The sequence below is a fragment of the Myodes glareolus genome, chromosome 16 (assembly GCF_982192425.1).
Source record: "Myodes glareolus chromosome 16, mMyoGla1.1, whole genome shotgun sequence".
Taxonomy (NCBI): Eukaryota; Metazoa; Chordata; class Mammalia; order Rodentia; family Cricetidae; genus Myodes; species Myodes glareolus.
Window position 1 is genome coordinate 38,478,374 of NC_142041.1, and position 561,498 is coordinate 39,039,871.

The 561,498-nt window shown below is 42.8% G+C and overlaps 8 protein-coding genes, 1 long non-coding RNA gene, 1 other non-coding gene and 2 pseudogenes across 24 annotated transcripts; 6 read left to right on the plus strand and 6 right to left on the minus strand.

Moving 5' to 3' along the window:
* The first annotated feature begins 32,274 nt into the window (after positions 1–32,274).
* C9orf72 (C9orf72-SMCR8 complex subunit) lies at positions 32,275–60,728 on the plus strand. Of its 9 annotated transcripts, none has more exons than XM_087897191.1 (12): positions 32,275–32,477; positions 36,687–36,785; positions 40,011–40,496; positions 41,670–41,729; positions 45,846–45,941; positions 46,963–47,027; positions 48,584–48,656; positions 50,656–50,772; positions 54,825–55,060; positions 57,788–57,845; positions 58,702–58,811; positions 58,936–60,728. In XM_087897191.1, exons 3-12 carry the CDS (start codon positions 40,053–40,055, stop codon positions 59,120–59,122), a joined length of 1,446 nt encoding a protein of 481 aa, XP_087753317.1. In that variant the 5' UTR covers positions 32,275–32,477; positions 36,687–36,785; positions 40,011–40,052; the 3' UTR covers positions 59,123–60,728. The 9 variants fall into 9 exon arrangements, with proteins under 9 accessions (XP_087753317.1, XP_087753316.1, XP_087753319.1 ...); XM_087897190.1 differs by having other exon boundaries at positions 36,687–36,778; XM_087897193.1 differs by having other exon boundaries at positions 36,687–36,741.
* Positions 60,729–87,389: 26,661 nt separating this feature from the next.
* Positions 87,390–285,211, plus strand: Mob3b (MOB kinase activator 3B). 3 transcript variants are annotated; one of them, XM_048419862.3, is made up of 4 exons: positions 87,390–87,904; positions 165,088–165,702; positions 246,958–247,160; positions 279,807–285,211. In XM_048419862.3, the coding sequence occupies exons 2-4, from the start codon at positions 165,285–165,287 to the stop codon at positions 279,834–279,836; spliced, it is 651 nt and encodes a 216-aa protein (XP_048275819.1). In that variant the 5' UTR covers positions 87,390–87,904; positions 165,088–165,284; the 3' UTR covers positions 279,837–285,211. The 3 variants fall into 3 exon arrangements, with proteins under 3 accessions (XP_048275819.1, XP_048275821.1, XP_048275820.1); XM_048419864.3 differs by lacking the exon at positions 87,390–87,904 and adding an exon at positions 133,217–133,323; XM_048419863.3 differs by lacking the exon at positions 87,390–87,904 and adding an exon at positions 142,668–142,823.
* Ifnk (interferon kappa) lies at positions 88,725–93,436 on the minus strand. Its single transcript, XM_087897278.1, has 4 exons — positions 92,828–93,436; positions 90,593–90,678; positions 90,210–90,287; positions 88,725–88,865 (listed from the first exon to the last, which is right to left on the minus strand). Exons 1-4 carry the CDS (start codon positions 93,396–93,398, stop codon positions 88,725–88,727), a joined length of 876 nt encoding a protein of 291 aa, XP_087753404.1. The 5' UTR covers positions 93,399–93,436.
* On the minus strand, positions 141,659–142,517 carry LOC125390770 (uncharacterized). Its single transcript, XR_007228867.3, has 2 exons — positions 142,335–142,517; positions 141,659–141,968 (listed from the first exon to the last, which is right to left on the minus strand). It is a non-coding gene; the product is annotated as an uncharacterized LOC125390770 (long non-coding RNA).
* On the minus strand, positions 217,767–217,870 carry LOC125391433 (U6 spliceosomal RNA). Its single transcript, XR_007229122.1, has one exon. It is a non-coding gene; the product is annotated as a U6 spliceosomal RNA (small nuclear RNA).
* A 24,742-nt stretch (positions 285,212–309,953) lies between the features above and the next one.
* Positions 309,954–314,368, minus strand: LOC125390855 (putative E3 ubiquitin-protein ligase UBR7 pseudogene; annotated as a pseudogene).
* A 5,112-nt stretch (positions 314,369–319,480) lies between these two features.
* Cga (glycoprotein hormones, alpha polypeptide) lies at positions 319,481–322,305 on the minus strand. The gene is made up of 3 exons (XM_048420636.3): positions 322,177–322,305; positions 320,983–321,167; positions 319,481–319,722 (listed from the first exon to the last, which is right to left on the minus strand). Exons 1-3 carry the CDS (start codon positions 322,274–322,276, stop codon positions 319,645–319,647), a joined length of 363 nt encoding a protein of 120 aa, XP_048276593.3. The 5' UTR covers positions 322,277–322,305; the 3' UTR covers positions 319,481–319,644.
* Positions 322,306–349,623: 27,318 nt separating this feature from the next.
* On the plus strand, positions 349,624–423,982 carry Znf292 (zinc finger protein 292). Of its 2 annotated transcripts, XM_085677254.2 has the most exons (8): positions 349,624–349,797; positions 386,617–386,771; positions 386,966–387,044; positions 387,147–387,282; positions 400,131–400,333; positions 407,369–407,505; positions 409,803–409,944; positions 415,063–423,982. In XM_085677254.2, the coding sequence occupies exons 1-8, from the start codon at positions 349,636–349,638 to the stop codon at positions 422,158–422,160; spliced, it is 8,112 nt and encodes a 2,703-aa protein (XP_085533380.2). In that variant the 5' UTR covers positions 349,624–349,635; the 3' UTR covers positions 422,161–423,982. The 2 variants fall into 2 exon arrangements, with proteins under 2 accessions (XP_085533380.2, XP_087753321.1); XM_087897195.1 differs by lacking the exons at positions 349,624–349,797; positions 386,617–386,771; positions 400,131–400,333.
* On the minus strand, positions 367,013–385,075 carry LOC146891458 (small ribosomal subunit protein eS7 pseudogene; annotated as a pseudogene).
* A 35,395-nt stretch (positions 423,983–459,377) lies between the features above and the next one.
* Smim8 (small integral membrane protein 8) lies at positions 459,378–467,335 on the plus strand. Of its 3 annotated transcripts, none has more exons than XM_087897197.1 (3): positions 459,378–459,430; positions 463,781–463,937; positions 466,892–467,335. In XM_087897197.1, exons 2-3 carry the CDS (start codon positions 463,803–463,805, stop codon positions 467,048–467,050), a joined length of 294 nt encoding a protein of 97 aa, XP_087753323.1. In that variant the 5' UTR covers positions 459,378–459,430; positions 463,781–463,802; the 3' UTR covers positions 467,051–467,335. The 3 variants fall into 3 exon arrangements, with proteins under 3 accessions (XP_087753323.1, XP_087753322.1, XP_087753324.1); XM_087897196.1 differs by having other exon boundaries at positions 459,394–459,525; XM_087897198.1 differs by lacking the exon at positions 459,378–459,430 and adding an exon at positions 459,565–459,709.
* Positions 467,336–471,673: 4,338 nt separating this feature from the next.
* Positions 471,674–496,694, plus strand: C16H6orf163 (chromosome 16 C6orf163 homolog). The gene is made up of 5 exons (XM_048420655.3): positions 471,674–476,919; positions 480,982–481,076; positions 482,500–482,607; positions 484,525–484,727; positions 495,411–496,694. The coding sequence occupies exons 1-5, from the start codon at positions 476,772–476,774 to the stop codon at positions 495,841–495,843; spliced, it is 987 nt and encodes a 328-aa protein (XP_048276612.2). The 5' UTR covers positions 471,674–476,771; the 3' UTR covers positions 495,844–496,694.
* A 5,006-nt stretch (positions 496,695–501,700) lies between these two features.
* On the plus strand, positions 501,701–555,319 carry Cfap206 (cilia and flagella associated protein 206). 2 transcript variants are annotated; one of them, XM_048420563.3, is made up of 13 exons: positions 501,701–501,847; positions 502,946–503,058; positions 503,810–503,893; positions 506,177–506,267; positions 507,820–508,008; positions 509,455–509,613; positions 511,236–511,444; positions 511,849–511,968; positions 513,890–514,085; positions 524,551–524,691; positions 525,997–526,190; positions 551,139–551,282; positions 554,884–555,319. In XM_048420563.3, exons 2-13 carry the CDS (start codon positions 502,951–502,953, stop codon positions 555,112–555,114), a joined length of 1,866 nt encoding a protein of 621 aa, XP_048276520.3. In that variant the 5' UTR covers positions 501,701–501,847; positions 502,946–502,950; the 3' UTR covers positions 555,115–555,319. The 2 variants fall into 2 exon arrangements, with proteins under 2 accessions (XP_048276520.3, XP_048276521.3); XM_048420564.3 differs by lacking the exon at positions 501,701–501,847 and adding an exon at positions 501,883–501,980.
* The last annotated feature ends 6,179 nt before the right edge of the window (positions 555,320–561,498 follow it).

A 561,498-nucleotide genomic window follows, 5' to 3' on the forward strand; every position in this document is an offset into this window, starting at 1 on the left:
TTGTGGGGGGGGGGGAGATGAATTCAAGTTCAAATCCTGGCTCTTGTGGATATGACAGTATTTGAAACTCAAAAATCAAATTTTAGTGAGTTTATGCTAAGTTAGCCCTAAAATCCAATATAGCTGGTACCCTTATAAAAAGAGGGAAATTGAGACACAGAGACAGACTCAAAATGAGAGTATCATATCACATGACAAAGGAGGCAGAATGTGTATCTGTGTTGCCACAGCAAAGGAATGTTGCAGATTGTCAGTAACCACAAGGAGCTAACAGGATGGCCAGGCCTCGGCCCCTAACCTGCCAGTGCCTTAATCTCTGGATTCTGGCATTTTGAACCATAAGTAGATGAATCTCTGTTGTTTTAAGTTGCTCAGTTTGTAAAGTTTTTTTTTTTTGTTTGTTTGTTTTTTGTTTTTCGAGACAGGGTTTCTCTGTAGTCCTGGCTGTCTTAGAACTCGCTCAATAGACCAGGCTGACCTTGAACTCATAGAGGTCCACTTGGCCTCTACCTCCTGAGTACTGGGATTAAAGGCATGCACTACCACTGTCCAGCTGTAACATTTTCTGACGACATCTTTAAGAAACAAATGCATTTTTACCCCCTGCACTCATGATAATTTTATTTTGGCTTTACTTGGTGATTTCATACTTATTTCTTCATCATACTATAAACTCAAAAACACTTAGATCTAGTCTGTTTTCACCATTGTTTACTCTTTACTGGCACAGTGCATGGCCCATGGTCACTCAGGACATATTTGCTGACAGAATGAATGTGTTTATCCAAAGAACATTTAATCTATAGAGTAAGCCCAAGGTCCCTAATAGCTTCAGCTCTTTCAGGCTCTTATTACACATGCTCTAGGTATATGCTGTTTATATCTCTTTCCTACTACTCATCTATTTTTAGGCATGATCATCTTTGTGTACCTGTACAGGCTTCATGGTCCCTAAGATGGTACTTCTTGCAAAGAAAGAGGCTCCACATCCAGGCGCCGGAACTCTCGCTTATAAGTTCAGCAATCACATGAGTCTGAACCAGGAGGAGTTCCACAAGTTCCCTGGCAGCCTGGCTGTATAATGAGCTTCAGGCTAGCATGGGCTGCAGAGAAAAACCCTGTCTAAGTGGAAATAAATATCCCACATTCTAAGAAACACATCATTAGGAGACTTCCTCATTGTTTATGTCACGGAGCATATTTGCACAAAGATCAATGGATTTATCTGATGGAACACTGGTCTCTATGCCATGCATATGTAGTACTTTCTGTTTCTCCCAGGGTCATGATGAACAGAACAACATAAGATCCACTCAACCCCCAAATAAATAGGAGATTCAATAAATGTTTTTTGATGAGCAGTGAATGAAATTACTACATATCCTAAGTGGTTTCAGCTGTGTTAAAGCTAGTTAATACGTCATCTGATAAAACTATAGACAATTTTGAAGTCCTCTGTAGAAATGTGCGCAGCTGGGTTCCCTTTTAAATATGATCATGTGTGTGCGCACAATTTATTGTGTGTATCTGCTTTGCTCCCCTGCACACAGACCGCGGAAATTCAGAGAAACAAATCGCCACCTCAGAGCTAGAGCCTCACACAGGCATCTTTAATCCTTGAAGTTTTTCTGTGGCTGAGCAATGCTTTCTTCAAGTGCAATAACACTGATATTTGGAAGTTCTGCATGAGAGCGAGTGATGGGAAATATGATTTCTCAAGTCCCCTTTGGCCTTTTCAGTCTGTGCGCCAACCTTGCCAGGCTGCTTTCAAAGTCAAGGCGAGCCTCTTGCAAACTCTGACATCTTCTGAGCAACTCATTTGGTTCTTAACATATTCCCAAGAGCTTAATAAATACGATTTTTGTAGCTTTCTTGTTGGCAAAATAATGAGTCCTTGGTGTCAACTCAGGCTCTGCTTGCTTTGCAACTTGAGAAGATATATTCAAATCATTTTCAACCAAATTCAAGGACAGGGAGCAGTCTTTAAAACTGTAAAAATTTAAATGTTCAGTAACTACATTGCCATACTGTGTGTTCTGGAAAGAGCTATTATTTTAAATCATACCTTGTTGAAGAATTTAAATATAATCTGAATATATTAACAACTGAAATGCTCCAAAGTTTAAAAACTCTCAGTGAAATTGCAACCGTGTCTAGACAAGAGCCTGTGGAAGCAGTTTTTAGACCATCGCTTCATTTCCTTGTGGAATCAGCAGCAATGCCAGTGTGTTCTCACTAGCGAATGAAAAGCACCACCTCTCTTGCCTTTCATCAGCTCCTAGGACCAGCTTCACTGAGATGCCAGCATACGCTTTATCTCATACCCTCTGCTTGCTTTCTCATTTCCTCCTTTGCCCAGTGAATCTTTGTTTTGGTAGCAGGAAAAACCATATGTCTGCATCCTGGTGTTTTAATTGCACATTATGTAATGGGCTGACAGTTCCTATAGTCAGCAGTTGTCATTTTCAAACAATAGGGTAATTGTCTATCATTTGGAGACATCATCAATATTCAACCATGCCTCTCTAGTGGACAATGGGTTGTTTTAAAGTGTTGCTATTTTGAATGATGGTTCAATGAAGAATTTTATACATCTAACTTTTCTCATTTCCTGGGGATGCATCGCAGGGCTATCATTACTCACTATTTACTCAGCACACAATCCTGATAAGAGAAAGCAGTTTGAAGTGGCTACTCTCTTCTCCTAATTAACTATCTATCCTCATGTATTGCTTAACAACAAGGACACTTTCTGAGAAATGCATCACTAGATTTCCTCATTGTGTGATGTCAAAGGGAACACATACATAAGGCTCAAACATAAATCCTCTGGTACGCTGGCCTCTGTGCCACATATATGTGACACAGCCTGCTTCTCCTAGGGTCATGACGAACAGAAAGAGTAACGGCAGATTAACTCAGTTCCCCCAAACAAGTGGCACAATGAAGATATGCAATAAACAAACATGCATGACGTTGCTGCCATCGTAAAATGATACCTGCTTTACAATACATGGTTTTGGTTTTGGCTTTGTAGTTTTTTGTTTGTTTGTTTGTTTGCTCGTTTTTTGTTTTCTTTTGTTTTGCTTTGGTTTTGTAATTAGTGGATCTACTCAGGAGTGAAAGCAGTATGATGTAGTAAGCATGTAATTCAGACCACAGCCATCAGTTGTCATTACCAAATCATGCGCACTATGAAAAATTAGTCATTGTTAGGATGTGCCCATAAGAGAAGATACTGAGAACCAAGTCCCTTCCTGTCTGTCTTTCTTTCCTTTTGCTTTCCAGCTGTCATGAGGCAGACAGGCTTCCTCCCGATATGCTCCTGCACCACCACAGGCCCAAAGCAAGAGGGCCAAGTAACCATGAACAGAAACCTCAGAAACTGTAACTGAAATAAGCCTTTCCACATTTTACATTGTTTAGCTTCAAGGTTTGGGGCAGTGGTGGAGACCTGACTAATAGAGATCCTTTCTTACCTGAGTGACTGCTTGTTTATGCCACCTCAATTCACCAAACTGAGTTCCTTTTCACTGGATAAGATGCTGTGTTCTGCCTCCTCAGACTTAGACACCAAAACCCACATTAGAAAGCGAATTCATATAAAGTCTTATTAGGAGTAGTGGGTACAGACTGTCAATCTCCTTCCGATGGTCCCTGTATATGCAGTGATGGAGGGCCATGCTTGTTAGTAGATTGAACAAGAACAGCACATGCTAGAAGTGCCCAAGATCAGGATCATAGGATGCTGGGAAGAATATTAATGCTGAAAAGGTTTAGCAAAAGAGCACATTGAAAGACCCAATTGTATGGAGTTTGCCCAAACAAGGAATCAGCAAGAGTCAGTGAGTAGTTGTGATTTGTAAAAAAGATAAAGATTTTAGGTAAATATACTCTATGGAACTTAGTGGCTGTAACCAATTGGATGGAAGGCAGAACCCTGTTGCAGAATACAGTTAAGCTTTAGATTTGGAATCTGTGATAGTTTGAATGTAATTGGTCCTCATAATCTCATAGGGAGTGGCACTATTAGGACATGTGGCTTTGTTGGAGTGGGTATGGCCTTGTTGGAGGAAGTGTATTGTAGGTACACAGGTCTTTCCCCTTTTGTTCATGGCGATTTGCAGGGCCGTTTGACCTCTGGCTCCCTGGCTTTTCTGCACTTGCATCAGCCTGAGGGTTTAGCTTAGAAAGAACTTGGCCCTCTTTTGTTATGGTAATTCCGCCTGTAAACAAGGTTCCAGTCGAGGGCCCTATACCTGCCACACCTGCCACACCTGCCTCCCGCAGCTGTTTCTGGCCTTGGGCGCGGGGCACCTGTTATCCTCTTCCACTGCTCCTGATTGGAGGGGGCTTTGCCCTTTTGCCCCCTTGCCCCCTAATATATATACCCGACTTGAGTTTAATAAAGTGGCCATTTACTCTTTGGTGAATGAGCAGGTCTCTTGCTGTCTGTGTGCTTCAACCCTTAGGATATTCATCCATTCTCATGGGCTTGGTTCGAGAAAGCGCGCGCCTCTTCCGAGGTCTGGGTATTCACAGAAAAGTGCGGGCAACAGTGTATCACTATGGGGGTGGGCTTTGAGTTTCCTATGCTCAGGATATTCCCAGTGTCTCAGTTGTCTTCCTGTTGCCTACAAGATGTAGGAGTCTCAGCTACTTCTCCAGCACCATGTCTACCTGCGTAACTTCATGTTCCCTGCCATGATAATGGACTGAACCTCTGAAACTGTAAATGAATCATCCAAATTAAATGTTTATAAATGTTCCTTTATAACAGTTGCCGTGATCATGGTGTCTCTTCAGAGTCACAGAAATCCTAACTAAGGCAAGGTCCAAAACTAAATAACAACTCACAATAATAATTAAGAATAAAATTGGAAAGATGGAGAGAAGGTATAGTGATATTTCATTTGTATTTAATAAATAAAGCTTACCTGAAGACCAGAGAATAAAACAGCCACACTGTTCAGCCTTACAGACTAAGCAGTGCTGGCATACACCTTTAATCCCAATAGCCACACTGGTTTGCCAGTCTCATTCTAAGGATTCCTGGAGGCAGAATCACCATTTCGGACTGAGGCAGACATAAGAGTCAGTGTCTGGTTGTTTTGCTTTTCTGACTTTCAGGTTGAACCCCAATATCTATCTCTAGGTTTTTATTAATTGCGCTACACTTGTGGCTACAAGAAGGCTCAACAGATAAATTTACTTTGGACCCTAGATAGTAGAAAAGAGAAGCAACTCCCAAAAGTTAGCCTTTTACCTTGGCACTTGTATACACAGTCATACAAATTAATTATTTAATTGTTGTTTTTACTTTTAAAAATGTAAAAATGAAAGATTGTTGTAAGAATTTATTATATAAATTTGAAATTTTTAATATTGAAGAAATTTTATAGGAGATTAATATATTATATTAAATTCAAGGGCACTGTGTTATTTTAAAAAAATACTGCAGTTCTGTTCTTTGTGGTTTTGGGTTTATTTGGTGATTTTGTGAGTTTGAAAGCTTTTGAAGTTCTTGGGATCTAAAAGGCAGAAACCTGGTCTTAAAATATAACATGTAAACCACAAAATTAAAACATCTGAAGGTTGTAGGTAGAAGTTTCTGTCCTGCCTGGTCCCACGGCCATTCAGTGTCAAAGAAACACAAAGAGCCTTACATTAATTATAAACTGTTCGACCTATTAGCTTAGGTTTATTATTAACTAGCTCTTCCATCTTAATCTAACCCATAATTCTTTTTATTTATTTGTTTGTTTGTTTATTTATTTATTTATTATGTATACAATATTCTGTCTGCATGTATGCCTGCAGGCCAGAAGAGGGCACCAGACCTCATTACAGATGGTTGTGCACCACCATGTTGTTGCTGGGAATTGAACTCAGGACCTTTGGAAGAGCAGGCAATGCTCTTAACCTCTGAGCCATCCCCCCAGTCCTTTAACCCATAATCCTTATCTATGTTTAGCCACATGGCTTGGTACCTTTTCTCAGTGCAGCATTCTCATCTTGCTTCTGTATCTGGTTTGCAACTGCAGACTGAGCCTTTCTTCTTCCCAGAATTCTCCTAGTCTGCTCCCTCGGCCTATACTTCCTGCCTGACTACTGAGAAATCAGCATTTTATTAAACCAATACGAATGACAAATCTTTACAGGTACAAGACCATTATCTCACAGCACTTCCCTTTATAAAAAAAAACAAAAACAAGAACAACTCTGAAGGTATACTAGGCCTATAGGCTGAGATGAATGCCCCAATGCTGCAGAGGAACTTTGGGTGACTATCCCGGCAGTCAGTCATTACATACATATTTTTGGAAGTCACTTGCTTGCACTTCCTACTTACTCAGTTATTATTTCCTTCTTGGGTCTCTGAGGGATCCAAAGACTAGATAACTCTATAGTTTTCCTTGTTTACCTGATACAGAAAGTTATGATAGAAAGTAAATTAGGTATAAGACTTTGAACTCACCAAAATAGGAAAAATATGGAGTATTTTCTCTGAATTTATCAAATGCAAATAAACTAGACATTGTTGATGTATTTATTGCCTATGTATATTATATATAGTAATTGTACTTGTATATAGTTTTCTTAGATTAGTTATAGCCTTCTTTTTATTTTAGACAAAAGGGGGGACATAGTGGTATTTCAATTGTATTTTAATAAATAAGGCTTGCAAAAATAAATAAATAAATAAATAAATAAGGCTTGCGTGGGAATCAGGAGAGTAAAACACTCACACTGGTAAGCCTTACAGCCAGACAATGGTAACACACACCTTTAATCCCAGTAGCTACATTAGTTGCCATGGAAACCAGTTTGTGTATGCCTTTAATTCCAGAAATAGAGAGGATTATAAAATAGGAGGAAACAGCTCTCAGATACAGTCTCATTTTGAGATTCCTGGAGGCAGGATCACCATCTTGGGCTGAGGGCGAGGTAAAAGCCAGTGGCTGGTTGATTTTGCTTTTCAAATATTCAGGTGGAACCCCAGTTTCTGTCTCTGAGCTATTATTAATTGTGCTTCAGAAGGTATTGAATTCTGACAAATATGATGACGATACCAAATTTTATGAAATAGAATATAAGGACAAGAGCATTATTTATCTCCAGCCACACTGGTGAAGAGCTTGTTACATGAGAAGAAGTGTACCTGCAATGGTTAAGACTGGGTAAAAGAGTGTGCTGTTAATGCACCAGTTCTGAAAGCTATGCATGTGTTCATTTTGTTCACCCTTAAGATTAGCATCCAGCTTGCTCCAACACTCTTATCAGAGAAAGTCAGCAAAACCGTCAGAGTTTCTATAAGCCGGCATATCTCTGTCTTCTCTATGCTGGCCCATGATCCTAAACACTTGACATTCCTTATGCATAATATCTGTGCGTGCCATAGTATTAATTCATTATATTCAATGCCACAATTAGTGTTTCAACATAGACGAGTAATCTCCTGAAAATACTGCACAATTTGTGTGTGCCGATTTGAGTATTTTACCTATAAGATAAAATCGCATTGCCTTCATTCCCATCAGTTCTTTGGAAGGGAACATTAGGAGCAGAGCATCCTCTGCAGAAGCAGGCACTTGCTGACCTCCTCTCTTCAGTGGTGTGATTTCCTGTTAGCTTTGCGAAAGATGGGACTGCTTAATTAACAGACTTCACTAGATACTACGTGTTTTCCAAGCTGTTTTCTCTCCTTCATAAATACCCAAGGTCTCATTTCCTTGCCTTCCTTCATCTCACAGAGGTGCTGTGGATACATCTAGACAGCAGTATGAACATAGAGGATGTATACCACCTATTGTTTACAAATCCTTTAGGCTTGACCCTTTCTCTCTTTACCTATTTAGCCAACCTGGAGGTCACATAGTGTGGAGCACTAACTTAGAAGCTTAGTCTTGATTTCTGGTTCAGCTTTGAGGAGACCTCTTCCTGAGAACAGTCGGACCAGAATATCTTCCCTGGACCCATATGAGCCCCACTGTGTTCAGTGTCCCGGACATGAATGTTATGATTATAGTAACTGACATGAATTATCTTGACTAGTACAAATTCTTTGTACCTGACATCTGGAAAAGTGGAGTGCTTCCTATATGTTTATTGAGTCGATTACATTTTTTTTAATATCCCAGTAGTTATTGATTTCCCTTTACCTCATTTTGAAGGTTGATCAAGAGCTCAAATAATGCTACCCAAGCCAAGTAGTTTACCAATTGGCTCAAAACCTTTTGAGAATACAGATTCAGTTCCCTACAGCAAAAATTCGTTGTTAAAAAATGAAAATCCAAACCCCTCAAAAATGAAGTTTCAATTCCCTTATTATTGGCTTTAAAATGCTCAAAGTTTTATTCATAACAGAACCAAAGCAATGATGGTATCAGAAAAATAAGCATCCTAGACTGACCCATTCTGAAAAGTATACTCCCTTGGCCAAATACTAGAAAAAGTTACTAAAAAGCAAAGCCTTCCATTTCCTCTCCCAGTGGCGAACTGTGGAAGTAAAAGGAGAGATTTCTTTGTTTCAGAATGCCAGCTGTCACCCTCAGTGTGAGCCGCTTTGAGGGAGAGTTCTCCAGGCCTTTCAGAAATCAGCGTGCACATGTTCAAGCCTGTGTTCAAGACGAGAACGGGGCAGAGTGTGGGCAACAGGCATAGGCAGCCTGGGAGAAGAAAGCAGTGGCAACAGAGCCTGCTAGGGTTTTCACCCTAGCACACCGTAGTTCCCTAACCTCCTCATCGGAAGGATACATGCCGACTTGTGCCTTTGCTGTCAGAATCCCGCTAGCTCATAAAACAACCGAGGTTTAAAATGGACATTTTAAAAAAGATAATATTAAACCAGATAAGGAGTTCTGTTCGGGAACAGATATATTAACTACACAAAGAGAAAAATAATAGGGAGCTAAGATTGATACTATCAATTGAAAACAGAAATAAGACTTTTAAAATTAAAGTTAAAAACATTGCATTCGGGGCTGGAGAGATGGCTCAGAGGTTAAGAGCACTGACTGCTCTTCCAGAGGACCCGGGTTCAATTCCCAGCACCCACATGGCAGCTCACAGCCGTCTGAAGATCCAGTTGCAGGGGATCTGACACCTTCACACTATTGCACATAAAATAAAGTTAAATAAACCATAAAAATATTTAAAAAAAAACAAAACATTGCATTCTTAATAAGAACTGTTTGGTAGATTCTAGGTTCCTTGAACACTAGACTGTATGAAGACAGCATTTGTAGCTTACGATGACAATGTACGTAATAAGAAAAACAACATGGACTTTGACTTAGTGTTCATCAATGGAGGTCTAGAATTGTAATCCTAGAATTCTGTGCAGGGGACTTTGGCCTTGAAACAAGTTGACGAGAGGGCTGGAAACAGAACACGCATCAGCAATTTGTTCATGAAATTGTGAAATGAGTAAGATTTATGTGTTCTCCCTGTTCTTCCAATTTCAGCAAGCCTGACAGGGGTTAGCAGTTGCCTCGTCTTTTCCTGTTTCGGGTTCCTCTCTGTGTCCTGCTCGCCCTGGGATTCCCCCCTGCCTGCTGGTTTATAAACCAGTCTTACGCAATGATGTGACATCAGCTTATAAACTCTCTCCCTGTACTGTGATCAAACTGGAAAAGCCCTGCTTCTTATTTCCATCCTACAAGCAGGACATTTTAGCTTGTCGTCGATCACATCTCCTTTAGGAAGTAAAAACACAACGACGGGTGCAATTATCCCATTGATTGAGGCTGCAGATCCGGTGTGTCCGACTTGTCTGTGAAGGTGCTGCTCTCTAGCGCAGCAGATCTGCAAACAATGCGCATCCATCTCTCACAGCCTCCTCCAGCAACACAAGGGTTCCAGCTTCAGCCGGGACAGGGACAGCACAGCTGTTGAATCATATCACGAGCGCAGAAAGAGAAGGGAAATTTCAAGCATGAAGACATTATGGTGGGAGTATGCTCCGTGACAGAAGTGACAGACAGGTTAATACGTCCAACACTTCAACAGAAAATTGTAACTGTAAGACGTGAGGTATGGCTTAGTGGTTAAGCTGGCTGCTCTTTCAGGGGACCCAGGTTTGATTTCCAGGACCCACATGATGGCTCACAGCTATCTGTAACTCTAGTTGTAAGGGATCCTATGCCCTCTTCCAGCCTCCGCGGGCACCAAATATACCTGTGATGTACAGACATATGTACAGGAAAAACAGTAATGCAATAATAATAATAATGAAAAATGCAAACTGTTTACTACACACTCAAGAATGAAATATGAAACCAGAAGTGGAAAAGGCCTAGCCTCCCAGTTTTATATATTTTAATCCAAGTAACATTTTTAAAATTAAAATACATGTTTAATAGCCAGAGGATATGATACAGTCTTGAAACTTATTAACTAGCCCTACACTGTAGCCCATCCAAATGGGAAATGTGCCATGAATTCATTATAAACTGAACTTCCAAGACTTTGAAAAAATGGAGACATCTTATTAATGACTTTCAATTGATTACATATAGAATTATGATAACTTAGACATATTAGATTGAAGACACTACATACCAAACGATTTTCCTTGTTTCAGGAAAACATAAAACTCTGTATGGAGTTGTCATTTATTTCCAGGGGACAGCACTGGGGCTTAGCAGTGAACAGTCTGAGTTGAGTTCCCATGAAGAAATGAGGCTGGATCTTTCTGATTTGGAGACACATAGAGGGAAAAGTGGAGGGTGAAGGGAGGGTGATAAATGAAGGTCAGTAGATAACATGAAATGGACAGAGAGGAAAAGATGGGGTGTGAGGAAGACTACAGAGCCTGGGGCAGAAGAAAGACAGGAAGAAAAAGGCAGAAGTTCCTGTTTCTGCAACAGCCAGAAAGGCAGTACTGGAAAGGGGACAAGCAAGAGAGTTTTTAATTTCTTTTTTCCTCTTATTGAAAATATATTTTTCACACAATATATTCTGACCATAGTTTCCCCTCCCCAACTCCCTTCATATCCTCCCCACCTCTCCTTCCATCCAAATCCACACCCTTTTCTTCTCTCTTTCTTCTAAGGAAACAAGTAGGCATCTAAAAAATAATAATATAAGATAAGATTAAAAAAAAACAAGCCAGGATAGGCGAAAACAAACAGATAAAAGAACAAAAGCCAAAGGAAAAACATAAGAAATACATAGAAACGCAGAGACACACAGAGTCCAATAAGAACAGAAAACTAGAAACCATAATACGTGAAAAAAGACCTGTAAGGTTAAAAAAAAAAAAAACTGCCATGGCAAAGCATTGAGACAAAGAACCTCAAAACGGCCACTGGCATTGACCATAAAAAGTGGTTTATGTACTCAGTGAGAATTCACTGGACAAGAGAAATTTTTCATTTGTAAGCAGGTACCAAGGGTAGATACAGTTTCTGAGTTAAGGAGGGTAACTTTGGTCCACTTAGCCCTCTCTGTGCTGGGACCCCCGTTTGACTGTGAGAGCTCATTTGTACATCAATCCTGCTGTGTTTAGAAAGCCTTGTTTCCTTGGTGCCCTCCATGCCCACTGGCTCTTACAATCTCTCTGCTCCCTCTTCTGCAGAGTTCCCTGATCCCTGAAGGGAAGAATTTGATGGAGACATCCCATTTAGGATTGAGTGTTTCAAGGTCTCTTGCTATCTGCACACTGTCCAGCTGTGGGTCGCTGTATTTGTTCCCATCTGCTGGAGTAGGAAGTTTCTTTGATGATGGCTGAGCAAGGCACTAATCTACAAGTGTAGCAAAATGTCACTAGGAGTTATTTCACTGTTATATTTCTTTAGGAGACAGTAATATTTGGTTTTTGCTTAGGTCCCTGGCCTATCTAGCTTCAGGCTCTTGACTGCCTGAGCAATGTTGGGGATGGGTTCTATCCCATGGAATAGGTAGGCCTTAAATCTAATGAGATACTGGTTTGTTACTCCCATAGCATTTTGCCACTATTATACCAGTGTATCTTGCAGACAGGTTATCATTGTATATCAAAGGGTTTCTCCTCTAGTAGGATGCAGAGCACCTTCCACGGCCGTGAGCACTAGTCAATATAGGTGAAGTCTCTAGGTAGATACCAGCTCGACTTTCTCCATGATAATTGAGTTGTATGGGTGTTGCCTTCAGCAATGGGGCTTTACCATCAATTTATGAAGAGCAACCAATAGCTCTAGCAAAAGCCTGGGTTGTTTGGGTTTCCCATGGGATCCCTTTAGCCAACAACTCAATTAGATGTAACCCATTTCGAAAACAGGAAGCCTCATTTGGTGACAAGAAAGGCTAGTTAGGTTTCTGTCTTCCCTGTTCTTTGCAATTTCTTTTAGATCTTCTTTGTATGTGTTTATGTTTTTGAAAAGTTCTACTGTGTCCGCTTCTCATACGATCCCTCAAAAGGCCCTCAGTTTTAGTTGTCCTTCCCAATATTTCCTCTCTTACCCACTCCTTCCTTTCACTTCCCATTTGATCCTCCCATTCCAGTCATCTCCTTCCTCCACCCATAACAATCTCTTCTATTTTCCATTCCAAAGGAGATCCATCCCCCACCTACACTATCCCTTACTCTATACTTAACCTCTGTGGTTATATGGATCTTAGTCTGCTTATTAAATATTTAACAGCTGACATACACATGTAAGAGAATATACACCACACTTGCATTTTGGGGTCTAGGTTACCTCACTCAAGATTATTTTCTTCTAATTCCATCCAATTACCTGTAAATTTTTTAATTCCATTTTTAACAGCCAAGAAATATTCTTTAATGTGAATATATCACATATTCTTTATTCATTTGTCTATTGATGGACATGTAGTCTGCTTCTAATTTTGGACTATTATGAAGAGAGCACCAACGAACATGGTTGAGTAAGTGTCTCTGTAGTATGATGAAGAGTACTCTGGGTATATGCTATGCCCGAGAGTGACATGGTGGTTTGGATAGATATGGCCCCCATGGTCTCATGTGCTTGAATACCTGACCTATAGAGGGTGGCACTATTATGAGGTGTGGCCTTGTTGGAGAAACTATGTCACTATGTGTCACTATGGGGGCAGGCTTTGAGGTCTCATATGCTAAAGCTATGTCCCAGTGTAGGACGTTCTTCACTTCCTGTTGCCTGTGAATCAAGATGTAGAGCTCCCAGCTCCTTCTCCACCATAATGTCTGCCTGTGTGCTGCCATGCTTCTCACCATGACAATAATAGACTAAACCTCCAAAACTGTAAGCCAGCCTGAATTAAATGTTTTATTTTGTAAGAGGTGATTGCCTTGGTCATGGTATCTTTTCACAGTAATAGAAATCTTAACTAATAAAAGTGATATAATTGAATCTTGAGGTAAATCTACTCCCAGCTTCCTGAAGAAGTTCCACACTGATTTCCATAGTGTCTGTGCAAGTTTGCACTCCCACCAACAATGGAGGAGTGTTCCCCTTACTCCACATCCTTGCCAGCATGAGCTGCCACTTGTTTTTATTGATCTTTGCTAATCTGACTGGTGTAAAATGAAATATGAAAGTAGTTTTGATTTGCATTTCCCTGCTGACCTAGGGAGCTTTTCAATAAAAGCTGGCATTAAGGAAAATGTGCTCTGTGATGGTACACACCTTTAATCCCAAAACTTGAGGGCAGAAGCAGGTGGACCTCTCTGAGTTCCTGATATAGAAAGGGAGTTCCAGGACAGCCATTGTTATACAATGAAACTTTAGAAAAAAGACGAAAAGAAAAGAAAAAAAAGTTGAAACTAAGAACTTCTCTTTCTAGTTCAGAAAGTCTAGTGACAAGTTGTTTAAACTCCTCATCATTTTGGAATGTTCTTGTATACTACTAAATTCAGATTCCCAGATAATCGCACAAGAATTACACAGCTTAGACACTCAGTTCAATAAGAAGTTAACAGCACAGTTTCACACCCATCTTGATGTAGGCCTACAGGAAAGACTTAGGGGAGAGGAGGTTTCTGGTCATTTCCCGATATACTGTCCAGAGGATCTGTGACATCTAATGAGCAGGGGAGTAAGGACGGGCATGAAGTAAGAAGACAGTGGGAAGTTTCATAGACACCATCTAAATCTCACCCCCTTCCTTTAGCTGTTCACAAAAGAAGACACTTTCTGTTGAGAACCCTTTGAGATGCTTAAGTGCCCCTCAATAAACACTAACTCCTCTTAAGTCATGTTGCCAGCTTGTTTTCCTTTATCATTCTTTCTGTGGGTCCAGGATGTGTTTGTCATAAATACCTGGGTGCGTAAGACTGAAATGTAGTCAGAAGAGCCAGTGATTATTTCTAAACTCGTCTTTGTCACATTGAAATGCTTCACAAAGCACCTATAATTCATTTCAATTGCTGCCATCAGTACAGTATCTATTTCCTCCATGACTCCGCCATACCCTCTATTTCAAGAGAAGTCAGTCAGGTTATGGATTTTTTAGTAATAAGAATTGCCGAGGAGCAGTTTGTGGATGAGAGGAGCGATGCAAATTCTCATGAAAAGTAATAGGAAGATAATGAGCATCCTTTTCGCCTCTGAGAAGTGAATGACTCTAAACCCCCCTAGGCAGCACTTAACCTATTGTATTAAACAGTAATGCACAGATAATAGAAGTGTCGATGTCAGCTTTTAGAATCTGGTGGCATCAAAATGTCATTTCAAAGTTAAGTTCCTCGAAGTGTTCTTTGACAAGTTTCCTTCCACAATATTCTTTTTCTACGAGGACAGAGCTGTAAGCCTCAGAAGAAGAATTTTTCTGTGTGTTAACGGTTTGCTCATTGGTTCATTCTGGAGTGTGAGCTAGAGAAAAGGAAAGTGTCATAAATGGATTTTTAGGTCCCATGGGTTTTCCACTGCTGCGGCTCTTGCAGCTCCTAGGAAATTGGCATTCAGCTAGCTGCTGAGGAAAGTTCATCAGTAAGTGGATCCCAGGCTTCACACAGAGTTCCTTCAGCACTGGCTCCCTGGGAAGGGAACTGTTTGTTTTCTGAGGAAGCCTTGGCACAATAGCCCCAATCTCACAAGCACCATCTTCCCAGCCTCTTGCTCCACAGAAGGAACCCTTGGGCAGCATGGTGCTTTCTCCCCCCAGCCTCTCTCTACAGAAGGAGCCCTTGGGCAGCATGGTGCATTCTCCCCCCCAGCCTCTCTCTCTCTATAGAAGGAGTTCCTGAGCAGCATGGTGCATTCTTTCAGGAGAGTGAGAAGGTGGAGACTTGATGGGAACCTTCCTGACAAGCTTTCATTCCAGGAGACTCTTCCAGGATGAGAAGATGCTTAATAAGTATGGTTTACTTGAGTTGACTTCGGGTCACTTTCTGAGAAGCACCCACTAACTGAAAGGTGATTTTTGCTGTGTGCTCTGGAGAACCATGGATCCTGGTGAAGAGAAGACCAGAGGAAGTGACGTCAGAGATCCTATGCCAGGAGCTTCCCCTCCTTCTTGGAGAAAACATCACTAATCAGTCACAGCACTGAAGCCCGCCCTTCTCAAGGAAGCAGTCCACAAATCACAACCACCTAAGGGGCCTGCACACTCAAGAGGAGCTCCATTCACCAGGCCAGCCTTGGCTTTGGGTGTAAGATGAAAGGAAACACTCACTTTCCTTTGTAAGCTGGTTGGTCTAATACCCTAGAAGGAAGGAAGGGAGAATGCCAAGATAAGGGTCAGTTGTAACTCCCCTTTGCAGTGGGCTTTGCCACTTTTCTCTTACATATTTCCTTCATTGCCATGGTTACCCATGGCAGTGGGCATTGTCATCACGCCTTTTCCCTTCAGATGAAGATACTGGGACTCAGAGAAGTGATTTTTTTTTTTAAGCAGAGAACTTGGAAGGAGCAGACCTGACGACAAGTCTAGTCTTCTGGTTCCAAATCCCAGATCCATTTTTCTAAGCCATTTCCAAAAGTGGGAGATGGCTTTAAAGACTTCCTTATTTCACATTTATCTTTTATTTATGGGGAGCAATAATAGTTTTGTACTGTGGACATGGTCTAAAAAATCTTCCTCTAAGATAAATAATGTATAGAAACTGAGACTAAATTAAAGAAAGTAATAGTTTAAATATGTACAAACTAAGGCAAATGACCTTGCATTGAGTACATCTTCTTATTGGTGATTCAAAGAAAAACAATTTCAAATAAGCGGTGTTTACTGCACTCCTTAAAGCACATGCTAAAGAGGTAGTAGCCAAACGTAGTCACACTGGTAGAGAAAAAGCTCTGTTGGCCTGTGGGCTTCTGCTGCTACAGTACTGGGAAACCCTCTCTGTGTTAATCAGTACTCTCAGGCTTCAAAGTGAGTTTTCTGTTCTCTGTAAACTTGAGATCACAGTTGGTAATTAACAAGTATCTGCCCTACACTTCATTCCCTCCAGGTTAGGGTCTGTGCTTTTAATAGTGACAATTAACTAACATACACAATTAAGTTGTGCAAAATAAACTGAGAAAAACCTGAGGAGAAACCAAGGATCCAGCTTCCTTTCCCAAACATCCTAAGATGCTAAAAAGAAAGGGTGTGGGGGCCAGGGAACAAACACTGAACAGCGCGCAGTTTTCCCACTCTTGTAAATAACTTGATCTGTAGATGTCCTCATTACCTGGAAAGGTAACTTATTCTTACACCCAGTGGCATTTGGGCATCACACAACTTTGCAAAATGAGTTTGTTGAAATATCAATATCAGAGTACCCTTCTAAAGATTTTTGTCATTTTGGGTCAGGGTTTTGTGTGTTTGTTTGTTTGTTTGTTTGTTTGTTTGTGGGTTTTAGAGGAATTCTACCAACTTCAAGCCATATTTGGTCATTATCATCAAATATATCAGCAAATGGCACCACTGTGCCTCCTAAGTCCTAAGACATAGTTCCCCAATAAGCACACGCGCGCACGCACACACATACACACACCAGCATCTCTGAAAATAGATTACTCCTTACACCGCCATTCAATGTGCTCTTTCATTTTCTTTCCTCATTGCATCTCATTCCTGATTTCCTCTTTGAAATGGAGTAAAAACAATATTGACAAGTGTTTACAGGAATTGGGGTTCTAGTATAAATTTAGGAAAACATAATCAGTCAGGGGTGGTGTTGCACACATTTAATCTCAGCACTGGCAAGGCAGAGGCAGACATACCTCTGAGCGAGAGGTCAGTCTGATCTACCAAAACTAGCCAGGATTACATGGTGAGACCGTGTCTTGGAAGAAAAAGAGAAAGGAGGGGTAGAGAAGAAGGAAGGAAACCATAATCAAAGATGAGCCTTTCTACATATTATGATCTTTCTTTCAAGTCCTTCTCCCACACACCCACACATTCCGTCTGGGCTGGATTGTTTTATGTCAGCTTGACAAAAGCTAGAGTTATCCGAAAGGAGGGAACTTCAACTAAGAAAATGCCTCCTTAAGATCCGGCTGGAGGGAATTTTTTGTCAAAAGCCACCTTTTCAGGGGTGACTTCTGACACAATCCACCCACAGCAGGTTTATACATTCCAGGGTAGGGGCATGAGGGTTAGAAATGTTAGGTAGGAGGAACAGAGATATGAAAAAAAAAAAACAGAGACATAGGATTGTACTGAGGGAGGCAACTCAGTAAATATTGAATTCTGAGTTCATCCATGTTTATTTTTTCATATACTTTGATACCTCAATACAACAGGGAGGAAGCAGACAAAAGACTGCTTTAACATGACACAAAGGAGAAACAGAACAATCACGTTTCAATACTTGAGACGGCAAACCATTATTTATTTCCTGAGTATCTGGTGTTTGGGGCAGTGAACACACCCTAGACCAAGTATCCTGTAGGCAGCCACTCCCTATGTCAAACCTCTTATTTTAAAAGAAGGAGCACAGTTCAAATATGCTTGAACTCTCTAACCTTTGGCCAGGGTGGAGCAGATCTTAATGCCCAAAACACCAAGTAACCGCACCCTAACTCAGGATATTTTGTTTTGTAGCCACACCTGCTGTCAACAACTTTGAAAGAACAAAAGTAAGCTCAAACTCTTTGACCTTCAGACAAGGTAGAACAAGCTCACGACTGTGTGTGTCCTGACACATTTTCTAGACAGTTAGTGATTAATGTTAAAGGGCCCAGTTCACTGTGGGTGATACCATTCCTGAACTAGAGACCCTGGGTTCTATAAGAAAGCAGGCTGAGCAAACCATGTGGGGCAAGGCAGTAAGCAGCAGCCTCCACTGCCTCTGTATCAGATTCCGGCCCTGTTTGAGTTTCTGTTCTGGCATCCTTCAATAAGGAACACAAAGCAGAAGCGCCAAACGAAACCCTTCCTCACCAAGTTGTACTTGGTCATAGTCTTTCATTGCAGCAATGCTAACTAAACAATACATAACTAAGGCACTACCTTATGCCTAGAGCCCAGAGATCCATGGATGTGTGGCAATCACTCAACCACTGAGCTATAGCTCAAGAACTAAGAAACTTTTGGTTTTAAAACTATTAAATATTCATGTTAAGTCAAGAAAAAACACATTCCAATAAGAAATCGAGCAAGTGGAAAGAAAAGTATTTCAATAATCAAACAACAGCTACTCTGATCCAAAGGTTAGAGCAGAGCACAGAGAGCCAGAGGCTCACAGGTTGATTGACAGTCAAGGTTCATCTGTCTTTAATCTGAATAATTCCATTTTTTTAAGTGTGTTAGGCCACAAGGTCATAATGTTCCTCTTGATGCTGACTTCTCATGCAAATTATGAATAAGCTCTCATGGTAGTGATTTATAGGATAAGCCATTCAGCTACGTGACAGAGTTACCTACAAAGAAACAATTACTCTACCTCTGGAATTCGATGTCACAGAAGGAATGGTTTCTGGGAGCTCTGATTACGGCAGCTTAAATCTTACGCAGTATAAAATTCCTAAGCGGACAAAGCTAATCTTGTTAGTTTGTCGAGACAGTGACTGTTTAATGAGAAGGGTCAGGACGGTGATGGAGAAAAGAGATTGCATGTCTTCCTGAAGCAAATAAGGTTTTAATTTCTTTTTTTTTTTTTACCTTTATTTGTTTGGGGTAGGTGAGAAGTGGCTGAATGCACACACCACTGTGCACAAGTCAAGGTCAGAGGACCAGCTGCAGGAATAAATTCTCTCTTTTTACCACGTGGGCCCTGAGAACTGCACTCAGGCTGGGCAGCAAGAACCTTTACCCACTGAGCCATCTCAGCAATGGTATTTTTCCTGACTTGGCGGTGACTGCCCATGTGAGCTGACATTGTGGCACCCACAAACTGTGCACCTACAAATTGTGCACTTTCTTTTAGGTATCCTCTGACTGAAAAAGATGTTTAGGTGTTGGGGAGATAGCTTAGAAGCTAAGAGGGGGTGCTGCTCTTTCAGAAGACATTAAGTTCAGTTCCCGGAATCCACCCTGGGCAGCTCCCAACCATCTGCAACTGCAGTGTCAGGGAAGGCTGCTTCCTCTTCCGGCCTCTGTGATCATCTGTACTCAGGTGCATATTCTTGTATGCAGACACAATACACACACATAATGAAAAGTAAAGTGAACCCTAGAAACAGATTTAAGAAATAAAGACAACAGTCAATGACTTCCTATGATAGTATTTGTTGGCCAGATTTGTTGAGCTTCACAAAAACTATACTAGTGACTTTGATACTACATTGACTAGGAGTAAATGTGGATCTGAGAAGCATTAATCTTGATAGTCTCCAAAGTCATTATCTGTTCTCTAGCATTATCAGAATAGAATACATCTCCATATAAATGACAATTTTGGTCATTATCAAAGAATAGCCGTAAGCACGAACATGAGGAATATTGATTTTGTGTTGTAATGATGTTTCTATTGATATGAGATGGTTTTTGAAAGATTAGCTGCTCCCTGGCATGCATAATTGGCCCTAGAACTGAGCTATTTGGAAAATGTGTTAGCTTTCCCTTACCATAACAAAATACCTGATATGATTAGTTTATCAAGAGAAGAGATCTATTTGGGCTCAGTTTTTTTGAAGTTCTGGTCCATGGTCAACTGCCTGATGGCTTTGGGCATCTAGGAAGGCAGCATATCTAGAAATACATTGCAAGGAAAACCAGTCATGACCTGAAATCCTTTCCTCTCAAAAGTTAGACCCATATTCCAATAGTGGTTCAACTTGTTTCTAAAGTTTGAAAGGAGCCTAATGGTGGGTAAATCAAATAACCATGCTCTCGTGCTGAAGCAGAAGAGGCCTGTGCTTGAACTAGTTCAGAAATGGTTCAGATGAAGGTAACGAAAACCCATCCTGGATGTTGTATAAATGAAACCTTTTCCTTGAAAGCTTTGTTGCAAAGAGCATTTTCCGATTGTCCTGATTTCTCCAGCAGCATTCAGTACTGAGAGTGGTCTGCAGGCCATGTGCTAAGGCTGCCACTCAATTACCAAAGAGTGAATAACTGCAACCTTAGGCTCCCCAATAGGCTTCGTTCTTTCCTGAAAGCAGTCCTACCAAAGTAAGAGTCAGATTAAAGTCTATATTTTATGAAAAATCTTGATTTATTCCATTCCTTTCCAGTTTCAGATCTATCATTTTCAAAGTTTCTCCTTTTGGCAGCTGTCAGGACATGTTCTCAGCATGGGATGGGGGCGTCAGAAGGGAAGCCGCCCGTTTCTGTTCCTGTCTTAGATTTAACAAAGAGTTGTTTGTGAATGCTCTTTGAAACACAGGAACCAAGAAGTGAGGAAAAGAGGAAATACAACACTTAAAGAAGCCATTGCATGTCCACTCTTGGCACAGGAACATGAAATACCTGAGTGGCCTCTTCGGCACAGCTAGCCCATCCTTGAACAACCCATGACAGAATTTATCGCCACAGCTGCCTTGATACAGTTCTGACTGCCAGAAGTCCTCATGTTGAAATGGGAAATCTCTTACCACTAATACACTGTATGGTAACCTCAGAGACATACAGACAAACACTGTACCACAAAGTCAAACCTGTCACTCAGAAAAATGGCCCTGAAGTACAGTCCTTATGTCAGGATGGGGAAGTGAGTACAGGGGAGGGGACCATCATTGTTTGGTTTTGAACTTGTATCAATTTTGTATTTAGAATTATTAACTATGTAACAATGTTTGGTTAGTCAAAACTAAGTATGGCAGTGTTTTAAATTAAATATACTAGTTAAAACTGGAGCAGAGTTAATAAAGTACCTTAGTTTGATTACCCCAAACTCATGTTAAAGAAAATCTAGGCTTAAAATCCCAGTGCTATGGATGAGAGAAAAGTGTATCTTGGGGGCTCACTGATCACTCAGACTGTGTGATCCATATAGTGGTATATTATTTGTGTTTTAATAAATAAAACTTGCTTGAAGACCACAGGGCAAAGCAGCCAATAGTCAGTCATACAGGCCAGAGAGCGGTGGCACACACCTTTAATCCCAGACAGAGGCAGATGGATCTCTATTAGTTCAAGGCCACCTGGGCTACACAAGATTGAACCTGTCTAAAAGAGAAACAAGAGATCACACACCTTTAACCCCAGCACTAGGGAGGGGGAGACAGGAGCGATATGGCTGGGAGGAGAGAGGAATATAAAGGGAAGAGACAGAAAGGGTGTGGAGTGAGGGGTGTGGAGTCTTCAGGATTCGTGGAAACAGGATCTCGTCCATTTTCAGACAGAGGTAGAGATGAGAGCTATTGACCGACTGCTTGGCTTTTCTTATCTTCAGGTTGAACCCTAATTTCTGTCTCTGGGCTTTTGTTATCCGTGCTACAGTTCCAGACCAGTTCTAGAACCAGTGTCTCAGAAGAAAACTGGTTCTACCACCTACAGAACAGAAGTTATCCTCTGATATCCGTCTACTCATGTATATACATGTACCCACACTCACACACACACACATGCAAACACATGCACATACATAAAAAAATAACCATCTCACCGACCAAATACACTAAGAAAATGAATACTTTCAGAGGCACAGCCAGACACACAGAATGGTTGACAGGATAATGATGGCCTTCGAAGTCCACACTTCCCAGTGTTTTGGCAGTATAGGACAACATTACTCAAAGAGACAAAATTGAATGGTGATAAATATTTTAAAATATTAAACAAGGTGGTAGAGAAAAAGAGTTATTCTGGATAAAGTGCTGTCGCTTATGTGGGTAACACCCTGAGCACGTTGTGTGGCTCTGGAAGGAAAGAATTAGCCTCCTCAATTGGGAATTTAGTGGTGTTTGGAATGCAGCAAGTGACAATGTAGCTGAAAATGGATTGGCTTTGGGGCTTGTTCTGCTTTATAAATAATAATGAACCTTTTCCAACATGAAGTAATGTGACTTGAAAAAAAAATCTGTCCCTCGAGTACAAAATTACCTCAGAACCCAATTTGCATTTTTCCACACCAAGCACATTTTCTGGGAGTTGGACACAGGGAGGGAGGCTGCTGTATGATAATTAATTTTAACAAGCACTCAGAACACTGAGCTGGACGGCGCTCAAACAGCCTGCTCCTGAGTCTGAATTCCAGCCACACATTTTGTGGGTTTGCTGCTGCTGCTGTTGTTGAAAAATAATGACTATTTAGTTGTTTGAAATTATCTGTTCCACAACTTGACAAGCTTTTCTTTTGTTTTTGTCTTCACTTGGGTCCTTCACGCACAGAAAAGGCGTGTGTGGTGTGCAGGCCAACGGAAAAGGACTCGGGGCCCTGCTCTATCTCTCTCTATCCTGCTCCCGTGAAACAGAACCTGTCCCTGCGCAGCCAGCAAGACCCAGTGATGCCCCTGTTTCCTACCAACGGTGACAGTGTCACAGGCACTCACACGGCTATGCAGGCCTTCTGTGTATGCCTGGATCTGAACTCGGGTCCTCATGTTTGCACAGGTGCCCTTACCTCCCTAGCCAAGATTCTTTTTTTCTTTTTAGTTATATGAGAGTTCAAGAACAGACCATAAAAACTGAAGATGTGGAAGAGCCATGTGTGGTGGCACAAACCTGTAATTCCAACATGGTAGGCCCACCTGTGCTACATAGTAGAAGATCTTCTCTCAACGAAGGGGAACAGGGATGGAAGGATGCTGCAAATGTATTTCATTTGTATCTTAATAAATAAAGCTTGCCTGATAACCAGAAAAGTAAAACAGTCACACTGGCCAGCCTTACAGACCAGGCAGCAATGGCACACACCTGTAATCCCAGCAGCCAACTAGTTTGCCATAGAAACTTGATGGTAGTGGTGTGTAGGAGGAGGCCGCTTGTTCGTTCCAGCCACCCAGAAGCAAAATAACCACACAGAAACTGTATTATTTAAATCACTGCTTGGCCCATTAGCTCTAGCTTCTTATTGGCTAACTCTTACATCATAATTCAACCCATCTCCATTAATTTGTGCATCACCATGAAGTTGTGGACTACCAGGAAAGTTTCAGCATGTCTGTCTCCAGCAGCAGCTTCATGGCTTCTCTCTGACTCTGTCTTCTCTCTCCCAGCATTCAGCTTAGTTTTCCCAACCTAGCGCTATTCCCCTACAGCTCTGCTATAGGCCCAAAGTAGTTCCTTTATTTATCAATGGTAATCAGAGCATACAGAGAGAAATCCCACATCATCTCTCCTTTTCTGTTTAAATAAAAAGGAAAGTTTTAATTTTAACATAGTAAAAAATTACATATAACAAAAGTTATACTTTATCTTTTATCATAACTAAGGAAAACTATAACTATCTATTCTTCAACTCCATCAAAGACTCCAGAAGGATATAATATTACCTAAATAAACAGGAGGTGCATTGTAAGCAACTTCCAAAACTCTAGAATTGACAGAGACATCTTACCGTCTGGACAGTCACCCAAGTTCTTCTGTATCATTGGAGCATCCACTCTTCAGCCCACAGGCCCATAATACCAGCAGACTTTTCCATGAAGCAGGGAATTTCAAAGACAGTTCTGCCTATATTGGCAGTTTGTCAGACACTTTCTTCTGTGTCCTGCAGAATGTCTGGCAGACTCTCTCATGAAGCAGGAACCCCAAAGGTCCATCTCACCTTGAGGCAGGTTTAGTAGTCATTTTTCTGTGGGTCCTGCTTGTCCAGTTTATCAAGAAGTCCAAGAAATGGCTAAACAAGCTCCATAAGAAGCACCTTCGATGCCCATCTTCCTCTTGAAGTAGATTGGTGCTACCAGGAGCAGATGTGTGGTGCACACCCTTAATTCCAGAACTAAAGAGGAATACAAGACAGGAGGAGATAGCTCTCAGGCTCAGTCTCATTCTGAGGATTCCTTGAGGCAGGAATGCCATTTTGGACTGAGGTAGAGGAAGAGCCAGTGGCTCACTGTTTTAGTTTTCTGACCTTCAGGCTGAACCCCAATTTCTGTCTCTGAGTTTTTAATGAATCATGCTTCACATATTATTTCCATCTGGAATTTAGATGGGTGGTAAAGTGCTTTGCCTAGTTAAGCACAAGCCCTGGATTCAAGGTGGGGTGGGAGGATGCCAAAGTACATAAAGGATCAAATGGATCCTTTAGGTTTTTTTTTCTTTTTTTCCTTCTAGGTTCATAAAACAAGTAAACATCTATTGACTCATAATGTACAATTAATTATCAGGAAACATGTCTTCCAATCAGATTCTTAAGGCACTTTCTATGCAGTGCCTTCTTTTCTTAAAGATCTATGCAGTAAAGGCACCTGAGAGTCCTGAGGCATGACCGGCAGTGTGCAAACACTGACTCTCTTCATATTCCAGAGCATGAGATACAAGTGTGCAGACAACGGATCAATTATGAGTGAGAAGATAAATGCTGATAAAATACTATGATTTGAAGTAATGAAAGGTCTTCCAGCTACTCCCCTAGTATGAAGTTCTAGTCTTGAGCATGATGTCCCTATATCTAAAATTCATGTGCGGTTTCAGTCTTAGATTTGCCCAAATAGATATTCTATAATTTTCTAAATAAGCTATTTATTATGGCTACCTCTCCACATATGTTGAGATGAAAGACGACAACACTACAACCCGTCCCTTATGTTATTGAAATAGACTTTCCTGCCTGCAGCTTAGCCCTTTACTCTTACAGAGAGAACTACCCTTGTGTGGATAATAACTTGTCAAATTTCCTCACATCTATAAAAACAACTCTTAATTACATCTTATATGCAAATCTCAAACGGATGACAAATACTTTGGCCCTAAGTACAGGCCAAACCTATGTGCCGGGGTCTTCAGTGAGGTTTCTATTGCTGTGAAGAAATGCATGACCATGGCAACTCTTATAAGGAAAACATTTAGTTGGGGGTGGCTTATTGTGCAGAGGTTTAGTCCATTATCGTCATGGCAGAGTGGCATGCAGGTAGATGTGATGCTGGAGAGACAGACAGCTGAGCGTACTACACCCAAATCAGCGGGCAGCAGGAAGTGACTGAAGCACACTGCCTCCAACAAGGCCACAACTCCCTATGGACCTATAGGGGCCCCTTTTATTCAGATCACCACATGGTTTCTCATTCGTGTTGCTTGGCATGTGTGACCTGTCTATCTAGAAACCTTGAGTATGGAGTGGACTGCTGTTTTGTCACCTACAAATGTAATTGCGTTCAAACTAAGCTTTCCTGTATTGTCATGTGAGTATGTGTCATTTTGGGAGCTTAGTGATGTTTTGCAGAATGAGGCAGGCCTATACAGTAATTAATATATTTTTATTAATTTCTTGTTTCTAATGGAAATTTACTGAATTTGAATTGTATTTCGCATTGGGAACCTAGCGTAGATGATCACTATGCCAAGATGCAGAGAGAGGTGAAAGTGACTCAGACAAGACCCTGCTTTCTAGGAAGCTTTTTGCTCCAATGAGGGAGAGATGTGCATGTGTCTTTGCTGATAATGGACACTGATTTGGTTGCTGGAATGCATAAATATTACAGATCTGACAAACTTCAGGTGTGAAGTTAAGCAAGAACACCATCCCCTCCTTATTTCGGCTTTCTCTCCTCCTTCCTTTTCTTCTGGCTCTGCCCCTTCCTCCTCTCTCTGTCTCTCTCCTGTCTCTACCTCTCTCTCTCTCTCTCTCTCTCTCCCTTATCTCTCCTTCCCTCTCAGTGTCTTCAGGATAGATTTGCTCACCAGTCACCAACTGAGTATCTAGCATGTGGCATGTGTTGATAGTGGCTCACTTACCAAAGGGAAGACATCAGGCTAAACACTTTACATGGATTATCTCACTTAGTCTTCAAAAAGATCATCTTCTATAGGAAGAATTTGAGGCTCAAAGATAATTCGTGACTCAATGTATAAAATGTTTGACTCAAATTTGTCTCAGTTGGCATGACTGAAAAGTTCACGACTTTACACTCTATATCAGTCCCAGCATTTTCCAGTAGCTTCTACTATACCTGTCAATATTAGATAACCATATTACCCTAGAAATGTCAAGTGTAAAGACAAAGTTTGATTTATGTATTACTAGTGAACGTTAAGTGTACACAATAGAATTAGTCATTCATTACAACTGGAAAAATACAGGAAGATTTCGTGGAAGAGATAGCTTTTGACAAGAGCTTACCTACACAAGCAAGGCCTGGTGGTATATGCCTTTAATCCCAATACTCAGGAGGAAGAGGCAGGTGACGTTCCATGTGTTCGAGAACATCCTGGTCTACAATACAAGTTTCAGGACAGCCAGGGCTGTTACACAGGGGAGAAAAAAAAAACCATAAACCTGTCTTGAAAAACCAAAATAAGTGAAAAACCAAAATAAATAAATGAACAAACAAACAAACAAATATTTTATCTTCACAAAACTGAGAGGTAAGGATATTTCAAGCTGGGTATGTGACCCACAGAGCAGTCAGCACGTGAATCAGCAAGAGCAAGAGAAAGGTGGTTAGAGTGAACCCTTGAAAGCTCACTAGAAATAAGAGATGCTGAGGCTCTGAAGTCATCACAAGGAACCCAGACTCAAGAAAACTGGACACTACTGAAGTGTGGAGGACACAAAAGGGAATGATTATTAGCTTTGGTTTGAGGCAAATTTAATCTGTTTGATTTTTGTGTTTTTTAAAATCATATAACCGGAAAGGATATTCAGCTAGATTGACAATTGTAAGATGAACATATGAAATTAGTATTGCTAGATGTCAGAAAAAAATAGAAAATGACATTTTTAGAAAAATGATTTTTCATAACATTAAAATATAATGGGAAAAAATCTCACAAAACGTGTGAAATAATTTCTCAAATAAAATGCTGCTAGAGGTGGTACAGATTGCTCAACCATGATCCTACACAAGTGATCTGCAAAATCAGTTCAGGTCCAGTAAGAAATTCATACAGGTATTCTACAGGTATCTCTGGAGAGTTAAAGTTGGATCAGGCCCTGTATCTGTATAGACCAGAAACGAACAGATTTGTGAAAACAACATTTACAAAGAAAAAAACCAAAAGTAAGAACCCACTATATTTTTTAACTAAATGATTTAAACTAGCCCTGAGATATTGGTTGTGTTTTCCTGTTTCTCACCTGAGTCAAATAACTACCGAGAAGGGAAGGGCGCTAAGAAAGAAGCTAAACTGGTGGCAAGAAAGACATCAGCATCCCCAAAGCTTCTTGTTTGGTTTAAACCAAGTGAGTCTGACTCTCAAATGAAGCTCTTTACAAAAACAAATAAGCAAGTTTGGGGCAAGAGGATTGCCACATGTTCCAGACCAACGCGGGCTACAGAGTGATCTCATTTTGGGTATAGGGGGAGAAGGAAGAAGAGGAGAAAATTGTCTTAAGTATAACACTTTTCAGGAGTTGAAATGGTTTCAATTAGACACTTGACATTTTCTAATACGATTTGCTAAAAAAGCAAATGAATCCACAGGTACAACTATAGGCATACGGTCTTGGGTTTCAAATAACATGTGGCAACTACTCCTAAATACTGAAAATCCTGCTTACCAAGCCCCATTAGATGTAATAAAATATAAATATAACTGCAAAGTTGCTAATGGTTCCAAGTCGGTGGAAACACTTGACAGAGGTGCTCAGGCATTCTGAGGTAGGCCAGGAAGTGTGTTGGAGGAAAGGGTGCATTATCACTGTAACTTGTCTGCATGGGTACCAACACCATCAACACGCACTGTTGGCTGCCTCTGTGATCTATCAAATTGTTAGACATGTACAACCACAAATCCTCTCTTCCTCTAAAGAAGCATAACGTCATATTCTCTTTGTGGTTGTACATTAACATCTAAGATTTAAGATGATGTTTTGCTTTCCTATGTTTTATGGGTGCAATGAGCTAGGAAACCTACCTCCTGGGACTATTTTGGGGCTTCCATCCTTAGGTGCACGGCACCGATGTGAAGGGAAAAGAGCTAATATCTGGTTAAGGATGGCATTCTCTCACTGAGGATATTGTTGATAAAATCACGAGTCCTGGGAGGGGCTGAAAAGAAATGTTTATTGTGTCCTAATGATATTTCCTGCCAGCGCAGCAGTTACCCCGTGTGTTGTTAGGACTATAAAAGTGTTGGCTCCAGACAGAAACTCCCTGGGCTTTTCTAAATCCTTCCATCATACTGGCTCAACAAACTAAGGTTCCACCCGGAGGTATCTTATTTGGATGTTGTCCCATTCATATTTCAACAAACGGCAACATATCGTCAAGTGCCTATTTATTAAGTCGTCAATGATTAAGGAAGGCAGCCACATACAATTACATTACCTAAGAGAAATTAAATGAACAGTGTGGTTTATATAGCAATATTCTTCATCCGTATCTGCCGTGAAATTGTTCACCTGCCAGTCTCAGTCACATCTAATTTTCTGTAATCTCGGTAAGTAGGAGCTAATCAGCAAGCCCTCGGTTCGGCTCCGAAGCAATACATATCACACTTCTGAAACACATTAGCCGAGAAGATGGAGAGAAGCCTCCCTGACAACTGACATTCGCGATGCAGCCAGAAGGTTCTCTGCGTTGTGACATATTTATTAGAACTGTAAGTATGTGCACAGCATAGGAGAGTTGCAAATCATTTATTATTACATCTATTATCTCTGAGTAGCAGTTATCAAAATGAAAGAAGAGCCATCACTTCAAGAATGTACTGGGCTAAATTCATAGCTTGCTTGATTGCACACAGCCCTAACAACAACCAGGCAAGAGAATACTGGGCATTCTATTTTTGAGTGGCCGTTTCCTGCTAAAAGATTACACTTACAAGTTCCCTTTGTAGCTAAGCAAGAGACAACTCCAGAACGAAGAGACGATGGAAAGAATGTAATGTACCTGTGGTAGTCATTTCCTTCCCTATTAAAAGGACCACAGTCATTCTTTTTCTGTAGGCATTTTGCATTCCACGCACATGGGTAACAAAATGCGCCCTTGCCATGAATAAACAGTCCTGCCAAAAGGTCAGACTGACCTCTCTCTCATTCTGTTTTTCATTCCTCCCTTTAAGCCACCTGAAGTAATCTAACACTGAAGAAACTGTGGCACCAAGAAGTAAAGGACTGTCCAAATGTTAATGGTTGATGACCTTACTTATGTTTGCTGTGATTGCGGAGCCTAAACTCTTATTCTGCTTTAACGCTCCCTTTGTTGGAGAGCTTTTGCTGAGTGTTAATTAAACATGAATAGTTCAGCATTTTTCTACATAGAATCTCTAAGGGTATTATTCTGGTTGGAAATGGGGGATACAGCTCTTGGTCTTGGTTGAAGAGATAACTCCTTTCTTTTTCTTTTATTAGATAGAGTATCAGATAAAGACTCCATACCCATCAACCTGGTGTATGGCCTAGGTTGACCTTGAACTTCTAATCCTCCTGCCTCAGATTATAGTTGTTTGCTGTCTTGCCAGGGCTGGTGTAGGCAAGCCCTCTACCAAATGCACTACACTTTCAGCCCTGGAGATACAATTCTATAGCATGACTTACAGCCTAGAGCTAATTGAGGTGGCTTATTTGGGAAGTTTGAGAGAATAAGGGTTAAAAATCTCCCACCCCAATAACAAGGCTCACAACCCTGCACATTTAGCATCATCTTCTCTGTGTTTCCCTGGAGAAAAAATGTGGAGATGTGTGCTAGACTACGCTAACTCTTCAGGCAACAAAAGAATTATGGGCCAGCATACACACTTTTTAATTTCTTCCTGATTATGAAAGTTTTACTCCAATTAAAGATATATAAGCTACTATGCTACTGCACCAATGACTAAGTAATTGTTCCATCAGACATAGGTAAAAGTTTCCATTCATTGGTCAGAAAATACAGTGAAAAAAATGTAAGTTTTATCATTGTAGGTGGATTTTTCTCCGGTACCATCAGTTTCCAAATAATAACATGTAGACTTATTCTTAATTATAAAAGCTTGGCCTATGGTTTAGGCTTGTCCCATTAGCTCTTATAACTTAAACTGACCAATTTATCTTCATCTATGTGTTGCCACATGACTTGTGGCTTTTACCTCTCCTCCTGCATGTCTGTTCCCTCTGTGTCTGCTGGTGATCCTGCCTTTCTTCTTTTCAGAGCTCTCTCTGTGCAGAAGTCCTGCCTATACCTCCTGCCTAGCTATTGGCTGTTTAGCTTTGTATTAAACCAATTACAATGACACATTTTCACACAGTGTAAAGGACCTCTACAACATATCAGGATTCATTTCATTTCTTGTGGTCATACAGAATTTTTTTCTTTTTTCTTTTTCTTTTTTCTTTTTCTTTTCTTTTCTTTTTTTCTTCTTGTTTTTTTTTTCTTTTCTGATTTTTCAAAACAGAGTTTCTCTATGTAGCCCTGGCTGACCTGAAACTCATTCTGCAGATTAGGCTGACTTTGAACTCACACAGATCCACCTGTCTCTGCCTCCGGAGTGCTGGGATTAAAATCATGTGCCATCATCACCCTGCTGGTCGTATAGAATTTTATGTCTCAACATTTCATTATTTCTCTCTAGAGAGAGAGAGGCAGAGAGAGAGAAAGAGGACTATGCTAGGTACCAACCCAGGGAGTCACACATGCTAGGCAAGCCCTCTACCCACTGAGTTTCATCCCTAATCCTTTCTTGGTTTGTTTTTGTGTGTTTGTTTGTCTGTTATAAAAACATACTTGTTCTATGGCTGATACACACAAAATCAAATATCTGATAGATACGGTTTATTTTTGTCTCTAGGCAAAATTTTGAAGTAGGAAAAATTGGGACGGTGTATTCTTTCCCCAGGCACTTAATCCAAGTTCTAGTCTTACTCTGAAGGGCAGTGTTAGTTTTAATCACCACAGACAAGTTTAAAAGAGAAGGGCTTAGTTCTACAGACACCAAACAAATGTCCTCTGCATCGAGTGTGAATCACAAAAACTGATCAAATGAATTACTTTGACAGCTTTGGGTTACTACAGACAAATGAACACCGTGTGTATGGGGGGAGGGGGGAGATTCCCTAAAACCTACGTAGTAACTTTTCAGTATGGGATATAGTATATAAACATATTCCTCATCTTATTCATTAGGTGGTTAGTCTTACTTGTCTGTCTTAACTGCAAGTTCACTTACTTTGACCTATAGCATCTCACTCTTAACCCCAGCCTTCCAAAAATGGTTCTATGTATTCGGATGTATTTTTAACTCCACACATAAATGAAGTATAATTCTTTACGTAGACTGAAGAGCATAATACAAAACAGTGTAAGAACTTGATAAGACGGCTGTTGCTGGGTTTAAAAAGGCATGCAATACCCAGCGGGGGGGGGGGTGTCTGTTTTTACTGAAGGTGTAGACTTCAGGGGTATTTTGTTCTGTAAATGACAACCTGCTGAAAAAAATGTTAAACGCTACTCATCTGTAGTGAAAATCCAAAAAACCAAAAAGATGAAACACATCAAAAATAGTAGTGCGGTTTCCCAAGTTAAAAAAAAAAAGGCATTGTGTAGTTTAGCAAAAATGACGTTTAGACGGGCGGTGACTACGCACAGTGGAGGAGGAATTACAAATTGTGCTTGTTGTGGCATGAGTGTTTGGCAGTAACTGTGTCATATGGCCGAAAAGAAATACATTCATTCAGCAAATATTTGTTGAGCAACCACTACCTTCTGACCAAAACCAAAACTACTTAAACCACTAAGTCTGCTTTCTGGGGCCCAGCAGGTTTCCCTAACGCAGGTGGCACTATCTGTCCTGAGCACCGTTTGGAAGAAAAGATATAAAGCGCAAATCAGCCTCCGCCCGCGCAGGCTGTCACTGGCGTCGCAAGGCACTGGCAGAACAAATGCAAAGCGCGAAGCCGGAACTTACGGTGTCCCGCTAGGAAGCAGAGGCGCGTCAAGCAGAGACAAGTTCCGCCCACGTGAAAGATGGCGTCTGTAGTGTCAGCCATCCCAGTTGCCCTTTCCTGCTCTGTGGGAGTGGTGTCTAGACAGCCCGAGGAGGGTGTGCGAGGGAGGTGCGTGTCGGTTGCCTCAGCTCAGAGCTTGACTCCACAAGCGTGACCGAAGACAAACGGGAAGAAGAGCGCGAAGACCCGCAGAGACCCCGGCGGAATCACGGAGGTCGGTGGGCTGGGGGGCGGGGCCGCAAAGGGGCGTGTCCGGGGCGTGGTCGGGGCGGGCCCGGAGCGGGCTGCGGTTGTGGTCCCTGCGCCGGCGGTGGAGGCGCAGCAGCGGCGAGTGGGTGAGTGCGACGCGCGGGCGGAGCGGGGCTGCTGCTTCGGTCGGCTTGCTGGCCGGCGCTGGCTGGCTGGATTTTTTTTTTTCTTTTTCCTTTTTCGAGCTGAATTCCTTCCTGTCCCCTGAGCGAAAGCTCCCTTGGCTTTGCAGCGGAGCGATCCCTGGAGTTGCGGGGGCCGCAGCGGCGCGGAGGGGATGGGGATGGGCCTCGTCTCCACTGTCCGCCCGCGTTCCCTAACCCCGAGCTTCTCCCGGGCCCTTGCGGTAACCCGCTGGGAATATCGCGGGCACGGCCCTAACCGCCAGATGCCTGGGCCCGAGGGGTCTGGCCCTGCGTCAGCCACAACGCTGATCCTGAGACCCATTGGGATCTACCGAGGGAGGAGAAAGCGCGGGTGGGATAGAGTAGGGATCGGCAGCACGCTGGCAAAATTTCACAGAAGTTTGCTTGGAGTGCCGATGCTCAGTAACGTAGGCTGCAGCTCTAGAGAGGGTGTTCCCCTTTTCTGTGGGACATGACCTGGTTGCTTCACTGTTCCGCGGTTGCACAGACTTATTAAAGGAAGTGACCATTGTGACTTGGGCATCACTTGACTGATAGTAATCAGTTGCAGAGAGAAGCGCACTGATTATAAGTCTGTCCACGCAGGATCTGTCTGGCCAGGAGAGGAAAAAGGGAAGAGGAGGGAAATCGTACGTTTGCCCGGGAGACATTGCTCTTTCTGATGTAGGGATTATTAGGCTCCGGGAGAATTTTGTCCCAGCAGGTGGATAAATCCCTACCCATACTGTTTCTGTCCATCACCAATACTAATGCACAGTCTGTCTCAATAGTACTTTTACTTTGTGCAAAGGACCCCAGAAGAGACTGGAAAATACTTTGTGATAGGATCATTAGTCAACTTGGGAAACTTATAGAAACAGCACAGAAAACAAAAGACCGTAATAAATGGTTGTTAATAATAATGTAGAATCAGAATGTTTGAAATATTGTAATCATCCCCTATGTTTAAGAAGACATGCCAGAAGGCCCCCAGTGTATAGCAGCACCTATATATACTATCGTGTGAGTGTAGGTGTTTTCCCCTCTTTACATATCATACACCTACCTGGTAAAGCTTAGAAGACTAGGCCCGGTAAGAGATGAAAATAACTAATAACAAAGTAATTATTGCAGAAGTGAGGTAATAAAAGTTCTGTGAATGTAATCTCTGTTTCAAAGTACCTTACTGTACTTTTACCCCTGTTGAGTAAGACAAGCCTCACCTGGATGCAGGCACCTGGGTCCTTGGGACCTGATCTGATAACCAAGAGGGCAGAGAAGTAACGAGTGGGGTATGCTGTATGGGTAGTGTGACTATGCTGGACGAAACGGGGACTCTCAGCCTTAGAGCAGCCAGCACGCGATCTCCTCCCACTGCATGGCACGATGTGTCGTTTGAAACCTACAAGCTACATTCTTCCGGAAATTTGCATTACTATTTCTGGATTAAAGTTTACTACAGGTACTGAAACTTCAGAAAATCACCTGTAGGTCAGGAGGAACTAGTGTTGTCTGTTAACTAGCTGACTAGACACTGCTCACTAGCGCTTCGCGGAACATTGGCACTGCAGGAGAACTCTGAATTAGTTGGGAACTGCCTCAAGGTGACCATGCTCTTACTTCATCCCACACAAAATGAAGAGAACAAAGACCGCACTACAGGTTGTACTGATCAGCAAGGATTTAATGTTCCGGGAGAGCAATGTCAATATAACTTAAGAAGTTGGTAACATAGTCTACGTGGCTATGTTGACCATCCAATATTTGTCTTTAGAGAACGAGTGAATAAGATTTTATCTTTTGAGCCTTCCCTAGAGCCCCATGTTAACTGAATAGTTCCACAGTGTTAGGTTAGTCTGCCTGAGCAGCTCGGAGGGGTGGCGCAGTCGTGTCGTGAACGTGTGAGTCTGAACTGAAATTGAAAATTAACGTGTAAAGAATGACAAAGGCTGGTCTTCCAAGTAGTCCACTGCCTTTACAGAGGCCTTGGGTAGTTCCTCTTTGGCTAAGGAGGCTGGTTGATGGTCCCGCTTCTCTTTCCTGGGAGAAGTAAAGCACTGTTAGCAGAAGTGAGAGCCTTGTGGTGGGATAATTCCCTTCACGGTAGCAGTAAGCAAAGAACTTCCTAAACGCAGCCTACAAAAAGGTAGCTGTTTGAAGAAGGAAAAAGCTCAAATGTGCCTGTCTGCTAACAGTGTTAACGTGCTTATTACCATAAATACGCTGGTATTACTTTTGGATGTATTGGTTAAGCCCTAGTAAACCCTGCCTTCTGTTTATAAAGTGGCAAGCCACCATCTCACTCAGTTTGAATCCTAGCTTCCCTCAAAAGACCCTGTGGTCTTTTAAAAAAATTTTAAATTTAAACTGAATTTTTTTGCACAGTTGTATATGGATTTTTGCCAAAGCTAACTTCAAGTGTTAGTAAAATCATACTTACAGCTTCCCCTAGTTTTACTTCTCCGTAATACTTCATTTTTTAGGTTATAGTAATTTCTCCTTTTTTTATGATTTCATTTACAATCAACTACAGTCCAAAAATACTACATTCTTGAAATAAAGAATTTCTAAGTTCTAAGCAGCATGCTGTTTTGAACAGCCTGATGGTATCTTGCACCTCCTGCTCTGTCCTGCCCAGGACATGGTTGATCCCTTTGTCCTGTATATCTGTGTTCACTGTATCAACACTGGATACACCACCTGCTTCCTAGTCGCTCAGTAGACATGTTAGTTCCCAGGTCACTTGTATGTAACCCTTATTTTACTTAATAATAGCTTCATGGCATAGGAGATAATGATACTGGTAATTTGGATTTGCCTAAGAGAAGCCACGAAGTGCCTCTCTTAAGGCGAAAGTGCTCCCCACAAATGGGGGGAGGAGGCTATGAAATCCATGGTGAGATTGAAGCTTCTGGGAAATTGTGGAGAAGGGATACACTGGTCTTGCTGTTGAACTCATTTTACGACGTGATAACCACAGTGCACGATAAATATTTAATATCTTTTAAAGAGTTGAGTGTGTGGGTGGGAGACATACTAGGGAAGCCATGTTCTGATTAGCTGTTGACAGCACGCTGTGTTGAAGCAGTAGGCTTGTTCAAAAAGTTCAGCCACAGTTCTGAAGGGGCTGAAGAGATGGCTCAGTGGTTAGGAGCCCCTGCTCTTGCAGAGAACCCAGATACCTCCACAGGCCCCAGGCAAGCACATGCAGGCAAAACATACAATTAAATAAGTATACATAATAATAATAGTAACAATAATGATAACAATAAATATACGAATAAGAATAAATGTGCATCATTAGTAAATAAACACAATTAAAATGAATCAATCATAAAGTTCTCTGGAAGTCAGTGGCACTAAGCCATTCACAGGGTGCCTGCACTGATGCAAGGATGGATGTAAACTAGAGAAACAGAATGTAACAGAGAAGTTGCAAGTCAAGTTGCTGACGGCTTTGCTAGTCTGCTTGATGTCTGGAAATGCTGAAGGCTACTGGGAAGTTTTCACAAATGAGGAATTAGAAGAACGTATTTACTAATCAGCAGAAGGGGAAGAAGAAGCTGAAACAGCCTGTGTGAAGAAAACGGCGTGTATAAGATCGCGAAGGCATTAAAGGACAAAGCTACAGAACACAGAGCTCGGCTGGAGGTCAGCATACAGTCATCCGAAGGACTGTAACGGCTGCAGCAGCAAACGGGCGAGTTTAAAAGAGACACCAGCTTCCGAATACAGTGTTTTTCCCAAAGAGGTGGACAGAAGACCTTTCAGCTGTGGAAACTTCTGAACCATTTCCTCCTCTTGACATCCAGCCACCAGGGTTGTCACAGCCCAGTGATCCAAGATCATATCCTGACACATCAGAAGGTCAGCGGTACCGAAAGGCCTGTGCCATCCCCCTCACATCATGTACTGTGTGTCACCACGGGAAGGCGAGCGAATCTAATGAGGCATTTCAGAAGAGACCACATTCGTATAGTTCGTTAGTATTCTGCTGCATTGTTAAGTTATATTTTGTTGTTAATAATATTTTTGTGTCTAATTTGTAGGTTACATCTTATAGCAAATAAAATGTAAAGAAGAAGACAGCGTGTGTACACACATGTATGTACTCTGCAATTTAGATGCTCATCCCCTGGGGGTAAGAGGCAAGTACTGTTTTGGGGCAGGCTGCATTTGAAGCTAAACAATCCAACTTGATCCTTGATCCTTAATCCTTTCTGTATAATTAGACTAGGAATAAGGCTAAATAAAATTGATGGCTGATAATAGTTTAATTTACAATCAAGTTAAAAGTTTTTCCGTAATTCTTTAAGATCATGCTCTGGGGCTCAACACTGCTTTAAAAAGTGCTTATCTTTTCGGTATAGTGGTGAAATATTTGAATTGTACTGTTGTATTTAGAATTAGTCACCTTTTTAAAAAGAAGGTAGATTTAATTAGCATATTAATATGGGGAGAAGATGGAGACACTTTTCAAGGCAAAGGTTTAGACCAAGTATCAGATAGTGCTTGGTTCAAAAGAGGTTCCTTTAGAGCGGTGGCTCCCAACCTTCCTAACACCATGACTCTTAAATACAGTTCCTTGTGTTGTGCCTACCCCAACCATAAAATTATTTTCATTGCTGCTTCATAACTGTAATTTTGATGCTGTTATGAATCATAATGTAAATATCTGATATGTAGGGTCTGCGACCCCCAAAGGGGTTGAAGCCCACAGGTTGAAAAACTGCTGCTTTAGACAGATAAAAATACTTCTGAACTAATGAAAAAGTATAATGATAGGACTTTAACATTTCTTAAGGCCTTATCTCTGAAAACGTCATTGCGAGTAATGCTGCAGAAGTTCTGCCTGAATTCTGCTACAGTATACATTCTGTGGGACATGTTTAAACATGAAGTGTTTTCTTTCTTTGGTGCTGGGGATGGGACCCAGGGCCTTGCATGTGCTAAGCAAGGGCTCTACCACTGAGATGTGTGTCCAATTCCAAAACATTCTTTTACAAGAGGAATTGCCTTTGGGCAGAGGCTATGCACCGTGGAAGGTCCTCTTCTGAGTATGTTACACTGAGGTCCTCATTTTTCAAGGAAATTTTTTCTATGCACATTATTCTCATTTGGGCCTGCCCTAGAATTATTCACCTTTTTAAACAAACAAAAAGAAAGCATGGAAAGGAAGTGTATTTGCAATATCATCTTATGGTTGTGTGTTCAGTTACTTTGTCAGTTTGCTGCTGTTAATGAGGACAAGGGCACCATTACAGCTTCTACTCAAATTACATTTCTCTATTCCCTCATTGAAACTAACTTCTCCAATTGTAGCCAAAATAGCCAATATTTTAAACAAGCTTAAATCTTATGTAGCATGTAGTCTCTTCAGTCTGTCAAACTGACATATATTAAAAAGTAAGTAGTACCTCTGCAAATTTCTGAAATTAAAAGTGCACATGTAAAACTTCTGAGTAAACGACTCCTTAACTGGTCTTCCAAGTTCTGTATGCCTCATCGTAATATGATAAAAAACACTCCCTCAGCATTCTAAATATAGACGTTTCTTCTTTGCATGAGACTCTCAACTCTCTTGACAAAATGTAGATAAGAAAGAGAGAGAAAGAAACAGAGAATGGGGATTAGTTGTGCCCGTCTGCCATATGGATTTTAGGGACTGAATACAGGCGCCGTTACTGTTGAACGATCTTCCCAGCCCAGTAGGTAAACATTCAAGTAAACGTACTTACATGAACATCAGTTTTTTACAGATCAAATGTTCACTCCCAGAGTAATCATACAAGCAAAGAGATAGGCTTATCGCAGTTCACCCAATAGATTTTCCTGTACTGCTACCAAATATAGAGCCGACCATTTTGTTATAAGTGTTTTCTCCATTTTAAATCTTTGATGACATGTCTTTCTTTAATTAGAGTACTTGTAAGAATGGATTGATTTTGTACAGATAGTGTAGCATGAGGGCCAGCTTGTTGGGGTTTCTGTCCCACCCAGTACCCCAACAAGCCAGCAAGTCCCAAGGAAAATCACATGGAGATCTCTATAAGTTATAAAGCTGATTGGCCCATTAGGTCAGGCTTCTTATTAGTTCTTGTAACTTATATTAATCCATTATCATTATCTATGTTAGCCATAATGGCTCAGTACCTTTCTCAGTGTGACAGCTTACATGTTGCCTCTTCAGTGGTCTGCACAGGAGTGACAGAGGAACCTCCCTGCTTCCCAGAATTCTCCTGTTCTCATTGCATCACCTCTACTTCCTGTCTGGTTTTCCCGCCTATACTTCCTGCCTGGCCAATCAGCGTTTTATTAAAATATGATTGACAGAATACAGACAATTCTCCCACACCACAGATAGTATATAGTTTCTTCTTCCAGAGCAATGTGTTTGAAAGACGATCCATATGTGGCACCCTGGCTCCTGCTTACCTGTGAGCTGGTTTGCGCTTCTGTCTGTCTGCTCTCTGTGTTCTGAATAACTGAAACTCCTCTACTTTCACGACTTAGTTTAACCGCCTAGAAGCCCTTCACATTGCTCTCCTGCCTCCTGAATTAACGTCTTTGTGTGTGCTCGTCTGCCTGTGTCGGTGTCATTGTCAGTGCAGTACTGGGCTTCCGTCCCTTCGTAGCCAGAGCTCATCGGCAGTGACAGAGCCGTTTGCTCTGCTGCTGCTGTTCTGATCTTCCGTCTTTTTAGCTGTTTTATGGTATTTCTACAGTCATGGTTTATAATTACTTTTCTAAGAACACTATAGCAAAAATACAAACTAGGGGACTCAAAAGAGCCGGGGTTTGTTGTCTCATAGTTCCATAAACTCTAAGCTTAATGCCAGTGTTAAATGATTGTCAGCAACATGATCCTCTGAAGGCTTCAGGGAGACCCCTTGTTTCTTCCACATCTAGTGGTGACCGGTAATCCACAGTACTCTTGCCTTCCAGACTCAACATTCCAGTTCCTGCCCTTTGCCTTCATGCAGCTGGCCTGCTTTGCTTTGGCTGGTCCCTCTCCCTCTCCCTCTGCCGCTCTCAGCTCTCGCTCTCCTTCCCGCTCTCTCTTCTTAAGCCCAGCAGCCATGGAGTAGAACCCATTCTGCTCCAGTGTGGACCATCTTGATCTAACTGGACCTGTTTGCAAGTAAGGTTCCATTTCACTTATGCAGGGTCCTCCTCTTCCTCTTTGGTTCTTTAGTTGAAATGGTTTAGGGACTAAATATCCAGTCATTCGAATTGTATGTAGGCTGTGTGTTTGGAGATAATAAAGAATTGTTCTTTATTTTAGTTATAACATTTTTCTAAGTCAGCTGGGGTTTCAATGGATATCGTTAAATGGCTGAACCTAATCACTGTTTTTGTGTGTTCCTGTTTAGCTTTTGTGAGCATTTGGAGAATGTGAGAGCTGGGATGCAGGGATGTCGACTATCTGCCCACCACCATCTCCCGCTGTTGCCAAGACAGAGATTGCTTTGCGTGGTGAATCCCCATTGCTGGCAGCTACCTTTGCTTACTGGGATAACATTCTTGGTCCTAGAGTAAGACACATTTGGGCTCCAAAGACAGAACAGGTACTTCTCAGTGATGGAGAAATAACTTTTCTCGCCAACCACACTCTAAATGGAGAAATTCTTCGAAATGCAGAGAGCGGGGCTATCGACGTAAAGTTTTTTGTCTTATCTGAGAAAGGAGTGATTATTGTTTCATTAATCTTTGACGGCAACTGGAACGGAGACCGGAGCACTTACGGACTGTCGATTATCCTTCCGCAGACAGAGCTTAGTTTCTACCTCCCACTCCACAGAGTGTGTGTTGACAGGTTAACACACATCATTCGGAAAGGAAGGATATGGATGCACAAGGTAAGGGTTTGTTACGTGTTCATGGTAACCTGGGCATTGAAAGTGCTTTTCTAGTCTGTTTACATTTACGTTTTGAAAAATATATGCAGCTAAAACCAGACGGTAGCGGTTGTTTTGTGTCTCCTGAATACAGAGAGATCTGGTCTCGTGACTAAGGTCTTCACGTTAGTAATAGGAGATGTGATAGTGGCTCTCCATCGCAAATAAAAAGCTAAGGCTCAGAGGGATTAACATTTAGTCCGAATTTGTTTTGGAAACTTTTACTCTAAATCCTGTTTGTTTCCCTTTTCTTGTGTGACTGTCTTTTCCCTACAACTGTGTGAAAGCATCAACGTTCAAAGGTGTTTCTAGGCTGTCAGCTGCACAGCCTTTTGTAGCAAAGCTGCTTTCCCAAGTTCCCAGTTTTGTTAAACTGAGCATAGACCAAATGGACTCTAGGGAATTATTTCTTTCAATTTGCAATTTTAGCTAAAGGAAATCTTATTTTTTCTCGATATTTGCATTGCTGTGTATTTCTGGCATGTCTGAAGAAAAAGCTTAATTCTCCTTCCTATTTTCCGGTTTAATACCATCCTGAACGTCCATGAAAGCGTGACTAATTTTATAAGAGCACTAACCTATTAGAAGGGGAAATAGCATTTTTTAAGACTGGTTTTCTCTACCCCTGCTATAGACCCACTTCCTTGTTTCTGACATACTTAATGAAAGTCATTCAGATTGAAGCTTAGCTGCAGGTAGTAACACAGGTAAGTAACCGCAGGGCTCAAGACTCAGGCAAGAGGTCTGGAGTCCATTGCCAGCCTGGTCTACCTCGTGAGATTCAGTCCCAGAAACACACAAAACTGAAACAGCCATTCCTCTGTTCCTCAGATGCAAGTCGATCTCGTTCGATTTGAATCGTGTGTAATTGTTTTCTTTTGAAGCTGCAGGTGTTATGTGGACTCTTCTCTGCCAGATTATCTGATCTCTTTACTGTAGGATAAAAGATGCTTTGGTTATATTTTATGTTGTGTATGAGAGCGTGAACTCATTGGGATAGTTTCTCATTGCCATCTTTTCCCCCCACCTGCAGTAGAAAGGATTTCCCTGTGAAATACACATGACAGCATATCTACATTGAGAAATAAACAAGCATCAAAATGGATTTGTTAAAGTAGATTTTCTTTTTCTTAGGAAAGACAAGAAAATGTCCAGAAAATTGTGTTGGAAGGCACAGAAAGAATGGAAGACCAGGTAGAGTGCACTGTACATGCTGCCATGGCATCTCCACTCTGCGCACATCTGTAGGAAGCGGGTGGGTCCTCCATCAAGGAGCTGAAGATGTGTTCCCTTGACAGAGGGAGGCTGGAAGTGAATAAGTCTTGTGAAGCTGTATAGGATGAACTGGATAAAATTTCTGCAGCCTAAATCTAAATACTTGAATTTAAAAAAAAAGATAATTATTTCTATAAATAAGTATTTGACTACTCTTTTTCAATCTGCCAGAATAAGTTTGGGATCATTTACTCATAGTAAAAGTAAGAAAATACATGAGATTTATTTAGTTAGTTAGTTATTGAAAATAGATTTTTAAAAATATAATCTATTCTGCTTATTGTTTCCCCTCCATCAACTCCTCCCAGAACCTTCCCCACTTGTCAGCCCACCCAGATCCATACCCATTCCTTCTCTCTCTCATTCAGATATAAATAGGTCTCTAAAATAATAATAATAAAGTAAATTAGGTAAAATGAAAACTAACCAGAATAGGATAAGACAAATAAATAGAAGAAAAAAAGAACAAAAGGAAAAGCTCAAGAATCACATATAGACACAAACACACAGAAATCCCACTAAAAACACAAAACTGGAAACCATAATATGTAATAAAGGGGGGGAAAGCCCTGATATGGCATTGCGAGTAGAGAACTTCCAAAAATGCCACTGACTTTGTTTTGTGCTGGCCATCTGCTGCTGGGCATGGGGCCTGGCTTTAGACTGATTTGTATGCCCAGTGAAACTTTGGAGAAAGTGAATTTTCGTTCCTGAGCAGTTATCAATTGGAGATAGTCTCTGGGTTAGAGGTGTGGCCTTACATCCACTTCCCCTCACACTGGGACCCCATCAGGTCCAGATCTGTGCAAGCCCTGTGCACATTCAAGTTTGAAAAGGTGTCTGCAGCTGTGTTCACAGAAGAAGCTATGTGAAGGGAGTGAGCATACGTCTGAGGTGTCTGTCTAGGGGTGCAGACCCAGCTGCGGGCAGTTTTCTTTAAAGGCTTATTTCTCCGTTTTAAAACTCAGACTATTTGTATGTATTCCCTAGTAGCGTTGTTTGTTTTATTGTTGTAACTTGCTGGTAATATCCTCTATCCTCCTACCATGCAGGCTTCCAGTAACCCTGACTCTGGGGAATGCTATGTTTATTCTGTGACTCTGAATGACCGTAGGGAACCGACAGTGGAGTTTTAAAAACATGATTGTGATGAAATGCCTTTCCGGGTAGAAGTTCACTGCAGACCTTATCCATGTGGGGCAGACAAGTTCCTCTGAAGGGGTGTCGGGAGGGGAATCCCCAGCGGGAAAGGGCTACTTCTTCCCATCACCCTGGCAGGCCACCCACTGTCATTATTTCTCCTTCTAGAACTCCAGTCTTTAAACATGGCTCGTGGCCTTTTGTCTCATTTTCCTTAGCTTAACTAAAACAGAATGGCACTTGAAGAAAGTAATTGTTTCACAGTTTTTCTGAGGGTTTGAGAATATGGTAGTAGAATATTTACCTGTCCTCTATGGCATGTCAGTTGGATCCCTTGTGTCTCAGTTAGGGTTTCTGTTGCTGTGAAGAGACACCGTGACCTCAGCAGTTCTTATAAAGGAAAACATTTAATTGGGACTGGCTTACATAGTCCATTATGACAGTGGCATGCAGGCAAAGAGTTGTACATATTTTTTGTTGTTGTTGTTTTTTCCAGACAGGGTTTCTCTGCCTATCACTGGATATTCTGGACCTCACTCTGTAGATCAAGCTGGCCTCGAACTCAGAGACCCGCCTGCCTCCCCCTCCTGAATGCTGGGATTAAAGGTGTGTGCCACTACCATGCTCTTTGATCAGCAGGTATCAGGAGACTGTGCCACACTGGGCGTGGCTTGAGCATATATGAGACCTCAAAGCCCACCTCCACAGTGACACACTTCCTCCACCAAGACTACACTTACTCCAGAAGGCCACACCTCCTAAGAGTGCCACTCCCTATGGAGCAAGCATTCCAATATGACTCTACTATGGAGGCCATTCCTGTTCAAACCACCACACCTAGCAACACACAGAGATACATATACACATGACCTTTACAAAATTATGTGTTATACTATTGTGAATGGTAAATAATAACTTTTCAGGGGCCAGACAGTAGTGTCCCAGCACTTGAGAGGCAGAGGCAAGTGAATCTCTGAGGTCAAAGCCAACTTTCCACAAAGCAAATTCCAGGGCAGCCAGGGCTACAAGAGAAACCCTTTCTCAAAAACAAAAAAAAAAAAAAAAAAGAAAAGAAAAAGAAAAAAAGAAAGAAATATTCTGGGACAAGACATGACACTAAAGGATTAAAAGTCTAATCTTTACTTGCTTACTGATCAGTTAGCAGGGTCTTCAAGAATAAAGTTACTTTCACCAACCTCTGACTGTATTTCTGAACTAATTAGGGAGAGTCATTTCAACATAGGAAATTTAGAACCAAATAAAATTTTGCATTTTTATGGGATTCTGTTTTTGAAAGCCAGAGTTCTGTACTTACTAGGTTGAGTTTCTGCTCCTAGGGTTCTACTTAAAAAATATGCTCACCTTCCATGGGAGGAAAGTACACAGAGAGTAAACTAAAGAGATTTTTAAATGGAAACATTGTCCTGCAGAAGTTCAAGTTAGAGAAGCACAGGGAGCTGGTTTCTTCCGCATTTGTCCTGTAAGGGTTTTTTTTCTTGCAGTCCAGTGAGACTGTTCATTCACTCACGGTGACAGTGAATGTCCGACAGGCCACATCTGAAGTGCTGTGTATGCCTGAGCCCAAGGGGAGATAAAACTTCCCCTTTCTGCTTTCTGTTTGAGCAGCTGACGTAATGTGCTCGCAGCAGCTCTGTTAGGAGTTGTGCTGCAGCTTCCGGTGGCTCAGAAACAACTTCAGCCCTCGTCGGCTCAGGGTCCTTCTACCCGTCCCCTGACAAAGTCACTGGACAGGGAAGGAAGTTTAGCATACAGTGTTGAGTACCTTGTCTTAATTGTGTTTGTAAGCAGACGTTTCAGCAATTACTCTAAAAAACAGAAACCATGAGTAGTTTATTCTGGGGGTTACTATAAGATAAATTTTTTTGAAATAATAAAACTGTCTATATCTACATAGACATTTATAGATTAGGATAATTTTCCAAAGGAATTAAGTGCCTTCCTTGATAAGGGAATTTGAAAGTGCATTTTTGTTTGTGTGTTGAGGGTTAAACCTAGCGCCTCATCCATGCCAGGCAGCTGTTCTGCCTTAACTAAGTGGTTTACCAACCTCAGCCCTCAGTTTGAGGTTCTATCTTTAAAATATATGTGAGGGGTTTAAATAATCATTTCATGAAACCTGAGTAATGCAGAAAACTTACTGAAGTAAATATAAGTGGTTAATAATTTTAAAATATGTTTAGCTGAGACGGACAGACACTTGACAAACGGTTTCAGCATCTCATTTAGGTGATCATAGGCTGATGGAGAGATGGTGACAACTAAGTGGTGTCATTCCTGTTTCACACGCGACAGTTATGCCGCAAACTGGTTGCCAGAAAATATAAATTTTAAAGTGGTGTTTCAGAGACGCAGCGAATGGCAACACTCTCTGCCAGCTCTCCACGGAGATCTCTGTCTTACTGAGTCTTGCTCTACATGGTAACTTCGTATGCATTTGAGTGGATCATGTCATTGAATGTGAAGGTTGGATATTGAGAGGCGCCTTCCTGGTTCCTTTCTAATGATTCAACATCTTTTCATGCCTGAGTTTTCTCACTTTTTAAAAGGGAAATGTAATGATGGCGTTCCCCAAGAGCTTTTATGTCTTAGTTAAATTCCAAAGGAGGCCATTTCTAATTGTGGCACTGTCGTTTAACCGTTGCCTACGATAGTAAATAATAGCTCACACTCACCAAAGGAAATTAGTCCTGAAAAAAGGAAAATAAGTTTAAAGAGCCTGAAAATACCTGACAGTTGTTTCTGGGGTGGTAGCCTGTCTGGGGCTGTGCTGAGCACTTCCCTCGGAGGGTATTTTACTCTCTGCATCCCTTTGAAACAGTTTCACTGCCTGGCTCACCCACACTGTGATTTCTTTCACTTTGTTGTCTGATGCAGGGTCAGAGTGTCATTCCCATGCTCACTGGGGAGGTCGTCCCTGTGATGGAGCTGCTCGCGTCTATGAAGTCACACAGTGTTCCCGAGGAAATAGATGTAACCGCCGTTGGCGTCTATCTGTGCCCTTTATGGATTGAGTGGTGTATGTGCGCGTGCGCGCACAAGCGCGTGTGTGTTTGTGTGTGTGTGCACGCGTGTGTGTGTGCGCATGTGTGTGTCTCTGTGTGCGTGTGTTTGTGTGTGTTCGCGTGTGTGTGTCTGTGTGTGCATGTGTCTGTGTGTGTATGTGCTGTTTCTTGTTTTAATAATGTAACTTTTGTTGTACTACTGTTCACATGATGTATCACCTTCAGTCTAGTAAGCGTACATAAAATGCTGGATTTTCTGACCAAACAGGCTTTTTTACTCAATCAAGTTCTGATAAATTAAACTTAGTTTGTTTTACTTCTTCTCCACTTTTGTATTTCCTAGAAGAGGGGGAAATTCCAGGCTTTTCTAGAAGGAACTGGTATTAAATACAGTGCTTTTGGACAGAGAAGTGAACCTATTAAGCTGTGAGGGGGTCCCTCATTCTCTAATTTCTTTTTTTATTTTTTATGTGCTTGGGTGTTTTCCCTACATGTGTGCCTGTGTGCTATTTGCATACAGTGCCCCGGAGGCCAGAAGAGGCGTCAGATCCCCAAGACACGAGTTACAGACAGTTGTGAGCTCCCACGTGTGTGCTGGGAATTGAACTCAGGTCCTCTGGAAGAACAGCCTGTGCTCTTAAGCACTTGAGCCATCTCCCCAGCTCCTCACTCACCAGTTTCTTTAATCGCGTGTTGGGGATATCTCATGTGCAGCTGTCTTCCGACACCCTTCGTAATGCTGACTTGTCCTTGAGCTTGGCCTCCTGATTCTGATAGAGGGGCACGTTGTAAAAATTGTTGTTTAACCTGCCTGGCCAACTTTCCCCTTTGTTCTTCTGAAAAGTACGTGCACAGCACCGTTTTATAGGTGTTCTTGATGCTCATAATGAGAGTGCTGTGTTGTGTCAACGCTAGACGTCAGCACACTTACTCCCACGAGTTCCCTCACCCTGCTGTGATCAGACTGATTGTGCGTATGTGCCTTTTAGATAGCCGATACAGTGCTCAATGACGACGACATTGGTGACAGCTGTCATGAAGGCTTTCTGCTCAAGTAAGAACTTTACTTCTTTTTCTGAATGCTTAGTAAAGGAGATAAAAATCTCGCCCATGGTGAGATTTAATGGAAAAAATGAATAGAATCCCTATTACTCCGATTATTTAGAGAAAGCAGTGCACATTTGAACTGTTGCTCACGTGTGTACTGTGTTCACTCATGCAGTAGTGACGTCTCTGATGTGACCGTTTCCGCAGTCCAACAAGGCTGAGTTCCCATAGTACCCGGAGAAGCGCTGACCCGTTGTTTGGGTCTGGTTTCTTCTTGTAATTCTCATTAAAATAATAATAATAAGCCATAGGAAGCTATCAAATTGAGTTGCATCATAAGTTTTTGTGAATTTTCTAGATCTAGAAATAGAAATTATTCATATTTTGGACTGGTATTTTTTATCTAACTGTGGAATTTAGTACTTAAAGTGCATGAACTCTCAAACCAGACTAGTTACAACTGTGGGGCTTACAACTGGGTCAGCTTGGTGAAGCTACCCAAAGCTGTACCTCAGTGATACAGTGATAGCAGCTATTTTTTTTTGTCTAGTTTTTTGTTTTGTTTGTTTTCCTGGATAAGTTTTCTCTATATCTTGCTCTGTAGACCAGGCTGACCTCAAACTCACAGAGATCCGCCTGCCTCTGCCTCCTGAGTGCTGGGACCAAAGGTGTGCACCACCACCGCCTGCCAATAACAGATGTTATATAGGTTCCTTGTGAGCACTGAATGAGGCAAATCACAGAAAGTGCTTAGGACAGTGCCAGGCACATCAGCCCCTCCGTAACCATAGCTACTGCTTTCTGTTTGTATTTGCTCTGCAATGGGTGGAAGGCGGAACAGCCCATACTTACTGAGCACCTGTGTGTTCATCTGCAGTAGTGAGTGTTCGGCACGTGTGCCCCATCGCCTGTTGTGATCTCCTTGCTGCACAAGTTGCAGATTGTCACCAGCTTTGTTTGTAAAAATGAGAAGTGATTAAGTATTTTTTGAAATAAGTATTTACCTCTAGATCTACATTCTCTTTCTTTAAGCTCACAATGAAATGCTTGGTGTGAGCATCTTTAGTAGAAAAGGTCTTAACGGCTTGAACTGGAAGCACTACAGAGTTTGCTGGTGTGGGCCATTCATATATTGTTTTCAAATATGTCTTTAAAGAAATTGCTATAAAATGATGGCTTTACCAACAGGGGTATCTTTTTCTTTAAAATTTATTTAATTTTATGTGCATGAGTACCTGCATATATGTATGAACACATGTGTGCCTGTGCCTGGTACTATGAAGGCGTTGGGTTTCTTGGAAATAGATAGTTGTGAGTCACCATTTGGTGCTGGATCTTCTCTGCAAGAGCAGCAAGTGCTCTCCAGCCCTGGGTTGTCTTAAGATTCAGGTAATACAATGTCTGTGAAAGGCCCCTAGAAAATGCAGTTTTGCACAAATAAAAGATAACATCATGCTAATAGCTTTGGTGTTTGTCAGGTAAAGCTATTCTGTGCTATTGGAAGCTCACTGATTTTTCTCCTTGTGAAGTTGTAATCCTGCCAATGTTTTCATTAACCTGCAGTGCCATCAGCTCCCATCTGCAGACCTGTGGCTGCTCTGTCGTCGTAGGCAGCAGTGCAGAGAAAGTAAATAAGGTAACTCCTTTTGTAGTTCTAATGAGATCAGACTTAATACTACCAGCATGTCATGAATTATCATTTAAGAATTAGGTTGCAATTGAAATAGTCTCATAGTATAAGGAGGCAATATAATTTTACCAAATTACTCTGATACTTCCAGCAAAAATGACTATGGTAAAATATGTAAGAATTCAGTTACCACTTTAATTTTGATGATTCATCACTCTCAGTTGCACCATAAATTGTTTTGAGAAAAAAAAACCTTTAAATGAGTTTTTTGTTTATTTTTGTTTATGTTTTGTTGCTTTTTGCGATAGGGTCTCACTGTATAGTCTGGGCTGTAGGCCAGGCTAGTCTCAAACTCCCCACAATCCACTTGCCTCTTCTTCCCACAAACTGAGATTAGAGTCTGCACTACCTTGCCTGGCCTTTAAATGAGATAGTTTTCAATATCTAGTTTTGTATTCCTATATGACTTTACCTACTAAACCATGTGGTACAGGGTATGTGAGCAACTAGGAAACTGTATTGGTAAATAGAACCAGGAAGTAGAGAGTGAGTACATAAACTTTAGAACAAATATTTGAGAGTAACTAAAGGCAGATAATATAAAAGAGCAAGTTAAATAATTCATTCAGCTTCTGGAGGTGATGTGCAAAATACATGAGTTTATTACTGTGGGCATAATGGGGAACACAGAGACAATTTTCTTGTTGACAGGGAAGTTATAGGAAGAGCAGCATTGAACTGAGAGATGTGAGCTTGGATGTAGGCGTGTCTACCTTTTTAGGGTATCTTTCAGGGTAGCTCCCTAAAAGAGACACACATATGAGGAGAACTAATAAGTGATCAGATATTTCCTCAAGGATAGTGCTAAAAGTGTGCAACTATCTTTATAGTCACTAAAGATGCATAAATGTATATTCATATCAATTGTAATGAACATTTTTTTTCAAAAAATTTCACATGGAAATATGTTAGAGATGGCATTTGCTTTACAGAGTTACCTTTTTTTTGTGAACCACCCTGTATACTTATATGAAGTTTAATTTGCCACATTTATGTTTCTCATTCAACCATTTATGAGAGAATAATAAACCTCTCATTATATTTTAGCGAGGCATTTGGGGCTGTTACATGTGACCCCAAAAGTAGCTTTCCACTTGAGATGCTGGAAGCCTTAAGTTCCATGGGGCAGGCATCTTGGTTGGCTTTATGAAGGGAGAAAGGCTTGTTTGGGCTTCATTTATTAAATGATTTTTTTCATCTTTTATCTTCTTTTAGGTTGAATAGCTTGTGTTCCATCTTTTCGTTTTGAGAGACAAGTTGCACTATTCTGGTTGAAAACCCCTGCCAACTGTCTCTGGATTTGATCCGAGTCCCACATAGTCACATTTACGTGGCTTTCTCTGTCCCCTAATACAACTCTACGCCAGCTCTTCTTCCTGTCCCCGACTTCTGAACCCCCACCACGTGTACTTGTTTCAAGTGAAATTTAGTAGCTCTTTCTGTGGAAGGCTTGGACAGTCCCTCTTGTTCATTGTAACCGAGTTTGTCTGCTTGCCTCACAGGCTTCTGCCCTCATTTAAACACACGGAATGATTTTCCCAGAGCTCTTTGCTCACTTGAAAAGCGGTTGTTGATGGGTAGAGATGAAGTCAATTAATGTATTAAGTTGTTATTTCTCACTGAGATAAAGGTTCCATGGTCAAATCAATTTGATATAAATAAATTTATAAATGGATATTGCTCACTTAGAGAACAACCATATTTATTCAAATGTAGCAAGTTCTGAGATGCAGTTGGTTTACCAACTACTTCCTAAACTTAACTGGCCACAGAATCCCTCTGTAAGCAGTATGTGTTCTGACCATGCCGTTCAAGTAACCAAGGGATGCTCCTTACTTGGGAACTGTTTTAGTGCCAGCAACAAAAATTTCTATTAAGGTTTCTTCCATAAACAAACAGTGGTCTTTTAACTTCACATTGCAACGCCAAATGTTTTCTTCTCTAGATAGTGAGAACGTTGTGCCTTTTTCTGACTCCAGCGGAGAGAAAATGTTCCAGACTATGTGAAGCAGACTCTTCCTTTAAGTACGAATCGGGACTCTTTGTCCAAGGCCTGCTAAAGGTACGCTTGCCGTTCCTTATCACATGCGAAGCCCCAAGTAAAAGTGAATGTTAAGAATAATTACTGAGAATCTTTGTAAGGCATGTTGTTAGCATTTAATGTACCATAGTTTTTGCTGTCTGGGGACGGGTTTCTTTGGATAGTTCTGAGCATGGAGTGTACGTCCTTGGTTCTGTAGTTAGTGTCATCCGTGAAGCCCCAGGGATAGTATTTCCATTTCACTTGGTTCCCTCTAGCTATTTGTCTGGCCTCAGTATTTTCTTTTTTAGTACATGCTTGGATCAGACTGAACCTCTGAAATGGTAATGTTTCTTTTGCTTACTGAGGAGATTTGGGTATGTACCATACTTACTCATTTTTAAAAATTAAAATGTCTTTTAAAACTTATACAAAATGTCTGTTTCTAGTACTTACAGTTTTAATTTTTGTGTTAAATTTGGTTCATTTTCAAGAAGGAAAACAGATAAATATAAATTAGTATTTTTTTCAGTAATTAAGTAGAAATAATTGTTTTTCCAGCAAGCTCTGGATTTGATTGAAAGACCCTACCTCAAGAAAGAATAAGGTGTAAGAGCAATCAAAGAAAATTCCAGACATCCACCTCAATTTTCCACATGCAGTCATACAAGCATACGTGTGTATGTGCATTCACATGTATACTCAACACCCGTAAACATTCATATACACATGAATGTGTACCATGCTTCTATCCATAGATATATGTGTATACAAACACACACACACACACACACACACACACATACACACAAAGCCAGAAAGAAATAGCTTTCCATGATCACTGCATGGTTCTTTTATACTTGTTCTTGAGGATGTAAGCATAGCAAAATGGAAAAAAAAATCAGTATTGTTGCAGGTACCCTAAATAAACTGACATTTTCAAGGAACATTAATTAAATGGTATTAATTTGGGGGAGGAATTAAATTTTTAAATGGTTTTAAATGGCATGTGTTTTCGTAGCTCAAATGATCTGAATTAAAGGCATATCCTCCTACTTCAAAGATTCGGATTAGAAGTTACTTCAAGTTAAGCAAAAATACCCCACAGGTATGCCTCCATTTTTGGATTTTAGTTCCAGATGTAATCAAATTAACAACCAGAAGTAGCCATCACAAGTTCACCCTTTGTCAACTTGACACACAGTCATATCTAAGGAGGTCATATGTCATGATTAATTTCCATATTAAAACAATAACCAGGTCATAGCAACCTAAACATGATATATCCATCCCACATACAATCAGATAGTGTCTCAAACTTAAATATGAAAACCATTGATATTCTCTGCATTGGTGTTATATGACATTATAAAGACGTGGAGGAAGGAAAGCATCCTGCCTGGATTAGCTTCAATCACAGGACGCGGTAGCACCAAGAGCCACGCTGGAAGACCTGCTGCACCCCAGACATAACCCTTCTTACCACTGTTGTGGAGAAGCAATCCAATTTCTCTGCTAATCTGGATCAATCACCCTCCTAGCACTGTTATTTCTTCCTCAGCCTGATGACTTAACGGCATTAGAAGCCCAAAGTGGTCCTGAAAAATCTGGCTTCCAGCTCCGTGGAGTGTTCTTTGTGTCTCCTGGCAGGAGCACTCCCTCAGTAACCAAAACTTCTAGGCCAACAGAACTCCAGGTCACAGAAATAGGAAGCAAAAAATTTCCTAGTGGGTCACTGGGGGTGATAGTGGATGGAAATACTCTCTTTTCTATCCCTTGTTTCCTGGACCCATGGATCCTCACTAATGGGAGAAACTGTACCATATATCGGACACTAATTCAAAGCATCTCCCACCTTATAGGGAACCCTGCCCCAGCCCTTCAGGCTGGTGCCACTTAATTGGCCCTGTAATTGTGACTTCCTGGTACCAATTTCTGCCCTAGGTAGGGTTGCTACTGCTGTGAGGAAACACCATGACCAAAGCCACTTGGAGGAATGAACTTACTTAGCTTATGTAACATGGGCGGGGGCCTGCTTGTTTGTTGGGGTTTTCTGTCCTGCCCGGCCCCCCAGCTGTTTAGTACTAGAGAAAATCACACACAGCGTAAGTTATAAAGCTGATTGGCCCATTAGGTCAGGCTTCTTACTGGCTAACTCTCACATCTTGATTAACCCATTTTTCTGATCTATGTTAGCCATGTGGCTCAGTACCTTTTTCAGTGGGGCAGCTCACATCCTGCTGCTTCAGTGATCTGGGCAGGAGTGGGAGGAATCAACTTCCTCCTCCCCAGAATTCTCCTGCTCTCCTTGTATCATTTCCACTTCCTGTCTGTTTTTCCCGCCTACAGCTCCTGCCTGACCAATCAGCGTTTATTTAAAACATGAGTGACAGAATACAGACAATTCTCCTGCACCAAGCTTATACTTCCGTGTTCATCACCAAAGGAAGTCAGGATAGGAGCTCTGGCAGGGCAGGGACCCTGGGCCCTACCTCAGGATCTCTTTTTAAAAAAAAAAAAAAACCCTACAGGCTTGCCTATAGCCCAGTATTACGGAGGCATTTTCTCTGTTGACTCAACCCCTCAATAACTCTAGCTTATGTCAAGTTGGTGTAAAATTAGACTAACCTTAAACTCACAGTAATCCACCTGCTTCAACTTCCTGAGTGTTAGGATTATATTTATTTAAAAATTAAATATAACATATAAAGAGGATGAGAAAGGACTGGGTGCATGTAATAAACACAAGTTATGAAAGATACTATAAAGCTAATTTTTCTAGTTTTAATTCTGTCATGGATTTTTTTAATACATTTGATCCTAAAAGGGTGGAGTTTAACAAGAGGCTTCACAGCTGTTCCAAATGCCTATTCTTACTGTGTCATGATTTATATAGACTTTGGGTCTGGTTAATTTTGGTATCATATTACTGTATGCCTGCAGAATTAAAAAATATTTTAAAGGACTGAATTCTTACAAGTAAAAATTTAGCTTTTGGGGATTGAAGATACAGTTCACTGATGTGGTGGAGTTTACTTAGACTAGTGAGTAGTTCTCAGCCTTCCTAATGCTGAAACTTTAACACAGTTTCTCATGTTGTGGTGACCCCCCCATCATAAAATTATTTTCATTGCTACTTTGTAACTATATTTTGCTACTGTTATGAATCATAATGTAAATATCTGATATGCAAGATATCTGATACGTGACCCCTGTGAAAGGATCCCAACCCCCAAAGGTTGAGAACTCCTGATTTAGAAAGTTGAAGGTCCTGACTTCAATCTCCAGTTTCACCCCCAAAATGAAAATCAGCTTTGGGGTTTCAAACCATGCACCTGCCTGAGCTCAGAACTGAAGAAAACTTTACAAATCCCAGTTTTACTAATTCTCTATAAAGGCACAACGAGGTACCCCTGTTCAGTTAAATACTGTAACCTCTGACAGAGCCCTGCACCGGATGCCCAGAATGCAGGGCTGTGACTGAGTGACACACTGAGCGCTCGCCAAGCAAAGCTGAGCTGTAGAGCTTTCCAGAGACACCGTGATAGACAGTCACTATTCTAGCCCTTTCAGAGTGAGAGGCGTAGGCGGTCTCTGTCTTCTGTTCTGTTCACACCACTTAGCACGATACCACATACGTAGCGGTTATGTTACATGGTAACTGGCTGCCCGGCCAGCTAGAAAGGGGCAAGTATTTTACCCATTTATATACATATTCATTTAGATACAGAAAGGATAAAACAATTGAGAAAGAAAGACAGTCCTAATTTTGCAGACCAGCAAGTAATCACCGTTCATGACTGGCACTGGTCTTTGGAGCCGTTTTCTTCTGTGTGTATTCTGTGCCATGCTCTGCTGTTGGGTTAAACTTGGCATGTTCTGACCCACTTTTTAAATGGTGCACTGTATACTTCTTTCACTGTAAGCACAAACTGTAGTGACTGGAGTTTTTATATAGTAACCTCTTGAAGGTTATTTCTGAGAGGGCTTTATACCAGATATGCAGGGGTATGCATCTCCATTATCATTACCTTATTTTTAAAATGGCTTCTCATTTGGCATGCGGCCAGTAAGCTTTATCTTCCTTTCGACAGGATGCAACGGGAAGCTTTGTACTACCCTTCCGGCAAGTTATGTATGCCCCGTATCCAACCACACATATTGATGTGGATGTCAATACTGTCAAGCAGATGCCACCGTGTCACGAACATATTTATAATCAGCGCAGATACATGAGATCAGAGCTGACAGCCTTCTGGAGGGCAACTTCAGAAGAGGACATGGCTCAGGACACCATCATCTACACGGATGAGAGCTTCACCCCGGATTTGTAAGTGACACTTGGCCTTGGATGTCATTGTCAAACAACATAAACTTTTTGTCATTTATGGCTAAAAACAATGCAAGTTGTATTTAAAAGGAAAGACATGTGACAAGCATAATGAAACCTGAAGAAAGCATTTAATCAGCCACCTTTGCTTTATTTTTAAATTTTTATTATTATTTTAGACAGTCTCACTGCGGAGTCCTGTATGGCCCACTGAGAACTCACAGGAACTGGCCTGGAACTCACTATATAGACCAGGCTAGCCCCAATCTCACAGATATTCATCTGCCTCTGCCTCCCCAGTGCTAGGATTAAAGGTGTGTACCACCATACCTGGCTTAAATCTTTATTTCTCAAATATTATTTCCTGTAATATAGTTAAGATTTCCTCAAAAAATAAATACTTGGTAAATATATACTGAGCTCCTACTTAGTGAAGTCCTGGGGTAAGAATTATCAGTCAGAAAATGGCAGCCCCTGCTGCTGGTAATTTAGTGTATAATGATCATTGAACATTCTTGTATGCTAAGCTGCAGTAATTCTAAGCCTTTTTTCTTAGATATGAATATAAAACCTAGAAAAAACAGCTGATATATTAAAAAAAAACCACTTATTTCCTTTGCTTTGTACATTTTGCTATTTACTTCTTACCAGAAAATGTGGTCAGCAAAGTAAAGGAAATAATTATTGATTATGAGAAAAATTATGATCTTGAATTTCAAAACTTCAAGAAAGCATTTAAATGATGTTCTAAAGCCTGAAAAAGAATTGCAATATGATATTTCTGTTCTCTTGAATCAGTGAAGTGCTTAAAATCAGGATAGTCCTTAGAATATACTCAAAATATGTTAACTGTGATTATGTAGGTTGAAGGGTTTTAGGCAACAGTAAATTTGGAGCAAATGGGTGTATCTTGTGAAGAAGAAAACAGAGCCAAAAGAAGAAACATGGGACACACCAGTAGTCAAGTAAACTGCATAGAAGAGAGTATGATGCTCAGAGGTCCTAGCATGTAGAAGAGAGTGTGATGCCCAGAGGTCCTAGCATGTAGAAGAGAGCATGATACCCAGAGGTCCTAGCATGTAGAAGAGAGTGTGATACCCAGAGGTCCTAGCATGTAGAAGAGAGCACGATGCCCAGAGGTCCTAGCATGTAGAAGAGAGTGTGATGCCCAGAGGTCCTAGCATGTAGAAGAGCCCTTTTTGCACAGCTCTCCTGTGCTCTTTGAAGTTGCTTAGAAATGTTGAGAGGAATTGCTTCAGAAAAGGACCTGGTCAGATTGAAATTCCCTTTCACTATTTCATATACTGGCAGTCTTGGAAAACGTGCAATTCTTCTCACTGAGTCTACATGCCAGCGTCTTCCTCATAACTAATGGGCCTGAGGTCCTGGGGTTTCTTTTTGTTTTGTTTTGGTTTTGTTTTTGTTATTTTAGTTGATTGCTTAGAATCTTTTCTCAGAAAAAATGTGGACGTAAATAGATCTGCGCCCTGTTCGTGTTTTTGTTTTTGAATGTTTGGCAGATATGACAAAAGCAGTTGGTCAGCTATTCTAGCATCACAAAACAGTGTCAAGAATTTTAGAATTTTATTTCCAGTTCCAAGTAAATGTTTTGAATATAAAATTGTCAAAAATATTTCCAACCAAGTAATTATATTTTAATTTCTATTAATATGGACTCATGTTAGTATTAGCATGCTTTAAATAATATTCACTTTTAAGTCTGGAAGGTTTGGTTCAAATTCAGGGATTCAGACATGCTGCACAGTTAATTGCTGTACCCCTGAGCTACCTCCCTAATTGATTAATTTTTAGTTTTAACCTTTTTAAGATAAAAGCATTCACTAAAGATAAATTAAAATATGTGTTTGCCCTGGAGATAGCTTTTGCTTTTCCAGCTCTTTTGTGATCCCAGATTTTTATTCAGTAAAACAGAAATTGGAAAATGGGGACCAGAGCCCTAACCTGTCCATGAAGCCCAGTGATGGTGCTGTTGGTGCCCAGTGCTGCCGTGAAATGCTGGTTCCCCCTTTTTGGTTTCTCTCTCTAGCTTGGTTCACTTGTAAGACTAAGAAACCTGCGTTACTTTCCATGTACTTCTGCGTCTTCCCCTCCTCCTCTCTCTTCCTATCTAGACGTATTATGATCTCTACTGTCTCAGTCTTGCTTTTCATCCATCCTGCCATAATGAACGCTATACTTTCACTCTGACATGAACACAGTGGCCTAGGGAAAATGGAAGAGAAACAATGAGAGGAAATGGGGGTCTGAGAAAAAACTACCGTCTCTGTTGGCGTCTGCTCTGATTGTGGTGACACAGCTCACTTCAACTGGCCATTTTGTCTGGACTTTACACACCAGCCATTGCTGCAGTAGTAACTTACTGGGTTGCTGGTTCATATTTACCAGTATCAAGTCTCTTGACATAAGCCCAGTTTGTAAGGTATGGGTTCTAAAACTCATTGACAGATAGGCATGTGCACTTCCTGGGGTATACTCAGCTTATGCTGGCTAGAAAAAACCACCAGTAATATACAGATGTTCCCTTGAGTTAAAATGGATCAGTGTGTATGTGTTCATTTTGTGTGCACTGAATATTAAGCCCAGGGCCTCATGCAAGCTAAGTATACATTCCAAATATTCACATTTGTATTCTTACATATCTGTTTATGAAACGTTAATTTTTTGACTCTGTGTAACCATTTAATGTTTGGACTGTTTTCTTCTTAGGAATATTTTCCAAGATGTCTTACACAGAGATACTCTAGTGAAAGCCTTCCTGGATCAGGTAAACATGACACCAGCCATGGCCAGAGAAAGTGACATTGCATGTTTTCTTTATGTTTAAATTAAGTCCCACCTTGCCTAAAAAATACATACAAAGATCCAAAGAATTAAAGTGTTTATAGCCCTTTCTGAAGTCTGTAGATCAAGTTCTCTTTGAATTATTAATGGGAAATAGCCTATATATTAACATTCCCCATCCCAGTAATTGTTTTAAGTACTGTCCCATCAATACCTTCCAGGAGTTTTTCATTGAAGAGGGGTGTGCTTTTATTTGCCTTAATTAAATTGAAAATGTTATCAAAGCTTAGTATACTTGTGTTTAAATCGTAGCATCTCTGTTGTCTCAGTTCTAAAATGTTCTGCTGAGTTACACATTTGGAAAGGGGGATGACTGTATGGGACTTGTTTCTAACTGTAACTAGAGCTTTGTCATAATACCATTCTGGGAGCCAGGCCAAGGCCCTGTATCCCAGACCTGGCTTTAGATAATGAGATCCTCATGTTAACTAGGGCTAGGTCTCCTTCCGGGTCTGTGTGACGTGGGTCAGTGCAGAGTTAGAGGATAATCCTTAGTCGAGCAATTTCACGTTCCTGAAGCGGAAATGAAATTCCCCTCATCCTCACTTCACACAACCCAAAACAATTCACATAAGGATTTCTCATAATAAAATAAGGATATATTTTGGTGTAGAATGCAAAATCTCAGTGCGTTGTGAGCAGTGAAATTGGAAATCTTGACAACTGTCAGTGTTTCCAGACCATTGCCACTGCCACAGTCCTGCCCTTTGGGAATCGGAAGAAGTGGTTGTCCTGGGTGATGGGTGTCAGATCCTGTCAGCGTCGTCGTGTCCCTGCAGGTCTTCCACCTGAAGCCTGGCCTGTCTCTCAGGAGCACCTTCCTTGCGCAGTTCCTGCTTGTTCTCCACAGGAAAGCCTTGACCCTAATCAAGTACATCGAGGACGACACGTGAGTCGGCTCCTCTGGAGAAAACCTTTATGCGCTGTGGGTTTCTGTCTCATTCCCTTTGAGCAATGTCTGTATTATAATGTATGGTTTCTTTCTTTGTTTGTTTGTTTTGTTTTATTTATAGGCAGAAGGGGAAAAAGCCCTTTAAGTCTCTTCGGAATCTGAAGATCGATCTTGATTTAACAGCAGAGGGCGATCTTAACATAATAATGGCTCTAGCAGAGAAAATGAAGCCAGGCCTGCACTCGTTCATCTTTGGGAGACCTTTCTACACTAGTGTACAAGAACGTGATGTTCTAATGACTTTTTAAGCTTGTGGTTTGCCGTGTCTGTCTCATCACAGCCAGGCTTGCCATTGCGGTAGCTCAGATGTGTGAACACCCCTTCCTCCAGGGTCCCGCTCTGGGGATGGTTACACTACACTTGTCACCAGAGGTCTGCACAGGGGCGTTAGGTGCAGCGTTACAGTGAATGTCTCTTTTCCTAGAATAGATGTACTCTCTTAGGGACTTATGTTTACGGTTATCCTAAATACTATTGCTGTCTGTTAAAGATATGAATGATAGGGTATAAACTTGATATAACTGCTGTTGTTTTTGAAACTTGTGACTCGTGGTTTACGTGTATCACAGTGAAACCCTCGTTAACTTTTACAGACACAGTGCAAGTTGACTTTCTGTCCCTCAGTGTCCCCTCATGTGTAGGATTACATGCTTCTGCAACAACTGAAAATTAGAGCCTTGGAAGTTTTCAGTTCCACAGAGAGGAGCTTAGCTTGACTACAGGTTAGTTTTGGAAGAAGGCGTTGATAAAGCAGAGCTTTGAGTGAAATCCAGTATTAGACCTTCTTTCATAGACTTAGTCCTTCAGATGTAGTCTGTAGAGAAATGTCACACAGTCATGTGTGCTCACCGACTATCGTGAACCGTGGTGTGCTTTTTGTTGGTTTATTGTTGTAATTCTGTCAAAGGAAGTGACATTTTGGTTTTGTAACTGTTGCCAACAGTTTAAAGTTAATTTTCATTATTTTTGAGCCAAATTAAAATGTGCACCTCCTGTGCCTTTCCCAGTCTTAGAAATATAATTTCTTGGCAGAGGGTCAGATTTCACTGCTCAGTTGTCTCCATCTGACCACCCTGTGCACAGTCTACCATGTGCCTGGCTTAGGAGTCCCTGTAAAATCCGTCAGAGAATGCGTTTGCTGTAAGATCTTCCCTCGAGATCAGGAAAGCTTCTCTCCTTGTTCCTTCCGTTTTCCGTCTGTATTCTGTGGGTTTTGCCATGTTGCCTGCACCACAAGAGCAGAGGAGAAATTTGACCCCAGTGCTATTTTTCTAGGTGCTATTATGGCAAACTCAGTGGTCTCTTTTTGTTCCTGTAATGTTTGACCATCTTGCTGGCTGTGAAATGCTGATTAGCAGAGCACTGTGCTCAAGCAGTGTTAGCATAGACGTTAGAATAAACACAAATACATATCTTATTGAAAACTGTGGACTTAACGTAAAAGGGAGAATATATTTATTTTTTACAAAAGGGATGGCAATAGAGTCCTTTCCCCACCCACCAAATTCATCAAGAAAAAAAAAGTTCTACTCTGAAAGGTCAGAGTGGTTTTGACATTACAAGTCAGAAAAGTGTAGACATCTCAATTTTTAAACGCACACTGACCAGGCTGGCTTATGAACTCCAAGCCACTCAGTTGTGGTGAAGTGTATAGATCCCACCGTTTAGTGTCCCGCACTCACTGCTGCACACAGGAGTCTTATTTAAGTGCTCATGGTTTTCTTTCACGGGTTTACTGTGTTGTTACAGAGAATGTAAGTTGTACAGTGAAATAAGTTATTGAAGCATGTGTAAACACTGTTATATATCCTCTCTCCTAGATGGGGAATTTTGAATAAAATACTTTGGAAATTCTGTCTGTGTTAGTTCTTCATTCAGGTGAAATACTGCTGTGAGAGGGGGTGGGATTAGCTTCCTAGTCTGCTGCCAATCATGTTGAATCTAGACCTTAGTTTTTAATCTTTTCTTTTCAAAGAAGATATTCAAAGTTTATGAATGATGCTAGACTCTCACATTTAAAAAATAATAATAAAGCTGCCAAGTATGATAGTTCATGCTTGTAATTCCAGTACTTTGGAGGTAGGGGCGGGAACATCGGAATTTCAAGGCCAGCTTCAAATACCTGGTGAATTCAAGACCAGCCTGTGTTGCATGAGGCTACAGGACCCCGTCTAAAAAGCAAGCTTTCCTCTTAACTTCCAGTATTGAACCTTGATTTTTTTTTCTATCATACATTAAATGTTTCACATACAAATTAATTCTTAAATTCTCCTTTGAAAAATTCCCTACTGAGGAGGTCAGGGAGATAATTCAGTTGGTAAAGGTACCTGTTGCCAAATGTGACAACCTGAATTGAGTCACAGACCCACGTGGTAGAAGGAAGAAACTCCTGTAGCTTGTCCCTGACATGTACATGTGGACCACACACACGTGTGCACACACATTTGTAAAATTTCTATTGCAGTGATATTAATAGAATCTAAACTAATTTGTTCTTTCTAAGTGATTGGTACAGGTGTCCAACTTACAATACAAAGGCTGAACAAAGCACTTTCAGGCGCTTTTATTTGAAAAGCAAGAAAGGAGATTGACATTTTCACTCAAGAGAAAACGTCTATTCCGAAGTAGAGCGGTGGAGCCGAGAGATTCGCCGCAGCATTAAGAGTCTCAAAGAAGAAGGCTAGACATGCAGCCCAGCGCTGAAGTGCTCACAGCACGCCCTGGCCTCAACTCCTAGCACTGTGGAAGAGTATGGGATTCTCAAGTTAAGAAGCAAAATCCTATGAAAATCCTGCAAGCTAAACAGAAAAATCGTGGCTCTTACCCTTACGTTACCCTAACTGTTGTGGAATTGCACAAATCGATCTTTCTCTCAGTCTGCTGGTGTGGCTTGAAGTAATGAAGAGTGTTACTGGCCTCAATTAACACTTCCCACAGGACTGGCTCAGTCTGCCACCGTCGTAACTGTCATTTTAGATGTGAGAAAGCCAAAGCTCGACTCCCAGCCAATAATTGCTCACATTCGATTTTGTCCCCAGCTGTTAAAGTCGTTTCTGAGCACGCAGCATCTAGCAGAGTTCCTCCCTGTCGTGAGTACTCCGCATTGTTAAACTGAAGGGCATTGAAGAAAAATCAAGTCTGTGTTCTCGAGCTCTACCGAGGCTCATTTTAAAACCACTTTTTATTATAATGTAAGCTTTAAATTGTCATTAGCACGCAGTAATTTTGTGTACGAACTCACTACTGTTTCTCTACATGCACAGTGCATGCTGTGATCAAAACCAACCTTTTGTCCTTGCTCCCCACTCTTTCCAGCTCTTTTAAATCTACCTTCAGTAAGTCTCTAGGTCTGCATGTGAGAAGAAACACTCAGTCCTTGTCTTTCTGTGTTTTTTCTCTTAGCATGATATTTTCCAGTTCCATTTCCATACATTTCACTGCAAATAGCAGAATTTAATTCTGCTTAATGACCTTATAACACCTTTGTCTGTATGTATCGTATTTTTCTGTATTTGTCTGTTGAAGGGTGTGGTGATTTAAAAGCAAATGGCCCCCAAAGGGATTGGCACTATTGGGAGGTGTGGCCTTGTTGGAAGAAGTGTGTCGCTGTGGAGGTGTTGTCACGGTGTGTCGCTGTGGAGGTGTTGTCACGGTGTGTCGCTGTGGAGGTGTTGTCGCTGTGGAGGTGTTGTCGCTGTGGGGGTGTTGTCGCTGTGTGTCACTGTGGAGGTGTTGTCGCTGTGGGGGTGTTGTCGCTGTGTGTCGCTGTGGAGGTGTTGTCGCTGTGTGTCGCTGTGGAGGTGTTGTCGCTGTGTGTCGCTGTGGAGGTGTTGTCGCTGTGTGTCGCTGTGTGTCGCTGTGGAGGTGTTGTCGCTGTGTGTCGCTGTGGAGGTGTTGTCATTGTGTGTCGCTGTGTGTCACTGTGGAGGTGTTGTTGCTGTGTGTCACTGTGGAGGTGTTGTCGCCTTGTGTCGCTGTGTGTCGCTGTGGAGGTGTTGTCGCTGTGTGTCACTGTGTGTCACTGTGGAGGTGTTGTCACTGTGTGTCGCTGTGTGTCACTGTGGAGGTGTTGTCATGGTGTGTCACTGTGGAGGTGTTGTTGCTGTGTGTCGCTGTGGAGGTGGGCTTTGAGGTCTTCTGTTTAAACTTCACTCAGTGTCTCAGTCCACTTTCTGTCTCTTGAGAGATGAAGGACTCTCAGCTACTTCTTTAGAATCATGTCTGTCTGCAAGCCACCATGCTTCCTGCCATGATAATGATGGACTGAACCTCTGAAACTGTAAGCGAGCCACCCCAATTCAATGTTTTCCCTTATAAGAGTTGCCATGGGGGTGGAGAGATGGCTCAGCGGTTAAGAGCACTGACTGCTCTTCCAGAGGTCCTGAGTTCAATTCCCAGCAACCACATGGTGGCTAACAACCATCTGCAATGAGATCTGGCGCCCTCTTCTGGTGTACAGGCATACATGGAGGCAGAACGTTGGATACATAATAAATAAAATCTTTAAAAAAAGAAAAAAGTTGCCATGGTCATGGTGTCTCTTCACGGCAATAGACAGCCTTAGACAAATGGCATCAAGACTGATATCCAGGGTAACATCTTTCTGGATTTCTTAGCCTCTGCGTATTGTGTCACAATAAATACGGCAGGCAGTTATCTCTGCTACTATTTCCCTTCCTTTGGTTATATCTCCAGAAATGGGATTGATGGATCATTTGGAAGATCCATTTTTAGGGGTGTGTATGTGTGTGTTCACATGTGTAGGTATAAATGTGTGAGTATGTGCACACACAAAGGGCACATTCATGCGGAGGACAAGTTGACATTGGAGTTCTTCCTCAGTGACTGTCCACTTGATTTACCGACACTGGGTCTTTTGCTAAACCTGCAGCTTTCAGACTGTTAGTCTAGATAACTTATTCCAAGGGTCTTGTGTCTGCAGCTTCTAAGCACTGGGATTATGGGGTGCCTACCCAGTTTTTTTAATGTGGGTGCTAAGGATCTGAACTGTAGTCCTTGTGTACCAGATCCATCTCCCAACCCTCATGTTTAGCGTCTTAAGGAGCCTCTACATACTGTTCTCCATAGTGGCCATACTCATTTACATCCTGTTAGTCAACACCCCAGCACTAGGACAGAACCCCTGAGAAAAGTCAACTCACAGAAGGAAATACAAGCCTGGGTCCATAGTCACTTGGTGTGTTGTTTCCACATCAAGCCTGGGAGTGCACAGAGGAACAATCCCTTTATTGTGAGGATCTCCGCAAGCTCTACTCCTGGGAGAGAAACAAGCCACTGAGGCGAGAAGGAAACTCAGTTCAGCATAAGTCTGACACCAGGCCAGATTGGTTTAGACATATTTAAGTACAGTACAATTTTGGAAAAATGTTTCCTGGTAGCTATTACTCCAATCCCATGTGCACAATAAACCTTAAGCCATGACTGCATCAAAACTCTTTAGCAACATACATGTGTCCTCGACCATGGAGATGGTGTCTGTATCTTAATGCTTAGAATCTGCCATGGTCTCTGATGGAGATAGTGTAGAAGTCAGCGGGCTATGACTTACATGTGATGTCTCCCCTAAGCACGGGTTCTGTTGACTGAAGCAAAGATGATGTAGGGAAGAAGGGTCTGGGGAAAAATAAACATTCTGGGGGATCTGGATGAGGCCTGGCCCTACAGATAGCAAAAGTCACCAGGAGATTAACAACATCCACCCCCAGCACTCTGGGTGGGAAACAGGTATACATGTCCTCCATTGAGGAGACAGCCCTGAGAGATTAACGTGCCTGGTTTCTCCAGTCCTTATCTGTGAGTACCTGTGCCCTCTATAGTGTAGCTCCTGGCAGACAGGAGGGGCCAAGGACAAAATATACCTTCAACAACATGCTCTCCAGTGGCCTGCTTCCTCCAGCTAGGTCCCTTTTCCTAAAACTTAAACACCTATCTTGGTCGGAATTTTGTCAACTTCGTACGAGCTAGGCTTACCTAGGGAAAGGGACCTCAACTGAGACAATCCCTCCATCAGTTGGCCTGTGGGCAAAGTTTGGGTCATTTTCTTGGTTAATGATTGATGTGTGAGGGTCCATATGGGTTGTGCCACCCCTGGGCAGATGAGAAAGAGAGCAGGCTGAGAGAGCCGTGGGGATCGAGCCAGTAAGCAGTGAGCTTTGGTGGCTTCTGCTTCAGTTCCTGCCTTAAGTCCCTGCATTGACTTCCTTTAAGGGAGAGTGACCCAGGATATGTAAAGCAAATAAGCCCTTTCCTTCCCCAAATTGCTTTTAGTTATAGTGTTCTATCATAGCAATAGAAACCAAAGAAAAAAAACTGGTACCAGGTTCATGGGATGTTACCGTAACAAACCTGACCATGGTGCTTGGGGGATGGTTGTGGAGCTTTGGGCTGGAAAAGCCGTTCCTCGAGTGCTGAACTTAATGGGCTATTGTAGGAATTTAGGAGATAATGCTGAGAGCAATGCAGATGATGGAGGCCTGGCTGGTGAAGTTTCAAAGGGAAGCACAGCACAAACTCAACAAGGGCCAATCAAGTGATCTCTTGAATTTAAAAAATCTGTGGTTCCGGTCAGCTGTGGTTGAAGAATCAGCCTTGGTCATAGTGTTTTATCATAGCAATAGAAACGTAACTAATACATATACCTAAATACATACACGTACATCTGACTACAGAGAAATTCAATTTTAGACCAATGATAGATATTGGGGTGCAGTGATATTTCATTTGTATTTTAATAAATAAAGCTTGCCTGAAGATCAGAGAATAAAACAGCCCTACTGGTCAGCCTTACAGACCAGGCAGTGGGGACCCACACCTTTAATCCCAGAAGTCACACTAGTTTGCCACAGAAACCAGGAGGTAGTGGTGCACGCCTTTAATCCAAGCACTGGAGAGGAATATAGGATGGGAGGAGGCAGCTCTCAGGCAATCTCATTCTGAGATTCCTGGAGGCAGGATCACCATTTCGAACTGAGGTCGAGGTAAGAAACAGTGACTGTTTTGCTTTTCTGACCTTCAAGCTGAACCCCAATATCTGTCTCTTGGTTTTTATTGATCATGCTACACTGGAGAAACCTCAAATGCCTAAAAATGAGACAGCACTTATAGAAAGGAAGACATGGGCCTACATATAGTCTCAGGGCTGACTTAATAACTCTTGCTGATTTTGCAAAAGACTGGAATCTGGCTCTCTTGCCCATATAGAACAGTCACAGCAGCCAGTGCCAGGTGATCTGGTGCCCTCTTCTGATTTTTGTGAGCACCCATGTGCATGTACATACACACACACAGGCACACACACACAATCTTTAAAAACAAGAATTTCTGGGGGCTGGAGAGATGGCTCAGAGGTTAAGAGCTTTCCCTGCTCTTCCAAAGGTCCTGAGTTCATTTCTCAGCAACCACATAGTGGCTCACAACCATCTGTAATGGGGTCTGGTGCCCTCTTCTGGCCTGCAGGGATACACACAGACAGAATATTGTATACATAATAAATAAATAAATATTTTTAAAAAATAATTTCTTAGTTGCTTATTGTAATTATTCAGCCACAAATATGGCTGATACATCCAGGTTCTGAAGCCGTGCATGTGCAGATGGGCCCTCAGGCGCAGAAATGCCTGAATATTAAAGGCCCCCGCCCCCCGTGACCCACGTGTCATACATGGTTCCACCCACATATGACTCAGCTAAACCCTTGCACGAATCTGCGTATGATGTATTCACACCAACCCCCTGTGCACATGCACTCGGCAACTTTTAAAAAGCTGGACACGCCATCTTTCTCCCTCTCTGCACACCTAATCCCCAGGCCTGTACGCACCCCCTCTAATAAACTCCTAAGCGGGTTTGTTGCATGTTCCATGTTTCCTTCTCGCTCACTCCAGATAATCTCACTTATGCCTTAGGGCAAGGGAAAATGGATTGGAGAACAGAAAAGGGAGACGTTAGAACATTCTGGAATGATTTTTATGAAGCGTGGAACTCAGTCTGCCTTTGATGCCTCCCTATCCTCTAGCCCATTCTCACTGATAATAACCCAATCCTGCTAATATCATCTGATTACCTGTTCTTGTTACCAGCTCTCCGTCTCTTCCAGACTAAGTCTGGAAATCTCAGGAACACTGTAGGTTCAGCCCTCCAGCCTCCTTCCCCAGGTTCCCAGTGCATACTCTTTTGCCACTTCATCACACAGTTCCTTTGCTTGTCCTTCTCCCCAGATGTGCTAGACAACAAGACCTGTCCTTTGCACGTTTTGTGTTTTAGTGCCTTGCCTCGGTCTGGGCACAGGGTGCACTTCCAGTGAGCGGGAGTTCAGTGAATACAGTAACTGTGATCAGCATTTCCTTTTTCATCTCCAAAGAGAAAACTCCCCTTCAGATTGAGGAAATTGCTTTCTTTATGTAACCAGAGGCTTTCCCCTCCCCCAGAAAATCCTTCATTGAATTTGAGACGGTACAAAACCTAACTCTAAAATTTCAAAGGTCCTGGGCAATGATTATAATCTTCTTGAAGTAGCAATGCCCTATCATTTTCTGATTTGCATTTTGTACCTGTCTCACCTCTTGTTGAAGTGTTCTTTTAAAATTAATTAATTAGTTGATAAGTTGCTAAGCACATTTCATCAGGCCGGTTAGAGACAATGGGAGTATTCATCTGTGCTGCGGGGACTTGGGAGAAATCTGATCCAGGATTTAGAAAATTGTTCCTGAACCCAGAATTGGCTCATACTGGCACCTTTTGGCATTTGCTTGTGGGTGGGGAATGTGGAATGCTTTGAAACTGAATGGGTTTGTCAAGTTTTAAAATTCCCTCGTGGCTAAAAGAAAACAACATTCATTGTTTAAAGATACCATTATTTGCTTTTTCTCCTTTTCCTATTCTTCGGAGCCGGAATCTGCAAAAGCACAGCGTTTTTGCTTCTTGTTCCCCTCCTAAGACTTTTCTAGAGGCCAAGTGGAGTAGAAACCTTTGGGTTGTGCTTCTTCAGAATGCCAGAACAAATCGGGGAACGTCATTATTGATGCTCAGACTGAGTTATTTGAGGGGGGATGTTTCTGTTTGTCATCACAGACAAACAGAATTGTTGAATGTAGGGGCCCTTGAAATGAGACTTTCAAGTTGCTCTCCTTCCTCGGAGATTTAAGCGGGTGTTTAAACAATCTGTGCTGTATCCTTTCTCTCCTGTACCAATAAGACTAGAGCCTACATCATAGGGTGGCTTGAAGATCAAGTGGTCTAATGCATGCAGAATGCCTGGAAGGCAAGTGCTACAGAGTAAGTATGCTCTAAACTTGTTTAGCAAGCGACTGTCACTGGCATCATTATCGGCATCAAGCAATCTAATGGACAGTTCCTCTGTCTGATAGTTAATTCACAGCAATTCTTTCCCCTTGGCTCCAGGCGATACACATATCTCAGTATCAAGATTATTTTGCTAGCCTGATCCGATTGCTGCCAATTGCACAGCGTGGAGCATTTCCTCAGGGGAATAAAAAAAAAGATCACTGGAAAAGTGAATGACCGTGTGCCAGGTAGTATCCAGAGACCTCCAATTTCTCAGCTATGTCTACTGTACTCCATGTGGGGCTCTCTGCGAACACTAGGCCAGCAGAGTAAGGATCCACAGCAGGTAAGGAGGAAGTCCAGTTCAGCACAACTCAGTTGCTAGAGTCGGACACCGGGCGGTTTATTTTAGGCATATTGAAGTACAGTACAGTTTGGAAAAAGGTTTCCTGGTGACAAGTTGATCCCAGGTACACAATAAAGCTTAAGGCACGACTACATCTATACTCTTTTCAAAGTACATGTGACCTCTCCCATGTAGATGGGTGCTATAGATTAACTCCATGTGTTATTTCATGGGAAGGATCCGGTGTGATCTCGGTCATACAGACAGCACAGAGGTCATCCGGGCTATCGGTTATCTATGGTCCTGGTTGTCGGTTGCCATACAGACAACACAGAGGTGACCTGGATTAGTATCTCTTCTCCCGCTTGACAGAGCATGGGAGCCCGGAGACCACCTAGGTGATTCACCATCTCCAGTCCAAGCTTCTGAGTGGAAAACAGGGTGCACGTCTCTCCTGCTGAAGAGACAGTCTGCATGTTTAACATTGCTGGTTTTCCAAGTGCTCGCTGTGAGGGCGGAAGTTCTGTGCTCCCAACTCTCCATCTCTCCTGCCAGTGCTGGGATGCCTGGCCTTTGTCATTCCGAGAAATTTGGCAGTTTCTTTCCTGCTGCTCACCCTTAATTTCACCTACTAACCTCCCTGTCTGCCTTGTCCAATCCGTAACCCATTTATTTTTCCGCAGAAGGCTGGGTGACTGTTGTAACGATCCCTACCACTACTGCTGCTGTTTGTGTATGTGTGTGAGAGACAAACATAGATGCGCATGTGCCGCTGTGCGCATGTGGTGATCAGAGGGTTACTTCTAGGGGTTCGTTCTTTCCACCTTGGTGAAACAGGTTTCTTGTTTTCCAAGTTAATAAGCACATCTCTGCCGCTTGTGTTATGGTGGAAACACAAGATTACAGATGCAAACAATTGCATCTAGCTTTTTTCCCCCCAGTATAGGTTCTGGGGCTCAAACTCGGGCCATCAGTCTTGCAACGCAAGCACTGTACCCACTGGGCCATCGCTCCAGTCTTAGGATACTCTTTCTAATAGAAAACACTCATCTCGTCACTCAGTTGTGTGTGTTTGTTTTGAAGGTTTTTTTTTTTTTTTGTCTTCATTTGTCTTGGTTTTTGTGTTGGTTTTCTTGTTTTGTTTCTGCTTTGTTGTTGTTGTTTGCCTTTGACCCAGATAAAGCCCATAATCCCTGAAGCCTGTGTCTTTAGGATCTGAGCCAGCACTCCCTCACTGTTCCTCTTCCACTGATTCACATGGAACCCAGGAACTTGTAGTTTTTCTCCCCACGCAGCCTGAAGGGGACTTCCGCACATCCGGACAGCGGGAGGCAGTGGGGGGGGGGAGGTCCCTCCTGAGCCCGGATTAGACACAAACCACACCCAAACACCTGTTTTCACAGAGAGATCCTTTATTAAGCAAGAAAGAAAATTTAAAGCGACTGTTTTCCCATCTCCGGCGGAAAACAGCTGCAAATGACCTTGCAGGTGTGATTCTGAAGAAGAGAAGAGGGGAGGTCTATGCTAGAATGGAGTAGGGTGCAGTGGTCAAGGGGATTAGGAATGAGGGAGAAGGGGAAAGGGACAAAGGAAAAGGAGCGGGGGGGGGGGGGGGATATCCTCCCCATCCCCCCTCCTACCCCCTTACCCCCCAACCTCCCCACCACCCAGACAAAGGACTGCCCCTGGGTAGAAGGGAGATAGCCCTACCACAGGCAAATGGCTTTTTATAAAGGTAAAAGGGAAAATTCCGTGTTGGGGCGAGGTGTTTAATTTTAATTGGGCTTGTTAATTAGGTGAACCAAAGAGGGCTTTTGATTGCTAGACTTTGGTAGTCAGTCTCAGGAGAAGGAAGAGGCCAAATAAGAGGGTAGACCTTGGCCAGCTTTAGGAATGTACTCTAATGGTCCATAGCTAGGCTCAGGGGATGGGAGAACAGCGCACCTGCCAGAGCCATGCTACCCGTGCTTCCGCTGGCCAGAGTCTCCCACACCCGCTCTGTCACAAACATGTTCACGTGTTGGTGTCACTACCTAGACTATCACCCTCTTCACGAACTATATGCGTTTCTTCTGTCCATCAGCACTGACCTTAGGTGAATCTTCCAGAGCCTCCCCAACAGTGGATGCAGAACATTCTAGACTTTAAACTTCATGTCCTCTAATACCTAATTGCCTGCTGTGTAATAATAACCTGATTAAATACTTAATAAACTGATGGTCCTGTACGCAGGGCTCTTTTTCCATTCTTTGCTTGCGGCTTAGCACTTGACTCATTGCGGTGCACTGTCGGCTTGTGTTTGTCCCCCTCCAGACGGTGAGCTGTACATGACTGAGCCCTTGTCGTGTATGTCCCTGAATCCCCAGGAAGTTCTGAACAAGGGAATGAGTACAGTGTATGTACCATTTATTCATCTCAATCAAAATCTTCCTAACCTCTCAAGTGAAGGGATTTATGGATCTCCCCAGCAGTTCTTATAAGTCATTGTGGTGATTTGAATAGCAATGGCTCCCACAGACTCATGTTTGGATGCTTGGATGCCATAGGGAGTGGCACTATTAGGAGGTGTGGTCTTCTTGGAGAAAGTGTGTCACTGTGGGGGTGCGCTTTGTGGTCTCATATACCCAAGCTATGCCCAGTGGCACACAGTTTCCTTTCACTGCCTGGGATCAAGATGTAGAACTCTCAGCTCCTTCTCCAGCACCATGTCTGCCTGCATGCGGCCATGCTTCCCGCCATGATGATAATGGACCAAACCTCTGAAACTGCAAGCCAATCCTAATTAAATGTTTCCCTTTAAATAAGAGTTGCCATGGTCATGGTGTTGCTTCACAGCAATAGAAACCCAAACAAAGAAAACCATTATAATGATGTCACTAAATTTGTTAACAAAATCTTACATTTATGTGTACGTTTCCAGGTAGTGGATTTTTTTTTCCATAACCATCAATTTTTATTTAATTTTGCAAGACAGGGTCTCATTATGTAGTTCTGTCTGTAATGCAATCTACTATGCAGTCCAGGCTGGCCTGGAACTCACAGAGATCTCTCTGCTTCTGCCTCTGCCTTTGCTGAGAGTTAGGAATAAATGCATGGAGCGCCATTCCTGAGTACCATCAAGTTTTTAAAGGCGTCTCTGACCACACAAAAGACACAACCCTATGCTCTAATGTTATTATCTGTGCAGGGTGTGTCACGTGGTCGAGTGTTTGCCTAGCATTGAAATGCCCTAATTAGATCCCCAACAGCATAAACCAGACATAGTGACACACACCTGTATGATAGAACTGGGAAGGTGGAGGCACAAGAACCAGGAGTTCTAGGCCATCCTCTTCTACTTCATGAGTTCAAGGCCGACTTGGAATACCTGAGATTCTATTTCATAAAAACAAATTAAAACGGAGAAGACACAAAGGTGGGAATAAAATGTATTGAGGGGTATAGGAAGGTAGGGTTGGGAGTGCATCAGTGTATATGATTGAAGCTGTCAAAGAGGTGGAGAGGTTATTTTTCCCTGGTATAGAGCAAGCCACGGATCTTCAGGTTATCCTTGTGCAAGGGCCTTGCTAATGCAAAAGTGATATTTGTGGGGCCAGCAAGATGACCTAGTGAAAAAAGATGCTTGCTGCTAAGCCCAGTAGCCTGAGTTATATCCCCAACTCACAAGGTGGAAGGAGAGAACTGACATGGGCAAGTTGTGCTGTGTACCCCACCCCCATCCCTAGACACAAACATATATAAAGATTCTTAAGTCATAAGAGCTCAATTAAGAATGTGTGCTGCTCTTACAGAGATCTGAGGTTCAGTTGTAGCCCCCACATCTGGAGCTCACAACTGCCTGTACGGTCAGTTCAAGGTGGGTCTGACCCTTCTGCTTCCTCAGGCAGGCACTTGTGTGCAAATACACACACACACACACACACACACCACTTTTTAAAAAAATAATAAAAATAAATTGTTGAAGTTTCTATGTGAAAATTAGTTGTTAAAGGTGTTTACACCTTAGTTTGATGAGTCATTTCTGGTCTTTTGACCCCAGGCGAATTTTGTGCCTTGCTTTCCTGTTGGCTCTTAGTGGTCTCCCTGCTGCTGACTGTGGCCATGCAAGTTGGTTGTCCTAGGTGTTCCTTCTGGATGAATATCCAATCGACCTTCCTCCCATGCACATCTGTTGGAGCAGCTTGAGATGCGTTTGCACACCCCTGGAAGCATCAGGATCAAACCACTGTAACCGGTACCAGTGTTTTCCCCCAGCACTCTGCACAGAAGAGGTTTTGCTCAATGCTAAGAACCTTTGATCCACTTCAGCAAGACTTTGTCTCTGACGTCCATCAAATAGGCACTGCTTTCTTTCTTTTTTTCCCCCCTAGACTCTAGCCCTTCTCTAGGGAACTAAGAAAAAAAAAATCTTAAAAATAACTTGACCGAATGAATTCATCTGGCAAAAATAACCTCACTACATAAAATAAACTTTGGGGTTTTGCAATAGCAGCTTCTGCGAATGTCAACAACCCCAGGGCCTACATGAGCTGAATCACTGGCTGAACACTAAAAGAGTCCCTGGCCCGATTCTGCAAAAATAATGAACACCTTCTAAAACTACGGGTCAGTGGGAACAAGGGTAATGGGGGAGGGGGGAGAACAGAGACATCAACAGCAGGACAGAAAAGCTCGTGGCTAGACACTGAAAATGCCGACTTTGCCAAGCTAGTGCAAGGGTGGAGAGGGCTGGGAGTGGGCATGACAACCTGTGCATTCCCTGGGGAAAGCCAGAGAGCGAGCACGCTCATGAAGTCACAGGAAGCCCCTGCAGGTTTCACCATGTGGTCTGTTAACAAGATAATAGTTCCATTGAAACTGTAATAACACACTTGGCCAACAGAGCCCACACGATTATAATAGCCGCATACCCCATCCTACTTCTTCAAGCATTATGACATTGTGTTCTTTCTAATGAAGCCCATACTGTTCTGCTGCACTTACACTGAGTTTAGGTACTAGAATAATACTTGCTATATTTAAGAAGTACAATCACAATTTTTATTTGTAAAGCTCTCCTTCAAAGTATTTTCTCACTTTTCAGGGTCATTCAGTTCCCTTTTAAGTGGGAAGCACTTTGCCAATTCCATGTCTTAGGATGTCCAAAACTTGGGAGAGATTTGGAGAAAAGAGACAGTTGTTTTTCATAAAGGCTAGGACCCTCTGAAGCATTTGCAATATTCCATAAATGTTGGAAAGATTGGGGTAAATCTTGGCAGTGTATTTCAGGCATGAAGAAAAATCATAGTCAAGTTAACAACATATACATTATTTGGGTACTGAATAATGGCCAGGTCCTAGGTCCTTACAGATAATTTTACATTTAACTTTCATAACAGCCTTTTTAAGTGTATATACCCTTATATACACAGAACAGCGGAGCATAGGTTAAATGCTGCGCAGACATGCTAGACATGTTCCACAGTCAGTCAATTTGGTAGTTTGAATAAGAACGACCCCCCACCCCCCAGCAGACTCACGTAAATGAATGGTTAGTCATTAGGGGGTGGCACTACTTGAGAACGTGTGGACTTATTAGAGGAAGTGCATCACTAGAGGGTGGGCTTTGAGGTTTCAGAAGCCCAAGCCAGGCCAGTGGCTCTCTCTTCCTGCTGCCTGTGAATCAGGATGTAGAACTCTCAACTGCCTTTCCAGCGCCATGTCTGCCCGCTGGGCCTCGGGATAATGAAGTAAACCCCTGAAACTGTAAGTAAGCACCAATTAAACACTTTCTTCCTTAAGAGTTACTGTGGCCATGGTGCCTCTTCAGAGCAATAGGATATTGACTAAGACAGCTTTTTTCCCTTTCTCAACTTGGAAGTTGGATTGCACATCCCCTTACAGTAGAACTCATCATGACATGACTCTTTCTGGCCAAAATAACGTGAACAACGAATGTCAGGTTTAGATGGGAGAGGGACAGTGAGGAGCCAGTTGGCAAGTATGAGCACTGCCTCATTCTTCCATGGTGAGCACGGCATAGGAGCTGCTGGAGCAGAGCCCTGTTCCCATTCCCATCGAGATATTAAGATGTGCGCGTCACATGGTTTGCACTTTTAAGCCACTGAGTTGGGGAGTTGGGAGAGCTGTAGCCATGGCTCAGCACAGAAGCAAAGCCAATGAGAGATAATATTTAGAAACCTTTAAAGACAGGCATACTGTGGAAATCGCAAGCACTGAGACTCATGTTTCCTGGGGCTCAGTAATTCAGCCTGCCATTTTCAAGCTAGAGATGCAGGAAAGACCATATTATTTCAGCCTAATGGCCGCTGATAGATATTTGTTTGGAAGGGATGGAGATGCAGTCAGCATAAATTCATGTGCCTAAGAACCCGGCGCTTTCCTGTACAAGGACAGGAAAGGTTTTCTCTGCACCAGAAGAGACAGCAAATTTCTCTGTGGCCTCTCTTTATCTCTCCACTATGATGCCCTCCTCATGCACTCATGAGGGGGAACTTGGATCGGAGACCGGACTGATACCTGTGCTCACCTCTTCCTGAAGGCACCTCACCAACACCCAGAGTTGATGTTTAAACAGCGATGTGAGCAGCCCTAAGCTCAGTCAAGCCGATGCATAAAATCAACCATCATAAGGGGTTGTTTGTTTGTATTACAAAAGTTGATTAGCAAACAAAGTCACCCAGCTGATTAGAAAACATTCCTCCACTGCATTAGCCTGGGTTCTCCAGAGGAACAGAACTGATAGGCTATAGATTGTAAAAGGGGAGTTATTGAACTGGCTTACCTAATAAGGGCTGGGTAGTCCAGTAATTCGAAACAGCGTGCTGGAGAACCAGAGAATGCTGGACCCTTCAGCCATACATGGCCAGTGCCGACAGCATGGAAGAATTTGCAGGTATTGGCCCATGACATGTCAAAGCAGCTGGAATGTGATGGCAGCAGATGGTACAGCAAGCGTGCACCTTCCTCCAACTTCTGTCCAGCCCCTTGGAAGGTGCCATCCACACGTACAGCAGGTCTGCTCTCTCTTCCCCCCAATTACTTTCCTAAATATCAACTCCAGAGTCACACAGTTCTATCGGGGGACCTTGAGTACCAGCCTCAGTACCCCTCAGGGCTCAGAATTGGATGTCTATGGCAGGCAAGGATCTGAGGGTAAAAAAATTAACTCAAATATGTTACCGCTGCATCTTCTTTACTTTTCATGTGATGGGGGGGGGACGTGAAATGAAGGGGTGTGGAGAAGCAAAAATAAGGGGAAGAATAAGGAGAGGGGTGAAGGAGAGTAAGGGGAAGAAGTAGAAGTAGCAAGGAGAAGAAGAATAGGGAGAAGAAGAGTACCGGGTGATCTCCACAAGGTTTCTAGTTTTTACAGACATAGTTGGAAAATTCCATAGGCAAGGACGATGATAATATGTATATCAAAATCATAACATAGGACAGGTAGAACCTGACAAAGCAGTACTCTAGAGCAGGGGGCCTGACCCAGGAAAGAGCCAGCATTCAAGGGGAAGTACCTGACATTCCAAACCATTAGACAAAGTTACTAAACATCCCTGAATCCTGGATCCACCGTTGTCCTCTTCTAACCTCATCGGTGGTAACTAACTTTGGGGACGCCCAGATTTGTTAGCAAAGGTGGGGCATGCTGCCTTCCTGCTCAGTGCCTGTCGTCTATAGAAATTTCTATGTGGTCAGTTAGCAGGTAGTTTTGTGGGACTGACTCTATGTAAATTTCACTGCTAGAATAAAGAGTGAGTGCCAGCACTCCGAGGCCTCCTGGTGTAGGGGAATGGAGCAAGGTCACTCCGTTGCCCACAGCAGAAGTCACACTGCTGAGATGTTTTGGGACTGAGTCCCATTTCAAAGGGAAGAATCATGACTTCACAAGGTTCCCACAGATATGATAGCAGCTTTTCCAAAAGACAAATATTCCCGCTGCTCTGTAAAATGGTTGTCCCATAAGTTGTACACTCGTGGGTCTGCCTTTATGATTCTGCCAGCTGTACATTTACTGTCTAGTCTTGTGGGTTCCGATACAGTTCACTGGTACCACTCTCTTAATACAATCAAGTTGACATTCAAGACCAAACGTCACGATTGCACTGGCCACACCATAACCTAATATGCTATGCTTCCTTCCAGGTGGAGAACAATAGCTAATCCTCTTCTAGCTAACTTCAAGAGGAGCACAGTCCTTATTTCTAGTGACAGGAACTGAGATTCCTCGAGGGGCTGGCCAAGACTGTTGGGAAGCATAAAACCAGCAGGATCTGGGGAGCTTCCACTGAAGATTCCCTTGAAGAAAAAAATAGTCATCACTGTTCTGTTTCTTTCCAGGCATGTTGAATCCACACAGCGTGTTTTCTCAAAGAAGTTCTGTGCAGGGAGTATTTCTTAGAAGAGTCCCCTGTTAGCAGCTGGTGCCTGTTCCAGGGCCTGCCTTCTCCGGAGCCTGGGCTTGTTTCCCAAAGGGCCCCACAGCAGCAAACTCTTCCTTTTCGAGTCAGAGCACAGGATGCTGTTTATTTCCAAGAGTCTGTTGATTTGGATTCCCCATCAAAGCAACCAGGACAGGTTGTTTATCTGGGAACCGATTCTAGGAACTGGGAGAGAGAGAGAGATCAGGCCGACTGGAAGACAGAGGAAGAACTGAGGCTTTCGGCTGAATACATTTGTCTCGAAGGAGTTTGGCAAGCGGCCATTTCATGCGAGTGGCGCTAATTTTGCTTTGGTCTTTAAGAAATGCAAAGATGCTTTGTCCGCTTCCTGACTTTGATTCCCCCTTGATTGTCCCTGGGGGCGTTAGTCTACCTCACCACGGCAGCCACTCTGCTTGCTCCTGGGTTGAACCAGCTCCTGCAGCTGTGGAAACAGTCTTGTAACAGACAGTAAATGATACCCGATGTGCACTTGAGATCCTGGAGGCCAGCCATTTCACAAATGCCCTGGAATCAGAAATGCGCTGAAAGCTGTGTACAAAGCCCCAAAGATGTTTACTCCACCAAGCCCTACGTCTGGAACACTCCTAACGGTCTTACAGGGTTGGTGGATGAGAGAAGACAAAGTCGTGAACCTCAGCACCAACAACCTGCAGGGTAAACCTTGAGCAAGTCCCCTGAAATCCTACCATCCAAAGTCTTTGGGAAGATTAAATTGTAGGTCACAAAGCCCAGCACAGGTGCTGACTCATCGTAGATGCTCAGTAAGCATTAGCTCTCTACCTCCATCAAAAAAGCCTTTAGAACTACAATAGATGTGGATGATCTTGAAGTTGGTGGGTGGGGTCTTTCCAACTCTCAATGGCTGTAAGATTTCTCCTATAGGCTATTGTATTAGAACTTTTTCCATAGCAAGTCATCGGCGTCCTACTCAGAGTAACCAAACAACAGGATAGTTGACTTTTCAGTTGTTTACAGGCACTACTGGCTATAGAAGTTCCAACAGTGTCTTAGCTATGTTTTTATTGCTGAGAAGAGACACCATGACCACGGCAATTCATATAAAGAAAACATTTATTTGGGATGTCTCGCTTACAGTTTCAGAGATTCAGTCCATTATCAACCTAACAGGGAGCACGGCAGCATGCAGGCAGATGTGGTTCTGGAGCTGAGAGTGCTACATCATGCAGACAACAGGAATTTGACTGAAAGCCACACTGAGGGAAATTTGAGAAAAAGAGCCCTCAAAGCCCACCTGAAAAGTGACACGCTTCCTCTAGCAAGGCCGCACCTCCTAATATCCTAATAGTGCCACTTCCTTTGGGGATTATTGTCTTTCAAACCACCAGTCATTAACACTCTGCTTGTGTCCCTTTGGTGGCTTCTCTTGGTCTCTTCTTTTCCCAGATTAGCAGTAGATTTCCTATATGTGGGAGTGATGAGAGAATTCCAGTGTGCACCACTCTTGGTTGGTGAACTCGATGGGTGAGAGATAAATACCCAGAAAGGAGGGCTCTTTCAGTTGGTCCCACCTGGATTGTGACAGACAGTGAGGAAGGCCTGTAGTCGCTGCAGCTTGCCACACTGCACAGTCTGGGGCAGCATGTTCCTGCCAGGAGAGGGTCTACGGAAGGGTTACAGTGAACATCAGCTATTAACACAAAGTAAGAGGCAGGGCTTGACAGACCTCTGTCTGATTAAGAATGTCACCTGAATAGGCCCCTGTGCTGGCCAGTTTTAAATCAGCTTGATACAAGCCACATTGGAAAAAAGAACTTCAGTTGATACAATGCACCCATTGGATTGGCTTGTGGCCAAGCATACTGTGGTACATTTTCTTGGTTGATAATGTGGGAGGGCCCAGCTCACTACTGGCAGTTCTGCTTCTGGGCTGGTGGCTCTGGGTGCTATGAGAAAGCAGACTGAGCAAGTCATGAGGAGCAAAGCCTGTAAGTTCCGTTCCTCCACGGTTTCTGCATCTGGGTTCCTACCCTGCCTGCGTGTTTGCCCTGACTCCCTTCGGTGCTAGAATGGTTACCTGGAAGTGTAATCAAACTCTCCCCTTCCAAGTCGCTTTTGGTCATGGTGTTATATTAGAGCAACAGAAATCCTCACCAAAGCAGCCAGCCCCTAAGGTCACGCCAATCTGGGGAGGCGGGATTCATGTACAGCTTCTGCAGGGCCAGCAGAATCGCAGATTTCCACCCAGGCACTGAGTGTAGCCTGCCCTGCGCTTCTGAACAGAACTGTTCTGGAACAATGGGAGCAGTCAGCACATTCATCTGGTGTCAAACAAAGCCCGGCTATGTGCCCTCTTCCCCTGTGCCCTCCTCCGAGAAACAACCAGCGCTTTAGGAAGAGAAACAGGAAATGTCACATCAGGATAGTTCATACTAGATGTCTTGGACCAAATGATCTCATAGAGACTTTTTAAACTAATTACTGTAAAAGTATACTTGAAAGCTTTCAAGAGTTTTAATTGCACTTTTATTTCCTGTGTGTGTGTGTACTCACGGGCACGCAAGCGTGCATGCACATGTTCAATGCTGTAGCACACATGTGGAGGTCAAAGGACAAGCTGCAGGAGTTGGTTCTCTCTTTACCATGTGGGGTCCAGGTCATTGGGCCATCAGACTTGGTGGCAAATGCTATTACTCTACTGAACCTTCTCACTAACCCTAATTGAATGTTTTTTTTTTTCGGTAAAGAAGCAGAAGAAAAAATAAAATTACCTATTCCTATCACCTAGAAAACCCTTTTTATCAATATTATGTATGTACTTGTCCTTTTCTATGTGGTAACAATGTAGCATTTTTAAATAGCAAAAGTAGGATCCTACAATACTCACTGCTTAATAGCATACTTCCCTGATGTAGGATGTGGATCCAGAAAAATACCCAGAGCCTCAACCATCAGCTCACTAGATTTTTATTCATTGATTTTTTTTCCACCGTGGAGGTGGGGGGGGGGACTTGAGTATTTTGTAGTTTAATTTTAGGATTGTGTGTGTGTGTGTGTGTGTGTGTGTGTGTGAGTGATATGTGTTGGTGCCCACAAAAGCCAGCTTCCCCCTAGGGTTACAGCCACAGGCAGTTGTGAGCTGAGCAACACGTGGTGCTGTGAGCTGAACCTGGGCCCTCTGGAAGAACAGCAAGGGCGGTCTCTCCAGCCCGCTGTGCTTTTGTTTGTTGGTTTTATAATTATTAGTTTCATCCAGGGTCTTTCTCGGTTACTTTTAGTCACTGTGGACAAAACACTTGAACCAGACAGTCTAAGTGAGGAGCAGCTTCTCGGGGCTGAGAAGGCAAAGATCGCACAGTGACTTTGTAGGGAGAAGAGTGTACTGTGAAAGTTCCCAGAACTCATGAACCAGAAACAGAGGAAGGAGCCCAGAACCCAAAACAAGTGTAACCTAGCCATAAGAACCTATTTCTGCAATGAGGGCTTCCCAAACAGCACCACCATTGGGGGACTATGTGTTCAAACTTGGGGAGCCCAAGAGGGACACTGTAGATTCAAAACCTACCAAAGTCTCACTGTGTCGCCCGGGTTGGTCTCAAATTCCTGTGTTCAAGGAATTCTTCTATCACAGATACGCCCCACACATGGCTGTTCATACTTTTTAATGGCTGCTTAGTGTTCCATTGTCAAACTATACTAAATATATTTCATCCAGCCTCTGGTGGTAGATATTAACTTATCTGCCAGTTAAGTCTAGTTAGGAAAATATTTATTAGGTATTCCTTATGAGCCGGGCAGCAAACAAACAACAACAAAATTTAGTAACTAAAACCAGAACCATAATTTTACAAATAAATAAATAAACTGATAAAAACCACTTAGGTTTTCTTGCTCAAGAGTCCTTGGGTCAACTGAATAATGCTGCTGATAGGCCTGAACACAATTCAGCTAAACTCCCTGTGATGTAGGAGAGGGGGAAAGGGAAGGAAGTGAGTATCAGTATCTGCTAAGGAATGGGGAAATTGAAGGTAGCATGAAAGAGGGGTGGCTGGCAAACACACCCCTCAAAGGGAGGAATTTTTAAAGGAAAATTACACCATACTCCCATGGCATAACTAAGAATCCTAGACAGATGAGAGCCTTGGGTGGGGGAGGCGATGGAGGAGGAGTCGGGATAGTGTGGGATACGCAGGATACTTCTGTGATTACTGGCTCCCAGTGATGCAGAAAACTCACTCACAGACCATGGGCATCTGGTGTCGTTGGTAAATGTTCACAGTTGTGCTGGCAGCAAATAGGCATTAGGTAATATAAATCACTCGTTTAAGCCATTTCAAATCATGACAATAGGTATACGTTACCTGGCGCTTGCACTGCCGTTCCTTCAGGGCTTAGGAGGAGCCGTGCACACTTATTTCTGTAACCCAGAGTTCATTACCATAAATTCTGCCCTCACAGATGCTCCTGTGGAACAGGGAGATTAATCTCTTGAGCCTCGTGATTAGTCAAGGGTCTTGAAAACAGAGCGAAAGAAGAGAAGGAATAAATGTGGCCTTGCTGCTGAATACTCACTAGGTAATCACCTAGATTTGTGAGCTCTCTTTGCTTGAACTAAACCTTCTTGAGAAGGCTTGCTGTTTGTTCTTAATTACCCAGGACAATTACAATTAGTATGCTCTCAACACTGGGTAATCAAATTCTAAGCAAACACATATATGATAAAAACTGCTGTTCAAGCAGTTTGACTGCAGGTTCACGCCAGTCAGTGATGAAGCAAGCATGTTCTTTACGTTTGCTCTGCTGTCATCTGACTGTTAGGAGGTTGCCATGGTGATTCTTTCCCAATTCTTTCTTTGTGGGGGGAAGCTGCAAGGCAGTGGTTTGGTAGCAATCTTTCTCAGATTTTCCTCACACACCACTGAGCAAAGGCCAGTGTGTCATTCCTCTCATTAAAAATGTACAAGTTGGGAAGGTTAGAGATTACCTGGGCTGAGGCAATGGAAATTTGTTTAACTTGCACCAAACGACTTGAAGGTGCTCTCTTTTTGTTGTCAAGGGTTGAAGATTGCCATCCCAGGGGACAGCGAAACATCTGGATTCCGTGTGCCTGGAACGTGGGTTGTAAGATGCGAAAGTGCGAGACCTGTGCTGAGAAGAGCTGGTGGCGTTTCTTGAGCACCTATCAGGTGACAGGCAAGGGCTGCGCATGTTCTGTGCATCTCCACTAAATCCACACAACCACCTAGAATATTATCACAGTTTGTGGTTTCAGTTCGTTGAGATGCAGCCAGATCCAGCTCACAACTCAGGTCTCTGCCCCTTGAAGGTGACCCTTAGTTGCCGCACCACCTCATGGCTCTGGAATCTTTCAGGTGAGGTGAGCATGTTCCTTCTCCTTTTCCTGTAAGAGCTTGCAGTTAAGATTCCTGGGTCCTCTCTGTTAGTCTTCTGCTGCCACTTTAAGAACTAACCACGCCCCCCCAGCCACTTCTGACCTCCCCCTTTGCTCCCCCTTCGCCATCTTTCTCTCCCTCTTGTGTGGTTGTCTCCTGTCGTGTGCACACGTTTCTCTCTGTCTCTGTGTCTTTATGTCTTTATATTTGTCTATCTCTATCTCTCTGGTTTTTTTTATTTTTTTTAAGTAATAAATGTTTATCCTTATGTTTATTTACTATGTCTTGTGAGCCTTTTATCCGCCGTAACCGCCCACCTGACTCCCCCGGCCGCATGGCGTTGCAGGGACTCATGGCCATCCTTGCCGGACTCCGCAAGCCGCCCGGGACATCCCATCATCATATTCTTTTTAAAAGAACAAAACTCTCCCTGTATCAAATTCCTTAGTTATATTCTGTGCAAACCTAGAGAGGACTCTGAAGCTGAGGACAGCCAAAGGCTGGCCATGTTGCAAATTCAGACAAATATGCATCTGTGTCCTCTTCACATGAAGAATCATGGGAGTAAGAGCTGGATGCAGTGTTCCAGTCTTTCTCGCTGTATAGCGTTGGGCAAGTCACTTACCATCACAGCTGCTTTCTTTCTCCGTGAAAAGGAAACACTAGAACTCACGCTTGCTATTCTAACTTGTCTTCTGTGACTGTGATAAATACCATGACCAAAATCAACTTGGAGAAGAAAGGGTTTAATTTCAGCTTGAACTTCCTGAGCGCAGTCCATCACGGAAGGACGTTAAGGCAGGAATTCAAGCAGGAACTAAAGGAGACGCCGTGGAAGAACAATGTTTACTGTCTCATTTATTGGATCCGTGCTCGGCTAGCTTTCTTATACAGCTCAGACCCCCTGCTTAGGAATGGTGCCGCCCACAGAGGAGAGTGTCCCCCCACGTCAATCATCAGTCAAGACAGTTTCTTATAGACGCGGTCACAGGTCAATCTGATCAAGATAATATTGAGATTTCTTTGCAGGTGACTGTTGGCTGTGTTAAGTTTACAATATAAACTAACCAACACTTGTCTGTTGTAAAAGAAGCGGTGGGCCGCTTTCCGCAGCCTGGCTCCCGGCTAGCTTTACCCAAAATAATGACACGGAAACTGGATTCATTTAAACACTGCCTGGCCCATTAGTTCTAGCCTCTTCTTGGCTAACTCTCACATCTTAATTAACCCATTTCTAATAATCTGTGTATCACCATGTGACTGTGGCTTACCGGGATGAGTCTAACCTATGTCCGTCTCAGAGAGGAGAGCCATGGTGTCTGCCTGACTCTGCTTTCTTTCTCCCAGCATTCTGTTTGGTCTACTCTGCCTATCTAAGCTGCTGCCCTATCAAAAGGCCTAGGCAATTTCTTTATTTAACCAATGAAAGCAACACATAGAAAGATGACCCTCCTACACTACTTGTCCAAAGGTCAGAAATAGGTCAGTTACTGTCACTGCCAACTGTTGCTCTTTTTAGACCTTATATATATATCTAAGGCAGTGGTTCTCAACATATGGGTCAAGATCCCTTTGGGGGGTTGAATGACCCTTTCACAGGGGTAACATGTCAAATATCCTACATATCAGATATTTACAATATAATTCAAACAGTAGCAAAATTACAGTTATGAAGTAGCATGAAAATAATTTTATGGTTGGGGATCACCACAACATGAGGAGATGTATTAAAGGATCGCAATATTAGGAAAGTTGAGAGGCACTGATCCATGGTATATCAAATTGTGCTCTAAACCCCGAATTATGGGCCCAAAACTACCCTTTCAGAATGACTGAAATAGAGGCTGGAGTAATGACTCAATGGTAAAGTATATTGTCTGCTGTTTCAGGGGACTCAGGCTCAATCTTCAGCACCCACATGGCAGATCCCAACTGTCCCAGGAGTGCTACACATACACACATGTACCCATACATGTAAAATTTAAAAAAAAAACTGAAAATGATAGTTACGTCTTTTGACAATATTTACCCAGCAACAAGTTGATTTTGCTCTTGTACTTCTCATCTTTTGAATTACCACCTCAGATCACATTTTAACAGTTACTCCAGGTGACTCTTCCCCACTAACCAATCCCAAATCTCATGACTGCTCCTCTGGTCTTCAGTCACTTGGGATCCCAATCCTTTTTACTTAGCTACATGACCAGTTCTCCAAACAACTGGGCTCAGAGCATCGTTCAATTTCTTTTCTGCCTTTCTCCATCTCTGTTTAACTCCAACCAATGGCTACCATTTCCAAGCTCAGCTCAACTGCCCCACCGCTAAGATCTGCACAATCCTTTCTATGCCATTCCACTCCCTTTCTCCAAGCTCTGTAGACAGTTCTGGTCATTTCTTGGCTAGCCTAACCCTCTCATAGTCTTCTTTGCTCTGCTGCTTTTGTGTTCCCTTGTCATTCTTACTAGATTATAAGCACCTTTAGAACAAGATCCAGGGCTGCCCCTTGCCCCATGAGAGTAGCAGGGAGCTGTGAGGGTTCCAGCCATTGCTTCAGGCACACAATCAAGACTGTCTATGCTGCCTTCTAAATCTTGACCTCAGGCAACTTACCTCCATTTTTAAATCTATGCTCACTCACCTGTACCTAGTATATAGATAGCTTGTGAAAATTAAAGGAGGCATTCCATGTAAAGTGCTTAGCAAATACTTGCCACACTTGGGGTATGTGGTAGAGATTATATATTGCGATGCTTACAGTCAAGTGTTTTCACTGGCTGACTTAACAAGTTTTTATTGGGTGTTATGTTGGTCTGCTTGGACTGCCATATCAAAACACCATAGACTAGGTGGTGGAAGACAACATCCTGAGATAGGAGATAGCCATTCTGGAGGCTGGGGTCTGGAAGGCAGCACGCTGCTGCCTAGTGAGGGGCCTCCTCATGGCTTGCAGATGGCTACCTTCCTGCTGTGTCCTTGCTTGGTGGAGAAAACACTCTCTTACTCTGTCTCCTTTGCTCATCCACCACTTTCTGTTCATCATAGTCTTCCTCTTAGTCTTCCTTCCTCTGTCACTAATCCAGTGTTAGAGCCTTGCCCATCCTCGTGACCCATTCAGTCCTCAAAGCCTTATCTCTAAACCCTTTCACTTGAGGGCTGAGCCTTCAATGCATCAGCATTGCATTTCGAGGAGACAGATGCATTTCGAGGAGACAGAGTTCATTCCATTGAAGGGACCTGCACGTTAAATAAAACAGTCTAGGCACATAGCAATGAACAAGACAGACAAAAGTCCCTGTTTACACCCCTTCTCCTGAAAAAAAGTAAGTTGGTATTTATAGACACAATTTGTGCCCCCCAGTTGCATAGTGTATGTTTTTTTCGTTTGTGTTGTTGTTGTTGTTTTGTTTTGTCTTGTTTTTTTGTTTTGTTTTGTTTTTCGAGACAGGGTTTCTCTGTAGCTTTTGGAGCCTGTCCTGGGACTAGCTCTTGTAGACCAGGCTGGCCTTGAACTCACAGAGATCTGCCTGCCTCTGCCTCCCGAGTGCTGGGGTTAATGGCGTGTGCCACCACCGCCCAGCCATAGTGTATGTTTATAACCTATGACAATATCACATTACAGTGGTAAAGGGGAATTCAGTTGCAGATGGGACTGAGTTTGCTAAACAGCAACCTTCCCATGGAGAGAGAAACCTGGCTGGACTATGTTTCATCACACAAGATTATATTGTTTTTTAACAAGGTTCATTATGAATGTTCATGTATGTGTGCCTGCATAAGTTTATGTGCACTGTGCTCATACAGGGGCCTGTGGGGTCAGAAGGGGGCGGGTCTGATCTGCTGAAACTGGAGTTATGGGCGATTGTGAGTTTCTGGCAGTGGGTGCTGGGAATCAAATTCCCGCCCTCTAGAAGAGTAACAAGTACTCTTAACTACTGAGCCACCTCTTCAGCCCTGCTCATATTGTTTTTAGTCTTTAAGTTTCTGGCTTATTTTCCCCCATAGAAAACTAACATGAGGGGTGAACAAAGTGTGTCCAATGGCAACTCATTATGCGGAGAAAACTAGGGCAGGGCATGTGGGTAGGGAATGGAAGGCCTCTGAGTAGAGTGCCGCAGGGGAATGGATAAGACCATTCCAGGCAGAGGGTTTAGCAAGTACTAAGGCCCCATGGCAGGAGCTTCCCAAACATTTGTGTGAGCCTAGAAAGACATCACACATAGAGAGGCGTTTGTGATGAAAAGGCTAGTCGGAGTGAGAAGAGGAACTATTCTGTGTATATAATAAATGTGTGTATATATGATATATATAGTATATACACATATTTCCACATTTACATGTATATATGTGTGTCTGTATGATATGTGTGTGTGTGTGTGTGTGTGTGTGTGTGTAGGAGGAATTATGGAACACAATACCTAGTCAAGTCATTCGATGCTACCCAATCAGTATGCATTAAGATGTTTTGTAAGAGAATAAAGGCATATAAACAAATTCACTTTATTTTTTTCTCAGAAAGTCAGCTCGTGTTTGAAGACATCTATCCTGAACTAAGAATACTTTTTAATAGCTGGTTTGCTCCTAACGACCACCTTGCGAGGTAGGCATGCCTTCCAAGCATTTCTTTTTCAGCGATTTAAAGCAGTTTCTAAGGCGAGTCAGGCAGTATAAGGCATTTTATAACAGTCAAAACATTTTTGGAGAATAGTAATTCCTTTGGCCCTTTCTGGGCGCCTTCAAAAAACGTTTTTGTGGACTCTACGTAGGGTTTCTGTTGATGTAATAAAACAGCAGGACCAAGAGCAGCTTAGAGCGGAGAGAGTGTATGCGGCTTATGCGTTCTGACCATAGTCCGTCACAAAGGGAAGTCAGAACAGGAACTCAAGGCAGTTACCTGGAAACAGGAACTGAAACAGAAGCCATGGAGGAACGCGGCTCTGGCTCGCCTCTCACGGCTTGTTCTACCTTCTTTGTTAGCCACCCCAGGACTACCTGCCTCAAATTGACACCACCCACAGTGGGCTGGGCCCTTCCACGTCAATCGTCAATCATTAATCAAGAAAATGCTGGATGGGCTTACCAATAGGCTATCTTATGGAGGTTTTCTCTCTATTAAGATTCCCTCTTCCTAGGTTCGTGTCAAGTTAACAAAACCCAACCAGGATAACATCATTTCTAGTCTGGCATCTTTCTAGCTACGCTGGCCAGCGGATCAAAGCAGAGAGACTTCTTAGACTGCACATTGTCTCAGGCCCTTGTGGAGATAAAGGATCCTAAAGTCAGCAAGACTCCTCTTTCTCCCACGAAGCTGCCTTTCCAGAGGAGGCCGCCAGGGGACTCTGCTCTGCGCCGATGAACTGCAGTGGCGCCCTGGCGGGCTGCGCGGCGCGCTTGGTTCATGTGGGGGCCGCAGCAGAGCGGCGGCGGCTGCGTCTGGAGTCGCTCGTGCTGGCCAGAAAACCCCTCGCGTGGATCTGCCAAGTGTCGCTCCTCAGGACGGAGGAGCTCACTCTTTTTCTCCTGCTCCAGCTGCAGCTACCCGCGCGAAGGAAGACCGTAGGGCCCTAGGCTGAAGGTTAAAACCCCACGGTAAGTAACTCTTCCAAGAGAGGGCAGGCGGGCTCAGTTCCACAGCTTCCCGCTCCGGATTGTGCCCAGGAGGACCGAGGTGCGGGGCACACCTGGGGGCGGATCGACCGCGCGGACGCCGGTCCTCGTCCCCAGTCCGCAAGCTTCCGGAGTTGGAGTCTGGTTTAGACCGGTGCGGGCTCCTTGGCTTCTCTATGCCTCCGGGTATGCACTTCCCGGACTGGAACATGAGTCCAATTCCTAGCCAGGGATCCTTGGCTTTGATTTAAAACACCCACTCCAACCCCTTTCCGGGTGCAGATCTCACCCCGAACCCTTTCTGAATCCCAGATGCGGGTAGGGTGCGCGTTGGCCTGCGGCGGTGGGAAGAGAAACTTTTTACAAAAGTGCATCTGTGCAGGGGGGACGCGCTTGAACCCAGCGTGGGACTGCGTGGGTCTACAGTTCATCGTCTGGGGTTGCCCCCAGGCTACTGATGCCTCGTGAAGGGAGGGTATTTAAGAACAAATAAATCTTGCTCTACTTTTGGGCCAACAACTGTCAAACATCTGGAGTCGCAGCCCCTACCTTTCCTGCACCAGAGAAGGTGAAAACTAAAACTTTGCTTTGATTTCTCCTCCCCAGCATGGACCCCCAGAGTTGAGTGGTTAGTGGTAAAGAGCGGCTCTCGCCTCCTGTGGCGTGGCAGAGACGCGCTAGACCACTCAGGGTCCTTCCCAACCCCCTTTGAGACCCCTATGTAAGTCTTCCCCGTCGAGACGCGGCGACAGAGCCATTCTCATCTTTCCGGTGAATGGCCTTTTGTTTCTCCGCGGTTCCACTATTGTTGCGCCTCTAACATCTGGTGGGGCTGCAGCGGGAAGGAAAGCCCCTTTGACCGCTCGCGGGCCTTCGTCACCGGCCTTTGCTCGGACTCGGGGTTAGGGATCCCAGCCGCGGAAGGAGGGGGACCGGGACCGGGCTAGACCGCCCCACCCGGGTTTTGCGGTTAGAGGGCGGAGGGAAAGTTGTTCCTAACTCCGCCTCCTAGGCTGCTTGTGGCCCAGGGCGCATTTCTTAGATCTTATCCCCAACGAATCCCAGACGGGTGCCGGTCGAGAGAGTGGAAGCAGAGTTCTCGAAAGCCAGGAGATGTGCGAGAGGGTCCAAGGGATTTCCAGTGGCTAGCTAAGCGCGTGTGGATTGCCCTTAACAGGGCGATGGGTGCGGGCAGGGCACCTCATCTGGACGGAAAGTTCGGGGGTGGCCGCTTCTCAAGGGGCAGGTTGAGTGGAAACTGAGATAAACTGGGAAGGCTAAAGACGGCCTGGAAATAGTGGTGACCCCACTAGCTGTGAAATGTTCGTGGACTCCTGACTATCCACGGCTCCAAGTTTAAGTCTCAGATTTCTCTCAGCGATGTAGAGAAAGCAAGCCAGATTACTCAGTACTGACCGCAAATGCCCTGTTCTGGCCTGAGAGCAGGTGACTTGGTGTAGGCCCTGGTTCTCCAGGGGGGCGCCTGTTAGACTAATTGGGCGTTTACACATAGAGTTGTTAGCGACTGTGGATTATTTGTTAAGAAATCTTAATGGGGCGAGGAGATGAATGGGGTCGAGATGCATGATGTGAAAGACACAGAGAATAAATATAAAGAAATTTTTTAAAAAGGGAAGGAAGGATGGAAGGAAGGAAGGAAGGAAGGAAGGAAATAAATCTTGGCAAGAGCAAAGTTGCCTTCCAAAACCGGTAGGAACCAGAACGGTTTTTCGAGGGTCAGCGAGAGCGGATCTGTTTGTACACACCTGTAGGAACCACGCTTATTGCCAGTCTTGTAGTTTTCCCGTTGCCCGCTTTTCCTGTGGGGTTCTCAACCTTAGTCCTTCTTCTAGGAGATGCGATTTTCCGGCTTCTAAGTTTTGACTTCTCTCCCCTCCAACTCAGAGGAGGAAGAAGGCTTAAATGGGGCCACCTGTGACCTATGTACCTGTCCGACGCCCTTGCTCAGAATGGGGCCTCAGCGTGTTCAACAAGCGCTCTGTCCGGAGCCGCATACACACAGCTCTGGTTCAGACGTTAAGTTCTCAGCCCTGCACAAGTCTAGTTTGCCCTTTACTAGCTTTCTTTGAGAGATTGTTAACTCAAGAAGAGACTGTGGGGAGAAACTTTCCCCGCGATTTCTAGATCTTGCCAGTCCCTGAAAAGAAAACCAGCAAATTTTCTGAAATGCTCAAAACACTCTCTAAACATTTTATAAAGGTAGGAACCCACAAGGTGAATTTCTCTGAAATTTAACAGGAGCAGCAGAGTACGAAACAGGACCTGCCGAAGACCTGCGTGGGTTCTGTTTGCTCCGGGAGTACCAGAAGGCATGATTAAAGTTAAAGGCAGGACTTGGCCCACTCTGCCAAGAAGCAAAACACAATCATTATACAGGAAAATAAGTGTACTCAGTCTCTTTAATTTTAGAACCAAAAGACTTCTCCAAAAACTTACTGGAGGAAAAACAGAAAATTCACAGGTGAAAAGTTAAAAACTATGTATGCCAAGCTCCAGTGAATAGCAGTGTTATCTAACTATCCTGCTGGAATACGTTTCTGAAGACCTAGCAGGGCTGGTACACTGCTTGGTCTGTTGAGGACTGCAATATTGCCCATAGTAAGCATGTGCCAGTTTGTCCCCTCCCCAGCAATGTATAAGAGAATCTACACTCTTCTTACCCTCAGGGTTGTCATTGTCTTCCATTTCTGACCTGTTGATGGGGAGAAATATTTTATTGCTGCCTTCTTGAGCACCTTTTAAATCAAAAGTGAGAAAAAAAAACCTTTTTAGATTGTCCGCTAACATTTCTTTATGTTTGTTTGTGCCCTTATACTTTTTGGGCGGGGTTGGTCTCCTTTGATAGCATGTACTCCGTGAAAAGAGTGTGGCTCTAACTTCTGTCTGTCCCTCTCTGTCAAACAATCTGTCCTTACTCTTCTTTTCTTGAAGGGTTGCGCCTCCCACAGCTGTGCCTGGTCTCTGCCAATAAACTGCATTCCCACCCCACTGCGCCAGCTCTCTTCCCTGGCATAGAGCAAACGCAGGGCCAGGGCAGGGCAGCAGCTATATTTTACTTCAGTAGCTTCTGTCATCTCGGTAGAGCCGTCATAGAGGTCAGACGAAGGCATCAGAGAAATGAATGGAAAATACTGTGTCTGTGTGTTGCTTTGCAGGTGCAAGCCCTGCCTCCTTCCCCACTGCCACGATCCCAGTCTAAAATAGCATAATTGATGAGCTGTTACACCAAATAGATTGCATTACTCTTTTTATTGTCTAATTCTTTTGCTGGTAACCTAAATGCCATAATCCACAACTTGTTTTGTGGGTTTTTTTTTTTTTTTTTTTTTGAGATGAGTTTTTCTGTAGCTTTGGAGCCTGTCCTGGAACTAGCTCTTGTAGACCAGGCTGACCTCGAACTCACAGAGATCCACCTGCCTCTGCCTCCCGAGTGCTGGGATTAAAAGCGTGCACCACCACCACCGCCCGGCACTTGTTTTGTGTTTTTAATTTTACATTTCTTCTCACATTTTCCATTGAAATTTGTCTTTTGTTTTACCGAAGGACTTTCCTTGAGTATACTATCTTGAACTTTGCGCTTGGAAGGTCTTGAGTGTGAAGAGTTCAGCAGCATGCTGGTAATAGCCTTAACATAGAGCGTTTCTGAGCACATCTGAGCCGTCAGTTTCTATTTATTCCTCGCCTGAAGATGAATGATCTGAAATATGATAGAGGGAGGAAAAGGAGGAGAAAATTAGTTAGATGGTGAGTAAAAGCAGAAGAGTAATTAGTCTAGGCAATCTGGATACAAAGTAACTTTAAAAAGGTAAAAGTGGTCAAAGTACCAAGTGTTATTGAAATGGCTAATTTACTTAACTGACAGCAAGTAACTTTATAACTAGGAAAATCGAACATGAACGCAACATTCTCCTATAATGTGACTCTAGATAGTCACTTTAGGTGCACATGTGAAGGAAACCACCCTGTATGAGAGGCTGTCACTAATTTCTCCAGCATTTTCTAGGCCTTCCTCTGACACCTGCTGCAGTTCTGATGATTTGATCAAAGTGTCTTCTGCGTGCTGAACAAGTACAGCTTGTTCAACCTACTACTACTACAGTAGTAGTACAACCTACTACTACTACAGTAGTAGTACAACCTACTACTGAACTACATCCGCCTTTCCTATACCTTTAAATATAGAAACCAAACAATATATTCCAGAAATGCTGCACGCGCTGTGTTGGAATCACAGGCTCTCAAACATTAAGGAGGAGCTTAATGATCAACTGATTCAACCTTCCAAATTTCACTATGGACCTTCCATACTTTTAGAACAACAACTTACCATTCTTTAAACTGGATCATTTCAAAGAAACCAATCTGATAAACGATTTCAACATTTTTTTTTTCCCTCTAGAAAGTAGGTGATATAAGAAAGGGAAGGTTTGAGTCTATAGTTCAGGGTATAGGCTGTTAATGTGGTGAACTTTCATAGAATAAACAGCCTTGGTAGCCCGAGAGATGGTTTGTTGAAAGGTCACCTTTTCAAATCTCCTCTGCTCCATATCTGCTAACTGCTGTCTTGGTAACTTTCTGAGATGGTACTTAGAGGAAAGCCAATAGAAAATGGCCAAAGGACAGTGGAAGAGATGGAAAGGAAACCCTGCTGCTTTCAACCTGGCTTCAGGACTTTCTAAGAAAATTCCTGGTGTCATTCAGGCCCTAGCGTTGCCTCTTCTTAAAGAGGTGAATGTGGCTGATGTGCCAAGGTCAAGCCTCAGAGACAGCAAGCGTTCCATGGAGGGCCAGTCTGACTGAGGACACAGCCACGTCACACACAGCACAGGCGTGCTTAAGATCAAGCAGGAAACTATAAAGGGAATTACAATTCTCAAAACATACCTGATTGTATTTTGAGTAGTTTTTTGAAATTGTAAAATATCATGAAACATCTTCTCATTTCTGCTCCGACGATCTTCCAGGCACACAAACTGTATTTCTTAATCCACAGGAACCTCTTGATTTTGATGAAATACTTGCTCAGTTCCAGGTATACCCTCTGGAGGTCCTTCGGTAGGGGGCGATCTATCTTACTGAACTCCTTGTTCTCGTCCATGAAGCATTCTTGCGCTTGCCCCATTTGCTCAAAAAGTGCCATCCCGATGTGTTCTAGGCGCTCCCTTAAAACAGGGGAGAAGTACCTATTCTGACTGAAAATATTTAATGCCTGAATAGATGCAAGATAGAAGGCCTCCTTCAGGTCCCTTTCCACATGCTGGATGTGCTCAAGAATTTCTTTAGGAAACGCAAAATCCTGGAAATCTTTTAGACATTTTAGGGGAGATTGGGTGATACTTCCCAGAAGTCTCATACTTTTCAAGGTTGCACTATCCAGGTAAACACAGCGCAGAGACTGGATGGGCATAATGAAGAGAGCCACAAGGACCACTGGCCATAGATGCTGTGGGGCCATCTCGGCCTTGGTGCCTCAGTATTTTTTTCCAAAGTAAAAAAATCTGTAACACCCAGGATTGATCGTGATGTTTTGCCTACTCTTTCAAGGGCTTTTATACCTGTTTATCTTCAGTGGGAGGAGATTTCTCTCTTAGATTTCCCCAGTCTTTTGCCTCCAGGCATTTTTTTTTTTTTAAAGTGAGCAAAGCATTACTATAGGTTCCCAGATGACCCATCCCAGCTCTGAAGAAGGGTGGAGCTCAGTTGTAGGACGTTTGCTAAACATGTGTAAGACCCCCAAGTCCAGTTCCCAATACTGGGGGAAAAAATCACTCAGCTCATATCAAAGGCAAATTAAGTTTTTGTATTTCGATTGGGAAAAGCTAAATTATATTCTTGCTAGTGAACTAGTCATCGGAAATCACAGTCATTTGGTTAATGACTAATTCAACAAAGATAGAAATTTGTCTATAGGGTCAGGTACAAAAATATATTTTTCAGAAGGATCATTATGCCTTTTTTCTTTCTTTTTTCTTAATTGTTCTGAATCTCAAAAAGGATGATGAACTGAGTTTGTCAGCTTAGCATAGCTTTAGAAAATACAGGATGAGGTTGGCTCAGTTTTCTGTTGACGTTAGAAATTAATATTTTACAACTATCCTTTCCTTTTTTTAATATTCATCTCTGGATTGCCTTTCATATACCTGTATCTTAGCAGTCTCACGATGGGGTATGTATTTGGGAATATTTTTTCTGCTTCATTAGTTTCTCTGTTGTCATGCAATTTCTTTTTTATACAGTTTAGATACAGATTTAGATTAGATTAGATATAGTATTTTAAAACTTTCTTCATTCTCTTCCCTTCTTACTTAGTGGTTCTGGAATCTGTAAAGTATTTTGTTTGTTCTGCTTGCTTTTCACCCATAAGGCATTTGGGTAGGAGGTCACCCATTTCAGCCAGCTAGCTTATACCTAGGTTGCTATGACCATGCTCTGATGGTAGTCTGTCATCAATGGTGCTTACTTTGTTTGACCAAATAATCTTTGGATTATGGTTGAGCAAATGGATTCTTTTTTTTAGAAAAGTAAAATAGTATGACTTTAAAACACCCTAGCTTATTTTCTTATTAAAAAAAAAAGAAAGGAAATTGATGAGTTTTCTATTGAAATGGAAAGGATCTAGAGTTTCATAGCAATAGCAGATTGTGATTTAAATTCTGGTTTAAGATTTCTTCTTAATCATTTGGTTGCATCAAAACCTAATTGTGTGTGACTTCTTTAAACTGTTGGTTTTTATGGACTGGCTTTTTGAAAGCAGGAAATATTGCAGATGTTCCTCTCTGTATTCTCTATATAGAAATTCTAATTTCACAGTCTCTCTGCATTACTGATTGTCAAAAACAAAATTAGGAAAGGGGACTCTTTTATATAAGATTATACATTGATTTTAATCATTTGATTGTCATAGAGGACAAAATGGTGACACTGACCAAAACCTGCACTGTCTTTGATTCAGTAATCCTTTTCTCTTAATTTCTCCGTCCTCTTGCCTGATCTTGTAGCTTTTTACACAGAAACACATTTGTGCATATCTACAAACATCTGGGATCACACGTGCACATAGTGTCAGTAAAGTGCCAAACACCTCTGAGGGACCCTGCTTTCTTACGTAGCTCGTCTAATTTCCACCTACAACATCTGGTTTAAGCAGTCCCAAGTAGGGCTGCCTATCATTTGGGGTTTTTGCAAGGCTTTGCCTTCCTTAATTATCACTTTTTGAAGTAAATGGTTGTATAAGTGTTGGTCTCTAATTTAAAATCTTCCTCTCCAAGCACTCCAGTTCTATGGACTATGGTGCTCACATACTTCATGATATATATATATATATATATATATATATATATATATATATATATCGCTCATCTACTTCATGTTATGTGTATATGGTGCTCATCTAAACACTATGGTGCTCTGTGTACTTTGCACTTGTTCAGCTTGCTCGTGACACTTCAGCTGTCCTGCAGCTGCCTTGCTGCGGTAAGACATTTCTTCCCATAGGTGAAGAAGATTGTAACAGATGAGGAAGTTCTTTGTGGGTTTTTTTTTCCCTACTATGAGTGGCTTTGTTATTTTTCAGCTCTCTCTCCCCAAGTCCTCTCCCTGTTCTGTCATTCATCTTGTATCCTTATTTATCCAGAACTTCATTAGAAGGGTTTGGCTCATGTGACTTATGACCCAGGTCCTGCAGAAGGAGGAATACAGTGTACTTACTACCTGATGTCAAAGAACTTACAATTACAGGCATGTACTTGTGGGTGGACCTCATTCTCTGGGTGCTTTTAAATGTCAATCTGTGCTAATATTGATAGTGCTCATGACAAAGAGGAGAGGTGGTTGGCATGCCTCATGCCCTCCTTTCTCTGGCCATTGGGATTGCCTGATTCAGGAAATAAACCTGCTATATTTATATAGCAATATAAAAATATATTTTAGAAATATTTCAGACATGCCGGCACTAAGAAAAAACCCTTTCTTCCATTGACCTAAGATCCAAATTTAGTTTGTTCTCTCTCTTTTTTCTGGCGACCTTATAGACCAGAAGAACTTCCATTGACCTCTGAGGGAGCTCAAGGAGGCCGCTCCTTCTTCAAGAAACCTCTTCTCTGCCTTCTCTCAATCTCCTGAGAGCTGCATTTAGCTTCCTTTCTCAGTGCTGGCATCACGTATGCACAGATGCAAACAACAGTGCATGCTCCAAAGGGGACACACGTGAACACACTCACATGTAGTTGCTAATTACCCTAACAGGAAACATTATTGGGTCATCAGTCACTCGTCGCGGCCATCTGACTACACCTCAGAGTCTGAACATGGAAAAGACTATTGAGGAAACCTTGGTTTCCTATCTCTGTCCCCTCTGCCATCAACAGGATGTGCATTGTCTTGCCAACTCTGTGCCCACGATGCCTGTCTTTATTTCCTAGCATGCCCTGAAGTAGTTTTTGTATGGAGTGTTGTTTTCACCCAAGGGAACACAATTAACAGGTGGTTATCTTGTTATCAGCTCAACTGCGTGAAGTCCCTTCGGATTATAATAAGGCTAACACTGATGAGCAAGATGTGTTTGACAAAATGGAGAAATAAGGCATTTCAGGGGAGGCAAGCTAGTTTGGGTTTACCGTAGGCCGCATGGACTGTGAAAACTTATTGCTTCCTATGAAAGGACAAGTTTCCAGTCTGGGTAACTTATTGATCATCCTTGTTACTCGGGGGCTGAGCATGAGTGTATTCCAGTTGTTTTGGAGGTAATTAAGCCTTAAGGCAGTATGCTTCCTTACACCGGGGCCTGACTGTGTACGGCGTTTATTCCAGAGCGACTCTGTGAGCTCTGCTGGATCATTCCCACTGCCTACCTTCCTCATCAGCCCCTCGCAGGAGCCTCTTGGCCCTTCCTTGATTGTGCTACTTGTCACTTGGGCCCTATGAAAGGGGTCAATGACCACTACACCAGTCACGATATTGGCACATTATAAGATTCAATCCCTTTGGAAAAAGTGAGGCCAGGAAGCACCTCTCAGCTTGGCTTCTCATCATGCTCCCCCATCCCCGGGACTTGGTAGTTATCAGTCTGCTCCATGGCCTTGGCTGTCTTTCCCCGTCTGAACACAGGTCCATAATGGCAGGTGCAGCAGCTGTTGCTTGGTTGCTGCCTTTTGAATGGCCTGCAGGAACCCCAGAAATCGAGAAATCTGGAACACCTCTGCAGGTGGGGATAGCAGACCCTCTTCTTCTTAAATCACTGAAACAGGCTTATCAAAATTGTGAGAGCATTACCACCTCATCTCTAGAACGACCTAGTGTCATCTGAAGGTAATGGTTTTAAAAGAGAGATTGAAATTTCTTCTTGAAGATGAAGCCCAGAGCAAATAGTTCAATGATGGGACATTAGGCATTGATTTTCTTTCTGTTTAGGGATAAGGAGGACGAGTCGGGTTCTCTGGGTGATTGAGGAATGAGAGATGGCACCCGAAGTGTCTGTCATTTCTATTTTTGGTGCTCTTTCTTTGAATTGCCCAAGGCGAGTTAAGTCATAGACACTGTGGTAACTCCAGCGATATCTTGGGTTCATAGTTTTTGGTTGATTCATGTCATCCTCTCCAGACTAGAAATGTGACTTGCGCAGTTTTGTAATCATGATGCCAACTGTTTGTTGACTAAGAAGGACCAATGGGTTTTCCTGTGTTGCCCAAGTCTGGTTAGACACTCACTTGTATGGGCAAAAGAAAGACCTTTCCTCCACTCCACCGAGCCTTTGTATCAGCGTTCTCGGGAGCTATTGTTGGTCACAGCATTGCTTGGAAGGCTCTTTAGACTTGTCAACACCAGTTCTCTTTTGCACCCCTGATGAAGACAATGCACCATTATAACTTCCTGCACAAGAGTGATGTTGCCAGTGACCCTTGGCAAAAAGAAATTTACAGTGGTTGAGTAAGTGTCTAAGTGAATAAATAGGCACCATTAATAAAGTTGATGTTGATTTGGGGATTGTCAGAATAGCTTCCCTCTACTTCCTCCTTGCCCTGTTGTCTTCTCTGGGGGTTCCCTGGGTGGCACCTACCAGGACAATCTTTCCCTTCCCACAATGGATCCCAGAGAAGGAGGGTTTACATCTGAGTGTGCCGGGAGTTGAGGAGAAATGCCACGGGTGAGCTGAGGAATGGGCAGGAAGATGCTTGGTCCACAGTTGAGGCACCATCGTCTCTTAATTACTATTGGCTTGCTTTTGGTCCTGCTTCTTGTCATGAATGAAGAGCAAAGAGGCTTTGTAGAAAAAGTCAAGGGCGCTTTCTGTAGCCCAGCATCATCTGATGCAAATCACAGAGCTTCTTATTCTAGTAGCAACGGTGGCACTGGGAGTAGTGTCTGGGGATAATTCGGTTCCAGCAGGAGTGGAGAAAGGGCCCTTTTCTTCCTGGCAACACTCCTGACCCGAGGTAACATGGAAGCAGACTCGTTTTTGCCGGAGAGGGTTTCCAGACAAGGTTTCTCTGTGTAACCCTAGCCATCCTGGAACTCACTCTGTAGACCAGGCTGGTCTCGAACTCACAACTTCCTCCACCTCCTGAGTGCTAAGATAAAAGACGTGCACCACCACTACCTAGTGAAGCACTGATTTTTAATCATGGAGTATATCAATGGAGGGCATTCAGACATAAACCCTTGAGGTGAGAAGGGGTGAAATGACTTGCTTAAGGTCACAGTACTATTTAGACATCAAGTTTTCCACTATAGTATAAGGACCTCCTTTTCTTCTGCCTCTGCATATGGTAGGATCCCTCCCATTCATAAAAGAATAGGTATTCTAGAGACTACAGGTTGTTCTTGTTCTTACCCAAGCTCTTTCGACTGTCCCAAGGGCTTCTCAGTTCTTATTTCTATAAACGTATTTTGAATTGTATAAATTAAGACTCGTTTTCCCAGACTCCTAGACCTCATGATATCAGATTTATGAGATATGACAGAAATATCAGTTTAGACTCAAAGTCATTTACTGAAACAGCCTGAGTGTTGCCAGACTTTCTTCGATACATGAAGTCCATTTATTTGGTTGTTTTCTTTTTTCTTTATTGTATCACATTATATCATCAGATACAGCAAATTATACATACAGTGTTTCCATTATGCATTGGGTATATAGTGTGCATAAATGTAAAATGAATATGAATTAAGTATATTGTAGTATTTTAGCTCAAGTGAACTTTAAATTTCAGGTCAGTTTAATAACAACATTTTTTATGTCCACAAGCTTTTTTTTTATTGTTTTTATTGAGCCATATATTTTCTCCACTCCCTTCGCTTCCTCCTTGGCTCTCCCATGATCCCCACACTCCCAATTTACTCAGGAGATTTTGTCTTTTTTTACTTCCCATGTAGATTAGATCCATGTATGTCTCTCTTAGGGTCCTCTTTGTTGTCTAGGTTCTCTGGGATTGTGAATTGTAGGCTAGTTTTTCTTTGCTTTATGTCGAAAAGCCACTTATGAGTGAGTACATATGATATTTGTCTTTCTGAGTCTGGGTTACTTCACTCAATATGTTTTCTAGATCTATCCATTTGCCTGCAAATTCCAAGAAGTCATTTTTGTTTCATCTGTGTAATACTCCGTTGTGTAAATGTACCATATCTTCTTTATCCATTCTTCGGTCAAGGGGCATTTAGATTGTTTCCAGGTTCTGGCTATGACAAATAATGCTTCTATAAACACATGTCCTTGTGGCACGATTGAGCATCTTTTGGATATATACCCAAAAGTGGTATTGCTGGGTCTTGAGGTAGGTTGTTTCCTAATTTTCTGAGAAATCACCTCACTGACATTTAAAGTGACTGTACCAGTTTTCATTCCCACCAGCAAGGCAGGAGTGTTCCCTTTACCTCACATCCTCTCCAGCATAAGCTGTCATCAGTGTTTTTGATCTTGGCCATTCTTACAGGTGTAAGGTGGAATTTCAGATTTTGATTTGCATTTCTCTGATGACTAAGGATGTTGAACATTTCCTTAAGTGACATTCAACCATTTTAGATTCATCTGTTGAGAGTTCTTTGTTTAGGTCTGTACCTCATTTTTTATTGGATTATTTATTCTTTTGATGACCAATTTCTTGAATTCTTTGTATATTTTAGAGATCAGTTCTGTCTGATGTGAGGTTGGTAAAGATCTTTTCCCATTCTGTAGGCTGCTATTTTGTCTTGTTGACCATGTCCTTTGCTTTACAGAAGCTTCTCAGATTCAGGAGGACCCATTTATTAATTGTTGCTCTCAGTGTCTGTGCTGCTGGGGTTATATTTAGGAAGTGGTCTCTTGTTCCAATGCATTCAAGTGTACTTCCCACTTTTTCTTCTACGAGGTTCAGTGTTGTTGGTTTTATGTTGAGGTCTTTGATTCATTTGGACTTGAGTTTTGTGCATGGTGATAGATATGGATCTATTTTCACTCTTCTACATGTTGATATACAGTTATGACAGCACCATTTGTTAAATATGCTTTCTTTTTTCCATCATATCTTTGCTTGTTTGTCAAAAATTAGGTGTTTGAAGGTGTATGGATTAATATCCGGGACTTCTATTCGGTTCCATTGGTCCTCCTGTCTGTTCTTATGCTAATACCAGGCTGTTTTCAGTACTGTAGCTCTGTAGTGGAGCTTGAAGTCAGGGATTGTGATGTCTCTAAAAGTTCCTTTATTGTACAGGGTTGTTTGGGTTATCCTGGGATGAAAAGATAGCTCAGCCGTTAAAGGCTAGGCTCACAACCAAAAGTATAATAACAACACTTTTAATATAACTGTTTATGCTTCAAAACTGGGGAGTGATGAGTGTTTGTTGGAGGAAATGATGCTAAAGGAACAGTTCACACGAGTGCTCAGTCTGAGAACATGGCGGGCGCCTTTAGCCCCAGCACTGGGAAGGCAGAGACAGGTGGATCTCTGTGCGTGGTGGGAGCCTTTAGCCCCGGCACTCGGGAGGCAGAGACAGGCAGATCTCTGTGTTCGAGGCCCGCCAGCCTACAGAACGAGTTCCAGGACAGCCAGTGCTATGCAGAGAAACCTGTCTAGAAAAACCAAAAATAAACAACAACAAAAAATACAAAAAACAAATCAACAAAAACCTTGGGCACATGAGCAGATTACTGTATAATCTGTACAAGTGTTCATAGTAATAACGGATTCTTAACATTTTCCTGTTTTTTTGGTTTTTTTTTTTTTGTTTTTTGTTTTTGTCTCTTTGTTCTATGTTTTAGTCAGTCGTAGTAACGGTAATCATACCTGGGGTCTCCTGCATACTGTTCGGTGAGCACTCAACCACTGAGCTATATTTCCAGCTTTTTACCTACATTTAAAAAAATTCTCATAGCCATTGAACAGCTTCGGTATTATTGGTATCCATTTAGAAGGGAGGAAATGGGGGCTTTGAATTACCAAGCAACTTGCCCAAGGTAACTGGAGTGGTAAGCCACCAAAGGAGTCTTCAGAACTGAGTCTGAGAGACCGCATTGTCTTCTGAGAGACTGGGGTGGCCATGAATTTTCTCTAACGTCCACTGTATCTCTGCCTTAGCAGACTCATTCCTAAAAGGATTTGAAGCTGCTTGATGTGATATAGAAAGCAAGGGAATGAAAAGTAATTAAAGCAATACGATTTGAGGGAAAATAAGAGGGAGTCGGGGATATAACCAGAACGAATGAGTGCATGCCATAAAGTCCAATGCTGTTATTGTAGAGTTTGAAATTTGTCCCTGGGCTTCCCACAAACAAAGAGAAAATATAATAATCTGTTAAAATGGCCGCAGTATCTCAAATCAGAAGAGGCAGCCAGGCTGAGTACTCAATAGAAGCCAAAGCTTTCGCTGGTGCCGCTTTCTTGCAGGAATGTTCTCTAGAGGCCTTCCAGAGAGCCTTGGGGGACGGGTAGGCGAAGATCCCTCCCTTGACTTCCTCATGGGAGGGTCCACCACCCCCAGGGGCTTTGCTGAGGTGATTCTTGAAACTTTGCTCTGTGCAGGCTGATGTCTCTGCCCAGGGGCTCAGTGGTTTCTCTCACGTTGAGCTGTGGAAGAGAGCAGGTCGCTGGGCTGGGGTAGCATTTCTTCATTGTCTGAAGAAAGGAAAACTGTACTCACACGTTGGCATTCTCAGGGGCTCTTAGTGTGGAGAGGCCGCCCTTCCAATTCCAGAGTCTGAGCCAAGCCTGCGTTTCCCATTAGAGGCACTGGGGACTGTGGAGGAAATAATTTGCAGGCACCAGTCTCTACCATTTAGTCAGACCTGGAAAACACAGCCCTGTCAGAGAGAGTCGGGGCCGTAAATAAAGCTGAAATGCATGCTGGACTTTCATGGTATCCTGGGTTTGATGTGAATAGAGCCTTCCAAGGAATAGTCCTGGGTGCAACAGTAACCTCCCCCGCCATCTCTCTCTCTCTCTCTCTCTCTCTCTCTCTCTCTCTCTCTCTCTGTGTGTGTGTGTGTGTGTGTTTTATGTGTGGGTGTTTGTTGTCTATCTCTCTCTCTTTCTTGTTTTCTTACAAGTTGCATGAATTGAAGTTCAAAGCCAGGATAGCTTCATGTCTCCAAATACTATAACTACTGAAATTTTGACATACATCTTGGGATTGCCAATTCTGTATTTTTGTTGTTTTTAAGAGTCAAGCTTAGTGTGGAAAGGGCCATGTGAATGGGCCCAGACAGTTTTATATTGCCAGGAGACATGCAGTTAAGAGTGTACATTTTGGTTCTCCTTGTACAGCAGGACAGCGCAGTGACAAGCATTGCTAAGTGTGGTAATATAGTTTTTCATGGATGGTCCCCATTGCTAAGTCATCGAAGTTGAAAACATGTAATGCTGACACAGTTCATCCATGCATCTGTTTTTTGAGGGTATGGTGTCTGATCAAGGTGTTCAAGAGGGAGGTGCTGTCTGAAGGTTCATGTCATAAATACCCAGGACTTCAGACTGTAAAAATAAAGTTATAGGGTCTTATAAATTTTATGAAGGAAATAAGCAGAACAAGAGGATAATTGGGTGAAGGGATCCATAATCCAAGACCCAAAGAGTCTTATCATCAGACAGCCGACAGCCATGTAAAGAGCTGAAAGGAAGTATTGGGGGCAAAGAGGAGAGGAAGTTAAGGCGTTGGGACAAAGAAGTTGGGGTATTCAAGCAAAGGAGGGTAGATGGTGGGAAGGAAGAAAATGGGGCAGGGACCAGGAGAGCTGGAATTGGGTGGGGCATGGCAGGACAAATACAGTCCAGTGTAGATAGATGAGAGGAGTTTGAACAAGAGAGCCACTGGTACAGTGTGGCGTGTATTGTAGGGAGATAATGTGTTGAGGAGCTATGTGTTAGGATATTTGGAGCACGCGTGGAAGCGAACTGGTCAAACTGGACAGATGTTTCAGTCGACGAAGTGAGCTCTGAGGGGTTCAGTAAAGATGGGAGCAGAGGTACAAAGTGTAGTTTGAGGGGTTTGCCTGTGATGTATTTGGTTCAAGTAAACGTCTGTGGTCACCATAGATGATTTCTAGAAGGGTCATTGATTGTTATTATTCCTTTGATAATTCTTAACCAAATTAGCATGATTATTTTTTAATAGTCAGAAGTATTCTCATGTATCCTTAGATCTTTAGCTGGAATGACCTCAAGTTAGATTTGGTATCTTATACTTTAGGCATTATCATAAATAATTTACTTAATTGATTTTAGGTTGGGGTTGGAACTTGAATTTCTTCCTGTATGACTTCAAGTTTAAATTCCTGTGAATATTCTTTTGGTGTAGTTTTTAGATAAAGACAAAATAAATGCATAGGTTGTATATTTTAACATTTAAATAATATGTTTGAGATGTGCTTAAGCCCTGGATGACATTCTACCATCAAATCATAATGGAATATAATCACACAATTAAGAAATCATATAATTGCTTAAGTTAAGAACATGCTCAATCATAGGCTAGAGAGATGGCTCAGCCATCCAGAGGACCCGGGTTCAATTCCCAGCACCCATATGGAGGCTCACAACTGTCTGTAACTCTAATCCAGGATATCCATTGCCCTGTTCTGACCTCCTCAGACACCAGGCATACATGTGATACACAGGCATACATGCAGGCAAAGCCTCCATCTAGATTAACTCAATAAAAACAATGTCTTAAAAGAGCATGATCCTTACTTGTTACTGAGTATAAATGCGCATATCTAACAACGCAGTTTTCTTAAAATTGATTTTAAAAGAAAGCCTCAAAGCCATCTCTGCGCTCGTTTCTAATTCACGCTCCCTCTCATGAAACCCGGCTGCTCAGCTGTAGGGGGCAGGACCTCCGTTTACCTGAAGCTAAGCTGTATCAGCTTTTCGTGTGTCATAGAGACATCCACTGAAATGGAGTTTCCATATTTCTAAGCAAACTTTCATTGCTTTCTTAAACTTTTGGCGTGTCGTAATGGCTAACTGAAGTAACACCTCGTCTCCAGGGGTAAAGAGGTGGCTCAGTGGGAGAAGCACTTGCTCTTGCTGAGGACCGCTAGTTCAGTTCCCAGGACCCATGTGGTGGCTCACAGCCGTCTGTAACTGCACTTCCAGGAGACCTAACACCCTCTTCTGATGCTCAAGGGCACCAGGTGTGTGCCCAGCGCACATCCCAATGTGCAAGCAAAACCCTCATACACATAAGATGAAAACAAGCAAATCTATAAATAAATCAATAAAACCTACTTTACAACGAAATCTTAGTCTTAGAGCACATTTTATGAGCAGGGATCTGACTCGGCATACTGACAAATTATTTTTCTATATAATTTTAGGACATACTGTGAGAATCCCAGGATTTCATTACTAGCTACTGTAAAACAAAACAAACAAACACACACCACTCTGAAACGGAGAACACGTCAAACATCGCAGCAGCGGTTCTGGCTCATCTGAGTTCTGAGCAGGGAACTGAGCTGCAGCTGGCTTTCCTCCAAGCAGTGATCAGACATAGAGCCGCTCTGTCTTGTGGCTCCATCACTTTCCCAATAGCCCGGGTTTTTGCTTGTCAAACCGAGGGAAAAGGCAGCGTGGGTGAGTGCGCGTGGCCGAGCTACATGAGGTTGTACCTCAGAAAGTGATGTCACGGGTAGCAACCTCTCCTTGGCTAGAACGTACAGCAGCTAAGTGCAAGGAGTTCCAGGACAGTTAGTCACTTGGATGGGTAAGGGAGACAGTAGCTTGGCGAACTGTTAGCCCATCTCTACCAAGGCTTGGCAGGCAGAATATGTGGACAGGCAAAATACGCTGGTTCAGATCTGGGGTGGCATGAGACATAAATGATAAAAAAACTTACAGCTTCATTTTGTCAATGTAAAAATAATTATAAGAAGAAAGGAATGAAAGAATGAATGGGGGAAAAGTGCTAGAGCCCATGGCATATAGCTCATGCACAAGACCTTGGGTGTGATGCCGAGCCCCAGTCAGAAAGAGAGGTGGGGGTGGTGTACTGGCTGGCTTTAGTCACCTTCACAGAAGCTAGAGTCAATGAGAGGAGCGAACCTCAGCTGGGAAAATGCCTCCATAAGATCAGGCTGTACAAAAGCATAGAGAGCGTTTTCTCAATTAGTGACAAATGTGGAGGGCCCAGGCCTTTGTGGCTGGGGTTATTCCCTGGCTTTTGGTCCGGGGTTCTGTAAGAAACCAAGCTGGTAAGGCATAGGGAGCAACAGTCAGCAGCTCCCCTCCACGGCCTGTGCATCAGCTCCTGCCTCCAGGTTCCTCCCTGTGTGAGTTCCTGCCCGGACTTCTTCAATGATGAACAGTGATGTGGAAGTGTAAGCAGAATAAAGCGTTTCCTCTCCAAGTTGCGTTGGGTCCTGGTGTTTTGTCACAATGGTCACCGTGACTGAGACAGGTGGGCAGGGACCGAGAGGCCCCTTCAGTAACCCTCACCCTGCTAGTGTGTTTGCATTATTAGAACAAAACAATTCTGCAAGATGGCTATTTGAATAGTTGAAAAACCACAGCTGTAAAAGCTTGCATAACTTGGCAGAAGTCACACAAAACTAGTCTGTGTGGTTCTCCGTCAAACTGTTATTATTTAAGGAAAAATGTCTTAAATATGTCATGCTCTGTTTTTCTTAATAAGAAAAAATTGTCACCTAATAGCATGACAGCCCCCCCCCCCCCCGTCAAAAATAACATTTGTGTAAGAAAGAATTTTACAGTCTTCCTGGCTTAGACGAAATGATTTAAACACAATGGGCCCCTTCTCTCTGTGTGCAGGGCAGGGCCTTTCTTCATGAGCTCAGTAGGATGCTGGAACCCGTGGGTGGGACCCAACCTCATGCCTGTGAGGCCTCTCATGCATGGTTCCAGGGAGTAGCTGGGATTCACTTCTGCCTTCTGTGGCTGGTGGAGTAGGAACTGGCAACCCGTGAGAAGAGCAAAGACGCTGAGTCGGTCAAGGTCTCTGCATGGCAGACCTTGAGTAGCAAGGACGTTGGGTGTCCTACTGCAGAGGTAAGTTGTAGGCAGGCCCAGAAGCAGTGTGTAGTTAAAATAGAGAAGGGTGTGTCACACGTGTTCTCTTACCCTCTCTGCTCTCCTCCCTTCCTTTAAGATCCCTTTTCCCCCTTCATGGACGTTTTGTAGCTTCATAACCCATACCCACACATACATGCCCCTATGAAAATTAATGTCTAGAATTTACACATGATGGGGAAAATGTGGTCCTTGACTTTCTGAGTCTGGAATACTTTGATTAATAAGATAATTTCTAGTTCCACTCGTTTTCCAGTAAATGTCATAGTTTCATTGTGTGTATTTTCATTATCAGTCAGCTGTTGATGGACAGTAGGCTGCTTCCGTTTCCTACATACTGTGAGCAGTACAGCCGCAAACAGCTGTGAGAGCATTGTCTGCGGTAGAACTGTGGGTATACGCCATAGGCTAAGCAGTAGAACTGTGGGTATACGCCATAGGCTAAGCGGTAGAACTGTGGGTATACGCCATAGGCTAAGCGGTAGAACTGTGGGTATACGCCATAGGCTAAGCGGTAGAACTGTGGGTATACGCCCCAGGGTAAGCGGTAGAACTGTGGGTATACGCCCCAGGGTAAGCGGTAGAACTGTGGGTATACGCCCCAGGGTAAGCGGTAGAACTGTAGGTATATGCCATTGGCTAAGCGGTAGAACTGTGGGTATACGCCATTGGCTAAGCGGTAGAACTGTGGGTATATGCCATTGGCTAAGCGGTAGAACTGTGGATGTATGCCATAGGCTAAGTCATAGGGTAGCTAGCTGTACTTCTTTGAGGCACCTCGACACTGATTTGCATCGTGGCTCCTTCAGTTTGCATCCCCACCCATTGTCCTTTCCTCTCATTTCCCAACATTGCTGTCATTTGTTTTCTTTTTCAAGTTGTCATTTTTTTTTTTTTAAATTGTGTGACTTGTGGAGGGGGCTGCTGTTTGGAGTCCAAACACACCAGAATCACGGGCAGTTGTGACACACCCATATTAGTGCAGAGAAGCGAACTGACCTGATGTCTTTGGAAGAGCCGTGCACACTCTAACCGCTGAGCCGTCTTTCCGGTCTCCATTGTCTTCTTGATGACGCCCACTCTGCCTCAGGGTTGGTGGAATGACGAGAGTTTTCACCTGCATTTCCCCGTTAGCTAAGGATTTTAGAAAGCACTCCGTGGCTATTTGTGTTTCTTATGAGAACTGTGTGCTTGTTTCACAAACCGGCTGACCGATCTGAAGATCCGGGTGCTTGGTTATGCTAACCTTTGGCAGTTTTCCAGATACTGGTACTCCATATGGAATACAATAGGTTGTAACATGAGGGGGCCGGCTTGTTGGGGTTTCCATCCCTCCAAGTACCCCAACAGCCGGCAAATCCCAAAGAGAAATTACACACAGGACTCCATAAGGTTATAAACTGATTGGCTCATTAGGTCAGGCTTCTTGTTAACTCTTATAACTTATATTAACCCATTATTCTCATCTATGTTAGCCATAATGGCTCAGTACCTTTTCCAGCAGGGGCAGCTTACATGTTGCTTCTTCAGTGATCTGCGCAGGAGTGGCAGAGGAACTTCCCTGCTTCCCAGAATTCTCCTGTTCTCATTGCTCCACCCCTACTTCCTGTCTGGCTTTCCCGCCTATACTGCCTGCCTGGCCAATCAGCATTTTATTAAAATATGATTGACAGAATACAGACAATTCTCCCGCACCATTTCCCTCTTTTTTTTTTTTAAACAAAGGAAAATACCCATAATCCATTTGTTGGGAATGTGGGCGTAGTATTTCAGGCTACTTCCTGCTGGTTGGGGGCGCTGATAGTCTTAAGGGGACCTAAAGAAAATTTAGAGTTATAATCAAGTCATGACTGGAGTATCCTGTGAGTCTCGATCATCTCAGGCAGCAGTCTTGGATCAGTTCTGGATGTAGACCTCTGTCATCTGGGCCATCTGTTCCTATCGGAGATTTTTCAGGTGGCCTCCCTTGGTCAAAGGTGATTATTCTTAACTCTGAATAAATCCAGAGTCTCTCGTTTTCTGTGGAAACAAAAGCAAAATCTCTTCTCCAAAGTAACATACCTTTTGACTTCAGTTTTGAAGCCAAGGTATTTTCAAAATTCCTATCTTGGGTTAGTTCAGCAGCATTTATAAACAAAAGTCTTCTAGCAGTTGTTGCTCCTTCCTCAGCAATCAAACAATTCATAAAGAGCATAATAACATACAGTATCAAGATTCTCTTTGTATTTTCCATCTTTGTGTGGTTTTACTTTAACCTCTATTTCTTTTATTTTTACTTTTACTTTTTGAGACAGGTTCTCTGTATATCTTTGTCCTGGAATAACACTGTAGACCAGGCTGTCCTTGAACTCATAGAGATCCTTCTGTCTCTACCTCCCCAGTACTGGGCTCAAAGGTGTTTGCTACCACACCTTGAACTCACAGAGATCCACATGTCTCTGCTTCCCCAGTGCTAGGATTAAAGGCGTGTGCTACCACACCTTGAAGTCACAGAGGTCAATCTCTACCTCTGTCTCTTGAAGTCACAGAGGTCAATATGCCTCTGCCTCCCAGGCATTGGGATTAAAGGTGTGTACCACCACACCCTATATCTCCCTACCTACTACCTAACTACTTCCGTTTTTTGTTTTTTATTTTTAATGACTTTAATCTTTAGCCTGTATATATTTTTAACAAAATGTAAACCATGTAGAGGTTTTGTTCCTCTTTGAATCTCTCTTTACTGTATTATCTCTCTTTTTTGACTACATGAGTCTTTAATTTACTAAGCAATATGGAGAGCCATGGCTTTGACGGCTAGATCCAGCTCATTTTTTAACTTTTCAGCCTCGTGGCTGAGATACCAGCCAGAGCTGTGTTCACTGTCACAACTCTATGGCGTTTCAAGGTCCTTGCTAGCAAGCAAGCAACAGCATTCTGCTCACAGACCACACTCAGTCGAACTGCCTGCCTGAAAGAGTCAGAGATTGCCCTGGCAGGACAGCCCAGAAAGCTGGCATTTTAAAACAGCACAGTTTTTTTCCTGCTATAGCTGAACACTGAAAAGCATGCATTTAGCTTTTCATCAACACCGTTTAAGTGTTTTGTGGCAGGACCTCTTAATGAGCTGCAGGGTTTTGCAGCTAAAGCGGAGTCAGGAAGCCTCTCTTAGATGAGAGCCTTGCTTGCCTCTAGCAAGCAAAGTAGACCCGAGAAATTGCTGCTACCAACAAAACATGCTTTACTCTATTCTTTCCCAAGCTTTCTCAAGCTTTCTGTGGATTCAGTTATCCACGTCTGGGCGCCATATGTAACATGAGGGGGCCGGCTTGTTGGGGTTTCCATCCCTCCAAGTACCCCAACAGCCGGCAAATCCCAAAGAGAAATTACACACAGGACTCCATAAGGTTATAAACTGATTGGCTCATTAGGTCAGGCTTCTTGTTAACTCTTATAACTTATATTAACCCATTATTCTCATCTATGTTAGCCATAATGGCTCAGTACCTTTTCCAGCAGGGGCAGCTTACATGTTGCTTCTTCAGTGATCTGCGCAGGAGTGGCAGAGGAACTTCCCTGCTTCCCAGAATTCTCCTGTTCTCATTGCTCCACCCCTACTTCCTGTCTGGCTTTCCCGCCTATACTGCCTGCCTGGCCAATCAGCATTTTATTAAAATATGATTGACAGAATACAGACAATTCTCCCGCACCAATAGGTAAGGTGTTTTTCTGTTCTGCAGGCCAGCTTCTCACCATGCCAATCGCTTACTTTGCTATGAAGAAGTTTTTAATGTCATAAGCTTCTCATCTGTTGATCCTTGGGTTTGTTTGCTGGTGCTACTGAAGTTGTGTTTAGAAGGTTCATGCCGATGCCTGTATCTAAGGCTTTTCCCCTAGGTTTAGTAGTTGGGGTTTTATATTAAGGTCTTTGATCCATTTCCAATTGTTTTTTGTTTGCTCGTTTTGCTTTGTTTTTGTTTGTTGGTTGCTTGGTTTTTGGTAAGGAGAGATACTGATCTAACTATATACTTCTGCATATGGATACCTAGTTTCCCTAGGACCATTTGTTGACGAGGCTGCCATCTTTCCAGTGCATGCATTTGCTGTGTGTCTCAGAAATGGCTCTGTAGGTTGTCACTATAGTGCTTTCGTATAATTTGAGGTCAGATAGTGTACTGCCTGAAGCAGCGCTGTTTCTGCTTTGGGTTGCCTTGGCCGTTTGGGGTCCTTTGTGCTTTCGTGTTGATTGGTTTTTATTAGTTTTGTCCTTGCAGTTTTGTGAAGAGCATCAGTGGAATTTTGATGGGGGTTGCTTAGAATTTATATACTGTTGGTAATATAGCCATTTTCGCGATATTAATTCTACCAGTCTAGTAACATAGGAAGTCTTTGCGGTTTCCGATGCCTCTTTAGTTTCTTTTTCCAATATCTTAACGTTTTCCCTGCTGACCCTCTAATCTTTGCTTAGGTTTATTCCTATGATTTTTGTTGTTGATTATGCTGTTTCGTTTTGAATTTCTGAAGCTTTTGCAAATAGGATCTTTTTTCTTAGATTTCTTCCTCAGCAAGTTTATATTTGGTATACAGAAAAGTCACTGATTCTTTTTTTAATGTATTGATACATCTTTTATTTATTTTTTATTCATTTTAGATACCAACCACAATTCCTCCTCTCTCCCCTCCTTCTACCCCCCACCCACCCATTCCTCAGGAAGAATAAGGCCTCCTGCGGGGAGTCAACAAAGCCTAAGCCCCGATTCATGTATGTTGATTTCACATCCTGCATCTTTGCTGAAGGTCTTTATCAGATCTTAAATAGAAGCTGTAACCAGGGAGTAAACTGCTGCTCTGACAGGCCTGAGCCTGCTGGTTTTGGAGGAATGTAAAAGACTTTGGGATTCTGGACTAGATAAATGGTTGGCCGCTGTAAGTGGCATTTGGTTGACTATCCTAGCAGGAGCCTGGAGCGAGGAGGGTTGCAGAGGACTGGATCAGAAGGTTTCAAAAGAAAACAGTATTAGCAACTGGACTGGAGACTATTCTAGTGATATTTGGGCAAAGAATGAGGTTACCTTTTGCTTCTGTCCTAAGAATCTGTCTGAGGCTAAATTGAAAGGTAGTGAACTGATTTTATTTGGTGAAGTAGATTTCCAGACAGCCTCGCATTGTCTCTGCCTTGTGGTCATCAGCAATCATTCTTATGCAGCCCTACAATGAAAGCAGTGCACGGGGTGCAAAGAGAAATCCAAAATGTATGGTTTAAGGAGAAAAGTAGCACCAGGAACCTTGATGCTAGAGACAAGGCTCGTGCTGACAGAGATGAGAAGTTTTAAAAAGTCAGATGCAAAATGGAATCAAGGGCGTGGTGCCCTCAGGGCAAGACCTGTCCAGCTACACTTCCAACTGGTAAAAATGAAAGGCCTGAGGTATTTTCTGCTCCCCCAAAGCATGCAAGGGAAAAGGATTGGTAGAATCTTCTTCCTCCAAGGATTAAGGAGCGCTGTCAGGGTCTGGCTAATGGCTGGGGGTCCCTGCGTGGAGTCCCAGGGAGGTCATTGCATGAAGATATGAAAATGAAGCCAGGAATACATTAGAGACCCCAAGATGTTACAGGTGCCAGAGTCATGAGATATCTGCCGAGGAGAGCTGCATTTGGGGCCTAGAACCCCCCCTAAGAGAAACAAGTGTGTTTCAGAAGCAAAGCTGTAAGGCAGAGCCATCTAAGCCCTCTAACATCAAACACGGAGCTACAGAATTGGGAGTTTGTCCCACTGGGTTTCCATCCTAGGAAATTCTGTGTGTGTGTGCATGTGTGTGTGTGTGTGTGTGTGTGTGTGTGTGTGTGTGTGTGTGTGTGTAGACAGGGTCCCATTATGTAGCTCTGGCTATCCATGTGCTTCTTTTCCCCCACTGAGTCCACTTATTGCCACCTGCGTGTACGCTGGAGTGGGACTATCCACTGAAGCATGGGCAACTTCTCAGAGGCCGGACCCCTGTGTTACTTTTCTATTGCTGTGATAAAACGCTATGGCTAGGGTAACTTATAAAAGCAAACTTTTCATTTGGGGCTCACAGTTCAGAAGGGTTAGAGTCCATGGCCGTCATGGCGGGGAACGCAGCATCAGGAAAGGTAGGCACGGAGCCGGAACTGAAGCTGAGAGCTCACATCTTGATTGTCAAGCAGGAGGCAGAGAGAATGAGCGGTGCTGGGAATGGTAAGGTCCTTTAAAACCTCAGACCTGGCCGGCTGCTAGTGACACACCTCCTCCCACAAGGCCACACCACCTAGTGATCTCCAACCACTTCTACCAACTGGAGACCAACTATTCAAGTGTATGAGCCTGGAGGACCTTTTTCATTCAAACCGCCACAGTCCCTTCAGAAAACTGACTCTCCACTCTCCCTCCCCTGCAGCCATAATTGTCACTAGCTCCTTAACTCAGAATGGGCCTGAATTTTTAATCATCATTCAAAAGATAATTTTTTAGCATCTGCTGTGTTCCGGAAACTTTGCCAGTTTCTGGAACTATAACTGACTGACAGATGTTCTTTCAGCCTTGGCCTCAACCTGGATCTGAGAGGACTGTGTGACAGTGGCTGTCTCGTATGGTAGCTGGTAGGCAAAGGTTTGAGAAACAAACTATCAGTTTGACACCTTGTATTGAAAAGCACTGAATAATTGCTTCTAGAAATAAACCACCAAGACTTGAGAACCTTTATCAAAAACAATTTTTTTAAGCTGAGCTGGGTAGCACACATGTTTAATCCCAGTGTTGGAGAGACAGAAGCAGACGGGTCTCACTGAGTTTGAGGCCTGTCTGATCTTCATAGGGAGTTCTGGCATGCCATGGCTACACAGAGAGACCCTGCCTCAAAACAATGTAGATTCTCATTCAAGTTCCAGTCAAAAGAAGATTTGTTTTAGATGTATTTGCATTTACAGAGCAAATGCTGCAGGTAACATCCTTAAGGGATGCATAGTACAAGAGACAGCGAAGAGAAGGTAGCTTTTATTTAGAATGTCACAAATGCTGTGTGAATTCAGAGATGCCCAGAGCCACTGAGAGGCAGTGGGAGTCACTGGCTGGAAAGAAAGCAAAGAAGAAGATGTTCAGATGAGCAGAAGATTCCTCAGTCTTTGGGGTCCAGCCCTGTCACCTACTAGCTACGACCATGGCAATGTCTTACTACATGGTAACAAAGAGGGGTAACAGCATTTAGTTGGAGGTGTGAGGGTAAAAGTGGAAGACTCGGAGTACATTGTCAATGGGTGGCACATGCTCAGTGCCAGTAAATACAGTAAAATTGAGGAAATGGCAGTGTGCCTATAAAGTAGCAATATTGCAGGACCGTAGGCAAACACAAATAAGGTGACATAATTACGGGGTTCGGCATAGTGCTTGCCACGGGGAATATCAATGCAGGCAATAAGTGTGGACTATTACTGTGATGAAACATCTGGATGGAGGAGAGAAGGGAATCAGACACAGGGTCGAGGCACACCATCTGCATGAGGCCTGCGAGTCACCTGATACTTAAGGACAGACAGATGATGATTATAAAATATGCAAAACCTGAATTAAGAGCACTTAAATTAGGTGTAGTGAATGAAGACTCCAGGCTTATAAAAGAAAATTAAGCGAATGATTTCTGGGTTTCTTTTTGACTCAGGTTCTGCTATTCCAATGCTTCTAATGGTGCCTAAGAAAGACCAGATGAACCCGGCATCCCACAGCAGTAAAAGCCCCAGCTGCAGTCTGGGTTGCACCAACACAAGGCAATGCCTTTTTATCTATCTTGACAATAGCAATCCATTTTCTGAAAGAAGAAATATTTTTTGGGGGGTGGGGGACTCAGTTTCACTTGGCAATCTGCCCAAGTATTTGGTTTGATGGGGAAGTGGTGGTGAAAGCTTCTGGGTCTTTCTGAGGACGCATCATTTCCTGTCTGACATTTTAAATTAGCTTTGAGAGAAACTTCAAGGAGAAGGCGGCTGAGTGGGGGTAGGAGGCACAGTTTTTTCCCAGAAATGAATCTCTAGGCAGTGCGGAGGTACCTGAAGAGTGTGACTTCACACACTTGGCTCAGGTGAGTCACCATGCAGCAGCTGAGGGCTGGTGAGAGAAGAAACCGGTCTCACAGGGCGGTATGGACTGGCAGGAAACTGACTTTTCAGGGGACTGAGAGGCCTGCAGGTGTCTCACAGAGCTGTTTTCATGACACTGTCCGGCGCTGGAGTGTAACCTAGTGCAGCATTTCCATAGCATCCAGGAATTTAAGAAAGCACATTTGGAGAACTCGGGGTTCGGCAAACCAGAAAGGGTTCCTTTATAGCACAGCATCGCCAATCCTTGGTATGTTCATAGGAACTGTGAGTATCCAAGAGAAAGACAATGGGTTCAGTATCCCCGGTACTCCGGCACCGGGGCATTTTCCAGTGCAGAGTGAAACCAGGGTTGAGTGTGTTGAGATGCCCTCCCTGGAAAAGCTGACCGCTAAGTCATTCTTTTGCTCCCATCCGTTTCCAGAGGGTTCAGAGGCAGACAGGTACTGGCAAGCAGTCTGTCTTTCCTGCAGTTAAATCCAGAACATTGTCCAAAGGGCATCAGCCATTTGGGAAAAACTGATAGGGTGTTGAAGGCAGAGCGGTGTTCCACCAAAGCTGTCCACTCTCATCCATCAAGCCTGAGTGTATGCCCCGTGCATGGCCAGAAGGATTTTGCATATGTGATCATGTAAAGATACCAATGTAGATGGTTGTCTGGGGTTATTAAGGTGGGCCCGCTGTAATTACTGGGTTTTTATAAATAGGAGGTCATCAGAGTCAGAATAGTGACAGAATCAGAGGTTAATGTGATGCTAGGCCACAAGTCAAGAAAGCCCATAACCTTCGGCAGCAAGAAAAGGAGAGCAAATGGATCCTCTTCTCAGACCCTAAGAGGAGTACAGCCCTACTTTAAGGTTCTGAACTCTGATGTATAAAGCTTAAAAAACATATTGCCTATGTTTATGGAAGTTTGTTACAGAATCAATAAAAAACAAGCATCCTTAGGTCCTGTTATTCCTTTGGCGGATGAAAGAACTCACTTGACCGTTCTCAGACCCTTCTCCTGTTCAGGCTCCTAACACTCATGAAGGCCTATGGGAACACTAATGGAGGAATCTTTTCCTTTCTCTAACTCCCCAGACAGGTCAGAACTAATGCCAGTCCCATAACTAGCATGCTCTGAAAGCAGTGACAAGATTGATCTCTGGCCATGGTGTCATCTGTTGTTCGTATCAGTGAGTGATTTGTAGACTGGGGAGTTAGCTGCTGAGTTTGTACTTCATTCAGTTCCTAGCATAATAAATACCCTGTGGTCACTGTGCACATGCACCTCAGAACCAGGGACAACGAGAACAGCAGAGACAAAGACCCAGCAGAACCTCTGGTACAATGGGGCTGAGACACAACCTGCCAGTGCGGTCACGTATCGCCTGAATGCCCGAGGATGGAAGATTCAAGTGATGGAGGTCTCAGTAAACGACGCACGGTTGTACCTAGTTGTACCTCGTTTCTGATGGTCACACTTCAGTTCTCCAAGAACCCCGAGACCCTGAGATTTGTGTGTCGGTTTACTAGGGAGGGACAGCACGCAGCAGCAACCCCCAGCAGGTAAATGAGAGCAGCAGAGTTAGGCAAGGGAGAAACTGAATGAAGCACAGGACGCTCTGAAGCTCACACAGCCTAGAAAAGTTGTCCCATATTAAGGCAAGAGGGCTTAGTCTTTATGTCCCTCTGTCAGCTAGTCCCTGTGTGGAGGTTACCCATCTCTCCCATGGACCCGCCAGCTCTCTTTAACCGATTGTGATTCCCAGCTGAGAGCTTTCAACTTCCAGCTCTTCTGAGAGTAAAGTCACTAGTCCCTAAGGGGTGGCAGGTTATGGGGTCCTCTTCTCTGAAAGGTCCTGACTGGTGCCATGGCTTTACAGAGAACTAGTCAGTGTTTCTCACAAGTCTCAAGGCGAGATCTGGAATAAGCAGAAGTAAGAGACAGGCAGGAACAGGAGCCGGGGAGGTTGCTTAGCAGACAAGAGCACATGCTGTTCTTGCAGAGGACCCGGGTTCAGTTCCCAGCTCCCATATCCAGTTGCTCATGTGCTGCATGCACATGGTCCATATACATATACTCAGGAGCACACGCACATTTAAATAAACAAATCAAATGGGGGTGGGGAGCTGCTAGGCCACAGAGCCAAGGTTCGGAAGAGAGAAGGCAGGGAAAGCCAAGTGACAGCCACCCCTCAGACCCAAGAACAGCCGCTGCCTGTGGGACTGGATCAGCCTCCCCTTGATTTCCGTTCATCGTAATTTGTTACATTAGCTACTTCCCAGCTGCACCACAAGCAAGGCAACTTCAGGAAGGACACGGTTGTTTGCCCTCACAGCTCCAAAGGGATCTACCGCAGCAGGGAGGCACGGCAGCAAGGACAAAACCCTAAAGCAGAGAGCCCATGTCTCCCACCTCCAGTGACATACTTCCTTCAGTGAGGCCAAACCTCCTCCAGCTCTCCAGACAGGGTCACCAGTGGGAACCGAGCGTTCAAATGTCTGAGCCTGTGGGAGACAATTGCATCCAAGCCACAGTTCAGGAGAAACTGGAGGTCATACATGTTACCCGACTTGGCCACTTAGGCTCCAGGTTAGAGTAGAGGAGATGACAAGAACCTGAAGTAAAGGCTGCTGCCAGCTGGGGCGTTTATGGCCTCCCTCCTGTCTTTTAAGGTGATGAGATTTTTTTTTTCTTCTCTCTATCCCTCCCCTGCCCTCCTTTCCGCTTTTGGTTCTTAGATCCCTATATACATCTCGTTCCGTACATCTTGTTCTCTCAGCTCTTTATTCATGGTCTGTGCCTGGCTGCTGCTTCGCTGCCCTGGGGGGTCAGCCCTTCTGGTCTCTGGTGGGACTGATCAAGTCCCATGCAGGGCTTTACGGCATGCTCCCATTCACAGAGCGTCAAGGCGTCTCTGAGGGTGGCAGTGACTGAAGGTGCGGCAGGGAGACAGCGGTGATGATAGAAGAATTGGTCACAGACTTCTGCCAGATTGTTCTGAGTCGCCCATCTTAACACTTTGTCTAAACAGCAGAGAAAAAGAGATGTGCCGACGGAGGTTCTTGTGATGCTGTTTTTACAGGACTGTAGATGCTCCTGGCTGTGCTTTTATTTAGTTTGAGCATACTGGGAGTTGGAGAGTTTGGAGGTCTTGTGACAAGCTATGTCTGACCCATCAGTAATGGCTGCCGGGAGAGGGTGTATTAAGAAGGATTCTGAAGCCCAAAATGCTACTGTCAGACTGGGAGTTGGGAGACTGCCCTGGGTGTATATCTGGGGAGGAATGGGTCACCTGATCCGATTTACCATGTTCCTGGCACTGGACTAGAATCTACACAATGATCCACAATTGACTGAAGAGTCCTTTATTTTTTTTTTTAAAACTACACCCAAATGTGTACTTTTAATCCAGTGTGGGAAATGCTTTAATTTTTTAATTATTCAGGGGTAAAATGCTTCCTGGAGGGTGAGTTTGTTGTCTAATTCCTGGAGAGAGATGGGGAATGAATTAAATCTGAAAATAAGTATTTGAATAGGAAAGAGACGACCGAGAGTCACCGGTGGCCGGGTTTTGACAGTGTTTGCTTTGACAGATCTGTGGCTTCAGTAAGATCATCCTAGGTCACGGGGGACTGAACCTGCGGCTACAGAGGTTGCCATAGGTAACGAAAGGCCATATTCTCCCGGTCTCACTGATCTGGTCGCATTGATGCAACATCAAAGTCCAGCTGACTGGCGCTACTATGAAAGCAACGGCTCCGCAATGCTGCTTCATGGGCCTGCGGGCTTTTACTAGGCTTGCTTTCTAGTTGAATCACAAGGAGGCTGGACTTGGAGCTCTAACCTCTTCCTCTGGTTTAATCGTGGTGTCTCCTAGTTTCTCAGTCTCTTCACACATGAAAGGTAAGGCTGTCACAGCTGAGGCGTGGAAGTAAATGCCTTTGCCTTTTAAGTCCTTGGATAAAATATTTAAAATGTAAACCCTCATGCATTATTATTGCTATTTCAGTAAAATGAGGAAAACATCTAAAACAAATTTAGGGAGTTGATTAAGGTAAATTGATCAAGCAGTTTTGAAGTCAAATTCACTAACCATTTCTAGTTTCCAGTCTACATACTGAATGGTGGTAATTAGTGCTTTTTAAAAAAATAAAGAAAAAAAACCGTTTTAAGGGGCTAGAGTGAGTAAGAGTGCTTGCCTTTTTTTGTGTGTATTTTTTTTGTGTGTGTGTGTGTGTGTGTGTGTGTGTGTGTGTGTGTATTTTTTTGTTTTTCGAGACAGGGTTTCTCTGTGTTGCTTTGGAGCCTGTCCTGGAACTAGCTCTTGTAGAACAGGCTGGCCTTGAACTCACAGAGATCTGTTTCCCGAGTGCTGGGATTTAAGGTGTGAGCCACCACTGCCTGGCAAGTGCTTGCCTCTTACACTTTGGAACTTGCACTCAAATCCGCAGCCCCCACAGAAGCCAGCCGTGGGTAGCCACTAGGACCCTGCTCCCATGTATGTTGGGGACAGAAACAGGAAGATCACTTGGACTTCCTGGCCAGGAACCCAGCTAGCTTCAGATATCAAAAGAGACCCTGGATAGAGTAGGCCAGCTGACATCTCCTGGGGCCTCTGCACATGTGCTCACATGCATATGCGCACAGTCACACATACATATGTGCACAGTCATGCACAAAGTAAGTCCTGTGTTAAGGCCTGGCTCCTTTTGAATGAAAGCTTGTCAACCTTGTATCCATAGGGCCAGTCTGACCCTATGAGATTTCTGTTTTCTTATGATTTATTTATCTTTATTTTATGTGCATTGGTGTGAAGGTGTCAGATCCCCTGGAACTGGATTTTCAGACAGTTGTGAGCTGCCATGTGGGTGCTGGGAATTGAACCCTGGTCCTCTGGAAGAGCTCTTAACCGCCTCTCTTTGTCATTCTGTAAGTCACACCAAAATATGGAGTTGCTCTTGAAAAGCTAGGAGATCCAGCCACTTTGGAACTCTCTCCCCACACAGACCCCATTTTAGCAGTGCCCACACCAAATGCCTCTTTACCCACCTGACAGCTAAATGCTTGATTTTCCTCCTTAGCTCAGAGTTTCTCCTCTTGGTTTAGATAAGGAATTCTGAATTGGAAATGAACTGCTATCAAATCTAATTCATATGCAAAGAGACGAGGATTGTGAGCAAATGCCTGCGGTACTGTTACCTTGAATTTTTCATTTAGTACAGTGAATCAATCCTTTTAAGTTTGTTCAAAGGTGAATCGCAAACAACTAGTATCAGGGCAGAACCGGTCTGCCCCTCCCTAACACAAGCATCCTGCAATCCAGCGACTCCTCTAATTAAAGGTCTAGCAGGCTCACCAGATTCCCAGAGCCAATTAAACAATGCTCACCCTTGTACCTCCCAGTAGATCGGGGAGCGCTTGGCATTTGCTGTGATTGATATGAAAAGTAGCAACGTATTTTTAAGCACATTTAGCCCGGTTGTTACTCCGTGGAGCACAGGCTTTCAACACAGCAGCCTTTTATCCTCTGTGCTTTTGGAGTGTGAGAACGCCGTGAAAGCCGCTTGCACTGCGTCCTTACTCCGGGCTGGGAATCAAGGCACCGCGGAGGGGGCGGTGCGGTGCGGGGAGAGCCAGCCGGCAGCTGTCCTCTGAATAGCATTTCTTCCTTCCACCATCCTTCTGCCTAAGGCTCCCTCCATTCGTATTCCTGGCCTCCGTGTTGCAGAGCATCAAGGCCAGCTCCCTTTGCGTCTTTCATTCCTGGTCCCTCTTGCCATTTCGTTGACTTACAGGGATTTATTGGATCAATTCAGAAAAGAACAAGCTGGTAAAAATTGGAGCTAGTTAGGAGACACTCTATTGGGAAGAATTTATTTAAATGCAAGAAGTTAAAGCCAAATCTGTAAGTTAACTTCATATTTACCACTGTTCTTTAATTCCATTCATTTCCTACTAATTAGTGATTAATTTGTTTTACCTGTATGGAAACTCTTTCCTGCTGATGAGAGAACTCCTTCCCCAGGGAAATATTTATATTCTAATTAGGAAGCTGTACATATTTAGTGCAGAAAATGTAAAACTACTACATTTGAATAACGTACAAAGAAGAAATTTAAAAACCACCCTCATTAGCAGTAAGTAGTAATTGCTACTGAGTTCCCAGGGAAATGTCTAAGTCTATTTTTTAGGGAGCCAGGAAATTTTTAGGCATGCTTTCCTGACCGTGCTCTGCCAGAAACACAAGCATGCGATGGCAAACACGCTTGTGGTTTTGTTCAATGTCAGACTGAAACAGAGTAACTCAGAGTAGGGAAGAGCCTGCTTTGCATCACCGTGTGCTTGTTTGTGTGTGATACTAAATCATAAATACTTTCCTATCAAGACATTTCATTGAAGTTTTTATATGTCTATATAGAAATTTATTATTATTTGGGTAGTCCATGATTTTTGGAAAACTTGTGTTTTCCAAATTTGTCCAACAAATTTGTGCATAAAGTTCTGCCGAAAGTTTTGTGGAAATCCGTGGCTTTTCCTTAGAAAAGATTCTTAGAATAATTTGTGGCTCAAGGGGGTATTTGAACTTCAAAGTGTCCTGCACAGAGGCTGTTAGGGACTGAGCCTCCTATGACACTGTGTGAGGTCACACACAGGGAGCTTGGATAGCCTTTCCTGAGCCCGCTATTTTCACTACAACAAGAAAACCAACCACTTGCTAGAGCTTCTTGGACAACAGGGAAAAGAAAATAGAGTATGGCCAGCTATGGCAATGTTTGCAAGGTTGGAAACAGTGGGGGCCATCCCAACCATCGCTTGAATGAGCATTTGTTTTCTGTCATGTATGGATAAACAGAAATAACTGCTGGGGAACATCTATTTGCTACGAGAACCCTTGGGATCAAGAAAATAAGGACTTCATAACAACAGCTTAATGAGGCCACCGGGGTGCTGAAAGCCTTCATTAATGGACGATTTTAAAGTCCTTCAGGAGCTTTAGGGAGCGTTCAGAGTAAATAAATTCCTTTACTCATAACGACTAATGTCTGCCTGTGTGGTGTGGCTTGTTTCAAACAGAACTGAAGTTTTAAAAACACTCACAGTTCCTGGTCTCCTGCTGCAGATGAGATGGATGTGTCATGTTTACTGAAGTCGTCATAGTCTGTTGAGAGATGAGTCAGTTCATTTTCGGCGTTTATCTTGTAAATCTAAGCTTTTGAGTCTATCTGGAGAGGCTGAGAGATCAGTACCATACTCTCCGGATGTCCCAGTCTGCAAGAGCGGAGCCATGGGAGGAGAGACTCTGGACTTGGCCAGGAGTTAAGCCTTAAAGCTCTCGTCATCAGACGTCACCATACGATAAGGGTTTTCTAGTGTTCGTCTAATAAAACTTGGATGTTTCATGGATGATGCTTCTAAGATTTTGGGGTGGGGTCTGGGGGTTGTTGAGATGGAGTGGAGCTCACTATGCAGATCAGGCTGGCCTTGAATTCATGGAAACCCACTTGGCCCTACCTCCTGAGTGTGGGGTCATAGTTAAGTACCACCATGCCTGGCCCTTGCTCATTGACTCTGGCGGTCGTCAGTTTGCTGGAGGTGCTTTCAGTGTTGTCCACAGGTCAGCAGGCATTCCTGGTGCCTATAAATCTTCAGGAAGATTACTGACTAGGAGGTCGTATAATTCCGACTGAGGTTTCCCCTGTTTCATTTCAGGTGGGGCTGATTTTATGGGTTTATTATTTAGGGAGTGAGTCGAAACAGATTGGTTCATGTGAGAAGGCAATTAACCTGCCCATCTGCCACAGTAGTGCACAGAGCTAGTTCGGTAATTGAAAAATATGAAGTTGGAACTCATATTTTTATGCAAAAGCCAATAGCTGTTTTCTGGGACTTCATGCCTCACATCCGTGGACACTTTCCTTCATTCATTTCTTGACTTGTAGCCTAAATGAAATATCTGACCTCAGGGTAGCAGCCCCTTGGGGGAGGTAAGAAGGGTCTCCCAACTGTAGTACTATTAATAAAAACCAGAAACAGAAATTGGGGTTCAACCCTAAGGTCAAAGAAGCAAAACAGCCAGCCACTGGCTCTTACCTCTGCCTTAATCTGAAATGGTGATCCTGCCTCCAGGAATCTCAGAATGAGACTGAGTCTGAAAGATGTCTTCCCCATTTTATATTCCTCTCTAGTGCTGGGTTTAAAGATGTGTTTCACCACTGCCTGGTCTGTAAGACTGATCATGCGGCTGTTTTACTCTCTGAACTTCAGGCAAGCTTTATTTATTAAAATACAAATGAAATATCACTACACTTCCCCTCTTTGTCTAATATAAAAGAAGGAAAGCTATAACTAATATAAGAAAAACTATATACAAGAAGTATAACAACTATATACAATATATACAGGCAATAAGTACATCTTGGTGAGTCCAAAGTCTTATACCTAATTTACATTTCATCATAACTTGCTTTCTGCATCTGGTAAACTATAGCTATCTAATCTTCAACTCCCTCAGAGACCCAAGAAGGAAATAATATTAACTGAGTAAGTAGAAAGTATGAATAAGCGACTTTCAAAAAAATATGAGAAATGACAGAAACAACTGGCTGCCTGGACAGTGACCCATAGTTCCTATGCAATGTTGGGGCATCAATCTTCAGCCTGCAGGCCTAGCATATCCAGGAACTTTTCTGTGAAGCAGGATATTCTGAAGGGCTGTCCCTCCTTGTCTTGACAGTGTTTGGCAGTCACTTTTGTGTCCTGCTTGTCCAATAGGACAGTTTAAGTGTCTCAGATTGGAATTTAAGATGCACACTACAGGTATCATATAAAAGGCACTCCTGACATAGAAAATGTCCATGTCACCTGGCAGTGGGGGTGCACGTCTTTAATTCCAGCACTCTAGAGGCAGAGGCAGGTGGATCTCTGTGAGTTCGAGGCCAGCCTGGTCTACAAAGCAGGACAGCAAGAACTGTTACACAGAGAAATCCTGTCTCAAAAAAAAAAGAAAAGAAAAGAAAAGAAAAGAAAAGAAAAAGAAATAAGGAAGGAAGGAAGGAAGGAGAGTCCATGTTGAGTTTTGAGGAGTTATCTTTCTAATCTAGAATGTGGAAAAAAGAATAATGGGTGCAGGTATATGTCCTTTCTCTCACTCTCCACAATGAAACAGTTTGAGCAACTGGAGAGAGAATACCATTTATTCAGGCACAGTGATTGTTAGCTCAAGTCCTACACACTCCTGAGCTGTGCTTGCACATTTTCAAAGTTTCCTATGATTTCTGGGGAGGACATTTTTTCCCTTTAATAAGCAGCACAGTTTACCTAAATCTCAGGTTCTCTAATCTCTGGAGCTGGTGCCATCCCCGCATCATGAAGGTGTTTAATTTGTATTTTGACAACTGTGATAGTCTCAAATGAAGTTATGGTATATCTTGTTCGCTGTAGTTATAGATTGCATATTAAGTTTATCTGCACTGTAGAATTATCTTATTCTCATGAAGAAATACTGTATTTTATAAACAAGGATCTGAAAAGTGAGTCCTGTACTGGAGGCATATGCAGAATTATTATTATTATTTCTGTTATCATCTTCCTTTCCCGGGCATGTGTCAGCTTCCAAATTTAAGAAAATGATCATATGCGTGCTGTTTGGGACTTTGATAACAAATTTTTGTTCTGGTTGTCTATTTTAAATCTTCCTTTAGAAAGATTTATGTATTTTTATTTTATAGTGTGAGTGGTTTGTCTGCACACACACACACACACACACACACACAAATTTGTGCGCACGCGCACACACACAGAGTATACAGTGCCCAAGGAGACTGGAGGAGGGTGTCAAATTCCCTGGAACTGAAGTAACAGTTGGTTGTGAGCCACTGCGTGGGTGCTGGGAACCAAACCTAGGTCCTCTGCAGAAGCGGCCAGTGTTCTTACCACCAAGTCATCTCTTTAGCCCTGAACCCTTCCTTCTAGTTTGCATTTGGGGGCACACTTCTGGCCTCCCTTTGACCTTTCATTCACTGCCCCCACAACATTTGATGGCATTTATTAGAAATGATTCGTATTTCACATGTCTTCATGCTACAGGTGATAAAGGCACGAGAATCCATCCCGGCCTGGAAGAAACCTGCTTGGAGATGTTATCTGTAGAATCCTAGGGCGACCGTGGAACTGCCTAAACCTCCTCTACCTCTTCTTCCTCCCGGCTCCTGACACACTGCAGCCTCTGCAGGCGCTGGTTCTTCTGACTCTCAGTTCTCCCTTGTCCCTGCCAAAATCCCGCCTACCTCTAATGACCAGTTCCAAATCTCATCTCCCATTGAAAGGTGAAGTCCCCCTCTTCCAACCTGTTATTCGTTACCTCCTCTTTGAGCGGTCTCGTAACTCTGCAAGCAGGAATGACGCTTTCAGTATTACCTTGTGAGTTTGTGAGGGGAGGGTGGGGCCCGGGAGGGTGGGGCCCCATAAACATGGTCCCCTGTGTCCGTGTCACACATATCAGTACCTCGCTCTTCTTTGTTTTTCCATAGCCCCAGTACATTGTAAACGTTCGGTGTTTGCTCACTAAAGGAGCTGACCTCAGTCAGTTCTCTCACAGGTGGTAATCTGATTAATGAACAACAAAGGGATTGAGCCAGATGTTGTTAAAAACACTGTGTGAAACTCTCTTTGCACTGAGACCTTGCAGAAGAGGACTTGAGGATGTGGTGTGCCACGTTTGTCTGGGACGCACGGAGGGAAAGTGTGTAGTGAAATCAGAAGCTTGTGCGCCGTGCCATTTTACCCTGGCAGGCGGAAGCAGCATGCTAGTGTGTTCTAATGTGTTTACAAAATGTTAGATTGCTCTTTCGCCTAGTGCGCTGGCTGGTTGTGATGTCAGCTTGACACGGGCTAGAGTCAAGAGAACCTCGGTTTAGAAAACAGCCCCCAACGGACCGGCCTGTAAGGGAGTCTGCAGGACACATCGATGTGGGTGATGTCCATTGTGGGTGGTGCCACCTCCCAATCCCTTGTCCTCTAGGTCCTGGGATGGATGAGAAAGTAGGCTAATGCCCTGGGGAGCAAGCCAGCCAGCGGCATTCTTCCACAGGCTGTGCTTCACGCAGCTCCTGCCTCCAGGTTCCGGCCTTGAGTTCTTGCTCCACTTCCCTGGAGGATGGACTGCAGACTCTAAGATGAAATGAACCCTTTCCTTCCTACACTGCTTTTTCATCACAGTGTTTTTATCACAGCAATAGAAACCCTATCAAAGACACCTGGTCCTGCATTTTCTTTCCTCCTCTGTGGCTATGTTAAGTTGACCGGCTGAGGTTGATTAATTAAATGGAAGTAACCATGTTAAGGGTTCATAGACTTGTGGAAAGGCTTTCAGTAGAGCTTTTGTATTCAACAGAAGATAGTAGACTACCGGGCCTCTTGACACTGCCCTAGAAGTGACTAGGAAAGCTGGCTCGCTCCATGTCTGGATCCACTCATCTATTCACAGGCTTTCCCTACTCATGAATAGATGTTTCACCAGAGGTCTCTGGGTACCAGGCTTATGCTATGTCCTAGGCAAGCAGCAGACAATAAAATAAGTCTCTCTAACATCGATCTCGCTTTCTTTTAGGGAAAGAGAAGAGCTATCAGAAAGCAGGCCTTCATCTTGAGAAAAGTTATGAAAGAGGAAGGTCCAGAGGTAGAATGCCTCAACTGTATGCAGGGAAGCAATGAGAGTTTTCCCCAGAATTTGTCTAATCTCAGATCTGAAGAATGAGCAATAGAGAGCCAGAGGCAGGGTCAGGAGGAACCAGAGGAGGAAGTACACAGGCCAGAAATAGTATGCCCGAGGACCTGGAGTCAGAGAATATGGCCCTAGGGGGACCCAGGAAGTATATATGACTGAAGAGCTGAATTCAAAGAGAAATAAATGGATCAAGATCAAGAAAGGCCCCAAAGCCTATGGCCAGGTGCTTTAACTGTGTGGTGAGGGTTGTGGAGCATATGCTGAACCTTTGCTTGTGTTTGTGATTTAGAGAGACCACTCTGGCTGCTCAGTGTAGAAAATGGACGGCATCATTTGCAAGTAATTTTTGAAGCAGACGTGTGCTTGTCTCCCTGCCCCCCCGATAAATTTCAGTGAATGTACAAAAATTACATAAAAATGATGTTCTCTGTCAGTCTCATCTGCCAGAGCTTAAAGGAAGGGGTGTGAACTAGAGAATCCCATCCACTCTCCCAGTCTCAGAGCCTGACCGTTTGCAACATGAAATGTTTCCTACACACAGAATTAGAAAATGGTATGGGGATGAAGAGGAATGCTCACCACTCAGATCTGGCGGGGGTAAACAGTGTGCCATATACGCTTAGGATTCTCTCTCCCTCTCTCTCTCCCAGGTAACCCCATTCTTTTCCACTGTTTCCTTCTCCAACATTAATATCTACCTTATAGTTAGGAAGCATTGATCTGTTAGACAGATGATAGACAGACAGATAGATGGTAGATGTAGATAGACAGAATGACAGATAGACAGATGGCAGATAGATACATACATACATAGATACTTAGATGATAGAATTTAAGTAGCCCAGGCTAACCTGACTCAGCCTTTCAAATAGTTGGAATTATGGGTATGAGCTGTTGTTCTTGGTTTTCATATACATATATTTTTTAGATTTTTAAAAATTTTTATGAGTGTTTTGCCGTAACATAACGTGTGTGTGTGCCACGTGTGTGCCTGGTGATAGCAGAGGTGAGAAGGAGATGTCAGATCCTCTGAAACTGGAGACACAGATGGTTGTGAACCAACATACGGATGCTGGGAACCAAGCCTGGGTCCTCTGGAAGAGCGACAAGTACTTTTAACAGCTGAGCAATCTTTCCAGCCCTTCCTATATATTTACTACTCTTTTAATATTTGAGTGAAACCATAAGCCATAAAGAATATGATAACAAGTTTTATAATTATTCTTCTTTAGCTTACCTGAGTTCAGAGATTCATCTCTACTGATGGTGGCGAGAACATAGTTTGTTCTCTGAAAACTTTCTGCATCCCAATAAGCCTCTCCACCAACACAATAATCCAAATCAGACCAAATCAATCTGAATTAGAAAAGGCCCAGGTTTAATAGATACAAGTGCTCCTGGATGGTTTTCCAGCTGTCCAGAGAGAAGATGGGAGGGAAAGAAAGACCAGAAAACCACATATTTGTTCTCTGGGGGGGGGCAGTTTTAATGCCCTGTGGAAGTGGTCTTGAGTATCTCTGTGGAGGGGTCGTCATCCAGCGGACTTTCTCAGGCATAGGGTCTGTACTGAGGCAGTCCCAGGGCAGGGGGCTTAAGGTGGAACTTCCACTGAAACATTCCAGACTCTTTGGATATATGAATGCTAGGGGCTGGGGTGAAGCCTTCACCCAAACATTCTTATATAGGTGGAATTACTCACATAAAGATATTGAACCTTAGTGCCTTGCTGAGCAAAAGGATGTAATGTCTTTCCATTTGTGGTGTTCCCTTTCCACGGTCCTACCTCCAGCGAGGGTGTGAACTTCAACTTGCCAGTAGTTCCAGCGCTCTGCAAACCACCCCCAAGGCCACCCCACCCGCGTACACACAGTTTACCTTTTATCTCCTAATTAGGAAGTCCGTGCTTTCTCATCTCCAGTTTGCCCTGCCTTCTATATGAGTAATATAGTCTCTCTTCCCATAGTGTGAAGGGGGCAAAACAATCCAGGCAAGTTCAAGAGGAAGAGGTTAACTCCCACCCATGTATTGCTTTTGACAGTGAGAGCCCAGGATCAGCTACTGCTGGGTATGGTACAGTAGTCTTTGCTCAGGGCCCCAGCTGCCTCCAGAACTGCTCGAGAGTGAGGGAGTGCCACACAAAAGGCTTCCCCTGGATCTCTGTGCGTGTCTGAGAAAAGCTTAAATGACAGGGGAAGAAAACCACACGAAAAAGAGGAGGATGGACTAGGAGAAGCAAAAAGAAAGACAGTCAGCACACCCACTTTTACCTCCCAGGGATGCCACGTAATAGGAAGCCATTGGTATGGCGGCCTGGCAGGAAAGCCGTTTACAGACTTTGTAACCTCAGAGCATCATAGAGCAGAAGATAGCAGGCCAAGCATGGGGTGGAGACAGAAGGCGAATGATCCTCAGAGCCAGTCTCCGTGTTGATAGGGATGGGGACTGCTCTGGTTTGCAAATCTCTGACCACTCAGACGAGTTGGTACAACTGACCGTCTCCCTTGAACTCTAGATATAAAAGTGATCAGCCGTGGAACAGGTGCACCTGAGAAGTCATGACAAACCCAAAAGGTGGGAAGGCAGGAGCCCTGACGATTTAGAAGACTCCACGGGCAGAGTAAAGCAAGATAGCCTCGAGGTGAGAACGTATACAGAGTGTTTATCACCGCGTGGGGCCCTTCAAAGGCAGACACAAAAGACAAGTTGCACACACTTTGATGTCTGGGGGTCAGCTGTCGGACAACTCTGACAAGGCAGCTTTCAGTGGGAAGCCACCGGAATGCAGGTCACACGTATTGAGGTTGTGACTCAAGTCCAGCAGAAAGCATGCCACCACACTTGCATGGGACCGCCCGCACCCCGCACATACTTCATGGGGCAGATGCGGGCCGAGTGAGTTCTGTGCACACAGGGCTCTGATTCACAGCTGCCCACCGCAAGACAGGAAAACCCCTGTCTTCTAAGGGCTCCTACACAGCCTCGCTTCCATTAGCTTTATGGCCCTGGAATGTAAAAACATCCCTGGGTAGATGAGACCTCTGTCTTTACTGTGCTGATTGGGAAATCTGCACACTCCCTGATCCTCAGACCAGCTAGAGACCTCTAGCTCTCCAGGCTGTTTGCTGGGCTGGAATCCAGTAAAAGATACCCTGGGACACAGAACATTGTGTCCCAGCACAAAGAACTCTTTAGCTGCCCTGTGCTTCTTTAGACTTTACATGCAGTCAAGCATGCTGTGTTTTTTTTTAAAAAAATCTTTTGTACTAATGAGAAATCCATATGCTCTTTCTTGCATTACACTATTAAGGTACCCATTAGTCACACTGTCCTGAGTGTGTTTCTTCTCCCCACTTCTGTAAGACCAGACCTAATGTGGAACAAGAGATTAGGTAGCACTCAGAGTGCTGAATGTTAAGTAAAAATTTTAACCAAATATCAAACTCCGAAGTTTGGATGTCTCAGGACCAGCTTCAGTGATGCCTGACATCCCGTGTGTTCACTAAAAACGAGACGGACCCCCTGATAGCATCCTTTGTGCAGGCTGTAGAGAGCTGCGTGATGCCACACCTTAAAGGTGGCGCTGGTTTCCACCTTCCACCTTCCCATGGTGAGTGCTCTCAGCTGTGAACAACTCCATATATGGCTAACTTCCATGTTTTTGAACCTATCTGCGTTTCCCAGGTGGCTTGCTGGGGTTGACTACCCAGAGGTTATTTAAGCAGTAGGCTGGCTTTGCCCCGGGGCGAGAGGTCGAGAGGGCGAGAGGTTGAGAAGGTGCGAGAGGGTGAGAAGATTGTTCAAAGGTCCTGAATAAACTGCAGTTAGAAGAGTCCGGTGTTGTGTCTTCCTTGCTGGCGAGTTGGGCGCAACAGTAGGCTGCCTCCATGTGCTGTCAGTGGGCATCGGGTTTGGATTAGTCAGCGGTCATCCATTTTATTTCCTACTGCTAGTACCGCCAGACTTGCTTGTTCCAGATCTCTTTTGAAAAGTCTTTATCCATTTAATTAAGTAAAACGCTGATGTGTATAAAAGCGTTGGACTCCCTTTTTTATACAAAGCGGTTAATGTAAACATAGTCGGAAACTCCTGGCACTTGTGCTCACGGAGCTTCTGCAGGATTGCCGCGCATAGCGGAGAAAGCGTAAATGACAGGGGAAGAAAACCACAGGTAAAAGTTTTGGATTAGGAAAAGCAAAAAGAAATACAGTCAACACATCCATTTTTACCTCACATGAATGCCACATAACAGGAAGTAACCTAGTATATATAAATATACATATTATATATGCATCTACATATATACGTGGATATTTAATGTGTGTATTATATGTAAATATAATACGTATATGTAGATAAATAATTTGTATACACACACACACACACACACACACACACATATATATATATATATATATATATATATGAAATTAGGGGACGTAGCTCTGAGAATATAGTTCAGTGATACAGTCTTTGCCAAACATGTACAATCCCTGGGTTCTATATATCCCCAGAACTGAAAAGAAAGTAGAGGATAGATAGATAGATAGATAGATAGATAGATAGATAGATAGATAGATAGATAGATAGATAGATAGAACATAAGTTGATTGTCACTTTTTAAAGTACTACCAAATTAAAATATTGGCCATAGTAATTTGTCACAATGTCTTTAAACTGCTTGAGTCATCTTTAATAGTGGCAAGTAGGTGTTTTGACGGATAAGTAAGTATGCCATGCTGGATAGTTCTCCCTGACAAAGTACTTGGGAGAAGCAACTATAAGGAGGAAAGCTTTCTCTGGCTTACGACTTCAAGGCTTCAGTTCAAGGTCACTGTCTCCTTTGTTTCTGAACTGTGGTGGAAAGGGTGGATAGGATTGCCTGCCCTACACCAGTCTGGAAGCAAAGTGAGCAGACAAGGTCAGACACAGGTACTTCCTCAAAGACGTACCCCTAGGAACCCATCTCTTCCCGTAAGGCTCCATCTTCTGCAGTTTCTACCGCCTCCCTCTAGTTTAAGCCATGATTCCACCGGAACTCTCACAATCCAGTCTTGTCTCACTAAATCATTCCACCACGTGGTGGCTGACCCTTCATTTTAGGAGCCCTTTCAGAGGGTGCTTCGCTGTACTGTGGCATAGGGCATGCGTTTAGGATGCCACGTGTCGGACAGGAACAGGAGATGCTGAAGGCGCCTGAGCGGTGGTGGAGGAATGGTGCTGAGGTCGCAGGCTTTTGGGAGAGTTCGGGGTCCCTGTCTCAGACGTTCTGCTTGTCAGGGGTTCACAGGAAAGCACTTCCACTCTTTGCCTCACTCGTGATAGTGTTTTCCTGAAACCTTTAGTCCTGATGGAAAGTTCTCCTCTCAAAGACACCTTTCTAGGGGCCCAACAGCATGCGCTACTCTTGCAGAGGACTCAAGTTCAGTTTCCAGCTCTTCCATGGGTGCCTCACAACTGTCTGAGCTCCAGTTCTCAGGGATCTGACACATCTGGTCTCCATGGACATCCATCCATACATGTACAAACTCACAGACAGACAGAGAAGCACATAACTAAAACTAATTTTTAAAAATTTAAAGACACATTTCCAAGACCACCATCAAAACCAGTTTCTGCCTCCTTGTCTGCTGCCGTAGCACTTCCTCTTGTCATTTTTAGCATATGGCCTAATTTGAAGCTGTAAATCATGTGCAAACGTATATGTTCAAGCATGTATATGTTTAACTTTTTTCCCAGCTTGACTATAAACTCCATTAAGAAAAGAGTTCTGCCTGTTTTGCTCATCTCAACAAACCTATCCTGATCTAACAAGCCACAAGTATTGACTGGACAAATTCAGTGGACATTTTTGACTCTTCTTGTAAAAAAGCCTTATCTATGAACTCAGTGAGTTCGCATTTAAACGCTCTGCAAGCATCCCCGCATTTTTATACATAGAGTAATTATATTATTGGATACTGTCTTAATACTTTTGCCATCACAAAATCAATATATTCTCAATGCCTCCTATTCTCAATGCCTCCAACTCAATAAACACCTAAAGAGAACACAGAGAAAAAAATTGGTATCACAGCAATTCTACTGTTTGCACTGGAGAGAGTTGAACTGAGGCAGGAGTTGTGGGGTATAGAGAAGGGAGTCTACACTGGACAGATCCAGAGGCTCAGTCCCTGAAGCATGGCCTCCCAGGAGCATGGAATTGCTGGAGGCAATGCTGAGGTTTAGGGGTGTGTGCTGGGCACACATCTAGCTCTTAGCTGGGAGAGTGACACAGAGGGTGCCTTGCCGCCTGGGGAGAAAGTAGGTAATGAAAGCTGTAGGGAGAGCTCAGATCTTCAAGGGGACCGTCCAACCTCAGCAAGCCCCTTTCCTGCTTCTGTAAGATCAGCTTCCTAATCTCTCCCCTACCAGGCTGTTGGGAGGCGCAGGGAGGGTAAATATCTAGCAGTGTAAGCCAGGGCAGATGTTCAAAACCAGAAACTCTTGCTATTAGGGGAGGAGAGAGTCGCTGGCTTTGTTAGAGGTGCACCTTGGTGTTGGTGAGCAGGAACTGTAGCCTGGAACCTGACTGGCTATGTTCGAATCCCATCTCTCCTCCTTTCTGTTTAAGCAACCTTGGCTAAGCTAGGTAACCTTTCTCAGTTTTCTTATCTATAACCTGGGAGTAATAGTAATACCACATAGGTATTCTGAAGACTAAGTAAGTTACTACCATGCAGTAAGAGATGTGCAAGTGATTTGCTCTGTTCCTTATTGTTACTGATACTTTATCTCTCTGTGGGACTGAACACCTGAGTCATCCAGCTGGAACTGCCCGTCTGGCAATAGAAACCAGGACTTAGCTGAGTGGTCTGTTTAAAAAACTACGGCAAGTTGTCCCGGATGGCTGGCTTGTTTTGGCAAGGTTAAAGGTTAACAGCCACATTCCGTTCGTTAGGGTTTAAAGGTCACTGTTACTGTATATCCCAGAGCCTACTTCCAAGTCAGTTACCTCAACCTGACTGTGTGCATAGAGTTCATTTGATGGCACCCTGGGGAAGCCCTGCCTGATGCCTACAGAAAGAGTCTGAGGAAGCCTAGGATTCTGAGGTGAGAGTGGAGGCTGGGAGAGAGGGAGGAAAAGGAGGAAGAGGGTGAGATTGCAGGCTCACACTAACTAGCAGGCAAGCCAGGCAGAGGTGTTGATTTGCCCCAGGTATAGGGCCCTGGGGCAAGCGCAGAGCTGGGAGTTGTGCCTAGGCCTGAAAAGCAGCAGGAACGCCTGGAGCAACCTCGAGGGAAAGTTCCTGGGATGGCTGCCCAGGGAGGCTTCTCCATGACCCTCTGATGTGGAAAGGTGAGGGAGAGTTCACGCTTGGATGACAGTACACTCTCTCTGGCTTCTTCAGGGTTGTGTGAGTGTGTGTGTCACAGGTCAAGGAAGATTGAGGCGCTTGGCCTGCACTTTCCACTGGCTCCATCTCACTATTCAGTTGGGCAAAGAGAGAAAAGTTCACTTCCTTTGTCTTTTTGCTCCTACAAATTTGTTTCGATTTCAGAGTAAGGCTTAAGGAACCTAAATGGAAGGACCTGGCTAGGAGGCTTCCACTGAAACTTTAGAAGGAACCTGGCTAGGAAGCATCCACGGAAGCTGTAGAAGGACCTGACTAGGTGGCTTCCATAGGAACTCTTAAAGTAGGCTCTGTCAGATCAGGGTTTGCCATGACTGAACTTTCCTAGCCTTAATCCTCCTTTCTCCACATCATATACAAGCATGAATGAAGGACTGACTTCTCATCTGTAATTTCAGCCCACTCCCGAGACAATCCCCACGGCGCGCAGGCTAACACACTTGTCTTGTGGGGCATTTTTGCTTCCCACTAGGTAAGGTAGAACTTGGCTTGAGCCTTGCCCGCTCAGCATGCCTACCCTGATCTCCTTTGTTCTCTGTCCTTGCTCTTAAATCAAGCAGGCCCCTCCTTCCACTAGAACTTGGACTGGGTTGAAAGTCAGCTCCTTTTCCAGCGGCATAGCATTTCCTTGGCTTTGTAACTTTATTAAAGATTTTGCGTAGGTTAAACAGCTGAGCATGGACCCCCCTCCACCATGATCCCGTGATGATCCCATGATCCCACTTTGCCTGGCATTGCTCTACTTTCTCCAGCACCTCTGCACCTTCAAACCACAAAGGGGACCGGATCTTTGAGACTTCCCAAGGCTCTAGGTTCACTTCTACCCACACACATTCCAAACATACCAGCATCTACCCACACCCCACATTAAATGTGATTTTTGCTTCAGGCAAAGAAAAGCATGTTTATAATTTGCTTTTTGAAATCATTGGACTGTAAGTATCTCATTCAACTTGTGATTGGCTCAAATTTCTCAGGAGTTATACAATCGAGAGTTCTTAGAAATAAGAAAATTGTCCTGTGAATTATTTTCATGTAAAATAAAATATTTTTGAATAATAGAGTTAGCAAAGAAGTAATTATCATATACTTGTAGACATTTACTTTAATCTTGGGACATTTCCTGGTATTTTTCTTGTGCTGTGGAGACAGTAGTCTCTTCTAAACCCATCGAATCTTTATGTGTGCACCGAGAAAAGAGGTGCCATCAAGTCTAATGACCTGAGTTCAATGCCTCAGACCCACATGGTGGAAGGAAAGAAATGACTCCTGCAAGTTGTATTCTGACCTTCACACAAGTGTCCTAGGGTGCACACCAGCCTGCATGTGCACACGCATATACACAAAATCAAGTTTTTAATGTAGTAGAAATACATTACACGCAAATAAAAGGACTTGTAAAAAGTTGCTGCCAGCATGTAGAAAGATCAAAAAGGGGTTGGTTACTCCCGTGACGTTTGTTATTGTGCCTGTATGCCCTGCACGCAGGAAGTTTCAGAGCTGGTAACTGGGTGATGTTGATGGCCACTCTTCTCCTCTGGTAGCATGCAAAGTACCTTCTAGCATCACAGACATTGGTCAGTAGGGGTGACGCTTCTAGTTGGGCACCAACTCTTTCTTTGTGTTTAATGACTTAAGTAAGTTGTGTCTTCAGGAGTCTGGCCGTACCATAAGGTTATGGTTGGTTTAAGGCCCATGAGATGGAACCCATATTTGAGACTAATAAAGTGGCCAAGAACCTGAGACTAGATAGATCATGGACCCTAGGGGAAAACCAAATACTATTATTGTGCTAAAGGAAGATAGCAATAAAATGATTCCTAATAACATGTTGCTATACACAGAGGTTAGTGCTTTACTCAGCCCTCATCAGAGAAGCCGCTTGCAGCAGATGGTAATTAACACAGAGACCCACAACTAGACAATGTGCAGAGAGGGAGACTTTGGAGCACTCAGGTCTTAATGGGGTGTCTCCATCACACCCCTCCCCTCAAGGCTCAGGGGTCTATGTGAAAGAGGAAAAGGAAAGATAATAAGAGCTGGAGGGAGTGAGGTGGTGGCGCACGCCTTTAATCCCAGCACTTGGTAAGCAGAGGCAGGCGGAGCTCTGTGAGTTTGAAGTCAGCCCTGTCTGTAGAATGAGCTCCAAGCAGCCAAGGCTACACAACGCAAAGGAACCCTGTCTTCAAGAACAAAACAAAAAGAGCTAGAGGTGATAGATAACTCCAAGGAAAAATTTCATCCAGTACAACAGGACTGTTACACATATGGATTCACAGAGATAAGTGACACTTGGCCTAAGACCTGAACAGGTTGAAATCAGACAAAGTCCCATCCCTGAGAAGGGAAGTGGAAAAAATTCCACCCTCAACTAAGAAGGTGTTTGAAATTGGTACCTGCTGGAAAAGGAAAATCCGTTTTCTCCAATGGAGTGACAGTGGGGATATCACTCACACTCCGGGGCAAGCCCCATGCTAAGGAGTGGTTGACCAACATAAAACAGATGCCATGGTTATTTGTTTTTTTTTTATGCGTGTGAGTGTGTGTGCATGCACACGTGCACTTTTGTTTTATTGTGCATGTGCTTGTGTGTGCAGTTTTGTTTTGCTTTTGTTTTTATTTTTTATTTTTTGTTTGTGTTTAGTTTTTTGAAAGAGAGATGGAGAGTCAGAGAACATGAAGTAGGGTAGTTGGTTGGGTAAGGTGTTTGGGGAGGGGAAAGAATATGATCAATATATATTGATTGAAAAAATGTTATACAATTTTAAAGAAAAAATACAGAAACTATGGTACTGAAATAAAAATAATTAAGACAGAAGGACGTAAAAGATAGTTAAATAAACTTGTGCATTAACTTTATAAAGAAGATATAAAAACATCTAGGGTTCTAAAGACTCATAGACTGAAAATTCATGAGAAGTTGGGGTTAGGATTGGAGTCACACATGGAAAGGGTGTGGTTCCGAGGATGTAAAGGTATATAGGTCACTTTAGGATTTAGTTAGTGAAAAATGCAGGCTGTGCCTACTAAAAGAGGGAAGAGGTGACAACTTCCAGAGTGGTTCTGGACCCGCGTAGTTAGAAGGAGCCTGAGGAGTTGTAGCGCAGATGTGAGGCCCCGGAAGTGAGCCGAGAGACATCAGCGGTGAGAACAAATGTAGAGCAGCTAGCTCAGTGCTCCGCCGAAAGACGGCCCGAACTGAAATGCCTGCTTGGGCAGAGGGCACTATGAGCCAGTGTTTAAGGCAGGCCCACTGGCAAGGCAGCTCCTAGCACCTGAAAGGGTCCAGTCCCACCCCGACTGCTCTAATTGCCAGCAGCAGCCCCATCAACGCAGAAGAAAGTAACTATCGTCTTGGTTGTCGCGTCTGATGCCTGAGCCAGCTCCCGCAACATTGGTTCCTCCCCAGGGCTGTGAAGTAAGAAGCAGAAGTGTTCCTCGTGCTGCCTCCTCCTCATTTCTCTTCTTTGTCTTCCTTCTCTTTCCCATGCTTCCCAGCTTGTGGGGTGCCTTTAACATCACGAGTTTTCCCCGAACAGCTTGGGAAGTCCGGGTATCCAGGAAGGCGCAGAGAAACCTCGGCGTATGCGGAACTCCAGACCTTATTTTAGGTTTGGAGTGACCACTCGGGGCTGCATGTGTTTTACGTTTGAATTATCCAGCATTTTTCCTATCTGGTAATGTTAGGTCTCTCAGCCAAATGATAAGGTTGAGCAGGGTGGAAATTACAGGCTGAGGCTGCCAGTGGCTCTTGAGCATAAGACGTCGCTTCCATTCATGTAGCGAAGGTTCGCCAGGGCTGTTCTTTTGATTTGACTCTTTGTTTTCATCTTGATGTTTTACTTACTTTGCATTTTCCCATGTGTGTCTGTTCTGCTTTGTCTTCTTGTGTCTGTGGACTGAATTATTAACATTTCTCTCTCTCTCTCTTACTTCTGCCGTGTGTGTGTGTGTGTGTGTGTGTGTGTGTGTGTGTGTTAAACGAAAATATAGTTTAAAAATCAGATTTCCTGATTGTGAGTTTCCGATTTTTTGGCTGACACGACACTGCCTTGCTGTCTAGTGGCTCCAGAAGGTGAGAAGTGTCCATGCTGCTGTCCTGGACCCTCCGTGGCCCCTGCTGCCCTGGATCCTGAAGACAAGCGCACTTTTTCCTAGCTGTTGACTCACCGCCACGGTCCCCTCTACCCAAGCAGACATTTCCATTCTGGGCATCTTTCTGCTGAGCACCGAGTTCGTCTACGTTTGTTCTCATTGCTGTTGTCTCTCAGTTCACTTCTGCGGGATCTTTTATGCCTCACATTTGCGCCACAATTCCTGACGTTTTTCTCCTCTCCTGTTTTCTTATCGTCACTCGGGTTTGCCGTTTTTCCCTTAGAGCCACTCAGAAGGTTGTCAGCTGTTAGACTCTTTTAGTGGGTACAGCATGTGTTTCCCAGACTCTAAATCCCAAAGTGATCTATACCTTCACATCCTGGGAATCACACCCTTCCCATGTGTGCTTCCAATCCTAATCCTAACTTCTGTGTTTTCGGTCTCCGTGTCTTTAGAATCCTACAATAGCTTCTTTTATAAAACCAATGCATATGTCAGGTGGTGGTAGCCCCCGCGCCTTTAATTCCAGCACTTGGGAGGCAGAGGTAGGCGAATCTCTGTGAGTTCAAGACCAGCCTGGCCTACAGAGTGAGTTCCAGGACAGGCTCCAAAGCTACACAGAGAAACCCTGTCTCAACTGCCCTCAAAACAGCAATAATAATGTGCATGTTCATTTAACTGTCTTTTTGCTTCATTCTGTCCTAGTCTTTTCATTATACCTGACTATTATAACTTTCCACATTCCTACAGCTCTCCTTTACAAAGTCCTTTTATTTATTTCTATTATAAAAACTTTGTCTTGTGTGCATATATGTGTACCCACGGGCTGCTGTGCACAGTAGGACACTGGTGTGGAGGTCAGAGGACTCCTAGGAGTTGGTCCTCTCCTTCTACCGTGTAGATCCAAAGGATTGAACTCCAATTGTCATACGTGGTGGCGGGTGCTCCGTCTGTGGAGCCATCTCCCTGGCCCCTAAGGCAGGATTTCAGTTTCCTTTAGCGAGGCTCTACCGACAGTGTGTTCACCATGCTTTTAATGGTGTGGACCTGTGTGGTTTGAGTGCTCTCCTCTCCTCCATGGTTTTGGGAGTTAGACATTCTATTTTTTTCTTTCATCTCCTCTTTCATTTCCCATAAAATGGTAATGCCTGTGTTTTATAAAACTATTCAGACTTGTTCCTCCTCCATCTAGCAGTGTAAGGACCTTAGACTGTTTTAACCTAATGGTCCATTCATATTGCTGCTCCCTGTATTTTTAACTATAACTTGTTTATAACTCCCTGATAATCTGGAAAGGGGGTATTTTTTAATCTGTTTTGCTCATCATTATTTATTTCACTTTTTCTCTGTCTACTTTATCATAAAATAGATGGTTATGGTCTCACAGAGGTCTTGATTTTTTTGGTATGGATATAAACATATAATATATATGTATATATATATGCATATATATATACATATATATGTGTAATTTTTTTTTAAAACAGAGTCCCTCTGTGTAGCCTTGGCTGTCCTGGAACTCGCTGTATAGCCCAGGGTGGCCTTGAACTCCCAGAGATTGGCCTGCCTCTGTCTCCCAAGTGTTGGGATTAAAGACATGAACCACCATGCCTGGCTTATATGGGTATATTATATTTCTTCTCACTTTGAAGCAGTAATTTAGTTGGGTATGAAGAATGATTTGGTCATAACATTCCTTTGAAAAAGGTTTTTAAATAAAAAATTTTCATGATGCTTATTAATTTTGTGTATATGTGTGTGTGCTTGTGGACATGAGAAGTCACCAGGTTTTTTCTCCCATCTGTGGGCCGAAGATTTAACACATATTCTTAGACTTGGCAATAGGTGCTTTTACCCACTCACTAAGCTAGTTTGTTGGCCTGGAAGTGGTGTCCTTACGCCATTCTGAATGGCATTCTGTTGTATTCTGTCATCTTCTGTGTCGTTGATATAAAATCAGCTGACAGTCTGATTGCCTTTATTAACTTAACAATTTATCTTCCTCTTACTGTTTCTGTGATTTCCTTTTTATTTTGACTTTCTGAAGTTTTTTAAAACAGTACATGGTGTGTGTGTGTGTGTGTGTGTGTGTGTGTGTGCGTGTGTGTGTGTGTAAACTGTGCTTTTTATTTGTAACTTTTTCACTCAGCACACATTGAGGGGGTGGAGTGATTCAGAGTATTTGCTCTCTTGCTTTGGACCAAAGTTTGTTTTCCGGCATTCATGAATGGTGGTTCATGACAGCTTATAACTCTAGCTCCAGGAAATCTGATGCCCTCTTCTAGACACACACGCACACACACACACACACACACACACACACACACACGTGTACACACACACACCTTAAAAGAACACATATTAAGAGAGAGTAGTAAGGAGTGCGTACAATCAGATTGTGAAATCACTGTTTTATACAATTAAATATATTACTAAAATAAAAAGACAGCAAGGACTAATTTTTTTAAATAGAACACTATATATTGCTTAAATTCTGTAAAATTCTCAGTCTTTACCATGTCAACTTTAATATTGCCTCTATTACTTCCTAGAATTCAGTTTAAATTTATGCTTTAATTTTTCTTGAACTTAGTTTTCATATTCTATAATTGCTCTTTCCCATGTTTTCCCTTCTCATTCCCTAAGTAGCTCAGGCTAGCCTCAAACTCAAAGCAACACTCCTATCTCAGTGACTAGAGCTCTAGGGGTACAGCTATGATTACAATACCTGGCTCGTGTTGTATCTTTTCAACTCTGTTTACAAGCTTTTGAGATGACTCAGCTGCTAAAGTTGCTTAGAACCTAAGATCAATCCTTGGAACCGAGTGTCGAAGGAGAGAAATAGCTCTTTCATGTTGTCCTCCCCACACATGGCCACGCCCTAACTCACTGACATCGTCCCCAGTTCAGCCACCCCGCCCACAAATAAGTAAGATGTAATCAAATCAAATAAAGATGGAAACATGAAAGATTTCTATTTACTTCTTTTTCCCTTTCTCAGAGAGGATAGTGCTTCTTAGGTTTTCTCTTTTTTGGTTAGAGACTTGTTGTAAGCATTATTAGTGTGCAGATCTCACAGATGATGGCTTTTCTCCTCCTCTCAGTTCGTGGGGTGCTATCTGTTTGGCTTGCTGTGGACGTGATTTCTCATCTGGCTTTTTCAGATCTTCATCTGACTTGTTCAGCAGAGATGGTTTGTCCTGAGGGAGCCTTGTGAACCTTGAGCTATGAAGGAAGTATTCCTGCGAAGCAATGTGAGTTTGCTTCTGCGAAGGGTTCACTGGTCCAGGGAACATTTTTGTGGTGATGTATTGGCTCAGGACTCTTGTGCAATCTAAACAGTGTAAATCTTAGTGACATGCTTATGCATGGCATAGGCTTGGTGCTTGGTAGACGACCTCCTCATCTTTGGATGTGTTTTTTATTTAAATATGAGACTGTGACAAAGCACAATACAGACTTAGCCTGCTTCCTGGGGGACAGTGGTGGTTTGTCTAACTCTATTTCCATGTAGATGGATTTCCGGAATTCTGATGGTGTAGTTCTGTCAGTCAGGCCTGCTTTCCTTGCATGGCTAAGGAAATTACCTGGCCTCCCTTGGGAATTTCAGTCTCAGCACAGGGCTGAAAGTAGTTGGGCCTATTGCTTTGACTTCCCAAGTTTATGAGGTACATTCTTGTGATGGCCACCTGTGTTCTATTTTACATGACTGGAGTTGAAGTGGGATGCTGATAAATTGAGTGTGACATTTATTTATTTATAAAGTAAACATATTCACAAACTATTAATTGCCTATAGTGTTCCTGGCTTTCTTATAGTTGTTAGGGTGCAGCCATGAACAACTCAAAATTTTTGATCCCCTCGAAAGAAAGGCATAAGGGTCAGTAAGTAAAAATGTAATAAAATCAGATAAAGTCATGGAAATGAAGCAAGAAGAACCAGGTTGGATGACTGTATTTTTTTTTTTTTTTTTGGATGGCAAAGGACCCTTAGTCAAAGGCTTGCATAAGGAAATGAGGCATCATGCAGATACTGGAGAGATTAGCTCAGGTTCTCCAAGAAGGAGGCACCAAGATGGGATTAACAACACAAGGGAGTTTTTCTTCTCTTGTACTTTCTTCAGTGCTGTGACACCAGAAGCAATAAGAGCAGGAGCATTCATTTTGGCTCATGGTTCAAGGGGATACAGTCCATCGTGGTGAGGAAAGCATGCTCGCAGGAGGGGGAGACCGGTCATGCTTCCTACATCTGCAATCATTAAACACAGAGTGAACAGAAAGTGGGGTGGGCCTGGGCCATCAACCTTCACCTCCTAAAGGATCCACAACCTTCCCAAACAGAGCCACTAGCTCAGGACCCCAACTATTAAAACAGTTGAGCCTCTGGGGAAATTATTATGTTCCAACTATGTAGTGAGGAGCTGCGGGCAGGCCTGCTTTTCGCCTCACCCGGCTCCCGCACGGCTAGCTTAGCCCCGAAAATAACAACACACAAATTGTATTCTTTTAAACACTGCCTGGCCCATTACCTCTAGAGAGTTAGTTACTGGCTAACTCTCACATCTTGATATTAACCCATTTCTAATAATCTGTAGCACCACGAGGTGTGGCTTACCGGGAAAGATTCAGCATGTCTGACCTGGTGGCTGGCTCCATGGCGTCTGGCTCATAGCCCTCTTCCCAGCATTCTGTTCTGTTTACTCCGCCTACCTAATTTTCTGTCCTATCAAGGGGCCAAGGCAGTCTCTTTATTGACCAATGAAAATAACACAATAGACAGATAACCCTCCTCCATCACAACTACAACAGCAAACTCTTAGTTAAGATCCGAGGCCAGTGCAAAAGGAAACTGTTAAACCCCTTTTTAAATATTAACCAAGACTTTCAAAATGACTCTTAAAGAGCATGCAATGAAGTGCAAAGTCCTCCTGAATGTGCTGTCTGAACGTGGGAGGAAAGGAGGAACTAGCTATTGGGACACTGGGGAATCCATCAGACTGTCGTAAGGGAAAGGGAAAACGGAGGGAAAGCATCCTCACGTTGTAGTGCCCTGAGATTTTTGTCAAGGCTTTTGGAGTGTCTTGGAGTTGAAGCCACCTGTTGCGTGAGTTTTCATCTCCCTGAGGCAGCTTTGCTTTGGTGTCCTTGCCTTGCCAAGCCTTGCACTAGGAATGGCCTCTGGGAAGCACAGCAGCTGTTCCTGGCCCCTGAGGCTCCCTGTCAGTTAGAAGACTCTAAGGCACATCCCTGTGGCAGCCACACTGTGGTTTCCTTTCAGGGAGAGGGAGCAGAGATTGCAAAGGCTCTTGTGGGTCGGATTATGCTCCCCACCTGCAACTCACGTTGAAAAACTAACCTGTAGGACCTCTGAACGTGACTTTATTCAGAAATAGAAGTGAGGTCCACTGGAGTAGAAAGAGCCTCTAATCTCAAACGACAGCTGTCTCCATAAGAAGTGAGATGATTGCAGATATATATGCTCACAAGAACACCAGGTGAAGATGAGAATAGAGATTGGAGCAACAAGCCTACAAGCCACGGGACACTGGGGATTGCCAGCCAACTGCATAAGCAAAGAGAGAGGCACAGGGCAGATGTTCCCTGGCACCGTCAGAGAGAGCACGGTCCTGCCAACACACAGATTTCAAATTTCCATAAATGAGACAGTGCCTTTCCATTTTAGAAGCCAAGTACTTTTCGATGCTGTGTTACAGGAGCCCTAGCAAGCTAACAGAGCCCTGGAGTGATAGCAGATTTTATGTGCTGTGGAAACATCAAAGAGGGCGGTGAAGATGAAGCAAGTAAATAATGGGAGAGCCGGAGAAGCAGGAACAGGGTCAGGGATAGGATTGGTAGACCAGACTTCGTGAATTAACAGGATGGCTCTGACTTTTATTCTGTATGGTGGGAAGCCTTTCAGGGTTCAGAGAGGGCAGTGGCCTGATTTCACTTGTATTTCTAAAGTTCCCTGATGTGGAAATAAATTGTAGAGGAAAGGCAGATACAGGGAAGGCAGAGAGCGGTGATTCACGTGGGAGCATTTCCCGTTAGGTGGTATGGGAGCGTGAGAGGTGATGTCAGCTAAAAGGTAGACTATATAATTTATGGAAGGACCGGATAAGCAGTGTGAAGGAGGAGAATCAGGAATGAGCATATGTGTGTGTGTGTTTATATACACACATATATAAATCTATCCTAGTATAGAATTCTTTCTGAGACTGGAACTGGGTGAGGAGCTTGTCTGGCATGCACAGGATGTTTTAGAACATGTTTTAGTATGTTGTTTTGTACTACCCTCTCCCCGCCCCAGTGTTCATGGACTTCTTTCAGTATCGCTGCAGATATGTTAACCGTATTGTATTCGGAGGGCTAGCCAGTATTTCTTGAGTGTTTACACCACTCTGGAGTTAGCTCCCTCTAGGTGGACTTTTTTGTCGTCTCCATCTTCGTGAGTGGCTGTCATCAGTGAGGCTTAAATAGGTATGTGTATCTATTGCCTGAGGAAAACAGTGCTCCTTCAACTTCGTGGCTTAACAGCGACACTTGGTTATTTCACAATTTCTGCAGGCCAAGAGTAACGGCACAGCTTCGCTGACTCTTGGGTATAGGATCACTTGAGAGAAAGTCTCAAGCTGCGTCTCGCTTTCTCAATGGTCACCAGCAGGACACAGATCCTAGTCGGCCTTCTGTTCCTCACTGCCTGCCTGGTAACTGGTCGGTCCTTTGCCGTGTGAGTTTCTTGGTAGAACCACAACATGACAGCTATTTTTTTTTTTTCAAAGTAAGCAAGAAAGAGTGGAAGAGTATGAAACAAACAGAAGCCACAGTTCTTACAGCCCAATCATTGAATTGTTTCATCTTGCTGGTATTCCAGTCACTAGAAGGAAGCCACCGGTCCACACCCACTAAACAGAGGATTACACTAGGTTGTAGATACTGGAGACCCAGATCACTGAGTTCTATCTTAACAACCTGCTCGCAACAATAACCCTCTACACTCGTCTTCAATAGGTAGGTTTGCCAAGGAAACGAGAAGCATTTTAAGGGGTAAGGAACATGGCTTTGAGGATAAAGTGCCTGCTGCATAGTCATAAATACATACCTGAGTTTGGATCTCTAGCCCCCGGTTAAAAGCGGGACCTGGCAGTACACACCTCTAATAACAGTGCTGGAGAGCATAGGAAAGCAGGCCTCAGAGGCTCCTAGGCAGCTGACCTAACAGAAATGGTGAGTTCCGGGTTTGGTGAGAGACCTTGTCTCAAAAAAATACGGTGGAGAAATAATTGAGGAACACATCCCATTGTTCTCTGACTGCCACACACACACAGATGTGTGAGTGCACCATCATGCACACATTCACGTTTTAAGATTTCATCTGGATGGCACGGTAGCCCACATTTGTAATATAAACACTTGGGAAGTGGAGGCAGGAGGATCAGAAGCTCAAGGTCATCCCCAGCTGCGTTACAAAGCAAGTCTGAGGTGACCCTAAGATCTATAAAACCCTAAGTCTTAAGTGAAAGACCTCGTGTATATCACCTTTCTTTCCAAAAACTTCATTCCAGACTTCAAAAAAAATTTTTTTGTTTGAATTTTTTGCTTGTTATTTCCTCCTCTGAGAGGGAGATATCTGCAAACAGCTTTTTACAGACTTTACCACAATTATCTCGACTTTCTTCTTCCCACCCTTCCAAAATGTTCTAGAACGGGAAAGAGTGACATGTCGTTTGATATGGAAGTTTCAACCAATACATGCCATCCCTGTCATCCTGGTAGTTAGTCTGGGTTTTGATGACCTGGATTGGGCCATGAAAAAAAATCCCTGTCTTGACTTGTTTACCGGCTTTGGGTTAGGTTTATTTGGTCAGCCCGGCCAGGATCAGGTGGGCCTGTGTTGTCAATGGAAAAACCACTTGAGTCATGTCTTCTAAATCCTCAGGACTCATGGGCTTCCTGGAGCGTGTTTCCTCCTAAGTCACAAAACTAAGTTTTACTAAGTTTTTCTGTTTACTCCAAGATTGTTGGGAGAAATGCAGATTAATGTAAGAATTCCTCTATCTTCTTTCCATGCAATTTGAGGTAGCTTTTGAAAGTTAAACACATCCCAGCCCTATACTTAAAAATGGGAATTGTCATTCCAAATGTCTATGGGGCTGTAGTTCAGTCTGCTGTAGCTAAGTGCCATAAACCCGATGACCTATGGACAACAGAAATTTAATTCTATATTTCCAAGATTAGGGTGATAACATGGCTTCATTCTTATGTGAGTCTTCTTGGCGGCAACAGAGCTCTCTGGCATCCCTTTTATAAGACAGCCAGTCCCACTTATGAAGGGGAGCCCTTGTGACGTGATTACTTCCCAAAGACCTCATCTCCAAACACTGACATATCCAGGGTTAAGACTTTTAGTAGGTAATTACCAATGGATATTATTTACTGTGGCTATTAGGTTATGCACCCCACCTTTGCGCTTAGTCTACCTTAGAAGCTTCTCAAATGAACTGCAAGCGGCCTTTTTCCCCCCCTTCCTATTGTCTGCAAGTTATGGAGCTGGGAGGGATTGAACAGCTTCTGATCAAGGTGGGGGAACCATCTTGATAGGGACTTTCATCAACAGTCCCTGTGTAAGGATTGACATAGGCAGAGGAGTTACAATTTACCACACATTCTGCCTTTGCGGTCCACTTCACTGTTCAGGCATTGCAAGCCTAAAGGTCATGTGGCTCCTTTTGATAAGGCTGAGTTTAAGAACCTAGGTCTCAGGGTGTCCATTTCATCTCTCCTGTGATTGCTTAGAGAGCCACTCCAGCTGACTGTGGCAGCTCACACTGTTGATCCCAGTCCTTAGGCAAAGGCAGGTGAATCTCCGTGTTTACAGCTAGCGTGGTCTACATAGTGCCAGCCCCGTTGACACAACAAGTTCCAGACCAGCCTGTGCTACCCAATGAGACCTCATTAACAAAAGAAAGTCACTCCTTTCTAGGTGCCCTACAAACTAGAACCTTGTCCCTTCCATGTCTGTGTCCTGTAAGCTGTGTCCAGAGAGCAAGGCTTCCTAAACCCTTCGTGTCCCGGCATGACCTGACTCTCCCCGGTTTGCCTCTGTCGGAGTCCAGGATAGGTTGTCCTCAGCATTTCCCAAGATTACTCTGCCAGATGAGAAAAGCATGCACTTTATTCAGACAGCAAGCTGAGTCGTGTGGATTGCATTCCCTGAAGAAACTAGAAGCCAAGTGTAGGAACCTTTCAAAGCTGAAATAAATCAGGGCTCCTTGGCCACGCTGCCCTGGTCTGTCAGTGTTTGTCATTTTCTAGAAGCTGCTCTGGAATAGGGTATATCAGAAGGGATCAGCTAGAGACCAGCTCATGGTATAGTCACGTAGAATCTGAGAAATCTGTAGCATCTGGCACTAGCTGTCTGATTTAAAATGCAATGTTTGCAAACGCTTGCATCTTGCTCAGTTCTGGAAAAAGCTGCGTTTGAGATGTGCTTAAGTGACTTTCAGACACTTTGGTTTTTCTAATGCAAGTCTGACAGTCTTGTTTGTCTTTCTGGCACTCTGAAGTCTTCACTTTTGCTTATATTGGGTCTTTGAGGTTTTTATTGACTAAAATTGGAACAAAAATGGCTTGAGTCATCCTAATTTTTGTGGAAACCTATGACATCTTTCCAGAGACTTTTTTTCTTAAAGAATGAAGTGCCATTTAAAGAGATGAGGAGGCCAGGTATAGGGGCACCTACCTTTAATCCCAGCACATGGAAAGCAGAGGTAGGCAGGTAGATCACTGGTGAGTTCTAGGCCAGCCTGGGCTATGTTTTGAGACTCTGGAGAGAGAAAGAGCAGTGGTTAGGGAAGGAGAGGAGAGGAGCCGGAAAAGGATGGACCGGTACCTAGCACTTGCCTGCATCTCCTTGCTAGGCACTGGATGCTCTCTAGGGCAGCTTCTCACCTCCTTCAGAACAAACAATGGGTACCCTAATGCAGGCGCCCTTATCACCTCCTATTGGTGGATGTAGACTTTTAACTTTTACATGGAAAAGAAACCAATGCATGTGGTTTCCTGGACTCCTGCTTGAACCCAAAACAAAGCAAGTCCTCGCTGCAGGGTTTGGCTGAGTCTGGTTTCTGCGGGCGGCTGTTTTTTGTGGCTCGCTCGAAGTAGACACTTCCCTTGGCAAAGTTCCTGTGGCCTCTGGAGACTTTTGAGGACGTTTCTCTTCTCCTGCAGCCTTTATTGTTTTTCAGAAGAGCAGTGGCACCCTGACTTGTAACTAACAAGTAGTGTGGGAAAAACAAACAAAACTGCCCAAGGAATAGAAGAGAAAAACTCCAAACAGCTCCCCTAGACAATGAAAAACCTCGTACCCACCTCGGTTTTGTGAGGCAACAGTTTCCATGCCAGTGTTAGTGTAGAAACTGTGAGGCACTTTTTTTCTTTGATTTTTTTTTTTTTTGGTCCTATTTTTAACATTCTTTGGCAAAGTCTACCCATCGTGGTTACATAAGAAAATCAAAACGAAGATGGTTCACATTTTAAAAGCATGCCGGGACTCAGGAGGAGCTTTGCTGGTGCAGTCATAGGAGTGTGAATTCCTGGTCTTCAATAATAAACACAAGTGTTCAGTAAACACAAACTCTCCTGGCAGCTTCCCCCGGGTTGCCCAGGCAGCCTCCTAGCCTGTGCTCCTGCCCCGGGGTACCACTGGTTGGCTCCTTGGCTGTGGTTGACTGAAGGGAGGTGTCAGCCAGCGTGGAAGAGGAAAAGAGATGTTCCTCTTCCCAGTTGGGGAACAAGGTGGCTCGCCCTGTTCTAAGTTACTGAGGGCGCTGCTTGCCTGCAATGCTTCAGACCAGCTGCTGGCCTTCACTTACCATCTTGGCTGAGCAACACTGACATCCAAGAGGTACTCTCGCCCCAGAGTCTTATCTGAAGAAGGGGAAAGGGAAACCTATACTGCCTGCCTTTGAGGAACCCTCTATCTAGAAAGTCGCTTATCTTTTAGGAAGTTAACTTTTACATCAACGACAGGGTTTAAACCTGTTACGTTCTGACAGTGTGCCGGGTGGGTGCAAATGCTTTGTTGGGATGATGTTAACCCTCAGAACACACCAAGACAGGTCACTTCATTAGCTTGTTTTGAAGAGGAGCAAGGCGAAGACTAATGATGCAATGTAATAAGCTTGGGCCAGCAGCTGTGGGAACCAAATTCCAGCATGCTACTGTCAGGAGTACAATACATCATCCAGTCTGTAGGAAATCACAGCAGATGCAGGGGACAAGAAAGGTCCCCGCCATGGGTGATGTAGCTGAGGTACCAGCAGTAGGGAGACCAAACTTAGTTCTCAGTGTGGTTCAGGTTAGCCTTCCCACACACCATGACCTTTGGCTGTCATTCTTTCTCTTGGAACTTCCGATCCTACTATGACGCTTCCATCCTGCCCGTTCTCCTGGATGTCTGAGTGTTGGGCCAGGCCTGCTGTATCAGCCCCCTGACGTGCGAAAAACGGTCCAGTCTGTACATTCGGAGAGGAGAGGGGAGGACCTAAGACGGCTGCATTTTAAACACGCACCTCAGGGGATCTCCGCATTTCTGAGGCTGTAGAGATAGAGACAGAGACCCAAGGAAATGTACTTGATTGTTAGTAGGAAATTGCCCCAGGGTGAACAAGGATTAAGGACTTTCAATTCTCAGCTCCCACTTTGTATCAGAGTCCTCAGAGGTCGAGAAGAGAAAAGCGAAAGAGGAAAAAGCAAAGTGGAATCAGGGCTTGGGGAAAAGTACAGTTCAAGAACAGAGTCAAAACACAAATATTTACAGAGGAGCAAGGGTTACAAATTAGCAATAAAAGGGGGACCAGGAACAAAGTCAGCTCATGGAAGGGTCCAGAGAGAATTGCTATGGGCTCAAGAGGCAGGGCGTGGCTGAAAGGGCTTTGATGGGCAGGGATTGGTGGACGGCAGGTGCGCTCTGATTAGATGTGGACCACACTTTGAGGAGCTGGGAGTGGGAGAAGAGAATGGTTTCAACTGTTTGGTGGAGAGGAAAGGCACCCAGGCCGTGCTCAGGGCCGAGCGGCCAGGAACCCCTTCCTCACGGTGAGGTGAAGACAGGTCGTTCATAGGAGGCAGAAACTCCACAGGCCTTGGAGACTGGGCAAGGGCAGAGGAAAACTGTGGACTTTGTGGGCCTCACGAGTTATCTGAATGACAGAGGCAAACTTTCAGGTTCTTGGAGGTGTGGAGGTGTGCGAATGAGAGCAGGGAGAGGCTGGACTCTCTGCCGTGGCTGAGAGGAGAATTTCGATACTTTTTTTATAGCCCAGATGTCCTCTGTAATGACTTCATTTTAGTTGGGGGGGGGGAGCTATGTTGCTTTAAATGACTTAAAAAACATCAGAGTGGTTTTTGTTTGTTTGTTTGTTTTGTTTTGTTTTTTTAATCTCCAAGTCAATCAATCAGCCAGCCAATTGGTGTTTACCTTGTTACCTAAGGAGAAGCCACTCTGGGCAGTCTGAGGGGTATTATTTCTCACCCTTTTCCCTTAAATGTTGAAGAAACAAAACGAGAATACTGAATCTAACCTCTAGTTTAAAGTCTCCACCCCAGGTCTGTCATAACTGCTGACATGTAAAAATTCACTTTTCTGGTTATTAAGTATGTTTGGTTAATAGCGCTTGGGAAGCAGGCGTCTCTCAGTGAGTTCAAGGCCAGCCTGGTCTACAGTGAGTTCCTGGACAGTGAGGACTGTTACACAGAGAAACCCTGTCTCAAAAAACAAAAAACAAACAAACAAAAAGAAGTTGGATTGGATTAAACAAGTTTTCAAGAGACCTTCCTGTTGTGAAATCTTATCACTAACAATTCCCTGTCATGCTTGTGGGAGTGGGCAGGAGGATCAGAGCTCCAGAGGGATCGTATCTATCAGGATGCTGTTTAGAGGCACAGGGGAGGGATGGGAGGAAAGGCAGATGCAGCGGTAAGAACCAGTGAGAGAGCAACCAATCATCAGTGGGCTTTGCAGTAACTGAAGTAGCAGGAGGCAAGGGGGCAGGCTCCCTGTAGAAATCACCACAACACCACAGAAAGTCTATACAAAGATCTTCCCTAAGGGTTTGCTGGTAGTGGTGTTTTCGGGGTGTGCGTGTGTGATGCATGGGGTTGGGGTACACATGGGCAGAAAGGCCCGAGGAGAGCTATCTCTCTGTCGGGCTTTATCGCTCTTGCCGTGTTTCCTCGAGACAGGGTCTTTTTCTGAACCTGGAGGAGCTAGCTCCCTGTTGCTTGGTGTTTTCTTTTCTTTTCGCTAGGCTAGTTGGCCACTGACCCCGAGTGATGAACTCTCTTGGTTCTACTCCCCAGAGATGAGGTTGCCGGTGTATGTGGCCATATCTGGCTTTTCCATCGGTTTGGGAGATTCAAACTAAGGTCCTGGTGCTTGTACGTGTTCTTACCCACGGAGCCATTTCTCAGCTCTTGCCTGTATTATTCAAGTCTTGAGCCGTGCGTGCATTTGCCCGGAGGGGTTGACTTCTTACCCAATGTTGCAACGTGAAAATATGCAGCTGTTTACACTGACCTGAAAAACAGCGTGGCTTTGCGAGAGGCGTCTGTTTTCTGAAAGAGTTTCTTTTGTAGGTTGTGAATCAGGAGTATGAGAGCGTGCGTGGTTCTGTTGACAGGAGAAAGAACTGTTTATCTGCCTGGTATTTGAGCAGCAATTATCTAGATAAATAGCTGAACCGCAAAAGGCTCCCGAGTTCTGTTTGTGCTGTCCCGTGTGAGGTACTTGTGGCGGAGTTATCTAAGGAGTGACTGGCCACAGGAAGTGGAGCGCACAGTGGTGTTTGAAGTCATGAGTGCGTGGACCAGATGCTGCGGCGTGATACGTGCCGTGGACCAGACGATGCTGCCGGCCAGATACGTGCAGCACGCACCAGCCATCTCTTTTTCTTTTTCTGCCTCCTCCCTCCTACTTCACCACTGACTGGAACTGAGAGAGTTTGGAGAAAACTGAGGCAGAGCAGAGGAGTGGCCTTACCTGGACGGCTGGAAGGTTTCCCCAGTCCCTTCCAGTACCAGGTTGTTGAGTGGAGGTCCTGGACTAGATGGGGCTGTGGGACCTGGAGTTGACTCACAGATACAAGGTCCGCTGGGTGTTCCCACCCAGTGAGCTGGCAGCTGTGACCAGAAAACTGACGGGAAAACTGTGCTTCCTATTGGGTGGCGAACGAGCTTCCACTGGCGAGAAAGTTACAATGTCAAGTCCTCCCTGAGTTTTGTCCCAGGTCTCTGCCGAGAAACAGGTAAGTTTGTGTGGCCAAGTCAGTCTGTTCAGGTTCACACGGAGTCTCCGGGCTCCCCAATAGACAAGGAATACCATTTCTCTCCACCTGACTTTGAGGACGTTGGTAAGAAAAGCAGATGGAAAACTAATTTAAACTACAGAATAGCAAAAATAGACCTTTGCAGTCTTGCAAAAACTAATCACCACCACCAACAACAATTTAAAAAAAAAACCAAAATATCCATTTTTATTTTTGTATTTTTTATTTATTCCTTATTTTATTTCTGGGCTATCTGTGTAGACCAGGTTGCCGCTGAACTCTCAATTATCCTGGCTCAGCAACTGCAGCCTGTGGATTGCAGGTGTGCACCAACACACTTGACCTCAACTTTATGTCTTCCGGAAGTGCCACAGTTAGTATCAGTTTCCAACTTGACACACCTATGAAGGAGCCTCCCCTGAAGAATTGCCTCTATCAGATGGGTCTCTGGGGTATTTCCTTAACTGCTAATTACTCTAGGTGGGGCCATCCCTGCGACTGTGGTCCTGGGTTGGACAAGGAAGGTAGCTGTGTAAGCCAGAAGAAGCAGACCACTGAACAACGTTCCTCAGCTGTCTGCTTCAGCTCCTGCCACAAAGTTCCTCCCTTGGCTTCCTCCAATGATAACTCACTGTAACCCAGTGAAGCTAATGAACTGTTCCGTGGTCCTGCTGGCCCTGCTTATCACAGCAACAGAAACTGAAGCTTGACCAAATCAAGCGGAAAATACAGCCCTAGGTCTGTAGCCTGGGAACCTAAATCCCAAATGCACCTATATTTCTCCTTGCAGTGGCAGATAGAGCGGCTCTTTGACGCAAGCATCGGGGAACTGGGTAGCAGGAAATAGCATTCTTCCTGAAGGTAGACTTTTCCTGAGGGGAAGAAAAGTAAGGCTGAGTCACTGAGCATGCCCAGTTTGTTTTGTTGTTCTCATAGTTAGCAACAACCCTCCCCCCCCCCCCCCAGGTAACGTTAGGGCAGAGGTGGTCTGGCAGCGGACTTTGGGGGAAAGTTCATCTTCATAAACACCTCAGGTGAGCAAAGGATGCTGCCCCCCAGCTCTATCTGAGACTTTGCGCATTGGAGACTGAGATTCTGAAGTCCTACAGGGTATGAGTCAGAGACTAGACGATGGCGCTTCCGCGCGTCAGGAAGCCTGAGACCCGGTAACGTGAGAAATCTGGGTCAATGCATTTCTACCTGGTGCTTGTCTGTCTTTACTAACCTTACCTCCTTTGTCCCCCCAAAACACTGTGATACCTCTAGTGGTACCTCAGGTAACCGCTTCACCTCGGAAGAGTAACTAAGCATGGACGCATCTTTGCGTGACTCTGAAATTAGGATGGTGACCCCACCCCCAGCCTTTTGTGGTTGTCACGGGGTTGCCAGTTACTGCTGGGCTCAGTTTTCTCCCTAGTTTTACTTGTTATGGTCATGTTCAGGAGGCTAGAGTGGATGGCCCATGAATTATCTGTCTCCCTTTTCGCTCAGGCTTCTCTGCTTCCTGCTAGTTTGCATCCGAGAGCGCAGTGCCGGCCGCTGTCTGTTCGCTCCTGTTTCTAAGGCTGTGTGGCCCTCTTCCTCCAGCACGGCCTCTCTCTTCTGCTAACAGAGAAACTTTGTATACAGTGCTGGGAGTTGTTCCTGCTAGAACAGGAGGTTGCAGCTGGGTTGTGCTTAATGGCTATGTGCAACCGTTAAGGTTAAGATCTCAGAAGTGTGCAAAAAGGTTAAGATCTCAGAAGTGTGTGTGAAGGATTAGTGGAAGGGCAGGCGAAATATAATTTGCCCTGCTATACCCAAATCCATGACATAAACCATGCACACTAGATTTTCTTACAGGCAAAACATACCGAAAAGCCCTCATAATGAGGGCTTTTTAAATATATATATATATATATATTTATATTATATATTTAATGTATGTGCATATCTGTATGCTTGTGTGAATTTATGTGCAGGTATCTGAGCAGGCCAGAAGGTGTTACATTCCCCTGAAGCTGGAGATACAGGTAGTCGTGAACCACCTGCTGCTTTGAGTGTTAGGTACTGAACCTATTCCCTCTGCAAGAGTAGTATATGCTCTTAACTAAGCCACATTTCCAGTCCCATAAATGTATTTTAAATGTAGGAGAATATTGAGGTTATCTTGCTCAGATTAATATTCTTTCCCTTGGCCTGATAATTAAAAGCCCACCCAAATCACACAAGAAGGAGGCATTTGATTTCTCCTTTCAAGCCTTTCCAGGTCCCCCTTGCCTTTCTGCCTTTCCCAGAGTGCACCTGCATTGCCCCGAAGCACCTTCTGTGCCTTGTGTCCCTCCCAGGTGCTGGATCTGAAGGTGTAGCTCCCTCAGCGCCAGTCACTGTGCCTGCCATAGCTGTTTCCGCGTGTTTGAGCTTCCGCAGACGTGAGCTCTTAATTCCCACAATACCTTGAATGATATCACCATTATCTTTAACAAAGGCAGAGCGGAAGCTGGTAAAAGTCGCCTTGTTCTAAGCCGTAGTCAGCTGACTCAGGATCAGCTGACTCAGGACTACAGTTCTTTTTCTTTCTTTTCTTTTCTTCCTTCCTTCCTTCCTTTCTTTCTTTCTTTCCTTTCTTTCTTTCTTTTTATTTATTTATTTTTCCATTAAGAAATTTAGACTTCCTCCCCTCCTCCCATTCCCCTCCCGCTCACCCACTCACCCTCCTCCCTCCCCCTTCTGTGCATCTCAGGACAGCATGCAGGGCTCACCTGCTTCTCCCCTCTCCTTCCCTGACACCAGCAAACAGGAGTTAGCTTCCTCTGCTCTCTTTGTTTTTGAACCATCCAGCTGGCTTGTGGGTCAAAGACCAGTGGTTTCTTGTTGTTGTTGATTGTCATTTAAGGCAGTGCCTCAGTAGGCAGCCCTGGCTATCCTGGGGCTCTCTATATAGAACAGAGGGTGAACTCACCAAGATCAGTTTGTCTCTGCCTCCCAAGGGCTGGAATTAAAAGTGTGTCACTGCACCCAGCTTGTGCAATAAAATTTGCATATTATGTCTTCCCATTATTTTTTAATAGTGTAAAATAGAACTAATAATAAGACCTGGGCATTGGATTGTGATAGTTAAAATAACCAGTAAGTTGTCAATCAATGCTGGCTGAGCCTGCTGCTCACTGTGATGTGATTCAGTAGAATCAAATTTTCAGTATCCTAAGATAGACCCCTGGGTCTGTTTGATTCCCTAGGAACCGACCTTTGCATGAAAATACGCATCATGATGTGAATCAGATGATAACACTTTTTTAAAGTACCTGCTATGTGCAGAATCCACTACTGGGACTGTCTCACCTTTGATCCAGTGAGACATCCTTGCCCTCAACAATGTGCCAGGCTGTGACTCCTAACTGTGCTGGAGTGGTGTCAGGTGGACCGCAGGTTGGACACACCTGAACACACCTCCGCCTGCTAGTCTCCCACCAACCTGCAATGGCCCTGACTGCCTTGAAACATTGCCTGCGAATGCAAAGTTGAACTGTCAAAGTTTTAGCTGAGAGTTGAACTCAGCTTTAACTCTCCCCGCCACCCCCCCCAAGCTGAGCGCTGTGCTCTTTGGAAAATGAGAGCTGCATTTTCCAATTTCCAGTCTTTCCGCCTGTGTTGACTTCCCTGCCCCCTTCAGAAATCGCTTGCAGTGGTTCCAGATGTCACACATCAGCTCCCCTCAAACCAGAAATAAAACTTTTCCAGCCCCTGAGACTCAAATTCACTTAGAATGGCTGAGGGTAAATATGCCTGTTGACAGCCACAGGAACTGAGTTTCTTAAGTCTGAACGTTTTTGCTCTGAAGCCATACTTCTCCAAGAAACAGCTGTCATTCCTTGTTTCAAAAACAGAGTGGGAAATGATAGTTGACAACAAGCTTCGTCTCATCTGTTGAGGTTCTGAGCTGTCACACTACCAGCTAAATACCTGTAATTCAAAATGTAAAAATGCTTACATATTTTTGCCTACATTAATTTTTTTATTTCAGCCATTATATTACCTTTATCTTCCACACAACACTCGCTGATCTTCCTCCTACCTTTCTCAACATAGATAACTGTGTTTCAAAATCACGTGTTTTTTAAGGTCACAGAATGAGTATTTTCCTGAGAACCAAAAGGTGTGGAAATAATATAACAGGTTTTACCAACTTGGAACTTTTGTCTTTCTCAATTTCTTTAAAGTGATAATAAAATCATCAGGGCTAAGAGAGGTGGTTCCGCAGTTAAGAGTTAAGGGTTGCTCTTCCAGAGGTCCTGAGTTCAACTCCCAGCACCCACAGGTCAGCTCACAGTTGTCTATAACCAAAGTCCCATGGGATCCGATGCCCTCTTGCGGTGTGCAGACATGTTTACAGACAAAACAACAACAACAACAAACCACCAGCAGACATTAAATAAATAAATAATCTGTGCTGGGCATACTGGTACACTACTTAGCACTTGGGAGGTAGAGGCAGGTGGAGCTCTGAGTTTGAGGCCAGTCAGAGCTACATAGTGAGACCCTGTCTCAAAATCTCTCTCTCTCTCTCTCTCTCTCTCTCCATCCCTCTCTCTCCATCCCTCTCTCTCCCTCCCTCTCTGTCTTTCTCTCCCTCCCTCCCTCTCTCTGTGTGTGTAATAAAATTATCAGAATATCTTTTATAAAATCCAAATGGCCAACTGAGCTTTCTCAGTACTCAGGCTTATTTAAGGTTAGACCAAAGAGCCCCATCATCCTCATGTCTGGTAATCCCAGCTACCCCATCCTGGCATCCACAAGGCCTTTATTTAAGAACACACATAGATGAAATTCTGTCTTCTGTCTTCTGTCTTCTGTCTTCTGTCTTCTGTGGAGTGTGTTGAACCTCATCTCATTGTATCTCATTCCTTCTCTTTCCAGCACTGGGTCCCCTTTTGAACAGTGCTGTTTCTGAGTCTGGGGAATGGTGAATCATTTGCACCACTGTGGGTTGTTTCTAAGCCACCTGCCCTGCACTGACCCACGACTGTGGTTGTTGTTGCTGCTACAGCGTTGATGCTTTGACATTGGTGGCATGTGATGCATTCGTTTTTGAGATAATCAAATTTTTAGAATATCTGTACTGTTGGCCAAGTAAATAAACAGAGAAAATGTCAAGGAGTATGAATGGCCATTGAAGAGCCAAGGATGATGGGCAATGCGAGTCATGGTACAGGTTTATACAGGGCTGCACCCGCTCTTACTGATTTCATCTGTGTTTAGAAACACTGGTTTCTGAAGCCATGCACGTCTTTGAAAATTATAGAGCGGCAACAGTGTTTCTCTCACCTAATCAAAAACAAACAAACAAAACGCATGGATGAAGCAGCTCTGAGTTCGGAAGGTGTGCTGGGGATGGGATGGGGGTAACAAAACTACTTCTCAGGCAAGGATACCTAAAAGTTGGTAGAAAGAAATCAGCCAACACATCCTTTAGAGACCATCAGGCGACGTCCATTTTACTTATAAACACACAGGGCTGTGTGTGGCTGAGGAAACAAGAATTTTTGCTGTGCAGGTGTAAGGACTTGAGTTCAAACCCCCAGAACTCATTGTAGCAAATGAGAATGGCCTCCATAGGCTCATCTATTTCAATACTTGGTCCCCATTTGGTAGAATTGTTTGGGAGGGGTGAGAAAGTGCAGTCTTGTTGGAACAAGTGTATCACTAAGGGCAGACTTAAAAGTTTCAAAAGATTTCTGCGTCCCGTCCCATCCCCATCCCCCCCCCTTTTAGGGATGTGTCTCAAGATGTGAGCTCTGAGCTACTACTCCAGCGTTGTACCTTCCTGCCTGCTGTCTCTGAAACTGTAAGCCCCAATAGCCACTTTCCTTGGCAAGTTGCCTTGGTCATGGTATCTTATCACAGGAATAGTAAAACAGCTAAGACACCCGACTGAAAAACGGTTTGATTGTCTGGGATCCTAGAGCCCCGGTGCTGTGAGGAGATGGAAACAGGACAAGCTCTGAGGTTGCTGGGTGACAGCTTCATTCCAGGTTCCATGAAAACTCTCTCAAATAAGATGGAGCATGATAAAGCAGGACACTTGACATCCTTCTCGAACCTCCAAGCACACGGGCACACAGGTGTACTTGTGCGCACACACACACACACACACATACACACACACACACACCACCACTACCACCACCACTTACAACCTAATTTATTCAGTATTGACAGAGGAAGAGGAAAGTTCTGTAGACTGGTCCAGCCACAGAGAGGAAAATATATTGGTAAAGCGATGCCAGACTTGGTCTTTAACTCTGAGACTAGAATTTCGAATAGCCGTGTGGACAGGAGGAGCCACGGAAAGGTAAGTGGACAGGTGTCCTGTTCTGGGGGAGACTGGCATGTCACGACAGAGCCTCCCTGGTACATTCAGATCCAGCCACTGACTGTGAGCTTACCCAGGCTGAGGTCGAATCCCCAAATGACTCCAATCAGGAGCTGCAATTTGGTTTAACTTCTGTGGTTCTGGTTTAGTGAAATTTTTTTTTTTCTCGCTGTTGTTTATCCCTGTTCTCAACAAATCTGTGAAGTCTGTGCCCAATGCCGTCCCAGCTTCTTAGAATCCAATAAGGCAAGAGTCAGATTGTACCTCCTCTGTGTGGGGTGTTTGGGGCATTTTTCTTGTGGCTTGTCTGTAGTCAGTTGTCATGCCCAGAGGCACCCTCCAGCTCAGGGATGACATGGTGGACTTCTCCCCCACCATCTACTTCTGACTGCTAGCATCGGTCAGCTTTGTTCCTTTCGGTCACTCTCACCCTTCTGCTTCACCGGGATGGCCCGTTAGAGGAGGTCGCTGCCAGAGAAGGTGCATTTCCCAGGGGTCAGTGGGAGAGTTGTTCTATTTCTTCCTTGATCCCTGGCAAGGACTCTGATTTTTCAACTAATGTGGCAGAAGACATCAATAGGAAAAGAAAAATAAGAACTTCCTTCCCATTTCCCTGCCAGCGTTGCTTAGCAACCTTGTCAACATCCCCCCCCCCAGTTCAGCAGAGTTCTCACTGCATATTTTTATTGGGCATGTGTTTTATTGCTAAAGTTGATCTATTAAGCAGAAAATATGGAGAACACATGGAGTGACTGCCAGTTTTACGCTTTTTGTTTGGATTTCTGCTTTTCTATTTCCAGAGACCTTGTGCCCTCTTCATTCCTAAGTCAAGTGACACACTGAAGGGACGGCATCCACGTCCACATTTGTGTGTTAGACTTTGGTATGAAAAGCAAAAGTTTAGACTGACCCCAAATTGAACACTGAATTGTGAGGTCTTCATAGTTGGAGGCCAAATTTTAATTAATTCTGCATCCTTGCTCCCTAGTCCTGTGTCTTCTGAATAAATGGGCCTTAGTAACTGTTTTTCAATTAATGAGCAATTGGTTTCAAATATTTATTGAAAACTTGCATTACGATGGATGCTATTCATAACTAAATTTTCTTAGTGTTACTTTCCAGGGCTCAAAACTTATTACTTGTTCCTTTTTTTTTTTTCCTTTTTCTGGACATTGGACAAAGACAGTGAATAACCACTATGTCATTATTAGCCTAAGAAACTTCTGGCATACGGCTGCAGTGGCAGTAGCCACTCTCTGTGTGATATCACACAACAGTTTTCCCAGAGGCCTGAAGGTGCTTGGTGGTCTACTATCCAGACCCACCTAGATCAGAATGCTCCTACCACCCCCTGCACCCCCATCCCCCACAGGCAAAGCCACCGAGTTGAAAACATTCAGGTCTTCTCACTCTTTCTCAACACATGCACACTCAAGTGCAGACTCTGTGTATGAACAAACTGTTGGCAAAATCACAAGACCAAGCATATGTCTTTATCCCTTTAGTGGTCCAGCCCGCCATGTCCTACCTAGGGCTTCACGTTTGTTTCTGAGATGTTGTTAATGTGCAGGTTTAGAGCTGCTGGTCGGGGGGAAGCCAGAGAGCCTCCTTTTTTTAACATACCCCCTTCTGTGATAGTCAGTGTCACCTCTGTGTATAGCTCTGATGTTATTTGGGGCTTGTCTGAAGTACAAACCTTGAAGCATCTATCCGTATTTAAACATAACCTCAGGTCACCATGTTAGTGTGTAATAAGCACTATGTCTGGTTTTTATAAGAGTGCTGGGGCTTGAACCCAGGACTTTGTACTTGTTGGGAAAGTACCTTGGCACTGAGTTACGTCTCTAACCTTTCATTTGTTTTATAAAAACTTTCGAGACAGGCACTTGCTAAGTTACTCAGGCTAGCCTTGAACTTTTGATCCTCAAGACAGTTTCACAAATATCTGAGATCAGAAGCTTGGCTAGCTGCAACCATTGAATGGGGTGGAAGAATACACTATGGGCAGGGTCTCCACGTGGACAGGGGTTGGAAAGGAAGGCTGGGTACATCCATCCTTTGGGTCTGTACACCAACAAAGCTCTGGGACCTTGAAAAGTATGTTGATGGACGCGCTCGTTTAGCGGTCAGAGGTGTAATGGATCTTTTCTCATCCGTCCCGATGGGCCGGCCTTGTCTTTACATGTGGGAAACTCATCTGGCCAACTCCTCAGAACAACTCCATTGTAAATGAAAAATCAAACCAGCAGAGGCATTCCCACGTCTTGCCCACATCAGCATGTGTGATGGTGTGGCCTCGGTGCCAGGAGACCAGCTCTCCACATGCTCTGCACTTCCTCTGATCCTGGATGTGAGGTGCTCCATGTGCACCTGAAGATGTCCGTGGGATCTTTAAAGAGCTGCAGTGAGAACAGCTTCGTGTGCATTCAGGGGCAAAGTGCTGGAGGAGGGCCCGCTTGTTCATCCCACGCGCCCAGGTAGCTTAGCTCCAAAATAACCATACAGAAACTGTATGCATTAAACCGCTGCTTGACCCATTAGTTCCAACTTCTTATTGGCTAACTCTTACATTAATTTAACCCATTTCTAGTAATCTGTGTATCGCCACATGGCAGTGGCTTACCAGCTAAGTTGTGGCTGCATGTTTTACTCAGGCGGCGGATCCATGGCGTCTCCCTGCCTCTGCTTTCTTCCTCCCAGAATTCAGTTCCATCTTCCCCGCCTACCTAAGTTCTTCCCCATCAGGCCAAGGCAGTTTCTTTTTTCATTAACCAATGAAAGCAACACATTGACAGAAGGACCTCCCACACCAGCAAAGAAATGAGTCAAGAGCTAGAAATGTTAGTGAAGGATCCAGAGCAGAGTGGAGTTTAATTGCAAGCGTCCAGTTCAGGAATTTACTTTAGAAATAAACATCCGAAGATGCTTCTCTTCAGCTGGGCGGTGATTTGATCCTAGTACACAGGAGGCAGAAGCAGGCGGATATCTGTGAGTTCTAGGCCAGCCCAGGTCTACAGAGTGAGTTCCAGGACAGCCAGAGCTACATAAAGGAACCCTGTCTCGAAAAACAATAATAATAACAAATATAGGTGCTTTTCTTTCATCAAAGGTGCCAAGAGGGCAAAAAAGACCATAGAGAGAGAGAGAGAATTTATACACCCATGGATGCCTTTGCACAGGCCACAGGAGAAAGTCGGTGCTTGCTTTCCATCAGTGGCTCACAGAACCTGGCAATCCTCCTGTTGCTACCCTACTCCTCTACCTCCTGACCCAGGAAGCACTAGGTGGGGTTGCTCATGCACTTGGCCACACCCTTACTTGTAAGTGGATGTTTGGGGTCTAAGCTAAAGACTTCATACTTGCTTAGAAAGCACTCTTACCCAATGATCCATCTCCCTAGCCTCAAGACAGTGATTTTAAACCTGATTAAAGTTTGGGATAAATGTCCCTCCAATTAAAGAGACTGGGATCTTGAAATCGATTGCTTAAATATAACTGGAATAAAGAAAACATACCCAAAATTTTAGCAAGGTTTGGCTCTTTTTTGACATGTTTGTGGCAATCACTTGAAACTAATGCGTAAGTTCTTTTGGGGTGGGGGTTGGAGACAGGCTTGTCTCTATGTAACCTTGGCTTTGCTGGAACTCATTCTGTAGACCTTAGACTCATAGAGATCTGCCTGCTTCTGGTGGGATTAGAGGGGTGTGCCACCACCGCCTGGCTGAGAAAGTTCTTATTCATGTGTTTCCCTCTGGGATGTCAGACAGCTCTGTTGATGGTTTCCATGAAAGTAGACACTACAGACTACACAAGCAGCGTGCAGGGGTACTAAGGGTCATGGAGTCGGGGGAAGAGGATGGCCCTAAGGACCATGGGATTTGTTGGGCCCCTTGTTACCAGTGGTTGGCCCTAAGGACCATGGGATTCGATGGGCCCCTTGTTACCAGTGGATGGTTCTAAGGACCATGGGAGTTGACAGGCCCCTAGTTACCAGCCAGTCTTCTTTGCTAAAGGGAGGGTGCCACCTGTCACTGATGTGCTGTATAGAGGGACAGGTGTTGATTTAGTGAGGAAAAAGAAGGAAAAAGTCTCTCCATTGCTCCTCTAACTCCCAACTCCTCTCTTCTGCATTTATCTTGGTAATGACCTTTTTAGGGGTTCAGGTTTCTTCAGACTCTTTTCAGGCAAACTAAATCTTCAAGGAGCCCACCTTCCATTCTTCCTCCCTCACTTCCTTCTCCCCCCCCCCCTCCTTCCCACTCTCCCTCGCTTCTCTCTCTCATCCCCTCCCTTCATTTTTCTGTGGCCCTGGACTTCAATCTACTGCCTTATGCATTCTGGGCACATGCTCTGCTACCGAGCTTATAACTCCCCTGACCCCCCCCCCCACGCAAGAAGGTTGCCATTTAAAGAGAGATTGCACCTGTCCACACCCTAGAGTTTGAAGACTTTTGTATTGATAGCCATGTAGTTGATAGATCAGAGTATCCTGGAGTATGACTTCATAGAAGATCTCAGGCTGGGTGTCACGTGATATTTTCCATATGAATTTTTGTTTGTTTGTTTGTTTTTGTGTGGGAGCAGGGAGCCTATGCTTCCTGCCCAGATGTGGCATTCCGGGGAAAAGCTATTAGGAGAAGGGTGGAGAGGACAGGGGATTGAGTACTGGGCTGTGGCGGGCACAGGAAGAGGCACCTGGTAGCAGGACCATGACCGCACTGAGCAAAGAGCCTTGTCGGAGGGGATCCGAGCTCTCAGGGGGAAATATCAGAAACTGATTTTGTTGGGAAATGCCATGATAGGACCTAATACTGTGCGTGCTAATTTAAAATTTTGAAAGATATCTCAGGAGCTCCTTCCTGTATTGATGGCTTAACAGGTCATGTTCAGACGTGGGAAGTGGCAGAACCCCTTCTGTGTGTGAAGAAGCAGCTCAGAGAGCTTGTGCTCTGTGACGGATTCTGTGCCGGCTCTTCTGATGCTGGCCTCAGCTCTGGGGTCACTTTACTGTGGTTCAAGTGGACCTATTGTAATCTTTTGTGTCAAAGCCCCACACAGCCTTCACCTCAACCCACCCTTTATTGGCAGTTTCTGGGGAATGTGTGTATAAAATGGAACGGGAACTGAGCTCTGGGTAGGGAGCTTCATAAGCCAGTAGGAAAGGCAGGATAAAATCCATCACAGCCCAGGGTGTGGGGCCATGTGGAAAGTATCTTTACAAGGGGCCAACAAACCAAACTTGGTGCCGGCTGTGCCTCCTGCTAGCCACGGATATTGTCAAGCTGGTAATTCTGTCACCTAGGGATCCATGAAGAATACTTGCTGTGAGTCTGCACATCTTCCATTGACTCTGCAGATCTTGCTAGGGTTTTGAGAGTCAACTGAAATAATGGACAACATTAGGCTTTCAAGTTTTCCCTGTCCTTGTGGCACCCACGAGACATGCATGGTCAAATAAATTTAAGTTAATTAAAGTAGGGTAGATTATAAAATTCCGCTCCCGAGTCACACTGTCTACGTACAAGACTGCGTGTGTGGATGGTGGGGGACCACATTGTATCACAAGTGCATCTAACATGTTCCTCGCCATGAGCGAGTTCTGCTGAACAGCTCCGTTCCAAAGGGCTCCTGGGAGTGGCATTAGGCACATAAAGGATGGCGTTGTGTAGAGGTGACAACTGCTGTCGTAGTCAGGGCTCCTGGCAAAGAAACCGCTAACTTAAAGTCAGCAGAATTTAAAATCGATTTGTTCGACCAATCCTGGGAGAACAAATGCATTTCAAAGGTAAGAAATGGGATGGTTTTCTAGATTGCCTGGAGCTAAAGGAGCCTCTTCTTCCTGTGTTCTTCTCCCCATGGCAACTTGGGCGTGTGTTCTGTTTGTTTCTCTGTTGCAATAGCCACTGTTGCAGTACCTCCTTCCCTCCTCCTCTTCCTCCTCCTCTCCCTTCTTCCTCCTTCTCTCCTCTTCCTCCTCCTCTCCTCTTTCTCCTCCTCTCCTTTTTCCTCATTCTCTCCTCTTCCTCCTCTCCCTCCTTCCCTCCTCTTCCTCCTCTTCTCCCTTCTCCCCCATCCTATTCTTTCTCTTTCTCCCCCTCTTTGTTCTCCCTTCGTGTTTCTTTCATATTTCTCTCTGTCTCTGTCTCTGTCTCTTTCTCAGTTTTTCTCTTCAGCTTTCTTAACTGCATTATATATGACCCCCAAGGGCTTAAGTTGACCACTTTCACCACTTCTTGCATATCTAGCAGACCCCTGGTTCCTTTTAGGCTCCTGGTATGATAGTCACCTGGTCCCACCGTCTCTCTTTGTGAAGTCAGAGACAATCTATGCTGACTCATTAGTCTCCAAAAAGGAATAGACATGCAATAGGACTGAATCATTGCCCAATACACTCTTTTTTTGGCACCTTGGAAAAGCCCTTAGCTTTGGATCAAACAGAGAAGAGCCAGCAAAGATTTGACAGGGACCACACAGAACAAAAGGGTAGCACCCTTTCTTCTTTTGTTGTTTACGTAGCTCGCAGTACCAGTGCAGCCTGCAGGGGCAATAGTTTAACCTCTGCATTCATATACTAGACCCATAGGAACTAAGCACAGCCAGGAATGTAAGGTGGAAATTTTCCTACGCCTTTGTTCGTTCTTACACGCAAACTGAGCACTCATAAGTTCCCTTTTCTTTTCCGCCTTTAGAAAGGAACATGAGGTTCCCTTGGAGATCATTTAAGAGGAAGATGGAAGGAGCCATTTAAAATCGAGTTAAACTGCAGGCTGCAAGACTGGGGCCTGAGGGCTGGCAGTGGAAAACTCTGTTGGGCTGTGATCTCTCACTGAAAAGTCCCACGTGCCTTTTTGCTTCCTGCAAAAGGAAGGAAGACAAGGAGGAGACCATGTCTATTGCCTTGAAGCAAGTGTTCAACAAGGACAAGACCTTCCGGCCCAAGAGGAAGTTTGAACCTGGCACACAGAGGTTTGAGCTGCATAAACGAGCTCAGGCATCCCTCAACTCGGGCGTGGACCTGCGAGCAGCTGTGCAGTTACCCAGCGGGGAGGATCAGAATGACTGGGTGGCTGTGCATGTGGTGGACTTCTTCAATCGCATCAACCTCATCTACGGCACCATCTGTGAGTTCTGCACTGAGCGGACCTGCCCCGTGATGTCAGGGGGTCCCAAATACGAGTACCGGTGGCAGGATGACCTCAAGTATAAGAAGCCAACTGCACTACCAGCTCCCCAGTACATGAACCTGCTTATGGATTGGATTGAAGTCCAGATCAACAATGAGGACATATTTCCGACATGTGTTGGTGAGTGCCTCGAAATTTTAACGTTTGTTTTTATTGATATTTTTGTCCCATTTCGTCCAGGGGTGATAAAATTTTCACAGTATGAGTCTTACACTGTCTTTGAATACTAACTAGATCGCACCCACGTCAATATATAGCTAAATTCCATCAGCTATATATCTAATACATATGAATCTGATTAAAATGGGAGGAGGTCATTCATGGTCTGTCTATTTGTGATTTTGTGGAGTCCAGTGGTATACATTCTACATGCTTGGGAGTGTTAGGAAAATGTTAGATAGGATCTTCTTGGCTTTCTTAGGGCTAGACTCCAATTCTACTCAGCCTGGTAAGATTTTTGGGTTTTGGCTAATTGATATGCAAGGTTGCATTGATTGGGATGTGACTACTGTTGGTATTAACTTTTTAAGACTAAAAATCACATTATGGGAATCTACAAATTAGTTGGGCAACAAGCCCACAGGGGTTCATATCCTGGGGAAATAAAGATCCTGGCATTTGCCTCTCTTCTAATCACGGTTACTGCATTTTCAGGCTATACTGGTAACTCTCTTAACTGTCAGACAGACTGGAACATTTGAAATGCAGATATTTTGGCTTGTGTTGTGCTATCAGCCACACAACATAAGGGTTTGGACTCAGTCCTTCCTTCCTCTTTGCATGGCTAGCTATTGGATTTCTATGTATGGATAAGCTGGGTATGGAATCCATTGCTTCACATCCAAGGCTCAGCAGGAATGAGAACTCTTGTTTCTTTGGCCGTGTTTCCAGTTCTTAGCACAGAGCCTGCATGGGCACTCACGAACATTTCCAAGATGAACGACTCTTGTCCTATCGGGAGAGGACAAGAAAAAGATGTGTGTAGTACGTGATGTATGCACATGAGAACACATGATGAAGTCTGTTGAAATCTTTGCAGATGGAGAGGTGTCCTCAAGATGAGAAGGGATGTATGGAAATAATTAGGTTTATATTGGGAAAAAAGGACTTAAATTGATTGGTGCGGTGTGGTGTATCTCGAAGTATTCAGCACTTAAACCCGTTTTTCAGAGTCCTGGCTTTGCCTTAACTTGTCTAGTCCCTTCATGCTTTCCTCTCCTATCTCTTGTTGCCAGAAAGGAGGTGAGGTGTTCAGTATTGCCTAGGAGTTTCCCAGGAACCTCCCCTCCCCCCCCCGTAGATATTCCACATCTCTGAAGAGTGGGAAATCCTTCATTCTTGTCTTCATGCACTTTCATTTTACTATTAGAGGCTGCTTCTGCTGGGAGAACTGTTAATGTCATGTACAGAGTGCTCAATAGCAAGAATGATACGGTATCATCCTTCTGGTGTTGGCTTCAGGGTCCTCAGAACTCTGGGCACTGCCGCCATGGCCTCTTTGAGCTGCAGAGCGAATTTCTCAGTACAGCACCCCTGGGTTGCTTGAGAGGGAGGCAGCTTATGGATATCTGTTTGGGGAACAGAGAGCATCACAGGTGACTTTAGACTGTGTTCTCCGTAGAAAATAATAGTGCTTTCTTTTCTAAGTGTTTCCTTCATCATTTTGCATACAGACTGCATTCTCTGTCTCTTTGCTCCACAGCATCGATGTTCTGAGGAGTCTTAGCAAGATTCCTTCTGAGAAAAAAAAACAAGTTCAGGAAATTCGGAGGAAGCTGAGGATTTGTCTTTCAGCACAGGGTTCTTAGTATGTTGATGTGCATTTTAGGGATTTCCAAGAAGAAGACTTTAAAGTGTGTTATTTTAAATACTTTGTCTGTCTGCATGTGTGTGAAGGCAAATGCCAGGTGTGTGTGTGGAGGTCAGAGTACAGCTTGCAAGAACTGGTTCTCTCCTTCAACCTAGTGCATCCCAGGAGAGAACCAGGTGACCAGGCTTGTGGGAAAGCACCTTACCTGCTGGCCCCAATAAAAGACTTTTTCAGTATGTGTGCTTCCATGCTTGATGTGGCGCTTTATTCTTTCTTTTAAAATGGAATTCATTCGCAGTTGTCATTGGTTTATTTGTTTAGACTCTCTCTATGTGGCTCTGGCTGTTTGTTGTAGGGAAGGCTGGTCTCCAACTCACAGGGGTCTACCTGCTCCCCTCATGAGTGCTGGGATTAGATGCTTGTTCCACTACTTACAGGAAGCATTTTTAATTTTAAGGAAATATTAACTTAAGTAGATTAGAGTTGTCAGCATTATCTGGACCTTCTATTCAAAACACAGATTCCCTGACCTTGGGGAATACTTGCCCAGCATGGGTTTAAACCTTTAGCCCTGTCAATAATAATAATAATAATAATAATAATGATGATGATGATGATGATGATGATGATGAATTTCTTAAATGAGACTTAAAAAACTGTAACTTAACATCAGACAACAAAAAGTATAGTTACTATACTGTACAATTGTTCTTTTTCCTTTTTTGGCTGAAATTTTGTATCCTTTGAAGAAAATCTCTTGCTAGGCCCTGGTAACTTCCTTTCTACTCTATTCTTACGAACTAGGCATTTTTAGATTCTACATGTAAGATAGTGATGTAGGAGGTTCTTCTGTCTATGTGTTGCTTTCATTGGTTGAATAAAGAAACTGCCTTGGTCTTTTGATAGTGCAGCAAGATAGTATATTTGCCTTTGTGTACCGCACTCAGTTTAATCCATGATTCATAAATTTCATATGTATTATTGTAGATGATGAAAGAGAGAGACAGAGAGAGAGTTGGCACAAGTTCCCATGTGTAGGCCTGTTGGCCTGGAGCTCACTGTATAGCCTTAGTTGGCCTGGACTGTTTCAGCCTTCCAAGTGGCAGGATCATAAATGTGTGTCACCACACCTGGCTAAGGTTGCCTTTTAAGACTAACTTTTTTTTATTTATGTGTATGTGTAAGAGGATGCCAAACTCCCAGGAGCTGGAGTTATGGGCAGTTGTGAGCTGCCATGTGGGTTCTGGGTAACAGAACCCAAGTCCTCTGCCAAAGCAGTAAGTGCTCTTTACCACTGGGCTATCTCTCCAGACCTGATTTCCTTCCTTTGAAAGACTGAAAAATATTTCATTATGTATACATGCCACATTTTCTTTATTCAGGCATCCATTTGTATATTTGATGATTGAATACATGAATAACATATGCCTTACTTTTTCATATGCCTATTGGTTACTTACATGTCTTCTGTTTAGAAAGGTCCACTCCACTGGGTAGTTTTATGTCAACTTGACACAAACTAGAGTCATCTGAGAGGAGGATATTTCAATGAAGAAACTTCCTCAGGGGAGGGAGAGTGGGGGGAGTTGGAGGGAAATGGGAGAAGGAGAGGAAGTGGAAATTTTTAATAAGTGAAAGAAAGAAAGAAAGAAAGAAAGAAAGAAAGAAAGAAAGAAAGAGAAAGAAACTACCTCCATGAGATCAGCTGTAGACAAATCTTTAGGGCATTTTCTTAATTAGTTATTGATGTGGGCAGGCCCAGCTCATGTAGGTGGGGCCACCCCTTCGCTGGTGCTCCTGGGTTCTATAAGAAAGCAGCTGAGGTACTGGAGAGATGACTCAGGAGTTAAGAGCACTGGCTAATCCTCCAGAGGACCTGGGTTCAATTCCCAGTACCCACAAGGCAGTTCAAACTGTCTGTAATTCCAGTTCCAGGGGATTCGTGGCACTAGGCATTGCATGTGACCCATAAATTATGTAATCTGCAGATGCATCCAGGCAAAATACCCATACACAAAAATTAAGTAAATAAATCTTTAAAGAAGAAAAAAAAAACAGCTGAGCAAACCAGCCATACCTATTCAAACCACCATACCACCCCTCTGGTTTACCTAGTGCTTATTTCCATGAGGTTTTCTGTGGTAGTTTGAATGTAATTGGTCCCATAAGTTCATGACACGATGATGAGATGTAGCTTTGTTGAAGGAAACATGTCACTGTGGGGGTGGGCTTTGAGGTTTCTTATGCTCAAGATACCCCCCAGTGTCACAGTCTACTTCCTGTTGCCTTCCTGATCAAGTTGTAGCCAGTATCATGTCTACCTGCATGCCACCTTGCTCCCTGCCGTGATGATAAGGGACTGAACCTCTGAAACTGTAAGCCAACCCCAGTTAAATGTTTTCCTTTGTAAGAGCTGCTGCGGTCATGGTGTCTCTTCACAGCAAGAAAACTCTAAGATATTTCCTTTCTTTTGTGTGATTCTATGTGAGTGTGCGTACACACGTGTTGTAAAACAACCTGAGACATGCCTCCTCAGGCCCTAGTTACCTTTGTTTAATACATGATCTCTCTTGGCCTGGAATTCACCAGTTAGACCAGGCTGGCTGGGCCAATGAGCTTCAAGTATTCACCCATCTGTGTTTCTCCAGCACTGGGATTATAAGCATGTGCCGTCACTCTGGGTTGTTTTGTTTTGTCTTGACATATAGATCAAAACCAGTTCTCATGGTGCAAGCAAACTCTTTCCTGCCTGGCTTCATTCTCTAACATTTCTAACATGGCAAGCTAGGCGTCAGTGAAAAGCTCCAGCATCCACCATCATCACGAGTGTTCGTCGGTGTCCGACTTAGCTGAGGTTTGTTCTCAGGTGCTATTGGGGCATTGGTGCTGTGTTTCAGAAGATGCACTTCCTCCAGTGCACTCCACTGTGTCCCCTTCAGCCTCCCTCTACGTCCATCCTACTGTCTCGCTTTTGATCTTTGTGCTGTTATGAGTCTTTCTCAGAAACGATCAAGATGTGTGTCAGGATAAAATAATAATAATAATAATAACAATAATAATAATTAATAATAATAATAAAAACTTTAGGCAAAAAGTAGATCCTGGGAGGATGAGAAACGGAGAGATCTGCTGAGAATTAGAATCCTGGGCACTGGTCAGTCAGTGTTCCTGCCCGGGAACCAAGCAGGGTTCAAACTTAACCTCCCCACTGTGATCCAAGGAAGTAGATCCGGAAAGTGGTGACAGATGTGGCTGCTTCACCCTTAGTTAGGTATTGAAGGATATAAACAGCTGCTGATCTCTACCACTGAAACCCTGAAGACAGCAAGCCTTTCATCTGCTTCATCTGCTGCTAGATTCCAGTTTAACTAGGAGCGCGTGCTGCCAGAAGTCATACTTTTTCAGATGGGGGAACACAAGCACAGGCAGCCCCTCGTCAGCCACAGGCCCCTCCACTCTCCCTTGAACTCTCCTCGAGCCTCCTTTGGTGGGAACCCAGCAGATGTCTCTGGTGAAGCCTTATAAGAGCAGTAACCGCAGAAGCAAGGACCACCTCCCTTTGATTCTCCTTCTTAAAGATACAACCCAAACAGAAAACAGAAAGCCACAGACTTAAAAGAAATACGGTTGCCTAATTACAAAAGTGTCTCTCTGTTCTAGTTCCAGCTTCCCTGCTCCACTGTTATATAACAGGATTGAACATTGTTGAGCTGATGCTCAGACAAAAGGAGACAACAGAACCCTCTGACTCATGGAGTTTGAAAAAGTCTCTGTAAAGGCGGAATAAGAGTTCGTAAGACACAATTGCATGATCTCACCTACACCTACAGTTTTAGAATAAATGGAGTCAGCGGGGAAGATTAGTGAAAGTTAGGGGGAAAGCAAATTCATGTCTGCAGAGCCTGCGCCATAGCTGCCACTGCTAATCTCACTTAGTCCTTGTGACAGATCAATGGAGTTACTATTGCATCTTAGTTGCCAGGCGTCTAAGGGGCTTTCTTTGAACTGTACAGTTGATACCTAACTTAGGAGTCAGTGTGAGCAAGGGTGGCTAAAAGTCTATATGCTTACCATACTGTACCATTCAGAGAATATATCATTAGTTCCCATGCTGGATGATTCTCAACCAATAGTTTTAGGAGGATGATTAGTATAGAGAAAATTTCATTAATTTTTTTAAATTTAAAAATGATTGACTTTGATATTGCTCTTCTAGAAAAACAAACAAAAGTCAGCCCTGAGATGTCTAGAAAATACAATTCAGGTTCTGCAAATGTCCTGTGCTCCATTCTGAGACTGGCCACAGGCCAACGCATCTTTTGGTCCACAATGACCCGTGACTGCCAACTGGCTGTTACTCACTCGCTCGTTCGTTTCGTGAGTGCTTAGTGTGTGTATGCCTGGGATCAGGTCTTGTTTCAGTTACCCTGAGAGCAAGGCAGACAGAGTCCACATCCTTGAGCCATTTATGTAATGCCCAGATGTCTAGTTATTCTAAATCACTCTGTATATTTTTCTAAGTGCGCTGGGGAAATAGTTGTATCCCCTTGACCGCCCATTTCATGAGACTACATTTATTATGCAGCCCAGGCTGACCTGGTTTTCCTGCCTTCTCTGAGTGCTGGGATCAAAGGCATGCGCCACCATGGTCACATTCAGTTCCTACCTATGATTTCATCATCTTTCAACATACCATGGCAAGAATAAATAAATAAAAACATACGCAGCGATGAACATCTCAGACTTGGGATTTGAGAAGTCGGAGTTCTGTTTAACATTTACATTTTACCTTCCATTTCTTATTGGATGTCTCGCTTGCATTTTCAGATTTTGAAGTAGTTCTGTATGACACAGACAAGACAGGACGTGTGGCGGGAGATGTATTTGCAGCCTGCTGAAAGCACTGCTTGGCTTTAATCAGCTCGTTCTGCTGCTTACACGCTGCTGGGTCGTGCTAGCTCCAAATTTCCATTTCTCTGTTTGGGAACCAAGGGTATAATTCTGACCTCGTGAGGCAGCTTTAAGGATCAACGGAGGCAACATGGCGGGTGGGGTGGGGGTAGGGTCACATTAGAACCTGGGGCATAAAAGACACTGAAGATATTCCTGTGCTAACTGACCCTCCTTTCCTCTTCTCCGCTCTCCTTTTCCTTCCCTCCCACCTCCCCAGCTATCATCCATACGCCTAGAAATTGCTAAACAGTTTATGAACAATATCTGCAGAATCATAATACAGACTTGTAGACTCAGCACGATTTACAGACATTGTCAGTCTTTGTTGATGTCATGAGGATCTCAGACCCTTAAGGGCGTCTCTCCAACCTTTGGAAAACTCCAGGAGTCAGGAGCGACTCCTGGCTTCAGGGAAGAACACCTAAATCTCTGGAGAAATTGCCGCCAGTCAGGGTCTCCACTCGATTTCCAGAAAACTGAACACTAAATCTGCCCGTATTCCGTGTCAAATAAGTTAGCCTTAGCAGAAGGTGAGCGCTGGTTCGCTAGACAGGCAGGGGCGGAGCCCACTCCTTACACCCAGGAAGATCTATTCATTAAAGCCAGCGCTCAGCACTGAGGCTTGGGTTGCATCTCTGAAGGAGGGGCTAAGCGCTGTCAAAGCATGTTTGTGGCCGCTGGCTTTGTTTCTGCTTTACAGGCGAATCACTGCCAACGGTGGAATCCCATTTCCCCCCAAATGGCCTTGTGAATGGTCAAGACTTCCAGAGCTTTGGCTACGGGATGGATTGACAAACTGTTTGGCTCTAAGAACTTGCTAGTTGGGAGGGCATGGCAGTAAAGCTGCCATTTTCTGAACGCATATTGCTTCTGTCGTCCACTGTCATTAACCTGGAAACTAAGTAAGGATTACACTATAATTGCCATTTCTCATAGGAGAAAACTAAGACTCAAAACCATTAGTAACTTGCACAGCATTTCATAAAAAACAATACATAACACATTTGGAACACCTTTGTTCTCAACTCTTCCAGCATTTCACATCTGTAGTGTTCTTTGCCGAGAATCAGCAACATCCCTGGCTTACTGACTGTAGTGCGTTCTTCTAGGGGGTGCCCAGAGGCTGATTCACCACTCACAGGGAGAAACTTGAAGACACCCAGGGCTCTGTGTCTGATGTAGATTATACTGAGTACTTTAATATAGACATTCATAGGTCCTGTTCCTTTAAAAAACTTGCCCTCCCCCCCCCCCCATTGATTCTGTTGCCACCCAAGTTTATTCAGTTGTTTGTTGGTGGACAACATGCAGAGACAGCTAAATCCACTCTGCTGCAAACTGGCCAGCAGCCATTGGAGAACTGATAGTCTGTTGTGGAGTTACAAATCCCTTCCCCCACACAGTGAACCCAATACTGTGGCTGACTTGGTGGCTGAGCTAATGAGGACAGTGTTAAATAACCATCCCCACTCAACAAATCCCAAGAGATACCCTCCAAGCCCCCCACCCCCACCCCCGGATATGCTAGGAGACCCAGAGAGGGAGCCCAGAGGGCCTGGAAACTGCCCTGGAAACCAGGGCTAATTACCTGAACCGCACAGAGTTCTTTATTGCCTGTGCTATGTAATTTTAATGGCCGTGTCTCGGGTGACACACGGTTACATCTTGGCACCAGCAGGGAAGGGAGATGAGATGGATAGCTGATACCCAAGAGGAGGCCAGTGACTTAAAACTCAGGCCATACCTGAATGGGGATCTGTGCATCTGCTGCCTTCGCCCCGTTGTACACTGGCTGGATGGAGCCATGGCGTAATCGAGACTGATTGTGGAGAGCAGTGGGCTATGGAGAGTCAGCCTGAGGTTGGAAGGCATCTCAGAGGGGCCCTGACTCTGGAGGGCTCCCCCTGCTCATCGCCAGCATCCCACCTGTCCTCCAGGTAGTGGATAGCAGCTCAAATGATGCTGCCATTCTGAAAGAAGTCAAATAGTAAACCTGCCTCAGGCTCCCTTCTGTGGCAAGTGGCTGACAGACTTTGTGTTCAAAATACCTGTGTGTGTGCTCTGGAATATGTTGTCTTTGAGGGCCTCTGCAGGTAGGGCTTGGATTGCGCGCATTTCAAACTCTAATTGAGAATTCTATCCGTGTTCTCATTTACATGACCAAGTTTTCCTTACAGTTTCTAGTAAAATGATGCACAGAAAGATGAACCAGTTTGAGAATGGAGCTGCCCGAACTGTTAGTAACTTACACTAACCAGTGGTAAGTCCCCCGAAGGCTGCTTTCTCGTCGATAGACTACACAGAAAAGTACCCAGGTCACAGTCTCCTTGGTGGTATTCAGTCGCACGCTGCCTGCTACGGCTGGCGCGCTGTTGGGAGTGGAGAAGAGAATGCTGGGAAGTCGGCTTCCTCGATCCCACACAGTCTCAGTGATCAAACAGACTCATGGGGGAGACGGAGGGGAGAGAACACGTGGTACACACACCTCGGAGCCCGCAAGCGTTTGGCCACGGGGTTGATCATCCGTCTTTTGCTTTGTTCTACGGAAACAGTAGAAGCGAAGGCAAACATTTGCGAGACTGGATGGCTCTACTTGGTTTGCATAGCGTGAGGCAGGAACGTCCACAACCAGACGGCACAGGCGTGATTCACAGGGGGCAGCAGTCAGCATAACATACTGCATGAGGTAGCCCGTTAGTCAAAAAATTATTCTCATGGAAATGGAAACTGATTGTCAGAAGATGTTAAAGGAAAGAAGCATCCTGAAAATTGTGAGGAAGTGGCATTTATTTTGTGACTGGGTTAATATTTCATTTTTTTTACATTTATTTATTTGTGAGTATATGGGTAGCTGACGGTGTGTGTGTGTGTGTGTGTGTGTGTGTGTGTGTGTGTGTGTGTGTGTGATACAATACGTCTGTGGCAGTCAGCGGTCAGCTGGTTCTCCTCCTCCCACCATGTGGGTTTCTGGGACCAAACACAGGTGTACAGGCTTGGCAGCAAGACCTTTACCAGCTGAGTCATTTTCATTTCTAATTCATTAATACTGGAAAAAAAAGTTGATCAAGAATCCTTTTAGCACATGAATTCCTTTGAGTTTTTTTGTCTAATTGATTCTTACTTCATGCCTTTAGAAATCAGAATGTGTATTATTAAGGAAAGAGAAACTGGAGTTGTTCACTCTGAAGAAACAGGGGCTGTTGGCATTCCTCAGCACCCAGCCCAGGTGACCAGCAGGACAGTGAGGAATTCTGGGAGCAATGCCTGCCCACAGTCAGCAATTCCTTTTGTCCTCCATTTCCTGTGTCCTGTAGATTTGCTGGCAGCGGCAGGTTCTCCCTGGCTTCTGATGCCTCTGACCTGACGAGGTAACCTTAATGCAAATGATAGCAGCCTGTGTCAGGCAACACGAAGGGACCCAGGCACCATGACACCTGAGGATGACTTCCACTGTCATCTCAACAGCCCCGCCTGCTGCAGCTGCCAGGAGCCGAGGGAGGAGCTGGGAACTGTTGTTAATTACCCAGCATTCACCTGTGATGGCCTTCAGAGACACCATTCATTATTGGCTTTCTCAGTGGAAACAAAAAGGTCTACCCGGGGGCCAACTGCCTTTGCATGTCTCTGGAGAGAAATGCGAGAGAATATTTCAACAACAGACACCAGCTCCCTAGGAAACCATCTGCGGGCAGTCGCTGTCGGAGCACAGGGTGTGTTCGCTTTGCTTGTCTTCCAGAAGTAGCGTGCTGGTTCAGGGCTCGCCTTTTGTCCTAGCATCCCCTGAGCCTTCCTCTTCACCTGGCAAGGAGCAGTAAGAGCCGTACGCTCTTTGTGTTAAGAATGTGGGACGTGGTGCGTATTCAGCACTTAGTGTGAGAGGTCACTGTCGACTGAACTTGGCCTTCATTTCCCTCTCAGAGTGACGAAAAGAGACGACTCCCAAGTTACTGTAGTTTATACTGCTTAGTTGTAAAGGAAAATTCTACCCAAACTTGTCCCTATGCTTCTTTTCCAACTTAAGGAAATAGTAAGGATTGTGTCATAGTTAGAATAATCTGAGAAAATATAACCACGTCCATTAGGATGTCACTTCATCGAAACTTCAATATCAGCTGAGTGTAGTAGAATCCATTTTTTATGTAAGGCAGGAATTGCAAAATTTGAGTAATAATTACATTAAATTGAAGTTATTCCTAATCTGGGTCCACTGGTGTGCTAAGTCTTTCATTATATGTTTTCTAATCTTCCTAGCAGCCTTGGTTAATTATTATTCTTGTCCCCATTTCAAATGAAGAAACAGAGATAAGTGTCCAAAGTTACCTTTGTAGTAAATGGTTGACCCAGGCTGAAAAGCCAGACTTGCCCAACGACAAAGCCGCTGGTTAGACTGCTTCCAGTGACGTTACAGCGCTCCCTGTGGCTTAAAAACAAAGGGGGTCAAAGGAATGTCGCTCTCCTGTCTTCTGAAAATGGGGAGGACTAAATAAGGGAAAACATTTCCTTCCTAGCTGGGGTTTTATACGCACCATCCCATGCCTGCCTCTACTGTCCAAATGCACCTGGAAGAACCTTCATGATTATGTTGAAGGAATTCACCTTCTTCCCTCCAAGCACTCAAAGGAAAGAAGCAGAGGTTGATGAAACCACATGGTTATCAGGTAGTTAAATGCTTGCTTTCTTCTGTCTTCTCACCAGCCACAAAGACGAGAACAGTGGGAAGTGGACGTTTTCACTTACTGAAAGAGAGAGCCAGTGGTACGAGGGGGGTGTGTGTCTCTGGGGGCTTTGTTCTCCTGGTTTTAAAGGATGGCCATTTAACAACTCAGGAAAAAGACCATGCATCCATACATTGGTATCCCTGAAGTCCAGCTTACTGCTAGGGCTAAGGAAGTGAAGATCACTCTGGGCAGGATCAGGCATGATCTACTAAAGCCAAACTGAACTGTCATTTTCTTATCGAAGACCCAGGGGTTGAGTCTTGAAACCTTAGTGCCTGGTCCTTGAGGCAACTGAGGAGGTATGTATTAGAATAAGTGTATAACAGAATATATCAAAAGAATGATGGACATTCAGGACTCATGGTGCCTGTCTGGATGAACTTTAACTACTTAGTAAGAAGGACCAGGGTTGAAAATCCGTAAACTAATACAAGACAAATACAGTTGGATCTGTCTGTCGCCCTTTCACCTTGATAAATTCAGTACCACATCAAGGTGCACCTTTAAAGCTTGAGAAGGCATTAGACTAGCAAAAGAAGTGAGCATTTGGAATTAAAAACTTAGAAACCATAAGAGCTAACTGGAGGAATGATGGGGTACACGTCAGGGCTCTGATCTCAGAGTGAGTTATGTGTGGCCGTTTTAGGCTCCCCTTCCCACTGTTGAGCTAGTCGAACACTCTGTTGTAAAGTGCAGGGGAAAGATCTGGCATACAGTGGATCACTGCCCACCATTGTGTGCCATCTAGGGCAGGGATCCCCAACAGGCTCCCCAGAGCAGCAACATCAGCTCTGCCTGTAAACTTTGAAGAAAAGTAAGTTATGCCCCAGCCTAGATTTCTTAAATCAGAAATTTCTGGAGGTAGTGTGTCTGTGTCTTGAAGTTTTCCAGGTAATTCTGACTCGGGGTAGAGTCTGAGACCCACCTCTGTGCGACAAGTTCATTCTCCCCGGGCCTCAATTTTGACACATGTATAGTAATGACACTAACATCTTTTCCATCACAGTTTTAAGTTTAGAATTAATTACAGACCAGGAAATCCCCTGTATTAGTCAGGGTTCTCCAGAGAAACAGAACTTGTAGAATGAGTGTGTGTGTGTGTGTGTGTGTGTGTGTGTGTGTACATACAGGTATATATATTTATATTTATTTGTATAAATAAATATGTAAATATACATAATATATAAGGGGGTTTATTAAAATGTTTACAGGCTGTGGTCCAGCTAGTCCAGCAGTCACTGGCTATGTACAGAAAGTCTAAGAATCCAGAAGTTGCTCAGGCTACTGGCTGGATGTTTCGGTTGGTCTTCAGTCTAAGCTAGAATCCTAAAGAAGCTGACTCTAAGGCCAGTGAAGTGATGGACTTGCTATCAAGGCGAGGGCAAGCAGGCAAAGATCAAAATCTTCCTTCTTCCATCTCCTTATATAGACTTCCAGCAGAAGGCAGGGCCCAGATTAAAGGCATGTGTCTTTAGTCCAGCTTAGAAGTAGATCTTCCTACTTCAAATTAAGCAGAAATCCCTTACAGGTGTACCCTATTTTTTGTTGTTGTTGTTTTAGTTAATTGTAGATGTAGTCAAGTTGACCACCAAGAATAGCCATTATATCATAACTTTATAACTTTTTTCCCCCCAAGACAGGGTTTCTCTTTGTAATAGTCCTAGTTGTCCTGAACTCACTCTGTAGACCAGGCTGGCCTAGAACTCATGGAGATCGTCCTGCCTCTGCCTCCCAAGTGCTGGGATAAAAACCGTGCACCACCACCATCCGGCATGTCACAACTTCTTAAAGCTTACATTTAAGCCAGGAGAATGGACCCCTCACCAGATAGTATAGTAAAAAGAATTCACCTGGAGAATGTGCACAAATTTGTTCAAAGAGACAAAACAGTTACACTATGTTAAAACTGCTGGACAAAAGGAACAGGAAGCCACCACTTAGAGTAGATGGACAGAGGGAGAGAGATTATTACTATAGCCAGGAGTGTAAACAGCCCGGCAGATGCCAGGAGCACACTGCAAGTCCATTCACCAGGATGCGGAACCAAGGAGAAACTGCTGTATTTCTTGAGCCCAGAGTGGGAGCGGGTGGGAGTATTGGATGTCCTTCTCAAGTGTCCGGTCTACGGCTCCCGTTGTCCTTGGCAAAGAGTCTTGAGATTTGGGGCAGATAGGCACATGCCTGGCATATAGGGAAGACATGATACATGGTATCATTTTAGGTGGCAGTAAAGTCTGAAGACGGAAGGAGGAAAGGGAATCGGAATTTTTATACATTTAAATGAAGTTCGTGGTATGGTGGTGACACCAGTATTCTCAGCATTCTAGAGGCTGAGGAAGATGCCCATGTGTTTGAGGCCAGCCTAAGCAGGAGAGCAATGTTTCAGAAGGAAGTGAGGGATGGGAAGGATGGAGGGAGAAAGGGAGGGAGGCAGGCAGGCAGGCAGATGGGGCAGGCAGGTGGGGCAGGCAGGTGGGGCAGGCAGGTGGGGCAGGCAGGCAGATGGGGCAGGCAGGTGGGGCAGGTGAGCAGCCCAGGTGGCTTAGCAGATAAAAACATTGCTGTCCAAGCCTGGCAGCTGAGTTCAGCCCCCAGAAACTACGGTGGAAGGAGAGAAATGACTATTGAAAGTTGATCTCTGACATCTGTATGTATGCCAGCGGCACACACATATCTTAACGCTCACACACACTTAAAATTAAATAAGACAGATTCAGAACATTCCTTCTCAATTTTTGTCTCAAGATGTCTTCACACACTCAAAACCAACTGGAAATCCTTAAATTATTTCGTGGGTTTTATGTTGTCCTGGCTTGCTTCCTATTGCTGGGATGAACGCGATGACCAGAAGTAACCTGGTCAGAAAGAGTTTATCTGGTTTACAGGCTACCCAGTGCGTCATCAAGGGAGACCAAAGTGGTCAAGAGGCAGCGACCACAGGGGAGCACTGGTTGGTGGCGTGTTCTGCTTGTTTTCTCCCACTGTCCTGGACCACCTGCCCAGGGGAGGCACCACCCACCGTGGGGAGGGCGCTCCCACATCAGTCATTAAGAAAATGCTCCACAGACATGCCCACACTCAGTCTGATGGAGACAATTCTCAGTGAGATTCACTCTTCCAAGATATGTCTAGATTTGGGTCCGGTTGAGAAATATTAACTAACATATATATTTATTAATTGTCATATTAGAAATTAAAATTTAAAAGTTTAGAAATAAAACATTAATTCATTACAAATAGTAAGCCCATTATATGCATGGTAATACAATATAATAATTTTTTAATGAAAAAAAAAAGTTCACTTCCCCCCCAAAATCTTTTTTATTTTTTTAAAATCGGGAAGAGTTGCAGTATTTGACTTACCGAAAGTCTTTCATGTCTGGTCTTCCTGTCTGCTTCTGTGGTCCTGTCTATTGTGATATACTGTTTTTCTCCGAGGCAGGGCTACCCCAAATATGTAGTAGGAAAGGGGGGATTGGGCTTTGGAAGGACCCTCAGGGACCCACATAAGAAGCAGCAGGACCTCGTCAACCCAGATAGAAAGCCGTCCTGAACTAAGCCTATGGTGGCCCAGCTGTCATCCTAGCTCTTAGGAGGTAGAGGCAGGAGACTCAAGAGCACGAGGTCTCCTTCCCAGGCTGCATAGCGGGCCTGAGGCCAGCGGTGGCCTCAGGAGACCCTCTTTCAGGAATACAAAAACAATGAGAGGAAGGGAGAAGGGAAGCAATCCTGAACTGAAACCTTCCTGCACAAGACTCACAAAGGCTCTCCCAGGATCAGTGCTTTGAGAGCAACAGCTGTATATAAAGCAAGCAAGGTCGTCCCTCGCCTGGTATACGCTTGGCAATGCCGACTGAATGAGTACGTATTAAGATTACATGGAGGATCTCACCCTGAGTCCTAGGCTAAACAGTGATGTTAGCGTTTCATGCTAATAATCTAAACCAACTCAAGAGCACTTTTCTTGGACATAACATTGTGTGGTACTCACTCAGCCATGTTGAGATCCTTTCACCTTTGCAATCATGGTGTCTCCCACAGACATGTTTTTTTGGACCACCAAAAGAAAGATGCTAATTAACCTCTGAAAAAAATACGAGTTCTGTGATTTCCTTTATGCCACGTCCATACTCACCTAATGAGCCAGGAAATCCTGACTAGACACTAATCGCTGGTACTTGATGTCCATGTTGGAAGCATATTAAAATTTAAATGGCATTACTGTGATGTAATTACTGTATTATACAGTAGAGAGTACATTAGAGACCACCGCTGTTAGCCATCTTGCAAATTTTATGCGGTAAGTATTTCCATTCATGCTAGCTTTCTGAGTCAGCGAGGTCATGAGTCTCTCATTGTAAAACAGCTCATCCTTTTGTAGAATGTCAAGCATCAGCCAAGATCAGGGTAGTCCTGTAAGGTAGCCATTATGGGGAAGAAAATAAAGAAACACTTTGAAAGTACAGCATTTGCCTTATGGGATTAACTGTGACCTTGCTCTCTCCAAGGGCACAGATCATTGAATTCAGCGTTAAGCAGGCCTTATGAACAGGAGACACTGTCAGCGTTAGACGGACATAGCTGCCTTGCTTACCATTGCAGGCTGGTGAATAGGCGTTTCCCTCCAAACAGACCTTTCTTAATGGGGTTTACGTATGCCGTCTGATGATTAGAGGTGTTTGGATTGTTAGTGTCAGGGGCCTATCTTACATTTGTCTTGCTAAGACAATTGTGTTAACTTTCATTTTATCCAATTGCCATAGTAATGATGTTTACCATCCCTTGAGTGTGTGTTATGGATTAGATGTTGTTCAGTGCTCAGTGATTTTCCCCCAATATTTTAAGAAAAATAGATTTTGCCTCTTTTCCAAATGAGAGCCCCAAGTGAGGCTCTGGGAGGTTTTAAAGGTCTGGCGTAGGTTTTTCAGACTCCGCTGGGGAGATATTGTTTAGCTGGCTGGATTTTGTTTTTTGTCACTTCTGTTTTGAGACAGAGTCTCACCGAGTACCCCAGGCTGGACTTGAACTTGTGATACAGTCCAGGCTGGCCTTGAACTCATCATCTTCCGGTCATCCTCGTGAATGCTGGAATTCCGAATATGGGTCACAACGCCCAACACTCTCATGGGTTTTTGCTCTCCCAGGAACATCTGGCACATGAGTATTCTTGGCATGTACTAGAATGCCTTTGTGTACTCAAACAAATAAATACAGAGAGTACCTGAAGATGACTGCAACATGAAGCGTATAAGAAAAAAGGGTAGTAGCCTGAGGGTTCGTGTCTCACACTGAGCTTAGGGCCCTTGAACAAGAAACTCTGCATGGGTAAGATCAAGGATTCCTTGTCATGTCTTGGCGTTTTTGCTCTTCTTGAATACATGGGCTTTTACTCAGGCTCCGATGAACCTAGGAGGCCTCTGTCAGGGATGTAGCCTCCCACTCATAAGGAGAAGCACACGATTCAATAGCTGTATGTGTGCTGAAGTTGATTGCATGGGGAAGGGGGCTAGGAAGAAAGTGAGGACAGTAGCTTTTCAAACAGTGAGGACGTGCCCACTAGCTACACGCAGTGCCGGTGGCCTCCTAGTCGAGAGAACTGATAAAATTCAGTGCCTCTGACTTTTAGCCCTCAGCCACATGTCCCCTCCCAGTCTGCCTTTTTTTTTTTTTTGACTGCTCAACCGGTCAACTGTTTCCTTAGGCAGCTCCAAACTCTAATGCATCTTAGGTTTTGCACGTATAAAATGCATGATACTTACCAGCTCGTACCAGCAATGAGATCTACAGCATTGTAGTTCTCCAGAGAAGCTGTTGTGGGTGTCTCCCATCAGAAGCTGTTGTGGGTGTCTCCTATCAGAAGCTGTATATATCGACAACTCAATGAGGCCTCCAGAAACAGACCCCGGAAGCACAAAGCCCCTGCAGACAGGCAGGGTCCGTCACCTGCTTTCAAGCTAAGGTGACTTCTCAGTCCCCTCTTACTTTGGGGAAGTATTTTTTTTTTTGGGGGGGGAAGTATTTTTAGGTTCATGCCATGTTGACTTTTGGGATAGTCTGGGGTAGGACTGTGCGGTCGGCAGCCAGTCCTGGGACTGGTGGAGCTCGGTGTTGTAGCTGGTGTTGTCCAGTGACTAGGTGGTGACAGGTGGCTCTGGCACTCTGCTGGCTCGTAAGACATGGGAACTAAATAGGAGCTACTCTAGCCCTTTCCTGGTAAGATGACAAGGAGACATTCTCAAAGCGAGCTGTGCAAATTATCCAGTAAGCAGGGACATTTGGTTTATCAAAGAGTTGCCTAGTTTGGGAAGCCTACTTTCGTTGCCTAGACGCGTGACCCAGCCCCGCCCCTTACTGCCAGTCTCTCCTTGCTGACTCTCAGCCAAACTCTGTCCCCCTGCCTCAGCACTCTGCCCATGGACTCTGGCTCCCTCATTCACTTCCCATCAAGACGGCCCCTAGCCCCGACCTCATCCACTTGGATCTGTCAGGGCTCCTTATTGGCTCCCACGGAAACTTCTCTCCTATGCAGCAGCAGCTGCTGCTGTTTACCTGAAGAAGGTTCTAGACTAAGGACACGACAGTAGATTTATAATGGCATTAGTGAAACAGGTACACCAACAACAAGCCCAAGAGCCCTCTTCTTGGAGATAAGCTGAGTGAAATGTAAAACAAGAAGATGTGACCCCCGAGGATGACGCTACCTTCCTTGAATAGCTCCCTGCTCGTGAATAATGAGTGTGACCGACGTAAGGCGCCCCAGTGACCTTCAGATTGCTGAGCTCTGCTGACAGCGTTCTGCATTTTTAGCAAGGGTGGGGGGTTTCGGAAACACCCTGTCTCGTGTCTTTTTTTTTAACCTATCAAGTGGATTGCATCTGATATCTGTTGAACATCAATGAATAGACTACATATAAAGAAATAAAGTGGAAACTATTCGTGGCTTTTTACTGTCTGGGAAAGATGGGAAATGAGACTTGTTGTTATCAGTGGCTTGAAATACCACGAGGAACTAAAGCGAGGCAATGCCTTAATAAAGGCCACGTTTTCAATGTCAGATCCATTTCACTCTCTTATTAAATATCTTTGAGATTCTAAGAGGTCTTAGTGCCAACAGGGGCACAACTCATTAGCTAATTTTCCACACAGCCAATAACTATTTTAGGTGCATGATCAGATCAAATTAATTCTCTGCTTAAAAACAAAGAACGAAAAACCTTGAGTGTCTTCCCAGTGCAGCTAATAAAACCCTAAACCCTTATCTTGGCCTATTGACCCCCTTCCTGAGCAGGCTCCCTGGTGGTCCTCTGCAACATCTTGCCTGCTTCCCAGATTCCAGCCACCCTAGCCTTCTTCCTGCTCCTTCCCCACCGCATGGCCTTCCTGCCACTCCGACCTTCACACTTTTGCACGTCCCATGTCTTATGTCTGGTTTGCTTGGGCCTGTGTCTTTTCATAGGCAGCTGTTTCCTCTTCCTCCTTCCCTCTTCCCCCTTTCTTCTTCCTCTTCTTCCTCTCTTCCTTCTTCTGACAGTGTCTTAAAGAACTCAAGCTGGCCCAAACCTGCTATATAATGAATGTGGTGGTTTGGATGAGCCTGGCCCCAGAGAGTTGTATGTTTGAATACTTAGTCCCCAGCTGGGGAAGGATTATGAGGCCTGGCCTTGTCACTAAGGGGCAATTTTGAGGTTTCAAAGCCAACACCACCCCCAGTTAGCTCTCTCTACCTTGAGCTTGTGGTTGATTGCTATATGAGCTCTCAGTTACTGCGCCAGTGACATACCTGCCTGCCTTGCCATGCTCCCCGCCATAATGCTCAAAGACTAGCCCGCTGGAACCATAAGCCCCAAATTAAATGCTTTCTTTTTTAAATTGCCTTGGTCCGTGATGTTTTAGCATAGCAACAGAAAGTAACTAAGGCACTGAGAGGGTGACCTGGAACTTCTGATTCTCCCACGTTCACTTTCTGAGTGCTAGGAATCCAGACACACACCACCATACCCAGTTATGTGGTACTAGGATTCAACCCCAAGTTTCCTACATGTTAGACAAGCACTCTGCCCACTCAGCCACATCCCTAGCCCTGGCAGCTGCTTCTTAATTCCGGTCCCAGTCAAACTTGTTCTTCCTTGGAGAGCATATCTTTAACTGTCTGGAATAATGGGACACAGTTCCAACATATTTCTCTGTTTCTCCTATTTCTTTTGTTTGGTTTGGGAGGAAAAAATTTGAGACTCTGTAGCCCAAGTTTAGCTAACCTGAAATTTACTACATAGCTCAGGCTGACGTCCCTTGTGGCTATCCTCCTGTTTCAGCCACCTGAGTACTGGAATTACAGTCATGAGCCACTACATTTAGCTCCTTCTTCTCCTGTTCTGAATCTGGAGAATGAACTCAGGGTCTTGCACCTGGAGGCAATCATTCTCCTGCTAAGCTATGCCTCTAGCTCCTAACCCTTCTTAATATTATTTTTCACAATAGGATTATTTGTCTTGTACCATTATTCCAATTTAAGGATAACCAATAATTCCTTAATAAAAGTCAAATGATAAAATTAAATTTATCGGGGGCTAGGAAGAGGGCTCAGTTGGTAAAGTGTCTGTCAGACAATCATGAGAACCTAAGACCCCACCATTCACATACAAAAATCCTGGTGTGGTTGTATGTGCCTATAGTCTAGTACTCAGAGGTAAAGACAGGGGGACCTCTGGGTTTGCTGTCCAGCTAATCTAACTGAATCGGTGGGTTCTAGGTTCAGTGAGAGAACTCGTCTCAAAAATGTATGGTAGGGCTAGAAAGTTGCTCAGTGCTTAAGAGCACTGGCTGCTCTTCCAAGAGGACTCAGGTTCGATTTCCATAACCTACGTGACTGTTCACAACAGTAACAGACACCCTCTTCTGGCTTCTAGGGATGGTGCACACACATGGTGCACACACATGGTGCACACACATGGTGCACAGACATGGTGCACACACATGCATAGAGGCAAAACACCTATGCATGCAAAGTAATAAAATAAAATTTAAAAGATTTAGTTAAAAAACCAAAGTGGTTAGTGATTGAAGAAAACAATTGACAATAACCTCTAGGCTCTGTATGCATGGGCACACATATGCCTGACATAACCTCTAGTATCTGCATACATGTGCACACATATACCTGACATCAACCTCTAGGCTCTGCATGCATGGGCACACATATACCTGACATCAACCTCTAGGCTCTGCATGCATGGGCACACATATACCTGACATCAACCTCTAGGCTCTGCATGCATGGGCACACATATACCTGAAATCATCCTCTAGGCTCTGCGTGCATGGGCACATATGTACCTGACATCAACCTCTGGGCTCCATATGCATGGACACTGATATGCCTGACATCAACCTCTTGGCTCTGCATACATGTGCACACATATACCTGACATCAACCTCTAGGATCTGCATACATGTGCACACATATACCTGACATCAGCCTCTAGGCTCTGCATGCATGGGCACACATATGCCTGATATCAACCTCTATGCTATGCATGCATGGACACTCATATGCATGTGAACCCTCACACAAACTTGTACGTGCATGTACACCAGATATGCGCTGGAACAGAAACCTGAGCGGTTACCTTTCCCTAGGAACACAGCTGTGTGGCAGGAGTTGCCTGACTGAGAAGCTGTACCCGTTGCACAAGAGTAACCTCAGAAGGCTAGTTACACATCAGCAGAGTTACTGTTTCACCTGTGGCAGCCACCCAGCTAGGGTGCTAAACGCAGGGGGATGGGGCAAACAAAGCAAACGTGCCGCCTCATGGAACCGGCAGTCCTGTTGTGGAGTGAGATACCCCAAGAGAAAGCTCCTGAGTAAAAGAATGCCTTCTTTTCAGTGCCGAGAGCCAGCGCCTTGCGCGCTGCCTGTTACGTGATCCATGTACCTTGCACAAGGTGGCAAGTGAACATAGATAAATAGAAGTAGAGAAGTTTGCAAGGGGAAGATGCATATTTCAGTCACAAAAGGCACAGATGTACCCACACATACACACACGCACACACACGCGCACACACACACACACACACACACACACACAGTAATGGAGAGGGACACCCGAGAAGTGATGTTTAAGGTAAAATCAGAGGGATAGGGAGTGGGATTTGGGGCAAATCAAGAGGCACAATTTGCAAAGGCCCTGAAGTGGGAAGAACATAGATAGCATCTTTGGAAAACTAACAGACACCTGTGAGAACCACACGAGAGGCAGAAGTGATGGAAAGAGTCCAGAGAGACAGCAGGGCCTTAGAGTCCACGCAAGATGGTTGCATAGAGGGAGTGCCTAGGAAGAAGCCTGAGTCACAGTCTGCTCTAGCAGGAGCAGGGTATGGCAAGAGAAGACTTGACTTTGAATGGATCGATTTTTCTAGAGACCGGGAAGAGGAGTGCTGTAGAGACCAGGGCAGGGGAGATAAAAGCAAACCTAGTATAGTTCTTAATCGGAACTCCCTAGAAGAAAAGTGCAAAACAAACTCGGTTTATTATCAAGTGTACCTCATACTGCACAAGGGAGAAACAGAGAAATCCCCGAGAAAAAGAATTTATCCTTTAAGCACTGTTATCTGCTAAAATAAAGATCAAAACTGTGGAGGAGCCATGAGAAGCAATGCAAGTGGGGTGAAGTTCTTCCCCCAATCTTAGTCTTCCTGGTGTAGAGAGAAACTCCCTCACAAACGGGGTTATCAGTACAGATGCCAATTTCTCTTACAGAGAGTAACTTTGGAGGGCTGCTCCAGTATCTGCAGTTTCTCCAGACAGCCATCCCCAAATAATTACTACTCCAAACAGTATATATGGAGTAGGCATCTTCCACAGCCACGTTTTGGAATGCTGTCCTAACGCTAGTCCAGATAAGATGGAGAAAGTCTGATCTCCAGTGTGGAGAGAATCACGTGAAGAAGGCAAGATGAGGAGGAATGAAGGCAGGATGAGGAGGAATGAAGGCAGGATGAGGAGGAATGAAGGCAGGATGAGGAGGAATGAAGGCAGGATGAGGAGGAATGAAGAATTCTCAGGTCAAAGAAGGAGCAGTCTCTCCTTAAAAGTGACTGCAAAGACAAAACGAGAACCATAGCAGTATTAATGGACACGCTAGCATGGAGAAAGGAAGATCTTAGGGGTTACACACCTAGACAGAGAACTACAGGCAACTCTTGACTGCTGGGAGGAGAATTAGCCTCCCTTGGGGATGAGGCCCCTTATTGGTGGTCCAGCGCCCAGAGGCTAGCCCTGATGCCATATATACACAAAAACAGGCTCAGCAGGCTGTGTTTATATATATTGCTTACACACGCATACCTTATTATTGTATGTAACAATACTAACTAAAGAAAAATAGACTAACAACTTGGTGAGGCAGGAGGTGTGTTGGAGGAAGGGTAGCTGGGAAGGGCTAAGGAGAGGAAATGAGGGAAGGGATGTAATTCTATTCCAATTAAAATAGGTTTTAAAAAAAAGAGGGTCTGTAACAGAAGTCTTAGGGACTGTACATTTAATAGTGGAGTAGAGAAGGGAGGTCATTGGTAAGGGGATTTGGATGGAGTCAAAGACCTGCCAAGAAACCAATAAAGTGTGGTGTCATACAAGGCAAAGGAAGAGTGTGCTGTAGAGAGTAAGGTATTGCTAGAGCAAGTCAGACAACAGGATGGAACACTGAGAAGGGCACTGAATTGTCTGGGGAGATGGGAGCATTTTCCCTCTCAAGATAATCTGGTCCACTTAATAGTCCAACAGCTCTGGATAGAATTTCTCTCTCCAGTTCCAGAACAGGGAAGTCCGTCTGCAGATGACATGGGTATAGGAAAGTCCGTCTGCAGATGACATGGGTACAGGGAAGTCCGTCTGCAGATGACATGGGTACAGGGAAGTCCGTCTGCAGATGACATGGGTACAGGAAAGTCCGTCTGCAGATGACATGGAGCTGCCAGTCATTTGCAAAAACAGCAAACTTTGACCTAGTTTTTTGTCAAAAAAACTTTGTCTTTGTGTTTCCAGAAAACCCCCTCTTCCCCCCACGACCAGATCTGGGACTTTAGTTCTGCCTCTTGTGTATTTCTAACCATCCACGTTAGCACCTGTTGGTTCACGTGGCTTCCTCTGTCCTTCAACCAGAAGAACCTAGGGTTAGTGGAGAACTCTGATTTGCAGAGAGAAGTCTGCTTGACTTCCTCAGACCGTGCAGAGGTCAGCTTGACAGCGATTCGGTGGTCGAGCAGGTTTACTGCTGTAGCTTACAGCCCCGAAACTGTAAATGACAGCTCCTGTGTCCTTCCATGTGCACAGAAAGAATGACAGCTCCCGTGTCCTTCAGCGTGCACAGAAAGGTTTGTCCCCATCTGTAAGTCACAGTACTTCTAAGGGGCTGACAGTTCACCATGTTACCTCTCTTAGCTGTTGGCTTCTGGGAAGTTTTTATGACTTGATTAGCTTATAGGGTAGGAGTGGTGTTCTGTAGGCTCACTTAGTATCCAAGGTTCTGCAATAGATGGGGAAATAATTCTCATTTAATTATTCTTCACTTTTGTGAAGACTCAAAAGGATACCGGATGATGCAGAGCTGTGACTTGAACCTCATGCAAATCTTCTTTTCCCGAACTGTTTTAGAGGAAAGGGGATGAGACTAGAACCGCAGAGTTCACACAGTTCCGGCTTTCTACTACCTGGAAAGATTGCTAGTGACGGCACCGTTCTGAGCAGGAGACATGGGTTAGGGGGCTCAACCCCGGCTGAAGAGACACACTGATGGTTACCCTGTGAGTGTAATATGAGGGCCAGCTTGTTGGGATTTCAGTCCCACCCGGTACCCCACAGCCGGCATACCCCAAGGAAAAATCACACACAGGACTCCATAAGATTATAAACTGATTGGCCCATTAGGTCAGGCTTCTTATTAGTCCTTGTAACTTATATTAACCCATTATCATTATCTATGTTAGCCATATGGCTTGGTACCTTTTTCAGCTGTCAGCTTACATGTTGCTGCTTCGGTGGTGTGGGCAGGAATAGCAGAGGGAGCTTCCTGCTTCCCAGAATATTCCTGTTCTCATCGCCCCACCTCTACTTCCTGTCTGGTTGACCCACCTATACTTCCTGCCTGGCCAAACAGCGTTTTATTAAAATACATGATTGACAGAATACAGATAATTCTCCCGCATGTGAGGAACACTGGGTGAGGCCTTGCTAAAGTGCTCCTCATGGACATTGCTCTTTCAAAATGGGGGCAGGAGTGGATACAAATAAAAGCTTGGGCGAGCAGGACAGTTTGTCCTGTAAAGGCACTTACTGCCTGACCGGCTGAGTTCAGTCCCCAGGCTCCACACAATGGAAGGAGAGAAGCAACTCTTGAAAGTTGTCTTCTGACCTCTACATGCATGTTGTGGAGCACATGTTTGTGAGCGACACACACAGCAAATAAATAATTAGAAAAGAAAAGCTTTGCCAATATGACAATGCTAGTTGGACTTTTAATTTTGCAGATTATTCTAACATGCCATATGACAATGATCCCGCCATGGAGTTATTACCATCTCTGCCACATGGGAAAAAACTCAGTGAGAGAGGGGATTAGAAGGAGAAGAGGAGGGAAGGAGAGGGAAGGGGGAGGAAGCGAAGGGAGGAAGGCAGACAGGTGTTGGAATTGTGAGAGTGCCTCTCTGGCTGGTTGGTCATAATCGGTCACATTAATGACTGTTAGAGCGAAACCTGGCCTTGCCCACGCTCTCTTTGACCCCGCTAATGACAGGTTGCCTGCTTCTCTTTAATTAATTTCTCTCTTCTCTGCTCCACTCCTGCTTATTTTCCGGAAAGTCGTGGCTGGTTGTCTGATGTTGCTTGCTTTTCTGAAGCCCATTCCTAGTGGCTATTAAGCTATTGCCTTTGTTTCCAAGCCACGTTTCATTTTCCCCAGTCCTCAGAAGTGCATTTGCCTGGCCTCTAACCCACGCCGCCCAGTGATGCCCACCCGCTGGGAGTGTGCGGCAACAGCCTGATGCACTGGCAAGCCAGGAGTGTGGGGCAGCGGCATTGAACATGCCCGGGTTCTCTTGGTATGTGGGATTGTATGTGTCTCTCATGTTGATTGGTTGTATACAGCCTTTAATGGGAAAAGCATGACTTTAGTGACCTTTTATTTTATTTTATTTTATTTTTAAATGTGTAGACCAAGCTGTCCTCGAACTCCAGATCCACCTGCCTCTGCCTCCTTCAGCAAATCCTACCGGCCTGCGCCACCAGAACCGGCTAGTGACCTTTTATGTATGAATAAATTTAGTTAAATCTGCTTGGTGTCATTTGGGAAGGAATGTTCTCTTCTCCCTCTGGGACTATCTCCAGAGCTTTGCATTTCAGAATCCCTAGATTCCCAGCTTCACACCTCCCCTGGTACCAGATCCCACAGCATCAAAAGGAGAGGAGAAAGAGACCTGGTGCTGAAGACGGGATGTGGGGGGGGGGGGGGGGCAGTGCAAGCGCCCCCACCTGTGCTGTGCTTTTTGAGCTGGATTTATTGGTGGTCTGGTGTTTTCTCTGTAGTAATCTGTTCCTGTTGTCACTTGAGGTCAAGCTGGCCTTCCCTAGAGAGGCCTTGTTTTTCTAGAAAGTGCTTAATCTCTCCTCTTGATGGCCTTGGATCCCCTCTGATACCCGTGAAGCTCCAGGGGTTCCTGGGCCTCAGTCCCCATTTTCTTTCTCACTGTCCTTTCAACTTTGGTAATTAAGCCTTGGGCAGACTTGGAAGGTGGTTGGAATGTGATTTAACACCAAAATAAACCCACGCATTACATCTCTAGTTAAGTGAGACAAATAATGCTGTTTGTTTAACTTTTGATTCTTTGAATGTGACTCATGGGGTTTGTTTGTATATTTTTAAATCTTAGGGTGAACTAGCATCACCTCCCTGGAGTATAGATAGACAATGGCCTTTCAAAGCCAAAAAAAAAAAATTATTTTCCCAAACTTTTTTAAAATAAAAAAATGTGTCCCTTTTTTAAAAAGTAGAATTTTTCCATTCTCAGAAGTCAATTTTTCTGTCGTTTTTACAAAAATCTCAGCTGTTCCCAAGTGGAGGAACCTTTTTAAGGAATGGCTGAATTAGCACTAGCCAGTTGGTCAGGGATTTAAGAGGATCAGGTGAAATGTGATCCATTACCGGGAAATTCTCTTTTTCCTGGCAGTCTGGAAAGCAGCTTAACAAACCACGACAGAACTCGTGAGGTTACTTGTGGGAAGGGGAAAGTTCAGAAGGTGAGCGTTTCCTCGGTAAGAACCGGGAGCTCGCCTGTGTTCACAGAAAATCCTTAACAACCACAAAAATTCTCTGCAGGCAAGAAAAGCGGCTCGGCAAGCTTTGGTGTTTCACAATGACCGCTTTGGAATGTTCCGTCTCTTTTGAATTCCACCTGGACACAGTCTGCCTTTGCCTCAGCCTCAGTTCGGCGGTTTTTATTTAACTCTAAAAAAAAAAATGGTACGATGGTACAGATGGCGATATATTGTGTCCATGTTCCCGAGACTGTTTGTTTATTATTATTATTATTATTATTATTATTATTATTATTATTATTATTTCAGATAGCAACAAAGAACCTCATATAGTGCAAGTAAATAGCCTTGGTCGACGTTGTGGGGTGCATCCCACCATGATTCCACAAGGGGAGGTAGCCTTTCTCATTGAGGAGGTTCGTTCCTCCTGCTTGTGGGAACATGGTCTGAATCAAAGGCTCCAAAAGCGCCTTCCTCTGGGGTCCGCTTTCTTTGTTGCAGCCCCTGAGAGGCTGCCTAAGATCTGCAGCACCAGAAGGATTGCCTGGGAACTCAGAAGGCTTGCCATTGTGACTTCGCTGTGAAAAGCTGTGCTTGGCAGAGGACGAGGGTGCTCGTGAAATACCCTGTCTCTTTAAATCCAAGGAAGTGAAAAGTGCTGGTAAATTTAAGTACCAGCCCAGAGAAGCTGTGACCAGATAGATAATTGACACCCTCAGAGGCTCTTTTGGAAACTGTTGGAACAAAAGACTCCAGAGAACCTTTTGGGAATCACTACTGGGCAACAGGTTCTGATCTTCCTACTCACGTCCCTAACTCCTAATTCGCCATAATCCTTAGAGAAGGCCTTGGTGCTTTCTTACCTTGCAAGAGTACTTGATCCAGAGTGATCCTGTTGGAGTAAGTGTTGTGAAGCCTCAAGTTCGTGACCTTGAACTGAGTATCTTCCTCCAGAGCCATCAGTATTATGATTCCCATCTGTGAACAGCCACAGAATCTCTTGCTCCCTTTCCCAGATCCTAACTCATCGGTGACATATCCAGACTCTTCCTCTTGCAACTAACGAAGTACCATAGCAAACCAAGAAAATGAGTCGTATTTAGTTTCTAAGAATTGACTCTGTTTCATGGTTTTAAGGTGGCTTTTTTTCTGCCAATTCTCAGTCTGAATTGCTCTGTGATTAGAATATTATTAGGATAGTCTGCCCGTGTTCTGATGCTTCCTTGTAATTTAGTAGATTTCGGCTGATGTCAGCTATGAGCCGTCTTCCTCCATGGACGTACTTCCTTGTGGGGCTATGGTGGCTTGTTTTAATACTTTGTCTTAATTAATTAGACTTTTCAAGTAATTTGCCTTGAGTTGTCTTAAGAGTTGTAAACCATACCAAGAGTTGAGGTTTTATTTACTTTGGTTTGGGGTGTGTGTGTGTGTGTGTGTGTGTGTGTGTGTGTGTGTGTGTATGTGTGTAAAGTGAGAGAACATGAATGTCTGTGAGTGTAATGTATGTGTTATATTCTCACGTGTGTCTGCAGGTATATGTATTTGTACAAAGTCCAGAGAAGAACATGATGTGCTATTCCCCACTATCTTATTCCCTTAGCACACGGTCTCTCATTGAACCTGGAGCTGGACAAGCAGGCAAGAATCCCCAGTGATCCTCCTGTCTTAATCTCCCGCAGTGCTGGGGTCACAGACACCTGCGTGTTCACACCAGGCTTCTTACATGGGTACTGGGGTCCAAACTTAGGCCCCCGTGCCTGTGTATTAACACTCCAGCCCACTAAGCAATCTCTCCACCCCCTGGCTTGATTTTTGAGACAGAGTCTCACTATGTAGCTCAAGCTGGCCTGAAACTCCTTATTGAGTCAACGATAGCCTAGAACCTACGCTCCTCCTCTCTAAGCTTCCTGAGTATTGGGATTAGAGTCAAGTACTACCAAGCCTATTGGCAATGAAGTCTTTCTCTGGGCCTTTCCCTGTGTGTCATGACATCCGTGACACAGATTTAAAAATGCAGGTGCCTCCTAAAGATCATGACTGTCCTGTATAGACTTTCCTACTTTGAGTTCCTGATACATTTATGAATCTAGAACAAAAACCTGAAAGAGAACGGATTGTTATGTTTCATTTCCTTCATCTAATATACTTAAATTTAACTAATAGGGTCCCATTCCATGAAGGAACAGGAGACCCAGCCCTGACGTCTGTAAGACTTTTTGCTGTTTCCTAGTTTGGCAAAGCTCCCAGGACTTGAATCAGCCTACGCAGGAGCGGCGCACAGCCCACACAGTTCTTTATCTACACTGATTACCATCGTCCTAGCTTCCATGGTCTCCTTGAGTTCGCTGCATTAAACTAACAGAGGGAGGAGGCAGGTGTGGAAGCCTTGGACGTCCCTGAGACCGGTGGCTCATATCCAGCTGTTTTGGATGCACTCTGCAGCCATCATCTCTGTTAGGTTATTCTCCATCAGTAAGTCATATCAGCAAATTATTATAGGATGCTTCCCTTGGTTCGGGTTTCGAGTGGAAATAATATTTTCACTTTGTTTATCATTTGCCCCTGCTACCCGTCATGTCTCCAGGCAGATGTGACCATTCAGTTCTGACCAAGTCTCATCCTTTGACTCTTGGTTATGGTTTCCCTGGCCTCTCTACCTGGTCATGCAATTTCCTACTTACTTGCACTGTGGTCAACTGGAAGACTGTTTAAAATGTGGTATGAAGCCCCACCTCAGACTATTTACAAGGAAAGACAGTAAATTTTGACGCTACCTTCTGGTGACCCCCCACCCCCACCCAAGCCCAGTAAATGTAAGAAGCAATGACTTGAGTCGTTAGGTCAACAGTCCCTTAATAGCAAAGGCATTGGTTTGTCCCTTTTGACAGTGCCTGGTTTGTGGTAGCTCCTCAGTAAATACTGTAGGTACAAACAAACTAGAATCAAATTGAACAAATACGCAGCTAACAGTGGCTGTATCAGAGGAGGCATTGTGCCTACTGTCATTCACATGGTAGTAAAACTGAACCAAACCAGGACTTAAAAATGTGCTAGGAACCATTTGGTAGAGCTACACCTGCTGGGCTGGGCTCTGGCCAGGTCCATGGAGGTAACAACCAATTTTAGGCAATGTGGAGCTACATGGATTGAGTTAGCAAGTCTGATATGAGCATGACCCATGCCAAGGGGAGCAAAGACGGAACCAGAAAGAGCAAGAGGGTGGGTAGGTGAGACTTTCTCATGGCATGATGAAGAACATCTTGGGACAGGTAGATTGCCATTCTAAATAAAGGCATCCATTTTTCATCTGACAAGTTCTAGAATTGCCTAAGAGACAAGCTTCTGGGTACATCTATGAGGGTGTTGCTGTGGGGCACTACTCCTGAGTGTAAACAAGCACCTATTCCTCTAAGCCAGGGAGCTCAGCTTGGTGGGCCATGAGCTTTCTTTGGGTTGCTTGTAGGAATATGGGTCACGGGTTCCTCACAGGAGCAGAAATGACTCACAGACAGCTGCACTGCCAAAGCCCATTGCAGCCCAGGTGACAGCTCACCAAAGCTGGAGACCTGGAACACAGGACTGCATAGCCTGCAGGCTGTTCCGTAAGCTGGAATGCCTTTTCCAGATGGCTCTGTCGGCCTTGCTTGCTTCTGGGCACTTGAGCTGGTCTCTGATTCTCCCAGACTGGGCTTGGAAACTCTGAGAGTTTTCTCAGCAGTTTTTATTGCTTCTATACTGTTGGAGAAGGGGGCACCCGGTGAATCAGGTCTGTCTCGGGGACTTCCTGAAGTTGTTTTGAGTTATTTACTTCCTGTCTTAAGTTGAAAATCTTCCAGTTTTCCAGATCTAGCAAGCTTTCTTGCACGACAGAGTGTTTCATTTTCCTCTTAGAATATCCCGTTGTTTCTCCTCTTTGTAAATAAACACCTCGTCTTAAAATAGCTGGATGTTTAACCTCTTTTTTGTATTCTATATCTTATAAAGAGTTTTTCTCCAAGATGGTAGATAAGTTAAGGAAGACACTGCTACTACACATCAGGTTTTCTCATAAAAGTTTAAGTGAAAGCCGGGCGGTGGTGGCGCACGCCTTTAATCCCAGCACTCGGGAGGCAGAGGCAGGCGGATCTCTGTGAGTTCGAGGCCAGCCTGGTCTACAAGAGCTAGCTCCAGGACAGGCACCAAAGCTACAGAGAAACCCTGTCTCGAAAAACCAAAACCAAAAAAAAAAAAAAAAAAAGTTTAAGTGAGGAGGGAATAATACCCACCTTAAATATAGGCAGCTCCATTTCATGCGCTGGATCCTTGGGCTGAATAAAGGGGTGTGGGGGTGGGGGCTGAGCACCAGCTGTTTACCTCTCTTTGCTTCCTGTCTGTGGATCCAAAATGACTAACAACCTCAACTTCTATTGCGGCTGTCTGATGAACTGTAAGCTAACCTTCCTTCCTTCCTGAAGTTGCTTTCATCAGTTATTTTGTTGCAGCAATGAGAACTACCACACCTCCCATTACTGCAACACAAGCACCAGCCATATCAAAGACAAGGTGAAACGGGAATTGAATCTTTATTATTCTGCACATCCCTTTTATTCATTCAAACCAGGGATAGAGTAGAGAAGAGTCAAGTTTGTTATGACATGTGGCTTTTATACATTTATTTGTCAAAAGACATGACAGTTTGGGTTGACCTTAAGGCCCTATTAGAGTGGCTAAGCTATGACGTGGCTAGCTATAAAAAGACTGCTTGTATGTGCAGACACCTCTCTTCAGACTGGTCACTATTAAAGAATGCTTGACACTAGCCATGGGGGAATTGTCTGCAAGGGAAGCCATGCCCCAGTGCTGGCCCTTCCCTTTCTCTCAGTTTTAACCAGAAGCTCTTTGGAGATGCTTACACGCTGGTGTCACACCGGGTACTGTAAATGTTTCTTCTTTTGGACATTAACTCTCTTTTACCCAGGTGAATAGACTCATGGTTGGAGGGAGAAACATGACTAGCACCATCTTGAGATAGCATTGAAGGGCCCCAAGTTCTTTTACACAGTAGTGAGATATGAAGCCCTAGGGCTTTCTGCATCCCCTGCCCTGGAATGCGGTGGAGAGTCTATTGCCCTCACTCCTCTGCCTTTGCTCCTGGCAAACTTAGCCTCCTCTGCCAAAGTCGGCACCTAGGATCATCTGGTGTCTTCTTGCAAATTCCATTTTGCCTGCACAAGCATGGGACTCTGCAAGCAAAAGTAAACAAAATCAAGTGTCCTGCTTATTCCATTTCCCCCCACCTCTCTGTACTTGTAATGGCTTCACTTTGTTCTTCCTCTCTCCCTCCATCCCTCTCTCTCTCTCTCTCTCTCTCTCTCTCTCTCTCTCTCTCTCTCTCAAAGTTTATTCTGGTTGAAGCCAGTACTCCAAATAAAAGCAGAAGAATGCTGGGAAGAACAAAAGCAAGTGAGAAAAAGGAGTCCCAGTAAACCTGGACAGCCTCCCATTCCCTTGTGAGTCTGAGTTGAGACAGAGGAAACCATCATGTGTGTTCTCAACTCGGCAGCTGAGTCTGGAGAAGGAGCAGCAGCTGTCTGGATGTAAACTAGATGCCATGACAGGTCTTGGTAGTGACATCCTCAAATTAGTTTCCCAAGTCCCCTACAGCAGTTTGGACCTCTGCTAACATATGTGACATCTCAATCAATTGCAGGCTTGGAAAACTGTATTCCACCCTAACACCACTCCCTGCCCCTCAAAGTACGTACCTCCCTGCCCTCTGATGCCAAGCAAGAATGGAAACAAAACAACAACCAAACATGTGGCTTTCTTCTCTTCCTATGTGGTGCTTGTTGACACTAAGAAAATCGAGTTTGAGCACCACTCAGGATAGGCAGCTTTATACCAGATTCAACAGATTCCAACTGTGGGCTGTAGTACCAACCTGGGTTGAAATCCTAGCCCTGCTCCAGCCTCAGTGAGTGTCTGTGTTGCCATAGGAGCGTGAAGATGTAGCTAACATCAGCCCCCTGAGAGTTACTAGAAGGATGGGGTGAGACCCTATGTTCAAAGTCTCAGCATCGTGTCTCTAAAAAGCAAAAACAAACAAGCAAAAAGTGAGGAATGAGAAGCTGGAAAACCAACAGAAACGTGATTTGAACTGGTGCCCTCCCTGTGGACCCGCCCTCCCTGTGGACCTGCCCTCCCTGTGGACCCACCCTCTCTGTCCTCCTCTAGTTTAAGATCAACCACGTTACTCCTCTGCCCTGTGCAGCGCACCATAAGACCCGACTCTAGTCATTTCTTGCTATTGAGATGTTTGAAATGAACCTTTAAACCAACACAATCCATTTTCTTTTAGATGTATTGGCTTCAGTCTTAGGGTATGTAAGAAACCACAGAAGCATTTCTAAGTACCCCTTCTTCATTTTTCTTCGTTCATAAATCCAGGGAATGTCAGGAGGCTAATTCAGTATGGATGATGATGAACTGTCAGGAGGCTGGAGATGTGTATATAATTCCATCAGATGATACTGTGTCACCTTGAGAAAGTAACAGGACCTCTCTGTGTCGTCGGTTCTTTGCCTCAAACTGGGCATCCTACCGTTTTCTGTGTATAATGGTCATGCAGGCTAAGTGGGTTAAAACCCACAAAACACCTAGAAAGAAAGCACTTGGCTTATAGCAGTCTAGTTAAATGTCTGATATATTCATGTGATGAGCACAGACTCAGTGTCTTAAGCAGTCATTAAAAAATCTTTTAAAAAAGTGTTGTGTCTGCCGTGTGAAGGCAGAATGTCTGAAAAGGTCAGCAGTGTGTGCATCATCAGTTCTTGTGAAAACAGATAGAAAACAAGTTGCTCCATGATGCCGGGTATCAGGCATGACTCATCAGAGGAGATTAGCAGAGTCAGAGAATCCTAACTCCAGGTTTATCGTCTTTTCTCTTTTAATACTCCTCGTTGAGTACCTCGTGTGTTTCCCAGGATCTGGGAAGCTGAGAAGGCTGACTTAGAATGGCAGTCCTATCAGCAGTTTTTAAAAAGAGAGAAAGAGCCGGGCAGTGGTGGCACACGCCTTTAATCCCAGCACTTGGGAGGCAGAGGCGGGTGGGTCTCTGAATTCGAGGCCAGCCTGGTCTACAGGAGCTAGTTCCAGGACAGGCTCCAAAGCTACAGAGAAGCCCTGTCTCGAAAAACCAAAATAAATAAATAAATAAACAAATAAATAAATAATAAAAAGAGAGAAAGAATGTATAGTCTTACAATATGTGTGTGTATGGTGGAGGGGGTCAAAGCTGTTTATGGAACAGGAGAAATTAGTATATTCAATTGCAGTAGTTTTATTCATCGTGACTGGATGACTTGGGTTGCTTAGCAGTTTCTTCCTTCCTCTCGATGGCTGTAACTATAATGTGAAGTCAACAGACCAGGATTTCCCCTTAACTTATAGATAAGGAAACTAAGGTTTACAAAGGATTCCAATGGCTGACCCTGAGCCACCAGTCCGACTGGTGCCAGACCCAATGAATATTGAAAGTGTTTGTTGACTAGCGCCCTTTGTGGGTATTCTGACCAGGACTCTTTCTGGTTGAAGTACAAACTAAAACCTCAGATGTATAGAATTCTGACATTACTTGTAAGCAGGGGTGATTTATCTAGTATCTAACATCCTTCTAGATAACAAGTGATTAGCCATTGTTTTCTAAACTTACCAGGACATAGATATATAATGTCACTTTACAAAAAAATTTTCGATTCAAGGTAAAAAAAAAAAACCAGTTTGCAAGACTGATCATCTAAGTTTTTAACCCATTACAAGGCTTCCAGCCTAAACTAACTGGTTCTGTAACTGGAAAGTAAAGGCCAAGTAGATGGTGGTAGAGCTGTGCCAACCATCCCTAGACTGTCTCTTCCATGTCTGGCCTTTTCAAAGTCATTCATATTCTTAGAATTCACCATTAATATCCATTCCTGTCACAAAGATTATCATACATGGAAAACTTAAATGGCACAGCTCCCCTGAAATAGTTGGCAAGATACAAAAGTATATCTTTAAAAGTGCCTGGAAACCCAAAAATAAAATCTGTCTTTAGCAGTCTTGACAGCAGAAGACATTTCGGTTCTGTTAAGTACTACAGCACATCTCCTGCTAATCTCAGTCACACTGCAGTAACAGAATTGTAAGAAGTATCAGCAAGTCAAGTGTTGGACATATTTTACCCTCCCAAAAATGCCAATGTTGCAAGTCTGCTCAGAAAGTCAGATAGGAGGTTAAGCTGAATGTATTGAATATAATTTATGCATGAAATGGTGAGTGCTTGATTTATCTGAATGTAGAAAGATCAAATGAATCAACCCAGGACGTAATTGTAAAGAAAGCAGATGTAGACGCTGTTCGGTCAGTTTTGATGAGAGAGCAGAATTAGGACTGGGCAGGGGTGGGGGGTGAGGGCTGGGTGTAAGAGTGCTTATTCTTTCAGAAAGTCTGAGCTCAGTTCCTAGCACCCATATTTGGAAACTCACAACTGCTGATTACTGGTTCCCCGGGCTCCAACACCATCTTCTGTCCCACCCCACACACTCACATGGTATTCGTTCCCACAAGCACAAAAGTAAATACATTTTAAAAGTCCTTTCAATTTATATGTTTTTCTATGTATGGGTATTTTTCTGGCATGTTTGTCTGTGTACCACATGAATGTAGTGCCCTTGGAGCCAGAAGAGGGCAAGTCCCCTGGGAATGGAGTTACAGAGAGATGCTTGTGAGCCATATTGGGTGCTGGGAATTGAACCAGGGCCCTCTGGAAGAGCAGCCAGTACTTTAAAACACTATCTCTTTGGCTTTAAAATTTTTTTGGAAAGAAAGAATGAAAGACCCCCGGTGTGGGGAGACTCTCACTGAAGTCTCGGGATAAAACGACCCCCCAGGAACTCACGAGAGACTTGCTGCAATCACACAAGGTTTATTGACAGGACAGGAACCAGTGCACTGGGGCCGAAACTCAATTCCCGTGCAGGGGTAGAGTTTGACCCTGAGTAGCTGGGACAAGGGGTATTTAAGGGAAGAAACTACAGGGGGTAGGGAGGGCATCATTGAAAAATTCCAAAAATACCAGTGATAATCACAAGGAGATAACTCCCTGTTTCTCAAGATTATTCTCAAGATTATAATCTTAACTTTATCTTCTGTTAGTTCCTGAAACAGAGTTGCTGAACCAGCTAACCTAGATTTTGGCTCTATTTTTCCTGCTAGAGGGGTCTGGATTTATCCGGGTCTTTCAAGAAGGGAGGGGCAAAGAGATGGCCCAGAGGTTAAAAGCATGCAGTAGTTTTCCAGAGGACTGAAGTTTGAGTCCCAACACCCACATCAGGTGGCTTGCATGACCTGTAACTATATCTCCAAGGATGGTTCAATACCTCAGGTCTCACTGAGCTCCAGAGCTCACGTGCACATATCCCACACACATAATTTTTTTTAAATACTAAAAACTAAATCTTAAGGAAGGAAGGAAAATTAACAAAGACTATTTGCAAATTGAATTGAATATTTGATCCTCACTGTTTCCCATTTGGAACTTATTAATATATTTATTTGTTAATTTACTTCACAAATATTGATGGGAACCCTGTCAGGTTCCATCACTTTCTAGGAACACAGCCGAAATAACGAAGACAAAATTCTCTCTCTTTGCATTTACACCTGAGTCCAGGTCCTGGGGAGAAGACGGTCATCAAATGTAGGTGGGGATCGGTGCCAAAGAAGCAGCCAAGGTGTTACTCAGGCAGCAGGGGCAGGAACACAGCCAGATGTGCTGAGACGTGGCCCAAGCAGTCCCTGCAGGCTTTAAGGAGGGAGCAGCGAGAGCTGGGAAGGTCTGGAGGCTGAGGACACAGAACTAGGACTTCCCTCGGTGGCCCTGAGGTAGGATGGTGTTCGAGGAGCAGTGAGGAAGCCCACAGCTGCCATGCGGAAGTGGGGGAAGGTGGAAAAAGTCAGGTCTTAAAAGACTTGGGTGAAGCTTCCGGGTTTTGTTTTGGAGTTTGGTAGGAAGCCCACAGCTGGTTTTGAGCTGGAAGAGGAGGTTGTTTCTGGGTCCCTTAGAAGAGGGGTGACTCTACCGAAGGGAAATGAAGGAGGAGTGAATCTGGGGGAGAGGGGTAGTTGGGGTGAGGTCGGGAGCAGTGGAGGGAGGGAAAACTGTGGTCGAGATGTATTGTAGGAGAGAAGACTTAAAAGAAGAAGCAGGGCTTGATAAAGGGCTCGCGATTCGGTTTCGATAATTACTGTTGACTTCCGGGTCAGATGTTGCTGACCTTCCCACTCCCTCACCTCAGAGGGTCGTCATCAGGATGTGTCAGGATGAGAACTTTAATGAGAAGTGCCTGGTAGACACTCAGCCAACCCGGACTCCTTTGCCGTCCCTCTACTGTCAGAGTCCCCAGGACTGGCTGCTTCCCTTTCCCCTGGAGCCTCGGCAGGAGAAACTTACAAACATCCTAGGGAAGGGAATTACTTATTTTGGGAGCTGGCGGTAGGCGGCTATGAGCAGAGCAACTCCATTGCGTCAAATCACTCCAAATAACTGTTTATGTTTAAAGCTTTGTCCTATGGACCCGTAATAATAACATAAGAGACACCAAGTGCCTAAAGTTGTGATAACAGTTTCCCCTCCTACCCCGCCCACTTTCAAAGTCCATCCACAACAACTAAAGGACACAGCGTGGTGTCTTTCCTTAAACTCTGTCTTCAGCTACAGTCAAACGGGGCTTGTGGTGGTGGCTGTCCTTTGTGTTATGGAAGAGAAAAATGATCGCAGGGATTTCACAAAATCCTTCAAATTATATCTGTTTTGTTAGTAATATATTTTATAGGCAGGGTATCTTTAGCTTTATTAGATTATCAACAGTCTGGCATCCCCCACCACATCTAGAAACTAGCCCCAGCCATTTTAAACTTGAATAAATTCTAAAAACATGAGGGCTGTAGTAAGGAGGCCGCTAGTTAGTTCTTGGCTGCTTAACCCTGAAATAATCACACAGAAACTGTATTATTTAAAGCACTACTTGGCTCATTAGCTCTAGCTTCTTATTGGCTAACTCTTGCATCTTCATTTAACCCATTTCTAGTAATCTGTGTATCACCACGAGGTTGTGGCCTACCTGCAAAGTTTCAGCATGTCTGTCTCAGGCGGCTCCATGGCTTCTCTCTGACTCTGCCTTCTTTCTCCCAGCATTCAATTTAGTTTTCCCCACCTCGCTCTGTTCCCTTATAGCTCTGCTATAGGCCTAAAGCAGTTCCTTTATTAACTAACCAATGATATTCACAGCATACAGAGAGAATTCCACATCAGAGGGTTAGACTACATGTTTCCCGAGGTCGCTGTGCTACTGTCATTTTGCCAGATTTGCTAATACTCAAATCCAAAAGAAGCTTTTCATCTACTATACCAACATTCTGGATAGTCCTTGCTAACCAGTCCCTAAGATCCCAGAGTGCTGGCATCATAAGTATGGACATATAGTTACACAGTGTTTTTATCATTCAGAATATTATATTAACCCCAAATTCAGATTGAGGCATGTAAGGACCAACAAAATATAAATGCTTCTTCCTTATTTATGGTTAATCCAGAGGTAGTAGCAAAGGATAGAACAGAATTCTATGGCTGCATGGATTAGCTGACTACATAGTGCTCCAAACAACGTATTCAGAGATGCATGAGTTCGTTTGTCAATTTAGAACAAAACATTATGAAATTGTGTTTTCCTCAGCAAGATGGCTCTTCAGTTGAGTAGATAATTGTGTTGGGTATTCCCAAAGTGCGGAAGTTTTCAGTTTCACAGCCAAATCCTTTCGAATCAGCCAGCACCTTTTCCATTTGGAATTGAAAAGTGAGGATCTTTTTCACACAGTTGATGGTGTTGTGCAGTCATATCAGAGATAATTGCTGTGATGTTTGAATCGCTTGTCCAATATAACGCTTTTCTTTTTCAAAATAAGCCAAAAATTAATCACATTCATTTTTTTTTCTTTCATGAACCAAAGAACATTTCAAAGATGAATAATAAGAGAAAAAGCTCAGAGACTACAGACCCAGTTGCTGATTTTGAAAACTGGTGTTTTAGGGTCTGCGGTATCTTCAGGCTCACGGACAAGCTGCAGCGTAGTGTAAAGAACGTGACGTGCCGCTCACGCTGCTTCTCCTCAGAACGTTTATGCTGTTGCATAGTTTTAGGGCCATTTTCAAACCAAAGACACTGACATAGATTAATTCATAAATTTTCACGATTTCTCTAGAAGAAAGCAGTCAAGCCGCTTTGAGGGCGCCCACTGGAGGAAAGCATGGCCACCCACAGTTCAGACAGCTCAGCCAACCTCTCACAGACTTTGTCCTTATTTTGGAGCTGTGTGGCAGTTCCTACACGCTGCTGCTTGGAAGGCCTATAGGCCTTTGCCTTCTGACCTCTCCAAATGTCTGTGTTGCTTGGTTTAAGTAGTGAGGCAGCACTTTGAAAGCCACCTTGTGTAACTGGCCCCTTATCACTAAATCCGGGACCGTGGGGCCTACAGCTTCAAGAGTAGGAGTCAAGAGAAACTGCATTTTGTTCAAGACTCTGACATCTTAAGCCAAATTCTCCCATTAGTTTCGCTCAAGTGGGATGTGAGTCTCATCTCTTGTGGGGAATCCTCGGGTCATCCCACTGACGAGCCCTGAGCTTAAGGATGGGTGGTCATACGTACGCCTCACCCCCTTCACAGCTACATTCCGGCTTTAGACAGATGTTTGTACTCTGAACACTGATGATAGTTCTTCAAGGTCTTCTGACCATTTGGCAGTGCTTGCTTACGTTGGCACCTGTCGGTAAGGGAAGACAAACACATTCAGCTTAGAAATATGGAATTCTTTGTTCCTAAACTAAATGAACCCTTAAACTCCAGCCAATGCATATTTCAGCCTTTAAAACACTCTCAGATTCTTGCCTTCCCCTTCTGTTCATTGAGAAACCTCAAAACAACCAAAACTGTTGGAAACTGTTTTCAAATAGCCTCGGGAACTTGCGAAAGCCTGGGTTGACTAGGAGACCCCTCCTCTTTCTGCCAAGTTCACTTCTCAAAAAGTGAAGGCTGCTGCTCTGAGCCTTTCTGCCAAGTTCCTCAGGCCCAGAACCTAGAAACACCCTTGATACCTCTCTCACCCCGCTCCACTTCCGGTCCGCCTTCAAATCCTACTGCTTGTACTTGCTAACTAACGTGTTAAGAGTCTCTCTGGCCCTTCATGGCCTTGCTGAAGTCCTCTGTTGGAACTCTGTGGACCTTTACAGCGGCAGTTTTAACACTTCGAGGTCACTCCTGCCTTCTCTAATCTACGCTGCTCAGAATAATCGAGAGCTAGTTTTGAAAACAAAGCTAGCAGTGTAGCTAAACTGGTTCCTTTACTGAGCCAGCCCAGACGCAATTTCATTCTTGGTTTCCTACTATCCTTTTGAAAACGCAGTGGGGGTTGTCTTCCCTTATTTATTAACATTTTTGAGAGCCTTTCTCAGCACCCTGAGGTAATAGTGTGACTTTAAGGCACACAGAGACCCAACTGAGCAGGACAGAGTCACACTCAAGATAAAGATAACATTCCCGAGATAAGAAAACCCTCCCGTCTTGCTTTCTACTTCTCTGCTGGGCCAGGATTTCCTTCCAGCTTCTTCTCGCTAGGGAATGGGACAAAGGAGATCCAGCAAGGTTCCTTTCCTCTCCCATGACTTCCTTCTTCTGCCAGAGCTGACTGCCACTAGCTTGGGCCTCTGCTTGGGTTGTAGCTGGGGTGTTGGAGACAGACTAGAAATGCTATTACTTGCTTGGGTGGCTTTCTGGTGTCTGCCCCTAAAGACGGCTAACTCATTTTTAAGCTACTCATTTATTTTTATTAACTCCTGTGTCCCCCCCATACATCTTTAGCATGCTGTGCTCACTACATATGTACCGTCCACTGTATCAGAAGTGAGAGGCTGGCCTGCTTGTTAAAGGGTGGGTTAGGAATACAAAATCCTTGTCTTCCGTCTTGGGAAGAAATGTTTGTTTGTTTTTATTAAATTAAATGACATTATGGCCTGCTGATTGCTTGTTCTTGAGATAATTTCATCTGTGATCAAAATTTTCATTTATTTCATTTATTCATTTATTTCATTGCAAAATACATTTGACGTGAGGTGTGCCGTTTTTATTGTTTTAGGATTGTAATTCATGGCTTCAAATGTAGCATGGTTCAGCTGTCACCACTAGTCCTGGAATGTTTTCATCACCGCCTCACCAAAAGCCAGTATCCACTAAATGATCACGCCTTAGCCCTGTCCCCTGCATGCCTGGCTCTGTTCTATGCTCTGTCTGCAGAAAACGCACATATTCTGGATGTTGCACATAAAGGGACTCATGCGGTGTCTGTCCTGTTCGGGCCTGGCTTACTTTACTAACTGTAATTACTTCAAGGTTTATCCAAGTTCTATCTGGTGTCAGCGTTTCCTTCCTTTTAATGACCGAGTGGCATTCTATTGTGTACCTACACCAGACATTTGCTTATGCATTCATCTGTGGATGGATACTTGAGTATTTCCACCTGTAGGCAATTGGGGATAAATCTGTGTTGAGTATTTGGTATGCAAATATATGTTCATGTCTCCACTTGCAACTCTTTTGGCTTTATATCTAAAGGCGGAATTATCAGAGCTTACAATTCCTTTGTATTTGATTTTTGAGGAACCGCCAAGCCATTTTTCATGTCACATTACTATACATACCATGCGCAGGTTTCCAATTTCCATACTTTTGCCAATATTTATTATCCATTCTTTTTTATTGTGGCTATCCTTCTAAATGTGAACTAGTATCTCAATGCAGTTACTTTAAATTTTTTTCTTTTTGCGTGCGCGCGCACGCGTGTGTGTGTGTGTGTGTGTGTGTGTGTGTGTGTGTGTGTGAAAGTGAGAGGGAGGGAGGGAGGGAGGGAATGGGCATGCATGTGCCACAGTGTATGTAGGGAGGCTGGAGAAAACCTCAGGTATAGGACTTTACCTTCCACCTTGGAGGAAGAGTTTTGCTGTTGCCCTCGCAGTGTGGGCGAGCTGGCCTGTAAACGGGGATTCCCCTGTCTCCACTTCCCCTCTGGCCACAGGAGCACGGGGATTACAGGCATGGGCTTCTGCATCTGGCTCTCTGTGGGCTCGAGACACTTAAAGTGTGGGGCTTCACACTGGCATAATTCGTGTACTTTACCCACTGAGCCATCTTCTGTAACACGAATAATAAAAACCCAGAGAAAGGTATTGGGGTTCAAGCTGAAGATCAGAAAAGCAAAGCAGCCAAACCACTAGAAAGATCTTCCCTCTACCAAGACACAGACAAAGGGGTGATTCTGTGATGCTCTCCACCAACCTCAGACCCCACACTCCATTGAGTTCCTGTCTCTTCCCCTTTATATTCCTCTCTCTACCCAGTCATATCGCTTCTGTCTCCACCTCTCATGTGCTGGGTTTAAAGGCGTGGGATCCCAAGTGCTGGGGTCACCTTTGTGTGAGCTCTGGTTTCTCTTTCAGACAGATTCAATCTTGTGTAGCCCAGGGTGGCCTTGAACTCACAGAGATTCACCTGCCTCTGTCTCCTGAGTCCTGGGATTAAAGGTGTGTGCCACCACTCCCCTGGCCTGTATCACCTACTAGTATGGCTGCGTTGCTGTCTGATCTTCAGGCAAGCTTTCTTTATTACAACACAAATAACACACCGCTATGATCTTCGCAGCCCCCAGATTTTCAAACACTGCATTTCTTTCTGTGCGGTTGGAACAGCAGCCCTGAGATTCAAGAGCTGAGATCTAACAATCAGCTTTGGGATCAAGCCCCAGTTGAGAGTCACCTCCCTGTGGGGACATGTTTTAGGTATGTTGTTCACAAATGTTTCCTGATCCCTGGAACAGTGACTGACCTTAGTAAGAAGTTAAAAATCTGTTGAATGCATGAACTCCAGCCCTCCGCTCCCTGCCTACGTAAGCTGGCTTAAGTTAATAACCTCAGTTGTCTTCAAAATAGTGCTGTCTTCCAAAGCCATATGAGGATTACATATGCAACACCAGCCAGAGTTACTTGGGGCTAAGCAAGTCCACGGTAAGCAAGGGTCTGCAGCATGGTAGAGTTCCGAAAGACAGTCAGCGCACTAGTTCAGGAAACCGGGCGGCTTTCCTGCTAAGCTCGGGCTTTGCTGCAGGAAGGAAGGGGAAATACTACAAAAATCCATTAAGCCAAGTGCATCCTGGAGCCAGTGCTCTCCTTGGCATCTATACTGGAGGAAGTGCTGAGTGAAGGGATTCAGGAAACTGGTCTCGACTTCTCAGTTGCCTGGCCAGCAGGCCCTTAACCAGAATAGGCACAGTGAGGTTGCTGAATGAAGGACGTTAAGTCAAGATTAATGCGTGACTAGTGATGATGGTGAGCCCGTGGGTACAGTGACTACTTTATTACCAGGAAAATTAGCTTCATCTAATCCTAAATGTTAGTGTGATGCTAATGTTTCAGGGATAAAAATGAAGTTAACGTCAAGAAGGCAAGGCTCTGTTTTCCATTCTGCTCAGAGAGGGATGTAAAATGCATCTATCCCAGTGCAGAAATGTAGATTCTGGGGTACTCGGTACCAACCAAGACTGAGTCCTAATTTAATCCTATGTATTCAGTGAATGGATGTTGGATGGTCTGGAACAGATTTCTTTGAGAAGGAAGATAATGCTTTTATCCCTGGTTTCTCTGTCTCGTCAACTTGGAAGAACCTGCTGAGTCATCTATGATTCCAAACACTCGGTCACCTGTGTTGTATTTCTCTGCGAAGGTTTCATGGGATAGATAGAAGTCCAGCAGGGTCTCCTCTCTGCTCACTGTATTCTTTCAGAAGCACCATGGTCACCGTGAGCGGTTGGCATCGTACTGTGTACCAGGATCCATGTCCAACAGTAACTGCTAGAGATGAAAATGTCTGTGTGTCTGTGAGTACTTAGTGAGGGTAGCAAAGAGGAAAGTCAGGATCTGGCTGGGTCCCAGGTCCTAAGTCCCAGAGATGAAATAGATTATCAGAGAATGTAGGGTGTGAGTTTCACGGTTATGCCCCAGGTGGAAATGGGGTGGGGAGGATGGATGAAGTTGCAAGGAAGCAATATTGGTCACAAACAGACATTATTAAAGATTTATTTATTTAATATGTATACAGTGTTCTGCCTACACGTGTCCCTGCAGCCCAGAAGAAGGCACCAGATCTCATTACAGGTGATTGAGAGCCACCATGTGGTTGCTGGGAATTGAACTCAGGACCTCTGAAAGAGCAGTCAATGCGCTTAATCACTGACTGAGCCATCTCTCCAACCCCCATAAAAAAAAAAAAACATCCTAAGGATTGCGTTGTCTTGCCAGAGATGCTCCCTGAAGCCTCTGCCAACTTCCCAGGGCCAAGATGGTCTCTTTTTGAGGTCCTGTGGACTCCTGGTTCTTGATCTAAAGAGAGATGAGATCTACCACGTTCCCTGGAGCAAGTGAAAGTCTGTGTGGGTGGGTGAACTGACCCAGTGGGAGCTCAAGTCTTGTTACCTCTCCAGACCCTCACTTCTCCCAGTGGACTAGGAAGATGAGAACTTCAGTCATCAGGCTCTGGGTGCCTAGGGGGTTTTGCTGTGGCCGTTCAAGCTGCTGCGGGCCACTAGACTTCCGCTGACCAGCAAGTGTGAGTAACTTGCACGCTTGAGTAACTTGTTTCCTCTTCCTTTGATGGAAGACTCGGAGCCTTTGTAGCTGAGCAAACCCCGTAATTATAATCCTGCGGGTAGGCTTCTGTAAACAGTGGCTTGAGTTGAAAAGACCCACTCCAGTGCTAGGAGAAATCACAAAAACCTCCATCTGTCTGGTTATCCAACCCTCTGTTTTGAAGTCTAAACTCAGCTGGCCGAGTGCAGGTTAACCGTGTCTTTCCCTGACCTGTCAAATACTGTAGGGACTAATATATATTGAGCAGTGGTGCAGGTAACTTCAGTGGGCGTTTGTGGGCCTCAGCAATTCTTTCCTTTCCCCCTTATCCTTGCGTGTATAAATTTATCATCCCTTAAGTCTAAGTAGCTTAAAGTAAATGCTTCTCTTTGAAATGATTGTTTTACCTTTCCACGGTGTTCTCTTCCTCGTGTGTTGTCAAAACTAGACATCCCTGTCCTTGAATCTGAGTTGAAATGTCAACATTTCAAATAGAAGGTCTGATTCTTCCCTTTTCACTGTAATTCTGTCCTTATGTTTCTGTCTTCTTGTTTAATCCATGCTCATAAGCCTCTCTTAGTTCCCTGGTAACAATAGACAGGATCTTTTATTTATTTTTATTCTTAGGGCCATTCTCTCTTCTTGAATGCCTGGTGAGAGACTCAGGGAGTCAGCCTCACAGGTTCATAGGACAAAGCATGGTGAGTGTCATGAATGACACACAGTAGCTTAGAAGAGTCTTCCCCCCGCAAAGGCTCTGGCACGGTTGCCTACTGCCGGCTGTTCCTGGGCAGACTGTAGTGAACAGGGGCTTGGATCTCCACACCACAGCCCTTTCCTGTTCTGGCTTGTCACCATGTCTTTGGTTTACCTGAAAGACCCATGGGACTAAAGGAGCTCTAACGCTCTAACACCCAACAGCCTTCTAGGATGGTGAAAATGAAGCTGATAGCAATAACCCAAAACCAGGGTCAGAGCAATTTTCATTGACTTCATGATTTCTTTGGACTTCCTATATAATTATTGCCTGAAAATGTGTTCAGTCAATTGCTTATCTGTTCCCTTAGGACATTAATTATTTGATAATGTGTACCAGGCAATGAGATAAAGGACGATATTTTCAGCAGTTATCCCCAGACGTATCTCTGTGGTGGCTTAAAAGAAAATGTCCCTAAAAGGGAGTGGCACTATTATAGAGGTATGAGTTTGTTGTGGAGGCGTGGCCTTGTTGGAGGAAGTGTGTCACTGTGGGGCAGGCTTTGAGGTCTCTTTTGCTCAAGCTTTGCTCAGTGTGACACCCAGTTCACTTCCTGTTGCCTGCGTATCAAAGATGTAGAACTCCCAGCTCCTTCTCCAGCACCATGTCTGCCTGCATTGCTGCTATGTCCCACCATGATGATAATGGACTGAACCTCTGAACTGTAAGCCACCCAATTAAATGGTTTTTTTTGTTTATAAGAGTGGTTGTGGTCATGGTTCCTCTTCATAGCAATAGAAACCTATCTAAGAAAACCTCTGTTATCATCATCACCACCATCACCAGCAGCAACTTGAAAGCATAATATTCATTCATTCAACAATTATAGTGCAATACCTACTGTCTGCCACGTCTGTGCCAGACGCTGTGTGGGAAGTAAGACAAGCAGAATCCCTGCTGTCAAAGAGCTCACTCTTTAGTGGGGGAAATACATAAATATATGGCCATAATAAAAATGTTAATTCTTCTGCTAGGGAAAGGATATATAATATTAGCTTGATTTACCACAATATCAATCTCACATGAATCAATCTAGTAGTTCCTGTTTACTGACAACACACATAAGCCAGACCTAGGGATATATGCTTTATAAATTCACTGATAACATCCCCAAGAACCCTGCAGGGATTTATCATGTCCATTCTATAGATGAGAAAATGGGCACAGAATCTGGGTGCCCTTTCGTGGGCCATGAGAACAAGGTGGCAGAGCAGCACCTGCACATTAGGGACCAGGCTGTTGGAAGGGAGCAGAGGAAGTTGGAGGAGCATGCTGCCCACCTGTCCTGGGATGTCACTGATGAAATGAAGCCTGCCTCCCAGAAGTACTGTGTTGCTCGTATTTTAGAGTCTGGTATCAGAAAGACACCAGAGCTCCGCGTTCACCATGTGGCTTGCCCATATGTTTGCCCTTGCGTCCCTTGCTTTGAAGTCCCTCTAATGGTTTCAATTTCTCATTACTGTATAAAGAGGATTTAATTTTTGGCATCTGGATATGCTATGCATGGTTCTTGGATGCTAGCAGAGTGGAAGGCTGGGAGAGCTGCCAGGGGTGAGGGGTGAGGAAAAAGTGTATATGGCAGGTTTCCTCAATAGGGTGAAGGGGACATAACGCTTCTGAAGATATTTAGACTGTTTGCAGACAGTGATCCTTCCCAGATCGCCTGCTTGTCTATTCAGAGTCCCAGGTGATAGGGTATCTGTCCCTAAGAGCCCACCCAACCTGGCCTGAGGCAGGTCAACCAGTAGGTTGGTGTGTGGCTTACATACCACCCAGAAGAAGAGTTGAGTCCTGTCTTAGGCCTAGGAAGTGATTTAAGTCTAGGCTAAGATCGCCATTCAACACTTGCCTTCAAGTCATATGGGAAGGGATTAGTCTCAAGGAATAAAAAAGAGGAAAAAGGAACTCCAGGGGCTGGGATAGGGCTCCAAAGTGAGGTCACGTGGCCCATGGGAAGAAAAGAGCGTTCAGTCCCCACCCTTCAGCTGCTTGGCCCCAACTCTATTACTGTTTTGGCAGTGTTCAACCTTCCCAGTGCTGTAACCGTTTAATACAGCTCCTCAGGCTGTGGTGACCCCCCCAGTCGTAAAATTATTATTTTTTTAAATATTTATTTATTTATTATGTATACAATACTCTGTGTGTATGTCTGCAGACCAGAAGAGGGCACCAGACCTCATTACAGATGGTTGTGAGCCACCATGTGGTTGCCGGGAATTGAACTCAGGACCTTTGGAAGAGCAGGCAATGCTCTTAACCACTGAGCCATCTCTCCAGCCCAGTCGTAAAATTATTGCATCGCAACTTCATATCTGTAATTTTTCTACTGTTATGAATCGTAATGTAAATATCTGATACGCAGGATATTTGATATGTGACCCCCCCCCCCAAGGAGTTGCGACTCATGCATTGCGAACCATTGTGCTAAGGTATCATGCCTTGTTCACAGTATGCCATGGGACTTATCCAACGTGCGTAGATTAGTTGCTTATCACATATAAGTTAAAACACAAGTTCCAAGGCAGATAAGGCAAAATTGCAACAATAAGCAAAAGAAAGCAGACGAGAGAAGTAAGTGCCTGCCTGTATAGAATAGTGATGCACCTTCTGTAGCATTAGAAGGATTGTCTCTGCACCCAGACCTCTGGCCCTGCCTCTGATCCACAAAAACAATCGTCTTCAGGTTGGGCTCATGTTGCAAACAGCTTGAAGACATGAGCAGTCCCACACCTGTTTTTAGGAAAGCAAGCCCACACACGAGTCACCCTGACACCTGGGAATGACTAAGTCAAGAGATGTGGTTTCATTTGGGGATGTGATAAGTTGGATATGCTTATGCTATAGAGACAGATCTGTTGGCAGTCAATAAGGAAGCTTGAGACTTGGGAAAGAGATAAGGTTGACTCTACAAATTTGGGAGTGTTTGTCCTGTCCTTCTGATTGATGGATGGGTTTTAAAAAACATACAAGGTAGTTTCCAAACTTTGGATTCCCAGCAGTACTCCAGGACCCATCAGTGAAGAGACAGTTGTCAAATAGAATACTCTGGAACAGTCCTTCAGTGACTTGCCTCCCAGCTAAGTTCCTGGGAGTCTAACTTGTCTCCCCAGTTCTTTCTTTTCCCTAACATGAAAGACAGGTAGGGGTGAGCTGGGGATACCCACTGGCACCCAATCCTAATGACTTGGCCTTCATTTCTACTTGCCACTTAGTGCTGCACGGTCTGCCCCCTTGTCTTGCTCAGCATGACATATCCATGCTGCCTTATTCAATAGCTTATTAGCAGATGAGGTGTACCTTCCTCCCATGATTAATTCAGAGTCCTGCTGGGAATTGAGGTAAAGCACCTGCCTCTTTGGCTGTGGGGTCTTTTGGGAGCTCTATAAATTTGCATCTTGGGTTTATGAAGGAAAGACAGAGGGAGAACGGAATTCTCGCCAATTATAATAACCCATCTCCCGTGGGCTTTCAGGCACAGCTTGCCTTACAGTTTTTCTCCCACAGTTCAGGCTAAATCATTTGACCTCGACTGAGGAATTTTAAATATTTTAAAGAGTCAGTTTCCTCCCCTAGATTTAGATGGAATTCTAGAAGATTGTCGTTTTTGCAAAAGCAAATCAATTGACTCTCAGCAGCAGCATCCCGTTCCGTCTGCCGAGAGCTAAGGATGGAGGCCCTGGGTGAAAATGGAAGACACTTTAGGCTTTGAATAACTCGACACTGATCTTTCAAATATCTTAATTCAGGTCACCCACACACCACCTCGAAAACACACCGCAGTGGTTGATGGTTGTTTGTTCTTTGTTTGGGATGTTACACAGTCAGTATCAAGATCCTGCAAGATGCTTTTGCTCAGGCCATACTCTGTTTTTCAGTTGTGAAGGGGTGGAGAGCAGCTTCCTCCTCCTCTCCTCCCCTCAGTTTTTTATTTGTTTTGTTTTGTTTTTAAAAACAGGATCCTCATTCTGCCGCCCTTTCCATCCTCTTCTTAACTTTCTAATTAGGTCACGCTTCTCCCCCTGGGATTCCTTATGAGCAGAGAATGAAGAACCACCCACTGACTGTGCACACCTGTACTGTACCAGACTCTCCACTGAATATTTATGTTCACCATATCCTCCAGTTATGAACAATAACCGTAAGGTCGGAATTACTGCCTTGTTTTTATGAGGACGTCTGAGGCTCAGAACCATGTTCCTGGTGGCCTCTTTTTTTCTGGGCAGGGAAACCCTCTGAGTCAAATCATCCATCTGCTGAGGAAAAAGAAGGCGATGAGGTGGTGCGCCACTGCCCAGGTGGTAAATGGGGGGACATTTGAGACACATCTATCTCTGTCTCACTGGGCAACACTGGTTTCTGTTTCTCAGCAAGGAAGCAAGAATGGCAGCAGGACACCTTCTGGGTGGGTGGGTGGGGGTCTTTGTAGTTTCCACTCAGCTAGCGCACAGGCTGCAGTGTACCATAACATTTATCTCTGGATGACCTGTCAGAAAAAGTGGAGCCGTTAATGAGCGATCAGCGAGTGGTCTAAAGCCAGAGTCTCCACTGAGAGTGGCTTTGCAATGAGCAGCTTGTCTACGGACACTTTTCTCGTCACCTTTGGGCGCTCCCTGACCGTCTAGCAGACAGAGATGATGAAATACCCCGCAATGCGGGACAGCCTCTCACAGCAGCCCCACATGGGGACAGTTGGTGATGAAAAAGCCTCACCTAAAGAGCCCTTGTAAACATTCATTGAGCCCGAAAAGCAAGCTGATTTGATAAGGGCTCGAGTATGTTGAGAGTATACAGCATTGTATGCATCTATTTGTAAACAGGAGTTATGATGAAATCATGAAAGTAATTTATAAATGGAAGCATTTTTTTTTTATCATTATGAGAGTCTTCTGCAGTTTCCAGAAGCTACAGTGGAAGTATCCTTTTGATAGGAAGTAATGTGTCAGTCTGCAGAGCGGACTGATCAGAGCCGAGGGAGGAGATAACCACTCGGGATTGGCGGAAAGTAAAGACACGCCAGGCGCTATTGTTTTATCCCTTTTACTGTATCTTTTGCTTTATGTAGTGAGTGGTACAGCCGCCGTTGAGCTATTGACTCACATCTACCTGGATATTGCTTTCGGAAGTATGCATATGACAGTCTCAAACACACACACGCACACACACACCCCTACCCCACCTCCATGAGCCCCCCATAGCCCTAGGGTCTCATCACAGCCAACCGTGACTGGGGAAGTTTCCATCAGAGGGTCTCAAGTCTCTGCAAGGAAACAGCGTCAGACTTTTTCCCAGAATTCTCTGCCTTCTTCCTGAACTCTTCTTTTCCTCTCTAAATTCTTTTTACTTTGGACAATCTCTAGCTGTTTTATTAAGAGACCATTTTATAGAAATCACTGTCCTTTCCTGCTTCACAAAGAAAAGCTGCTTAGAACAGTATCAAGTACTATTTTTTACAAGCACTTAAGAAGATGATGGTAGCTCCTTATCAAGGGTCGGGGAAGCTAACTTGACCCTTACCTGGCAGTTCGGCCTCACACAAGCAATCAGGCCTTTCCTCCTTCTCCATCACGAGGGTGTTGGCGTGAACGGTGGCTGCTTCCAGCGCGTTACTGCTTCACAATTGTGATAGCCAAGTCTTCAGGGCTTAGGGAGCTCAGTCTAACCTACTGCTCAGAAAACACCAGGCTACCTTGATGGTAACTGGATTCCCTGGAGCCCCTGTGCTGGTTAGACCAGCTGAACCTAGTGAAAAGAGGTGACATCCTCACTCAGAATGGATGACGCCTACCATCCATGTTTGGTCGAGGAGATCGAGTTTGTTGGAAGGTGGTCAAGGTGTTACATAGATGCCTCCCATGAAAATAGAACTCAAAGATGACTGAAATAAAATAAATAAAAAAAAAAAGTGTGTGTCCGTTAGGGCTCTGTGGCAGCCAGCAGTCACGATTGGCCACCTGAGGAGGAAGAAAATGTGTCAGCCAAAGAGTGATTTTAAGTCTGGAAACTAGAGTCCGCCAGGGTGGGCAGGGACCAAATGATGCACTTGCTGCAACTCAGGAGACTGAGGGCTGAAAACTGGGGGGGGGGGGGGGAGAGGTGTCAAGGAGTGCCGACTACCAAAAATACACAAGAAATAAACATTGTTGGGACAAACAAGATAATAGGGTCCTACTGATATTTTCATATCCTTAACATAACTGTTTAAAGTGGAGGAAAGTATAGTTTACCATTTTAGAGAAATTAAAAAAAAAAACAGGAAAATGAAATAAAGTTAAGTTCATTACTTTTATTTAAGTTCAAGTAAGTTCATTACTCTCTCATGGGTGCTCCAGTAACCTTGTGCTCAGGATCCAGGTTGCTCTGCCTGTCCTCAGGTAGAACCGTCAATCATCCCACAGGCTGGGAACAAACACCTGCCTTCTCAAAGTGCCAGCCTCATTTCATCCTCCAAGTGACCCTGACACAGGCCCTGTGCTGCCGCGAAGACGCAGCCAGAGGCGACCTAGAGGGAGGAAGCTGGTGGAGCTGACAGCCACACCCGGGCGGATTTTGTTACTGGGGATCAAACCCAGGGCTGGATATGGGCAGCCTGCTGAGCGCAGGCCCCACCACTGAGCTCCCTCCAGCTTCAGCTGAGGCTCTTGGATTCCTCTATTATCTTAATCACAGACTGGGAGGAGAAAGAGAAGATAGCCGTGCAGAATGGAAGGAGCAGCTCTGCCCTGTGGTGTCTCCGGTCATTGACTAAATCCCAGCATTTGCTGAGTCATCCTCACTCCCCCCTGAGGTCTAAAATAAATTTCAGAAGATGGCCACGTGCAGTGTGCCTCAGGACCGGATAGAACCTGCCTTTGCTTTATAGCTAGTATCCACTTATGAGAGAGTACATACCATGTGCATCTTTAAAAATATGGAACATGCCATGAATTTGCGTGTCATCCTTGCGAAGGGCCATGCTAATCTTCTCTGTATCGTTCCAATCTTAGTATATTGCTGCTGGAGTGAGTACCAGGATCTCTTTTTTTAATTAATTATATATATATATATTTGTTTACATACCATCATATATGTGGAATGCTTACATCTCGCTAATTATCACATCCGTCACCCTCATGCTTACCATTTTTCTAGCTAGAAAACTATTGAAACGGTCAGGACTTTCAAGTATGTTCTCCATTACTTGGCCACCATGCTGCGCAGCAGACCTGTGGAACTTAGTTCTCCTATCTAACTGAAGCTTTATATGCCTTGGCCGTCATCTCCCGATTCAGAAGTCCTGACGCTTCTGCAAGACTTTGGGATCCTCAGATGACCTTCCCATTTTTGTTCTTTAATGATATGATGTTGGGGTCCCCCAGCCGCCTACAAGCCAGGGAGAGGCTGCTGCCAAAGGGGTGTAGGTTTCCCGCAGCGAGCAGCAAAGCTGGTCCTGCCATGCGGCCCAGACAGCAGGCTGACGGGTGCGTCAGATAAAAGACTTACACTTACGTTAAGGGTAAACATTTATTACTTAAAGAAGAAGGAGAGAAAGAAAGGCAGAAATAAAAAAGAGGACAGAGAGAGGAAAACACCTGTGCACACGCCAGGAGAGAGGGACAGAAGAGAAAGAGTTAAGATGGCGACCAGGAGGTCAGAAGTGGCTGGAGTGGGCGTGGCTTGCTCTTAAAGGGACCAGACCCAAAGGAATAACACCCATCACCCCCAAAACAAAGCACTAATTTCAAGTCTCAAATTTTATCCTAATATAGAATTTTTTTTAAAACAAATGATATTGTGCCTTTTATTCTGGGCTCTCTGAACAACGGTCAATGGAAAGCTAAATGATTATCAGTATCTCCAACCCAGAGGAAATCATAGTCACCTGTATGGCTTCTGACACAAGAAATAAACAATGGGCATCGAACCATACGCCATCTTAATGATGACATGCTATGTTCTGGGCACTTTAGGAAGATTTTTTTTTTCTCCATTCTATGCTTTTCTACTTTTAAAAATTAAATTGTGGAGCTGCAGTCATCAGCAGTGAAGAGCACTGGCTCCATTTCCAGAGGACCCAACTTCAATTCCCAACACAAATATGGTGGGTCTCCACTGTCCCCATGGATCCAACATCCTCTTCTGGCATCCTCAGGCACTGTGCTCACGTGGTACACATGCGTGGACACAGATGTCCACGCAGATAAAACATCCACATGCATAAATAAAATGAAAAGCTTTCAATTTTATTTACTTTTATAATGTAAAAGAACATTCATTAAGAAGAATGCCTGATACACTGTGATTAAACTGAGATTGATCACTTATGTACCACATACTCTATTGCTCATAAAAGAGTCTATTATGGGCAATGGAAGTGTAAGTAGATATAACTGTTACTGATAAATGCCTTCCAACCAAAGATAAATAAGCAAGACAAACACATTAGCTTTCTGCATCAGTAGATCCATCCAGTCATGGAGGAGAATGTGGTTAGATTAATAATAAGTACTCTTGTTTGAACACACACAGTCATCCCCTTAAACAGTACAGCTATTTACATAGCTTTTGCATTACATATTATATGGGTAACTTGACGTATGCAGGAAGATGTTCATGGGATATGTGCAGATATGATGCCATTTCATAAGCTACTTGATCAGCATCAGTCTTTGGAATCTGTAGAGGCCCGGAAGACACCCCCTAGGATCCTAAGGGATGACTGTATCTTTATTTGTGATCAAACCTGGGATGTCCTGCTTTCCCTTCCCACTGTCCTTGCTGCCACGCTGAGATTTTTGGATCTTTTCTTCCTGACTCCTGGACTTGACTCATTCAAGGGCTGCTGGGGAGTGGATCTGTCAGCCCCCATAGCCCATTTGTGATCCCTACTCTGTGTTTTGAAATCCTAGCTCTCTGCTTTTGTTTTCTTTTCCTTTAAAAAGTCATTGAAGTCCAGAGTGTTGGCGGTGACCTTTGGAAATGTTTTTACAGCTCACAAAGACTTCCTGACATGTTTTATTAGCTCTCGGTGGTAACTAATAAAGTGAGCTCGAACAAAACCGCCTCCAGGAGAACCACTCGCCAGACTTATCAGGAAGGAGGCCTGGTGACAGGACTCTTGGCTACTGCCCTCTGTCTGGTCCAGCAGACCGGCTGAAGAAGGAGGGCATCCCTTCAGGGAACACAGTGACCAGCTCATTCCCAGAGAAGCTCCAGTATAGAAAGTTCCTTGCCCTTGCCAAGCAGGGGCACCATTTCTGGAGGAATCAGTGGACCAAGTATTTCACAGAGCTTTTATGTTCTTCCTTTCTAGCAGTCAGATATGAACCTGGACTGGCCAACATTTCAAACAGGAGAGTGGCAAACACAACCCACTCTGACAGCTTTAGGTCTTTCTTCTGTGTTTTATGTTTTTCTGTGTGCAGAGTCTCTTAGCATAGACTTATACAGTGCGAACTATGGATTCCCAGAGACTTTCTTTCCTCTTCTGCCTGTACATTGACAGGCTGGGTGATGTGGAGCAAATGGCTGCCCAAAACTTGGTTTCTTTTTACGGAAAGAGGGGATAGTGTTCATAGGGTCATTGTAAAGGCTAGTACATGACAATATGAAACAGTGCTTGAAAACAAAGCACTTAAAACACAAACTAGAAAATTATTTCATCGGATTCCTTGGAGGGCCATACTGGGGACCGTTCGTGGAATGGCATTTGTCTGCATGTCTCCTTTTGCCCAGGTCCACCATTTGCACAGCTTCTAGGACATGATTAACACTGAGACATCATTGTCATGGAACAAAGTGTGACTCGAGCGCTGTCCCGTCCTACCCTTCACACACCTAACAAGTCTGTGTTATTAAGAAAAAGATTGCTGAAAGGCAGGTAGTAACATTACTTCTGTTTTGTTGTTGTGTGCTCGGTTGAGACAGGATCTTCCTATATAGACCAGGCTAACCTCAAACTCACAGAGATCCACCTGCCTCTGGCTCTCACGGGCTGGTATTAAAGACACACACCCAGCAACATCCCTTACCTCTGAATAAACTACTTTCAGCCACTGTCACCCTGTGAATACAGTAGTTTACTGAAGCTATCCTCTTTCCGATCTTGCGCCTATCTTAAGGCAAGACTATGTATGAGTAAAGGGTTTTATGCCTGTACTAAGCCACATCTCAGCCTGACTAAATTTAAGGCGCCAGAAGTCCGGGACCACTCTGACTTATTCATCTGGGCTGTGATAGCAAATTCCCTAGACAGGATGATTTAATAACACAGATTAGTGTTTCACAGTTCTGAAGACTGGAACCCAAGATTAGGGTACCAGAATCAGTGGTTCTGACAGGTTGCACATTGCCTTCTGCCCCTACAGACAGGTAACGGTTCCTAAGAATAACAAGTAAGCTAGAAAACAAACATAGCAGGAATCTAGTGATGGGGAATTTGGAGAAAACCATCTGATTATAGTCATAGAGACACAGAGGTGGAAAGCTACACTGACAAGAGTGGTCACAGGCGTCACACAGACGAGGACCTGAGAAGAGATCCTGGCTTGCACAAAGAACTGGAAAGAAGTCTGTTTGCCTGGAGTGTGCTCAGTGGGAAAATAAGGAAAGAGCGTGAACACGGATGGCTAGGCAGGGGCCCGGGACTTCAGGCTTTGGTTCTCGAGCTCCAGCATGTATCAGGAGCACTGAAAGCATAGCTGATGGCCGCTCTACCCCAGAATCTCAGATCTAGAAATGGCAAGGTCCTTAGACCAGTAAGGCCTAAGGACCACCATTCCTAACCCTAACACGAGGCTTTGTAGGGCATCGTACGAGATTTGGAGTTCATTTGCAACAATAGTGGGGTTCCATCAAAGAACAGTAAGGATGATAGGTCTTAATAATAATTCTTCAGATGATGACTCCTGCCATTGCCTAGAGAATTAATTAGAAATTGTCAAGAATACAAGTGAGGTGACTTAGATGCTATGCTTACTGGTCAGGTGAGGGCAGTGGCCAAAGAGAGAAGAGGGAGCTTTGAGCATCACCTTGGGAGCTGGCAGCAACAGAATCTGCCTGTGGGTGGATGTGACGGAAATAAAAAGAGGTGGATGCCAGGCAGTGGGTGGCACGACTCTAATCCCAGCACTCGCCGAGGCAGAGGCAGGTGGATCTCTGTGGGTATGAGGTCTACAGAGTGAGTTCGAGGACAGCTAGGGCTGTTACACAGAGAAACCCTGTCTCAAAAAACCAATCAATCAATCAATCAGTCAGTCAATTAATCAATAAAAAGAAGCAGAGCTAGAAGTGCCGAGTCTGGAATTAATTCCAGTATATGGGAAGCTGAGGTAGGAGGATTGCCTTGGGTTCAAGGTCAGCCTGGCCTACCAAGTGAGACTATCTCAAAGGGAGAAGAAAAAAAAAACTAAACTAAAATCAAAAGTGGAGGACACTGCCTAGGTCTCTAAGCTTGAGCAATAGGAGAGATAGTCAAGGCATCTGCCAAGAAGGGGAATACAGCCGTAGGAGAGAGAGGAAGGAAAAGACATCAGGTGGTTTCTAGACAGGCACATTTGAAGAACATCTCCGTGGTGGAGTCAGGGCTTAGCATGTATGTATGCCTCCGTGAGTGAATTAAAAACAGCAATGGCCGTAGCCTCCTGGTCATTGCTCAGCTGAGAACTGTACATGAGTTTTGAAGACCCAGCAGTCCAGCAGCAGCATACTCTCTGGACACGCCATTTCAGATGCAGGTGAGGCTCTTTGGGAAGCTGGATTAGCTCCTGGGTGGCTGACATTACTAGGACATCCAGCCTAGAGAAACAGATCCTGTGGGCCCATGGTGGGGTTTTTGTTTCTCGTTTTAAGATCATATATGTCTTAGTTAATGGTTTCTATGCTGTAGTAAAACCCCATGATGATGAGCAACTTGGGGAGTAAAGTTTTATTTCCGTTTAATCATCATAGTCCATCTTCCAGTAAAGTCAGGGCGGAACTCAAGGCAGAAACCTGGAGTCAGGAACGGATGCAGCAGCATGGAGGGATGCTGCTCCTCATGGCTTGCGCAGTCTGATTTCTTAAGCACCCAGGACCAGCATCTCAGGAGTGCCATCACCCTCTGTGGGATGGATCCTCTCCCCTGTCCCCATCAATCATCAAGAAAGGAAATGCATCACAAGCTTGCCCACAGGCCAATCCGCTGAGGGCATTTTCTCAGTTGAGGTACCTTTTTCCAAAATGACTCTAACTTGTGTCAAGTTGACATAAAACTAACCAGCACAGTGCTCCAATGTAGGTCTCTGTCTCAATCTCCATCCATCGTCGGATGAAGGTTCCCTCCGATCCTGACTTCCTTGCTCACATTCTCCCTCCTTCTGCTTCTCATTTGAACTTAGGGAGTTAAGTCCTGTGTTCCAATGTCCCAAGGTCCAAATGAGGAGCAGAAGGAGGGAGAACATGAACAAGGAAGTTAGGACCGCGAGGGGTGCGTTCACCCACTGATACAAGGGGTCTGATCTAATGAGAGCTCACCAAGGCCTGCTGGACTGGGACTGAGCGAGCATGTGATCAAACCGGATTCTCTGAATGTGGCTGACATGGGGGCTGTCTGAAAAGCCATTGACAATGGCACTGGGACTTGTTTCGTCTGCATGTACTGGCTTTTTGGAATCCTAGTCTGTTTGGATGATCACCTTCCTAGACCTGGAGTGAAGGGGGAGGAACTTGAACTTCCCACAGGGCAGGAAACCCTGACTGCTCTTAGGACTGGAGAGGGAGGAGGAGAGGGAGTGGGGGGGAGCGGGAGGGTATTGGGAGGAGGGGAGGAAGTGAAAATTTTTATAAATTAATGAAAAAAAAACTAACCAGCACAATTTGTTCATTTATTTATTTTATGTGTATGTGTATCTGTGTCCATATGTGTACACGTATGTGTGTGTGTTCTGCAGAGACTGGAAGAGGGTGTCAGATCGATCCCCCAGAACTGAAGTAATAGGTGGGCATAAGCCGCTTGAGGTGGGTACTAGGAACTGAACTCTTGATCTTCTGAACGAGTAGTGTGTGCAGCCATTTCCTGGCCCCCCATGATAGGCTTTTGTCAACGTCTAACCCAGCATCCCATGAGGGAGGAGTGCTGTCGTGGGCACCGCCCCCACGATGGACTTTTATCAATTCCCGTGATTCCAATGGGGGAAGAGTCCTGTTTGTGCATTTGGGGGGGGGGTGTTTAGAATCTTCAAACCCCCCATGATGGACTTTTATCGAAGTCTAACCCAGGACTCCATGGGGAAGAGTGCAGTCATGTACATTGTGGGGTGTTTAGAATCTCCCAGCACCTGGCAGTGGGCTTTTATTGAAATCTAACCTGAGATTCCAGGGGAGGGGTGCAGTCATGTGCATTGGGAGGGGGGTGTTTAGAATCAGCCATAGTTCCCCAGAAGCTATAGCATCCCTTTCCTAATTATATGCAGACTTTACAGACATCCCCTGGGGAGCAAAGCATCTGCCCTGAGCAGCACAGACCCCAAAAGCTCCTTCTGCATGTTACACTTTTGAAGTAACCCTTGCCCCAAGATTTCCTTCCTCATTTAATGTACTGTCTTCCAGCCTCTCAGAGTGGACTTTGCAGGTGAATTTAATGCCATTTAAAATGTTAATCCAGGACAGCAATTAACAAAACCCTATAATGTCCTGATGGTGGCATCTCTGGGTTTAAATGTTCTCAACAGTGTTGCCGATGAGGGATTTGAGGGCATTCTGGAGGAGGAAGAGACTAACAGGGGAATCTGATGAATGTCATGCTGGCAATAGTTGAAGCGGCTCGTGTGTGTGTGTGTGTGTGTGTGTGTGTGTGTGTGTGTGTGTGTGTGAGAGAGAGAGAGAGAGAGAGAGAGAGAGAGAGAGAGAGAGAGAGAGAGAATATGGCATGCGCTCACATGAGACTATGTGAGTGTCTCAAAAATATTCACTCCTTAGTCCTCACTATGACTTTGGAACTGTCGTCATCACATTTTAAAGATGAAGCTGCTGGTCCAGGCTCTTCCCTCTGCTGTTTCCAAAGGGAAGGTAGACATCTGGCGAGAGATAATGCGGGATGGAATGAGTTTGAAACCACCTTAACTAAGTAAAAACCAGATAGGGGAGAGGAGGGGATGTGAGGAGGGGTGACAAGAGGGCAGAAGAAGAAAAAGAAGAAGAAAGGAACTCCTGCAGAGTTTTGCTAATCATGGTATACATGGATAATAAATACTTTAAATGACGGGTTATTCATCTCACGCATCCCTTTCCTTTCACTCAGTCCAATGGCGGCATCCAAGTCCAGTTTTTGTTAGCAAGCCCATTTAGTCTAGAGATTTCCATTAAATGACAATGATTCATTTTCCCGGGCTTACGATTGTATTTTTGGTACCCAGAAGCAACTGTGGCTCATTTCGCTGCTATTTCCAGATTGTGGGGAAGCCAACCCAAGCATCTGTCTTGGAGTGGCAGCCACAGGCAGCTGTGAAACTGCAGGTGTGTTGACTGTACGAGGCTGGGCAGGGAGGAGACCTTCCACTCCCCCCACCCCACTATCCTCATGAGCGAGTCTACAGTGTGTGCGCGGATGAGAGATGTACCGGTTGTGAGTTGATACTTTGTCTGCTGCCTTACTCCCCGGAAATGATAAGCTGATGTCTTTCTTCAAAATGTAATTCCTGTAGCTATTAAAATATCCATGGACCTCAGGCTGACTGAGACCACTTCAGGGCCGTCAAGAATGTGATGACAGCCAGCCCAGGGCTGCCTGTGACCCTTGTGTGCTACGCGCGTAGATTTTTTTAATTCCTTTGAAAAGAGCTTCCATGTGGTGATTCTCTCTAAGGATAGAAATTTCTGGTATGTATACATTCTAGCAACTGAAAGGAAGCAATTCTTCACACTATTCTCGAGAAGGCAGCCTTGGTGAAGCAGCTCCTTCTGCCTGCTTTGGCTCCAGTTTTGATAAGCATCACTTCCAGACCTGGTGCCCAAATGGGTAGCTGATGTACCAGAAATTTCCACTGACCTATGAAATTATTCTAATCTGATGTGTCTGTAAGAATGGCAAGATTAATGGGCAGTGGTGGCACACACCTTTAATCCCAGCACTCGGGAGGCAGAAGCAGGTGGATCTCTGTGTATTCAAGGCATCCTGGTCTAAAGTGAGTTCCAGGACAGTCAGGGCTGCAGAGAGAAACCCTGTCTTGAAAAACAAACAAACAAACAAACAAATAAATATAAATAAATAAATAGACAAAAAGACCCCCAAACAAACAAAAAGCCTTGATTGGTAAACATGGCTAAATGAATCAGGCACTCATCTTGACTTCACTTCTGAAAATGATTGAGAGTGAGTACACACCTACCCTTTTGTTCCGATGCATTCCTTTCTGAACTTCGCTCATGAAGAGCAATGATTGGGGCTGCTTTCCGGTCGTAGATATATAAATTCAGAGGGCGCTTGCGGTGTCACAGGAGAGGTGGCATAGGCTAGCACTCCACCCTTGGGCTCAGGCTTGGGTACCACCATGCTGTGAACGTGTGCACGCTTGAAGAAGGCAGGGCAGCAGGTAGACGGCCTGTGTGCTTCTTGCTCCTTTGTGAAGACACCGGGGGTCCCCAGCTCACAGTGTGCACACCTCCCCAGACACGTCTGAAAACCTCTTCCTTTGTTGTGTGGAGGCCACAAGGCACCCTTCTCTAAGGGTTTGATGGGCAGCATCCACCCCCTAGGGTGCTAGGCTTTTATCCCAGCAGCTGCAAGTAGGTGCTTGAGGAAGTGCCAGGCCTGGCCAGCTCTTGTGCTCGCTCAAAAGGGTTCAGACGGCAATTAACTCTAAGTGTGTTTCCTGCGCCAGCGCCCATTAGGACAATCAATATTGGCATCTGCCTTTGCATGCTTAATAAGATCCCTGTTCCTCGGCCGGTCCTGCAGAAAAGCCTTCAAAAATTCTCAAGGGCTTTACAGACATCAATAAATGAAGAGTCCTGGCAGCCCTCCATATAAGGTAACACAGAGAACAGATAGACCAGGGCTGCCTAAGTCAGGAAGAGGTAGTTTGAGAGGGCAGGTGGGTAGAGGACCCCATATTTTCAGCACCCCACCACCCCCACACCTCAGGAAGACCCCTGAAGCCCTATTGTAAAACTTGCAGGATGCAGTTTAAAAGGCACGGATCCATCCCGTCTTACCTTCTGTGTGACTGTCACTGTCGTTCATGGTGCCCAGCCCTGGGCCTGAGTGCTCCATCTGACATGCCGGAGAGCTGCCTCTCACTACTGACTCACATTTTTTTCAGGTTTAATCATGACTCGGGAACGCAAGGTCCAGGAAAATCTGTCTTGACTTTTCTTTGCTCAGGTAGGAGCCAAGGAGCTGTCATTCTGAGTCAGCACAGAGGAACTCGTAATGTGCCCTGATTTGTTAGGTGTTCCTTGTCTGCCGTAAGCTATGGGAGTGGAGGGGAGATGAGGGGGACCTTGGCTCAGATTTCCTGGAAGCCGTGTATCCTTTTTAGCTTCTGGGAGAAACAGTGAATCAGGGCCCTGGGAATAACCCTGGATTCCCTGTACTGGGAGCACACCCTGTATTAGGTTGTACCTGGGGCTTTAGTCGGGGAACTGTAGACAGAGGATTGGCCTGGAGTCTGAAGCAAGCGGGCAAGGATTCCACAGCTGTGTGAGTGACTGTGCGCCTTGACTTTTTTTCTCTTTTTCTTTGTCTTCCCCCCCCCCCTACTTCTTTTCTTACTCATCATATTGTAAAGCCATCCAGGGGCAATCCAGAAACTGACCTAGTCCCCAACAGCGGCCATAACAACAGGGTGACACGCGCAGAGCCAGGCTCTCTGCTGAGCTGTCCACACGCACAATGTCTCTTCTGCACCCATCTGAACAGCGAGTGACAAAGCTGGACTCAGAAAGCTGAGAGGGTGTGCTCAAGACTCTCTAGGTGGGATGAACAAAACAGAATTATAAGCTCGCTCATGCATGCGTGTGTGTGCATGTGCGTATACATGTGTGCATGTGCGTATACATGTGTGCATGTGTGTATGCACAAATGTGTGCTGGGTGGCAGAGTATACATATGTTGGGGAACAACGGTCTAGTCTGGTGTCTTCCTCAATCACATTCCGTGTTGTTTGTTGGTTTGTTTGTTTGTTTTGTGTTTGAGAACCGGTCTCTGACAACCTGGAGCTCGCAAGTCTGGCCCGACTTTCTGGCTTGTCTCCAGCTCCTTAGCCCTGGTGTTACAGACACATACAGCTGTTTCTGTGTTCCCATTTGTTTGTTTTTTACACGCTTCCTGGGGATGGAACTCAAGTCTTCATGCTTGCGTAGCAAGCATTTACTCACTGAACCATCTCCCTCAGGCCCGAGAGCCCAATGCTTCTGACTCCAAGGCTTCAGGCTGTGGAACACTCCTCAAACCTGCCCTCACAGTTGAATATCATCTTTCAGTGTCCTGGACGGTCAGGGCCAATACTTGACAAGCAAAGCTATTGAATATTATTATAAATCAGACATTGATGTGACAGGTTCCACCCAGACCTCGGCCATCCATGTCTCAGAAAGGCGGGGAGTAGAATTTCAGGTTCTCTGGGAGTTCTTGTCGGATTTCAGAGTGAACAGGAAATAGAAGCAGCTTCTCAGTCTATTGGCAGAGCAAGAGGTCAGCCCGAGGACTCTAGCCCCAGGAAGGACTCTACCACTAGGGGAATGTTTAGCAGTCCCTGAGTGACCGTGGACTGGGTAGCAATACCGGGAGGCCATAGCCATCCACTTAAGTTTCAGAGCCATAAAATGATAGGTCTGTTTGTACCTTGGACATTACGTTGGCCAGGAGGTTGTAAGTTTAACTTTGTCAACTTGAACATTGGCTGTTGGTAGAGGGAAGGATGAAGAGAGGACCCCTCATGCCTTCTAGCCGATCAGCAGCCTCTTCGTGCTGTAGGAAGTGGTTTGAGACACGCTGATACCCGTCCCAGCTCCAGCCTGTCAGCTGAAGAACCAGAAAGTGAGACGTTAACCGAGTTCATAGCCCACCAGACGATCAGCCTAGAAGTGGTAGTGTCTCAGCCAAGGTTTCTGTTGCTGTGAAGAGACACCATGACCACAGCAACTCTTATAAAGGGAAACATTTCATTGGGGCTGGTTTACGCTTTCAGAGATGTAGTCCATTATTTTCGTGGCAGAAAGCTTGGCAGCCTGCCAGCAGATGTGGTGCTGAAGAGGGAGCTAAGAGTTCTACGTCTTGATCTGCAGGCAAGAGAAAGTGAACTGTATCCCACACTGGGCTCGGCCGCACAGTGACACACTTCCTCCAACAAGGCCACACCTCTTAATAGTGCCACTCCCTATGGGCCAACTATTCAAACACATAAGTCTATGGGGACCGTACCTATTCAAACCACCACAGGTAGCAAATGGGTTTCTCCTTCAACTTCTATCTCTCAACAGGTGATTCTAGCTATGTCCTACATCCAGTTAAATTTAACTGTGTGAGTGAAAGAAGGAAGATGTCTTTTGTAACTAGTTTATCTTTTCTGGCCTTTCTCGATCAAGTGGGGGAGAGGAGAGATAGGATAGGGGAAAGAGGGGAAGAAAGAAGAAATAGAGGAGGATAGACCAAAACCAGAAGGATTGTGCTGTTCCAGAAGTTTCCCCAGCCAGCTTCTTCAGAGCCTTAGTATATATAATGGGGCATGTGATACAAAAAAGTCCCCTTTGGCTTTGGTACTTAAGATATAGAAATCTCATCTCGTTGTCTGTGCTTAGCCCTCACAGAACCTTGAGACTGGCCCCAAGAGAGGAAGCAAGAACATAGGGCTGTGCACTAAAATGTTTCTCCGGGTAAGGCCTCTAGACCTCATAGTGGTTGAGAATTTGGACACAACACACAAAGTATAGGGATTGACCTGGCTCTCCACATAAAGGCAACAACAACAGCAACAAAGAAATGCCTTAAGAGTTCTCCTACTCTCTTGGTCCTTACTCTCTAAGAGTCTGTGGGGCAACCGTGTTATTTTGGAGCACAGCACTGGCTGCTTCTGCTCGCAATGTGTGGTAGGTATGATGCTTTGGACCACTTTGTGTAGGAGCTCTCTCTTACTGTATAGTCGCTAGGGGAGACCTGCAACCACCTAATCAGCACCCCTAGTGCCTCTGGTCCTTGTGGCATAACCTTGGACAGGAAGCCTGTCTTCTCCGCCATTTCTTCCTCTGCAAAATGGAGCCCAAAATCGTGCCTTTCTAGGCCAGGGTCCTTGTGAGGAATTCGTAATTGGTTGGCTCTGAACCATAGTCAACACTCAGTTGTTGCTGTTATCACCAACATGGACAGTGTAGAGCCTCGGTATTCTGGAGTTGAAAGAGACCCCAGAATTTCCTAATGGCACACTGAATCCCCAAAGGTGGTTTTTAAAACCTTGATCCCCAGCCTGTACCTAAGACCCAGTGACTCCGAAGTCTGGAAGTCTGTCCTGTTCCAGTCTTCTTCTTAACACCTTCTGGCACAGTGAGATCACTGTCACCTGAGGGAATGCATCCCATGTGGACACCTACAGTGACACACAGTCTGTCTTCCTATTGGCCAAAGACAGAAGAGGCTGGCCTCCAGCCCTAGGAAGCAGAACAGAGCAGGGCAAAGCGAATAGGCTTAGCAGTGTCTTAATGGACTCTTATACCCACTGTGTGGGACAGAACAAGAAATGCAAAGATTGTGAGGTCTGACTCAGCCCTGGAAATCTTTATGATCTGGCATGTTTCTTTAGAAAGCTTGTTTCACTTTCTAAGAATCAATTCCTCCATCTGCAAAATGTGTATATAAGTGGCACCCAACTTATGAGTTTATCTCTGAATCTGCTAAGTAATTGGTCCATGTCAGCTTCTTGGAGGGGTGGGACTACCTTCTCACCCATCTTCTCTGCCCCATCAGCCCTCTGTGTGGGAGCCTACAGTTCGGGTGAAAACATTTCCAAACACAGGACTATAAAGTTGGTCTGTTTTATTCTGAGGTGAACTGAATAGCAGTGCATCAAAGGGAATTTGAGTTTTACAGAAGTATGGCATCTTCAAGAACAGGTGCCCATTTCTTGGGCTTTTATAGGACTTGTCTCAGCTGTCTTTCCATTTTGCAAACTGCCACTATTTTCAATTGAGAATAGTGAATGTGGTCTATCTCTGTGAGCATTACCCCAAGGCTTGCTTGCTGTGCAGATTCTTGCACACCAGACCCAAGCTCTGGAGATGCAAGCCATCAGTGGGTGTTTTAAGAACTTCCCAAGATCCTTCGAGGTACTTCTTGTGGTTCCCGTTTGAGAGCGCTGGTGTAGGATCTGGGATGGTGTCTCCTACTTCTCCCCTTCCCCACCACAGCTGTGCTCAGACCCCAGTGACCACACCCATTCTCCAGCCCTGTGTTGTCAGCATGTCCACAGTGCAAACACAGCGCATGGGAGAATGGCTTACCGCCTCATCCCTGGAGGCGGTTCATTACTTCAGTGGGTGTAACTGGTACTTTAGGCCTAAAGAGGCCTTAGAAAGCAAATCCCTGCTGTGGATGTGCCGTCTCCTCCACCTCTGAAGCTTTCTTCCTGCTCTCTTGGCCACTAGTCAACTCTCTGAAGACAATAGCAGCAAGCCCTTACCATCCGCACAAGTTCTCGTGTATTCTGAAAAAACACCTTGCACTGCTTTATTCTGTTTATTTCCACTCACCTCTCACAACCACCCAGTGATGTAGAAACTGCGCAGGGAAACTGAGCCTGAGTGATTTCCCCAGGGTCATGGCGCTAGTAAACAGCAAGTGAGGGATTTGAACTCACGTCCATGTGACAGCAGACTTGGTGACTCCCTAGCCAGCCTCCTTGCTTGGTTGTGCAGGCTGTCTCTTCAGGCCACATGTGAACAAAGGGACATTCTAAGCTCTGCTTTTTTCACTGTGGTGTGGCTCAGGATTACCGGAAGACATCTGAAAACACTAGGCACTGGGCCCTAGCTCCAGAGCATTTGAGGAGATGCCACTAGATCAGGGCACGAGAACACTCTCAGTTCTGACAGGTGCTTAGATATTGCTGGTGCTGCCGGGCCAAGCTTGCAGTCACTGCTCTGGGCTAGTGTTTCTGAACCAGGCAGCCTACAAACCTGGGGCTTTCAGACTTGGCTACTGTAGTATGGGCCACTACCATTCAGTCTATTGTTGAACAGACAGCGGTGAGACCCACTGTCTGACTCAAGGACTAAATACTGTGAAAAGCTTCAGTCTTTCAAGCCCGTCTCTCAGTTTCTCCATCTGAGGCATGTATACTGCCAGGGAACTCAGTGTTGTGAAGGGAGTGTCAACACTGCAGAATGAAAATTATGCTATGTTCTATAAAACAAACAGATCTGTCACAAAGTACAGTGCAAAATGTGTATCAGCTGTTTATACAAACCGTGGCTTTTTATCCACCCTTATAAATCTAGTCAAGGGGAATCAGAGACTGACATGCACAAGGCCACTCAACCACCTTGTCTGAGTGTTCACTAAATCTGCATGATGGGTCTGCAACGGCTCATTGTTAAAGAATATTTAATACTCACAATACAATGAATGTTACATGTAGAAAAGTACAAGCTAAATATAGGAGTCTAATCTTATTTTGAGAAGCCACATATGTATGTGTGCGCATATACATATGTATGTGTGTGCATATACATATGTATGTGTGCATATACATATTACATACATATGTATGTGTGTGCATATACATATTACATACATATGTATGTGTGTGCATATGCATATTACATACATATGTATGTGTTTGTGCATATACATATTACATACATATGTATGTGTGTGCATGTGCATATGTATGTGTTTGTGCATATACATATGTATGTGTGTGCATATTCATATTACATACATATGTATGTGTGTGTGCATATACATATGTATGTGTGCATATACATATTACAAAAAGATTAAGAGAAAAAGTATTGCTTAGTAGCTGTTTCCTGGTGGGATTATGAATAATTACAAAATTTATATTAGATATCACTTTTCTACTGTTTTAGTAATATTGTGTTTATAATAACAGAATAATTTAGGCCAAACATGGATGGCATGCACTGTTAATCCCAGTACCAGTGAGGCACAGGCAAGCAGATCTCTGAGTTTGGTGGGGCCTATATATAGTCAAACCAGGGTTATATAGTCTTAATAATAATAATAGTAGTAAATATTTTATTAATCAATTTGATTTCTTTATTTTATTTCTTTAATATTATTTAGGCAGTCACCAACTTTTATGAACATGTTTTCTGCAAAACATATCTGTAAAGTAAATTACAGATTTGTAAGTTGGAAAATTTCTCAGAACTAGAAACATTTTAAGGTCATTAATTATGGTCTCAGAAGATGCTACTATACCTTTGCACTCAGAAGTGCGGAAAAACTTTATAGGAACCAGGTTACCAGATAATATAGAGCAAGGGGACTTTGGCTATGCATGGAGTCTCCCTTGGTGAGGCAGCAGGAGGACATGTGGGGTGGTAGAGTAAGTACACCTAGCTAACAGTGCTTCTTTGAGACATCACAAAACAGTATGGCAGGTTGTATATCACAGATCAAATCCAGCATACCAAAGTGTTGGGACCAATTGGAGTCCTGACCTTCAGCTGCTCTTCCCTGCTAGAGCCTTCTAATTGAAGTCACTAAAAGCTGTGCCTTGCCTAGAGGATCGGAGGATGGGATTTTCACTTGTTGGCCATTGACTGCAGGCTATTTAAGCCTCCACGGTGCTATTAAAGAGGGACCTTTGTACCAGTGATTGGAAGTCCGCGTGTCTGTTTGTCTCTGTGTGTGTTTCCTCTACCTCCAGCCCCTTGCCCGAACCTCACGAACTGGATTCTAGTGCATAGAGCGCAGACGGAGGGCATGGTGCGCGTCACTGAAGGAAATCCAGGTGCTCAGCACAGATACGCAGGTGGTAGCCAGGTTCAGCAGATGTGACTGGAGGATGGCCCGTACAGATTAAGGGAAGGCGTAGGTAACGATTGCTGTGTTGAAAAACACCAAGCCCATTTGCTTTCACCAGCCAGCCACCTGTAACCCCAGCTCCAGAGGATCCTACCCCCTCTCCTGGCCTCTGCTGAAATCTATTCACATGTGTACATACCCACACAGTCATACACATAATTAAACATTTAAAAAAAACTTAAGAACAAAAACATATCCAAGAAACAAAAGTCAGGCTGGCAGAGTGAATACACGAGATGAGCAGGACTGCCCGGTGCGTGCTGCATCTTCCATGCGCGGGTCCAGGCCTGGATGAGCTGGTCATGTTGCTACACCAGTTGGCAGTTGTTCCAGATCTGAAGGAAGCCAGCATTCTTGACCTTCATATCCTTCCTCTCTTTTCCTTCAGCGTTAGCAACATTTCAACATTATGTAGTCCAAAATAAACATACCTGCTGGCTAACCTTTGCCAGCGCCTCCAACACCTTACGTCTGTGTTTAGTATTTCGGCCTAAGGAGCAAGTTCTTAGGCCATGTACCTTTTCTCATGTCTCCTCTTGTCCTGTTCCGTCCAAGGAACTCTCAGACTTCCTTCAAAAGTTGTGTTTCATGGGCGTCCCGCGCTACCTTCTCGCCAGCAAGAACGACGCGGGACACTTAGGATCCTTCTGCAGAAAAGCTTTAATGCATCTTGAGAGAGAGAGAGCATAAGCATACGAAGCGGAGACCCAGAATGAGGGGAACCCGTCCCTTATATAGGAAACAGTCCTCGCTTCAGACGCGTCACTCTTGGATTGGTCCGCTGCCCATCAACCCAGATGACTCCTCGGGAGTAGGCAGGGACGCAGCAGTGGAAAGTTACCAAGCACATGCGCATTATAGTCCCACTGTCTCTGCTTCCCCAATGCTGGGATTAAAGGCGTGTGCTACAACACCTTGAACTCACGGAGATCTGCCTGTCTCTGCCTCCCAGGCATTGGGACCAAAGGCGTGTACTACCACACCCTGAGGTCACAGAGGTCAATCTGCCTCTGCCTCCCAGGCACTGGGACTAAAGGCGTGTACCACCACACCTTGGGGTCACAGAGGTTAATCTCTACATCTGTCCCTTGAATCAATGGAGAATGTGGTTGCAGCCCTCCACACATGGGGAACTTAAAATTGACATAACAAATTTATTTCCATCGTAATTTTTAAAAAACTTAAAAAAATTAGCAGATACTTTCTTGAGGACGAAATGAACTTTAAAGTTTAGAGCAATGGATGTTTTGGAGTGAGCCAGCTCTGGGTTGGAATTCCAGGTCTGCACCAGTATTCCTGAGCCGGTGACGCCGTCTCTGTTCAGAATGAAATGGAGTCAGAGACAAGCTGACCCATTCAGAAGGAGCCTGCCCTTAGTTGAATATTCTCCTGTTAGCATCTTGAAATTCTGGGGAGTTAGTGACTAATGGGCTTGCCAAACTAGTTCCAGTCCGTTATTTTTGTTTGTTTGTTTATTTGGTTTTGGTTTTCAAGACAGGGTCTCTCTGTGGAGCTCTGGCTGTCCTGGAACTCACTCTGTAGACCGGACTGGCCTCAAACTCACAGAGATCTGCCTGCCTGTGCCTCACAAGTTCTGGGACTCAAGGTGTGCGCCACCACCGCCCGACTCCAACCATACGCTTTTGTCAGTAAATTTATTTCATGTGTGAGGGCATAAGTGCAGAGCCACTAGAATCAACATTTATTTTGACTTCCAGGCTGTTTTGGAAAGATCTATGGAACAGTTTTAGAAGTATGGAAAAGATGCAAAGGTTAGGGCCGAGCATTCCATACGCCGTGTCCCAGGTCGCCCATATTGTCACGTCTCCCATGAACCCATTACACGGTTGTCACACGTGCAGACCTAAGGCCCGAGCCTCACTACTCCTATCCTCTCTCCACTCTGCTTGAACTTTGCTGGCTGTCCCTGCTGCCCTTCTCTGCTTCTGAAGTCTATCTAGTTACCGATTACATTTGTCATTGTGTCTCCTTGTACTACGAGCTACGATGCAGGTGTGTCCGTGTGTGTATATATGTGTGCACGCACACACGTAAGCTCAAGAACAAACCCAGCGGAGCAGGACCTTCCTTGTCTATGAGGAACAGTCCAGTATTTTGTAGCATGTTCCTTAATTTGAGTTTGTTTGCTTTTTGTTGTTTGTTTGTTTGTTTCATAGTAAGGCAGGCCTGATGGGTTTGGGTGACAAATACTTCACAAGAGACTGGCTTTCATCACATCATGTCAGAGGAATATTCCATGAACCGTGTTTACTCCTGTTCATGTTGGCTACGATTGCTTGGCCAGGGTTATACTTGTCAGAATTCTGTGTGAAGTCGTCCACCATCCAGACCACACTCCGCAGGAAGCTAGACACCCGCCAGGAGCACACTCAGGCTCCTCTGCCTCCAGATAGCATCTGCATAAATTGTTTCCACTCTTGCAACACAGATACTTTGCAAACTCCTGATTTATTATTCAGCTATGTATTACATCAGTATGGCCTTAGGGATATTTATTTTATACCTGGGGTTATGATCCAGTGCTTCTACATTGATTTTGCTGGTCAGAGTATACATTGGCTCCTGTGTCTCTTTAACATACCCAAACTGTTATTTTTGCTGTTGAATTATTATTTATTATTATTATTATTTTAAAATATTTATTTATTTATTATGTATGCAGTATTATGTCTGTGTGTATGCCTGCAGGCCAGAAGAGGGCACCAGACCTCATTACAGATGGTTGTGAGCCACCATGTGGTTGCTGGGAATTGAACTCAGGGCCTTTGGAAGAGCAGGCAATGCTCTTAACCTCTGAGCCATCTCTCCAGCCCCTATTATTATTATTATTAGTAGTAGTAGTAGTAGTAGTAGTAGTAGTAGTACTAGTAGTAGTAGTAGTAGTAGTTGTGTGTGTGTCTGTATGCGTGTGTAGGTCACCGCAGGAAGACCCCTGAGAGTTGGTTCTCTCTTACCATCATGAGTTCTAAGAAATCAAACTCAAGTTGGCAGGTGCCCTCAGCCCCTAATGGTCTCTCCATCCATCACTGTTCTTGCTGAGTTCCACCCTTCTTTCTGGTGCTTTAAAGTGTGCCAAGTCATCCTTTACAGTTCCTATCCCATTCTGATTCTTCGTGGAGTCCCCTGTTCCTTGTATTAGAAAATATATTGGCAACAGACATGTATGTAGAAGGCTTTCTCTTGGACTGCTAGCCCTCAAATCATGACATGGAGATTTGTTATTAGTTACGAACGCTCAGCCTTGTCTTATGCTTGTCCCACTACCTCTTATACCTTAAATTAATCTGTTTCTCTTCATCTACATTGTGCCTTGGGGTTATTTACCTTTCCTTCTGTATGTCCTGTTCCACGTCTGTCTGACTGGCAGCTGCCTGATTAACCCCAAGTGTCTCCCTCTCTTTCCCCTTTGTTCTCTCTTCTCCCTCTCTTTCTCTTTGCCCAGCAGCCCCGCCTATCCCTCTCCTGCCTAATTATTGGCCATTCATCTTTCTGCTAGATCAATCAGATGCCTTAGGCAGGTAAAGCAACCCATCTTTACATCCTTAAACAAAGGCAGCGTAACAAAGGTAACACATCTTTACAACATTGAAAAAAGCAGCGCAAACAAGCAACACATCTTTACAGCCTTAAAGTAATGTTCTACAACACTTACAGAAGCAGCTCATTATTAATCAAGAAGAGTTCCTTATTAATCAAGAAGAGTTGGTGATTTTATTTGTTTGTTTTGACAGGGTTTTCCTGTGAAACCCAGCATGGCATAATCTTCCATCTCTGTCCTGCATGCTATTATTACTGATGTAGCCCTATGTTAATTTCGTTTTTTTAAAAAAATTGGGTCAAAAGCTTATACTTAACCAAGCTGAATCAAATATATAAAAGTAAATGATGATAAATAAAATACTGAGAATATTTTAAAGCTTCTTTTTAAATATTAGCCAACTCTTAACGATGAGAAGACGTTACAGGAAAATCTAGATCAAAGTCCACACCACTTCCACTTATTACAGCCTCCCACTTTCCTAGTGTTCCTTTATAATCTTTGAATTTTTTAATATGTCACTCTTGGATCAAAACACATCCAAGAAAATCCCTTAGTTAAATTACACAGTTTAGTCCATGAACGAAGGCCAGCTGTCGTCACCCAGTCAGATCTGAGAGGGCAGCTTTGCTTTCCTCTGGTTCCCGCCTGTTTACCTTGATTGATCTCGGATGTAGACAAATGGCATCATTGCTTGCTTAGGGGGAAAGAGCTTCCATCAGTCTGTGCGCAGTGGTCTCTGCACCAGGCAATCCCAGACTACCTCAGCCTGTGTGCTGTAGTCTCTGCATCATGCAGACACAACTTCCCTCAGCCTGTGTGTGTTCTGTAGTCTGTGCACCACGCAGTCACAGCCCTCAGCGTGTATGTGTGTGTGTGCTGTAGTCTGTGCACCGGACAGTCACAGCCCCCCTCAGCCTGTGTGTATATTGTAGTCTGTGCACCGGACAGTCACAGCCCTCAGCGTGTGTGTGTGTGTGTGTGTGTGTGTGTGTGTGTGTGTGTGCTGTAGTCTGTGCACCGGACAGTCACAGCCCCCCTCAGCCTGTGTGTATACTGTAGTCTGTGCACCATGCAGTCACAGCCCTCAGCGTGTGTGTGTGTGTGTGTGTGTGTGTGTGTGTGTGTGTGTGCTGTAGTCTGTGCACTAACTTCTTGTTTTTTGGGTCTGGAAACACTGGAGCCTACACACTGTTCTTTCTGGACCCTCCTCCCTTTCCTAGAAGGTCAAATTATATTTCAGTTTTATAAAACTCTCTCAGCACATCCAAGACCCTGGATCTAATCCTTAACACTGCAAAATAAATTACAAAAATTAGCTACATTTCCCCCCATCTTCCCTTCCACCACTGTGTATCCCTGGATTATTTGTCAATCAATCTTGTATTATTGCAAACGTTAGAAGCTCTGGAGTTCCGCATGTTGAGGTTTTTCTGACCAGATACACACAGACACTTGAATATAACTGTGAGGCACGGTTTGTGGAAGGAAATGCTTCTCCTCGTTACCAGGGAAAGGCTGAGTGGGAGATTACACTTCTCCGAGCTACTGAGCGGGAAATGTGGATTAGTTTTCACTGCGGCCAGCTACCTCAGACGTGACAAGGTCAACAGACGTCTGTGGCAGTTTCCAGGGGCTTTATCACTAGTGGTAATTCTCAGGCTGTGACATGAGGGCCGAAGCTGGGAGTTGCAGAAATAAGTGCTCACTACCTGTATATCACTCCAGTTTACGTGCCCTCTCGTCCGCTTGTTTTACCCTTTCACCACTCAGGCTGCAGAAGCAAAGGTACCTGAAACTAGGCCTAAGAAACATGTCTTCATTTTCACAGTTCTAGAGACTGGGAAGTCCAACCTGGCACCGCACGGGCAGACCTGATGAGAGCCTAGTTCACAGAGCGGGCTGCTATGACGTCACATAAGGATTTCTTTCTTTCTTTTTTTTTTTTTTTTTATGAGACAGATAGCCCTAGTTGTCCTGGAACTCACTCTGTAAACCAGGCTGGCCTCTAATTCAGAGATGTGCCTGCCTCTGCCTGGCTTTAAAGGCATGCACCACCATGCCCGGCTTCACCAGGGAGGTGTAGGGAGGGGCTAAGACCACTTATGAAATTACCTCTCTCCTGATCTTATTGTCACCACCCCCTGCCAATATTATCATTTGGGGACAGTGAAGACTCACCATGTGAATTTGAGGAGGATCGTAACTTGTATTTCCTCAATGAATGCTTCCTGAGAATCACTGTGCGCTGGCTACAGTAGCTGACAGGGATGTAACTATGAACAGATACATTCTCCGATGCTACAAATGTTGTAGTCTTCTAGGGAAAACAGCAACCAAAGGTGGGGGTGGGGTGGGGACAATGTAAGATACTATGTTAAGAACCAACATGGGAGAAATACAGGGTGCTAGGCAACTAGACTGAGGGTGAGGAGAGCCAGGAGAACATTCTGGAGGGAATAATACTTTAGTTGAAGTTTGTATAGCAAATAGGAGTTAGTCAGACAAAAATCCATGGGGAACTGCAGAGCTGGCTCACAGGTCAAGAACCTGTGCTGTTCTTGCACAGAACGATTGCGAGTCTCAGCACCTACGTGAGGTGGCTGGCGGCTTCCTATAACTCCAGCTCAATGGCACGCCTCAGACACTGCTCTCTAGTGCACTCTCCACTGTGAATACACATAGTTCAATTTTTTAAAACCTATTTTTGAAGAGGGCTGCTGGTGAAGAGATGGCTCAGTGGTTAAGGGCATTTGATGTTCTTGCAAGAGGGACTCAGGTTCGGTTCCCAGCTTCTCCGACGGCGTCTTGCCACCTTCTGTCATCTCCATCCCCAGAAGATCCACTGCCCTCTGTTAGCCCCCGTGCATACCAGACATGCATATGCTGTGCATACTGACATGCAGGCAGACATGTAGATATAAAACTAATTGTCTGCGAAAGAAAACACAAAGCGCCAAAACCAAAACTCCGGTATGTGGGAAGAAATCCAGCTAAGCCTGGAGTCGGATGCGAGCGGAAGGATCTTGGCTCCTAGTGGCCTCAGTAGAGCTGCAGACTAAGATCCAGAGATGACTCTCTGCAGATAGAGAGGTGCATGTGTGTAAAATCACGTTTAATAGCTTTGGTTTCACCCTGGAGGCAGAAAGCTGGTGGCCTTGGAGTTCTTTACGGACTGAGGTCTTGGTCCTGTTAGCCCATTAGGAAAGTTTCCCACCTGCACTAATAAAATAAGGGGGCCTGGTAGGGGAGCTGCATGCACCTTGCAGGAGGTACTGCCAAAGCAGTGCTGGTGGCATGGGCTGGGGGAGGGGCGAGGGGTTTAGTAATTGAAACCGCCCAGACAAGATGTGGCGTTGAAAAAAATGGAAGACTCTTCTAGTGAATAAAGGGTCTTTTATTTATGATGGTACTCAAATATTACATCCAAGAGAAGGTCTTGATCCTTTTGGCGTGCTGAGATCACATTCCTAGGCTACCACTCCTTCCCCGATCTACCGAGGGATAGCCTGCCTGCCTGCCTGCCTGCCTCTTTCCTTCATTTCTTCCTGATCACGTCTAGTGTCCATCCATAAGGAATACTGTGCTTCAGTTTTCTGGGATCTTCCCCGGTCTGTGTCTCTACTGTGACAGCCGAGAGCAGAGGCAACCGTCCAGGAGGCGTGTGTGGGTGAGGGGCAGCCTGCGGTAGCTGGGCAGTGGTGCTGGAGAAGCGGAAGATGCATACTGTAACTGTGTTTACAGTTGCTCCTTTGTGCGACTGAAACAGTACTTTCTATGCCTGGCAAATACCATGTCTGAACGAATTAATAATCTGTTTCAAACATATAATCACATGTTAATCTTCCCCTTTCTTTGGCTCCAACCACTGTGAGAGACCAGAGGGCAACACAAAGAGGCTGGGGAAGGAGAGAGGAAGGGACATGAAGGGTAGAGGGGTGGCCGATTTCTTTCTAACCATTTGCAGCTGTCAGCTTGTTTGGGGACGTTTTTTCTTTTTAGGCAGAGGAACAAAGTCCTGCTCCACGCAATTGTTTTCTTTGGCAGAGCGAACAGACACTTTCTCGAGGCGCACATCGAGATAATACAAAACATCTGCCCAAAGAGCTCCATCCCTGCAGCTGCGTGTGCCTGAGCATCCTGGAGAACGGGAGGCTTCTGCGGATGAGAACGGCTTTCGGGAGGCTGGGTGGGAAGAGCAAGCGAGTAAACAAAGAGGAGGGGATGCAAAGTCTTCAGAAACATCTGTGCTCGTTTCTCCCCCTCCCCGTGATCCAACGGCATTGTGTCTTGCAAGAATTCTGGAAATGGTGTGTTCTCAGTGCTGCTGCCAGAAGTGGTCTGTTTTCCTTTCTCACGTGTGTGGGATATTGTTTTTCTTTGTGATCTATTAAGAATGAGTGATTTTTATGACTTGTGGAGGGATTTTCACATGCTCACTCCTATTACTGGACTCCGAAGACAAAAAGGACAGCAAAGATGCCCTCAAACCTGCATGGTGGCTTCAAGGAGAAAGGTGGACATTTCTAGTTGTGACTGACATGAGATTGGGGTCCCTGAAGGTTCAACTGGGGCGTTAGGTTTCATGACAAGCCCCTTGGACAGTTCGCACGGTGTGCCCCCATATCAGTTTTCTTCCAAATTGGCTTTTCAGAAAAACCTTTGTTGTCGGGGGAAAGAGCATCTTCACCAGCCCTGGTTCATTTGCCTCTGTTGATAGCATCTGAACTGTGACAAGGAGGAGTTGGCTATAGCAATAGGACCCCCTGGCACCATCACCATGGGCCTTCTCTACGTCTGCCTGCTCTGAGCTTCAACCACACATGGCAGGGTCACTATCCCTCAGCTAAAGATACTGAGTCTCCTGGGAGTTAGAATAGCAGCCTGCCCCGGGGTGAGCAGCGTGAAGATTCCACAGCTGGAATCTGACGCAGGTACGATCGATGTCCAAGTCAGATGTTTAGCCAGTGCCCTAGCCCTGACACTTAGGTTCGGAGAAGTAAATAAAAGCCAGGCTACCGTATTCCACCTTCATCTTCTAACATGTTTGCTTCTTTGATCCTGCCAATTGGATGGGATCAAAGGAGCTCTGAGAACTTCGTGAAGCTTCCCAGCAGGATGGAAAGCAACAGTCTCTAGAATTTGCACACTTGAGTTCAGACCTCTTTCGTCTCAAGTCCTGAAAGATCTGGAAGCCCTGAGTTGGTCCTTTCCCTTTCTAATCTTTGTTTTGATGCCACTGTCAGGTATGACAGAGGAGCTCCACCCTCTCCGGAGAGTCATCTAAACAGCCTGTTCATAGCCGTCCTGCCCAGGCTCTATGCTGGGCAATAATGAATCATCTGTGGGGGAGACTGACGCAGCCCTTGTCTTTATGTAAGGCATAATCCTAAAGCAGAATTCTTAATAACTGTGCTATGGTCTGTGACCTGCACAAGAAGACCTCAGGAGAAAGCCATAGGGAAGAACAGTCATTGTCTAGGTGTCTACAAGGGTTGAGGAATCAACAGGTTGCTTGTGGAACTTACAAAATTTGAAGAGAGTTCTCTAAAGTCTGCAGAGACAGGTTCTCCTGCTCTGTTCCTCCAGAGCCCAGGTTTCAGCCCACCACCGACCACAGGCCACAGTCTTATTGCCAAGCGTTGACTTTTCTCACCAGGGGAAAGAATGAACATCTCATAGCTCTGAAATTGCCTTTAGGTCTTGTCCAGCTTTGAACCCCTTTGTCAGCCTTCTGTCTTCTCCGATGCTCGCTCTCTCTCTCTCTCTCTCTCTCTCTCTCTCTCTCTCTCTCTCTCTCTCCTATAAAAGAAGAGACCGCACAAGCCACAATTTGTTTTTCTTTAGAAGAGTCTAAAAAGAAATTATTCATGGGCGTTTGAGGGTCTAGTAGCAGGGAGGGTAGAGGAAAAGAAAAAGCAAGCAAGAAAAAAATGGGTTAAAGCTCAGAATTTCCTGGAATTTTTATTTAATTTTCTTTGGGAGAAAAGAGATTTTCTAAGTCAGAGATGAAAGGGAAGTCTGCACACAGAGGCCCCCGAGAAGTTACAATCTGTGCTAGGTTTAGCTCTCTCGCTGAATGTGGCTTGGAGATCAGACGTTGTGGTTAGACAATTCATAAACCCGGCAGGGCTTCGTTTGGATGCTGGCTCCTGACAGAGTACCAAGACCTCTGGATCAGCAGCCAGGGCTGCAGAGCTGTCTCGTCAGCACCCAGCCCTCTGACCCACCTCACTCTTCCTCCAGCTTCCTGGCCTGCCTGCCTCCTTCCCAGACTGGAACAGCGTCCTGCTGGGACCTCCTCAGTGAGTGCCTTGGATCCTGACCTCTGCCCAGACTGCTTGCTTCGTCCTCTCATTCTGGAATCTGAGTTCATTCTAGCCCTACTTTAGGGTCATTAATTCTGTTTCAGTACTGGTCCATTTGTGAAGATCTCTGCACACCACATGACCCAAGGTCATCCAAGTGCTGGGTTTTTGTCTGTCACTTCTTTGTAGGTCACTCATCTGAGTAGGTTCTCTTTTTGGAATCTTAAAATTTTCCAGCTTTAATCTGAGAGTCACAGGATGTGAGATAGACTTAGTTATCAGCTGTAAGTCACTGAGAGGTCTGCCGTCATCTTTCTCATTTTCTATCTCAGTTCTTATCTACTTGTTCAGAATGATTGTCACACATTTGGCTGGGTTATCATAAAGTCAGAGTTTAACTCCAAACCCCTAAGACATGCATCTGCTGCAATGGAGACTGCTGGTCTACACTGTCCTAAGACATGCAACTGCTGCAGTAGAGACTGCTGATGCCCTAAGACATGTACCTGCTGCAGCGGATACTGCTGGTGAACACTGCCCTAAGACATGCATCTGCTACAGCGGAGACTGCTGGTGAACACTGCCCTAAGACATGCCTCTGCTGCAGCGGAGACTGCTGGTGAAAACTGTCCTAAGACATGCAACTGCTGCAGTGGAGACTGCTGGTGAACACTGCCCTAAGACATGCATCTGCTGCAGCGGAGACTGCTGGTGAACACTGTCCTAAGACATGCATCTGCTGCAGCGGAGACTGCTGGCGAACACTGCCCTAAGACATGCATCTGCTACAGTGGAGACTGCTGGTGAACACTGTCAACATACCTTTCTGACTGAGTTCAGTGACTGAAGTTTTCTTTTACCAGCTGGAAACCTTGATTGAAAGAATAATAGAGTTAATGATTAAGAAAAGGGAATTTCAAATTCTTGCTTCCTCCCCTACAGGCTTGACAATGTTCTTCATTACAAAGTTCTCCCATCTTTCAGAAACAGCATGCAGCACCCCATGTCAAAACTATACCCTGGCAAAAAAAAAAAAAAAAAGCTCCCATCTCTGCTGTGGGCCTTCCCCTCTCTAAAACAGGAAGTGCTGAGTTCACGCATTACTGAAATAAGACCATTATTCTTTCTTGATCTGTTTTGGTTGATACATTCCCTGGCTCCCTTGTGCCAGAGACTTTAAAAAGTAGAACCGAAGTATGAAATACTTCCGCCGTTTGTAGAACTAGTCTCAAGGCAAGACATACATATGAAAAGCTTATGGAAAATATGTAGCGAGGTTAATGATTAAGAAAAAGGAATCTCACATCCTTTCTTCCTACCCTGCAGGCTAGACAAACTTGTTCTACATTCCAAAGTTCTCTGTTCTTCCAAAACCACCCCTCCCCATTGGCAACTAAGTATCCATTGCTGACCTGTTCCTGGGACGGCGTCTCCTGATGTCATGGACTTCTTCTCCCTGTCCTACCCTCATCCGTGGTTTGCTTGTTTGTGCCCCTGTGCTGTTAAAGAGTAAATTTCAAATACTTCATTATGCTGGGCCGTTGAGTGGTATGTCTCCTACGGGTCTCAAGGCAAGTCAAACTGCAAAGGTACCTGTACTTTGGATTTTAGAATTTGGCTGATTTGAGATCCCAGCCCCATTGTTGTGTGAAACTATAGCCCATACTTCTGAGCCTCTGCGTTACTCATCTGTGAAATGGGTATAATTAAACTACCTTACAGGGAATGATGGCTTATTTAAGTCTCCTGAAGCTTCCCTTACTTGTCTTAGAGGAAGTCGAGTCATGTCTGTAGGACACTCTTTGGAAGATTCTGGGCTCTCTCTCGATATTCAGTGGTGGTTTAGTGGCCCTATTTCACCAGAGAAAGCTCTAAAACTCAAGTAGCCGCCCCCACCCCGTCTTTGCCCTGGATTTGCCTCATCCCTGGATCCTAGCACCTGTTGCCACATCATTCAGCCACCACGCTGCACCCACATTCTCCCTGAGTTTGTTCAATGCGCTGACTTTAACTTTCAAGGAGAGCTGGTATCCGCACAGGGACCTGGAGAGGCAGATTCCATCACAACAGCTGCCAGACAGATTCCATCTCTCCTGTTCTGCCCTGGAGGGAGGAGGATACCAGGAGAGTCCCCTGACAGACCATCTCATGGCAGATAACTGCCCCTGGTCCCTGTAGAGTAAGAACAGCAAGACTCCAGACTTCGGAAGCCCTGGAGCATCCATACGGCAGAACGCTACAGTGACCTGGAAGCTGGTGGTCTCACCTGTCTTTTCTGGACAAGGAAATTTTCCTCATAACAGTGACTGGATGCAGAGGGACGGGGTCATCCCCATTGGTGAGCTCCTGCTATGTTCTAGGCACTGTAGGCCAGTCTTACACACTGTGACACCCTCCCCACCGCAGAGCTAAGAAAAGCCTTGCTCTGACCCCTCCTTTAGAGCTGAGAAACCCAAGGTTCAATCACTGGCCCTGGTCATAGAGCTGGGTGCGAGTAGGAACTCAAGCAAAGTCTGTTTGGCTTTGAAGTCCATCACAGCTGGGTTCCTACTAAAGGCCGGGTAAAGAGCAAGGGTGTGAGTAGCTTTCAGAGGGAGGGGGGAGGTGCCAGTCTGCTGCTTGCTGCCTCAACCCAGCTGGAAGTTGTGGTCACCAGACTGGGGGATTTGAGGGCCTCTTCCAGCCACCTGCTCTCTCTGCATCATGAAAACATAGCCCCTCAAAGAGATGGCGGGAGGGAGTGGGGCGCGCACCGTCTGTGAATGGTCCACCTTGGAAACAACATCTTGGAAGGGAAACACTTTGAATGGAAATTTGTAAATGGGTAGCTTCGTGGGGTGCATCTCATGGTAGAGAGATGTTTTGTTTCAGCGGCAGGAATTTTCAAAACTTCAGATGAATTGTTAACCTTCTTAAAAGGCAACGGGTTTCCACAAAACTCCAGACTTCTGAAATTACCTTGAAAAAGCCAAAGTGAGCCTTCATCCCCCCTCTGGCCACTGGTGACTGGAGTTGAGGCAGCCCCTCACTTGTACCTGAAAGTGGGAAGTGCTCTTTAATCAGGTACCGTCCTTTTTCCCTTGGGTGTGCTCTCTGGTAAGGAGTCCCAGTTCCGCCTCCCCACCGCAGCATCCCCACCCCCAGCCACCATTTTTCTCCTCTTGGAAGTAAGGGTTGAAATGACCCTTCCTGGTGTCTTCATACATCTTTCTTTTTGTTCCTCTAGGCGTTCCCTTCCCGAAGAACTTCCTTCAGATCTGCAAGAAGATCCTGTGCCGCCTGTTTCGGGTCTTCGTCCACGTCTATATCCACCACTTTGACCGGGTCATTGTGATGGGGGCAGAGGCGCATGTCAACACCTGCTACAAACACTTCTATTACTTCGTCACAGAAATGAACCTCATAGACCGCAAAGAGCTAGAGCCCTTGGTAAGTGTCTCGGCAGTATGGCGCCATACACCGCGAGAGCTACGGGAGGGGGGATAGGAGGGAGCTGCAGAATTAGACAGGGCGGGGATAGGAGGGAGCTGCAGAATTAGACAGCGTTCAGTGACCAGCAAAGGGCCAGGGTGCATCAAAATGTCTATTGCAACCACGTAAATGTCTGAAGTTGCTCTCCAGGAGGTGAGATAATGTGTTGACATTATTCCTATATAATGATTTGGGCCAAGGAAGCTGGGTTTAATATACAACTCTAAAATCATAGAGACACTTCTCTTTTTTTTTTTTTTTTTTTTTTTGGATTTTGGTTTTTCAAGGCAAGGTCTCTCTGTATAACCCTGGCTATCCTGGAACTCTCGAGCTGTAGACCAGGCTAGCCTCGAACTCAGAGATTTGCCTGTCTCTACCTCCTCCCAAGTGCTAGGATTAAAGGCATGTACTCCCACCACCCGACTGAGCCACTTCTTTGGTCTGTCACTACTAGTCAGTGATGCTCAGAAACATTGCATTCTTTTTTTTTTAAAGACTTATTTATTTATTATGTATATGACATCCCTTCCATGTATGCTTGCATGCCAGAAGAAGGCACCAGATCTCATTATAGATGGTTGTGAGCCACCATTGAACTCAGGACCTCTGGAAGAACAGTCAGTGCTCTTAACCTCTGAGCCATCTCTCCAGCGCCAACATTGTGTTCTTTAGTCAGTAAATGTGCATTGAACACCCACTGCCTGTCGGCTGCTAGGCCCACAAAGTCGGACACAGAGAGAAGCAAGTCCTAAGGAAGAGTTCTGTGTCATAGGAAATTTGCTCCTTATCCCAAATCCCCTGGGGTGAAGCCATGGATAGATCATTTGTGGAGATTAAGCTCCAGCTTTGTAATACGGATGAGTGGAGTCTGGTTTCTTTTTATTGTTTTTAAAAGAAATTTATTTTTGTTTTGTGTATGCGTGCTTGGCTTGCATATATGCACGTGCATCGTGTGTGCATGGAGTACCTGTGGAGGCCAGAAGAGGGTCTCAAATCCCCCGGAACTGGAGTTACAGGTGGTTGTGGTTGCCACGTGGATGCTGGGAATCAAACCTGAGTCCTGAAAGAGTGACAGAAGCTCTTCACCACTGAGCTGTCCCTCTGTGCCCTGCGTTTATTTTCTTCAAAAGGACCTTTCACCGTTGGCTTTAGCGTGTGCTCGAGAGATCAAGGACCCTCGAAACCTTTGTGACAGGTTCACTTTAATGTGGATGCTGGCCTCACAGGTAGCCCCAGTGACGCTAGTGAGTCCCTCTCTACCCAGTAGGATACATTGCTTTATACTAAAATCATATTTTTTTTTCTTGAGAGAGTTAAAAATGTAGTTTTGCTAAATATAGTTGGCAAAATAAGTTTTATCCGAGTCTTTTTGAATGTTGACCAAAAGAGCCTATGTGTCTGCTCTCCTCTTTCCCCTCCTTTCTTTGTCTGCACGATTGAAGTGAGGTTTTATTATTATTTGGCTATCTGAGATCAACAGCTCATGTGACTACGCCCAGAAAGATACTGTGTTAGATTCACATGGCCTCATAATGAGAGCTGAGCCTACCTGTGTGAGGCAGCAGATGGGGAGGAACCAGAGCGAGCAGACAAACAGGTGCAGGGTATACTCATTTGAAGGATCTCAGCAGCCTCGCAAGCGCACGTAGGCCTTGCGGTCTGCCTGTTACTTGCCCTGCGGTCATTGGTCTGACAGCCTAAAGTGGGAAGTGCTTGGCTGTGGGCTCTAGATTGGCTGGTTTATATCGGCTGTGTGTGTACAACTGTGAGTCAACAGTTTGCCTTCTCAGGTATTAACTAGTGGCGGGGGGGGGGGGGGGTTCCCTCTCGAGGTCAGCAAGATCCCAGGGATTAAAGAAGCAAAATGATAAAATAAAAAAGTTTTAAAAATAAAAATCATATTAGCTCTACGTGTGGTGTATCTATATCTAGTAAAGAAAATGGCGGTGGATCTTCTGTTGCCTTTCGGAGTCTAATTCGTGGTCTAGAATTACACCCTGGAATACACACCAAACCGTTTGCTTTGCATGCAGTTGAGATGTCTCTCACGTTGTTGGTTAGAGAACAGATGGTTGTCTGTCGTCTTCACTTTCTTTCCATTGGGTTCTTTGGAAGCTTTCGGGACAGCCACCAAGTGATCTCTGAGCGTCGCTGTAGGACTCCTGTGAAAATAAGGCTAAAGGCGGTGGCGGTGGGTTTGCTAGTTTGTTCAGTATCAAGACTGCTTGAGTGTAAATAACCAGCCCAAGAGTAAAAGGTTGTGCAAGCAACTCAGGGGAGTGTGAGCACTGGAAACTGTTGATAAAGCTAATCTCAGAAAATGTCAAGGACGTGGAAAGAGAGGGGCTTGTCAGTCAAGAGACACAAAAGCGCTGCAGCTGGGCCACAGAATCGAGCTCCCATCGGGGCCACACCCAAGTAGACAGGAACAAGCCCCCAGAGGCCACCAAAAGTAAGAGCCCTGCTAAACACTGACACTTTCAGTGTTGTTGAGTTAACATACAAACATTAGATGGACAGGGCTGAGCATCACAGGGTTGGGCGTCAAGATCTCCCTTGTGCACAGAAGCATAAAGGCTACTGTGGGGGAAATCAGCAAGGAAAGAAAGCCTTTCTCTGCCGTCTAAATTCTCTCCGTTGTATTCTGTTCCTGAAGAAAGGCCTCCAGGAGCCGGAGCACCTGGTAGTGCCAGGAGCTGCCTTGCAGCCTCCCGGCCAGGCTCTGAACAAGCCAGTATTCTACAAAGAACTTCTTTGGGGGCCTGGGAGAAAAAACATGATTATCCTCACTGGGAGCTGTCAGCAGTGGAAGTGACGAGAAGTTGCGGGTGCCCCCCCACCCTGGTTTGTATTTCTTTAACGCGTACTTAAAATTGTTTTCTTCCCACATTTCGTTTTTTGTTGGTTATTGCGACAGGAAGTTTAATTGTAATAAGCAGCAGTAGTAAGTAGTCTTTAAAAAATTATGTGAAATTATGTGTTTGCTTGTTTATACAAACTCAAACCTGTAAATCACAGGACTGGATACTGTGAATGTTTATGAGTCTATGTTTATGTGATGGCCAGGCGTGGTGATGCATGCCTGTAATCCCAACACTCAAGAGGCATCCTCAGGAGGATTGCTGCAATTTTGAGTGTACATGGCCAGTTCCAGGCCAATCAGGGCGCTGTAGAGAGAATCTGTCCCCCGAATAGCAACAACAGGAGCTGGCAAGGTGACTCTGCTGTTCAGAGCCCCGTCCGTTCTTCCAGAGAACTGAGTTTAATTCCAGCATCTTCGCGGTAGTTCACAGCTGTCTGCAACACCAGTTCCGGGAAATTCGACAACCTCTTCTGGCTTTTGTGGGCACTAAGTATGCACATGGTACACAGACATATATGCAGGGAAAATACCCATGCACGTAGAATAAAATAATTTTAAGAACCCACAACAATTATATGGTGCTAGGCTCAACTGCTTGACAGATCACTAAGAGTGTTATACCTGTGGCTTGGCACTCATGACTTTGTGTTCGTTGATATTGCTGGAATTACCTGACTCTGTGTCTAATGTTGCAGAGTTGCAAAGTACATATTATAATCAGAGCTAGCGTACCAAATCAATACACTTCAATTTGTACAGTATTTTCTTACACTTATTTATTGTGGGGGGAGTGTGCTTGTGTTTAGACGTGTGCTTGTGTTTGTACACGCAGCTGCACACACGTGCACATATATGTGGGGGGCAGAGAACAGCTGTGGCAGTTCTCTCTTTTCATCACGGCTCCCAGGATCCGGACATCTAGCTTGGTGGCAGGGGCCTTTACTCATTGAAACATCTCATTGACCCCAAATCCATGTATTTTTATTTTGTATAGTCTAGCTACTCTATATGTTCAAAGCAAATTGTTGAGATATTATGGTTTATATAAGAGACATGTGTTTGGGGGACGCTTACAACAAAGCCTAGAAAATATGCCATCACGAGTATCTTCTTCATCCCCAGAGGATGAATAACCAGGACTTTGTCTTCAAATTCTGGTCGTGCATTCTTCAGAGTGTGGTGCAGCAAGAGGTCAAAGGACAGCATTTGTTCAGCCAATTTCCTTCAAAACAGCAGCGTTCCCAGACGTCCTCCACCGTCAGTGGGCCGTTGCTGGAGTCAGGCTTAGCATTCCACAGGGGGGAACTAGAGCCTCACCTGGGTCTTCCCATCTCCCTTGTCCAGCCACAGCCTTTCGTGTCAACGGTCGCCTGCTTGCATTGGAGCGGTGCCAGCTGAGCATCTGGCACGTGGCTTCTGTGGAGGGTCCAGGACCTGACAAGTGTCATACACAGCCAGCTTAAGACCAACCCCAGGGCTCAAACCCCAAACCTTCGCTTACTAACTTGTAACCTTTAACAAGACACTCAGTTTTTGAAAGCATCATTTTCCTCATTCACGGAGTCACCAGAATGGAATTACAGAAATTAAAGACCAGGCACACACAGTCAGTACTTAAGAAATGTTAGCTATTAAGTCAGATAATGAATTTACAGTAATTAGTACTCAGTAAGTAGAACAACCCCACTTTTTCCTTTCCTGATTCTTGTGGCTTTTCATCCATCCTAGTGATTCCTTGGGTAGCCTCAGAGCAAACAGAGACACAAGCTGTCTTTGTGTCTGCATCTCCCTTGGGTTGTCAGTCCTATGAGGACAGCTACTAAATAAAATGTAGTCCTGAATTGCCCATGCTTGGTGCATGATAAATACTTGAAATGGTTTTTGGTTTTAATTTGGGAAGAGTTGTTTAAAGATGATGTACCTCTGTTACATATAGCCATTCTTCCCTGGTACCACTTTATTTCATAATTGCCATTTAACACATTTATAGGGACTAAAGCTTCATCCTGACTGATTTATAGTAGAGATTAAAAGCAAATTAAGATGCAGAACAGTGAAGGGGTGTGTTCATCCTGACAGCATAAGTTGGGGCTACAACACCTCAACATTCTCTGCCCAGATGAACTCACCCGGGAAATGTTGAATGCTCTCATCCCCTCTCAGTGTCCTGATGCCACAGACCCCAGGTAGCCGGCCCTCTCTATCCGAGAGTTGGAAGTCCTGGGAAAACTTTGGTCTGCAGTGAACTGGGACAACTGTTCATCCTGTCAGGCTCAGAGTAGGAAATTAATTTGGAATTCTGACACTGGGAAGGGGGTTGCTCTGGCCAGACTAGTGAAGGCCGTCAGGACTTTCCGCCTCCAGAGCTTGCCTGATGGCCCCAGCTGAGACCTAACTCAGCCTCTCAGCCAGCCAGCAGCCTGGGAACCCAGAGAAACACATGCCATTCAGCTTGCTGTCCAGCAGGGAGGGGATGGCTGGTGGGATGACAAGACAATCCCAGTTTCTCATCTGAAGATGAGCAAATTCAAGCAAGTTCACAGTTGTAGGAGAGGAAACCTAAATGATGCTGGTAATTGGGAAATGGGCCAGGCCTTGATTGGATAAGGAGGTTGCCTTGGCCCTGGCTGCCCTGGGAGTCAGCTGATAGAATTGATCTAATCAGAATTATCATTAGCAAGCAAGAAGAGCGAGCACAGTGTTTTGATGGCCTTTCACTAAAAACAAAAGCAAGCTCAATGAGGGCTGTTAGCACTGTGCTAGCTGTGAAGGAAGAGCTGACACGGCTCCTGTGAGAGGCTGGTGACAGACAGGAGGGGGTTAGTTCTTCCTAATGTGCCTGCTGACCCCTGAATGACCTGACCCCAGCAAGGCCCTCCTAGTCCTTCACCAGGACTCCTTATCTCTGACATTAAAGACGCCTCCTGGAGGTGCAGGCCATAAAAACAAAGGTTACCCCAGCTGCTGGGGCCAGGAGATCTCCAGTTATCAGGAGGGTAGTTCACACATCGCTTGCATCGTTATGGGGTGGTGTTTTGAAATGGGTGTCTATGAGCCTGATCCTGGCTACGTGAATTACAATCATCGAAATGAGGACTTGGTCTCAGACTTCAGCATATAGAGGTGCAGCTGAAGATCTTGCTGAAGCACACCTTCTGTGGATCTGACAGGACGGGACTGGAGAGGGCCCGTGGGGAGGTTGCAGGACAGCTTGGCAGAAGCTGGTCCTCTCCTTCTACCATCTGGGGTTCGGAGATAGAACTCAGGCTGACAGGCTTGGTGGCAGGTACCTCCACCTGCTGAGTCATCTCGCCAGCCCCTCTACCGAGCAATTATATGTATTACTTCATCTCTTCACCCTTTACCTCAGACAGGAGGACATGTGGTCCCGTGCTTCACCATCCCTCATGCCTGACATTGAGTTACACCAAAGCTCACCGCTCAGTCCATCCTCATTAGGTAGAGACCTGTTACCTAACGATTCTTCATAGTTTTCAGCCCCCAAACTACCACTTTAACGTGGGAGCTTTGAAAAAATAATGTGAGAATCAAAGTTGTAGAAAGCCTTGTCTCGTGAAGTGGGTCTCATCTGGACCCACTCAGGGACTGACCCTGTTCCCCTAGGAGATGGCCAGGTCAGGCTTCACTCCCCTTGAAGAAGCCAGGCTGGGTCCAGTAACCAAGGTTGACCTGCAGCACAAGACCAGGCCAGCAGAGCGAGGAGCAGCAGAGCCTTTGGCGTGAGCCAAGAGCTGCCTGAATAGCTGGTGACGAAGAGCCATTGTGGGGCTTCTCAAAGGGTCCTTTCTTTCCGAGCATCATCTGGGCAGAAGCCTCCAGACAGCCGCGTGTCAGGCAGTTCCGGGACTTTCAGCCGAATGGCTCAACCTTGGACACAGCCAGTGCAGAAGAAAGAGCTACAGCCTGTAGAGAGACATTTCCACTCTCATGTTACCTCGTGACTTGTGCGACCCTGGCTGAGGCTTGTAATGCCTCTGGGTCTCGGTTTCCCCATTTTCAAAGGACATCAACGCTAGAGTGGCCCAGGCTTGATGGACTGAGATTCTGATCTTTGGCATTGGATACCACCAGGCTTGTCATCTCTTGTCCAAGATGACCTTCCCTCTTTGTTTCAAGAGGCCTTCCTGCCCGGAAGCTCATCATGACAACAGAGAGATGTGGTTGGACTGTAAAAAAGTCGAGTCTGCCTTCATGAGACTTTGCTAATTCAGATGATGCACATATGTACATGGATTCATGCAGGAGGGAGGGTGTGTGTCTGTCTACAGAATAACATCAGCGTGTTCACAGCAACCTAAGTACCCCGAGATGAGCCAGCGTGCCTGTCAGGGATCATTTGAGGAGCTTTGGCAGACTTATTCAAGTGTGTCTTTGAAATATAGCAAAGAATTATTGGCAACTAATTGCATTGTGTAGAATCAGTCACACATCTTTGCTAGAGTAATGTATTCTTCTCTATTGATGGCCAGGAGCTTTGGGTTCCGGTTTGTAGGATTGTAGGTGGTTGGGGTAGGGAAGTATCACATTGTTTGCTTTTTAATCAAATCATAGGTGAGATGTGGTGTGATTTATTTTACAACCTAAATTATTTTGTTAGAGTCGAAATGATTCAGACTAAAGACTTACCAGCATATACTATTCAACAATGAAAATAGGATTTGAAGCCATACTCCAGAGTCACTAATAATCATATGTCGATAAAGAAGAAGGCAATACAGCAAAAAGTGCAGTGGCTCTCTCATTGTTATTTGCTTTGAAAGACTTGGGTTTGGCTTTGAAGGAGATTGTTGTTTCTGTTGTTGGGGGCAGGGTTTTGCCATGCAGCCTAGGCTGACCGCAAACCTGCCTCAGCCCATCATGTACTGAAACTATCAGTGTAGGCCACCAGGTCAGCAACTGCGGTTTTCTCTTAGCAGAACTACAGAAAGTGATTTTTTTATACACAACTCCTCAGGTTCTCCAGGCTTTCTATTACAAACATGAATCACTTACGTATCAGAATAAAATAATCAAGCTTTATGCCATTAAGACCTCACCACCAAAGACTGAAGCTTCACACAGCCTCGGTGCCAGGACCAAGAACGGAGTTGGCCTCTCTCCTAGCTGGCCACTAACATTAATTAAAACTAAATGAAAATAAAAGACCTCTGAAAAGACCTCTGTTGTTGTTTTCCAACTTCAAGCTGTAAAGAGAACAAACAGGGATTTGTTGAAAACAATTCATCCGAATCACGGTTCGACCTCTACAAAGCTTATCAGGTTTCAGCGTAAGCGCATGGACAACAGCTACAGAAAAGTTTGCTGACATTATTCTTCGTTGCCATTAATTCTTAACCCTCTTTGCTGAAATATTAACAAAGCACAAAACCAGGAGTGACTAAGGAAGCCGTCTCTACCCCGGTGTCAATCAGATTCATGGTTTATACTTTCCTTTCCTACCTGCGAGAGCCGTACCTGATTCACGGTACCACGAATCTCGCATTAGCCCATCCTTGGTGTGGAGGATGATATTCTAATCACAGCACATTCTCCGTATTTCACTTGAACACATTGGCACAGGAGACCACTTCCTAAATATAACCCCAGCAGCACAGACACTGAGAGAAACAATTAATAAATGGGACCTCCTAAAACTGAAAAGCTTCTGTAAAGCAAAGGACATGGTCAACAAGACAAAAACGACAGCCTACAGAATAGGAAAAGATCTTCACTAACCCCACATCAGACAGAGGTCTGATATCCAAAATATACATAGAACTCAAGAAATTGGTCACCAAAAGAACACGTAATCCTATTTTAAAAAATGAAGTACAGACCTAAACAGAGAACTCTCAACAGAGGAATCTAAAATGGCTGAAAGACACTTAAGGAAATGTTCAACATCCTCAGGCATCAGAGAAATGCAAATCAAAACAACTCTGAGATTCCATCTTATATCTGTAAGAATGGCCAAGATCTGGGGGGCTGGAGAGATGGCTCAGAGGTTAAGAGCATTGCCTGCTCTTCCAAAGGTCCTGAGTTCAATTCCCAGCAACCACATGGTGGCTCACAACCATCTGTAATGAGGTCTGGTGCCCTCTTCTGGCCTGCAGGCATATACACAGACAGAATATTGTATATATAATAAATAAATAAATATTAAAAAAAGAAAAAGAATGGCCAACTTATGCTGAAGAGGTTGTGGGGAAAAAAGAACACTTCTGCATTGCTGATGGGAATGCAAGCTGGTACAACCCCCTTTGGATGCCAGTGTGGCTATTTCTCAGAAAATTAGGAAACAATTTTTCTCAAGAACCAGTAATACCACTTTTGAGTATATACCCAAAGGATACTCAATCGTGACATGTGCTCAACTATGTTCATAGCAGCTTTGTTTATCATAGCCAGAATATAGAAACAACCTAAATGCCCCTCGACCGAAGAATGGATAAGGAAAATGTGCTACAATTACACAAGGGAGTACTACACAGCAGAAAAAATTATGGTATCTTGAATTTTGCAGGAAAATAAATGGAGCTAGAAAACATCATTTTGAGTGAGGTAACCCAGACACAGAAAGACAAGTATCACAGGTACTCACTCATAGGTGGTTTTTAAACATAAAGTAAAGAAAACCAGCCTACAAACCACAATCCCAGAGAACTTAGACAACAATGAGGACACTAAGAGAGACTTACATAGATCTAATCTACATGGGAAGTAGAAAGTAGAAAAAGATAAGATCTCCTGAGTAAACTGGGAGCATGGGGACCTTGGGGGAGGGCTGAAAGAGAGAGGGGAGAGGCAGGGAGGGGAGCAGAAAAAAATGTAAAGCTCAATACGAAAATAAATAAATAAATAAAATACTGAAAAAATTCTCCCTGCTTAGCCTTTTGACTTAAAAGATAAAAAAAAATTTAAACACTAATATTTAAAATACTAATACATTCCTTAACTACTTCTGTTTTAGCTGTGGTTTCTTCTGCTTCCCAGCTGTCAGTAATCTTCCAAGTCTGTAGGCCTACTCGGTTCATGATGGCAGCCTGGCACTGTATGGAGTCACGTGCCCCGCTGCCACTGTTCTCTGGAGGGAAATGGATCAGCAACTACTTTTGGCTTGCGCTAGGAGAGGGTACTTTCTACACCACCCAGTAAACATGAATCAACGGGTTTATACTGAAAATCAACGGTCCCTTTCTCCTAGGAACTACCTAGGAGGTTTCATCTCAGTTCCACTTGTGACTATTGCAGCATCTCCCAAAGTGTATTTCGCAGAAGCTGCTAGATCTAAGGGATGCCAAGCGGAGGTTTCATGGCGAACAGGAGGAAACTGTTTACACAACTGGCCGGCTTTCTTTAATGCACTAATACGCATGCTCGGGACAGAATAATATGTGGATATACGGCTCCATAGAGACCCTGTGGGAAATACTAACTTCAGGGTCTTATGTGATCTAACTTCTACTGAATATCTGCTAATAAGCTTTTTAAACAAACAAACTAACAGTCACATGTCAGCCACCAAGTCGAGCACAGGACAATAAACAAGATATATATTCATTCTTTAAGAAAATCTCAGGGTGGGTTTGCTGGTTTATTGATGTTTTTCAGTTAGAGTCTCACTCTACACTTCAGTCTGACCTAGAACTCATGGGCTTTCTGCCTCTGCCTCTGCCTCTTGAGCACTAGGATTATGCATCTAACTTGCCCTGGTTTCCTTTCTATTGCTGTGATAAAACACCAAAGCAACTTAGGACAAAAAGGGCGTATTTCCATTCACACTTCTTAGTAACTGTCCAGCACTGAGGGAAGTCGGGGCAAGAATTCCAAACAAGAACCTGAAAGCAAGAACTGAAACAGAGACCATGCCAGAATGAGACCTGTCTCATGCTTAGCTGGCTTTCTGATACAGCCTAGGCCCACCTGCCTAGGGATGGCGCTGCCCGCAGTGGACTGGGCCCTCCTGTATCAATTATTAATCAAGATAGCTCTTCACAAGCGTGGGCCACAGGCCAGTCAGATCTGAACATGTCTCAGTTGAGACAGTCTCTTCCCGGGTGACTTTCGAATGTGTCAGGTTGACAATAGAAACGAACCAGGACGAGCTAGAAGTTCATGATTTTAAAGAGCAACGCTCTTCAGGCGTTGTCACCAACGTAGTAGTCACCAGCCACTGGTGACTTGAGCTAAAATTAAATGAAAGACTTAAATAAATAAATCCTCGCTCGTAGCACTCTTGTTTCAAGAGATCCGAGGTCAAGTGTGTGCAGTGACTCCGGCCATGACTGTCACGGCAATGAAACAGTCTGTTCGGATCACTGACTCGGAGTGTCGCTCCTCAAGACTAACGCCCTACAGCACACTATTACCCTCTCCCTACATAGTGGCTTTCCGATGTCCCCAGAACTGTCCCTAGGCTACGGCAGAGGGCCGTCTCCATTTAGTGCCAAAGCTCCCAATACGCTCCATTTGTTTTTGCTCAGTTACTTCTCTCCAGTTTGTCGATAACACTCAAAACCATGTGCTCAGCATTTCTCCCTGGGTCTTCGATCAAATCCCCCATGTCAGAGAAGTGCTCAAAATATTAGGAGTACTATTGGTTTCTGGGACATCAAACAGTTACTACTTTTTTTTTTCCCTTTTTCTTTTTTGTGTTGGTTGGTGTTGGAAATTGCTGCAGACGTCAGTCACAGCAGGGATTAATTCATCATCTTCAACATTGATATGAAAACGGGATAGGCGGTGTGGCTCGACGCCCATACCCAAGCCTGCCAAATGCTGGCTTCTCTGTGTGATTGGCACTAGTTCAAGTTTCCCAGCCAGATAAGACTAGATTCCTTGGCTTGAAGAAGTGTCAAGTGAATATCAACTCGGGACTTGCATGAGGCAAGGTTTTACTTATGGAAATATCACTCTGGGTCATCTCTCGTCTGTCCCACTGTAATAAAACCACGAAGATAAGATTACAGAGAGTCCCTAACCTAGGGACTATCGTGGGTCCCCTTATGAGATGTGAGGACCTCTTCCCACGAAGTCATATTTCACATAAAGGTCAAATATACAGTTAAACCATTGCATAGGACTGGAACGTGGTACTAACCGATATTAGCCTCCCACGTTAGTATGAAGAGATTCCCATAACATTGGGACTTTGTGTGTAACTAGAAACATAAACAAAGATGAATGTATGCGGTTGGATTTGGTGGAAGAAAGAGATGTGTGGATCACTCCAAAAGGAATTTCCCAGAGTCCTTTGCATGGGCCATGTGACTTGTACATGCAAGTCCCTCAGTATCCATGTCCTGTTCATTCTGCAGGTCTTGGTTTAATTGTTACTTCCCTGGAAACAGCTGTTCTTCCCCTATATAGAGCAACCAAGACAAAAGCCACCGTGTATTGGTGTCAGAGATGAGAGAGTGGCCTTTGCACCCTTTGCCGCTTAGCAGTGAATTATTAAGGCCAGCTCACACTTAAGCCCATCACTTAAAGAGAGGAATTTCAGATATGATTTTAAACTGAGACATTTCTTAAGCCGGTGATGTCTGCTTTTGACCCTTACCTTTCCTTTTCCTCTCCCATTGAGCACATTGCTTTGAAAATCCTCCGGCTCAGCTAGAACCCCCGCTATCTCCCTATAGTCGCATGCACGGCTTTTGTAAAGAACTTGCTGTCTTGCTTCCCATTCATTCCACAGTAACCAGCTTTACCTTCCCGAATGCTGTGCTTCCTACTGAAGTAGGATCCTGCTGGCCGGCATGCTTACCTGTGATGCCCAAGAGGCAGTGGCTGTTGGGAAAATTCATGCTTATCAGTAGATCTCTAAGCCATTGTGTGGAGCAAAAGAAACCAGACGCCAAAAGTGCATGCATGTAGTTTGAGTTCATTTACATCAGACTCCAGAACAGTCTGATGCAGAGCGTCGGGTCACAGAGCAATGGTTGTCTGGGGCCACAGCTGGGGCCAGCGGTTTGACTGCACAGACATAACAGAATGTTCAAGAATGATGGAAATGTTTTAATTGTGGCATGGCTACATGTTTATAGGGAACAAACATCTGTCAAAACTCATCGCACTGTGTGTTTAAATAGAAGCATTTTACTGCAGATAAAATATGCCTGGACCAATTTTATTTTAAGAATATACTCGGTAAACGCGTCCAACTTGTTTTTTTAAAAGTTCAGTCTTCACAAGAACAATGTTTTGACAGGAAAAACTTATGTCTAAGGGACAATTAGGAAACCTCCAGGTTTTTTTTGGTTTGTTATAATAACAAAAATGCTTCGTGTGTTAGCCAAAGACTAGAGGACCCCTCTGGCAATAAAGTTTCCAGTGTTGCTCAGCTTCAGGCTCTCATGTATATGTATAGTTTAGAGCTAAAAACAGACACCATGGACAGGTCCTGTGGCTCCTGGCTGGAAAGGCCTCTGTGGGCAGCTTCAGGGGGTGCTAAACCCTGGTCAGACCTCTCGTCATCTCAGCTTTCTGTTGGCCCCATGTTCCCAAGACCTGAGTCCGGAGTTGTCATCCACCCCAGCTGTACAGGTGCTGACAGGCTGGTTCTCCTGGGCCCCTGGCAATAGTTATGAATATTTGCGAGCCTCTCTACTGTCCCTCACCTGAAAGTATCTCCAGTTTATTAGGTCAGGATCTCCAGGGGCTGGCTCAGACATCTCCAGAGCTGGCACAGTGGCTCTCATGGAGTCTCAGGGGTGAGAGTACCAGGGAGACTGAGTGTAGTGATTCTCGACTATTTCCTGTGTAGGAGTACCTGGGGAGTGTATGAAGGATAGATTCATGGGGCTGCTGTTAAAAGTTCTGACTTAGTAGACCAGAGATGGGGCTCATGATCCTGGGTGGTTTTGGTTTTGCTTTTGAGGCAGGATCTCATGTAACCTGTGTAGTTGGCTTCCGACTCACTAGATAGCTGAGGATCATGGTGTGTGTGTGAGTACAGGGGAGGAGGGCGTGCATACACGTGTGCAGGTGCACTTGTGTGTGAATGTCCAGCACCTTCCTCTGTCACTGTCTGACTTGTTTCTTGAGACAGGGTCCGTCAGTGAAGCTGGAGCTTACCATTTTGCCTAGACGGATGGGCCAGGAAGTCAGTGAGTCCTCCGGGCCTGCCTGTCTCCTGGTACCCTCACTACTGTGCTCAGCTTATATCCTACTTCTATATCGAGCACTCTGCCCACTGAAACATCTCCCCTTAACACCGCCGTGAAAAAGCTTGAACTTCTGATCTTCCTGCCTCCGCCACCCAAGTGCTGGGATTGTAATTGTGCTACCAAGTCCGAGTGATATCATGCTGGGAATTGAACCCTAGACTTCATGTATGCTAGGCAAGCACTCTGCCAACTGAGCTACATCGCTGGTCATGATTCTAGATTTTTCAGAAGCTCCTAGGTCCTTGTAATGCAGGTAATACCTGCATTTCACTGTAGAACTAATAGCAACTATTCCCAAATTTAGTAAATCTGAGGTCAGCAAGGTATGTGAGCCTGAGGAGGGCCTCATCTTTTTTCAAAGGGTCCCATCTCTCTTGTTTTCAAACTTGGGTTTACTTTACTTTTCTCTGTCTCTTTCCTCAGAATCAACCCTACACCAAATACCTAGTCTAAGCCCAATTGGTGTTTCTGTCTCCTTATGTGAACCGTAGTTACCCTCACACCCTAGTGGTCCTTCTTCAGGCCCCGAAGCTTCTGGGACCTCACCTACCCTAGGTTCCCCCCTACCGCGTACAAGTCTTATCAATAATAGAGTGAGTACTTAGGGCCAGGCTTCATCCTCAGCGTAAACCTTCTACTGTGCAAACATGTGAATGGGCCTACCTTATCTCCTGGTAAAATAACAGGACAGGAGGAAATATGTAAGAGCCAAAAACCAGGTTGAATGGCCATTCTCTAGACTTACTGCAACTATTGTCATCTTTACCTCATAGCTGTAGTGACCTGCACTCGGGTCACAAGACAGCCCTGTTAACATGAGTCAAGGAAGGGCTTGCTCGGTCCTACCCTTAACCTCTGAACTATTAACTATTGATAGATCCTGAAAGGGGGGAATCACTTATGAACCCGCCACGCTCCAAGGACAGCTCCAAACCCATGGTTGCACAGATGGCCCTGGTTATTCCCAGTCAGTCACCAACGAAAGCAATAGATATGAACATAAGAGAGAGATTGGGAAGGCAGCGGTAAACGTGGTCTGGTTGTTAGAGGCGTGCCTGAAACTGTAAACGTAGTTAAAATGTTTTCTTTTAAATGGTAGAATGTCTTAGTCAATTTTCTATTAATGTGATAAAACACTATGGCCAAGACAACTTATAAATGAAAGGATTTCATTTGAATTACACTTTCAAAGGGTTAGAGTTAGGTGGAGCAAAGGGACAGCTAAGAACTCTCATCCTGATCCATGACTATGAGGCAAGGAAAGAATGAGTCTTTTTACACCTCAAAGCCCAGTGCCAGTGACATGCCTTCTCCAGCAAGACCACCTACTGCTTCCCAAATAGTTCCACCAACTGGGAACCAAGTCCTGAAACATAAAAGCTTATAGGCGGTCTTCTCATTCAAGTTATCTTATAGGACATGGTAAAGCTGAGCCAAACCATGCCTCATTTCACCCTGTGTGAAGCCCAAGTCCAGGCTAGGGTCCTCACCCCCTCTTCTGTTAGAGCTGCCACATCCTTTAGTGTTTAATGTAGAGAAATGGTTCCTGTTGCTAAAATTATTTGTAAATCGCATAGACTGGGGAAGGAAGGCCTATACTTCCTCTGGTTCCAACACCGCAATGACACAGGTTGTTATTGCCTTTCTGTATACTCTGTTTCCAGCTCAACTCCCTCTAGAGGATTCACGATGGACGCATTGTTTCCAAACTGAAGGAAATTGAGACTACATTTTATGTCAATACTCCAGAATTTTAGATAGCGGCCACCCATGAAGGTAGTTATTCTATTTTTAAATCTCAGATTGAACTCCTTCCTAGGAATGACAGTTTGTACACTTGTAGTATGAGGGCTGGCTTTTTGGGGTTTCTGTCCCGCCCGGTACCCCACAACTGGCAACTCCCAAGGAAAATCACAAATAAGATTCCATAAGATTATAAACTGATTGGCCCATTAGGTCAGGCTACTTATTAATTCTTATGACTTATCTTAACCCATTATTCTTATCTATGTTAGCCACACGGGCTCAGTACCTTTCTCAATGTGACAGCTTACATGTTGCCTCTTCGGTGGTCTGCCCAGGAGTGGCAGAGGAACTTCCCTGCTTCCCAGAATTCTCCTGTTCTCATTGCTCCACCCCTATTTCCTGTCTGGCTTTCCTGCCTATACTGCCTGCCTGGCCAATCAGCATTTTATTAAAATATGATTGACAGAATACAGACAATTCTCCCACACCATACACTTAACTCAAAAGAGAGCCTGTGGTTTACAAAACAAGTTCTGTCTTGTTACAGCTTGGCCATACACACCTGGCATCTGTACTTGCAATGTTAATTTTAGAGTTTTCTCTTACCTTGAAAATCCATAACTTCCAAGAAGATGATCAAATGCCCATACCTCTGTGTGTGTGTGTGTGTGTATGTGTGTGTGTGTGTGTGTGTGTGTGTGTGTGTGTGTGTGTGTAAGGTTTGTGATAACCGAGGATGCAGGGTTGAGATGAAGCAGCCACGACAATGGCTGTTTGATGGAGTTGGCTCCTGCTGCACACCGCCCCGTCGCATGCCAGAGCCCCACTGCCCATCTGCAGGGACTGTACTGCTGCAGACGACAGAGGACAAGGAGCACGCTGTTTCTTTGTCATCCGCTTCACTTAAGAAGCCCAGTGTTGTTGCTGATTGGCGCCTAGAGAGCTGACCCCATCGCCACCAGGCCCAGGCCATAAGCAGCTGTTGTTGCTGTGTGTTTTCCAGACAGTAGAGCCTTCAGGAGCCCGGTGCACCATGTCTGCCCCGAGGAGCAGGTGGAAATTACCCAACAACTCAAAGCACATGCTGAGGGATTTTATCTTATTAATCTTGGGAAAACATTAGCAAATAGGATTAGAGAAAGATGTTTGGCCAGATCCACACTCGGCTTTAATGTTACAGCCTCAAGACCGAAGAGGAAAACTTACACCAAGGTCGGCACACCTGCCTGTGTCTCGGTTCCATGTTAGCCTTGGGTTTCTGCTGTGGTCTTTAGGACTACTCTGTCCCTCAAGCTTATGGCAGCCTTTGCATGTGTGCAGCAGAGGGCTCCTCGTAGTTGCTCAGGGCTGCAGATAATTCTTCTGGTGACACCGATGTACGATATTGGAGTTAATTATTTTTGTTTATTTTCTGCTGCAAAGGTGCTTGTTGTATTGCATTCCAAGTGTCAGAATTCTTGAAAACATTGCTAAAACGGGAAACAGTGCGAGAGGGGATTGAAATGGTAGAACATGAGTATTTTCGTGAGACTGTGCATGTACATAAACATACATATACACTACACACACCATACTCACGCACATAACATGCTTAGCAACAAAGCTTCAAATCCTTCTCTGCATATTGTTGTTTGGTTTTTTCTAATGAAACTTTATATAAAAAGGTTTCAGAAACTTGAGAATTGTTATTTTTAAATTACTATCTATTTTAATTGTTTTGCGGTAAAACATGCAGTAGGTAACGTTTAGCATCTTCACTATTTTCAAGTGTATAGTTCAGTGTAATCAGTTAGACTCATTGCACATGCTCTCCGTTGTACAGCCATCTTTATACCCATCTTTATACCTTGTTTCAAAATCCATAGGTTTCTGTGTGTGTGTTTGTGTACATGTGTGCGTGTGTGTTTTGTATATTCATTTGGGTGTGTACATCCATGAGTATGTGCATATGGGAGCAACGCATTGATATCGGGTGTCTTCCTTACCTCTTTCCATATTTTGTAGTCATTTTATGCCTATGAGTGTTTTGCCTGCATGTGTGACTGTGCGCCAGCTGTGTCAGAAGTGGGCATCAAATCCCCTGGTTCCTGAGCTATAGATACTGTGAATCACTGTGTAGACCCTGGGATTGGAGGAGCAGCCTGTGCGTTCGACACTGGCCATGTCTCCAGCCCCAGCCTCTGTCCCACCACCTTAACTTTGAGGCAGGATTTCTCACTGACCCAATGGTCTTCAAGGTTGGCTGGCTGACTCAATGTTCTCCAAGATTACACTGGTCCATCGCACTCCTTCCAAATCTGGAGTTAGCACAGTGCACTACCCTACCCAGATTTTTACCTGGATGCTGGGGGTGTGAATCAGGTCTTCACACTTTCTCAGCAGGCACTGCGCTGACTGAACTCTCTCCCCGGCCTCTCAGGACCCAAGGTAACAATGCTGCACACTTTTACAATCCCAGCACTTAGGAGACAGAGACAGGAGGATCAAACATTCAAAGTCAGCCTGGCCCACATAGAAAGACCTTGTCTTCAAAAAGAGAAAATCCATGATTTATATTCTTACTGCTGTTTGTTAAGGGTTGAAGAAATGCATGGAGAGGAAATCAGGAATATCTTTTCTTCCTCCCTTGGACTGAAGCATTTGATGCTGCCAGCTTCCTCTCTTCTGTTTGGAGTAAAACAGTGACCTCAGAACCACGCATGGCCCTTGTTATTAACAAATCTTCTAGCCTAGTAATATCACAAAATTTGAAATGAACAAAGCCACAAGTAAAAATTAGTTAACACTTTAAAACACATTTCCTTCATGGAAAATTAATTTTACTTTCATAGTTCACTAGTGGTGAGCCTGAGAATAGGGCCTGTCCCACACTCTCGGAGCCATGGATGCTTGCATGCCACAAGCACGGGTCTAGGCCATTCCTGCTTCCGGTGATGTCACTGATCTCTGCAGATAAGAGAACTAATTGGACATTTATTGCCAGGCTAATTTTGAAAAGACTAGTTGGGTACTTAACTTATAACCCTATGGACTTTAAAACCACAGAGTCTCCCTGGGGATGGTGGTAACCTGGTAAAGAGTTTGGGCATCTCCTGTAATGGTCTTCATGATGAAATGCTGTGGCTTTGTGGGTCTCGTGGTCTCTGTCTCTAGTCCACTCTGCTATTGAGGCTTGGATACAGTCTTAGACCACACACAGATACCTGGGAATGGTTAGGTTCCATGAATTCCAAGGGCTGGAGAGATGGCTCAGCTGTTGACAGCATCGGCTGCTCTTTCAGAGGACTGGGATTCAGCTCCAGCCCCCACACGGTAACTCACCACTGTGGAACTCCAGTTCCAGGGGATCCCTAGCCCTCTTCCGGCCTCCATGCACACAACGCACACACAGAGTGTTGCTTCTGCATGAATGCAGACAAATCACTTAAATGTCTAAAAAATAAATCCTTTAAAAATTTGAATTCCATATAAAAATCATATGCTGTGAAATAGTCCTTTAATTCTTTTCACTATTTGAAAAACTAAACATGTTTTTATTTTGTGGGACATGTGAAAGCAGACATGAGCTGGATTTGGATCACATATTTTTCTGGTCCCTGATATAGAGGGAAAACGGGTTTCCAAGGCTTGCCCATCCACAAGCTCTGGATGATCTAGGCTTAAATTCCTGCTCCGCCAAATCCTACCCATGTAACCTCAGACAAGTCACTGACCTGACCCAGATCAGCTTCTCTACAAAATAGCCCAACAGCCACCTACAGAGAGGGGAGTCTGTGCCCAAATGTCAGACCAAATGGTGATTGGCTCCAAAGGCTCCAGGGTGGAGCCTTTGTTCAGTGGGTAAAGCACTTGCTGCTGAAGTGTAAAGACTGCAGTCAGATCCAGCCCACATCAAGACAGGGTGGGCAAGACAGCTGTAACCTCAGCACACAGGAGACAGAGGTGGAAACGGGTTCCCCAGAGCCACTGGCTATCCATCCTCTCTAGCCAAGACGGCAGGCTCCGACTTCAGCAAGAGACGCTATCTCAGTATATATAATGTGGGGAACGAATGAGGAGACCTCAGGCCTGCACAGACATGCAAAACATGAACACATGCATGCCAACACAGCACACATATAATAAACACATGCAAAAGGTCCCTGTGGGAGACTGAAGCATTGTATTTGCTACTCGTCAGACCAGCATACTTGGAATTTGTGTGACTGTATGTTAGAAACCATACTCTGAATTTTGAGCTTTGGTCTACTTCCAGGCTGATGATATATTCTCTTTTGATGCTAGGCAATGGGAGCCTCAGCTCTTCGTGTGTGTGTGTGTGTGTGTGTGTGTGTGTGTGTTTGTGTGTGTGCGCGCGCGCTTGCACATGCATGAGCAACAGGGCACAGATCACATCCTCTGTGATCCACAGTGTTGCTAACCCAGATGTTCAGTGGGTCAGGCGTGTGAAGTTCTTTTCACTGTGTTTATAGGTTAGGATAGGCTCTTTGGGAAATAACCTCACTGCAAATTGAGAAGTAGCTGATGATTGTATTCTATCAAAATGAGAAATTTTCAGTTTGCTTTGGGCCTCTTTACTCAGTCTAAACAACACTGTGCCAGCCAAAGGCATGGGCCTGCTAAGAAACTGCCAACTTCACAAATTAGGAGCTCACCAAGGCAGAGGCCCCTCCCCCACGTTTCATCGGCCACCCCGTACAGGTCTTATGACATACTAGCAGGTTCCATCCTGTAATGCCTTCAAGGAGGTTGATGGCTTCTCTGAGACTTTTTGTTTTTCCGAGTGAAGTAAATTCTTCCTCCAGGCACCAGTGCTGGTGCTCCGAAAGTTCAGAAAACTTCCGCGGTGACTGATCAGGGCTTCTTGACGTTCACTAAAGTTGATTCCATTCATGAAAACCCTGGTGTCTGCCGCTGCCCCCTAGGGGATGGAATTCTGCTTCCGGTGTCTTTCTGGTTGCTGATGGAAAGCCAATGACAAAAGCCCAGGTCCGGCTTTTGGGATTTGGGAGGCCCCTATAGGTGAACACTGAGCAGTGTAGAAATCTGTTTCACCCCTCAAAATATGGGAGCCTTTTGAGCATCTGTAGGAGCCAATCCGGCTGTGGGGGTGAATGCAGTGTGTGGGAGGAGGAAGCTAGACTTGTGACAGACACCAGAACGTCCAGTTGTCCCGGAAAAGAACCAGTGACAATCGCAAGCACTATTTCACCAAAGTCCAGCTTGCGAAGACCAGTGAGTTTATTGAACTTTCTTACAGAGCACAGGTGGGTGTGGTCTCTTACAGGAGCATCCGTGACAGCCCAACAGCTGAATTGCTCCAAAGTACCACACCATCATGGGTGGCAACTTCATGGAAGCTACTGTAGAGTCCTGCTTTTAATTAGAAGTGCCGCCTGTGTGTAGTTTAGCAGTCATGTAGCTGGAAGAGGGAATACGAGCTAGCATCCCAGGCGAGGGTCTCCTCACCTGGGTCAGTGACTCCATGACTGCCGCATAGATAGACCCTGCGACCACTGTATTGTTCTGCTCCAGTTGCCACAGCTCCGGGACAGCCAAGATGGCTTCTTGCAATGACCGGAGAAATAAACACCAGACACCACTGACCCCCTAGGGAACTGTGAGGAAACTGAGCAAGGGGAAATGGGAATTGGGAGAGGCCATAGGTAAAAGCCGCAGTGGGTAGCTTAGGTGCTAGGCTGGGTCACGGGTAGCATTGCTCAGAAAAAAAGATCGTGGCTGGTCACTGTCATGTCCTGGTCAGGGATTGGTATTGTCTCAGTGAGGGGAAGAGCCGGGTGGGTTACTCTACAGAGAAAGTCACAATGCTAGAAAAAAAATGCTGCCGCAAAGCACGCTAGGTGTGGGGGCGGAGTCTTGAGAACAAAGTATGATGACACCATACGTCAGAACGTGATGACGCCATGACCCAGTATCTTAGTTACCGTCCTATCGCTGTGAAGAAACACCTAACAAAAGCGACTGAAGGAAAGGAGGGTTCAAGGGTGCCCTCCACCATGTAGGGGAGTGGGGTTGAGGGAGTTTGGGGCAGCTGGACACATTGCAGTCACCCCCAGTCGGGAAGCGGCGAGTGATGGATTCTCCTGCTCCGCTGGCTTTCTCCTTTGTTCTTCAACCCAAGGCGCCAGCGAGTGAAATGGTGCTGCTGCCCACAATTCAGGTGGGTTCTCCCCTTCAGCTGACCTAGTCTAGATAATTCCTCAACAACACCGCCAGGCTAAGCTCCTGATTCTCCATAGTCCTGACCTGACCTAGGTCATCCTCCACAGGCATGGAGCTCAAGGGCTTCCCTTCCCCCGCGGGATTCTAAGACTCCTTTCGCTGGTGTAGCCATCCTGTTCTCCTGGCAGGAGGCACCCAGCCGTGTTCTCATAACCCTGTGGTTCTGTGAGAGCGCTTCAAAAATTCTGCCGCTCTTCCTTTCTGTGAATCTGTGTAAACCAAGCAACGACTGTGTTTACATAACGTCACTTCTTTTTAATGCGCATAGGGCTTGGGAAAAGAAAAGCAGTTTGGTTCTTGTATCGGTTATGAGTATGTCTTCTTGGTGGGTGGCGGGTATGTGTGTTTATCTGTCCATACTTCTGTTTGAGGGCCTGCATGTATATGCCCATGCTCACACCTACCTTGGTGTAAAGGAAACACCCTCTGTGTTAGTAATGTGGGTGGCTAGGAACAGAATTAATCAAATATTGTCCTTTCCGCTCAGGGAGCTCTCGCCTGCTGCATTGCTATTTTGACTTTGTTTGGCTCCGTCACCACCCACATCCCTACAAGTCACCAGAAGGGACATTTTTAATTCTGACACACTGGCTGCATCTCCTCTAGTCTTGTGAGCATTTTGGATTTGGGTTTTGTTTGTTTGTTTTTTTAATTTCTGTAGTCTGACTCTTCTGATTTATTCAGCAGTCTCAGACTTTGGGATGCTCGCCAGGGAGGGGAGCAGGCCTGACCTTGGGCTTCCAGGGAGTGGCCCCACTCTGTGGCTAGTGCAGATGTGCGGTGGCCACTGACTCAGAAGGCGTGAGGCCTAGGGAGACAGCGATGGACCCGCGAGAAGGACAGACGGAGAAGTTTCAGACTGGCTGTCCTGGTGACTGTGTACGTGACTATGCCAAAATGCTGACCCTCGGCTCCTTCTGCAGAGTGGGATGAAGACCACACACCGTGACGTCCTGCATGATGCTGTACAGCGCAGACAGTGTCTGGGTGTCTGGCACGTAGGGAAAGATAGATGCGCCTGGTGAGGACACGAGACGCTTGCTGACTAGTTGTGTCCTTTCTCATCACCCCTTCTTCCTTAGACTGCTTTACTCATCACCCGTCGCTGTCTGCCAAGTGATTGTGTGTGTGTGTGTGTTTGCATGTGTGTGTGCATGTGTGTGTTTGTGTGTGCGTGTGTGTGCATGTATGTGTGTGTTTGTGTGTGTGCATGTGTGTATGTGTGTGTATGCGTATGTATGTGTATGCATGTGTATGTTTGTGTGTGTATGTATGTGTGCATGTGTGTATGTGCATGTGTATATGCGTGTGCATGTATGTGTGTATATTTATGTGTGTATGTGTGTACGTGTGTGTGTGCGTGCGTGTACATGTACATATGTTAGAGTGACTGGTGTCAACTTCCTACTAGAGTTCTTTTTTTTTCTCCCCCTCCGAGTTCTTGTTCCATGGGCATAGTTGCATCATAAAAATAGTTATGTGCAAATGTTTAGGCCCCATAATCTGGGATTACCTGCTGATCATTTGGACTGCAATTAAACAGAAGCTTCCAGCCAGAAAGTCTGCCTGCTTGGGGGCCAGAAGGAAGATCTCTGAGCTCGGAGAAGGAAATGACAGACATTCACCCTGGCAGGTTACCGTGTTTCTGCCTTCCCTCGGTATCATGAAAACAGCCGGGCACACCTCACCCTGCACAGTGGACAAGCAAATCCCATGGACTTACCCATGTATTCCCAGAAGTGAGGTGGGAGAAACTTGGCTTCTGGAACTGCCGAGGGTATTTGCCCAAAAACCAATGTTATTTCCCCTGGTCCTCACAGCTCCTTGCGTTCTGAAAAGTGAGAAGAGAAATCCTCACCACATTAAGTGGAAGCCAGCCTCAGTTGGACAGCTGTGGTCCCGCCGCCAAGCCGCTGCCTGCCTCCAGGCTGGGCGGGAGCTGGCTAGGAGATTGTGTAGGGTGTTTTATGTTTTGCTTGTTCACTTTTAACTTTTTTCTTTCTCTGAGTACGTCCCTCTAGCCGGCAGCTGACATTTGACAGGCGTTCTCTTCACCTCTCGCCAGCTTTCCGGCAGCCTGCTTAGACTGCTTAGCAACCCTGAGACCTTTCCTCCTCCTTCACCATGGGATCTCTTCTCTTTCTTGAGAATTGTTCTATCTCCCATCCAGGTGGCCTAGACTTAGAAGCTCACAAGACTCTAAGCAGGGCTTGGAAGGATGAACTGCAGTGTTCTGGGTACTAAAGGAACAAGTGCAGAGACCACGCATGTATCAGGCTGCCATGATGCGAGGAATGTAGATACTGAGGTCCTTGTAGACCAGGTGCAAAGTCGCTAGTACATCCCACATGAAGGAGAGAAGGGATGTGCGGGCTACTCGTGTCTGTTTAGGCCCGCACAGTGTCTCCCTTGCCAGTGCCGCTGAGAGAGCCAGCAGGGACTGAGGAGAGGGCACAGCTTCTTCCTCTTGGATGCACACTGCAGTGACTGCATGGTAGCATGGCAGAGCAAGGCCTTCTGAGTCTTTGGGGCTAAGGGAAAGTCTAGTCTGATTCTATAGCACCCAAAATCACATCCGCCTGTTTTCTGCCATACTGTAACACCAATGTCCCCATGACTCTCACATAGCCAGAGGCACCCTACCTTTGTTTGCAGCCAGGAATGACCTCCCTCTGGCTAATACTAGTATGGATGAGTGGGTGTGACCAGGAACCATCTTTAGGGAGAAAGTAGGTCAGTCTTAGAAGAGAGCTCTGGGCAACAATGGGCAATAAAAGAGGGGAGGGAATACCCATGGCAGAAATAGGGTTTTCAAGATGGACAATATTTCTAATCCCCATGCTTTTGGGAGTAGAAGGGATAGCAATTAATGAATGAGATAAACAGGTATAGTATGGACATAATGTGGACGTTTGTTTTTGTTTTTTTTTTCAATGTAGAGACGCTTAAGTTTCTAAGAAATGGACCAGCTGGGCGGTGGTGGCACATGCCTTTAATCGAGGCACTTGGGAGGCAGGGTCATGTGGGTCTCTGTGAGTTCGAGGCCAGCCTGGTCTACAGAATTAGTTCCAGGACAGTCAGACCGGCTGGGCTCAAACAGCGATCCGCTCGCCTCAGCTTCCCAAGCGCTGAGATCAAAGGCGCGTGCCACCACTGCCCAGCTATAAATCTTGTTTTAAATGTACTTTCTGGTAGAAACAAAGCCAGGATTTGGATCCATCGCTCCTATCAGCCTCATTCTCCACAGCCAACAGCTTCCACACTGGGCCTGCAGAGGAAGCTGGTCCTCCTATCAGCCTCATTCTCCACAGCCAACAGCTTCCACACTAGGCCTGCAGAGGAAGCTGGTCCTGGTGGGGCTCACAGGCTAAATCCAATTCCATACAAACAGCCAGGCCACCCAGCTTCCCCGGGTCTCCTTGGTGCCTGGCAGATGCTCAGACAGCTTACATGACGACCCCAAGGCATTACTCGCTGGGTCCCCATCGTCTAGCTCTCTGCTAGCTTTGGAATTCATTACACAGTTAGCCTTAACCTGAATTGTATATTGTGTATCTCTTAGCGTACACTGCTAAGTGATGAAGGATGTTTTCTCAAGTCATATGTAGTATATGTGATTTGAGGTCGTTACAAACATAATTTATTTCCAACATGAGTTTATAGCTGGGCAAATGAAATTATGTATGTTTTTATGTTTTCAATTTCTGATATTTTTGTTCTTGGCATAGTCTCTGGACTTTTGGGTATTTTTAATACTCATATTATTTCTTGCCTTAAAAATAAAAGAGCTCCTAGTAACTTAAAAAGCAATAAACGGGGAGACAGAACAAGACACCCACTGGAAGTCACATTTAACTTTAGAAATGAAGCTTCAGTGATTTAGCCTGGTGTTTGTAGGGAAGGTGGGGGTGGAGAAAACAGCCTAAGCTTTGTGTAAGCTACACAATTCCTTGTCTGATCTCAACTTTTAAAACTGAAAGTGGCCTCTGTTTGCTAGTATTGTGAGACGATTTTGACACCGACGGATAATATTTCTATGACTGAAATATTAACACCACCACCATCATCATCAGTTATCACCATCATTTCAGTGAAACAGGGTCTCCCTCAGTGGCTCAGATTGGTCTGGAAATTGGACATCATGAGTACCAAGCTAGCAAACATCTCACCTGGAAATGGAGTTTACATGAAAGGGGTACCCCATCCTGTCACCCCTCCTTCCCTACGTCCTGCCTGGGAATCAGAGAGCCATCTGCTTAAAGGCCATCTTCCCAGTTTGCATCCCAAGTGTACGCACAGGGTGACCTTTCTGCACCGCCTTCCTTTCTGCTCTCTCTGCTTTCTCTGCCTCGGCTGTTTTTGCTATTGGTAATATTTCTTCCTCCCTCGTCCTCCTCGTCCCTCACAGTCAGCAGAACGTTGTGGATTAAAAGAAAGCATGAGTTCAAGTTGCTGTGGCTCTTGTGTCCCCTGAAGCATTTTAACCAACGAAGTCACAAGCTGCATCCCTCCTCCCCCAGTGGAATAGCGGGAACAGTATCAGGTTAGCTTGCTTGTATTCCAGTCACCGCCGTCTGGACTGAAAGCCACTCTGAAGCTGTGTGGACTTGGGCAAGTGGCTTCAGTTTGGAGCCAGTCTAATCTAGGTGAAGTTTTGGATGAAGTGGGAGGTCTGAAAAGACACATGACTAAGGAATAAGGATTAGGACAGTTATAACCCCATGGACAGACAGACAGAATGCCAGCGGCGTGGCAGGGCTCCAAGGAAAGTTGAGGTCTCGGCACCAGAGACAGAAAACATAGTAGGGGGTCTCTAAAGAAAATCAGAACCCACACAACAGGAGGGAGCCCCTTCTTATGCTTTTTGAAGGTGGAGGGGTTCACGGTGGAAGCCTGTAGACAGGTTCTCTGATTCCCAGGCAGGAGGTATGGAAGGAGGGGTGATAAGATGGGGTACCTCTTTTATGTAAACTCCATTTCCAGGTGAGATGTTTGCTAGCTTGGGACTCACGATGTCCTTCTGTCTTTGTATTGCTTAATGTGTTAATAAAGAAACTGCTTTGGGCCCTTGATAGGGCAGAACTTAGGTAGGCAGGGAAGACAGAACTGAATGCTGGGAGGAAGAAAGGCGGAGAAAGAGACACACACCATGGAGCCGCCAGAATCAGACATGCCGAATCTTCCCTGGTAAGCCACTGCCACGTGGCATTACATAGATTAATAGAAATGGGCTAAATCAAGATGTAAGATTTAGCCAATAAGATGTTAGAGCTAATAAGCCAAGCAGTGATTTAATGAACACAGTTTCTGTGTGGTTATTTCGGGTGTAAACTAGCCAGGCGGCTGGGAAAAACAAGCAGGCCCTCTCTTTGCAACAGGAATCTCTGTGACTTCAAGGCCAGGCTGGTTCTTTACACAGTGAGTTTAGGGCCAATCAGGGGTTATAATGAGACCTGTCTCAATAATAGACAGAATAATAGAGAGAATTCCAGGATTTTTACACAGAGAAATCCTGTCCCCAAAACAAACAAACAAACAAAAAAGGGGGGAAATAAATATTTTAATATTCTAAATTAGCATTATTGCAAAACAGTAGTGGCCTCCCCCTCCCATCCCCCATCCTCCCTGCTACTCCTGATTGTAGCTCTAACTCCTCTCCCCAGTGAGTTTCCTAAGTGTCCTTTTGCCCACCCTTGCTTGACCTTCCTCATCTCCTATTTTTACCTTCTCTGGTATCTTCTCTAGCCTGTTAGACTTTATCTAACTCTCTCTCTCTAACTCTCTCTCTCTCTCTCTCTCTCTCTCTCTCTCTCTCTCTCTCTCTCTCTCTCTCTCACACACACACACACACACACACACTATGGGCTAAGAACTGTGTATCAGAAAAAAACATGGGGTATTTGTCTTTCTGACATCTTGCTTAATTCTCAAATCCACCAATTTTTCTACAAATTTCCTCAATGCCATTTTTTTTTACAGCCGAATAAAATTCCATTTGTATATATGCACCACATTTTCCATGTCCCTTCAGCTGTTAACGCGCATCTAGGCTGGTTCCATTTCCTTGCTCTTGTGAATAGAGCGGCAGTGAACAGGAATGTGCTTGTATCTGTGTGCCCAGGAGTGGAATAGCCGAGCCAATAAACAAACACACAAACCTCCAAATGCTGCCATTTTCTTCCTAAACAAGCCAAAAAGAGTGTCTTGCCAGAGACTTGCCAGAAAAGTCTCCCCTGAAGAAACCGCCCTAAGCATGCTGCAGGTTTGGACGGCCTGCTATATACAGTGACATTCCGCAGGATCAGCAATGGGGAAGTCTCCTTAAAAGAGTTCCCTGAGCCCGCTCCCCTTGAGGAAGGAATGAAGGAGTGTCTTTGGCCCTGCTAATTAGTTGGCGGAGGGATCAGTAAGGAGGAAAGCCAAGTTCGTGCCTGGAGAGCGGTTTTTTTTTAAACGGATCGATGGTGCCACCAAGTGGCAAAGTAGTAGAATACAGCCTTGAAGTCTGTACTTTGAGAAATTAAATATGAGCACTTAGCTTATGTAGGTCTGAGAACAATCTGAAAGAGTCAGTTCTCTCCTTCCACCAGTGTGAGTCTCGAAGTCACGTTTTAAGTGTGGTAGCAAGCACTTTTACCTGCTGAGCCATCTTGCAGATCCAAGAACAGTGTCTTCCAACTGATAACTGTGGTCGCAACCGTGGTTTCCCTGGAGGAATTTAAGAGCATCACAGAAGCTTTTCTTCTGCATGCTGGGACTCACACTGTGGTGAGAAAAGGCCCAGTGCTAACTCTCCACAGCCTGAGTCAAAGGTCTCCCGTATGCTCTCTGAATGTGTACACCCTCCCTCCACTTTTTCCAGAAACTCTTCCATGTTTTAAGCGTCCATACTCCTGTTTTAATGCTTTTTCCCCCCTACGGAAGCTACTAATTCAAACTGATATCAGTCTAGCTAGCGTTTTGACATGTTCCCGTGGATGAGAGAAAAGGACAATGTCACTGCAGCCCGTCCTGGTGGGCGTCCCCAGGACTCAGGGAGGAAACCAGCAAGGACCAAGCCACTCAGTGGTCAGTTCACCACACCCAATGGGGCTCAGCATAGGAGAGACTAGGTGCCTGGTACCAGGGCTTTCAGAGAAGATGAGAAAGAGCACCCGAGCTGTAGAAGGAGGGATCTCATCCACAGGAAACGGTTGGGGAATTGTGTCACAAAAGCCTTGAGGATCTAAAGGAGCTATGGGACTACGGGAAGCTCTGGGGGAAGGTGGGAGAAGAGGGCAGGAAGGGGCGCAGAAAGCCTGATTTGGCCTAAGGAAACTGCAGGATTGCAGCTCCAAGGGTGGGGGATGGAGTCAGGTAAAAAATTCAGAAATAACTTGCTGCCATCTATAATTAATATATGAGTCAATTAACTTCCAAGTTATCACTCCAATGCATATTTATTACTGGCTCAGAGGCCTTAAGCTAAATCCCCTTGTCGTGTGGAAAGTCCTGGCTTCAGTTTGAATCCCACACGTGCCCCTTCCCGTGTGGTTTTGTACGCCGTCCTTCTTTCTAACTCTCTGGCCTTGTCAGCACAGTGCGCGTGTGTCTCTCGAGGCCGCAGCCAGGGTTGCATGCAGGGTGTCACCGCAAAGCGGTGGGTATGAGCAAGAGAGGCCTTAGCCATTTAGAAGCACCTGCCCCTGGTTAAGCTGCAGTTCCCCTGAACCAAACCAGTTCGGCTCCAAGAGGAGGATCCCTCTGCCAAACAACCGTTGTGGTTCCCTCTCAGATGACTGCTTACACATGACAGGGCCACCCCGAAGCACTGAGCACTTCGTGGGCACTCATCGGAAGTTCCTTCCTCTCTTTCTTGGAGCACTGATCCCTTGCCTATAAGTATAGGGTTAGTTACAAAACGGCAGTCGGGTTTATCCTTGGAATTTCTCTCTCTCTCTCTCTCTCTCTCTCTCTCTCTCTCTCTCTCTCTCTCAAATGCACCATCTGTTGTTAAATACTAACTCAAAATACATGAACCTTTGGTTTTGTTTTCCATTTCCTTGAGTGTTTATACCCCAGGCTAACCTCAAACTCGTAATCCTCCTGCTTCTGCCTCCCTAGTGTTGGGATTACAGTTGTTATACCACTGTACCCAGTTTCAAGAGCCTCTGGAAACTTGAAAAGGGAACAGTAGATTTGAGGGGGGGTGGAGGCACTTCTCTTGGATTATTTCCTTTTCTTGCTGCAGGTGCCTGGCTCTTTTGGCATGTCTGTATTCTTGTTGTCCACACCCTGCCATGGTCATGAGCTTTCTGCCCCAGCACACATCCAGCTCCCTGGGCCAATCTCACGTCTCCACTGCCACTGGGCAGCTTCCCCTGCCTTTAAACTTCAGATCCATGCAGGGTATTTGTTAACAGAAAACTCTTTCCCCAGGCTGCTTCCTGCCAGCAAGAAGTGGCTGCTGTCGTGTTTGTGCTTCTGAACCCCATCACTATAGCGATCAGAGGAGGAAATTACTATGTATTGAATCTGTGCATCTATTAATCCATTTACACGTCCCTTGATCTACCCACTACCACACTACATCTTATAGGTGGAGAGACTGGGGGCCTATGCATTGATTGATTGAGCAAACCTTTGTTGAAGCCGGATTCCCAGGCCCTGGTGACTCAAGAGTAAATAGCAGCCACAGCCCTGCTCACTCGATTTCTCTAGGATCCTGGATGGGATGATCCAGAAGGCAGAAACGAAGTCAATGATGGACTAGCCACTGGTGGAAATGGGTGCTGTGGCTGTTAAAGGGGGACGAGAGGGTTATGTCTTGTCCTGGAGTTAGAGAGGATGACCCCGCAAACAGACATTTCTCTTAAGACAAGATGCTCTTAGAATTCTGGTGGGTGGATAAAAAGGGGGAAACGTGGGATTGCAACATGTCTGAACCTGGTTCCAACATGCTTCGTGTCTTTCTCAGTAAAGAAATACTTGCAGTGATGTTGTTTCAGCCTGGGCTCCACCACATTTCTTCCTCCCTCGGAGACTGGAGTCTTTGAGAACATCAGCCCCGCCCCCTACTACGTGGTTCAAGTGTATGCACAAGGAGATGATCATTAGGAGCTCTGCATATGGATTCGTTTGCTGGCTGTCACGCAGTATGAGATTGCTCGTGTGTAATAAGGAATGTGAAAGCACCTAGATAACTCTGTGTGTTATTTCTTTAACCCACACAGACTATATGGTTTTCAAACAGCGTTCTGAACACCCGGCCACTCCCACACTGACTCCTTTGACGCCGGTGTTTGCTCTTTTATTGTCTGGGATGACCCAGGCCAGCATTCAGGAGATGTAGCAGCTGATTCCATCCTGCAGCAAGTGGAACTCAGAACTTTCCCACCTAATTAAGATGGCTTAGTCTTGTCTTCCCCCAATGCTGACAAGCTCCAGGCTCTTCCGGCCCTGCAGCCCACACTGGTCCTAAAGGCGAAGGAAGAACTCCCTTGTGCCAGCATTGTAAGAAGGGTAGGGCTACAAACCCAGGTGAAAGCCTGTGTGGGGATGTAATGGGTGCTCTTTCTTCCTGCCATTTAATGATTCTCATTATAGTGGGACCACCTCTCCAACAAGCCCACATCCCTTAATCCTTCCCAAATAGTTCCAGCAACTGGGACAAAGTATTTAAGCATATTACCCTAGGGGAGCTGTTATCATTGAAACTACCGCTATCATTGGTACTGTACCAAAGTCAGTACACCCTCCATGACAGTCAAGGTGTGCACAGGTGAAGGGCGTGATCACCTCCAAAGGTGGGTATGAGGTCTTTCAGCCGATGGATGTCACCTTGTCTGAACTAGAAAGAGGAATGGCTGGTATCCAGGTAAAGAGGGTAGAAACGGAATGAGATAGAAGGTCAGCCTATGCAGAGTCTCAAGGAGGAGAAAGGATGGCCCATTTGGGATCCCAAGTTCCCAGAAGAGCCAGGCAAGTAATGTGCCTAGGTAGATTGCAGGTCTGACTCCAGCATTCCTTCATTTCTCCTTACTTGCTGTTCTCAACTTGTACATGATTATATTCTTCGTTTTTTCCATCTGTGACTGAAATTTAGTCAAATGGAAGATGCTTTCTATTCTAAAAATGGCAACCCAAAGTCACTATCATACCAGTTGGCAAGTTGTTCTTGGCTCTCCCTGGAGGGACAACCAAAACGGGTGGGGATGGACACTGGAGGCCATTCTTTGTCCAGAGAGGAAGGCTGTGCTACAATTCCAAGTCCTCCGGGGTTCCACATCTTGCTTTTTTTTTTCCCCAGAAAAAGCAAGTCACTTGGATTTTTGACAAGAGAGTATAATATTTTAAACAGTGCCTTAATTCAAGAGAAAAAGGGAAGGAAGAAAAGAGGAGAGATAGAAAGATGGATGGAGAGAGAGAGAGAGAGAGAGAGAGAGAGAGAGAGAGAGAGAGAGAGAGAACACTCAAGCCTACCAGACCAAATGGAACATGGCTCGGGCTTGCCACCTTCTGTTTAAAGGTTCCAGGGAAATGTCGCATGTATTTCTGTCATTGCCCTGTTTATTGCCCCCTAACAGCCCTTCTTTCCTTGCTTTCCAGAAAGAGATGACAACCAGGATGTGTCACTGACATCCCACCTCATCTACCGGAAGAAAGGAACAGTTTCTCCCAGGAGTCCCCGTGGGACAGGAAGTGGCCCTCTCTGGCTGAAATGGTTCTTGCTCCCAGGAGCAGAAAAGCTGGAGCCCCACAAGGACTTCTGAAAGATGTCTCCTACCCACTTTGTGTGCTCTTAACCCTCTAAGTGCTGCTAGCCAGGGCCTGTGGGCCAGGCAGACCACAGCATGAAGGACCAGCCTTGACCCCTTAGGCTGAGGATAGTGCAGGAGCGGCCTCTGCACTTGAACCACGTCACACATGCCTGTGGCCTGCCCCCCAGGCTTCACTGGAATTCAGGTTTTGAGACTGAGAGGTTTTTCGTTGTTCTTTTCGCTTAGGTCTTATCAGACTTCTTGACTAACTTCTCTGTCTTTGATGTTTCTAAGAACCAATCAAACTTGGGGAATACCACATATAATAACCATTTTCCTATCCCACCTCTCCTTGAGTCCCTGCAGGCCTAGGTTCTGGGCTTGTGGCTTAACCTTGTACGGGGCTTGAAGCTGGGAGGGGCCTGCAGTTCTGTTGGTGGCATCCGTGGCATTTCCCTCAGCGGTGGTTTCACCAGGGACCATCTGATGGAGGGCACGAGCTGTGCCCCAGACAGGCCATTCATATGCTAACCGCTGGGAGGAGTCTGGAAATAAACTGGTGTGTTACCAGTTTGTCCTGGTCAGGATGGACTCTTGGTAACCACAGTCCCTCAAAGATATACTTTCCCATTTCCCACAGGAGAAAACTAAAGTCACAAACGACCACTGGGGTTCTTGAGCCAGATTTGTGCAGAGTTTGTTCTTTATTGAGGAGTAGTGAGTCCTGGCTGACCAGACATTTTATAGTGTTAGGATTTCAGTGACAAGACAAGACTGTTGATATTTGGTACGTGTAGATCAATGCACTTGACATGTGCCTTCCCAGCGTGACCCCAGAGCTTCTGAACTCAGCTGACATTTTTCCTCCTCCCTTTTCTCCCTTCTTCTATTCCTGTTTTCCCTCCCCGTCCTCCCCATTCCCTCTCCATCTCTTCCTCAATCTCTCTTCTCTCTCATCTCCTCTCTATTCTCTACTCTGTGTGTGTGTGTGTGCGTGTGCATGTGTGTATGAGTGTGTGTGTGTGTGTTTCTCTTGCCCATTGTCCTTCCATCTCTTGTTCTAGAAAGATACAAAATTGATTTCTGTGCAGTAGGTGTGTTACAGTCGCTAAGGTGTTCCTCAAAGCCAAGGCGTTCCTTCCGGCCATCAGAATAACTGTTCTGTGCATCTCCTGCTTTTGGAAGCCTGAGGAAATGAAATGTTGCCTTCTCTGATTCATTCACAGAGCTGTGGTTCCGACAGCTTGACTAAGAAGTACTCATACTTCCCATGACGTCTGATTTTTAATAAAGTATCTGTTGGTGGAGGGAAGTAGATATGAATGTATTCTTACAGTTAATGTAATAACAAGATGACTAAGCTAATCTGATGTTACTTAGTATCTATAACATGTTAAAGCCGTTTGTGACTGCCACAAAATCCTAGAAAGCATGGCATCTTTGCCTAACGATGAAAAGGCTGACTATATGGAGTACATAATGGGACCATGTTTAGGACAACCCTTACTTCCTGTCTCATGGATGCTGTCTTATGAAACCCAACACTGCTACATCTTTTTGTTATTGACTTGCTCTAATCTACAGGAACTTTTTCTTTTCTCCTGAAGTAACTTTTAGAGACCAAGATAGGCCTAGAAGCATATCTGGCTAAGGGTCCAGAGAAGCAAAGCCCCGAATTCCTGACCTGTGCAATACAGAGAAACACAGTTCATGGCTGCGCTGGATGGTGACAAAGAGAAATGGCAGCCTTGGCCTTGAGGACTCTGCTGCTTTGTACCTTGAACAACTACAGGGCTCACTCATGCAGTGAGAAGTTGAATAGGTGCCTGCATTCCAGTAGTGCTTAGCCAATGGGGAAGCCTGACACTAAAAACATTTGACATTCCAGTAGTGCTTAGCCAATGGGGAAGCCTGACGCTAAAAACATTTGACATTTATTCCTAATTATTTTCCATCAGTGTTTGTGTATGTGAAATTTCTATCCACCTTTAAAAAATCCAATTTTTTTTTAAACTTCTTAGAATGATTTTCTCTGGCTTGTATTGTTAATTGCACTAGTCCTCTCTTGAAGGAAAGTCTAGCCAATTGCTCTGCTTTTTTAGAAGAATGAGGTGTTCGTATTTCTACAGAACTTTGTTTGGCATTTCTAAGGAGAAATCTTCTTGGGCTGTTTCAAAGCCTTTGCCTTACCTTATCCTCCATACGTCTGTATTGTGAACAGACGATCCCTGCAGCCCCTGGGACAGCGTCAGGCCTGTTTCTGTCTTTTAACCTTCTTCTGCCTGCTTTTCTGCATTTGTTTTAACATCGGGAATGTTCACAGTTGAAAGATTGCGAGCACCCTATCCTTTAAGTGTAGCAAGTTGTTAGCGTGTCACCTCGTTTCTTTCTCACCATAAATGCACTCATTTCTGAACCATCAGAAAACCAAGTTACAGTCATCATAAAGCTTTGAAATACTCTACCACCCCCTCCTGTTAGTAATGAGGATGGTATCCTATCCATCTTCAGTGGCATCCGCTCCAAGAGCCTGAAATGGATATTCAAATTCTGCCTCAGAAGATTGTCGTTGATTTTTCTTTTAAAAAAAGTCTAGGATGTAATCAAAAACTACACATTGTATCTAAGTGTCACTATCTTCATTTCCATTGATAGATGATCATTTCCTCTGTGTGTGTGTGTGTGTGTGTGTGTGTGTGTGTGTGTGTGTGTTCTGTCTTTAGTAATGTGACTGGCATTCCTAAAGAACCTAAGCTGGTTTATGGGATGTGCCCATATTCTGGAGGATTGTATTCTGCTCGTTTCCTCGTTGTGAGATCAGGGTAACGCGCAGAAAGTAACAGTGTTCACAGTGATGAGGCACCCTCCTTGAATCATGTTAAAAAATGTGGATGTTCAATCGAAGACTAATCAGTGGGTTCAGGGGTTATCTGCCTGAACCAATCAAGTTGCATAATTCATCGTTAAGCTCTGGGATTCAATACATGCACCGTTTATAGAATATGAAGCATGTCTACTTCACTTCTTAGTGTTATCAGAGGTCTCCAGTCCCCAATATTGAATCCCTTGCTGTGGAAGATGAAGATGTGTAAAAGGAATCAGACCTTTCCACTTAAGATGAAAAGGAGCAGAAATTTTTCATTTGCAAACAATACATAAGAATGCTGATTCATGGGCATGTGATGATCCTCCAGCCAGAGGCAAAGTGCGTGCGTGCGTGTGTGCGTGCGTGCGTGCGTGTGTATGTGTGTGTGTTTCCTTTAGTGTTTCCCCTTCAGACAGACCCATCGTTTCCTCATTGAGCTCAGCTCATGTATTATGAGACAGTGTCTCTGCATAGTCCTGACTGTCCTGAAACTCATTATGTAGACCAGGCTGACTTTGAACTCATCCTGCCTCTGCTTCCTGAGTGCTAGGATTAAAGGTATGTGCCACCATATTCAACTGCTCATATATTCTTGTTGAGGGTGAGGTGACTACTAATTATTTGGGGGAGGCAAACATTTTAACTTTCATAGTAGGTTGTGCCTCTCCAAAAGAGGTGATTAGAAATCAGCTATTTTTTTTTTAGATTTTGATAATTTTAATAAACAACATATCCACGAGTCTGGACACACTCTGAGGTCAGAAGCCATATATTTTTATCTTAATAGGATCCTGATATCAGCCATCTAGTGAGATATCTTCAATATGCCCTTGGGGTAACAGTTTAAACTGGGGATGCACTGAAGAAACAGAACCTTAGTTCTTCCATTTATGTCCCCCACATGACCTCCAAGCCCCTCATCCAGGCCTCCTTTGCCTCTGACTTCCTTTTTTGTTCAGCCAAATCATAGCAGCAGGACCAACACTCTTCTTCAAACAGTAATAGAAAGGACAGACTAAATTGCGGATCTAGATTCTTTTTCTGCTTCTTAGGCTGTTGATCTCTTCCTTGAATGTTTTTTTTATTTCTTTCCTCAGAGTTAGGATGAATGGAAGGAACTTCAGAGATCCCTAACTTATCCTTCCTGTTCCCCAACCATGCCACAACATTCCAGATAGACCCTGTTCTCGTTTTACAGGTATCCAGGCATAGAAGGTCTACAGAACCCTCTGTGCAACCCACATGACTTCACAGTCGCGGAAACCTTCCATCCAACCCGAGCCAGATAGTCCCTTTGAGCTTCAACCTGTCTCTCCCCTTTTATTCAGGAAGGTCCAGGGACTGTGCAGAGCATCAGTAAACGCTAAGTGATGAGAGTTTCATTTGCACGGTCATGAAATGTCGGAAGACCAGTGGTCCTCCAGCCTGCCTTCTCAGTCGTCGCAGCTGAGGCTCCTCTCGGGTGCTTTGCCATTTTCCCATTAAGAACTAATCTAGAAGCCCCCCCCCCGCCAGCTCTCCTCCGCCTGTGTTATAAACACCGCACACTGTGAATCTGATAAGCGACTATCTCACGCCTTCTCCAGACCCTGCTGTGTTTTCCCTAGACTTGGCTATAAGAGAAATCTTTGGGTTTTCTTACCTGTTTCAGTTGACCATATGAAACTTCAACTAGGTTATGCTGAGCAATTCCAAGTTTCCTTTCTCCCTGCTTTTAGTATCCTTCATCATAACACACTGGATTTGGTTGAAATTTTCCTTAACTGGAGAACATTAAGGGATTTGATTTATGCTGGTCCACGCTTAGTCAGTCCATCATCACAGGTGAAAACACATAGTTTCCAATAATCCCTCGGCATGAGGAAAAGAATACAGCGCGTCTTCAAGAAATGGCAAAGACATCATTTGGGTAATATTGTCATTCTGGCTTTGATTATTTTGGTTTTGAAGAAACTAGTAATTCCTGTCTAGAATTAACCAAACAAAGTATATTTTGGAAGTAATGATTTCTTCCTGGTTTTAAAAATGTTTAGCAGAAAAATTTTATAACAAGCTATTTTCCTCTGGGCAATATTAAATATGGGTAAAATTTTCAATAATATGTAAAAAATTTGGTAGAAGATGGATCTTTTTTAATGAAGTGAGCTATTTTACTAGCTTCTAGTATTCTGCTTTCAAAGTTTTCCTTCCTCTTTTTTAAGTACATCTGAAAAATGTTAACTATATTTCCATTCCATTTATGATTCAGCTAAGGATTTGACTGTAAGAAAGCAGGCTAACATAATTAAATCAATTAGAAGAGCTAGATATATCTAAAGAATATTTATGAAATAAATTTCTGTGTGAGCTTAAGGATTCAAATGTCATGAATAAAAGCTACATAGCCACCTTCTAGTCTGTCTTCTTTCCATGCCAAATTTATGTAACAGATAGTTTGTCAGTCTGCAGTGTGCCGGGAAAGGGTCAATAAAAGGAAAATTGTTAATTTTACAAAAGCTAGTTCAAAATTTGTTTGAAAGCACACATGGACACATTTGAACTTTAGCTAAATCCCTTTATCTTATTACAGTTTTTCAATAAGACATTAAGTATATCGTTTAGCTTTCCAGCATATTAGTGCCCTTATGGAAGTTTTCTGACCATAGAATTTAATATTAATTTGATGATCTGATATATAAAGATGTCATGCTTCACCTCCAGGACTTGGGCCTGACTGGGGTGCTGAAGAAAGGAAGAATAGATACACTCACAGATAGAAAGGCTGCAAGTGGGTAGACAGACCGGGTAGACTGGGCTGTCTCCTCCTGCCTTATATTCCTCTCTCCGCCAAGCCATATCCCTTCCTGTCTCCACCTCTAGTGCTACATTGTCTGTAGTCTTGAGAAACTTCCTAGAAATTTATAATTTCCACAATGCATCTGGAATAGCAAGAGCCAATAAGAATTTTTTAAACTTATGAAGAATAGAGTCCAGAATCAGGTGCTCTTCCTCCCCTTCCTGTCCTCCAATTCCTCAGTATTATCCTCACCTTTGTCCTCATCCCTGGGGGACAATTAGATAGTCTCCCCCAGTATCCCACACACAAACACCCTTTGTCACAGTTGCCAATTCGAGGGAGCACTGCCTGGAAACCTAGTCACCCTCACCGTGGAATCAGGTAGGCATCTTCATCCTCCCTCCTGTCTGCCAATTCCAATGCCCCAGTCTTCTCCCTACCTTTGCAGCAGACTGCCTGCTGGAGCCTCTCCTTCTCTGCCCCCATTCCCAGGAGACTACCCTTCTCATCTTGGCTACCCAGCTCTACTACAGAGGATCCTGAGAAATGCAATGTAGCGCCTACTACAGCGGACCCTGAGAAATGCAATGTAGCACCTACTACAGCGGGCCCTGAGAAATGCAGTTAGTGCCTGCTTCAGCAGGTCCTGAGAAATGCAGTGTAGCTGAAGCATAAGACAAGGACTTCAGAATAGCTGTTATGAACATGCTCAAAGACCTTAACGAGCATATGAATTAATCCAATAATAAAAACTCAAACGTAACTGGGAAGTGGTGGTGCACACCTTTAATCCTAGCACTCAGGAGGCATAGGCAGGAGAACTCTGTGAGTTCGAGACCAGCCTGGTCTACAGAACTTTCCAGGACAGCCTTCAAATCTACAGAGAAACCCTGTCTCAAAAAAAAAAAAAATTAAGAAAACACAAACAAACAGGACGTGAAAGTAAAAATGGAATCACTAAAGAAAACTCATACTCAGATAAAACTGGAAATATGAAATGTAGAAAATCAAACCAAAACCTCAGAGGTAAGTCTCATCATCAGAATACAAGAAATAGAAAAGAGAATCTCAAGTATTGAAGACAAGAAGAAATGGATACCTCAGTCAAAGAAAATGGTAAATGTAAAAAATCCGGTTATAAAACATCTAGAAAATCTGGGACACTATGAAAAGACCAGATCTATGAATAATAGAAATAGAAGAAGGATAAGAAACTCAGACAAAAGTCACAGAAAATAGTTTTAACACAATCATAGAAAAAAAAATTTCCTAACCTAAAGAATGAGGTACCTACCAAGGTTCAAGAAACATACAGAACACCAAAAAAAAAAAAAAAAAAAAAAGAAAGAAAGAAAGAAAGAAAAGAGATTCTCCATGACATAGTAATCAGAACATTAAATTTTCTTTGTACAGAACAAAGAAAGAATATTAAAAGCTACAGGAGAGAAAGACCAAGTAATATACAAAGGAAGGCCCATTAGAATAACACCTAGCTTCTCAGTAAGGACTTTAAAAGCCAGAAGGACCTGGATGGATACTCTAAAACCTGGAAGAAACCAATGATACCAGCCAGCTCAGAGGACTATACCAGCAAAACTTTCAATCACAATATATGAGGAAGAAAAATATTTCACGATAAAACTAAAGCAGTGTCTATCTACAAATCCGATCCTACAGAAAACACTGGAAGGAAAACTTCAAACTGAACAGTTTAGACACCTGCAAGAAAACCCAAGGAACATTAACCCGGAAACCTTCTCCAGCAGATTCTCTCTGGGTATACAGACCACTCTTAAAGCCTGGCCTCATACCCAGCAATAGACGGCCAACGTTAAACAAACCCAGTGACATTTTGGAGGTTCTTGGATGCATAACGCTTCATAAGGACTTTTTTTTTAAAACCTTCTAGGTCTTTGCATATATATTATGATTTTTGTGTTTTGGGGGATTTATGTGTGTGTTTTTGCATTTATAATTGATTTTGAGCATTTGTTGGTTTGTTTGGTCCTGCTCTTGTCTCCTTTTTTATTTTTATTTTTATCTTACTTTAGTTTATCCTTTTTTAAAAAATGTTTTCATATTCCCATGAAAGAGAGAGAGAGAAAGGCTATAGATTTGGGCAGGCGGTGAAGTGTAAAAGGAAAAAACTATTTTCAATAAAATGTTTTTAAAAGATAGCAAAGATTTAAAATAAAAATATTGTAAAATAACACTTGTGTGTAATCTAAAAGTCAACCTCCTAGAAATTTAGAGTCGATTAATGGTTATCAGAGGCTGGGAAGACTACGGAAGAGGAAAGTTAATCAAAACGTTCTGTGCTATTTTTAGATAGGAAAAGTACTTTCTGGTATTCCACTACATTGTACGGCGACAATAGATAATGGCAATGTAAAAAAGTGTAGAAGAAAGTATTTTTGATTATTTTTACCAAAGAGAAATGAAAGTTTGAGGAAATAAATATGTTTAACCTAATTTGAACATGATACAATGCATCAAAACATCACATGACCCAAGTTACATGATATTTGATCACACTGTGAATTCCCAGATTGCATTATTTATTGGAAAAAAATATGTAGCTCACTCCTAGTTCACATTGTTTTAGAACATTAATTTAAGATGTGTTATATTTGTTTATGCTGTGGACCAGTTATTTAATGATGTGTTTGTATTCTTTTATGTTGCATTTGCTTAACTCTATAAAGCTGTTACTGTGCCTGTCTACAATACTTATTGATCTAATAAAGAGCTGAAAAGCCAATAACAAGACAGGAGAACGGATAGGCGGAACTGTCAGGCAGAGAAAATAAATACAAGGAGAAATCTGGAAAGAAGGATCTAGGAGCAAGAAAAGGAGGAGGACTCAGGGGCCAGTCCCTTAGCTACACAGCCAGCCATGGAGTAAGGAGTAAAGAAAGGGAAAGAGAAATAGAGAAAGGCAAGAGCCCAGAGGCAAAAGGTAGATGGGATAATTGAAGGAAAGTTGGCAAGAAACAAGCCAAGCTAAGGCAATCATAAAAAAGAATAATCCTCCATGTGATTTATTTGGGAACTGGGTGGTGGGCTCCTAAAGAGCAAAATGTAAAAGGTAACTACAACACCCTTTTAATCCAAGAGCTTTCTGATTGGCTATTGTAAGCAGGGTTAAATAAAGTCAACCATAAGTCAAGAGGTAGAGCAAGCAATCATTTGACAGGAAGTGAACAGGATAAAACCACAGAGAATAAGAGGAAGTCAGGAGAATGTACAGAGATGTACAGGAAGTAGAAGGGGGGGTTGAGTTTGAGGTTGATTTTGTTTGAGAGAGTGAAGGAGAAAAGAGGTCTTTTTCAGGAACGTGGGTTGAGGTCTCTAGACTGTCCAGCCTCTGGTTTCTCTCATCACCCAGGCAGTGTCAGGCATGGGATCCCTCCCATGTTATGGGTCTCAAGTTGGACCATTCATTGGTTGGTCACTCCCACAAGTTCTGCACCGCCTTTACCCCTCCACAGTTTTCAAACAGGGCATGTAGTAGGCAGAAGGTTTTGTGACTGGACTGATGTCCCAGCCCCACCACTGGAAGCCTTGCCGGGTTACAGAAGATGGTCAGTTGACTCCGCATACCCCATTACTAGGAGTCTTCGCTAGGGTCACTCTCGTAGATTCCAGGGTTTTCCCATTGCACTCGGTCTCTAATTCCAGTGGGATCTTCCAGCGCTCTCTCCCTCCATCTTCCCACCTGATCTCTCCTGTCCCCACCCCCACCTGCACCCAGTCCTCTCATAAAATCTATTTCCACTTCCCAAGGAAACCCATGCTTTCCCCTTGAACACTTCCTCTTACTTAGTCTCTCTGGGTCTATAGATTGTAGCAAGATTAACCTTTACTTAACACCTAATGTCCACTAATAAATGAGTACATCCTATGTTTGTCTTTCTGGGTCTGGGTTACCTCACTCAGGTTGATTTTTTTTCTTGTTCCATACATTTGCCTGCAAATTTCATGATGTCTTTGTTCTTAATAGCTCAGTAATACTCCATTGTATAAATGTACATTTTCTTTATCCATTCTCCAGTTGAGGGACATCTAGGTTGTTTCCAGGTTCTGACTATCATGAATAAAGCTGCTATGAGCATAGCTGAGCAAGTGTCCTTGTGGGAGGATGGATATATGCATCCTTTGAGTATATGCCCAGATGTGGTATAGCTGAGTTTTGAGGTAGACTGACTCTCAGTTTTCTGGGAAACTACCATATTGATTTCCGAAGTGGCTGTACAAGCATGCACTCCCATCAGCAATGGAGGAGGAGTGTTCTCCATGCTTCACATCTTTGCCAGCAGGAGCTGACACTTGTGTTTTTGCTCTTAGCCATTTTAACAGGTGAGGTGGGGGCTACTTTTTATATCATTCGCAATTATGATTGTGAGTCCTAAAAGGTGAGGGAGGTGCCCAGCTGAGTTTGCAGGACCATTAAGACGTGACATGAGGATTCAGCCATCTCTTCTGGCTTTGGAGATAGAGTAGAGATGTTGTGTTCAAGAACTGTGGGAAGGTTGTAGGAGCTAAAAGTGAAAAGAACCAGACTCTTCCCTAAAGCCCCCAGAGGGGATGCAGCCCTTGATTTCAGCCCCATGAAATCCATTTGGACTTCCAACCTACAGGAGAATAAGATGGTAAATGTGTGCTGTTGAAAGCCACCAACAGCAGTCATTCATTATGGGAACAAAAAGAAATTATGCTAAGGGACTACAGCATGGTTTTATTTAAAGTACATAAAATTTAGATTTTATGAAAATTGTGGTGGTTTGAATAAGAGTAGACCTCACAGATTCATATATTTGAATGCTTGGTCCACCAAAGTGGAGCTATTAGGAAGTGTGGAGGAAGTGTGTCACTGGCTGTGGGCTTTGAGGTTTCATATTCTCAGAACAGGCCCAGTGTCTCTCCTTCCTGCCTGCTGCCTGCAGAACCAGATTAGAACTCTCAGCTCCTTCTCCAGCACCACGTCGGCCCCCATGCTTCCCTTCATGATGATAATGGACTAAACCTCTGAACTGTAAGCCAGCCCCAATTAAATGTTTTTCTTTATAAGTATTTCCATGGTCATGGTGTCTCTTCACAGCAATAGAAACTCAAAATAAGACAAAAATTTTAATAAATATAAACATAAAGCTTCATTAAATTATTGTTCTAATACTGCGTATCAAATGTTCATTAGTAGGCTTACTTTGTGTGAAATCCACAAAATTTACAATGAATTAATGTGAGCACTGATTTACATAAATCTGAACTTTTAACTTTTGGCATTCAATAAATCTTGCTAGATAATTTCATGTTAATAAAAATATGTGCACTTCTCATATCCTGTGCCCTCCAAACTGCCAATATTTCAAACATATTACAGGTAAATTTACATACATGCATATTTAAGGCTGTTGTGAAACACTTGCTATTGTAAACTGAATTTAAACAATTGTGGGGTTTTTTTGTTTGTTTGTTTGTTTGTTTGTCAAAAATGGATTTAATTCCAAAGTTCCTCCAAACCACGAAGAGAACATGACAGAAGTGACGCATGGCGCTCCTGGGAAGCCACACTTCATTATGCAAGCATCTATTGCTTCCCTCTTATCAGAGAGGCAGGCTCTGACAAATTAATTAATGTGTCTTTGCTCTACCTAAGTGCTTCTGCCACTCCAGCCCTCTTCACTCCCTAGAGCGGTGATTGCCTCTCCTTCACGCAGTCGCACAACTCACAGCCTTCACTGAATTCAGAGGCACTTGACTGTTCTCTTAGAGTCGCAGGACAAGAGACCTGGGGGGCATTTTTGGACAGCGTGAATCCTGTAAGCAGAGACTTATGGTGGTGAGATACTGGTGCCGGTGCTGAGCATTGGATCCCGGGGATAGGCCGCCTGCACCTCCTTGAAAACATTTGTTTGTTGTGTCTCTTCTATGCCAGTACCTCTAATGAACAGGGACCTTTTACCTGGGTTTCAAGATCATTTTGAGATGTTTAAGATCCCACCCAATTTCCCAAGTGATGAAGAGTTGTTACTTTTGTTATTTGTTGCTATTTATACTAAATGAATGTCAGAATCCTTTGGAGTTGAGTTACAAAGGGTTTATACATTTAGCTACCTCAGTGCCTGCTCCCGAAAGAGTGAGAGGAACCATTTAAGACTCCGGTGTCCTATCAGGAAGTCAGTGAGACTCGCTTTCCTCATGTTCCTTTCTATTGTGTGACTAGGGCTTATGAAATGGTTTTGTTGCTCTCTTGATGCTAAATTTTTATGGTTGAATCCCCTACCTCCTGCGCCACCTTTTACAATCTGATTCTTTCTTTTCTCCAGTGGTTCCCCTTCACTCTCCTCCCCTCTCCTTCTCTGTACCCCAGGCATTTGCACCCCTGCTGCGTGGTACACATTTCCCTCCAACGAGGCTGTGTCCTAGCTGACCTCACTTCTCGTCCCGTGGATAAAACGTCTCAGAATTTTCTTCCGTTTTGTGTTCCATTCATTCTCTAATTGAGAAGTGTGAGCATCTCAAGAAGATCCTTGAGATCAAAGTTTTCCTTGTAGGGTTTGTTCCCAATGATAGAACTAAAGTAAATGCAGTTAAGTTTTCATGGGGGATGAGAAGGCAAAGCCTCATCCAGATTAAGAGGACTATGTTCCAGGTAATTCTCAGTGTAAATGGCCAACTGAGCATGGTATAACCATGAATCTTTTTCCGGAAAGAGTGGTTGGCACATTTCCAGTCACTTCTTACTGTCAACTACATTTTTCAAACAGGTCTTGGTGATATCATGAAAATGAAATATGAAGAGTGTTGAAATATTGTAAATAAATTGTGGCTGTAGCCCAAAGCATTAGGATAACTAAGATTCTCTTGGTACCACCTATACCTGTACTGAATTTCTTTCTCCATGACCCTGCCTTTCTCTCTAGTGACCCCCACCCGGCTCCCAGTTAAAGTCAGACAAATTTTTCCATTTTCCCCTTTATAGTACACGTATGCCATTATTTCTCCCTGGGGACTTTCCGCCAGAAGTTCAAGCTGGGGTTGGAGAGGTGGCTCAGTGGTTAAGAGCATTGCCTGCTCTTCCAAAGGTCCTGAGTTCAATTCCCGGCAACCACATGGTGGCTCACAACCATCTGTAATGAGGTCTGGTGCCCTCTTCTGCCATGCAGATGTACACACAGACAGAACATTGCATACATAAAAATAAATACATAAATATTTTTTTAAAAAAAGAAGTTCAAGCTGAAGATTTGGAAGCCCTCTCTTAGGAACAAAGAAAAGGGGCCAAAATAAGCATTCTAGGATAAATCATGGCAGCAGATGAAAATTATTAAATTGATTGAAAGCTAAATATACAGTTCTAGGGCATGAGATGAAGATCAAATAAAATGTAATATTATAAGTCTGCAGAACTGTATTAGGCAGGGTAGGGTAGAGGTCAGGGTACGATTCCAGCTTCTTCCAGATATGCTCAGATGAGAGTTGAAGCAAGCATGGCAGAGTGTACAGGCAGTGAACATGCCACTAAAGCAGAGATTCAGGGGTCTCCAGAACACATTTGCACTACAACTGTGTTTGCTTCCTGGGCATCATACTCTTAACCCACGGGGCTGCTTGATGTTTCCATGAAGTCAGATTAAGGGCCAAGGTGAACACAGAGAGGCTAGGGAGCCCCTGATGCCAGGATACAAGACACATAGCTTGCGTGATCCAACTTTCCTTATGCTAAGCAAAATATATCCAATTGCAGGGAAAACATCTAGCGTCTCTTCACGTATGTAGGTCATGGTGGTGCTTGGTGTCATTCTGGTGGGTATCAGTGTGGGCTCTGGGTTTCAACCCAGTTTTTGTACAGCATAGTCTAATGTTTTCCAAAAATGTTTAAGGGAAGTTTGAGGCTTTATGTGCTCTGCGATGCAGTAATAGATCAACTAAGAAACATGAGGGGGCAGACACTTCTGTAGGAAGGAGCAGTCTCTGGCTCCTATGAGGGAGCCTGGAAATGAGTGGAATGAAAGAACTGAGCACAGTTTTTTTGATGTTGAGTTTGGATCAGACTCCAAAAAGGCCATGGTGTGTTTCCAGCTGACCAAATAGGAGAATGTGGCAGGTGTTCAATGAGAAGACGGTATGGAACAGTCTCAAAGGGCATGTGGTACTACAGACCAACTCTAGTAGATGTGAAGGCACCAACCTTCTTTGAGGTCTTGCTGTTGGCTAACACACAAGGTTCAACTCTTCTAGAGCTCTTGAAGACAAGATATCAGCTGGACACACAATGGCTGCAGGGTGTGGCCTACATACCCATGATGTCAAAGTCTGCCCAGATTGTTTCCGTGTGCACCACGAAGACGATGTTGTGGGATGTCCTTCTGTATATGTGTTGCTTTTATTAGTTAATGAATAAAGCTATTTTGGCCAATGGTTTAGAAGAGTAAAGCCAGGCAGGAAATCTGAACAGATACATCAGAGTTGAAGGAGACGGCAAATCATCACTGAAGGAGAAAAATGCCAGAACATTATCGGTAAGCCACAGCTTCGTGACATTACATAGAGTAATAGAGATGGCCTAATTTAAGCTGTAATAGCTAGGAATATGCCTGAGCCATTGGCCAACACAGTGTTGTAATTAATATAGTTTCTGTGTGATTATTTGGGTCTGGGAGCTGGGAAACAAAAGTGCAGTCTCCGTTTACAGATGATATTGTCATCCTGACTCCACTAGCTTGATTATCCCCCTGGGCTTCATGAAGAGCTGTGGGTGCTACACACACCTGAAGTTAAACTGACTCAGGTTTCTTAGCATGCATTCATATCCATTAGCTGTCAACCATCAGTTTAGGAAACCTTGCGTTTGAATTCAAGATTTTTGGTGAGCAGGATCTGGCCTGGGTAAAATTATCGGATGATGTCAGGAAAAGGCCAGGTGCAATCTAGCCATTCTTGATATTAAGGCATGGTGGTGGAGTTTAGTCATTAAAATGAGTCCTTTTCTTGTTTAAGTCCATGGTATGGTCCTGGCTGCCTTGTGGTTAATATTTTCCTGGGTCTTATGAGGAGAAGATGTGGTCTCTACACCCTCAAATTTAAGCTTGGCCCAGGATACTTGCTAGTCAGGAACTTTCCAGGCTATGATTGACGTCACCTTATGGTCATTGCCCTCATGATACTCTTTAGATAACCACCTCTTGGTGCTAAGGTGGGTCCAACTTTTCTGGAGTAGTGTGTGTGGCCTAGGTCACCCTTGAGGTCAACTTTTCTTTGATCAACATAAAGCCAGTCACACTGAACATTATAAAAGAGAAAGTGGGAAGTACACCTGAATGCAATGACACAGGAGACCACTTCCTAAATATAACCCCAGCAGCACAGACACTGAGAGAAACAATTAATAAATGGGACCTCCTGAAACTGAGAAGCTTCTGTAAAGCAAAGGACACTGTCAACAAGACAACAGAATGGGAAAAGATCATTAATCCCACATCAGACGGAGGTCTGATATTCAAAATATTCAAAGAATTCAAGAAATTGGTCATCAAAAGAACACATAATCCAAAAATAAAATGGAGTACAGAGCTAAACAGAGAACTCTCAACACAGGAATCTAAAATGGCTGAAAGACACTTAAGAAAATGTTCAACATCCTTGCAGAGAAATGCAAATCAAAACAACTCTGAGATTTCATCTTACACCTGTAAGAATGGCCAAGATCAAAAACACTGATGACAACTTATGCTGGAGAGGATGTAGGAAAAGGGAACATTTCTGCAATGTTGGTGGGAATGCAAGTTGATACAGCCCCTTTGGATGTCAGTGCGGCTATTTATCAGAAAATTAGGAAATAACCTTCCTCAAGATCCAGTAATACCACTTTTGGGTATATATCCAAAGGATGCTCAATTGTGCCACAAGGACATGCTATGATCAACTCTGTTCATAGCAACATTGTTTGTCATAGCCAGGACCTGGAAACAAACTAAATGCCCCTCGACCAAAGAATGGATAAGGAAAATGTGGTACATTTACACAATGGAGTACTACACAGCAGAAAAAAGTAATAACAGCTTGAATTTTGCAGGAAAATGGATGGGCTATAAAACATTATTTTGAGTGAGGTAACCCAGACACAAAAAGACAATTATCACATGTACTCATTCATAAGTGGTTTTTAAACATAAAGCAAAGAAAACCAGCCCACAAATCACAATCCCAGAGAACCTAGACAACAATGAGGACCCTAAGAGAGATATACGTAGATCTAATTGTAAGGAGCCGTCCGATTATCGCCATTACAAGATGGCGCCGGCGGTCCTGCAGCTTGGAGGTAAACAAGTCCTTATTTGGTATTGCTGCGTGGGGCTGAGCGCCCTTTGCCTGTACATGTGCAATTGAGCCTTGTCCCTGTCCAATCCCAAGGCTTCGGGCATCAGCAGACTGGTATTCACCAATCAGGACAGTACCCGAGTCCCCTCACCCTATTTAAGCAGATGCCACTTGGCTCTTGCTCTCTCTTGCTTTCTCTCTCTCTCTTCTTGTTCTCTTTCACTTCTCGTTCTCTCTTGCTTCCTGCTCTCTCTCACTTCCCGCTCTCCCTTCAACCAAGAGGCTCCAATAAAGTGTGATTTGAGAAGGATCCTCGACTTCGTGGTCGTTCTTCCTTGCTGGTCAAGGGGTGCGCCACATCTAATCTACATGGGAAGTAGAAAGTAGAAAAAGACAAGATCTCCTGAGAAAATTGGGAGCATGGGGACCTTGGTGGAGGGTTGAAGGGGGGACGGGAGAGGCAGGGAAGGGAGTAGAGAAAAATGTAGAGCTCAATAAAAATCAATAAAAAATATATAAAAAAACAAACAAAAACTGAATGAGCAGTACTTGTTGGTGTGCTTGTTGATAGGAGACATTAAACACCAGAAATCTTTTTTGGTATTTTTATTTGTCCAACAATGTTCAATGCTTTTTTAAAAATGGGGTGTTAAATGGTCTGATTTGGGGGTGGAATTTAAACATGGGGGAATGTCTTATTGAAATACCTGCTCCCTCTGGGAAAATTGCTTATTTTTGAAAAATATTTTGCTTTAAAATAACTATTTTTCTTGGAGGACTGCTGCCTGAAGCTACCTGACAGCAAAACTGTCGGACATAAGTGGCTCCCCTTCCTCCCAGGCCTGCTCAATCACACAGCTGTCTTGTTGCAGAGGGAAAGCATCATTTATGCAGCACACACCTGATGCATTCCACTGGATGCAAATGTGAGCAAGATGGTTAGGCTGGACCTCATTTAGAGCCGAGCATTGTCTGCTACAACAGTTAGCTCACTTGTTTGCATGTGGAACCTTTCGTTTTCGGTTGAGAGTCAAGGAAATGTGGATCAGGTCAGGTGTAGACACGATATTAGCTGTAGAGGAGCAATCATTTTACTTTCTGAAAGAAGGATCGATAGGAAAGAGTACAGATATTTACAGAATGTTGAAATGTATAAAATACTTTAGAAATAGAATTGTCAGTAGGAGTTGTCAGTAGCACATGGAGAGAACTCTGCTTCTAAGGACGAATGCTGTAAGGTACATCGATAACTGGAGCTTGTGTTTGTAAGGAGGACTCAGTGTTTCAAGAGAGAAGACTTCCCTCTCCTGTCTACACCACTATTACTCCTGTAAACCTAAAGGTACAAGGTCTTTAAGAAGAGTATGATCTTAGGTTTTGGGATCATCTAACAGGTTAACATGTCCTCTGTAGCTTTGCTGAGGTAGGAAAATAGCTCTTCCATAATGTATTTTTAGCTCTTGGCCTGTTATTAAAATAAAGACATACTTAGTTTAAAAATATATGCAATGGAACATATATATTCAGCAGAATATTGAGTATTCACCCCTTGGAGTCCTGAGTGCAATTTGATAATTCAAGGAATTTTGGAAGTTTCATGTTTCATCAGCAGAAACTGACCATCATACAATGAAGATTTGCTGCAGTCATGTGTGTGTATGTACATATGTGTATGTGTGTATGTACATGTGTGTGTATGTACATATGCGTGTGTGTGTATGTACATATGCATGTGTGTATGTACATATGCGTGTGTGTGTATGTACATATGCGTGCGTGTATGTACATATGTGTGTGTACATATGCGTGTGTGTATGTACATATGCGTGTGTGTATGTACATATGTGTGTGTACATATGCGTATGTGTGTGTATGTACATACGTGTGTGTGTACATATGTGTATGTGTGTATGTACATATGTGTGTACATATGTGTGTATGTACATATGCGCATGTGTGTATGTACATATGTGTGTATGTACATATGTGTATGTGTGTATGTACATATGCGTGTGTGTATGTACATATGCATGTGTGTATGTACATATGTGTGTGTATGTACATATGCGTGTGTGTATGTACATATGTGTGTGTATGTACATATGCGTGTGTGTATGTACATATGTGTGTGTGTATGTACATATGCGTGTGTGTGGAAGAGAGACACTAAAACTACAGAGATGTCCCTTAAGCATCTTTTTTTTTAACCTGGTGCAGAAAATAGGTAAAACCTTCATTTCTTGGAGGTTGTTCCAGCAGAGTTAGTTTGTACATCTTAAATATCCTTCCTGTATTGACTCTTTTTTTCTTTTTTAATTCCTCTTTTTCCATGGGAAGAGAAAATAGATTAATAATTATTTATAAGATATCTGAGAAAATGAATGAGTAATTTTAAGGACAATAAATCAGTTTTTTTTCAGGCAGGACTAGGGAAATTTTTTGGATACTGCTGGCAAGACAGTTTTGAGTCTTGATGGCTTTACTTTGGTAATTTGAAACACTGTTGATTCTTTTTCTTCTTCCTCACCCTCCTCTTCCTCTTCTTCTTTGTCCTCCTCTTCTTCTGTGAAATAATGAACCAGGGAAGAAACAGATTATGTTGATATTTAAGAACTATACTACATTAATAGAGATATATTCCATATTGTATCGTTTTCTTTGGAGACATATAATATTTGAGAAGTGTGTTTTGGTTTCTGTTGAGATAAAATTAATATAGGTGCTTACCCTTAAAATGAATAATTCTACACCTGGTATATAAGCTACGTGCACGATTTGTTTTATTTCAGGATGCCAAAAGCTGTTCTTCATAGCAGGAAGCATGCAAATCACTAAGACTGTTGTGTATTTTTATTTAATAAGTTAGGCTCTAAAAACTCTACAAGAGATGTGCAGTAACATAGTAACGTCTACCATTTTCTTTACACTTATACTGAGGTACAATGACCTTTTGCAACATATTTAAAGACAGAGCATTTGGCAGAAGTTGTATGAGGAAACTTTGTCAGGGAAAGCGACAAGTGGGAAATGACAAGAGGAATGTTGGCACCATCACTCTTTGTTGGAATCAAAATGTCCCAATTTGCAGTTGTATAATACTGTTTCACATTATTCCATGAGTTGTAGGAGATGCATAAGGAGAATTTAGATTTTGTGAATGGGAAATTGGCAGCCCAAACTCTCATCTCAGAAGTTTTGGTAGCATGCCCCTTCCCTCTGCTCCCTGAGAAGAAGAATGGCAGTGAAATGTTAAATTAAACCCATAGATTTTTAACTCATTATTTTTTTAAAATAAGGGTGGGGAGGATAACTGAAATGGTTTTGAGTAGGAGACCTTTACACTTAGGTGGAAAAATGAACAAGAGTTTGCCTTTTCGTTTCCTTATTTTCTTTATGGCAATTTGAAAAAGGAGTGACTTTCCTCTTATGGTTTGCCTGTATAGATCTTTCTTCACTTCAGGCATCAGGGCTCTTCAGCACTAATGTAGTGAGCCAGTAAGGTGAGCTGTGAATTTCTTTTATTTTAAAGTAGAGGAGAGGTTTTGAAAGTGTGCAACTATAAGAAACTGTTTGACAAGTAATAAAAAACCGGAAACTGACATAGGGGTTAAAGCTGAAGATCAGAGAAGCAGAACAGTTAACCACTAGAGAGACCTTTTTCCTCTACCAATGCTCAGACCAAAGGGGCGATCCTCAGTCTGTCTAGACTGCACTGTGTCTCCACCAGACCTCAGACACCACACCTTGAAAATATACCTAATGTGACTACAAGTTTGATTGCAATAGTTGATAAAATACTAACCCGAATTTCCTTATTATCCTAAGTGATTGGTAATAATAATATTCAAGGACTTGAAATTTGCATTATATTATTAAATGAACTGTATAGGTACAATACTCTAAACAAGATTAGAAGCATATGTACAGTATGTTTTAACACAGTGTGCTCTAACAAAATTTATCTCATATTTGTATCAATATATAAAATTTGTATACAAAATACAAAAGTCCAATCTAATGTAGAACATTTAAAACAAATAGTTGCTTTTTAAAAGTAAATCCATTAATTTAACTTTTTAGCTTATCATATCTGTATCCCACTTTTTTCTTTTCAAAACAGTTCTGTAGGTTCTCTTAACCAACCCCCCTAAATCATGACAAATATTCATAACCCATTGAATGACCAAAACCTACCCACCCTACCTCTTGATGATGTGGACATTGTATTCTTAAATTTACTTCCTGCTGTTTGGGGGACAATGGAATTCTTAGGAGACCCTGAAAGAAAAAATTCAGGTTAATTGTCAGTTCCTGGGAGATGTCACTTTCGTTAGTTGCCCAGTCTCGGGTAATGGGAAAGTGCAGGGCTTGTCTCAAGTCCTGGCTAGAGTAGTCTGTGAGTCTGGCTGGATCATCTCAACTGGCCACCTTGAAATAGTTCTGAGCAGTTTGTAGTCCAGAGCTGATCTTTAGGTGGTGTTTTTCAGCTTCGTGGTGTTATCATGGTCCTGGAGGAGTCATTGTTGTGGGGCCCCATCCTCCTTTGGCAGACTTCAAAGGTCACTGTTAGGTGTGTTTATGATTCATTGAAGAAAACGGATAGAGACTCAAACCTGAAATCCTGCACAAGAAGGTAGATGAAATCTTTTTCTAGAGTTAGTTAGTACTCTATATGATCATTAATATCATGACAAAAGTTATATTAATTTATATTATATATTTATTTTAATATATAATATTTCTATATTTATATTTATTAATATACTAATACATATATATAACTCTTATAAAATTTATACAGTAAGAAAAGCTGTTAAAGGGGGCTGGAGAGATAGCTCAGAGGGTAAGAACACTGATTGTTCTTCCAGAGGTCCTGAGTTCAATTCCCAGCAACCACATGGTGGCTCACAACCATCTGTAAAAGAAATCTGGTGCCCTCTTCTGGCCTGCAGGCACACATGCAGACAGAACACTGTAAACAAAATAAATAAATAAATAAATAAATCTAAAAAAAAAAGAAAAGCTGTTAAAGAGTCAATATAAAACCAAAAAGATTATGAGGTTAGTGACAGTATAATAGTCCTTAAATATTTCTTTTTCTTCTGTCTCATATCAGGTGGCTCTTCTGACATGAGACAAAGATTTTGAATTTCACTTTAATAAGTTTTCTTGGGGGGAGGGCTGGAGAGGTGGCTCAGAGGTTGAGAGCACTGGCTGCTCTTCTAAAGGTCCTGAGCTCAATTCCCAGCAACCACATGGTGGCTCACAACCACCTGTAATGAGATCTAGTGCACTCTTCTGGCCTGCAGGCATCCATGGAGGCTGAAAACAGTGTACATAATAAATAAATAAATCTTTAAAAAAAATAAGTTTGCTTGGGTTTAGAGAAGGAGAGAGTCACACTCCTACTCCAAAGCTACTCTGAGCTGCTTGCTCCAAGGCCCTGAATTTTCTTCTGATAAAAGGAATTCTGACAATATTCTTAAAGAGTCATTTGTCTTGACAATGTAGCTTAGTGCAAAATTCAATATTAAATGCTACTTTTTGTGTTTTAGGTGCAATATATCTTGACCTAATAGCCCCGGGAGCAGAAGAATCTTTTTCTGTAATAATAAAGACAGAAGACTACTAGTTTTAAGTCGTTTTTTTTAATCTATGTATTTCTAAAATAAAATATTAAATTAAATTATTTTTCAAACCAGAGAAACTGTGTAAGCCATTGCCTATGAAACCCACTGTAATTCCCGTTGTTTTGTTGTTCTGACACATGTTTTTACTCTCTAGCCCTGAATGGCCTGGTACTCGATAGATAGACCAGGCTAGTCACCCCCCACCTGAAGAAAAAAAAGCTTGTGATTCTCCTGCCACTGCCTCTCACATGCGCGGATTACAGCATGAGCCACCATGTCTATCTTGGAAATACCAGTCACCCTTGCTGGGATCAGTTAAGTGTTATATGAATGTATTTTTCTAATAAGCTATCAGCAGTATCAGTTTTTATTTTCTTTATAGGTGTAAATACAAAAGTAGTGAAATGCTTAACTTTCATGCTGACATATCAGAAAATATCAAAATATGGCTTGCATTTTTACTGTATGCCTTCGGTTATTTCTCTGGAGCCATGTGGTTCTCTCTGCAAAGAAAATATTTTTTATTTAAAATAAAATGATTAGTTATGACAGAATTGATATACTTGTCTTCAGCTGTGTACCAGAGCCAAGCAAGGACCTTCTGAAGGAAGAGAAGGATAAACTGCCATGAGTTAATAACGCCAGCTATTCCCGTGAATGCCTGCAAATTGCCTGTCAGACTTCAGGGTTTTAGAAAACACTCTCTTATCTACAATCAGTTTTACCCACATCTATACCAGTCTTCATGCAAGCAAGGACAGGCACTGAGCTCTGTGTACCTGTGAGTGGGATCAAACAGTGCTGGAAAATGTGCCCACTCTTATCAACAGCCGCTCCGAGTGCTGGCCTCTTCCTGTAGACTTTTTATCTTCCTTTTTATGTTAATACCATGGTTTCAAAGCCAGCTGTGCAAGAACAGAACTCTGTTGTGATAATAAGGCAACTAGCTAAGAGGAGAAATCCCTTAGTAGAAATACAGTAATCAGGAACAAGTAAAACTGAAAAATGTGCTTCCTCAGAGGGTTTTGTTATGCTACGGATGTGATCAACAGCTAACGATATGCCTGCTCTACACTGACATGATTTGCTGATAACTGTATTCCAAGGTTTAAATTGTTGACCCTTTCATTAATTTACTTTTGGTTTGATTTTCTCTGCTTTGCTGCTTTGTTTTGGGTTTTGCATTTTTATGCATTGCTCTACCTGGTAATTATAACATCCATTAGATTTATCGTTTTATTATTATCATTATTTTAGGTTAGCAAAACTTAATGGATTTCATCATGGGATTTTTACATTTATCATGACATTTTGCTCTCCTTCAGGGACTTTCTTATTCTGGTTATAGAAGTATAAATATCAGCCAGGGGGTGGCAGCTCACGCCTTTAATCCCAGCACTTGGGAGGCAGAGGCAGGCGAATCTCTGTGAGTTTGAGGCCAGCCTGAGCTAGTTCCAGGACAGGCAACAAAGCTACAGAGAAACCCTGTCTTGAAAAAAAACAAAAAGGAAGTATAAATATAAATTTTAAAATATATACCATAAGTTCAGTTGCCATAACTGCACATCTAAAACACATTGATGATTCCCAGCAACCACATGGTGGCTCACAACCAACTATAATGGGAGTTGGTGCCTCTTCTGGTATGTAGGCATATATGCTGGAACACTGTATACATAATAAAGAAATCTTTTTAAAAATTAATAAAAAATTAAAACAAAAACATGTTTATGGCTTTACTACTTCTTATCTGCCTTGGTGTTAATCTACCATTAAGGAAAGTTTCACAAGTAGCAGCCAAACAGAGAATATATCACACTTTCTAATGTCTTTGGTGTCACCTAATTAATTATATTGACTTTGTCACAATTTTTAATCATTTGGAATTAAACAACAAAACAATTCTGTTGGTTGAAAAATTATACATATTGCAATTGTGTTCCATGGTTTTGAAAACTTTATCATGGAATTTTTTGTTGTTAACACCTGTGGATTTTTGAGATAAAGTCTTGCTATGTGGTCCAGACTGGACAGAAACTCAATATTTGGCCCAGGCTAGCCTCAAACTCAGAATTCTCTTGCTTCAGCCTCCTGAGTGCTGATGTTCTAGGCATAAGCCACCATGCCCAATGTCACAGAACCTTTTTACAGAAACACCATGGTATGTCAGGCTTACAGAGTACATTTCCACATAAAGGAAAGAAATACACGTTCAGTTGCTTGGCAACAATAAAAGAAGTCATGATTGTCCAGAAAATGGAGAGCTGCATAATATAGAGGTTGCGCCTGTGTCAAAAAAAAAAAAAAAAAAAAAAAAGAAAGAAAAAGAAAAAAAAACCCTCTGGAAATCCTCATCTGATTTTTGTTTTAATTCACACATCAACTGCACTCGGACATTTACTTTCTATTTGGAAATATCAACCACTTTATCCATAAGCAGAGGAATGATGAATCATTTGGATTTGGATTTAAAGAATCTGTTTCTAAGAGTTACACACTTTTGAAACCTCTCCTCGACTTTAAAATAAAAGAAATTCACAGCTCACCTTACTGGCTCACTACATTAGTGCTGAAGAGCCCTGATGCCTGGAAGTGAGGAAAGATCTATACAGTCGAACCATAAGAGGGAAGTCACTCCTTTTCAAATTGCCATGAAGAAAATAAGGAAACTAGAAGACAGCATCCAAGCGATGCTCAGGCATGAAGACCTGAGCGACCTCTGGCAGCAGGTGGAGAGGCCCAAGCTACCTCTGAGAGCAGGAAGGAAGGCCTAAGTCACATCCAGGAGCAGGAAAGCAAGGTCCAAATGACCTCCAGGAGCAGGTAAACAAAACCCAAAAAAACTCCAGGAGCAGGAAGGAAAGATCCTGGTGGCGATCTCCGTTAACCCCTGCAGTCAGGAGGCAGAGACAGGCAGAACTCTGTGAGTTCGAGGCCAGCCTGGTCTACAAAGGCTAGTTCTGGGACAGCTTCCAAAACTACAGAGAAAACCTGTCTGGAAAAACCAAAAACAAAACAAAACAAAAAGTGCAACCAACTGAGCCTTGGATCCACTGGCACTGGGGGAGTGATCACCAGAGAAACAGCCTCAACTGCACCAATAGGATGAAAACATGGGTAGACAACAAAGTAAGAACAAACTCGGCAACACAAAGAGCAAACAGCATCACCAAAAAACGTGGTTCTACAACAGCAAGACTTGAACACACCAATACAGAAGAAGCAGAAGAAAATGACCTTAAAAAATGGCTTTAAGAAAATGTTTGAGGCCCTTACAGAGGAAATGAAAAATTCCCTCAAAGAAGAGGAAAAGACAAACAAAAAATTGGAAGAAATCAACAAAACCCTTAAAGAAAAACAAGAAAAAGCAATCAAACAGGTGAAAGAAACAATTCAAGACTTGAAAACTGAAATAGAAACAGTAAAGAAAACAGAAACCAAGGGAATTCTGGAAACAGAAAATATAAGTAAACAATCAGGAACCACAAAAAACAAACATAAACAGTAGAATACAAGAGATGGAAGAGAGAATCTTGGGTGTTGAAGATACAATAGAAAAAATAGACTCATTGGTCAAAGAAAATGTTAAATCTAACAAAAGCTTAATACAAAATAGTCAGGAAATCTGGGACACCATGAAAAGACCAAACCTAAGAATAATAAGGATAGAAGAAGGAGAAGTCCAACTTAAAGGTACAGAAAATATACTCAATAAAATCATAGAAGAAAACTTTCCCAACCTAAAGAAGGACTTGCCTATGAAAATACAAGAGGCTTACAGAATAATACCAAATAGACTATTCCAAAAAATTCCCCTCACCACATAATAATCAAACCACTAAACATACAGAATAAAAAAAAAGTATATTAAGAGCTACAAAGGAAAAAGGCCAAGAAACATATAAAGACAGACCTATCAGAATTACATCTGACTTCTCAATAGAAGCAATGAAAGCCAGACGGTCCTGGTCAAGCATTATGCAGACATTAAGAGTCCACGGATGCTAGTAGCCCAGACTACTATTAGCAGCAAAACTTTCAATCACCATAGATGGAGAAAAAAGATATTCCATGACAGAACCAGATTTAACCAATACCTACCTATGAAATACTAGAAGGAATACTCTAACCCAAGGAAATTAGTTACATCAATAAAAACACAGACAATAGATGATCTAACAGCAGCAAATCCCAAAGAAGGGAAACACACACACACACACAATAACATCAACAACAACAAAAACTAAAATAACAGGAACTAGTAATCATTGGTCATTAATATCCCTTAATATAAAAGGACTCAACTCACCTATAAAAAAAACACACAGGCTAATAGATTGATATAAAAACAGAATCCATCCTTCTGCTGCATGCAAGAAACTTATCTCCACCTCAAAGAGAGACATCATCTCAGATTAAAGGGTTGGGAAAAGATTTTCCAATCAAATGGACCTAAGAAACAAACTGGGGTAGCTATCCTAATATCTAACAAAATAGACTTCAAACTAAAATCAATAAAAAGAAACAAGAATATTTTATATTAGTCACAGAAAAATCCATCAAGAGGAAATCACAATATTGAGCAGCTATGTTTCAACACAAGGGCGCCCTCATATGTAAAAGAAACACTACTAAAGCTTAAATCAAACATTAAACCCCACAAAACAGTAAACTTCAACACCCCACTCTCACCACTGGACAGGTCTGCCAGATAGAAACTTAACAGAAAAATAAGGGAAGTAAAAGATGTCATGACTCAAATGGACTTAACAGACATCTACAGAACAATCCATCCAAACATAAAAGAATATACCTTTTTCTCAGCACCTCAAGGAACCTTCCCAAAAGTTGACCACATACTCAGTAACAAAAATAATCTCAATAGATACCAAAAAATTGGAATAACCCCATGTATCTTATTGGATCATCATGGCTTAAAATTAGAATTCAACAGCAACACTAATTTCAGAAAGCCCACAGACACATGGAAATAATACAGGCTCACCTGAATCATCAATGGGTCAAGGAAGAAATAAAGAAATTAAAGACATCCTAAAATTCAATGAAGCTGATCACACAACATACCCAAATTTATGGGACACAATGAAAGCAACATTAAGAGGAAAGTTCATAGCACTAAATGTCTACATAAAGAAGTTGGAAAAAAATCTCACACGTAACACGTAAAAATGCTAGAACAAAAGGAAGCAAACTCACCCAAGAGAACAAGATGGCAGGAAATAATCAAATTGAGAGCTGAAATAAACAAAATAGAAACAAAGAAAACAATATAAAGAATGAGACAAAGAGTTGGTTCTTCTAGAAAATCAATAGAAAAACATTTATCCAAACTAACTAAAAGGCAGAGAAAGAGAATATTCAAATTAACAAAATCAGAAATGGAAAGGGGGACATACTAACAGATGGAGGAAATTTAGGGAATCATCAGGAGATACTTTGAAAACCTAAACTCCACCAAACTGAAAAACTAAAGGAAATGGACAACTTTCTGGAAAAATATCACTTACCAAAATTAAATCAAGATCAGATAAGCAAATTAAATAGACCTATAAAAACTACTAAAGAACTAGAAACAGTTTTCAAAAGTCTCCCAACAACAAAAAAAAAAAGCCCAGACCAGATGGTTTCAGCACAGAATTCTACAAGATTTTCAAAGAAGAACTAATACCAACACACCTCAAATTGTTCCACTCAATAGAAACAGAAGGAACATTACCAAACTCTTTTTACGAAGCTACAATTACCCTGATACCTAAACCACACAAAGACAATACTAAGAAAGAGAATTACAGACTAATCTCACTCATTTGCTGTGGAAACTCCTTCAGCCAATGGCCTTTGGGATACTAGCCCACTTTGAGCGTGGTCTCATGTACTATAAATGCAGACATAGGGGTGTGCATGAGCCCCCTAGCTGCTGGATTCAGTTTTAGTTCCCAGAGCATGCAGAGGACTGCGAATCTCTACTCTTTCTGTGAGTTTGCCCCCAAATAAATAAACCTGGGTTATACTCCATTCTGGGCTAGTGTGGAACTATTTTACATCGCAACAAACATTGATGGAAAAATATCAATAAAGTACTGGCAAACCAAATCCAAAAACACATCAAAAAATCATCCACCAGGACCAAACTGGCTTCAGCCCAGAGATGCAGGGATGATTCAACATACGAAAATCTGTCAATGAAATGCACCGTATAAACAAACTGGAAAAAAAAAAACATGATCATCTCATTAGATGCTGAAAAACCTTTGACAAAATACAATATCCCTTCACGATAAAGTTCTTGGAGATAGAATGGATATAAGGAACATACCTAAACATAATAAAGGCAATATATAGAAAAGCAACAGCCAACATCAAACTAAATGGAGAGAAATTCCCAGCGATCCCACTGAAATCAGGAACAAGACAAGGCTGTCCACTCTCTTCATATCTATTCAATATAGTTCTTGAGGTCCTAGCTACAGCAATAAAACACCAAAAGGAGATCAAGTGAATACAAATTGGAAAAGAAGAAGTCAAACTCCCACTATTTGCTGATGATATGATAGTATACATAAGTGACCCCCAAAATTCTATCAAGGAACTTCTACAACTCGTAAACACCTTTGGTAATGTAGCAGGATACAAGAATAACTCAAAAAAATCAGTAGCTCTCCTTTATACAGATGATAAATGGGCTGAGAAAGAAATCAGAGGAAAAATCACCCTTCACAATAGCCACAAATAACATATAATATCTTGGAATAACTCTAACCAAACAAGTGGAAGACTTGTATGACAATAACTTTAAATCTTTGAAAAAAGAAATTGAAGAAGACACCAGAAAATGGAGAGATCTCCTGTGCTCTTGGGTAGGTAGAATTAACATAGTAAAAACAACAATCTTACCAAGAGATTCAATACAATGCCCAGCAAAATCCCAGCAAAATTCTTCACAGACTTCGAAAGATTAATACTCAGCTTTATATGGAAAAGAAAAAACCCAGGATAGCCAAAACAGCCTTGTACAATAAAGGAACTTCTGGAGGCATCACAATCCCTGAATTCAAACTCTACTACAGAGCTCCAGTACTGAAAACAGCCTGGTATCGGCATAAGAACAGACAGGAGGACCAAAGGAACTGAATCAAAGACCCGAATATCAATCCACAACCTACAAACACCCGATTTTTCACAAAGAAGCAAAAAATATAAAATGTAAAAAAAGAAAGAATCTTCAGCAAATGGTGCTGGCATAACTGGATATCAACATTTAGAAGACTGAAAATAGATCCATATCTATCACCATGCACAAAACTCAAGTCCAAATGGATCAAAGGCCTCAACATAAAGCCAGCCACACTGAATCTCATAGAATAGAAAGTGGGAAGTACACTTGAATGTACATGAGATAATTTCCTAAATATAACCCCAGTAGCACAGACACTGAGAACAGCAATTAATAAATGGGACCTCTTGAAACTGTAAAACAAAGGACATGATCAGCAAAACAAAAGGAAGTCTACAGAATAGGAAAAGATCCTCACCAACCTCACATCAGACAGAGGGCTGATCTCCAAACTATACAAAGAACTCAAGAAATTGGTCATCAAAAGAACAAATAATCCAATAAAAAAAATAGGGTACATATCTAAACAGAATTCTCAACTAGAAAAATCTCAAATGACCAGAAGATACTTAAGGAAATGTTCAACATCCTTAGTCATCATGGAAATGTAAATCAAAATGACTCTGAGATACCAACTTACATCAGTGAGAAGGGCTAAGATCAAAGACACCAATGATAGCTTATGCTGGAGAGGATGCGGAGTAAAGGGAACACTCCTGCATTGCTGATAGGAGTGTAAACTTGTACAATCACTTTGGAAATCAGTATGGCGGTTTCTCAGAAAACTGGGAATCAACCTATCTTAAGGCCCAGCAATACCACTCTGGCACATATACCCAAAAGATGCTCAATCATACTACAAAGGCATCTGTTCAACTATGTTCATAGCAGCATTATTCGCCATAGCCAGAACCTGGAAATTAGCTAGATACCCCTCAACCAAAGAATAGATTTAAAAAGTGTGGTACATTTACACAATGGGGTACTACTCACTGGTTTAAAAGAAGAATGACATCTTGAAATTCGTATGCCAATGGATCGAACTAGAAAAAAATACCCTGAGTGAGGTAACAGACTCAGAAACAGGAGCATGGTATGTGCTCACTCGTAAGTGGATACTAGCTGTAAAACAAAGGATAACAAGCCTATAGTCCACGACCCCAGAGAAGTTAAGTAACAAAGTGAACCCTAAGAGAAACACACATAGATCCCCCCGGAAAGGGGAAATAGACAAGATCTCCTGAGATTGTCCTCTCTCTTAACAGTCATGCCTTCAACCACCAAGTCTCTCCAGAAAGTCTGCATTCACAAACGAGCTGCCCTTAATGGGGCCTTTTCATGCTGCTAAGGGTTCCCATTAAAGGGTCCCTTCTGTCATTGCCTGATCACTCTTGCCTCTGTTCTCAAATGTCCAAACTCTATCTTCTTTCTGTCAGAAACAGCTCTCGGTACATTTACATATAGTCTTGGCAGGCACAAAACGTGCTCCGCCATCTCAGGCAGGGCCACTAGGTGGCAGCATGTTTCTTTACAAACTGCTTCGCCGGCGGCTCCTAAAAATTCATTTTTTTGGTTCTTTAACAGTATCTGGAGTCCCGACTCAGAACTAGAGCTGGTTTTAACTTTCTTGACAGCATTTCTTCCATCTTCTGGAACATTCTCTTTTAGGGTGTTAGCTTCGTGAGCTCCGTTTTCAGACTTGATGGATAACCTCTTGATTATCCGTCCTGTCAACATACCGCAGCAACCCGTCACCTTCAGCAGATATTCTGGTGACTGCCAGATGGGTAGAGGAAGCTGACGAGAAAGAACAGCCTTTCACATGAGCCTGGCACACTGTCTCTTGGAAATCCACGCTCTCAGGGGGCGTGGCAGCAAGATACCTGCCATGGAACTGGTCTTTACAGACCCCAGACTGAATCATCTAGAACCTCATCTCAGGATCAGGATAAAGCCTCTGACAAAAGCAGTATAACCCCAAAAAGTTGTCATTGTACTTATGGCAAGAATTTACCTTTGATTTATGGAGAAATAATCTGCTTTTAAAATTGTTTACCTTGTTGATTCCATAATCATAGTGAAAATTTCATTTCTGCCTATAGTTCAAGTAGTTTATGGCTTCGTGGCATACCTGTAGACTAGCCAAATTCCGGCTGGTTCGTCTCCCTCCAGCATGCAGCATGTTTCTTTACAAACTGCTTCGCAGGTATTACAGGTGTATATACGGTGCTTGCTCTTCACTGGGTGTGGTGATACCATTGGGTTCCTGCTGTAGGGCTCAGTACCAAAGTCAGTTTATTGGGTCACATCCCTTCCAGGCTGATAAGAAGATGTAGCAACCACCATCAGGTGACTGGACGGAGAAAGGATTAATTTGGGCTTATGGTCTAAGGGGCTCCAGTCCAATGTGACAGGGAAGGCATGGCAGAAAAAAGCTTGTTTACATCTGGGTGGATCAGGAATTAATCTCTTCCCTTCTTTTTCTTAGCTCCCTAATCTTTCTTTACGATGTATACTTTGTACAATTTTTAGGCAAGCCCTCTACAGTGACACCCTACCACCCTGCTCCAAAAGATAATATTGGCAAATTTTAAACACCAAACTAGAGACCTGACATGTAGGAAAGTCACTGACCGTGAAGGAAAATGATATTACTCCACTGTGATTGGCTTGTTTTCGCACTGGGAGAAGCTGCCACAAATTGTTATTTTTTTTTAAGTAACACCTAGAAAAATGGCTTACTATGTCATTTTACTGTAATCGAATGCTTTTCAAGAATGTAATTAATACATTGTTCCAGGATCTGTAAACTAAGAAAGTCATAACTATTTTGACTTCTGGAATGTCCTTGACGCTAATACCTGTTCCTGCCCTTCCTCGGTGCTAACGTCTGAACACACACTGTTCTTGCCTATCACACAATTAGGATCTGCACTGACACTAATAATAAAGTTCCTGGCTTGTGTAGCCAACAGGGTTCCAGGGAGTGGTAGGCTAGGTTGAGCAATATTTCATATTAAGTCATGACTTAGAGACTCTATAAACACGTTTAATTTAATTTAATTTTTATTTCTAAGATAGGGTCTCACCATGTAGACCAGGCTGGCTTATAAGATCCCTCCTTCTACCCTTCAACTGGACCTTGTCTCCCCAAATTCTTTCCCTCAACCCTATCTCCCATAACCTTCCCCACCTGATCCTCTGGTTCCTGTTGCTCCCTACTCTCAGTCCACCCATAAAATCTATCTTATTTCCCTCCCAGGGAGATCTATGCGTCCTCTAGACCCTTTTTATATACCTAACCTCTCTGGGTCTATGGATTGTGACTTGGTTATCATTTATTCAAAGGATAATATTCACTTATGGGTGAGTATATACCATATTTGTCTTTCTGCATCTGGGTTACCTCATTCAGGATGATTTTTTTCTAGTTCCATCCATTTGCCTCCAAATTTCATGACGCCATTTTTTTAACAGCTGAGTAATACTCGATTGTGTAAATGTAACACATTTACTTTATCCATTTCTCAACTGAGGGACAGCTAGACTGTTTCCAGTTTCTGACTGTTATGAATAGAGCGGCAATGAACATGGTTGAACAAGTGTACTTGTAGCAGAATGGAGCATCCTTTGGGTGCATGCCCAAGAGTGATATAACTGGATCTTGAAGTAGATTGGCTCCCATTTCTCCAAGGAACTGCCATACTGATTTCTGATATACTATACTGATAGTGCTGTACACGTTTGCACTATCAATGGAGGAGTGTTCCCCTTGCTCCACATCCTTGCCTGCATGAACTGTCACTTGTTTTATTGATCTTGGCTATTCTGACAGGTGTAAGATGGAATCTCAAAGTAGTTTTGATCTGCATTTCCCTGATGGCTAAGGATGTTGAACTTTCCTCTATTAAGAATTCCGTTTAGATCTGTAGCCCAGTTTTAGTTGTATTTTTTGGTTTTTCTGATATCTAGTTCCTTGAGTTCTTTATATATTTTGGATATTAGTTATCTATTGGGTGTGGAGTTGCTCAAAAATCTTTTCTCATTCTGTAGGCTGTCGTTTTATTCAAATGGCAGCATCCTTTGCCTTACAGAAGCTTTTCGGCTTCATGAGGTCCCATCTATTAATTATTGATCTTAAGTTCCTATACTACTGATGTTCTGTTCAGAAAGTTGTCTCCTGTGCCAATGAGTCCAAAGCTATCCCCCACTTTCTCTTCTGTCAGGTTCAGTGTATATGGATTTTTGTTGAGGTCTTTAATCCACTTGGACTTGAGTTTTGTGCAGGGTGGTAGATACAGGTCTATTTACATTCCTCTACATGCAGATATCCAGTTTGACCAGCATCATTTATTGAAGATGCTGTTTTTTCCATTGTGTATTTCTGGCTTCTTTTTTAAAAATTAGGTATCCATAAGTGTGTGGATTTATGTCTGGGTTTTAGATTCAATTTTATTAATCAACATGTCTGTTTTTATGTCAATACAATATAATTTTTATTACTACAGCTCCGCAGTACAACTTGAAATCAGGAATGGTAAGACCTCTAGCATTTCCTTTATTGTTTAGTATTGTTTTAGCTAGCCTGGGTTTTTTGTTTTTCCATATGAAGTTGAGAGTTGTCCTTTCGAGGTCTGTAAAGAATTGTGTTGGGGTCCAATAAGCTTGCATTGACTGTAGATTGCTTTAGTTAGGAAAAAAAATGAAACTTAAAATATATTTATATATAGTATCACTCCATTGATTGTCTCTCTGACTTTGCAAAGTTTTCAGTTTTATGAATTCTATCTCTCAATTGTTGGCCTGGACCCCTGCACAAATGGAGTCCTCTTCAGACAGTCCCTTCCCACACTTCTACTCTGTCGGGTTCTGCCTCTATATTTCTAACAGTTTCAGTGTCTCAGGCTTCACATTTAGGTCTTTGATCCATCCAGAGTTCGTTTTTGTGCCAGGTAATAGATACCTGTGTTGCTGGTTTTTTATTTTTTTTACTGTTTGCTTTTGGGGGGGGAGGCGCCACCCAGCTACCAAATAAATCACCACCGAGTCTTATTCTTTCTTATAAATGCTAGGCCTTAGCTTGGCTTGTTTCTAGCCAGCTTTTCTGAATTTAAATTATCCCACCTACTTTTTGCCTCTGGGCTTTTTTCTTTTCTTGCTTCTGTAATCTTACGTTCACTCTTACTCAGTGACTGGCTGGGTGCCTGGTCCTTAGCATCCTCCTCTGCTTGTTTTCTCTTGCTCTTTTGTGTTTCCTCCCAGATTTCTCCTCCTATTTATTCTCTCTGCCTTTCAGCCCCACCTATCCTTTCTCCTGCCTTGCTATTAGCATTCAGTTCTTTATTAGACAATCAGGTGTTTTAGACAGGCAAAGTATCACAGAGTTAAGGAAATGCAACATAAAAGAATGCAATACATCTCTGCATCATTAAAACAAATGTTCCACAGCATAAGCGAATGTAACACACCTTAAAATAATATTCCACAACATACATGTCTAATTTCATTTTTTATATGTGAGACTCCAGTTGTCCCAGCACCATTTGTTTAATTGTGGTCTTTTCTCTGGTGTGTGTGGTGGGTAGTAGATAGCTGTGCTTGTACATACAAGGGTAAGGTTGTATTTGATGTTGGGATTGGGGTTGACATTGGGTACCAGGTTGGGATGGAAATGCGGCATGGAGTAGGGGTGGGACTTGGAAATGGACTTGAGGTTGTGGGTAGGGCTGTAGTTGAAGATAGGATTAGGGTTGTTGTTGAAGTAAGGTTTGGAGTTACAATTGGGGTTGTGATTAAGGTTTGGTTTGGTGTTGAATTTTGGGTTCTGGGTTCAAGTTAAGGTTGTGGTTAGGTTGCAGTTTGGTTTGGTGTTGTGTTTGGGGTTTGTGTTTGTTGGGTTGGGGTGAGGGGTGGGAGTTGGGGTTCAATTTGTGGTTGGTTTGCATTTGATTTTGGGAATGGAGGTGGTGTTGTAGGTTGTGTATGGGATGGAAACGACCAGGTATGGGATGGAGTCTAGGGATATGGTTTGATATAGGCTTGGGCTTGGCATTCCAGCTGGGTTGGGGTCAGGGTTAGAGCAGAGTTGGGAATGGTGTTGGAGTTAGGGTTGGGCTTTGGTTTAGGATTGGTATTAAACTTAATGTTCAGTTTGAAGTTGGGGTATTGAGGATGGAATTGGGTTTGGGCTTGGGGTTGGGGTTATGGATGAGATTGGGGTTTGCAGTAGGGGTGGGGTTGTAGATGGAATTAGGGTTAGGGTTAGAATTGCACTTGGTTTTGGAATGGGATTGGGAGTAGGGGTGGAGGTATCCTTGGGGTTCAAAATGGTATTGTATTTGGTGTTGTTAAGTATGCTGGCTAATTCAACTTGAAACAGACTAGAGTCATCTGAGAGGAGAGAACCCCAGTTAAGAAAATGCCTCCAGGGGACTGGAAAGATGGCTCAGTGGTTAAGAGCGCTGGCTGCTCTTCCAGAGGGCCTGAGTTCAATTCCCAGCAACCACATGGTGGCTCACAACCATCTATAGTGAGATTTGGCACCCTCCTCTGATGTACAGGCATACATGGAGACAGAATGTTGTATACATAATAAATAAATAAATCTTTAAAAAAAATGTCTCCATCAGACTGGACTGTAGGTAAACCTATAGGGCATTTTCTTAAATAGTGATTGATAAGTGGTACCATGCCTGGATTGGTTGGTGATTTAAGTTCTATTAGAAAGCAGGCTTAGCAAGCCATGAAGAGCAAGCCCATAAGCAGCACCCCTCCATGGACCCTATATCAGTTCCTACCTTCAGGTTCCTGCCCTGTGTGAGTTGCTCCCTCACTGCTATGATGAACTGCTACATGCAACTGTGAATGAAATAAACCCTTTCCTCCCCAAGTTGCCTTTAGTCACGGTGTTCCATCACAACAATAGTAACCCTTGTTAAGACATTAGGTTTGAAATTGTGGTTGTGATTTGGGTTATGGTGATGGCTGGGTTTGAGTTATGGTTGAGGTTGAGGTTAGGGTTAGGATTAAAGTTGTATTTGGAATTGTATTTGGGGTACATCTTGAGTTGGTGTTCAGTTGGGTTTGGGTTGGAGTTGGAATTGAGGCTTTTGTTTGAGGTGTGGTTGCTGTTGGGGTGGGGTGTTCAGGTTAGAGTGGTTGTTGGGGGTTGGAATTGGTGTTGTTGGGGATGGGCTTGGAGTTGGAACTGAGTTTAGAGTTGGGATTGGGATGGTATAGGTTTGGTTGGGGTTGGTATAGGTTTGGTTGGGGTTGGTATAGGGTTGGTTTGGAGTTGGGCCAGTTTTAAAGTTGAGATTGAGATTGAGATCAGGACAGATCCTGGGATTGAATTGGGGTTTAGTTTGGGTTTGGGTTGGGTATTAGGATGGGCATGGAGTTGCAGTTAGGGTTGGGGTTAAGTTTGGGGGGTTAAAGTGGGGTTGGAATTTGAGTTTAGTCTGGGGTAAAAGTGGGTTGAGTTGAGGATGGACATTGCATGTGGGTTGGTATGAAAGCGGGGACCTGGTTGGTGCTGGGGTTGAGGAATGGGGTCAGGTTGAGGGTGGAGTTTGGGTTGGGATGGAATTGGGTTCTGGTCATTGTTCAAGTAGGGGTTTGGGTTGGAGTTGGAATTGAGACTTTCGTTTGAGGTGTGGTTGCTGTTGGGGTGAGGGTTCAGGTTAGAGTGGGTGTTAGGGTTGGAGTTGGTGTTATTGGGGATGGGCTTGGGGTTGGAACTGAGTTTAGAGTTGGGATTGGGATGGTTTTGTTTCTGGGGTTGGGTGTGGCCACCATCCAGAAGTGATGACCAGGGATACAGTAGAAGTGAAATGTGATTACCTCACCTACAAGAGAAAAAAACATCTAAGGAAGACTTATTTATTCCTCTCTGAATTCAGTTAATTGTGTGTTTATTTCAGAATGGGACCATATTTATTATATAGTTTGTTTTACACTCTTGTTACTTCCTGTGTTAAAATGATTAAATAAGTCATATTTTATTTTCTTGATATAATTGATATTCATTGATTGAATTACATATCTAATTTATCTTGTGATTTGTTTAAAAGTCTCATGTAAAAATTCATTAATTAATCTTAATTATTTAAAGAATATCATAGTCCTGCTCAAGCATCCAGAAATCTCGCAGGTTTTATAGTTTATGAAACAGGTCCCGAAGACTTGTTTCACCAGGAAGTAGTTTGTCCCAGTCTATAGGTTTCTTACAGATTATCTTCCAAAGGCTAGAACCCTGAATGTTGCAGAGTTGAGGCTTTCATATATTTCCGGCTTGTTTCCCATATGTCTACCTTCATTTTGATTGGACACTTCATACTACTAAGCAGTAATGACTAGAATAGAAGGAAGTGAAGAGGAAGGAGTTGCAGGAGAGACTTGGCTGGTTCACATGTCCACATAAGCACACTGACAACCCCTCATCTACACACATGAACACTGGTCAGCCCACATGGTTGGTTTTTGTTTGTCCTTCTCTTGGCCAAGGTCAACCCCCCCTCCTACTATAGTTTGTGTTGGTCTTTCTGCTCCAGATACAAACTGTGACTCTGAATCGCCCCAGAGCAAGGCCTGTCTATGTCGTGCACCACTTTACTTGGCCCTGGGGATCAGTCTGGCTGTGATGCTCCATTCTAATGGTTTTTAGGTCAGTTTGTCTGATCCAGATGATCACAGGGATGTCCCTTTGTCCCATCACAATTTCAGCAGCCTCTCAATTACCTCTGTAACACAGGATGATCTCAGACTAATAAGGACACCCCAGTCAAGGTTGTGTCTGTAGCTTTCCTCTTCCTTTTTCCCCTCCAAATAAGCTCTCAAACCTGTACACAGTACATGTTCAATGATTATCTGCTAAACTTTAGAATAAACCAGTGATCAGCACCACTGATCTCTTGGATTAAACAGTACTTGCTTACTGCCTTTTCTAAACTTTATATTTTATAAAATTCTTTGTCTCTGAGTCTTCATGCTCAAATTATCAACACTTGCTGAGTGTTCAGTAAATGTACGAGGAGTGAAACAAATGAACAAAACTAATGGAAGCCAGGCATGGTGGCTCATGTGTATAATCCTATGGATCAGCAGATTGAAGCAGAAGGACTGATGTACATTCAAGGCAATATATATATATATATGCATATATATCAAAATATATAAATATATATGATATTTATCATATATATATAAAAGTCTGAGACACCCTAAGCCATAAGATGAGAGCCTACCAAAACAAAACAACTAATCTTTATCTGTATTTTCATGTGTCTTAAAAAAAAGTACACACATCTATTTTAACTTTTACCATAACATCTGAAATGTTTGCTAAATTGCTAAGGAACCGATTGGTCACTCAGAGATTAAAATGATAAATTTGTAATGGTTGAGAACTTTACATATTTTGCTTTTTTTTGGTTGTTGTTTTGTTTTTGAGGCTGGGTCCATGTGGTCCAAGCTAATCTTGAACCCTGTGCCTCCACCCTCCAAGTACTGCGTGGACTGAGATTAGACACATAGTCCACCATAACCAGCTTGAAATTCATTTTTGAAAACCTTACCTGTGACAGGTATGTTGGGTTTTTTAAATATTTATTTTATTTTATTATGTATACAATATTCTGTCTATGTGTATGCCTGCAGGCCAGAAGAGGGCACCAGACCCCATTACAGATGGTTGTGAGCCACCATGTGGTTGCTGGGAATTGAACTCAGGACCTTTGGAAGAGCAGGCAATGCTCTTAACCTCTGAGCCATCTCTCGAGCCCTGTTGGTTTTTTTTTTTTTTTTAAAGAAATTTTCGGTCTGTGTTTTAAAATTCCAGTTCTTTTAGGAACATAGCTTTGGAGCAGCTTTGATTTCAACCATGGCTAATATGACGTTGTGAATATCCTGTTGCCCTCGCAGTAAGGATGACTGTAGCTAGAAACTCGGGAGGTGTGACCATGATGCCTAACAGAACTGAGAAGCACTTCACCCGGTTTGTTTGTGTTGTAGGGTTGAACCCGAGACTTCATGCCAAGCTAGAGCTCCACTACGAAGCTGTGCCCTCAGTCTCTGGAGCCTTCTCTAGAGCTGGGTAGAAGTGGTACTGCTGCTCCCCCTCTGAGTGCTCACCGGCCAGCTTGCTCTTGTCACTTATCCATGCACACTCAGACCCGCTTGAGTCTTCTAGAGTTTTAGAGCAATGTCATTTCATCTGACAGTGATGCCCTGTTCCCAGCCGCCACTCAGCCACAGCCTGACTAACAGAGACTAATTCCGTTCTGGGGAAGCCTAAGTCATGTAGACAGATAATTCATGCTTTACCTTTACCCCTCCCCGGAGAAGCATACTTCACTTTATGTTTATGGGTTGTACATTTTTACCAATGAAAACCTTTCAACTCAAATATCCACAATGTACGTCTATTTACTTATAACTTACATGCATGTATTAGCATCATACTTTACCTGTATTTTGATACAATATAATAAAAGAGAGATGTAAAGGGGACATAAACATGAGTAAAAATAGAATTTTTGTACCTTTTTCTCCTACCCCAGTGATAAATCTGATATCTGATAATAGCCCACTGGCTGATGGGAGAACAGCTTGCTTCTAGAAGGTTAGATGGAAGCAAGATTATCCAGTGTTAGGTCACTATGTGTCGCTGGTCCCAATTCAACACGTTTGGATCATTCCCTCTGATAAATCTTGTCCACGTAATAATAGCTTTGGTGTTAAAGACAGTGACAATTCTGCGATTAATGATTTAAAAGGCTTTATTTCTGACGGAACCAACTTAGGTGATCATGCTAAAGACTCTACTTTCCCTAATAAGAAGAGACTGCCAATTGCACTGAAGTGTGAGGGAATGGCATGCAGCTACAGTGTGTGAGGCGGCGTCACACGGTGCGGCCCCACAAACCAGCCATCACCAGCACAGCCGTCTGCCGAAAGCTAAGCCTTGTGATAGTAACAAGTACTGCAGTGGCACTCCGTGTGGTTCTCCACTCTGGCATATCCCAAGACTGTGATCTGAAAGGGGAGAGAAACAGAGAGGTGGGGAGACAGACAGAACGGCAAAGTGTTAAATACGACAGTAGCCAGAATGATTTCATCGCTGTTTGGTATGTTTACATTTTCACTTTCCGGGAATATAGTCATTCTAACAGTTAAATTCACATCGCAAAGTAAGCCATGCTCCTTCGACCTGCTTTTGTTTAGCTCTGTCCTCCCTCTCTCTCTTTCTCTCTCCGTTTTTAAGAATTTTTATTTCAGCATTTCTTAGGCAAACACTCAGCCATTGATCTATATCATCACCCCTAAAATATACCTACTTACTTGCTTTTCCCCGCCGCCTCTCCCCGCTTCACATTTCTTAGGAGTCAAACCTCAGAGATTCACGCATCTCGCGTATGTCCCCCAGGTCGCTGGGTTTTTGGTGTTTTGGTTTGTTTATTTATTTTTGCTCTTGCTGGCGATGTTTTGTGACATCATCATATTACGCTAACCTAGCTAATCTGGAATTCACTGTGCAGACCAAATGGGCCTTTTCTCTCCCGCTTATGTGGTCTATGTGTGTTGCGGGGTGCTATCAGAACAATTTAGAGGAGTCTGATCCCTCCTTCCATCATCTGTGTCCTGGGCACCTGACTCAGATCACTGTTCTTGTCTACAAATGCTTTCACACATTGATCCATCTCACCAGTTCTGGCCAGGTAGTCTTAGAACCCTTAGGATCTTCTCGCCCCTAGTTCCTGAAGGATGAGGTTACAGGAATGCACCACTGCACCCACATGCTTTGCTATTTGTTTTTAGAATATATTAATCACACATACATATGGAGTATAGTTTGGTAATGTGATGCTTACGCATAAACTATTATGATCAAGCCACGGTGGCGGTGTTTTCATTCCCCTCGCCTGCTGTACCCGTTTCTCTGTGCTAGCCAACTTTTGGAGCCCTCTCTTCCAGTTCTCTATATAATAAATTGTGGTAAGCTGTCAGCACCTAGCTGTTCTGTAAAACCCAAGAACTTGCTTTGTCTGGTATGTTTTGCTATCGCTGTCAACCTTCCATCATGCACCTCCCGTTGGTTTTTTTAGACGGAGGTCACTACTGTTCTCTCTACTTCTGTGTCGTTAACCCTTTCCATTTAGCGTATTCTTTTAATTAAGCAGGGAAAATGTGATGTTGCTGGTACAAGGGAGCAATAAATACCGGACACTGGGCAACTTAGACATTAAGCCCTGTGAGTACAAACTATCTCTGGACGGGCTGTTAGGAAGCACTCACCTTAGTAAATGATTTGGCCACACAGCATGTGGCCTCCGAGGTGATATTCTTTGGAACCAGCATTGTCTTCTTGGACCTCGCTGGAGTGGGGTATGCCCTGGAGAAACAGCAGCCCATGCACTGATAGACGGGGTTGTTCGCCTTGGAGAAGTATTTATTTTCCTTCAGTTTACATTCTGGGCAACCTAGCCAGCAAAAGAGAGAAGGAAGAGATCCCCGAGAAAGGATTCAAAGATAACTAACTGTCTCCCGAGTACGACAGGACCAACAGAAAGTAACACATAGACAGATGACCCTCCTACAAACACTTTTTGCGTTGGCAATAGAAAAGGAAATAAGTATTTTTATCTGCATATTAATCTTCACACATGATATTTTCATAATCACTGTAGCTCCACTCACAGAGAAGCCATTTTTGTGGACTTGCATAGAGAGTTTGCCATAGTGGTGTCTCAATGCTTATTACATGCTTAGAGAGAACACAGAAGCTTGACAGGAACGCCTCGTTCATTTGGGAGGAAAATGTTTCTGGAGGCAAGTCGGCTGTCGTTTTTCCCCATAGAAACTCCAAATGTTGACAGAAAAAAAAAATGACCAGAATTAAGAAAGCTTGGTGAGGTAAGACAACCTGATAATACAAAAGATACCTGTGCTTAGAATTTGAGATTCAAATATTACCATTGAACAAGAGAAAAACCATAACAGATAATAGTTCAGAAATCTCGGGCTGGTGGGATTCTGTCAGGTTCTGTACGAGATGTGGCAGATAATAGAGCAAAACAAATTTAAAACACAAAACTGATTTCTTTTTCCCTCACTTGTTAACTGATATGAAAATTTGTCTGTGAAAGTGATGCTAACATTTTCAAAAATCTGGAAGAAACGGGAAAAACAGCTGATCTGAGTAAGGATGACTTTTCTCCTCGTCAAACTCAGATATGGAACAACAAGGAAGGTACTTCAGATGGACATGTTTAGGATGCTATGAAAATGAATGTGGAATAAAACATTTTCATTGGCTATTTTCTGAACTGAATTTAATTTGGGGTTCACAGTCTACGAGTGCCTAGATATGCACCCGGGAGTGAATATTTATCCCACGTGAAAAGGGGTAGAAATTAATGAATGATTATTGATGTGCATCGAGACATACATGTTCCCCTTTTTATTGCAAGCCTGAGTTTGGTCACATACCCTGAATAGTCAAGTCTCCATCAGGAAGAGAATGAAGAAGGTGCAGGAATGTGGACAACATGACCAGAATGACAGCTCCATATTTTCCGCAGGAATCCATTGTCCTCCTGCAAACCACACGTGAGAGAAAGCACAAAATCATGACAGCCTAATCTTAGCTTGCCAGTCACAGCACAAAGCCAGTAGGGTTCGTGTGATTCTTCTAACGGCTGGCGCTGGCTTCGGGCACGCTAAAGTCACTGCTCTACCTCTGGCCAAATTTTTGACCAGCTGTGGCTTTGTGTAATGCTTTCCACCTGGTGAAAAAAAAAGATGGCTCTTTGTTGAAAAGTGGGAACTAGACTTACCTGGCTCTATGGATACATATTTGCCAGTAAATTATGAATTATACTAGTTCAAGAAACTGGCAGTCCTAAGTGTGCTCTAAGTTCTGCGGCCTCATTAGTCAGAGAGAGTTGGTGTGGCGTGAATAATAAAATCCCAGAGACAGGTACTGGCGTTCAACCTGAACATCAGAAAAGCAAAGCAGCAAGCCACTGGCTCTTACCTCTGCTTCAGACTGAAAATAGGCGAGATTTTGTCTCCAAGAATACTGAAGACCCCACACTCCACTGAGTTCCTTTCTCTTCCCCTTATATTCCTCTCTCCACCCAGCCATATCGCTCCTGACTCCACCTTCCTAGTGCTGGGATTAAAGGTGTGTGACCCCAAGTGTTGGGATCACCTTTGTGTGAGCTCTGTTTCTCTTTTAGGAAGATTCAATCTTGTGTAGCCCAGGGTGGCTTTGAACTCACAGAGATCCATCTGCCTTTGCCTCCTGAGTCCTGGGATTAAAGGTGTGTGCCATCACTCCCTGGCCTGTATGGCTGACTAGTATGGCTGTTTTGCTCTCTGATCTTCCGGCAAGCTTTATTTATCTAATAAAACACAGACAATATACCACTATAAGTTGACTAAACTTACAGTGCCTGGCATGAGTTATCATCTACTGGGCAGGCGTTAAGTTCAATCAGGTGGATATAAATGTTCCTACTGTCCCTTTCAGAGAGAGTATCTTGTCGTACTGATAACTGCTGTGTTTTGCTGCTGCTACAGTTGGATAAGATTATTGATTGTTTTTCTCTGTTGGCAGCATGCGTGGCTCCTTCAGAAACTATGAGAGCCTGTCCTCAGCGAAGAGGCTTCCATGTCAGACCCAAGTTGATTTCTCCAGATCCATTTCCTGAAACGTGTAGTGTCCTCAGCAATAGAGTTTTACCTTCTTTGTGTAGCAGGCACTAAGGGAAACAGTAATAGCCTATAAATGCCTCTTTGGAGGTGTCTCTTGGACTCCCCTGACTCAGGTTTTCTCATGCTGGGTACTTGGATTTTTGTTAGTCTGCAGTTTGAAGAAGAGCATTGTCATCCCAACTGACATAATGATAGATAGATAGATAGATAGATAGATAGATAGATAGATAGATAGATAGATAATGGATGGATGATAGATGGATGGATGGATAGATAGATAGATAGATAGATAGATAGATAGATAGATAGATGATAGATAGATAATGGATGGATGATAGATGGATGGATGGATAGATAGATAGATAGATAGATAGATAGATAGATAGATAGATAGATAGATGATAGATAGATAATGGATGGATGATAGATGGATGGATGGATAGATAGATAGATAGATAGATAGATAATGGATGGATGATAGATAGATAGATAGATAGATAGATAGATAGATGATAGATAGATAATGGATGGATAGATAGATAGATAGATAGATAGATAGATAGATAGATAGATAGATGATAGATAGATAGATAGATAATGGATGGATGATAGATAGATGGCTGGCTGGATAGATAGATAGATAGATAGATAGATAGATAGATAGATAGATAGATAATGGATGGATGATAGATGGATGGATGGATAGATAGATAGATAGATAGATAGATAGATAGATAGATGATAGATAGATAATGGATGGATGATAGATGGATGGATGGATAGATAGATAGATAGATAGATAGATAATGGATGGATGATAGATAGATGGATGGATAGATAGATAGATAGATAAATAGATAGATGATAGACGGATGGATAGATGATAGATAGATAGATAGATAGATAGATAGATAGATAGATGATAGATAGATAATGGATGGATAGATAGATAGATAGATAGATAGATAGATAGATAGATAGATAGATAGATAGATAATGGATGGATGATAGATAGATGGCTGGCTGGATAGATAGATAGATAGATAGATAGATAGATAGATAGATAGATAGATAGATAGATAGGTAATGGATGGATGATGGATGGATAGATAGATAGATGATAGATAGATAGATAGATGCATGCACGCATAGATGAATACATAGACATATATAGCCTATATGCAATTTTAACTACCAATAAAATAGTATTTTCTATAACTTTCCCAAACATCCTTAGGGCTATTATCGCTCATCCTTTTCACTTCCATTGTATTGTTCTCGTCTTCTTGCTCCCCGGGTAAGATTCCCTCATTCATCTTTCTATTTCCCCTTCATAGCAACCACGTCCTATTGTGCTCCTGTTCTCCCGTGTGTTCACCCATGGTCCCTTTTTACTTTCTTGTTGTCACAGTTACTTCCAGTTATATACTAGTATATACCCAAACTATACCAAAAGCTAGCATTGGCAGCTAAGAGAAAACACTTGTTGTTTGCCTTTCTGGGTCTAGGCTGTCTCACTCAATATAATTATTTTCTAGGTCTATTTACATGAAAATTTCATTTATCTTTACAATTGGATAGGATTCCATGGTGTACATGCTCCATGTTTTCACTGTCTATTCATCAGCTGAAGAGCATTTAGGTTGTTTCAACTTCTTAACTATTATATGAAGTAGCAAAGAAAAAAAGCTGAACGCATCATCTCTGGGTAGGATACTGAGTCCTTTGGGCATATATCAAGAAGTAATATAGGTTGGGCATAAGGTGGATTTATTTTTAATTTTCTAAGACTTCACCGCACTGATTTCCATGGTGGCTGTGTCAGTTTGCCATCCCACCAAGTGTGAATATTAATTTCCCATTTCCCTACATCCATGCCAGCATTTGTCGTCTTGATCTTAGCCATTCTGCCTGAGATAAGACAACATTTCAAGTCGGGTGGTGATGGCACAAGTCTTTAATGCCAGCACTTGCGGATAGAGACAGGTGGATCTCTGTGAGTTCAAGGCCAGCCTGGGCTACAGAGTGGGTTCCAGGGCAGCCAGAACTACACAGAGAAACTGTCTCAAAAAAAAATAAACAAAAAGGATTCAGAATTGCTTTTAGTTTCTAAAGATGTCTCTTAAACAATTACTTGAGGGTCTGGAGAACTGGCTCGGCAATTTAGAGCATTTACTGTCCTTGCAGAGGATCCAGGTTTGGTTTCCAGCAGCCACACTGGGTGACTCTTTCCAGGGACTCTGATACCTTCTTCTGGACTTCGAGGGCACCACCCACATGTGGTGCACATAGAGACAAGGGGGTGCACATACACATGAAATAAAATAAAAATACTTAAAGAATAATTCTCGAGATAGAGCTAGGTTTGGTGGTGCACTCCTATAATAGCAACACTTGGCGGCAAGGGCAGTAGTGTAACAGAATACTTGAGGTGCAGGCCAGCTCTGGCTACATATTGAGATCTTGTCTCAAAAACAAAGGCCAAGACCATAATTTATTTTTTATTTTTTTTTTTTACTTCAGGGCCAGGAAGATGGCTCAGCAGATAAGGGTGCTTGCCACCAAGCCTTCCAACCTGAGCTTGATCCATGGAATCTACTTAGAAGGAGAAACCTGACTCCCAGAGATTTTCCTCCAATCCCCATACTTACACTGGGTGGTATAATCACACCCTACCCCACACAATAAATAAATAGAAAATGAAAATTATTTGCTTTAACTTGAGTTTCCCGAATTGCTAACAATTTTGAGCACTTTTTGAGGTTCCACTCTACAGCCCAGCCTAGTCTGAAACTCTCACACAGTCAGGCTAGACTTGAACTCCTGGAATTCTCACTCCGAGGCTGGCTGGGTGGCTGGCTGGGTGGCCCCTGACACTCTCCTCTCCAGGTAATGCCAGCACTTGGGCGCTAGAGAAACGATTATCAGGAGTTCAAGGTTAACGTTGGCTGTATAGCCAGTTCCGGGCCAGTCTAAACAGTATTAAGTAATCTATGTCCAAAAAACAAATTTATCTTTTAATGCAAAATATCTTACTTTTGAATAGAAAACAAACTTATAGTCCCTTGAAAACAAAAATCCCATTGAAATGTGGTGGCTGTTCGCATGCCCAAGTAACCGGTCACTCCTCACTGTCAATACTGAGAAAGAAGAACAAAAGGGCTCTTTTTATTGTGTTTTAAGTTTCCCAAACAATCACTATTTCACCCAGTGCTAACACAAATATAACTGCAATCGTACTTCAGTATCTAAGCAGGGATAGTTCCCAGGGCACCCTCCCATACCAAATCCCTATGTGTCTGTGAGTTTGGGGCATTCAACTCGGGCTGTTAGGCTCTGCAGGGCATACTTTTTTTTTTTTTTTTTTTTTTGATTTTTTGAGACAGGGTTTCTCTGTAGTTTTTGGTGCCTGTCCCGGAACTAGCTCTTGCAGACCAGGCTGGCCTCGAACTCACAGGGATTCGCCTGCTTCTGCCTCCCGAGTGCTGGGATTAAAGGCGTGCGCCACCACCGCCCGGCTGCAGTGCATACTTTTAAACCCTCGGAACCATCTCACCAGCCCAAGCCTGGGGTTCTTGGTGATGTTCCAGAAAAGAATGTCAAACGAAGTCAGTATGAAGCAAAGATCGTTTGTTATGAAAAGATCTCATTTATAGTGAGTATGCCTTCCCACCTCAGTTAATGAAACCAGGGCAACCATTTGGTGGAAAGCCCACAGGCCCATCTCCACGTGATTCCGGAATCTATCAAGCTGACAACGCTGACCCTCACAAACCCAGCCCTGGATATTACTACAAATTTAAACATGTGCTGTGTGATGTTTTACTCTTTTAGCTTTTTTTTTTAATGGGGGGGGGTGCATTACTCGGATCCCAAATAAATCACACACACACAGAGGCTTATTATTACTTATGAATGCCCGGACTTAGGTTGACTTGTTTCTAGCCAGCTTTTCTTAACTTAAATTATCCCATCTGCCTATTGCCTCTGGGCTTTTATCTCTCTCATCTGTAAATCTTACTTTCACTTGAGAATTCTCCCCGCTCCCCAGTCCTGCTTGCTGGGGTGACAGGCACACACCACTGCGACTGATAGGTTACATTGTGGTGACAGGTACACACCACTGTGACTGACAGGTTACACTTTTCTACCCTCTTGCTTGCTGAGATGACAGGCATTTGCCACTGTGACAGATTACACTTCTCTGTTTCAAACTTAAGAACAGAAGTGTTTATTCCAAATATGTTGGAATGTATGGTCATTTCACTGAACATGTGAGCTGTTTTATTGATAACCAACTTGGGAATTTAGTGACACGTCATCTAAAACTGAAAATAGGATACTATCAGCAACTTGCCCTCTGGTCTCTGAAAGACACTCAAATGAATGCCCTTCAAATGCCATGCAGTGATTCTCGAGAAAATATTGTAGATTCTGACAGGCACTCCAGCATCTCAGCAGGAGACACTTGGCTTCTGGCTTCTGCAAGATAACAGCTTATTTAGCCTACGACCACATGCTTCACGTTTACAGACTTCCTCCTAACTCCGTCATGAGCACTGTAAAGAAAATTAATAAATGCCTAATTATCTTCTTACCGATGTCTGTGTGCAGAAAAGTGCTCCCTGTGGTCTCAAATATTCCACTCCTTAATTAAAAATCCCCCAAATCATTTCATCACATTACCTTCCTCTGGACTTCCGGAGGGATGGGTTTCAGGAAGCTGACTGCAGATCTGAAGAGGGATCTCAACCTCGTCTCAACAGTTCAGTAACTGCAGCTAACAGCGTCTCCCACTGACTTTTATAGCTGCAGAGCAACACAAATTGCATGTTCCCACCTGCACCTAAGCCCAGGGATCAACTGGAAACTCTACCCAATGATTGGATGGTACTTGGTATAATTACCATGACATCAATTTGATCTTATCATGTTACAATCCTCAGATCAATTTTGGTTTTAGCCATTTTCAGGTAGTGGTGACCTCAAGGACAGCTTAGGAAAAAAAGGAGCATTTGGTCATTCTCTACGTAATTTTATTGAGATTTGCACAAAACATCCTGAAAGGTGACACTTTTAAAATAAACAAGGCTCTAAAAGTAGCATTTTTAATCAGCTAAGTACCTGATATTTTCACAAAGCGGGAGAAAAGCATTTCCAGGATTACATTACTCCAACAGGAAATGGAAAAATAAAACAATTGCTTCCATTTTTTAAATTAACAGACACCTGGATTTAATAAGGATATGAGGGAAAGTATGAGGTGATCCCGAGAAGGACTGACTGGTACTCAGTATACGTGTCAGGGGGAGGGGGAAGAGTCCCACATGGCAGCCTAGAATGATTAAAAACAGAAAAAAACAAATAAAAATATTTTATCAGTGGCTAGAGGAAAGTATTTAGTTAAAAGCACGCACTGCTCTTCCAGAGGACCCAGATTTCATGCCAGGTCAAGAGGCTCACGTGTAACTCCATGTGAGCCAATGTCTGTGACCTACACAGGCACCTGCATTCATGTGTGTGTATCCACAGACATACATATGCATAAATTAAAAATAAATAATAATTTAAACCTAAAATTTTGAATCTTGTGAAAAAAATTAAATGAAGCCATTTTTTTTCTTTTTAACAATTTATTTATTTATTATGTATACAGTGTTCCATCCAAGTGTATGCCTGCATGCCAGAAGAGGGCACCAGATCTCACTATAGGTGGTTGTGAGTCACCATGTGGTTGGCTGGAATTGAACTCAGCACCTCTGGAAGAGCAGCCAATGCTTTTAACCTCTGAGCCATTCCTCCAGTCCCCAATTTTTTTGCTTTTTAAAAATATTTCATTTTACTTTGTTGTATGGAAGCTCTTCAGAATCTTATAATTTATTTTTTAAATTTATTTTATGTATTAATGTGTGCCTGTGAGGTGTGTGCACGTGTGTGTCTCACAAATCCCACTGTGCATATGTGGAGGTCAGAGAATAACTTTGTAAAGTTGGCTTTCTCCTTTCACTGTATGTGGGTTCTGTGAGTTTGGGGCATCAAAATCAGGTTGTTAGACTCTGCAACGGATACTTTTAAACTCACTGAACCATCTCACCAGCCCAAGCCTGGGGTTCTTGGTGATGTTACAGAAAAGAATGTCAAACAAAGTCAATACAAAGCAAAGATAGTTTGTTAAGAAAGGATCTCACACAAGAGCAGGCCTGAACCAGCAACGTGGGCCTGAGCGTGCCTGGGACAGTAAAGGAACAGTGAACTCCACGGTGAACTCCACGGGAGCAGGAGCGGTCCCAGACCAGGGACATTTGTGGAGGCAGGACTGAGCCAGAGACCTAGGCTGGAACAGACTTGAGACAGCAGACTCCACAGGAACAGGTCCAGGTGCACCTGAGTCTGGGACCTCCAAGGGAGATGATCAGAGCCAGAGACCTTCGCAGAACAAACCCCAAGCCAGGGACCTCCACAAGAGCAGATCCACATCAGGGACATTTACAGAAACAGGTCTGAGTCAGCAACCTAGACCGGAGCAAGCCTGAGACAGCAAACTCCAAGGGAACAGAGAAAACCTTGGGAGTGCTGAGCGACAGGAACATAGAGTGACCAACAGGGTAACTAGAACTGTGGCACTGACTGTACCATGAGGAACAACCATCTGAGTCTTGGATCCACTGTCACCTAGAAGATTAGTCACCAGAGTCACAGACAGCCCCAGCCATACCAATAGAGGAAAAGATAAGTAGACAAGAACACACACAACAACACAAACAGCAACATGAAACCAGTAAAATCTAGAGGCCCTACAACAGCAAGACTTGAGCAACCAAATATAGATGAAGCAGAAGAAAGTGAACTAAAAAAATAACTTCAGAAGAAGGTTTAAGAGTCTTAAAGAGGAAATGAGAAATTCCCTCAAAGAAATGGAGGAAAAGACAAACAAAAAATTGGAAGATATCAGCAAATTTCTTAAAGAAAACCAAGAAAAAGCAATCAAACAAATGAGAGAAACTATTCAAGACTTGAAAACTGAAATAGAGACAATAAAGGAAACACAAGCCAAGGGAATTATAGAAACAGAAATCATGATCAAACTATCAGGAACCACAAAAAGCAGACTACAAGAGATAGAAGAGAGAATCTCAAGTGCTGAAAGATACAATACAGGAAACAGGTTAATCAGTCAAAGAAAACATTATATCTAACAAAAGCTTAACACAAAATATCCAGGAAATATAAGATACCATGAAAAGACCAAACCTAAGAATAATAAGTATAGAAGAAGGAGAAGTTCAACTCAAAAGCACAGGAAATATATTTAACAAAATTATAGAAGAAAACGTTCCCAACCTAAAGAAAGATATACCTTTGAAGATACAAGAAGTGTACAGAACACTAAATAGACTGGATCAAAAAAAAGTTCCCTTGCAACATAATAATCAAAACACTAAACATACAGAATAAAGAAAGAATATTAAGAGCTATAAAGGAAAAGGCCAAGTAACATAAAAGGCAGACCTATCAGAATTACACCTGACTTCTCATTGGAGAAAATGAGAGCCACAAGGTTGTGGTCAAGTATTATGTAGACATTAAGAGACCACAGGTGCCAGCCCAGACTACTATAACCAGCAAAACTTTCAATCACCATAGAAGGACAAAACAAGATATTCCATGGTAAAACCAGATTTAACCAATACCTAGCCACAAACCCAGCCCTACACAAAGTACTAGAAGAAAAACTCCAACTCAAGAAAGTTGGCTATATCAACAAAAACACAGACAATTGATGATCTCAACAGCAAATCCCAAAGAAGGGAAAAACACACAAAATAACATAACCAACAACAGAAACTAAATTAACAGGAGATAACAATCACTGGTCGTTAATATCGCTTAGTATAAATGGACTCAACTCACCTATAAAAAGACACAGGCTAACAGAATCCATCCTTCTTTTGCATGCACCTCAACCTCAAAGACAGACATCGCCTCACAGTAAAGGGCTGAGAAAAAATTTTTTCAATCAAATGGGCCTAAGAAACAAGCTGGTGTAGTTATCCTAATATCTAAAAAATAGATTTAAAACAAAGACCAATCAAAAGAAACAAAGAAGGACATTTCATATTAGTCACAGGAAAAAATCCATTAATAGGAAATCTCAATACTGAACATCTATGCCCCAAAGACAAGGGCACCCTCATATGTAAAAGAAACACTTCTAAAGCTTAAATCATACACTAAACCCCACACACTAATGGTGGGAGACTTCAACACTGCACTCTCACCACTGGACAGGTCAGTCAGACAAAAAACAGCAAAATAAGAAAACTAACAGATGTTATGTCTCGAATGAACTTAACAGACATATATAGAATATTCCATCCAAACAGAAAAGAATATACATTCTTCTCAGCGCCTCATGGAACTACCTCAAAAACTGACCACATACTTGGTAACAAAACAAACCTCTACAGTAACAAAATTTGGAATAACCCCACGTATCTTATCAGATCACCATGGCTTAAAACTAGAAGTCAACAGCAATCCTAATTACAGAAAGCCCACAAACACATGGAAATTAAACAGTGCTCACCTGAATCATCAATGAGTCAAGAAAGAAATAAAGGGAGAAATTAAAGACTTCCTAAAATTCAATGAAAATGACCACACAATATACCCAAATTTATGGGACACAATGAAAACAGGGTTAAGAGGAAAGTTCATAGCATTAAATATCAACATAAAGAAGCTGGAAAAATCCCAAACTAGTGAATTAACGGAACATTTGAAAACTTTAGAACAAAATGAAGCAAACTCACCTGGGAGAACTAGATGGCAGGAAATAATCAAATTGAGAGCTGAAATCAACAAAATAGAAACAAAGAAAACAATATAAAGAATCAATGAGACAAAGAATTGGTTCTTCGAGAAAATTAACAAAATAGATAAACCTTTATCCAAACTAACAAAAGGGCAGAGAGAAAATATCCAAATTAACAAAATCAGAAATGAAAATTGGGATATAACAACAGGCAGAGAGGAAATGCAGAGAATGACTAGGTCATATTTCAAAAACATGTACTCCACAAAATTGGAAAACTTAAAGGAAATGGACAACTTTCTGGATAAATACCACTTTTCAAAATTAAATCAAGACCAGATAAGCAAATTAAACAGACCTATAATAGCTGAAGAAATAGAAACAGTCATTAAAAGTCTCTCAACCAAGAAAAGCACAGAACCAGATGGTTTCAGCTCAGAATTCTACTAGATTTTTAAAGAACTAATACCAATACTCCTCAAATTATTCCACACAATAGAAACAGAAGGAATATTACCAAACTCTTCTTAAGAGGCTAAAATTACCCTGATACCTAAACCACATAAAGAGATTACTAAGAAGATAATTACAGAGCAATCTCATTCATGAACATTGATGCAAAAATACTAAATAAAATACTGGCAAATCGAATCCAAGAACACATTAGAACCATCATCCACCATGATCAAGTCAGCTTCATTTCAGAGATTCAGGGATGGTTCAACATATGAAAATCTGTCAACCTTTATGTGTTTATAATCCACCATATAAACAAACTGAAAAATAAAAACCACATGGTCATCTCATTAGATGCCAAAAAAGCTTTTGACAAAATACAACATCCTTCATGATAAAGGTCTTGGAGAGAGCAGGGATACAAGGAACATACCTAAACATAATAAAGACAATATACAGCAAGCCAACAGCCAACATCAAACTAAATGGGGAGAAACTCTCAGCAATTTCACTGAAATCAGAAACAAGACAAGGTTGTCCACTGTCTCCATATCTATCCAAAATAGTTCTTGAGGTCCTGGCTAGAGCAATAAGACAACAAAAGGAGATCAAGAGGATACAAATCAGAAAAGAAGTCAAACTCTCACTATTTCCTGATTATATGATAGTTTATATAAGTGACCTCAAAAATTCTACCAAGGAACTTCTACAACTCATAAACACTTTCAGCAATTTAGCAGGATACAAGATTAACTAAAAAAAAATCAATAGCCCTACTGTACATAGATGAAAAATGGGCTGAGAATGACAAGAACTTTAAATCTTTGAAGAAGGAAATTGAAGAAGACACCAGAAAGTGGAAAGATCTCCCATGCTCTCGGGTAGATAGAATTAACATAGTAAAAATGGCAATCTTACCAAAAGCAATCTACAGATTCAATGCAATGTCCAGCAAAATTCTTCATAGATTTCAAAAGAATAGTACTCAACTTCATATGGAAAAGCAAAAAACAGGATAGCCAAAACAATCCTCCCCAATAAAGGAACTTCTGGAGGCATCACAACCCCACAATCCTTGACTTCAAACTCTAGTACAGAACTACAGTACTGAAAACAGCCTGGTATTGGCATAAAGACAAACAAGAGGACCAATGGAACCTAATCGAAGACCTGGATATTAATTCACACACCTGCAAACACCTGATTTTTTACAAAGAAGCAAAAAATATCAAATGGAAAAAAGAGAGCATATTTAACAAATGGTGCTGGCATAACATGTAGAAGAATGAAAATAGATCCCTTATCTATCGCCATGCACAAAACTCAAGTCCAAGTTGGATCAAAGACCTCAACATAAAACCAACCACACTGAACCTCATAGAATAATAGAAAGTGGGAGTACACTTGAATGCATTGGTGCAGACCACTTCCTTAATAGCAGCAGCACAGATACTGAGAGAAACAATTGATAAATGGGACCTCCTGAAACTGAAAATCTTCTGTAAAGCAAAGGACATAGTCAACAAGACAAAATGACAGCCTACAGAATTGGAAAAAGATCTTCACCAATCCCACATCAAGCAGAGGTCTGATATCCAAAATATACAAAGAACTCAAGAAATTGGTCATCAAAAGAACACATAATCCAAAAAGAAAAAAAATGGAGTACAGACCTAAACAGAGAACTCTCAACAGAGGAATCTAAAATGGCTGAAAGACACTTAAGGAAATGCTTCAACATCCTTAGTCATCAGAGAAATTCAAATAAAAACAACTCTGAGATTCCATCCTACACCTGTAAGAATGACCAAAATAAAAAACACTGATGACAACTTATGCTGGAGAGGTTGTGGGGAAAAGGGAACACTTCTGCATTGTTGGTGGGAGTGCAAGCTGGTACAGTCCCTTTGGATATTAGTGTGACAATTTCTCAGAAAATTAAGAAACAACCTTTCTCAAGACCCAGCAATACCACTTTTGGGTATATATCCAAAGGATGTTCAATCATGCCACAAGGACATGTGCTCAACTATGTTCATAGCAGCTTTGTTTGTCATAGTCAGAACCTGTCTCTTACAATCTTTCTGTCCTCTCTTCTACAACGTTCCCAAGCCTGTGGTGAAGGAATTGTCATAGATGTATCTGTTGAGATCGGTTACCCCATGGCCATCCATGAAGATCAGTCGTGAGACTGCTGAGAGAATGAGCAATAACTTCTCCAAGGGATGAACTCTAACTGGTTATCTAAGACAAACTACCCAGCCCTGAAGCCATAGACACACACACAGACACACAGACACACACACACACACACAGACACACAAAGGAATCAACAGATTGTGTCTATATATTTATGCATATATATGCAACAATAATGATTTTTAAGAGACCATCTGTTATTCTTTTTTGAAGATATAAGGGTGGGGGACCAGGGGAAGGCCAGTTCCACAAGGGGCAGCGGTCCCACAAGGGGTAGCCAGTTCCACAAGGGGTAGTGGCAGGTGACTCAAGGCCTCCTCGGAGGGTCCCTCAGGACTTCACAAGTCTCCTGAGGCCTTGGCGGGTCACCTTGGTGAGTGGGAGATGGGGCAGGCGAGAGACAGACTGATACATCATGCATAGAGAGAGTTTGTGTGTAGAGTTTATTTAGTGGGTTATGGAGGAGAAAGGCAAATGGAAAGGGGAGCCAGGGAGAAGGGGGAAGAAGAGAGAGAGGTGCAGAGAGAGAGAGAGGGAGAGAGTAGAAGTAACCTCTTCAGGAGAAGGAAAAAGAGAGAGCACAGGCTGGAAGAGTGGGATATCTGCTCCGCTTGGTTGAAGGAAGAGGATGGAAGAGGGAGGAGTTTGTCTCTTAAAGGGACAGTGTATCCAGGAGACAGACCAGGCCAGCAGATCATAACACCATCAATTTGAGAAAGAATGAGGAAGAGAACATGGGAGGAATTGAAAAAGGGGGACTTGGGAGTGGCTGGAGAGAGGAAAGGGAAGGGGGAGTGATGTGACCATATTTTAATTAAAGTAAACAAATAAAAATAATAAAACTATCAAACAACAACAAAATAATAAGTACATGTTCTAATTTGATTCTGTTGCTGTGATAGAACACTCTTAACCAAAGGAAAGTTGGGGCAAAAAGGGCTCGTTGGGCTTCTACTTCCAGGTTGTAGTTAATCTGGGAGAAAGTGAGGGCAGGAACTCTAAAAGGAAATTGAAGCAGAAGCCAAGGAGGAATGCCGCCCACCAGCTAGCTTTCTGCCTCATGCTCAGCTAGCTTTCTAGTACAACAGAGAACAGCTTCCTAGGGATATTACCACCTACGATGGGTTGAACCCTTGTCAGAAGCCAGTCAAGACAATCCCAATACCCAACAGACATGCCTGCAGGCCAAGCTGATCTAGGAGGCTCTTCCATCTTGGCTTTCCTCTCACTTGACTCTAGGCTGTGTTGAGTTGACAATTCAAGCTAAGATTTGTTTTACTGTTAGCATGGTTCATAGTCTTGGAGCCTTGGGATTTTTCAGTCAGCTCATCTTAATTTTCCCTGTTTTAATTATCTTGCATCATACTGAGGCAGGCAAGCATAGGTTAGAAAGCTGGATCTACTTGTCTTGGGTCACACACGTATCCCCCTTCTAAGAGAACTCTTGGCAACACAGAACCCTCACCTACACAGGCGACAACCATGCACCTCTCCCCTAAGAATGCGCCCAAACACCCAGGATGCAGCCTGCACGTACACCTGACTGAACAATTCAGTAAATTTCTGCATCTACAACAGCTATTCCTGACACCTCCTTCATGGAGAATTCCTATTCAAATTTGTTATTGGACACACAGGTGTTGCAGTCACTTTCTGCCCCAGAGGCAACTTAAAGGAGGAGGAGTTTGTTTTGTCCTTGGGCTCCAGACAGTCTGGAATGACTAGAAGGCCAAAGCAGCAAGTGTTCAGCAGCTGAGGATAGCTGAACACGTGAAGGTAGCTGAAAAAGTGAACCAGAAGTGGAAAGAGCTTCAGCCACTGGAGAGAAGGTGTTTGAAGACATGAATGTATGAAGGACCTTCATCATGCAAACATCTCTAAAAATCTCATATATACATGCAAAATGAATTTAGTTCAACTTCAAAAGTCTCCACAATCTCAAAAGTTACAAGTCCAAACTTGTTTTGAGGCTTAAGGCAACCTCTTACCTGTGACTGCCTATAAAATAAAAAAATAAAACAAAGTACATACTGTCAGAAATAAGTTTGAGATGCCCATCTGACCACAGAACTCCATCCACTCTCTAGGCTCGGTCCCCAAACGCCTAATCCACTGCCACCCCCCTTCCCTCCCCACCACCCGCCCCTGCTGCTGTGCTCACCCAACTGTAGCTGACATCCCAAGCACAAGGGCAGGCCATGTCAGCCAAAAGAACAGGTAGGTGAACTCATGACGAGACTCCCTGTTGGATCAGAAACCACACTGGCCACCAGAACTCCAGATAAGCTGCCTGCCAGCAGACATCCTCCACTGTCTAGGTGCTCTGGCCTCCAACACTATCTCTTCACCTCCCCATCACTTATCCAAGCCTACAACTCAGGGAGACTCCCGGCTGTACCGGAGGTCACTCCAGCTGTCCAAACACCAGGCCACACAAACCAAAAGACCTTGAGAGAAAACAGAACCAAGGAACAAAATACCCATCCAAAATGACTAACTCAGAAATAGTCACCTAGACCTATAATCACTCAAACCCAGACACCTAAACACTACCATAAGAACACAACCAATAACAGCCAGGGCTGGCCTCAAACTCACAGACGTCCACCTGCTTCTGCCTCCCAAGTGCTGGGATTAAAGGTGTGTGCCACCAGCACCTGGCTAGTGGAAGACTTTAACACCGCACCCTTACCAATGGGCAGGTTGTCCAGACCAAAAAACTAAACAGATAAACACTGGAACTAACAGAGGTTCCAAAGCAAATGAACTTGACAGGTATCTACAGAACATTTCGCCCAAATACAAAAGAATACACCTTCTCAGCACCTCACAGAACTTTCCTCCGAGTTGACCACATACTAGGAGATCAAGCAATATCACATCCAAGAAGATTAAAATAAACCCTTGCATCCCATCAGACTACCACAGATGAAAGCTAGAGTTCATCAACAGAAAGCCTACAAACTCAAGGAAACTGAACAATTCTCTACGATAACTACTGTGACAAGGCAGGAAGAAAGAAAGAAATGAAAACCTTCCTAGAATTCAATGAAAATGAATGCACAATGTACCCAAACTTATGGGACACAAGGAAAGTGATATTAAGAGGAAAGCTCATAGCACTAAGTGCCTACATAAAAAAAAGTCTCATACTTTCTAAGTATTTGTCGATCTCATACTAGCAACTTAACAGCACACCTAAAATCTCTAGAACAAAAAGAATCAACAGTACCTGTCGTGGACCAGTCTTGACAAAATTACCACTTGCCAGGGTAGAGGTATGTGGATTAGAAATATTAGTAAAGAATACAAAGATGTCAAAATAATAAGACAGAAAAATATAGAATAGTATTAGGAGGGTGTTCCAGTGAATACTGAAATCGCCCACATTTAATTTCCAATTGTTTAAAGTAACCCTGACCCCAAACGGTAGGAGTAAGACAAAAAATTGCTTTAACTTGATACAAGGAAATGAACAGACCAGTTGAAAGTTGAGAGCTGTGGCCAAAGTGAGAACAAAACAAGCCATGCTCACACCCTAGACTAAAACATTCTTATAGGCAAACCACTTCCTGGGGGGGAATCCAATGTTATATCCATAGGGAACTAAAACCTTAGTTGGATCCTTAAGAGTTTGTTGGAGGAAGGAATACATCCACTTCTCTATTCCTGGGTAGAAGGTCTGGCTATAAGCCACACCTGTTGACAACAACCTTGAGAGAGCGGACCTCTCTGGTTTTACCAACAAGATAAATAAACTTTTATTCAAACTAAAAGTTAGAGAGAGAATATCCAACTTAACAAAAATAAGAAATGAAAAGTTAGACATAATAGCAGACATCAAGGAAATCCAAAGAATCATTAGGTCATATTTTAAAAACTTATACGCCACAAAATTGAAAAATCTACAAGAAATGGACAATTTTATTAATAAATGCCACTTGCAAAAGTTAAATCAAGATCAGATAAACACTATATATATGCTTATAACCCCTAAAGAGATAAAAGCAGTCATTATAAGTCTCACAAACAAACAAAAATCAAAAATGTCCGGAACCAGATGGTTTTAACACAGAATTCTACCAGACTTTCAAAGAAGAGCTAATGCCAATACTCCTCAAATTATTCAACAAAATGGAAACATTACTAAATACATTTTATGAAACCACAGTCAGTTTGATATCCAAACCACACAAAGATTCAACAAAGGTCATTACAGATTGATTTCCCTTATGAAAAAAAATACTCAAAAAAAAAAAGAATACTTGAAAACCAAATCCAAGAACACATCAAAAAGATCATTCACAATAATCAAGCAAGGTTTCATCTCAGAGATGCAGGAAGGATTCAACATATGAAAAATCATCTCATTAGATGCCGAAAAAAAATTGTTGATAAAATCTAACACCCCTTCATGATAAAGTCTGGAAAAGATTAGGGTTACAAGGGACATATCTAAATATAATAAAGGTGTAGGAGCCAAATTATGAAAGCCCAAATTCAACATTGTCTGGTGGTCAGAGAATTCTGAGCAACCTACAAGGTGCAATTTGCACCTTCCACGCAGAAGATAGTCACCTAGCTCTTTGATAGTAAAACAACCTGATGCCAACCTAAAAAGTGGTCAGGATATGCGAATGTCGTTCTGCTCCTTCTGTTGTAAATTAGGAGGTCACCTAGGGAAGAGGTGTTTTTCAGTCCACATGACAAAATGGGCATGGACTGGATGTGACCTAAGTCATCCCCCCCTTCCTCCCCTACTTAGGAAACAGAATGCTAATGAACTTTCCCTTCAGTTTATGTTTGATACAAAAGCTGTTTGGAAAATAAACGAGGGTGATTTTCAGGATGTGAGTTCAAGGCCAGCCTGGTCTACTAGAGCTAGTTCCACGACAAGTCCCAAAGCTATGGGGGGATACCGACCCTGAACTTAACCATCTGCTGTAACCAGGCGAGGCTTCCAGTGGTGCAACTGGGACACCAACCCAGTCAAAAAATCTTTAACTTGCAATTTGTCCTGCCTGCAAGATGTGCTGGGGTGATCAGTAGTGGTCAACCAAGTGGTCCAACTTGAGGCCCACATGAGACGGAGCCCACACCTGGCGCTGTCTAGATGGTCAGGAGCCTGAACCTTTATCGTTCAGAGACCTAGGATATGAATGGCCAAAAGAAAAAAATCAATGAAATGAATCCTAATGATATTCTGCTGTACTCATGGACTGGAGCCTAGTGCAATCACCATAAAAGATGCTTCATCCAGCAACTGATGGGAGCAGATGCAGACCCACGGCCAAACAATAGGTGGAGCCAGAGGATCCCTGTAGAAGTGGAGGCAGACGGTAGGAGCCAGAGGAGTCGAGGACACCAGGAGAGCACAGCCCAGGTCAAGTAAGCAGGGCTCATAGGGGCTCAGAGAAACAGAAACAGCAGTCACAGAGCCTGTAAGGGTCTGACCTAGGTCCTTTGCATATATGTTACGGTTGTGTAGCTTGGTGTTCTTGTGGGACTCTTAACAGTAGGAGTGGGGGTGTCAGACTCTTTCATCTGCTCCTGGGATCCTTATCCTCCTACTGGTTTGCCTCATTTATCCTTAGTAAGAGTGAAATAAGAGTTTTCTTTGGGGCCACCAACCAGCTCCCAAATCATGACACGGAGGCTTCTTATTAGTTGTTGGTGCTTGGCCTAGCGTAGACTCATTTCTATCTAGTTATTTTATCTTAACCTATTTCTCGTTATCTACCTTTTGTCTTGTGGCTTTTTACCTACTTTCTGTATATCTTACTTTCCTGCTCTCTCTATGTCTGGCAACCGTCTGGCTTCTGGTTCCTGGGGTCTCCCTCATTTTTCTCCTCTCTTATTTCTATCACTCTTTTCTAGCCTAGATTTCTCCTCCTATTTATCCTCTCTGCCTGCCAGCCCCACCTATGCTTTCTTTGCCAGCTATTGGCCGTTCAGGAAATGGAGGAGTGAATGTTGGGGAGAAGGGAGGCGAAGAGGAGAATTGTGAGGAACGGAAGGAGGGGAAGCCACTGTTGGGACGCAATACATGAAAGAAGAATAAATTAACTCCCCCCCCCAAAATAAGTTTTAAGTCACAAATAAAGAGACCACTAATTCAACAAAAGTGTGTGGCAAACTCTACTCTGGGAAGAACAAACTGAGCCAGGAAGTGCACTTGGTTTTTATTCTAACTCAGGTGGCGACTGTGTCTTTTCTCCATTTGCTGGGGTTTGACCTCACAGGCTTACTTCAAATTAGCTGTCCTGAAAAGGACTGGTGCACAGAACATGAAGAAAGGGGGAAGGGATCACTCCTCTAGGCCATTAAATTCCTGGAATGCAGTAGTGGACCCTGGTGGGACGAAAGGTTTTACAGGATGTGGGGAGACGGAAATGTTTGTATAGCATTACAAGGTTGTGGAAGCGACTGTAAAAGATTTGAATTCCTTATCCTGTATACAAGTATTACAGTAGTTGATGGAAAAGACTTACATTTGGTATTTCATACACCGATTTCTAGGGTCTGGCCAGCCCTTGCACGTGAGATAATAGTTTTCTCCATTTTCACTTAACCTATTTTGAAGGAGCATGTAAATAGATTGTTTAAGAACGGATTCTATGACAGAGAAATGAAATAAACAAGTATAAGACAAACGCAAAAGTAAAAAATCATTTTAGACAAGTGAACCTTGTATAGAACACTTAACTGGAAAGAAAGTGTGAGCGTGAGTGTGAGTCAATGCCAGGAAGGCAGGTTAGTGGTTGCCATGGTGAAAGGGACTGCTTTGAGTAAAGATCACCTGATAAGAACCACTGGCATCTCTTAAGTACTTTTATATACACATTTCAATCTGTCCCAACAACTTAGATTGGAAGAAATATCACGACATGCAATACAAATAAGGAATTAGAAAATGGGGCCAAATGGTTTAATCAGTCCCCAACACTTAATTAACTTCAGACCAGAGAGATTCAGCTCTACTTGACTGCGGTGCCTTAGAAAATGAGGTCATGGGCCGGAGAGATGAATCATCAGTTAAGGGGGTTTCCTGTTCTTGCAGAGGACAAGTTCAGTTACTAACACCCATGTCAGGTACCTCCAATCCATCTGAAACTCCATCTCTGGGGAATCCTGCCACTTCTGGCCTCTGTGAGCACAACACACACACACACACACACACACACACACAAAGATATCATTCTTTAGAATGAACTGCATGGTGAAACATGACCTACAGTGTGAGACTCTGTGTTAGAGATGCAGTCAAGGGTCTTTGCTGTTCTTGCAGAGGAGTGAAGTTTCTGGACCCTAAACTGAACAGCTCTCTTATCTACTAAAAATGCTTCTGCTTGTAGCTTGTGTTTGTTTGGTTTTCAGTGACTGGGGATTCAACCTATGTCTGCGTTCTTGCTAGGCTACAGCCCTAGCACAGCATTTTTTTAATTATTATTTTAGAACATTTTATGGATGAAATGTAGTCTCCTAAATATTTTACAGACATCTGTAGAAAGATCCTGAGGTTTAAAGGGAGTATCTTCTTTCTGCAGAGTCTAAACCTTTGTATAATAATGAGGACAAGTACTACTGTCGATACAAACTGGCTTAAACTCATGTTAGTGGATATATATTAGCTACTAAGCACATTGTCATTGCCAAGTGATATTATAGAAAGTAGACTGGACACAAAACACAGTTTCTGCTATTAAAGGGCTTACAGGTTTGTGAATGGGGCTCACCTATAGTTGAGTAACTATAAAAGGAAACTGGCTGGCTCGAGTGAAAACAGTATGTAGTCCATCAAAGCTACCCTGCCTTGAAGAGTTGTTACTCAAAGGAGGAGGAACCTAAGAGGAAGAAGAAAACAAAAAAAACAAGCCAGCTTTACTCTGATTGCAAATAACTGAACCCACATTTTTTCACCCACCACAGCAACCCTGGTTGTAACAGGGATTCAACAGGGGGAGAATTGGAGAAGTATAGAAAGTAAGAGGACATTTTGTAAAGGTGGGTGGGCCGTGCTTGTGATCCTAGCACACTAGAAGCAGAGTCAGGAGGATCACTGCGTTTCAAGCTAACACGTCCTGGCCAGCCAGCGCTACAAAGTAAGATTCTATTTCAAGAAACAAAATGAAACAACAAAAAGAAGCAGGAGGCCTGGAGAGAGTGCTAAGCACCCAAGAGCACAGGCTGCTCTCCCTGGGGTGGATTCCCTGCACCCACAGTGCATTCACAGCCTTTTTTTAAAAATTGTTTTATTGAGCTATATATTTTTCTCTGCTTTGCTCTCCTCCTCCTCCCTCCCCTTCTACCCTCATCCATGATCCCCATGCTTCCAATGTACTCAGGAGATCTTCGTTTTTTTCTACTTCCCATGTAGATTAGATATATGAATGTCTCTTTTAGGGGCCTCTTAGTTGTCTAGATTCTCTGGGATTGTGAAATGTAGGCTGGTTTTTCTTTGCTTTATGTTTAAAATCCACTCACAGCCTCTTGTAACTCCAGTTCCAACAGATTTGATGCCCTCTTCTGGCCACTGCATGCTACCCCCCCCAACATACACAAATATATTTTATAAACATATGTGTGTGTGTTCAGGTAAAACATTCATATTGTAAAATAACACAAGAAGTGTGATAGAGGGTTCTTGTTGGGGATATTCCTTGTTCAATATGTGCTTAGAGCAGTAATGCTCAAAACGTTATCAATTAAATGATTCATGAAAACCAACAAAATTCTATAAATTGAGGTCCAAAAATAGGAAAAGAGACCTGGGCATGTCTAAGTTCTTTTCCCCTCATCATTACTATTTTTCAACCCCCAAATGCTACGGTGGTATTATATATTCCCGATGAGGTACAGCGATTAGAATTTAGAAGTAGAAGGTTGCGAGTATCACCCCTAGTAATAGGGCACGTGTACCAGGCAGGGGGTGGGGAGAGGAGGGTGGAGGGAAAGGAAGATACGGGGAAAATGTTTCCGATATTTCTCTTTGCTTCTTTGGAGAAATGGTGTGCACCGATTCGAAGATACTCGATAGAGCTTGTTTCCAAGGCTTTGTTTTGCTTTATTTTATGATGACTTTCATTTTGGTTAAGAAGTTAGAACAATTAGGCTGTGGTGCTTGCCGTGCATGTACGAAGCACTGGGTTTGCTCTTCGGTCTGCACTAAACGAATGGTATGGTGAAGGACTATAAAGGAAAAGAAAACAATAATTTTTCTCCCAGAATTTAAGTCAAGCATGGTCTACAAAGTGAGACTATTTCAAAAGCACCACTTTTTTTGTCCTTAAAATATCGTTACTTTCGTTTTCCATTTGACTTTTCTTCATAAGGAAAAAAAATTCAAATAGATAATGAAATCAGCTTTCCTGTTTTTACCCAATGAAAAGAACCTAAGGACTAAAATTAACCCTTTTACAGGTAAGCTTTGTGTTTCCGGTTCTTTGGAATTATCTCTGTAAGCAGACCAGTGCCTGGCTTACGTTTTCAGCACTTTTATTTGATTCTGTTGCTCTGCCTCTCAGAGAAAATGTCTTCCCTGGAAAAGTGCGTTGTTTCCAACAGACGGGTCGGTGGCCTCAGCAATAGCTCTCCAGACTTGGATCCACTCCAGACAGACGCCAATTCTCGCGCCCACAAGGCTGTGCCGGTCCATCTGTCTAGGTGCCTCCCAGCTCTTCGCAGAAAGCAGGTCAAGTCCTCCACCTCCAGCCGACCCGTGACCTCAGCGCACAGCCCGGCGCTGCCACTCCCGGTACTGGAGGACATGCCCCGCGGGCATCGGACGCTTCCACCCGCAGCGCTGCGGCGTGGAAAACTGCGCCGGCTCGAGTCGTGGAGTGCCGACCCACGCGCTGCGGGCTGCAAGGTGCAGACGGGGTCTGGGAGCAGCGTGGCGGCGGCTGGAGCCGGGTGACATGCACCGCCTGTGGGCTGCAGACACCAGACATCCCGACTCCCGCCTGCGGGCCCCGCAGTCGAAGAATTCCTGAAGAGTGTGCAAGACCTGGGCGGCAGACCGCGCAGCCGGGGAGCTGGCGCGACCCGGAAGCACGGCAGCTCCGCCCAAGTGCCGGAAGTGTAACTGGTGGCTGGGGCGCTGCGCTAGAGAGCGAAAGGCCCTTGTGACACCACGCCCCGCTGTGTCAAAGTGTCGTAGTACCGTTCCCAGAAATCTGGACGCTTGTGACCCAAGGCTTGTCACTTTATGGAATAGGTCTCCAGTTTCTCTTAGGAGCCTGTGGGTAGAGAAGAGAGTGTGTGTGAGAGAGTGTGTGTGTGTGTGTGTGTGTGTGTGTGTGTGTGTGTATGTGTGTGTGTGCAATGGTTGCTATAAACCGACAGTTTGGTACTTATGAAGCTTAGGGACACAGTAAGTTGTGTAGGTTAGGTCCCAAAGACACCCAGAGCGAATGGATACCCGAGATGCCTGTTTAACATGTCAAGGCGGTGGCAGGCCGCTAGGTTCTCTTGGTATTGCCAGTACCTGTTGCCGCGTCCTGGCTTCTCTCAGCGCTTCTCACACACCCCCTCCCTGCTCCTTACCCTCGAACCTCTCCAGCCCTAGGGCATTGTTTTCCTTTCCCCAGCTTCTGATTCCTATGAGACTCCGCTATTTGGGTTGGATGCTCCCTTCTTCACTCTTGGTTCTCAGGTCTCCCTTGGTTTCCTCTCTCTGCCCCACCCCACCCCAGGACCTGGTCTAGTCCGCTGACCAAGTTCAGTCTGGACTCTCTCAGACGTCTCTGGATGCTCTCTCCTTTCTCAGCCATATCTAGGAGCTGTCAAGTCCTCATTTCCATTCAGTGTGGTGGTTGATTCTTCTCTGCGGGAAACACGATTTCCTGGGCTCTCCCAGGTTATCAAGGGATCGTTGGTCTCTTTGAGACAGAGAGTGGCCTGGAATTACCACTCCACCTGCCCCCAAGTGTGGGGATTACATTCTTGAGCCACCACGAATAGCTATTTCTCATTTAACTAAAAAATAGGAAACCCTGTCTCAAAAAAAAAAAAAAAAATTCAGCCCGCAGTTGTGCAGAGATTTGCTGGATGTTGTGCCGAAACACTTCCGTCAGATTAATGTTCTTACGTGAATCCATATGCACTGTCTCTTTTTGAATGGAATTTCCTGTGACCCAGGCTGGCCTGGAACCTGCTATGTGACTGAGAGTGACTTTGCACGCCACATCTTTTTGCATCCTGAGTGGCAGGACTATCAGTGTTTGCCGCTGCACCCGGATTATGCGTACATTTTCACAGAGAGTGCTGGTTATGTTGTAGGTGTTCCGATTAGTGGACTTGTTCCTTCAAGATAGAGATCGTTTTGATCCTATTCTAATTTTCTCAAACCGGCTACTGCCTGCTCAATACTGAGTTCTGTTGGTATCACTCACCCCAGACCTTATCCTCTCTGGAGACGGCACTTTTCACACACATGTAGCGAGGAAGGGACGCAGAAATAAGGAGACGGGATTCACAGACACTAGATAAAGTGAAGGGTACAGCTGCATTTATAGGACAGTATTAGTGCTCAGAATCACTTTACCATTCCAGTACGTGTGTGGGTCTTTTGCCTGCTTAATGCCCCCACTCTGCGGTGCTTGTCAGGTGCCAGAAGAGGACAGCAGATACGATGGGACTGAAGTCACAGACAGCTGTGAGCAATCCTGTTGGTGCTGGGAATCCAGCCCTAGTTCTCTGGAGAAGCAGCTGATGCTTTGGATCACTGAGTCCATCTCTTCAGCCCCTAACACATTTTCCTTAACTGTAAAGGTATCACGGCCTGAAGGTAGGAATGACACTTTTAGGTGGTCCCCCTCCCCCATCAGCAGGGCCTCATGCATACTTGCTCTAACCATGGAGCTATTGAGCTACACACCCAGCCCTATAGAATCATTTAAAAAGCAGCATTCAAAGAATACTTCACTTTGAATATGTCCCTCCACACCCCATCCACACATTTTTCCTTCTTGTAGATGAAATGTGGTGTAATCCATTACAACTGAAGAAAAACTAACCACCCATAATCTTTGCTATTTTATAGTCCTTGGCTTTATCAGTGCATTGGTTAATCATGTACAGATGTACTGTTTTTTTCCTTTTCCTTTGTCTTTTTTTTTTTTTGAGACAGCTTTCTTTTGTAGCCTTGGCTGTCCTAGAACTCACTCCACAGATCAGGCTGGCCTTGAGTTCACAGAGATCCACCTGCCTCTGCCTTCCAAGTGTTGGGATTAAAGGTGTGTGCCACCACTGCTGCCTGGCCACATATTTTTTATATGTTTTTCACTGGAATCCTAAAATAGCATAAGTTGATGAAATTTTACTTCAATACCTGAATAATGTATAATTTGGGAAAGCAAACTACAAAATTAAAAATCATTAGCAAGGGGGGGTTACAGGATAGCTCAGAGGTAGTGCCTACAGGCACTAGGCAAAGACAAAACAGCTGCCTTTATTGTTGGTTTGTTGGTTTTTCAACTCTTTTGAACTGTTACTGTTATGCCCAGATCACAGGATTCCCTCAAAAACCAACTAGGAGACTGAGTAGGGCAGGGGCCAGCAGATCTCTGTGAGTTCGAGGCAGCCTGGTCTACAGAGCGAGTGCCAGGACAGGCTTCAAAGCTACAGAGAAACTCTGTCTCGGAAAAACCGAAAATCAAACCAAAACAACAACAACAACAAAAAAATCAACCAATTAGGAGACCGAGTATTGTTCGTAAAAGCAGAGCGTTTATTTAAGCATTCAAGTCTGTCCGACTTAGAGGTGGGGTATTGTTTTTATCATAGTAGAGGTTGGGGTGAGGGGATTTCTAGGGTTCAGGATCCTGATTGGCTGACTTTTGTCTAGGGTCTTGGCAAAAGGAGAGGAAAGGTGAGTCCTGGCCCTGGGGACTTCTGGTGATCTTATCTAATCTTATCTACTGGTTGGAATGTCAGGTACTTCCCTTTCGTAGTTGGCCCTTCCCGGGATGGTGTCCGCTTGAGGCTTTTCCTGGAACCAGGTGTGGTGCTGTCTGCCTTGCGGCTGTGAGGCTCCGCCAGGCAGTTATATCCACTAAGAGAAAATCCTTAGCCTTTCAATGTGTTCCCCTGGCCTCCTGCATAAGCAAACATTAGAAGATTTAGTCTTGTTAATATGTAACACTGATGCTGTTTCTCATAAAAGATTTAGTTGTGCCTGTTCATCTTATGTAATGATTTTAAAACATGTATTTACAAACATCCACTGGGGCAACATAGTATTTAGAGATTATTTTCCATTTCCTGTCCTTCTGCTTCTGCCTCTGAAATACTAGAATTACAGGGTTGTGCCACATTTGATTTTATTATATAGCTTTCCTGACAAAGCTACTGTATACAATAGAAATTACTTTTTGAGACAGGGTATTACAATGTAGCTCAGGCTGGATTGGACTGGGAGATCCAAGACTTCAGCTTCCTGTTCGCTGCTGTTTTGCTTGAGCCAGCAGCCAGGATGAATTTTTACTTTAGATAACTAAAAAAAATATTGCTCAGTCAGAGCATAATAGAAAATAGACTAGGTGTCTTATCTCTATTTGTTTTTTGTTTCATAAAGGATTCGGTTGTAAGAAAGGCATCTTCCTCTTGCCTCTAATAGTAGCATTAGGTTGTGGCTTTTTTTGGTTTGTTTGCTTGTTTTTACTGGCCTGAAACTGGCTGTGTAGCATACCTGAACTTCTGTTTAATGCTGGGGAGTGGTTAGATTAAACAAGGAGCTGTGTGCCTTTGACCTGGTTTATGCAGTGTGGTGAACTGAACCGGGGCCCCTCGATGGAAGTCAGGCACTCTACTGACTTTGTCACACGTCCCCAAACATTGGCTTTGCTATTAACTTGATTATGGGATTTATGGTTAAGCACTTTGATTTCCCGAGCACCTCTTATTTCCCCTCCCCCTCCACTTTAAAATTTTGCTTGTTTCAGGGTCTTATAAAGTGTGGGCTTGGCTGGCCGAGAAAATACTATGTAGCCAGGGATGAACTTCTTTCTGAACCTCCTGCCTCCATTCAGAGCTGGAATTACAAAGGTGCACACAACCACAACCCTCCTCTACAGTTCTATGCCAAGAATTCATTGCTTTCGGGGTGCAAGTAAAAAAATATGGTTTAGAAGGTCATCTGTTTGCAGCACCAAAGGGGGAGAACGCTGGAGCTATTTATTTATTGCCATCCTTGTTCTTTTACTTTAGAATCCTTAATAGTGTTCTTTTTCCTTGACCTACTTTCAAGAGCCTGCCTTAGGTGTCAATTCTTGTAAGCGGGCAGCAATCTTAAACAGTGGCGAAACAGATTTATTTTAAAAAAGCGTTTGCGCCTTAAAAACCGCCTGGCTACAACGCTAATCCTTTCGGTCTGTTTGAATTGTCTCCAAACTATACTTTTCTCGTGTTCGCAGCAAGGGTTTTCCAGAATGAAAACTGGACCTCATTCTGTTCCAACCCAGTTGTTTCCTTTGTGGGCCCTCGACACCTAGAGAGCATGTTTCCAGGCGGAGTTCTTGGGTGGGCACGGAGAGTAGGGCAAGCACCGGTTCCGCACTCAGCCCCGGCCTCCAGCTCTTCTGCAGCCCGTGCAACCGCCAGGGCCACGGCCGCCGAAGCCTCAGCTCTCCGCAGCCCCGCACCGCCGGCCTTTGTACGTGCGCCCAGGCGTGCCAGCGCACCGGGCACGTGACCCCGCCGAACGTGGCATTGTGTTATCACGTGACCCAGGTGCGTACGCGACGGAGCGGGCTGCGAAGATGGCGGACGATGAGGCCGAGCAGGAGCGCCTGAGCGGCGGCGGCTGCGCGGCGGAGCTGCGGCGCCTGGGCGAGCGGCTGCAGGAGCTGGAGCGGCGGCTGTGCGAGAGCCGGGAGCCCGCCGTGGAGGCCGCCGCCGCCTACTGCCGGCAGCTGTGCCAGGTGAGCCCCTCCCCCTCCGCGGGGCCTGAGCGGCCGGAGCGCGGGCGGTCCGCGCCTTTGTGTTCGGCGGCCGGGGCTGGGCCGGGTGGCCTCGGGCTCGGTGCACGCTCCCCGGGCTGCGCCGCGGGCTCCGAGTCTGGGCCGTCGCGCGGGAGTCCCCGCTCCCAGCTGGTGCGCGCGGTCGTCCGGCCTTTGTTGTTGGGTTAGGCTCTACGACCGTAAGGTCTTTGTTGATGTTCCCGAGCCAATCCCGCCGGACCTGCAAGCTGGGAGTGGCGGCGTCGTCTGCGGTACGCGGCCGTTAGCGCTGGCTGCTCTCCGCGGTGCAAGGGAGCTGTCACCCATTCCGGAGTCGGTTGTCCCTTGGGGGCGGCTTTTCCAGTGTCGGTTTCTTCTTTACGTTCCGGAAGAGTAGGATTTCCGGCCCCCTGCACCCCCACCCCCACCCCTCATTTCTTGGGTTCTTTCCTGTTGAGTGTCTTAGTTGACAAGGGATTTGTGCTTGGGTCGGTTGCAGACCTTCCCATTCTTTTCTTGCCCAAGGACATTGCTTTCGAACAGCGTGTTCTAACTACGATTTAGAATGTTAGTAACAATTTGCTTATGACAGAAATCAGAGTTTGGGTTTACATTTGGACTTAATTCCAAGGCGCTGGTGCTTGCGTTGGAGAACATTGATAAAATTGCCCAAGTGAGGAAGAAATAGACCGTTTTCATACTACGAGGGAACCTAGTGGATGTCTCATTGTTGAGATTTTGTTTTGGAAACACTGAGGTTTGAACAGTGGTGGAGCATTTTAGGACTGCAGAGTTACTCTTTCGCTCGCCAGGTTCCAGATTCTGCAGTCTTTCTGTATAGGCTCAGGGTACCTGATCTCATACAGAAGAATCTCCATTGCTATATGCACTTTATGCTTATACATTGTTTGATTGCTACTCATTATTTTAGAAAGAACTTTGTAGAATCGAGGATGCCTTGTTTTTAGATATATGCAATTAGAAAGTTGGAGGCAACATTAGAGAGCCATTGTTTCAAGAATTTTTGACATTTCTGCCCTGAAAAAGTGCTCACTTATTCTTACTTGGTCTTTATATGCAAAGCTTATTTTAAACTGGAGGAATTATTTTAGTGTAGTTTCCAAATAGGCTCTCACTTATAAGTGGAGTCCACTTTTGGGGGTTTTGTTTGTTAAGTGTACGTCACCTTTTGGGAGATTGGTTTGTTTCTAGATGGAATCTTACTGTGTAGACCTGGCTGGCATTGACTTTTGGGTAGTTGTCCTACTTCACCCATCCCCAGTGCTGGGATTTCAGATTTGCGCCACCATGACCAATTTGGAGTCAGCTTTTTAACCTGTAGAAAAATATTAAGGTCTATTTTAGTTTGGCATATTAATTCCCTAAGTATGTCCACTGATGAAGTTTATTTTTTTTTTTTTATTGATGATGGTTTTAAGGATGAATAATACTGGGAAAATGAAGTCTCATGCAATAAAGACTATAGGGTTCTTTATTTTTGGCGATTAATATAAAAGTGTCACTGTGTGTGTGTGTGTGTGTGTGTGTGTGTTAAATGGTACTAGGAAATGAGCATCCTTGATACATCATTAGGTATTAAAGTTACTTTTAATGAATGAAACAGTTTTTAAAAATGAAGGTATTTTCCTTGTTGGGTTTATTAAGTGATGAGTCTTAATGTCCGTATATCATTTTTTATTATCTTGATAAAAAAATCAAACTAATGAACTAATCAGTGGTAGTTTTCAAAAATTATAAGTTATAATTCATATTGAGGACAGTATTACATAGCACACAGGCTGGCCTCAAAGTCACTTAGTGGAGGATGATCTTAAATCTTTGATTTTCTTGTTTCCATCTCTCCAGTGCTGGGATTACGAGTGTGTTCCATGATGCTGGGTTTTATTCCATGCTGAGGGTCACCCAGTGTCTCTTGGGTGCCAGGCATGCACACTCTAAAGACTGATTTATGCTCTCCACCCCCAAATTATAAGCCATAAATAAAAGTGATCTCTAGACCTGGTATAGAGCCCTAATCCTGCATTTGAGAGGCTGAGGCAGGCAGGTGAGATTTTTGAGGCCAACCTGGGTCACATAGAGAATGGGGGTGGGGTTCCAACTCAAACATTTTTAAGAATTGTGTCTGGACATCTACTTCAGTTAACATGGGATTTAATGTTAGAAGTCTAACCTTGGAATTACAATTCAACCTTTTCTACAATTCAACCTTTTCTACATCTTTCTCCTGTCTAGAACTTGGCTGTTTGTGCTTCAGGAATGCCAGAATGGATAAACTTATCAGTCACAGGGCTTCAGAGATAATATTCTGTGAGCCTTGAGCAATGCTCAGTTTTTTAAACTCCTCAGTTTTGTGTTTATTTAGAGATTGTTCTGGTGTGTGTGTGCACATGTGTGTGTGTGTGTGTGTGTGCACATGTCACAGCACGTAGATGTGAAGAAAGGCTTGCAGGAGTCAGTTCCCTCCTCTACCTTGTGAGACCAGGGATCAACTCAGGACTTCACTAGCCCAATTTTTATTTATATATATTATTAAAAATACTTTTAAGGTTTATTTTTATCTAATGTGTATGGGTGTTTTGTCTATGTTTATGTTTAATGCATCATGAATCAGAATTTATGACACCATCATGAAGAGGGTGTCAAACTCTCTTGACATTCCGAGGCTCTCTGCAACTACCATGCCAGTAGATTAACAGTCTGAGGGAGGCAAGACAATATTTTGATTCCACATGACTGAAAAGCCAGATTTGCAGGAGCCCTTTGGCAGGGGGATTCAGGTCCCAAAGGAACCAGCATGATGACGGCAACATGGATGGACGTGCAGACGAACACACCATCTGAGGGAGAATCAAGTTGTCTGCCGGCACACTGTATTGAGAAAAGATTACAGCTTTTATACTGTATAGTTTCACACAGGGCTAAATGTGGGAGAGGGCCTTGTGAACTGGGGTGTGGTTTAGACCAGGGGTTGAGGAATCTAGATTGACCTTGACAATAGGTACCACAAGTTCCTCTTGCTAGAGATAAGAATAACTGCTTTACCAACTAGTAACTTTCCTCAAGCCCCCAAGGAATGAAGACCTTTATCTAAATGCCTGATCTTGGGAAAAGAACTGCTTTGGGGTAGCAGACACTACTACAGTTTCTTAGTTTTAACTCTGTGGGCCTGTTGTTCCTTCAACACTCCCAGAAGGGAAAGTTCTGGTATCTTACTCTTTCCCCATTATACTGGACCATTCTGCTTTCTCTATATTTATTAACGGAACTCTTGCCCTTACTGGCCTCAGGCTCTCGATATGAATTGTAGGCATTTTATCCTTGGGATCACGTGTGTCTAGTAAATCTCTAGTGTTCCTGTTCTTGGTGTAATTAGGATGACACATTGGAATTCTTGATTCCATAGTAGCAGTGATTTTTTTTCCAAAGAATTATTTTGTTTAGAGAGGCTACATTGTACACATTTTCATCCTTTATCAAAGCGGGTGCAAAATTTCCCACAGGGAAAGGCATTAATATTGAGAATCATTAGAAATGGAAGTAAAAAGGTGTTGGAGACGTGTGGTCTGCAGTGTTGAAATGCTGGAACTTCGTCAGGCATTGCTGGTCACCATGTGGTCCACACCAACCAAGTATTGCTTTAAACTCTAGGACCCTCATGTAGTTTGTTTTAGACAGATTTTAAGCGCAGTACAATTTGGTGAAAAGTTTCCTGGTCAATCCCATGTGCACAGTAAAGTCTAAGATGTGATTGCATCTAAACTCTTTGTCACGTGACATCTTCTATAGGTTCTATAGACTGACAAACTTTACCGTGAGAGCGTGGGGAGGATTTGATGTGGTCTCACAGCACAAAGGCCGCCCATCTACTCTCAGCCTTCCGGGCAGATAGCAAGCTATACATCCCTTCATCTGAAGGAACAACCCTTCATGTTTAACGTTTCTGGTTCCCTTAGTATTTATTTGTGATCCATGCCTCCCACAGAACTTGGGGTACAGATAGCTGTTAACACATGTGTGGGTGCTGGGAACCTACCACAGGTCCTCTTCAAGAGCAGTGGGTGCTTTAATTACTGAACCCATCTCTCCAGCCCTATTTACTTTAAGATCATTATTATTTTATGTTTGTGTGGCATGTGTGGATGCAGCCCTGTCACAGTGTATACGTGGAGGTCAAATGACTGCTTTCAAAACTGGATTGTACTTTTCACAGTGGGGTCCAGGGTTAATTTCAGATCATCAGATTTGTGTGGTAAGCATCTTTACCTGCAGAGCCATCCCTTCAGTCCTGTATTTTAAACTAAGCCACGCCCCTGCATTCTGGAACCAGGCAGGGGGATTTCTGAGTTTCAGGCTAGCCTGGGAAACCTGTGTCACAACAACAACAATAACAAAAACTCAGTGTTGGGCAGCGGTGGCGCACACCTTTAATCTCAGCACTTGGGAGGCAGAGGCAGGCGGATCTCTGAGTTTGAGGCCAGCATGGTCTACAAGAGCTAGTACCAGGACAGGCTCTAAAGCTACAGAGAAACCCTGTCTCGAAAAACCAAAAGAAACCCAACAACAACAAAATCTCAATGTCAACAGAAAAGGATTGGCTACTGTTCTCCATTTTCCTTTCTCTTTTCTTCTCTTCCCTTTCCTTTTTAAAAAAGGAAAACAATCTGGGTGAGGTTGGCACTTGCCTTTAATCCCAGCACTCAGGGAGGAAGAGGCAGGTGGATCTCTGAGCTGGAGACCATCCTGGTCTCCAGAGTAAGATCCAGGACAGCCAGAGGTACACAGAAAAACTCTTACCTAGAAAAGCAAAACAAAACAGAAAAGCGAAAACAAAGTCTGGCCTTGGTCTTTCTGCCTCAGCCAGCCTTCTCTATAGGTCTGTTCCGCCATGGTTTGCTTGCTTGCTTGCCTGCCTGCCTTCCTTCACGCAAAGTAGTTGTCCATACATATATATGGGGCAGAGTATGTTACAGTTGTATGCATTATGTAATGATTGAATCAGTGTTATTAGCAGCTCCACCACTTCAAAACATCAGTAATTTCTTTGTAATGAAGCCATTCTATATCCTTTATTCTAGCTAGCTATTTTGATAAACACATTACATTATTCTTGTTACTCTAACATGTAATAGGGCATCCTATTCCTAATTGTAACTTTGTACTATTACATAAGTTCTATTTGTACCCTCTTTCCCCAGTCTCTGGTTCCACAGTTTGGATTCTACATGTTTTGTGTTTCTGTGTTGGGTTCCTTTAACTGAACTTCACGTCTTCCAGTTTAGTTAGTCTATGTTTTTGTAAATGATAGGATTTCACCATTTTATGGCTGAATAGTATTCCATTGTGTATGTGTCTCACATTTTCTTTATCCATTTATCAGTTGATGGGCACTTGGTTGATTTCCTGTCTTGGTTGTGGATAGTCTCTACTGGATATGACATACTGATTTCATTTCCTTTGGATGTATACCCAGCAGTGGGATTTTGGCTTTCCTGGGATTTTGTGGCTGTATTTGAACTCACTCTGTAGACCAGGTTGACTTTGAACTCAGAGATCCTCCTGCCTCTGCCTTACAAGTGCTGGGATTAAAGATGTGCGCCACCACTGCATGATTTTTGTTTTTAGTTTTATCTTTTTGATAATCACCACTGATTGGGTTAGGCAATTCTGTGGTGTTATTCTTCCTTCATCTGAACCCACAGCACATGAATTATCATCTAGCTGTATTCCTAACTACCTTATTGTGATTTTAAGTGGTATTTTCCTAATAATTAGTGAAACTTTGGACTTTTTTCATGATGCATCTTTCTACGAAGATTCTATCAAAGTGGTTTTTTTCTACTATTTATGTGTTAGTTATTGTTGTTTGAATTGCTTATACAGGAATAGTTTGTAAAAATGATTTTTTTCCTTCTATTCAGAAGGTTCTCTTTATTGTGCATATTTCTTCCTGTATAGAAGTTCTGCTGGGGCTTTTAGCTGGATGTAATACCCATTACCTAATTTTGCTTTTAGGGTTATATCTAAAAAGTCGTTGCCTAGTCTTTTTTCTTCAGTAGTTTTATAGTTTATACCGAAGTCTTTAATCTGTTGTGAGTTGTTTTGTATATAGTGAAAGAAAGGAGTTCAGCATAATTTTTCTTCGTATGGATGTTAGGTTTTGTGAGTTCCACTTACTGAAGACAGTATTCTTCCCTAATATATGTTCTTGACACCTTGGAGAATACTAGTTAACTGTTGGTATGTGAGCTAAAAATGAATTTGTTTAAACTTTTAAGTTTTACTTCAGCAGGAATTGGGTTGGATAATACTGTAAACACACAGAAATAATTGTTATGACCCCTAGGTTACATAGAGGGCCGTGACCTCCACACCATCCTTCTCCTCTGCTGTGCAAGAGAAAAATAAAACCCTGAGAAGAGTGCAGAGCAGTAGAACACGGATGTGTGGGAGAACCTGTTGTAGATCTTTCATTTTCCTGTTTTTTGAAAGTTAGCTTAAAATTATATATTTTAATTATATTATATATTTTCTTAATATTGGCTCACAGTGAGATCATAAGATCCCTAGGGATAATCTCTGACATTGTTTCAGAATATTTTCTCTAGTTCCTAATGTAAAGCCTGGCTGTGTAGATGTAATTTTTTGAATGGCTTTGCTGCTGAGCTGGTTCTGTACTGTTTTCATTGACTGTTTACTACTGTGGGTCAGGAACCAGGGCCCTGATTCTTGGTGTTGAGTAGCTCATAGTCTCCAGAAGAGAACAGGAATTTTTAATGTGATTTGTCTTTTTTTACTTCTAAGATGAATACAGTATAATGGAAAGTTTTTTGTTTAGGAATTTAAATAGAAGCATTGCAGCAAAGTTCTTAAAGGCACTTTAAGATAATTACTCATTGAAAAGGAAGCCAATTTAGTAGTTGAACAGTGGTTTGTTTGGGTGTAATGTTTGCTTATGACATTGCATACTGGGCCGCTTGCTGATTATGACTTATTTCAAGTTTTTGTCTTATGGTGACTGGCTCCTGTTTTTAAACACTTTGCTTGTTTTGACTATTTGGGATTGAACCCCAGGAGTTGGTGCTAGGTAAGTGCTTTACCACTGAGCTATACCCCAAGCCTAGCATGTGTTTTAAAGGTTAGAGTTCTAGAATTGTGTCATTCAAATACACGTGCACACACACACAGACACAAGATTTTCATAATTCTATGACTTGGTTTGTGAAAGTAGCATTTAGTTCAATAAATCGGTTTCTGAATTCCTGGAGTAGGAGTCCTGTCCGTGGCTATTTGTCCTCTTGCCAGATAACCACTGTGTGGTTGAGAAACGAGCAGTTTTCACATTTAGGTAAGTGAGTTCCAGCAGTACAGACAGTTTAGAAACAGGTTCAAGTAGAAGAGCTTCAAATTTAAATGTAACTATACTGAGTGTTAACAAACTTACTTAGTACAGTTGCAGGCAATCACTTAAAACAACTGTTTACAATAACTTGCTACTGAGTCCCAGCTTTTTGGCTAAGCTAAGCTAAGGTCTGTCAGTCAAGGCTCTTTAGGGTTCAAGTGTAAATTAAAAAGAAAATAAAGTGGAGCCTGGTGGATGGCTCCACCTGTAATCCCTTCAATGAGAAGGCTCAGTGGGAGAATTGCTATGGATTTGAGGCCAGCCTAGGCTACTTGATAAGATAAGATACTTGTCTCTTCCCCCATCTCTTGTAATTGTGTTGTGCCTAGATCACAGCCCCCCAGAGAGACCACCAAAGAGGCCCAGACTGTAATAAGCAAGGTTTATTTAGCGTAATACGAGCCCATCTCTAACCTCCCACTGCAGTGAGGTAGAGAGGAGTTGTATCTCCTCTGTGGGGTAAGTTTTTAAAGGTCTAACTACAAAGAGGCTCTTTGAAGCTGCTTTGGCACGGGTGCAAGGTCTTTTGCTCTGTCCCATCCTGCTATGTCAGCTAGTTTTTTTGTTTTTCGAGTAAGGCTACCCTGTTCCTGACTCGGGCCATCTTATCTTTATCAGCCTATACCAGGTTGCTGGCTGGGCTGAGCTGAGTGTCCTTGTGTTTGGAATCTTCTGAGTGGGAGGGGGGAAGGAAAGTGCTGTCTCTCTGGGAAGGCTAGTCTGTTTCTAATTTTAAGACATTCTGCTAGGAAATTCCTTCTCGTCCCTTTGAGAATAAGGGATGAAGGTCTCACAATTGAAAATCTGAACTTTTCTTTTTTCCTCTCTTCTTTTTGAAACAGTCTCACTCTGTAACCCTGGCTGGCCTGGGACTTGCTATGTAGACCAGGTTTGCCATAGGCGCACAGAGATTTGCCTGCCTTTGCATCCCAAGTACTGGGATTAAAGAAATTCTGAATTTTTAAGGAAGCATTTAAACCAGGCATTGTGGCAGTGTGTGTGGTTTTTGCGTGTAATCCCAGCATTCTGGAGACAGAAGCTGGAGAAATGAGAGTTCATGGCCAACCAGGTGGCTGGAGAGATGATGGCCCAACCATCGAAAGCTTGAGGCTCTTCCAGAGAACCCGGTTCAGTTCCTAGCACCCAAGTTAGGTGACGCATAATCTTCTGTAATTCCTGCTCCAGGGGATCCAGTGTCTTCTTGCCACCATGGCATCTACAGATATGACATACATACACATGTACGTAAAAATATATTTTTTTTTGTCCAAGACAGGGCTTCTCTGTAACTTTGGAGCCTGTCCTGGAACTAGCTCGAACTCACAGAGATCTGCCTGCCTCTGCCTCCCGAGTACTAGGATTAAAGGAGTGCACCACCGCCGCCTGGCAAAAAATAAAATATTTTTTTAAGAGAAAAAGCATTTATATTCAAGGACCTAGGTTTAGATAGTTTAGGAGCTGTAAGATGCTGGAGACTGTAGGAAGATTACATTTATGCAGCAAGATTTAAATACCACTTCATTATTACTGTTTGGAAATGTCAGAAGGCTGTGTATCATTAAACAAAATAGTTTTGCTTTTGCATACTGGGAATTGAAACCAGTGCCTTCTAATACGTATGTAATAAACTATACCACTTAGGCTTGTGTAATTTAAGTACACTCTTTAGTGTTAGAGCAGTAACAGAATTGCCTTGTAATTTATTTGTCAGAATGTATTCCTGTTTTGTGTGTGTATGTGTGCTTGGATTTATTTATTCATTTATTTTAATGGGCATTGGGGTTTTACCTTCATGTATGTCTGTGTGAGGATGCCAGATGCCTTGGAACTGGAATTATAGACAGTTGAGAACTGCTGTGTGGGTGCTGGGAATTGAAACCAGGTCGTTTGGAAGAGCAGCCAGTGCTCTTAACAACTGAGCCCTCTCTCTAGCCCCTGTATTTGTATTATTAAGCAACACATGATTGTGCATTGAAATGGGCAGTAAATATTCAGCAGACCCAAAAAGGTATATACAGGGAAAACTTGATCTTTCCATTTTAAAACTTTTTCCCGTTTCTAAGTAGGTGTGTGTGTGTGTGCGTGCATATAATTGCTATGGTAGGAATCTTAATAGTTAAAGGTAACATACTTCACCTTGTACCTTCCTTTTGTTTTCTAGTGCTTGACAGATGGAGCCCAGGCCTCCTGCGAGGCAAGCACTTCACACTGAGCTTTATCCCAGCCCTGTTTTGCTTTTTTATATGTGTTTGACTCAAAATACGTTGTCTTGATAATTTTGTAGCAAATTATTTAACTCTTTGGCCTTGTGTTTTAAAATTGAACAACAGTCAGACATAAAGATAACAAACATTTGTAATCTCAGCACTCAGTGTAAATTACAGTGTGAAATCCTGTCTAAACAACAAAAATCCCAACAACAAGCAACAAAACTCTGCTTGATAATTATGGTTTGGGTTTGTGTCTTACTAGATAATTATTGGTTGATATTCAGAAGAGTAAGCAATCATCTATCTATCTATCTATCTATCTATCTACTTACTTATTTGTGATTATTTCTGTGTGCTTGGGTGTTTTACCTGCATGTGTGTTTGTGTACCATGTACATCCCCGGTGCCTGTAGAGGCCAGAAGAGGGCATGGGATACCCTGGGATGTAACTCAGAGGTAAAGTACTTAACTAGCAGGGCCAAAGCTTTAATTGTCAGTTTTAAAAATGTAAGGGCAGAGTGTTTGAAACTGCATAAGCATGTTCCTTAAGAATCAGCCTGATTTTGATTAGGGGCTATCTCAATTGGTAGGTATGTTAAATCAGAATTTAAGATGACTTGCTTCTTAATTAGGGATAATTACTTTAGGTATTGAGGGAGTAATAGGCCATTTAAATTGTAAAAACTTAAATAACACCCTTAGGAAATATTTTAAATGTTCATAATTAGTGTGGTTTGTGTACTGAAGACAGTAAGCCCTACTTTCCAGAATGTGCTTATGTCAATTTTAGCAAAGGAGGAAACTACCCAACTTCTTTCTGCTTCTTTGTACATTTTGGTCTGAAAATAAAACAAGGAATGAGATGTGTTCTATAGCTGCCTTTCATGCCTTTACTTCTTGGTTTATTTATTGATTTTTTTTTTTCAGTGCTGGAGAGCCACACCTGGAGTCTTGATCTTGCTGGCAAGTACTCCACTAGTGGTTCAGACCCTCAGCCCCTTGCAACATTTACTTAACAATACAGAAAACAGGATTTTTGTTCTGAGACAAGGTCTCCGTGTAGCCTGGGGCTTGCTATGCAGCTAAAGAGGACCTTGAGCTTCTGATCTGTCTCTGCCTTCCAAGTGCTGTGGCTCCCTGAGTACTTCCTGGTTGTACTTTAGAGAAAGAAATTAGGAAAAAATCTCCCACTTACATTAGTCACCCTCAAAGTACCTAGGAATAAACCTACCAAAGGAAGTAAAAAGGACCTTTACAATGAAAATATGATACTAAAAATTTAAGAAACTAAAGAAACCACCCATTCCCTGGATTGGAAGAATTGGTATGTGGAAATGACTCGATATTGCCAAGTTAACCTCTGTGTTACTGCATTCATCATCAAAATTTGGAATATTCTGGATCCACCAATGTTGTACATAACACTCAGAGTTTATAGCAACTTAAATTCAAAAGCATCACTATTAGTATATTAAAGACTGAAGGGCTAAAGAATGTCTTTTTATCAGCCCCCTCGTGTGGCGTGAGTTCTAGTAGGTCTTAATAATAAAACCCCGAAGTCAGATATTGGGAAAAATGCTGAGAGATTAGAGAGATAAAGGGAGCAATATCACGGCCATCTTACCTCTCAACTTCCCAGCCAAAAAGAGAGTACCTGTCTCCTCCCACATTATCACTTCCTCTCTCCACCCTGCCACATCACTTCCTGTGTGTCTGTACAGATCTCTGTGGTTAGCTAGTGGCTAGCTCCGCCCTCTGATCTTCAGGCAAACTTTATTTGTACAAGTAAGGTATTACCACATCCTCCCCCAGCTTTCTTTCATGTATATTGTTTATGTGTTGAATGGGTGTGGCTGCACATGCATATCTGTGCATGTGTGTGTGGAGGCCCAGTGTTGATGCAGGGAATCTTTCTATTGCTCCTTCTGCTTTGTTCTTGTAGGCAGAACCTCTCAGACCCAGTGCCCAGCTGATAAGGCTAGTCTTACTAGCCACCTTGCTCTGCGATTCCCTGTCTTGTCTTCCAAGACTGGAGTAACTCTGATCATAGGGTTTTTTGTTGTTGTTGTTGTTGTTTTGTTTTTTAAAGTTGTTGTTTGGTTTTTGAGACAGGGTTTCTCTGTGTAACAGCCAAGGCTGTCCCAGAACTTGTTTTGTAGACCAGGCTGGCCTTGAACTTACAGAGATACACCTGCCTCTGCCTCTGGGATCAAAGGCATGCGCCACCACACCCAGCTTGAAATCTGGTTCTTTTACTTTCACAATGGGTGTTTTAACCAGTGAGCCACTTCATCTGGTCTCTATGAAAATTTTTCTTTGTTTTTTCTTTTAAAAAATATTTTTTTTTTGTTATGTTGAAACCGGGTCTTATGTAACTTTGGCTAGCCTCAGGTTTGTTCAATAATGGAGGATAATCTTCACCTCCTCCCTGGTGTTCCTGCCTTCCCCGAAGTGCTGGGATTGCAGATATATTCTAACTTGCTGGGATTATCTTTTATATACTTTGAATTTGTTTGTACCTTGTGATTTCCTTTTAAGTCTTCCTCTTACTTGATGAACATACACTCCTTCTGCCTCCTCTTTGTGAGTTGCTAGGGTTACAGGCATGTGTTCCCATGCCTGATTTTATGTGGTGCTGGAAATTGATTGAACCTCGGGCTTCATGAATGCTAGGCAGGTACTGTACCATCATAGATTGTCTATACTTTTGTTGTTGCTGGTTTTTTTTTCCCTTGTAGGGTAGAAGGAATTGGCTCTCATTACTACATCAGGCCCATGACTAGGTTGTATATAGCAAAACCAGATAAAGAACATATAGCACCTTCTTTTTTAAGCATGAAATAAAATCCTTTGGAAATGAAGGCCCGAAGAAATAGGAACATCTCTATTTTATGCTTTGATGTGGTGAAGAGGGAATAGTTATAGGGCTATTTGAATGGACAAGGTAGGTAAGATCTACTAATAATTAGAGGAATGTTGCCAAGTCTTTCTCAAGATTTCACCAAAGGCTCCATGATACCTACCCAGGTTCAGAAATGTCAGTAGCAGCTCAATTTAAAAAGTTGGGAACCTTATCTGAACATGGTTGTGCCGGCCTTTAATCCCAGCACTCCGGAAGCAGAGGTAGGCGGAGTTCCAAATTTGAGGCCAGTGTGGTTTACAAAACAAGTTCCAGGACAGCCAGGGCTCTTATACAGAGAAACCTTGTCTTGTAAAACCAAAACCAAAATACAACATAAAGAAACAAACAAGTTGGACACCTGAGACCAGGAAAGTTGATCGGGTAATTCCCAGGCTAAGAATGAAGGCTCAGGTTCCTTCCTCCAACAGCCACTGGTGTAAGTCTGAGCCAATAGGAGTTTCTATTAGGAGGGTGCTGCCACTCAGTTTGGGGTAGGTCTTCTCTAATCAGTTTACTAACCCAGAAACAGTCCTCCCTGGAAACACCCTCATAGACATACCCAGGACACTTACATAATAAATAGTCATATATTTGTATGCCCTCTGCGCTGCTAGTCCTGAAGTCAAGAAGTCACAGGCATTTGACTTGTGATGGTTAATATTGTCAGCTTAACAGGGTGGAGAATCACCAATGAGATGACGTCTCTGAGCATACCTCTAGGTCTTGTCTTGATTAGGACAATGTGCCCATTCTGCCAGGGCATTTTATCATAGCAACAGAAAAAACTAATAAGATTTCTCATTGATGTTAGGTCATGGAGAATAAGGCCTGCTTTCACAGATACCAAGTGAAATGTAGAAGCTGACCACAAGGTGCTGGAAACACTGGGTGGTTTGAGGCAAGAGTAACTCCTATGTCCCCACCCCCAGTACAGGATGGTAGGTTGTATAACTTAAGCCCCTCCCATTCCCCCCTTTTCTTTCTTCTTAGCACTTACAGTGTATTCTACCACTAACTATGGAGCTTTCTTTCCTGTTTCCCAGTGGTCTCTTTCTACTCTTTATTAACTTCAGGGTGTTACCTGAAACCTAAAGATTGAGATCTTTAGGATCCAGATGGAAGAGAGAGATGGCATTTGTCTTTCTGGATTTGGGTTATCTGACTAAGTATATTGTTTATCTGCGGATTTCATTTTTTCTTTACAGTTGAATAGAGTTCCATTGTGTATACATACCATATATTTATTAGCCATTCATCAGTTGATGGACCCCTAGGCCATCAATAATTCATAGTGTCTGAATGTGCTATCTATTTAAAGTACCATGGGGAAAAAAGTTATCAACAGTCCTGCCCAGCTGTAAATCCTGGAAACTACAATAACAACTGAACTGACAAGACATGCCCAAATGGTGTGCTAGTGGCAATGATATCTTGGGGATGACCAGTAGATGTCTGGGGACTTACGGCCTACTCAGTAGGATGTAGCACACTTGGTACTGTAAACATAGCCAAGAACCCACAACGAAGAAGATTAAAAACTTTTACAATATAGCTGTTGCCTATACTAGTAATTACAGTATTAAATGGTTATGTGCCTACAAACCCCCAGACATGGAAAGTAAGTTAATGATTTGGCTAGTAAAAAAATAGCTAGGCAACTCAGAGCACTCTCCTGAAGCCTCAGCTTCATTCACTTCTTGCACCTTCCTATCTGTTAGACCATGTGAAAGTGTTAGCCCGGTAGTCTGAATCATCTGATGTGTGGTCCTAGAGCCTGGAACCTGGCCTATAGACCAGGCCAGCTTGAACTTGCAGTGGTCCTTCCTCTGCCTCCTATGTGCTAGCATGATCGGCTTGCATAGAAAAATCCAGGCTTTTTGTTGGTGGTTGAGCTTTTTTTTTTCTTTTCTTTTCTTTTTCTTTTTCTTTTTCCTTTTCCTTTGAGACAAGGTCTCATAATGTAGCTCTGGCTGGCTTGGACTCGCTGTGTAGATCAGGCTAGCATAAAACTGCCTCCCTAGGTCTGGGATTAAAAGCTTGTGCCACCATTCCCAGCCAAATCCAGATTTTTATGTATAATTTTGAAATATTGGCAACTAATTAAAAAAAATTCTACAGGGAAAAGGGGCAAAACCCAATGCTGGCATGACCCGCTCCCCCCAAATCTGCAAATTATGTTCCTAGATATTTTTATCAGTTTGTATTTGTGCTAAACAGCAATACAAAAGCTGAGTGGTGGCGGTACATGCCTTTAATTGAAGCAATTGGGAGGAAGAGGCAGGCAGATCTCTGTGAGTTTGAGGCCAAACTGGTTTATAGAGTGAGTTCTAGGACGTAGAGAGACCCTGTTAAAGTGTAAATCTAATTACTTAGTAAGTGGATAATGGTTAGTTCAGGTTATTGTAATGTATAGGATGCTCACTTGTGGTAGATGGGCTTGGGAGTATATTATCTGTGGGTTCCACAGTCATCACCTGAAATTGAGGCTAATGTGGCTGAGAATTATTTGTTTACGAGGTGATCTGGTGTATATACTAATATTACACGACACCCTTAAAAGATCCCTCAGGTTATAAACCTATAAATTACAACAAAGCATGTGAATAATCTTTGTTTTAAGATTGGTTCTCTTGTAGTCCAGACAGTCCTAAAACTCGCTATAGGATGGTCTTGTACTCTTGGTAGGCTTTTCCTCTACCTCCCAAACGCTGGAACTACAGGTGTGTATCACCATATCAGAACATTACTTTTTACTGCTGAATAATGTTCAGCCATGTGGACATGATACGTTTTGTCTGTGACAAATATTTGCTAGGTTATGCATAGTGGACATTGAAATTTTCTACCTTCCTTCTTTCCTTCCTTCCCTTTTCTTTTTCTTTTTTCTTTCTTTCTTTCTTTTTTTTTTTTTTTTTTTTTTTGGTCTTTTTTGAGACAGGGTTTCTCTGTGTGGCTTTGACCGTCTTGTAACTTGCTCTGTAGTGTAGAACTCTGAGGCCATTTCTGAGGCCCCTTGGCCTTAGTGCTTTCCTCCCTCCCCTGGGAACCCAACAACTGCACATGCATGTACTAGAATGTTGGGGACTTCCCATCTCCCTGAGTCCTGTGAGTGTTCTCCAAATAGTGCTCTCTTCCTGAACTTGGGACAAGATAACCCACAGATGTCCACAGATGCTTTGACTCAGTCCCTGGGAAGGGGTCAAAGTAACCCTCAGATCTTTCCTCTGACCTCACCTGATCTGGCAACCACCCTACAGCCCTGTCTCAGACTATTGTTAATAGCCCTTTGAATAAGCCAATCCTAATATTTAAAGAACAACCCCTGAGCTTATCCTCCCTCCCCCGTTTGTATGGCTTTTTACTTTAAAAGTAGCTTGTGACAGTCATTCAAGGTCTTTTGGCTTCTTGAATACTGAAAGACCCTGTCGTGACAGAATTAAATCCTCTTGCTTTTACATCAACTACAGTGTGAGAGTGGTCTCTTGGGGCCACTCCTCCTCGGTGATTGGTCTTCAGGGTTTAACAGTAGACCAGGTTGGCCTTCTGCTTCCCAAATGCTGGGATTACAGGAATGCGCCACCACCACCTGGCATGAAATTTCTTTCTTGTCAACAGGTTTTTGGGTGGATTACTAGAAATTAGATTGCTGGTTTGAGTAGTAAATTAGTGTTTAGGCTGGAGAGAGTTTATTTTTTAAATTGTTTGCCTCAAAAGCACGAAGACTTGAGTTTGAACTTCAGAATTCATGTTTTTAAAAGGGGACGGGACATGGTAGTGTGCTTGTGATTCCAGTGTTGGGAAAGCAGATGCAAGCAGATCCCTGGGACTTGGTGGCCCATAAGCCTGGCCTGCTGAGACTATTTCAAAAAGCAAGGTGGCTAACATCTGAGGAACAATTCTTTAGGTTGTCTTTTGGTGTATGCACATGCACACACAGGCACAGTAAATTTGTATTTAACTTTTAAAGAAATTGGCAGTCTATTTTCTAAAGCTGTACCATTTTACATTCTCTTTATTAATTAGCACAGTGCATGGGATAACGAGTTTTTCTCTGGATTTGCCAACATTTGGTGTTACCTGCCCCTAACTCCTTTTGAGACAGGGATTGTGTAACCCTGACTGACCTGGAACTCCCTATATAGATAGACAAGGCTGGCTTGGAACTCACAGAGAACCCCATGTTTTTGCCTCCTGAGTGCTGGGGTTAAAGACATGTGCCTGGTCATATTACCTACCTTCAGAAAAAGTTATAACCTTTATTTTACTGGTGTGTGTGTGGCTGGCGTGGGCAGTGAGCCACTTGTACATGTAGAAGATACCTCCTCTTTCAGGAGTTGTTCCTCTCCTATCTATAAAGTCCTGAGGGTTTAACTCAGATCAAGCTTGGCAGCAAATGACTTTACCTGCTCCTTTAATATTTATTTTATTCTGTGTGTATGAGTGTTTGTTTCCATGCATGTCTGTGCACCGGATGTATGCCTGGTGGCCATGTAGGTCAGTTTCCTGGGTCTAGAGTTACAGATAGTTGTGAGCTGCTGTGTGACCCCTGCAAATGAAGCCAGTGATCTTAACTGCTGCGGAGCCATCTTTCTAGGATTGGGTTTGATTTTTTTTTTTAATGCAGTCTTTTTTTGTTTGTTTGTTTTAAGACTGACACCACTTTATTCAGTCATTTTCTTTACAACTGAAACTCTGGGAATTCAAAATTAACATCCTTGCCCTTCTATATTGAGCTTCTTATACACACCAGAAAACGTTTCCACCTTGTGCTCCACGTTGTTCTACTGTGCTTTGTCTCAATGAACCTTTATGAGCCGGCTGCCGTCCAGTTTCACACGGATCCTCTTGCCCACAATCTCACTCGGGAAGACCAAGTCCTCAAGGATGGCGTCGTGCACTGTGGTGACCATGCGGCTTCTGGGGCGCTTCTGCTTATTTTTTGTACGGCTTTTCCGAGTTGGCTTGGGCAGAATCCTCCTCTGAGCAATGAAGACTACGTGTTTCCCGCTAAACTTTTTCTCCAATTCACGAACCAGCTGGACTTGGATTTTTTGGAAGGATTTCAGCCGAGGAACTGGCACAAAAATTATGATGGCTTTCCGGCCACCACCAGCTTCAGTTTCCTTGGCCGCGGTGATGTTGAGCTCGAGCAGTGCCTGAGAGATGCCGGACTCGAACTCGTCCGGCTTCTCGCCATTGGGTTAATGCAGTCTTTTGATTTGGGATTTGAACTACTTGGGGGGATGGGGCAGGCCGATCAGAAGTTTATGGCATTTTTAAAAAAGGACACTAAGAACACACTCTCTTTGTCTCTAAAGTTTGACCATAACGAAATTCACTTTCTTTATTTTTTTTTTATTTTGTTTTTACACTATTAATTTTTTTTTTTTTCAATTTGGTCTTTAGGACAGGTAACTGTACCTACTTTTTGGGACCCCCAGACTCAAACCTGTAGCCTAGGACTCCAGTAACAGTTGAGCAATATTTATTAGGTACTTTGAACTTTTGTGATTTTTTTTTTTAATTTTTGTGTGTATTTTGCCTACATGTTTGTATGTATACCACCTGCATGCAGTGCCAGAAGAGGGCATCAGATTCCGTGGAACTGCCATATGGATGCTGAGAACCAAACCCAGGTTGTCCTCAAGAGCAGCCAGTGCTCTTAACCACTGAGCCATCCATCTGCTGTACACTTAGCTCTCATAGCTTAGTTTTGTCTTCTCTGTCATGTATGCCTTTGCCAGTATCACATTGTCTTAGTTCCTGTAGCTGTAGATTGATTCTTGGTATCTGTGTACATCAAGTGTTCTCTTCTAGGTCCCCAAAACTGGCTTAACATTTTATGTGAAATTAACAGACAATTGTCAAATCTATTTTAAAAATCCAGAGGGGTTTTATTAGCAGTGCCTGAGGGTGTTTTTTTAGTCAATCTGGTAGAAAGTTATCTCTTCTCTTTAGTAATGACAGGAAAGGCCATGACCGAGGAGAGTTCATACCTATTAAAAAGTTGTTGCGTACTATGCGAATACTACAGTAAATATGATAGCTTGTGAAAGTGGACATTAGAGGCAAAGATACTGTGAAGATGGTAGGAGTGCTTTGAAATAGAACAGAAATGCTTGAACAAGTATCTTAATTACTTTTTTTTTTTTTTTTTTTTTTTTTTTTTTGCGGGGATTGGGGTAACAGTTCTGTGTAATAGTTCTGACTGTCTTGGAACTGGCTTTGTAGACCAGACTGACCTCTAACTCATAGAGATCATCCACCTGCCTCTGCCTTCCAAGTGCTAGGATTAAACGTGTGTGCCACCACTGCCTATTAATTACTTTTCTAATGCCATGGATAAACACAATGATGAAGGCATCTTATAAAAAAGGATTTAGCTGCACAGTGGTGCATGCCTTTAATCAAGTTTGATGGGTTCTTGAGTCACCTAGGAGACAAGTTTTGGTTATTTTCTGGGCATACCTGTGAGGGTATTAATTACCTTGATTAGGTTTGTTGACTGGGCAGCACCTCTCCCTGGGGTTTGGATCCTGGAATTTGTGAAGAGGAGGAAATGAGCACTCCTCACGCTTCTGCTTCTGCTCCCTGGCAGTGGATGCTGTGATCAGCTGCCTTCAGTTTCGCCACCAGGCCTTTCCCCACTATGATAGATCGATTACCTTCAGCCCGATCCAAAAAATCCTTCTTCCCTAAATTGCTTTCCTCTGGGTGTTTTATCACAGCAGCAGGTGCAGTCAGTATGGCTATTAACAGTCAAAGTGAAGTGAGGTAACTAGTTAGTGCATAGATTATTGTGGGTGTCTTTGCATTTTGTGTTTTCGTACACCTCAATTCTATAGGGTATAAATTTCTTCTTACTCAACTTTTCTCAAAAAAGGGGGGGGGCTGGTCTAGGTGGCTCAGTTTGTAATAACATTCTAAAAGATGGAAGCAGGAGAATCAGAAATTCAAGGTTAACTTTGGCTACATGATACCATATTTCATATCTCATACTCCTGCCCTCCCCAAGAAAGAGGCAACACAGAGGAAATTTATGTTTTGTTCATATTTTGTTGAAAAAACTTTGGGGTGTTTGTTTTTTAAGTATGGATCTGGTGAGGTCGCTCAGTGGTTAGAGTGCTTGCTGCTCTTTCAGAGGACCTGAGTTTGGATCCTAGCACCAAGTCAGCTCACAGCTGCATATAACTCTAGTTCCAGGGGGTATGCCACTTATGGCCTCTTGCATACATGCACGTGTTCATAAACTAAAATTAAAAATTAATTTTAAAAATTAGCAGACATGACGGTATAAACATACATATGCATTTCTCTCTAAAGATTGCTTGATCTTCAACTTACAAATATATTTTTTAAATTTTATTGATTTTTATTGAGCTCTACAGTCTTCTCTACTCCCCCACTTGCCTCTCCCCTCCCCCTTCAACCCTCTCCCAAAGTCTCCATACTCTCAATTTACTCAGATCTTGTCTTTTTCTATTTCCCATGTAGATTAGATCCATGTATGTCTCTCTCAGTGTCCTCTTTGTTGTCTACGTTCTCTGGGATTGTGGTTTGTAGGCTGGTTTTCTTTGCTTTATGTTTATAAAACACTTATGAATAAGTACATGTGATAATTGTCTTTCTGGGTCTGGGTTACCTCACTCAAAATAATGTTTTCTAGCTCCATCCATTCGCCTACAAATTTTAAGATGTTATTTTTTTCTGTTGTGTAGTACTCCATTGTATAAATGTACCACATTTTCCTTATCCCTTCTATAGTTGAGGGGCATTTAGGTTGTTTCCAGGTTCTGACTATGACAAACAAAGCTGCTATGAACATAGTTGAGCACATATCTTTGTGGCACGATTGCGCATCCTTTGGATATATACCCAAAAGTGGTATTACTGGGTCTTGAGGAAGGTTGTGTAACATGAAGGCCGGCTTGTTGGGGTATCTGTCCCGCCCAGTACCCCACAGCCGGCAAACCTCAGAGAAAAATCAACCACACAAAGATCTCTATAAGTTATAAAGCTGATTGACCCATTAGGTCAGGCTACTTATTAGCTCTTATAACTTATGTTACCCCATTATCCTTATCTACATTAGCTACATGGCTCAGTACCTTTTCCAGTGGGGCAGCTTACATCTTTCCTCTCCGGTGGTCTGGGCAGAACTGGGGAGGGAGCTTCCTGCTTCCCAGAATACTCCCAGTCTCTTTGTTCCACCTCTTCTTCCTGTCTAGCTTTCCCGCCTATACTGCCTGCCTGGCCAATCAGTGTTTTATTAAAATATGATTGACAGAATACCGATAATTCTCCCACACCAAGGTTGTTTCATAATTTTCTGAGAAATCGCCACACTGACATCCAAAGGGGTTGTACCAGCTTGCACTCCCACCAGCAATGCAGAAGTGTTCCCTTTTCTCTACATCCGCTCCAGCATAAGTTCAGTGTTCTTGATTTTGACCATTCTTACAGGTGTAAGATGAAATCTCAGAGTTGTTTTGATTTGCATTTCTCTGATGACTAAGGATGTTGAATATTTCCTTAAGTGTCTTTCAGCCATTTTAGATTCCTCTGTTGAGAGTTCTCTGTTTAGGTCTGTACTCCATATTTGTTCTTTTGATGACCAATTTCTTGAGTTCTTTTTATATTTTGGAGATCAGACTGCTGTCTGATGTGGGGTTAGTGAAAATCTCTTCCTATTCTGTAGACTGTCGTTTTGTCTTGTTGATGGTGTCCTTTGCTTTACAGCTTTTCAGTTTCAGAAGGTCCCATTTATTAATTGTTTTTCTCAGTGTCTGTGCTGCTGGGGTTATATTTAGGAAGTGGTTCCCTGTGCCAATGCGTTCAAGTGTACTTCCACTTTCTCTTCTATGAGGTTCAGTGTGGCTGGCTTTATGTTGAGGTCTTTGATCCATTTGGACTTGAGTTTTGTGCATGATGATAGATAATGGATCTATTTTCACTCTTCTACATGTTGATGTCCAGTTATGCCAGCACCATTTGTTAAATATGCTTTCTTTTTTCCCATTTGATATTTTTTGATTCTTTGTGAAAAATCAGGTGTTCGAAGATGTGTGGATTAATATCCGGGTCTTCTATTCAGTTCCTTTGGTCCTCCTGTCTGTTCTTATGCCAATACCAGGCTGTTTTCAGTACTGTATAGCTCTGTAGTAGAGTTTGAAGTCAGGGATTGTGATGTCTCCAGGAGTTCTTTATTGTACAGGACAGCTTACACATATTTAAGTTGTGATTATGTTATAATTTATTGCAACCAGAGTTGTTAGGGTCAGAGCCTAGGCCTTGACATCCCTAACAATCTAGGAGTGGCCACTCATTCTCAAAAGTCCCCGTTAGACAGACAAATGGTGGAAAAAAGAGAAAGGAGATTTATTCAATATGTCCTCATTGGGAAGAGCAACAAAGAGGGCCAATTTATCTTCAGTACATGAGATTTATGTTTGAATGAGAGAAAGGTATGTGCAAGTAGGCAGTCCTGATCAAGTATGAGTTCTCCAGCTAAGTGGTCTGACAGTTAACAAAGCTGTGTGGAAATCTCTTTCCAGCAGACAAGCTCTGCTTCCTGTTTTGACAACAGGTTGCCAAGTATTTCCTTTTTTCCAGCTTGAGAAATTTCAGTTTTGTTGGGTCCATTATGTCAACAATCTGATAGTCACTGGGAGAAGCACAAGTGTCTCTTTAGTTTATAATACCTGCCAGGACATCAGTTTGGATCGAATATTCTGATTTCTATTATGATTTCATCCACCCATGACTTAGAGTTGCATTTACAATTGCCATTTGTTAGTAGGAATATTGTTTTTGGTTATAGTATATAATTTTATTGCACTGTGTTCCAGGATTGTGAGAGGAGTAGCATTTGCTACACTCGTGAATGGTGGAAGTAATGATAACATGGTTGAAGAAAGAGTTGAGTAAAAAAACTAATCCTGAACTGCTCTTTCTCTTAGTTTCTTCTGTGAAGACTTATTACTGTTTACACTGCTCTGGTTTGGATTTTCTAAGTAAAAGTAAGCATAACCAGCAAAGAAGTCCAACTGTAGCTGCAAATTGGGGGAGAAGTACTTGCTTCTTAGAGTTATGAAGAATACATTGACATTTTGTAAGTAATGGTTACTTTGCTATTATAAAGTAACTCCATCAATTTATAATTGACCTAAGTTACCAGAAGACTCATTTGAATGTTGCAGAGGCAATTGGGTCCTTGTATTTCACAGGACCCTCTGATGACAACACTGTAAAACAGTACTGAATGTTCTTTTTTCTAGTAGTGGATGATGGAAATTAAACTCAGGGTGTTGGCTAGGCAAGTACAAAGCTACACCCCCAGCCCTTTTCCTTTTGTACAATTTGAGACAGTCTTACTTAGTTGCCCTTTAACAGGTTAGTCTTGAACTCATGATATTCTTGCCTCAACCTCCTGAGTACAGAATTGACTACAGAATAAACCCCTAAGATCAGATGTAAGATGTAAATTACACGATCTCTAAAATTGCTTCTAACTGAAATAAATCTGATCATTTTTTTGTTCTTTCCTAAAAACTGTATAGGTTAAGACAATAGATACAAAAACGTAACTTCTTAAACAAATAAGGTATAATTTGTTATATTATATTGCAGATATTTTCCATTTTATTGATGTTAATAATATTTGTTCTACTGACTAATGCTTTAATAACAAGGGAGGCTTGCTATCAGTACATTTATTTGCTATGAATGTCAACTTTTAGGACTTTTATACAGATTATTGATATTACTGTTTATTTATTTTGGGGTAGGGGTGTTTCGAGACAGGGTTTCTCCATGTAGCCCTGGCTGTCCTGCAACTCACTCTGTAGTCCAGCTTGCCTTGAACTCAGATCCACCTGCTTTGAAGTGCTAGGACTTAGTCACCATACCTGGCTCTACTTCCCACTCCCGAAATAGGATATTACTATGCACCAGGGCATAACTTGAACTCACTGTGTAGCTCAGACTGACCTTGCTCTTGAGATGGTCCTCCAGCCTCAGCCTCCTAGGTACTGAGTTCATAAGTATGTGCCACCATGCTGACTTTTATTTTATGTTTGAAAGAGCTTCATTATGTTGTTCAAACAAATATTGAACCCTTGGCTTAGGCCAGCCTCCTCCTTAATCTTCCACTTTAGTTGAGACTACAGGCATATAACACTTCCTCCCTCTAATTTAGAGTTTTATTAATCCCTTTGAGTAAAGATTTTTACTGCTGACACCAAATGAAGTCTTTTCAAGTAGCTTTTTTTTTTTTCTGTAGTTGTCCAACACCAAATCAGTATCCTCTAATTTGGTTTAGTTCTGAAAATACCTGAAACTAGGCTCTACAGGCCAAAGGTGTGTCTTCAAGGATAGCTGAACTTTAGGTTACAGGACCCAGACTGCTCTGTACTGCATCAAATGTGACTCCAGAGCTGAAGAGTTTTATGGTCCTTTCTACAGGTTGTTTCAATTTTTGGATTATTTTCTTCATATCCTGATCACAGATTTCTCCTTTCTTCACTCCTCCCAGCTCCCCCCTCACCTCCCTCTCCTTCATATTTACTCCCCCTCCATTACCTCTTCAGAAAAGAGCAGGCCTCCAAGAGACAACAGCCAACAAGACAAAGCAGGATACAATAAGACAAGATAACCCAGTAGTAGGAAAAGCGTCCCGCGAGTAGGCCAGAGTCAGACGTGCCCGTTCCCACCATTAGGAGGCTCACAGTCATAGCATACGTGCAGAGGACTGTGCAGACCTGTGCGGGCCCTCATGCTTGCTGCCTCAGTCTCTGTGAGCCCATGTGAGCCCTGCTTAGCCGATTTGGTGGGATGACTCACAGAATTCAGGAAAATGCTAGCCATTCTACGTATGATAAAGGACACAGGTCCAGAGGATGAGGCTTAGGGGCTTCCCTGTCCATCCCCGTGGAGGTGGAGTATACCACCCCTTTGAGTGTTAATTCTTAAGTCTTGTTACATAAGCATGGTTCATTAAGTCATAGATCATTAGAGATTAAACTCAATCCCCAACTCTCTTCTTTTCCTCAGAAGCTTCGGCATAGTGGGGCTGAACGTCCCAACCTAATTGTGACATGACCATTCTGTTGACCAGTCTCCATCCTGAAGTTATTAAGATGCTCCTCAGCCAGAAGAAAGACACTTCAAAGCTCAAGCAGATTTCAAGGATTTTTGAAGTTCTCTGCTAGAAACTGAATATAGAAACCAGGGATGTGGTCCTTCCATAACTGAATGCCCTGACAGAAGCTCAGAAGACTGACAGTTTAACAGCCCTCTTACAGAATGGTTGCATCACTAAATTCCTAGTTTTCTTGGCTTTTTGTTTCAATTTGGTTTACCCAGGAACTAATGTCAGTTCAAAATTCCTTTTTCAGTCACCATGTAGAGTTCTTTTTGGGTTTTTGTTTTGTTTTCTTAAGCTTCCCACTTCATTATTCATCTAGATGATCTAATTGGTTAAGAGACTGGAGGATATCACCAGACTTGAGAAATGCAAAGTATTATGCACGAAAAGTGAATCAGATTAAAATGACATAACAATGGCTGGGCCATCTAGGAACTAAGGCAGCAGCCTCACCTCACTTTCTGTCCTGGCCTGTGAGACTCCCCTTCCTCATAATTGCATGTTCAAATCCCTGCACTCCCCTAGAGAATGCCTTGCAAATAACTTTGTGTAGAAGCATTTGTGTCAGCCCCTTCATTGTATAGGTAAGGAAGGGTGACTCTAGTGGTAATCCCAGCACTAGGTAAGCCAAGGCAGGGGGGATGTTATGGGTTTGAAGCTAGTCTAGTGCATATAATAAAACATTGTCGGTGCGGGAAGAAAACACAAGCACACAGTCACATATCCTCCCCTCCCCCCCAAAAAATGCCTTCTACATTTATGTTTCTGCATGTTTCCAATCTGGGTGGAGATCCACAAGTTGGCTGATTGTTTCTGTCCCCACAGAACATGTTATACCATGAAGGTTTAAGTATAATGGGATGGTGAGGTGAGGTGAGGTGTGGATCCGAAGCTGACTATGAGTCTAGCAGGGCTTTTCCTTCAGAATACCTTTTGTTTGTTTGAGCAGGCTACCTAGATTCGCTTGCGCGATTAAATGTGGTTAAATGTGTAGTCCACAACTATGGAAGTCTTCTACATTATGAAGACATGTAGAGTCCCTTATCGTTCAGCATATCTGCAAAGAATTTGGTGATTTTTTTTTTAAATTTTAAATTTATTTATTATGTATATAGTGTTCTGAGCACCAAATCTCATTACAGCTGGGTGAGAGCCACCATGTGGTTGCTGGGAATTGAACTCGGGACCTCCGGAACAGCAGTCAGTTCTCTTAACTTCTGAGCCATCTCTCCAGCCCGACTTTGGTGATTTTTTAACAGCTGGTCCTTTATGCTGTCTGTGTACTTTCTTTTTGGTGCCAGTGTTTTCTATCTCTTTATTCGGTGATGGAGAAACATTTTTCTTTTTTAATAATTTCAGTGAGGTCAATTTGAAATACTTTCTTAATTAAATTATGACTGATGAACTTTTTAAAATTCAAAACTCCTCATTATTACAAATATTTCTTTGACCTTATAATCACTCTTTAATATCTTTAGGATTGGTCTTGTATGGGCTGCAGAAATGCTAAAACTTATCAGAATAGTTTTTACATACTATTTTTTAACTTACTAAAATAATATGACTTCACTCTTCATATGTGAACATAAGTATTCCCTTAAATTCTTCATCCCACACCTGTGGACGCTTGCTTGCTCAAGTATCTTCTAAGTCATTTCTTTTGGGGAGGATGATATTTTTGAGAACAAAGACTATTGCCCTATTTTACTTTATTTTATTTCCTGTATAAATAAAATATTTTCATATTATCATGCTTTCCAATACCAGTTTTGCTTATAAATTGCATTTCTTTAGAACTTAATTAAATGAAATCAAGCAAAATAGCTTCTTAAATTTCTAAAGGTTTTTTAATCACATGTATCAACCACTGCACACAGATACATGTCAAAATATTGAGCATTAGAATTTATAATATGTTAATAAAATACAAAAATAATTTTTTTAATTATAGGAAACTGTATATAGTTTACATTTACTTATATTAAAAGTTCTCTTATTAATTATAAGGTCAGTAGGAAAGTAAAGTGAAATCACATATAAGACTTACTTTTTAAATAATTTTCAGATACTGTGCCTATGTCAGCCAGGAAAAAATGTTTTAAAAAGTAATAAAATGGGGAAATTGCCTCATTTCTGATTGCATTGTGATAAATTGTTCTTATTCTGCTATTTATTTTACCCTTCTGAACGGTTTGCCGTAACCAGACATGATAATCAGAAGCTCTCAGAATATTGCCACTGATAGGACCTTGGAGAAGGCTCGTCAGGTATCCAGGCTGAACTTGAGTCCTCTTTTATACCTGACAATTCTGAAAATATTTTCAGTGCACTGCAGTAGCTAGGGCAGTAGTAGCCGCCGGAGCAGTGGGTGGTAGCGAGCCCGCCTACTTACTGTCTGTAGAGAAGGAAGGGGTGAGGAATCTGGCAGCCTGGGCAGTGTAGTCCTAATTTGATTTTACCAAAGTAAGGAAATAATACAGTAGTTAACCCTGTTTTAGAATTTACCCCATTTCAGTTTTTGAAAGAATATAATATGTGAATTATTATGCATTAAGAGTGTGGTGGCTTTGAATAAAAGATAAATATTTATTCTACTAACTTTGAGTAGACTTAGGAGTGCATTATAATATACAATCTTGATGGCATCCAGAAAACTTCCTCTTTTGTGAGAAGGGCAAGCCTATTCTGTTTAATATACATTCATAAGTGATCCCAAACCCTATTACATAATTTGTACTTTGCCCAATAGTATGTAAACTTTTATTATTACACTTTAGCTAGATGCTATATGACATTAAACACTTCTGTTTTGCTTTAGTAAATGTATAACTCAATCATCAACCTTGAAATATTTTTATTTTGTATGTGTAATTACATCAGACATGTAAGATTATTTATAGACTCTAAAATATTTGCTTTACGTTAAAGTAAGTTGGACAGTTTTTGGCCTAAAATGTCACCTAGATTATTCATTAAACAAAAGTAAATGACATGGTCATGGTCACAATCGTGTGTTAATTTGATATAACTGTATTATAAGGGAAAGTTTCTTCAAATTCAGATGTTTAACATGTTAGCTGAGAAATAATGAATGTATGAATTTCTGAAATTGCCTAATACAAATATAAAATATACAGAATACTTTATAAGGTAATGTATCCTTGAGTTTTATCCATATTGTATTATGTAATAACTTCCTTTGGATCTGTGAAGTGTTTTTGAGTCAAACATCTGAATACTCATTAAGGAGGGTCATGAAACCTGTGTTATATTTTATTATCAAATAAATTGCAAGTGAACTTAATTAAAACAATTTTCCATTTTCTTTTGGTCCTAGAAATAAATTTTATTTAAAAAAGCTGTCAAAATGTTTAATAAAGTGCAAATAAGGGGAGAGGGAATGGAAGAAGGGAGGGAGGGCAAACTCCAGTCTCAATGCAAAGTAAATGAAAATAAAAAATTGCCTGCATCATTTCCACCTTTTCCTCCTCAAACTTATAACCTCCTCTTATTGAATAATTATTGTTATATGTATGTTTGTGTGTATACATGAGCATACATGTATATGTAAATACAGCGTGTTCATTTACAAGCTAAATGTAATGTATATGTAAATACAGCTAATAACCTTTTGGGATTGGATAATCTGTCAGGGGGCTTGTCCCAGGAGAAGACTGATTCTCCTTCTCTCAGCAACCATTAAATGCCTGCAGCTCTTTGTCTAAGGTTGGAGCTTTTGCTATTTGTCCCATCTTTATTGGCATGTCAGCTGTTATAGTCGTTGTACTGGTCTTGTTTGGGCAGTCATATTGTTGAGATTTCATGGGTGTAGTTTCCCTGTCATATAGAGATGAGTCTTACAGCAGATACCCTGATTCTCTGGCTGCTGAAATCTTCCAGTGTTCCTCGAGCTGTAGGTGTAGGGGTTGTTTGATGCATTTGACCAGTTGTGGATTAGCTTCTTTGATGTGTGGTGAGAGAGGATATAAGTATTTTAAAATGCAGGTAGAACTCACACAGATTTAGGGAAGTAGGCAGTAGATTCCCATCTAGGGTACTTGACCTCACCAGCCACAGTATTTGGCTAGGTTTACAATACTCAATGTGAATTTATTCCTTTTGAGCAGTTCTTAATTAAGATTAATTAATTAGGAAGCTGTTGATTATACACAAAATTATTAGTGACACTATTCTACCCATGGGGATATCTTGCCTTGATGGTCATTGTGATTCATAGTCTTTACAACTAGGTAAGTATAACTGGAGGTTTCTCTCCCACTGCCATTTCCCAAATAACCACTCTAAGGCTTAATATAAATTACAAACCATTTGGCCTATTAGCTCAGACTTATTATTAACTAGCTCTTATAACTGAAATTAGCCAATTTCTATTCTATATCTTACCATGAGGCTCATGGCTTGTTACCTCATATCTTGTTTCTCCAGTGGCTGCTGGCATATTTCTGATTCTACCTTCTTTTTCTCTTTATGTTTACTTGCATTTCCCACCTGGCTCTATTCTACCTGACTGTTGGCCAAATCAACTTCTTTATTAACCAATGGCACTCAAACATTCACAGAATACAGAAGGTCATCCCACATCAGATAGGAATATTGTTTCTTGGGCTGGAGAGATGGCTCAGAGGTTAAGAGCATTGCCTACTCTTCCAAAGGTCCTGAGTTCAATTCCCAGCAACCACATGGTGGCTCACAACCATCTGTAATGGGGTCTGGTGCCCTCTTCTGGCCTGCAGGCATACACACTGACACAATATTGTATTCATAATAAATAAATAAATATTTAAAAAAAAGAAGAATATTGTTTCTTTTCTTTCCTGGCAAGCTGGCATAGCATCTCAAATATTTATGAAATTAGAATTTAGGGAGAAGGCTTCCAGGTCAATTTCAACTTTATTTCCTCCAAGTGTTGTGTTCAAGGTGTATGGTATCTTCAGCCATAGTGTCTTATCTTCAGGTTGTGGGAGGCAATCTAGAATGGTAATAACCTATATTGTTTTGGGAGTTTCTTGGACCCCTGACGAACAACAGCTCAGAGAGGCACTTGGGTTTTTATTAGTCTCTGATTCTTGGAGACAGCATTATCACTCCAAGTGGTGTAACTTCATTTAAACTGTGTGTGCATGTGTGTGCGTGCATATTCACACACACGCACACATACACACAAATATAAAATAGCTTTTCCAAACATCATTACTGTTAGTTATCCCTCAACCCCCCTCCAGATATCCCTGTAGTGATATTTCATTTGTATTTTAATAAAGCTTGCCTGAAGATCAGTGCAGAGCAGCCACACTAGTCAGCCATACAGGTCAGGCACTGGTAGCACACACCTTTAATCCCAGCAGCTACACCAGTCAGCCATAGAGGGCAGGCAGTGGTGGTGCACACCTTTAATACTAGCACTAGTGAGGAATATAAGGTGGGATGAGACAGGAACTCGCTCATTTTCAGTCTGAAGATTTCAAAGAGGTAAGAGCTCTCTAGTGGCTTGGTTGCTTTTGCTTTTCTGATCTTCAGGTTGAACCCTATATCTCTTTCTGGGTTTTTATTAGTCGTGCTACATAGCCAGCCCCCATTTTTTTCTATTTCCCTACATACAGCACCCATGTTATACTATCCTCCTCTCTAGAACTCGTTCAACCCCTCTCCCTTGGTCCCTTGCTACTTTTGTGGTGTCTGCAGTTAGTCCAGGTTATATACACATTGGTAAAGATTTGGAGCTAGGATCCACAAATGCCAAAGAAGGTATGGCATCTGTTCCTTTGTATCTGGATAACTCTGTATACTTTCTAGTTCTGTCCATTTACCTGCAAATTTCATTTTCCACACAGCTAAGTAGATACTCTTGTGTTTATGTACTAGATTTTTATTTATTCATTCGTCTGATGAAGAACATGTAGGCTGTTTTCCATTTTCTGGCTATTGTGAATAGAGCAAAAAGGAACATAGCCAAGCAAGTATATTTGGGATAAGATATGAGTCATTCGGACATTTGCTGTGGAACGGTATAGCTAGATTGTATGATAGATCTACTTTTAGCTTTTTTTCCGACAAGGATTTCCATAGTGGCTGTACTGGTTTCCAGACCCACCAACCATATGTCCTCACCAACATTTCTTTGCAGTTTTCTTGATCTTGGCCATTCTGACTGGGGTAAGATTAAATCTGAATATAGTTTTAATTTGCTTTTCACTAATTGCTAGTAATGTTGAACATGTTTTTAGAAAAGATTAAAAAAAAAATCTAAGCCACTTTTCTTTCTTTTGAGAACTCTTCAGATCTGTAGTGCCTCCATCCCCCTTCTTATTTTTGTCGTTTGTTTTCTTGACCCTGTTTTTCAAGTTCTTTTGACTTAAAAAAGTCAATCAAGTTCTTTTGGATATCAATCCTCAGATGTATAGTTGACCAAGATTTTCTCTTTACTTAGTTGATTGTTCTTTAGCTTTTAATTTAACAATGTCCCATTTGTCTTTTGTTGACTTTAGTTACTGGACAAATGGAGTTCTGCTCAGCAAGTCTTTTCCTGCACCCTAACTTGTAGTGCTGTTTCAGAGTTTCAGGTACCAGATTGAAGTCTTTAAACCTTTTGGAGCTGACTCTGTGTGACAGTTGAGCTGTGTGACAGGGAGGAATCTAATTTCATTCTTCATGTGACCACCCAATTTTCCAAGTAGCATTTGTTGGTGATGACTGTCTTTAATCCAGTGCACGTAGTTGGCGTCTTTGTCAGATATCAAATAGCAAATGTAGTTCTATGTGCTCGTATTCGGTTCTTCTTTTTGGTTCCATTGATAAGCCTGTTTTATGCCAGAGCCATGCAGTTTTTATTGCTATTGCTTTGTAATATGTCTTGAATCTGGAATTGCAGTTTCTCCAGCATTGTACCGTCACGTGTAACCTGGCGTGAGTATGTGGAGTATGCGGGTTCGCACGGGTTATGAAATGAAGACTCAGAGACACCTGAGAATGAACTTAGCCTCTGCGGCTGCAGGGGCTCGGGCTCGGTGAACTGGTTTCCCTTTGCCTCTTGGCGTATTCTTTCCTATATTTACATTTTAGTAGATTGCCATCTCTCAAAACAAACCGAAGTTTTCGAAAATACAATGCCTTGTGCAATACCTGATTAATGAGGTCCCACAGTTTTCTGGGTTTTCTCTAAACTAGGTTTTACGTAGGTTTTGTATCCATGGAAGACTGTCAGACAAGATTCACATAGGGCAACAAAAGGTATCTGTAACACAAAGGCTAGGTTAGGGGCTGAGTGAAAACTCCAGAGCTGGGCCAGGTGTAGCCCAGTGAGAGTTCATGGCTAGTGAATGTTACTTGCTAACCCTCTAATGCCAGGTTGGTATGAATTTCTGCCACATTGTACTTTTTTGCTCAGTAGTACTTTGGCCATCCTGTTGTTGCTTATGAATTTTAGGAATACCTCTCATTTCTGTGGAAAAAAATGTCATGGGAATTGTGATTGGAATTGCAGTCAGTATGTAAAATGTCTTTGGTAGAGTGGTCGTTTGCACAATAGTCTATCACTCTATGAGCATGGGCTGCTTTTCCATCTTTTGTCATAAACCTCCTTAGAGACGTAATTTTTTGTTGTAGAGGTCTCTCACATCCTTCGTTGTATTTACCCCCACCACGTTTAGGCTATTATGAATGGGAGCCCATGATTCTCTTGTTAATTCTCTTGTTAATGTGTTTGCTGTTGGTGGATAGAAAAGCTTTTATAAGTTGATTTTGTTTTCTACAAATTTGCTGAAAATGTTTAACATTTCTAGAAGTTTTCTGGTACAATTTTTAGGATCTCATGTATAATGAATGTCCGATCATCTGGAAATAGGGATAATTTGACTTCCCATCGGTTTCTTCTCCTGCTATTGCTCCAGCTCGAGCTCTGAGCCTTGCATTAAAAAGGTGTGTGGATGCTGGGCTGTTCTTTTTAATCTTTATCAAATTTCTTCCTCCTCTCCTCTCCCCTCCTCTCCCCTCCCCTCCCCTCTCCTTTTTTCTTTTAGATAAGGTTTTTCTGTGTAATCCCAGCTGGAACTCTCTGTATCCAGGCTGGCCTCAAACTCAAGAGATCTAGCTGCCTCGCCTCCCAAGTTCTGGAATTAAAAGTGTGCACCACCACTGCCCAGCCTTAGTTTTTCTTTCTTTATGGTGATATGGGCTGTGGATTTATCATATAAGGCCTTTATTTTTTATGTGCTGAAGATTTCCTCCAGTTTTCCCTTTTCTGGTACATTTCCTCACACTTTGAAATTGCTTTGCTAGTACTATGTGCGTAAGTGATGTTAGGATAGAGCAACAAACGCACCTTGGTCATGACTAGCAGACAAGTTGTGAATGGATAAATAGTTCATACTGCTCCCGTGCGTTAGCTGCTGAAACAGCTCTGGGCTACTTCCTCCTTTTCAGCCTGTACTATCCTGATACTGCTTGTGTTATGACACCAGGGCGGTCATACCGCTCTCAGCCTCGGAGAACTCCATCTCAGATGGGCCTTCATCCACGAGTTCATGAAGCCCTTGTGCTGGAACATGGCTGTGAACTGCTCTAAGATCCATCAGAACAGTTCCTGAATGGTGGTGCAGTTGCTGTTGAAGGTGATGAACATTTTATTCCCTAAGGTGTTCTGTCCCAGATAACTGTTTTCACATTGTTGGGGACCCACTGCGCTAGGTCACTATTGTTCTTTGGATGGAAAGCATCTTGCACCTCCTTCATGGACAGATAGCACCTGAACGTGGCAGCTGTTATCAGTTGGAGCCCATGGCAGTAGTGGGCAGTGGGAGTCACAGATGGTTATCGTGTTCTTGCCATCAGACATCTTCTGGCTGAGTTCAGATGCTGTCAGGGTAGAGGTACTCCTGGCTGCCCAACTCGTCAAGGACACAAAGTCAGACATGAAGACCTGCAGGCGGGAAGAGGGCACTGTATTTGTAGGCAAGTGATTACCTTACTTGTGGTAGCAAATAGGGATTGGTCACTGTAAGTGGGTATGATCAACTGTAGACTTTGAAGCAAATGTGATAAGTCACACACGTCATTTTCAAAGCATCAGGTCTCATCTGTGTTTTCAGCAAGTTGACGGACTGAAAGGGGGTGTAGGGCTGAGCCACTGTGTCTAGCGTGCTTGGGGAAGGTACTACACTGGTTTCATAATTCTGTCTTCTCAGTTCTTGCTGATGAGACTCCCAGACCCAAATCTTCCCTCAGGGAGATCAGCTGAACGCCCTGCAGGCAACCACATCTCTCGGCTTCCTCACAATGTTCAACACCCACTCAAACAACTCTGTAACTTCTGTGTAGTGGCTTGTTCCCAGCCCTGCTCTAACCTGAGAAGTTACCAAGCCTGATGATCTCCCAGAAGGGCCTGAGCTCACTGAATCCATGGTGTGGGCCTCTAGGTTCGTGAGCCCAGCCTGGGGCACATCCTTGCCTCATTGTACTGTTGGTGCCTTCCAGCTGGGACCACTCTCCTTGTAGCATGTGGAGGTGCTGGTCACCCATCACTGAACACTGACTTGATTGGCCCGTTACCCAAGGCTGCAGGCACATAACAGAGGCAACTGCAGCGTGGCTCAAAAGCAGGCACAAAATACTTCTCTGGGACTTTAATTATTGAAGGCATGTTGTTTTTTGTCAGAGGCCTTTTTTGCATCTGCTGAAATAATCACATGATGTTTGCCCATTGTCTTTAATTGCAGTAGTAATCATTTTATGAAATTGGGTATGTCAGACTTTGGCACATGTGGGTTAAGTATTGTAATGTCTTCTTGATTAATTGTTCCGTTGATTAGAATGAAATGTTCTTTATCTCTTCTGATTAGTTTTGGTTTGAAGCTTGTTTTGTTAGAAATTAGGATGACAGCTGCTCTCTTCCTGGTCCCATTTGCTTGGAATGTGTCTGCCTATCATTTCTCTTTACAGTGGTGCCTATCTTTAAAGTTTCCTGTAAACAGCAGAAAGATTTTGTTTTCTTTGACACAGTGTCTCTATGGTCCTCACTAAGTAGAGCATTGTGGCCTCAACCAATCCTCCTGCTTCTCCCTTCCCAGTGCTGGTTAAGATAAAAGGTCTTAGCCAGCTTGGCTTTTGTTTCTTAATCTATTCATTCTAACTTGTGTTTTTTGATTGGGGAATTGAGACCATTAATATTCAAAATTATTGTCAGTAGGTGTGTGTGTGCTGTTTATATTGTCATAATAGTTTTTGTTTTAGTCATTACAGCTTCCTTTGTTTTCTTTCTGTAGTCTCCTGGCTGTGTTTATTCCTCTCTTCAGTATTAATTAAGTATTGCTTACATTATTCTTTGTAGGACTGATTTATTAGTCACAAATTTTTCTTGTCTGCTTATATCATAGAAAGTTTTTTTTGTTTTTATCCTTCAACTATGACATGACTCCTTCATTCCTTCAAACCAGTACCACCTGGGAAACTGAGCCATTACCAGGTTTGGCTGCCAGCATGACATACGGGCTTGGCTGTCTCTGGACCACAGCTTCTAAGTGCCGATCCTCAGGAAACACTATCCACGCTGCCGGTCTGTTCTTAATCATGGCTGATTCTTCAGTCCCAGCTGACCAGAACCACAAATTCTTGATTCAGAATATTGAAGGACCCTGATGGCCTTTAAGGGATGCACAGAATGTCCCTCTGAAACTTTATGAGCCAGGCTTTGAATCATATTCACGGCTTTTTATTATTTTTCAAATTCCCACAATAGCTTCTTAAGCTCTGAGTACTTGAAAAGTCCTTCCACAGTCCTCCCCAAAACACGGTCAGGTGTGTGTCACAAGCAGTGTTCCACAAACCTGGTATCAATATTTGTCTTAGTTAGGTTGGCTGTTGCCGTGATAAATACCATGATCCAAGCAGTATGCTCCATCATCTAGGGAACTCAAGGCAGGAGCTTAAGCAAAGCCATGGAGGAGTGCTGCCTACTGACTGGTTCCCCATGCTTGCTCAGACTGCTTTCTTATACACTCAGGACCACGTGCCAGGTGCGCACCATGTGTGATTGACTAGGCCCTCCCATATCAATCATTAATCAAGAAGATGCCCCACAGGAACAGTTTCTTAGTTTCGGTTTCCTCTTGTCACATACTCTAGCTTGTGTCAAACTGACAAACAAACCAGGGCAAGTCCATCTTATTTTCAGCTCCCACTAGCCTTAGTCATTTTACTGATTCACTTTTTGAATCCTGTTTTCTTTGTTCCATTCAGTTTATATGTCTGTGTTTTTTGGGCATCACACAACTTATTGATAACTCTTTTTAAGCTCCTTGAGCTGTGTGTGTTTAAATACCTTGAAGTATGATAAAGGTATGGTTTGTGATTGCTCACTTCCATTCTGTCCTGCAGTTCATCTCAGTAGCTCTCATTGGAGAACACTACAGGGCTAGTATGTGTGTCCGGGGGTGGATAATGCTATTGGTCTTTTTTTGTTGGTTTTGTGATGGGAGTTTGGCAAGTTGATTTCCTTCATTGGTTGTTTTTGATGTGATGTTCTAGCTTGTTTCAGACTTGACTGCTTCAGGACCTGAGTGTCAGGAGCTGCTCTCGGAGGTGGCTTTGTAGGGCATGGTTCTCGAGGGGACTTGCCAAGAAAAGCCAGTGTAGGAGTTTCTGGCCAGGAGCTAGGCCTGGGGGTTGCTATGGCCTGGTGAACTTGGTTCTGTGCTGCTCAGTGCTCAGGCGGCTCTGCTGAAGGCTGCTGCGGCTGCTGAGGAAGCCACTCTTCATCTTCTTGCTCTTGGAAACAGCTTTAATATTTAACACAAACTGTTTTTTTTTCTTTTAAAGTTTATTTACTTTGGTTTTTGAAACAGGGTTTCTTTGTGTAATAGCTCTGACTGTCCTAGAACTTTCTTTGTAGACCAGGCTGACCTCGAGATCTCAGAGATCCGCCTGCCTCTGCCTCCCGAGTGCTGGGATTAAAGGCTGCGTGACTTCTGCCCAGCACAAACTGCTTTTTTTTTGTTCTTCAAAATTGTTGGGAATATGTTTGTTTAAAATAGTTGGAAAAGGGAAAAAGTTGATTAGTCAATGTGCAATTTTATTTACATTTGAATATGTTTTATTTTTCCTTCCAAAACAGACACTCCTTGAATATGCAGAGAAGTGGAAAACTTCCGAAGACCCCTTACCTTTACTGGAGGTATACACAGTGGCCATCCAAAGTTATGTGAAAGCTCGACCATACCTTACCTCAGAATGTGAAAGTGTAGCCTTGGTTCTGGAACGCTTGGCATTGTGAGTAGAACTTTGAAACATTAATCGAAGACCATAATTAATTTTTTTCTTAGATTTTATTTTCTCAGGCTTGATGGTTTTTTCATTTAAAGTAGATTTTATTTAAAATAGTTGATGAAGACTATTGACAAAAGAATTATTGGTTTTGTTTTACTTTTATTTTCAATAATCATTTGTATCCTTTTCCTTTTTAGAAGCTGTGTTGAACTTTTACTATGTCTACCTGTTGAGTTATCAGATAAACAGTGGGAACAATTTCAGACATTGGTGCAGGTGAGATTACTTACCTATGTAATATGGATGCAGTTGAATGAGTTTTGCTTATTTGGTTAAACTTTAAGGCATCTAAATGGTGTGTTTATTTAACATTTGTAGGTAGCTCACGAGACGCTGATGGAGAGCGGCAGCTGCGAGCTACATTTTTTAGCAACTCTAGCTCAGGAGTCTGGTGTGTGGAAAAATGCGGTTCTGTCCACTATTCTTTCCCAGGAGCCATTGGATAAGGATAAAGGTAAATCTGAGAGAGAGAGAGATTTGGGGGGGGGGGCAAATGAATCTTTAGCCCAGGAAAAAAACAAATATTTAAATATTTGACTATAACTCATCTCAAGATGTATCAAAGGATTTAATTAAATTTTACATGGCGGACCTTCAACTTTATTTTGAGGAAGATGTATTTATAGGAAGTTAGAAAAACCAAAATTGTAATTTTTTTCCCTCGACATATTTTATCAGAAGCGTTCTCTTTGTAGTACCCTGGCAGGTAGTAATGTGATGATAACTCATCAATATAAATGATAAACTAACTTGACAATGAAGCAGAAATCAGGTAGTACCTGTTTTTCCTCCAAATCAGAGTAACCTGTCACCGCTGAAACTCTGAAGTCTTCTGTTTCTAAGATTAATTTTTTCAGATTTCTGTACATCTTATTGTGTTATTGTTTTATGAGCTCAGGCAGTAAAGATCCCAGTCAAACCATGAGCTATTGCCTGACGTAGACAACTAAGTCACGGGCATTAGACAACATTTACGGTGAACCAGGAAGGACAGCAGCACAGCTGTCTCCTGGGCATTTTTCCTTAAATTACTTTCACTCTGGTCAGAAGAGGTGCAGACCTGTGTGAGGCCACCCTGGCCTATAGAGAGCTTCAGGCTAGCCGGGACTGTCTCCCAAAGTAAAATAACAAAAAAGATTACTTAGGAAAGTTAGTGTAGATTTCACCCTAAACCCTAAGATCGTGAATAGATATTTAAGTGAACTAATAAGAAAGTAACATGTCCAGTAGAAAAGGGCATATAGGTATCACTACCTACCCCTTTCATTATTGCTGCTTTTCTAGGTTGCTGACAAAGTCTAGTTAGTTTTGCTCTGGGACAGTAGATTGTAAAGGCCGTGAGATGGGGACATAAGCCAGTGTTAATACTCCTCTTCATTTGTTCATCTCTAAATATTCTTCAGACAAGTGCTTCCCTCCTTTCTTCCCTTCTGCCATCTCCACCGTGCTTTTCTGATTGTTCTGGTATTACCCCTTCTTCTAAGAACGCCAGGTCTCTGTAGTATTAAGACCTTAAAGAAATCAAACGTAGATCTGTCTTAGAGTTTCTTTTGCTACAAACAGACCCTGTGACCAAGGCAACTCTTATAAAGGAAAACATTAATTGGAGCTGCCTTACAGTTTCAGTTAGTCCATTATCATCACGGTGGGAAACATAGCGGTATGCAGGCAGACATGATGCTGGAGAAGGAACTAACAGGAAGTGACTCTGTGCCACACTGGGCATAGTTTGAGCATGCACACCTCCTGATAGTACTACTCCCTGTGGGAGACGTTTTCTTTCAAACCACCACAAGATTTTATTTATTTTACTTGTGGTTGATGGTGTGAGGATCTCACTGTGTAGTTGAGAGTGGCCTGAAACTTCAGGCTTCCCAATGCTGGGGTTATAGTCAAAAGTCACCCTTCCTGGCTGAACATTATTTAAAACAATAACAACAATCATTTTAAAGTAGCAAATCTTATTTGCTTTTGACATACTAGATTTCTGTCTACTAGATTAATGCTAACATGCTTTATTTTTAATATCACATTTTACTTTTAATCTTAGCTTATGAAACATTGATATACATGTTAATAATATCAGGTTATTTTGAATATAGTTCATAACAGCATTCATGTTTTTCTATGTGTCCTAACTTTTAAAATGGTCCTCTGCTAAAGATAGAATTTATTGTCCCTTGTCCATTTTACAGATGAGTAAACAGAGGCTTGAAAAGATTGGTCATCTTTCTGTATTACATGCCTGCTGATGTGAGACAGAACTAAGAACTAAAGTTCAGTCCTGAACTTCCTGTAGTATTAAGTCCTATTACAAGTAGCCTAATAAAAGTAAAATTAAAGCCAGTCTAAATAAAGGCTTAGCTTCTCTTTCTAGTTTCAGTTTCTCAGTAGCGTTTTGTCAAACTCACATATTTTGTTAAACCAGAGAAAAAAGGAGTCTGAACCTTATCAGAAGTTTTCTCCAATTTTAAAGCTCAAGTGCTGTTTCTTTAGTTGTTTGAGTAGTTTTGACACTGTAGCTGTTAGCAACTGACTCTGCCTGTCAGTCTCTTTGCTGCTTTATTTCTTAATCCTAACCTCATATAGCCACGGGAATGGTTTAGACTGTACAGCCAGCAGGAATTTCTGTAGTCAGATGGATTGCAGGTGACCACAGTTAGTAGAGCACAGGCAGCAAACCGTTGTTGGTTTGAGAGACTGCAGCCGCAGTCCTCAGTCTTTACTTAGCCATGTATTACTTTGAAAGCCGCTGTCATGAATGACCACATAAATCACAGGCAGATACTTCTTTTCTCCTTTGAGAAAGTTGAAGGAATGACAATTTGGCATCTATGTACCAATTTACTTAAAATGTCGAAACAGGGATGGACAACTTTTAGTCTCTGTCTGGTCTTCTCACTTAGGCTGAGGGAGCCTTTCCTGAGTGCATACAAGAGAATGAGCACAGCGAGAATGGCCGCAGAAGGCTGTCCTTGGTAGTTTACAGAAGGAATATTTGAACAGTGGTAATCACTTAACCCTGAGTTTAGTTCACTACTGAATCTATTGAATTCAAGCTTAACTATTATAACCATAAACTGCTCTTTGATTTCAAAGCGTAACCACAGACAGGGCTCAGAAACTGCAAATGTGGTTTCCCTTTGGGGTTTGAACATTTTAGAATGAGGTAACTAGTAAATCAGTATAAGGCAAGTAGGTAGTTTTGGTGTGTAACCCAGGCTAGCCTCAATCTTGTGATGATCCTTCTGCCTTAGCTTCCCAGTGAAGGTATGATGAGCTAGCACTCAGCTTCAGGTAAATAGTTTTGAATGTCAGAGGAGATGTGGAGTTTGTTATCATACTACTTGTACCTTTATTTGGTTGTAACTGAATAGGAAAGCTACTTAATGCTCACTAATTTATGTTTCTATTTGAATGTTCCTCTGAAACATCATTGAGAAATGAAACCACTCCAAACACTTGTAAAGAATGGTATTTATAATTCAGTCCACTCTTAACCTATTGTATTGAATTACATTTGAGAAATTTTTGTCTTTTATATAGGGCACTGTTTCTAAAACTAGCCTTGAACTACATAGTGGAAGATGACCTCCAGCCTCTGGTCCCACTTCACACCTCCTAAATGCTGAGGTTATTGTCAGTACCACCACACCTTGATCATGTAGTGCTGGGAATCAAGCCAGACCCTGTGCATGCTAGGCACTCTACCATTTAAGCTCATCTGCAGTCCTCAGTTGAAAGGTGTGTGTGTACACATGTACATGTACATCTTTTCACAAGTCACTACTTTGTATAGGTATCAGTGGACATGTGGACCAATACCAATAGAAGCAAGAGAATAGTGTTGGACAGAATAGTTGAGAAGCAGGAGAATCTAATTTAGTTTTGAGACTTACTGGGGCTTGTAAGTCATCATTCAGCTAGACTGATGGCCAATGAGTTGCATGAATCCTCCCATCTCCTTCTCTCCAGCCCTGGGATTACAAGTACATCCTACCATGCCCAACTTTTTATGTAGGTGCCAAGAATCAAACTCGGGTCCTTCATGTTTGAACAGCAAGTACTGTACATCCCCCTAGCCCCATAATTGAGATGTTTAAAGATCACTCTCATAGTCAGGCTTAGTTGGGTTTTTTAATATTGTCTACAATCTTCACGGTGTCAGGCTGGGCGATGGTGGCGCACGCCTTTAATCCCAGCACTCAGGAGGCAGAGGCAGACGGATCTCTGTGAGTTTGAGTTCAGCCTGGTCTACAAGAGCTAGTTCTAGAACAGGCTCCAGAGCTACAGAGAAACCCTGTCTTGGAAAACAAAACAAAAAAAAGAAGCCTTCCTGGTGTCGCATGAACATCTGCTGTCGTGATTCCTTTTCTTTAGATATATGTGTTTTATTCTTTTGAACCGTGCTGTCAACATTTAGTCTGCATCCCAAATATGTCACTCCGTTCATTATAATAATTTGTACTTAAGTTAATATAATGACAATTCTGTTTTTGATTAGCCACTTCTTATTAGTTATTTCATTAGTCATTGAAATCACTGTAGTCACACAAGATTAGTTCTCTTTTTAAAATTTATTGTAAGTTATATGTATATGTTTGTATGTACACATGGGTAGGTGCCCTCGGAGGTCAGGAGTTTCAAATCCCCTGGAACTAGAGTAACAGTCAGCTGTGCGTCACCCACTGTGGGTGCTGGAAACCGAACTCAGGTACTCTCCAAGAGCAGCAAGCTCTCTAAACCGCAGAGTTGTTTCTTGAGCTCCATTCATCTTGGGGGTATGTCCCCACTCTCCCTTCCTATACTTTGTTTTTAGTCATAAATGATGTTTTAAATATTAATTTTTGTTTTTGTATATGTGTGTGTCTACCTGTGAAGGCCAGAAGAGGCCTGTTGGACCCCTTGGAGCTGAAGCTAGAGCTCTTTATGTGGAGCTGGGGTGCAGATGCAGGTCCTCTGGAAGAGCAGCAAGTAACTGCTGATCAATGTTTTCAGACCCACATCAGTGACTGTTTTAAAGCTGACTTGACTACTACGTTCATTCTTTTCCCTAACTTAACAGGATTCCTTGGGTAGTGTATTTGTTATTCAAGGTGTTTTCTTTTCTCAGTTTCTACCAATAGTAGATCTACTAACATACAGCATTGCAATTAAGGTCCCTAATTATACAATAAAAGACCACTTAAAGCCAACCACAATAGTATATGTCTGTAATTCTAGCAATTTAAAGGCCGAAAGATCTTAAATTTGAGAACAGCATGGGCTACATAATGAATTGAAGATCAGTCTGAGCCATGCTATGGGATCCTGTCTCAAACAATCCAAGGGCTGGTTGGTAAGTACCTGCTTAGTATGCACAAGGCTTTGTATATGGTCCACCACTACTATGGATATAGTAGGAAGGTCAATTCAGAAACAGGCTCTTGTGTACTCCTGTCTTCTTATTTGCCTTCAGTCATTTGATCCATATTACTTAATTGTTGCTTTATTCATCAAATGAATCTATTTCTTATATCTTGTCCACAGTTCTCTACTTTTCTCTTTAAGTGTTTGATGAAAGACCATAACTATTATTCAGAGTTCTCTTAAGCAAGAAAGAATATTTAGTATTGAAATAAGTTTGACTTTATTAGTTATTTTCTGTATTCTCTTATTTCTCTGAGATTGGCTGGCCTTGAGTTTGCTGCAATCCTTTGCTTCCTGGGTGCTGGGATTACACCCGTGAGCCTTAGCGCCCAGCCTCATTTACTGTCTTTACACCTTTACAGAACCATTGATGAAGCACTAATGTTTATGTTAGTATGGTCCATTGCCTGAAATTAGTAAATCACTGTGAACATTGTATTATTAAGAAGTCCAGCGCTTCATTTAGAGTTCTGTAGTTTTTCCTTAACAGCTTTTGTCTGTCCTAAGAACCAACCACGACACCACACCGCATTAGTCATCTTTTTAGACTCTTCTCGGGTGTGATAGTTTTTCAGATCTGACCTTTTTAGATGACCTTGACAGTTTTGATGAGTATTGATTCAGGTATTTTGTGCAATGTTCCTTACTTTTCTTATGATCACATTGGAGTTCAGGCTGCGGGGGAAAGGACCACAGAGGGCAATGCCATTGTCACCACATCATGTCAGCATGATTTAGCCATTGTTGGTGTGAACCTTGACGGCCTGCCTAGCTGAACAGTGTGTCAGTTTCCACACTCTGAGCATCCTTTCCATGTTGTGGTCCTTGAAGGATGTTTCTGTGTACGCCCCACATCTAAGAGGTAGGAAGCTATCCTCCACCTCTTTGAGAGGGCAGAAGCTGAATATCACCATTCAGAATTCTGCGTGTATTTATGTTTTCTCCATTTATGTAGTTTTACTGCCCTAAACGGTATCTATACATCATGCATTCGTCTTTACTCCCTAAACCTGACAACTACTGATCCACTTGCTGTCTGTAGTTTTTGCCTTTTTTGTGCCATATAATTACAGCCTTCCATTTGATTTCTTTGACATAATAATATACTTTTAACATTTCTCTGTCTTGTGTGACTTAATTGGCTTATATATCATTGAACAGATGTACTGTGATGTATTTACTCACTGACCTTCATCATTTTTAGTGGTTTGAACAAAGCTACTGTAAATGTTTATATGTAGGTTTCTGTGTAGTTACAAGTTTCCCCATGAGCTGGGAAAATCTTGAGTTGATTACTGTATCTTGTAAAACTATGTTGCACTTTCTTAGAGACTGAAACTGTCTCTGAAGTGCTTATGGAATTTTTTTTTTATTTTTGTCAGCACTGAGTGATAATTGTTGTTATTCTAGAACTTCACCAGCAATTGACTACTTTTGGTGTTGTAGCCATCTGATAGGCATCGTGGAGATGCCACGTTATTTCAGTTTGCATTTCTGCAGTGATAGGTGATATCCAGTATCTTTTCAGATGCACATTTGCCATCTGTATATCTCTGATGCAGAACCTGCTCACATCATTGTCTATTTTTTGAACTATATTGTTTTCTTTTGAATTTTAACAGTTGTGGTGTAACAAATCCTTCATCAGACAATATGTTTTGTGGGTGAATGGTTTTGTGTGTGTGCTATGTCTTAGCCCTCCTCCTGACAGTCACTGATACAGCAGGTCTACTCTTTAATAGGACCAGAGTCTCAATATTCCCTTTTAGGAATCGTGATTTTGTTGTTTTCATATAAAAACTTCATCACCAAATTGAACATCATACAATGTTCAAAAAAAGAAAGATTTTTCTTCTGCCTTTTTCTCTAGATTTCACAGTTTCACATTTTAAATATGGGTTTTTGATCTGTTTTGAGATACTTTATTTGAAAAGTATAACCCATTTGTGTTGAATGAATTCTGTTCTGGTTCTCAGTAGTCATGTATGTTTCTGAGTACACAAGCCCTTCCTGGACTCGAATCTAGGAAATCATCTCTTCTCTGCCGCTTCGCAGATGTACCTTTGGCTTCATTTTAAACATTACGATATTTATCGATTTCAAATTATTCTGTTGTTTTCTTTTAAATCAAAGCTTAACACAGTTCATAAGAGATGAATTCTCCTTTTATCATAACTAACACCTAATTTTAATCTATAGGCCCTCCCCTGAAAACTGCCTCATTCAGATTTAATGCTTTAACATTTTGATGAGTTCCATTTAGTTTGGGGTTTTATTTTACTACCTTTTTACATGTTAGTACATCTTTATACTTGTTTTTCTTTTGTGTGTATCATTTTAAATATCAAATGAAACTAGTCACACTGAGTTCTTTAGCACTTCCCCCGCTTCTTTGTTGGAATAATTTAGTTGCTTTCTTGTTGGCCTGCCATGCTTTTATTGAGTCTCAACCCAGAAATTCCCTTTCTTCCTCCTTCAAAGGGAAAATTTAAAGCTTAAAGCTTGCTCACAATACTACCTCCACCTCTTAGCCCACGAGTAATAACTTTGCCTTAGTGAGGTTTCTTTTGCTGTGATAAAACACTGTGAACAAAACCACCTTGAGAAGAAAAAGTTTATTTTATCCCAGAGCTTGTAGCCCATCATCCTGGGAAGTCACACCAGGAACCAGAGGTGGGAGCTGATGCAGCCGCCGTGGAGGAGTGCTCCTTACTGAATTCTTCTTCTGTCTTGCTCAACCTGTTTATTATAGTTATATTATAAAGCAGCACCGCAACCCCCAGATGAATGTGCATGGTGTGGGGTCATTCATATAATATGGGCAATGCTTCAGAGCTATACGACTGAAGAAACAAACGTACCTAACAAAGAGGGTAAAAGGCTAAAACTGGCAAGGTGGCTCAGCAGAGCAGGCATCTGCTATACAAGTCTGGCAAGCTCTGAATTTGATACCCTGCACTCCCACATAAAGGTGGAAAATAACTCACTCTACAAAACTGTCCTCTGATCTCTACATGTGTACATGCAAAATCATACAGACATACACAAACACATCCATCACGTACACACATATATACACACACATACATACCTATCATGCACACCCACAAACACTAGCACATACTGATTTTTTAATGACGTGACAATAGAAAGACATTGTGTTGGAAAGGGTTCTAGATGAAGTGGGGAGCACAATCTGGGAAGGCGTGAATATGATCAGACTATCAGATACATGTCTAAAGTTCTCCGAGTGAATTAAAAAGCTTGACAAACAACAAAAACCACCCCCATATCCTAGATTCGTAAATAAGAATGTATTGAAGTGGTGAGAATGCTGTTGAAGGTGAGGAAACCTTGTTTGTGGTCGGTCAGTGGGTTGGATGAATTGGATCTCTTGGGATTTTAGTCAGGGGAAACCTTTTCTGGGGTTGACTCTTCAGTTTCTGAGTTGAGCACTGCTAAGCAGATAAAAGCATGGGGATGATCCATACTGTATAGATTTTTTCCCCCCTTTGTTTGTGAGTTTTCTCACTTCTTTTGCTTTTTTGTTGTTGTTGTTTTGTTTTTGAGTCTCACTATATACTGTGTACCCCAGACAGGACTAGAACTTATGTGTAACCTGGGCAGTCCTGTAGCACATGACAGTCTTCCTGCTTCAGCCTTTGAATACTAGGGTTCGTCTGGGCATTAGCTCTCATGCTCAGCGGGAGCTCTTTAGTGTGCTCTTGGATATCCTTCTGCAGCAGGGTGGCAAAGACACTGCAAAACAGTTGTTAGACCTAGGTGTGAGAGCATGCACTTAGAAGTTGGCTCCATAATTTTTTGGTGAGGAAACAAGATCAGTGGGACAAACTATTTTACACAGAACACAGTATTTGTGCTGTGGTTTATTTATCACTTGCAAAAAATCTTTAATATTTTTTCCATTTCCGTTTCTTCCACTCCTTTTCCTTCTCCATCGCTTCCTCCTCCTCTTCTCCCTTCCCCCCTTTTGAGACAAAGCCTTTGTAGTCCTGTCTGGACTTACTTTATCTTCCTCTGCCTCCCAAATGTTTGGATTAAAGGTGTATGCCACCATACCTGGGTAATTTTTTAATGTTATAAAAGTGACATTTTTATGGAAAGAAGTCTTTAATTAAGTTGGTTGAATATCATACACTTAGATCGCCATTTTGTTACTTGGCTGTGTTGATAGACTTGAAACCAGTTAAAACCTTTTCTCATGAAGTATGCAGATGCAGAGAAAGTAGACAGATTAAACATGACTACAATTAAAATGTTTTATTTTTTATGATGTGTGAGTATGAACAGCATGAAAGAAGGAGAAAAACTCTTGCTGTATCTAGGTTTTCAGAGATAAAGACCATAAAAGTCTCCTCGGTGCAAGCTGAAGCACACGGCCCCTTTGGTAGCACCGCATCCTAGAGGGAAGGAGAGCCGCCCCAGAGGTGAGAGGTAGTGGATGAGGCAGAGTAGTGAGGGAAGGGGGCAGTGGAAGAGGAACAGGATAGGGTTAGGAGTGTGGAGAAGTGACCTTAGCTGAGCAGTGCCAGGGCTGCCTTCATCTGAAGCGCTAGTTGGGATCTATAACTTTCTTTTTAAAGCTCACTCTGCTTTACAACTCTGCATAGTTGAAAGGTGTAATTTATGAAATTATAAGTAGGTACAGTGGTCAGGTAGAAGTTTCTTTTCTCTGATCCTACAGAAAATTATAAAATTAGAAGTCAGAAAACACATTCTTATCTTGGTTTATCATTAAATGATTTTATTATTTCAAGAAGTTATTCCCTTTCTGTGGGCCTTGGTTTACCCATTTTGCCAAATGGCAGAGCTGCATTCCCATGTAAAGTCACTTCTGCTCTAGTGTTCTATGCTTCTTAGAAATCAATAAATGCTATTGATTTCCCATCATTAAATCATAAGTAGCTATGACTTAAAAATGTTAAGACTAATATTTGTTTAAAAATGGTTTTATTTATTATGCTATTTTGTGTGTATGTTGTGCTTGCATGTTTGCATGTGCTCCACGTGTGTCCCTATCGCCCGGGGAGACTAGAAGAGGGCATCCGACTTCCTGGGACTGGAGTTAGATGATTGTGAACTGCTGTGTGACCCTGGGGGTAGAATACAGACCTTCCTGGACAGCAGCAAGTGCTCCTACTGCTCAGCCAACTCTCTTGCCCTAATTGTTATTTTTTTTAAGGCACTGATCTAACACAGTATTCTGCACAGGTTGTCAGAAATATTCTTGTTTCAAAATCATTTTAGAGATTATTTAAATTTGGCCTTTTAGGAAATATTATCAGTTTTATTAGATACTTGCCACTTTGAAATTTTTCCTTTAACATTATCTTCCCGATTCTATTGATCATGAGTTTCCATGGGAGAATTTGTAATAATTCCCAGACTTTGAATTTCTGGAATTTCCTTTTGGAAAAAGTGGGGAGGGTGGCACAAAGCTGTGTTTCTTAACGTCAGTTACTCATAAATAGTCAGAATAACTTTATTTAATTAGAGTTTGTTTTGGTAGTGAACTTAATTGAAAAGATATTGTTATAAATGTCCCAGCTGGATCACATAGAACTAAAAAAAAGAAACGTTTTACATTCATGTCAGGTACTGAGGCACTAGATACTTTTACATCTATTTATTCGTGTTCAGTGGCTAGTATAGAGGTCTGGGCTGAAGTAAAGGTTTAAATTTGGAATTTAGTATTTGCCTAATTACTTAGGACTTTGATACTGAAAAGTCACAGTTGTGGTGCTGTGCAGCGTGTAGAGCAGAGACAAAGTAGAACTAGTGCTTCTAGAAGGGAGCATAGGGTGATGGAAACGAAGGCCCGCCGCACACGCTCCTAGATACCTCTGTCCCGTGCTGTGTTCCGCAAGTGTTCAGAGGAGATTCATTCAAGAATATAGTTTTAGGCCCTCTGGCAGCAAGAGGAACAGTTTCTGTGAACTGAACCCTGAGCCTCTGTTCTGAAACATAGTTATTGATCACACACAAAGCTTGTGTTTGGGGTATAAGTTCCTCATGACCAAAGCCTCTTTGATATATTCTGTATGTTCTCTGAAAAAATCTTCATACCCTCAACCTTTAGTCTTTGTTGTGTACTGTGTGCAGTACTTAGTAATTCAAGACCTCCACGTGTGCCTGGATAGTCTCACAACGCATGGAAAATCCCTTCAGAAAAACCACTTTGTAAATCATAGAAAACGGTTCTCTATTATGATTTCTTCATACACTTAGTGCATTCGACTGCTTCCCTAGATACAAAAACAACTGTTAGATTCTAGTATTTATAGTAGATACAAGGAGTCTACTAGATTCCCATTGCACACATCTTCCATGAATTCATAATTAAATAAAATAGTGTTTCATCTACAGAACATTTCAGTTGTTTGTTCCTAGAAGTTTTTTAAAAGCTTCAAGCAAGCCATTAAGAAATGAATGTTCAAACATGATTTTTATTCAGGTACAGAAAACTTAGGGAACCGTTTAAATTCATAGTTGCCTGGCCTGGTGGCTCATGCCTTTAATTCCAGCACTAAGGAGGCAAAGACAGGTAGACACCTGTGCATTTGAGTTCAGCCTGCTCTAAAAGTGAGCTTCAATACAGAGAAACCCTGTCTTGAAAAAAACAAGCAAACAGAAAATATTTAAAAAAAAAACAGTATTAAAAGATAAATTCTCCTTCAGAGATACAAAATGACTTGATGTTGTGGAGAACCAAAAGAGTACAGATTTGAACAGAATAGAAATTTATTGTATGTAAGTATTTACTGAAATAGATAAAATTACAAATTTATTTAAGAGATTTGTCCCTTGGCAGACTTTCCCCCTTACTATTTTTGTGCATATTTTTGTTATTTTAAGCATTTATTAAAAAGACAGACTTCCTCTTTGTAAAAGAGTAAATACATTGTCAACATTGAACCAAGTATTAGTTGAATTTCTTATTCTAGATTTTCCAAGTACTCTTTATTATTACCCAGATAATTGTGTGGTGCCCTGGGTTATTTAAGAATAAGTATATTAGGAAGAATAATTTATTGTAATTTTAAAAGAATTCAATGGAGAAATATTTATATCATCAAGTTTATTCAAGATGGGTATGGTGGTCCACACTTTTAATCTGGAGGCAGAGACAGGAGAACTTCCTTGAGTTCAAGACCAACCTGGTTTACATAGTAAGTTCCAAACTTGCCAGGGCTATACAGTGAGATCCTGTTTCCCCACTCCATCCCTACCCCCCTTCCAAACTGGTTTCTTCAACCCCTTCTAAATGGTGTTTTAAGAATAAAAAGCATTTGCTGTCAATATATATATATATATGTATATATATGTATATATATATATGTATATATATGTATATATATATATACATATATATACATATATATATATATATATATATCCCATGCCTTTATCCCAGCACTCAGGAGGCACTGGCAGTTGGATCTCTGTGAGTTTGAGGCCAGCCTGGTCTTCAGCTACTTCCCAGATAGCAAATCTACACAAAGAAACTCTGTTACAAAAACAAAACAAACAGAAAGTTGGCAAGCCTGGTATGGCATCACATGCCTGTAACTGTGACATTTGAGATACCGAGACAGGTGGCTCACAAGTTTTAAGCCAGCCTGGGCTACATAGAGAGTTCAGGGCAGCCTGAATTACTTAGTAAGACTGTGTTTTAAGGGGGTTGGGTGGGGAGTGGGACCTCTTCTTAACTTATAAAAAGTCAAATATTGTGTGCTATCCTTGCTGACAGTAATAGAAAATTGCCAAAAGGGACAAGTTTTAGTTTCTGTGTTTTAAAAAATTGCTTCTAAGTATTTGTATTGCAGATGAATTACCAAATGTTAATAATTTATTATGTCTTGTTTTTTTAAGTGAATGAATTTTTAGCATTTGAGGGCCCCATCTTGTTGGATATGAGAATTAAACATCTAATCAAATCAAATCAGTTAAGTCAAGCCACTGCTCTAGCAAAGCTGTGTTCTGAGCATCCAGAGATTGGTACAAAAGGGAGTTTTAAGCAAACTTACCTTGTCTGTCTTTGCACATCTTCACCAAATGAAAAGCTAATCGAAGAGGTGAGTATACTTTTTGTTAGTAATTATTTTTTAAAGTGGATAGATTATTTTTAATTAGATCTAGATGAGAATGTTGTGGACTTCCTTCCTTGTAAATAACGGAGCACATTTGTCTGTCTTATAGTGTGGCATGCTCCTTCGTAAGGGCAATGGAACCTAAGCTGCTTCTAACTTAAAAGATGTGGATAATTCATGTTGGCTAAATTAAAGGAAATATGATATGTCTTAATAGTCTCAAGGCATTTTTTGGGCAGTATTTATGCCGTAACTTCATTTTATTTGATGTCAAAATAACATATTTTTAACTGACTTAATTTAACAAGAAGAGTAATCCTAGGTAGAAGTCATATAAATTATCTCTATTTGTAGACCCTGTGTAAATAAACACACAATGTTGTATAACAAAATATAGCACTCAAAAAGTAAATGTTATTTGCTTATTTGATGTAATGTTATTTTTTTTTATTTTATTTTGAAATGTATAAAAAGACAAGATCTTCTGAGTAAATTGGGTGCATGGGGACCTTGGGAGAGTGTTGAAGAGGGGAGTGGAGAGGCAGGGAGTGAAGCAAAGAAAATTGTAGAGTTCAGTAAATATAAAAAAAGATCAATCATATCTGCAGAGGAAAGTTGCCTAATTGCAAATTCAATGTTCCTTGACTCAAGATAACCTTCCTAATCTGGACACCCACACAATCTGGTCTGTGTTCATTCACATGACATTAATTTACACATGCTGGGCAATTACAAACCACTCCTGCTACCACAATCAGGCCATTTTCATAGCGGTGGCTCCAACAGCTGATTGCATATGCTGTGCCCCTTGCAGTGTACACAATAATTTATTCTTCCTATTGTGGTCTGAGGACAGAAGAAATGCTCCATATGCAAATCCTTTTCCTGCAACTGCACTGGGCAGTCAATTACATGGCTCAAATGCATTATTTTATATTATTTTATTTTTTTTGAGACAGGGATTCTCTGTAGCTTTGGTGCCTGTCCTGGAACTAGCTCTTGTAGACCAGGCTGGCTTCATACTCACAGAGATCTGCCTACCTCTGCCTCTCTGTAATGTTATTTTTTAATAAAATTCTATTTTAGCTTTATTTGGTAGAAAGTACAGAATTTACACAAAAACTAGGAAGTATAATTATTACTAAAAGAAAATTCTGCATTTTTGTGCACTCAATTTTATAGTTAAAAGTTGCGATAGCAATTTGTTTTAAAAACTTAGGTAAAGATTAATAGTGTATTGAACTGTGGGTGTTCATTGGTATAGTACTCTATGAGCACTGTTTTCAAGGGTCTTACATCTCTCCTGTGTAAGAGCAGTAAATAGACAAGAAAGCAATCGAGGAGGTCAAACCTGCCAAGATTCTGGCCAAAATGGGGCAGGCTATCTCTAGATTACAGTCCTTACTGAGAGCCATTAGCAGTGTGTAGCTAGTGAAAGGGGACAAGGGAGAAGTGCTGACCTAATCCCAGGCTGCAGTGACCAGCCTCACACTCATACACACAGAGGCAGCACTCACTGGACTCTGGGTTTGTTAGTTTCTTAAGAATGGGGAAATTGGGGAAGGGAAATGAGGATAGTCATGGTCATATTTCAGTGTATACTGATAGAAAATTCTCAAGAGTTAAGGAACTTTCTATGGGTTTTTATATTAAAGGACTTGAAGGCTGAAATACGAGATGGAGAACACGGTTATCACACACATCATATGTATACTCCCTAGAAGACAGAGAAGCCTATGATTAGAGTTCAGAGCCTGGTTGCCTGAGAAGTAATGCCCCCTGAGGGTAGAGATTGCCTGTGATGTCCATGTGCTTTTTCTTGTGAATGTAAAATTGAGAAGTCAGATGATAAATAAGCTACTTGTATATGGTGAAGATACTTGAAAACTTAGGGAGAGTTGTTCCAGCCAGTTTCCAAGCTGGATAAAGTGAAATGTGGGTTCCCAGTCTTGGACATTATTCTATTAGTCTAACCTATAACTACTTCTCTTTACTGTTTCTTTTAGTTTCATAATTTACATTTTCCTGTTGCTATATAGGAGAGCAAATTTAAAACTGGAGCTTTCGTATTAGTTGAAAATGACAACTTAACTGACAAATATGAAAATTTCTTTTAATAGCCTTTGACATGTGTGGCATTGATTGTACAGTATGTGTTCTATACAGTGGGTAGGAGGGGTGAACAACAAACATTGTGTGGTCCCTGCACTAAAGAAGCTGTTTAATGGAGAGCTATCTAAGGGTGTAGTCATTAGATTACTTTTGAAGCTGAAGACTGAGTTTGTAGTCTCAGTGTTCCCAGATCTTTAAATAACCAGATCTTGAGCTACTCAAGTCATACTTCCTTTTGGTGTCAGTATCTTGTTAAGCAGCAACACCCTGCTCTGGGACAGACTCCAGAGAGATTCCCATACCTGGGGATCCTGGGTCCCTCTGATGTGTGCAGTGATACTATTCTCCTTTTCTTTTATTAAGCAGGTAGAACTAATTATTTTGTTTTTTCCTTCTTGTTCTTAAGTGTGGTTCACTGAGATCTCTGTCTCTGTATATGGATATGTCCTTGTTAAACATCTTTTTTTTTCTTGAAATAGATTGCTTTTGTAGTATTTATGTTAAATATTTGAAACTTGTTATTTGCTGTCCCATATGAGGAAAATGTTTAAAATTGCTCTTAAGCCGGACTTATTATTTTGGCTACATGAGAAAAGTGGTCATGTCATCTGCACCTTGGAACTTTCCAGTACGTCTTAGACCCCACTTAGGGATTTGTGTTCACAAACATGTTAGTTCTCCACTTCTCATATACACTTCTTGTTCATTTTTTCTTTTGCTTGACATAAGATTTGAGTTTAAAATCATGTTCTGTAGAGAATACGGGGATAGATTGAATGATAGTCCTGAGGACATTCTTGTCAATGTGAGTTTATAGACAAGAAATTAACTATTTCCTGGTGGTAATAGCACTGTTTCTGGTAGATGTCAGACTTATGGGGCTATGAGAAAGGAATTTTCATCTGACTTCTCTTGAAATAATGAGCTTTTCTTGAATTCTTGGCATAGGTGGTAGAAATTCTTGGCAGCATTAGCTTACATCTAGTTTTTAGTTGAGTTATTTCTTTAGAATAAACATGTAAGGTTTTGGGTTCCCGCCCCCCCCCCCCCCCTTTTTGCTTCCTTGTGCCTTGCTTTCTCTCTAATCATCATCTTTGCACTTCTCTGGGAGGGCGAGTGTGAAAGAATGCAAGAAAGTTCACCTACAGGACAGTATTCACCCAACTGGCTAAATATTCTATAAACCCACATTGTAGAACCATGAAGTTATTAAATGTCCACGAACCAGAGGAAAGATGTCAGTAAAAGAAAGGAAAGTGCTGTCAGTAAAGGAATGTATGTGTTTTGAGTACATAAAAAGTGCTTGTGCACAGAAAAATGTAAGAAAAGTATATTAATTACGTTTCTATCTTGATTAAGATAATTTAAAAAAACTCTTTGTAGTCTGTGTGGGTGTTGGCATGGGAATGACAGGGCATGATGTGGAAGTGTGCCTGTCAGATATGCTGATATATTTAGTTTACAGAAGTGGAATTGAATCTGAAAATCTACATATTTTAGACATGGGAATTGTGGCACAGATCTATAATCCCAACACTGGGGTTGAGGCAGGAGGATTGCAAATTCAGTCTAAGTTATTCTCTGTCTTTAAAAAAAAAATCAAAAATTGCAACAAAGAGTCTACACATTTTAAATTTGGTAGGGACTGATTATTTAGGAAAAAAAAATATGGCAACATGTGCCCTCTGGAAACAGTTCATGAAATTCCTTCTTTCCTGACACTAGAGATTGCTGATTTAGAAATATTTGCTAGTTGTGTGATTTTTATGTTTCTTCAGGTATAATAACAAGTTTGGCCATTAAAATTCTTGTCTGTATGAAACATAATTTTATTTTGGTAAGCAAACTGTTGAAGCTATTTAAATATAATTAGTACTAATATATTAAATATAATTGGTAAGCATGAAGTACTGCTCAGTGTTCTGTATGCTTATTAGCAACACAGAAACATATGAAAACAAAAATATTATTTCCATTCTGAAATTATATTTTTGTTTTAAATTCAGCATAGCATAAAGAGGTCACCTCCTGACAAATCAGGGATATGAAATATCTCTATTTGTTATTAAAACTTAGCATCTAGCTAACAACTACAAGAAGTACATTTGAGCAAGATTGTGTTCCATAAAAGCCTGGAAACCTGAGTTTAATCCCTAGAACCTCTGAAAAAGTGAAAGAAGAGAAGCAATACCAGCCGTGCACAGCATAGGAGCCCCCAGCAACAGTAATAGTAATAATAATAATATCTTTTAATTGTAGTTTTTTTATGTATTTTGAGGCTACCAGCTGTTTTGGTTGGCATATTGTATTTACACATACAAGTGTGGGGTGTGTGTGTGTGTGTGTGTGTGTGTGTGTGTGTGTGTGTATGAATAAATATGTACACTAAAGCATGCATTTTAGGAGGAGCTAATTTGATGGACGTGATTTCATTGGGGAAATAATCATACATTTGGTGCCACTGAGCTTTCAACAGGAATCAAAAATTCTAAAAGAAACAATGAATTTCAAATAAATCAGATTTTCAAAAGATACAGACTTTTAAAAACATGAACAAATAAAAACCAATGTTAGCACTATAGGACCTCAGTATGCTTCAACCTGTGGGGTCTGGGATGAGGACAGACTGAATTGAAGCCTGTTTTGAAGTCTTGATTCTGCCAATAAACTTATAATTTTGAGTAGTTTAAACCCCCTTTTGTAACCCTAGTCAGCAAATCTGAGGTCTGAATTGTCTCTAAATGTATTTGAGCACAGACCACATCTGCCATCATGTGATGGATCACAGAGAGACATGGGACATTAAAGATGTCACTGCACTGGGTAATGATGCGCAGGCAGTGTGGATAAGATGTGGAACAAAATGTTATGTTCAGATTTGGGTTCCAGAACCAATATCTTAACTGTATCTATGTAAATAATTTTAAAAATCCAAAAGGTGATGCATATATGGTTCCAAACAATTTTGCTTTAAGTGACACCCAGCCTGTGGTAGTATCTCTCCAGCAAGCTCCTGTGTTGATTTTCCGTGCTAATTCTTAGGAAACTGGCCCCCCAAAAGAGTTTGCTCACATTGCTGTTATTAACATGTTATGGAAAAGTTAAAAAAAAAACTTTGCAGTTTGTCTGACTGACGTTTGCCATCTTGAATGTATATTAATTATTTGAAATTAACAAAACATAAAAATAATTAAAATAACAAGAGTTTACGTCTTTGATGTCCGTCTGATAAAGTTTTTTTTTTTGATTTATGGGTCTAGTTCTTAATTGTCATAAGCAAGTTACGTCTTTTCCATAAGATGCTATACTTTCTGTCTAGTGATAAAATTAGAATTAAATAATATACATGAAATGTCTGATATTGTGTTTAACTTATTGTAGATATTTTAAAATATTGATTGTATAATTATATATCTTTTAGTCGCCGTTTTTGTTGGCCTGTGTAAATAGGGTCTCTTACAGACAGATTTGCTGCAGTGTCTCTGACAGGAGCAATGGAAGATCACTCACTGAACTAGGGTACTGACAGGTGCTCCTCAGACTAGTGGGGGATTACAGTGTCTGACCACCGTGTAAGCTTCAGCCAAAGCGCAGCTACTAATTTCATACTTATTTAAAAAGGCTGAGTAATTAAGAGCACTTAATGCTCCTATAAGGGACTTGGGTTTGCTTTCTAGCCCACAGGATAACTCTATCCATAACTCTATCCATAATTTTAGTTCCATGAAATTGGGTTCCTTCTTCTGGTCTCCTGACACGAGGCACACATTAAGTGCATGTAGGTGCTCACAAAACAAAAACAAAATCACTTTAAGGTCTTTAAAATTATCACTAAATCACAAAAATGGCAGTTATGTTTATTCTGTTTTGTTTTATAATCTAGCCTGTCCTAGAACTTCCGCTCTTCTTGCCCTATGCCTCCTGAGCGCTGGGATTTGTCAGCAAACACCACCATGCCCTGCCTCTTATTAATGCTTCCTAGCCCAGTTTCATATAATGGAACCTCTCAAATGAATTGTCAGACAGCTTTCATTCATCCTGACCATGGATGAAGCCTAGAATCACACCTTCCTCCATGTAAACACAGCACACTGCACACTCCCTTTTGCTCGCCTTGTATTTGATGGGCTGTGAGATGATCTACAGAGAGAAGCACTTACGAGGATGCTAATGATCTCATCTCATTTATATCACGGGGAATTGAATCTTCCTATCCTGTTTTGTGGCAAATTCTAGAAGTCTTTGGTTAATTCTGAGGTGTGTGTGTGTGTGTGTGTGTGTGTGTGTGTGTGTGTGTGTGTAAAGATTATATGTTTTTAAATGATTCAGGTTGCCTTTATCAAGATTGTATGAATTTCTAGAGAAGCTTTGAAATGGAATATGTTTGTATGAAAAGCCGCAGGAGAGATGTGTGATCTTATTTTTAATGTGATAAAGCTTATACAATGTTTTGGATTATTTCTTTCCTTAGGATGAGTAGACATTTAGTTTATTAGTCAATAGCCAATACATTCTCCATGTCTGTCTTCTGGTTCTCGTAGTAATTTAAATAGTAAAAATGCACTGGTTTTCTTTTTTTGGGTAATGAGTGGATCCAATTTAATGGATAAAGGATGTTTATGATTGACACTTATTTACTGAGCATTCATACTTTCCTGAACATAGTTGGTATACTATGTTCTTTAATATTCTTCCAGAATACTATATTTACTTTTATTAGTTAAAAAGAAAGGATATTTTTAAAACACTAGCTAAGTTATTATATCAATTATAATTTGATGGTATATAAGTTAATATCATTTTGCTGATAAAGATTTGTGTTATTAAATGAAAAAGTCAAATATGTTCTTCTATCTGTATATCCTAAAGCCACTTCATGGTCTATTTCTGTTTTCTTATTTTTTATAGATTTCAGAAGTTGATTGCAAAGATGCATTAGAAATGATCTGTAATTTAGAATCTGAGGGTGATGAGAAAAACGCCCTTGTTTTGTGTACTGCCTTTCTCTCCCGGCAGCTCCAGCAAGGAGATATGTACTGCGCCTGGTGAGTTGCTTAAACATGAAAACAAAGGTCAGGTAGGATGGTGTGCACCTTTAATCCCATTACTCTGAGGGCAAAGGGAAGCAATCTCTCAGAGTTCCAGTCAAGGCCACATAGTGGGGCCCTATCTACAAAAGAGACAAAAACAATGAAAAGAAAACAAAGTAGATTTTAAGAATTCACATTATTTGGAAGTTTTTAAAGACCCTTTTCTCTTATCAAGACAAACAATGTATTTTCAGGTATTACAATCCGTGCAAACTGATTATCAAATAGTTCATGCTTTAGTTTTTGAGACTCTGTGTTAAAGACAGTACAGCTAATTATAAGGATTACTTTGTCAGAAGCTGCTCAACCTCAGATTCAAATACATTTTTATCTGCATATTGTTTATTTTGAGCGACTTAACACTAATATATGGAAATGTCGTTTATTTACTCCATAGCTGTCGAGGTCATTCCTCTTTACGAGTTGTTCTCTTTTAGTGCATGCTTCCTGGTGTGGGACCGTCCCAGAACTTGTTACAGTATCCCTTTGGGAGGCTGAAGCTTATATTGGCTTCTGTTAACTTAAAAAGTACTTGATTCCAGCCTTAGATTGGTGCTGAGTCTAACTATTGTTTTTACTCAGTGGCATTAATAGTCTTTAAAGAATATTTGGCTTACAGCATCCTAGCATTTAAGAATATTTTTTAGGGAATACATGGCGTGTGGATGAATATAGAATAGGCAAGGTACATAAATGACTATATAACCAAGTACAGTCAAGTTCTTAGTTGCTAGGCTTTCTTAAGCAGTTGATTCTTGTTGTGAATAGAAATTAAATATTTAATACAGCGGAGCTTGCGCTAAAAGTCCATTGATGACTATAGTGTGTTTATCAAGGATAAGCACATTTTGGGAGCGTGAGATAATATGAAAGTCAGTGACAACTAGAGAATCATTGTGAGGTTGGTTTAAGAAGACATCAGAGTGAATTTTTTTATGATACACAGATGTAATCTGTTATCAATTCTGAAGGTCAACATGAAGACCTTCATGTTTAAAAGATAGTTTGAAATACACACTTGGGAATTGTTTGGAAAATGCATAGAGAGAATAATATACCAGGAAGAAGGAATTACAGAGCTTAGACCAACACTAGAGGTTATGTATATGGCATGAGGTGATAGAAATGTAAAAGAAATATAGTTATCAGTTTCAAGTATAATAAAAAGTTAAGGAGGACCTTTGGGTCAGTGGTAACAATGTATTCAAGTAGAAAGGTGGTGAAATGGGAATAATGGCAGACACCATTTTTATGCACAGTAACCTAATGCTTAGAGAGAGGATGCATCCTAAGAAATGTGTGGTTTTGAGCAGGCAGCAGTGGTACACCCCACTAGGATGAATGATGTTACAGATCAGTTAAGCTGTATGTGGCCTACAGTTAATTGCAATGTGTTACAGAATTCACAACTTTTGAAATTCACAAAATTTGAGGTTCAAATTTTACAAGAGTCAAAATAGGGGAGACTTTAAAAGAACGGGAAAGGTGAATATGACCAAATTTGCAGGCAGATCTTGAAGTCCTCAATAGATTTTAGTGAGCAGTGAAGAGGACAGAGTTTTAAGGAGCTGGAAACTCAGGAAAACATTAGCAGAGGCTAGTGTTGAGAACAGTTGCTGAAAATGTTAACATGCAAGGAAGTAAATGAAGGACAGAGAAGTTGATGTAGTGGGCATGTTTATCATTTTATTTTCTGTTATTACATTTAAATAAGCTTAAATTTTAATTTCATTTTTAAAATTTCCTTTTTTTAACCTTTATGCCACAAACGCATGTTTTCCTTCTGGGGTCTGTGTCATCGTTGGTTCTTCCATTCATTCTTCTGGATACATTTTAATTTAGAAGATCCATGCTTTATGGGGTTATGGTGGTAAGGATCTAGCACTGAGGTACACCACTAATCCTAGATATTTTATGTTCTTAATCTTTGTTAGAGATTATGCACACTTTGTATTTTTATATTATGTAGTTAAATGTCCAAGTGTGACTCCAAAGGTTCTCATGATATAACCTTTTTAAGTGTTAGGTGTTTTCGTACTAAAAGAGTACTACTTTGAGATTGAAAAATACTATCAAAAAAGTGAAAAACTGCGTCTGATTTTTATTTGGTCTTCAGAAATTCAGGGTGTAGACTTACCTGTATTTAGGAATACAAAGTAAGTTTTAATTTCAGATGTAATGGCTGGACTGACATCTCCATGATTATTGCAATAACTCCTTCTGCTTATTTTTCAAACTTTTGTTTTTTTAAGGGAACTCACCCTGTTCTGGAGTAAACTGCAGCAGAGGGTAGAACCATCAGTTCAAGTGTACCTTGAGAGGTGTCGTCAGCTGTCCTTGTTAACGAAGACTGTATATCACATTTTCTTCCTGATTAAAGTCATTAATTCAGAGGTAAGAATAATCAAGGTATCATTCCTTAATTTAAATTGTGTAAATTATCTTTAATAAGATCTTAATATAGTGGTCTTTTGTTTATGTGTTAACAAATAGAACTTGCCTGAAGATCAGCATGCAGAGCTAAGCCACTAGAAACCAGAGAGTGGTGGCACACACCTTTAATCGCTGCACTCGGGAGACTGCGGCAGAGGGACCTCTGTTAGTTCAAGTCTACCCTGGGCTACAAGAGATCGAATCTGTCTAAAAGAGAAACAGAGCTCACACAAAGGTCATCCCAGCACGTAGGATCCCACACCTTTAATCCCAGCTCTAGGGAGGTGGAGGCGGGAGTGATTATGGCTCGGTGAAAGAGGAATGTAAGGTGGAAGGAGACAGGCTCGGTACAGTGTGGGGTTTGGTGGAGACAGATGGAGTCTGGAGATGCAGTCTGAGGACAGGATCACCCCTTTGGTCTGAACATTGAAAGAGGTAAAAAACACTCTAGTGGCTGGTTTCTCTGCTTCTCTGAATCAACATTAGCCCCTATATTTGACTCTGTTTTTGTTATTAATACCAGTTAGAATTTGTGCTGCATCTTAACTTTTTTATTTTGACACTTCCTTCAGTGATTTTTTTTTAAAATTTCATTTTAGTGCTTTGGGCCTTGATTTTTCTTATTAATCCTTTGAAATATTTGATCCAGAGAATCCTAAAATGCCAGGGTCTAGCCTCAGCTCAAGTTCTGGTCCTGAGGCAGAGAAGGGGCATGGGCACAAGGAAAACTTCTGAGCACTAAGTGGGTTGCACTCCGGTAGCCCCGAATAGCTCGGGATGTCTTTATTTACACTTAAACAGAGTTTTTCTTACCAGGGTTACACTCTGATCTTCAGGCAATCTTCATTTGATAGATCATAAAAGTATCACTATAAGCACACAAGTGAAAGGATGGATGGAAATTTATCTAGTAGTACAAATAATGTAAGTGTGAATAAATCTATAAAAAAGACACAAAATAATAAAGCATGGATAATACTTTGCCTTTGCTGTGAAGAGACACCATGACCACAGCAACTTTGTTTTCCCTCAAAAATTATTTATTTATTTAACGTACACTGGTGTTTTGCCTGTATATATTCTATGTGATGGTGTTGGATATACCCCGAAACTGGAGTTATAGACCGTTGTGAGCTGTCATGTGGGTGCTGGGAATTGATCTAAGGATTCTGGAAGAGCAGCCAGTTCTCTTAACTGGTGAGTCCCTGACCACAGCAACCCTTGTAAAGGGAAACATTTAATTACAGTTCACAGGTTTAGTCCATCATCATGGTAGGACTTGGCTGCATGCAGTCAGACATGGTGCTGGAGAAGTAATTGAGAGTCCTCTATCTTGAGGCAACAGGAAGTGCTCTGAGACACTAGCTGGTATCTTGAGCATATATGAGACTCTAAGCCAACCTCCTCAGTTCCATTCCTCCTCCAACAAAGCAACACCTACTGCAACAAAGCCTAGTATTACCACTGCCATTGAGCTTATGGAGGCCAATACTCTCAAAATACGGATTTGAGGATGATACTATTTAAATGACCAGATTTAAAACAACTCAGAACTGTTGGAAATGCAGAAACCTAGCGAATAAAATGTAAAAACATCATAGGCAGAGTGCAGAGGTGAGCAAGTAAAGAACCTGGTAAACAGATGCACGTTTGAGCGCACACACTACCAGAGGTCAGAGTCTTGTCGCTGAGCTTGACTCCTAGCCTTGTGCTCTGATTTTCTTAGGGTGACCTGTAGAGGAATTGAGCTCTTTTCTGGTTAAAGTATACAGAAGACATCTTCTAAGGTATTACCATTGCATAGATCCCAGAAATGCAGCATGACAATGGGTTATTCTAATTGTGTACAAATTCTTTTGAGAGGTGAAATAAAAAATAAAGCCCACTACTTTAAAAAAAATGTCTTTTATTGCCTGTTTTAGGTCAGTAAGTCTTAAATATATTTTTATATTTATTTTGTCCTGAAATAATATTTTTCAGTAGTGAAAGCTAATCATATCTTTTTACTTTCTAGCTCTTCATCTCTATGTCAGCCTTTCTAAACTCATTTTATATAATATGGTACCACAGTCAAAAATAAACTGAAACAGGGCAATAAGTTTCCTAGGATATTAGTGTAGTGTTAATAGTCATCTTGTGTTACTACTTAACATCTCACTTAGTCTGCAGTGTAGCAGGAACTGGGAACCAGAAGTCAGCTTAGCCTAGGTATCAGTCTTACCTTACTACTGACTACCTTGATCAGCTTAACCACTCTACGGTTCATGTCTCAATTAAAGGGATAGTGCAAAAGGACTGTCCACCTTGTCCTTTCTCCTTCCATGTTAGTCCAGGTTGCTGGGCCTCATGTTGGGAAAAGTTGCACTAGAGCTTCTCTCTGATAGATGACTGCCATATTTTATGTGCCCAGTGGTTGGTCCTTCATAGTTACACCACATAGATAGTAGAATGCTCTCACGTCTTAAACAGTTTTGTTGGTAGTATGTTTTGATTCATCGAGACAGGATCTCATATAGCCCAGGTTGGCCTGGGACTTGATATACAGGAGCTCTGGATCATCCTGTCTCTACCTCCCAAGTGTTTGGATTGGAGATGTGCTCCATATCCAGAAGGGCAGTTTCATGAATAAGTTTTATTCATGTGATATAGTTTCCCTCATATTCCTCATATAGACGTGAGCATCATAGCCCTGCCCTTAAAGATTCCATGATCTGTTGATGGAGGCTGATACACGAGTGACTGCAGTGTCCACCCCAGGCCTTCCTGCTGCAGTGTGATGCTGAGACCTCTGGTGCAGCGATAACCAGTGGCTTATAGAGCAGCTGCTCTGTGACAACACCAGGGAGCTGTCAACCCACTTCCTGTGCTAATACTCAGGTAGTCTACACCGAGGGAGGGAAGACAGTTCATACTCACAGGAAAAACATAAGAAGAGAATGGAATATTTGAGAAACTATGGGTAGCTGCTTATTTAGGGTTTCTGTGGCTGTGGGAAAATGCCATTACACAAGCAGCTTAGATAGGCTTGTTTTATACTTGCTTGGTTTATACTTGCTTATCACAGCCCATCATAGGAAGGCAGGGCAGGAACTTAAATAGATGTCATGGAGGAGTGTTGCTGACTTGGTTTGTTCAACCTGCTCTTAGAGCTTGCAGGACCACAAGCCCAAAAGTGACAGTTCCAGCAATGAGTTGGGCCCTCCCATATCAATCATCAATCGTGAAAATGTATAACAAACTTGGCCACAGGCTGATTGACTGGGGTTATTTTCTTAATTGAGGCTCTTTTTCCCAAAATGATCCTATCATTTTGATCAAATTGTATCAAATTGATATAAAACTAGTCAGCACAGTAGCCTGCCTAGCTTGCTTGAGTTATAAGATGCTTGGTTAGTGGGTATCGCACTAATAACAAAAATCCCAGAGTCAGATACTGGGGTTCAACCCAGAAAAACAACAAAAAAGGAGCCAAGCCACTAGCGAAGTCTTAACTCTACCAAGGCTAGGCGACCACAAACTAATCAACCAGGCTCTCCTCTCATTTTATATTCCTTCAAGTGCTTGGATTAAGGGTGTATGACTCCCTAGTACTGGGGATTAAAGGTGTAGGCCACTACCACCTGAATTTATTTCTGCATTTATCTTGTGTAGCCCACAGTGGCCTTGAACTCACAGAGATCCCCCTGACTCTCCCAAATCCTAGGATTAAAGGTGTGTATCAACCATTGCCTGACCTCTAGTGGTATTAGCTTTGCTCTGGTCTTCAGGCAAGATTTATTTATCAGAATACAAATACTATACTAGTACAAGCAGAAAAGACAAATAAGGCCAGAACAGATAAAAGCGGAGGCCAAACTATGAGAACCTTTTTGTATTCGTGGTAGGCTTAAATTTGCTCTGAAATACACAGGTTAGCCATTTACAGAATTTTAAACCTGGCTAAGGCATGTTCACTGTGGATGGGTAAGGAAGTGCTGAATGGAATCTCATATGGTGCTCTAAAGTCAATGTGAAAGTTAGGCGGTTAGGTCTGAGGTGCGTGCCAGACAGAGAGGAGAGGGGAAGGGGGAAAGACTGCTAAAGGAATCATCAGAACAAAACAGTCTGCCTCTGTTGGAACCTTGCAGGTACTGTTTGTTAAGTTTAAAGAGACAGATCTAAAATTGTCTTCTACATTGCATACTTCTTAGGTTTATACTCCTAAGACTTCAAAATTCAAGTTGTACTGCCAGTAGTCACCAATATTCAGATTTAAGAGGATTCTTAAAAATTAACCACTCATTTAATTTCATTTTATTATAGGAAATGTGTGCGAATTCAAACTCAATGTTTTAAAATAAAATATACCTGTTACGTAACCAGTTTATGATTTGAGTGTTGCCTGTTGCTTAGTTTTCCAGTAAACACAATGAAAACACTTAAGTTTGGTAAGATTCTTTCTGTGTGTGTGGCATTATTTGTATAGATTTTACATGTAGCTGCAACATAAAAATACTTTTAAAACAAGCCTGTTGCTATGCTATGTGTCTCGGTGAACAAATGCAGTCTCATCGTTTGTAAGTCTGATCTAGAAGGATCATGAAGTCAGACCCAGCCTGGGCCTTTAACCCCAGCACTCTGGAGGAAGAGGCAGGTAGATCTCTCTGATTTCAAGGCCAGCCTAGTCTGCAGGACAGTCAGGGCTACACAGAAAAAAAACCATTTGTGGTCAGTGGGTTGAAGCGAGTTCTTGCTCAGCGGGGGCATCGCTGGGACTCTTCTCTGCAGTAGCTCTGCCTGTACTTTGTCTTTTGCTTAGAGACAGAGTTGACACTCACACTAGAAAAGTCATTTCCTCAAGAGAGACTCTTTTATCGTACGTTCTCCGACTCTGCGTCCTTTCTTAAATTCATTCACTCCCACATCATATTGTGAGTTCTCTAAATATCACAAGGCCTTTCTAGAATTTTCACTCTCTCCAGCCCTTTGACCTACTGTATAAAGGGGATCTGAAAAGTCAAAAAAGTGAAATAATTCCTATGTTTGCTTATATCAGACGAATCTCTGATTAACCTTCTCTGGTTCTTGCTTGTTTCACAGACTGAAGGGGCTGGACTTGCTACTTGCATAGAATTATGTGTGAAAGCTCTTCGCTTGGAATCTACAGAAAATACTGAAGTGAAAATATCAGTTTGCAAGACCATTTCCTGTTTGTTGCCTGATGATCTGGAAGTGAAACGTGCTTGTCAACTGAGTGAATTTCTTATTGAGCCCACAGTAGACGCATATTATGCTGTGGAGATGTTGTACAACCAGCCGGACCAGAAATATGATGAAGAGAATCTTCCTATACCAAATTCTCTACGCTGTGAGCTCTTACTTGTTTTGAAAACTCAGTGGCCCTTTGATCCAGAATTTTGGGATTGGAAAACCTTAAAACGACAGTGTCTTGCACTAATGGGAGAAGAGGCGTCTATTGTGTCTTCAATTGATGAACTCAATGACTGTGAAGTGTATGAAAAGGTAGATTACCAGGATGAAAGCAGAGAAGCATCTGTGAATGGGGTTTCTTGTGGACTTGGCACCAATTCTGGCCTCCTGATGGATTCTGGTGATGATAAGCAACAGAAGGACCTAAAACAGTTGAAGGACAGGGGGTTCATATCTGCTAGGTTTAGGAATTGGCAAGCCTACATGCAGTATTGTGTGCTATGTGACAAAGAATTCCTTGGGCACAGAATAGTACGGCATGCTCAAAAACATTACAAAGATGGGATTTACAGCTGTCCCATATGCGCAAAGAATTTTAATTCTAAAGAAACTTTTGTCCCTCATGTCACACTGCATGTTAAACAGTCTAGTAAAGAGAGACTAGCAGCCATGAAACCATTAAGAAGATTGGGAAGGCCTCCTAAGATCACAGCCACCCATGAAAGTCAAAAGGCTAACACTAATAATGTGGCCAAACAGGAACAACGGCCCATAAAAAAGAATAGTCTTTATTCAACAGATTTCATCGTGTTTAATGACAATGATGGTTCAGACGATGAGAACGATGACAAAGATAAATCATATGAGCCAGAGGCGATCCCTGTCCAGAAGCCAGTACCCGTTAATGAATTTAATTGCCCTGTAACTTTTTGTAAAAAGGGCTTTAAGTACTTCAAAAATTTAATTGCTCATGTAAAAGGTCATAAGGATAATGAAGATGCCAAACGCTTTCTTGAAATGCAGAGCAAAAAGGTCATTTGCCAGTACTGTAGACGGCACTTTGTGAGCGTCACTCATCTCAATGATCATTTACAAATGCACTGTGGCAGTAAGCCGTACATCTGTATACAGATGAAGTGTAAGGCTGGCTTTAATAGCTATGCAGAGCTGTTAGCCCACCGAAAGGAGCATCAAGTCTTTAGAGCAAAGTGCTTATTTCCAAAATGTGGCAGAATTTTTTCCCAAGCTTACTTACTGTATGACCATGAAGCCCAGCATTATAATACCTACACTTGTAAGGTCACAGGTTGTGGTAAGGTCTACCGTTCTCAGAGTGAGATGGAGAAGCACGTGGATGATCACAGTGCTCCTGGAAATGTGCTGCCTTCTGAAGAGCAGCTCAGTTTGTCTGGAAATGATGTGAGTCGGAGCACAGAAGGGAGCACTGGGGGAGAAAGAGCAGAGCTTCCTTCAGAGAAGAATAGCACTGAAAAGAGCTTAGGAGCAGGAAGAGGTGACGGCTGGGATAAAAGCCAAGCGGGCCAGCGCTCTGCCTCTGAACTCAGGCAAGCTAACATACCATTGTCAAATGGTCTGGAAAACCCTGATAATACTGCTGTTCTTCAGACCAATGAAGTGGCCGTGTCCATCAAGGTGTCCCTCAACCATGGCACTGAGGGTGACTTTGGCAAGCAAGAAAACCTAACCACAGAAGGCGCTGGTGAGCCACTGGTGACAGATTTGTGTAAGCCGGGTGAAGGTGCTGCTGTCGGTTTGTGTCATCCATGTCTCCAAGAGAAGAAACGGCATGAGCACCTGAGTGAAGCCCATGTGACTCACAATTCTTTAGCAAATTCTGAATCGCTGAAGATGGGAGACCTTAACCCACAGAACTTAGAAAGACAGGTGAACACGCTGATGACCTTCTCTCTACAGAGTCAGGCGGGACTGCTGGACAGCTCACAGACTTCCAAGTTTGACTGTGGAGGTGATGGGAAGACATCGCCCAGCCTTTACGATTTACCTCTGAAGACACTGGAAAGCATTGCGTTTGCCCCATCGCAGCTCAGCCTGAGCAGTTCTCTGGGAACTCCCTCAGTACCTCCAAAAGCTCCAGCTCAGAAATTCAGCTGCCAGGTCGAGGGGTGCACTCGAACATATAACTCCTCCCAGAGTATTGGGAAGCACATGAAAACAGCACACCCTGACCAATATGCTGCTTTTAAAATGCAGCGCAAAACTAAAAAAGGTCAGACAGCTAACAACTTAAGTACACCAAATCATGGAAAGTGTGTTTATTTTTTGCCATCCCAAGTGAGCAGCTCTAATCATGCTTTTTTTACACCACAGACCAAAGCCAATGGGAATCCTGCCTGTTCAGCCCAGTTGCAGCATGTCTCGCCTTCCATTTTTCCAGCTCATTTAGCAAATGTATCAACTCCATTGTTACCCTCAGTGGAAAGTGTCCTAAGTCCAAACCTACCTTCTCAGGATAAGCATGGACAAGATGGTATATTGTGTTCACAAATGGAAAATTTGTCTAGTACTACCTTGCCAGCTCAAATGGAAGATCTAACCAAAACAGTTCTGCCTTTGAACATTGACAGCGGCTCAGATCCTTTCCTTCCTTTACCCACAGAAAACAGCTCTCTCTTCCCTTCACCAGCAAACAGTGAGAATAATTCTGTTTTTTCCCAACTGGAAAATAGTACAAATCACTATCCCTCGCAGATGGAAGGAAACATGGATTCCTCTTTTCTAAAAGGAGGCAGTAGTGAGAATGGGGTTTTTTCTTCCCAAGCGAGTGTTTCAGACGACAGCAGCAGTGCCAGCGCACAGCAGTCGGCATCTAAGAAGGCGAAGAAGGATCGTGGTCGAGGCCCAAATGGGAAGGAAAGAAAACCCAAGCACAACAAAAGGGCTAAGTGGCCTGCAATTATCAGAGATGGGAAATTTATCTGTAGCAGGTGTTACAGGGCTTTCACGAACCCTAGGTCCCTGGGTGGACACCTGTCTAAACGGGACTACTGCAAACCACTGGATGGAGCAGAAATTGCACAGGAACTTTTACAGAACAACAAACAGCCTTCCCTTCTGGCCAGCATGATTCTCTCTACAAGTGCAGTAAATATGCAACAGCCACACCAATCTACCTTTAATCCAGAAACTTGTTTTAAAGATCCATCCTTCCTGCAGCTTCTTTCTGTGGAAAATCGCTCATCATTTTTACCAAGTGCATTTCCTAGATGTGATGTGAGTAACTTTAATACCAGTGTTAGTCAGGAAGGCAGTGAAATTATTAAGCAGGCTTTAGAAACTGCTGGCATTCCCAGCACGTTTGAGAGTGCTGAAATGCTTTCTCAGGTTGTTCCTATAGGCAGTGTCACAGATGGAGCACAAGGAAGTTCAGCAGGAATGCCAGGCACAGCGGTGACACCCTTGTTACAGTCTGTTTGCCACCCAGACAGTTCACCAACTGACCAGAATAGAACACCAAATTCCAAAACTTCCACCATCAAGGAATGTAACAACTTGCCTATCTTTCCCACAAATGATTCACTGCTAAAGACTATTGAAAATGGTTTGTGCACTGATTCATTCACTAGTTCTACTGAGCCGTCGCAAAATTTTACCAGCAATAGCACACATATTTCTGTAATAAGCGGGCCTCAAAATTCAAGATCCAGTCCTTTGAATAAAGAAGGAAACAGTGCATCTAAGAGAAGAAAAAAGGCTGCTCCTCCAGTCATTGTACCCAGTGCTTCCCAGAATGCGGCATCAACTGACTTGACAGTGGGACTTACAGCAGAGAACCTTAAGGTTCCCGATACCAACATTTGTTCAGAAATAATTTCAAATTGTCAACCTCGGGTTTTGGTGGAAAATCTCTCACAGAAATTAAATAACATTGACAATCATTTGTTTATAACTGATGTAAAAGAGAACTTTAAAGCTGGTCTTGACCCACACACAGCGTTAACCCCTTTAACATTAAAAACAGAAAATGGTGATTCTCGAATGATGGCTTTGAGTTCATGCACATCAGTGGATTGTGATTTGCAGGTTTCTGAAGACAATGTCATACAGAACTTTGAAAAGACTCTTGAAATTATTAAAACTGCTATGAATTCTCAAATACTTGAGGTAAAAAGTGGATCTCAGGGTACTGGTGAGACACCACAGGATGCTCAGATAAATTACAGCATTCCGCTTCCTTCAGAAAGCCCAACCCAAGACAACAAGTTACCTGATTCTTCTCAGTGTTCCTCTTTCCTAACTGTAGTGCCAACAAAAAGTAACGTTCCTCAGTCTGAAGCATTACACAAGGAGGATCAAATACAGGACATTTTAGAAGGTTTGCAAAACTTAAAATTAGAAACTGACCTCTCCACTCCTGCTTCCCAGTGTATGCTAATAAACACATCAGTAACACTGCCCCCTACGCCTACTAAATCAACTCCAAATATTACAGTCCAGCCAGTTTCCGAAATGATACATATCCAGCTTAATGACAGAGTTAATAAGCCATTTGTGTGTCAAAACCAAGACTGTAACTACAGTGCCATGACAAAGGATGCCCTGTTCAAACACTATGGTAAAATCCATCAGTATACTCAAGAAATGATTCTTGAGATTAAGAAGAATCAGTTAAAATTTGCTCCATTTAAATGTGTAGTACCTACATGTACCAAAACATTTACAAGAAATTCTAATCTCCGGGCACACTGTCAGTTGGTGCATCATTTTACAACAGAAGAAATGGTAAAGTTAAAAATAAAAAGACCATATGGAAGAAAATCTCAGAGTGAAAATTTGTCAGTGCCACAAATTACTCAAGTGAAAAAACAGCCACTCGTAGCAGAGGAGGTAAAAACTGATTTACAGCCTGCGGTAGCGTTGCCAGCAGGGACAGATGATGCCCTTGGCAATGTAGCAGTAATCCCAGAAAAACAACTTACAGAAAAAAAAAGTCCTGAGAAACCAGAAAGTTCCTCACAACCTCTCACAGTCACTGTCGAACAATATAATACAAATCTCACAAACCTGAAAGCCAAAGGAAGGAAAAATAAGAGGCATAGAAAAGAAAAGGAAGAAAAAAAAGAGAAGAACCCAGTCTCCCAGTCTGTTGAGTTTCCAGCAAGATACAGTCCCTATAGACCTTACTGCTGTGTTCACCAGGGATGCTTTGCTGCATTTACAATACAGCAAAACTTGATTCTTCATTACCAGGCTGTACATAAATCAAATCTTCCTACATTTTCTGCAGAGATTGAAGAGGAAAGTGAAGCTGGCAGAGAAAGTGAAGAAACTGAAACAAAACAATCAATGAGAGAATTTCGCTGCCAGGTGAGTGACTGTTCTAGAATTTTCCAAGCGATCACTGGCCTGATACAGCACTACATGAAACTTCATGAAATGACCCCTGAGGAAATTGAAGGCATGACTGCTGCTGTGGATGTTGGCAGATTTCCATGTGATCAGTTGGAGTGTAAATCTTTTTTTACAACATATCTGGGCTATGTTGTTCATCTTGAGGTAGACCATGGGATTGGAACAAGGACAGGTAAATCAGAAGAAGACGGCATATACAAGTGTGACTGTGAAGGCTGTGACCGGATATATGCAACTCGGTCTAATCTCCTCCGACACATCTTTAATAAGCATAATGACAAACATAAGGCTCATTTGATTCGGCCAAGAAAATTAACTGGTCAGGAAAATATATCAAGTAAAGCAAACCAAGAAAAATCAAAGCCTAAACATCGGCTATCAAAACACAGCAGATCTGGAAAAGAAGGAATAAAAATGCCTAAGACCAAGCGAAAGAAAAAAAGTAATTTTGAAAACAAGAGTGCAAAAGTTGTGCAGATTGAAGAAAATAAGCCTTATTCTCTAAAACGTGGAAAGCACGTATATTCCATAAAGGCTAGAAACGACGCCTTGTCAGAGTGTACGAGCAAATTTGTAACGCAGTACCCGTGTATGATAAAGGGGTGCACTTCTGTTGTTACAAGTGAAAGCAATATCATTAGACATTATAAGTGCCATAAATTGTCCAAAGCATTTACATCACAACATCGCAATATTCTTATTGTATTCAAGCGGTATGGCAACCCACAAGGAAAGGAAGCTTCTCAGCAAGAGGATTGTAAAGACGATACAAAAGATCCTGATGCATTTGTGTTAGAGAAAAACGATAATTCAAAAGCAGCTTCCGTTTCACAGGAAGAAAGTATAAAAGGTGAGAAAGATGAAATGGATGAGCTAACAGAACTCTTTATTACAAAATTAATAAATGAAGATAGCACAAATGTAGAAACTCAAGTTAATACTACTTTAAAGGTAAATAATGGTTTTCAGGAAAGTAATTCCTGCCCATCAGAAAAACAAAAGGCAGGTAATTTGAAGAGAGTTAATAAGGAAAAAGGCATTGTGCAAAATAAAAAAAGAAAGGTTGATAAAACTGAGCCAGAATTACCATTGGAGGTAAATACTGCACAGAAGGACGAAGAGACTGCTGTGGCTGTTCAAACCACGGAGGAGCATCCTGCCTCCTTTGACTGGAGCTCCTTCAAGCCGATGGGATTTGAAGTGTCGTTTCTTAAGTTTCTTGAAGAGTCTGCAGTGAAGCAGAAGAAAAACACTGACAGAGACCATTCACACAGTGGGAGTAAGAGAGGATCCCATTCAAATTCAAGAAGAAATGTTGATAAGACCACTGTGGCTGGTGGGAATCACACGTGTTCTTGTAAAGAAAGTGATCTCTTTGTACGGTTTGCCAATCCCTCCAAGCTTCCGTGCAGTGAGAATGTAAAGATTGTTTTAGACAAGACTCTTAAAGATTGCACTGAGCTTGTCCTAAAACAGCTTCAGGAAATGAAACCTACTGTGAGCCTAAAAAAGCTTGAAGTGCTATCAAATGCTCCAGACAGGACTGTTTTGAGAGACGTCAGCATAGGTAGAGCCACGGGCAGAGGGCAGGACTGAGAGCAGACTCGTGTACTATAAATGCGTATCATTTGTAGTTTATTTTAACTAGAAAGCCATCAAGCATGCTATAATTGTGAGCTTTTTAATTTGTTGACATGAATTAACCTAGCTTTAAAAAAAATGAGGAGAAAAAAAAAAGCCATGACACCTGTCATGTAGAACTTTATTTTATCCCTATGGGACTCGGGCAAAATCAGTACTTCAGTCATTGTAAATAATTGAGTTAAGCCTCAGATATCTGTCACCTGTTGTCCTTTCCATGAACTCTACTGATTATCTGTGGGGTTGGTGTCTTCTCAGCAGATCACCACTCGTGTATAGCAGTACTCTTTATCTGTAGATAGTTTTTTGTATATATTTATTATTGTAAATCATTTGCTGCCACCAGCAGTCTGTAAGTCTAAATAAGTAAATGATACATTTATATTTGCAATTTTAATTTTATCGAAGTGATCAAGTTTTTAAACTTATTGTTTTAAATTAAGAACTTTTTGAACTAAAACTAGAAACTGCCATAGGTTTGGTTGTTTTTTTTTTAACATAAAACATTTACAAGATGATGTCAGGCTGGTTCGCACGGTAGGCACATTGCAACACTCGGCTTTGGGAACTTGCCATCCTCCTTTCCTGGATGGTGTTCATGTGAAATCAGAGCAGATTCTTCAGTAGTTTCATATAGCTGCAGATTTTTTTCCTTTTTCCATTGCTTCTAATTGGATAGTTATTTTGAGTCCATGAAATGTAATGGAAATGTGAATAAAGACTTTACTACATTGAAGATTTTCAACATTGGTATTTTAAAGTATCCTTTGTCAATGTGATAGAAACTAGTAGTGGAGCAGTGTAAATACTCAAGGTGGTGGTTTGTGAAGTAGCCCAGTATTGCCTTAAATAAAATCACATTTCAGTTCTTCTTTTGTATGTGATCTTATAAAGATTTTTTTCTTCCCATTTTCTGAGTTTTATGGATGGTGTATAGCTTTAAACTGTATAAACTTTTGTGGAAAGAATTTTTTAGACATTTTATAAATTTTAAAATTGGTATCATCAAAGTGAGCCCATCTTGTGTTTATAAAATGCAAGAATCCTTAACATTTATAGTTGCATAGATGAGACACTTTCTATAAGGAAGTCATATGTTTTGATTTTACTATTTATAGGCATTGGGTTGTGCAGATTTGTCTGTATTTTTCACATTATCTAATGATACTGTTTTCATTAGATTAGTCTTCATGAACAGTATTAATCATGATTGATTTTTTTATCGTTCCATATCTAATTGTAGCTTAGCTTCATTCACCAGACCTGTGCTGCGAGGTAGGAGTTGCTTTTCGAGCACTGACGGCCTCGTCGGACGCACAGGTGGAGTCGGTACTGGAAGCAAGCAGCCTTTGGATATTTACTTTCATTTCTGTTTGCCCTAATAGCATTGTTGTTTTGTTTTCTTTTGTTTGACATACCGTAATGCCGTTCCATTCACGGTGTTAGCCTGAGCTGTGGTGTTGTAGTCACATGGATGTGTGTCCCTGTACAGCATCAGACTTGCAGGAGAGAGAAATCACTTCCCTGAAATTGCTGGGACTCTGAATAAGCAAGCGTGGTGAAGGAATGAACTTCATTTCTTTTGGAAATGTTAAAGGTTTTATTATGAAAACATTATAGTTTTATGTGGGGACCCAGTGAGTTCTGTTGAGTAGTTGGTTTTACCTTAAGTTTCTTTTCAGTATGCCTAAAACTTGACACATTAAAATGTTACCATTTGGTAAGCCCACTGTTATTTATTAATGTTAAAATAAAGGTGGTTTTCATCGTTGATTTATATTTTTTCAACAACTGAATAATTTTTTTTCTTCATGGGATATTTCCATACACTTTTCTTAGGAACACTCCTAACTCGTACGGAATCTTAGCAAAACTCTGAGAAGATGTGGTAGCAGAGAGATTCATTGCCACCCTTGTTAGTCCTCACTGCCAGGTGAGAATGCCAGTGCAGAGCCATGGCCCACACATGTAATTCTCGTACTCAGAATTGCCTCAAATCCCAGAAAGGGTAGAGACAATATGGAAGGGAATGCCTACATAGTGGGCATTTTCTCTCCTTAGTAGAACATTGGCCATAGACGTCCCTTCAGTCGTTCTGTATTTCCAGGGAAAAGGCTTGCCAATAGTGAGTGGCATTTATTTCTTTATAGGTAGTGAATGTAAAGTAATTGTGAGAGTGAGCTTTAGTGTCAAGCATGACGTGATCAAACGAGAATGAACCTACAGAATAGCGTGCTGGGAAAGCTGATACGGAATATAACGTTTCAGTATTAAATAACAAAGTGGTTTTTTTTTTTTCTCAATCTGCTCTTTTTAAATTCAAGACAGGGTTTCTCTGTGTAGCCCTGGCTGTCCTGGAATTCATTTTGTAGAAAAAGCTAGGTTGAACTCAACAGAGATCCACTGGTCTCTGCCTCTGAATGCTGGGATTAAAGGTGTGCACTACCACACTGAGTTTCACTATGTTCTTAAAATATCTTCTTCCTACAACTTACATTTTACCCAAGTTTTCATCATTAAAGACTGGAGGGTTTTTTTTTCTTTTTTTTAAATCCCAAGAGTTTAATAGTACAGTTTAGAACTTTATTATTCAAAATAGCCCCCTTTCCCTAGTTAAACTTAACAGTTCTGGAAACTTTTTAGCAGTGTTAAATTCAGTTACATTTTAAAAGGCTAGGCAAATAAATGTTTTATTAATGAAGAAAAAGGTGGTTATTGAGTGCATATAAGTTGAACAACTAACCAAGTACACATTTTAGGCAATTGAAATTGTTCAGTGAATAGGCTGGCTAAATTGCAGATTCACAGGAAGGCATGTGCCTTGTTTAGAAAAATTGATGGAGACAGGAAATACAACATAGTGAGTTCGGAGAGAAACTAGTGTTTAGGAAGGTACTGGAGAGCATGTAGTCCAAGCTGTCTCTGCAGTCATGGGTTGTGAGCTGTGACCAGAGACGATTTCCTCTGAAAGGAGAGTGGTCCTTAGCATATTAGACTTTTCCAGGCTTAGCTGTGTCCCACTGTACTGATGTCAGGGACAGGCTGAGTGCTGCTGTCTTCACTGTTGGTATATTGTTTATTCGTGTGCACGAGGTCCTGAGCTCCATCCCCAGCATGGCCAAAAAGGAGGGGGCACTTTCTGTTAAGCTCAGAAGTGATCTGCTGTGCACCATCTCAGCTGTATATAGGTGGTAATTTTTCTGATGGACCTGCCATTCTATTTTATTGGTCCTTATGCCGTATTGGTTGTTAATGATTTGAATATTCTGTATTCAGTAACACTTATTGAATATTGACTAGTGCATTTTACCAAAATCCACTCCTGTCAAAACCCCTGCTGAGCTTTACAGTGTTCCACTCCTGCTCATTGGTGTGACAGGTTCCTTGTCCTTCGGTTCTAAGCTCACATCTCCCTCTGCAGGTCACTCCACGGGTCACAGAACTTTAGGCTAACGTTTCCCATCATGTTTTCTTTTCCTAGGTTCATTCTTCCTCCTCCTCCTCCTCTTCCTCCTCCTCCTCTTCCTCCTCCTCCTCCTTCTTCCTCTTCTTCCTCCTCCTTTTCTTCCTCTCTCCTCTTTCTCCCTTTTTTTCGAGACAGTATCTCTGTAACTTTGGAGCCTGTCCTGGAACTAGTTCTTGTAGACTAGGTTGGCCTCGAACCCACAGAGATCCACCTGCCTCCGCCTCCCGAGTGCTGGGATTAAAGGTGTGCACCACCCAGCACCTAGGTTCTTTTTTTAAATAAAAACTTACAGGTGGGCCCTAGTAGCTGGTTGGTATTCATGCAAATAAAGATAGGGAGAGAGGTTTATCCAATTAGAACAACTTTGTGGCCTACCATAATTCATTTTGTTGCATAGGCCATTTCACACTTTGCATTTACTACAAATTTAAGTTTACTCCAAACCCACATAAAAATTACTCTTTTCAGAACCACCTTCAGCACCCTTGCGCACTTCCTTTGTGGTTTCATACCTGCTGGTTCTTTTTCTGCCATTATTTCCTCGCTCCCTTGAGACCATTTGGTAGGAATGATAACAACTTGAACTCCTCCCCCCACCCCTTGAGACAGGGTTTCTCTGTGTAGCACTGCCTGTCCTAGAACTTGTTTTGTAGACAGGGTTGGCTTCGAACTCAGAGGTCTCCCTGCCACTGCCTTCTGGGTGTTGGGATTAAAGGTGCACCACCCCTGTTCAGCTTTCACATTTTTGTATTAGTTTTTGGCTGTTCCATCTCTGGTTTCCAGTACTTGGCCTCTGTGTCATAGAGAGAGAGAGAGAGAGAGAGAGAGAGAGAGAGAGAGAGAGAGAGAGAGAGTGTTTCTGTGTGTCTGTTCTATGGCAGTCTATATTACCATCTCTGGTTTCCAGTACTTGGCCTCTGGGTCATTGGTGAGTGTGTGTTCTTGTCCATTCTATGGGGTCCATATTATCAGTATACTGCAAGGAGGAAACTTAACATCATTCCAGGTTAATGCACGGGTATCTATTGTAGGGCTAAGCATCATATACCCAGACCATTTATCACCTCATCTTTGATCTTTTCTCCCAGTATTCCTTATTTAGGAAGGTGAAATCTCTGCCCATGCTTATCAAACCTAAGTTCTTTGATGCATCTAGATAACGGTCAAAGTTGTGGTCATTTCTGCCTCCTACATAGAAAGGTCTTTCTGCTTCTGTTCATGGACTAACCCACAGCACCATCACCTTACCTGGGACATTGTTCCCTTGGTTTTCTTCTTGAATGTCTCCTTCAGCACTCATCAGCTAGGTCTTTTGGAAAATGGAATGTTGAAGTAAAACCTGTATTTTCACAGTGAACTTTGGAATATTTATTTGGAGTTTATACTGTAAAGTTATAAGCACATCCTGTTACTCTTTGCCTATTCTGGTTATATTGATTTAAACCCATAGTTATTTAGTGCTGCAGCACTTGGGTTTCCTTCATGTCCTCTTGAGTTACTGCTTTTTCTTCTTTATGAGGTCAGAGTTAAGTTACAGAGTTAGTATTCTCAAAGGCGTGATGCTGATTATTGAGACAAAATGAAATGATGATGCCCTGAAGTCTACACTGAGCAAACGGAAAGCTTCCTTAAAGAAGAAATCAGGGCACAAAAGAATCGGAGCTAATTCTTGACCAAGAGAAAATGCATTTTAAAAGTGTCTGATAGGAGAAGCTGTTGAGAAAATGGTGGAGAGCTGGTAAAGATCAGGTGTAAACAAGACAAGGTAAGCAAGGGCTAGTTCATCTGGTGTCTTAGACCCACATGTGTTGGATGTTGCCATAACTGTTGAGTTGGCATATATGGTTGGAGCCAAGGAATGAGATTCTTGGGGTTTTAAATTTTCCATAGTAAGTAATACAGTGGATAATTGAAGTCTTGGTAGAATGATTGTCCTGGTCATTTAGGAAAGAAAATACTGGTTAGAATGGTACTGGAAAAAGTGATCTAGAATAATTGATGGTATTTGATTATTGTGGATTATGGGGAAGGAGGGAGATGCAGTCAGGGGGTTGCTTTTTATAAAGGTTATGGCACTCATCAGTAGGAAGAACTGGACCAGAAGTTGTACAGAATGGATGTTTGTGAAGAGAAGAGTGTATATAGAAAAAGATTCAGAGCTGGGTGGGCAATGAGGAGCTCCAAAGTTTAAAATAAGAAATTATAATTATTTAGTTTTAGAAAGCAGTTGGAATGGGTCACTGGAGGGTATTATGCATTCCTGTCCAAGTTCTTTTTTTTTAATTTTTTTAACTTTATTTTATGTGCATTGGTATGAAGGTGTCAGATCCCCCAGAACTGGATTTTCAGACAGTTGTGAGCTGCCATGTGGGTGCTGGGAATTGAACCCAGGTCCTCGGGAACAGCAGTCAGTGCTCTTAACCGCTGAGCCATCTCTCCAGCCCCTCCTGTCCAAGTTCTTAAAGGTGGTGGTTCAAAAGGTGTTGAAGTATCTATGAAGGATTTAGTAGAGAGAAATAGTAGATATTGAATTGTAAGATTTTGATTTTGGTAATTTATGCCAATGGCAGTGTTATTCGCCAAGCTAATGTAGAAGTAAAGTTGAAGGGTCAGTGTTGAATTTGAGCTTCTCCTGTAGGTCAAGGTGAAGAGCTACCTTGTTCGTACCTCAGTTCTGGGTTTAAAATACCTTTAAGGGAAACATTGTCTTTCATCATTTGGGCATTTAATGTATTTTGTTAGAATTGAGGAACAACTATAAGAAAAAGTTTGAGCATTTACCATTTTTAACACTAAGTAGAGATCTCTAGTGGTAGTGGCTGACAGACATGTCATACATGTATGTAGAAAATCAAAGGTGGTCAAGCGGCTAGGCCTGTGGAACACCAACTCTTTGTTGACAGAAGAAAGTGAACCAATAGAGTCTTGGCAAGGAAGAGCCAAGGGAGACCCAGAAGGATCAGAGAAAGGTGTGTGGCTATACCAAATGACATTGGGAGGTCCACTAATGAGAGCCGAATCTTACGATTTTTGTTAGTCATTTTAATTTAGAGAATAAATGTTTTTCTAATTGGTTTAGTGAATAATGATTGTCTGCCAACTAAAAGGGTAAAAGTTGGGGTGGTGGATGGAACCTGTTTGCACGAACAAAGTTTAAATTGTTAGAATTATAACAAACAGAATATAGATGGACTTAAGAAGTAGACTTGTTAAACTCATTGTTGGAATAGAAGGAAACATTCTCAGCAAAAGAAAATGACAAATTCGGAGTGGTGCAAATTAGGACATTCATAAAGATTACTATCAGGTGATATGAAAATCGGAATGGTGGAGACTGTCAGGTGATATATTCAGTTTCGCATTTTGAAAGCAGTATGTATAACATCACCTGCATGATCATGTGGTAGGCCTAGTGGCAGTCAGTGGTTTGGAAGGAGTTAGTTGCATACTCTTAGTGGTAATGCCTAAGCGGATAAGTCTGGGTAGTAACAAAGCCAAAAGATGAAAGTAAAGGGACTGGGGTGGGTCTTACCGTGTTAGAGAAAGGGCATAAGGATAAGGCCAAGCAGGACTCTGAATATGACATTGAGTTGCAGGATTTATCCAGCTAGCACTGTCTAGAGATGACACAGAGGTAGACTTTTTAAATTGGAATAGAGATGAATGAAGAATAAGGAATTTAGCTAATACTGGATAGGTTGTGCTTGCCCTTAATAAGAATCTGAAGACTCGATGTCCTAAATTAGGGACAGTAGAGCAGTGCTTGTGAGCGGTCCATGTGAAGAGCCCAGACAGCAGCCGCCTGTGCACATCCATTGTCATGGGACACTCAGACTGAGCCAGTCAAGGGGACGTAGCAGATGTATACATGAAGCAAAAAAGAATGACTCGTACAGGGAATCCGTTCTAGAGAACATAATAACGGAGTAGAAGCAAGTAAAATTCTCTGAGTAAAAGACGTATTTGAAAACATTTTTTAGTGGCTATGGGATGGGAGAAAAAAGGCCTTGTAGTTGGATTCTTTTACGTTCAGTGTTCGAGTCCAGCGGAAGTGTGCTGTATCCAGCCTTCTTAACTCTATTTCCTGTATATCAGATTAGCCAGTGACAGTTTTTGTTTTGGAGACAAGGTTTCACTATGTAGCCCTTGCAGACCTAGAACTTGGAGATCATCCTGCCTCTGCTCTCTTTCCTACATTTAGCTCCTACCATTAACTTTTATCAGCTGCTTGTGTGTGCCTGCGATGAACTTACATCCTCTACTCCTTATTCTTACACTAGCTCCAAACTTTTTAAATTAAACTCTGGTACGTCATTTCTCCCCCTTCCACCCACTTCCATGGTCCCTCATCCTCCCTCAAGTTAATGGCCAGCTATTATTGTTACATACTACACATATACATAAATACAATTTGCTGTGTCTAGTGTTGCTTTTATGTATATAATTTACAGGGTTAGCCACTTGGTTTTTTTTCTTTTTAATGAATTATGGTACTCATCCCTGGGAAAAACTAATTCATTATCAGCATTCTTTGACTGTAATTCTTTGACTAGAGCAGCAATTCTAAACCTATGGGTTTTGACACCTTTGAGGGTTGCATATCAGATGTCCTCCATATCAGATATTTGCTTTACAATTCCTCACATCAAAATCATGGTTCTGAAGCAGCAACACAGTAGTTTTGTGTTTGGAGGTCACTACCCCATGACCTGTATTATAGGGTCCCAGCATCAGGGAGGCTGTGAGTCACTGCTCTCGAGTGTAGGGCCCAGTGGGATTTTTTCCTTCCACTTCAGCACGTCTATTGTGTCCTTGTCCCAGCTTGTTTAAGAAGCCATATTGTTGCTGTATCATGGGGCCAGCCTCCCTCTTATTTTTAGGAGATAAAATCTCGCAGTGGTCTCCCTGGCCCTCTGGCTCTTCTAATCTGTTCCTTCCGTAATGTTCCCGGAGCCGTAGGTGCAGGGGCTGTGTTGTAGATGTATGCAGAGGGCTTAGGTGCAGGGGCTGTGTTGTAGATGTATGCAGAGGGCTTAGGTGCAGGGGCTGTGTTGTAGATGTATGCAGAGGGCTTAGGTGCAGGGGCTGTGTTGTAGATGTATGCAGAGGGCTTAGGTGCAGGGGCTGTGTTATAGATGTATCCAGAGGGCTTGGACACCCCACCATCTGTTCTCTGCATTTTGACTCATCGTAGTTTTCCGTGTGAGTCTTCATCTGCTGTGAGGGGAAGCTACGTTAATGAGCGGGGAAGTTACTGTTCTGTGGACACAAGGATAAGGATGTAGAATGCAGTTAGCAATCGCGCGGATTGAATAAGTGACAGTAAGGTGTCCTCTTCTGAGATCCAGGACCTGACTGGCCCCAGGCAGTTGGCTAGGTCTCCAGGACCAGGCATTCTTCCCGGTTGGGTAGACCCTAAGTCCAGTTAAAGGGCTGTTGGGCGCCTCCATTGCACCCTTCAGCATATTGTGTTCCAGACTTAGATCCAAAGGCATCACGACTGTGTAGCCTAATCCCCAACTTTAAAACTTTTTTAGTGAATAATGAAAGCATGTATTCGCAACTGAACATCCGTGTGTTGTTGTGTGTGGAGGTCAGAGGGTGACCTCCCAAGTCTTTTCTCACCTTTTCTTGCTGAGGCAAGGTCTTGCCTGCTGCTGTTTGCCACACTGACTGGCCAGCAAACTTTGAGATGCCTCTCTCTGCCTCCCATCTCATCGAAGGAACATTGGGATTACAGACAGGCCCTTCCATGCCTGACGTTGCATGGGCCCTGGGATCCAATTTCAGGCCTCATACTGTAAAGCAAGTACTTGTTGCACTGAGCTACATTCCCATCCCCTCTCATCCCATTTTAAGATCCAGAAATTGAGTAAGACAGGGCTCTTTTCTGTGTTTACACAGACAGTACATAACAGAAGGGGGCTGAAACCTGCAAACTGACTTGCAACCTTCTTTCTGTGGGTTGTGATTTGGAGAACATAAGCAGTTAAATACAAGGTGATGTTAGAAATTATACTGATCTAAAAAAAGGTAACATTAAGAGTTATTGGGTGTTGTTTTAAAGGCACATTTGCCTTTTTTTAGTTTTTTTATTTTGGGGGGGGGTCGGAATTTTTATTTTTGTTTTTTGAGACAGGGTTTCTCTGTATAATAGCCCTTGCTTTCCTGGCCCTCACTTTTTACACCAGATTGCCACCTGCCTTTGCCTCCCAAGTGCTGGGGTTAAAGGCGTACACCACTACCGGCGGGCAGTTGATTTGTGTGTAAGGAAAATTGACGCTCCCAGGAGTTGGTGGAAGAAGGGACTGAGGGAGAGATGGGCTGTCTGCAGGCATCTGCTGCAGCTGTGAACCTGTAAAGTACAAGGTGCCAGACAATGAGAAGCTGTGGAGCAGATGCTAAGCAGACCGAGCCCCGCCTCCGTGGCTGTAAACGTACGTGGGTGGCTGTAATCCATACTTGTAGCTAAGAGTTATTTGCCACCCTTGAAACTAGTGGGTTCTTTTTATCCCTCAAATACCTTGTCAAAGAATGTTCACTTGCACATTGAGTATACACAGATAAGCTACCCTAAGTCCCCTGACAGAGGGTATGTTGGACAGGTGGTAACGGTGGCCTTGTGCCATGTTCCCACTATTACAGTGGCGTGGTCAAGAACGACATCTTGTGTCTTAAACTGTTCAGATTATTCCAGGAAATTTTTCACTGTAAGAGATGTAAGGAGGGCCCATTTAAAGTACTAGTTGATTGCAGGGGATACTGTACACAGAGACTCCTGACACAATCATACTATCGCAATGCTCCACAGGTTGTCTTGGCAGGCCTTGTTTGCTGCCCCCAAACCTAAACGCTAAACTCTTTGGATTTATGTACTGGAAGAGTCTTACCTCACATTGTGAGACTTGAGTTTGATCTCCAGCATTTTCTTTTGTTGTTGTTGTTTGTTTTGTTTTTGTTTTTGTTTGTTTTTTGAGACAGGGTTTCTCTGTAGCTTTGGAGCCTGTCCTGGAACTAGCTCTTGTAGACCAGGCTGGCCTCGAACTCACAAAGATCCGCCTGCCTCTGCCTCCCAAGTGCTGGGATTAAAGGCGTGCGCTACCAACGTCTGGCTATCTCCAGCATTTTGAAAATAAAAACCATGTTCATTTACCCTGCATTGAAATAAAACCATCTCTACTGCATTACTTTTCACATGCTCAGACTTTCTAGTCTGATTAGTTTCTATCTGCCAATTGAGTGTTGGTTTAAACCACAATCTTCACCAAACGCACACACACTGGCAGTGAGAGCAGAGAAGTTAGCATTCTGACATAAGAAAAGGAGAGAAACTGAGCCTAAACTCTCCTGCTGAGCTGAGGCTCCATCAATGTGTTTGTGAGGTTGCTCTCCTTGTATTGTGGATGCACTCCCTGGTCAGAGCAGGAGCTCAGACATGGAACGCCTGGCCTCTACAGAGAGCGAACGAGGGCTTGCTGACTCCACAGCGTTGATTTCTCCAAGGGTCTGCAAGTATTTGGAACTTTGCTGTTCAAGGCAAGATGTCCATTAAATTAGGAAGCTAATAATTTTATTGACCTTGTCTGGATTACCAGTCCTGGGATAGTTTTACCTAAGTGAGCTGTGTGAGTTCTGACTTCACAGACTAGAACATCAGTTTGTTCTCTTTAGGGAGTTCATGCAGAAAACTGCAGGCAGATTTCCTTCTTGTAACAGCAAACCTACAGAGCCAGCCTCCTGTTCCCAGGCTCGGCCTGTACTGTGCTGCTTGGCCAGAGGTGTGGGACAAGTTCTCAGGTTTCATTTTGAATATGGAGAGCAGACAAAGACGCGTTCTTGTTTGGACAGAATTAGAATTAATAACACACATGATGTGCATGGTTCTCTTCCACTTAAAAGGATTTATTTCCTATGTATTACATAAAATGGAACTGGATTGATTTTTTTTTTTCTGACAAAATCAAGACTCAAAATTAGCTCCCACTCAGAGTTGTTGAGGTACTAGTCTAGAAGACAAATGCTCTCCCGGAATGAAAAGTGCAAAACAATCTAATGAATTCTCTGGGTGTGGCATAACTCTTCCTGACACCAGAGTGGTGTATTTAACCTTTAAACTTTAGGTCTGTTCCTGAGCTCTCCACTCCCCAACCACTCCCCAAATCTGATATCCCTGGTAATGAAGAGAATAATCTGAACCTTGAGTTTTAAATAGGCTAGGAGTTGGAGTGCGTGGTGATAGACAAGCCTACGCCACACAATGCTTTAGTACTGGAAAGGGGGACTTGAAGGCTGCGTTCCTGTGACCTGCCTTACCCTTTGTTTTCCATCTTTACCAACCACGTAAGCATTGTCGGCAGCTTTTCTCAAGAGTCAGTGTTGAAGCAGGACATGCTCCAACAGATTTCAAGTCTTTTGTGTCCAGCGGCTAAAGAATGCCCAATTCAGAAGACATGGAAAGCCCGGGCAAAGCTTGGCTCTGGAGGAAGTGAGAACAAAGCAATAGTTAATACTCATGTGCCAGTACTGTCCTGTTAACTTTACCCAGCTCCTCACCTAATCGCACAGGTACTGTCCTGTTATCTTTACACATCTCCTTGCTTAATCATAAACGCTAGTGTGACACTGTTGTTCAGCGTGTCTGAGAGACCTAGATTGCTTGATGGAAGGTTTATGTAGTAACTAAAGCCACATACAAAGCACACACAGAACTATAATCCTGTCAGAGTGGGAAAAAAAAAAACTGTTCCTGTTGACAAAATCTACAAATACTGTTGCTACCTTATTTTCCCATCTTCACAGGTAATGTTCATGTTAGCCCAACCAAAGCAGTCACATTCTTACTTTGTTTCTTTGATATAGTCTTGTTATGTAGCCAAGGCTGGCCTCGAACTCAGAGCCCCCATTTCAGCCTCCCAAGTGCTTCGATTACAGGTGTTTGTGCCACAACATCCACCAGGACATTCATTTTTGGTTAATGTATATGTAATTTATTCATTAAATATTCAGATGTTTTTGAGTGCTTATCTCAGAGACTTTCTGTATGTGCTTATCTGGGCAGAGAATCTTGCTATATATCTCAGGCTAGCCGTGAAACCCCAATGTTCCTACCTCAGCCTCCTGAGTGCTGGTATAGGCCTTTGTCATCGCATATTTTTATATGGTTTGCTTCCATTGTAACAGCACTGATCTATCTAAGCGTTGCCAAAATTTTCTGGAATGAAGTTTGTCTGGTCTGAAACTACATGCTACATTAAAAAAAAATCAGTTTGGGGAAGGGCGGTAGGGGTAGCTTAATGAGTAAGGAAGGGTAACTGGCCGCCAACTGTTATGACCTGTTCAGCCACCAGAACTCATGTGGTGGAAGGGGAGGTTTTACCCTCTAACTTCCACACACATACACACACACTTTTTACGTCTGGTGTGTGTGTGTGTGAGAGTTTATCTGCATAGGACTTAATGGTAGATTACAACTGGGTAAATTGACTAAGTTGAATGAGAGTAGGGGGCCACAAGGTGGGGGGGCTAATAATGGAAATGTGGAGTGAGGGTCTGGGAGTTAAGCCAGCATTTTCTTTGCATTTTTATCTATAATAAGGAACATGGACTGATTTGAGGCAGTCACACATTTTTGAGTGCTTATGATAAAGTTGAATTGTTAACTGTTTTTAGAAATAGGGAGATGACTATAGCCCACTAGCTGCTAACCCGTCTGGGGAGGAGCCAAGCTGTCCTTCCTACCAGAAAGAAAGAAACCATTTACACTGGGTAAGAGACCAGCAGCAGCAGCAGCAGCAGCAGCAGCAGCAGCAGCAGCAGCAGCAGCAGCAGCAGCAGCAGCAGCAGCAGCAGCAGCAGCACTACATGAGGCCACTGTCAGAATGTCGTTCAAACAGCTCTGGATGCAAATCCCGAAATCCTGCATTTCAAAATCAGAAACTGGATTCTTGTCGCTTCGTGTCACATTAGGCAAGTCACTGTCAATCTGGGGTTCAATGGTCTCATTTGTATTCTTTAAAGATTTGTTTGTGCTAATTTTAGTTTATGCTGTGTATGGGTATGTGCACATGAGCCCAGGTCCCTGCGAAGCCCAGCAGTGGTGATTCCTGAGCTGGATTACAGACTTCTGTGAGCAACTGATGTGGTTCTGGGAACAGAACTCAGGTCTTGCACAAGAGCAGCAGATGCTCTTAACCACAGAGCTCATTTGCATTTTTAAATTTTCTTGGTGCTGAAGAGATGGCTCCTCAGTTGGGGGCACTTGCTGCTCTTCGAGAGAACTCAATTAGATTCCCCAAACCCACATTGTGGATGCAGTTTTAGGGAATCTGAAGCCCTCTTCTAGCCTCCCGCATGCGTGTGATGCACATACATACTTGCGGGCAAAACACTCATCCACAAAGAATCAAATAAACTCATTCAGTAACAGAATATTTTTAATTTTTCAGTTCATCTAATGACATTCAGGAATATGTGCATTGTTGCTAACCAAGTACTGTGGGTTCGTTCCTGAAGATAAAATGCTAGATGTCATTCTTACCTACATTCCAGATTCTGGTAATTTGGAGATAGAAATGTATAAGCAGATGATATGGAAAAGCATCCATTACTTAACATCTGAGAGACGCTGGGACTGTTTTGCTCTGCCCGGACGCCCCTGCTCGGTCTGCCCAGGTTTAGCACGTAGGTGTTTCTCTGTCTCCCCACATGTTCTTCTGAACAAATAATTGATTCCAGTCTTGAAACAGTTTCTCCAGGTGAAGAAATGGAGAATAAAATCCTAGGACATGTCGAGTAAGCCCTTTCCGTGTCACCACAACGCCATGACCTCAAAGGATGTGTAGTTCTGCATGGCTGCCCCATGTGTGCCTCTGTGTGGTTTCTTTGCAAAAGGCCTCCTGTGTAGCCCAGGCTGACCTCGAATATACAGTTATCTTCCTGCCTCTGCACCCCCACACACAAAGTGCTGGGACTAAAAAATTTGTTCTTTAAAGGTAATTTTATTAAGAGATCTTGCTGTGAACTTAGGTTTATATAGAAAAATATCATTGTCAAATATACAGACTGTGTTCTAGAATCATGGATGAAGGGAATTTGGAGATTGTTTGTGCCTCTATAATACACATTATGTTAGCAAGTGGTCATGTGCTGTTTAAGCTGACAGAGAAGCTGGTTGTGGAGGTGAGGTTAGCCCCCTCACTTCTGACCCACACATATTTGTCTAAAAAGTGTTGTCCAGGGCTGGGCTGGTTTCCCTGGATCTATGGTAAAGAACAGAGAACAGCAAACGGCCTGAGTGCCAATGCTGTGGTTTTTAAAATGATTTGAAAATATTGTGCCCATGAACACTGTTGGAAAGTAAATCAAAGTAGTTTCTCAAGGTAAAGACAAGGCTACCGTGTATCCCATAACATTAGAATGCAGTGTGCAGAATGTCTAGTTGGACTCTCACCCAGGGTGGAGACATCATGCCTGGTTTCTCCTGGTTGATCAGGACCTCCCGCTGACTTTGTGCTTGGGGGGGGGTCTTCCTCAGTGGGTCCTGCTGAATGATGGGTCTGATATTTTACTACCTGTCTGCTGCTTGCTGATTTATTTCCTCCTGCTTGCTATCTGCCTAATAAACTCACATGAAACCAAAATTGTGGCTGTTGTAGATCATTCTCCAGATAGTGCAAAAAAAAAAAAAACCTCCCATCAATTCAGAAATATTCCTTAACATAGCTTTCAATGTCAAGACAATGACAACTTACCATTTTCTCCGGGGACCACTATAGTAGAGATTAGCAAAAGCTTCCAGTGTCAGGTTTAATATCACTGGCACAGATATTGAGTGACTCACAACTGTGTGTAACGCTAATTCCAGGGCATCTGATGTCCTTTTCTGGACTCGGTGGGCACCTACATGCTTATGACACACATACATCCTGACCCCCACACACACCAAAACGAAAAGCATAAAGGTGAGTTACCAGACACTTCCCCAACATATATAAAATTTTCTATTTACAAGTAAATATCTGGAGAAAATCAATCTTTATAACTTCCATTAATATCCTTCAGATCATACATTATTTGCTTTTAAGCCTTGAGAAACTAATTTCTCATACAAGCACCTTTTAATACAAGTTTAAGTTGAAATCTTGTTTTATGAGACATGGCATCCCTGTGTAGCCCAGGCTAGCTACAACTTCATGATCCTTCCGCTTTGGCCTCCTGAAATGTTGAAATTAGAGACATGAGTCAACACACCAGGCTATCCTCTTTCTTGTGTTTTGTTGTCTGAGACGGTGTCACTCTGTAGCCCAGGCTACCCTGGAACTCACTTAGTCTTCCTTACTTAGCCTCCTACATATGTGCTAGATAGATTCACAGGTATGAGGCATGGAAATCATACTACATTTTGCCCTTCCTAAGGAAGCGTACTATTAAAACTCCAAGAACACTGGGTTGTGAAATAGCTGTTCTGGCCTCATAATTAACACATTTATTTACCACACTTCTGAAATGTTTCAAACTCACATTCAAATTTTGCCAAGCAACACGCCAGCGGTTTCTTGTATCTTCAGTACATACGAGATGCCCTTTCTGTCTCCACTCACCATGTCAGTGATGGAGGAGGGTTAGCTGTCTATTGTGTTATTTTCATTGGTCAATAAAGAGACTGCCTTGGCCCCTTGATAGGACAGAAAATTAGGTAGGCGGAGTAAACAGAACAGAATGCTGGGAAGAGGGCTATGAGGCAGACGCCATGGAGCCAGCCACCAGGTCAGACATGCTGAATCTTTCCTGGTAAGCCACACCTCGTGGTGTGATACAGATTATTAGAAATGGGTTAATCAGATGTGAGAGTTAGCCAGTAACTAACTCTGTAGAGATAATGGGCCAGGCAGTATTTAAATGAATACAACTTATGTGTTATTATTTCTGGGGCTAAGCTAGCCGTGCGGGAGCTGGGCAGGATGAAAAGCAGGCCTGCCCGCAACTCCTTACTACATGTCAGTGCAATGAACTGGTGAAGAAGAAAAAAGATACTGACAGTGGCCTGTCGAATAAGATTGGCCACAAAGCCGGGAGATAGGCTGCTCAACGCTGCTGCTGTAAGTGATGTGCCCAGTATCCCGAGAGTCTGTCTGTCTTCTCTGTCACGGTCTTGCTTCCATCTGAGAAGTTGTGGCAGAAGCACAGTTACTGCGGCTCTGTCTGTGAGCCATGTTCACAGCTACACTTAGATAGAATGTCTCAAACAGGAAAGGGTGTAGAGTAAAGAGACACCTATAAGCTAAATCTCACATTTTAAGTAACTCCCCAACCCTGCCACCCACCCCCTCAAAATCAGTTTAGATAAAATTGTCATACCCTTGGGTGTACATTCAAAAAAAAAAAAAAAACCTTGGAAATGCAGTTTTTCCTGCCATACTCGACAGACTCAGAATCCTTTCATGGGAATAGGAAGAAATACTAGGTAGGCAAGGCAAAAGGAATATCAAGTATTTTTATGAGAAATGTTGGTCTCTGACGCACTAGTTTTGTAATTTGTGGGACAGAGGGATGTGAGGTGAAGGTGACTGAGTCTTTGATCTTGGGCACAGGTGGTGGTTTTTAATATTATCATCAAATTAATTAGGGACAATCTGCTCTAGGAAGATTAGTTTACCAGGCTAGCGTATCTCTACCAAAAGTCAAATCTCAAGTTTCTGTGACCCTTTAAGATAAATATAACTGAAAGCCCTCAGCTATCTCGGTGATTAATATTTGTTTAGAAATAGGATCAAGGACCATCAATTAATATTTGTTTAGAAATAGGATCAAGGACCATCAATTTAGTTAATGACAGTCATAGAAAACATGTAACACTTGAATGGCTTAATGTTTGTCAGTGCAGCCCTTGTCAGCACCATGCCTAATGATGAGCGTTTCCTAACAACTAAGGATCTGGAGTAAAACATTCAGTGCTCCTGTAGGCAGCCACTCCCCATTTCAAACCTCCTATTTTAACCGAAGTAGCAAAAGTATGCTTGACTTCTCTGACCTTTGGTCAGGGTGGAGAGGATGTACCTCTGTGGGCCGTCTTAACGTCCAAAACACCAAGTAACCACACCCTAGGTCAGGATTTCTTGTTTTGTAGCCACACCTACTGTCAACAACTTTGAGAGAACAAAAGCTCAAACTCTCTGACCCTCAGACAAGGTGAAACAGGCTCACGTCTGGCGTCTCAGGACGTAAACACCTGGCCTTTGGAATATTTATGTTGAGCCCATAGATGAGTGCTGCTCTCAGTTTTAGTTGAAGAAGTTTTGTTTTGACAGTGGGAAGCAGTCAGTACATAAGATCATAACTGTCCAAAGTGCTAAGAGTGCTAAAGACTGTTGAGGGGTCTGCCCTAACTGGGGTGTCTGTATCAATCTCCTCAAGGCTCAGGGAGATTGGCTGGAGAGGGAACGGAGAGAAGACAAGGACTAGAGGCTGGAGAGGGGCACTTGTTTTCTGGCCGTGACCTAGTCTTGCATGCATAAGCTCACAATGGCTGTGAACACCTTTCTATATGAGACCAAGCCACCCAGCATGAATAAAGGAGGAACCACTCTCTTGCTGGACGAGAAAGTTCATTTTTCTTCAGGGAGATGGTGTAGAGTTTGTTGCCATGTCCCAGTTTAATGGTCTCACGGCAATGTAACGATCTGTTCTGTCTCTTTAAGAGACAAGCCACGCCCACTCCCTCCCCTGTCCGCTGAGGCAGGCTGATCTTCAGCTTTCAGCCTGAGTTCCTTCCCTTTTCCATCACCCTCTTGAAGAGACAGCTTCTGTCTCTCCCCACTTCTCCCCTTCCCCCTTCTGTCTCTTCCTTCTCTCTCTCTTTCTCTGTTTTCTTTCACTTCTCTCTTCTCTCTCTCTCTCTCTCTCTCTCTCTCTCTCTCTCTCGTGTGTGTGTGTGTGTGTGTGTGTGTGTGTGTGTGTGTGTGCGCGCGCGCGCGTGCGCACGCTCGCATGTATTTCTAAATATTATCTACTTGTATGTTTTCAGGGCTGACCATGTGACACTGGACAACCAATTGGCGTTCTGTTCCCTGGGGAGGCCCACCTCTCCCACTCCCAGGTTTACTCAGTTGCCTGTAGTTCTTTGTGTAGGGCTGAGGCCTCCTGGGCCTTTAGACAGCCAGTGTGTGGCCCGTCCTTTGGGCTCATCCTTGTTCATCTCACATTTGTGCAGTCATGTTGATAAGACTTTATGGGTGTAACTTCTGATGTTGTGATATTGCATCTACCAGAGAAGACTATTATGCTACGACGCAGGTTTAGGATGACTTCCTCTTGATGTAATTTTGGTGGTTTATCTAAACCTAGAAAATTATCTTTTAGCTTTTCCAGCTTTATGAGATACAGTTTTTTTCTATTTTTAATTATTATTTAATTGGAATTTTACATACCAATCCCAGTTTCTTCTCCCTCCCCTCCTCCCGCCCCCTCCACCTCCCTCCTCACTCCACTCCCATCCACTCCTCAGAGAGGGTAAGGAAATATGGGGAAAATATTCCTTTTATATTGTTCTGAATTTATTTGGTGTCTGTTGAAATCATTCTCTATCCATTTCTGATTCTGTTCATTTGGATCCTTGTTCTATTTCCTTTGGTTAGTTGGGCCAAAGATCTGCCAATTTTGTCTTTTCAAAAAACCAGCTCTTAGATTTATTGATTCTTTGTTTCTATTCTTTGATTTCTGCTCAGGTATTTATTATCTCTTTCAGTCAACTGGCTTTGGGCTTGGTTTGCTCTTATTTCCCCAACTTTTGGAGTGGCACTGTTAAGTCATTTATTCATGCTCTTTCTGAATTTTTAATGTATGTGCTTAGAGTCATAAATTTCCTCTTAAGACAACTCTCAGTATGTTCCAGCAGTTTTATTGCATTATGTTTTTGTTTTTATTTAGCTCCTGGGAGACTTTCATTTCTTTCTTGATTTCTTCTGTGATACCTTCATCATTCAGCATGAGTTATTTAATTGCCATGAGTTGGTGTATTTACAAGAGGTCTTTTGCTGTCGATTTTAATTTTTCCTTCATTGTGGTCAGATAGGATGCAAGGGTAATTTCAGACTTTTTGAGCTTGTAAAGATTTGTTTTGTGCCCCAGGATGTGATCTATTTTAGAAAACCTTTTCTGTGCTGCTGAGCAGAATTTGTATTCTTTGGTGTTTGAGTAGAATATTCTGAGATATTTGTTCAGTTCATTTGAGGTATTGATGTCAATTAATTCTATTTTTTTTATAATTTTTTTATTCTTTTTTTTTTGCCTTTTTTGGTTTTTCAACACAGGGTTTCTCTGTAACTTTGGAGCCTGTCCTGGAACTTGCTCTGTTGACCAGACTGGCCTCGAACTCACAGAAGTCCACTGTCTCTGCCTCCCAAATGCTGGGATTAAAGGCATGCACCACTACCACCTGGCTGACACATTCTATTTTTAAGGCTTTCCTTTGGCTTTTCTAGTTGAACTTGAACAAATAGAGCCACCTCCCACGTGATTCCACTGAAATAGATGTTAATCCTCCCTATTTTTGTCAGATGCCAGAAGAAAAGTATGTATAACATACTACATATATCAGCTTTTCCAAAAAGTTAAAGATGCTAACTGGTCACTGTGACTGAGGGTGTGGCTAAGAATGTCTACTCTGGTGCTAAGTTACAGGATGGATGCACAGCTGACTGTGTTCATCATTTCACAAGGAGAACTGTAAGTATGCTTGGGTATTAAAATGTAAAAGCACAGTAGAACTTGAAGATCAGATCCCGTTGCTGAAAACGCCATGTCTTTGAGCCATGGCACTCGGGGAAATCAAGCTGGCACTGGTCTGGAAGACTTCTTCCTACCGACAAGTTTCCATAATGCTGACATCTCCATGAACGCTATATGGGGAGAAGAGTGATCAGTGGTCTTACCCAGACGCAAACCCCCGTGGGCTACATTCATAACCAGCCTCCCAAGATAAGTCCATTGGTGCAATGGCGACATAGGTGTTTTTGGAGTAACAAACCATGCTGCTTAAATATAACACACATTTCACAGGCCAGAATTCATGTCTGATTTTGTTAATTGGGTGAAAAATCCTTTGCTATGTAGGTCATAGGCCCTAGGAAACAATTTACTGTTATTCTGCTAAGTGGATATAACATTAAACTGCACCCAAAATACTTGTGTTTAGATTCATAGATGAGTGATGCTTTCAACCCTCATCATTTCTCCTCCAGGGGTCAGGGGTCACCACTGAAGAGGGAACAGAAAGACCGCATGATCTAGGGGTGGTAGAGAACTGTTGTAAATGTGATTTCCAGACATATCAGGGCCGTCCCCCACAGGAACTCTCAGTGGCTGTGACTGCATTCCCTAGACCCACAGAAGACTGAACCAGATAAAATTCTACTGTGTACAGAGAAATAGTCTAAAATTCCTACCTCTAACTGAGGAACTACTAGCAGTTCATGACTGCTAAGGGAGGGGGAGTGCATCTCGGGGTGCATCCAGTGGATGGCCCTACAGCCGTGCACAGACTGGCAGCACTCAGTAGACTCGGTGAGTTTAAAAAGAATCCTTGAGATTCAGAGGGAAGAGTGGTAGAGAGGAATACAGGGAGCTGCGGGTGTTGATCAAAGCATCCATGCTCATGAACGTAATTATCTGATAATAATTTTTAAAAAATAAGCATTAAAAATTAAAACAAATAGCTATTCTATGTCCAGTTATGCCTTGCAGAACACCATCTCCTGAGCTGTGACAATAACATCCAGATTGTTGTAATCCATGGGCCTCAACTTCTGAACAGAATTTGAAACATATGCTTAAATTAGAACCACAAAAATGTTGAAGGTGCCTTATTTGCTAAAGTGTATAATACATGTATACACTGTATCTTGTTCATATCTGTGCCTTTTCCTGCCTTCAATTCTCCCAGGTCCCCCAAACATCCTCCTCCTACCTGCATGTCATCGTCTTTTTTTTCTTTTATACCACAATGAATCCATTTTAGAGTACTTTGTAATTAGATTTTCAAGCTTATTAAAGTGTCAAGACCACACCCACACCGACAAAGCCACATCTCCTAATCGTGCCACTCCTTATGAGCTTATGGGGTCAATTACATTCAGGCTACCACAGAACACAATGAAAAGTTTAACACCCAAGTAGAGTCCTGAAAGCAAAAAAGGAAAGTGGAAGAAGAAACTTTCCATGACTGCTTAAGAATTGTACACAGATTCAGAAGCTTTTAAGGGCCAATAAGGTTTTTTTTTAAGTACCAAGGATGATTACAAAGAAAAACATACTTAGCATATCATAAAAAACTACTAAAAATTGGGGACTGGAGAGATGGCTCAGAGGTTAAGAGCACTGACTGCTCTTCCAGAGGTTCTGAGTTCAACCAGCAACCACATGGTGGCTCACAACCATCTGTAATGAGATCTGGTGCCCTCTTCTGGTATGCAATGCAAGCAAACATGGAAGGAATGTTGTATACATAATAAATAAATCTCGAAAAAAACTACTAAAAATTGAAGGCTTAAAAGCAACCAGATAAAAAGATGTATTTCAAAATAAGAGTAAATGATGTTGTGAACATAAGTATATACATGCATGTAGATTTAGTGACACATTTTACATGGAATGCACCCACACACATAAATTTCTATACAGGTCTAGTATTCCTCTGACATGTTCTCAAGCTTGCATAGAGTTAGAACTTGACAGAATAGGAGAAACAGGTAGCTCAGGCCTGGAAAATCACTGAATGTAGCATCCAGTAAGACAGTCGTTGCTCTGTATATATCGTCTAATAAATTTATGTACTTACCAAAAACATGTTTAGATAAAACTTGAAATTCATGAAAAAAAGATGTATTTCAAATGATAAACATAAGTGATTGACAACTAGTTAACCGGATTTCAGGAAACAATATATGACATGGACGTGCTAAGAGTGAAAATTTCCTGCTCTGAAAGACAAGCATGTTGTAATATGTAATGGATATTTTAAAGTGTGCTCTTGCCTAGGATGAGCTGAAATTCCTTGCTGTGTGTTTCTGATTAGGGAGGGTAAGAAGGAGACACACATGGTCTTCTGTTTGTGTAGATTTTACATGTGTGAACTCACATGTAGTTTATTTGTGAACTCACACAAATTTAAGATATTTTTTAAAAGTTGTGTCAGGGCCAGAAATGGCTTAACATGTGAGGACGTCTTCTCCTATAAGCCTGGCAGTGTGAGTTTGATCCATGGATGTGGGTTTGGTCTACATAAAGATGGAAGGAGCTGAGCCCACAAGTTGTTTCTTGACTTCAGCATGCGTGCCACGGCATACATATCCATACACACACTTTATGCACGTGCACACACAAGAAAAAAAATCATGTCTGTACTAGACATGGTGGGGGATTATCTTCTTCTCCTTATGTAATGCCTTTCAACATTATACAACTATTGCCTAGTACTTAGGTTGTGATACATATAATCTAGAGAGCAAGGTACACTGCATGAGATGATATTAAAAGCAAACACTATTGTTCATATAAAAGACTTGTGAATCACAGTCCTAGAAGGCTGTATACATGCTGTCAAGCTCCCAGTCAACACCGACAGAAAAACCTTTCGAGCAAAGTTTATAGACCCTAAACAATGTTTCTAAAAAGGGAAATTGGAGTTTCATAGAGCTCAGGCTTCTGTACTCATAAGGCGTGTCTTTCAAGATAAGAAAGTAGAAACAAAGGTAGGGACACTTAAAATCCCAGTAATCGGTGTATGCATCCAAAATGTCTGTCTCGAACAGCAGCCAGAAGAGAGACATGTTACATGGGCATTTACAGTATAAGAGGCCACGCCCAGGTGACCGGGTAACTTGAAGGCTACTGGCTGAAGGATTTCCTGCAGCAGTCACCCACCACATTTGACTCTTCTAATCTCTCTGCCCCCTTTTTTACATAATCCATGAGCTTTGAGGGGAGGGGTATGGTATAAACTTACCATTTAGGGCTGACCATTCCAAAGTCTCTTTTTCTCTGTGTGTTGCTGGATTCGGTTCCTGTTCCCCATTCGAGCAGAGGACTGTGATCTGTGAGTCTACCCCTAAATAAATAACCCTTTATTATACTCAATTCCGTGCTAGTGTGGGATTTCGTTTCAGCATCCGTCTTCAGATGACTTTAAGGAGACCGAGCTTCCCTGACACAAGGCAGATGCCCGTATGGATTCTCAAAGACTGACAACATGTGCAAACCTTCACAAGCTTAAGCCAGACAAAATCCCAGTGCGGGAGAGCTGGGTTAGACAAGAACTCCTATCCCAAGCTGAGGAGTTGTTGACAGTTGACAGCTCCCGGGAGAAGGAAAGTAAGTTTTGTTCAGCAGAGTGACACTGGGCATATTGACCATACTCCAGGGCAGGCCCCACACCCAGGAGCAGTCAGCCAGCACACACTGAACTCCATGTTTTTATATTGTTGTTTAAGAAAGAGAAAAATAGGGGAAGATCTGGGAGGAGTTGGAGGAGGGCAATAAATATGATATGCCATGGCTGGCTGATAGACATGGGAGGCCCGCCCTTTTCTGAAGAGAAAGGAGGAGGAATGGGTGGGAGGGGAAAGAAGGGAGGTTGGGGAAGGGACCGGGAGGAGAAGAGGAAGGGAAAATGGGATAGGCCTGGGAAAATTAATTAATTAAAGTAAAAAAGATAGCAGACAAAAAAATGGAGATGGGGAAGTATGGTAGCTAATGCTGATGGTCAACCTGACAGGATCCAGCATTAACACAGATGTGAGCCTCTGTGTGTCGGCCAAGGATATAAAGACTAAGTTCATTGAGATGGCAAGACCCACCCTAAGTGTGGGCAATAGCCTTCCATGGGCTAGGGTTCCCTGACTTCATAGAGGAGAACTTCATATTGAGTACCAGCATTCATCTTCTCTACAGTGAGACCAGCGCCTTCAAGCCCCGACACCACACCTTCCCCATCGTTATCAACTGCACCTTGAAACTGTGAAGAGAGCAAACCCTTACTTTCTTAAGATGATTTTGTACTGTACTTTGTCATAGCAACAAGACAATATATATAGAAATATAGAAATATATATTATGATATATATATATCTAATATAGAAAATCAATGAGACAGGTAACTAATACTGCAAGACAGATGCCGAAATTGTAGTGCCAACTTTTATCTTAAAATAAATGGAAAATAAATCCCATCTATATGAAAATATAGCAGTGAGGATTATTAATTTGTATGACAAATATACAATAATAAGGAAGATGTCAAGAATATTAAAAGAAAACTTGAATATAAGAGAACAATCCCATGGCTGGAGAGATGGCTCAGAGGTTAAGAGCACTGACTGCTCTTTCAGAGGTCCTGAGTTCAAATCCAGAAACCACGTGTTGGCTCACAACCCTCTGGGGCTCACAGCCATCTGTAATGAGATCTGGTACCCTCTTCTAGCACACAGAACCTACTGTGCACATAATAAACAAATCTTTTAAAAAAGAAAGCAATCCCTTAGAACTTCATAATCCTGCTATCATTTTCATCTTGATGAATTTAAATTTTGCCAGCGTATTCCTGCGTCTCTTTCCCTTGTTTCACCAGATGTTTGCATAATGATAGCAAAGCATCTTTTATCCGCCTGCTTATCAGTGCTCAACTTCCTTCGAGAGGAAGATGCGAGGAATACAATCTCCGTGGATGAGCTACAAAGAATTCCTCATTTCTCAGGGAGGCAGTAGTAAAAACTTGTCCATCTAACACAGAAACTGTGAGCCTCTTGTGAGGGCACTGTCTCCCTGGGAGATGTAACCTCTCTGGAATTTAATCTTCCCAACAGGAAGCTTTAACAACTGCTGTCACTAACAAAAGCACTTAGCTTACCACCAGCTTAACTTATTTAACTTGGCACATTCACAGCTTGGCTGTGAAGAAAAACATTTACTCTATAAGTAACCTTGGCCATCTGTCTTCTGCCAACTTCCACGTTCCTTAAAGAAAGGGCCCACGTTTCCAACTGAAAGGAGTAAGAAGAAGAAAGGCAGGGGTGTGGAGTGCCTAACATCCAAGATGAAGCCAGAAAGGCAGGGGTGTGGGGGTGCCTAACATCCAAGATGAAGCCAGAAAGGCAGGGGTGTGGGGTGCCTAACATCCAAGATGAAGCTAGAAAGTCTTTATCATTTGTTTGAACTTGAAACCCTTCAGGGTTTTTACTGCTGGTAGTGAGGAGGAGTTCTTTTTTTGGAGACATTATTGAATATTCTTTGAGGAATGCTGAATTGCTTATTAAGCATTATGCATCTCAGCCGCTCAGTTATTTGTTCAATGTCCTGACTCTTCCAGTCTTCCCCCAAAGCCGCTGAACTCCCTGTGAGTCTTGGGAAGTACCCAGGACAGATGTCACTGTGTTACAATAAAGCTGCCCTAGTCAATTGTCTTTGCTGCAAGTTAGAAATATGTTCAAGGTCACAGAGAAAGAGCTCACCATTGTGACTGAAGTACCTGGACAACGGAAACTTGACTCGTGATCAAGAGCGGAAGCGCATTTGCTTTTTATTATAACCCAGGTAGTGGCTATGTCTTTCCCCCACTGAGGAGGTCTTGGACCTCATAACCTTATTCCGTTGGCTAGTCTGAAAAGAACTGGAACACAGGAAGTGAAGGAATACTGAAATATTTGCATAAAAGTCTAACAAGATGTCAGAAATACATACTGGTAGTATTTGGTTTTACCCTCGGTCTCTTGGCTATCTATCCTCAGACAATTTTCTTACAGTGAGCTAAATTTATACATCCCTGTCCTCCAAGTAGAACTTTGTGTGGTGATTTCCCCTACAGCCTTTACTAAGGGCAAGGAAGAAATGACTGGGGTGAGGTAAAAATGAAACTTGGCTCAGCCAGATTCTATTGTGACCAGCACTGGACCAGGACTTCTGGAGCCTGGCCCAGATCATTTTACTGTAGCCATACTTAAGCACATCACAATTTTGGGAAAAAAAAGTTTTCTGATCACAATTAGCTGAGTCCTAAGTGCACAATTTAAGACATGTTTACACTGAGATTCCTTACAAATACATCTGACTTCTTTTACAGGAATGGGTTCTGTTAACTCAGAGACGGTGCCCAAGGTTTAGGGTCTATGGCGCTTGACCGTGTCAAACATAATGCCTGTGGGCGTCAGGATTGACCTGGCTCTAAGCTAACACAAAAGTCACTTAGGCTGTTGTAAAACACAAGTGACATCAGTTGTTAGAATGGGTTCTAAAAGCAATACTCAAGATTTGGGGAGAAAGATCTGGAATAAGTAAAAGCATAAATTCTGGCAGAGGAGGGCAGGACTTTGGCGAGACTGGATATGAGAAGAAACTTGGGAGGATTTGGGGGAGTTAGACCAGTGTGTAGAAGGGGACCAGGAGGTGGGGTGTGGCATGAAAGAGTAGGGAGTGGCCGTAGGAAGAAGGGGAGGACAGGAAAGAGGAGGAGGAGGAGGAAGTTGCTCCTTAACCTTCATCCTGGAGGGAGGGAAGGGGGAGGAATGGACAGGGGGAGGTATATGAGGAATATCTGCCACTGAATGAAACATGAGGCCCTGTATGAGAGGGTTGGGTAGGCAGGGTTGGAGGGTAGAGTGGGGGCGGGGGCAGTGTCTTGGGCTGCAAGATCAGGGACGAATTTTCAGGGCCCCAGGGGACTATCTGGGAAATAGTTGGGAATCTGGAGGCACTGCTACTCTTGCCAACAAGACTGGTTCTGTGAGGCACTAGCTACTGAGGGAAGGGCAGGAGCACAGTACCCAGAAATCGTGGGCAGATGGGAGTTCTGTCCACTTGTTTCTGGTGGCCATCGTATCCCATTGTCAAGGGTATATTGATGTCAGGCCTTCGTGTACAGAGAAATCAAGCGTTCAGGACGTATGGTGTCAACCCCAATTTAAAAACATTTTGTAAAAGGCAGCCTAAGGTCATCTGGGGATCTGGCTTTGAATTGCAGGTGCCCATATTTCAAGTCTATTCCAGACCTGAAGCCTAGTGCAATGCATCCACTGAGGTAGGCTTTGGGTCGAAAAACGGAGGGTGTGGGATAGATAGTCCCTTAAACAGAATGTTTTATATAAAAGGTTCCCATGGGACAAGGCAGGTCCCAGGGAATCTTATAAATAACCTTCTCCCAGAGGAGCATAGGTCTGGACATCCATAAGATTCTCATCAGAGGAACTCAGGTGAGTCTGGGAACAGGCTAGGGTACCAAACTAATTCTGCCCACCCATTTGGGGCTGAGGTGGTCCCAATCAACATCAGATCCATATTGCCCTTCAGCTGACCTCCTAGGACTGGCCATGAACAACTGAAGGGGCTGTGCTCCTATGTCCTGACCACTGTCATCTCCGTCAGGGAACCATGGGGAGTCAGCATAGTATCATGGCAACCCATCACCTTTCTCCTGGACACTGGAGACACTTAACTCACTCCTAATGGAATTTTGGGGAACTACCTCTCCTTCTTGTTTCCGTATTGTTGGGGTAGGGGGATTTTACCAACCTCACCAAACCCCACTGCTTACTTGTATCTTTAAGGGTATCCCCCTTACCCATTTCTTTCCAGTGTTATCAACCTGTCCCACCCCCTTGCTGTCCCAACCTTCTAGACAAAGTGGGAGCCTCTATTTCCCATGTTCCACCAATCTGCTTGACCCCAGGTTCACTGGCTCTTCCCCTCCTCCTTCTCCTGCATACTACACAATCTGACAAACCTTACCCTTTACTGGACTCCCAGGTGGATCCCCGAGTATCGGACACCCCTAGCCCCTCTATAGCCAAGCATCATTCCCCTCTTGACATCCAGTTGCAAAGCCCTCCCAATTACATCACTCAGACTCATTACTCACTTGCTCTTCCAAGTCTCAGGGGACTTAAGCCTCTAATCTCTGCCCTCTTAAGAAAAGGCTTTGCATTCTGTGTTAGGGTTTCTAGTGCTGTGAAGAGACACCACTACATGCCAACTCTAATAAAGGAAAGCATTTAATTGGGGCTGGCTTAAAGCTTCAGAGGTTGGTCCGTTATCATCATGGCAAGAAGCATGGCCGCATGCAGGCAGACATGGTGCTGGAGAAGGAACTGAAAGTTCTACATCTTGACGTTCATCATGAAGTGAACTATGTGTCACACTGGGTGTGAAATATACGAGACCTCAAAGCCCACCCCTACAGTGGCACACTTCCTCCAACAAGGCCACATCTTTTAATAGTGCCATTTCCTACAGACCTAGCATTCAAACACATGAATTCATAGAAACCATACCTATTCAAACCACCACATGCCCCATGTCTTCTCCCTTTAGCACTGCGATCTTCATAGTAAAAAAGAAAGAAATATTAACCTACTGCTTGGTTTAAGATATCCAACTTATTAACCCTTCAGGGATTCTTCTCTACCCCACAGTACCTAAGACCTACACTTTCCTTTCTACCATCCCTTCAGAGACCTGTAATTTTTCTCTCCTGGACCTCAAGGACACCCTTTTTCAATCTTTTTGATCACTCATTACCAGGAGTCCTTGTGAGGGTCACCCTCATAGATTCCATGAAGATTCCACTACATGAGGTTTTTACATTGGCCCCCAAAAGTTCCCCAGTTCTAGAAATCTCTCCAACACTCTCTCCCTTATCAATCCCCCTTTTCCACCCGATCCCTCCTGTTCCCATTCCCATCCACTCCCAGTCCACCAACAAAATCTATTCTTACTTCCTTTTCCCAGTGAGATCCATGCATCCCTTCCTTGGCCCATCCTTGTTACTTAGTCTCTCTGAGTCTGTGGATTGAAGCATGACTATCCTTTACATAACAGGCAATATCCATTTATAAGTGAGTACACACCATGTTTGTCTTTTGGGGTCTGGGTTACCTCACTCAGGATAATTTTTTTCTAGTTCCACCTATTTGTTTTCATATTTCATGGTATTATTTTTTTTAAAGAAAAAAAAACCTAACTGGGCAGTGGTGGTGCATGCCTTTAATCCCAGCACTCAGGAGGCAGAAGCAGGTGGATCTCTGTGAGTTTGAGGCCAGCATGGTCTACAAAGTGAGTTCCAGAACAGGCTCCAGAGATACACAGAAAAACCAAACCAAAACAAAAAAAACCCAAAAAATAAAAATGAAAAGTCTGAATACTCTTTTATGTAAATGTACCATATTTTCTTTATTCATTCTCCAGTTAATGAACACCTAGGTTGTTTCCAGTTCCTGACTATTAAGAATAGAGCTGCTATGAACATAGATGAGCAAATGCCCTTGTGACGTGGTAGAGCATCCTTTGGGTATATGCTCATGAGTGGTAGACTTGGGTCTTGAGGTAATCAATTCCGAATTTTCTGAGAAACCGCCATATTGATTTCCATAGTGACTGTACAAGTTTGCACTCCCACTGTCAATGAAGGAGTGTCCCACCTGCTCCACATCCTTGCCAGCAGAAACAATCACTTGTGTTTTGATCTTGGCCTTTCGGACAGGTGTAAGATAGAATCTCAAAGCAGTTTTGATTTTCATTTTCTAATGGCTAGGGATGTTAAACATTTCTTTAAGTGTTTTTCAGCCCTTTGAGATTCCTCTTTTGAGAATTCGCTATTCTCTGTACTTGGTACTTAAATTGGATTATTTGGTTTGTTGATGTCAATTTTTTGAGTTCTTTGTATATTTTGGGTATTATACCTCTGTCATATGTGAAGCTGATGAAAATATTTTACCATTCTGTAGGCTTCTGGTTTGTCCTATTGAGGTGTCCTTTGCTTTCCAGTCTCATGAGGTCTCATTTGTTCATTGTTGGTCTTAGTACCCATGCGATTGGTGTTCTGCTAGCGAAGTTGTCTTCTGTGCCAATGCACTCAGATCTATTCCCCACCTTGTTTTATAGCAGGCTCAGTGTATATGGTTTTGTGTTGAGGTCTTTGATTTACTTGGACTTGACTTTTGTGCTGGGTGGATCTTTTTGTATTCTTTTACATGCAGACATTCAGTTAGACTAGCATATTTGTTAAAGATGTTTTCTTTATTCCATTGTGGTTTTTTTGGCTTCTTCTTTAAAAATCAAGTGTCCATAGATGTGTGAATTTATGTCTCAGTCTTTGATTTGATCCCATTGATCAATGTGTCTGTTTTTATGCCAATAATATGTGGTTTTAATTACTATGGCTTTGTAGTAATTAAATCAGCTTGAAATCAGGGGTAGTGATACTTATGGGAGTTCTTTTATTGTTCAGGATTGTTTGTGCTTTTCTGTTTTTTTTTCCATATGATGGTGAGTATTATCCTTTCAAAATCTATAATGAATTGTGTTGGAATTTTGATGGGGACTGGGTTGAGTCTACGGATTGCTTTTGGAAGGACAGCTAGTTTTACTATGTTAATCCTACTGATCCATGAGCATAAGAGATCTTTCCATCTTCTTATATCTTCAATTTCTTTCTTCAAAGACTTGAAGTTTTTATCATACAAATCTTTCACTTGCTTGGTTAGAGTTAACCAAGGATACTTTACATTATTTGTGGCTATTATGAAGGGTGCTGTTTCCCTAATTTCTTTCTTGATCAATTTGTCATTTGTATATAGGGGGCTACTAATATTTTTTTAGTTAATCTTGTATCCAGCCACTTTGCTGACCGTGTGTATCAGCTGTAGGAGTTCCCTGTTAGGATTTTTGGGATTAGTTATGTATACTATTATATCATCTGCAAAGAGTAATACTTTGACTTCTTTTACTGTCTTTGGGGGCCTCCAAATGTTAATCTTATGAAGTAAGAACAAGAACTACCTGCCAAATTAAAGTCCATTAGTCAAGCTTTACTTACGAAACATGGGACGAACTCTTCAAAACAGGATTTGAGAGTACAGTATGGGTTAACTTTCCGGGCCTCTTTTATACAGAAAAAGTGTAAACTGGGGATTTTCTAACATAAGGATTTTCCCATCGAGTTTTACAGATGCAAATTGCAAGCTAGATTATTTGACAGATCGTCTTGGCAAGTTTCCTTGACAGAAGGCCTTATCTTATCCGACTAGAGTACCTGTGAGCCTAGCCCCGGTCCAGAAACAGAAATCACAAGATTCTTTGGCAGAACATCATTTTATCAAGGTAGAGTATGTGTGAGTCAAACTTGAATTTTGTAACAAATAAAAACAACTTCTTCTGACCTTATAACAGAAAGGCTTTTTACCCGAAGATGGAATCAGGGTGGCCAATCAGTATATTCTTTTGTGTTTGGGTGAAATGTTCTGTAGATACCTGTTGTCTCAATTTCATTTGTAACATCTGTTAGCTCCAACATTTCTCTGTTTAGCTTTTGTTTGAAAGACCTATCCTTTGGTGCAAGTCGGGTATTGAAATCTCCCACTATCGATGTGTGAGGGTCAATGTGTGACTTAAGTTTTAATGGTATTTCCTTTGCAAATATGAGTGCCCTTTCATTTGAGGGCATAGATGCTAGTAATTGAAACATTGTCTTTGTTATGGGGTAAAGCAAACAAACAATCAAACAAAAAAACAGAGGCCACTCAGCAAACCAAAGTCTGAATTGAGAGTCTATATTAGACTGCCAGCTAGAGATTGCCTGGAGAGAAATCTCTCTCACAGAGCATACCCAACCCTTCCCAGAAATTCCCACACTTGTCTCTTGGTGAGGGGAGTCAGGAGCCCCAAGATGACTTGTTTACAGGAGGCAGACAAAGCCCTTTTACCTTTGTGGAGTTCGAATCCCAGGTAGGTAGCTGTCCTGATGCAAAACTGAGTCATGCTGGCTGACTTTGGTATCCCAGAGTTGGTAGGGTCTGCAATAGTCCTTCAGTGGCCCTCTTGACAGAAAGTTTCATCTTCACCCACTATCAGCAAGTCATTCACATACTACAGAGGTGTGACCTGGAGAGTCTGAGACAGTACTCACCAGGTCTTCATGGAAGGACTCATCAAAGAGGGTTGTTGAGTTCTTAAATCCTTGTGGTAGTCAACTCCAGGTCAACTGGCCATGGGATCCAGTATCCAGGTTGGTTCATTTGAAGGTAAACAGGGGCTAGCTCTGCTTGACCAAAGGGATACTGAATAAAAGCATCCTTCAGGTCCAAGACTGTATCTACTTACTTTGCTGGAGCTAATAGGCTAAGCAAAATGCAAGAGTTTGTCACTATGGGGTAAATGTCCTCGACACATTTGTTTACCTCCCTCAGGTCCTGGATGGACCTGAAATCGCTGGCTTTGGGGGAATGGAGTGTTCCAGGGAAATTGACAGGGGACCAGAACTTCCACCTCCCTAAAGTAATGTGAGTCCTGATGCTTCTTTGTGCCTCAGATAACATCGGGTATTGCTTAACCCAGACAGGTACTGCTCCTTGCTTCAGCTGCACTATGATTGGAGTTAAATGCTCTGCTAATCCGGGTGGGTTATAGACTGCCCACACGAGTTGAAACTTTCATTGGAGCTTCTTTAATAGGGGCATCTCTTGGCTCCCTCTCCTGGTGAATTAAGGAGGTATTATTTCTCCAGGAGAAGAGTAACAAAGATTACAAAGATTCCAAGGAAGTCTGTGTTTATGTATCATCTTTGAGGATAATTTGAGTTCTCAATTTGTGCATCAGGTCTTGTCCCAGGAGGGGATAAGGGCTTTTGGGGGTCACTATGAAGGAATGAGTCATGCCTTTTCCTAGGTTGACTTTCCAAGCTGCCATAGCCTGGCAGCTTTCTCTAAGCTCAGCAGTGTGGAAACTCTCTCCCTTCCCAGCAGGGCTTCCTGTTCTCTACACACCCTTATTTGAATGTTCCTGGGCCTGGAAGGCTGACCTTATCTGAAAGCTGCTTCTATATCAGATGTCTGCTTCATCTTTAGCTTGACCATCAACTCAGATTCTTGCTAAGAAGACTTGGGCTAGGCGTTCTGGACCCTACTGCACCATAACAAGCCTGTGATAAGAGCATGCCACTTCATGCAAATTAGGGTTTGTCCTCAGGTCCCCCAGTCTTAGATATTCCTTATACTCTGGAATAAAGTTGAGCTGAGTCACTGAAATCTGTAGTGCTGTCTCCATTCATGCTCATGGGCCCCATACAAAACTTTCTGTCACCCCTTCTGCCTCTTTACCTTCTCGATGTGATGGCCAACGGGCTGAGAAGGAAAGAGGACCCCCACAGATCAGAAGGGGAGAAGAGAAGAGAGCTGAAGAGAACGCTGGCTTTTCCTCAACCAAGGGGACCTGTGTGTAAATGGGGGATGGGATAGGAGAGAAGTCTGGGCAGCTCTGGTGGCCAGAGCCTCTGGTGGCAGAGACACATGGGAAGGGGGAGGACTCCTAAGGCCTCCAAGGAGTCTTTCATGGAGGGAGGCAGGATAGGAGCCGAAGACTTGACTGGTCAAACAGACTTGATTGGTCAGTTTCCTCTGGCTGACTTTGGAGGAGTGGCCTAAGCCATTTGGGGGGGGGGAATCTTCAAGGAGAAGCACCCAGGCTACAAGGCGACCAAAGAATTTTACATGAACTGCAAGAGAGATGGAAAGGATAAAATTGCTCTTGGGAGGCCATTCAACCCTGAATATTGGCCATTTGACTTGAAAGAGGGTACGGAGTTTTCCAGGGAAAATAGAACCCCCAGGTTCCTGGACTTTATTCTTAAAGTTCTTGAGGTGATGTAGAATAAGGTCTAGGGGAGAGTTAGGACCTGAGGATGGAGCCTAACTCATAATCTCAAAGTAAGAGACTAACAGTGAGAAAGCAAAGTGAAACCAAAAAACCAAATTGACAGAGCCCAGATAGCCTGGGAGCTCACCTCAAAGAAAGACGCCAGAGGCACTGACAAGAAGGGAGAAGACAAGGAAGGCATTACTGAAAGCAAAACCACTCAGAGCCAAGCAGAACAACTGCTTCTTCAGCTAAGTCCCAGAAACTTGATGCCTCAGACACTTCCAACATGGGAGCCTGGAGGCCAGGTGAGGGGTTGAGAAGTCTCTTGTCTCCCTCGACCCTAGAAGTAGTACTACATCCAGTTTCTGCTTTCTTGGGTCCTCAGAAAAAAAGTCAAAAGTCCTTGGAGTGGAGGAAAGCAAGTATTTTAAAGGAAAAAAAAATCACAAGGAGACAACACCATAATTACATCAAATCATAACAGAACATGGTGAAGTGATTGATTGTTGGGGACTTTCCACGGTGACAAACTTCTAGCCTATCAGGGAGTCTTTGAAGTTTGTGGTCTTGCCCTTGCTTGGAGCCAACCAACCAGGAGGAGGGTAGAACATTTGTGGTTTGGCCACTTTCGAGACACCTGGACTGAAATAACTTTAGTGATTTTTACATCCTTGAGATGAAATAAGACATCCTGAGTAGAAATAGAATCCCTGTTGTTAAGTTGGACTTAACAGTATAACTATTGGCATCTCCGCTGGGACAGTGGGACCATCTCCTTTAACTATCTACTATCAATTTTCCTCTCAGTTCATCCAGGACCTCCAACAGGTGGTTCAGACTATTCTCACCATTCAGAGACAAATAGCCTCTCTGACTACTGTGGTTCTATAAAATTGGCAAGGATTAGATTTACTAACAATGGAGAAGGGTGGCCATTGCCTCTTCTTCAGGGAGGAATGTTGGTTCTATGTCAACCAATCAGGTATAGTAAAAGACAAGACTCAACAACTCCAGACAGATCTCCATGTAAAGAACAGCTTGATTCCTCTGGCCAATGGATTGCTGACAGTCTGTTATGGAGTGGGATACCACATTCCTTAACTCCCTTTCTCCTCCTTTTGCTAATCTTACTAATTGCACCCTCTTTTTATAAACTTCTTATCTATATCCAAAGGATTTCTAACCAAAGCTTTTATCAGTTGCTATTACAGGAACATCAGCCCCTGACTACAGGACCAGAGGCCTATGACACCCCCAATTGTGCCCTGACAATGAAGATCAAGCTTGCTCCCATGGACTTCAGCACCCTCATACAGCAGGAAGTAGTTTAATGATAATGTTGCCCTCTTCCTTGACCTCTAAAAGTTAAAAAAAAGAACAAACTGGGGGAAATGTAGGAACCAGGGCCAGGGGAAAACGCCCTGCCTCTGACTTGACTCATAGTGTCTGAGGCTTGGAAATCCCTGCCCCATGCCTCAGCATTATCAACTGAAAAACACCACACACGGCTGGTTCTTCCTTTAAACAGCACATGTTTCCTCCAAGGAAGAAGGTACATCGTTTCAGAGGGCTGCAGCACCTGGCCAATGCCATGGTGTGGACACAGTAAGATATCCAGCTATTTCAATGTCCCTTTAATATGCTGTCCTCGAATAAAGGATGCATCAGATGTGAAACTGATAAGAGACTTTGCATGATCTTAGCCATGGTTTCGATTATTTCTTAAGACGTCTAATCTGCTAAATGCTTTCATTTCTGTGCCATGGGTTTATCATTCCAGGCACAACAAAGTCAACTGTTAAATTAAGTTTTACCTGAAAGAACACGTTTTACAATAAAAAACATCCATCTGCAAAAGCTTTACTTAAACACATGTGAAAATTCAGGAGCTTGCTATTATATAATATATATCCCAACAAACTAAAAAAAAAGTCAGCAAGGTGTGTAGCCAGCATTTCTGCCTGTGGTTTCAGAGCTGGGGGACACCTGCTGTCTAGGCCCTAACAGAAGAACATCAAAGAGTTAATTGCATATATGGCTCCTAAAATGGAAGAACACAGAGATCAAGCTTTCCCCCACAAATCAGAAAACTTTATGTTGGGTAACCCAGATCTTTGGCCCAAGAGAGAGTCAGCTAAGACACCAAGATGGATGACCCGTGTCGGACCCAGCCCTGTAGGAGAAATGGAAAGTGAACAGTTTACACTTCTCAGAAGTCTGCCTATTCCCTTTCTCAGGAGAAAGGCTTGGCTACAACCCGCTGTCCTAACAGCCAGAACTCCAATCCCTTGTCCCTTAACACAATCCTACCACACCCCCTCCTAACTGAAAGCATACGATCAAATCCCAGACTTCTTTTCGGCGGTGCTGTCTTTTCTTCTCTTGGGAACACCAAGCAGTTCTACCCTGAATAAGGCTTTGCCTTTAGGCCTCAGTGGCTCTTGTCGGCTGGTTTTCTGTTAAGCCATACACGTTCCAGGTCCCTTAAATGCGAATATCTGTCTGTCTGTCTGTCTGTCTGTCTGTCTATCTATCTATCTATCTATCTATCTATCCATCTATCCATCTATCCATCATCTATCCATCTATCCATCTATCTATCATCCATCCATTATCTATCTATCTATCTATCTATCTATCTATCTATCATCTATCCATCATCTATCCATCCATCCATCTATCATCCATTCATTATCTATCATCTATCTATCTATCTATCTATCTATCTATCTATCTATCTATCTATCATCTATCATCTATCAATCTATCTATCAATCTATCTGTCTGTCTGTCTATCTATCTATCTATCTATCTATCTATCTATCTATCTATCTATCTATCTATCTATCTATCTATCATCTATCCACGAAACGAAAGCTTATTTGAATGTGAGAGGCTGAAAGTCAAAGACCCCAGAGAAAGCAAACTTAAGCCTGCTCAGGAGTTCCAGTGCCTGGGCTCCTGGAAGAGGACCGGGTTGGCCCGGGTTCCTGCTCTGCGGCCTCCGGGGCATAGGTGGCGCTGTGGTGCGGCCTTCCCCGCAGTCCGAGACCGGCAGCTGAGGGAGCACATTGGAGGGAGGGCCGGAAGGTGAGCGCTGCGCACCGCACGGTCCCGGGGTGTTTGAGTGCAGCTGCCCTGCGTTGGTGTCCGTGCTGGAGCTTTCGTCTTTGCGATTGCCCAAGGTCAGGTCCTGAGGGCTCTCGCAGAAGTGTACCGTGGTTTGCAAGCGACGTCTAGGCTCCTATGGCGGCCTCGGATCAGGCTGGTCGTTCCCTGCTAGGCTGTGATCTACCCGCAGTTCCCGGTGGAGAGCTAGAAACCAGAAGCATCCGAAGCCTCCACAAGTAGCTATGGTCAATCAAACAGGTTTCTGACAGTTAAATATTCAGACTTAATTGATCGTAGTTACTTCTGGAGCCTAAACAACCGGACCAGGGTCTGCATAGCTGTACAGCTTTCAGATTGCCTGCCACAGTGACAAAACCTTTCCTTAATCCACAAGTGAGGCATACATATCACGAGACGGAAAGGTTTCGTGTGTGTGTGTGTGTGTGTGTGTGTGTGTGTGTGTGTGTGTGTGTGTGTGTGTGTGTGTGAGAGAGAGAGAGAGAGAGAGAGAGATTTCTTTTTTAAAAAGTTATTATTTTACAGTAAAAACGGTTAGAATTAATTTTTAAATTTAACGGATCGCAAATCTTATGGGTCTTGTGTCTTGTATCAACTTACCAGTGCAAAATACTTTCCTCAAAAATAATTTTCGAGAAAGGTGAGGTGATGGATTAGGAGTTAGCTGAAGTTGGAAGAACTGGGTTATCCTACCCGCCTAGTGGAAAGACAGCCGGTGCTAGGAAGGTTGGTTTGTAAGAGGACCACTATTTTGTCAACCTCTTTCCTTTAAAAAATGTTAAATCCACATCTGTAATGCTTCAGTCAATAGCACTGGTCCTTTTATAGAGTACCAAAATTGAGGATAAGTCTCTGCTTGATTTCCTCAAGCCATAAAGTCCTCTGATTCTTTTTCAAACTAGTTTATTATTATTATCATTATTATTACTGGTTTTTCGAGACAAGTTTCCTTGTGCAGCCCTGGATGTCCTGGGACTCACTCTATAAACCAACCCTCTGCCTCCCGAATGCTGAGATTAAAGGCATGTGCCACCACTGCCAGGCAATGTAAACTCTTTTAAGGTGTCCTACTCAAGACTTGAAGTTGCTTTCTTAAGCGTTTAAAGAATGTAGTAAGTGAAACTAAATAGCAGGTGGTTTTGTACTGTCATTAAATTTTTTTGTCCATTTGAAGCAATTTTTCTATATATATTTGAAAATAGAGTAATTTTTTTCTAAAGTAATTCTCATATTGTCTTTATTTTCATGTACAATGTAGTATAGGTAGCCATGCCGATTTTGTTCTAACGAGTTTTCTGTGTACAAACAAGCACAGGTGGTCATTTGATCCAGTGCACATATGTGTATATGTGTGCAGAAGCCAGAGGTCATCCTCGGGTGTTCCTCCCGAGCCAACTATCTTGTTTTCTGAGATTTTCTCACTGGAACCTGGAACTTGCTGATCTCGTTGGACTTGCTGCTGTGTGAGGTGCAGAGATAGATAAGCCTGCCTCCTCAGCACTAGGATTACAAATGCACACCGCTAGCCTAGGTTTTATGTGCATGCCAGGGATTGAACTCAGGTCTTCATGCTTGCTTGGCAAGCACTTTACCTATTGACCCACCTCCTCAGCACCTCTAGTGAATTAAAAAAAAAAATCTTCTTTATAAACGAGTGTGAAAAACTGTTCATATGTATGCGCACATGCACACATGATTACCCACAACAATTTCCTGATCATTAGTAGATAAGGAAGAAGATGTGGGTAATGGGAAAAGGAAGACAAAAATGCAGACACAAGACAGGTCACAAAGCTAACAGGGCCTAACTGACATTTTGCAAATGGCTGTGAACGTGCGATGTCACCATATTGTTTAAGAGTAGTGCAACAACAGTTTCTCACCATCGCCACCATCTTTGTGTGTATCTTGTAACATAAGAAACGAACTAGAGGTTGGTGAACGATATACGCAAATAAACGAGAGCAAGTTCCTTAAGTGACAGACAGCAACAACAAAAGTCAGGGAAGACGGTGAAGAAAGCATGGGAAGATGGAGTGTTCTGATGGACCATTTCCTGGAAGTAGCATTTCATTCGAGTAGTGGTGGAAGGGCACATATTTGCTGTTCTTGAACTTATGATTAGTTCTGCAGCTCTTTAGGCTGCAATTTACACTTAGTTCTACAGTAACTAGTGGAAAATAGCCAGTGAGCTTTTACTATGAGATTAAGAGTTTACTTGTGAAGCTGAAGATGGTTTTCACTAATAGTACTGGTAATTCGCATTGAGAAAAAACCAACTAAGATATTGCGTTCTTCCTACTTTCTTATTTAATTAATGCATCTTAAATCTCCATTCCAGCTATACACACAAAGTTCTGAGGAGCAAAAAAACAGACTAGGACCTTCTCTTTATATGAAGAGAGTTTTTGTCCTTCCTTCCTTCCTCCCTCCCACCCTCCCTCCCTCCCTCCCTCCCTCCCTCCCTCCCTCTCTCCCTTCCTCCCTCTTGAGACAGTGTTTCTCTGTGTAGCCCTGGCTGTCCTGGAGCTCTTTCTATAGACCAGGCTGGCCTCGAACTCACGGAATTCTGCTTCTCAAGTGCTGGGATTAAGGCTACCACCGCCAGCTCATTTTTTTTGTTTTGTTTTGTTTTACAAGCAGGCTTCAGATCAAAGTTTAATTCACACAGTGGAAGTTCACTGTTGAAACCAGTTACGGAAAAACTCAAATTGTAGTTGACGAGGAAAAAATTGAGAGCTCGCACTTGAAGCAATGCATTCACTTGGTTGCTGAGGCCCAGTGGTTCGTGAAGTCATCTCTATGATGAAATGACAGAAAGCAGGCATAGTTCCTGTGAGAGCTTCCCGCTACACCTAGAGGAACACCACAGCCAATGACGTATTTAAATGGCTTCTGCCCTCGGCTGCTTATGTCACTGCTGACACAAGCTCTCACAAGTTAGGTTCTAAAGACTTTGGTTACCAGGAACAATTTGACTCAAGAGTTAGTGAATCCGACATGGTCTGAGATGAAACTAGGCAGTCAGCAGTGATGGGAGAAGACCTGACAGTAACAGCCATATAATAGTCATAGCATAGACGGAGAAGAAATGATGCAGCGACCTTTACTCGGCAAGTGTAGAAAATGGGAACTGCTCTCCTTGTACGCTGATGTTCCTGAAAGTAATTAACCCAGTTAAATGCTGAACGTGGATATTTAGTGGTCACTGTGGTGAAAGTATTGAGCATCTGGGTTTCTCTGTAAGTGCAATGTTGCAAAAATACCGCTTTTCATTTCTGTGAAACTGAAGCCATAATGAAACAAGAATACTTGTACAGACACAGCCCTGGTGCCTACGTGTGAATGGTAACTCTTCATAGCGTTTACTGTTCCTGAAGTTGCAGTCTTCCCTTTGCGTTGTCTTTATCAAGTCTGTGGGGCATTTCTTTCCCTACTCCTCTGCATTGTGTGGTAGGAAGGATACCTGGAAGAAAACAGATAGCCCCCAAACATTGGTATCCTGAGCAGAAGAATCAGGAGGCAAAAAGACACAGTGGACTTGACTGGATAGAGAAATGGGTGTTGAGATTAAGGGGCTAGCATGTCCTGTGCTCATCGGAGAGTTGCTGACTGGGAATGATAGAGAGGGCTGCTTATTCTTACTGTTTGGACAGGGGAGGGCTTCGGGGTCCTGAAGGGTGGCAGGGGACACTGCATATAGGCTGGGCTGAAGCTGCTGGAGGAGATACAGAGAAGGGAGTGGTAGTATTTCCCACAGGCTGCTATGGAAGGGTATTGGTGAGGGAAAGTAGAAATGGCGGAAATGCAGAGGGGAGTGGGGTGTCCTTAGCTCTCTTCTGCTTTAGCCCCGACTACAGTGTAAATGAGAGCAACAAACCATTTTCCAGACGGTGCTCAGTTTGCTTACCTGAACAAGGGAGGAGAGAGAGGGGGAAGGAGGGAGAGGAGGATCAAAAACAAATGGGAGGGGTCGAGTCACCCAGCAGAACCTAAAGCGCCATTTAAAAATAATCAAGTGGTGATCTTTCTGGGAGCACATCTAGAATTTAAAGAAAGCGTGTTTGTTTATTTGTTCGTTTTAAGAGCTTCTGGGCCAACCTGATGAAGCACCCCTTTAATCCCACCACTTGGGAGTCAGAGATAGGTGGGTCTCTCATGTTTAAGGCCAGCATGGTCTACTATGGGAGTTCCAGGCCAGCCAGGGCTGCAAAGCAAGGCTTTGTTTCAAATAAAGAGAGGTTTATCAAAAGGTAAGTATGAAGGGAATATATATATATATATATATATATATATATATATTGTTTTTAGGTGATATTCTTCAGTAATCAAGATGTCCTCAGCACCTGAGCCTCCAACAGCAAAGAAAGACCCACCGAAAGAGAGGAGCTTTGAAAACCCAGGCCTCCGAGGGACGCACACGACAACCTTATTTCGAGCTGTGAATCCTGAGCTCTTCATTAAACCTGTAAGACCTGCATCCAGGAGACTTGTTCACTTTTCTGTAGCATTGGTTTGTATCCAGGACTGAAAGACTCCCAGTGTGGGGAGACTGTCACTCAAGTCTTGGGATAACACGACCCCGACCACCCCCCCACCCCCCCACCTCCCCCCTACCCCCCGCCAGTAACTCACAAGAGACCGTCCTTGCTGCAATCACATGAGGCTTATTAACAGGTACCAGCGCTGGGGCCGAGACTCATAACCCACGCAGAGGAGGAGTTCGACCTCTAGTAGCTGGGAGAAGGGGCTTTTAAGGGAAGAAACCACAACCTAGTAATCCAAAGGGGGCAGGGAGGGCGGCTTTGAAAATTCCGAAAATACCAGTGATAATCACAAAGGGGTAATTCCCTGTTTCTCAAGATTATTCTCAAGATTACAGTCTAACTTTATCTTCAGCTAGTTCCTGAAACAGAGTCACTGAACCGGCTAATCCTAGATTTCTGATTCTTCTCTCCCTGCTTAGATTTTTGGCTCTATTTTTTCTGCTGGGGGGTCTGGATTTACCAGGACATTTTTAAAAAAATATTTATTTATTATGTATACAATATTCTGTCTGTGTGTATGCCTACAGGCCAGAAGAGGGCACCAGACCTCATTACAGATGGTTGTGAGCCACCATGTGGTTGCTGGGAATTGAACTCAGGACCTTTGGAAGAACAAGCAGTGCTCTTAACCACTGAGCCATCTCTCCAGCCCTTACCAGGACGTTTTATACGGACTAGGAAGGCCCCTAAGATGGTCATGGTGGCTCATTTCTCTAATCCCAGCCCTTGGGAGACAAGGGTTGAAGGATAAGCAGGTTTGAGGCCAGCCTGGGGCTACAGCCTGAGACCCTATCTTAGAAGGTAAAGACAAATTTTAAATGCTGTTTCATCTAGAAAACCCCAAAACCTGCATTTATATACTGTTATGTATGTAGCTAAATTATTTCTGTTGGTGCAGTAAACTAGCAAATATATTTCATTTGATGTGTTTACTTTTAAATATAAATTCTACTTACAAAATAAATAAAAAATGTAGATATGATAAATATTGAAGTACTTCATACTTGATAAGAATTGTAATAATAGTTGCCATTGTTAATTGTTTTAAGTTTAAATGGGCCAACTTAAAGCATTAAAGTATTTAAAAATCCTTGGCTGTCTTGTAAATTTTAATAGTTAAAGACATTTCATAATTGCAGTCTTAAACTGCTCTAAGTTCATAGCCTTTCTTAGATGTGTATCCAAGTGAAAACGTTTGCCGCTCATTTTGAGCCTAAGCTTCAGACACCTAGTAGTGCAGTGGTTTCCCCTTCTGCGTTTCTCTGTCTAGTTCCTCTGCCAGCCATGTCCCCCACATGTTAATATTTGTTTTGACTAAAGAGGAAGAGAACATACAATTACTTAGCAATATGTTGTTATAATTGTTCTGTTTTATTGTTGTTAATTGTGCCTTGTGTTTAGCTCATAAACCAAACTTTATCATAGACAAGGGTCACAAGAAAACCATAGTATATACTCTATGAGGGTCTGGGGCAATCTCTGGTTTTAGGTATTCAAGGTGGTTCTTGGAATGAATCCTCTATGGGCATGGGTAACGAGTCTTTTTCTGTCCCGCCAGCCAGTCCTCAAATGACGATACAGAGATGTATTATTAATTATGAAAGCCCAGTCTTAGCTTAGGCTTGTTTCTAACTGGCTCTTATAAGAAATTAACCTGGTTTTATTAATCTATGTTTTACCATGTGGCTGTTTACCTTTCTTTCATTCTGTATGTCTGACTCCTTCCGTGTCTCGCTGACATCTACTCTCCACCTTGAATAGCTCTCCTGCTTCCTGTTCAGCTCTTTTAGTAAATCAACCATAGGAATGGATCTTCACACAGTGCACAAATAGTCCACAACAGGCACGGGGAATTACTAAAGTAGACACGGCGTGTAGAGGATCATGATAACGTAGTCCCACACTAGCTCAGAACTGAGTATAATAAAGGACTCTTTATTTAGGAGTAGACCCATAGATCAACAGTCCTCTGCACGAGTGGGGAACAGGAACTGAATCCAGTGCAGGCACACGTGCAGGCACACACACACACACACACACACACACACACACACGTTTCTACATCTGTTTTATAGTACCCCCAGACCACGCCCAAAGTGGGCCAGGAGTTCCCACAGCAATAGAGGCAGAAGCAGAAACTACTCCTATTTGTATTACTACTATGTATGTACACTACCCAAGGAAAAGCCCATTTATTAAGTATGAACATGTACAAAGGTGGGCACATCTGCTTTATATATTAACAGGATTGCAAAGAGTAGAGAGGCACTTCTCTGGAAACCCCACCCCTTTAACTCAAAGCTATATCACTTTGATTTTTAGAGTCTTTGGCTCTCCAGCAATACCCCAAGGTAACTAAAAAGCATAGTATCTGTTTCAACTACTAAATTTCTTGGATAGAGTATGTTCTCAAAGTCAAGCATCTATGTTTTCGTTGCTGTACATTAAGTTACGAAGGTTTTTCTGACCGTTACTCTTGTGTTGGGCAAGAGAAATAGCATGTGTGCTGTATTCCTCACGTTCTAATAAAATAAGCTAAGTTACAGCTCAGAGAACTGTGTCCACGCCTCCCTCTTTGCTCGGCTTTTGCTTTCCTAGGGCACAGGTCTAAGCTACCTGGCTACAAAGAGAAGAGTGAGATGAAAAGCAAGAGTCTCAAATCAACTGTAAATACTCAGAGTTAAGCTGATAGGATCAAATGATTGGAATGAAAATGCTGTCTTTAGGAAGCTGGGGTGATAATAATGACCTGTCATGCCAAGAGTTAAGTGCAGTGTGGTAGTTGGCGCTCCTGAAATTACAAGTCTCACTGGAACTTTGTAATTTTCTTTCTCTCCCTCTCTCTCTCTCTCTCTCTCTCTCTCTCTTTTAACAGAACAAACCCGTAATGGCTTTTGGATTGGTAGCCCTTTCACTTTGTGTGGCTTACATTGGTTATCTGCACGCAACACAAGAGAACAAAAAGGACCTCTCTGAAGCCATTGATAGTGAAGGGCATCGCTACATGAGGAAAAAGACATCTAAATGGGATTAAGTGCTGTTTCCTTGAGATGGAACATTATTGCAGGCTCTGAAATCTTTAAATGAAAAACTCTCTGAGAGTATGGAATTATGTTTCTTGATCCATAATCTGTTAACAAGAGAGAATACACAGTTGGAAGCAGTCCGCTGTGGTAAATATAGTCCTGTTACAGCTGCAGCTGTTAGCCCTTTCCCTTCCCACAAACGAGTGTCTCAATATTTCTTCTGTGAAAATGCCATAAGAATGGGAATCTTTTTTGTTCAATTCTGTATAATAAAAGTACCCAGTCCTGTTAAATTTGCATGGAGTTTCTCATGTTTTAAAGTGAATTGTGCCTTTCCAGCAATGTTTTGCTGTTTAATAGAGAAGATATCCCTTTGCACTACTAAAATCATGATTAAATGAAACAATAAAGCAAAGTAATTGAAGTATAATATTTTTAAAATGTTATACTGAACCCAATAGAAGAGAAAGTGGGGAATAACCTTGAATGCATTGGCTCAGGAGATGACTTTCTAAACAGAACACTATTAGTGCAGGTACCAAGATCTACAATTAATAAATAATTGACCCTATGAAACTGTAAAGCTTCTGTAAGGCAAAGGACATCACCATTCAGACAAAGCAGCAGCCTTCAGAATGGGAAAAAATTTCTACCAACTCCACATCTGATGTAGGACTAATATCCAAAATATATAAAGAACCCAAGAAACTAGATATTAGAAACCAATAATCTAATTTAAAAATGAGGGTACAGATCTAAACAGAATTCTCAGTAGAGGAATCTCAAATGGCTGAGAAATACTTAAAGAAATGTTCAACATCCTTAACCATCAGGAAAATGCAAATTTAAACTACTTTGAGATTCCATGTTGACACCTGTCAGAATGGCTAAGACCTATAACAAAGTTGATAGCTCATACTGGTGAGGATGTGGAGAAGAGGAACACTTATCTGGTTTGCTGGTGGGATTACAAACATGTACAGCCACTATGGAAATCTATATGGTGGTTCCTCAGAATGATGGGAATCTGTTTACCTCAAGGCCCAGCTATACCACTCTTGGGTGTATACCCAAAGGACTCTACATCCTACTACAGAGACACTTGCTTAACCATGTTCATTGCTGCTCTATTCATAATAACCAGAAATTGGAAACAACCCAGATGTCTTTCATCAGAAGAATGGATAAAGAAAATGTGGTACATCAACACAACGGAGTATTACTCAGCTGTTTAAAAATGACATCGTGAAATTTGTAGGCGAATGGATGGAACTAGAAAAGGTCATCCTGAGTGAGGTAACCCAGACCCAGAAGACAAACATGGTATGTATTTGCTTATATGTGAATATTAATCATTAAGTAAATAACCAATATATAATCCATAACCAGAGAGATCAGGTATAAAGGTCAGGTATATAGAGAGAACACATGGATCTCCCTGGGAGGGAGAGATAGAGTAGATTTTATGGGTAGACTATGGGTGTATACAGGGGAATGAAAGGATCAGGTGAGGTGGGGGCTCTGTAGGGAGAGACAGCTACAATTGAGGGTGGTATGGAAACCTAGTGCAGTGGAAACTCTCTAAAATATATGAAGGAGATCCTAATGAGGTCTCTAAATAATGGGGGAGATGGAGTCCCAACTGACCACATCTTGTCACCAAATGAAGCTTCCAGTATAGGGACTGGGTTACATCCAATTGAGTTGTTGGCCAAAGGGGTCTTATGGAAATTCCCAAACAACCCAAGCTTTTGTTGCTAAGATTATAGGTTGCTCTCCATAAACTGACAGCAAGGCCCTATTGCTGAAGACAATACCCTCACAACTTTAGTTTGACTTAAGGCCCTCTTCAGGAGATGGAACCCATATGTGACACTGCTTAGGTGACCAAGAACTAGGGACTAGGTATCCCAGAGACCTTGGGTAAAAGAAAATTCTGTTGGTCTTTTTAAAAAAGTACCAAAAAAAGAACTTCTAAAGACATTCTGCTATACTCAAAGATCAGTGCCTTATTTAGACATCAGCAGAACAGCTTCATCCTGCAGCAGATAGCAAATACAGAGACTCACAGCCAGACACTAAGCAGAGAGAAGAGAGGAGAGAGGGGAGAGGAGAGAGAGAGAGAGAGAGAGAGAGAGAGAGAGAGAGAGACAGACAGACAGACAGACAGACAGACAGACAGACAGACAGACCTTGGAACACACCTCTATTTTTTTCATTTTTCTTTTTCTTTTCCCTTTTATTTTTCAAGACAGGATTTCTCTGTGTAGCCCTGGCTGTCCTGGAACTCTTCATAGAACAGGCTGGCCTTGAACTCATAGATATCTGCCTGCTTCTGTCTCTCAAGTGCAGGGATTAAAGGTGTGTACCTAATTAGAACACATAGCTCTTCATGGAATGTCTCTATCAAATCTCTCCCATAGACTCTCAGGGAACCCCAAGGAAGAGGAGGCAGAAGGTATGTAACAGCCAGAAGTGGGGAGGACAGAGGAGCGCATCAGCTGAGCCAAGCACATGAACCTTAAGTTCATATGTGAAACAGCAATCACAGGGCTGACAGGTCCTCCATGTATGTATTAAATCTTTTAGTTTAGTATTTTTATGGAATTTCTGAGCATGTGAACGAGTGGGTCTTGGATTCTTGTGCTTGCTCTTGGGGGCTCTTTTCCGTCCTTCTGCTGGATTGCCTTCTCCAACTTCAATGTGATGGTTTTTGTTTTATATTTTATTTTATCACATTTTGCCATTATCTCTTAGAAGCCTGTTCTTTTCTAGTGAGAGACAAAAAGGAGTGGATCTGGAAGGGAAGGGAGATGGGAAGGAACTGGGAGGAGTAGAGGGAGGGGATACCGCAATCAGGATATATTGTATGAGAAAAGAATACTTTCAATAAAAGGGGGAAATGTTATACTAGGGCTGGGGAGATGGTTCAGCAGGTAAAGCACTTGCTACTGAAGCCAGAGAACCTGACTCTGAATCTCAGAATCGGTTTAAAGCTAGGCCCAGCAGAGTGAGTCCTTAACCTCAGTGTTCTGCAGTGAGCTGCGAGGTGGGGGAGGCAGCTCTTGGGCCAGCTAGCATGACGTACACAATGGAAACAAGAGAGACAAGGACTGACTGACACCTCAAGTTTCTCTCTGCCTTCCACACGTACACCACACACACTTGCCCTCATACACATCACACATCATAAGAAAACATACACACATACACAGAAAAAGACAAAGCAAATGGTATACTTAGCCACAGTGTTTTTATGTGTCTGTAATTAAATACTGCCTAGGGGTATATATATATATATAAATTGTTGCAATGATTTTATAAACACAAGACCAAATATTCCCAATTGTTTTAAAACTAGAATCACTCAATAAATAAAAATTAATAAAGTCCCCTTACTATACCACCTTCACCTTAGGTATTTTAAGCCTTTCTAGTGGGCTCCTATATTTGCTTGCTTTCTGGACATTTACTCCATTGAAGTCATCACTGGAGCTTAGCAGAATATGTCACCTCTGAAATTTAGCTTCAATGTTTTTATCAAATAATAGCACAGAGACAGAGGTTATCATCACGTTAGTTTTAACGTCTAGTATTTCACTGTGATCCTGTAAGATGCATGAAGATTTAGATATGCCTGATCTATCAATACAAAGAAGCTTAGCTAGGGCACGGGAAGCTGGCACAGTGGGCATTGAGCTTGCTGCCTAAGTATGAGGACTGGAGTTCTGATCACCAACACTAATGTGTAAAATCAAGCGTGTTAACCACTGTCTGGGTGGAGTCAGAGAAAGTGGATTCTGGAGACGCCTGGTGAGCCAGCCTAGCTGAAACTGCAAGCTCTAGACTCAGTGAGAGACCCTGCTTCAAGTACTAAGGTGGAACACAATAAAAGAAGACACCCAATGTCTACCTATGCGTGAGTAAGAATACTGTGTGCACACCCACACACCACACATACAAAGTGTAGTTAATTAAGCTCCTCTACATGGATCTCAGTTAAAACTTTACTACCAAGCCCTATGTAGGTATTTACTCCATTTTAGCTCACTCCACATAGTTTTAAAGTACACCTTAAATGTTCTGTAAAATGCCTATCAATCTAAATCTTTTACTCTTGGCATCTCTATGCATTTTTGTTTGTTTTTATAGATCCAGGGTTCTATTTTCAGCTTATGCACTTAATGGTACATTGCTGTCTTCTAGAATTCTTTTATTGTTCAACAAGGCACATTGATAGTGTCAGAGGCAATACTAGTTGGATAAACTACCTGAGATTCCTGCTGTACAGAAGGACTGTAAAAGCGGTACAGCATGCAGCCTTCAACCTTACAGTATCTGTGTAAAGGAATCATGAAAGAAGTATAGTCAAGCCCAGAGCTGTGAGAAGTGACATGAGGGAGGGATCACTAGGAATTTTAGAAGCAAATGCCCAGTTATACTAATTTCTACAAAGTGTTACAGGTTATATCAGTCTTTATATATGCAAAGTTTCAAACATGTCCTGGCTAAGTATTCATATTTTCAGCCATTGTTTATTGACTTAGGGCATAACCAGCAAGAATAAAATAAAACAAGTATCCTTTGAAATAGTCATAGTATTTTGAAATTTGCTTGTTCTAATCCTGTCATCTTATAGTTAGTTAAACAGCTAATAATAGTTAAAAGATTTACTCAGGTCACAGTGATTCTGAGTCAGGGAGAAGACTGGACCTCCTTGCACCTAGATGTAGGGATCTTTTCATCAAAGTATGGTTTCCTTCAAGTGCAATGTTCATGTTAATAACCAAGTAGCCACATTAGCATGTAAACATAAAATGTTCAGGAATTAAGTACAGAAACATTCATATATTTTGAAATAATGTTAACTTCCAAATCCTCCCAATGACCTCCAGAACTACCAGCTGATCAAACCGAACCATTTATTAGATATACTTCACTAAATGTCACTTTGGTGGTCAATTGTGTGGAAGAAGGAGTGGCTAGGGTAAGGTAGGAATTTGAGTTCCCATGGTTGAGGAGGAGTTTTTCAGAGTGGGAATCTCCTAAAGAGTGAGGGAACTGACAGATCTTTAATCAAATCTTTTTTGTTTTTTTTCTTAGCATTTTATTTACTCTAATACCCACCCTTTTTAAATTTCCTTCCCAACCCTGTCATGATCTCTTCCTTCCTACAGTTCCTTTTCCCATGTTCATGCCTTTTTGTGTGTTTTGACCCATTGATTTTAACCAAAACCATCTGACCATAGCTTTAGATCAAGCCATTGGAACCGAGTATGCTCACTCTTGGGCACACAACCGAAGACAATGCTTATTAATTCACAGGAGTCCCTCGACTAATATCTTATCAGGAAAGGTAGAGCTCTGTGCAGGCCTACCACAGGCAGCCTCCATTGCCAATTTATCTTCTGTTGAAGGAGAACGGGTCCTCTTGTTTGTCCTGGCTGCCCAGCTAGCTTACACCAGAAATAATCACACAGAAACTGTGTTCATTTAAACACTGCCTGGTCCATTAGTTCTAGCATCTTATTGGCTAATTCTTATGTCTTGATTTAACCCATTTCTAATAATCTGTATGTCACCATGAGATTGTGGCTTACCAGGAAAGGTTCAGCATGTCTGACCTGGAAGTTCCATGGTGGCTCTCTGTCTGACTCTGCTTTCTTCCTCTTAGAATTCAGTCCTATCTCCCCGCCTACTTAAGTTCTGCCCTATCACCAGGCCAAAAGCAGTTTCTTTATTAACCAATGAAAGCAACACAAATACAGAAGGACCTCCTACACTAATCTTTACCATTGTTGTATCATGCCCCAGAGATGATATTACACAGTCGTTCTTGTCTTCCTTTCTTGCTATTTCCCCCTCTACCATGTTCCTTGAGCCTTAGGAGAGGAGGTATGAAGGTTCTGTGTTTTGCTGAGCCCTCATCTGAAACTTATTCTTAGCACCTTGCACAGCCATGAGTCTCTGTATTCACTGTAGAGAAGGATGAGCATAGCATGTATCTATGGAACTAAATATAAATATTTAAAATACAGTTTGACTCCATGCGTAACTACACTAGTGAGTTCTTCCCAGGGCCTATGACCTCCCTAGCCATGGGTTTTTGACTGATTTACAGTGCCAAAGCAAGTATTCATAAGTAAACTAGTCCAAGCTGACCTCTAAATTGGTCTTTTTACCTCAGGCTCTGAGTCCTTGGCACAACAACTGCATAAATAACTTTTTTTGTCCATGGGAATATTTTTGTTCTGATAGGAGAGTTATTCACCCAAATCAATAAGCTATCTGATTGATGAAATGGTTTTCAAGAATTTCTTGAACAGTAAGGTGGATCAGTTGGTAAAGATGCCCGCCTCCAAGCATGATGACCTGAGTTCAGTTCCTAAGACCCACATGGTGGAAGGTGAGAACTGACTTCTGTAAGTTGTGATTTGACTTCCAAATGTATATCATGGCATGAGTACCCACAGCTAATAAGCAAAATGTTGTCTCAAGTTTCTATCCTGCCCGGTTCCCTCTATGTTAGCCATGCCACCCACAGTCATTTAGTCCCAAGGAAATCACACAGAAGTCTACATTAATTATAAACTGATTGATCCATTAGCTCAGGCTTCTTATTAATTAATTCTTATAACTTACATTAGCCCATAATTCTTGTCTGTGTTAACCATGTGGCTTGGTACCTTTTTCAGTGAGATAGTCACATCTTGCTTACTCTGTTTCTGGCTTCCTCTGTGGCTGGGTAACGACTGCAGACTGAAACTTTTCTCTTCCCATAATTCTCGTTGCCACGCCTCTATTTCTTGCCTGGTTGCTGTCGCCCCACCTATACTTCCTGCCTGGCTACTGGCCAATCAGCATTTTATTAAAAATAATACAAGTGACAGGATAAAAGACCATTGTCTCACAGCAGCAAAATATACTTTTTGAAAAGAATTTGCTTCCATTTCTTTAAAAGACAGTTTTCACTGTATAACCCTGATAGCCTGATCGATCTGGAACTTGTTATGTGGACAAGGCTGGTCTCAAGCTTCTAGAGATCCACTGTCCTCTGCCTCCCAAGTGTTGTTGTTAAAAATCATCTGTCACACTCTACTCTAATGAATTTCTTTTTCCCTTTATTTTTAATTTAAGATTATGAATTCTCTCTCTCAGCAATCCTTGTTTGCCTATAGGTCTGTGTCTAGGGTGGGACCTTGTGAACTTTCCCCTCCCACAATAGCGTGTCTATTGGTATGGTTCAGGTCTTCTTTAGGCAGTTATATTGCTGAGGTATCATGGGTTAAGCTTCCCTGTAATTTCTAGAAGATACAATCTCACAGAATTCCTGGTCCTATGGCTCTTGCAGCTTTTCCACCCCACCCCTCTTGATGGTCCCTCATCAGGAATTCCTCTCGGTACAAGAGTTGTGTTGTAGATGTAACCAGTGGGGCTGGGTACCCCATGATCAGTTGTTCTAAGAGTTGTATTGTAGATGTAACCCCTGGGGCCAGGTACCCCATGATCAGTTGTTCTAAGAGCTCTGTTGTAGATGTAACTCCTGGGTCTGGCTACCCCATGCTCAGTTGTTCTCTTCCTTTTAACCAATTTCAGTTTTCTTTAATGACATCTGTCTACTTCAAGCTTCATTGATGAGGGAAGATGGTTACACTTACCTGTGGGAATAAGGGGAAGTATTTACAAAACAGTAATTATACTGATGCACTAAAATGGCAGTAGTAGGTTGACCTCTATGATCCATGACGTCAGAAGCCTCTGGTAAGAGAATTTCTTCAAGTAAACACTTGCTTATTGGTTTCATGTATTATCTTCTATAGAGACCAATTCTTTCAGTTTGCTGGGCACTGAAGGTGTTCATGTGATGTAGAACTGAAATTAAAAAACATGGAAAGTTTTAGAACGAAGACAGCTCCAGGCAAACCGAGAGCAGTTTCTTAACCCCACTTTTGGAAAAGAATCCAGGAATAGATAGGAGAGTCACATTGACAGAGGCCTCTTCATGCTCTATCCAGACTCTAACTGTACTGATTCAGTAGTCTCCACCTTCACATAGAATCTATCTCTTTTCTTAACGCCTCCCAAATCTGACTAACCAGTTTCTTGTGTCATTGCTCTGACACCATTTGATAGAGTTATTTAAGTCCTTCAGACAGATATTAGACCATAAGAGTCAATAAAAACCATGATGCATGAAGGAATTACCTGGCCACTTTTGTGAGGTGCTTAGCCCAAGGTCCTCTAGGAGTTATGTGCTGAAATTCATCTCTACGAAGGTTTGGTTTCTTAATAACACCAGTCTTTCTGGGAACGCTGTATGTGGCACTGTCACACAAATGAAAACAGTTTTAGTAGCTTCATATAATCAGCAGAATGGATGTTTGTTTAAAAATGATAGGAACAAATTACTTATGATGTTGAAAAGCCAGGATTAGCTGGGTGTTGTAGGATGTGCCTTCAATTACCGGGTTAGAGGGTGGTGGCAGGCGTAAGACCAGCCTGGCCTACAAATCGATTTCCAGCCAGGCACGCCACAGTGATGCGGTGAAAGCCTGTCTTAAACAAACAAAACCCGCAGAAGTACTCCCTCTCTGCCCCCTGCTTGCAACTTCAGATGTGAGTTCTCAGTTGTTCGTGCCGACATGTCTTTATTCCACCACCATGGACTCATAACTCTCTGAAGCCAAAAGCCAAATGATAAGTTCCCTTAGTCATGGTGTTTTATCACAGCAATTGGAAAGTAACTAGGACGCCCTCCCAAGTCTGAAAACCAGGCTCGGTAATTTTGAATACAGACTTAATGAAAGTAAATTTTCAGTTAGAATTCCACTGTAGCTCCCACTTTTATTACCATGCCACCAAAGCACATTTATAACAACCTGAAAATGTTTTGGAGACTGCCTCCACTGTCCATTAGTTAAAACAAATTCTTTAACCAAAGCACACTTAAAATGTGGTTAGCTGACTCTGGCCTCTGACCTCTGGCCCCTGTGAATAGATGGTAACAGATCTTTCGGCTCTGATCACATTTAGGACCTTGAGATGACAGGATCATCCTGGCTGATGTGGAGGTGCCTGGTATAGACACCGAGGTCCACAGAGCGAGGCTAAAGATCAGAGGAAAGAGCGGCCCCTCCACAGAAGCAGAGGCCGTGAGTCTTAGGAAGATGTACGGCTGTTAAAGCTGGAAAGTACAGGAAACCGAGTCTCCCCAAAGCCTCTACGTCTTCATTTTACCCCTAAAATCATCTTGGATTCTGATCTCCAGACATTCAATAGGATAAATTTGTTTTATAGGTAAGTCAGGAGGATCGTGCTCACTTGTTACAGCAGCAAGAGGAAAGTCAGGGAAATGGACGGCAGCTACTTCTGCTCTCAATAGTCATGATTTCAAGTTGCTTTTATGAGCAAAGCTTGTCCTCCCTAGCAACAGTTGTTGAGTAAGTTGACAACTTAATGCTGGACACTGGGAGGGAGAAACTGCTTATCTCTTCCCAAATCCAGTGTTTACATCTTGTATGGCAGAGGCTCCGGATATCATTGCTTAGACATATTGCCACTGCCTAGTCATGAAGATTTGTTTAGTCCTTGCCAGCCTCTAGCAGAACCATAAAACCCTGGCCCTCTTTCAGCTTTCTTAGACTTGTAGTTTCAAGAGAAAACTACCTTTTTTTTCTGATCCTGATTTTATTTTAACTGTAAGAGGTAAAAAGAATCAGAAATTTAACTATGATCAGGAATCACGATTATAATAATTTTGTTTGCTGTGCTGTTTGCAATAAAATAATCCCACCAGCCCCTTTGAAAGAAACCTTCCAACGGATCCATGAATACAAGCCCTTTAAGACACGCTTTTACACTCACAAAGACATACTGGGTAAGTGATTTTACTCTTTTGGGGGATGGTGGTGGGTGGGAGTGGTGATCTTTGGGAGAAGGTTTCTCTCCATAAGTCTGGCTATCCTGGAACTCACTTTATAGACCAGGCTGGCCTCGAACTCATAGAGATCCATCTGCCTCTGCCTCCCAAGTGCTGGGATTAGAGGTGTGCACACCACCATGTCTGGCAGTGATTTTATTATTTTTATTTGTTATAGCATAGAACAGCATATGCGCTTTTCTTCTCAGCTCTGTCCTGTTTGAAGTTTCATCATGAAATGATAATGTGTCGGAATATAGCTGTTCTACTTAATAGTTTTGTGCATGGCAAAGAGTTTTTGGCTTCTCAATAGGTCTCTTATTGTGAATAAGACATTAATATACATCTTTTAAATTGTTTTGAAGTTTTGAAATGTACCTGTTTAACATCTGAAACATCATAGTAAATGTATGTTCTTTCCAATTTGCCTGTACCTGGGGACTTTTCATACATGCAGGAGAGAAAATATCTAAATACCCCAATAAATGAGTGGAAAAAACTTAGTCTTTACTTTGTAGCTAGTGACAAAAGCAGATACATATAAACAGCATAGGAATATTTATCACACATACATATATGAATATAGTATATGAGCTAATGAATTATAATCTATAGTTCCATTTCTCACTTACACCCAGAAAAATTTTAGTCTAATCCTGGAATTTATGCATATTTTCTAAGGATTCTTCAATTATTTTTCCCTGTCTTCTTTACCATGGATGTGGTAAGCTAGTGGTTACTTGATTTCACTCCTAATTTACTAAAAGAGAAATTAGAGAGTTGAACTAAAAGGCAGGGGAAATAGAATTATAAAATCTTCTAAAGCATCAGCTCCCAAACTGATTTTAATGTTTCGTAAATTTTTGGTATGGATTATTAATTGTAATCTCTAAAATAATTTTTAGACCTAAGACAATGTTATCTCCATTACTTAATGATTTTTGATATACTTTAGTTATTCCTTATACTTTATAGGATATATGAATCTAAACCCTGGGCAGATAAATATATGTAGAAATCAGTATTTTATATTCACTTGCCTGTGTTTGTCATTAAATTATTATAAGTCAAAAGAGAGCTAAAATTCTGCCTTCTTTATAAGTAAACTCAACAGAACCTTGAAGTATCCATCCAAGAGTATTTCACAGGGCTGTGGTTCTCTGCTGTCACAGTCTCCAGGGTCAGGCCTCATCATGTACATTTTTTCTTCTGTCTTTAAAACACTCTTTGTTTTGGAATAGTTTGATTCATGGATTGCAAAAGGGATCAAAGCATTCCCATGGGCCCCAGCTTTTCCAGTTAGTTTTGTAATCTTGATACATTGTCACAACTGGGAATTTAGCACAATAAGAGCAGTGCTCTCATCTCAGGTGCACCCCTTACCAAACACTCCCCTTACAAGTGGAGTTTTATGAAATTATCACACGTATATTCATGAAGACCTCTTCACCCTGTCCATTATTAGCAGCCAGTCATAGCTTCCACAATTCTGGCAGCCATTAATCTAGTTCTCTGTCTTTGTAATTTTATCACACGAGAATGCGACAAAACAAAATCATATAATATGTAGCTGTTTTTATCTGCACCATGGTTTTTAGACTCATTGAGGTTGTTTTTATTGTTAGTGTCTGTAAATGGAGACTGCCCCAGACCTGAGTAATCACACAGAAACTATATTACTTAATTACAGTACTGTTTGACTGATGTCTCAGGTGTATTTCTAGATAGCTCTTACATCTTAAATTAACCCATTCCTATCAATCTGTGTATCACCACAAGACTGTGGCCTACCAGTAAGCATCTATCTCCTTCGGCAGCTACATGGAATCTTGCTAACTCCACCTCCTCTCTCTATATATCTCACCTGGCTTTACTCTGCTAAGCAATTGGCCAAAACAGCTTTCTTCATTATCCAATAAAAGTCCCACGTATATAGAAGGACATCCCACATCAAGTGTCTCCTTTCACAGCATGTAGGTTTTCAAAAAGTTCTGTAGATGTCTTCTGAAGTTAAGGCTGAGAACAACAAATCCAATATTTAAACATTACAAGGGATAATGCCAATGGCTGGGGCAGACTGTGGGGCCACTGCAGTGCCACCAGGGTTTATTCCTACTGCTTGTACTGGCTTTCTGGAGCCCATTCTCTTTGGAGGGATATCTTGTTCAGCCTGGATTTAGTAGGGAGGGCCTTAGACCATCCCCAAAGTAATGTGCCTTACCCTCTCTGAGGAGTGGATGGAGTTTCGGGGGAGAAGGTAGAGGGAATGGAAGGAGGGGAGGGAGTTGGGAACTGGGATTGGTATGTAAAATGAAAAATGATTGTTTTCTTCTTTAAAAAACAAAATAAAAAAGGATAACACCACCCTATATTTGTGTTACGTTTTTATGAATGTGATGAATTTACACAATATTGAGATTTTATGCATCCACCTCTACCACAATATTTACTGCTTTATATTTTAAGACTCATTCATTGGAGGGGGCGCACTGGAGAGATGTCTCAGCAGTTACGAGTACTTGCCACTCTTCCAGAGGACCCACCTTCAGTTTCCAGCACCCATATCAACTGGGTTTTTAACTATAGCTCCAGGGAATCCAATGTCTCTGGCCCCTGGGGTACCTGAACATACTCACATACAGATACACACTCCTGCTCACCATTTAAAGCAATAAAAATAAATCTTAAAAAAAACAAAAGAATGAATTTTTAAAAAGACCCATTAATGATCTAGTGGTAAACTTCTATCCCCAAAATATATCTTTCATCTCTAGGTGATGGAGATAACGTCAAACAGAACACATAAAGTGGAATTTTGTGATGGTGGACCCTGTCATCAAGATTTTAGTCTGCTGTGCTCACACTCAGTGAATTGGCCGAGCTGGCGCTGCAGTCAGGCCTACTCAGCATCTAGAAAAGGACATGGACACAAAAGGTTCCAACATGCATTAGCCCCAGGCCACTCAGCATCTAGAAAAGGACTAGGAGAGACAAATGGTTCCAACACACATTAGACATAGTTTAGAAATCTCAGAGGAAAAGAAGCTATTTCCTCTTTACATCCTTATGCGAGCAAACTAGGAAAGAGTGTGGCTGGTCAGGCTTGACTATGTACCCTGTTCCAGATCAGCTTCTATAAGAAAGAAAGGCCAAGAAGATCTGGATGGTGCTTATAGACAACCTTACCACACCACTTGAGGGCGTTCTTGAGAGAAGTGGGACCTGTTACCATGACAGGAGATGTTGAGCAAATACACATATCCGCCACATCTTACCATGGGAATTGACATGCTAGGGACTATAACTGTGTTAAGGGCCATCTCAGGTAAGATGTACATACCCTGAGACCAGACCAAAGGATCCAGTTCTTAGCTCCGGGTCCAGAATTGTCCCCTCCTACCTGATTTTGTGCATCTCTCTACCTTCTCTGGAGTTACACTTTAAGTGGAGAAGTTATTGTGCGATGTTGTTATGTGGAAGTCAAATTAGATCACTGACAGAGTAGTAATAGACTGGACACTTAGCTCACTCCACAACTGACGGAGTTGGAATGGCCAGCGCTAATGAAAGGCACATGCGTGATGTATTAAAGAAAAATGCCCTGTCAGAAGCGAGGCGAGAGGTGGATAGTGTGCCAATGCCTTGTGAATTCACATTCTGCTTTGAGTGTGCCACACCTTGCAGGGCATTTACTTTTCATTGTCTATGGTTTAGAGAGGATGTATGAAAATGACTGATTCAGGCCTAAGGGATGGATTCCCACTTAATCAGTGAGTGGAAAACTTACCCTTCCAGAGAGCACCTTCAAAGACAAGAGTGTGAGCTGGGGAGACGGCTGAGCGGGCAGAAGCACGCTGAGCGCGATGGGTTCAGTTCTTAGTGCCGAAAGTAATTCAAATGAGTGGCATCACCTAATGGGAGGTGTCCCTAGATGGCTCGCATCAATATTAGCTGATGATAGAGAGGAAAGCCAGGAACCAGTCCCCAGGGACCTGTAATGATGTTTGTCCAAATACACAGATATTGGGGCAAGTATCCTGAACCAAGAAGAGAAGTATCAAGAGGCTGTGCTCAAGGAAAGCATTGAAAAAGCAGAAGCTAAAGTGTGGGAGAAGGTAAAGGACTCAGACATTACCCTTAGCCACATTTCTACAGGCTCCTCACTCGGCATTTATCTAAAACTGTAAATTCGGAATAGCAAGCAAAGAGATAGCCCACAGAGTCTTTACAGCTATGGGTTCTCGGGCGTGTTCTTTGCCCTCTCCATTCTTGGCTTCATCTGTGGGGTGGGGGTGGGGTAGTAATGACTCCCATTTCAAAGGATAGTTGAGAGAGTTCAGTGAAGGAATGTACTTGGCACGAGGTGATGCTTAGTAAGAAGCAGGTCCTGCCAAGAATTTCCGTCCAAGTTGCCCCCGTATGGAGGACTCCAGCCACTTACTCTGGTTTGATTGAAACTTTCACAGAATAGGGCCAACTTCATTGTAAATTGTTCACTATGGTCTTCTGTTCATTTATGGGGCTGTTCATCTGTTGCAGTGTGTAATCCTTCTAATGCCTTATCTTGACTGACTTTCCCTATCTACTGTCTCTAAAGTCCTTGGTGCTTCTAGTCACCAGCGGGCATTCCTACAGACTCAGCTACACAGGAGGCCTGGGCAGGAGGAGGCTGGCAAGACCACGGCTGGCCTGGGAAATCTAAGAAGGAGCCCACATGAATTAAACAAGCCAATAAAACAAAAGCCCAAGTCCTCATGCATTGTGTGCATGGCTGCTTAGTGCCGTGGGACCGTTTGAAGACTAAAGGAAGAACTACTTTACTCATGGTTGGAAAAACCTCAAACCCACCACCTCAGTTCTTCCAGTCATAAATGAATCGAGATAAACGGCTCTCTGACAAGAATTAAAGTTCTTTGGGGCTAGATAAAGTATAACACTAAGAATCTAGTAGTTGTAAAAATCAAACCATAAGGACCACCAATTACTTATGTGTCCCGATATAAAGAAACACTTTTATGAACAGTCTAAACAAACAGTAGTTTGAATCTAAGTTTAGCTAGTATCTGAGTATTTTCTTCAAATAATCTAAGATATATTCTTTCCTAACTCCTGATGCGGGGATCTTGATGGTATTCATGCTCTCTGCTTAGAGCCTTTTAGCGTCGGGTGCTGGCTCCCTTCCTTGTGTTTCCTAGGTTAACATACTCAACCACATACATATACTCACATACATATACATATATTCATATACATATGTATGTTCACCACACACACACACACACGTGTGTGCAGCTGCCCCGCCTTTAATAATTCAAAAGACAGCAAAGGTTACCCAGGGCTCGGTGTGTCATGTGCGTCTAGCTAAGGCAGCCAGAGCTCTGTGGGATGTGGGAGTAAGAACGGTGTAATTAGGGACCCCGTGGTGGCTGCTACTTTTCACTGAGCACGGACACCTAACTTGCCGATTTCTTCAATAATGAGCAGCTTTTCTGTGCCTTCCCTGAAATAATAATAGATAAATGAACTTTTCTTTCAAAGGCTAAAGAACTCCAGGAACAAGCAGTGGACAAGGCACTCCAGGACGCCCAAGCCAGACACGCGTTTGAAATTCGGGTACTGGAAGAACAACATAAAAGAGACTTAAAGGTTTTGTATGCAATAATTTGCTCATTGTTTTTTTTTCGAAGCATTTAGTAAAGAAAAGGTGCTTATGTTAGTTGACGGGGCGAAGAGGTGGAGCAGTAATTAGTAAAGTTCAGATTAGTATTTCATAAAGCTTGGGAGGGAACCTGGTGATCCACAAGACACAAGGTTCTGTGGTAGCCCTTTCATAGCCCAGATCACCATTGTAATTAAATAACTAGCCGTTTTATGGAACTAGCTGTTTAGTGTTTGGTTCCCTGGCATGACCGCAACCTACATATGGGCAGTCTGTCTTGTTGTTATGCAAGCCCTGGTATCCAGTCCTGTGCTGGGACTTAGCAAGCTGTCGCTTCCCTTCTTCTGGGCTTCTTGCTTACATCTTTTTGCCTAAATTTGCTTTTTCTGAACTGCCAAGAGAGACATATTTGCTGTCCCTGAAGTAATCCTAGTAGACCAATGGTCACAAGATAAGGGGACCTCTTTTTTTGTTGTTGTTTTAAATTTTCACTGTGATATGTATTCATTGTACAAGACAATGTACAACATAATTATATATATGTGTATGTATGTATGTATGTATGTATATACCATATGTATACTTCCAAGTATATATTGTATGTTGGGACTGTCACCTCAGGCCTTCCTTCCCCATTTTCACCCTGCCCAATAATTGCCTTTGCTTCTCTGGGCAGTTTTACTTCCACTTTTATATCATATATCCATACAGGATTTTATGTATCAATATAAAATCTAGGAACCACATACGAGAAGAGGAATGAGATTTCTTTCTGAGACTGGCTTAATTCACAATTACCTCTAGTTGCATCCATTTTCCTGAAGAAAACAAGCCAACAACCAACTCCACTGTGTATGCTACCGCATTTTCCTTATCCGTTCTTCCGTGGTTAGATAGTGAGGCTGGCTGAGAGGAGCTTCCTAGCTTGCAAGCTCATCAGCGTTCCCAGCGCAGAGATTCACTGCTTAGTTCTCTATCTCTGTCCCAAAATTCCGGTTCAAAGGACCGGAATACAGAACTTTCTTCGCATTTGCCGAGGAGGAGACAGAGGAGGACCATGTGTGTGTGCTACGTGGGCAGAGGCTGCAGGAGAGTGACAGGGAGCCTAATGATGTGATGGACGAGCGGCTGAGGAGATGGCCACGCATTCATTGTTTCTCCAAGCAGCACTTAGCGTATACTAGTTGTGGACCAAATGAGGTCCAACGGACTGTCCTTGTACCCACTTGACCAATAGGAAAGGGAGCTCTGCTCCGTTCTTCCAGCCCAGCCATAGGATAATCCCTGCTCAGGCCCCAGCAGAGTGCTGGCGCCCCATGGAGTTAGTAGGCATTTCCAAAATGCTGAAAGGCTTTTCTTTCAGGTCCTTTTGTGAGACTTCTTCACAATAATGCTTTGACTATTAATCTTTCTCTAATTGGTGGAGAATACTCCACAGGTCCCCCTACCCTAGAACAACGGAGCTCCTGTGGCCTCCATGAAGGAGGAAGGGTAGCAACCCTTGACTGATGAGGGATGTGGAGCGGCGGAGGGGACTGGAAGGCAGGCTCCTGTGGTCCTGTGCTGTGCCTGTTTCCTGCCTGGGCCTCAGGCTCCCGTCATGGTGTTTCTTTATGCCATCTTCCAGTGTCACATCTCATATTTCTATGTATCTTGATACTGTGACAATCAATAAAATCACGTAGCTGGAGCTAGAGCTGGAGCCCAATGGTAGCTTAGCATCCGTGAGACCCCAGGTGTGGCCAGCACTGAAAAAGAAAAGAAAAGTGGCTGAAAAACTTTAACCATACCCCTCTAACCTCTTCGCATTTCGCATACAGCCTTTCAATGTGATCCTCCAGTATTCATTTTAAGTCATCAATCCTGTAATATCTATGTCAAATTTGCCATTCCTTTTCTTTAAGGCTGTAGAAGAAAAAGCCAAGATACAGATGTTTCAAAACATGGATGAGGAGCTGAAAAGAGAGCACTCCGCCGCAGAACAACGCATGGTCCATCGAATCCAGAGGCTCATGATGGAGTGCCACAGGGAGAAGTTAGAGGCAGTGAAGAAAGCCAGGGAAGAAGAAAGAGAGATTGTCCAGAAAGCTGTCGAGGAACAGAAAAGGTACGCCAGAGAACACGAGCGTTCGACTCAGTGAAAATCTACCTAGAGAAAGAAATAAGGTTAAGATATACGAGTGAATACTGCCCAGCTTTTCCTGGTTTTATTATGAGATATATCAAATATAGGTAGGAACGAGAGTAGAAGAGAGGGAGAGGGGAAAAGAGGGAAGGAGGGGGAGAGAGAGACAGAGAGAGACAGAGAGAGAGAGAGAGAGAGACAGAGATTTAAGAAAAATGGTAGCGTAAGTACTCAAGTATCTAACATATACATAAGGGATTGAAATTTGCCAACACTTCTGAAAACTCATGTTGTATTCTCAGTCATATCTCCATCCCCCTTCTCAACGTTATGTTTCTTATTTTGTTTCTCCAGCATTAAAATGCTCAGAAGAATTAATAAACACTTTTCCATAAACACTTAGGAGTCATTGTTTCACACGCTGTAATAGATGTGTTAGGTCTTGATCTGTTCCTTATGAACGAATAGGGGTAGTCATAAAAACATTGACTTCACAGAAATGCACAGAAGAAGACACACAAGTCCCAATTTACTGCCTCCCACATCTTCTTTGTCTCCCCAAAACAAACATTTTATGTACAAGGCTCACTTCTTTCCACATCCTCTGATATACTCTCAGCCTTATATATTTATGTACATAACCACACATCATTGTACAGATCATATTATACATAAGTGTGCACTGTGAAGCAGAAGTGGGGAGGGAAGAACATGGAGGAGAGGAACAGAGAGAGACAGAGAGAGCCGAAGAGAGAGAACTGAGCTAACCCAGTCAGCAGTCCAGGAATTTCTGGGTATAAGAGACACCCATGTTTCCAGATGTTGAGTGGCCTGTCCAAGACTCCCTAAACTTTAGCAGCAGAACCAAGATGGAGTCTTCCTGTTTGACCTCTGAGTCTGTGTTTGTCCCTTTTGGGTTTTGCTGCTTGACTTAAGCATGTCTATCTGTGTATAACTGAGAGGTAAGATCTTGAAGACAAATCTCTCCCAGAGTTAAAACTTGCCATTCCAGTGGCTAGAAAGAAGGTTGGAGAGCTGTGGCATTCAGGTTTACCTCTCTTCTGTCTAGAGTATATCTTTGCTTAGAGAATGAGTTGTGTCTACCACAGTGGCCGTCGGGCCCCTGCTCCCTTCCCCCACTTTTCGGTCTGAGGAGCTTTGGCTCCTCTTTCAGGGTCTCGTGTTCACTCCTCACACACTGGCAGCCTGATGGGCCCTCTCTTGTTTGTTGTTTTTCCCCTTCAGCTTTTCCTCTGGGAGGCTCAAGTGTAAGTTTTTCTTTTTCAGTTTTCACCATTAGAAAAATGCCATGAGTATTATTTGAATATATTCAACTGAAATGTCTGTTTTGCTCACTCATGGTTCCCAAATGCCCTGAAGAGAGCCTGGTGCCTGTTAGCACTTGTTAACATTAAAACACTGTTTTTATCTCCGAGGGAATAGGAAAAAGTTTTTTTCAAGAGCAAAATACGAGTTACCTGGGCCTAGAAAGAAGTTCAGGCTATCTCAGATACCATGGTAACAGGTTCATGCATGTGCTTGTGTGTGTGTGTTCACATGTATGTTTGTATTTATGTATGTTCACATTGTGTGCTTGCATATAGAGGTCAGAGGGAAAACTCGGGTGTTCCCAGGCACAACCTAAACCACCCCCCTTTTTTTTTCTTGAGACAGATCTCTCACTTGGATAGAATTTGCCAAGTAGACTAGTCTGGCTGGCTCAATGCAAGTGTGTATCACCACGTTAGTCTTTCTTTCTTTCTGTCTTTCTTTCTTTCTTTCTTTCTAACTTGGGTTCTGGGAATCAAACTTGTGTCCTCATGCTTGCAAGGCAAGCACTTTATTGACTGAGCCATCTCCACAATCCCTTGTGAAGTTTTTATACTAACAGAACAAAGAGCTATGAATCAGAGCATTTTAAAATACATTGGTGAAAACATCAGGTGGGCGGGTAGAAGTGTCACAGAAAAAGACGTCTCTGTTATAGGCCTCAGGTGAGACTTGATAACATTATTAGTCTTTCAGTCAGTTGGTGGAAGTTAGGCGGTCTTTTTGCACATACAAAAAGAATTTGCCTGATAGTCCGTAGGGATGCTAGGTCAAACACAGAAGTACAGAATAGTGACTGTTGGGGAGGTTAAACACAGCCTGGGGTAACATGGCTCTGGACCTGTAACATCCTATTTCCCATGTCAGTAAAGTTTTAATCAGCCCATCAGTCTTGTAGGGTGCCTTACATAGACACAGGGTTGTTCTATGGAACAAGATCATCCATTCTGTTTTGTTGTTTTTACTTATCATTTTCTTGGGTGGTAGGTATTGAACGTAGAGCTTTATGCGTGGTTGGTAGCTGCTCTGGAATTGAGCTACATTGCCAGCCCTTGTAAACCGCTGAACAAATGCTACAAATCTATTCTGGTCAGCTAAATTCTGCAGTGTACCAGATCTTATCTCTGGGCATTACTAAATTCCAGGCTTCTTTAGACACTTGCAGAAACTAATTTGTGGAGAGAGAGGGGGGAGAGAGAGAGAGAGAGAGAGAGAGAGAGAGAATGAAATTCTGCTGAAGAATTTGTTTGGATACTATGGTGGCGTATCCCGATAACTTGATAGACTGTAGAGACACCTTGTATGTAAAGCTCTGGGAATGCCTGAGAGGGTTTGTAGGCTGGGCTAGCTCAAGTGGGTAGACTCACCTCAGATGTGGGCTGGAGATTTTAGAATGCATGCTGAGCATCTGCGCTCCTCAGTCTCTGCTTCCTGAGTAGGGATGCTGTGAGACCCTGCTGCCATGCCGTCTTCTCCATGATGGACCGCACCCCCAAGCCATAAGCAAAACCAAAACCTTACACAAACAAAAACACAAGTTGCCTGTGCCAGGCGTTTGTTGCAGCACAAGAAAATTAACTAGGACAGAGAGTCAGTACCAGGAAGCAAGACAACTGCTGTGATAAACCTGACCACGTGCTTCTTAGGCCTTTGGAACGGGCTTATAGGAACGGTGGAAGAGTCTCGAATTTAGGGTAGAAAAATCCTTCAGTGCTGCAATCAGGGCTTAGTGGACTGTTCTGGAGGGAAGGACATAATGCCAATAGAAATGTAGATGGTGAGTCCATGATGGTTCAGAGCAGAACAAGAGCTGCTGCCAGGAAGTGGACTAGAAGTCCTTCATGTGACACCTTCAGGTTTCCTAGCTTCTTCACAGCCGAGTAATAATTCCATTGCTTATATATCTCATATACACCACGTTTTCATCTCTTCATCGGTTGATGGACATCTGCTTTGATTCCATTTCCTAGCTATTATAAACAGCTATCTAGCGATGAGCATAGATGATCATGTGTCTCTGTCGTGCAGTATAAAATCCTCCAGTATGCCCAGAAATGACTCCAGACTGATTTCCATAGAGGCTGTACTAGTTTACACTCCTACCAACAGCATGAAAGGGCTCTCTCTCCCCCACATCGACTCTAGCATTTGATGTTTAGACTTCTGATGATGATCATTCTGACTGAGCTGAGGTGGTTTTGATCTGCATTTTCCTGATCGCTAAGGTGTAGAACACATTTTTACCTGCCTCTAATAGCTATAATTTTATGACAACTCTCTTGATTCAATAACCAGTGCACATGGACCCTTTTTATATTTCTCAAATCTCTTTCTGGGGGCAGCCAGGCTTAGTGGGAGATGCCTATAACCCAGCACTCAGAAGCTGAGGCCGGGTGAACAGGAGTTCATAGCAGACTGTGGTTCATAGTAAGATCTAGCCGAGCAGACAGGAGTGAAGTTTATCTCAGAAGTGTAAGTGGATTGGCTAGTAACCATTTGGAGAGAGTCTGTCATCTCGCATGTCTTCAGGCTGAGTCCTCGGTCACAGAAAGAAACTGAGCAAACTATGAAAGATCAGAAGAGGAGGAAGTGGTGGGGACTGAACCAAACCCTGGCCTGTGTTACATTTGCAATTTTCCATTATACTAACTTGTTCGACAGGAAGTCATTTGAGTTATTGAGTGAGCTTTTCCACTTCACCTGAACTTATCGAGTGTCTTCTGGATGAAATGGATTTGAAACTGAAGTTCTGGTAGAAAGCAATTATGACCCTTCCTCAATATTAATGGAGTAACTGACGGGTGGCTCCCCTCTCTGAGCGCAGCACTGGTACAAACAACACACAGGGATTGAAAGAGTTAAATTCCTAAAATGATCAAGTAAAGTGAGGGCAGGTCATGCACTAAGGGAGGCTTCTGGAGGAAGATGTGTTGGTCTTTAGGAGAGAGATGTGATTTCTGAAAGAGACATAAGAATGAAAACAGAATGCACAAAGACATGTAAATGTCTTGTACAATGAGACACGGCCAATGGAAGAGTCCTACTGAACCCCAAGTTGCAAGTGTGCTTCAGAAAGGACAGCCTCTGGCTATTTCCTCCACATCCTTGTTAATGCCTCCAACCCCAGCTCCAGGGGATCATTACCAAATCAGGGAAGTTTCTGGTGTCCCAGTCAGAAAACCATAATGCATTTTCCTGTTAAACACAGTGGTTACGCCGGTTGACATAAAGCTAGCGTTTCAGCTGTACAAATGAAAAGTGGATTAACGCCTTCTTATTGTCCAGCCAAGCACATCATCTTCTCCGATCTGCCTTCTGTACAAATGAGTTTTGAGGAACAAATGTCATTATCCTTTAGTCGTTGGCTGTGGGGAAATGTAACCATCGGTTCTCACTGTCTTCAAATGAGGATTTTTATTAATGGGCATAGACGGGGCATGAAAGTGTGTTGGCGGCTGTCTGCATGAGACAAGTGAAAAACACCACTTACATTGAAGAGAATGTGGAAGGAGCATCCACGGGTGTTTTTTCTTTAAGCCCATGAGCAGCACATCCTGTATCACTTTAACAGCAGCAGCCACCCGAAAATAGGCTCCAAGTGTTTCAGAAGAGCACCGAATGGAGAGATTTCTAGTACAGATGTTCCGTGTTTCCTCACTGGCACAGTAAGGCTGAGGTAGCAGAGCGTATTTTGTTTAATACCCTTTTATTCTCTACTAATTCATTTTATGAAATATCAGCCTAATTCTTGTAAGTGTGGACATACCCTGCAACTATGTTAGAAATGGTTACATTTGTGCCAGCACTGTGCTTAAGTAGAGCATAAATTTCAAACCTCCAACTCTCTAGCCTTGTCAAATAGAGATGGCTTACAGAGGGTGCACAGATGCCACACCAGGATGTTCACAGCTTACAGAGGGTGCACAGATGCCACACCGGGATATGCACAGCTTACAGAGAGTGCACAGATGCAACACCGGGATGTTCACAGCTTACAGAGAGTGCACAGATGCCACACCGGGATGGATGTTCACAGCTTACAGAGAGTGCACAGATGCCACACCGGGATATGCACAGCTTACAGAGAGTGCACAGATGCCACACCGGGATGTGCACAACTTACAGAGAGTGCACAGATGCCACACCGGGATGTGCACAGCTTACAGAGAGTGCACAGATGCCACACCGGGATGTGCACAGCTTACAGAGAGTGCACAGATGCCACACCAGGATGGATGTTCACAGCTTACAGAGAGTGCACAGATGCCACACCGGGATGTGCACAGCTTACAGAGAGTGCACAGATGCCACACCGGGATGTGCATAGCTTACAGAGAGTGCACAGATGCCACACCGGGATGGATGTTCACATCTTACAGAGAGTGCACAGATGCCACACCAGGATGTACTCTCTGCTTACAGGAAGTGCACAGATGCTAACCAGGATGTGCAATGGAAGCTTCCCAGCTGGCCCTGCTATTTCTTCCGCTGGAAGCTTGGCAGCAGCTGGTGACAGTGTCGTTGTTGATTGACAACAATGGATAACATGCAAAGCATTACCACGTGTCTTGTTTCTCAAGTGGATCCAAAACTGTCGGGACTCACCATTCCCTCCAAGCTGTCTGCAGTGATCCCTGCAGATCCCAAGTCCAAGCTAGACTAAGTTTGGAGAAGAGAAGAAAAAAACACGGGCACTGATATGGCCCTTCCTTCAGTACTTCCTCATCCTTCTTCAACAGAAGAAGAGACAGATAAGCCAGTTTGTACAACAAAATAACTTTTTTATTAGTTAATAATTATTTTTTTCCAGCCCAGTCCCATTCCCCACCTCCTTCCACTCCTCCTAGCCCCTCCCCCAACCTCCCCTCTTCTTCTGCCCCCTCCCCCATCCACTCCACCTCCTTTTGCTTCAGGAAAGGCAGTCCCCCATGTATGTCAGCCAGCCATGGCATGTCAGGTTGCCGTAAGACTAGGCACCTCCCCTCCTATTAGGGCTGGATGAGGCAACCCAGTAGGAGGAAAGGGACTCCAAAAGCAGGTAACAGAGTCAGAGACAGGCCCTGCTCCCACTGTTAGGAACCCCACAAGAAAACCAAGTTACACAACTGTAATATGTGTGGAGGGCCCAGGTCAGTCCTATGCAAGCTCTCTGGTTGGCAGTTCAGACTCTGTGAGTACCTGGAAGCCTAAGTTACCAGATTCTTGGCTTTTCTTGGCTTTTCTTGGGTTTTCTTGGCCATTTCATATGTACCATAAAATTGATTTTTTTAAAAATATTGTTTATTTATTATGTATACAATACTCTTTCTGCGTGTATGCCTGCAGGCCAGAAGAGGGCACCAGACCTCATTACAGATGATTGTGAACCACCATGTGGTTGCTGGGAATTGAACTCAGGACCTTTGGAAGAGCAGGCAATGCTCTTAACTGCTGAGCCATCTCTCCAGTCCCAAATTGATTCTCTTCTACAGCAAATATTTAGCTTACCTTAAGAATCTTTTTAAAAAGCCAGGCGGTAGTGGTGCACGCCTTTAATCCCAGCACTCAAGAGACAGAGGCAGGCGGATCTCTGTGAGTTCAAGTTCAGCCTTGTCTACAGAGTTAGTTTCAAGACCGCCAAGACTATTATACAAAGAAACCCTGTTTCAAGAAAACCCAAGTCTGTTTTAAGCATGAATATTCCCCACACCACCCCGTTTTTCCAAGGCTGAATTCACAGAGACAGTCTGCCTCTGTCTCCTGAGTGCTGGGATTAAAGAAGGTAAATACCTGGGATAGACTTTATTAGCTCAGTTTCCCTAAGGTTGGTGCCGGGGACCTTCAAGCACACCTTCCTCTTTGGGGATGTTGGATAGGGTCATTCAGCTGTTGTCCCGGGCCCTAGAGGCCTTGGTTCCAGCCTCACTAACAGCCTCACTGGTTTTATAAAGCACCAGGCTAAGTCCAGAGGACGTGCATGAGTATGAATTCATAGCTCTCCAGCATCGATATGGTTACTGAGGCCTCCATCCTCTTTACCTGCTTCTAGCTGATTCCTCCTGGCTGGTCTTCTATCCTAGCAGTTCTAGATACTGGCAGTTAGGGCTTTGCGGTTTCCTGGATTTGTTCCTTTTTGTCTCGATTCCTATCTCTGTCTTTCATCACTGGTTCAGACCCTCATCGTACCCCAGATGGTTACAGAATGATACAAGGTGGTCTCTCTGTCTCACCGCACTAAGGTTTAGCCTTCTTACTGTTACCAGAATACTGTTCTTAAATGCTGTTTTCATCGTCTTGTCCTACCGACGAAACATTTTATGGTGACCTTTTATGGGATTGAAGCAAGTAGTGGCTAAGAGAAGCCACGCTCCTGCTTCCGGTGACGTTGAACAACAGTTCTCGCGGCTCTTGGCAACAGTTCTCGCGGCTCTTGGCGAGCCTCACATTCCTTACTTATCACAAGGGAATAGTAAAAGTGTAAGTAAAAGCAGTAACAGCCCCAGTGGGTCCTTCTACAAATTAAATGAGCAGACATGTAAAGCGCTCAGAGTGGAGCACTGACCCTTGCTGGTGATAGTGGATATAACCCAGCTGTGGGAAGAGGAGGCCGAGTTGCCTGGTAACTGGAGATGAATGACATTACATCAAGATTAGGGAAGTCTCAGGTTTAAGGTCAGGCTAGAACTAGAAAAAGTAAGAGAATTTCAACCACAGAATGAGGTAAGCCTCACAAAGACTTCATTTGTGTCGGAGGCACCAGGAAGGAACGAGAGGGGGAGCATTTTCATTACAAACCTTAAATACTTTACCCCAACATTTTAGGTATTTTATTCTTCAGACAGCTTAGCCAAGCACGGTAATTACAGAAGTCCACGCAGTGCACCTGCATCACACTGCCCTGGACTCAGACTGCCTGGGTCACGGCGCTGATTTTGCACCATCATTTATGGGTGAACCTGACAAATTACCTAACTGCTCTGAGCCAGGGTTCTCATCGTGAATGGGGCCTAATCATGGCATGACTTAACTGAATTTTCTGAGCTACTGATTAGAATATACGCAAAAGCCTGGCAGCTTGCTTGGTGCATGGTAACAGTTCAATAGGGTTGGCTACTATAACATATTTATTTATAGCCTACCTATCTACATATCTGTATTATCTAACCTATATATATTTGTAATATAATTATATTTTAGATATATATAATATGTATATACAGATAGAATGATATAAGCAACCAGAGGTCAGAATCATTCAACTGCATGGCCCAAGAGCCCTCAGGGTCCCTGACTTTTTGACATATCCATGAGGTCAAATTCATTGTTTTGTTTTTTACAAGAAGATGATGTCATTTTCTTTCTTTCTCTCTCTCTCTTTCTCTTCTAATGAGTGTTATATTTTTCAGGAGTTTTAATAGTAGGATATGTCAATATATTCAAATAACATGAAAAACCAGCTTTGTTTTAAGCCATACATAAAAGAACTTTGCAAATGATTGTAAAATTATGCCAGTCTCTTCACCAAATATTATATTTTATTTTGGAAAATATTTTTCATTTCATTACATTTCATTCTGCATCACACTGCCCTGGACTCAGACTGCCTGGGTCATGGCACTGATCTTGCCACCATCATTTATGGGTGAACTTGACAAATTACCTAACTGCTCTGAATGGGGCCTAATCATGGCATGACTTAACTGAATATCCTGAGCTGAAATGAAATGAAAGTAGAAGTGATTTGTTATTTTGCATAAACTGATGTCTTTTAAAATGTCTGTCTTTTAGTCCCTAATTCTGTTAATATCAATAGATAAAACTCATATAAACTATTTATTTGTGGGTTCCTCAGTAATTTTAAGTGTAAAAGGAATTTGGCCCTGTGATCAGAAAGTTAGAGATAATCTATAATTAAATATAGCTCAGTTTAAATCAAGATTAAACCTAAAGCTAACCCGTGAGTATAAAGCTTGCTTCCGTCCATCCTAAAGATGAGCAACAAGGGTTCGGTGGCTTAGGCCTGTAGCCTCAGCACCCAGCACTCAGGAGGGGGATCAAGAGTTGGAGGTTAGGATCCGGGAGTTTGCTGTGAGATTGTCTCTAGGAGTGTCAGCAACTACACCCATAAAGGCTTACCAACATGGCTGCCTAAGCTTGAACCAGACAAGGGCAGCAGGGATAGGCATGTCAAAGAGGACAGGGGAAAGCCTGTGGGGCCTCGGCTCTATACAAAGATCTACAGGCGTGAGGGGGATGCTGAGAGTGGGAGACAATAGGCTTCCCCAGGGAAGAGCACACCAATTGGTTATCCACCTCCAAAGGGTCAGCTAAAACATACATATAGGTTAACATTAAGCATATCGATCAGGTTACATTTAGAAATATATATCCGCATTGTAGTGTGGAGCTGTGGGCAGGCCTGCTTTTCATCCCGCCCGGTTCCTGCACAGCTAGCTTAGCCCCAGAAATAACAACACACAAATTGTATTCATTTAAACACTGCCTGGCCCATTATCTCTAGAGAGTTAGTTACTGACTAACTCTCATATCTTGATATTAATCCATTTCTAATAATCTGTGTAGCACCACGAGGTGGTGGCTTACCGGAAAAGATTCAGCATGTCTGACCTGGTGGCTGGCTCCATGGCGTCTGTCCCACTGCCCTCTTCCCAGCATTTTATTCTGTTTACTCCGCCTACCTAATTTTCTGTCCTATCAAAGGGCCAAGGCAGTCTCTTTATTGACCAATGAAAATAACACAACAGACAGATAACCCTCCTCCATCACTGCATATATAAATTCATATATGATGTAGCAACAAGTAATGAAAAGAGGACATAATTTGGACATAAAAAAGAGGACAAGAAGTGATATATGGGAGGGCTCAAAGGGAGAAAAGAGAAGGGAAACATGATGTTATTATACTATAATCTCAAAAATAAAAAAAAGTTGAAGGTCAGCCTGAATTATGCAGTTGATTCAAGTTCACTCAAAGCAACAAAAAAATCAAACATTAATGATACTATTTCAAAGACATAAAACAACAAAAAGGAGATGAATTGCTATGAAGAAATACCTTCTGTGGGGGTTTAGGACTGTGGCTCTGTCTCTTCATTGTTTTAAGTACGGTGCCACCATTAGACATTAAACTAGTGGCTGTGCCCCAGCCTGTGGCCGAGAAATTGATGGGCAGCCTCTGAGCACAATTTTTAGATTGATGATTGATAGCTAATATATTCTGAAAGCTCACGTACACCAGGTTTCTCAGGCTGGTGACTCTTCCGTGATTAGCGATCAATTCATTATGTTTTTAGTGGCTAGTCAATCTAAGTTGTAAATCTGTGTGATCTTTTGCAGCAAGATCATTGCGGAGCTTGTGAGTACTGGCGTGACAGCGACTAAAGATCAGAAGACAAACTTGGGCCAGCTGATAAAAGCAAAGGAGCAGGAAATGAACGCCTACTATGGCCTGGCTCAGAGACAGAAGCAAGAAGAAGTGCAGGAAGTGCTTCAAGAAGCAGAAAAAACCCACCAGGCCACGCTGGACAACGTGATGGATAAACTGGCCAACACCCAGGGGGAACTGATGTCTGTGGCAAAGCAGCTGGGAATCATGACGAACTGGAAAGACTTCCTGGAGGAGGAGTTACAGGAAACCCGGGTAGCGTTTCAGAAGTACATCAACTACACCTTCCCCAAGCTCTCCCCGGGACATGCCGACTTTATCCTGCCGGAAAGAAAGAAAACACCTTCCTGTCTTACGAAGGACAAAGAAAAGAAAACCGGGTAGACATCAGCTGAAACATCGCCACGGAGACTGCATCCCACAGCTGAATAAATACACTCAATACCATTGATCGATATCTGTTCAGCGTACTATTTGGCTGTAAGAATTTTTAATTAACATTTCAAGTTGTCGTAAAAATGACAGATTTCTGACTTTTTCTTTTTGCCATTTTCAAAGTAATGCATTTCATATGGCACTTTCAAACATGCTCAAGTCTGGCGGGTCTTTGCTCTCTTCGCTCCCTCTGCTTTTCTGTGCTGTAAACATTGTCACAGAAAACCACAGTATTCAAAAAACATATGCCAAGGTGTGAGTACCACCTCTACCTACAGAGAGAGGACAAACTAATTACGAAGTGAAAACCCACTTCTGTACCTGGCTTGATTCATTTCTCCACCTGACGTGAAAGCACACACACGTTTGTGCAGTTGGAAATCAGTGAAGGAGCATGTTCTTAGGTTGCTTGCATTTGTGGAGTGTCACCTACAGTAGAGAGATTACTGTCTGGTTAACAAAAACATCAATTTTCATCAAATATATTGAGAAAAATTTTAAAATTTGGGCCCTGCAAGAAAAGTATCTATACAAGTTAGGGATTCAGAGTCCTGTGCCTGGCACATGCCCTGTGATGCTCTGGACCACTAATGCCAACAATCACTAAAAGTGAAAGAAGACCAGCACCTATAGGACTTTTCTAAAACCCTATTCACTAAAAGCTAACGTTTTTTAAATTTAAGTTTTTAAATACACGTGGGAACCCCATTGGCTTATGTTTGTGCCAGGATTCAGACTCAGGTGCTTGAGCATGAAGTTCTCCTAACTGCTGAGCTATCTCTCCAGCCCCAAGAGGGGTCTTTATGAAACAGGATCTTGCAGCCGCTCTGTCAAGTGTAGAACCTTGAGCTTCCAGCACCAAGAAGAGAGAGTTTTCCCACTGCTTCCTTCTGCAATGCTGTTGGTATACCGGGTACCTCCTCTTCATCTGCTCATTAAAGTGTCAGTTACTGAAAGCGTGGTGCCAGTTTTCTAAGCATCTCTGGTTCCCACGGTCTGCTGCTGGCATTCTGTCTCACTGAATGTGGGGAGCGCCCCCCCCAACCCACTCTCTCTAAGGGAACATAGTCCCCTTCCTTGTGAAGTTCCATATTCTATGTAACCCAAGCGATGTAACCCAAGCATCGTCAAGCATCACTGGCCTCTCTAGCTTTCTCTGGCTTGCTTCTGGAATACTCTGCCAGACCTATCTTACTTGGTCCTTTGGCTGGGGATAAAACATTCCATCAGAATAGCATCTACTCCAAATTTGTCAGTCCTACTTATCTTTTAACTTAAATCCATCAGTTTATGTAGATTTCTAACCTGGTCTTCTGAAACGAAGTCCAGGTTCTTTTCTAACAAAAAGAATAGTTGTATTGCCTTCATCTTCTCAAGACCCATACTATACTGACACGATTCTTTTTACTAGTCTCTTAATAGAGTCTAGTTTCTTTTTAAATTGATGCCTTCTTATAACAAGGAAAAATTAGAAGTCCACTCAGTCATAACAGTGATGGTAATGGCACCCAAGTCCGTATTTTATTACAGACACTGTACCAAGTGCCACATTGTAGTGTGAGGGGGCTGGCTTGTTGGGGTTTCCGTCCCGCCCGGTACCCCACAGCCAACAAATCCCAAAGAGAAATCACACACAGGACTCCATAAGGTTATAAACTGATTGGCCCATTAGCTCAGGCTTCTTGTTAACTCTTATAGCTTATATTAACCCATTATTCTTATCTATGTTAGCCATATGGCTTGGTACCTTTTTCAGCTGTCAGCTTACATGTTGCTTCTTCAGTGGTCTGGACAGGAATGGCGGAAGAGCTTCCTTCTTCCCAGAAGACATACTCTCAGTCTCTTTGCTCCACCCCTCTTCCTGTCTGGCTTTCCCGCCTATACTGCCTGCCTGGCCAATCAGTGTTTTATTAAAATATGTTTGACAGAATACAGACAATTCTCCCACACCACCACACGAGCATTTTCACAACAACAGTAGATGCTTGCTTGTGGTGGGATTTCACTAGAAAGCTCAGACTGTCATTAAATCATGGCCCTCCAGTCTCAGCCTCCTGGATTCTGGGATCACAGCTATGGGCCAGTATGCCTAGCTTACTACCTGTAGTATAAATGAAAGTTTAGATCATTGAGAGGTTTAAATGATCACCAAAAGACTTTACTAAACCATCCCCTGTTGTAGGAGATTGCTTGTTCCTGGCTGCCCAGACCCAAAATAACCACACAGAAATGGTATTAATTAAACCACTGCTTGGCCTATTAGCTCTAACTTCTTATTGGCTATCTTTTACATCTTAATTTAACCCATTTCCATTATTTTATATTTTACCATGAGGCTTGTGGCCTACTCGGCAAAGTTCTGTCTCCAGCAGTGGCTCCATGGCTTCACTTTGACTCTGTCTCCTTTCTCCCAGCATTCAGTTTAATGTCCCCCCTCCCCACAGCCCTTAGCTCTACCCTGCCCTATCAACAGGCCAAGGCAGTTTCTTTATTTACCATACAGAGGGGAATCCCACATCAGTCCCCAAGCTCAGCAGTTTAAAGTAACACTCATTACACGTGTTCAGCTTGGCTGGAGGGTTGGGTGACCCCAACTGGACCCAGTTATGTATTTCCAGCTCAGGAAGAGAGAGAGACTTAGGGATACTGATTCAGCTTTGTGATACAGCACTTACTTATCTTCTGTGGTGTCCTTGGTTTGATCCTTATCATTGAATGAAGGAAGGAAACAAAGAACAAACTAGGTAGAAAGATTTCAAGCCCTAAGCTGCCACTGCCACCACCACCACCAGCAACAGCAGTAAATGTATTTGCCGCATAATTTTGAGGATCCCCAGAACTCACATAAAAAGGCAGGTGGGTGTGTTGGCTTGCCTGTAATCTCATCCCATAGGAGGTAGAGACAAATGCTGCAGCAAATTAGGTACCAAACTAACTGAAACAGGAGCTCTTGGCCTAGTATAGTAAGTGAACAGCATGTAAGGAAGAAACCCATCATCACTCTTGGACCGCCACATGCATTCACTGTACATGTACCGGCTATGTGCTCACAGGCATGTGAGCATGCATGCACACACGTGCACATACCACACACACATACGCAAATAAAATTCTGGCTAGCTGAGTTGGTGCACACCTTTATCCCAGCATTTGAGAGGCTGAGGCAGAGGATGGTAAAATGGAGAGCATTCGCAAAACAGCAAGATCCTTGTCTATAAAAGGAGAGAAGTAAACTCAGCAAAATTAAACAGAATTGCATTGGCTAAAACTCTGCTTTTAACCTTTGTTTCGGCCTGGATTTTGTTCCTTCAAGATAATGTTCATGTCTTGCTTAGTTTTTATGGGCAACGTGACACATTCTATATTCACCTGGGAAGAGAGACCTTTCGCAGAATGATTTCTCGGGAAGATTGGAAGTGGCCATATCTGTAAGAGATTATCTTGACTGATGATTGATGGGGAAGGGTGGAGCCCATTGTGGGTGGCACCATCCCTTTGCAGGTGGGTTTGGGCTGTATAAGAAAGCTAGCTATGGAACTGGAGAGAATGTTCAGCTATTAAGAGCACTGGTACAGGAGAATTGTCTGTATTCTGTCAATCATATTTTAATAAAACGCTGATTGGCCAGGCAGGCAGTATAGGCGGGAAAACCAGACAGGAAGTAGAGGTGATGCAATGAGAACAGGAGAATTCTGGGAAGCAGAGAGGTTCCTCTGCCATTCCTGCGCAGACCACCGAAGAGGCAATATGTAAGCTGTCACACTGAGAAAGGTACTGAGCCCGTGTGGCTAACATAGATCAGAATAATGGGTTAAGATAAGTCATAAGAACTAATAAGTAGCCTGACCTAATGGGCCAATCAACTTTATAATTTATAGAGATCTCTGTGTGGTTAATTTTCTCTGGGACTTGCCGGCTGTGGAGTACCAGGCAGGAACAGATACCCCAACAAGCCAGCTTGCCCTCATGTTACAGAGCACCTGATGCTCAACTATGAAGATAATAGTTCAGATCAAAGTATCCACATCAAATGACTTACAATGAGTACCTGTAACTCCATCTCTATGGAATCTGATGGTGTCTTCTGGCCTTCATGGGAACCCCTACCCGATACATGCACACACATTAATTAAATACATAAATAAAAATTAAAATAACTTTTTAAAAAAGAAAGCTAGCTAAGCATGAGCTAGCAAGCAAACCAGTAAGCAGTGTTCCTCCCCCGGCTCCCGCTCCAGGTTCCTGCTTTTACTTCCCTCTGCTGGAAAAGGAAGCGAAACTTGCTCTTCCTCAGGTTAGTGTTGGCCATAGTGTGCATCCCAGCAACAAAGTAACTAGAGCACTTTGTTGGGATGTCTCTGTGGGTAAACAGACCCAAGAACAAACGTGGTAGGAGAGAGCTGGCTCCTGCAGGTTGTGACTTTCACAAGTGTATTGTTTCATGTGTGCCTCAGAAATAACTAGATATAAGAAAAATAAAATATTGTTCCTTATGTTTACCTAAGAAACACTGAAAACTTTAAAAAGTATTATTATTTTATCTTGTTTTATGTGTATGGGTGTTGTGCCAGGGTGTATGTCTGTAGACTCCCACCTAGCTGGTATGTGCAGAGGCCAGAAGAGAGAGTTGGCTCTCCTGGAACTGGAGTTACAGACAGTTATGAGCTGTCTTGTGGGTGCTGGGAATCAAGCCCAGTCCTCTGGAAATATAGCCAATGTTCATAATCTTAGAGACTATTTCCAACCCTGCAACAAATATTTTTTAAAATCAAAACAACCATCATTGACCTGGCATGGTGGCACACGACCTGGGCTTGGTGGACTGAGGCAGGTAGGTCTTTGTGAATTCAAGACCAGCCTGGTCTACATGTCCTGTTCCAGACCACCCAAAAATACATAGTGCTAGCCTCTCCCCCAAACAAACAAACAAACAAATAAACAAAAATGATTTTCCCCAATTCCAAACACAGAGGTTTCCTTACTTGCATCTTCTGGGTGGTGGGGGTAGAGTCTCACTATACAGTGTAGGGTGTCTTAAAACTGCATTTTCCTATCTCAGCATCCCAAAGGACTGGGCCTGCATAGTTAGATCTGGTTTGAATTCACTTCCCGAATTAAATAAAAAATAATAGTAAATACATAATAAATAAAACTTTCATTCAGGCATTTTGGAATACCAGTATACAGACTTCCTTTGAGCAGGAGAAATGAAAGTATTTCTTAGAAAAACACTATAAACATTGATAACTCCAAGAACCCTAAGTTTTCTCATTCTCTTCAATGGATACGTTTTTTCCCCATGTCTCCACGCTAGCAAGTTATCACGAACAGTATGACCGGTTGTACGGCCAACATTTGTTTCAGAACTCGTGTTTCATTGCCTTAATACTGAGGTGTAGCGAAAACATCTTTCTCAAATGGAATTGAGCTCTTTAGCTTGTCTCTTGGGAGACTGAGAGGGAACCCAACACCCTTCTATTTAAGGCTCCATCCCAGGGACCCCGCCTCAAGGCTCCACCCCAGCGGCCCCGCCCCCGCCCCAGCGGCCCGGTCCGTCCTCTGGCCCCACGTCCACGATCTGGCCCCGCCCCTTCATAGAGGCCACGCCCCGCTCCAGAGACACACCCCACTTCCTATCGCCCCGCCCTCTGACCCAACCCCCACGATCTGGCCCCACCCCCGCCCGACGGCCCCGCCCCAGTAGCCCGTCCCGGCTTCCGCCCGCCCCGCCCTCTGGCCCCACCCCCACGTCCCGGCTTTTCGCCCCCGGCTTCAGGCGTCGCGTTCGGTTTCCGTGGTTACGCCTCCGCGCTTGGGCTCTGGGGCTGGCCGGGAGAGCCGCGGCCGGCTGGCGTTCGGGCCGAGGCCGGCGCCCTGAGAATTTCGGGCCCTTAAAGGCGGGTGTACCCGGAGAGGAGACAGACATCCGACAGCTGCGAAGCTGGTGCTGGTGGTTGGTAACAGACAGGGGTGGGTGGCCGGCCTCCAGCGCTGCGCAAGCGCGCGGGAACTGCCGGCTCACTCTGACTGTGAGGCCGACGGGTCTTAGACACACCCACAGAGACGCTCTCTGGCGCGTTGCTAGGGTACTTGTGCCAAGCCGCGGACTTTTCTAACCACAGTGTACTCGTAGGTTCAGGAGAAGGTGATACCAGCACCCATCTTTTTCGGATGAGCAAACTGACTCCCAAAGAGATGTGGTTGGACCGTGATGCACACCAGGCTGTCTGGTTTCCCGTACAAAATACCAAGGCTACTTTAACCAACCATCAGAGCGCTCCTGCCATTGTTTCCTTTTACCTGCACGTTACCTGTGTTAACTGATACAAGAAAGAAAATCAGGAGTCCTGACTTAAAGTTACCACTCTTTTCTAGTTTATAATAGATGAAATTATAGCCAGTTTTGTTTTCGAGATTCATAACCCTCATATTTTCATTGTTTGCTTCTTATTTTTTTGTTAGCGTTCATATCCCAAGGATGGAATAATCCGAGAAAATCTTCCTACAGTTATGAAATTATGCTAGAGTTGTGAAAGGCCCTCCAGAGAATGTGTGTTTGTTAAGCCTTTTCTTTTACAAGCTATATTCTTGCTGCCTACGCAGATAGGGGGATAAGTTTTTCTTTTCTTTTCTTTTCTCTCCCACATTCGGTTAAGATTTAATTTTTTTTTCAGTGTTGTATTTTGTTTTTGGCACAGGGTCTCACTTTGTAGCTCTGGCTCACTATGTAGACTAGGCTACACTTAAACTCATAGAGATCTGTCTTCATTTGCCTCCCGTGTACTAGGATTAAAAGCATGTTCCATCATATCTGGCTAAGTTTTTTAAAATGTCACAATATATATTTTTGGTGGTGGCACCATTTAAATAAGGGGAAAATCCCAGTTATGCTCTGTCATTAATAAAGTCATTTAAGATGGAAAAAGGAGGAAACTAGATCATAATTAAATGGCAATAATTCAGTAGACATGGTTATTTCAGATCTAATAATGGAATCTAAAGAGGAAAATACATAAGCAAAATTACTAAAAAAAATTATTGCTTTATTTAGCCACAATGCCTCCCACTCAAGCAGAAAGTGTTATAAAGAATATTATACGAGAAATAGGACAAGAATGTGCAGCCCATGGAGAGATTGCATCTGAAACAGTGGTTGCTTTCATGGTAAGAATGATTAATTTTGCAAATTACTGTCTTAGCAAAAAATTTAAAATGTGGTACCAAGTGTTGGGAGCGTTCCTAGATGCATTTTAGTTGGAAACATATTGCGATCATCAGGTATGTTAGTGAAAACCATCTTTTCCGAGTCTGTAAAGAGTGGTAGATTTACAGTGACTGACTTGGGAGATTCCCGTGATGCGTGGAGACCTCTATGTTCTGTTGTGACGTTTTAATGTCTACTTTTGTTCAAATATATGCTGAAAAAGTTAATCCTTGCTTTAATTTCTGTGTTCTTGGTTTGGGTAACAACACACAGCGAGATATACCATAGCTTCCTGCTCTGAAACTGTAACCATTGCTTTCAGCCTCTTTGTGTGTAATTTTCTAGCCCTTATTCAAGTTTGATGTTTGTTGTTTTCTAGCTCCAGACTTTGAGGAATGTGCTAGGGAGTGGGGTAATAAGAAAACTAGCTGAGCATCAAGGCAGTTGGCTAAAAGTAGAAATGAATTAATTTTATAATATGAAATAAAATTAGTTAGCATGCGGGGCTGGAGAGATGGCTCAGAGGTTAAGAACACTGGCTGTTCTTCCAGCGATCCTGAGTTCAATTTCCAGCAACCACATGGTGGCTCACAACCATCTGTAATGAGATCTGGCCTGCAGGCAGATATGCATTCTGAACACTGTACATAATAAACAAACAAACAAACACATAAATAAATAAACAAATGACTTAGCATGCTCTGTTTCTAGGTGAAAGCTGTTGTCCTGGATCCAAGCAATGGCTTTAACATGGATAGAACCCTCATCAAAAGCGATGTGCAGAAACTTGTTAAGGTGATTGACAGTCCTCTTGTTTGGGGTTATTTACTTTCAATTTTAAACACAGTATTTGTGTTATCCATCATTGTCTTCAGCAATGTTATAAAGGAGTACAAAGTGGTGGTATAAATAAATGTGGGGTTATTTTCCAGTAGAATAAAGTCTGGAGGTGCCTAGGTTGTTCCTGGCTTCCTTGGCTCTCACCCTTGGCTTTCCCCCATGTCACAGAGTCATTGTCATTCTTCCTGACGGGAGAAGGGGAAAGACAAAGGGAAAGGCAGTCGCTCCAGTCAGATCTGTTGTCACTTTCTACCCAAAACTAAGAGTTTCTCTGAACCTTTACCACATGGTTATATTTACTGGCCAAGTGAGGTTGTAAGTGGCCCTAGGTGTGAGGGCTAACATGGTCTGCCACAGTGTTCTGGTGAGACCCTGTTCGTTATCTAACATTGAGACTGTCAACAACTGCTCTATAGTACACCTGTACTGTGGAGTTAAATAGTTCTAAATTAAGACCCATATAATGGATTCCATGGAATTATGTTAAAGTCAAAGCAAAAGTTACCTTACTAAGCAAGTAAATGTGCTTGAAAACCTGTTTTTAGAGCCCAAGATGAGAACTTTAGATATCTGTGATGTCCAGTGTCTTAAGTTTGAGACTCCAATTTAGTTGCTTCTTCTGTATTTCCTTAAAGTTCAACATCGCTGTCTGTCCCAGTCTTAATGACTTTATTTCCTTTCTTCATGCAAGGGAAGTGTGAGCTTCCCCAAACCTGCATGTGGTGATTTTATTGACTTGCATAAATGGCAGGGGAATGTTTCTCTAATCCCCACCTTCTCTCACAACATGAAGGAGAGACAGTAGGTCTACTGCAAATGTGGTCGGGGTGGGGAAGAGATTTGGAAACCTAGAACTGGGAAGGAGGGTGTCTTATCCGAATGATGCTGCAGAAACTCCATGAGACCACAGGACAGCCTAAAGTTGGCCTAAGTGTGGTATAAATGCTGTTCTTAGCGGTAGGGAAATGGCTGTGATACTCAGAAACTATGGGAGGTTACAGAGGAGACTCAGGATTGGTCCAGGAAACGGTTTTAGTTTTTTTCTCCCTAATTCACCTGAGTTGGAAAGCCTCAAGTTCAGTATCCTTTTAATGTGGTACATGCACAACTTCTCACAGAACATGGCAATCTTAACAACAATAATTGTTGCCTGTTTTTTCTCAATTAAAAGCCACTGAATAAAGACACCTTTGGATTTGTAAAGTCTACTGTGAGGTCACTCCCCCACCTAGGGACCTAGGTGCACAGACAGGCTGCTTAGTCTTTCCTTTCCCTCCTTACTCCTAGGAGAGCAGGACTGGTGGGGCTGGGGATGGTTTCAGAGGGATGCTGCTGTCTGCCTTCCAGAAGCAGGTGTGGGAAGGGCAGAGACTGGATGGGAGGAGGATGCTCAGGGTGCGCATCCAAGTCTAGAGAGGGCATGCACCATTTACATATGTGCTGGGAGAGGGGAGCAGAAGAAATTTAGAAATGAGTAGAAATTGAGAAATTGTGGGGGGGGGGAAATGAGGGTGGCTGAAGCAGAGTTTTATAAATTGTGACCTCCACCATCAGTAGGGTGCTAATCAGACCCAAATAATATAAGGATTTCTGGGAGAGTTTAGAGTACAAGTTTAAACTCACCAACACTTCAGGCATCTTGCCTTCAGTTAGAACTGGTAAAGAACTTACTGTGTTGATGGTGGAAGATGGAAACCCTGCTGTCCTCAAGGAAGAAAAAGATTACAATAAAAGAGGTTGTCACCTGATCATCAGGACCACTGCTGTGATGTTTTTCTCTTTATTGTTTCTCTCCTCCCTCCCTCCTCTCTTCCACCCACCCCGGCCTTCCTTTTTGTAGTTCTGGCTGAAGCTTATGTATGCCCTCCAGCTACTGTTTCTTGGGTCAAGATGCTAGCATTGCAGGAGTATACCATAATGCTTTGCTCATTTTCTTTTCTTTTTGAGAATAACTTAGAAGAGCAAACTTCAGCTGTTAGACTGCTTGCCTGGTATGCATAAAGCCCTGTGTTAGATACCTAGGCATTCATTGCATAAAACCAGGTGTGGTAATCTGAGCAATGGGGAGGGAGCGGGGACAGAAGGATTATAAATTCAAGATCATCCTTGGCAACATAGTGAGTTTGAGACCAGCCTGGTCTGTAAGGACTTTGTCTCAAAATTCAAAACACAAACAAACCAACCACTTGAGTGTTTAGGAAAATATAGTAGAAGCATTCATGTGATGTTCTCTTCTAGCTTTGTGTGGCTCGACTGTTGGACAGTAAAAATCCATCCCTGGACACCATTAAGATGCAGGTCTACTTTGATATGAATTACACGAGTCGAGGTAACATAAACACTTATTTCCATGCATTTTAAAAGAGTTTTTTTTTAAACATTGCATTTTAGGTAAGAAAGATTTAATTTGGTTGACAACAGATTTAACTGTTTAATGAAATAAATTTTTGTCAGTCTTTTGGTAGTTTTCATCTTTGATCTGTTAGGCAAACTTTTGTTATTATTAATAAAATATTTGAGACAGTTTACACAAAGAAAAAGTTTGTTTGGGTCCAGTTTTAGAGCATTTTGTATATGCTTTGTTGGCCATGCTGCTTTTGGACCATGGAGGCACATCATGGCAGAAATGTGAGTTTCATAGTTGGGATGTGAAGGAGGAAAGGAGACAGGGAAGTCCTCAAAGGGCACACCTCCAGGGACACCAACACTTTCCATGGTCCCACCATCTCTTCAAGTCCCCACCATCTCTGACCCTCTGACATATGACCTCTGGGAAACAGTTCACCATGTCTAAGGATATAATAGTGTTGGAATTCCAAATGAGAAAAATGCTCATTGCCTTTAAGAATGCTAAAAGTCAATTTAAAACTGTACACTTGTAAAATTATGTTTCCAAGTTTATCTATTTTTAACCTTTATGGGACAAATATATAACAATTAGAAACTAAACCATTGAAGTTAAAATTCTTAATTTTTAGATTTTCTTAGTCTTGGTTTATTATTTTATAATATTTAAATTACATAATAATTATGTAAAGTATTTTGTGGGAAATCTAACTTAAGAATATATTTTATTATATTTATTATTTATATTTTCTATTTGTATTTAAGGTATATATCAAAGACATGTTAGAAATAGGGGAAAATAAACTTTTTTAATAATGCAATCATGATTAATTTGGTGATTTTTTTTCTTTCTGAACAGTAAGTGTTCAGTTATGATAATATATAAAATAATATCTCTTACATTTTTGCTTAATAGCAATGAAATTCGAAAGCAAAATACACCATGGAATTAGAGAAACTTAATTCCTATTTTTTCAGTTTGTAAAAGTTCTCAGTTGCTTTTGTAGTGGAATTATAGATATGAATGTTGCATTGTGATCAGGAGTGTTTACTAAGTGACATGAATTGTTATGGCAGTAAAGGTGGTCTCTAGCCACAGCACAACACAGGAAATAAGAAGGATAAATTCTTTATGCATTTACTGGCAAGTTTGCTTTTGTCAGCTTAGTACAAGCAAGGGTCACTGGAGAGAGAGAACCTCAATTGAGAAAATGACTCCATCATGGTCAACGTATTTAATGTTGTACTACATATATTTACATATTTATGTGTGCTTACATTTATGTTTTGACAGAATACTCTATTGAAATTCCTGTAATAATGTTTCCATATTCAGGCTTCTTGATGGCCACTGTGTTTTATTTCATCATTATACCTTAAGAAGTCAGGGTTTAGGGTTTAGCCCAGGGAAGGTAGGGTGTCAGGGGCTTTTATTGTCATCAAATTGCCGCACACTAACCAGTTTTTCTCTAGTCCTTATCTGAGGAGAATTCTAAGTATTGAGGAAGTGAAATATTGTTATTTGCTAATTTTAGAGGACTTTCTTGAAGAACATCACCGGGTCTTGGAGTCCAGATTAAGTGCCGTTAGCAGAGAAATTACAGACAACAGAGCATGCGCTAGAGAAGAACTGGAGAGTCTCTACAGAAAGATCGTTAGCTACGTGTTACTAAGGTCTGGGCTTGGATCCCCCACAGACATCAAGATTGTCAGAGAGGCAACAGGTAAAAGAGAGGAATGAACCCATATGCCCATTGTTTTTATGTGTCTAGTCTGCACATGTGTGTCTGCGCCTCTGTGTGGGCAGAGGCTTGTGCGCATGTGTGTGCATGTGTGGTAGAGGGCAAAGACTGACACTGCCTTCCTCCGTGCTGTCTTCTTTATTTACTAAGGCAGGGCTTCTCACTGAAGCCAGAACTCTCTATTTAGTTCTGGCCAGTCTAGATAGCCAGCTTGCCTCAGGGATCCCCAGGCTCCCCCTCTATAATTCTGAGGTTCCTGGCCGACTGCGCGCCTGCCCAGTATTGGCCTATTAGGGGTCCTGGGAATACAAACTCTGTCGTCACACTTGTGTGGCAAGCACTGGACCCACTGAGCATCTCCTTAGTCCCTGCCATTGTGTTCTATTAAATATGCTAAAGATTGAAATTTCCTTAGCTGAAAGAAAATCAGCACAGATAAGAAGTTCAAATGTACCCAGGTTCCTAGAAATGTTTAAGAATGTGTGTGACTTGAAAGTAGAAGGGGGACTGTAAGGAGGGGAGCAGAATCAAAGTGGAGAACAAGAGAGGGCAACAGGAGGACAAAATAGTCAATGTTTTCTCTCATATATGGAATCATTATATGTATGACATGAACTTAAAGAGGGAACTGTCTGAGGGGAGCAGGAGGAGTGGAGAAGAGAGGCAGGGGAACGGAATGGGGTGTAAATATGGCCAAAGTACAGTCATGGAGCATGGAATCTGAAAATGTCCTGATGAGACCCATTATTCCTGTGCTGACAACAACAACAGCAACAACAGCAACAAACAAAGGCCTTATAGGCTGGGAAGGTGGCTCAGTGTTTAAGAATGTTTGCTGCTCTTCCAGAGGACCTGAGTTCAGTTCCCTGCACCATTGTCAGGTGCTCACAGATTCAACACCCTCTTCTGGCCTCAGGGGCACTGGAACACATGATATACACTCACACAAAGACTCCTACTTAACACATAAAGAAAAATAAATCTTAAGCTACCCAGGTACCTTTCACTGACACTGTCAGTGAAATAGTGTTCATTTTCTTGGAGGCTGGGTGTGCCTGTGACCCCTTCCACCTCACTAGGGCACATGGGCAGCATTGTCAGGGTACTGGGCGATGGGGTGCTTGGGACAGCTGGAAAGGAATGCCGCATATGGCTGGAGGGCATTGAGTCTTGTGTCTGATTAGGATCTTAAAAGAGGAAATCTTTTTATTCTCTAGAAATGGTCGTCCATTTTATACTTTAAAATGACCATAGAGCTAGGTTTAGTAAGCCTGGCTGTAATCCCCAGCACTTAGGATGTGGGACACAGGAGAATCAGGAGTTCAAGTCACATGAGTTAGGCACATCCTTCCTACAGACAGAAAGACCTTTCAGTCTAAGCCCTGTTGCCTTGGTTTTACCATTCTGTTTTCCCGCAATCTGTTGCAGCTGCCCTGCAGAGTGTTTTTCCTCAGGCTGAGCTGGGGACATTTCTGACGCTTAGTAAGAAGGACAAAGAGTGCCAGCTGAAAGAGCTCACCATGATCGTGACTGGAATTCGGTTATTTAACAGAGACTGTGGCAAAGGCGGAGAAGGCATTGATGATCGTAAGTGCATGGTTAGGCTGATTTGGAAGGTTCTGTGCATTTAAGGGTTAACTTCACAGTGGAGCAGACAGCACACACCAGACCACTGACACTCAGAAGGCAGAGACAGGTGGATCTCTGTGAGTCCGAGGCCAACCTGGTCTATAAAGCGAGTTCCAGGACAGCCAGGACTACACAGAGAAACCTTGTCTCGAAAAACAAAAGCAACAACAAAAAACTGTGATTCTCTACATCAGAAATGGCCGCTCTTCACACTAGCTAGTAGTTTTTAACCTTGCAGAGGCAGACGTGTTCTGTGCCAGGAAACTAGTGTAGGAAATCAAGCTAGTGTAGGAAATCGAGGCAGTGACTGGAATGAGGAACAGCCCAGAGGCCACCACCCTCAACTCCCATGGAGCATAATATTTACCTCATGCCGGCCAAAGGGAGGAAAACCGGTTTAGAAGTTAAAATCACCTTGGGAAGAAAACTGGTGCTGGTGTATTAATGGGATGAAAAGACCAAAGAGGAGATATTTGACTGTCTGCAAATTCAGGGACAACTTCTATGTTGTTATATACATAATGCTCTTTTTATTTTTAGGCAGAATCTCACTGTGTAGCCTTGAATAGCCTGGAACTTGCTATATTTACCAGGCTTGCCTCTGGTTCCTAGAGATCCACCTGCCTCAGCCTCCCAAGAGCTGGGATGAAAGGCTCGCACCACCACACCCAGCTCCTTAGTGCATTCTTTATTTGTAAGTTTAAAATATTTAGGAAATACCTAATAAAGGATCTAACGGTAGAAGTAATTTCATGTGAATTTAGACTTCTGCAGGCCCATTGTTAAGGCATTCCCGTCTTTACCTAATCACGGATCCCTAGTCTAGCTAGCACCAGGGGAAGCCAGCCAGCCACCCCGCCTGCCCCTCTACTTGCTGTGTTTGTGAGCTAGAGACCACTGAGTTTCACCCCTAACCCAATGAGGATATTATTGTTGTTTGTTTTTTATTTTAAGACTTGTTATAAACTATCAAATTCTGGGGCTGGGGAGTTGGCTCAGTGTTTGTTTGGTGCTCTTTCAGAGGACCCGGGTTTGGTTCCAGCAACCATATGGTGACTCAGAACTATTCCATGAAGTAGCAACTCCATTTCCATGGGATATGGCACCCGCTTCTGGTCTCCGTGGCCATGCTGCTCAGATGTATGTAGGCAGAATACTCCCACACAGGAAATAAACATCAAAATTACAAAAATGAACTTCCCGCCAGTCAGAGAGTGCCTTCCATTGCTAGACTTCTTTATGTCCAGAGTCCAGATAAGGTTCATGCTTACATTTAAATGTGATTTTTCTAAAGAAGCATGGCTAATACAGTACATGGCACCACAATCTACCTGAATTTTCTAGATTTTAGTGAGAAAAGTGGACCTGATTCTACTTTCTCTTATTATTTTGACACTGGTTTTTGTTTTGACAGGTTCTTTTCTGCATGGGGTGGGACCATGAAAAACCAGCCTCATTATTATCAATCTGATAAGGAAAATCTGACTCAGTTTGGTCTTTAAAATACAATTACTTTCTGACCTCCTTTTCCTTGGTTCTTCCCCATCCCTCATGCCGGTCTCTCACACGCTGACAAACAGTGCCAGCCATTCTCCACGAAGCCATCCCAGCCACCACGCAGCATATCGACTCCCAGCTTCAGATTGCCCAGGAGCGGGCCTTCCGCTACACAGCCATCCTTGAGAAAGTAACGAAGAACCCGCTCATGTCCAAAGAGCTTGAGCCGTATATGTTAAAGGAAGCGCTGTACAACATTCGACAGTACGAGATCTTCCTTCAGACTGTTTTGGTGAGCTAAGGTCACAAAGTCTGTCATTTTCCATATAACGCAGTCGCTTGCGAATGAGGTGACTCACGAGGGAGGTGACCTTAGAAGGTTCATCGCCTTAGTGTGATCGGCGATTAAAATAGGAACAGCCAGGTTAGGATTGATCTTAGTGGAACTTACTTGGTAGAAGTTAATTTATAGTTGTTGCTTCTTTTTAGCACTTGATAGTATGATTAGAAACATGGTATAATTAAATAGTGTTGTGTGTGTTTACAACACTTTTAATTCAGAGCATGTGTTTTACACACTGACAGGGGGTGGCACTCACAATGTCACTGTCACGTGGTTGGGAGCAGATAAGGCTTAACACATGGCATTTATAGTGAGATTCTAGAATATTAATACAAAGTGTGCTGTCTTCACAGTCAGATATAATTACTTGTGCTCAAGAAGTGGAAATGATGATAAAACAATTAGCAGCTCAACTGGAACAATTAAAAATGATAGTAAAATCGAAAACAGCTGTCCCAACGTCGCAAGTCTTTGTAAGTAGCTGTCATCCTCTTTGACATTGTTTTTTGAGACAGGCTCTCAGTGCAGCCCTAACTGACTTGGAACTTGCTATGTGGACCATGTTGGCTTCAAATTCACAAATATCTACCTGCCTCTGCCCCTGGGTGCTGGGATTACAGGCATGCACCACCACCCTCAGTAACTTTGGCTTTTTTTGTTGTTGTTGTTTTGTTTTGTTTTTCAAGACAGGGTTTCTCTGTAGCTTTGGAGCCTGTCCTGGAACTAGCTCTTATAGACCAGGCTGGCCTTGAACTCACAGAGATTCATCTGCCTATGCCTCCTGAGTGCTGGGATTAAAGGCATGCGCTACCACAGCCTGGCACTTTGACTTATTTAAATGTATTTTTTAAAATTTTATTTATTATGGCAAAGGGGCATGCCACATGTGGAGGTCAGAGAGGGTCTCTTCTTTCTTAGTGGGGTCCTGGAACCACACTTGGGTTGTCAGGCTTGTGAGCATATTGACCCACTAGTCATCTCGCAGGCCCAAACTCCTCCCCTGCGATCAAACCCAGCTGCGCAAGCGCTCTACTGCTGAGCTCGTTCCCTAGCCTGTGGGTTTTGTTGTTGCTTGTTTTCTGAGTCAGTACTTCACTCTGTAGCTCAGTAGAAACCCCATGCTGTCCTCTACTGTGGATCCTCCTGTGCCCACATCCTGGGTGCTGGAATACAGGCATATGGTCACCATGGCAGGTGTAATTTCTTTAGGCTGAACGTCCTTTTGGGTCTTATAAATCAGTTCAAAATTCCTTATAATTGTATTCAATTAGGATAATATCATATACACTGTAGTAGTAGTAGTTTTATATAAGATGGTCCTGTTCTTAATAATTCTGTCTTAGTAATAGCCTGCTGTTTGTTTGATGAGGGCAGTTGTTACTGAAGGAAATGATACTCTCTGGTAATGATGATCATAATATCTATGGCAACAGAAGCAGTACATTATAACACTGAAAGTGTGCTTATAGAGCTGAGATGGTAGCTCAGTTGGTAAAGGGCTTGCTACACGACCACACAAGCACCTGAGTACAGATCCCCAGTACTGCTGTGAAAAAGCCAGGTGTGGTGCTGGGTAGACAGAGCCAGGAGGATTCCTGGCCAATCAGTGAGCTCCAGGTTAGGCAAGAGATCCTGATAAAGAAATCTCAGAGAGAGAGATTGGGGAAGATACCCACTGCCAACTCCTGGCCTCTGCACACTTCCCCACAGACAGGAGTAGGGAGAGAGGGAGGGGAGAAGGCAGAGAGAAAGGGGGAGGCAGGGAGAGATAGATAGGGAGGGAAGAAGGGACAGATGGAGAGAGGGATGGAGGGAGGGAGGGAGAGAGAGACTGTGCTCATGTATCTGGCACCAAGCTGATAGCTTGCATCTTAGCTGAAAGGAAGGTGACCCTTTATTCGCCTTGCATCGGCTCTCTGGATAACAGCACCACACTATAGAAAACACTGCAGCCCTGATCTGAACAGGGAGTGGTAAAGTGTGCGTGCGTTTCCATGGGTATAGACCATTTGAGACTTTGGTAACTTTCTGCAGTCACTGTCAACATTGCTTTAAAATCAAACTTATGTGAGGCCTGGTTGATTTTCTGTTTGTTTGATAAGTCATTAGCTAACCTTTACTGTGAATAAATATTGTATTTCCCTGATCTAAAGCTTTGGCGGGCAACTCCCTTAATATGTGTGAGATGCACATGTATGCACTCCTGGTTCTTTGGATTCATCATTGGGCCACATAAATCAACTATAATGAGCCATTTGTGTTGCTTGCTTTTCTTTAGTTTCATAAAATTTTGACTTTATAAAAAATGAATTTTTTTCTGACTCATAATTGTTTTTCCGAATACAGTGATGACTCCGTCACTCAGTTACGTGTTTAGTGTTTTTCTCTCTCTAGCCTATATTCATTGCACTGGCAAGCCTGTGGATGAGCTTTCAGGATGAGACAGTGTTGATTAGTGTCCTCAGCAATTTGACCACTAACTTGGAGCTGTTCCTGGGCACTCATGAGCTTCTCTTTCCCGAGAAAGTGATCCAGGGTCTTCTGGATGGTGTCACTGTGAAATCTGACATCTCTAGAATAAAGGACATAGGTAAGGCACACTAACCATTACCTCCTCCTCTTTAAAGTTGCCATTAGCTGCAAGCCACTCTTTTTGCTTTAAAACGTTTAGTCTATAGTTTCCTGATAAAACCCTAAACATCTTAATCATGGAAGATTGGTGTTCATTATAGAAGATATGAAAAAAACAGACATTGTGACATACACACAGTTAGTTTATAGCATATAGGTGGTAGAGGCAGGAGGATCGGGAGTTCAAGTCCAGCCCAGGCTACACAATATATTCAAGGCCAGCCTGGGCTACAAGAGACCCTATCTCAAAAATTGTGAAAAATATAGATGTTGAAACTGAATACCTTGCTGTCTAGAAAATGTATCTTATTGTTGCCCTTTGTGCCCTGGCTCTGTGTGTTTATGCATTTGCATTTCAGCAGCACTGGCTTTGCACATGCATACTGGGAAAAATATTTGCCATAATTGTTGCAGATAAAGCTACATATAGAGAATGCTATTTGCTACACATCTTCTTGGTATCAAGTTGAGATTTATAAACCAATTCATTTTATCCTTATAAAATTAATTGAGCTAAGTTTAGGCCCTTTAAGACATATTTATCCTTATAGAAAGGTTGACATTATTGCCAATCATTAGCCAACTTTCTATCATTTCATCAACTTTTTACCTTTTCTATCTTAGTTAAAGACAATTTAAAATTCACAAGAAATATTAAAGTAGGGGTTAGAACTTAATACTCACTTTTTTTGCAGAAAAAAAATGAAATTAGATAATTTACTAATTATTACTAATTTTAATTTTTTTCAAATTCTACTTTGGTAAAAGTAGAAAATAAGAATATAACAGTGACTCCCTTTCTTAAATTATTAGAATATATAAAACCTGAAAGATGAATGTCAGGATACCCTAAAATCCTCTAGTACCTGTTTTTATTACGCATGTGACTTCATTACAACAGCATGTTTAAGCAGATAGGAAATGAAATTTAAAAGTTGAAGTAAGTTCACTTGAGGGTGTTCAGCTAAGCTGCAACTTCTTAGATTTAGAGATATCATTTCCTACTGGAGTGAGAACTTTTTCTTCTTTAGAGTATTTGATCAGGTTATTCTCTGGTGAATTGGGAGAACCAATATTTATCGGTGAATCAATCCCACACCAGTTATGTTTTAAGGGGTTATTTATTTTGGGGGGTAAAACTTACATACACCATAAACCGTCAGGAAGGGAGCCTAGTCGCTGGAGCAGGAGCCGGGAGCAGGAGCCGGGAGCAAGCACCGGAACCAAGAGCCGGAACCAAGAGAGCCTGATCCGGATCTGCTTCTCTTTTTAAAAGAGAAATATACCACGCCCCAGTGGACTGGTATTTCAGCAGCTATTGGCTGACGGAGCAGAAGTCGCTCCCCGCTGCACTGTGGGCTCGTATTTCAGCGACTATTGGTTGAGGCCGTGGAAGTTACTCCCACAACACCTCCCCCTTTTGTTTAAGTAAGAGAGTTCTAAGCCTACTACGAAATTATATACAGTAAGTACAAACCTACACAATTATATACAATAAATACAAATATCCTATTCTAACTAGCTTAAGTCTTGTATAAGAAATAACTTGGCCACGTCATGAAAGGAAAGTAACTACGTTTATATAATCTTCAATCCCATCAAAGATCTGAGAAGGGAAATAATGTTACCTAAGTAATTAGGAAGTGCAATCAAACTTCCAGAACATGTAATAAATCACAGAGACAACTGGCTACCTGGGCAAACACCCAAAATCACGTTTGCAGCGTTGAAGAAACCAACTTTGGCTAAGGCCTAACATAACTGACATACCATTTTCAAAGGCAAGGAACTTTTCAAAACTATCTTATCCTGTCTTGGCAGGATATGACAGTCCTGTTTTATCCATTTACGGATACTCTGTAACTCTGTCAGTAGTTGAGGTATGGGCTTTTCTTTACCCAAAGGCCAGTTCTGCCAAGAAGAAAGGCTCCAGGTGGAGTGTCTTTGGTGCTCAACATTCTCTCGGGAATAGATCAGTGTTGCCAGGAGCGATTGTGTCTCCCTACCACAGAACTCTGAGTTAGATTAAAGGCCATTTTCTACAGCTCTTTGAAGAGGTTGAAGATTATCTATCTATACTGAATATAATCTCTATGTATCTAAAGAACCTGATTAGTCCAATTATAAATGACAAACTTAGATGACTATTGATCTATATTATTCTCAATATCTATCTAACTTAAAGACTGAAATAGTAAACAACTGTGCAATAAATGGGGACAATATGACCTCCAAATATAAACAATGTGCAAGTATACATTGCAATATGGTAAATATATATATCAATACATAAACAATATATAAGTATCTTAATCAGAGGTAGAAGTGTACAATGCAATATGGTAAAATATACATATATCAATACAATATATATATATATATGTCAATACATAAAAATGTTTTAAACAGAGGTAGAAGCATGCATGCATAAAATAGTCAACATAATTTAACTTTGTATCAATATATAAGAATCAATACCAATATATTTGTCTAAAAACAATAACTCACAAGTACAAAGCTATTATCCCATAATCCAATTATCCCTCTTTTTTTTTTTAAGGATTCCTGCGCTTATAAAATTCCTCCCCCAACCCTCAACCCTATACTAATTATAACCAACCCCTAAATGATGTCCCTAAACCCAAGGACAAACTTTACTGGGAGAGGGGACGTCGTTCTCTAGAATTATTTCCAGCTGTCATGGGGGCGACGTTCTTTCTGGGGGATCCTGTGAAAGCAAAATGATGGTTAAATTTCAAGATCAATGTCTTTTAAAATTGCAAATAGTCTCTGAGTATTTTGTGGAGGACTGGCCAGAATGTTGTACAAGATGTGCATCATTTCAGCTAACCACGTTGGAATCGTCTTGTGCAGCTGGTACCCAAAACAGGTCTTGTAGTAGCGCTATCAGTATCATGATGTCATATCAACCAGGTGGAGTTATTGTTATGGGGCCCCATCTTCTTCCTGGAAACTTCAAATGTCACTGCAGGAAAAACTTATTGTTCATTGTGGAAAACTTAAACATTAATCATATATTAATATCATATATTATATGATTATAATAATATATAATCATATATTAATCATATAGACATATACAGACATACATATATTCAATAAAAGACATGATAGATATATTTAATGAAAGGTATGATAGATATGAAGAAAAGTAAAGATGTTTTCTAAACTCATATTCCTTTCTGTCCCATATCATGGCTCTTGACATGAGACAGAAACTCCAGAAACTCTGGGTTTTTCTTTTAACAACAGGCTTGGAATTAGAGAGGGACTGAGCCAGAGTCCAACTCTAAAACCAGCTCTATAAATTTAGAAATATGATTTAGTATATTTTACTTACAGAACCTATTCAGTTTTCTTGATAGTCCTTATTGGGCCATTATTTTCCATCTGTCAGTATTCAGATATCCAGGGTCCCTTGAACTTTTCAAAAATCAGTGTTTTCCTGTGGAGATAAGAACAGAACCCTGCCCCCATTCTATATGTTTTTCTTACCAATTGTATGAATATCATCATTGTGGATGAGCTGTCATTTCTCCTTTCCAAGAGGTTTCTCCTCTTCAAATCGAACCTTTATTAATTTTGATGGTATCCACAATTTTTCTTCTCCTGTGGAAACAAGAGCAAAACCCCTTCCGCAACGTAGCACATCTCCTGGCCTCCATTGAGAGGTCAGCACGTCTTTGAAATAAACAGGTTGGTTTAGTTCAGAAGTTTTTTCCATTATCCAATGCCTCTCTGCTGCTGTTGTTCCTTTCTCATTAGCATTAAGAAAATTCAAGGTTAATAAAGCATTATGCAATCTATTTCTGAGGGTATCTTTCGTCCCTTTCTGTTTGTTTAGCATATCCTTTATAGTACGATTTGATCTTTCTATAACTGCTTGACCTGTAGGATTGTATGGTATACCTGTAACATGCTTAATATTATAATAAGCAAAAAATCGTTTCATTTTCCTAGATACATAAGCTGGACCATTATCTGTTTTTATTTGTGCAGGTATACCCATAATGGCCATAACTTCTAATAAATGTGTGATTACTGAGTCAGCTTTTTCTGAGCTTAAAGCAGTTGCCCACTGAAAGCCTGAATAAGTGTCAATGGTGTGATGTACATATTTTAATTTGCCAAATTCTAGAAAGTGAAACACATCCATCTGCCAAATTTCATTCCTTTTAATACCCTTTGGATTAGTCCCTGCAGGCAATGGTGTTTGGTTATAAAAAGAGCAAGTAGGGCATTTCTTTACAATCTCCTTAGCTTGTTGCCATGTAATAGAAAATTCTTTTTTCAAGCCTTTGCTATTGACATGATGTTTTTTATGAAATTCAGATGCCTCTAGCACACTACCAATCAATAATTGATCAATATCTGCATTACCTTGTGCTAGAGGACCTGGCAGACCCGTATGGGATCGGATATGCGTTATATACATAGGGCAGAGCCTGTTTCTGATCATGTCTTGTACCTGGATAAACAATGAGGTCAGTTCTGTATCATCAGGTATAAATTCAGCAGTTTCAATATGCAAAATAACTTTTTCTGCATATTGTGAGTCAGTAATTATATTAAGAGGTTCTTTAAAATCCCTAAACACCATAAGGATGGCATATAATTCTGCCTTCTGGACAGAATCATAAGGACTTTGTTCCACTTTACTCAATTCTTCTTATTTGTAACCTGCTTTCCCTGATTTATTAGCATCGGTATAAAATGTATGGGCTCCGGTTATTGGAGCATCACGGACAATTCGAGAGAGGATCCAAGAAGTTCTCTTTATAAAGTTAGGTCTCTTGCTTTTTGGGTAATTGTTATTGATTTCTCCCAAAAAATTAGCACAAGCTCTTTGCCATGGTTCATTGTCTTCCCACAACTTTTTTATCTCATCAGCAGTGAAAGGCACTATAATTTCTGCTGGGTCTATACCTGCTAATTGACGAAGTCTCAATTTTCATTTTATAACCAATTCAGAGACTTTTTCCACATAAGTTTTTAATTTTTTACTTGGTTTGTGTGGTAAAAAGATCCATTCTAAAATAGTATCTTCCCTCTGCATTAAAATTCCTGTAGGAGAAATTCTGGAAGGTAATATAACTAGAATGCAACTAAGATTTGGATCCACCCTATCTACATGTGCCTCCTGTAATTTTTCCTCAACCATCATCAGTTCCTTTTCTGCTTCAGCTGTTAACTCTCTGGGACTATTCAAATCTTTGTCACCATCTAAGGTTTTGTTTAAATGAATTATTAGATCAGGTGTTATCCCAACAGCTGGTCATAGACTGGAAATGTCTCCCAATAATCTTTGAAAGTCATTAAGAGTTTGTAACTGGTCTCTCCTGATTTGTGCCTTTTGAGTCTTAATTCTTTGTAAGCCTATTTTATAACCTAAATAATTAACAGAATCTCCTCTCTGAATTTTTTCAGGGGCAATTTGCAATCCCCATTTAGGTAATACTAGTTTTACTTCTTCAAACAGCCTTTCTAAGGTATCTTTGTTTTGATCAGATATCAGGATATCATCCATATAGTGGTATATTATGGACTTAGGAAATTGTTTGCGTATAATTTTCAATGGTTGGCTTACAAAATATTGGCACAGGGTGGGAGAGTTCAACATTCCCTGTGGGAGGACGGTCCACTGGTACCTCCTTGCAGGCTGAGAGTTATTATAGGTAGACACTGTGAAGGCAAACTTTTCTCTATCTTTTTCTTGTAATGGTATAGTGAAGAAACAATCTTTCAGATCAATAACTATAAGAGGCCATCCCTTTGGTAACAGGGAGGGCAGAGGAATTCCAGATTGCAGAGGGCCCATAGGTTGAATAACCTTGTTGATAGCTCTAAGATCTGTCACCATTCTCCATTTACCAGATTTTTTCTTAACAACAAACACAGGAGAGTTCCAAGGGCTGGTAGATTCTTCTATATGTCCAGCATCTAATTGCTCTTGTACCAGCTGTTCTAAAGCCTGTAACTTTTCCTCAGCTAAAGGCCACTGTTTAGTCCATATTGGTTTCTCAGTCAACCATTGTAGAGGCATGGCTGTTGGTACCTCTGAAGGGCCATCAATTGTGTTGTGTTCTTGTATAGCTCTAATGGCTGTTTTCCGCCATCTGTAATATCTTGTAATATTGTCCTCAGAAATATAGGCTCTGGAAGCAGCAGGAATGTTAATTTGGGTATTCCATTGCTGCAATAGGTCACGGCCCCATAAATTCACTGCAATATTTGCTACATATGGCCTTAGTTTTCCTATTTGTCCGTCTGGACCTATACAATTGACCCATCTCGTGCTTTGTCTTACTCGAGATAGGGTTCCAATTCCTAAGAACTGAATATCTACCTCCTGAAGAGGCCAATGCGGATGCCAAGACTCTGGTGTAATGATACTTACATCCGCACCTATGTCCAGTAAGCCAGTAATAAGTTTGCCATTTACACACACTCTTAGCTGTGGTCTTTGTTCATTTATAGAAGTCTGCCAGAATATTCGTTTACTTTGTCCTCTTAGATTTCTTGATTCATTCACCACATTTAACTCATCCTTCAGGCCGTTATTGCTTTTAACAGCAGGCATGGGGCATTCTAATTTCCCTGAAGAGGCATGTTCTCTGCAGTGATCGGAAATGACTGGACCACATTTGCCATGGGGGCCTTCGAGAGGCCCCCTATTGAGTTTCCCGATGGCAACGGGTTGCCCTGTTTATCTCTTGTTGACCTACACTCATTCGTCCAATGCCTGCCCTTTCCACATCTCCTACATAAACCTGAAGGCTGAGTCCTCCTATTCCTGTTATTCCTAGAAAAGGCATTATTCCTGGAATTCCATTGTCTGCAGTCCCTTTTCATGTATCCCATTTTGCCACAATGAAAGCATTTTGTAATCTGATGTCTCCTTTTACCTTTGGAAATTGTTTCTTGTACCCATGTTTCATTGCCATAATCAAATGTATCAACATTCATTGTATGTAAAACCCATTCATCCAAAGGCGCTGATCTGAGCTTTAAAGGCCCCAGGATCCTTTTGCATTCTACATTGGCATTCTCATATGCCAAAGACTCAATTACTATATTTCTTGCTTCTGGATCAGGTATCCCTATTTGTGCAGCCTTAGTTAGTCGTTGCAAAAAGTCACTAAAGGGTTCTCTCTGACCCTGTTTGACCCTGACATACGATTCTACTCTCTGAGTCTTGAACCCTGTCCCAGGCCCTTAGAGCTGCTGTAGCACATATGGATAAAATGTTGTCATCATAAAGAGCTTGTTCCTGAGGATCAGAGTAAGGTCCTTCCCCTAGAATTTGATCTAGAGAAACCTCAATTCCTTTCGCTGATTCTTGTTGTTGTAAAAGTCTGGCCTCTTGTTTGAATAGGCATTTGAAATGCCATACAGGTCCATTCTCGAGGACAGCTGATGTGAGCTGGTTCCAATCTTGAGGGGTGGCCCTGTTGCTCAGAGCCCAGGATTTTAACATCTCCCTAACAAAGGATGAATATAATCCATAATTCACAATTGCTTGTTTAAATTCTTTCAGATCATTCATACGTATAGGCTCCCATGTATGTTCTTTAATGACCTTAGGGGTTTTGGAGCCAGTTATCTTTTCTGATGTTATTACTGGAAAGGCAGGTATAACTCTATGTAGGCTGAGAGTTTTTTGAGGTGAAGGTTGCCTTTCTACCTTTTGCTCCTGTTCATCAGAGTCTATGATTTCCTCAATCTTATTAAATCTGCTCACCATTGCCTTCTGTAAGTCCTGAATCTCCTGTCCAGTATTATGCTCCAAAGCCTTCATTAATGATTCTAAGGCATGGAGCTTGTCCGTCAGAGACACTATTTCCTCCTTGGACACAATCGCCTTCATTGATAATTCCAAGGCATGGAGCTTGTCTGTTAGAGATACGATATCCTCCTTGGACATAATCCTCATGGCATGTACTGTGCCTTCTTGTATGGAAATCCTGTCAATTAATCTATCATACCCTTTTGATAAAGTCCAATTTTCACATTCAATGGTTATAATCCTCTCAGCTAATGTTTCAGCACTTACAGTCATGGACTGGAGGTTATGAGTCATTTTGGTTGTCCCCTCCTCCAGAGCAGTGAAGCTCCCTTCTAAAGAAGCAATATCAGACTGTACCTTCTTGATATTTTGGTCAGTCGACCGAGTCATATCAAACAAAGATCTAGTCTCCTCCTTGAAATCTCCAAACTCTGATCTAGTTTCTTCCTTGAAATCTCCAAACTCTTTTTTGAGGAGGTTGGTATCAGTCTGAATTGTTCTTAAGGTTTTAATCTCTGTCCTCAGCATTGTAGATTCAGTCTGTAAGGACTGTGTCTTTCTTATAAAATAGCCAAACACCAGAAAAGCAACAGATCCCAGGAATAACAAAGTAAGAGGAATATCTGAGACATCCTTCAGAATATCCTCCATAGCGCAATTAAAACCATTGAACTTTTGGATAGTAATATTTTCTGACATTTTCAATCAAAGGAAATTGTACTTGTATGTATGTATGTATGTATTTATTTTCAACCGAAAAGAAAAATCTTACCTGTAATGACCGTTGCCTGCCAGTAGGAGGTGGGGCGCACCTGAATCCACGTGGCAGTGGTGTTGATTCAGGAAGTAAACTCTAGAATATATACACTCAAATCCAGAGGTTAAATCCACAGATCACAAAAGGTCAGAGAGCTTCTAGTGGCCAACAAACAAGGCAATAAACAAGGCCCTGCTGCTCTATTCAACCCGATGCAGAGGGTCGTGACACAGCCACTGCGCTGTTGCTAAAGAGGCCTAGTGCTTTGGGCCCCGTGTCCCTGTGCTGGGATTAAGGGTCAAGTTGCTTGCAGCACTCCTAATCAGTTATGGCGGGTGGCAGGGGTTTCAAACAGCTTGCTGGAACTTCAAAGGGAGCTTGCGCTGTGAGCTCTTTGACTCACGTTGCAAGGAAAAATTTAAAAATCCGTGCCGAACAGGGCAAAGTAAGCCGGCAGAGACTGTCCAGACCTGTGTATCCTGGGAGGCCGAGCTGGGGGTGGGGGGATGGGGCGGTTCTTAAACCAAACGTTGGGCGTCAATTATCGGCGAATCAATCCCACACCAGTTATGTTTTAAGGGGTTATTTATTTGGGGGGGTAAAACTTACATACACCATAAACCGTCAGGAAGGGAGCCTAGTCGCTGGAGCAGGAGCTGGGAGCAGGAGCCGGGAGCAAGCACCGGAACCGGATCTGCTTCTCTTTTTAAAAGAGAAATATACCACGCCCCAGTGGGCTGGTATTTCAGCAGCTATTGGCTGATGGAGCGGAAGTCGCTCCCCGCTGCACTGTGGGCTCGTATTTCAGCGACTATTGGTTGAGGCAGCGGAAGTTACTCCCACAACAAATATTCTTCTGAAAGAATTTAATTTTTACCCTCTCTTCATTCCTAGAGATCTTGGGCATATCAGGATAAAACACTTATTTTTTTTTCCAAGTTAGACCTTACTGTTAAGACAACAAACAGGATGTTGGCTGTTTAGGTCTGTAATCGGACATATTAGAACTATATGTGCAATTGTAAAAGTAAGGAATCCTGGAAAATAGCTTTTCATGAATATATCATTTGTATCTAATTTTTCATTTTAGTTATCCACTTAGGTCAAGCAGCCTGTGTCAGGAGCTATCTGTAAAGGTCAAAAGAACAGGCAGGAGAGATGCTCGGAGATTAAGAGCACTCAGTGCTTTTGCAGAGGACTCAAGTAATGGCCTGCATCTGTGGCACCAGGGGACTCCTATGCTTTTTTTCTGGCTCTGGAGCACCAGGCATGCATGTGGTGCACACACATACATGTGTAGGCACTCACATATGCATGCAGCATAAAAGTAACTATTAAAGAAAAAAGTCTAAAGAACAAAAATTGTATACCCTTTAATCAAAGTCGAGCTAGTAAAAGACATCTTCTTCCTGTCTGGAACTTTCTCTACAACTTTGAGACAGTCTAGTTATATAAGGACTATTCAAAGCGATGTCTTGAAAGAAGAGGATCCTCTTGGTTACATAGCAGTTCTTGCCGCTCATCTCCTTTGGTGATGTCCTGTGTGGCCGCAGGAAACATTGCAGACCCTGACGAAGGGCTTTGGTCTGCTTTCCCTCAGCTGCGAAGCAGCTCTTCTGAAAGGCCAAAGTTCAGCTTCCACATTCGCTCTAGCGAGTTCCTAACTCAGACGCGGACAGTCACTGGGGCATTCACCCTTCTCTACAGGAATGCCACTGCGAAGAGTCAGACCAAGGGGAATTTTGTCCATCAGAGACAGTGTAGATGATAAAAATGTTTAAAATGACCTTCTGCTGATTTATTTAGGAAATTGCATCTTCTCAAGGGATATAAACCATTTCCTGTTCTCTTTCATTTTAGAAGAAAGAGTACACTTGCCAGATTTCAGGAAACTGGATTGGCTTTTTCCAGAAACCACAGCAAATTTTGATAAATTGGTAATTCAGTACCGCGGGTTTTGTGGCTACACGTTTGCTGCAACAGGCGGTCTTCTTCTCCCAGGTACGTTGTTGGAGGGAAGTCTACCTTGGTGATGTCGGTCCCATGCCGAGTACTTACTGTATCAGCCTGCTTGTCCTGTGAAGCAGATGCTGAAGCAGGCAGGAGATGTAGAGATGGTCCAGTTTCCTTGCCCACGGCGCTTCCAGTATAATCTGGTGGATTCAGCAGAGGTTGTAAGGAATGAGTGGTCAGAGGTGTAACCGGTTGACTGTCCCTGATCTAAAATATTTCAGGCCAAAAGGATTTTTGACTGTGGATTTGGGAAAGGACATGTATTAGGGGATGGAACCCACATTTAAAAACAAAAACCAATCATGTTGTGTTTAACATTCCTGGTTTCCCTAGCGCTTCTCTGTGAGCCTGAGGACCTCGTACTTTCTACACTTTAGTAATCAGATTAATTTAAGTAGGTTTGTAAATTTTGTCAAATAGACTAAATGGTTTTCCTAAAATTTTTTTACACATGTTTCATCTGTATAGGAGGGTTGTTACATAAAACTCAGTTTTTAAAGATTTCTCTGTATTTTTTATTTGTATATATGTGTTCAGCTGTGTAAACAAAGGCAGCAGTGTGGGGCCTCTTGCAGGTGAAAAGAGGACCCGGGGAGACGGTTGTGAGTTACCTGAAAGGATGTTGGGAACAAACTTAGGACCTTTGGGGAAGCAACACTTTTAACTGCTAAGCCATCTCTATCCCCTGATTTACTTTATTTTTAAGTCATGTGTATATGTTTATGTCCATATGTCACATTATTTACATGTGAGTGCAGGTACTGTGGAGGCCAGAAGGCATGGAATCCCTGAGGACAGGCGTTACGGGAGATCATGAGCCTCTAGATGAAGGTGATGGGAGCAAGATTTCTATTTAAGTTTTACTGCTATGCCATCTCTTCAGCCCTATATACTTTTTTTTTTTTTGAGACAGGGTTTTTCTGTGTAGACCAGGCTGGCCTATAACTCACAAAAATCTGCCTGCCTCTGCCTCCTGAGTGCTGGGATTAAAGGTGTACACTACCACTGCCTGGCCATAAAATATATTTTAACCTTAAAAATAAAGTATATACTTTAATATGAACTTACATATTTCTCATTTAATAACATTTTAACAAAACAAGGATGGAAGGGACATGTTAAATGGAGCGTGTGGGATGGACGTGTAGCTCAGTGGTAGAGTATTGGTTAGCATGTGGAAGACTCTGGGTGGATTGCCAACACCACCCAAACAACCCAAAACCACAGCAACACTGGTCCTATGGCTTATCACAAAAAGATGCCTAGTCAGGTTGCTGTTTTTAATTTTCACAGGAAATCCAACCATTGGAATTTTGAAGTATAAAGAAAAATACTACACTTTCAACACCAGAGATGCTGCGTATTCGTTCGCAGAAAATCCTGAACATTACATTAACCTGATTAAAGAAAAAGCCAAAAAGAATGCAGAGCTAATTCAGCTACTCGAGCTTCACCAGCAGTTTGAAACTCTCATACCATACTCTCAGGTAAACGTGGGAGACACCTGCAGCTACCTGGGCTTGTAATTTTGGACTCAATTAAAGCGGTGTCTCAGTATTGTTTGTGTATTTCTTCTGACAGGGAAGTTCAGCATCTTTTTGTTTTTCCTGTTGATATTTGGGGTATATGTGGGTTGGGTACCCATGTGCATGCTGCATATACATATTTGTTCTGTTTATCTTTGGGGTGTTTGGGGGACACCCACATGTGTGCTGCATGCCCATGTCTGGTTTGTTGATCTTTGGGGTGTGTCGGGGACATCCACATGTGTGTTGCATGCACACACAGAAGCAGGAGATGGAATCGGGTCTTCCTCTCTCGTGCTTGACCTTGCTTTTGAGGCAGTGGCTCTTTGAACCAGAGTTCCCTGTTTCAGCAAGGCTTATTGGCCACTAAGCTCCGGCCATCTGCAAATCTCTGCCCCCACAACATGCTGGAATTATGGCATGTATGGCCACGCCTACCTTTTATGTACGTTCTGGGAACTTGAACACAGGCCCTCTTGCTTTCACCCACTTGATACCATTTAAGGGTGCAAGAGTGAGATCATTTTCTCTGCCAATTAAAGAATTAAAAGGTAGGAGAGGTGTTATCAGAGATCATGGGGAGCCCGAACAGAGCCATCATGTGATACCCAGGAAATCAAGGTCCCCTTGTGGGGCTTTTGATCTCATTAAGAAAAGAATTAAAGCTGGCTGTGGTGGCACACATCTTTAATCCTGACCCTCACAAGGCAGAGGCAGGCAGATAGATCTCCATGAGTCAAAGTCAGCCTGATCTGCCTACTGAGTTCCAGGACAGTCAGGCTACACAGGGTGACATCATCTTAAACAAACCACCAAACACATTGTACATATATATATATATATATATATATATATATATATATGTCTGAATTAAAAATGGATGCAGGGGACGGAGAAGATGGCTCAATGATTAAGAGCACTGACTACACTTTCAGAGAAATTGGGCTTGGTTCCCAGAACCCCTATGCTAGTTCAAACCCATCTAGAACTTCAGCTCCAGGGGTTCCAGAACCTTTTCTGACTTCTGTAGGCATCAAGTATACATACATAGACATACATGCAGGCAAAACAGACAAAAATCTTTGGGCTAGTGAGATGGCTTACCAGGTAAAGGTGTCTGCTATCAAGCCTGACAACCTGAGTTCAATCCGTGGGACCCACATACCGGAAGAGGAGGACTGATTTCTGCAAGTTGTCCTCAGATCTCTCTCTATGTGCACCATGGAATTCACATATGTGCACACATACAATAAATAAGTTGATAAATATTTTTTAAGTTATTTGTTTGTTTATTTTGTATACAGTGTTCTGTCTGTATGTATGCCTGCAGGGCACCAGATCTCAATGCAGATGATGTGAGTCACCATGTGGTTGCTGGGAATTGAACTCGGGACCTTTGGAAAATCACGCAGTGCTCTTAACCTCTGAGCCATCTCTCCAGCCCGTCGATAAAAGGAAAAAAAAGTCGATATTTAAAAGGAAAGAAAAGTCAAATGGAAACTCAAAGGCAATTTTTTTGAGCTTAAGAGGAAGAGTCAGGGTTGGCAAGCTGTAAACCTCACAGCTGCCTAAGGGACTAGAGAAGATAGGCATGGAAGTCAGCCTTGTGTGCATGTGTGTGTGTGCACATGTGTGTGCACGTGTGTGTGTGTGTGTGTCTGTGTGTGTGTGTGAAAGAAAAGAAGCTCAAAGCATTAACCACACTTAGTTCAGGCCAGCATCTGGAAGAATGATAAAAAGGATGATCACAAAAAAGAAAAGAAAATGGGAGAGAGAGAAGAAAGGGAAAGAGGAGAGAAAGAGAAGAAAGACTTTCCTAAGGAAAGGAGGGCTGACCCGGCTGAACCTCATGGTGGCTCATAGGGACTGCACTAGGGGGCAGGAATTCTGGGAAGGAGAAGGTGAGCACACCTTCCTAAGAGTGGTCCTCTAGCCAGGTCCCTGACCAGCCTCTCTGGATTGACCCTTAAGGGGTGTGTCTCCACCTAGAAGCCGATGGCATTCCTTACTGAACTGTTCCCCTGACACCTATTTTACTTATCTTTAAAGGTGGGGTCTTGCTGCACCCTCAGGTGACCTCACACTCACAATCTTCCTGTTTCAGTTTTCCCAGTGAGGGTTGGCAGCCTTGTGCCACTATGCCCAGGTTTCACCCTCTCTTCTGATACCTATTTATCCCTTCAAGTTTCCCAGCCACACATCAATTTTTGCCACACAATTTTCTGTATTGTTCTTACTTTGGTTGCTGGTGGATGGTTTTGTTCATATTCAATATTACTTATAAGCTATAAAATTTCAAGTCTGTCAGCCCTCAGTTAATTTTTTTCAGGGAAGTTCTTCATTGAAGGTTAAAAGGTTAATATTTTTAAGGTTTAAAATAAGTTTTAAAATTACGTGTGTGTTGGAGGACGTTGTGCATGTGTGAGTGCAGGTACCTGTGTTATCCATGAAGTGTTGTCAGATCCCCCGAGGCTAAGCCATCCTTCCAGCTACCCAAGGCACAGTTTTTGAAGGGTGTGCTTTTGTGTATTTAGGAATTCATAGGTAACAAATTTAATGAAGACGAGACCATGAATTTAAAAAAGAGCAAGGGCGGGTATATGGGAGGGGTTCAGGGTGGAAAGGGATATGATGTAATTATATCTCAAAAATAAAAGGAATACTTTTTAATAGGAAAAAATAATTTAGTAATCACTTGAAAAAGTAAAAATTTATTTCTTGTAAACTGAATAGATTAGCCGTAAGGGGAAACTCTGTCTCATATATGTACACACACACGCCTAGGTCCTAGGCCACTTGAGATGGTTGGGTGTGGGTTCCATCTCATGGAGTGGACCTTAAATCCACTGAGACACTGGTTGGTTACTCACACAACTTTGTGCCACTATTGCACTAGACATCTTGCAGGAGGGCACCGTTGTAGATCAAAGGGTTTGAGCTGAGTTGGTGTTTAACTTTCTCACACTAGTGCAGAGTGACTTCCAGTACCACGAGTGCCAGTTGGCAGGGGTGAAGGCTCTGTGTCGGCACCAGGTCAAGTTTCCCGTGTTCAGCGAGCTCTGTAGGTGTTGTCACATCTGTTAACTTTGTCGTTTAAAGGTTGTGCTTTTTTTTGAGGCATTATTTCACAAACACTTCTTCTCTGTTCTAAGATTATTCTTTTATATTCTGCTTTGGTTTACTTTTCATATTTTCGTTCAATCAGTTTGAATGTTATAAAGACTTCCAATTTTATTTTTCTTTATGCAGTAAGACAGTTTTGGTATTATGATTTACTAAATGATATATTATTTTAATAAATATGCATTTGTTTTTTATTAGAATTTTTTGAAACTGGTTTGTTTCCAGACTTTTAAATTTTTTCCTTGCATTGAAAAATATTTTTTATCTTCACAAAATATATACTGATTATGATTTTTCTTCCCTGTGCTCCTCCTGCTTCCTCCTGATTTCCTCTCCCATCTGGATCTGCTTCCACCTGTCTCTCATTAGAAAACAATCAGGTTTCTAAGGGATAATAATAAAATACAATATACAGATAAAACTAACACATTGGAGAAAAACAGAAGGAAAAGAGCCGAAGAAAAGGCACACGAATCAGAGACCTACTCATTTGCACACTCAGGAATCTCATACAAACACTAAACTGGAAGCCATAAAATATACGAAGAGGGCCCGGTGCAGACCCATGCAGGCCCTGTGCGTGTTGTCTCTGTAGGCAGATTTTTTTCTTTGGACTGCCAGTTCACAAAGGACAACATGGAGACTTATTACTAATTATGAAAGCTTGGCCAATAGCTTAGGCTTGTTTCTAACTAGCACTTATAACGTAAATTAATCCATATCATTTAATCTATGTTCTTTTGTGTGGCTCAGTTATCTTTACTTACTTTAAGATGCCCATGCTGCTTGCTCTGCGTCCTGGTATCTCTGCCCTTGTTCTTCCCAGTGTACTCTGTGCCTGGAAATCCTGCCTAGCCACTGGTCATTCAGCCTTTTATTAAACCAATCAGAGTGACACATCTTCGCAGTGTACAAAAGATTATTCCTCACATGTCTCAGTCTCCATGAGTTCTTCTGCATGTTGATCCTGTTGATTTAGAGGGCTCTTGTTTTCTACCTTCAGCTCCATAGGGTTCTGCGAGCCCGGGGTGGGACGTGTGGGGTGGAGTGTGATGGAGACAAACGGGCTGGGTGTCCCAAGGTTTCTTACTTTCCGCATAATGTCTGATTATGGGTCTCTGTATCTGCAGGTGGAAGCCTCTCTGATAAGCAAGGCGTTGATCTACGTGTATAGTAGGATGTCATTAGGAGTCATTTGATTGCTTCATTTTTAAGAGCGATTGTATTTGTTCCCAGGCCTATCTAGTTTTTGGTTCTTGATCGCCCACGCAGCGTTGGGTATGGGTTCCATCTCAATGAGTGGCCTTAGATCCAATCAGGTATTGGTTCAGAACTCCCAAAGGGTCTGTGGCTGGGTTAGTGTTTATATTTCTCCTTTGGCAGTCTGCAGAGTATTCTTGTGTACCAAAGACACTAGAATGTAGGAATGAATTCTCTATGTAGGCACCAGCTCAACTTCTCCATATTCAATGAGTTGTATGGGTGCTGTCTCAGCAATGATGTCACGCTCAGTTTCCAGAGAGCAACCTATAGTCTTGGCATCAGGCTGGGTTGTTTGGGAATTTCTATGGGACCCCTTTGCCTAAAAACTTAGTTAGATGTAACCCAGTTCTGGCACTGGAAGCTTCATTTGATGGAGGTGAAGAGACAGACAGTTGGAACTTTGTTTCCCCATTATTTGTTGATTTCATTTAGATCACTTTTTTTTAATATATGTATACATTTTAGGGAGCTTCTACTATGTTAGGTTTACATATTGCCCCTCAAACAGCCCTTGGTTTTAGCTGTCTTTCTCCATATTCCCTCTCTCATCCCCCTCTTCCATTCCCTCCCGACTTGATCTTCCTGTTCCAGGCCCCCCCAACCCAACAATCCTACAAAGTCAGCTAGGGCTCCTGGATAGAGGATCCTCGAGGCCAAAAGAAAGTCAGAAGAAACAGAAGACAGGATAGAATCGGGAGGTCTGTCTGGCCATGCCGAAACAGCTAAACAGCCCTGAGTTTATTAAGCAGAACAAAGCACAGCACAGACGGTTGGTCAGTATCTAACCACAAGACTATTCCTGTCTTTAAGTGAGCAGCCTCCTCTCCAGCATGTGCTTGCTGCTCAGAAGCAGCCTTATGTTCTATCTTGATGTTCCTGAGGTTTGTCGTCAGCAGTACACTGTCTACTAGATAGAGTGTTCTTTTCTCACGGGCTAAATCAGAAGTCTTTCATAGCCCTCAAGGTTATAAGAAAAAACAGAGCAGGCAAGCTTGAACTCAAATGACTTCTTTAAGTCACAAATGACTCCAGATGGAAACTAAGGCAATCACACGTGAGCTCCCACAGATCACTGTCTGTTCTCTTTCCTTTTCCTAATGAGATCTCTCTGCACCCTCTAGTCTATATCTAACCTCAGTGGCTCTACAGATTGTAGCTTGGTTATCACTGACTTAGTAGCTTCTATCTATACATAAGTGAATACATACTATATTTGTCTTTCTGGGTGTGGAATACCTCACTCTGAATGATTTTTTTTCTGGTTCCATCCATTTGCCTGTAAATTCCATGATGTCTTTTTTTAATGGCTGAGTAATATTCCGTTGTGTAAATGTACAACATTGTCTTTATTTGTTCTTTCACTGGGTGACATCTAGGTTGCTTCATATATATATATGTATATATATATATATATATATATATATATGTAGAGAGAGAGAAAGAGAGGGAGGGAGGGAGGGAAGGAGAGAGAGAGGGAGGGAGGGAGGAAGAGAGATCATCCCAAGATTATTTAAAATGATGATTACAGTGTAACTTCTCTGTAAATTGTGCTATTCTATGTTGCTCAGGAAATAATGACAAGGCAAAAACAAACTTTACATACTCAGCTCTCATGTAAGTTTTTCTTGGAAGATGTGAGCAAATACCGCTATACCTCTTCACTTCAGATAGAGCACCAGCAACATACCAAAAAGAAAATAAGCCAGATTCTACCTAAATCTAGCTTGAACCAATGAACTTACTAGGATTGCTTGCAGGCGCATGGGTCAGGGGTTACTTCCAGGAAGATGGGTTAAGTCAAAAGGAGCTGTGTCATGGAAGTGCTGTTCTCATCTAGCCTCCATAATCCAGGCACTTTCCCAGAGCCGTCCAGCCTCCACATACCGGGTACGGATGCTGGGTGAGGCCACAGTATGTCTCTCCACACTCAGTGGTCTGGGGAGGGCCAGCTTGTACTGCGTGGCCCAGATAGCTTTGTGTACCTGCCTCTAGAACTGACCTTCTGTCATGACAGGCTGCGGACAGAGCCCTGGGCTGAGCAGTCTTTACCTCAGTGTGACTCCTTGCAGGGAAGAAATGTGCACAGCATAGTCTAGGGGAATAATGGTCCCCTCCTATAACAAATATAATCATTTTCTCTTTGTACCATTTGCCATTTCTGTCTTTCATGAACTGTTTTCAGGCCTTAAAACCTCACTAGCACAGTGTTTCGGGATCTGCTTTTCCTTAGGAAACCCACCTGGACAAAAATCTTGCAGCCATATGCCTGTGAGTGACCAACACAACCCCCCCGCCCCCCGGTTGCTGATCTCTTTTTCCATCTTCTCCTCAGTCCTTTGAACCCAATTTAAATAATTCAAATCTTCCAGAACGTCTTTTATTTTGTAAAGAAAATGTCCAGCCATGGGGCTCAGTGAGGCCAGTGAAGCCCCACACCAATTTGAAGGTCTCTCCTGAATCAATTTGTTAACTCAACCGTGAACACAGTTCTGTCTGGCTCAGTAAACTGGGCATCAAAGACTGCCTCTCTCATTTTCAGCTTTCTCATTAATGCCTGCCCTTCCTCCCTTTTCCCATCTCTGATACCCACAAGACCCTCAGCTGGCAGTAATCAGTTGTCCCTAATGGCTTGGATGAACTAGGTCATGGGGGGCTGATTTTACTTATATTGCTCAGGATTTTGTAGGCTTTGTTTGAAGTGGGATGTGATGTGTCATTATAGCCAGGTTTTAGTTTGCTTTCCTATTGCTCTGATAAAATGTGATGAAATGCCCTAACAAAGCAATTAAGCAAGACAAGGTCTATTCAGCTAAAAATTCCAGATTGTGATCTATCGTGGGAAATCACAGCAGCAGGGGTTTAAGAGAACCGTCACATGACATCCACCATCAAGAACAAAGCACAGTGGACTAGTGTGTGCCTCTTAAGGGCTCAGCTCACTTTCTCCGTTCCTTTGAAGAAAAAATGTTTAGACTATTTTGTTTATGTGTGTGAGTGTTTTGCTGGCATGTAATGTGTACTGTGTGTGTGTCCGGTGCCCACAGAGGTCAGAAGAAAGCATCAGATGCCCTAGAACTGAAGTTAGGGATGGTTGTGAGCCACCACATGGGTGCTAGGAACCAAAACTGAACCTCCACAAAAGCAAAAAGTGTTCCTAACCATGTTACTACCCTCCAGCCCCTCCACTCCTCCATTTAAAATAATGCTTTATCTTAACCATGTTACCATCCCTCCAGCCCCCACTCCTCCATTTGAAATAATGCTTTTGTTACTTCCTCAAGAATTCTATACACTGTATTTTGTTCATATTCATTTCTCTTCCCCCAATTCTTCCCAGATCAACCTCCACCTTCTCACCCACCCGACTTTGTGTTCTCTTTTTCTCCTTGGGTGTGGGCCCAGCCCTGGAGTGTGGTTAGCTCACCCCCGGGGTCATTCCCTTAAAGAAAACAGCCTCTCCTCTCCCAGCAGCTATGAACTGCAGTCGCTCCTCAGCTACACTCACTCACTTCCTCGCCTTCCTGCTGGCTTTTGTCTGGCTGAACTCGGAGGTCTGTGTGTGCTGTCACCGCTGCTGTGAGTTCGCGTGTACAACCACTCTGCAGTGTCCAGAAATCAGTGTTTCCTTGTGGTTGTCCATGCTCCTGCCCGCTCTTCCACAGTGATCCCTGAGCCTTGCGTGGAGATACAGGATACAGATGTGCCACGTAGTGCTGAACACCCCCCAGGCCTTATTCTCTGTGCATTGATCAGTTTTGGGTCTCAGTGTTAATTGCCGTCTTCAACAAAAACAATTCTGATGAGGGTTGGGAGATGCACTGTGGATATAGCATTAAATCACTAGGCATTATTTCAGTACTATGTGCATTTATCAGAATAATAGTATGTTCTCACAGGGGCTATTGATCTGTTCTAGCCACAGGTTCTTAGCCTCCGTAACAGTGTCAGGTGTGAGTTCCATCTCATGGAGCCTTCTCCACTCTTATGCAGTTCAGAATTCCCTTCCTGGAGAACGGTACCACCCATCTCATGTAACATAACCAAGAAAATGGCCCACAAACAAGCCCACGGTCCAATTTAATGGAGACAGTCCTCACTGAAACTCCCTGCACGTAATTCTCGAGGTCAAGTTGACAGCACCCAGTACCACATTCAGATTTGCGGCTGCTATGAGAGACTCCTCTGCTCCTGTATCCCATACTGCTACAAGCCAAACTGTGAGAGGTTTGCCTCAACTCAGGCCATTCAGATGCAAAGTGGTCTCTGATTATTGTACTGGGACATTAAAGGCCCCATCTGCATTCTGACTCATGGATTTTTCTCCTCCTTTGTATTAAAGGTCAGGTGTCTTATATCACTTATAACCACCCCGCCACCCTTCCCAGGCCACGCAGACACAGACACACACACAGACACACACACACACACACACACACACACACACACACACACACACACACCGTGTACCTTCTGCCCATTTTTTTCCACGAGTTCCCAGCTTTTTGAGCCCAGAAAGGGCTTTTTTTTTTTAGCACATCTGTAACTTGCCTGTCCTCACCTTGCATCCTGACAGCTGCCATCTTTTCTTCACTGTCAAGAGACTAACATGGAGGATGACAGCCACATATCCTTTGTCCCACTGTAAACCCTCCCTTACCCTGACATGTTCTTCCTACCTAGACAGCTCAGCTTTCGCTGCATGTCTTAACCCACACATTAAAGGTCATGTAACAACTACCACAGCCTCCTTTCCATCCTGTCCCAGGCAAGGTACTTTCAGTGATTGGGGTATCTTAGTTTTCTGGTCCATCGGCTATTTTGGGTGTTTCTTCATACTGGCATGGGGTGGAGCTGTTCATCAAGAAAACACACTGATTCGTACCATGTAGAGGACAACGGCTACCTCAGAATCCTTCCTAAGGATGCTCTGCTCTGAGACAGCTCGGCTTCGATTGCAGGAGAGAGCATGTAATCGCCACTGCAGTAAGGACACACTCTCTCACATTTGGGGGACTGTGGTCGTATTGGGATTGCCTCTGGTTTTCCTCCCTCAGGAGAATTGGCATACCTCAATGGCATATCTGCTCACCCGTCACAGGGGCCATGCTACGACCCCTTCCTGCCTCACTTTCCCATGTGTCAGTATGTATTTAGGCATTGTTTGTGTCCTGTGACCTGTCTCGGGAGAGATGTGAACAAATGTCTGTTTATCCTGTGTAGGGCACTAACAACAGACTAAATAAGCGATCCCATCTGTGTCTGTCTGGTTGAACTGATGAATTTATTGAGTTTACCCACAGAATCATGAGTGACTGCAAAAGCATTGCTGAAAAATTCATTTCTGCATGGTTGATGACCCAGGAAAGCTGCATGCCCAGACTTTAGCTCCACTGGGCCATCTCCTCTCCCTAGCGATTATTTACTGCTTTTGTCATATCTGGGGGTGGTCCTGCAAATCTTCTAACTTTATGGGTTTCCCAAGCTGTGATAGCTATTCTTGGTTGTCAGCTCGACTATATCTGGAATGAATTACAATGTAGAAATGGAAGGCACACCTGTGATCAGGATCTTGAGACTGAAAGACAGACTTTTGATCCATATCTTGAGACAGGATGACACATACCTTTAATCCAGATCTGGAGGCTGGAAGGCACACCTTTAACCCGGGCCACACCTTCCACCTTCTGCTGTAAGTCTAATAAGGACAATGGAAGAAGGAAGGGTTCGTCAATTCTTTGCCTGTTACCCTCATCTTGTCGGCACATCCGTACCTTCACTGGCATTAGAGTCTACTTTGGGATTCCAGCTTATACAGAAGACGAGCCGAGACATCCAGCGTCGGGGGACTGAGCAACTACTAGATTCTTGGACTTTATATTCACAGCCAGCTATTGTTGGATTGCAGCCTGTAAGTCATTCCAATAAATTCCCAGATAGATAGATAGATAGACAGACAGACAGACAGACAGACAGAGAGAGACATTCTACAAGTTCTGTGACTCTAGAAAACCCTGACTAATACATAAGCCTTATAAGTTTCATTAGCTTCCTGAGTCTTAAGAGTTTCTCTACAAGGAGGAATGTCTCAGTTTGGGGGAGATAGCACACAACATCAGCATACAGGTTTTCCCAAGTAGTTTTGTTCCTTAGTTGTTTGAATCTATAGGTACAAAATCTACAGAGAATGCAAACTGTATATTTCATTGTCTGCCTTTATTTTCAAATGTCTCCATATAAGTTTCTCAATTCGTCAAGTCCCCCAAAAGTCTTTCTTGTTTTTTAAATTGGAATTTCATGAACCCAAATCATATTTTAGGGGAATTTACTTACTGCACCAAATGTTTTCCCTGTAAGTATTTTTGTTAACTATGTCTTACTCAAAACTTTGTGATTTTATTATTTAAGAGGCATTTTATTCTTTCCTATAAAACTATAGTAGAGATAAGTTCTCATCAGATAGCGCTAAATAGGCCTTTTAAAAACTGCCAGTTCTCTTCAGCTAGTAAAAAAGGGTAAAAAGAAAAAAGTTACACAAAAGATACAACTTACCATATAAGACATACATTTAATTAAAACTTCAATGATAGTTTTAAAAAGGACTTTCAAATAAAAAAAATCACACATTAAAACTAACCATTTATTTTTTTGGTTGTGAAACTAGCCTTTAAAGTCATTTTAAAAACTAACTTTTTAGGATTTTTTAAACTGTGTGTGTGTGTGTGTGTGTGTGTGTGTGTACATGCATGTATGCAGGTGCCCATAGAGCCCCAAGTCATCAGATTCCTCAAGGTTGGAATTCTGTGTGGTTGTGAGATGCCGACATGGAAGCTGGGAACCAAACTTGAGTCCTTTGCAAGAGGAGTACACGATGTGTGAGCCACCTCCTCAGCCCCACACCCCACCTTGTATTGGAAAGCACATGCTAAAGGGACTGGACAGTGAATTCCCATAGTGAAGTGCAGTGAGTAAGCACCTGACCCTCGGCACCTACAGTAAGACAACAGCCACTGGCAGATTTCACAGCTGCCACATAGGCCTCTCTGGGCTCAGGCTTTATTCTCTCAGCATTTGAGAAGTGGTTGATATTTACTCCTCCGCCTTTCCACCCTTTCCTGTTCATGTAATGTAGTGATAAACAGTGTATTTCTCTGGAATATCTAGCTTTTGTCCGGTTTTCTCCCTGCTGGTTTGGGGTGTGACTGTGACGTGACTCTGTCAGCTCGTGTGTCTAAACACTGGAGGGGCGCTGGTTCTGGAAAGAGTTAGAAACCTGAGATGGTGGAGTCTCCCTGGAGGAAGTGGTTACTAGGAGTGGACCTTAAGGGTTAAATTTATTTAAAAATATTTTATGTGCATGTGTGTCTCTGTGTGGATACCTGCACACGTGGATAGCGGCTCACAGAAGCCAGGGGAAAGCCCCCATCCTCCAGAGCAGGAGGAGTTCCAGGAGGTTGTGAGCCACCACGTGGGTGCTGGGAACTGAACCTAGGCCATTACCAAGAGCAACGGTGCTCTGCACCGCTGAGCTGTCTCTCCAGCCCAGATTTACTGTTTAAGTAAAGGCAGGCTTATCTCAGGGCTCTCTATTTCCTTAGTTCCTCAGTTTTAAAACAATGCCTATGCTGACATCTTAGTGATAACTTTATGTTGTCTTAATAAGTTGGGGTATGTTCTGTCATTTTTCCCCAAACATCTCCATACTTGATTCTTTAATACCATATAAGATGTACATCATCAAATTCTGTTATGAACCTTAAAGGAATTCTGGTTGAATTCATCTTGTGTGTATATATAGGAGAACAGTCTTATGATCTTAATTCTCTATACCTCAAACTGCAATGTAGTCATAACTTTTCCTAGAAATGATTTGTATATATTTTGTTAAATTTATTTGTAAGGATTTTATGCTTTGGTTGTTACTTTTAGATACTGTGTATATTTTATAATTGAATTTTGATTTTTTCTTAATATGGAAATGAGTTTAATTTATGTATTAATTTTATATTCAGAAACTTTACTAAACTCCCTTATTAAGTTTCAATAATCATTGTTTGAATTTGGCTGTAGGCAATTATATCTTCAAACAGTAATAGCTACTTCAAATATTTATGCTTCTTACAAAGGAAATTACTGCTTTATTTCACAGGATACCCTAGTAGGTGGGGAACATCATGATGAAGAAGGGAATCAATTAGATGATAATAGACAAATACGGGGAGAAAGAGTTTTAAAATAGCCATATATAAAATGGGTAATTGCAACCATTTTTTAAAAAAGGACTCAGTTCTTGAGAAATATTATTGCTATTGTGAAAAGTATGTGAACGAAATAGAAATTAGTGTCAGTAACATCAGTAAGGAGCACATCCCCACATGGATTTAACTGGATGGAAATTTTGCAGCAGTGCAGTGTCCTACGTAGTTAGGCTGAGACCAGCTCCTAATGACAACAGCAGCAGCACCTGTAGGAAAATGTGGACGGCACCTGGAGAAAGATTACACTGTGCATAAAACAAACTGAATCAGTTTCGCATATGCTGTAAAATCTCCTAGAGAAGGTTTTGTAGAAGTATCCCAGTTTCACATCAGGGTGGCAGAGAATACTCACACACAAGAAAGTATTCATGAAAGGTGGCTAGCTCTTGACACTGCATACGAGTCAGAATGGGGACATTATCGTAGTCTAGGGATTCCATAACTACAAAGTGTTGGTTGTGCAGAGCATGGCCTCTGGCATCTGTAGAAAGTGCCTTCCGCACTCTTAGTTAAATCAGCATAGAGGAGAGCGGGTTCCTATCAGCTCACAGTGCCCCCGTTACAGTCCGTCACTGTAGAGAAGCCAAGGCTTCAGGATCTTAAAGCGGCTACTCACATCGTACCCATAATAAAGGCCTGTGAAGGAAGGCACGTGTGGTGATGCTAAACCACAAACCTCAGCCCAGAGGATGAGACAGTTTACATGAGTGACTGTGTCCCAGGAGTACAGACTCATGTTACCATAAGTCCCGTGTTCCAACGCAGAAACAATTTCCTGAAAGTTTTATAGTATCAGAACCAAGAAAGCCAAGTCCAGACACAAATTTGTGAGCTAACATTCCTGTGACCATTAATTAGGTGACACCTGTGAAATGCACATCCCTAAAGGCTGAGCGTGTCCTCAGACAGCTCCGAGGTCTGTAAGGGTCCTAACTCTTCACACTCACTCAAGTGTGAGCAGTTAATCGGCCTCACCAGAAAGTCCAGCAGAAGGTGCAGCCTCTTTCCAGAAGCTTCCTCCTGTTGACCAAGCGTTATACTTTGTGCATGTGTGTGTGTGTGTGTGGGGGGGGTAGCACAGTAGTGCCCGTGTCTCTGGGAACTTAGCATCTGGTATGGAGGCTGGAGAGTAGGTCGAGGAGCAGGTTTGAGGGCACAGCTGGAAAAGCCATGAAGGGACAAACTATCCATATTGTGTCGTTAAAATCAACAAGTCATTGTGTTTCCAGTCTGTCTTCCCCCCAATCTAGATTCGACAAAATATTAAGAGCAATATACCTAACGCTAAAATAATCAATAATAGTGTCTGGATGAATGCAGTAAAGGTAATGGGTGAAGAAAACAGACATTTTAAATAACTAACATTTATGTGTTAAAAACTGGACTGACTATATGTTTAAAGTTACTTGTACTCTATGAATGGTTTTTATACTTGCAGTATTTAAACAAATCTTGCCTTGTGATTTTAGTTTTTATTTTTGGCAGCTAGATCTTGTAACCTCATGCGGAGTTGCTAGCTCTGATTCTTAGGAAACATTTGTCTTTCCATCTAAGTTACCTTACCTCTTATCTGTGGATACTAAGTTGATCTGTTTTATTATGTTGTTATTACACTGGATTTAATGGGGAAGGGAACTGTAAAACCACAGAAGAGATTCAATAGCAATATAGTATTCCTCTGATTTTTTAAAGCAGGATTGTCTTTTCTTCATGCAGCAAATATTACTAACAATGAGTGTGATCAGGTTTCTAAAAATCAGAATATGATAGGCCTTGTTGGCATAGTGAAATCTTATTTTGTATTTTAATAGCTATGAAAATGGGGACTGGAGATGTGGCTAACCAGCTGCGAGCAGAGGACCCAAGTCTGGCTCCCAGCATACAGCGCCAGGACTTCTGCTCTGGGGCTCAGCCTCTCTTCTGGCCACTGTGAGCACCTGTGTGTGCATGTGCATATATATGCACATAAGTAAAAATAAAATAAACTTTTAAAGGAACACAATAAATAAATAAATATAAATAATAAAATAGTAGATAATCATTTTAAAAAGAAATAGGAGTCACTTTAGTATTTCATTTTCTTATTATTAGCAAAATACAAATATTTAAAGCAAAATCTGTCTGATTACACTATAAAATACCTTAAATACTCATTTAATCAAGAAACATCAGCATGTAAAGTATAAAACATTAATGTTATCACTAGAGATTGGTTTTTTTTTTATAATATAGTTTTGGTTAAGAAGAATTAACCCAAAGCTTTGGGCATTTTAGCTACAGTAAGTGGAGTTAAAGCTATGGTGTGGTTAAACATCTGGGACTACCATAGGGCCTTTCACAGTGTTTAATTTGTTGTATCATAACATTATAACATCAGTAGAAACTTTGCAGTCTAATTACTTTTTTCCTTAATAGGAAGTTTATTCATCTTGCTTATAAGCATTTAAACTTAAAATATACCCTCAATGGTGTTTTTTGAAATATTTAAAATAAGCTTATCAATTTCCCTTTTTAAAAATATTTGTTTATTTATTTATTTATTTATTATATATACAATATTCTGTCTGTGTGTGTGCCTGCAGGCCAGAAGAGGGCACCAGACCTCATTACAGATGGTTATGAGCCACTATGTGGTTGCTGGGAATTGAACTCAGGACCTTTGGAAGAGCAGACAATGCTCTTAACCGCTGAGCCATCTCTCCAGCCCCTAAGCTTATCAATTTTAAAACCAGATTCCTTTTTTTCAATTATACAGAGTAATGAGAAATGTTTTTACCAGAACTGAAAACATTTGAATCCTTTAAACATGAAAGCTAGATTAGAGTAAGGGAGGGTTTTGAGTAAGCAGTCAGGACCAAACCTGATGAACGGGGCCCGAGACGGGGCTCGGTGGGTGAGAGTACAGGCTGCTCTGCTGGAGGACCCTGTGGGATTCCAGCACCTTCAAAGGCTCACGACAGTCCGCAGCTCCAGTTCCAGGGGACCAGTGCCCGCTACTGCCTCCACAGTCATTTTCACACACGTGATATCCATTTACACAGTCACACATAAAAAATATTTCTGGAAATTACATAATGTTCTTTATGTTGCCTATGACTATTACACAATGAGATAAAATTTAAATAAATGTATTTTATTTAGAACCTGTTTTGGAAGGAAATCCTTATTAAAATATCAAATATATATATATATATGATATTGCATTTTATAGCATAATGAAACCTTTATCTTATCCAGTGAATGCAGTTATATAAACAAACAAATAGTATTTTAAGGTTTTGTGGAAGAAACAGACCTCAACGCACAGCTTAATTGTTTTACGACATTCAGTGCTCCCGTGTGTATGAGTTACTTTTCTGTAACCATGATAAAGAAAACCCATAATCAAAAGCAACTTAGGTACCCAGATGTCCTAAGCCATCCTCTAGGCGACATTTCTAAGCTGATAAAGCATTGTGTATTTGTCACCCAAATATACTTATAAATTCCTACATGGGCATTTTAATAGGGCATGCCAAAAATAAAAATAATAGCATATAATAAAAGTGAATGAAAAAATAAAATAGCTGAAGTGACTGCAGTTTGTTACATATCTTTTTGGGCACAATGCATGAAAACATCATCTAGATACATATGACACATTACATGAAATCTAGGTGTACCTAATAAAAATGGTAGAATGTTTATATGCCCTTTAAGTTGTAAGAAAGTTATAGTGTCTTTGCTAATGAAAAGGTCTTTTTTGCTAAGAACAATGGTGCACGCCTTTAATCCCAGCACTTGGGAGGCAGAGGAAGGTAGATCTCTGCAATTCTGAGGCTAGCCTGGTCACCAAAACAAACCCTTTTCACAAACAAGCAATAAATAAATGAAAAGAAAAAAATCTCTTTTTTATTTTTAATTTTTATTTATTTATTTATGAGACAGGGTCTCATTATGTAAAGAATGGTCTCAGAGTCAAAGAGATCTACCTGTCTTTGCCTACTGAATGCTGGCATTAAAGGTATGCACTACCGTGTCCAGCTGAGGAAATGTCTTTTCAAACATTATTTTAGGTCAAAGTCTTTACTCTTTTAATTTATAGTGATGCTAGATTATATTTCTAATGCTTGCTTATGTACAATAGAAAAAGAAAGGTAAGCATTATAGTTTCTTGGGTCAGGCATCATTTAACTGGCCCAACATGAATCTGTAATTTACTTCCCTTCCTAGATCTGGAAGTGCTGGCCTGTCTCTTACCTTGGATTAGAAACACATGCCTGTCTTATACAGCCAGATTTTTGTCATGTACACTTGGGTGGTGTTTTCCCCTCTAGGCTTCCCTAGAGGCCCATGGATTGGAAATGCTTCTGTCTAGTGTAGAGTTCAAAGACAGTGATATACAATAGCTGTTTTTTCTAACTTCTCATAAAGTGAGGCCATATAGAGTTTAAAGTTACCTATTATGACCTTTTATGTAAGTTAGCCCGTTCCTCAGAATACCACAGAGGGTGGATGCTGGCTGAGCTGTGGCTAAGCTGTTAGCTTAACAGGAAGAAAGCAGAGAAGCACAGAGCATGCTTAAGACTTCGGGTTAAAAGAAAGTATAGAAACAATTACTCTTCATGTGCTGCCTTGGATCCAGAATATCCTGCTTTGGATAAAGAGTTTCATCATTGTGTTTTGAGGGTATTCTCTTGGAGTCAAGAGAACGGCTGAGAACATCTGGGGTATCTGCCCCTTTGTAATGATGCCTCCCTCAAGAAAAGCTATGTCCTGTTTAATCTGACCCAGGGTGGGGGTATAGATGAGTCTAGAGAATTGCTCAAATTCTGAGTCTCAGCCATAAAAACAGGACCCAAGGTAACATGCAAACTGTGTTTAGCACTGTACACAAGTCAAGTGACATTGCGGGGAGCTCGCTGACAGTGTCTCATGATGGGGCTCAGCACGAGCCTCAGGGCTGTCAGGAGTGAGGGAGCAGAGACAGCTCCGCATAGTCATCTTTAGTTGCCTGTGGAGTTCCTCAACTCAGGACAAATTAGGATTCCTGACTTCAGTACTGTTTTAGCTTGCTTTCTATTGCTTTAATAAAACACTGGCCCAAAACAATATTCTTACCAGCAGAGAAGCTGAGGCAGGAACTGAAGTAGAGTCCATGGAGGAACGCTGCTTACTGACTTGCTACCCATGCTTGCTTAGCATGCTCTCTTATGCAGCTTCCGACCATCTGCCCAGGATGGCACCACCCACGTCAGTCACTACAAGCAAATGCCCATTGACTTTCCTACAGGCCAATCTGATGGTGGCATTTGCTCAGCTGAGGTTTCCTCTTCCTAGATGGCTCCAGCTTCCATCAAGTTGACAGAAGTCATAAATGCACAAAAGTATACATGCTATAAAATTTTTGAACAAATTGGTATTAATAAAGACATCTTACTACAGGCTTAAGCACGGGGATTAAAGGAGTGCTGCTTAAGGGGAAAAATAGGCATCGAAGTGTGAATTAGACTTCCCAAGAGAATGTGTCCTTTACAAAAGAGGACTTTTCATATAGCAGGGAATATCTTTTCTCTCTGTATGTCATCTTAAAATAGGTCATGACAATCTTTTCCATTGACATAGGTTTGCTCTGTTAGGATATAAAGGAGGGAAAGACAAGATCAGAGAAAAGGGTTGTCAGAGTTCTCTCTAGTTCTGATTTCACCTCTAAAACTTTTAAATTAAAAACGTTTAATACTTCTTAACACGTATAGTTTTTGAAACTGTCATTAATTTTATATTCCAGTTCAAGCAGGATGCCTATTTGTGATTTTTTTTTAAAAAAATCATTGCCTTTAACTTTTAGTTTAGTGAACAAAACAAACCAACTGAGAGATAATAAATATTCCCCATAAAGGGAAACACAAAGTCAGCTTATCTAAAGTTACATTTTCTCATTGTTTTACACTTGGAAGCTGAATTATATACTGATCAAACATGAAACCAGTGGACTACCAAATATCTATCTGGGGTTCCTCCCCCCAAAACTTTCTTCCCTTCCTTAGATTAGATATGGAAGGAGGCAACTGCTAACAAGCTTAGAACCTAAAATGCCTTTAGAGGTCTATAAGCAAAACAAACAAACAAACAAACAAACAAAAAAAAAACCACGTTGGAAACCCAGATGCCGGCACACACCAAACAAAATAGATTCCTTACACCAAACACTTTGAAAGCAAACCAGAAAAAAACATTGTTTATCTACCAAACAGGATCCTTAAGCATCCAGTTCAGAATAAACAAATGAACCCTCAAATAAACCAAGAAAGATCTGAAAGAGCCCAGAAAGAACTCCCCCAAATATACCTGAGGAGATAACACAAGATAGCACAGAGGTCCATATTGTCAGTACCTTGCAGGCACCTGGGTGGCTCCTCCAGTAGCCTGTTCTTGGGACACTAAATTCTGGCGTCATAGATGTTGACACAAAACAAAACTCCTACCTAAAAGGGAGTAAGAGATAGTTTATCTTGAAGCCAACTATGAGTGACCATGGTCTAGGGATGCAGATTTAGGCTACCCTAAAGTCCATGTTCCAATGTGGAAGCAGTTGCAGGAAGGGTTTATAGTCTACAGAACAAAGAGAGTGCTTTTCAAACACATTAGGAGAAAGCCGCCGGTGGACTAAAGAAATGTGGGGATGTCTCACGGGATCTGATGACATTCTGCTTTTGGTGGGTGAGAGGTGTCTGTATATCCCATCAACTTTACCTAATTAACTACCACAGAGATGTTAGCTCACATATAGACGGGGGCAATAAATGCTTATTAAGAGGGCTAAAGAAGGCCCGCAGTAACTTGACTCTGAACTCGTAATATTCCAAATTCTCCAGAATCATTTAAGTGTGCCTCAGTTAATTAGAAAAGAAGGCTCAATGGAAAGTGTTCCAGGAACTTCCATTCACACACGCTAATACTCAGTTCACTTCTCCACTCTTAAACAGGTCAGGATCTCTTTCATAGGGAATGGTGCCACCCAGAGTGGGACATCATCCTGATTCAATTAACCTAGTCAGTCATCCACAGAGAAACCCAATCTAGAGCAGTCTTCATCAAGACTGCCTTCCCAGATGATTCTAGACTGTTCTAAGTTCACAATGGGGGGGGGGGGGCACAATTACCTGTGTATATTCTGTTTTCCATTTTCATTTTTTTTTCTCTTTCTTTGTTTTCCCCTTTCTTCCCTCCCTCCCTCCCTCCCTCCCTCCCTCCTTCCTCCCTCCCTCCCTCCTTCCTCCCCTCCCTCCCTCCCTCCCTCCCTCTTTCTTTCTTTCTTTCTTTCTTTCTTTCTTTCTTTCTTCCTTCCTTCCTTCCTTCCTTCCTTCCTTCCTTCCTTTCTTTTTTTCTTTCTTCCTAGTTTCTCAAGACAGGGTTTCTCTGTGCAACCCTGGCTGTTCTGGAACTCACTTTGTAGACCAGGATGGTCTCCAGTTCACAAATATCTGCTTGCCTCTGCCTCCCGAGTGCTGGGAATAGAGTTGTGTACCACCACCGCCCAGCTTCTTCATTTTTCTTAATCAACCTTATTTCTTGTTCCTTACTTTATGAAAAATTGGGGTGAAGGGGACCATGGACATCATTGAAATGGAGAACAGTAAGGACACAGCTTATTTGGGAAGCACAGTGCAGGGTCTTTATGCTTAGCCATACATACGGCTACAGCTTTGATTACAAAATACATAATGCATAAGATACCAATCTGTTAATGCCTTTTATTCTACTGGACAAAGAACAGTTGTTTATATGTTACTAATTGGACCTTTTCCCAGAATAGAAATGTGAAGACCATGACATAACAGGAAATACCTGTTAAAACGTGAAGGCGGTATTCTGCTCAAACTCTGCAAACATCCTCTAGTTTTTATGAGACACCTGGCAGGTGTATTGTCCTGGGCTGGCATCAGCTCAGCAAATCTCCTTCACTTCATTTTTAAATTAAGAATTAATAAAATGTCCCAGATTTTTAGTGCAGGTAAAAACTGGACTGGAAACAGAAAACAAAGGCCATTGATGCACTTCAGTCATTGGCCAGCTAGGGAACGGAGCAGGGGCTTGGTCGTGTTATGGGCCACGTGTGCGAGCCTATATTTATGTTACACGTCATTGTTTTCTCTTCTCGCTATACTACATTGACAAGCAGCCCGAGTACGGTGCTGCCTAGAAGTGGTTAAAGTAGGTGCTCTTGTCTTCCTGGAGTACTTTTCCATGCTGTGATGTGGTTTGTTGGAGGATATCTCACCACCCCGGATTTTGTCAGGTTAAAAAGTCGTTCGCTGAGATGATGTAAAATGTTTTTTACATCTGGTGAGAAATGATTCAGTTTTTACTCCATAATCTGCCCATATCTAAATTACTATATGTTAATTTACATGTAAGATTAAACAACTTTACCTAAGACTGATCTAACTTTGCCCACTTTTATTATATTTAATGTATATTCCTATAACTAATTAAGATGTTTTTCAGGTACAATATTCTACTTACTTTTGTATCAGATTTAATGAGCTGTCTTTTTCTAGGAATTTATTCAAATTATTTCCATGAAGGTTTCATGATAGTCTTCCCTAACTGGTTTAATCTCTACCTGATCTATTGCCTCCAGACCATTTTGGCTGGTTTTGGGTTTTGAAACATGGTCTCATTCAGGAGCCTTGGATGTCCTGAAACATGATACGTAAAGCAGGTTGGCCTTGAACTCACAGAGATCTGTCCTGTCTCTGTCCCCCAAATGCTGGGATTAAAGATGTGTGCGAGCATGTCCAGCCTTTCTACTGCCCTTTGTGTTTGAATTGTTTTGTGAGAGGGTCTCACGTAGCCCATGCTTCTTGGAACCAGCAATTCCCTGCCTCCCCATCCAGGACGCTGCTTTGCAATTCCATACATTACTTACTTTAGCCTCTCTCTATTTTGATTCATCTTGCCAAGTCCTGACTTATTTAATTATACTTATTTATTTATACTTGCATTAGACTGTTTTCTCTGCCTTTTCTTAGAGAACTGTCAGCCCTGTTCCACCGTGGCTTCCGTTTCCCATCTCAGACTGCAATCACATTCCTCACCTACCTCCTTTATTTTCTTTTACTTCTTTCCTGGCCTCCTTCGATTACAGCTTGTCTCATTAATTCTTGTGCTTTGGGCATGTATAAGCTGCATTTATATCCATTTATTATTAAGTTGCAGGCCACATGCTTTTAAACACAGTCATTCTCCTCACGGTTCTAAGTATTTTCTAATTCCCTTTAGTATCTTTATTTGCTTAAAGTTGTTTGCTAGCTCCCTCACGTAGACAGTTTTCATTTGAATTCCAATTAATTATTTGTATCTATTTTTACTTGAGCTTTCATGTGACGTTTTCAAATGTGCTTTTCTCTCTTACAAACATGTGTATGAGAGGTCGCTCGGCAGTTCGGAGCACTTACTGTTTGCTCTTGCAGAGAGCTTGGATTTGCTTCCCCGCATCTGTATCTGGCAGCTCAGTATTGCACGCAGCCCCAGTTTCAAGAGATCCAACGTTCTCTTCGGGCCTCCTCAGGCATTGCACTCATGCAATGCTCAATAAGATGTGTTTTGCATCCCCCCACATGCACACAAACACAACTAAAATTATATTAAAATAAAATATCTGTATATATATAGTATATAGTTATTGTACAGTTTTTCTTATATTAGTTATAGCCTTTTCATTTTAGACACAAGGAGAAATGTAGTGACATTTCATTTGTATTTTAATAAATAAAGCTTGCCTGAAGACCAGAGACTCAAACAGACCAGGCAGTGGTAGCACACACCTTTAATCCCAGTAGCCACACTAGTTTGCCATAGAAACTGGGCTGTAGTGGTGCATGCCTTTAATCCCAGCACTGGAGAGAAATATAGGATGGGAAGAGACAGCACTCACACACAGTCTCATTCTGAGATTCCTGGAGGCAGGATCGCCATTTTGGACTGAGGCAGAAATAAGAGGCAGTGGCTGGCTGCTTTGCTTTTCTGACCTTCAGGTAGAACCCCAATATCTATCTCTGGGTTTTTATTGATCATGCTACAAAAAAACTTTTAAAAAGCATGTAAATATAGATGTATTTATATTTATATATAATTTATAATATATATATAAAATTTTGGAGTTATGAGCATTATCATAAAAAGCCTTAAAGCTATTTGTGGCCCTAAATAAATCGATATATTAATTCTTGAAGTTATCAACTTAATTTTCTCAACTCAGTGGATCTCAAAATTCCTAGTCATTTCCTGGATATCAATGTGTGTGTGTGCGCACATGCGCATGCGACTATTATCAAAATTGTTATTTTAAGATTAACATATAATTTTTTTTTTGTATTTCGAGACAGGGTTTCTCTGTGTAGCTTTGGAGCATGTCCTGAAACTCACTTTGTAGGCCAGGCTGGCCTTGAACTCATGGAAATCCACCTACCTCTGCCTCCCGAGTAGCTACCATATGTAATTTTGTGCTCAATGAGATGTATTATACAAAATTCTAATTTAGAAAAAATATGGCAGGAACTAGTTGCTCAAAAATTTATGAGAGGAACTTTAATATAAGTTAGAAAAATGTCATTTGTCATTTTGCTGCGAGTTTTGAAAGTTTTTTTTTTATCTTGGCCTGGCATTCAAGATGTATAGAGGTTTTTTTTTTTTTTAATTGTTGTTTGTCTTCACCTTTTACTGCTAATTCCCAGCCATAACTTCTCATGTCAGGTGACAATGAGTTAATACCCTGGTTCTAGACTTGTTCTACTTGCCCAGATTTTCTTTTATAAAAAGATAATTTTTTAAATAAAGAAAATTATGATTCTTGTGGAGATAAAATGAATATGTGTTAAAGTATAATCAATTCATCAGTCAGAGGGAATTGTAGATTTACCACCAGTTTAAAAGAACATCCTAGAATTGGGCGATGGTGCCTTTAATCCCAGCACTCAGAAGGCAGAGGCAGGTGGATCTTCGTGAGTTTGAGTCCAGCCTGGTCTACAAGAGCGAGTTCCAGGACAGGCTCCAAAGCTACAGAGAAACCCTGCCTTGGGGGGAAAAAAAAAGGACCATCCTAAGCTTGGAGTGGTGGCACACTCCTAGAATCCCGGAACTCGGGAGGCCAAAGGTGGAGGACTGCAAGTCTGAAGCCAGCCTGGGTTGCAGGATGTGACCCTGTGTCAAACCCTTCTTCACCAAAAAGAGGAAGAATTCTGACAGACACACTTATGCATCCAAAGCATTCAAATAAATGTGCAAGTAAAGACAAATGCGTATGTTTTCCCACAGAGGGAAAGAGCAGCTAGACAGACTCCATGTGTGTAGACCAAACTCCTTCTCCTTACTCCGTTAGATGCAGCTCAGAGATGCAAGATGGCTAGACAGTGCAAGGTTAGACTTACGTCACCAGAGAGGCCTGTGCTCTGGAGAGACAACGCTTAGTTCTCTATTGAGACATAATTTTTCTCTGTGCACCTGGGTTGGTTTTCCTTTGTGTTTATTTAATCCACAGCTGCTCTTCGGTTACCTATGGAAGTGGGGTTTCTCCCGCTGCCTTCCTTATTGTCGTATTTTATTACCATTTACTTCTATTGTACAATAGTGTTAATTAGCTTTTCATTATGCTTTTCCATACCCCTGTCCCCATGCCATAAGAAATTATAATCTGTATTTAGTGGTACTGATCACCTTAGTTATGGTTACTCTCTTTTTCCTCCTCTTTACTATGACTTGAATGTCTCTCTATCTTCAACAACACCAAACACAGCATAATCAATTGTTCTTTTAGCCTGTAATTGTTAATACTTAATATCAGGTGTCCTTGGAGAAAACAAGTATATTTAAATAAATATATGGGCTACCTATTATGGGTACATAGTTCAAGTTCAAATCACATCCTAGGGAGGATTAAATATATGGAATTTATATCTAATATTTAATTACTAGTTATACTTTCTATTTCCACTTATACTACCAATTGTGAAGAGTAGGAAAAGACATTTGAATATTTGGTAATGAGCAATGTATTTCCCTTCTAAAATACCCTCCCTCAACAGGTTCACAAAGTCGTGAGTGAAGCCAGACTATGCAGGAACACAAATGCGTTTGGCTTGCTGGTTACAAGCTTTCCTTTGCTGGCATTTACAAAGTTCCAAAAATACTTTGCTAGTCTTTTGGTAGTTTTAGCTAAATCATTTCAGTTATCTATTTATACTGTTTGATTTTTATGAGTACTAATTACAAACTTTCATTTCTTTAGATGAGAGATGTTGACAAGCATTATATAAAACCAATTACGCAGTGTGAAAGCAGCACACAGACAGATACACACATATTGCCACCAACTACCGTGAGATCATATGAGTGGAATGAATGGGAATTAAGAAGAAAAGCTATAAGACTGGTTTGTAACAGTATTTTCTAAATTGTTCAAAGGTGGGGAATTTTGGTATTGTGGCCCATACAGTTGGTAAGTTCAATTGTTTATATAAAAGTAATAAGTTCCTACACAGTTCTCTGCTGATAGAAAAGTAATTAGCATAATTTATAACTTGCTGGCTTCACATGTTGTAAGGTTGTTTTCTAACTTTAAACCTGTATGAAAATATGGAAGCATGAACCCACTCTCTAGTAACACCAGCCAGGTACTAATGATGGTTTACTGTTTACTTCCTAGTCTGGAAACTGTTTTCCAGGCTGGAGCGATGGCTGAGTGGTTAAGGCCACTCGTCATTCTTATAGAGGACCTAGGTTCATTTCCAGGTACACGCTTGGGCAGCTCACGTTGCCAGCTCCAGGGGATCTGACGCTCTCTTCTGGCCTTTGCCATCCCTCAAACACATGTACACAGATGCACGCACCTAAATAAAAACAGACTAAATCTTAAATATAAAAGAATACCTTTTCTTCAGCTCTGGATAATATCAGTATGTTCTGCCAACTACTCAGAAGTCTGAGCCCTGCCTGAGTTAAAGGGTGAATTCATGGGCAGCTTGAACAACTAAAGATGTGTGTGTGTGTGTGTGTGTGTTTTATTGCATATTAAAGGCTACATACATAGCTTAGTGGTAGAGCACTTGCCTAGCAGCCCCAAGTTAAACCACTCTATCAGAAAACAAAACAAAACAACAACAAAAAAACCCAGCAGCAACCCTATTCTTCCCACTTCTTGCTTTTTAAACCCTTTTCTGTCAAATCTTAGATGCTGTAGCATCCCTGCCCCCTTTACAATAGGTTTGTGCTGTGTAGCCCAGGCTGGCCTGGAATTCAGCCTCCTGAGTGTTGGGATTACAGTGTGCACCCTGTGCCTTCCCCCATTCTCACAGACATGGTGCTTTCATCCCATGGGTTCTGGGTCACTGTGATGAGAACAGATGCCACAGATGCCAACCTTAAAGCCTGTCTTTGAAGCTCTCATCCATGTCCTGCCAAGTAGAATTCCTCACTTGCTTCTTATTCTTTTTTTTCAGCACCTTATCATTTAAGACAATGGATGTTTAATGTATTAGTATCATTTACTATAGCAGGGGCCTTTGCTGAATAACGGTGTGGGGATAAGTACATTACCTTGTTAGTTACCTTTCTCATGGCAACCACAGAATACCCAGCAAAAACAAAGGAGGGAGGATTTGTAGCATATGTGTGATAAAAATCATTTATGTCCATAGCCTTCATTTATTGCAGCTACCATTCTTCTGAAATGATGTGTGAAGTAAACAAAGAATGCTCAGTAAGAACAGAAAGTTTGCATGACAGTCTTAAAATGCGGGCAAGGAAAACTGTGGAGATGGCTTTCCAGTAGGAGAAGACTCATGTTTCACAAGCCTAAAGACCAGAGATTGGGTGCCCCAAACTATATAAAAACATAAAAGTTGGACTCAGTGGCACAAACAGCTGCAATCCCTGTGTGCCATATTAATTGCAACACTGCTTCGCCCATTAGCTCTAGCTTCTTATTGGCTAATTCTTAGATCATAAACTAACCCATTTCTATTAATCTGTGTATTGCCACAAGGCATACCGGTAAGGTTCCTAAGGTTCCGACGTGTCCTCCTTCGCCTGCTACATGGTGTCTCTCTGACTCCGCCTACTCTCTCTATCTCTGTTAAGATTTCCTACCTGGCTTTGCTCTGCTAAGCCACTGGCCAAAACAGTTTTGTTCATCAGCCAATAAAAGCAACAAATATACAGAAGGGCACCCACATCATGCCTACTTGAGTGGGAGGTGGAGCCATGATGCTTACCAGAAGCCAACTGAGCTGACTGATGCCGCAGCAAAGATATTTGGGGGAACTTCTCGTCAACCAACATTTGACTGTTACTCAGAAGGGGAATAATCCATTTAGAATTTAGTGGGAATGTGAAGTGTGTTAAGGCAGATCTTTTAATGCCCAAGGTGGGTTGAACAGAAGGAAGATGGGGATTTAAATAAGACTGAGTAGAAAAGCACCAACATTGGTGGGACAGCACAATGAAAGATCTTAAGGCAAAGATACAAAGTATTTTAGGGCCTCACTGTGCACTGATGCTTACCACTGGCAAGTTAATGCATCTTTCAGAAGGTCTTGTAATGGATAGTGTAAGAAATTGCTTGACCTGGGCTAGGGGTACAAGTCTGTGGTGGAGTACTTGCCTAGTGGGAGGCCCTAAGTTCCAACCCCAGCACAAAAATATTTGCTTATATAACAAGTCTCTTGGAATAGTAATATTCTGCTACCAGAAATCATGAAAAGATAAAGTCTTCTTAATGTGGACTATATAGTGGGCATTTGTAGGGAAGAGATTTGGATTCTTGATGGTCCAAACTCCGAAATATTTAGGTCTGCCCTCCTTCATCCATCTGCTCTGGTACCCACTGCCACATCTTCTTACCCTGTTCCAACATCTTCTTAGTTCTTAGCCTCTCCCATTTCCTCGTGGGTCAGAGGATGAAATCAGGGCTTTCCATGTGCCATTCAACCCAGTGACCACTGAGTGACGCCTTCCAGTTCTTTTCCTCCGTGGTTCCTGGCCTGTGCCGTCTGTCTATACTCATGGTTACTAGTTATCCAAAAAGAGAGTAAACAAAACTAAATTGTATAACCTGAGACAGATTTTAACAGTAACAGCATAGGGGAAAGCTCATTTTAAAAATTCACTGTAAATCTTAGACAGGTATGATTTTAAAAAGTCAAAGTTCTACAAATCTTAAAGTTTAATATCAAAGCAATCATAAGGTCATTTAAAGTCATAGCTGAGGTCATTATAACTCAATATTGTGCACCTTTATTTAGCCTCACTTTCAGCATTTCACGTTTTCCCACTTCATAAGGAATTCTTAATTTTTTATTCTGTTCCTGATTTTGTACTGTTCCAATGTTTTCTAGGAAAAAATGAGATATTTGGTCCATCAGGATAATTTAGAAAGTTGCCATGAAAGCTGCTAAGTTCAGTGCCCAGAACCTACCACAGAAGCAGAGAATTAACACCAGGAGCTTCTGACTCCTACCTGCCCACCATGGCACACACACATACCTGTGATCATATCATACATATCCTCATACTTATTGTACTCACCACCACCACTACCACCACCACCATCACCACCACCATCACTGCCACCATCATCACTACTACTACCACTATCAGCACCACCACCACTATCACCACCACAACCATCATCACCAACCATCACTATCATCACTGCCACCATCATCACCACCACCACCATCACCATCATCACCGCCACCACCACCACCACCACCATTACCACATCACCACCATTGTCATCACCACCATTGTTATTACCACCACCACCACCATCACCATCATCATCATCATCACCACCATTGTCATCACCACCACCGTGATCACCATCATCACCATCATCATCATCACTATATAAAATGTAATGTTTATTTGTAGAATGTGAAAATAATAGGTAAATATTAACTAAACCCTTGATAATTTTTTACATTATTTATTTCTTAGAGAGATATTAATCCTGATTTTCTTCTTCTATATAGGCTAATTTACGCCAGAAAATGACTCACTCCGTACAAACTGACCTTAGTCACATGAGAAGAGATAACAGCTCACAGGTGTACCCTCTGAAAAACGCTGGCACCCAGTCCATGAGAGAAGGCGGCACCAGAGTGCCCAGGCCGCAGATCTTCATAGCTGGGCTTCGTGGGGGACCAAGCAAAACAACCTATGGGGTAAAGGTGAACCTAACCAGAGCGGTGGATGAAACCTAGAATGGAATTTTAAAGGAAGCTGATCCTGAATATTAAGCATGGAAAAGAGTTCCAAGCACTCTACATGTACATAGTTAATTTTGTGGGGTGACACAGTCAGTGTTTGCGTGAATGTGTATTAGAGCCCGTATCTCGCCTGACTGCTATAAAGGTCTCAAAGCATCTCTGTAGCACATTTCTCATGCTATTAAAAATGATAATAAAATGCTGTCCATTTGTTTGTTTTGTCTTTTAGAAAAAATTTAGCAGCATTGAGAATGAAATTGTAATGCCAGCTTTATTAACAGTGTAAATGATTTATCACCAGAATAGAGGCTACCTATAAAATCCTACAAAATGTTAAACATGAACATTCGCTCTGAAACACAACACTTTCTGTCATTAGCTATTCAAGGTTGACATTCTATATAATGAGCTTTGCGATCTGGAACAATTACTTCCAACATCCACATTATGCCTTTTAAAACCTGGAGATTTGATATTTATACCTAAATTTCAGGCTCGTTTAGGGAAAAAAAAAATCAGAATATCTGGTAACACTGACTGGCATTCCAGCTTGGTCCTTTCAAGTTGTCTGTTGTCTAACCAAAGCCTGAAGCATAGAGCCCTTCCACTTCAGACACCCCCTCAGCCATATTTGGCTCATAAACAGTTGTGTTTGGGTTTCTGTGGATTACTACACTTTAGGGGTATAGTTGTATTACTCTTATACTTCTAATGCCAGCTAATGGCTAAGAAAGTTCCCAAGTGAGAGGAACTAGCAGAAGGACTAGGGGAAGGAGGATCATTTACATACATTTATATTTATTTTCATCTGCACAGGTGATTTTCTCCTTTTCTTTTTGGATGGGAGGCTATGGTTCAGTTGGTAGAACATTTGTCTATCACGCACACGGCCATGGGTTCAGTTCTCAATGCTGTATAAACTGTATACTGTGGGTGGCACACAGATGTCATCTTAACATTTGGATGATGGTGGCAGGAAGGTCACAAATTCAAAGTTGTCATTGGACATATAGCAAACATGTGGCCAACATACAATATGAGAGCCTGTCTCAGAAAAAAAAAAAAAAAGCCTTGTTCTTTGCTGATCTCTCTGATTTGCATTTTCCTTGTGCTCCTAGCCAGGGGGCAGTATGTGACACTCTCCAACCATGCCCCCTTGGGCTTGACTGAGCCCATTTCACTGTTCCCTTGAACCAGGTTTCTTGTACGACCCACGGAGGTGAGATCCCTGCCGTGTTGCCTCTGAAGGTCTCTTGTACGACCCACGGAGGTGAGATCCCTGCCGTGTTGCCTCTGAAGGTCTCTTGTACGACCCACGGAGGTGAGATCCCTGCCGTGTTGCCTCTGAAGGTCAAAAGCCAACACTTCTACTTTCTTTTGGACAAAGCTAGACACCCCAACACCCAGTTCTTTGACAATCCTTGGTATCTACCAGAGCTTGTGAAAAGACAACATGGGTCCCTTCCTTCTCTCAGATAAGGATGCAAACGCTAGGGATGGGGTGACAGCCAGAGCAATGATGGAACCTAGGAGCCAGCCAGTCTTCCAAGGGAAAGACAACAGCAAGAACGTGCTGACGGAGTTTGTTTTCTGTCTAGGTTAAATATTATTTACAGCATGAATAGATCTTGAAATCCATTTTCCACAGGTGCGATAAAAAAGTGAACTTTAAACATACCTTGTCATGATTTTTATGCCTGAAGTTTTAAAATGATGTTAGTGACAGGCTGGCTGTTAAGTAAGACAAGGCATGGATGACAGGGTGAGGTTGGGTCATCACAGAACTTATTAAACTTTAAGGATTCAGGATTGTGAATTTTGGTGTTTTTTTTTTCAGTTAGCCCTCATCCACATTCATAAACATAAGCCATCATTATCTTAGAACTGGAGTTATCTTAGAACTGAGGTTAGAATGGACTAATGAATAAAAATAGCAAGTAACTTGAAAAGTCAAACTTTTAGTATCAAAGACTCACTTGAGTCTGGGAAGGGGGAGAGGGCCCAGCATTTAAGAGCTAGTTCTGTTTTTTCAAATGACCTGAGTTTGTTTCCCAGGAGTGGAGGTCAGAGGACAACTTTTGTGGAGTTGGTTATTGCCTTCTCTTTTTATGTGGGTTCTGGGGTTCAAATTCAGGCTGCCAGGTTTGTGTAGCAAGTGCCTTTACCACTGAGCCATTTTTACCAACCTTTGCACAGATACTCTTTCTTGTCAACTCTATACTATCAACACTGCAATATTTAACAAGTTATTCTACACCTACCATATTGGAACTTAATAAACCCTTAAACTTTTAGCCATATATCTACACTTTTTTCCCCTTTAAGTTCACACTTTTATTTCCAATCTGAATAGAAACTATTTAATTCTTCTGTACTATAGTGCTATAATATCCACTATATTGTGGGTATACTGAGCCTCCCTTTGTAGACTTCACAATGTCCCATGCTTAAACAGAAATAGAAATAAGCAGATCAAAGGAAAATACCGCAGTTCTATTCGATTTGGTGACGTCATGGATATTTAGGGTTTGCTAACAAGAATATGAGCCAGGAGTTACTCACAAGGAACAGGAGCAAACTCAGAAGCAACTGTATCACGTCACTGGGAAGCCCAGCATCACTATGAAAGCTGCAACCCTGGAGCTCTTTGCCCAGTTTGCAGGCAGCTTTGGAGGCAGAGGTGGGCAGATCTCTGTGACCTCCAGGACAGGCGCCAAAGCTCGAGAAACCTCCACAGTCTGAGCATTTCTTCTCCCTGCCATTGGGCTGGTCAAAGTCTCCTACCCAAGCCTGTTGTTTACCCCTTTTTATATGGCTGGGCAGGGATCCTGGAGACTATTTCCCTTTTCTGTTCTCACAGATGTGTGACCTTTTGTTTACCCCTTGAGTCTCATGAAAGCAAGCTCTCCCTATCCACAATGTTTCAATTCAAAGGAAACTGCTCTACAACATTCTCTACCTACAGTCCTGCTCTCAGTTTACTGAAAATTTGTGACTGTCATGTGTAAACTTATCCTTCCTTAACAGTCCGTAAACATGCCTTTCATTTGCTTCTAGAGATATCTCATGGTCCCTGTGGACCCTCATGTTTTCTCATTAGCATGGGACAATAAACTAGACATGTTATGTTGTATAACAAGTATTTTTCTGTCCTGCTATCCAGCTCCCAAATGACGCAGACATTTATTATTAATTATGAAAGCTTAGCCTTTAGCTTAGGCTTATTTTTAAACTAGCTCTTGTAACTTAAATTGACCTATATTTTTATTAATCTACATTCTATCACGTTACTTTTACCTCTATCCCATTTTCTGAGCTCCACTTTTGAACCTCCCCTTTCTTTTCCGTCCCAGAGTCCTCTCTGTCTCTGAAAGTCTCAGCTATACCTCTTGCCTAGCTATTGGCCATTTCTTTCTTTATTAAACCAATCAGAAGGTGCCTTTGTAAAGATAGATCTTCATAGTGTACAAAAAGATTATTCCACAATAATACTGTGGTTTTACAAGCCTGCCCCTAAGGTCTTGGTTTAATTGAGTTAGGACAGGGATATTAGGTTCATGTAGATGGAATAGAATACCTTTTGGGCAATGAATAAGATAAGATTCGTGCTGGGTAGTGGTGGCGCACCCTTTAATCCCAGAACTCCAGGAGGCAGAGGCAGGAGGTCATCCTGGTCTACAGACTGAGTTCCGGGACAGCTAGTGCTACACAGAGAAACCCTGTCTTGAAAAACAAAACAAAACAAAAAGGTATGATTCAGTAGTATGATTTATGAGTCAAAAATACAACAAAAAGGCCTATTCAATAGTATTTTTATCCACTATCTTGCGGTCATTGTACATGCAAGCGTGTCTGTATATGTGTATGTGTGTGTGTGTATGTGTATACACATGCATAATACTGTTCAGCTTGAGTCATGGTCCCTTTAAGTAATGTTGATTAGGACAGGAAACAAAAACAAACACATGTTCAAGATTCATTTGGAACTTTTTGTTGTTGAAAATAAAAATTCTTCACAAAGCTCACACAGAATTTAAAAAGGTGAAGACTTACAAGGCCTATAATTGGACAAATTGAATATCAACAGAATAGCTAGCTAATAATGAAGTACATTATTTTCTGCCCTAATTGCATCTCTTGGTCTGGAGAGAGGCTAAAAGGATATAGGTTAGGGAAGGGTATGTCATCCTTTGTGCTGGTGAAGACTCCGGTGCTGCTGCTTTGGGGTCATCCACACTTCAGGGAGCAAGCTGTCATTTAAATTCCGCTTGAAGCTCTCCATGGCCCAGGGTTGCTCTTGCTCTGCAAGCTCCAAATCCATTGGCATCTCTACTTGAAGCTCTATCTCCTTAGACCACAGAGACTCCAGGTTTAGATGGGGCTGGCTTCTGTGATACAGCCCACAAACACTGCCAGGGGATGAGCAAACCTGACCTCATTTTTGTCTTCCAGCACCATTGATTGATGTCTAATATCCAATTGTTGTGGAATAGAATATTTGTTTAATCCCGTAAAGATGTGTATTTTTTTTTGTGTTGCGGAACAATTGTTTAACTATGTAAAGGTGTGTTGCAATTGTTTATGCTGCTTTTGCTTAACTATGTAAAGGTGTGTTGCTTTTGTTTATTCTTCATTTGTTTAACGATGTAAAGATGTGTTCCTGTTTTATCTTGCATGCCTAAGGCACCTGATTGGTCTAATAAAAAGATGAATGGCCAATAACTAGGCAGAAGATGGCTAGATGGGGCTGGTGTGCAGAGAGAAAATGGGAGCCAGCCACCCAGCTAGTCAGGGTTCGGTCATCCAGACACAGAAGCAGCAGGAAAGCAGGATGGATAGTACATAGATGAGGCAAATGAGTCTGGGTGCGGGGGGGGGGGGGGGGATTAGCTAAAAACAAGCCTAAGCTCTATTTCATGATTCGGGGACTGGCAGTCCAAGAAAGCCTGCTATACCCAATGCCTTGAGGATCTTTGTCATGGATGCTTCAGGTGAGAAGACAGTAGTAGCCTCTTTTGACTCTGGTTATATTTTCCTTCTTTCTACACCTTTCTGGTCATACATACATAGGCCTTTTCTGAGATTTCAGTAGGTATAGTGAAAAAAAAACACTGAAAAATAAGAATCTAAATTATAATTAAAAATCAGCAAATCTGTTTCGGTTATTCAGACCATTTAGGACGTGCAGAAGAGAACCCTGGAGACGGAACTGTGAAGCTAAGTGGTGAGCACAGTCCACCTTTAGACTTCTGAAACGGAATTTGAAAGGAATGGTAGTGCTTATTGAAGACACACCAAAACCAAAGCAAGTTTGTTTAGAATTTAACGTAGATCAGTCTGCCTTGCTTCATGTCTTTGAGCCACAGCATATAGTAATGCGGTCTTAATAAAGAAATTTACCTCTTAAAAATAATATTAAGGTCACAGTGACACTCACCAGTGGGGAGACAGAAACTACACAAAGCAGTAGTTGTAAAACAAGAAGTATATAATATTCTTTAAAATATAGTTTTGAGGGTTTTTTTTATTTAACTGTGTGCTCAAATAGATGTAGAGTAAGGAACTGAATAATTCTACCAGTATAAACTCTACCAATCACAGGAAAAGGTGATTAGCATCAGGGAGCATGCATGCAGCCAAGTAAAGGCCTAATACTATTCCAAAAATGAGATAAATGAAATGTCAAACTCTATAGTCAATGCTGGGGCTAAGAATGTAGCTTAGTTCTATTTTTTTTAAAACCTAGCATATGAGTCCTAACTCCTTAAAAAAAAATCTTTCTGGCAGCACCTACATCATATCAATATATAATAAGGAATAAGGTTTTCCAGTCATGTTAAGAGGCTGGCTACACACACACACACACACACACACACACACAATGTTCAGTACCTATAGAATGGTTTATAGCATGTACTCCACAATTCTCCAAAGAGGATTTTTGGGAAAAATTTGCTGCCAAAGCTGGAAGCTATTGGGTATTTCAGAATTCCATATCCCTGTTACTGTAAGGACTGATGCTATTTCTGTAGTTTTTAATACCAGTACCCATATTTTTCTGTGTGCTTGATACACTGTTTCGCTGCGTGTCCCAGACTGACCCTGGAACGCAGATTTCTCCTGTCTAGGCCTCTCAAAAGCTGGGATTACGGGCATGTGCCACCAACCCCACATCAAAACACGTTTAAACACAAGTCATTTCACCACGGGAGTATTTTCAAGGAATTAACATCCTCTAATCACAGTAACCATTATAGTGATTGAAGTGCCTGTTAATACATCTAATATTTCTGAGGTCCTTTTGTTGTCGAAGATCATGTCAGGCTAGACCGGGACAGTAAGGATGAGGAAGGTATATAAATGCACACAATTTATCTA

Excerpts from the sequence above, each read along its gene's own strand:
- C9orf72 (XM_087897191.1), top strand. The coding sequence starts at position 40,053 with ATGTCGACTATCTGCCCACCACCATCTCCCGCTGTTGCCAAGACAGAG. Across the intron at positions 45,942-46,962 it reads GTGTTCCCGAGGAAATAGAT|ATAGCCGATACAGTGCTCAA; the intron begins GTAACCGCCGTT and ends TGTGCCTTTTAG. Across the intron at positions 48,657-50,655 it reads GTGCAGAGAAAGTAAATAAG|ATAGTGAGAACGTTGTGCCT; the intron begins GTAACTCCTTTT and ends TTTCTTCTCTAG.
- C16H6orf163 (XM_048420655.3), top strand. The coding sequence starts at position 476,772 with ATGATCAGGAATCACGATTATAATAATTTTGTTTGCTGTGCTGTTTGC. Across the intron at positions 482,608-484,524 it reads AACATAAAAGAGACTTAAAG|GCTGTAGAAGAAAAAGCCAA; the intron begins GTTTTGTATGCA and ends CTTTTCTTTAAG. Across the intron at positions 484,728-495,410 it reads GCTGTCGAGGAACAGAAAAG|CAAGATCATTGCGGAGCTTG; the intron begins GTACGCCAGAGA and ends GATCTTTTGCAG.
- Mob3b (XM_048419862.3), top strand. The coding sequence starts at position 165,285 with ATGTCTATTGCCTTGAAGCAAGTGTTCAACAAGGACAAGACCTTCCGG. Across the intron at positions 165,703-246,957 it reads CATATTTCCGACATGTGTTG|GCGTTCCCTTCCCGAAGAAC; the intron begins GTGAGTGCCTCG and ends TTGTTCCTCTAG. Across the intron at positions 247,161-279,806 it reads GCAAAGAGCTAGAGCCCTTG|AAAGAGATGACAACCAGGAT; the intron begins GTAAGTGTCTCG and ends CTTGCTTTCCAG.
- Znf292 (XM_085677254.2), top strand. The coding sequence starts at position 349,636 with ATGGCGGACGATGAGGCCGAGCAGGAGCGCCTGAGCGGCGGCGGCTGC. Across the intron at positions 349,798-386,616 it reads ACTGCCGGCAGCTGTGCCAG|ACACTCCTTGAATATGCAGA; the intron begins GTGAGCCCCTCC and ends CTTCCAAAACAG. Across the intron at positions 387,045-387,146 it reads AATTTCAGACATTGGTGCAG|GTAGCTCACGAGACGCTGAT; the intron begins GTGAGATTACTT and ends TAACATTTGTAG.
- Ifnk (XM_087897278.1), bottom strand. The coding sequence starts at position 93,398 with ATGGCCCCACAGCATCTATGGCCAGTGGTCCTTGTGGCTCTCTTCATT. Across the intron at positions 90,679-92,827 it reads ACTACTCAAAATACAATCAG|GTGCTCAAGAAGGCAGCAAT; the intron begins GTATGTTTTGAG and ends TTGATTTAAAAG. Across the intron at positions 90,288-90,592 it reads ACCCTGAGGGTAAGAAGAGT|AGTGGGCCAAGTCCTGCCTT; the intron begins GTAGATTCTCTT and ends GCTTCTTGGCAG.
- Cga (XM_048420636.3), bottom strand. The coding sequence starts at position 322,276 with ATGGATTCCTGCGGAAAATATGGAGCTGTCATTCTGGTCATGTTGTCC. Across the intron at positions 321,168-322,176 it reads TGGAGACTTGACTATTCAGG|GTTGCCCAGAATGTAAACTG; the intron begins GTATGTGACCAA and ends TTTGCTGGCTAG. Across the intron at positions 319,723-320,982 it reads TGGCCAAATCATTTACTAAG|ATCACAGTCTTGGGATATGC; the intron begins GTGAGTGCTTCC and ends CTCCCCTTTCAG.
- Cfap206 (XM_048420563.3), top strand. The coding sequence starts at position 502,951 with ATGCCTCCCACTCAAGCAGAAAGTGTTATAAAGAATATTATACGAGAA. Across the intron at positions 503,894-506,176 it reads ATGTGCAGAAACTTGTTAAG|CTTTGTGTGGCTCGACTGTT; the intron begins GTGATTGACAGT and ends GTTCTCTTCTAG. Across the intron at positions 524,692-525,996 it reads AGGCGGTCTTCTTCTCCCAG|GAAATCCAACCATTGGAATT; the intron begins GTACGTTGTTGG and ends TAATTTTCACAG.
- Smim8 (XM_087897197.1), top strand. The coding sequence starts at position 463,803 with ATGTCCTCAGCACCTGAGCCTCCAACAGCAAAGAAAGACCCACCGAAA. Across the intron at positions 463,938-466,891 it reads CTGAGCTCTTCATTAAACCT|AACAAACCCGTAATGGCTTT; the intron begins GTAAGACCTGCA and ends CTCTTTTAACAG.